The following is a 462,449-nucleotide window of genomic DNA, read 5'->3' as shown; positions in this document are numbered from 1 at the left end:
GGGGATCTCCCCGGTTAGGCATTCCAGTCTCAGGGAGAGGGAATTCAGAAAATTTGCAAGTATTGCCCCAGAGGCAGTGCGCTTGGACAGTGTAGTTTGATGTCTGTTACAACATATTTTTTTAAACAGAAAGTGAATTACTTCCTCTGTGACCAACTGGAGCAAGCCCATGGTAGATGCACAGTTTCTCAAGCCCCTCTCCCTGTGACAGGAATGTATAGAAGGGTTGCAGATGCCTCAAGCCAAAAAGCTGCACTCAAATTAGATTAATCCAGCACAGACACTAAACCCCAGAGTATTTTTAATTCTGTCAATTACCAAGAAAGCCTAAATAAGGAAATACACAGGAACCATTTTCCAGATGAATGAATGCCCTGTCAGACCATTCAGCACAGGAATAGGCTACAGCAATGTTGCTGTTTTAAAAGGCCAGTCAGTCACTACAAGAAAAAATGTGAATCAAGGAAGATTTAAGAGACACATCTGTAGGGCTTGAGGCCTAACTATCCTTCAGGTATGACCACGTCTTCAAGGAATACAGGGTCATTATGGCGGTGTTGATGCTACTAAAAATGTGTGGGCATGTCTGTGTTTGCATACACTGCCATGGAAAATCCTGCCTGTTTCACCCCTCCCCAAGTTTATTGACACTATTGCCTATTCATGGAAGAATTATATCCCTGCATAGTCCTGAATACACCACATTCATGTTTAATCAAATCAAAATAGATACGGGCTACCATTTGAACACAGCTGTTTGATAAGTGTCTTAACCTCTCCTCAACTTACCTCATGGACACATTACTAGCCTAGCTCGTATCAATAGCTATTTCAGTGGTAAAGAAAAGTGTAATAGCTCCCCTATTAGCCTTGCAAAGGCCTTAGCAAATTGCCCACTTAGTTCCACGTTCAGTGCGGCTCACAGAAAGACTCAGCACTTAGCTAGATGCAGCCAAGGGGACACAACTTGTTCCTGCAGCTGCAATCTGTTTCCGAGTATGTAGTTTGGCATGCACAAAGCGGAGCTGGATTTTTAAGTGCTTAACATTTAATCAGATGTCTTTTAACTAACATTTAAAAAAAAAAAGCCATCCGCTTCTAGAAGTATTCCTCTGTTTAAAACAGGGATCGGCAACCTTTGGCATGCGGCCCTTCAGGGAAAGGCCCTGGTGGGGCGGGGCGGACCGGGCCAGTTTGTTTACCTGCTGCGTCTCCAGATTCAGCCGATCACAGCTCCTACTGGCTGCAGTTCACTGTCCCAGGCCACTGGGGGCTGTGGGAAGGGCGGCCAGCACGTCCCTCAGCCCACGCCGCTTCCCGCAGCCCCCATTGGCCTGGGACGGTGAACTGTGGCCAGGGGGAGCCGCAATCGGCCGAACCTGCAGACGCAGCAGGTAAACAAACTGGCCCAGCCTGCCAGGGGCTTTCCCTGACAGGCTGCATGCCAAAGGTTGCCAATCCCTGCTTTAAAGCCTAAGACTAGACCATTTTTTAAGGAGTGTAGCAAGGACATTATTTTGCTAGGCAATGGCTGCACTGCACCCCATCACGGCACAAGGAGAAGTTTTTTATTAGCTCATTAGGGCCCTGAGCCTTAGAGGCTTGACTAAGGAAGGCCTGCATGGTTATTAGCTCTTATTAGGCTTGGGCCTTCCTTGAGGAGAAAATGGGTCGGAAATCCCCTGTTCTTTAATACACAATTTTAGTTGCCTTTCATGTGACCACTTTGTGGCAGTCATTAATAAAGAAAGAGCAAAGCTCTAGAACAGAGGTTCTCAACCTGTGGTCCGTGGACCACCAGTGGTCCGCAAGTGCCATTCAGATGGTCCGTGGATTAGTTCCCGCTAAAGTACACGCCAGGGCAGCCGCACACAAGCAAATGAAGGGCCATCCCCCTAATTAGTGGAGCCATGCAGGTGTGGAGAAGACGCACATGTAAGGTGAGGTGGTGGCCTGGGGTGGGGAGGGGACAGTGGGGTGAGAAGAGGGGGTGGGAGAAATTTGGGACGTGCAGGGCTGCAGCGGCCAGAGAAAGAGGTGACTTTCCTCAGTTCCAGAGCTATGGCTGCTGGAGAGAGACCCCCCACTCCTTCCCAGCTCCAGCTCGGGGGCTGCTGCGGTGGGGGAGAGAGGGAGAGACACACACGCATCCAGCTCCAGCTTGGGGGCTGCTGCGGCAGGGGAGAGCGGGAGAGACACCCCGCCCCTTCCCAGCCCCAGCTTGGGGGCTGCCGCGGCAGGGGGAAGAGGGCACATCCATCGCACTAGAAATGTAAGACTATTGCTATTAAACTATGAGTTGTGTGCTTTTATTTGTAGAACAAAAAAAGGTTAATTATTATTCATTTTTTTATATATAGCGCTTTTATCCAAAGCGTTTTACACTAGTTAGCTAACAGTACAAACAACATTTGGAAAGATCATTGAGTGGTTTGCCAAGTCCCTCAGCAATTTTCAAGCGATCCACGGGGAAAAAAAGTTTGCGACCCACTGCTCTAGACTAGCCAAAGGCGCTTAGGAAGCCATTGCAGAAAGACAAGGTAGGTGGAAATGCAAGCGAATAGAACATGGGAGGCAGCTCAAACCCCAGTTCTTTGCCATTCAGGCACAGACGTTAAAGGAAGAGATGCTAATGAAGGGCAAGTGCAATCATAACATAACAACAGGCCCAGCTCCAGGGTTCTTGCCACCCCAAAAAGAAAAAGAAAAAAGAAGCCGCGATCGCGATCTGCAGTTCTACCGCCGCCGCTTCAGTCTTCGGCAGCTGGTCCTTCGCTCCGAGAGGGAGTGAGGGACCCACCGCTGAATTGCTGCTGAAGACCTGGACATGCCAAGCCCTCACCATTGGCCGCCCCAAGCAGCTGCTTGCTGGGCTGGTGCCTGGAGCCGGCCCTGCTTAATGAACCCACCACAACTAGCGTGAGACCAGCTCTTCAATAATGGAGCCATGGATCTGCCCTCACCCTGTGCTGGCTGCATGTAGGGTTGATATTGCTCCGCAGCTTTTCTCATTAGCTCCCAGGGTCAGGCAGCAGGTCTGATTTACTGGTCTAAAAAAATCTAGGCCCAGGTTCTCCCCCAGACTCAAGTTGCTTTGCTCTGTGCTCTCTGCACACGTGACCTTACAACTGGTAACCAACGGCTCCTCATCACACAGAGCCATAAGAACAATTTGTAGCCGGCCCCGACACAGGGAGCATGACCAAGGAATGGCCTCGGTTTCCCTGCACCCCCATTAATCTCCAGTCCTTGGCAAGCCCCCGTGCATTGGCACTGTCCTCAGGCTACTGTAGTGTCAGGGGATTGGCCTGATGGCCAGCTGGCTGAGGATGAGGGGAACAGAGCGGTGAAACCAGTGGTGTGACATTAATTTACAGCAGCTGAGGATCTGGCTCAAACTTTCAATACTGATTCTCTTCCTGCATTAAGATCTGGGGCCTGCATTTCTACTGGGAGTGAAGCAGCTGCTTTGATTGTTAACTGAGGGCTTGTCGCCACTTGAAAGTCAATTTGGCTGAAGGTGGGGCGGGGGTGAGTTTCAAGGGCAAGAGCTGTGCCTGAATCACTCAGACGAAGGGCTTGCCTACAGTCTGTTTCTGGCTGCCGGCATTGGCGTTGCTGACCGGCAAAGGTGGTGGGTTTTGTTAATCATGAATGAGTTTACATCTCTCGCTATTGCCGCTTTGGCTCTGTTACCAGCAAGAGAGAGAGACACCGTCTGCTAACTCGGGGTATGGCTACAGTATGGAGACTCTCCCGGTACAACTACGCTACCGTAGCTATGCTGCCATTACCCAGTACTTTAGATGCATGCGGCCTATGCTGACAGACGGGGTTTTGTCATCAGTGTGCGGCAACACCAGGTGGAAGCATTCGTCCATTGCCATAGCTGCGTCTACACGCTTACGTGGCCAGAGCTGTGGTGCTCAGGGGTGTGTGTTTCACACCCCTGCTGACGGAGCTACGTTTTGAGCTAACTTTGAAGTGTAGACCAGGCCTTGGTTTTGAATGAGGTTTGGGTGTTTTCCCCCATCTGGGCACGAGAGGGCACTCGAGCTTCGAGGAGATTGAGACAATAGGAGGGTTCGGTTTTGTTCCAGACTAAATACATCCAGAGCACCAAATAAGCCCCATTCAGACCTGTGCTGTCGCTCCCTGCCCCTGCGGCTAGCACCAGGGTGTTGAGGAAGGTACTGAGCCGTGCACAAGGGGGGAGCCGCTTCCCTGCTGCTCGTTCCTCAGTGTCTGGACAGCACATTGATTTGTGTAAGTCAATTTCTCCCTAACGCTCCCGCAGCTCCTGTGCAGCCCTGCCTGCCTCTTCTTAAGGCGCTCATTGTTTGTTACCATACCTAGCTAAGCCTTGGCCCGACCACTTTCAGCTTGTAGGCTGGTTACACTTTGAAGTCTAACAAAGCCGAACGGGGTTAGGCATCTGGCCCTCTTTGCACAGGCCTGAGCCGATTCTAGCCACACACACACTTGGGCCCCTGTTTACCACCTCATCAGCTGAACCACAGAACGCTGGAGGAGCATTTCCTCCCCAAAGAGAAACTGGGGTGAAATTCACCCCTCCACAGAGGAGCTGCCCCATGCTTATGCCCCATGTACACTCTAGTTCGAGGACTTAGAGCGGTGCAGGGGTTTGGGTGGGATCTTTGCACAGGGGTGAATGTCACTGTAAAAGAAGAGCTATTAAGAGCTTTCAGAGAGCTACTGAGCATGTTCAGGGACTCCCGTCAGCTAAGGAGCTTTGTGCTTAGTGAGCTTTTTTTTTAGGGCACAAACTTGCCCAGACACACTGCGCTCAGTAATCTGATCTGTACAGTCTTAGCCATTATACCGCAGTTGGTGAGAGCTGCAGAAGTCATCATCATTTATTATCGATCACTGGCAACTGCCAGGAAGCCCTGGGTATGGCCAGCACCTGAATGAAAAATAAAAGCACAATTGCCAGTCACCACCAAGAGCCTACCCTGGCATACGGCACTGCCTCAGTTCTGTGGCTATAGTCATACAAACGCTCTCTGCCCAGCACACATCAAAGATGTGACACACCAGCCACAAAGCCAGGAAAATCCACAGCTCCAGTTACTTCAGTGGCCTAGTGCCAGCTGAGACGTGGCAGGCGCCCCTTTAATAATTCGTCGCAGCTCGACTCCTCGCTCTGTGGTTTAAGCCCCCTCCTTGCAGAGCCGATGACCTCAGCTCCTGCCCTCTGACCTTTGCGTCTTCAAATGACCAGCCTTGCAAAGGCAGTAACTAAAAACTGCATACACAAACCCAATTAACCAATGCAATTGTCACAACGTGGCAGCAGCTAAAGCAAGACACACACACACCCCCCTCAGGTGAATGGGGCCAGGATTTCATGCCTGGTCCCCAGGTGTGTGTCCCCTTCGTGCCCCAGCTGCTGGAGCTTTCTTACTACCTATGTACCCCCCCCTTCCCCCCATGGCTCCTCTCGCTTGTGCTCGGCTGCAATGGCCCTGAGGGACTGTTCTGGCCTCAGTAGGAGGGTGACCAGATGTCCCAATTTTATAGGGACAGGCCCGATTTTTGGATCTTTTTCTTATATAGGCTCCTATTAGCCCCCCCACCCCCATCCTGATTTTTCACACTTGCTGGCTGGCCACCCTAATCAGGAGATGGCTGGAGAGCAGCGGCATTCTGGCAGTGCCCGCCCCACCCCTGACAAGCGTCTCAGGAGAGGCGGTTTGGCACGGAGCTGGCTACACGGGCCCTTTGCCACACGGGAGTGCTGACTACGAGGGCTGTGTGGGTGCATGGAGCTGGGACCGGTTGGGCTCTGTGGTGGCAGATGGTGCTCTGGGGGCAGTGAGGCACCACGGGGGAGCCTCGGGAAGCAGAATACCCAGTGATGTGCCCCGGCATTTGCTGGTACACCCCCCCTCAGCACGACAGCCTCCCTTTGCGGCCTGCTTGACAGGCTGGCGTGACGCGGGGCGGCAGGCCCAATGGCAGGGCTGCAGCTGTTACGGCGCTTGGGGTAAGCTGCAGCTCCTGCCTAAGGCCAAGCCAGTCGCAGGCTGGCAGTTTCGCTGGTTCCCCTTCCTCTGCCATGTCGCAAGCTACGGCTACATGGCCCAGGAAAGAAACGCAACACGCTGTGGTCACCCATGTTAGCAAACACACGTTAAACTAGCCACACAGCCCAGCCAACGCGGCTTTGAACTTTCCTCAGCTTCAGCCCCAGATGCCCAGCTTGGCCTTGACACCAGCTGTTGGCTTTTCACTCAGGGTAACAAAGCCTAGAAGGGCGCCTGGGGTTTCAACCTGGGCTAAGCCACCGTCAAAGCCGATTTGCTGTGGCATCACGGTGAGCTGAACCTAGTTAGGAACACCCCCTTTCTGCAGTGTAGACGCAGCGTCACTCAGTTGTGAGGTGCGATGCGGTGACCGTGCTGCAGGAACAGGCTGAGCCTGCCAGAGCGGCTGTTGGGTTGTAAAGCATCGTCCCCACCCAGAGAACTAATAAATCGGCCGGGGGCGGGAATCAGCTAGCCTGTCACAGAGCCAATCATTTCAGCCAAATCAGTTTGCAATTGTCCCTCCCAGAGGGTTTGCTTCGTGCAGAGGGCCCCAAACTGGGGGATGCGCTCCCGGGGGTGGGGGGAGAGGGGGGGTGCAGTGGGGCCTGGGCCAGCACCGATGGGGACATGGGTGCTGGACCCAGGGGTGCTGGGCATGGGTGGCAGGTATCATAGCAGGCTAAGCCTCCCCTGACCCGGGTTGCGGCCCCACCCTATTCCAGCACGAGGCCCCGCCCACCCTGCCCCTGTACCTCAAGCGGCCGGGGGGGAGGGGGGAGGCCGACTCAGCTCCAGCTGGTGGCCCTGAGCTGGGGGGGAGGGGCTTCAGGCAGAAGTGGGGAGTTCACCCACCAGCCATGCTATGGTGCTGCAGCGCACACACGCACCCACACCCCCACACCCACCCCGGCTTGATGTGATTTCCATGATATACAAGGTTTCTAGTTTGGTTCAATGGCTCTCAGCACCCCCATTATAAACAGTGTTCCAGCCCTCCTGCATTGGGGGGCGGGGGCACCCAGCCTGGCTCCACTCTCAGCTCTGCCCCAGCCTCGCCCTCTGACTGCAGCCCAGCCCCAGCGCCACACCTGCCCTGGGTCCCGGCCCAGCCCCTGGCCACGGCTCCAGCTCCCAGCTCCACCCCCAGCTGTGGCCCCAGCCTCTACCCCCCTCCCCCATGGAGCTGCGGCCCCACTCCCAGCCCCGGCTCTGTGAGGGGGGGGGCACGGACAGGGTAAATGAGGGAGGGGAGCACAACCCTGAAAAGTTTGGGGACCACTGGCTGAGTGTCTTTTCTTTTTGAACACAAGCACACGCTGTGCAGGATGGGCCAGACGGCTGCCGCTGGATTACGAATCAGAGAGGCTACCTCTGTCCCTAAACAACTCTCCAGCAAAAAGAGAGACGTTGACTCGCCGACACCTACAAACTGAAGGCCTCGTGTGCCTGGCCTGGCCTGGCTGCTCAGCTGCCAAAGCAGGCAGGCACCGGAGCACGGCCTGCGGGGCGCGGCCCAATTTCATGACGTAGTCTGAGGGGCCAAGGTTGCAAGGCCCAGCTCCTGTGAGCAGCTCTTACGCACATGCGCGGTCCCAGAGAGCGAGGGGTGCAGGAACCACCCAGCACCTGGGCGCAAGGGGCTTGTTAGCCGTAGTCCGAGCGGTCACGGCCCAGGCCTGCCAGGCACACACATTCGCTCCTCTCAGTGCCACTGACAGTGACCCCTCTTTTAAAGGGGAGAGGGCGAGTTTCCATGCAAGGCCCTAAGGGCTAATAACCCTTTTCAGACACTGCCTGCCGATGCTGGGGCCAGCCTGCTGACAAATTGGGACTGCCAATACAGAGAGGTGCCTAAATTAGAGGGGATCAGCGCTAGAAATGAACAGATGGGACCGAGGGGCCTTAAACACGGTGTTAGCAGCAGGGAAGCAGAAGCGCAGACGGGGGAGGGGGAAAAAGAAGCTTCCGGAAAGACGGCACTGAGACTGTCGAGCTGACACTGGCGCTCCCAGCACCTCATTTATTTACTCTCTGATGCAAAGAGCAAGCCAGGCTTTCAGTCAGGCCAAGAAGAAAAGCCGTCCCCGAAGTGAGAGCTGTTGGATCTGCCAATACAAACCCCATTGGTCTGTATCCCAAAGCATCAGCTTGCAAAAGGGTTAAGCAAGAGGTTTATTTAATTAATGTATATTTATTCACTGACTTACCCAGCCCCCAGAGCGTTTCTTTGGCAGCTGTTTAGCCCTAAGAGGCCTGTTTCTGAGCTGGCTTGCACAGTTTTGTGCTGGGATTAACTTCGTTGATGTGAGTGGAGTTTCTCTGGATTTACCCCAGGTAACCAAGTTCAGAATCTGGCTCTAAATTGTCAAATGCGCCTTTAGTTTCTACTATATCAGCTGCTTCCTTGACTATGGGATGAACAATGTACAGTGCTTGGTTGAACTAAAGGGCTTAAATGCAGCATATACTTGCAGAATTATTTGCAGATGACAAGGAATAGCAGAAGTATTCAGGTTTCCCCAGTCTACTGCACCAACTGCATTTCATTCCTATGTCTGCATTCTGATGATTAAAGGCTGTGCTGCCTTTTCCTTTGTCCAGTAATCCAACAATTTAGCGTCATTACTTTGGCTTTCATGCTGCTATGCAGGAATACTGCTCCCAGGATTATGCTATGAGAGTCTTATCAGTCGTATCGTAATCCACACTTTGTCTATTAAGAAAGGAAGAGAAAGAGTAATTTAACTGTATTAAGAGTTTCTCCAGTCCCAGCCAGGCAAATTTATCTGCACAGATCATTGTCCCTTACCACCAGTAAAAACGCCTGCTGTACACTAAATATTTAGATCGACCTAGCTACGTTGCTGCGGGTGTGAAAAGGTCATACTCCGAAGCGCCGTACTTAAACTGACCTAACACACAGTGTAGACGTGGCTAGGTCAATGGAGGAATTCTGCTGTGGCGCAAGTTCCTGCCAGTTGGAGAGGTGGATCCACTACAGCGATGGGAAATCTGAGGTGTCTAGACTATGGCGCTACAGCTCCAGTACTGGAGTTGTGCCGTTACAGTGTCAGTAGTATAGACATGCCCTAATATATCCACCGAATGAATCCGCCAGGCAGGGTCTATCTACACCTCCACCCCGATATAACGTGACCCAATATAACACGAATTTGGATATAACGTGGTAACGCAGTGCTCTGGGGGGGGGCGGGGCTGCACACTCCAGTGGATCAAAGCAAGTTCGATAAAAAGTGGTTTCACCTATAACGCGGTAAGATTTTTTGGCTCCCGAGGACAGCGTTATATCAAAGTAGAGCTGTACCTGTTTACATGGTCCTCCTCTTCCTACCATGGGAAAGTCTCATACTCATTAATGGAGTTTATCTTAATTAAAATAGCTTAAGTTCACAACTGAGCCCTGGGCTAGATGAAGGGACTGGCCTGAAGTGACAAAGCTCTGGCCATGCTGGGATTGGCTCCAGGTCTCCTGAGCCCCAGTTCAGTGGCCCATCCCGTCTCTGTTACTGATGTAGGCACGCACTCTGGTTACAACACAGAGCGATACACAGGGCCTTGCCCTCAAAATTCAAACGAGGCCGTTCAGCAGGCAGGGGTTTATCTTCCCATCTCGGGGAGGTTCCCCCCAGCTTGTCTCCCACTCATGCCCGTCCCTCGTTCCATGACGATTCTTTCTACGTGGCTCTCCTTTGAAGCCACAGGTTTTCCTGCAGCTGCAACTTGGCACTGTGCGCTTCCCACCAGCAATGAAATGTGCAGTTTGGCAGCTGAGCGCTTGAATCAGCTCATTCGTTCACTCCCGGGAGTCGCCCACCGCTGATCCTTGCTGTGTCTCTTTCTCCGCGATTCTATCAGTTGCAGATGTTTCAACAAGAGCTTTTGGTTACAGAGTTAATAGGCTCGCGCTAACATCAAGGGGACATAATGAGAACCAAAATGGTTCCGTGAATTTTTCTGGTGACAGCAAGAGGCTCTTTTGTGCTCCATTCTGGAGGCTGAATACTAACACTGGAATTTGCATGGGAAAGTCATAGACTGGACAGAATTATGCATGCATCTAGGATGTCATTGGGGAGCACTGTTGGCTCTGTGCTAGATGGTAACAAATGGAAGACCCAGACTTGCGCTGTGCTGGGTGAAAGGGCTGCTGCCTTGGCAGAGGTGCATTGCATGAGGGGAGATGGGAAATCAAGGTCTCCTCTCTGCTAACAATGCAGCTCAAAGTGAAAGACCCCTCTGTGTAGTCAGGAAAGTAAGAATTACCCTGGGGATATGGTCAGCACCCTCTTCTCTCAATGGAGGTTCTGACCAGCCAGGCCAAGCCCCCAGCTGGTGCCAATGGATCTAGCTACATGGATCTAGCTACTAGCAGAGGATCCGGCTGGGGCATATGTACAAAATGTACTAATAGGAATAAGGGCTTTTCAGCAATCAGGCCCTTGCTGAGGCTGGGTCTATTTGGAAGCTATTCCTACACACCTGAATCATTCGTTCATTATGTGCTATTATTTTCTTTGCAAGAGATTGATTGTACTCGAAAGCCCATTGTTATTTCTCACAGGCCAAGCAGGGTTGGAACTGAAAAATCTTTCCTAGGAAGTCTCCCGCCACATCCCGCATTCATTAAGATTATTGATTTCGCACTAATGCCTGAAAAAATGGGATTTTGTTCTAAAGCACAACACCCTAATGGAAACAAGAAACTGCAGTCAGTCCAAACATTTGCAGCCTTTACAATTCATCACACAGTAATGAGCCCTGCTCCCTGCCTGTCTTCAACTCCGCCTTTAGACACTGTCATTATCCGTTTGTGTTATGGGGATACCAGGCAGCCCCGCCTCAGCTCAGAGCCCCCTTGCATGGGGTGATGTCCATAATAAGCAACAGGTTCTGTCCCCAAAGAGCTTATAAGCTAAATAGGGCTGGGAGAGGAGACAGAGCGGGAGGGACTTGACCAAGGTCACGCAGCAGGGCAGTGGTCGAGGCAGGACCAAAACCCAGATCCCCTGCCTGGAGGGCACAAGGAAAGGTTAAGCACACTTCACCATGTCTCCGGAAACCATGAGCATTTGTAGCATGCACAGGGTTAATGGCCGATTCCTCTCCCTCTGTGGTTGTCCTTGCTGGGGTAATGAAGAATGGAGAAGAATTCTCTCCATGGTGTTTCTAATGTGCCCATTCACCTCAATATCACAGCACCGAACAAGCGAGGCTGGAACAAGCATTGCTCTCACTCTGTGGCACTGGGTTCAGCTGTGTAGCAATTTCTACAGTCCGGGGTTTATTATTTCACTGCTTGGGTGACATTCCTGGGAAAAGACAACTAATGGGAAATGCATGTCCTACACACTTCCATCTGCATGTTGTCACGCTTGGCATGAGCCTGACCTCATCCAGCAAGGCATTCCGTACCCAGGCTCCCGCGGCTGGGAACACTCTGTCTCCAGCTGCTGAGCGGCTCCATCTGGGTCTCCCCAGCTCGGTCACACTTGTGAAATGTAGACGTGCAGGAGGGTCACGAAGGGCGAGACCCTCAGGGATGGAGCCAGGTCTCAGTCTGATAAGGGTTTTGTACAGTGGGATCAAGACTTTGAATTCTGCACCAAAGTGAATGGGGACTCAGTGGTGTTTGTGAAGCAGAGACACGAGGCGTGTATCTCGATGCTGCATGGACGTCATTCAGCCTGAAGCAGGAGGAGCTGTAGCAGCCTGTCCAGGAGGAGATGAAAGCATGGACCTCAGGGCTGGTCCTCATCTGACAAGAAAGGGCACAGTTCCCAGTCAGTCAGAGGTGAGAAATAGCATTGCTCCCTGTGACCATCTGCATCGCCCATAGGAAGGCAACTCTCTTAGGCACCACTAGGACACTCTGATCTGATGCCTTCAATCACTGGTGAGATCAGCACATTTGGGAAACATTTCCGAGTGTTTCCCAATTTCCTACTTACATCACATGGGCTGAGCTTCATCCAGCTGCTGGTTTCTTCCAACTGCTGGGAAGAAAACAGAAGCGGAGTCAGTAGAAGAGATGTACAGTTGTGTGCCACCTGCATATTGGTGGCACATGAGTCTGTGGCCTCGCACCGCCTCTCTGAACAGCCTGTCTCGTTATGGAGGAAAGAGGGAACCAACTGAGCCCTGTGGGCATCTGAACGGTAGATCGCTAGGCGATGGGGAGCAGCTGGACCAGCCTCAGGGATCTGTTCTTCAGGCATGAACGAATTCAGCTGAGCGCTGCCCTGTTTATTCCTGCAGTCTGCCGCATGTGTCTCCAGCAGCTCATCCTAATGGTGTCACAGGCCAGAGAGACAGGTACAGGCAGCAATACCTTGATTTGCTTCATATCCAAGGCCGTCCATCAGCTGTGCTGTGGGCTGGGCTGAGCCCAGCCTGCGAGGGAGCCAGGCAGCTGGCAGAAGGCACTTGCTGCTGGAGCTTGGATGCCACGACTTCTCCAGTGACCTTGCCAAGAAAAGGGAGGCTGGAAAGCAAGCAGCAGTTAGGGAGCTTGCTGGAGGCAGCAGCTTCTCCAGGACCGACCAGACTGCTGCACTGTTTAGGCTGCTTGGTAATTTTCTCTGGAGGTGCTCTTCCCTGGAATGCACCAACTGGGAGTGGCAGGGGATTTCCTCAGAACGCTGCTGGAGGGCTCAGTGCCACTTCTACCCGTGCCGTCCACTGGCCAAAGGGGATGTAGCTGAAAGGGGGAGGGGATAGGGTGTGGCTGGAATGCAGCTGGGCTCTGGCTATTTCCAGCGGCTGGGATGGGCCCTTCAGGCTCACCATAATCCCACCGCACTGTTGTTAGTTCCTGTCAGAGCTGCGGGAGCCCTCTCTGTGGAGAAGACCACACAAGCCATTCAGTGCTTTAATACAATGTGCCCCCCCACCCCAAAGACAGTGCCTGTGATTGCAGTATCTGTCACAGCTGCTCTGCAAAGACTTTTCTCCTCTCTAGTGCGAAAGATCCCAAGGAACCTCCACTGCCCTGAGCAGATCATTCCCCAGGCTAATGCCGTGTCGGGGAGATTGCACTGATGTTCAGTCTCAATTTTGCGTTGCTCCCCGTCCCTCTTAGTAATACCCCCTCATCTGCCATGCCACACGAGTCCTCTCCCACCCCAGGGTCAAACCCTGAGATGGCTGAGCAGCCGCAGCTCCAGGCACCCTTACCCCAAGCCTGACCCTCCGGCAGGGATTCTCTTCCAACAATGGAAGCTGCAAGCTCTCGGGCCCAGAGCCCTAAAGGTGTTTCGGTGCCAACTCCTATTGAAATTGATGGCAGTTTGGCACCTGAATAACCTTGAGAATCTGAGCCTCAGGCTCACTGAAGTCCATGGAGTTACTCCAGTTTTACCCTAACTGAGCTCACAGCCTGGCCCCGCAGTTTATGGGTCATTCAGGTTAATAAAAATAAATGTGTTAATGATTGGGTGGGTCACATAGCCTCATTGCCTCAGTTTTCCCCACCTGTAAAACAAGGAACTGATATAGGCTGACCAGATAGCAAGTGTGAAAAATTAGGACAGAGGTTGGAGGGTAATAGACACCTATAGATCAGGACTGTCCCTATAAAATTGGGACATCTGGTCAACCTAAACTGGCACTTATAGGCAACAAGTATTTTATTATTGACCATTCATATTTAGTCTGGGCTGCTGAGTGCGTGTTGCATTGGGAATGGCTCGAGGGATGATTTGCTTGGGACGATTCCCTGTTACGTAATCGCTTAACGTCACCATTCTTCTAGCCCCGTTCCTTGGAGCTGGCAGGTTTGCTCAGTAACAGAGTGCAGTATTTTAATGGAAAAATAATGTGTGCTAATGGAAATTCAGTTCCGCCTGTGCTAAGGACTGGAATGAGATTTTATTGTAACAGGCTGTTCCTACTGAGACGCAGGCTTTTCTTTTTAGAGGGGGCACCATTTTGGCAACATGCAGCATTCTGCCTAGAGGGAATTTTGCTGCACAAAAGACAACATGACAGACCCAGGGGATTCAGTTCAAGAAGCGCGGGTATTAGAAAACCACTCATTTGGCAGATGCCCGCTGGGCAATGCAAAGCCATTGGGTGCAGGGGGAGGCCCTTTCTCAAAGCATTGTGCTAGACCCAGAGTTAAACAACTGCAGGAGCGCCTTTGCCTGAGCACAGGTTAACATCCCAGAAGAATTCAGAGCAAAGGTGGGAAAGCAGAAAGGCCTAGTAACTAGGCAACAGAGGCCGCCTTCCTAGAGTGACATTTGGAAACCAGTGGGGAGGTGCAAGACGTAGCCGATTCATGCGTTCATAGGCACTGCCACCTCCAATAGGCTTTAGGGTTTCGATCTGCGGGCTGGCTGGTTTACACTTCTGTAAGCCATGCAAAACAAATCAGAGTGGTGAAGGGACCTTGGGACATGTGCAGATTGCTGGAGACACTGGGAGTAACTCCACTGAAGCCGGTGGGAATGACCCCAGAGTAAAATTGGTGTGAGAACATACTCAGACCCTATGTAAGTAATGTTAAAGTGCCACAGGTGAGCGTTCCCCAGTGCTAGCAGTGAGAACCCCATACACTCTTCATTCACCCCATTCTAATGCCTGGGCCGTTACTAGACAAGCAATGTCACAGGCTACTGAGCCCGTGGTTAAAGCAGGGGGCTGGGAGCCTGGCCTCCACAGTTCTGTTCCTGGCACTGCCACTGATGCAGCGCCTGACCTTAGACAAGTCACACCACCGCTCTGTGCCTCAGTTTCCCCCAGTAAAACGAGGCTCACACCGATCTGCTTCAGGGGGATGATGAGGCTTCACAATCAATTAACTGTGAAGTGCTTTGGAATCTTCAAATGAAAGGTGGGAAAAAGTGACTATGGCTTTGGCTACACTTGCACTTCAAAGTGCTTCCGCGGCAGCGCTTTGAAGCGCTAAGTGTAGTCAAAGTGCCAGCGCTGGGCGAGAGCTCTCCCAGCGCTGTCTGTACTCCACCTCCCTGTGGGGAATAACGTACAGCGCGTGCTCCCAGCGCTGGGGCTTTGACCACACTGGCGCTTTGCAGCGCCGCAATTTGCAGCGCTGGAGAGGGTGTGTTTTCACACCCTGCTGCAGCACTGCAAATTTGCAAGTGTAGCCAAGGCCTATGGCTGGACAAGGAATCTTGTGCACTACAGTGAAGTAGAAAAAGACCTGCAGAGCATTTCCATGAGAAAGAACTGCCACCCCCCAGCTCCCTTAGAAATAAACCCATTCTTATTCAAAGCCACTGCACACAATAGGGCCTTTTCATTGCAAAATTGTGCACCAGGCAGTTGTTTTAGACTGCATCCCTCTCACCTTTGGAAACAAACTCCTGCTTTATTGAAGTCCCCTGGCCTTGCCACCCACAATCACTTGTATTTACATTTTGATGAGGATCCCTATTTATTTAGCAACTAGTGCAATGTATATTTTTCTATAGTGTCTTTCATTCAGTGCACCAAAAGGACGGTGGCCTAGAGACCTTGCTGCTCTCCTATTGACGGACGGACGGACATGCAGACCTAGGCCAACCTTAAAAGCATCCGAATGGGCTTTGTCGCTGGGAATCAGCCAGTTTCTCCCACGTACAGCCTCCGACAACATTATGCAGCTGCTATGGCACCCTGCTAGCTGTGCGGCTTTAATGTCTCACTCCCCTTCCGCTCCTCCTAGTGACCTTTATCATTCTTTAAACGCAGTCTAGGTCCATGCATGTCGTTCTGTGTGAATTTCTTCTTCCGGCATCAAGACAGCACGGAGTGCAGCAATCAGACCTGTTGTGAAGTGTAACAGGACCCGGGCTAAGCCACATGGCTGCCCCGTTGCTATAATTAAAGGGAATCTCTGTTTAATCCCCTCTCTAGATGTCGTTAGATAACGAAATACCTAGTCAGTCGTAAGACAGGGCGTAGCAGAGCTGTATCAAGAGACAGAACTGGGGCTGGGGGGATGGTGTAGGAGTGGTGCTGTCTGGGTTTGTGTTTAAATTGCTTTTCTGACATGATCACATGTGCTGTGCATATGGCACATGAGCTAAATGGAAGACTCCATGCACCCCGTGAGCAGCTGTCAGAGGATTTTGGTGTCATCGACCTAAGGCTACAGTTTTTTGCAGAATTGCTCTGCAGCAACTAGACCCTTCAGGGAAAGCCCCATAGACATTAATAGGGACAAACCGATACAATTTCTATAGAAACTTAATAAGGCTTTATAGAAAAAAGATAAACCTGTAGAATGGAATAGAAAATGACTTTGACTATATTGTTCTGCACTATAGGAAAGACAAGGAGTGTTCCTGGAACTAACCTGTGCTGGCAAAATATTACTAGACTCTCTGGCACTGCTCAAAAGGCAGCTGCTCACAATTACTCCCACTTTGTTATCTATACAGCGTCATGGGCATGCACAGCGCTTCAGCAATAGGCATGGTGCATTTCTGGTTTTTTTTTTATCATTTTGACAGATAATATCAAGTCTTATTTTAAGCATCTTTGCTAAATGATCGATTGACGTGTTCACATGTGCACAAAATTATGGGGTTTAAGCTTTTTTTCATTTTTATCAATTTGCATTTTCACAGTGAGACCAGGGTCCTCATGGGGACCAACTGTGGTCACTCAGTTAGGATGAACTGCAAAGAATGGGGCAGACAATCCCCATAAAGCTGGTGGATATTCCAATACTTAGATTTACCAAGTCGGCATAAAACAGCTTCTTTATTAACTCACTGGTTACTCAGAAGTCCAAACAACACAGTTCCCTTCAAGTGATCCAGCCGCAGGCCTCCATCCAGGTACCCATGTCAAATATGTTGAAAATTTCTGTAAATCTTATTCATCATACAAATAAGGTTCTACCAATCCCAAAGGATCGGACCCATTCCCGCCCAGGTTAATGAATGTTTCAGATCTTACCCAAATACACGCTACAGCCAATTCTTATAAACTAAACTTTATTAAAAGACAAAAGAGAGAGCGAGTCTGGTTAAAAGATCAATATACGTACAGACATGAGTACAATTCATTTAGGCACCGAGTCATAGCAGAGATGGTGAGCTTTGTGGTTGCAAAGAGTTCTTTCAGAAATAGTTCATAGGCCAATGTCCAAATATCACATTCAGGGCGTACCAGCATAACTGGGACCTCAATCATGCGACTCAAACTTCCCCGGAAGAAACTTAAGCAGATCTGAGATGACAGAATCAGGACTCAAGGATCTTTTATACAATTTCATGTCCTCTTTGACAAGTTGGGATTTCCTTCGAGAACAAAAGGTAACTAGGATGACTTTGATGGAGGTCCATCACTGGTACTTAGCAATACGAATTCACATAAGGCCATTTGCTTTTTCCTCCACCATTCACAGTACATTTCAAAGCGAGATGAATACCGAGCTATCCCGTGTTTACAATTCATTTACATGATATCAGAATACAGCGTAGACAGGGACTGTCCACCCTACTCATACATATGTAAATACACAAAAACACAAATATCTCCCCACTTGTCTTTTGAGAGTTATTTATTTTGCAGGATGTTTAACCCTTTCTAGCCATGCGTCACGCACAGATGGGAGAAATTATTGGGAGGTCAGCAATGAGAGGGTATCAGACAATTATTTAATGACAGAGACACTGAGATTCAAAACATTTAAAACTTTATTACCATTAATAAACAAATTGTCAACATCACATGTCAAAATCTACAACATAAGTACCCTTAAAACAAACGCTAATCATTTCTCAAGCGGCATTTTTTATACTTTGCCTATCTATCAATTTCAATGATCATCTGTGGGAATATTTTTTCTTCAGCTTGTGTGCGTTCAGTGAAATCAGTGTTTACTGCCAGTTACCAATAAAAATCTAATTCTTCTGAGCCTATTTAGCAACAAGGCAGACCCCAAGCCCCTGTCCCAAAGAGTTTACAATCTCGGTCAACTGACAGTTTTACCCGGTGTTTCTGATCATTATTTTAGAACCCTGGATTACTTGGGAAAGGGATCGTCTTGCATTAGGCGCAAACCAGCAGGTGCTGTGCAATCGACCCTGCCCCCACGCACTGCTCTGCTACAGCACATCAGAACTAGCCAGCTGCAAAAGCTGCTGTTCAGTTCCTGGGACTCCCCAGAGCACAGACAGCTAATAATGCTGCCACTGGTTGTGGTCTGAGAGCTGGCCAGGGACTGAGATGACACTAGGGTGACCAGATGTCCTGATAAAATTGGGACTGTCCTGATATTTAACCCTTTGTCCCGTGTCCCGATCAATGTACAAGCTTGGCTGCCTGTGGGTGCACAGCACCCACTAATTTTTCCCCATGGGTGCTTCAGCCCCAGAGCACCCCTGGAGTTGGTGCCTATGCTTGGAATGAATATGAGAAACGAATGACGAGGTGCTTACAGACTCCCTGAGAGGCGTCGAGGGCTGCAGCACGCCATCAGCACTGTGGATAAAACAAAGCCTCTAACACGCACATTGATCACCGAAGGCTCTGGAAGGGGCTTTGCGCTGGGAAAAGGGTGAACGCCAGGACTGCCAACCCCAAGCATTGAAGGCAAGAATCAGGCCCCACGCAACTGACTCACGGAGCGGCGGCTTCCAGAAAAACACCAAATATCGGGAGACTTGTAACAAAATCATGAGCGGTTACCACACTGCAACTTCCTCTACGTTATTGTTACAAATCGGGTTCTTCACGGCTGTTGGCACCTAGCCAACGTGGATGGCTGTGCTGTGTGCCAGACCCTACTGCTATCCAGCTGATAAGGAAGAAACGAATGAAGGCAGAAGGTTTATGCCCCAAACCTTCCCAAAGTTCAGGGGAGGGAGTGGGGTGGAGTTTCAATACAGGCCCATCCTCATTTCCCTCTCTCACACAGAGCTGTTATCAGGCCCTCTCAGAGGTCCAGCAAGGCCCAGGCCACTTCCAGCTTTTGAGGCCTCAATCCATAATAAAAATAAAAAACGACGACACATGAAAACAAAACAAGGCACCAAAAAAAGAGACCTAATTTAAATATTTTTTTATTGAACAAATGCTTTTCTAGCCTGTTTCTGTGCAAATGCACCAATTATTGAGGAAAAATCTAGTAGTGGCTTGTTTATATAATCAGCTGATCTGAGAGGACGAGTTCATCACGGTCTAATCTTGTGCCATCAGAACCGATATCTTTTTATTAATATTGATGAACATTTTTAATTCTTTAATATGACAAAATTTATAGCAGTTAAGAAAAAAATTATGTCTTTTACCAAATCACATCTCTTATTTGCTTAAATCTGCAGCTGGGAACTGAGAGAGTGTGTCACATGTTGGTCCAATAGGGATGTGCATAAAAACAAGTTGTGAAAGGTACCTAATGCCAAAATATTAACAAGTGTCTAAATTTGAGGCCCTCTTTGAGCTTGGGGCCCAGGCCAAATGGCCCCCCTGCCCCGCCCCCCTGATTGGCCCTGGATGTTATAAAGATTTATAGAGAAAAATATGGTGCCAAGTGTACCAAAGTACCTGATCCTGCACTTCCTACTCAGGCGAGCGATCCCAGTGACTACCCACTAAAGAAGGAGAAAGATGTTCGGTGGGGAACTGATGGGAGGGGGCAGCGGACTGTCTCCTGCAGGTGTGTGTTTTATTGCACTTGGTGTACTTTGGGGTGTACTGTCAAGGCACCTGCAGTGTGTGTGGCTAGATGCCCCTTTTTTAAATATTTGCATAAATCTAAATAAATGAAATCGCATCTGGCTCAGTGACTCACTAATATGAGGCCCAACATTTGGTCCAGTTATGGTCCTGCCCCCAATCTACTGCAGACCTATAAGGAAGCATCCAGGGACAGGAAGCAGCATCATTTACATTTACTCTGTGAGCTGTCTACAGACACATGTTAATGGCCAAATCTTGTTCTGACTGGAGCCAGTGGGAGCAGGCTCAGGTCTCTGACCCTGGATCATAGGGAGTTCAGTGCCATTTGAGCCAGTTGCTTTCAGGAAAGACATAAAAGGGTGAATTCAAGCCCCATTTGAGATTTAAAATCTGCATATCACAGACCAACATGCTATCTGTAATTGAAAGCTAGGTTAAAATCAATTCACATTAAGGCCTGATTTTCGGGTCCTGAGTTGGTATATTTTTTATATGCATGAACAGAGCAAACAGACCCTTCCAGTTCAATGACCTTCATTTTATATTAAGCAAACAACAAAACAAGAAAGAAGACTGTCTGCCAGAGCTCGTTGTGGAATTGTCTGTCCCCCTCCCACTGGTACAGTCATCTAGATCCACGCAGAGTGAATTTAAAATGCTAGGGTAGCATTTTGTGCTCACTTTGCACTGGTGTAACGGACTATAACAAGCTGCAGGGCAACAGAGAGTCAGGCCCGGTTTGAGTATCTCGTCTATTTGATTCTGCTCTATACACAAAATAGCTGTAGATAGAAGAGTCCGCAGAGATGCTACGGTGCAGAACAGAGGACACAAGGACAAGACAGCCACAGGTAGATACATATGCTGCAATAGCAGGCAGGCATTTAAATGGCTATTTTCCAGAGGCATGGCAGGTGTGGACACACAAACCTCCTTCAGTGAACACATACGGCTAAATGCCTAGAGACACAAGAGTGTTCAAATCACAAGTTGCATGAGCATGTCCAACGGTGCGTGTGCACAGACGGCCCATAACTAGGGCCCTACCAAATTCATGACCAGGAAAAACACATCACGGACCATGAAATCCCCTCTCGCCCATGACATCTGACTATGCGGGGGGAGGGGGGGGTGTCACAGTATTGCCACACTTACTTCTGTGCTGCCTTCAGAGTTGGACAGCTGGAGAGCAGGGGCTGCTGGCCAGGCACCCAGCTCTGAAGGCAGCGCCGCCACCAGCAGCAGTGCAGAAGTAAGGGTGCCATTACCATGAGTTCCCTAAAATAGCCTTGCAAACCCCCCCCCCCATGAGCCTTTTCTGGATTGGGAACCCCACAGTTACAACATGTGAAATTTCAGATTTAAATATCTTAAACTGTAAAATTTAAGATTTTAAAAATCATATGACTGAAACTTACCAAAATGGACCTTGAATTTGGTAGGGTCCTACCCATAACTGTATCTTTCTAAGAGTCTGAACTTCAGGCTCTCACACAGGAAAAACAAAACTCATCTGTGGTTGGAGGTAGATCTTTTGAAGAGTGGAATCAATGGCAAATGACCTTGGCTGACCCCCAAATGCCTGGCGTGGATACATTTTTTCCCAAGGGAATTATTCTGCCAACGCACATTAGAGAATTGTTATTGTGTTTCTAAATAGTCTCATGCACATTTCATGAAATAACTCTTTCATCAAGCTTTTATTGACATCCTTGATTTGCGGGAGCCTTTGAGTGCTCTGGCCAGGTGTGCAGCAGGCACAAACAAAGACCTTGTGATTCAGGATGCCTGGCTCAAGCCAGCTGGGGCAGATGGATGTCAGATTATTTTCAGCATAAGGTGAGTGATAATTCAGCAATGGACCTGTCCTGGAAGACAGGCCATTCAATTCTGACAACTTGGAAAACGTCAGACATCCCCTAAGATTGATCAGTGGTGCAATAGACAACTGGAAACGACCAGCTACCTCTGATTCAGCAACCTCCCGGCCATGATGTAATGAGGCAGCTCTCTAGAGGAGAGAGCTGTGGATTAACTTGCATAGGTAAATGGCAATGATCATCCTGATGCCCTGGTAATCCAGCTTGGCAGTGACATGATACACGGGGCTCGTATTTAAAACAAAAAACAACAACCAACCTCAGCCCAAACTTGGGAATTGCAGGCACAAATGTCAGTGTTTAGACTTCTCCCTGCCAGCACTCGGGAATCGGATAGGTAGCAGCGACACGCTAACCTTTGCCTCCTCCCTTAACTGTATCCATTAATTGTGGGTGCAAAAATTAGAGGGTGGGTTGATTCTCCTTTAAAAATAACCCGCTTGGTCCGTTCCTTTCCTCTCTCCAGCCGGTCTTTAACCACAAGCTTTGTCTGTTTATTTTATTTGTTGACGTCTCTGCCTTGTAAAAATACAAAGGAGCAGAAGAATGCAGGTCTCACAGGCAGCTTTGGATATGGAAACTCCCAGCGGTTAGTTTGGCAGGCGCAATCTTTGCGGTACTTGGGGTCAGGTTCTGCCCTCCAAGGGATCTCGCTGGTAGAGCCAAAAACCTGGCTGAAGAACAGCCAGTGCCATCTATTGGACCCATTCATTGAACCCCCATTGTTGGCACTATATATATGGTATAATACAGCCCCATTCCAAATGTGCTGGGATCCTCTCTTCTGAAAGTTCTCCTGCCCCAGGAGGCAACTTTCTGCACTACTCCTGGGAGGTCAGCACCAGAGATAACGCTTTCCCCCTGAGAGGCGTTTATAGGCCAGTTCATGAGAAGAATCTCCCCCCAGTTCAGGGTGATCCTGCTTTTCTTTTAAAAATTAATACAAAATCGGGGGGTTCTTTCTTTTTCAATTAATCAGAACCAGCCTGGGGTTTTCTTTCCCAGGCTCAGGTTTCATGTGGCTTTATGACAACAAGGAAACCATCGAAATCCAGAAACCGTCTCCGCTGAGAGATGCAAGCCAAACCGTCATCTCCACATTAGCACCCTGTAAATCCTGTGGATGCTGTTACTAAAGACAGCACAGTAGGTGCTGCGCAAGCCAGTGCGGCTGAGCTCTGTGGCTTTGCCTGAGTTTCCTTCTCTATCTTAAAGCTGAGTCTGCAACATGCACCGGGGCGGAGGGTGGGGGGAGGGGGCGCTAAACGTATAGGTTTTACATCTGTGCTGGGAAGATGGAAGGTGTTTTTCTGCACCAGCCATGGCAATGGTAGAAGACTTAGCATGTCAGCTTTGCATCGACTGATCCTGCTGAGAGCTGCAGAAATGTTTTCCTAACACAGACAGAGCTTCACTGTGCCTTAATCTAAAACGTTGATGAGGAAACTTGATCCCTCTTAATAGGACTAATAATGATCGCTCATCTTCGAAGCAGAATGAAAATGGTATCATCTAGCAATTGACATATCTGGCAGATATCGGGCAGGACATCCTGCTCTGCTCAGCCCTATGTGGTCTGGGGGATTTAAATACAAGAGGCTTAATATGTGTGTTTGTTGAGACAGACCGGGATGTCTGTGGGGAAACATCTCCACCATCCATTTTTACTTTACCCAGATCTACCAGTCAGGTTCCACGTCCAAGCAAGACCAAGTTTAGTTTGGGATCAGTCCAGCCCCTGGGCTGGCTCCAGAATAAAGTTCTAGGACGGCTGAACCCTAATCTTTGGTGGTATCCGAATGACTTCATGCCATAGGTCTGATTTCGTTTTGAAAAGTGCCAGTGCGCGTTAAACACTTACATTAACCTACTCCTATGAAAAGCCATTCAAGGGAGCTTGAGCAGTCCTGCCCCTCTATATTTTTTGTGCCTTTGCAGAAAATTTGATTTGTAACATATTTTCACTCTGACAGCCAGTGGCTGTAAAACTGCGAGTCTCCAACTTTTAATTCCCAATAATTTTCCTTTTGGAGCGCGGACTTTGAACTCTCAGAGAAGACAAAGGCTCCTTTATAAACTCAGTATCAGAAACAGGACTAGGGAGAATAGCAACTCCAATTATATTTTGTAACCTTTCAGCATGATTAGAAAATAAAAACGGCTTTATTTCCAGAACCCTTAATGGGCCAGTTTTTCTGTGGCATGTTCCTTAGGACAGTATATAGAAAGCTAACCTTTGGCAGGGTGCCTGCCTAGCCGCTACAGTCATTGTGGTATGGGGCCTATGCCAGCACAACCTGGTAATACATCAGTCTTCTGCTCTCTGCCGGAGCTGAGACCAGCTCATAATGAAACATGGCACTAATATTATTTCCATTTAAGTCTAACTTCTACTGGATGCAAGGGAAGAAATTACTCTCTCAGCCACAGCTGGAAAGACAATGTTTTGCATCTGGCTCTCCTCCCCCACCCCCAGTCCCTGACAATTTCTATCTTAAATATTTTAGGAGTCGAACGGTTCCCCTCGTGACTTCCTGGTTCAGCCCCAGTCCTCACAGGACAGTGGAAATCTGTCACCCTGAATGACTGACGAGTGCAAGGCCTTGGAAAGCAACCTCACTCTCTTCCTTTATGGGAAATCCTGAGCCAGATCCATGCTTTCCTTAACTCTTAACAGAACAGTTCACCATTTCCAAAGGAACACTGAACAAAAAAACAATCAAACCATCCACCAACCTGTTTCTTGTCTAAAGGGCAAGAGTTTGATTAAACAAAAATGGCTTTACCCTTCGGCACACACCATTCGGGAATCTCAAAGCGCTTCACAAATGTTAACCAATTAAACCTACAACACTTCCCCTGTCCCTACACCTACCGCCCTCTAGGGGTATATACACTAGAGCAGGGGTCAGCAACCTTTGGCATGTGGCTCGCCAGGGTAAGCACCCTGGTGGGCCGGGCCGGTTTGTTTACCTGCCGCTTCTGCAGATTCGGCCAATTGCAGCTCCCACTGGCCACAGTTCGCCGCTCCAGGCCAATGGGGGTGGTGGGAAGCAGCGGCCAGCACATCCCTCGGCCCGTGCCGCTTCCCACCACCCCCATTGGCCTGGAGCAGCGAACCGCGGCCAGTGGGAGCCGTGATCGGCCGGACCTGCGGATGCGGCAGGTAAACAAACCAGCCCACCAGGGGGCTTACCCTGGCAAGCCACATGCCAAAGGTTGCCGACCCTTGCACTAGAGTTCTGGGTTTTTTTTTACCTCCAGTCAATTGATTGTCAGTTACCTCGACTTAGTTTGTAAAGACAACTCTGGACATGCCACAAGCATTCCTGTGGAGTGGTTTTGAGAATGAACCACAAACATTATCCTGGAAAAAATGCTAGCATCCACACTAGCCTCTCCAGCTGTGCTAGGAGCTAACAGGCAAGGTCTGGTTGCATGCTGGGTTATAATTGCAGGCAGTTGATTAGGGGAGAATCTAAGCTTTTATAAAACAAAATTTTAAAGTAAGTTTCTAGCCCTCCTGGCTGGGGAGAAAAGCTTGGAAGTGTGATTCAAATGCACTTGAAAAGCTCAGAAACTAGAAGACAAATAAAAAGCCCAAACTCATTACTTGCTACAAATCTCGTGGCTTTTAAGCCAATCGCGTGATCCGGGGAGTCTGATTCATGATTTTTGAACCTGCGGGGTTGGCACTGCTGCCTTTGGTACTAGCAATTTGTTAGGTTACCAAAACAGAAAGAATAAACATTTCACTGGCTTTTCCCATTTATGAGGTTTACTTTTTGCCTTTTAATCAGTTTGGATGATGAAACCAGCTTGGATACTTCCTCTTTTGTTTAGCATGAATTTCTGGTTCTCAGGCCCTTTTGTGGCATTGCTGTCACTTGGGCCCAAAACACAGCAAGAGGAAGTTAGCTCACACTAAAAAAATGTTCCTTGCCATTCTTACAGGGTTTGGTAAATCAGAGGATTCCGTGACATTAGACGTATGTTGCAATATACGAGCGGAGGAATCTATCACCTTCGGAAGTGCAATTTTATAGTATCAAACATGACCACCATCATGAGCCAACATACGTGTTTTGAGTGTATAGTACCTGACATATGTCTATGGACCCTCGGCACCACAGCAAGACAGTATCTGAGGCTCAAAACTGAGGACAGAAATTGGCCCTTTTTGAACAACAGCAGGGTCTACTGAACTGAACTGGGAGTCCTAGGATCTATTCCTGGTTCCACCGCTGACCTGCTTTTTGACTTGGGCACATCATTTCGCCCCTCTGTGCCTTGAGCTGGGGTTGGAGGCTGTTTCTTTGAGCCCCGTGCTTGGGTGGCACCACGTGTACCAACCATAGTGCCAAATGGGGTTGTTTATCCTGAGACTTCTCTATATGCCCACTTTCCATCCGTAGTGACATCTCCCTCCCACAGGAGAGAGGAGCCTCTTCTGCAGCCATACCAAACTGCAAGGTCACCTTAGTCCCAGGCCCTGGTGCAATTTTTTCCCTTTTTAGCCTCGCTGCCAGGAGATTTACATTTTCCTCTTTTTTTAAGGCTTCAACGTCTCTGAAGCAACTATTTGGTTTTTGCTCACTGGAGCCGGATCTGAAGAAGTCGCCAGAGCATCCTGAGATTGAGGCTGATGTATGAGAGGGAGTCAGACCCTGAAGAGGCGGCAGGACTTAGGGAGGACTCCATAAAGAGTAACTTCAGTTTGTCCTCCCTCAGCTTTCTGGATCTGTGCATGAAGCCGGAGCAGACCTTTCCCATGCTATGTCCCATCGAAGTGTCTCTCCAGTTCTGTGGAAGCAGCTGGAAACCCCATCAATGAGGGGGTGAAAGACCTGTGGCAGGTCTGGCAGCAGAGTTTGAACATAAGAATGGCCATACTGGGTCAGACCAAAAGTCCATCTAGCCCAGTATCCTGTCTTCCAACAGTGGCCAGTGCCAGGTGCCCCAGAGGGAATGAACAGAACAGGTAATCATCAAGTGATCCATCCCTGGTCACCCATTCCCAGCTTCTGGCAAACAGAGGCCAGGGACACCAGCCCTGCCCATCCTGGCTAACAACCATTGATGGACCTATTCTCCATGAATTTATCTAGTTCATCTTGAAGCATAGGGACAGTAACAAAGAAAGAAAGAAAGAAAGAAAGAGGAGGAGACTTTGCCCCTTTGTAGGTGGTTTATCTCAGAGGATCTCCAAACATTTGACGAATAGTGATGGGTGCAGTAGGGAAGGATGATGGTAGAACTGAGGCACAGAGCGGTTAAGCAACTTGCCAAGGCCACCCAAGTGAGCCAGTGGCAGAGTAGGGGACAAACTCCAGGTCTCCTGACCCCCAGCCCTGTGTTTCAACCATGGAGTGTGTAACTTGAAGCGCAGGAGTCAAATCTTGATGACCTGCAGTCTTACCACAACATGCTTTGACCCTCGTAGGTCTCTGGCTCAATACTTGGATGGGGAATCTGCAAGGTGCTATAGGAAGGACTGCTGGCAATTTGTTACATGGCACTAAATCAGCAATGAGCAAATGCTCCAGTGTGCCATCAGGGGGCACTGTGCTGCTGGAGATCCACAGAGGAGATGGAAAAGGGCACGGGCAGGTCTACACTAGACCCGGGATCTACGCTCTGAGATCGATCCACCGGTGGTCGATTTAGCGGGTGCAGTAAAGACTCGCCAAATCGACTGCAGATCGCTCTCCAGTCAATCCCTGTACCCTACCCACAACGAGAAGAGTAAGGTACGTTGAGGGGAGATGTTCTCCCATCGACCCTCCAGTGGTGTAGACCCCACGGTAACTCGACCTAAGGTACGTCGACTCCAGCTACGTTAGTCACATAGCTGGAGTTGCATAGTGTAGGTCGACTTACCGCAGTAGTGTAGACATAACCTTAGTCATTTAATACCCATGGGCACCATTCCCATCACAGTTAGAGTGGCAAGCCCTGCATCCTGGTCAAATTCCAGCTGAGGTGATTGCACCCCACCTTCCTAACTCCCCCGCCCCTTGCTATTTCAATGGGATATGATATTTCTTAATTCCTGTCAATTTTTTGCCACGTTTCACACCAGAGGTGCTTGTATTTCAGTAGTGGGATTCCTTTCTCTCTCTCTCAGCCACCACACCGATGTGTTGTGAGGCTTTATGGAGACAGGAAGGATACTACTGTGACTCAGATGCTTGTGACTCCCAATCGGGCTTCCTGTGTGACCTTAGTCAAGCCACTTAACCTCTGTGCCTCAGTTTCTCCATTGCTATCGTGAGGATAACAACATGTCTCAGAGCGGCTAAACTCATTAATTTTTGCAGGGTGCTTTGAGAGCCTCAGATGAAGGATGCTGTAAGTTTTACTATTAGCTGGTTGATGTGGCATGCCCTGACCTCCTGGGGAAAGGCAGTATAGAGGCACAGAGTCGTTCCTATGGGGCATTAAGATAATAGGCCAGGAGAGGCCACCCAGGGGGAGGTTAAAAGACAAAGCATCGAACCGAGCTCAGATATAAAGGCAAGAACCTCTGCCTACTGCTCTCACTCACTGTGGGACCCACTTCCCCGCTGATCAGCTTATTGGCCTGCTGATTCCATGCCAACGGTGCTGCTAATGCCATCTTATGGGACGGTCGGCGTGCAGGAGTCCAGCTGGCTGCAATGCTCCTGGCTAAGTCTGGATAAGCGGGACAGCCGTCTGGCTTCCTTTCCATTTATTTATACACACTCACTTGGCTTGCAGGGCTGATGTCATTGGGATGGCCTAACACTGCCTGATTATTTAGCTAATAAGGGATAGAAGTGGCTGGTTCGCTCGCAGAGTAAAGGCTGACAGGAAGCTACTCACTCAAAGGGGCTCACTGAAAACACAAAGCCCTGCAGCCTTCCCAGAAAGCAGCTTTCCCCCCTCCCTTCCCCCAATCTGCTTAAAGACCCATGACAGCTCTTTGTTTACCAAGCTTTGTTTCTCCATCTGGATCCAAGCAGAGCAGAGAGCTGACAGAGGAAAGCCTCTGGTAATCACAACAGCACCGGGGATTGTGAGGATGCCTTTAGCTGCTGAAAAGAGCCACCATTACTTCTCTCCATTTCCAGGGCAAATCTCCTTCCCCCTTTCCTGGGATGTAATAATCGGGAAGGGGAGGGGCAAAGAGGAAACGGAGTTTTATTTAGAGCCTTTCTGCTTTCACCTCTTCCATCACTGTGTGTCTCGCAGGACAATAGTACCACTGTTGTACTAGGTTAGCCTTGGATATGTTGGAGGCGGGTGTCTGAAGGAGTTTAAGCATTGCCTGTTCTTGATTAACAGGCCCAAACAAGTGGCAGATTTATTTTCACTCCTATTCAAAGGTTGAAAACTCCATAATTCATATGTATTTTTCAAAAGAAACAAATCCGAACGCTCCAGTAATGGCTAGCTGGGAAATATGTTCTATTTAGTTATGTGCTGGCTTTTGTCACCTCATTTGCATTACATTGAGCGCCCCTCCTGTGAGTGGTTCCAAGTTACCCCTCCACTCGGGATACCACAAGGAATTACATTGGACCAATAAAAGTGAGACGGAGCCTTTTAATCAAACTATTCACAGCCGTGTTGCTAAGGAGTCTTTCCCCCTACTGGCAAATTCAAAGTCTCTTTGTCCAACACATTTTTAGAGTCTTTGGGGCAGATTTCAGGCTCCTTCCTAGTTCCAAGTGAACTCAAACTTGCATCCGACACCCCCAAACTTAGGGGGAAATTCCGATCCAGACTCGAATGTTGCAGCTGGCCACAATTTGTAGAATGGTTTCAAACCAGATCCAAATCCAAAAGCTTTGGGGATGTTCATGTTCAAATTTGAGTCCAAATGTTTCAACTTGTGCCACCTTTCCTGCCTATTAATTTCTTCCAGACTGTGGTTGCCAGTTGACTCTGTGTTTGTCTGCTCTGTTCTCTGTAGTTTCTCAAGGTGCCATGTGGAGGGGTATTGTATGCTTGTTACAGATAACATAACCTTCAGGGATACTAGGTTTGGGAGGAGAGAATGCAAAGTCATCAGCAAATATGCCCAGAAAGCATTATACATTCTCATGTTCATGTCCTCTGACAGAGGGGAAATAGCTTCTGTGCTGATTGAAAGTACACACGAGAAAAGCCTTCTCCTCAGAACCATGCCTTGCAAATGAGCTTGCTAGGAAGTCTCGATTTAGAAGCAATCACGTCTACCTTGCTAGAGTCATTTGTATTCTTAAGCCATTGCTGTCTGCAGGAGAGTGACACCAGTTACCAGGCAGGCAGCTTTCTTTCTCCTCTAGGTTTTCCTTTTTTGTCAAGAAAGCCAAATAAATGCAAAGAAGCAAAAGCAAAATGTCTGCGCTGCTAATCACTAGAGGGGAGAGCAAGAGAAGGCAGCCCTGAGAGACTGTGTGATGGGAATATCCTCGCTCATGGGGAAACTGACCAATATTAGGACCACAGACCAGGCCGCTGAAAAACCCACAAACATATCTCCGCTGCTGCAGTGATCAACACCCCCCACGCCACATCTTTCCAGATCCATGGTGCTTACACATGCCTATCACAACAGAGGTGTACCTCAGACAATCACCACGCTCTCGAATGAACTCACGCAGGAAAATGCTAAAAGACAAACACACCACAGCATCTGTGGGTAAACACTTTCCACAAAGTGATCACTCTCTCTCTGACCTATCTCTCCTCCTCCTGCACAACACTTTCAGAAGACGAGCCTGGGAGCTTACATTCCTAACTTTGCTAGACACTAAAAATCATGGTCTTAATAAAAGCAACAAAGAATCCTGTGGCACCTTATAGACTAACAGACGTTTTGCAGCATGAGCTTTCGTGGGTGAATACCCACTTCTTCGGATGCAAGAAGTATGTATTCACCCACGAAAGCTCATGCTGCAAAACGTCTGTTAGTCTATAAGGTGCCACAGGATTCTTTGTTGCTTTTACAGATCCAGACTAACACGGCTACCCCTCTGGGTCTTAATAAAGACACTGGGTTTATGGCTTATTACAACCATCTGTAACTCACTAACCCTCCCTTTTGTCCTATGACTACAAAGGTGTGAATGGGCCACTTCACCTGGAATGGTCCCTTAGTTTAACATAAGTAGTTAACAATATTCTCTGTCTGTTGACCTCATACTGTATTTAGCTGTGACACTGAGCACCTTTCCTAGACCTGAAGAACAGCTCAAAACCTTGTTTCTCACCAGCAGAAGTTAGCCCAATAAAATATATTATCTCACCCAGCTTGTCACTCCGATATTAGGAAAGCCAACAATGCCATCCCCACCTGACCCCTTTGCTACCAGGTGTGTGAACAGGGGCTAATTTGACAAGCCCTCTCAGCTGTCATACCGCGGAGAAAAAGTTTGTCTAAAGAGCAAGGCCTTGGCAGTGAATTTCCTGATTTTCCTGCTTGACGCTACATTTTAAAAATCAAATTCAAAACTTGTTTGGTTTGGTTTCCGTTTCAAAAAAGGCTTGTCCAAGGAAATCGCATTTGAGCGTGGAGTGGAGGGAACAGTGCCAGTCCTTGCATATGTACGTGTAATACGTTAACCCATCCAGCTCTGGGTCCCCCGTGCACGCTGGCTTCCCTCTATCTATTTTGAAGTCTGATCTGGCAGCTCTTGTGACCAGTCGTGAATAGCAGCTCAAGCCACGCACCACACCACACAAGCAATGGGGCACCATGTGGGCAGACTCATTGGCGGTCCCTGTCCACACACAAGAGTCGGAGCCTTAGATTGCAGCATGTCTGGTCAGGTGATCTCTTGATCTTCAGGTACTGTACAGGGCCAGAAACCTTGCTGGTGCTAAACAAAGGCTAGTGCGAATCAACATGACCTGTGGCTAAACAGAGGCCCTCAGGGAGAGTGTGCAACAGGCCTGTCTCACATGTTAAAGCCACTTTCATTTAGAGAGAGAAATCAATTCTCCTCTTTCATTTATTCCCTGTATTTCTCTCTCCTACTTCTTTATGAACAGGGACAAATTTGAAAGCAGGCTTTAGTGGCAGCTTTCTTCGGTCTCCATCTGCTCTTCCTGCTTCTGCCCCCGAATGAAACAATCGCTCGCTGTGACATCCCAACCGGAGTAGGACTGCACCAGCGCAGGACTGGAGCGTCAGAGGGGGAAGAGAAAGTGAGCGGTTAAGCAATGAGGGACCAGGTCCTAGTAACTAATGAAGAAAGAGGGCAGAGGCCACACAGGAGAGGTAGGCAGAATAATTACTGCACCGGAAATGGATTCAACGTTTTCATGAGTCAGCAGCTTGAGCTCGAGCCAGAGAGGGAGCAGGGTCTAGTGGGCAGCGTATTAGGAGAGCTGAGTTCTAGTCCTGCTCTGATGAGTGAAATTGGACGTCACTTTCCCTTCCTTCTCCAATCTACTTAAATGTCAAGCTCTCTCATTATGTGTTTGCACAGCACCCGGCACAAGAGACTCTTTATTTTGGCTGGACCTCTAGACACGTCTGTAATACAGCATCAGAATCTGCCAATTTTGCGAGGTAGGATGTTGTTTAATTAAATTTCTCCCTCATTCTTCCTCAGCTTTCCCTCGCATGCATCTCTCTACTCAGTGCTAAATATCCGCGTGCCTCGAGTGATGGGTTTTAACCAAAGTTCTGCCTGTCTGTCTCGTGCAGAAGGTCAGTACGAAGAAAACTACACTTACGTTTTCCCTTCTCCATATGCAATTAATAGAAAACCATATTCAGCTGTTCGATATAAACCTTTTGGGAACACAAGGGGTCATGCATAGCAAATATGAGCGCATGAGGAGCAGCTACTGTTTATGACTCCAAGCAATACAGCCCACTCCGTTGACTGAGCCAGTGCAGAGAGGAGAAGAAAGGAAGCAACACACCAGGCCAGCACAATTTCGTGGCGACTTGAAACTCACTGAAAGCCTGCTCAGAAAGGACAGATTGCAGATCCTCCAGCAGACAAAACAGCTGCCAAATGCTCCTGACCTGCAAAAGTTTATTTTAAATCCAAACAGTCCCCCATGCACTGCGGTGCATTCAGTTAGCAGCGTGATGGAATCTGCAGACGCTGGAAGGGGAGAAGGCAGCACATAGCCTGCAGAAAAGACAAACCTTCTGCTCCTTCTCCCCAGCTGGAACACTGCACATTTTGATACAGATCAATGCTGACTCAATGGAAACAACAAATAATACGCCAGCCGTTGGACCACCCTGTCTTGGGCTTTATCCCATGAGAAAAAGCAACGACTCTGTGAGCTAAACGCCAGTAAAAGACATTGCAGGGTGATTCAGTCTCTGTGTTGAGCCATCCCATGGCTTCCCTGCTAAAGCTACCATGGAGATGCCAGTCAAGATGGCAGTATCTGAAGTCACTATAAACCTGAGCTAAAAAGTCACAGTTCACATCCCTGGTGCTTTGGAGATATTCCCCACCTGGCAAAGTATTTTGGAAAACACTTTCTGAACTGAGCCAAAATCAATAGAATGATCCTTCAGCTCCTCCATAGTGGTTCTCATTCCAAGCTCTGAAAGTGGATGACAAAGGAGGGTGAATAGCAATATCCTCCTTTTACAGGAGGGGAACGCAGGGTGTGGAGAGACAACGTGACTCGGCTAATGTCACAGGAAGTCAGTGGCAGATCTCCTTCCCCCCATTCCAATGCAGGGTCACTATATTATGAACACACAAGGCTTCTGAAAAGCCAGGAAGTGTCAAATGCATGCGGGTGATAAAAAAAAAAGCACAGCCTTGAGCCATTAAAGAAAGAATGTTTCACAGAACCTTAAGTCATGAGTGTTGTAACAAAAACCAAACCACATGCAGGGAAAAAAACTACCCCAACCAGCATAATGAGTTATTGTATCTTTGTATTTGGCACCGATGCAACCACTGTTGTGATAGTCCAGTTCTGGTGTCCAAAATTCAAGAAGGATGTTGATCAACTGGAGTGGGTTCAGAGAAGAGCCATGAAAATGGTTAAAGGATAAAAAATCTGCTTTAGAGAGAGAAGCTAAACAGATTGATCGCTTTGATCTAACAAAGGCCTGGTCTACACTACGCGTTTAAACCGGTTTTAGGAGCATTAAACCGATTTAACGCCACACCCGTCCACACTAAGAGGCCCTTTATATCAGTATAAAGGGCTCTTTAAACCGGTTTCTGTACTCCTCCCTAACAAGAGGAGTAGTGCTAATATCGGTATTACCATATCGGATTAGGGTTAGTGTGGCCGCAGATCGACGGTATTGGCCTCCGGGCGGTATCCCACAGTGCACCACTGACCGCTCTGGACAGCAATCTGAACTCGGATGCAGTGGCCAGGTAGACAGGAAAAGCCCCGCGAACTTTTGAATATTTCCTGTTTGCCCAGCGTGGAGCTCCGATCAGCACGTGTGGTGATGCAGTTAAAAATCAAAATAAAGAAAGAGCTCCCGCATGGACCATGCGGACGTGATCGCTGTAAGGGCAGGCAATTCTGTTGTATCAGCGCTCCATTACAGAAGACAAATTAAAAAACATTTTTAAAAAATCTCCAGACAGACGCCATAGCAGGGACTCAGCGCACTGCTGCGTGACAAGCGTAACGGAAAGCCAAGGAATCAAATGGACGCTCATGGACTGGAGGACTCAAGCTATCCCACAGTTCCTGCAGTCTCTCTGAAAAGCATTTGCATTCTTGGCTGAGCTTCAAATGCTTCTAGGGTCAAACACAGTGTCCGTGGTGGGTCAGGGTATAGCTCAGCAATTTACGCACCCCCCCACCCACCCCCAGAAGTGAAAGGGAAAACAATCCTCTCTTGACTCTTTTACATGTCACCCTATCTTTACTGAATGCTGCAGATAGATGCGATGCTGCAGCACTCAACACCAACATCCTTGCTCCCCCCCGCCATGGGTGGCTGATGGTGCAAAACGACTGGTACCCGTCCTCATCATCAGCCTATTGGCACATGGGGCAGTGCAAAAGGGCTGGTAACCATGCTGACTAGCATCCGTCAGGTCGATCAAGGGCGCCTGGCCCTAATTTTTCCTGGTAGATGGTACAGTATGGCTGATAACCATCGTCATCATAGAAACAGGGGGCTGAGCTCCGTCAGCCCCCACCCTTCATGTGTAAAAAAAAAGATTCAATTGCCCCTGGACTAGCAGAGGGATGCTGGGCTCCTCTCCTCCACACTCCTTACTGTCCTGTCTGGACTATCATAGCATCTAGAGGCTGCCTTCCACTCATTTCTCACTAACAAGTCAGTGTGTCTTATTCCTGCATTCTTTATTACTTCATCACACAAGTGGGGGGACAATGCTACGATAGCCCAGGAAGGCTGGGGGAAGAACGGAATCAACAGGTGGGGTTGTTGCAGGAGCATCTCCTGTGAATAGCATACAGCTCATAATTTCTGCAGGATCTGACACAGAGCAGCTGTGCTCTCTGATACAGTGGTTCTCTAGTACACTTGCCCATATTCTAGGCAGGACTGATTCTATTTTTAGATACCAAAAAGGAGGGATTGACTCAGGGAGTCATTCCCAATTTTGGCTTTTGCGCCCCTGGCTGATCTTAGCCAGGGGCACTTATGACAGCAGCAAATGGTGCAAAAGGACTGGTAACCATGATCATCTTATTACCAATTTATGGATTGGTAGATGGTGCAGTATGGCTGGTAACCATCTCTGCTGTCATGCAAAAGCAAAAGCATGCTGCTGTGTAGCGCTGCTGAATCGCCTCTGTGAGAGGCATCTAGTACACATACGGTGACAGTCACAAAAGGCAAAACAGGCTCCATGATTGCCATGCTATGGCATCTGCCAGGGCAATCCAGGGAAAAAAGGCGCGAAATGCTTGTCTGCCGTTGCTTTCCCAGAGGAAGGAGTGACTGACGACATTTACCCAGAACCACCTGCGACAATGATTTTTGCCCCATCAGGCACTGGGATCTCAACCCGGAAATTCCAAGGGGCGGGGGAGGCTGCGGGAACTATGGGATAGCTACGGAATAGCTACCCACAGTGCAACACTCCAGAAATCGACGCTAGCCTCGGACCGTGGACGCACACCACCAATTTAATGTGTTTAGTGTGGCCGCGCGCACTCGATTTTATACAATCTGTTTTGCTAAACCGGTTTATGTAAATTCGGAATAATCCCGTAGTGGAGACGTACCCAAAGAGAAGGTTGAGGGGAGACTTGCTCACTGTCTGTAAGGAACCAATATTTAACAATGGGCTCTTTGATCTAGCAGAGAAAGGTCTAACATGATCCAATGGCTGGAAGTTGAAGCTAGACATACAGACTGGAAATAAGGTGCAAATTTTTAACAGTGCGAGTAATTAACCATTGGAACAATTTACCAAGGGTCAGGGTGGATTCTCCTTCACTGACAATTTGTAAATCCAGATTGGGTGTTTTTCTAAAAGATCTGCTTTAGGAATTATCTTGATGAAGTTCTACAGCCTGTGTGATACAGGAGGTCAGACTAAATGATCACAATGGTCCCTTCTGGCCTAGGAATCTCTGAGTTTCCTAACAGGATTTCATCACTAGCATCTTCCCTCCCGCTTGGCAGTGGATGCCAAATCTGCCAAAATATGAAAACTAGATTGAACACCCTGGCTGTTCTTTTCCGCAAATCCTCAAAACAGCCTTTAAACCTGAACTGGAACTTGGTGGACCCTGAACTATCCTGCACCACTGAAATCAGTAGGAGTTTTTGCACCACTGACTATTGGGAACAGGATCAGGCCCTGTAAGACCATCACACCTGGAAATCATCAGTTAAGGTGATATTAAGGGTGCACTGAAAGTTATGGGAAATGGGACTGATTCTATTGAAGCCAACAATAAAACTCTCATTGGCTTCAGTGGGAACAGGAACAGGCTCAATGCTAAGTGCTTAAAAAACAAAACAAAGGACGATTTTCTGATTTGTATTCTGCTACCAAATAGACAAAGGAAATTAACTTTTAAAGACTAACTTTAAAGGACAGGAAATTTGGATTTTAGGCTGCCGGTCTGTCCTTAACTCACCCTGCCATAAGTACGCGTAGATATTTCAACAAATATGGTCTTGAAGACTGCAATAAAAGCCCTGTGTCCTAGGTAAAAGCAGAGGGGAGGGCGTGGGGATGGGGAGGGAGGGGAGGTTTGAATCTGAGCATTCAGCTCGCATATGAATTTTAACTGATTTCTGTTGGTTTAAAGTCAAACATTCAACTTCATTATTTTATTTTAAACAAAGAGATGTTTTCTCTAATCAAGGAGGATTTCTAGTCCTGGACATTGCTTCACTCCTAATTTCTAACAAAACGTCATGAAAATGAAAAATAATTAAATAAAGAAAATCAGCAGACAAATGATATTAACAACATGTTCACAAAGCAAAATTCAGACAGGCTTTAATAAATCTGTTTGCTCCCCTCTCCCTCCCAACCCTCATGCTTAACGGCTGATGTCTCCTGGAAAATAGCCAAGTGCATTTAGAAACTATTCCACTTCTAAAATTTCACATAATTTCTGCCTACAACAAACCGTTTTCAAGTTTTATTTCCTTCATTTTTTCATTTCATTTATTTATTTGATTACTGCCGAGGACATTTACATGATAAGCCGATCTAGATCCTTATTGCTTGCTGTTTCACAACAGTTTCTGCCAGTTTTTAAATTCATATAAAGTTAATCTACTGCACTGTGATCTCAACCAAGGAATTGCTTTCACGGCTGAAGCAGAAGTGGATGAAGTCCTGTACAGGCCCTGTTTTCAGGAGACTGTCTCCTTTGTTATACAAAGCCATGTGTGTCTTTTGTAACCTTTTGGGCAGGTGTTGTCAGGAGCAAAAAGGACTGGGTCTAATTTCCTAGTTCCTTCTGAAACTTAAATGCCTCCAGCTCCAGTCTATATATATAGACTATATATACCACCCCCCTGATAGGCAATACTTCCCCACTCACCAGCGCTGAGTCCAGGGCTTTAAAACAAAGAACGACAACTGAATAGACTGAGGAAAGCCAGCAATTAACAAGCCTGAGTGGCTAATGTGTTCTAGCCACTTACCTCCTGTCCAGCTCCCCCTTCAGTCTCTTGTCCAGGGTTGATGGAGTCCAAAATTTTGGTCAGGTCAGTCTCCAGCCCCTAAGGACGGCGCCCCTGGGCTGCTCCAGTGATTTCAGCTTGGATTGCCGAGTAGGGGGTTTCCACTGGAGTCCCTCAGACAGGCTGCTGCTCTCTGCGGCTACAGCTCCAAGCCATCTCAGCGCCACCCTGCACTCAAAGGTGCCTTCAGCTCCACTCCATCCGCCCCCTCAAAGCCATCTTCTGTCTAGAAGAGCCTTCAGCAAGGGCGATGCAATAATACAAAGCCACTAACAGTCTCTCCACTCTCTGCTGGCTCATGTTTTGTCCAGGTAACATTACCCAACTCTGCCAGCCCACAGTCATGGTCAGGGTGACCCCCACACCAACTGTGCCTGGGGTGAAGTTCTCTCGTCCTTTTATTTCCCAACAGGGACAACGGCATTTATTGCCCCAAAACATAATGGTGTTTTAACCCATATGACCCAAACGGTCCCATAACTGCAATGCAAATGACACCTGGCCCATCCACTCATTTCGCCGTGCTGGCCAACAAACAGCTTCCTCCATTATGGAGCCCGTGGGCCCTCTGAAGCTGTCGAGCAGCTGTGGCTGCTTTTCTCTATTCACCAGCAGGTGTCAATAGCGAGCGCCTTACTCTCTAGGGCTCCAGGGCTTACATCAGATTCAACATTCAATTGCAATTAATAGGATCATTCCTAAGCAAAAAAACCCTTTGAGCTGTCACTGAGACAGCTTAGAGTGGATGGATTTTTGGAAGGTGTGGCAGACTACAAAAACGGTTAAATATTTTGCTAAAAACATAGTACAGCATTTTCATTAGCCCACAGGGCCAGCTTTTCTGATATGCTCAGGACGGAGCAGCTGCCATCATGCAGCTTGTCAGATTCTTATCCCTGTAGGCAACCCCCAGCCTGCAAATGGATCAGCAGAACCATGAATTTCAGCTGTCCTACTTGTAGGGGGACATTTCCTCTGAATCAGGCTCTGATCTCAACTAAACCAGAGTAAATCTGGAATAACTCGTTTGATTTCAATGGACCTCTCCTGGATTTACACCAGTAGAATGGAAATCAGAATCTGGGCCATAGGAAACATCCCTCCACAGCTAGAACAGTTAAGAGCCCCAGCCCTGTTCTGTTGGGATGCCGGGGTTTGCCTGCAGAGATCAGCCGGCAGTATCAGTTTCATTATTATTACAGCAAATTGTTTCTAAACAGAATTGAAACCATGAAGCATCGATGAATCTTTGAGAAAATAATCAACATGGTTTTGTAAGCTACATTTTACAAGTGATTGTGTGTGAGCGAGATCAGTAATAAAAGGCTCCTGGTTGTATATATAGGTTGTCAAGCAATTTTTGGAATTATGGCAATTACCTACTTTTAAAAGTTGCAGTTAGCCTGTCCATTTCCTTTCCCTCCAGGAACACAATGGAGACCATCAGTTCTAGTGTGTGTGTGAGTTAGTGAAGAGTTTTACCCTATTCCCCAGAGACACAGCTGAAGATAATTAAACCTTGATATACGGCACAGCAGAGCACAGTTTTACAATGCTGCTCCTGAAACTGCAAGCAGTAAAGTATTGGAGTCCTTTCACGGGAAGTTGGCCACTCTAATCTGAAAGGGTTACAAGAAAAACTTCATTTCCAAAGCATCAAATCTTCCTTTCCTGGGCCTGTTGAGCCAGGTTCTGCTCTCAGGAACACAGGTGAAAGGCTAGGGAGTTGCCAATAAATTCAGGAGAATGACTCCAGCTTTACACTGGGAGCAGGATTTAACTCCTAATTCTGACAGTTCTTTCTGCACTGTTGGCTGATGTTCCTCAGTCATTTGCATTTTGTTTAAACCAGATGAGCTACAAACAGGTTTTATTTTAAGGAAGTGAGCTGCTGGCACGCCATCTGAGAAACGAAATTTAACAAAACAGCAGGAGAATAACTGACCTCTGCCTTTCTTCAAGCATAGCATTTTTTTTCTCCCTGATCTCTGTATGCGGCACACAGTTCTGCAAGTTAATCTTAGCCCTGGTCTACACTGGGGGGGTGGGAGGGGATTGATCTAAGTTACGCAACTTCAGCTAAGTGAATAACGTAGCTGAAGTCGATGTACTTAAATCAACTTATTCAACACAGTGAGTCGATGGCTGCCACTCCCCCGTCGACTCTGCCTGTGCCTCTCATGGTGCTGGAGTACAGGAGTTGATGGGAGAGGGCTCGGGGGTCGATTTATTGCATCTATTGATCTCTTCTGGATCGATCATTCCCGCCGATCCAGCGGGTAGTGTAGACATACCCATAGAATCATAGATTAGGGTTGGAAGACACCTCAGGAGGTCATCTAGTCCAAGCCCCTGCTCAAAGCAGGTCCAACCCCAACTAAAATCATCCCAGCCAGGGCTTTGTTAAGCCGGGCCTTAAAAACCTCTAAGGATGGAGATTCCACCACCTCCCTAGGGAACCCATTCCAGTGCTTCACCACTCTCTTAATGAAATAGTTTTTCCTAATATCCAACATAAACCTCCCCCACTGCAACTTGAGATCATTATTCTTTGTTCAGTCATCTGTCACCACTGAGAACAGCCTAGCTCCAATCTCTTTGGAACCCCCCTTCAGGTAGTTGAAGGCTGCTATCAAATCCCCCCTCACTCTTCTGCAGCCCTCTAATCATTTTTGTTGCCCTCCGCTGGACTCTCTCCAATTTGTCCACATCCTTTTTATAGTGGGAGACCCAAAACTGGACACAATACTCCAGTGGAGTAGCTCTAGTTCTTTTAGCTTTCTTATACCCATGTAGATCTTGTAGTTTATTAACCATAAAGTCCTATATCTCATCAGGAGCATGAGGCTTGGAATAGTTTCAAAACCTGAGAAGACAGTAATGCTCTCTCACTACAACAACATAACCTGCACAGTTGGTCAACATTTCCCTGAGCTTTCTGTCTCTTGCTGCACGTCTAGTGAATCATCAAATGGCAGGAATTACATTCACATGTTTTAAGAAGGGACACAGCGGTTCTTTTCATGGACTTTCTCGGATGATTCAGAAGCTTGGCTATAATACAAATAAAAAAAGGCCACTCATTATTTCTCTGCTAATACCACCCATTTAAAACCACAACGTATCATGAAAGTTTAGCAGAACATTCAATTGCGCTCTGCTGCTAGAAGAGATATAAACCATATGTTTTACAGATGAGGATTTACTAGAAGAGCTAATAATGATTCCAACTTGTATATAAGGTCTTGATATGTATGTTTGTGCACTCTAGCTTCACTGGCATGGAGAGAGTTTATGGTAAAGTGTTCACAGAGCAGCCTTCTGCTCCTGAAATGTATACACAGGAAAGAATTCCCAGAAGCCTGCAGGAAATGACCGAAATGATTTCAGATTTCCTTCAAGATCAAAGAAAAATGCAAGAAACTAGGGAAAGTGAAGCTTTCACAGGCCCCCTCTTCTCACCCAAGTTGTCATGAAGCCCCTAAATTCACCTCTTTACGAACTGAGAGGTCCAACAGGAAGACACCGCCAGAGATCTGCTTCTAAGGACAGCCAAGGAAGGGTCTAGCTATTTCGCTGTATGTATCAATGACTACCCCTGGGAGAATCGCAAGGGCCATATTTTCATAAACTGGACCTTCGGGCGGGCAAAAGGGATCCAGAGCCCGTTTAGTCACATGATTAGACTAACTTCACCTGTGAGATCAGGCACTGCCATGCATGTGATGGGCACCAGCCTCATCCTATGAAACTCTGGTCATCAGTAGGAGTATGCAGCTCCTCTTGTTGACTAGTCTCCGGAAGTGCTTTGCTGCCCAGCTCTAACACAATGCCATTGCCAGAGGCTCCCAGCTGGGGCTTGGGGGAAGGCCGTTGCTATGGGTAAAGTGATACAGAGCTAAGAGGAGCCTGGGGAAGAAACTGCGCCGATTAGTAGTCACTAGAGCTAGCCTGGTTCTGTAAAGGGTGATAGACAAATGAGTTGATATTTGGCTTTCCATTGACTTCAATAGACTTTGCGAGAGGCCCTTTGCACGCACAGAGTATAAGGGATAGCAGGGCAGAAGGTGGAGAAAGGTAATGAGAGGCACTTTGAAGTGTAGCTGGTAAGGGAGTTACACAGAGAGGGGAAGAAGGCATTGAAATACTGTGGAAATCACCAAGGCAGGCGTACAGGAGACCAGGGCTTTCTTTGCTGTCATAAGATCTGATATAATCATTTGCAATGCAGCCAGTCACAAGTTCAGTCCTTGTGGCTGAACCGTCAATGCCCAGCTTGTTTGCTATTTTTAGGGTGAAAAATAAGAGACTTCTTCTCTTCCAGTTGGAGGTTTGGGTCTGCTGATCACAGCAACATCCCAGGAACAGCAAAGTTGGGAAATTGCTTCCCTCTGTGTGTTCTATCACATGGCCATTCCGACCAGCTCTGAGGCCTGGAGGCATGGCGGGTGGCTTAGTGGGGTAAGTACCAGGGGTGGAAGAGCTAGCAAAGCATGTCCTGAAACAACACAGTCCCATCCCAGCAGGACCCACTGAGCCCTGGACCTTTCTAGGGCAAATTGATCCCACAGTTTATTATATTAGGGGCTTTCAAACAAGACTTGAAACCTGGAGGTTCTCAGGGACATAAATGTCCTGTACAAATAGGTTTTTTAATTAGAGCTCTGGAAAGCAAAAACATCCCCGCCCTTCAGTGCCTTGTGCGCCAGTCACTGCTGCCTTCCACCCTCAGAAGTGGCTGCATTTCAACACCCTGCCTCTGCATGTGTACACACGTATTTTGTAAAATGGTTTGGGATCCTCCGGGATATTTTATAGCTCAATAAAATCACGCTCTACCCGCTGCTGCTTCTGTAAGGGCCTGGCCACGGTCTCCGAGCTAAAGAGCAGCATGGTGACAGAGGAAACCCAGCAAAGCTCACAACCCTTCCTTCTTCTCCACTAACCTTGCGTAACGCTCAGATGTGCACTAGTGATAGGAGAACAGTAAAGGGTTCAGAGATTCAGAGAAGGACCCTAAAATTCTTGGATGGATGCAAAGGAACAGAGTCATTTTCATCTACAGCTGAAAACTTCTTAGATAAGAGCCAGGCATTACTAGTTCCTTGGTTCAAGTTATAAACGGGACTCTTTGTTCAATGTAGAAATGTTATCAAGAAGGAATCAGGCTGAAGCTCATGAGACCTGGGGAGATGTAATAAATCAGGCATTGAGTGCTGCACTCTGGCTAGGAGCACGGGGGTGGTGGGAGGAGGGGCAGCAGGACATATTCATTCCCAGTATAACTCCATTAATGTCACTAGAGCTACACCAGGGTGGGGGTGTCTGACCTGGGGCAGTTAAAGGGCAGCGTTGTTTTTCCTCTCTCAGGAGAGAGGTTTGGGTACAAATGCTTGTCTCCACCGCTGTGCATTAAGGGAAGTCTGGCCTCCCGGCAGTAGTAAAAGCCGACATAGTCAGAGGAGTGATAACAGCATTCCAGGAGAATGAAGCTGAGAAGTGGAAGCCACCTGTTCTGTTCATTCCTGCTGGGGCACCTGGCACTGGCCACTGTTGGAAGACAGGATACTGGGCTAGAAGGACCTTTGGTCTGACCCAGTATGGCCGTGCTTATGTTCTTACGATTGACTGGTGTAAATTGACTTCACTGAAGCTATGGCAGTTCACACCGTTGGCAGATCTGCTGCATCATGTTTATGTTGCCACAGAAGGAAAGTGTCGAAACAGACATTGCCATGGTGTATAACTACTAACCTCAGTTACAGAACACCTCTTTGATCCTCAAGCTTCTAGTTCTCTTCAGGCATTAGATCTGGTTCTCTGGCTCATTAGAAAGCAATTAATTGTTATTAGGGAAGGGCCCACGGTCCAATCCTGCAGTGTGCTGAGTGCCCTCAGCTCCTGTTTGCGTTAGTGGGAGCAGAAGGTGCTTGGCACCCATCACGAGGCACTTAGCACCTCGCAGGATTAGCCCCCAATGGCAGACCATACAACTGATATTTGTATCTACTCCCACGCCCGCCTAGCTATACATCTGCCTAGAACTGGATGATTTTCATGTCCAGCATTACGAAGCACAGAGGATTATGTAACTCCCCCTCCCCCCAAAAAATCAGAAACTGAAATAGTCTCTTGGCTCTGAAACCAGCAGATTCTGGAAGCTCAGTGGAGATTTCCTAGTTCTAAACCGTCTGATGAATGACTTACCTGTACGCGGTGACACATTTGCAGGGCTTGGCAGTTTTGTGGTCAACAGGCAATGGGGCTATTTCCCCCCAAATCCCCATGGCTATTGTCCTTCCAACCTCACAAAGGCCTAGAGCGTCCCAGTGAGGCTGAGCGCTGCTCGCCGGCTGTCGGAATGCGAGGGGGTAGCCCTCCGGCTTCGCAAAGGGGACTGGGACGTCGTCTGGGGAAGCCCAGTTCAAGTGTTCACAACCTTCCCTCAGGCCATCCTGTATATTTGTCATTTGTACCCGGAGGAGGGGCCAGCGCAGCTGGTGCCTTTGCAATAGCTGGTGCGTCACGTGGGCTCATCCCTTATTCAATCCAGATGACGCTGCCGAGAGGCTCTGAATCCTACGTCTCTCTTTATATTGGCTTTGCGGTTTTCTTTAACCCGTCTTGATTAATGACCGATATTGTTCTCCTATTGCAAGCCCCACCCCGCCCCCACTGCCCTCGCTAACTGTGTGAGAATGAAAATAAATCACTACCTGCAGGCCCCAGACCGCACAGCGAGGCTACAGGGCCCCATTCATCCCAGGGCTCAAGAGAACCATAAAGGGGCACTTTATAGCCGAACAATTTTGGAGTGAAACATCACGGTATAACGTAGAGTATCATTCTGCTGCACGGCTTCAAAGTCCTTTCCCTCTCCCTACCCCTCCTCCCTTAGGGATGCCCCATATGAAAAATATTAGATGTCGAAGGCTCCTTTATATTTTTTAGTTCTTCTTGACAATAGGTTCCTTTACACTCTTTCGGAGTCAGAATTTTTGCTTCCAGCAGAGGAAAAACAACAAAGGCCGGGAAGCCACTAGTGCGCTGATTAGTTACACTACCGAGTAGTGATGGTGATTCACAGATATTGCCCACAGGCTAGAGCAGGGGTTCTCATACTGGGGGTCATGACCCCTCGGAGGTCACAAGAGTATTACATGGGGGTTGTGAGCTGTCAGACTCCACCCCCAACCCCCACTTTGCCTCCAGCGTTTATAATAGTGTTAAACATACAAAAATGTGGTTTTAATGTATAAGGGGGGGGTCGGACTCAGAGGCTTGAAGCGTGGAAGGGGTCAGCAATACGAACGTTTGAGAACCACTGGGCTAGAGTGTGTCTAAAGAGTTACTGATACCGGGTCACAGAGATTTAAAAGCTAAGGGCCCAATTGTGCTTTTGCTCAAACCACTGAGCAGAATGAAGCTACACCTGGGTCGAGTGAGGTTAGTTATCACAGAGTTAATCTCTGGATTTTAGTAATGGCAAAAGATTAATGGGGCTATTTCCAGGTTGTAACGCTGTTAAACATTTCCAAATTATCTTTTGGTCCCAAATACAATATTCTCTGAAGACTGGTTATTCTAGCCTCTAGCAACCCAGGTTTACATTGAGATAAACCATGCTGATGAGCTCACCCTAATCCCTAGTGCTAGTTTATCCACATCATCAGAAGTGCACCAGGACTGCAAGATGTGGTGCAAGGCAGGCCTAGGACGAGAAGGGCGTGGAAGGACGTTAATGGCCGGGGCAAAGGTGCCTTGGCAGGACACTGTTGCTGGGTTACAGGGCTGACCGACTCCATTGCTCTAGACATTGTCCATGTCCTGTGCCATCCCTGTTAGCCGGTACTATTCCCAAGGTACTCTGCAAACACAGGGTGCATAGTTCAGATTCACCCCCAGCTGCCGGAGGTTGGGCTTTATGAAAAACAGATCAAGAAATTCAGCTCAAACCTTCCCACCTCTCTTTTTCATTTCACCCTCAGGACAACACAGCCCACACACTAAATACCCGAGAACCTACCCCCACTCCACCCAACCCAACCTAACCTCCCTCATATCCATGAGAACCCACTTCATTCTCAACACCAGCTCACAAGATGAGGGTGTCTTGGGCAGACCCTGTCAGCCTGTTACGATCTCGAATTCATGATACTGCAGGAAAGATGTTTCCCCGGGTGTAATATGAACACAGGGAGCAGGGGAGGGTTATTACCCAATGAAAATGGATCATTTTGGTAAAAATGTTAAATTTTCCAAAAATATATATGGCTTTGGTTTGAAAATAGCCACCTTGTCACAGCTTCTGGGTCCGAGGGAGAAAGCGGCAGCTCTAAGTCATCCAGCAGGCACTGCCCATGTGCCACTGCCCGGAGGGGCAGCTGAAAAGAAGACTGAAAACGTATTTTTCCCTTTCCAGAAATAAACAGAAAGCTTCAAATAAAATAAAGATCAAGAACTCCCACTGGTTGTGCCTGCAGGATGCTGTACCCAGGGAAAATCGCGTGTGACAGGGCACTTCTCTTCCCAGCACCCTTTTCTCCCCAACGGTGAGACCTATGACCAGTCAACAGTGCAGATGACATCTGAGGGGAGCAACGGGACCCATCAATGGGGCCATTTAGAGTGGGATTGCATCATCTGAAGAGACTGGGCCTGATTCTGATTGGAGCATCTCCAAGGAAGCTCAGCCCAAAAGGAAGGGGCCTATGGTGTCTTTATATCAGGGACCCCACTATAAATTAGAGCAAACTCTAATTTATGGCAGCTTCCCTCAGCCACCTCTAAGCTGCGTCTCCACAGCTCAGAACAGCTAGAGTGCAGAGTCACTGATCACACCACCCCCATGTCCCTGACAGGCCCCCGCTCCCCGCCGCCTCATTCCCAGCATTCCCCCGTCTCGGGGGCTGCAAGAGGGAGGTGGTATAATCAGCCATATCTCACTCGGAGAGCTCTCCAATGCTGGGGGACTCAGCTGCTTTCTGGGCCTGTTACACCGGCTCCAGCAGCAGAAAGGGGTCAGACCGTGGTGGGGAATCAGGACCCAGCACTTTGCATTGAGCAGCGATAGGCTAGAAGGGAGAAAGGAAAGAGACCGGAAGGCCCATGGCTGGGAGTCGGTCATTGTGGTCACATCACAAGAGGCCTTCGCTCTGGCTGTAGGGTCCCTTCGCATGTGGGCAACCAGGGAACATTTCTGGGGTCTTGAGCTGTGTGTCTGTCTCACGATTTCTCTCAACATTTCTGGGCACCTACAGGGCCCAATCCTGCAGCCCTTCCCTTAGGTGAAATGCCGCTCGACCTCAAAGGAGCTTTTATCTAAGTAAGAACTGTTCGGATCAGGCTCATGCTCCGAGGCTGATTCAGGAGTAGCCAGAGCGATTCAGTCTCTAAATAAACCATATAATGGAAAAACCTATTTTTTTTTTCCAACAGAAACTTGTCTATCGCCCATGAGCTAGTGCAGGGTAGCTGGCATCGGCCCATGCCTCTGGACAATCTCCACGCTCTTTGCATGGGAGAGCTGAATTTTACACCCAGGAAAAGCAGAGTCACCCTTTTGGATTCAGATAAATGACATTTAAAAATCCTGCTTTGGACTCAAGGACCAAAGCCTTCCTTGAGAAATTCGATTTACAGCTGTGAGCGTTCCCATGCCCGGACACGACCAGACACAGACCAGCACCTGCACAGGCCTGAGAAAGAAAAGAAGCTGGGAAGGGGCTCATAGGTTGAATTACCTTTGCTTTGACAGCGAGGGCATAGCCTAGGGGAACGCTGTTAGCAGCGTCCGTCCGTGGGGAATGTCAGGGTTTCAGGGGCAGAACGACAGCAGAGCATTCTGTGAGCCTGGTACTCACGTTGCAGTACTAGTTCATGACCATGTGCTTAGATACGCAGCACACATCTGGGGACGTGCAATTGAATAAGGACCAACAGCTGCTTCTTAAAAGAGCTCAGCCCAGGCCCGTTGACAGCTCTGATGTGAAAGTCAGTTTGTGCAGTGAGTAACGCTGGCTTGTTCCAAGGACATTCCAGGTGTAAGAACCTATCCATCCAGGTGCTTATATCCATCCTTGTACCCAAGTCCCTCTCCTCTCTGCCTGCCCTGCTCCTGTCTTAGCCCAGCCCACCTGCATCACCACACTGGGGCACTACAAACATGAACCAGGAGGTGTATACAGACCATTTCACACCCCTCTTGAGATGCAGCCTACTCTGGGGAGAGACAGGCCCCCTGTTTAACAGTGCACAGAAACAACAATGGGAACGTGAAGTGAAGAACATTCTAAGCAACAGAGGCTGAAGGGAGTATTTTAAGCTATAGCTGAGGGGGAATTTAGCCAGTACACGTGGGGCTAACATCTCCCTGGGCTCTAGGATGCCCCTCAGTGGCCAGATTTTTGTTTTATGCAACTTGAGCGCTGCTACCTCCACCAAGGAAGGGGCCTTGGTATGTCATGCTGAGGCGCTGGTTCAGTGCTGGCTCAGGGGGAAGGGTGCAAACTACTGAGCAATGGCCACCACTTCGCAGTGACAACAGGGCAGCCGACCATGATTTAAGATCCTTGACAATCAACAAAGCAGAGCAGGGAACATCTGGGACGATCCAGTGGGACTGGGGCTAGGGAGCCATCACCACAGCTAAACAAACTAATATTTTCTCAGTTAGTGGCAAGTGAATTTGGATCCTCAGTCCATAATCTTGCAAGTGAAGCAGAGTAATTTTAGATTTATAAACAATTCAACCCCCTGAGCTTTGTCTGTGGCCATTGAGAACGTCCATTCCGTTTGGAAAGGCTCACGGAGCTTGGACACAAAACCATGACATCACTGCACATTATTCCACTAATGCCTCACTATCAGTTTGTCACCGTGAATATTATTATGGCTGACGGGGGTGAGAATTGCCACCAGTGATGTCTGATCTGCTGAGCGAGGACAAGAGTGTTATGTTGCTAGACCCATTGCCCAGAGCTGAGCGTGTCAAAGCTACTGGATCTCTCCGGTGCCATTTACTTATTTCACCATTACATCCAGGGCCGGTGGAACACTGCCCAACGGCTGCAAATGCCCAGTTCAATTGGTTCGATAGGCTTCTTCCATCGTGTGTCAAGGTCTCCCGCACTAAACAACCCCCAAGCAAACAACGGAGCAAATGACTTACACAGAGAATTTGCAAAGAGATGGAGCAGCGTGCAGACCAGCAGGCCTTTGCTCAGGCTCAGGATCTACCTCCCTTTTTAAAATCCAAGTTAGGACATGTGTACGTGCTCCCCCTGAGGGCGCGCCCGAGAAAGTTACATGCACACAGGGGTGAGCAAAGCATGCGCTCTCTGTGTCACACATGCACACCCTACTTCTCAAGTTAAAGCCAAGTTAAAGGTCAGTATCTCCGGCTTCAGAATTTGACTTTTTTGGATGAAAACTCAGGGGCCAGGTACTTGTTCAAGGTCCCCTGGCACTTTCGGTGAGGAGTAGATGGCTGCTTCACCCTCGCCTTGTGCACTCCACCCCAGAGGTGATTGCATTTTAGCCCATCCCAAAATCTTTACTGATCACAATCTTAACTCACACAAGCAGTCTCTTGGTGGAGGCAGCACCAGCGTCAGAACACGACCCTGGCATCTAAACACAACCCTGGCGTCCAAAGGAAGCAGCAACAATTAGCTGGAACTCCACACTCAAGTCACTTCAAATGAAGTGGAATTCTCTGAGCTTTTAAATAAACAGCTAAGTAGCCAAGAGGAGGAGGCTGTGATCACTCAGAGCATAAACCTCATGAGCAGCTTCAGCTTAACCATCACCAAGAAGTCCTTATCTCCACCCACGCCTATCAGCTTGTCTCCGCAGCAACGTCAGATACATTTCCATTACAGATGAGAAAGGAAACAGCCTTCTTCCTGGAGTAGATGTTGATAAATGACTAAAAGAAGCCCCAGTTAATTGTTTTAAAGGAAGAAGCTGATTCAGATTCAAAAGTTCAAGTATCTGAGTTATATTTTCCCCAGCTTTCGCTACTTATAATGGGATTCACTGAACATTTTCCCAATTAATTCCTCTTTCCATCTACATCTTCCAGACCCTAACCAGCTCAAGGTATGTTTCATCCCCACAGGAAATAGTATATTATCCACCTGTCGCAGCCTGGAGAACCCCATTACCTCTCCAGATTTCTGATGTTCTTTTTATTTTGGATCTTACACAACATAATTCTGCTTTGAGAGGAAGGCAAAGGGTGGAGAACAACAAATCTAAGATCTTGATTTAGCCACCACTTACTGAGCTATTTAAATCCTGCTGAACTTGTGGGACTTGCCTACCTGCTGAAGTGCTTTGCTGAATCAAAGCCTAAGGTGGAGATGCGCTGCTGAGGATTTGCATAAAGCAGCACTTGTTTTGCTGTTGTCTAAGCTGGTCTGATGCAGAGCATGGTCTCTTCTGCAACCCACCCTGATGTGCCATAATCGCCCCTTCTGCAGTAGAAGAATGATCGGGGTAAGGTCTGATTTGTATCAAATGTGCCAGAAAAGTAAAAGTTACCTTTAAAAGAGACCGTTCTATTCTTGTAGAGAAGAAGCAGAGAGATGAATAAAGCATGTACCACCTTAGTAATACCAGGTACTGCACTGGTGTGTGACTTATAAATACATGGAATTATCATCACTGGAAGTGCCTAGCGCAACGGGACCTTGTCTGGGCATGGGGTTCCTAGCTGCTACCATAATACAAACAATAAATAAAAATAACAATGCCAGGCTCTTATCTATGCAGTGCAGTTGTCACCATGCTGGTCCCAAGTCATTTCTCGTCCCTGTGCCTCAGTTTCTCTATCTGTAAAAGAGGGATAATGATGCTGACCTCCTTTGTACAGCGATTTGAGATCAACCGATGAGAAATGCTAAAGAGGAGTGTAGAGAGACAAGGTGGGTGAGGTAATATCTGTTATTGGACTAACTTCGTTCGGTTGGTGTGAGAGACAAACTTTCAAGCCACACAGAGCTCCCAGACCCGACAAAGAGCTCTGCCTGGCTCAAAAGCTTGTCTCTCTCACCAACTGAAGTTAGTCCCATAACAGATATTACCTCACCCACCTTGTGTCTCTACACTCATCTCTAGCATTTCTCATCGGTTGATCTCAAATCGCTGTACAAAGGAGGTCAGCATCATTATCCCTCTTTTACAGATAGAGAAACTGAGGCACGGGGACGAGAAATGACTTGCCCAAGGTCACTCAGCAGGCCAATGCCAGAGCTGGGAATAGACCCAGGTCTTGTGAGTCCCAGTCCAGTGCTCTAGTCACAGCACCACATTGCCTCCCTCATAAACAATACCTCCATCACTACTATCCCTCCCAATTGGATGCTACTGCCTGCCGCAGGTGTGCATCCCAAAGCTGAATACCATAAACATCCATTGATTATTTAACTGTGGAAGGGTGGACTCCTGGCTTGGCGAGGCATAGCTGGCTCTCCTCCTCTGCGCCCCCTGCCTATGGCACCCAGGTCCTACGGTGATTCACCTTTTCTCACATTCAGTCCCACGCCTTCCAGGGTAACAAAGTACAACTAAACCAAGAGTCCGCTCCCTTGGTCACGTTTGCCGCCCTTGATTCGGGGCCCTGTGGTCCATACACCCTTGTCTCAGGGCTTGCCATAGTCCATATTCCTGCCTCAGAGGCTTCATGCCACCTCACGAGTGGCTGGTAGGTGAACCCAGGCCTGCCCTCTACACTGTGTTCCAGGCCAGGGAGCCCAGGACAGACAATCAGGGTTCACTCCACCAAACTCCCTGCTGCCACCTCCTTGGACTTCTTCCTACCACCCGGGCCTACCGGCAGGCCTCTCCCACCACTTCGCTAGATTCACCCTTCTTGCAGGAATTTGCAGGGATCCCCCTGGAATGCCCCAAAGTAAAAGTGAAAACCCACTTCTGCCCACCTCAGGCCTGACCTTTTCCTCCCTTCGAATGTCCCCGGCTCCGTTCCTCCCTGGGAGTCCAGATCCTGCTCTTTTATCCAGGCTCCTCACTGCCCGAGCATGCTCCATCCTGGTATGGTGCAAGAAAGAGGTGTTACCTCAAAAACGGGACCATCCTGTAAAACCCGGATAAGGGGCAGCCCTACCTCCGGAGCTGCTCTGTCTCCCCTGGCCTCTGGCCAGACTTTGCTATTCAGGCTGACTCCCAGGGTCAACTCTCCCCCTGGCCTTCCCTCCTTGACTCCCCTGGTCTCTCTACTCTCTAGCTCTTCCCTGTCCATCCACAGGCCCCTTCTGCTCCAGACATCCTTTCTTTAAAGTCACCATGCAGCTCTTTCCCCAGCTGCGCTTTCCCCAGCTGCCACTCTCCAGGGGCAGGCCTCAGACTCAATTAACTCTCTCGTGGCCTGCGTGGGGGCCACACCCCATCACACTAACCCTTTGAGTAGGGAGCCCTGATATTTGATCTGTTCACCAGCTACAAAATACCTGTAATCCAGACTGCTCATCCTCTGTCATCAGCTTGTATTCTACCTGCCCCATAGAAAACCTTGACATTCGACCAGCCATCTATGGAAAGGTAAAACCACACAAAGCTTTCCAGTGTAGTCAGGACAAATCTGAGATGTCATTTCAGCATTAAGGGCTGTATTCATCTCCAAGTCCCAGCTGTGGGAGAGCCCGTCGCAAAAGATTCATGATGGGGCAGCAGAGCTGGCTACAGAAAAAGAGAAATACGTCAGTGACTTAAAAATAATAATAAAAGTTTCCTTCCCCCTGTAATTGGAAAGTTTAAAAATTTTAAATTATTTGCATTTTGAAATATCTGAAGATTGCCAGTCAGTGTCATTACTGGTCAAACCATGGAAAGGGGAGGGAAATTGCTCCAAATTTTTGTTTAACTTTTTATTTATTTCAAATTTTTGCCAAAAATATGAACAATCTTTATCAGCTGAACGTGGCAGGGCAGGGCTCAGGGCTTTAGACTTGGGACATCCATCCCTTGGAGCAACGAATGTGCCCAAACACTCCTAAGGACAACATACCCTTGAGGGCTCTCCATAAAACGAAGCCATTGTCTCAGTGAATTATTGTCTCGGTGAATTATATGGAGCATGCTCCCGAGGGCACCGGGAAAGGCTAACTGGCTCCTATTTTATGTTAATTGAACTCCAGGAGGGAGTTTCTAGCCCAAGTGAATGATACCAATTAAAGGTTTTGGAGAGAAAAAGACTGATCCGGGGCTTTACAATTTCCATCTGTGAAAGGAGACACCGGTTCTGTATAAGAAATATTTCTCGTCAGCTAGAGTAGGTCCTGGCACCTCGTTTAAAATGCATTTGGCTTTTAAAGTTTAAGAAAGAGCCAATTTCGAGCTCCCGTAGAAGAGGGGGCCGAGGCAATGAGGAAAGATGGATGGAGTCATTTACTGAGCATTCACTTGCCAGTCTTGTGCGGCTCTCCACAATCAAACCCCTGCAGAAAAGAAAAACCTCCTGGGACCGGTTAAGGAATAATGATCGATGACCTTCTGCTCCTGCCAACTGCTGATGCAGTCAGGAGGTCACAGATCATGGGAGATGAATACAACTCACAGTGAGTGATAAGACACAGATCAGCCTCTTCACAATTTACTGCCCTCAAGTTTACTTAAGAAAAGAGGGCAAAAGAAGGTAAACAGCACAAGCCAAAGTTTTGTCGGAGAAGGTAAATGCTGCCTGTGTCCCAGAGAGCAGTTCCTCCTCTGCTGGGTGCACTCCGCCTCCTCCTTACCCAATAATGTTGCAGCAGCCTCAGGAGAAAAGACAGACATATGTTTGGCATCCAAAGCCAAGCCTCTGACTGGCAAATAGACAGAGGCGCCTTCCAGGCCCCTATTTGTCACTCAGCATTGAGGAGAAAGGCTGCAACCGAATGTCAGAGCCTCCGCGAGCTGTCCAGGTTTCCTTACAGCACTGATGAGGGGAAAATCTCGAATGCAGAGAAGGAGAGAGTACGGGCAGGTGTAATAGGGTCGGGGACCCTGAGAACATGTTTAACTCCTCTTCTCTCTGCATCGCAGCCTAACTAACTCTCTGCTGAAGCAAAGGCCAGAGATTTGGCTTTTCAGGAAGCCTAACACAGAGTCAAACCTTAGGGCTGCTGCATGTAAAATCCTGAATGTAGCAGCTCATTACAGTTCCCAATCAGCGTCAAAGAGAGACCTCTGCACAATTCCTTCGTAAACAGACATTTCATACACAGACAAACAAGAAATGTGGCGCCAGCTTCTACCAGAGCGGGTAACTGACCATTGAAACAACTTACCGGAGGCTGGGGGAGATGGTCCATGGCTGGACATTTTAAAATCAAGAAGGGATGTTTTTTGGGTTCAAAAGGAATTCATTCAGGAAAGTTCTCTGGTCTGCGCTATCCAAGAGGTTAGAGCAGATGATCCCTATAGTCCCTTCTGGCCTGAGAATGTATGAAAGAAAATACTGTCAACAATATTGGGAAACCCTCTGTATAATTTTTAAATAAAAGTTATTAGGTAGCAAATCTACGGATTCTTGTATAGACTCCCCCACTTAGTTGCTGTTATATATATTTAAATGCAGGTTAACATTTACATTGCTGTACATTAGGACCAGGGGAAAGAGGGGGGAAATGGGGCCATGGCCCCATCCCTTTTTACCGGCTGTAAGGTAGAGCAACGGGGGAGGTAGAGGGAGAGAGGAGCGAACGGGGGGGTGGGGCCTTGGGGGAAAACAGGACAGCACAGGGGCACTGGTGCCCCCCCCCACACACACACACTTTTAGGGAGCTTCCATCACTCCTAATTAGGACACACATTCCCCTCTGAGCTTCTTTCAGAGAGAGCCCACATGGAACGCGTGTCACCTGGACTCTTCAGCGCCTCACCAGAATGGCAGCCTCTCAGTTTTTCCCCAAGCTCTGCCGTGTCTCGTCGGCTGGGATCCTTACAGCTGGCAACATTCCCGATCTTGGGTTAGTCAGAGATGGCTCCCCCCAGTGGCCGGGGTGATAGGACTCTGTCGCCTCTATCCAAAGGGGTGCAGTTACCCAGCCCGCACAGCGGACACACCTGTTGGCCCCGCGTCAAACAGCTGCTAACTCTTGTGTTTATAATCCTTCCCTTCCTGAATTGCGATTGGCTCAGGTCTCGAACAGTGACCGCGTGGGGCCAGACTGCCTCCCCCACATGAAAATGTCTTATGTCGCTTCAGAAACAGCCACTGGACACATCTAGTAACTGCCACACCCTATTTCTATTGCTCGGCGCACCCCGCAGCAGCCAGCAGGTGGTAACAGATTTCAATCGCTGGGGACCTGGGCTGGATTCAAAACATGCCCTCAACGCAACAAGCTTCTCTTAGGCTTTTCTCAGAAGGACACACAAGTTCCACTATCCTGGAGGGAAGAGGGATCTGCGGGTCAAATGCTCCCACATCTGGCCAATTATCTCCACACAACAGCCTGCAAAGCACATTCCTGAAACATGAAACAAAGATGGTGGGGAGAGAGCGAGCGAGACAGTGTTGCTAGAAGCCACTGTCCATGCTACTGGAGAGCTTTGTGCCAGAGAAAGGGATAAAATGGGCCAGTGACATTCTACAAACTCTTAGGCTCAGAACCCAGGGCCTGTGCTCGGCTTAGCACCCTCTGGCCTGCTTGACACATGAGAGAATAAAGAAACCCCGACCCCTTCCTCTCATTGCTTCCAGTCTCTCCCATCACCCCAGTTTCAGCCCCTAGTAGAAGGTGCGCCTTGGTCCCTCACCAACTGATGGAAGTTGCCAGGCCACATTCTTTCCCATTTGTGTGTTTGCAGAAACTCTCTCCAGTTGCCCCACTTCTGGGTTTGCCTGAGGGGACTGAAGACTGAGCCCCCACAATACTCGCTGTCAAAGGCTTGGAAAATCACACTCCGAGGCCCAGAAATCAAGCACAAATCACTGTCCCCCAAAGGCCTGGCTGTGCACGTAAGCAGCTTCCACACAGCGCCTTGGCATTAACCACTGACGGGGCCTGTCAGAGCCACAGCTAAGGCCCACAAACAATCTCTGGGCCACATGGTGAGTACCAAGTCAGGTGGGGAAAGGTGTGGTGGGCATGATGCCCATGGCAGAGTTAACAGGAGGCTGCCGTGCCCAGCCCAGCATTGCCAGCTCCCGCAATCTCATCCCAAGTCTCGCTATCTTTGGTACTTTTCTTAAAGCCCTAGCCTGAGACCCTCTGCTTTCATTTCAAACAAAACTAAAAGTTAGTAAGTTTCTAACCCTCCTGGTTGCAGAGATAAGCTTGAAAATTGGAATCTTAAAAGGTTCAAAAGCCAGCAGGCAAATAAACTCCACATTAAGACAAAACTAAACAACCCCTCACACTCATGATTTTTAGGTCAATCTCATGATTTTGGGCAGCCTGAATTATTTTTGAATGCTTAGGGTTGGCGATTCTGCAGAGTCATCCATATCTTCGGTGTATGAGTGGCTCATGGGAGGTTCTCTCATACTTCTGACTTCTGTGTTACTGATTGCACTGTGCTATCCTGCTGGAGTACTTTGGAAACCCAGGATTCCCCCTCCCCATACAGTTCAGTTAAGTGCTTATTGAACACAGATGTCATTTTTCTAATCCCTCTCCAGACACTTCAGTTATTATTGGTCCAAATAACGCATTTCCTGATGAATTTTTCAAAATGATCTCTTGAAACAGTCCAACTTTGGGGTATGAATTTACTCATCCATGCACTGGAATAATTTATGGGTGTTTTCCCAAGAAATGCTGTTCCACGTACCCTGTGTTTCATAGTCTGCAGTTCAATCCCATCTTTTCGAGCAATCATTTAACTTTATGGTGCCTCCAGAGAATTTGCCCATCTCTTGAGTAACATCTGTAGGAGGAGTCAACGTGGCTGGCACCAAAGTGGTAATGAATAGTCTGTCTTCTTGTCAGGTCGGTTTGATATAGTCTTGGATTATGAAGGGCTAGCTAATTGAATTTCTGTCCTCCAGCTGGTGCTTCATCAATTGCCTGAATTTGCCAGCCAAGGTCCTATGCAAAACAACTGGAGAATCATCATAAATGCTTTTGTACTGAGCAACGTGGACGTAACTTCCATTGTAGTTGTGTGTGTACTCCATGCAGGGAATTTGGGTTCATGCCGGATGGCTGGCTAGTGAAAACTCTACCAGGGAATTTTCTCTCTCTGTGCCCACAGTGTTGCACTACAAACTAGATGTAGCATTTGGGGGTTCATCTTCGCCAGACCTTGCTAGATGGAGGGTCCTGGCCTGGACAGAGCAATGGTCCGACCCTGTATTTCCAGGGTGCCAGGCTTTGGCGTCTGGCATGAGAAAGCAGGTCTCATTGATGTCTAGAAGCCTTTCTATTTGGAGAAAGGCCAGCAACAGCCACAGGGTGCACAGTGGTGAACACCGGCATACGCTCCTGTGAAGTCAATGAAACTAAGTGCATTTGCACACTAGCTGGGGGGCTGGCCCAGAGGATGATATCGTGCCCTCGGAGAAAAGCGAATGGATCACAGCAGGGAGCAGCACAAGCTTACTCCAAGCTGAGAGGAGCTTTCAGCCCAGTGCATGCTTTCCCGCTCCTTTGAAAGCCAATAGGGCATCTCCTCATAGACTTTAAGGTCAGAAGGCCCTGGCATATGCCCATATGTCAGCAGGTTAATGGCGTGAGCGGCCCGTAGCTGGCAGCTTATTACTATTTGTATAATCACAGTGCCTGGGAGCTGCAGTCATGGAGCAGGATCCTGTTGTGTTAGGCACTGTTCAAACACAGAACAAACCCACAGTCCCTGTCCCAAACCGTGTACAGGCTGTGTCACCGCGGGGTAGTAGGGCAGAGACTGGCATCCAGGCAAGGGAGGTCTCTCTGTCCTCCCCTTCTGCCTGCAGAGCGGGAAAGTCTCCTTTCCCTTCAGGCATCTCAGGTACTTCCGCACAGTGCAGGGCAGACAGGAGCTGGGCAAGTTAAGCAAAGTTGTGTGTCATAAACCTTCTCCCCATACCAGTGTGGGCACCTGGTGCAAGTGTCCTAAGCCATGTCCACACGAGAAACCCATAACAGGCTACAAACAAGCTGTAGCTTCTGCATAGTAACTCACCCCCCCCACACACACACACCTCACAGAGCAACGACCCGAACGTTCTGCAAACAATTCGTCATACCGGCCAAATGAGGCTTGCTTTCAGCAAGGCTTGGTACTGCTTCAGCCTGAACTGGTTTAATGCCAGTACAGACACAAACTATCTAAAATGGTTTAACTTGTCCTCCTACAGCTGTCCCCCGCTGCACCGAGGACCTTGCGAAATCTCCCAACGTCCACCGCGTCCGGGGAGCTAGGCCAGAAACCAGCGGCAACTAAGCACAGCTTAGAACAGCTGTTCCTCAGCCAATTCAGCACGGATACCCCAAACCAGTTGTGCTTAACTTCCAGAGCAGTTGAACCACTTCAGTTCTCCAGTGCAGATGCATCCACCGGCCTGGTCTACGTGACAAAGTTTTACTGGTAAAACACGCCTTGTCAACACAGCCTCACACGCGTCCAAACACAATTCTGAGTCCTGCCAACAAAAGCCTGAAGTTCTGTCAGTCAAGTCAAACCACCTCCCCGGTGCGTGCAATGCCTGGGAAAACCCTGCATTACGTGTACCGAAGCAAACCGTCCTCCGGAAACAATCCCATATTGCCTGTCTCCCCACGGTGGCACTGACCACTCTGGTTGAATTTTTTAATTCAGCTCCACAGCAGTCACCCCCACCCCCCCGCCCCCCGCTTCACAATACCCAGCATGTTTAGGAAATGCCTCTCTTCCTGCTAGCTCACCTTTGCAAGCGCACAGGTTTAACTCCAGTTAAAGCCACAGGTAAAACTGCAGCTAAGCCTCGTGCTGCTGCCTAGTCCAGGAAAGAAGTCCTGGATTTGCTCGGCCTGTGGGGGAAAGCAGAGGTGCAAGCCCAGCTGCAGAGTTCCCATGGGCATAAAGATGTGTATTTGCACATTGCAATGGAGCTGCAGAAGCCGGGGCATGACAGGGATGAGTTCCACTGCCGAGCGAAGGGCAAGGAACTGCAGCAGTCCTACCAGAAGACAAAGGAGGGCAACTAAGCACCTGGTGCTGCCCCCCAAAGTGGCTGCTCCTGTGGAATCTGTTTTATTAATTTAGATGGAATATAAGGGCTTAAAGTGTTAACATAACCCAGTTATGGTCATATTCAACCATGTAAAACCAGGTCTGGGGCTTGGAATACACAGGCTGTACCCTGCTTAGCACTCTGGTCAACATACTACTAAAAAAATCTTTTAAACCCTTTATTAAATACACAGAAAAGAAGGAAAAAATAGTTAAAACATTTGTAATGTAAAGTATTAACCCAGGCTCTCGTTTTAACACCACTTTTTATTTTCTTTCCCTTTAGCTGGAAAGGCTTCTAGAAGGAAAACCCCCTTGTTTGACAGTCTCGGAGGTGGTATCACAGATGGTAACTCTCATCCCAGGAGGTGTGGGGGATTCAGCTGGAGCCAGTAGGGGTGGCCATGTCATCTGAGTCCCTCTGTTTTCAGCCTGTTCTGATCAGGATACCTCCCAGGAGCAGGAGGACGAAGGACCGGAGGTCCCAGGAGAGGAGGGGTGTGTTGCAGGCATGATGGGGACGCTCGCTCCAGTTGCCTCTGTTCTTTCCCATTTTTTAAATTTTTCTTTACAAAAATCTCTTCCTTTTAAGGCCCTAAGAAGGGAGCAATGGGTGGAATAGCCCATCCCCTCATTATTTTGCCCACCAGTTAGGCATAATATCCATCAGACTAATTTTGTCTCATTAGCTCTTGGCTTCACATCGCCCGTTTTAACGCATTCAGACTGGAAGAGACGTACATGCCAACCAATGCCTGAGCATTCCGTTAAATACATCAAAGTACAAATGAATCCTTGCAACAGGGCATTCAGCCTGGGCGGTTGTGCAGAAATACTGTTCCAAACCAAAACATGTTTTGGACCAGAAACCTGCAGCCAATAAATTTACAGGTCCAAATACAAAACGTTCTGGGATTAGATTCGGGGAAGAGGTAGAAACGGTCGTCGTTGGCTCGGGTGGCTTGGTTTGAACTGGCTCATAGAACGAGCCGGCCACCACAAGTCTTCTCTGCCTGTGGAGCTTCTGGGGCAGCTCGGCTTGTCCAGCCTTTTGTCCTCTGGGACAATTTCACGGAGATTTCCAAGCAAGGCTTGTTTGATCTCTGCCTGCCCATTGCTAAGAGGAGCTGTGTTTCTCCTGCTGACACCTCCCCACACCACTTTTCTATGTGCTCTGGTAGCACCAGTAATGTGACGAGAGCAGCAGCACAAAAGCCTCGAACCGCTTCAAGCAGTTGCTTTCTCGGGGCCTTTGGCACCCGCATTAGTGATGTATACACCAGGATCACCACTGCTTCTACAAGTTTAACATTGTTAACTATACTATCCCTGCACTTACCACGACCACCCTCCACACACAGCTAGTGAGAGGGTTTGAAAGGCAGCCCTATTCCTCATGCATCTCCCCGACTACCTATTGTTAGTATCAGTGAAACATCCCCAGTGATCTACCTATGCTCGCACAATCATGGAAAATTGCTTAGTTCTATTTATGTAGTCAGGTGGGTGGGGTCAGAATCGGGATCCCGTCTATCGCCCCAGCACAGTTAGGGAAGCCCATTTCTTCAATTCCATCTGTTATATCCTGCTCGTTTCCCAGAGTCACAATGCTGTGCAGCAGGATATGTTTTATGGCCTTGTGCACCCAGATGATGACTGCCCTCAATATAGATTTTCCAGGAAAGAGGTAGGGGATGAGTGGACTGAACTCAACCCATAGCAACCTGCACTCTGGAAGCTTGCAACCCCAATCACCATCTTTTTCTCCACTGGAGGACTGGGGTGGGTTCGGCGCAGAGCTCCAGAAACGTGGCCTTCTGCTGCTATATTTGCATCAGGATCTGTGTGTGTTTCACAGGCCGGAACCACCACTCCACTGCGTGTATCTGGTCAGTGAACGCCTGTAGCATCTGTCGTCATCTATTCACTGTCCACCATCCTCCTGTCTCAAGTCTCATGTTCACTGCTGCCCAGCTGGCCACAGTGGTGGTAACAGAGGTTCTGCAAATAAAGACCAATCAGTCGCCGTTCACAAAGCAGACAAGACAGATCTCCTGACCTGTGCTGCATCTATGCTTTTGCCAGTGAGTGGATGGCGAGATTGGAATTTGGCAGGAGGAAAGAGGAGATTATGGGATGGAATAGAGGGACCTGTGGGAATTTTAAGAAAATGGCACAGAAAAGATGATGGGATGGAACAGAGGGAATTATGGGAAGTGGACCCTAAATTCTCTCAATTCCCAATGTTCCACAATGCACTTCAAAAGCTTCCCAGACAGCAACATGCGGAACAGTGGTGTGGGGGACACAGGCGCCTATCCGCAGAGCTGGGAGTCTTTGGCCAATGCAACCTGTTGTTATGAGGACGCACTGCCCCAGCAAAGGCAGCAGGGGCATAATTTGCAGTGGGGCAAGGGGGGCAGTTGCCACCCCAGACATTTGTTTCCTCTCCTCCAAGCCCCCAACTTTCCACGCGTCTCTGTGCTCCACGTTTTGCCTCGGCAGACTTTGCGGGATACATGATAATTACACATAATGTTCTAGATGCTGACAACTTTGCTCCCAGCTCCCCCCCAGAATTTTTCTGATATCATCGCCCTGACATGCAGCCAAGTGTGAATGGACACTAAAGTCATAGCAATGCTGGCAGAAATTTTACGAGTAAAACCTTCTAGCGTAGTCTATGCCAGACCTAGGTCAGCCATGTATTTAAGAAAAACTTTCGCCAGCAAAATGACTCCTCTCCCTCCCCGCCAGAACTACAGCACTCTGCAGCGTTTCCCAGAGCCCAGTCATTCCTAATGGGTCAAGTTCTCCAGCATCCATTAAATCACTCTGGGTTACAGCAGCAGAAGAGAAGAGAATTTGTCCTAGGTTCTTTACCAAGCAGGATTTATCCATCCAGTCATGCTGCCCATAAGATGTGACAAAGGGCACACTGGATGCGTTCTACACCATCTTGCTCCCAATTCATTCAGAGACTGTTTGTTTTATTGCAGAGTTTAAAGCAAAGGAAATGATTCCGTTTTCCCCTGGCTGATCCTCGCAAGCTGTGAAGTTTTATGCTCATAACCAGATACCTGCTTGGGGGGGTAGGGGCAGCAGGGCCATCTGAAAGAAACTCTCCAGGGTGTGAGTTCTATTACAACGGACCATGAACTTACATTAACAATGAAGAGTGTCCGGAGCTTGGCTGGAAGGGGCGCTGTGGGAAAGCAGAAGGCAAAAGAAAGACAGCAACAGTTCGTCTAGTTCAAGCTGCTGCTCTGGACTTTTCAGATGCGAGTGACCAGCAAACAATCAGCAGCAAAACCAGTCACACATTCTCTACCGGTGGGCGATGGATCAGGGAACCAACGGGTGAAGAATTCCAAGGCTCATTTGGGAGGGGCAGGATCATCTCAGCGTACGCTCCGGGCTGGCTTGGCCCCTCCTCACCAGCCTGGAGAAGGGGAAGCACATCTGTGTCCTGCCCCAAGAGCAGGAGAGGAACGAGTGATTGTACTTTCCCTCCTGACTCCTGGAGGGTGCGGTGGCAAGGAACACATGCAGCCTGTGCAGGGCTTGTCATTGAATTAGTCTAGCTCAGGGCTCGGCAACCTTTCAGAAGTGCTGTGCCAAGTCCTCATTTATTCACTCTGATTTAAGGTTTCACGTGCCGGTAATACATTTTAATGTTTTTAGAAGGTCTCTTTCTATAAGTCTATAATATATAACTAAACTATTGTTGTACGTAAAGTAAATAAGGTTTTTAAAATGTTTAAGAAGCTTCATTTAAAATTAGATTAAAATGAAGAGCCCCCCGGACAGGTGGCCAGGACCCGGGGAAGTGTGAGTGCCACTGAAAAGCAGCACGCACGCCGCCTTTGGCCTGCGTGCCATAGATTGCCTACCCCTGCTCTAGCTTATCCCCCCATGGCTGTTGCCCACCTGAGGCTGCCAGCACTGGCTGTATAAGAACTCAGCGAGTGCCAGCCAGTGTCTGCTCAATGCTCCGGCTGCCTGGCTCCCCAGATGCTGTGTTGTGGTCTCAGAATAAAGCCGGATGCTGCTTCCGCTGAAGCAGACTTTGCTGTGAGCGTTACTTTGTTCTACAGCTGGGGTGGGGAATAACCTGTGCCAGCCTTTAGCTGGTCCCTCTGACTTCCCCTACTGCACCAGCTCACCTGCGCAGGCTCATGTGTTGGGGACGCGCCAAGGTTCTGCCTGCAATGGAGGATGTGGACACGGATCACTTGCCTGTCAGCAGCTGCTTCCCCTTCATCCCCCTCTGTGGGTGCGCAGCTGGGCTCACCTCCGAGGGTAGATTTACACATCGACACCTTGTTATTTTGTGTCACCAATGACAGACAGCTGTCGTCAGACGCTCCCAGTGCGGTTAGGGTGAGCAGACAGCAAGTGTAAAAAATCGAGATGGGGTGGGGGGTAATAGGAGCCTATATAAGAAAAAGTCCCCAAAATCAGGGCTGTCCCTATAAAATCGAGACATCTGGTCACCCTAGGTGTGGTGCTCTGCTCTGTTCAATGTTGATAACAGTCGGCTGTGTGCGTGTTCCCTCTGGGTGCTGCCCCGGCTCTGCGCAGATCGCTGACGCAGCAGACCCAGAGAGAACCCCCAATGACCACAGGCTTCGATAAGGTACGAAGGCACCTGGCCAGGTTTATTGCCAAACGAAACACAGTCTCTAGCTCCCCGGATCAGATAGCTACAGTTCTGCTAGTAAGTATGTGCCCCCTGACAATGGACCGGCTCAGTGAGTGGCGGGACTTTCCACTGCCCCCTAGGCCAGACAAAGATGTGCACTCAGGGGTGCATTCTTATACACAGGTACAAACAAGTTACACATCACTCCTGACGTACTGAGGTGCAACTCCCCTACATAGTAAGGTGCCACCTCTCACCTTGCACATGTTGGTTCGAACAAAACGACTCCATCCATCATATTACCCTTTTGACCCTATCCTTGTTATTTGTGTGGAATGTGCAAGTATCAGAGTGTTCTGGTTCCATCAGGGCATATGTTTATATCTCTACTGTCCAGTATTTTTTAGATATGTATATTTGTGCAACATCAGCCCTTTCCTTGCCAGCTTCTGGGAGCAGGGCCTGCCTCTGGCTCACAGCTTCACTTAGCTTTATGTTAGCAAAGTCTTGACTAATACTTTAGTTCAGGCCTTAGGCCTCATACTAGGCCTCTGACAAGGGCTTATTTTTCAGGGCTTCATCTTACTACAACAGCCTTGAGACAGCAGCTACTGTGAAGGAGAGAGAGTCTCACTGCATACGTTTGCCGGATGGTAAATGTCCATAACCACCATTGATACATTTTTACCCTAAATAAAGGGAAACCCCTATTCACCTGGCCCAGGCTAGCCACTGACATTTCAGTCACTTCGGGGAATGTATGTTCTTTGAAACAATGGGATGCTGACTGACTGGATTTGAAATCCTGCCCACTCCGTAGCTGCAAAATCCCACCTGTTGCATGACCCAATAGTGCTGGAAGAGACAGGAGAGGAAGAAATCACAGCGAGCAGCATTTATAAAGGCAGCTACTGCAGCAATACTCCAATTCTGGAAGTCCGCATCCATGCCAACAGTAAGAGAATAACTGCCCCAAAGTGGCTCATGGGAGCAGGGGCGGCTCTAGAAAATAGGCTGCCCCAGGCAGCGCGGTGTGCTGCGCCGCCCTTCCTCGGTCCCGCGGCGGGTCCCCTCTTCCCGCGGCTCCGGTTGAGCTCCCGCGGCAGGTCCACCGGAGCCCCGGGACGAGCGGACCTGCCGCAGGCATGACTGCGGGAGCTCCACCGGCCCAGCCTGCCGCCCCCTAGATTTGGCCGCCCTAGGCAGCAGCTTGGTTTGCTGGTGCCTAGAGCCGCCCCTGCATGGGAGATACCCATATGCCAGGTATGAAAGACAAGGCTACACGGGAGGATATGTAGGGGTCCAGCTCTCACAAACAGGGAGGGTCCATGAAGGTTTTCTGATTTAATTCCTTTCCCATTCTCTCATCTGCTCTTCCCTTAAAGGCAGGGTGAGAAGGCGAAACTAGCAAAGCAAACAGGTTTTATCTTATCCCCGTCACAGTGAGTTTACTTCGGAAGTTTGTTTTACTATTGCATTACTCATATAGTTTAGACTGGGCTGTTTGTATGAGCCTTTTCATGTAAAGTCAATAGAATTAAAGGCTTTTGAAAGACACAAATGAAAGCAGAGAGATGCCTCAGTGTTGGTGCATTACAGCCAGCCTCCATGTCCTCCTGTGTGGTAAGAGGTCTTCATACCTCTTATTACACATGCTCTCCACTTTGTTTCCAGAGCCAGAAATCTTGGAGTCATCCTTGACCCCAGCTTTCTCCTTCCTTTCATCATGACCTACCCGTTCCTTGAACCTTCCTCTGCTTAAAATTCTGAGTCATGCATTCATCCTTTGCCATCTGTTTCCCTCTTTCACAAGCCTTCCTCTATCTGATCTCAGTGCTCCTGGGAATCCAAGACTCCAGCCAACACAACCTCCCAGTCCAAAACTACCCCTACCTCCACAAGTTAAAATGACCATCTTTGGCTGTGAAAGCTAGCCACGGATTTGTTCCTCTGACTTCCATCATTAGTCCCTTTCTGCCACAGCGCCTCTGCTCTGCCAGTCTCATACTTCTGCTGTCCCACCTGGACCCCTCACCCTTTTGAAGACACGGATGGTGAAGTCCTATCTCCATTGAAGTCAATGGCAAAACTCCTGGCCCCACTGAAGTCGGTGGGAATTCACCCTAACTTGCAAACTCTCTGTAGTCTCATCCTCACACTTTCCTTTTTTCACTTTAGTCCATGATTCCCAGGGAAATCTTCTGTCAACTTGCAAGTGCGCGCTATACAATTAGTTGTGCCACTCGCTATACAATTAGTTGTGCCACTTTAGTTGTACCTAAATTCAGGAACTGCTGTTTTCTGAGACACTTTCGAGCAGCACACTGCAGCATCTGGAGCAGCTTCTGAGCCATTAAAATAGAGATTTAATTAAAGCGTGAGAAATGCAGCCAGAACAGTATTGTTGTTTTCTGACATAAATTCAGTTTTTTCCAATCCGCTCATAAATGTGACCCAGATTTTTGAACTGGCAACACAGCTCTTCTGTACAAGTTGCAGAGGAAAAGTTGCAGTAAGGAAGATAATTGTTGCAGTTGGGAAGGGGAGATTTAGGGCTTTTGTCACGTGGGAAAGCATCTGAGGCGATCAGGGAGTGAGGGATAAAGTGTCCTAAAAGACAGACATCATAAAGTTCCTCACAGACCAGTGACCTCGCTATGGGCCCAATCCTGCAAATCTTCACTTACGAGAGTAAGAGTTGCAGAATTGGGCCTATGAATGTCGCAAGTTCAGTTTTTAGGACACCACCATGGGGGCTAGGTTACGTTTATGGATATGGAAGAATAGTAGTTTGCCACAGAACTGTGCAGAAACAAAGGCATGGCTCAAAGCAAGCCACGCAAAAAAAAGGTGAGCTGATAGATTTGGCCCCTGAATCAGGATGATCCACAGCTGAGCCACACAGATGCCTATTAAGCTCCTGCAGGCCCAGTAAAATAGAACAGCCCACATTGCATGGTGTAGTTCTTGTCCAAGGTGAGTGGGAAAAACCCATCAAATCTGAATTTGCCCCAGAGAATGCACTAAGCCACTGACAGATTCATAGAACTCCTTGTAGTGACCTTGGTGAGTATGCAGCGAGTGCAAAAGTTAGGTTCAGGGATTTATAAGAGTTTAAGACCAGAAGGGACCATTAGATTATCTGGTCTGCTCTTCTGGATATCACAGACCAGAGAATTTCATTCTGTTCCCTTGTATTGCACCCAATAACTTGTGTTTGGCTAAAGCATCTTCACAAGAGGCATCCAGTCTTGATCAGAAGACATCAAGAGATGGAGAATCTACCACTTCCCTTGGTAGTTTGTTCCAGTGGTTAAGCTCTGTGTAGCTCAAAAGCGAGCTTCCTTCACCAACAGAAGTTGGTCCAATAAATGATATTACCTCACCCACCTTGTCTCTCTAAACAAAAAATGTGTGTAATTTCTAATTTGAATTCGTCTGGCTTTAGCTTCCAGTCACTAGTTCTTGTTCTGCCTCTCTCCGCTAGCATAGAGAGCTCTCTAGTACTTGGTATTTTCTCCCGTGAAGGTACTTATACAACAGCGTCAAGATACCTCTTGATCGTCTAGTGCAGAGGTTACTGGCCAATCAGCACTTGAGGGTGCCATGGATAACAGATAACCCCCTCCACAGGCTGCCATGTTGGAAACCAACAGGATGTGCTAAATGAAATAACCCAACAGACTGGTGCAATCCTGTAGGTAACAACTCTCTCTAGATCCCATAAAGACTGGGCCCCCATCCCTTCTTGACCACACACCACTCCCCCAGGGGCTCACCCACAGCTAGGGATAGTTATTTTTTGTATTACTCAGAAGCCTCAACTTAAAGACCCCATTGTAACAGGGGCCTCACAGACAACTGGTGAGACAGTCTCTGCCACAAAGAGCTCTGTGTAGATAAAGGGAGGGGAAGAGAAACTGAGGTATGGGGGTGACTTGCCCAAGATCAGTGGCAGTCCTGGAGACAGAACCCACAGGGTCCTTTTTAGAAAAATCCCAGGGCCAGATTCTGCCACCCTTGCTCCCCCATGTGGCACTGCTGAAATCCAGAGGCTGATATAAAGATGTTTGTTTAAAACAAACCCGACGGAGAAAATACCATAAACAATAACCACAAGGCACAATTACCGCTCCTGTAAAAAGAGAGCACCAGTAAGAACATTAGCTTGCTGCAATTGCCATGAGCAAAATTGCTAATCTGGTCCTGAAATGAGGTCGTCAATTTTTAATATCTGGGAAAGATTTTTTTCCAAACAGCTCTGGAGAGGTTGGCTGTGCAAGTGGAATATTTTTAGCAAGTACTCATGCAAAAAAACTGACTTAGAACTTTAACAAAAACTTCACACTAAGCAGATTTGGTTTTAGCAGCATTTTCTTGCTCTTCTTGCTGAAAGGACCCTATCCAGATCCAGAAGGCAGAGTTAGTGAACACAGCAGGTTAACATTTCCAAGTCAATAAAAACCCCTTGTGCATACAAATGCCAGACTCATGACTTGGGCCTTGATCCTGCAAAGACTTATGCACACCCTTAACTTTAAGCATGCAGATAGTCACAGTGAGTTCAATGGACCGCTCACATGCTTAAAATTAACAAGCCCATGTGTTTTCAGAAGATGCTTCAGACAAAATTCTGGACATGCTTGCATAGTAGGGTGACCAGATAGCAAGTGTGAAAAATCGTGACGGGGGTGGGGAGTAATAGGCGCTTCCTATCCTGAGCTCCTGAAGGCTTCTTTGGGGGCATCTTTTATTTTCTATGGAGGAAAACAGACAGCACTAGGGAGAGCAAAAGCCTATGTTCCGCAGTCTTAGAAAGTTATCAAACATTGAAGTATACTAAAAGAAGTAACAGTATTTCTTTTATACTGTTGCATAGATAGGGGTTCGATAGGTATCTCTGGCATCTCATTAAATATGTCCTTTATTAGTCACTACTTACACTCAAGTCTTAAAACACAAGTACACTTTCACAATTACACAATAAAACAAGGTTCACAATAGCTCTCACTTCATTTCACGTCGTTCTTGTACCTCACGGATTGGCTGACAACATTCTAGAAGGTTCAAGGAAAAGGTAGTTCTCAGAAAGTCTGGAAGGTTCCACGAGATTCTACAAAGGTCCAGAACATTCTAGGAGGGCTACTGCAAAATGAATCCACATATGGAATACCTGAAACATTTTACTTCAAATATTCAATTTTCCCTCTTGTTGCTAACAACAAAACCAGTACCTTGAGCCTGGCACACCCAAGCCCGACACCCCAGGTGGTCACCTGGGTCACCTGCCCTTAAATCCGGGTTTGATAGCAAGTATACTTTTTGCCTCATGAGATACCCCTCATATGATAAGCAACAGCTTCAGTCTCGCACGATGTTTAGAGCAGTGGTTTAGAGCCAGGAGGGGGGGAAAAATCAGGGTTTGTTTATTGCAACGGTCTCTTCCATACCTTCTACAGCATGACTTTGGCATATTGCACCATGCCCTTCCTCTGTACTTACGTCCATTTAGATCAGAGATTGTTGTGAGGAAATCACATCAGAGGCCTATAGCACCAGGTCCACTGTCAGGACTCATAAGAATGGCCATATTGGGTCAGCTCAAATGATCCATCTAGCCCAGTATCTTCTGACAGTGGCCAATGCCAGATGCTTTAGAGGGAATGAAGAGAACAGGGCAATTATCAGGTGATCATCCTTTGTTGTCCAGTCCCAGAATCTGGCAGTCAGAGGTTGAGACACATCCCTGACCATCTTGGCTAATAGCCATTGATGGACCTATCCTCCGTGGAATTTTCTAATTCTTTTTTAAATCCCGTTATAGTTTTCGCCTTCCCCATGCCCCCTGGCAATGAGTTCCTCACGTTGACTGTGCGTTGTGTGAAGAAGTACGTCCTTTTGTTTGTTTTAAACCTACTGTCCGTTGATTTTATTATGTGACCCCTGGTTCTTATGTTATGTGAAGGGGTAAAATAGCACTTCCTTATTTACTTTCTCCACACCATTCGTGATTTCATAGACCTCTGTCATATCCCCTTAGTCATCTCTTTTCCAAGCTGAACAGTCCCAGTCTTTTTAATCTCTCCTCAGATGGAAGCTGTTCCATACCATTAATCATTTTTGTTGGCCTTCTCTATACCTTTTCCATTTCTAATGTATCTCTTTTTGAAATGCACTGACCAGAACTGCACACAGTATTCAAAGTGTGGGCACACCATGGATTTATATAATGGCATTATGATCTAATCTGTCTTATCTATCACTTTCCTAATGGTCCTAACGTTAGCTTTTTTGACCGCCGCTGTACATTGAGAGGATGTTTTCAGAGAACTACCCACAATGACTCCAAGATCTTTCTTGAGTGGTAACAGCTAATTTAGACCCCCATCATTTTGTACGTATAATGGGGATTATGTTTTCTAATGTGCATTACTTTGCATTTATCAACATTGAATTTCATCTGCCATTTTGTTGGCCGGTCACCGAATTTTGTGAGATCCCTTTGTAACTTTTATCAGTCTGCTTTGGACTTAACTATATTGAGTAGTTTTGTATCATCTACAATTTTTGCCACTTTACTGCCTGTTTTTCCAGTTCATTTATGAATATGTTGATCAGCACTCGTCCCTGTATAGATCTCTAGGGGACCCTGCTATTTACCTCTCTCCATTCTGAAAACTGACCATTTATTCTACCCTTTGTTTTCTGTCTTTTAACCAGTTACGAACCATGAGAGGACTTTCCCTTTTATCCCAGGACTGCTTAAGTTTGCTTAAGAGCCTTTGGTGAGGGACCTTTTCAAAGGCTTTCTGAAAGTCCAAGTACACTGGAGAACTCTTGTCCACATTTGTTGACCTCCACAAAGAATTCTAATAGACTGGTGAGGCATGATTTCCCTTTACAAAAAAGGGAAATTGACTTTTCCCCTTACAAAAAAGGGAAATTGACTTTTCCCCAACAAATCGATAACTCTGTACTTTACTATAGTTTCAACCAATTTGCCTGGTATTGAAGTTGGGCTTACCGGCCTGTAATTGCTGGGATCGACTCTGGAGCCTTTTATTTGTTTTTTTTTAAATAAAAAGTGTTACATTTGCTATCCTCCAGTCACCTGGAGGCTGATTTAAGCAATAGGTTACATACCAATTAAATCTGCAATTTCATATTTGAATTTTCAGAACTCGGGTGAATCCCATCTGGTCCTAGTGACTTATTACTGTTTATCAATTTGTTCCAAAACCACCTCTATTGACACCACCTCAATCTGGGATAGTTCTTCAGGTTTGTCACCTAAAAAGAATGGCTCAGGTGTGGGAATCTCCCTCACATCCTCTGCAGTGATGTCTGAGGGAAATTATTCATTTAGCTTCTCCGCAACGGCCTTGTATTCCTTGAGTGCTCCTTTAGCACTCCATCTTCCAGTGGCCCCACTGATTGTTTGGCAAGCTCGCTGCTTCTGATGTACTTCATTTTTTTTGCCGCTAGTTCGTCTTTGCTCTTCAAATTCTTTTTTGGCCTGCCTAATTATACTTTTACACTTGGCTTACCAGAGTTTATACTCTCTTGTATTTTCCTCTGTTGGATTTGACTTCCAAGTTTTAAAGGAAACCTTTTTGCCTCTTTTTCTGTGTTTAGCAACGATGGCATTTTGTTGGTCCCCCCTTTTTAAAATTTGGGATATTCATTTAATTTGAGCCTCTATCATGGGGTTTTTTTTTTGTTTTTTTTTAAGTTCTCATGCAGCTTGTAGGCATTTCTTGTGAGTGTTTGTTTTAATTTTGGTTTAACTAGCTTCCTCATTTTTGTGTAGATCCCCTTTCTGAAGTTAAATGTTACCGTGGTGGGCTTCTTTCATATTTTAATGCCCCTCCCCCCCCCCACCACCAGGATGTTAAATTTAATTATATTATGGTTGCTGTTACTGAGCAGCTCAGCTATATTCACTTTTTGGACTAGATCCTGTGTTCAATTTAGGACTAAATCAAGAATTGCCTCTCCCCTTGTGGCTTCCAGGACTAGCTGCTCCACGAAGCAGTCATTAATAGAGTGTAGAAACTTTCTCTGCATTCCGTCCTGGGGTGACTCATACCCAGTCAGTACGGGGATAGTTGAAATCCCCATCTCATAATAAGAATAAAAATTATTATTATTGAGTTTTCTATTATTATACTCCATTTCTGATCTACTATCACCCCCAGATCCTTTTCAGCAGTACTACCACCTAGCCAATTATTCCTCATTTTGTGGGGCATCTGATTTGCCTTCTTAAGTGTAGTACTTTGCACTTGTCTTTATTGAATTTCATGTTGTTGCTTTCAGACCAATTCTGCAATTTGTCAAGATGGTTTTGAACCCTAATCCTTTCCTCCAAAGTCCCCGTCCCTGCTTGGGGTTATCCACAAATTTTATAGGGATACTCTACATACCATTATCTAAGTCATGAATGAAAATATTGAATAGTAATGGACCCAAGACCCATCCCGCAGGACCCCAATAGACACATCCTTCCAGTCTGACATTGATAACTACTCTTTAAGTACATTCTTTCAACCAGTTGTGCACCAACCTTATAGTAATTTCATCTAGACCACATTTCCCTAGTATGCTTATGAGAATGTCAGTGGGACCATGTCAAAAGCCGTACTAAAAATCAAAATATCATATCTACTGCTTGTCTACCCAGGCTGGGAGGCTCTCTTCCAGCTGCAATTGTAGACATACCCTGAGGTGTCTCTAGTTGGACCACCCTGCACCCCCTCCCCCATCACCCTAAGTCACTAGTCACTCCTGGAAACATTGGCCTTGGTACCTTGTATTTATAGAATACAAAACAGTGCCTCTTATCCCAGACACCAAGACCAACATTTTCAGAAGCAGTCACCGATTTCATTTGCTCACCCCGAGAAACTTCAGACCTAATTTCCAGAAGTGTGCAAGACCCACAGCTCCTATTGAAACTAACAGAAACAGTGGGTTCTCAGTACTTCTAAAGATCAGTAGCCACTTTACATAACTCCCATGACTCCAGGAGTTGAGGGTTTAAGAAAAACACCAACTATTGAGAGAGTTCTGATAAAACTGGAAGAGGCAGCAGTGAACTGGTGCTTAGCATATCTGAAAAGTGGGTCTTAATTTTTATCATGCATAGAATATATAAAATATTACAGAGTTATTCAACCTGGTAATTGTGTGAATTCGTTTTACCATTATGGGTAGCTTCAGACATCTTGATTAGCAGCTGAAGTAGTATAAATCCTCTCCTCACAAGGCAGACTTCAAAATCTCCATTAAAAAATCTCAACAGTAAACAGTAGGAGCAGAGGGTGAAACATCTCTTTTTAAGGACTATTGATTCTGAAATTTGGCACAGATGGCAAGAACTTGTGTATATATGGTACTTTATTGTTCGGCTCATTTCACTCCCAAATCTTTGCTATAATACTTACCCTAAACTGTGCCTGCTACGTAAGATGAGGACTGAGGCAGACAACATGATGAGATAGGATTGCAAATAAAAATCTTTATTGCATCTTAGGACCAAGTCTTTCAACACTTTCCATGCATTGAATCCATTATAAGTATCTACATCCTTGGGGCTGTCACCAAAACAACGACAGTTGTATGACACTGAATCTAGACTAGTTGCAAATGCAATTCACATTCCATAAATGTGTAACCACTGATTATTTTTCTATTGAAATATTCAAGCAGTTACTCCATAAGGACCCCTTAAAACTTGGTAAATCAAATCTAAGTACTGATTTTCATTCTCTTTTACTATCCTTCACCTCCCAAAGAGTAGGTCTTTATATTACTGAAATGGAACTAGGGCAAAGCGGTGTTGACGAGTACAATAGAAAAATATATTTTTCACTGGCTTTATCTTTAACTTCTGAGCCCAATACATGATCTGCTTCAACAGCAATTTCCATCAGTGTTCTAAGTCTCAATGCAAAAGAGTTCCCCCTCCTTTTGTTCACTTTAAGGCACTTTATTTGTATGTTTATTTAACCTTTACTAGGTGATAACTCGGAGGGGTCATATTGTTTCTACTCAACATTTTCTCTCCCCGGTTTATCTTAGAGCATCAAAACAATTCCCAAGGTTATTTAAGTCACTCAGTAAAATTTTAAAAGGAATTTGGAATAAAAAATACTTTCAAGAGAAATCTTTGGAGATCACAGTTTACTGTAAGTAAGATGTACACTACCTTAAGAGTGAGAAAAAGCAATACATTCCTAATAGATATATAAATAAATGACTAACAGATATTCAAGAAAAGGGCAAGAACCTAAAACAATGGATATTAAATAAATTAAAGGTCTATCAGATACAGAAAACAAAAGAAACTAGTAATCAAAGAATGTAACAATTGTTCCCACCAACATCTTGTAACTGACTGTACAAAATGAATGCAATCAGATGCAAGTTTCCAATGTTCTCATTAGAGATTTCAAATTTTTAGTTGTGTACCTTGTTTTGCAGTGAGAAATTCTCATTTCTCCCTCCCACACTCATTACAATTTTGCATTTCACCATCATTCAGTCTCTGTTCTAGACTGGAGAACAATTTAGAATACACAGAATCCACCATGGAATTTTTAATGTTAGATCCACATATGGACCAAATGTCAGACAAACTTACATATGGACTAAACTGATACAAGGTTGTGCTTCTTTTCCACACACCCCTTCAAAAAGTTGCTCGGCCACAATAAGCAAAAGTACATTTTTGGTTGAAGTAATCAACCAATTGAAATACTCCTGAAATTAATAACCCAACTATTGCCACACTGTTTTGCATTGTTCTAACACAATTTGAACATTATGGCTATTTAAAAAGAGTAGAATCTGTGTAATGTAACAGTCACAACACAACAGTTAGGTACAGTATTTTGCCATTTTGCTTCAACGTTCAGGTTCCAATTTATAGAATCCTAGCAAAGGAAAAAGGTAAAAAAAAAGAAAAAGAAAAAAAGAGGTCCTTTGTTCATATGGAAACCTTATTTCAAGTCATCAGAATTATGCAGATCTGCCAGATAATACTCAGCCAAAATTTTTGTTCAAAGGCAAATATCAATCACAGTTTTGTTCAGAAAAAGCTCATTCTCAAAAGAGTTCTTGGTAAGAAAACATGATTTCTAAAATATATCCTTGTGTGGTCTTTAAAAATGAACTATCAAAACATTTTCCAAAAATAAATTAGATAATTAAAAAAAGTCTTCTCCAGCATAGCTGGACATTAGGCTGTCCTCACTGAGCCATTAGTATTGCTGCTTTTCCCAAAGCTGGGGTCATTTTTTTCAAGCCATAGTTCAGCCAACTGTTGTGTGGACCCATACGTTGAAGCTTTGGACCCCAAGCACATTTTATATTGTTTCGGATCAAGATTGGGGTCACAAAAGACTGGATGATGTACATGAACAACTCCAATTTCTTGGCTTCGGAAAGTCTTTAAGCCAGCTTGAATGACTTTGTTAAATAGGTCCACATCCTCAAGGCCCCAGCCTTGGATAGAGACATCAAAGCCACCTGCTCTAAGGAGATCACCTTTGTAAATACAAGTAATGCCAAAGCCATAGTTCCTCCAGAAACCTGTTTTCTGGGTGAAGGCAAAATGATTGTCACTGGGAACTTTTCCACTATAAACTATCTTTGGATCATATTGACTAAAGATGACTGGAAAGTATATTTGTTGGCCCAAAACTGTATTGGCTCTACATCGCTGGAGAAACTCTGTGGTAAACACTAGGTCAACGTCACAGAAGAAGAGCAAAGACTCATTTTTAAACTGAGAAGATCCAACTTCAAGAGCCAGAGCTCTTGAGAATTCCCCAGACACTGGCAAGATCTGCATATCAGCCTTGGGGTACTTAATACGGTAATCTCTCATCAATTCAACTTGCTTTGCCTTATCAGGGTTTGAGTCAGAATTGAAAAGCAGGACGACCAGCTTGACGTTCTGACTGGGAATGAGGCAAGTTTTCTCAAAATTCCCCATGAACCTAGCAAACATATCAAAGCGTCCAGACAGAGGAATCAAGATGTTGATCTTCTGGTCTTTGGGCTCCTTCCGCTCTGCTTTTGATCCAGTGAGCTGGAATGGAACAAACATCTTCAGTGAATTGGACAGGAAAGACAAGGATCCAGAATCTTGGTTAATTTTGCTGGCCAGCTCTTTGGCATCTATCTCTTCATGCTCCATAAACTGGATCTTGCTGAATGTCTGCTGTAGGTAGGCATGCCTTCTGACAGGCACAGTCATCTTCTTTCCCTTGTGTTTTTTGTATAGAAGCAATAAGTCAAGAACATACTCTGCTCCATACATAGGATTAACTCTGCGATAGCCATATTGTATCTCCTTGAAATCAATGATCCGCCCTCTGGTCTTAGCATTTGCATTGATCATTTCCATGACCTGCATAACAATGTCATCCAATGCTTCACGCTGAGATGAATCCATCCCTCTCCGAGGGGGCTGTCCATCAGCTGCAGAATAGAGATACTTTCCCGTAAGGAACTCCCATTCCAAGACCTCCTCACGCTGGTGTGGCTGGAACCTCATAAAAGAAGGTGGTATGCCCAGCTGAAGGTCATCTTTGTGTATTTCTGCATTGCTGTATTTGCTCATCAGGACTATTTCTCTGTGCAGCTGTATAGTCCGGTAACGCAGTTCTGCGATTTTGCGACTCAGCATGTAACTATGAAGTCTATACTGGTACGGTGGGTTCTTGTTGGGATGCAGTGTTATAGCTCGGTGTATCTTGCTATTTCTAAGGTCTTTGATGTAGCCTTTTTTGTTCTGCTCATAATTTTCATAAAACAGCTGCTGCATCTAAAAAGAGAAATATTAAGTTACTATTTTTGCAACATTAAGATTTTAGCAGTAGTGTATTTGTGACAGTTACCCCTCACAGCCCTACTGTATGAAAATGCCTCCTTGCTTACATGACCAGAAGTCTTTCTGAATAAGCTGTTCTCCATTTGAGGCACAGGTTGTAGGGATACCAGCTGCTACTCAAAGGAATTCAGAGGGTTATTCATTGTAAACTGGTGAAAGAAACATCTACCAAGGACTGGGATTATGATGTCCTACTCTAGAAATATCATTATCTGAACAACTCATTTTTATTCCAAGACATCAACATCAGATGTGTGTTTTTATTCTCTACATTATAAAATGAATAGCATTTTTCTGTTTTTTTTTTTTTTTTAAATGGCATAAGGCAAGGCAAGGACATTGTATTCAGAATAAGTAGGTTTTCATTATCATGTCCTTTTAAACTTTTCCTTTACGGACAAACTCTTCTAAAGAAAAAGAGTAATAGAGTTAAACTTGTAGAATACTAGTTTAACTAAACATTTTTACCAAAGATGCTAAGTACCATGTTTAATTTCTGCATTAGTAAACCTGAGGATACCACATTATACATATCAGGATTCAGTCTCTGTGGTAGGGGGTGATGAGGTCCACATTTTTTTTTAAAATTTAAGTATCTCAAATAAGATACAGAGTTTAAATGATAACAGGTCCCTTCAAAAAGTACCAACAGCAGTTTCATAAAGTAAGTAAAACATAAGGTACATATACAGTAGAAAAGTGTTTCCCAAACGTGGGATGCCGCTTGTGTAGGGAAAAGCCCCTGGCGGGCCAGGACGGTTTGTTTACCTGCCGTCGTCCACAGGTCCGGCTGATCACAGCTCCCACTGGCTTTGGTTCACTGCTCCAGGCCAATGGGAGCTGCTGGAAGCAGCGCGGGCCAAGGGACGTACTGGCTGCTGCTTCCAGCGGCTCCCATTGGCCTGGAGCAGCGAACTGCGGCCAGTGGGAGCTGCGATCAGCCGAACCTGCAGACGCAGCAGGTAAACAAACAGGCCCAGCCGCCTGGGGCTTTCCCTACACAAGCGGCGTCCCAAGTTTGAGAAACACTGCAGTAGAACATAAGCATTCTTAAAATGGGAACTGCTCTATTTCTAAATAATGAGGTGGCAGCCTGAGACTGGTCTACACTGAGAAGTTATATCTGCATAGCTATGTCTCTCTGAGGAGTGAAAAATCCACACTCCTGGGAGAGACAGTCAAGCCAACCTAACCCCCAGTGGAGAGAGGGCTAGTTGAGGGAAGAAACCCTCCTGCCACTGTAGTGTTTACACTGAAGCACCACAGCTGTGCAGCTGTAGCAGTTCAACCGTACACTTAGTCTGAGATATTTTAAGTCAGAATGGGTCTAAATGTCAAATCTAAGAATGCAAGCCCATTCAAGCAGTGTGCTAAATGCAAATTATAAAGTAAGAAAAAGAAATAATGAAATGAAGTCTCCAACTTAAAGATGCTAGAAGAAAGGCAGTTAAAGCGGCCACCATCCTTATGTGATCCTGTTGTGTCCATGTACAGCAGCTACAAGTCCCATTGCATGGGTCTCTAATTGCTACCTAATTTGCTTGGTCTGACCCACCGTTTAAGAACAATGTTATATTAACTATAGCTGCATATTACTTGCAGTGTGTACATTACTTGCATTACTACCCCATATCGTTTTTTCCCCTGACCACATTGCAGTAATCACCATTCCTTTCCCTCTCCTTCCCATTTCTTTGTCCTTCAAAACATCTGTCCTTTCCTATACTATCTTCCCCATGTTAAGTCATTCTTCCATCTCGTCAATGTAAACTGTAAGCCCTTTGGAACAGAATCTGTCTTTTACAAGGTGTATGTATATTGCCCAGCACAAAGGGGACCTGAACTTGGTTAGGGTCTCTAGGCTATAAAAACAGGTCAACTGACAAGGAATACATACCCTTTTGGAGTAGTGCATGATAGAAACTCTCCCAGATATAGAAGTAGAGTGTTACTGGGGTGGAACTTAATCCAATTGAAACTCAGAGTAGGAGCGGTAAGAGTTAAACAGACTTAGGCCTTCTTCAAGAAACCAGCTCTGAAGCATGGTTCCCATCCTGCCCTCCCTCCCTTTTTAATTATGTGTATCCTGTTTCTGTTACTAATAACGGGTTACTGTAGCATATTTTGAGTCTTGTAGTTTCTGTTAAGATTTCTGGGATCCCCGTGACCCCATGTCACACCCACTTAGAATCAATCTTGTAAGCACACTGTTTATTACAATGGAGAATTTATATAGCATGAACAAAAACATTGCAAGAGCACAGAGCTAGAGCATGTACTTTAATTCTAAGCTGTCTCCACCAGGCATGTCTTTTATATATATAGCACTAGATGTAATACCACATGTAGTATCTATCTGTGGATTTCAACAGTATTTCAACTGTATGAATACAAGTGAAGGCACCGATTTCCATAGGACTGTGGAAAGCAAGATATATATATATATTTTATATTGTTTCAATAGGTTCTTGTTTTGTTTTTTAAACAGCACTGATAATCGCATTTATTTTCAAATTCTGTTTTGGATTTAAAAAGAAAAAACAAATAAATCAAGACCATACAACCTGAGAGCATTTATTTTAAGATACCAAACCAGGGCACTCAAACACCCACAATAGGAAACAATCAAAAGCAGAAGCACTTTTAGGTTACTTTACTCAACAAAGTTTGAATAGAACACTGATGGGTAGGAAAAATGATATGAAACATCTGAATGCAAATTAAGACATCGGCCATTAACTAACTTTCTGAAACAAAAGTAATTGGTATATTTTAAGGACTATAATAGGTGCTTGCTAAGTATAAATAAAATGTTAGCAGTGCAAGTTAAAGCCCAGATAATTTTTCCCCCTCTCTCCTCTAGCAGAGCTGATTTGAAAAGAAAAAAGTAGACTTGACTGGTGTTTCAAGTTTCAACTCAATGCAATTTAAACAGAAAGTGTTAAATTCCCACCCAGCCTTCCCAAAGTGGAAATTCTAACAAACCACTCACTGCAGTTGAACTACCAGGCAGTGCTAGAATGCAGATACACAACTAATTAGAAGGCATCAAGGCTTCCAGAAAGTTTGTATATAAACATGTTTTTCAGAAGAATAGCTTGCAAGGATATTTTAACTGCTTTTCCTATAAAACTTCACGTCTCCTCCCTCCCAGACAAGCCACTCCCCATGTACCTCATAAGCAAAAGTATACCCTTATGGCTTCTTGTACACTGTGGGCCTGATTCGCTACTCATTGAAGTTGACGGCAAAGCTACCATTGACTTCAATGTTTAAAAATAATATTGAGTCACTCTTGATATATAGGCTTGGTCTACATTACCAATGCATGTTGGTAAAACTGCATTGCTCAGGGTGTGGAAAATCCACACCCCCTGAGTGACACTATTATCCCAACCTAACCGCTGGTGTAGACAGCACAATGTTGGCTAAGAGGGCTTCTGCCACTGACACAGCTACCTGCTCTTGGGGAGGTGAAGTACCTATGCCGATGGGAGAAGCTCTCTGGTTGGCATAGGCAGTGTCTTCACTCATTGCTACAGTGGTGCTTAAAAGCTGCTGCAGCACTGTAGTGTAGACAAGCCCTAAGATCCCATTTAAAAATGCTTTATAAAGGGCTAAAAATCATTAATAGATGTTATAAGCATATTATAGACTTAGTAGTTTGTTATAGGTGGTTATGCACCAATAGATGGTGTCATAGATGGCTATATGCAGTTTATTGACCAGCTGAACTAACAATCAATTACCCATTTATTAAAACAACTCATTAACCCTGAGAGAGAGAGAAAAACCATCTATTCAGCAACTCATTTTGTCAGAACTCAACCACATTGTCTTTGTGCATCCACACTTGCCATACTGCCAGTGCATTCTGGGAAAAACTGAGCAGTTAACCTACAGTGTCTCCACAAAGGACAGTGCTCCAGAGACAAGCATATAGAAGGGCACAAGCACCATACAATGCAGCATACTCCGGGATGTCATATACACAGCTAGTAAGAAAAGGACTACCTGAATCAGTGATATAGCTAGGGGCCCCCCTATCTTCACCTTTGGGATGACTCGATTAAAAAAAAAATCACCATGTTTCAGCCTACATCACTAACAAGAGCAACCCGTGGTTAGCAATCACAGCTACTACCAGAGTAGCTGCCATATCCATGCAGAATAGGGGGAAACTGACTTAGCAGCAGCACTGCTGAGAAGGATCTAGGAGTTGTAGTGGATCACAGTCTCAACATAAGTCAGCAAATGCTATTTTAGTTGCACTAACAGAGGCACAGCATGCAAGTCCTGGAGGTTTTAGTACCACTCTTCCCAATTCTGGTTATGCCTCAGCTGGAGTACGGTGTCCAAGTTTGGATGTCAACGTATAGAAAGGATGTAGAGATGAGTGACGAAGATGATCGATGGAATGGAATGCAAGCTGAAGGAACTGAGTATGTTTAGTTTGGAAGAGAGGAGATATGGGAGTTATCTTCAAATACTTGAAAGGCTGCCATAAAAAGATGGAGGAAAGTTGTTCTCTTTTGCCACAACGGGCAGGACAAGAGGCAATGAGTTCAATCTACAGCATAACAGATTTAGATTAAATGTCACGATAAAATTTTCCTAACTATAAGAACAGTGGAACAATGGAACAGACTTGCTTGGGGAGGTCACGGAAGCTTCTTCACTGGAGGTTTTCAAAAGGAGGCTGGATAGCCATCTGTCTTGGATAATTTAGACACAACAAATCCTGCATCTTGGCAGGGGGTTGGACTAGATGCAGTCCCTTCCAACCGTATGATTCTATGTTGGGGGACACAATCCATGCTTCGAACCAATTATGCCATGCCAGCTAGTTATATATTTGTTTAAAGGTTAGCATATGCAAGGGCCCTGATCTGAAAGCATTTGATCATGCCACCAAAAGGATTGCAGCCATGTTTGCTATTTGCACGTTTCATTGTTTGAGGATTTGGGAACACTAAACAATTATGACTTTTTTGGTTTTTAACCTAATGACCATCAAAATGTGTAGACAGAAATCCAGAAGAAAAAAAAAATCAAATGATAGCAAAGTGGTCAATCTGTGGAACGTACAGTTCTCTACAGGACGTGCAAGCTTTTGCGTGACAAATTGGTTATCAGAGCCTTGCTAGTAAAACATACTCCTCATTTGGAACACACTTCTCTACGTATTTTTTTTTTTAGAACCTTTCATAGTTATTAATTTTGGTGATTATATTCTAAGCATGCTTTATTCTAATGTAGACCACAGGAAACACAGGGATACAAAGAGGTGCTACTCTTTATTAACCAGTATTTACCCTAGACCTGTTGAAGCCTTAAAAACACCCTAATGTTCCCCAATATGTTAGAGACTGAATGTTTAAACTGTGGTACAGCTGTTGTGGGCACTATGGGCTTGGAGCCAAAAGACTAACTGAAAGGGTGTTATGTTGATAATTTTAAATGAAGAAGTCTTTTGCAGGCGCAAAAAAAAAAAAAAAAGTGTATTGGAGAAAATGGTCTTAAAAAATAAGGCCAATATATACAGAAACTGGCCTGCAGCCACAGAACAGCCCCACAGGACATGCTCTCACAGCTCCAGATTGTACTGCCACAGCCCAGAAAATACAGCTCCACAAATGTCATGAAAAGCAGCTCTGGACAACTCATGTTGTATGGCACATTTATGAATACCTGAGATGCACCTGAAATACAAAAACCTACCTAATTAAAACCTAGAATAATAGCTAATGTTGCATGGCTAGGGAGAACTTTGTTCGACAGCAGGTGAGCATCTGCCCTCAGCAGCAGGTGAGGGGCACTCTTCCACAAGAGGAAAGAACATGCTTAAGACAACCACACAGAGGCCTTGTCTACAGTTTTATTGCTTTAACTACGCCAGCCTAAAGCAGCAGCCTCCTCCCTGCATAGTGTAGGCGCAGTCTTTTTTGGATATAAAAGTGCTTCTATTAGGATAGGTTATTTCAGTTCAGCGACGTGAAATAAGCTTTCCTGATATAAACCACCTTATGCCAGTACAATAGCATCTACATTAATGGTCTTGCTACCTTAACTAGGTCAGTAAAAAAACCCTTCGTGCAGTTCTGCTGGTAAAATGTTCAACACTTAGACCAGGCCACAGGATAAACGTCATTTCTTTATCATTGTGGTTTGTGCATTTTTGGGGGTGGTGGTGGTGGTGGTGGTCGGATTTGCAGGAAATTCAAGTAACAGATCTTTGAGCACGAAGGGACATTGAGGATTCTTCGTAATGACTCTTCATACAGGTTTTTGCATTTTAAATTTGACTGTGTCACATGCAGCCCCCACAGCTATTGCTGGGGTGCTCAAAAATATGCCGTACAATGGACGTTACTGTGTTTAGGGGAAAAGGATGAACCGTGATTTCCTACGCACGTCACTCTCACCCTTTAAACACAACCTCTCAGTTTGCCACAACAAGAAGAGGTACAGCAAGAGTCATATACAGCGCTAGATGTTAATATTAAACTTCTGAACTGACCAATACAATACTCAGGCCCCAATTCAGCAAAACAATTAAGCATGTGCTCAGCCCATCCTTTTTAACTTAAGCACATGTTTAATTATCATTGACTCTAATGAGATTTGTTTTAAATAAAAGGGAAAAATATTGTTGGACAAATTTCAAACATGATTATCTAATGCAGTTTTGGAAAGGAACGTTAAAGGGTGCTACAAAATCATTTCAGGCTCAGAACCTATGTATTAAATAATTCTAAGCCTGTTCTTCAGAAAGAGCGAGCTGTGCCTGGCAAAATAAACTTCTTTTTATGCTATTACAAAAAACAGTGCGGGTGGTTTAATTTAAGCGTCTAGAGTCTGCTAAGGCTCTCTCAGGATCTTCATTCCAACAGTGCCGTGTGTATTGCTGACCTCTATGAAGCTACTGCTCCCCCTCTCTCCAGTGTATTTTAAAAGGGAAGCCAAACATCTTGGACAACTTTAACGTACAGCAAATCCGAGGTCACTGAATTCCCAAGGAATGTCTAGTCCAGCTGTAAATTACAACAGCGACTGCGTTTCAGTTTAATCTTTAGTTTACAATAGTTTACAATGCAACTACTTCATTAAGCATTTTGCTTCAGCTCAATAAGCACAGAAGCTTAAAAATCTGCCCTCAATTTGCCCATTTCCAGTTTCTCCAAACCAATTAATTTCTAATGGATTATACTCTCCAAATTTGCATCTCTTCTCCTTTCTACCACCCAACATAGTCACTTGTCCAAACAGCAGTTTTTCCTCCTGCCTCCAATATTAGAGTGATATGTCTGCCAATGGTCGCTCTAGTATCATGGAATTAGCACTACGAACAGACCACAGTACAAAGGAGTTTAAAGAAAGAATATAATAATTTAAGATCTCCTGGTTATGAAGTGGAGGAAAGAGATGGAAAATAAACCGTTTTGTTTTGTTTTGCAATGATCTTTTCCTGTGATCTAGACAAGGGAACTAGTCAGTTTGCTGCAGTTGGAAAGTGAAGGGTCCTCTCACCCCTGCCCCCAAATTCAGTAATGGGAAACAGACTTGGACCCTTAGTGGTTAAAAATAAAGAGAGATGAGACAAGAGCCTTCACAAGCATCTCTCAGGAGGAGATTATTGCTTGGTTTGTTTAAATAATGTCTTCCCATTTGGAACATATAACATATTAGCCACATAGCTGCCATCAGTCCAGTTCTATAAAGCCTGAGGGCTGCTTTTTTGCAGTTATTTTATTTTTTAAAGCAAAAAGCAGAACCCTACTCTGCAAGTATTTTGTATCATAAAAGAGAAACTAAATTAAAAAAAACACACCCTGAAAACTGGCTTTTTGAAGAGATTAGATTTGGTTATGCAAACCTCACAAGGTTTGGCTGTAATTTAGGATTCTGCTTCTTAATAGGAACAAAAGCAAAGATTGTGCCAATAAATGCTATGAAATGTTCTACCCTACAGCCACTAAAGAAGTGCAGCATCATAGGTGTCGATGACTAATTTATATCACATTCACTTGAGAAAGTGTGTTCAAAATTCATTTTGAGCATTTCCCGATTAGGAGTCCAGTGGAAATGCACTGTTTTGTACGTGGGTCTGTCTTGCTCAAGCTCAGACATTGACCTGTGGGAAAAGTGATTCAGCTTTCCTTCACAAATCGAGGAGCGGCTGCCTTCACTGATCCAGACAAAATAGGAATGACATAGTAGTAACTCACTTCTGATTTGTTCATTTAAGGCCAGACGCCGGGACTGTACCAAATTACTTTCGTACCAAATATTTTGTGAGTCGGATTTTATTGTTCCTCTTAGGGCTGGTCTACAGTATGCAGTCAGGTTGATGTAAGGCAATTTACATCAACTAATTATGTCAGTGTCTACACTACAGCCTTCCTCTTGCTGATGTAAGTGCCCTACTACACAGTATCTGTGTAGACACTGCATTCCTTACATGGCTGTCTTGTCAATTTCATGGCAGGAGCTGTGAACTGACAAGGCTGACAGGCTCCCAGCAGGATTGGGCGGGCTCGGGGGGGAAGAAGCCCCGTGTGGCTTCCTCCCACTCCCGGCAGAGAACGGGGATGAGGGTACAGCCCATAGGGAGCCTGGGCTCTCAGCTCCCCATACTTCCCCTCTTAGGTTGGTGGAAGTGCTCCTGGTGAGGATTCAGTGGAAGCTCCCCTGATGAGTATGTGTGTGCCCCAGTGACTCAAGATGGGTAGTGTGGACAAGCACCACTGCAGTAATTACTGTGGTGGCTGTAAGTCAACCTAATATAGGTCAACTTACCTTTCTAGTTTAGACGTACCTTTAGCTTCCACGGTGCTGAGATGTAAACAACCTGGCTTTTGTTATCACTGACAGCAGCCCCATGAAAAGAACAGCCACAAACAGCCTGGAAGTTTGTATCTCTTCTATTTCATAGAAGATTTTGCAGAAGAAGCTTCAGATAAGCAATCCAGAGAGGAGTTATCCATTGTTCTAGGTCACAGATCAAGTGTAGGGCAGTTCTTGGAAACACAGAAAGCTCTACACATTGTATTATAGCAGGCAGCCATAAGCTGAAGGCATCTTAAGGGGTGCAGCCAGGGGTAAAAGGAACTTAAAGGACTTACCGGTACGTCAGAGTCCTGAGCGGGGGCGTGGCCTCAACCGGAAGAGGCGTGGCCTTTCAAGATTTAAAGGCCCTGGGGCTCCGGACGCTGCTGGGAGCACTGGGCCCGTTAAATCCCCGCCTGAGCTCTGATGCTAAGGCAGCTACACATTGTGTCCTGGCATGACAGTTTACTGAATCAATTTTTGTAACTTCAAAAATGGGCTTGTTGTATCAACTTCATCATCTGAAATGATACAAGGGGTGACTGGGACACAGTATCTATGGCCTGCTAGAGTCTTCCATTGTAAACTAGTTTAACACTGGTGAAATGTGAAGGCTAGCCAATAAAAACGAGACATTTGCCTATGGAATCTCATCAGCATCACACTCTGTGACATCGTTCAGAGAGTAGCACCAACACAGTGCTTATGCACTCTGGGAGATGCCATTTTTTGACTAATACTAGAAACTCCTCACCAGTTAAAGCAATCCAATACTTGTAGCATTTTTTACCAGAGCACATGTGTTGACTTTAGTGTCCGACTGAACTTTCCCTGTGGGTAGTTACAGTCTGCTGACCTACCCAATTTCTCCTTATAGGCTCAAATGGTTAGTGCATTATTCTTCTTCGCTTTCAGTCCTGGACTATTTAGCAATTCTGGGCACTGATTAAAAGTTGTTGTTTTCCATTCCTGGTGTGACTGCATTTCCCGGCTCCATCATTACATATCAGCCCTGAAATAGATCAGTTACGCCAGCCCAAAACACAACTGCTAAAACAATATTCCTCGCCGGCCACATCACCCACCCTTGGATTCCCTCTGCTGGCTGACACTTTCACTTCATCAAGTTCAAACTTTCTGTCCTCAACGTCAAAGCCCTTCACAACTCTGCCCCTCTCCTGTCTTTAACCAGAGGTGCTTCTTTCACACTGTCTACTATGCCAGTGATACTAGTCTTGTATGGTGGTTGCTCCCCAAGCTGGTAGTAGGGTTGCCAATCCTCCAGGATTGGCCTGAAGTCTCTTGGAATCGGCATCAATCCCCAGGTGACTATTGAAAGCAATCCGGGAGATTTTATTAGGATATTTTAAGAAAATGTCATTATGTCATGTTGGAAAAGAAAATCTCTCGGAATGACTTCAGTCAGGGTTGGCAACCCTACTGGTAGTTAGTTCCAGACTCCCATCCATTGCTTTTGGACTGAGAACCCTCCTACAGCCTTTTGGGATGCAGGAATTCACCCAGAAATCAAGAAGCACACAGTTCAAGTGCCCCCATAACATCAGCTCCTTAGACACTGAGTAAGGCACCTTCTTCCCAGTGGCTTTTGGTTGATTCCTGCATGCAAAGCAGAAAGGCTGCTCCCTGAACCTGTCCCCCAACCTCTAATCTCATATTCTCAGCTTGCTGTCCTGCAGCAGCAGCACCTAGCCAGTCCTGCAGTTCACCCAGTCCCGTCTTGAATGGCATCCCCATCCTCCAAAGGGAGGAGAACTGGCAGCAGGGATAGGATTTCCTGCCTGCTCTCTGACCAGCCAAGGCTCTGGTTACAGAGGGCTGGCCATTTACACTTTTGACAGGTGGCCTGGGAACTTCACACACTGTCTACTGCTCCCACAGCCAGCTGTGCTCCTCTTTCATGCCATCCTGCACAGGATGATGTGTATGGCCATTACCCTCTCCTCCAAAGCCCTTCTCAAGATCCACTTCTGTTGCAGGGCCTATAAGAAATAAGCCAGCTAATAAAAAGGCATAGTACAAGGACAAATTTTAAAATAATATGTATTTTGACAGCATATTTTCCATTCTATTCACCCATGTTTTGCTTTCCTTGGTAAACTCTTGGGATTGAAGACTATGCCTTCATAAATTTGAAAGTACCAAGCACATACTGAAATGCTAGTACATTCTATAAAGTATAAGTTCAAAGTGTCACACTTCACTTTGCTTGCCACTCACAATGAACCTTTACAGTTTTGTTGTAAACCCCATTTAATTGCACTGTACATAATCTAATCTGCTAGCGACATTTTGTCAAGTAAAGTTTATAATCTACATTAGCCTGGGCCATTAAAATAATGGCCTAGTTTTGCCTACTGCCTTCCTGTGTCAGGATGATTTCCTTAGCCATTCAGGACAGAAGTGTTCTTAGCTCTGGAAAATGACCACTAGAAATACTTATGCTCAGGCACAGGATAGGAAGATTGTTATTAGTTTACTAAGAAGTGACAAACTTTGTAATGCACACCTAGCAATAAAGCAACTGAATGACACCTAATGGTGCATAAAGGCCAATTTACAAGTTACTGTATCTCCCCATAATACTCAAAGAAAAAAAACAAACCTCTGTTCACATGCTCTTGTTACTTTTTACCACAGCATAGCAACTGGGGTAAGATAAAGCATCATTTAAAGAGATCACACTATAGCAGCAAATCTGCTTAATGTGATACACAATATTTCCCACTAGGTTATTTGTAATGTATCAAGTACAGCAACATTCTGGGTACAAAACAAATAATAAAGAGGAACATCAGATGTCTCTGTGAAATAAAGAAAGACACATTAGCCAGATCCCTGTGATATGCTGCAGTATCATTGTCCAACATTAAATTTAGCATTTATGGAACACAAGGGTAATTTTTCTCCGTCACATATTTCTTTAGCAGCCTATGACCATAAATTAGTCCTCCCTGCCTAGTCAATCTTGTTTTTTACTGGGTATTGCTAAGAATGGTGATAAAGCCTATTCTGGCACTGGCTTGTGTGATGTGTCCACTAGGAAATGAACTAAAATCCCCTAACTAATTTCACAAGGAGAACAGTGGGAGAGGACAGCCTTCTGTAGTTACTGAAGCAGCACAGCATTGTTTCAAAGTGTGTGTTTCAAAGGTACGTGTGATTCTGGCCAGAAGCACTGTTTTATAATTGCTCAGAATAGCAAAAAAGAAGCCACAAATTCTTGTGCGATGTAGAGAAACCACATACTTACTTACTCCATTAGAATCTTACTGGATAGCATTGGCTCTGGCACACTTCAGTTGTGAAAGCCTATATGGTAAGGAGCACTGCGTGGTATGCAGTTGCTGCAGATATAAATTTCCACAGTTAGATGCTATGATTGTGAAAGCTTTTTTTTTTTTTGCAGTCACGTCATTACTACACAGGACTGAAGGGAGGACAGATTCTCCATTGTCCAATAACCTCTACTATACCTTAAGACTGACCAATAGTAGCTGAATCTGAATGCAATAAACTACCCTCTTTCTTATCATTGGGAAACATATGGATTAAATTTATATAGTGTCAAAGTTATATGTGGCTGTACAAAACCCTAAGATGGCACAGCCTGTGCCCCAAAGAACTTGGACTCTCACAGACAATGCACATAGTAGGTAAGTCACAAAAGGATATGGATACTTTGTCAATGAGATCAGTAGAGGAATGCTGCCTATTTAGTAGGGTCATCATTCTAAGTAAGTTGATTTTCTTGACATTTATTATAAAAAGGCTACATAAGACTAGTATAAAGAGCTCTAGCTATAAAATTTACCTATATTTGTAAATGGTGTCTCTGAAGTGTAAAAAATAATTTTAAGATGGTATATTTAGGTCACTTTTTAGGAGAGGTAGAAATGCATGTAGATTACTAAGCAAAATAAAGAGACTCATTTTAACAGATTTACAGGAGTTACAAATCCAGGAGGTACGCACCAGCCAAATGAGAAATTGAGAAGCTGTGTATGTTTGTGTGTACATATGTACACCCAGAGAAAACACAAGTCAGAACCCACGCCATTCCTCCCAAATTTTGCATAAGTTTATAGCTTTAAGAGAGCCAGTGATTTTTATTGTCATCCCATTGGTGGAACAACTTTCTAATTACTGAAATAAACTGTCAGACAGAATGCCATTCCCACCCTCTCCCTGCAGTATCCAAGTTAGCCCATTAGTTCAAATATGGTTAGAGATTTCACATGGAGTTGCTGACTAACTGTATATGGTCTGAGGTTTTTGTGGAGGTTTGCTCTCTGGCATAGTCTGGAGAAGTAACAAATAGCATGAGTCTGCGGCACTACATAATTGAGAGTATGTTGCAATACATGCAGTGTGTCAGAGTGGGGGGGGCTCACCTCGACGTTTGTGTTTTTAGCTATGCAGATGTACGCCGCCTATAATTCAGCTTTGGCACTAAAATTTCCAGTGCTGCTTTTAAAACTTTATAATGCTTTAAGCAAAAGCAGGAAATGTAGTTACCAATAGCTCCCATTACACTGAATGAAAACTCATTAGCCACTATTTTAAAAGAGTGGAACACACTGCCTCAACTTTGGCAATCAAATCCTTCACAAAATCTGTCAATCAAGCAAGGCATGGATTTAATTCTCTTGAATGTTTCTGCCGCTTGCATGTGAATAGCTTTCTGATTCCTCCCCATGGTTTCTTTCTCACTCCGCTTCTATACTGGAGATAGTTCAGGTTCTTGCCACCCACTTCTGCTGATGGGACTTCAGAACTCAGCCACCATTTCAACTGCCTGTTGCTGTTACATCGGCTGCTTTTAATGCATTCATTTATAGCTACAGTATCCAAAAGCAGATTCTGAAGCACATACAGCCTTTATACTGGGGCTCTGAATGCACATCCAATACAGTGCTCTGCCCTGCTTTTGTAGGGGTAAAGCCTCTCGAGAACTGTAGAAAGAGAAATGTGAAAAACCCTGGCTTTCCCGGCTCCCTTTTCTACCAGTTTGGGAGGTGGAGGGCAAGACAAGTTACTTCTTGTGCATCACACATAGATCTGGCAGCTCAGCATGAGTCACAACACTTTAGGGGGGCTGTTGCTGAGTTCAAGGGAGGAAGGAAGAAGAGGGGAGGGGTCAGCAACTGGAAGGTGGGATGAGGCTCTTGTCAACAAAGAGGCAGGTTCAGGTCAGTGTGAGTGTTTTACATAAAAACGGCCCTACTGGGTCAGACCAAAGGTCCATCTAGCCCAGTATCCAGTCTTCCAACAGAGGCCAGTGCCTGGTGCCCCAGAGGGAACGAACAGAACAGGGAATCATCAAGTGATTCATCCCCTGTTGCCCAGTCCCAGCTTCTGGCAAACAGAGGCTAGGGACTTCATCCCTGCCCATCCTGGCTAATAGCCATTGATGGACCTATCCTCCATGAACTTACTAGTTCTTTTTTTCGAACCCTATTAAAGTCTTGGCCTTTAGGGTGGAGGGATTGTGGCCAGTTTGATCAGAAGAAGGATCAGGATATGGAATGGGGTTAAGAGTGTTACATACATGACTGCAGTGCCTTGCTTTCCGGTGAGTCATCTATGAATGTTTAGTGTTTGACCTGTTGCTTGGGAGGGCTTTAGACATGGGTTTCAGTGGAGCAAGTGGAGTATAACTACTTTTTTCCTACCTCTTCCTTACTGTTCTTTGGAGGCCTTTATTCAGCAATTAAGCAGCTCTGGATGGGAAAAAACTGGTGATAATGCAGTGTCAGGAACCACCTAACTTGGAATGCCAAATCCTCTGCTGTCCATTTACTGAAATATTCAGTCCTCTCATTACACCATTATTTTGGTCAATTAACTCTTTTAAAGCATACACAAAAGCATCTAGAATGACATTTTCATAAGTTTTATACTGCCCTTCTCGTCATAACCTGGGTCTTGTTGAGCTTGGTTGGAAATAGCGGCAGAAAATTTGCTTCAAGTCCTTGTAAACTGGAACAAAATAAAATAAAATCCAGCAGCCACCCAAAACACATGCTAGGAACCAGTCTCTTCAGATGACCTCTGCAGTCCGGTGTTTTGCTAAAGGCCAGAGGAATTTGCCATTGCCTTTAGAAAACAACGTATCCAAGGGATGTTTGTTTTGGGAAGACAAATCTGTGCATTCCCCAGAAGTGTTTTGATCCATGAGGGTGAATAAATTACTGTGCCTCTCTGAATACCTCTCTTTTGATTTATGGAACAAAGACTTCCCCTTCCCATGCACTTTGTAATAAATATTCTTTAGCATCATAGTGCACAGTCATCCCAATTCCACACAGCAATCCATCCAGAGTGCCACCTTTTACTTGGCAAAGAGTCTAATGATAGAAGATATTCTAATACCAAAACAAAAGCAATTAGCTTAGGCCTGATTTACACTACAAAGTTAGGTTGATATAAACCACCTTGCTTGGACCTAGCTGTGCTTGTGTCTACAAGTCTGCCTCACGCTGATGCAAGTTCCCTGTCACGGCAACGCTGTAATACCACCTCCCCGAATGGCACTGAGCCATAGTCAGCCTATTATGGTTGATGCACTGCGAGTGTCGACACCATGCAACCTACGTTGATTCTAACTTTCCTCCAGCAGCCTCCCACTATGTCCCACGCTGACCACTCTGGTCACAATTGTGAACTGCACTGCCCAGGGGTCATGGACACCAGAAGCCAACACACTCTTTAAAAACTCCACGTATTTTTGAAATGCCATTTCCGGATTGCCCAGCCTGGTGAGCACACATAGCAGCAATCCCTTGTTGTAGGCAACTGCCCAACGTACCATGCTGGCTACATGCTACAGACACTCTCCTGCTTGGAGTAGACAGGAGGTACTGGATCATATGGGTCTGTGGGGAGAATAGGCCGTGCAAGCCCAGCTTCTGGAGCAGCTGTATAAATGTGGACATATACAAGGAGATTGCGTGGGGGATGCAAGAGCTCCATGAATGCCACCAACCACCTCTAATTGGTTTCTGCTACGTCCCACAGCAATCTGTTCTCCAGGAAATCGTCATGTGCCCAGTTGTTCTGGTTGTTCCTGCAGTTTTGCAAATACGGGAGGACTCTTCATCCTGTGTTTGCAATGATCAAGACAATAGTGCAGAGTTGTTTGGGTTCCATGCTTCCATTAAAGAACTGCCATGTGGTTTTGTGGGATTTTCAAAAAAGGCATGAAAAGTTATGGGTTATAGATGGCATTATGGGATGGAGAAAGCTGAATGCTGGGAACTTGGCCCCTTGCAACTAATCACCTCTTTGCAAGTCATTTATGCCCCACCACTCATTGCCAAAATTTCCCAAAAGATAGCACACCAGAAGATGGAGAGAGGAGCACACTGGGATACCCACCTATGGTGCACCAACAAGCATTCCTGGTGAGTACACAAAGCACCTATGCAAGGAGCCAAGTATGCATGCATACAAGCAATATACTAACTGCGGCAGCTTTATGCTGATGTAATTTGTATCCACCAAAGTTCGTAGTGTAGACATAGCCTTAGACGACTACTACTTTTACCAGAGAGAAAACTGGACAGTCAATTAAAGACACATTTTGGTCTCCATAAAACTGAACTTGTTCCCATGTTTCCCATAGATGGGCTATAGGTGCCACTTTAACTTATAACAAATCTAGACTACAGATTTGCTGGCATCGTTATATCCATCAAGGGAGTTACGAGTTGTGATCCCTGACCAAGAAAGCTATTCCAGCAAAAGCCTGTGTTGGAGACTCAGTCCACAATAGGAGTATTTTGCTGGTAGCGTATACTAGTACAGCTACACTGGCAGGTGCTCCTAGTGAAAACCTGGCCTTAGCCCATAGAAGTCTTAAGTATGAGGGAAGAAAAAGGGATAAAAATGGGCTGACTGCTCCCTCCCACAACACACATACCAAAGCATGACTAGGGCAGGAACATTCTCTTTCTACACTGCTTTTGCAAAGCAACACAGCACTATATGGGAGTGTGTATACTAAAAAAAATCCAGACAAACAGCATTCAGGGTTGAGTAAAGGAGGAAGATGGGATCCACTATGTAAACCTTAAAATGTAGCTTGGGGGCTCTTGTGCATAACAGCCTGTTTAGTATTAGCATTATCCAAAAAGAACTGGAAACGGGTATTACAGGATATTAAAGAAATATATATCAGGATATTAAAACTAGGCTTTACTAAACTGTTAGCAGACACCACCACAATATGGTCAGACCACAAAGTTTAATGAAGCCAGGAAATAAGCATCAAAAATAATCTGAAGCACATTAAATGAATCACATACAAACTCCACTAAATCCATGAACTCAAAAAGGATACTTCTTTGCCTTGCTTATAATGTGTGAGGAATCAAATGCACATACATTATCCACATATGGTAGTGTGCCACACAATCATCTTCTGGTTGTTTTCAAGTATGGTTTCTATTTGGGGGGTGAGATTCTAAAATCCTAGGAATTCCTAAATATGGCATAGCAGCAATATGTCAAATATGTCAAAGCAGCAATATTCCTAAATATGTCAAAGCCAAGAGGCTGAGAAGTTGACCAACCCTGATTATTTTCCTCTCTACCCTTTTAAAAACCCTATAAACTTGATCGCTATGCCTCTGTATTGACTGATCATCTGGGCGACCCACTCAAACAGACAGCACTGGGGTTTCTTGTTTATCGCCTCACTGTACTGCTGCCGCTTCCTGCAGCTCCCATTAGCTGGGAAGGGCGAACCGTGGCCACTGGGAGCTGTGGGCGGCCATGCCTATGGATGGTCAATGTAAACACTGTCTCGTGGCCCGCCAGCCGATTACCCTGACGGGCCACAGGTTGCTCACCACTGCCTTAACATATTTGAAGACTTATCGGGTCCCCACCATGTCTTCTTTTATCAAGCCTAAACATGCCCAGTTTTATAATCTTTCCCTATAGGTCAGGTTTTTCTAAACCCTTTATCACGTTTGTTGATCTCCTCTGGACTCTCTTCAATTGTCCACATATTTCTTAAACTGTAATGCCCAGAACTGGATACAGTGCTCCAGGTGGGCCCTCACTTGTGCTGAGCAGAGCAGGACAATTACTCCCGGAGTCTTATATACAACAATCCTGTTGATACACACCACAATGATATTACCTTTTTTCACAACTGCTCCACATTGCTGTTTCATATTCAATTTGTGATCCTCTATAACCCACAGATCCTTTTCACCAGTACAACCACTTAGCCAATTAGTCACCATTTTGTAGTTGTGCATTTGATTTTCCTTTCTCAAGTGTAGTAATTTGCACTTGTCTTTACTGAATTTCATCTTACTATTTAGTGCAAATTTAGTGCACATGTCGAGTGTCTGATTAACAAGAGCTTGTGAAATTTACCATTTCTCCACAGAGTAGTGAGCCACAAAACAGTGCCAGCACCAGCTTTCGGCCCATGAAATCCTAGGTATGAGATGGTAGCCCAGCCTTCTCAAATCATCCATTTGTGGAGTTCTCTGTTGAGAGACTTATGAAAAGGTACCATTGTGATATAGCCCCCTGTCCGCCAGGAACCGGAACAAGACTATCCTACTCACTCCACTCAGACTCCTCCTTCAAAACCTGTTTTAAAAAAATACTGGGAAGGTAAACAAAGTGATCTTTACCACCACATAACTTCCACTTGAGACTCATTGAAAGAACTTGGTAATAGCCCTATCTTGAGAGGCCAGCTATTTAACAAGATAGTCCATTCTGCTGGTTTCATTTTTGTTGTAAGCAAAGTAACTAGATTAGCAGAGGCCACTGTTACAAGTTGGTACATGGCTGTGGAAATTGTGCAGTGAAAGGTCATTGATAAATTATGGTTTAAAAAGCAGTCAAAAATTTAACTAACTGCAGGGGACAATAGTGTAATTCTAAGAGGTTGCAATTTTAAGATTCTGGACCATGTTTTCTTGCAAAGAAACACCAGGGTATATTGGTGACTTAGCAACAGCAGCAATACCATAATATGAACTATCAACAGAGCGCTTGGTATTTTAAATAAGACATGATTCCTGCCCCAAGGAGTTTACATTCAGACAAGTAGTATATGAAGGGCAAAGGTCTTCTCTTGTGTAAACTGGACCAGGTCCACTGGCTTCAGAGGAGCTGCACCAGTTACACCAGCAAAGAACTCGGGCCAAAGTTCTTACACTAAGGACCAGAGAATGTGAAATCCACTGCATTGGGGAGATAGCCAGGTCTGTATTACAAGTGGGGAAGAGAGATGTAAAGTAAGAGAAACAAAAATATTGTACTGATGTAGTAGTCACGGTTACAACAGCATGAGTCTTTGGTCATAACCATGAGGGGAGAATACATCTGTAAATCTCAGTGGCAAATGAAAGAATGTAATTTTTCTTTCCTTGGACACTATATATTAGAATTTACATCATGCTAAATTGAAAATTTAAGTTCTGTTTTTCATTATTAAAAAGAAGCATGGAAAGATCGGAGTCAACTGTCCGTAAAATGAATTTTTAATCCAAGTCATATATAACCTGCACCAAAAGTAAGTAGTCAGAACATAACAGAGTTTAAATACCCTGAGGAAAAACCACAGCTCTGGAATACATTTAAAGAAATATTTCCATTTTCCTAGGTACTATATCAGGTTTTTGGCCAGACATTTTAGATTGCACTGTACTAAAAATACAGTTCTACTTTGCAACAGATAAAAATTTTAGAAGCATGATGAAATGCACCAATTAATTAGAATGTGCCATTGAGATATTTTATTACATTATCTAATGTCTTTAAGGAGTAGATTAGCTCACAGTGCAAACATTCTGGTTCCCCAGTGTTAAGGCACACCGCTAGAGACACAACTATGTTTAAATATGGGTGGTGCTAGTCAGGTTCTGTCCTGGTTTCCCTCACCAGGAGGAGCAAAGATTCTTGTCCACGAACAATGTAAAAACAGTGTTACAGAACCATGCTAGAGACTATTTGTGGGGATAGTTTACAGCATAATTCTCAGGAGGAAGTGATCCCTAGTTATACTGGTTAGGAAAATCTAGTGGGTTGAATCATAGAATATCAGGGTTGGAAGTGACCCCAGGAGATCATCTAGTCCAACCCCCTGCTGAAAGCAGGACCAATCCCCAGACAGATTTTTGCCCCAGATCCCTAAATGGTCCTCTCAAGGATTGAACTCTCAACCCTAGGTTTAGCAGGCTAATGCTCAAACCTTAAAGGTTTAAAGGCAAAAGCCTTTAACAACTGGTTTTGGACAAGATGGTAATCAGCACTGTTCTGATCCTACTGTGGACAGGGCCTTGATACGCTGGTGAACCCAAGTTGGAGTTGATGGTGTACCGAGTCAGGATTTACAGCAATTTCAGTGTTGGGAGGTGGAAAAGACAATTAACTCATTCCAGGGTGGTTGTGCATGAAAATTAATGCAATAATTTGTTAATACAACTAATTATCTGGAAAAAATAATCGCAGGGCAGAGATATAGGAGATGCTCATGGAAAACCACTTTGACCGATGCTAGAAATATTGAATTCATTGATGAATTAAACCGTGGCTTGCAAAAAAATTATAACAAAAGGGATGTCTTACACCTGTAATAACCTGGTCCAATGGAAGAGATTTACACTGCAGCAATACGGGTTACATGGGAAGACACTGATTTACAATGGCTGCGGTTTTATTTTCCTTCTGTTATGCCTAGATAACTAGTATAACAAGATGCAGTCTTGACTTTTTGGTGGTCATTCTGCTGCTCAGAACTCTGCCCCTCCCCCCTAGGTAAACCAAGAAATGGAAATGGCTAAGGAATAGAAACTTTAGGAGTGTTTATGCCTGTCAGAGCAACATCCAGTAATTGCTGTTTGCTTAGTAATTAACACTTTCCTCAATAAACTTCTGTTTCCTTTGTGCAAAGAGCCTCAACAAGAATTGAGCAAGGAGTCTTTTTTTTTTAAAGCTAGATTAGATTTCTAGGGAATTTTAGATACATGCAAAGAATGGCACAGTGCAGGATACAGAAAATAAGCAGCAGTCTCTCAAGAGAGGGGAAAATAAAGGACAAATGTCAAGATTTTAAGTTAAGAGCCTATACCTACGGTTGCTGCTGTCTAAAGAGAAATTGCACTTTACTGCTCTATAAAACTCTATAAACCATACTTCTAATTCTGAAGGTTGCCTTCAAGAAGCAGTTTAAATGCAAGTTTTACACTCAATGGTCTACGTTAGAAGAGATGGTTTTTGCAGGCATTATCTCTAAAGTCATATTTTTCTTAAGAACCTCTGAATGTAGAGAGCTATAAAAACTAGTCAAGGAAACTACTTCAGCATATGAGGTGTTGATTGTAAGATGGAGACTCATTACTGAGCAGAGTAATATTTATTCTGGAGACATACACTATGAATTAAACATTTATATCAGCCAATAAAAGTATAGAACCTCATTTTGGCAGCTGCACAAATTCTGGGTTTGACAGCACTCCCAACATACTGTGCTTCCTTTGACTGCAGACAGTTTCTCTTTCGGTTTTAAGAGATTGAAGCCTTTCAAAATGAAAGAGCTAGAATGCCAAAAATGCATGCTTTAGTACATCAACTCTATGATACGTAACAGCAGGAAGGAAGCAGATCGCACAAGACACTCTCTTAGCTAAATATACAGAGAGTTACAGCACAATAATTAACATGCAAACTATAAAGACATAGAAACCTCTTAATGAAAGATGTGAATGTCTTTTGGAATGACTGGGAGCAAAGAACCTTTCACGTCCAAATCAGTGGTTCAGACCAGGACCAGGCTAATAACTTCTGGAGTCTTGTTGCCATTTTAGAGCCGGTTACCAGCTCCTTTCTTCTCCAAGATGTTAGCCAACATTCCCCCTCTTAAAATACTAAAGCAGGTTCTAGCGCCAAGGCTGTTCAAGCTATTGATGACAGAACACTGGCTGCTCTGCCTGCGTATGCAGTCAAAATGATTAGTATTTACCTTATTTGAAGAGTGTGCTGGCAGAGCTCTAACACAAAACCCACGTTTTATTCTATTTTAAAGACTGACAGGACCCCAAGTTAGAGCACTATTGCTGTACGGAGCTGTTTACTTGGATAGTAAACAGCAATAGAAACTATTGCTCCGTACAGCAATAGAAACATGCCACTCTTTCCACCTCAGAACAGGGTTTGAGGGTGAATTTAGCCTTTGCTACCAAGTGGTTGTGATTACGGAAGACAAACTAATTGACACAAGAACTCTACCAACTTGAAACTGAACAGGATCTTCTGACACTGACTTCCACTGATCATGGTAAATTCACAAGGTATATTTAGACAGATCAACATCACTTTATGCCTAGGGTGCAAAAGAATTGTCACTATGTATATTGCCTACACAGACATGTTTTATGCTGCAGCAAGGAGCAACGGATGGTAATGTTTTTGTAAAGAACGTCAGGGAGAGGGAAAAAGAAGGAAGGCTGCAATACAGACCACCACAAGTTCTGTAGTAAAGTTGTCACATTCACTTTAGCTGGATCAGAGTTAGTTTTGCAAACAGGCACTATTCAAAAGTAGCTTTTCCTGGCAACAGGAGCGTGTATATTTTAACCTGATTCCGCATGGTTATCACAGGTCTATAGCTTCACAATCCATCAGTTATGTTATTACTTACAATTTGTACTGTGGTAGTGCCCAGGGGTCCAAATCATGGATCAGGGCCCTACTGCACCAGGCACGGTAAAAACAACAAAGTGACAGTCCTTGCTACGAAGACATTTGCAATCTAACAAGGTGAGATCACACACCAGAAGCCTTCTCCTGATGTTGCCTCTCCCCTCAAGGACAAACTTTTGCTTCAAGCATTTGCTGAAGTCAGTTTAACTAAGATTGAGGCTGAAACCCCAAACAATGTAGACATGCAACTCCTATCAATGTGTAGGACCTTGCTATAAATACCCCCAAGGCATGGGAAAGTATTCAAAGTCCATTTAGACGCAACATTCCAACCCTGAGCCACAAAGGACTAGCACTTGAGAGAACACCCAAGTAGTGGGCATAAAGAGTGATTTAGACTGACTGGCACTTATGTTGGTATAACTTATGTCGCTCAGGGGTGTGAATAAGCCACCCCCAAAACAACATAAATTACACCGACCTAAGCGCCAGCGTGGACAGTATGATGTCGGTAGGAGGGCTTCTCCCACCAACATAGCTGCTGCCACTCATTGGGGGTGGATTAATTAAGTTGATGGAAGCGTTCTCTCCTGTCAGCTTGGAGTCGCTCCACTAGACAGCTTATAGCAGCACAGCTGCATTGGTGGAGGTGCTCCTCTGTAAGCTCTCAAGTGGAGTCACAGCCTTAACAGTATTACTTCCAGAGCTGGTAAATAGCTTGGGACCACTTATGGTAGTTAACTACCGGAACAGGTCAGCAAGGGAGGTTGAGGAATCCCTATCCTTGGATGTTTTTAAGAACACGTTAGACAAATGTGTGTCAGGTATGGTTTAAGTTTACTTGGTCCTGCCTCAGGCCACGTCTATAGGTACAGTGCTACCGCTGCAGCGCATGTGGTGAAGACGCTCTATGCTGAAGGGAGACAGCCTCCTGTTGGCATAAAAACCCACCTCCGTGAGTGGCAGAAACAATGTTGGCGGGAGCAGTTCTCCCACTGCCGTAGCACAGTGTATAAGTGCTTACTTTGGTATAACTTATTTCGCTTGGGGGTGGTTTATTCACACTCCTGAGCAATAGATGTTATGCCGACATAGGCTGTAGTGCAGACATAGACTCAGTGCAAGGTGCTAGACTAGATGACCTCTCAAGGTCCCTTCCAGCCCTACATTTCTAAGATTCTAAGGTGTCCACAGATTTAGTTTCATTTTAAAATGGATTGCTGCACGGGTATGGCCTACTCGGTCTCCTTAATGGAGGTGGCATGGTTTGAAAAAGCCCGGAGAAGAATGTTAGGATTTATCTCCAGAAGGAATGAGGGGCTGGAGTAGAACCACCATGACACAGCTCTCTTTTTATCTGTTGGGATAAGGAGTTTGGGGCACTGAAATGGAGATTAGTGAGAGGCTGACCACCCTCCAAGCGGGATCCAGGAATTCACCATGGTGAGTTGGCCCCTATTGGAAGTAGCATTCAGACAAAGTGCCAGATGAAGGGAAGAAATGGGGGCCATAACCCTTGTATCAAAAAAACAGCACTATACAACAGGCTAACAAGAGACCTGAAGTTCTATCTTCCCTCTAGTAGCAGAGACTGAGTTTATATACTAGGGCCTGGACTGTTACAGTCGTAGTTGAAAGCCTGGAGCAAGTGCAAACAGGCTATGAACTTCTGAATGCAGGGGAGAATGTGTGCCTAGTCCCTGCTGGAGACAAATGCAACCGGATTATTTCAGCAGGTATGTACCTACATGACACCATCCAGTTTCGGTTTTTAATTTTTTCCAGTGTTTGTTTTTGTTGGAAATACAGCAAGTAACCCCAAGTGCGAAGTGGAAACACAACAGAAAGTTTCAGGCTTCTCCAACTAAGAGTGCGAAATGCACAGATACAAGTTCTCACCATGTAACAGAACTGATTTTAACTGTTATTGACGTTCATCCTGGTTAGCATCCAGAAAGAGACAGCTCTCTAGACAACACCGTTTTTCCTGCAAGATTTGCCAATGGTTTATGTACACAATGCATCAGCTGTAATGAGATCTGTGGAAGGCTCATCCCAGAGCGAAAGGAGCCTAAATAAATGAAAAGCAGCCGGTTCTGGATGGGGAAAGACTTGCAATGGGCTTGGCCAACTTTTTTTTAAAAGTATATACACATGACACACACATAAAGCTTTGCATCACAGTTAAAGTGCCAGAATCAGAAAACCATTTACAGGATTTTAAAAAGCATCACTGGCTTAGAACAGTTTGAATAAGCTTTCCATTTATATGATTTAATGGCTCTATATTAAGTGAAGATGAAAAGCAGTTGTGTAACTTAAGTGAATCCATATTCAGGATTCTCAGGGCTTCCAGGATTAGGATGGGTGTGACCAAAAGGCTCATCTAAGCATGGTAGTGCTAAATAAATTAAAAGGCTTTTAAAAAAATTATCCTCAATAAGATAATTAATGCTACGTTAATTATACCCTTTTTCCGACATAAGCCATCATACTTGCTTACATGAGCATGGCTATTATGCCACAAAGGTACTCCTCCCATGCAAAAATAATGGCCCAGACTTAAGGTGTGGACTTTAAAAATACACTTGTCTATTCCTTTACAACTCAATTTACTGAACACAAGATATAAAAAGCTCTGCAGCCTTTTGTTCTATGATGTATTTCTATTACTGGCAAAGCCATTAGGATTGAGGTTTTCTTATTTTATCTTTATGTTCTTTTTTAAAAGTAATCAAAATGGCAATAGTATAACATATCCTTTGAGGTTTCCCGCACCCCCTCCCCATCCCAAAAATACATTGCTGCTATTCTCATCTCTAATTCATCCCTTTTGCTTACTATGCTGTGGATAAGACATCAGATCACAACCAGTAATTTACTCCACCTCCTAGTCACCAAAAATTACTGTTCTATCCACTGGTGAGTCACAGACCAAGAAAGTAACACACATACTTGTACCAGAATAACCATCTATTCAAGTAGACGTCTGGCAATTATATTTTTCCTTTATTACAACATGAAAGTGAGCTGTCTGGATTCTGTAAAGCCTGGCTGATAAACTGCTGGAAAACACACATTTCCAACATAGGTTTCTAGACTGGTTAGTTGGAAGAACGCTTTAAAACCAAAAAAGGAACACTGGAATATCCAGAAATGTCTTAGTTATATAATATGCTAGCTGAACTGTACTGTACTTGATAGAGATGCTTCCATATGCAAGAAAAATACATTTCACAAGGCAGGTATAGAACTGTCAGTTTATGTAGGTGTTTTTTTTTTTTAAAATACAAAATTGAAAAAGCCAATTCATTTTGTTCATAAAAAGGCTTTTAAAAAGCACTCAGGGCTATATGTATAATCTTGCACATGAGCTTCCACTCTCCCTCTCGAGCAGGTTTTTATACATCCACCTAAATATCTGCATGTTCTAGGGACTGACAGATTTAGGTTTATATCATTTTTCCTAATGACTCTGGAAAAATCCACATTTATTAATAATGCTAACAGCATGTCCAAGCCTGCTTGACTTTAAACTTAGTTTAGGGTGAGATGAGTTTGAAAGCCACCACCATCGCTGGTTTATCTTTTAGTGCAGGATGGTGAAATCCAGCACGCTGTCTGGAAGATTAATCCTTCATAAGGAAAGGCTCAACTTTATTCCTGACAGTGAATTTGAGAAGCAAGTCTTTTCTAACATTTTAAACCATGCCCAGAACTCCTCCAGCCAACACATGCAAGAGAACAAGCTAATCTGTGTCCATGGAAGAACACTGAAATTAACGGAGATGACTTCAATTTATATGGCTTTTGTGCCTCTTTCATCAGTGGAAAGGTCAAACAAATTAAGACGGATTTGTAATTTGGACAGCCATTCCAAGTTGGCTCTCTAGTACTTGCAACACAAGGGAATAATTTAAAACATCCATCAGCTCAGATTTCCTTCCGTTCAAGTCCTAGTTTCTGTTAATGTTGTGACAATCTGTGCTGTACGTATCTAGATCTGCTGATGGATTGGTGGATTTTCTCTCCTCAAATACTTCCTCTGTTAAAAGCGGGCCTAGCCTGCTGCAGCGATCAGTTCTGGAGATGTGACCACACACCATATTCTATACATAAAGAGCAGTGAAATACCCAAGCAAGACCTATAAAACAACATGACAGATCCTACCACACAAATACTACATAGCATATCCTAGTGATATCCAAGGGTAAGGGAAAAAAAGGAATTTTAAAAATGATCTGCAGGTAATTTTATGATTTCAACTAGAGTACCTGAAATAATTAGCCTTCTCCTCCTCCTCCCCCACTCATCCTGCAAAACCTTACTTAAGCAAGCAGTCCTAAACTCCCAGGAGTTGCTCCCTTGATTCCAACAGGACTGTGCACTTGGAGAAAGGATTGGGAGGTCTGTGTCCCTTTTTGGGCTGACATCTAATATATCTCACTGATTCTGCAACACCACAGCTTGCATACACAAGTGACAGAACAGTACTGTGTTAAATGAAAACTATTAAAAAAATAAAAAGGGAAAGTTTAAAAAAGATTTGACAAGGTAAGGAAACCTTTTCTGTGCTTGTTTCATTTAAATTAAAATGATTAAAAGCAGTATTTTTCTTCTGCATAGTAAAGTTTCAAATTTGTATTAAGTCAATGTTCAGTTGTAAGCTTTTGAAAGCACAACCATAATGTTTTAGTCAGAGTTACAAACACTTCAGAGTTAGGAACAACCTCCATTCCCGAAGGGTTTGTAACTCTGAGGTTCTACCGTAGTAATAATAATGTCAGTGCTGGGCAATTGAACTGAAAGGGAGTCATGCATCTGGAAGTCAGACCATAAAAGAAAGGTACAATTGGAAGTTAAAATACCGTTCAGAACAGAGCTTGTCTGCCCATTACTACTTAAAAATGGAAGATTTTTTGGACACTGCATTATGGCTTCATAAATCTCGAAGAACACCACCGAGTACAACATATTAAGAAAATGCCACTGTTTTTCTAAATAGTCTTGACAGCATGACTGACTGAAGGGACACAAGTAGTTATCAGTAGAACGCTAACTGACAAATCAATGAATAATCAAAGCCTCTCCTACCTTGGGAATAGCTCTAAGAAAGAGTCAGGTTGAACGTAAAATAGTCAGGTGCAGTCTGTATGGACCAGGGATTGGCAATCTTTGGCCCGCGGCTCACCAGAGTAAGCACCCTGGCGGGCCTGGCTGGTTTCTTTACCTGCCGCGTCCGCAGGTTCAGCTGATCGCGGCTCCCACTTGCCGCTCCAGGCCAATGGGGGCTGCGGTAAGCGGCGGCCAGCACATCCCTCCTCCCGCGCCGCTTTCTGCAGCTCCCATTGGCCTGGAGCAGCAAACCGCGGCCAGTGGGAGCCGTGATTGGCCGAACCTGCTGATGCGGCAGGTAAACAAACCAGCCCAGCCTGCCACGGTGCTTACCCTGGCAAGCCGTGTGCCAAAGGTTGCCGATTCCTGGTATGGACTGTGTCATTGAAATGCTTACCTCTGTTTAGGTGAAGAAAGAGCACACACGTTAGCGAACAGATGTGCCTAATGTTCTATAAGCATGCACTTAGTCCTCAAAGGTACACATGGCGCAGGTCATGGAAAGCCAGATTTTGGTTAGGGATAGCAGAGAGTTAACTGAAACATTTAAAAGGTAAACAGCAGGATCAAGCATATTTGCTGTACACATACTCTCACCCAGAGAGGATTCCTGTAATTGGGGAATCTCCAGTGCTCCTCTATATTCCTTCACATATGTCAGTCAAAGAACTGCTTGTTTTATAGCTCTTGGTATGCCAGAAGGTTAGCAGCTCTGTGAAAAGACACTGAAGGAAGGAGTTACTGTACCAGATCACTAATTTTGTATCTTGTCTCTGTCAGTGGCCAGTGCGCAAAGGCTTCAAATGCAAGGGCAAAACTCCCCATAAAAGACGATTATACAGTATCATGCACGGGGGGGAAATGTCATCTTAAATCCTTTTGGTGTTGGCTTATTTCTTACACCTGGTACATTTTTCCTAGAGAGTGTAACTGTCAATGTTTTTATTAACATAATGTTTAATCTTTTTTAATATTAAGCACCTTGGCTCAATAGCATCTTGCAGAAGCAAGGCCCACAGAGTTAATAAATGTTGAGTAAAAGAGCATTTCCCCTTAGCAGTTTCAAATTTGTTCCTTTTTAAAATGTATAAGGTGTCCCTTTGTTCTTGTATGATTAGAAAGGCTAAACAGGAAACGTTCCATACCATGTACCATTTCACATCCTTCTACCAGGGTCATCCATAATTCATTACCTCCCTAAACTAAATAATTCTCATTTTTTAAATCTCTTCCATTGTGGGAATCTTGGAATCCTGTTAATTCCTGGTAAACTATCAAACCCATTAACTCTCTTAAAGGCTTCCTACTTTTGCCCCATGACAATCTGTTTTTAATGGCTTTTTGCTATTCTGAAACACCCCACCCAAAACAAAACAAAAACACAACGCCAGACAATGCCTCTTGGCCTGTTCAGAAAGTGTTTTTGGTTGGGGGGAGGGAGGGGAGATCCTCTTTACAAGCAGTTTAACCACAGTAAAAAGGAGGGAAGACGAATGGTAGGGTATATCTGCAAGATGGTGGTGATTACATATGGAAGATGCCCTGAGGATGAGATCATTGCATTGACAGCACTGAGAGAAGTAGGACACCTCAGTTGGTTCTCCTTTGGTTTACTGGGGACAGAGGTTGTGTAAGTTCTCCCCAGGAACATTTGCCACCCTTTTAGAATGATTGAGTGTATAATTTTTTTTTAACTATTGTTCAATTTAAATGTTAAAAAGTTGAGTAAAATGAACATTTTAGAATCCATAAATGGAACAAAAAACAGTTACACCCATGTGAAGCTTTCACTTAGGAAGAATTAATATGACAGACTGCTTTGAATGGGTTGCCAACTAGCTACAGTACTAAACATAAAAATAAAATAAAAAAATAAATACTGACCTCTCCCATTGAAATCATCCCCGTCTCTAGCTTTTGTTGGGTATCTGTCAAGAGGGAAATCTTTCATCACCTTTGTCTAGACTGTTCACCTGATTTGGGGGGGGGGGGGAGGAGGAGGCACGTGGGTGTGGAAGATCTATTCACTCTGTTAAAAAGCCAAGATTTTACTTTCTGGAGCACAAGCCTATAAAAGCAACAACATGTGCTGAAACACATAATGAATTTGACACTCAGGTTTTATGTTTTGTCCTAAGTCTCCATATCATCAAGGCTGCAGAAATTCCCTGCTATCCTACTTCAGCTGTCTACCAATTTACGTTATGTATTCAGCAATGCACTTCCACATGCTCCTTTTAGATAGTGAGGAATGGGAATTATTATTTACATAATACCTGTTGAGACTTACTGGTGCTCAGAAGATAGTGGGAAAAAAATTATTCTAGTTTCATCCGAGACATCCTGCACCTAACTGGCTTCAGACTAAAGATCAGTCCAGAAGGATATTTCATTTTGCATATGATTATTTTACACTGCACAAGTTTATGCCACACCACCAGAACACTCCTAGCCTAGATGACTCAAGACTGTGGGCAATGGACTAACAATTACAGATTTTATTACCAGCAGTGTTCACAATGCTCCTTTTTAGTCTCTTGGAGACAATTAGTAGTCATTAATGAACTATCATACAGATGACAAAATTAGGTACTGATCAGGGGCTGAACTGTGCCCCAAAACATGAGTGAAATGAGGGATAGTTCAGTGGTTTGAACATTGGGAGTCCAGCCAGTGGTCCCTTCCAGTTTATCCTCATGCCAATGGGCATAATTTCTGTGGTCTCCCAGTCAAAGTATGTAGTGGGGAGGGGAAAACCTTTATAAATAGGGCTTTGTAGCCCACACAGAGTCTAATCCAGAAAGGTGATGCTGAGGGAAGGTCCACACTTAAAATGCTGCAACTGCGCTGCTGTAGCACTTCAGCGAAGACGCTACCATGCCAATGGGAGAGCTTCTCCCATCAGTGCAGTTAGTCCACCCCTGCAAGAGATGGTAGCTATATCGACAGGAGAAGCCCTCCCGTCCATATAGCACTGTCTACACTGAGGGGTAGGTCAGTATAACGGCGTTGCTCAGGGGGTGTGGTTTTTTCACACCCCTGCAAGATGTAGTTATACCAACGTAAAGTTTGTAGTGCAGACCTGGCCTCACTGTTAATAATTCCCATTTGATTAGGTTAGCTCGTGATAGTATAGTCCTATGCATGGAGGCCCTGCTGTACCAAGATCACTTGTGCCAATTCAAAGAGAGATGTCCACATTGCACCTTTTCTTATAAGTGTCCAATACTACTGTGATGCTGGAAGATCAGATGCCAGCTCCTTCAAAGGCCCCTAGGTCTCACTGAAAGCTGACAAATGCATAGCTGGAAACCAGCCTGACTCACCTGTGCATTAGCATTATTAAAATAGATGTTAAATTGATAAGAATGAGTTTAGACTTGATGAAATACTTGCAGGATACTGCATGTTTTGACCTCACTTAACATCTGTAGCCCATGGTATAAAGTTATGTTGAGCATTTATCTGCACTGTAAACTTCTGTAGTTGTGTAACTCATATGTCTTCACTACTGGCCGGATCGGTGGGCAGCGATCGATCCAGTGGGGACCGATTTATCGCATCTAGTCTAGACACAATAAATCGATCCCTGAGCGCTCTCCCATTGACTCCTGTACTCCAGCTCGGCGAGAGGCACAGGCAGAGTCGATGGGGTAGCAGCAGCAGTCGACTCACCGCGGTGAAGACACCGTGGTAAGTAGATTTAAGTACATCAACTTCAGCTACGTTACTCACATAGCTGAAGTTTCATAACTTAGATCGATCCCCACCCAGTGTAGACCAAACCTTAGTGTAAAGTGCTGGTTCTTGCTGGTTCTGCAAGAAGGTCCAATGAAAACAAATGAGTCATTGTGAAACATCAAAGGTCAAACATCAAATTGTTGATTGCCTCCCACCCACACACTCCCATGAAGAGGAGACAGAGCCAATACTTGTTCCATCAATTTGAACTCTGGTGGAAGGGAATAAAAATGCCTGACCAGAAGGAACTGTATCACTATGGGTGCTGCAGCGCTGGTCATCAAGTGTGGCCACACACCAGCGCTGTGATTTGGCAGAATGGAATTGTATCCCAGAATGCTTTATAAATTACTCTCTCTTTGTTTTGTTGCAGCCTCCTTTGAAACAATCAAATGAGAGGCAGGGAGAGTGAAAAACAAAAACAAACACTGATCACAGCAAACAGGAGCTATCTATACCTGGCTGTGAACAATCAAATGAGAGGCAGGGCAAAAGTGTTTGATGCAGGCTGTTGGGGCAGTCTGTGTTGGAGGCAGGCTGTTTGCAATTAGATTAAGACTAAGGGCTCATGAACATTTTTTTTTTTTTTTTTTCCAGGAAGCTAACACACAGTGTGAAAAGCACGTTGGTGCACTTGAATGCTGGGATAGCTGCCCATATGCAAGCACTCCAACAACACAACTATGCTGCTTGGAATTCAGAGAGGGCAGTATTTCTAAGCATAAGTAAGGGATCTCCAAGCTGTTTAGTTTGGGTTAGGCCTAAAAGACATAGCGCTTGCATACAGCTGCTATCACCACTTTTTGGAACTTAAGACTGTAACTTATTGGGGTGTGTATGTTTACCTGCTTAACCTTGTAAATAACTCTCTTATTTATTTTTCTTAGTTAATAAATCTGTAGCTAATTATAGGATTGTGTACAAAAGCAACTTCTTTGGTTAGAGATCTAAGGTACAATTGACCTGCGGTAAGCGACTGGTCATTTGGGACTGGAAGTAATCTGAATACTGTTGCAAATTTTTGTGAGAGACCATCTATCAGAAAGGAAAGCTTGCCTAAGAGGCAAGATAGACTGGATAACCCAAGGGGACTGTCTGTAACTCCATGTTAAGGCTGGTGTAGTGTCCGAGGAGTTCACGCCTGATACTTGGTTGGTGGAATCTAAGTATAGAACTCACAACCAGTTTGGGGTTTGTGCCCTCTTCCTTAACAGTCTGCCCTGAGATTGGCACTCATGGTCATGAGTCACCCTGGACAGCTTGACAATTACCATACTGTGCTGACACACTGGCACGGAGGCTGACAGACAATAGATCATTACCCATTTAACATTTGCTTTCCCTCTTCAGCAACTCATTTCTCACTTCTCTATAGCAAAGGAACTTCTCTCAGCAGCCTGCTTTTTCGTTCTTAATGCCCCACCCTCCTGGGGAAGGGGGTGGAAGGATTTTAAATATGAACCTGATCAACCAACCACCCTCCTTTATTACATTATCCCTATTTAAAAGCCATCAAAATTGATTAAAGAAACCAGGAGAGGAGACATCCAAGTATACCAGAGTTTAAAATCTGGCCTCCTGATCTTGAAAAGAGTAAGCAACCCCAAAACAAAGACAGCAATATACATGGGACCCCAGCTTCTGTGGAGTGATCCTTGCCAATGCCCTGTATGCTAGGGTCATGATATCACACACACACTTTGAGACTGTGGGTGCCATCCCTCCTACTCTGCCCCACTAGTCCAGTTTCTTAGATATTTGCCAGCAGCGAGCAAAGGCAGTTCAACATGCCTGTATCTACTATCAAATGCATACCCGCAAACCAAACCATGGCTGGTAAGTCTAATTTTAGTCTTTCCAGACTGGACAACATCTCTAGCATAATGAATTTGTACCGTAAGGAAACCGGATTCTACACATTTTGTACAATCTCTTTGGCAGACATTGTCTGAAGAAAATAATGTAAATGCATCATGAACAATTAAAGAATACAGATCAGATTTTTTCTTAAAAAAAAGAGTAAAGACATTCAGCTTTGAGTAAGTTTCCTCTCTTCCCTTTAGAATATTGAAATTTCAATGCTAAATTCTATTGTGTATATTTTATATAGGTTATGAAAACCCTTACAAATTAGGATGACTCATATAACTGAAGTTCTTAAGTGCTGTTATTCTAAATTTGCTAATCAAGTGTTTGATTAAAAACTGATGACAACAGTTCTATGCAAGGTTTCAAATACCTCACATTATTGCTCAGAATTAGTCATTTTCCCCCCCTTCTTGTCTCCTTCAAAAGGAAAGCAAGCAGCTGCTCCAGCCAACAGCTCCTGGATTTCCCTCAGTGTGAGTCGGTGGTATGATGCATGCTTTTTTCAGTCTGGCTGCCATCCTTTAGACATAAGGGAGTAGGACAGTGGTCATTTCTAAACTACAGTATTTTGGACAATCTGTAGAACTAAGCAAGACAGACATCTCTCAATGTTCGCAAACTCTAAAAATGAACCTTAAAAGCCATGACTCTAGGAAAGTTAAACCAAAAAAAACTTTGCCCCTCCATTAATTTCATAACAGAATTGGCTGACAGACCTAACCAATAAAGGCAGGTCTTGCAAATACCTGTAGTACTGAATTAAACCTCAAAATGCTCACTTGTTCCCCTGCTTAGTATGGGTCGAGCCCGCTTGAATGGAGGCAGGTGGCTCAGGCGGCACTTGTAGCCTCTGCTCTTCTTGTGGAGTGGCTCCCGTTGGGGTTATCTCCCTTGGCTCTGAGATGACTGCGGTTTAAACCGCTTACAGATTGGACCAGGAATGTACAGTCCTAGAGGGTATCTACAGGGTAGTGCAGGAATCTTTTAGCCCATGCAGCTTGCTGTCCGTCTGCTCTACAAACAAAGCCTGGCCATCAAAGGGGAGGTCCTGCACTGACTGCTGAGCCTCCGTCAACAGGCCAGAGAGGAGCAGCCAGGAGGCCCGCTGCATGGAGATGGCCGAGGCCAGGGTGCGAGCTGCGGAGTCCACCACGACTGAAGCTGCCTGGAGGGCCGCCCTGGCCGCAGCAGTGCCCTCCTCGAGGATCACCCAGAATTCCTTCCTGGACCCATCGGGAAGCGAAATCTCAAACTTGGCCATAGCCTACCACATGTTGTAATTGTAGTGGCCCAGGAAGGCTTAGTGGCTGGCCACTCTCAGTTGAAGGCTGGAAGACGAATACATTTTTTGCCCAAACAGGTCCAGTCTCTTAGAGTCTTTATTTTTGGGCATGGGCCCAGGCTGCCCCTGCCTTTCCCTTTGATTAACTGCCTCAACTACAAGAGGGTTTGGGACTGGGTGGGCGTAGAGATACTCGTGGGCTTTAGCTGACACAAAGTATTTTCGCTCAGCCCTTTTCAAAATGGGGGGCAGGGAGGAGGAGGTTTTCCAAAGGGCATTACTAAATTTTTGAAACCCCTTCGTGTAGGGGCAAAGCCACCCTAGTAGGTGACATGGAGCAGAGGACATCAAATAGGGAGTCCGATGGCTCCTCTAGCTCCACCGCCTGGAGTCCTAGGTTGGAGGCGACCCTCTTCAATAGCTCCTGATGAGCCTTAGCATCATCTTGTGGAGCTGAGTGAGGGAGACCCGTGATGGACGACGTGCGGACGAAGCCGGTGCCATGGGAGCTGTGGCTCAAAGATGGCGTGGGTGTCGTGGCTCGAAAACGGCACCGGTGGGGCGCTCCGCACTGATGCTGCAGTGCTCGGGGCTGAGTCGGATCTCTGCTCTGCTGGCGGGGTCAGTGCCGACTCCAGCCGGGGCGCCCTGAGATGGAGGTCTCTTTTTGTTTGGGGTTTGAAGGATTTACAGATGCGACATTTGTCACTTGTGTGTCCTTCGCCTCGACACCTCAAACAACTAGCGTGCGGGTCACTGATGGGCACAGGCCGCTTATAATGATCACAAGGCTTAATGACTGGGGACCAGGGCATGCCCCATCCCTAGGCCGAGTCCCGTTCGGGACTGACTAAACTAGAACTAACACTAAGGGAACTATTAACTTTAAACTATTTTACAACTAATTTACAGAAAACATTCAGAAGGAACACTGAACAAAATGCAATGCTAGCCGAAGCAGCAGACATTCCAGCACTGTCACTGGTGACAAGAAGGAACTGAGGGTAGGGGGAGCCGACAGCACCCCTTATACTACGGCATGTGCGCGCCGCTCTAGGGGGCACTAGAGCCGGTCCCATATGGATATCACTGAGGGAAAAACTTTCGGCACTAGTGCATGTGGTGAGCGCACACACCTAATATGGAATGGACGTGAGCAAACACTCGAAAAAGATATACCACATGTCCAATACCAGGATTTAGATGCTGAAATGTCTCCTTTCATTGCCTGAAAGCCTTCTACTAATTTATGGCCTCTTGTAGAAACAGCTGTTTAAGAGGTCTGTAAGAGAAAGATGCCCACCCAGACCTTCAAAGCAGGATGTGAGATCAAGAAGAAGGAAGTCACAGAACTAACCCGTCAAGTTACTTTGAAAAGTTTTGTTACTCTGATTGTCTTTAAAGAAAAGGAAGTCCCCCACAATTCATCGTATTTATGTCAGACTTTAATATTGCCTTTGTGTTAGTAAAACTTCAAGAGTAGCGCTCTATTAGCATAGAGATAATTAAAAAAACTAAACCAGATGATTTTTTTTAATAGTTTATTCTGTACAATACCCACTTCCTGACAATCAGTTACATTTAATCACATGATGGCTTTTACATACAGAACATGCTTACAACTTTTCTATTGATGAGAATAGATGTAAGTGTTCATATCTTGGCTAAGTGTCTGATGACTGAGGTGGGCGCATGAGGCTACAAATATAACTGAAGAGTATTTGCCCCAAGAATGAGAGGTATTTTGGTTGGCACAAATAACTCAGTAATGAGGTGATGTTAAGAAAAGAAAATGTAGGCTGTATCAGGAATACTGATCAGGAAGCCAAGTTTGAAAGCTATTTACTTAATATGATAAATTTTAAATGCATATGGATAGCATATATAATCCCAAGAATTTTTAATATGCTGTCCAATCTGCAGCCTAGAGCCCTGAGTCTCAAATATTTCAACACGCAGCCAAATTTCTGCCCTTGGACACATGTGCAGTTTTCTTTTCAGTCAATAGAAAATGCGTGTGTCTATGCATAAGCTATAGGCAACATTGAACTCTAATTTCATAAAAGCACTATATTTACTTACTTTTGGAATAACTATTTAGCACATTCACATGAACATAGGCCACAGTTTAAAGTAAGCCTCACTAACTGTTCCCTGTGTAAAAGCTGCCCTTATTTATATACATGGAGGTAGTAAATCAAAATTTTAGTGACGGTCCCACTAAGGAATTCATGACCTAATGTTTGTATATAAATCCCACTGATTTCACTGAGGCTGTACATGGGCATATGGACCACCTGCATAGATGACTTTGGAGGTCTGGTCTCATAGCTAGTAACTAAAGTACAAGTCTGAAGTTCAAATGCAGATCAGAAGACAGGCATGATAGACTAGCGACTGTAATTAAATATACTTTCGACAAAGAATGTACACGATAGCAGCATGAAGGCAATCCATAATAATAATGCCACTGCAACAATTGTAGTTTTCAGACTAAGGGACAGAGGTAGGCAACGGACAGGGTATCCTCCAATCTTGATTTTCTCAAATCAATACTTAAAGACAGCATAACAGTCTTAAGGATATTTAAGGAGTGTTTATATACTTTGAAGACATTGTTCTCTTTCATTGAGAGTTAATACACCCTTTTCATATCAGCAAACCTCTTCAAAACTAGCAAAATAAAATATACTGAATGAAACTTAGGACTGTACTCCACAAGTCTGTTGGATACCAGACGTCTATCACTCCATGCAGCTCCCTAGAGTACCAGCATTCCAGAGTTCTAAACAATTTTAGATTAGTGCTTTGTGTCAGGAGACCCCAGCTCCTGGTCACAAAGGGGTTAAAGCCATTAGCTGATGGGACTAATGCAAACTTTTAAAAAGAGTACAAGATTAACAGTACAAGATGTTGAGAGATGTCTGTTCCAGAATTTTCAGAAAATTTGAATTTGCAATTATTTAATTTATAGCTCTAAATTTACCAAAATTAGAAAAACAAAAATCAGGCAACTTGTACCAGAAATGTAACAGGAAAGGGAAACCCAAATGACCACAATCCTCACTCCCCTTCCAATAAAAGCTCCCTCTGTCAAATCCTAAACATCTCTTTTGCAGCATTTTGTAAGCTTATGCCAGCAACTCCACGTAGCCACTCAACCACAGAATTTTATTCTGCTATAGCTGCACAGCACAAGAGATCATTCTTCCTTTGTCTTCAGCTCAAATCCCTACTGCAACATTGGCAAGCACTGATTTTAGAGGGGCCTTGCAGGCAGCACTGCTTTCCCCTCCCCATCTCAGTGGGGTTGTCTTGGCATGAGTCTTCAGCTTTAGTCAAACAGATTAGAGAGAGGTTCAAAGGTTATGAGGAGAAAAAAAACCAACGTGTTAAGTTTAATAACTACCAAGAAAGACCTTCATGCTGTTTCCATAGGAATTAATCCTTATATTAATATTTAAAAGCATGCTTTGAGAGAATTCTGAAAAACAACTTGCTGAAATAAATTTGTTAGACTCTAAGGTGCCACAAGTACTCCTGTTCTTTTAACTTTGCCACTGTGACTAGTCAAGAGCAGTTTATAATGAAGAGGAACAGTTTAAAGGACTGAGAACCCCAATTTCACTCAATACTCATTTCCAAAAGTATCATTTGTGAGCCCCGTTGAAGAGATCTTGTCAGGTTGGTACAGTGGGTCCCAAATTTGACTCACTTTCTTTGCAACCCATTTAAAAAAAAAAAGTGTCTGTGAAAAGTCTATTTGATTGTTAGGCCCTGCTTGTGTCTTTGCAAAGCGAAGTGTAGAATGCATTAACGTGTAACAACAGAGCACCCCAAAGCAATCCACACAAGTGACCAGGGATAAGGAGATGGTAACGAAAGACAGCTTGTTTCCAGATTCTAAAGGGTTCTTCTGAATGAGAAGTTTCACACTGTCTTTGCATCCCTAAACTGGGAAAGCATTAAGCCATAATTTAAAATGGTGCTTTAAAAAAAAAAAAAAAAAAAAAAAGGATTAGAAATATCAGACATCCTGATATCAGTCAGCTCTGTGTTCTTGGGGAAACAGGGTGCAGTATCCAGCCTGACTCATGAAAGACACAGTCCCACCCCCAGCCTCTGCTTAAACCAGTGGTCCCCAATGCGGTGCCCGCGGGCGCCATGGCACCCACGGGGGCATCTTAATGCGCCCGCATCCTGACCCCCAGGAGAGCACCCACCAGCATTTCGGCGGGGATGCCTCTCGATGACGCCGCTTGCCATCGACAAGTGACGTCATCGAGAGGCGTTGCTCCCGGATTTCGGCGGGGACGCCTCTCGATGATGTCGCTTGTCGACGGCAAGCGGCATCATCGAGAGGCGTCCCCGCCAAAATGCCGCCGAAATTCGGTAACATTTCGGCGGGAGCTCCACCACAGTGGTCCTTCAGCTGGCGCCCGCCAGCCAAAAAGATTGGGGACTACTGGCTTTTCCCCATCAGAGGGGAAAAAAACTTGCAGAGAGCAGTGAAGGGCGTTGGGGGACACACCTAGACGCCTCCTAACAAGGGTGACAAGATTAAGACATCTCCATTAGCATACAGAATGGAGAGCAGAGACAACTACCCTAGCCTCATCTGCATGAAAGATGGGACAGGGAAACATCTCAATTTGCATACAGAATGGAGAACAGAGAACCGCACTGAACTCTGGGACCAGAAAAAGCAGGGAAGTACTGCATCATGGGAATCTCTGCTCTAGATACTAATGAACCTATGCCTGCACACACCCAGCTCAGCAATTATCAGACCAATTATAGTAATGAATCCTTGATTGATATCCAAAATACTGAAGCAGCCTAGTTGTACTGTGATCTCCCTGGAAGAAAACACCACCCATAACCAACAGTGATCAGCTCCTATTGTCTAGCCTAAAGAAAATCCTTGAGTCATTAGCTTACCTATAAACAAATCTAGTGTTCTCCCTTAAACCATTGTATTTTCTCTACAAAAATCCCTACTCATCCTCCAGTCAGGGTTCTGATGCTTAGATCCAAACTATGCATCAGTTCCACTGAGACTCCATCTTCTCCTGACTGATCATGCTGGGGGCTCTGCCTGTCTCCAGCACTCAGGACCCTGAACTACCACCATCACCTGGGAACCTCGACCAGTTCAAGCCTCATGGAGTGGGTGAGATCCTCCTCTTTCTCTCTCTCTCTGTTTTCCTCTCTACCTTAGGTATTAACCTTTAATAACGTATGTTATGTTTGTTTAGCTCTCCTTGTGTAGTTATCACTATTATTCAATAAATAACTTTTATGGCTAAGTTGGTTACAACTCTCTCTCTCTTGCTGAACTTTACTCTTGTGTGTTTTTAAGCTTCCTCCAGTCACTCTACAGCAGGGGTCGGCAACCTTTCAGAAGTGCTGTGCCGAGACTTCATTTATTCACTCTGATTTAAGGTTTCGCGTGCCAGTAACACATTTTAACATATTTAGAAGGTCTCTTTCTATAAGTCTATAATATAGAACTAAACGATTGTTGTATGTAAAGTAAATAAGGTTTTTAAAATGTTTAAGAAGCTTCATTTAAAATTAAATTAAAATGCAGAGGCCCCGGACCGGTGACCAGGACCCGGACAGCGTGAGTGCCACTGAAAATCAGCTCACGTGCCGCCTTCGGCACCTGTGCCATAGGTTGCCTACCCCTGCTCTACAGCAATGCTTCTTTTACTTAAGCTAAAGATCCCTGCAGCGCCCAAAATACTGTGGGGTTTGCTCATCAAGTAGGTTACTGCCAGTACAATTGTGATGTGAGAGTGGGGATAGGGACATGCTGAATCTGGGACGCATAAGGGTAACAGCTTGAAAGTGCTGCTTGACCCAGTCCATGGAGCCCAGGGGCATATAAGGAAAGGCAGCTTGAAAGTGCTGCTTCATCCAGCTCAGTGAGTCCAGAGACATATAAGGGGTCAGCTTGACAGTGCTGATTGACCCGGTCCGCTCAGACTTGCTCTGTTAATGTATGTGTGGGTTTGTGTGTGTTCATCCGGTTTTGGGGCTGGAGAAACTGAGCCCTGGGGAACCTAAGTCCTGCAGGATAGCTCCCTTGGGAGGGGACTTGCAGAAGGGAGAAGTAGAGCTCCATATGAAAACACAAGTGACACAAGCAGTACATTGATAGGATTACAGAATCCCCTCCCCAGAAGAGTAACCCAAATAAATGAGCATACTCCAAAGTAACAGGCAAAGCTGGTAACAATCCTCAGGAGCCATTGCTTCATGTGAGTCTAAATGCCATCTTCTAAACAGAAGTTGGTTAAACCTCAAACAACCACAGAAGCTGAAGTTTGAAGAGAGACTGTTCTTTCTGTAGCAAGGATGATGAAACATAGCTGAACGTTCGTGTAGCATGAGATCTATATGACTATTTTGAGGTGAGTCACATCTGAGCCTATGTATTTAGTAAATTAGTTATTCCACTATGTTATTCCCATTTTTAAACCAATATGCAAGTGATTTTGCTCAGACCATTTCTAGGTTAACCTGAACTATTTTCCTGCTATATGAAATTCTAAAAAATTGGCAGTGGTAATCCACCAAATTATTTTTAAAAACCCATACAAAATATACTGGCATCAGAGTTAATGGTGTTGTTTTTTGTTGGGTTTTTTTTGCAAGATTATAGCTCCCTCTAAAATCTGTTCTCCAAAAAGAGTTCTAAGCCTTCAACAACACTCTGTACAAGAACCCAATAGCTTCAACCCTTGTTCTAGGGGCCACTCTGCATTTAAAAAGTATCTTCGTCTAGTGCATTATTTCCAAACATTATAAACCAATTTCCAGCTACACAGCTTGTCAAAATGCCTCTTTTACATCTAACATCATCAAGATAATTGAAAGTGTTATGAGACACATGCCCCCATATCGGGAAATGATGCAGCTCTCCTGCTCCCCTTACAAAAGGGTCTGAAAGCCAGGAAACCTTAAGCAGCAAACTGGCTGGGATATTCAAAGGCATCTAATTCCCTTTGACTTTCAATAGACACTGGGTGCCTAAACCACGTAGACACCTTTAGGATTGTCTACATGGGGGAAAAACCCACTAGTTATTTTATACTAACTTCCCATGTGGACAGTCTTTATTGTGCACTGAGAATGCCTTTGTATGCATTACCTTAATACACTTTGGAAGCACCTAAGGGTATTCTTAGTATGTAGTAAGAGTGTCCACACGGGGAGTTAGTATGGAGTAACTAGTGAACTTTAAATTCACAGCCTAGCTTACTGCACACTAACTTCTCTGGGTAGACAAAACCCTTAAAACCCCCTGCCCTGGTCTTCCTGTTTGGATGTTTATAACTGGAAGATACTTGTACAGAGACAGAAAGAGTTTTAAACTCATTTGGATATGAAGGCATTTAAATTACTGCCCATGGTGAATATGTATAAAAGAATGCTATGGAATGTCTTTGGCATGGGAGGGGGGCAGTGGGGAAGGGGGAGAAACCTGTTGCCAGTGTTTAAAATCCTTTGTCCCACTAAGTAGGCTAGAGACAGAAGGATATATTTAGTGACAGAAAAACTAGACCTCTTCATAGCATGTTTCCTTCTCAGCAACAGAGATAAATGTCACCAATAGGAATCCCACTATCCAAGGTTTGATATGGAGGAGTAAGACGTCTGCCCATTTTAGAAACCATTAACTTTGCCACTTCCTCAGAACACCTATATTCATTTCTCCATGACAAAAAGTTTACAGTTTTGAAACGCAGCATCTCAAAAATAAAAAACCCCAAATGCTTTTAAAGTGAAAAGTATTTACTGCACTAGAGGAATAACAAACGAAATAGAGAAAGGCACCTAAGCAACACTGCATTCACATGACAGCGGCATCAGATTATTAGTGAGCTCTGAAAGTCACTGACATCAGCGAGGCTGAGGACAACCACCAGTGGGTGAGGCCAAGACTCTCAGGGCCAGTCTACAGCTTCTGAACCATATTAGTATTGGTCCTGTTTACGCTACAAAAATATCCAGAACAGTGTTGGAAATGAGCTCAGCACTCAACAGCTCTAGGAGGCTGCTTGAAAAATCTACTTTGCTTAGCTGCCTAAGTGGGAGTGGAGTTCTTTTGAAAAATCTAGCTCCAAAACAGAAGTGGTTGAGCGTTTCTGAAAACCTGGCTCTTTATGTTTAACACACAGCTGGCACAGAGGCCCAGTGCCTTTACTGGGTTCAAGGTATATGGAGGGGTTCCCCATGCTACTGCAGTCAGGAAAAAAAAAGAGACCATTTTTAAGCTCAGAATTACTAGATTAAACTTCGTTCCCACAAAAGACAAGAAAAACTTTAAAAAATGCACATGCATATAGCAGAGCCATAAACATGTTTCACATCTGCCTTGAATTTGGTCACCTACATAGAAGCTACCCCATGAAATCTGCTAGGTGCTCAGCATCTCTGTACTTGGTCACCTAACTTCAGAGAGGCACTTTTGAAGATCTTGGATAAAGTTTTCAAGAGTGACTTTCGAGTCTGAGTCTCATGGACTCTCAATGAGACATAGGAGCCTAAAACACTTCTGAAAATTTCACGTCTCTATTCACATTCCAGCTCAGCAGGTTAGAAGAGTCTGTCCGAACTGCTTCAATAGACTACATAGATTCAGAAGGGTTGTCAATTTGGCAAAGACTCGTTATTAATACAGTATGGCCACAAATAGAAAACCATTCAGAGGCACAACATACATGCAATAGCAAGAAATAAGTCTCCTTGGGTTATCACTTGCTCATTCTGGTTGCAGAGCAGTTGGCTTATAGAAGGGAACAAATGAAAAGCAGTGTTGGAACAGTTATGTTATGGCAGTGTTTTGTAACCATGACTGACAAAATTTAGTTCTAAAAATCATAATTTGACAAAATACTAATGGCCTCACAACCCAGAAAGTAGAGGCTTGGTTTATCCTGTACAGTTTTTTTTTCCCAGAAGTTGTGATTAAGAATGGGATTTGTCAGGTAATAGTAAGAAGCCAGTGAGTAGGAGTGTAGAGGTTTCACTTTATCTATTTGTTTGGGGGTGGGGAGGGGAAGGGGAAGGGGAAGCCACATACACAATGACACATCAGCACAGCATTTCTCATGGCCGACAGGCCAAGACACAATGTAATACTGGCCACGGCTGTTCATGAAGCCACAAATGCACCACAGTTAGGAACAGCAGAAAGAACCTTATTAGTCCAGTTCTGAGCAGAGTCTATTAGTACTCTACTGATCACAGGCTTCTAGGCTACACATGGGATCAGCACAGGCACTGGAGCTGGAGAAGAGGAGGAGGTTGCCAGCAAGGAGTTCTCTGCGAAAACTCTCTCAGCTTTAGAATTCTACTATAGCCCTAATCTGTTAGCCTTTAGACATGCTGCAAGAGCCATCTCTTTTCCCCCCATCCCCAGTATTTAGGAAGCGGTTTTATTAAAATATCTGCTCTAGATGGATTATTAGGTCTGTTGGCAGCAGATATTTATTAGAGCAGGATGCTTTACGAAGCATGAAAGTTAAACTACAGTAGCATTACATTAGGAGTTGCTAGCAAAGCCCACAGTTCACGGTTTCCAAAAACAGGACTGTGTTTCTAACAGTAAAACTACTTGGTGTCTTCAATGGCTAGCTATATATAGAGTGAAGAGGTTTCTACAAAAAGGTTTTGCATGAATAAGAGCTGGGGTTATTACTTATGCTTCATCATAATCAACTGAAACAGTTCTGTTCAAAAGGAGAAGGGCAAAGCGAACACATCTGGATTAAGTCAGCTTAAGCAGAACAGTTATACCTGTGCTTCAAAATGAAATATGTTTTCTATAATCCAAACATTAAAAGGCTGATGCAATGCTCTGTATTACGGTATCCCCCGTTTTTAAATGTTGGTGGACAAGATTTTCTTAGTTATATGGACAACTGAGACCTCTCCGAAGATTTTCTGTTAACCGAAGATTTTTAAGTCTTCTAGATGGCTCTCAAAAAATGTTAATATACCTTTGAACAATTACACACAAGTGCAGTAAAAAGCTCTGCAAGTCAGTCATTTTAATATACATGAGTAAATACAAACCCACATAAAATACCCACATAAGACAAAGGCAGATATAAAACAAATATGCAATATCACCTCTTTCATCAACACTCCCATCCCAAAATTGTGTAATCCCAGTCATTATCGAGCATGTGTTTGAGTTCATGCGTGCCCAAGTCTGAGGTTATTAATGTGTTGGAACACCATCCACCACTCAATGAGACAGCATTCATGCCAAGGACGGAAGTGTAAGAATAAATGCAGACTGCTTCAGCTTTATTCTTTGAAGCCTTCAAAAAAAAAAAAACTTCACTTCTCTTACTTGTAGTTATTTTAGAGGGAAAGTGAGAGAGACTGGAAGCTTGCCAAGCAATACGTGACATGTAGGAGCATGCAAATATATAAAAAAAACCTTGCAAAAATGGAAGAATGAATGCACAAAAAGTTACTTTGAAATTAAATGTTAAGCATCTGACTTCAATACAGTGTATGTTTCAACTTGGAATTTCCTTGCTTCTGTGCTTCCCTTCCGTTCTGCATCTAGGGATTGCAGGGTATGAGATCAGTTTGCTACGTTGCATAGACTGACTGCATGTAATGAAATACCTTAGAACCACAGGGTGTGTTCAAGGCAACGTGGAAGCCTCATCTGGCTTTTTATTGATTTTGTCTGAATAAGCCATTTTGGGTACATTTACTGTACTTTAGAAGGACAGGAATGAAAGATCATGGAAGCGTATGCGCTATTGTGATCCATGCATTACCAAGAACAGCCAGCTGCCACTCTGTTGCGGCAAGCATATTACCAGGCACAGATATTTCACCAACCACTAGCAGAATGGCTCGTGATCAGAGCCAGCAAGCATACACTTATGCCATACATGTAACTCTGCATAAGACTGGTGATGCAATCCTAACAAATGACAATACACAGTCAACCCATGCAAAAGATTCTCAACCGTGTTTACATAGCTGTGATCATCTTTTCCTGACATTCCATTCGGCAGGGCACAAGGAGAGGCTATTTCGGAGCAGGCTGGTCTCAGTGGGCCAGATATAAAACAGCCATTAAGCCCAGGTCTACTGCAGAAACTGCACAAAGAATCTCATAATGCTGCCACTCAGTGAGGGCAGTTACAACCTTTCCTTATCATCACCAGCCAGCCTTCCCATGCACCCCTTCTCTCCTCCCAAGTTTGGGCCAGGAAAAGCAGTTGTGATGGTCAGAGGAAAGAGAGCAGCTTAGGAAGCTCTTCTTGCACAGACCCTGTCTGAGGGCCTCTCTTCTGTTGTGTGTTGGTGGGGTAGCTCTGGAAGACTACAAGCGTTCCTTCCCATCCTTTGGGCACATTTGACAGATGAGATGCTGGGGCCCATAAGTGCTTGGACCAAATCCCTTTATAGGCTAAACATCACAGGACCTCCTTGTATTAGAGGCTTTCCTTCTAGAGGTGCTGCTCTACTGGGACTTGTCTCAGAGGAGAGACTGGGGATGGTTGGGTCAAGCAGCAGGATAATGGGAAAGGACATCAACTGTCTGACTAGTAATTAGGTCTTCTGCTTATCAGCTGACGGAGGAACATCTGTTACAAACCAGAGTCCAATGCTATGGAAAACACCACAAGCTTCCACCCATCCTTCTGGCCCCACTCCCATACAGTTTCCAGAAGAGGGATTGATCTTGTCAGGCAGCTATATCAGCATCCAACCATACAACCAAGAAAATTCACTCCTTCACGCTGCAGCTGGAGTTATCTAAAGACTTGTTTGACAACATACATCCTCCTTATGCATTAAAAAAAGATATTGATTACGTAGTGCTGCTTGTTGTGTACCCCATCACAGGTGAGGTGTCTTATGAGACTATTATTCTGTCCATAAAGCAAGTCTAATAACCAACCAACTCTAGGAATTAACATCGCTGAAGGTGAATGCTATCTGACCAAAGGTAAACACAATTTGGATAGTTTTGACCTCACTGGAATCCTGCCGGCTCCTGGTGGCATGTTGTACATTGATGCCATTCATACCCCCTGTCAAAGGTGCAATATCATTCACGTTACAGCTAGGGATGCTGAAAATGGATACCAAAGACAATCTTTACTGGGACTCACGGTCAGGCACTTGGAGAGCCCCAGAAAAGTGACATAATTCTGAGAGAAAACTCCCCAAAACTGAAAACAGAACTATTTTTTAAATGGCATTTTTTAAAGAAATACATGAATCCAAAGTCCGGGAAGGGAGAATTTGTTATTATTTGACCTGGAGCCTTGAATTTGTTAGGAGAATACTGAAAAGGACTCCGGGGTTTAGAATTCAACTGAAATCTTAACCTATGCTCCATAATAAGTGGTTAACTCAAATGTGTTTAAAACAGATGTCGCAGCTACCTTTGGGCGGTAACTTAGGAACACACACCCTGAAGAGAAGTCTGTTCTACCACCCAGTCATGTGCCTTCTAAGTGAATTGAATAATTTTTTCCAAAAAGAATTTATACTAAAAATAATCCCAAGTGTGAATTTAAGTTAGTATCTATAGCATATTTGTTAGCAGAGCTACATGGAGAGAGAGGAGAGTTAAAACACAAGGCTGGAAAGCCAATTCAGGTTTTAGTTCAGACTCTGCCAGAGTCATGATTCCCTAACCCCTGTGCCTGAGTCTATCCCTTAAAATGAGGATAATAGAACACTTCACTACTGCATGGAGAGAAAGAAAAGCCCAGTTCACTGAGGTTTGTAAAGCGCTTGGAGTTCTTTGGATGAAAGCCACGAGAAATGCATGCACAGGTTTCCCAGACTAGTCACTAGTCAGCGTGAATAATGACACGCTCCTACAATACTAACTACTGAGGTTTCAAGAACAAGCTACCTCTTTCCTACTGAACCCCAGACACTTTTTGACATGCCTATGCTACAAAAATTAAAGGTTTGTAATTCACCACAAGCAAAGTTCCACAGAGGGAAGCTTTAGTGCAGAACAAGCTTTGGCTTTTTTTTAAGCTATAACCACCATGTTGTTTAACTACAGTTAGAGAACATGGTGTTAAGACAGTGGTTCTCAAACTTTTGTACTGGTGACCCCTTTCACATAGCAAGCCTCTGAGTGCGACCCCCCTTATAAATTAAAAATACTTTTTTAATATATTCAACACCTTTAATAATGCTGGATGCAAAGTGGGGTTTGGGGTGGAAGCTGACAGCTCGCAACCCCCCATGTAATAACTTTGCCACCCCCGAGGGGTCCCAACCCCCAGTTTGAGAACCCCTATGTTAAGAGCATCCGTAATCCCACTTACACTACAGCCCTTACAGCGACACCAGTGGAGAATTACATGAACACGAATTTTATGTAGGCTCATTCTGCAAGCTGATGTTGTGTGTGAAGCCCTAAGTCAAGGTAACACCAGCTCCTTTAAAAACAGGCTTCACCCCAATTTAGTTGTACCTATACAAAAGGTACACAGACATCATGCACTTACAAACACTTCAGGTAGCCAGAAAGATACCTTTTAAGTTATTTCCTGAAGTATGTCTACACTAGCACTTTTGTCATTAAAACTTATGTCACTTATGGGTGTAAAAAAACCACCCCACTGAGTGACATAAGTTAAACCAACAGAAGCGCCTGTGTGGACAGCACTATGTTGGCGGGAAATGCACTCCCGTGGACATCGCAACTGCCTCTCATTGGGGATGGTTCAGTTATGTTGACGGGAGAGCTCTCTCCCATCGGCATAGAGCGGCTACACAGGAGATCTTACAGTGGTGCAGCTGCATTGGTACAGCAGTGCTGCTGTAAGGTCTCTCGTGTAGACTTGGCCTTCATTACAATTTGTGACAGCTGTTACCACCAGGAATAATGAACAGTCTACTATACCACACAGACATTTTGACAGGTGTCAGATAAACTGCTCTCCTCTGCATCCAAAGCAGGACTCGAACCTGTTGTCCTGCTAACGTAAACAGGGTCAGCCAGAGTTCAACACCCATTGTAACAAGCATGCCCTGCCCACGTAAGCAGTACAACTTCCAATGCCATTTGTGAAGCAAGGGGTGCATGTGGTGAGCTGTCAAAAATTGCCAGTTATTCTAGCATAGATAAGACCAGAGCTTACGCTTCTAGAATCAGAAAGAAGGAAAACAGAAGTTGCCAGAAGATATTTCATTATCGGGATTTCTTAGCCAACTGTGTAATTAAAAGGTTTGTATATGGCAGGCAAGCTAGCCCAACAGATGTGAGACCTTCACATCTTGTCAGGCATATCAACGCTGGTTATATTCAGCACCTATTCAGCAAATTTGCTGAAGAATCTGAAGTTAAAGGCAATGTTTATTTACTCTGCTTCCAAAATCCCCGTATTACAGGGAAAAGAATAGGTGAAGTATATACCTGATAAAGCACATTAGTGTGCACAGAAACCCATACAAAGACACAGTCCCTGCCCCCAAAAGCTTACCATCTCAAACCCCGAACCAGCAAGTAGAAGAGGTGGATGCAGGGGCTGACCACACAGGGTACATCTACACTGTAATTAGATACCCATGGCTGGTCCATGCCAGCTGATTTGGGATTGCGGGGCCCAGGTTGTCGGGCTGTGTCATTGCAGTGTAGATTTCCAGGCTCAGGCTGGACCCGGGATCTCGGATCCTGTGAAGTGGGAGTGTCCAAGAGCCCAAACTGCAGCCCAAGCTCAAAAGTCTACACTACAGTGACACAAACCCGTAGGCCAAGCCCCATGAGCCTGAGTCAGCTGGCACGGGCTAGCCCTGGGTTTTTAACTGCGGTGTAGACAGATCCAGTTTTCTTTGTAGAGTCCGGGCTTAAAATGGGGGTCAGATGCCACATCAATGTCCAACCCTGCAAAAACTCACACACATATGCAGTCCCATTGACACTGATGGAACTACTCATATGAACAAGTGTTTGTAGGATCAGGTCCCAAGGGTGGGCTGAAGGAAAGGATATACTCAAAACATACTGTTGATTTTACTATATAAACTAGAGTATTACCTCCCACCGTCCCCACCTTGCACTTAGTCTATTTTAAGTTTTCCCTTTGCTTTTTGCAGCAACTAAGCTTGATACCTACTTAGCAATTTTCAGAGTTTTGGTGTGAAGTGTTGGAATAAAATGTTTCTGCACTGGTTACTTGGGACTATTTCCATGGTTCCCCATTCACTGTCAGCACCGGGGCAACACCTCCAGGAACAGAAAAACACCACATTCCAAAGTTGCATCTTCTCAAATTATTTTTTACACAACAGGTTAAATACCAGTCCAACTTTAGTAACCACCCTACCACTTTTGGCCATAGATGCAAATAATGCATTTTCCTGAACAAGAAATATTTATGGAACGAGCAGCATGTTAGCACATCTTCATTGTGAACAATTACACTAGGTTTTATCATAGAATATCATAGATTATCAGGGTTGGAAGGGACCTCAGAAGGTCATCTAGTCCAACCCCCTGCTCAAAGCAGGACCAATCCCCAGACAGATTTTTACCCCAGTTCCCTAAATGGCCCCCCTCAAGGACTGAACTCACAACCCTGGGTTTAGCAGGCCAATGCTCAAACCACTGAGCTATCCGTCCCCCCGTTATGAAGTACTCCGTAATGCTATTGACATTTGTTTCATAGCATGATATCTCATACTCCAATTTCTTCCTAACCTTTCATATCAGAATTTACTGATTTGACTGAATGCTTGCTTTTTAAGAGGGAAAAACCAGTTGTCCACTGCACAGTTCTAACTAGTCATTAGTAAAAGCCAATTTCCCTTCCAGGTTTTTAAAATTCAGAAAGTATTCAATACTACCAATTCTCAGGATAAAAGCCCACTTTTGCATGGGAAAAAAAAGCACTTCTTAAGCTAACACTGTTTAAACAAGCAAACAAAAAAACCCCAAATAAAATCTAGAGACAGAAAACAGTTAATCTTAGAATTATTTGTAAGTCCGCTCATGTCAAAAGTCTGACATGTAAAATGATATATGCCCTTCTGTCTGCTGTCCAGGCTTGTTTTAATCCTCTGACTGGCTGCAGAATGCAAACTTTTTGCAAAGAACTGAGTCTTTCACCAAAGTCCTAGCAGCCCAGGGCAGATGATCACCCATAAAGCATGGAAGTCAAACCCCATCTCAGCTGAGATGATCAAATAGACAATTCTTTTCCATGGTGTCATCACATTCAAGTACAAACGTGTTTATCTCTGTGCTATGGAGATGCAGAAAAGGAGAGCAGCACTCGCTGAACAGTTCCAGTTACTGTAAATACTGCTGAGGAGCTACAATTCTAGATGGAAAGTAGGTAACAGAGGAATTTCTTAATTTATTTTTAAAACCTGGTCATTTAAAAATGAAGAAAACAACAAAAATAAAACAAAGATACAGTTTACTCAATTAAGGTAAATTTACAGGCCAAATAATCTTTTTTAAAAAACCCAAACAAATATAAACCACATGACAGCTACAAAATCACTGCAAGCAATTACTTTAAGAAAACAGATCCTAACCTAGTCACCTTTTCAAATGGAAAAACTTCCCTTTATTTTTAAACATTCCTTTCTATAACAAGCAAGTATTAATAATTACAAACCCTACCCTTAACTCCCCTTACAAAAAAATAAAATAAAAATAAAATAAAATAAAAAGGGAAGATGGTATTTTAAGACATCCTTCAGACACGGTGTAAACAGAGAAATATTCTTATACAAAAATGCTCGAACAGATCAAAACAGTACATACTGCTACTCTGAGATGGACAGCTGTCAATTTTATTCAGAGCAGTTTACAGGTCTAGATAGAGATAAGATGTTTGAGCAAGATCAGAGCTCAGAAAAGCACCACACCTTCTGCAATATGACATTAGGTGACATGTCATTCTTTACTGAAAGGTGGGGGATGACACGCCATTACTACAGAAATGTTAGACCCCAAACAGTAGGAAAGAAATTCACTCTCACTTTTGCTGAAGGCTCAGTAAATGAGAGCCATTGATGGAGGATGGTCTTCAACAAGCTGAAGAGTCATGTCAAAAGAAAGGGTAGCCAATTAACAAAAATGGATTTGTACCAAAAGAGTCACTTTCTACAGCACAACCTTAAATTTAGGGAGGCAGATGGAAAGGGCTCTAAGAGTAGGTGTACACTGCAACATAAGCCTGTGCTTGATCCCAGGCTCAAGCCAACCCCCTTTGCATTTACACTGCAATTGTGCCACCAGAGCTCAGACCCAGGGTCCCAGACTTGTAGGGCTAAAGGATCTGAGCTCGAGTTAAACTGGGACCCAGGGTCCAAGCCCTATTGCTTTGCAATGTAGATGCAGTCCCAGGAGTGAGCTGGAAGGATCCCACAATTCCATGGGACAACTTCTTTAGGCCTCTCTATCACAACAATCTATAATCCACTCTATTGAAGATGGAAGTCACCCCCCTCTGCGAACGGCAGCAGCTCAGGTCAGCATTAACCCATTGTCTTCTGATCACCGATCTCAAAGCACATTATCAGAGAGCCTCCTGGGTTCGCAGTGGAGAGCGAACAGATCAAACTTTTTGCAAAGCAAGCTGCTCCAAACTTCCTGTAACATGAAGAGTTTTCCCTGCAGTGCACCACAGTCCTAGGGCTAGAGGAGCTGCATTTTGGTGGAGGAAACTTAGGGACTCTGGGATATGGTTACTTTGACTTAGGTCTGCACACTGCAGTGTGGATGCCAGAGCCCAAGTTTCAAGCACAGCTTACAAAAGTCTTAACGTAGAGTGAAAAAACAATTTAGACACCCAAGCGCAAAGTTCACTAACACAGATCAGCTGACTCGAGCGCCATTAGCCATGAACTTATATTGCTACAGTGACATATAGAAAGCATGACCATTTTGTAATAGTATCTGAAGTTGAAGACTAGTCTGTCACCTGCAGACTTCAGGATGATTGCACTGGTGTGAAACGCACACTTCAGTCTAGGACCTTGGACAGACAGCCCAAGCCTGGCTTAACTGCAGAACCATCTTTGTTACTACTCTCTGGAGGTCAACCAACCACTTGTTTCTGCTTGGGACGGACTGCAGTGAATTGTCCCAGAAACCATCCAAGAGCCTAACAGTGCCTTAAATAAAACCAAAATACCCCTTCCAACCATGGGCACATGCCCTCCAGCCTCAGTGGGCCCAAATATTTGAAATCAGGAAATAAAATGATAATGTTTCTAACTTTTTCCAGGCTGTTCAAGTCTCATCTCTCTACCTAGCATGCGGCATCTCTGAGGTCAAATTGCTCTGGAGGCCCTCTGTTATATGCCCAACTACTGTTGTGATGGACAGGTGTCAGCTTGCTCAGCACTATACCAGTCAGGAAAGCAGCCTTCATATTCCCACCATGGCAAAGTCTGTACAAGTGCACTATCTTAGGAAGCAGAGGGTCTATCCTTTTCCCAGGGACCCTTGCCACCCACGTACCTTATTTATTAAGATTTTTTCCTAGGACTGCAGTCATTTTTCCAGCTCATGTTCCCTATCATTTGAGAAACTCTTCTCAAACGGCTGTATCTAGAGTTACCTTATCTTTCCACGCATCTTGATCAAACAAAAGCTGGTCTGTATGTTCAAGAGATCCTTCAGTTAGGAACCTGTTTCCCATCACTTATGCATAAGCCACCAGCTTTTTTCAATTTAGTCATACTTCCCTTCATCGTTTCCTATTTCTTAACACTGTTTGTCCACTGTACAGATCTCTTGATGGACTACAGCTTTCATAAACGCCAAACATCTCATATATAGAGCACAGTCTGGCATATAAAAATCAACTCATAACAAAATAGAGGTTTCCAATGGGGGAGAGCATGATAGAGGAGTAAAGCCTTAATAATGACAAGTCCAACATTATCAGTTCTGTGAAGAATGTTTGAAAATTTCTGTAACATTTTTATGAAAAAAATCTGACTCAGTTTTCCCACTCACATTTTACTGTTGCCTGTTGGGTGTAAAGGGATTAATTTCTTTCTTGGGACAGGGAACTGGGTAAGAGTCCAGTAGGCAGGTTTGGGCTGGAATGAACAATTTATCAAGAACTGTCAACATATAAATGGGAAAAGCCAAGGGAAGGAGAAGATGCAGAAGTAGTCTGACTGCAACTGGAAACAAAGGACTGAAGTGTGAACACATGAACATAAGAACGCTGCTGACTAAGCAAAGGAAATAGAGAGAGATGGATGAAATCTTGGAGGCTCTGGACCAGGGGAGCAGATAATACTGCCAACAGGGACTCATATAAGCTTTGCTTTTCCATTCTAACCCAAGCACCCTTAAACACTATATTCCAGATAACTAATAAGTGCTGACTGAAAAGGCTGTCCTGTTTTGCTACAAAACAATAGCTGTTGGGTTGATTCCCAGAAAGGTGAAGTCTCTAACAAGAACTGGAGCTCTTTTGAACTCGCTGGAACAGCCATGGCAAGAAAGAGGGGTACTGAAAACAGTGTCCTAATCTTGGGTATTGGAGGCACAGGGCCTAGAACTACAAGGGGTACCCTCCTAGAAAGGCTGTCTAAAAGTCAGAGGCAAAGCACACCCCTGTAGATCCATGACAACCCCTTACATATTTTCCTAAACATCTTTAGCAACACTAGAAAAAGCAGACGTGTCTCTACCTTGCCTCCCCATCCACTTTCACTTTGCCTAGGCCCAAGCCAACCTCTTTAAGAAAGGATATTAAGTCATTAGACTACAAAAAAACTCTTGGCTCAGCATGATATTCAGACACTACCTTACTGCAGCACTGCCCCTTGGAGACTAGTATAAAGCAGGGGAGATTTAAGCAGAGGGGGGGAAATGCCAAAAACATTGAAATAAGGAGTTTTAATTAAAAGCAGCTCTGCTTTGCCACCAACTGAAAGCTGAACTTCACACAAGATTTAACATCTCAGCCTGATTAGAGAAGTCTCCTCGAAAAGAATTAAGGTTCCCAAGACACAACTTAAACGTGTGAAACAATATTAATGAAGGCTATTGGACAGCACACACAAAGGGCTGCTGTGGGCTTGTGTAGTCAAGTAGAACATTGCTGATAATGTTTGCCAGAGCCCAGCAAGCAAATGGCAAAAATCTCAGGATCCAATGATTTGGCAGTGACCTCAGCATTTCTTAAGAAAGGAGGGCCATGCTGTCTGATCCTTCTAGGCAATCTTCCTCCCACCCCCAAACAAACAAAACCCATTATATCGTTGACATTTTTGAAGTGCCAATATTTAAGATGTATGTAACAATAATTCTGAGCTGCAAAGTGCTGAAATAGTCATTCAGCTTCAGTTTGGAAGAGCTAAGCTTTTGTTCACCATTTTCTTATGCTAATAGAAAAAGGCAATAAACTACCCTTTTCAAGAAGCCTCCCTGAGTACAGGGAAATGCTTTTAATACAGCAAATCCTTCAGAAATAACCCTCACTAGAAACAATATGGGCTGCCACTGAAAAAAGTTTGATCATCATGTTAATTCTATTTATGATTAAATACTGACCTGCAGGAAGTAATGACCCAGAGGTCTAATTTTAATATATTAAAGAAGAGGGTAGACAGGCAGTGGGAAATTAAATTAACAGACAGAATCCAATGGGTGAAAGTAAGAAGTGGTAAAAGGGATGCATATAAAAGTGAAAGTCAGATCAGACTATGAAGCACAAAAAGAGAATCAAAGCAATTGGACTAGAACAGAAAAAGGAACAAGACATTTAGAGTATGTCCAGACTGCAGTGTAAACCCAGGCTCAAGCCTAACTTCCCTTCTGTCTATATAGCCACACATACATTAACCCAGATCTTGGACCCAGGGTCTGAGTCCAAGATAAGCTGGGACCCAGGATTCAAGTCCTATTGCTTTCCAGTGGAACTGTCTATACTGCACTCACGCTCCGAGAGTCCACCAGAGGTAGCCCACAATCCCACAGGTCAAATTTCTTTGTCCTCTGGACAGCCAACCATATTTTAGGATGGTGCTAGGAAGTCTGGGATATGGGCAGCTGGACTTGGGCCTGAATAATTCAGTGTAGATGCTGGAATCCCAGGTTGGGACCCAGGGTTCAACAATTGCTAACCTGGAGTAATAAGTGTAGATGCTCCAGGTTAACCCAGGGTCTGTTCATTCGAGTTCTACTAACCCTGGACATACATTGCAGTATAGAAGTTTTAGAGGGAAGATTAAAAATCTCACACATAAAAGCCTGAGTGGGAAGGGATAGTGCGGGAAGAAAATTAGCAAGGCAAGGATACAGGATATGAGTGAAAGTTTGCAAGAACAAGACTAGGGAGACAAAAACAATTGCAACATGAAACCTCAGAGAGTTGGAAAACCTCTGGAGATGGAAAACTCTATAGAAAGGCTGATAAGTGAAAAGAAGGAAACTGAAGATAATGACAAGGTGGTAAAAGTATTCATTTACATTTCCTATAAAAAGGAAAAATGTGTAGAGTCAAAACAAAAAGGTTCATGAGAAGAGTTAAAACAGATTTCAACTGAGGTCACCTATGTAACTCAATGCGACCAAAACAATATACATCCAGAGTTCACAAAAAGACTCTCAAATGTTTTGGACACTTTGCTGAACCTAGGAAATGTACCAAAGGACAGAAGGAGAAGCGATGTACAAAGGTAGAACGCGTGATCCAGGAAACCAAAGCAATTTAAATGTCAGTCCATCATACAGTACTGCAATTAAAAACGTCTGCTATTCTAGATATGCTTATAATAGCATCACTTATAGCTACAGGGAAGTAATACCACATACTGTATATACACAGCCACTACTTCAGCCCTGCAAAGAGTTTTGATATTCACATAGAAGGTCTTTTACAAACCAGAAAACTAGGGGGGGGGGGGGGGATTATGAAGGCAACAAAAAAAGATCAATGTTAAGAAAAAAGAGCGATGGAGGAAAGATTAAGGTAATCTATGTACGGTTTAGAAAAAGAGACAGAAGATGACACACTGTAACTGTTTACAACTATTTTAAACAGCAATCTACAAGAGAGGAATGGTTGACAAGGAGTAAAAAGCCTGAACCTAAACAAGGAAAAATTTTGGTTAGGACATTAGGAAAAATATTTCTTATGTGGGTAATGGAATGAGTTACTCGAAGAGGCGTCTGGAGTGTATAAAAATAGGTTAGATAAAACTCTCCTCTTCACTATTCTGTTCATCTTGCATCTAAGTACCTAGCAGACTTTTGAAATTTTATTGTATTTGTATTACTGTGTTTCTACACCCTCCCCAAGTGGCAGTGTTATCCCCGTGCTAAACTGATCACATCTTCAATTTATCATTCCCCTTTGTCCACTTCCCCTGCACTCTGGCTATTAAACATACCAACAGACAGCTATTGGACACTCCTACCCCGGTGGAGAGGGTGTAAAAATCAAGCCATATATGTTTCTTCCATCTGTCCAAATGTGGAGTTTTCCCCTCAAAGTTCCCCCTGTCCAAGACACAGGGTAAGAAAGAACAATTTGCTACCAGTAACGATTTTACATATATAAAAACTGCAGGATTTTAGGTTTACCAGTAGGTCTAATTTTTCTACCTGGGTGAAATAGATTGCATATAGTTCTAAAACAGTGTTGCCCAAACTTGGGACGCTGCTTGTGTAGGGAAAGCCCCTGGCGGGCCGAGACAGTTTATTTACCTGCTGCGTCCGCAGGTCCGGCCAATCACGGCTCCCACTGGTCACGGTTCGCTGCTCCAGGCCAATGGGAACTGCTGGAAGCGGCAGCTAGCATGTCCCTCTACCTGCACCGCTTCCAGCGGCTCCCATTGGCCTGGAGCAGCGAACCGCAGCCAGTGGGAGCCACGATCGGCCGAACCTGCGGACGCGGCAGGTAAACAAACCGGCCCGGCCCGCCAGGGGCTTTCCCTACACAAGCGGTGTCTCAAGTTTAGGAAACACTGTTCTAAAAGAATCAGATCAGTAAGTTATGTTTAATGAACCACATTGCTTAGTTAAAATACGGTCTTTTTCTACTGCTGAAATACCTCAGTGAATGCCATTTGCAACCTTAAAATGGAGAGTGCTCTCCCTACCCCTGGGCAAAATGCATGGACAGTATATGTTTTGTGTGGGTCAATGCTCTGCCACTGTGGTTCAATTTACTATGTACGGCATTTTTAGGCAGTCATTGGGTAGTTTGTAACAAATTCACTGTATTATAGCAACAGTCTTTGAAAATCATATTCGATGGTGATTTGATTTGATTCCGTGCAATTCTTTACACAGCTCCTTCCTGCATGAGGGCACCTGTGCTCCATGCCACTGGCAGAAAGTTGGCTTAGTCAGCCCTTCTGTGTAGGGGCACCCTGGGTGGCATAGTGTTTCTATGCCACCGTGCCACCTCTCCCTAGAGGAAGTGCAGGGCACACCTGAGGTAAAGGGGCCATGGCCAGGGAACAGTAGTGATCCCTGGTGCTCAGCTTCTGCGGCATTGGGGAATGGCTGGACACCCTTAACTATGCGAAACAGTCCTCGGCCCCAGCTGGGTATCTGGCCTATAGTCCGGAATTAGTTGAGAACCCTTTAGAACTAATCATAGTTCAAATTCACCCCCTGAGCAGGAGTCCAGCAAAAGGGCAATCACACCTGATATCTCCAAATAGAGGTGCATACGTCTTGCACCTCCCTGTGCCCAGAAGGTGAATTTCACCCAGCGTGTGGAGTTCAAGACCATCTGAAAGATACCTCTGGTTATCACTTGGTGCCTGTTTAAAGCATGATGGTATGCCACAGTTTGGCATTAACATTGGAGTACCTTAAATGAGGTAGCTGCTTTAAGCAAGGAACATGTGTTTGTATTCTTCCTTTTAAATGAGCACTCTGTCCCAAAACATGACAAATGACCGCACCAGAACCTGAATCCCTTCATGAATGCACTGACTTGGTGCAGAACAACTCTCCTCAGATCACCCCTACTCAGTCCTGGGGCTATTCTCCTTGCCAATTCAACCCTTTTCTCTGAAGGTGCCAGTGCTGGTGTAAAGAACTATTCACTCTGAACTGGACAGACCATTTCATTAACTTAGGACATCAAATAATTGTTGGTTACTAACCACTTTCACTTGCTATCAATGTGACCTGGGTTCAGACAGGCAGGCGGGCGTAAAAGGTTCTGCACCCCATTATCTATCTTCTGGGTTACACAGTAAATGATTCTTTTCATTAAGAGAGAGCCAAGGTGGGTGAGGTAATATCTTTTATTGGACCGACTTGTGTTGGTGAGAAAGACAAGCTCTTCTCGAGCTCTGTAAGCTTGTCTTTCTCACCAACACAAGTCGGTCCAATAAAAGATATTACCTCACCCACCTTGTCTCTCAGTACCCTGGGACCAACATGGCTACAACACTGCATACTTTCTGTAAGCACGCTTGGCTTTTTTTTAAAAAAAAATTTTTACAGTCAGCTGTGAGATTAATATCTTTTTAAAAATTAGAAGTCCTAACAGCAGTAACCAAATTCTGTTCAGGTTTCCATCTCAGAGTGATAGGACTAAGACATTAACATGGTGCCGCCCTGCAAGATATACAGGGTGCTCTTTGCGTGTTCTTTAATGTTTTGTTTTCCATTACTCAAAGCCACAAAGAATAGTCCGCCTTATGTGCCTTATATAGATTTCTTCTCAAAGGACAAGTCATTTCCTCCACTCAGATGTATTTTTCTAAAATCTGTCTCACTTCCTGTCTCTTTCCTTTTTGAGTGGCTGAATGTCTGATCTGCCAAATTTTTGGAACTGTTTTGCTCACTAGCTTCTCAAATTCCTTGGGAACTACATTTTGCCCAGACAAGGTGAAATTTCCTTTTTATTCTCTCTGGCAGGAAACATTCAGTGATTAATTTAATTGCTAATTTGACTTTAAGCAGAGACAGGATTGCAAAACAAAGTGAATTAATCATTCCTGTTTAACAGAGGAGGTTTGCAACTGTACATGTCATAGTAAAAATCTCAGAATAATGCTCTGTTACTGAAAACCAAGGTACATATACGCTAACAATCCTACTCTTAGTATTTTTCATATAGTACTTGAATCCTCTCAGTTTCTGGTTTTTATTGTTTTATAATTGTTTAAAGAGCAGATGCCCTTTCTGCTCCCAGGACATGAACAGAATAAGTCCTCTAAGACTGCAGAGTTTCTTCTTCAGACTCCAGACTCCACCTTTTAGAGTTCAGAGAATACCTAGGTGTGCACACGTACTTGGTTGCATGCACACAAGTGGATCTGGCCTTCATGATGCTTATGGACAACTTATGATGGAAAGAGAACTGCATCTATGCAACAGCCAGATATCTCCAGTTCTAGGCTGTGCTGCTTCCTTTTCCACCCTCATGAAATCTGGCACTTGGGCTAATATTTCTTGGTCTCAAGGCCATGGTCCAGAACTCTCTTTAGGTGCAGCAGGGTAAGGTGTACTGCAGCTGGAACCAGACAAGACTCCCACTGTGCCATTTCTCGCACTACGCGTCCAGCTGTACCAACACTCACTGGCCAAGCTAATCATTCAGTCACCTCATAAAAAGTATCATTTTTTACTGTTTCCCTATATTAAAAAGTTTTACCCCTAAATTGTTCCATTGCTCCTTCGACAGCATCTTATGCCTCAGCAGATTTAAATTAAGCTTTCTCTACTCTATATGTAATGGGAAATTGATTCTAGTATAAAAGGGAATACAGTCCCTGTGCCTTAGGGTTGCCAACTTTCTAGTCACACAAAACCAAACAGCCTAGACCCACCCCTTCCCTGAGGCCCTGCCACCAGCTCACTACATTCCCGCACCTTCAGTGGCTCACTCCCCCCACCCTCACCCACTTTCACTGGGCTGGGGCAGGGGGGGGATGGATGAGGTGAGGGCTCTAACCAGAGAGGAGGGCTCTGGGGTGGGCCAGAAATGAGGGGTTCAGGGTGCAGGAGGGGGCTCTGGGAGGGGGTAGGGGGTTGGGGTGGTGAGGGCTCCAGGCTGGGGGTGAACTGAGGAATTTGGAATGCAGGAGGTGACTGCGGGTTGAGGCAGGGGGTTGGGGTGCAGGAGGGGGTGAGAGGTTTGGGGGAGGAAGCTCCAGGCTGGGGGGTGAACCAAGGGATTTGGAATGCAGGAGGTGACTGCGGGTTGAGGCAGGGGGTGAGGGCTTTGGGGGTGGGGCCAGGGATGAGGGGTTCAGGATGTGGGGCTTGGGCTTACCTCAGCCAGCTCTGGGTCAGCAGCACAGCAGGGGGAGCTAAGGCAGGCTCCCTGGCTGTCCTGGCACCACGCTGCACATGCCCCAGAAGCAGCCAGCAGGTCCAGGTCCTAGGTGGGGGGCTCCAGGAGGCTCCACGCACTGCTTTTGCCCACAGGTGCCCAGCTCCTATGAGCTGGTTCCCTCCAGCTCCCATTAGCTTGGGGCAGGGGCAGTGCGTGGACCCCTGTGGCCCACCCACCTAGGAGCAGGACCTGCTCATCACTTCTGGGGCGCAGTGGGTGCCAGCCAGGACAGGTAGGTACTAGCCTGTCTTAGTGCTGCAGCACCGCTGACAAGACTTTTAACGGCCTGGTCGGTAGTACTGACTGGAGCCGCTGGGGTCCCTTTTCAACCAGGTGTTCCAGTAGAAAACCGGACACCTGGTCAACCTACTGCCCCTCCCCCAAGAAATTGGTGTATACATGTTATATCAGCATGAATTTTGGATGGTCAGATTTAGTAGTGGCAGAGCTACACATGAGCTATTCAGGTCATCCCAAATGAGGCCTGATAAAGGCCCAGAGCCTCAGTCGCTCTAAATAGGCGTAGCTCCAAACAGACAGAAGTGTGCTGCCTTGCACCAGCTGAGCCACTGACCCAAAATCTTCACAGCACATCCATCCTGTACCTTACGTATGTGCGCCTTACGCTACAGAAAAACTTCAAGGAATCTTTGAGAGGGGTTTATTTTTTTTTAAATAAATGAATTATTTCTTGTATCCATCTGCCAGCAAAGCCTTAGTTACCATGAGTCCAACTGTGTAGTGTAGGGCTCGGAGGGAGTCATAAAAACTTCAAAAAGATCTAAAATAGCGATTATGTATATAAAACTGGCATGACTTTAAAGCCCAATTTCTTGGACCCTTACAGGGCTAGAATCAAGCAATGTCTATCCAGCTGGGAATCCTCCCTTTTGCAGTGGATAAAGCCCCTTTCTAGCCCTTCAGCATTTAAAAAACAGACTAAAGTTGTGGTGGGATTTTATGCTTGTAAAATCTGCTACTGGTAGCAAATAGATCTTGCGTAGCCTGTGCCTTGGAGGGGAAAAACTCCACATTTAGGACAGATGCAGGAAGCTTTTTCGATAGGCTGATTTTACACCCGCCTTTGCCCTTTCCTCCTCCCTCCCCCTCTCCCCCCAAAACCCCAAACAAACAAATCAGCCAAAACACCCACTAATCTACCTCCAACAGCTGTCTGGTAGTATTGGAATGTTAAATGACAAAGTGCAGGTTGGGTGGGTTTAGGGGAGTGATAAAACTGCAGCCGTGATAAGTTTATCACGTGGATTACACCAGAACCTGTACAGCGTGTAGAAACCCACTAATACACATCTTCTAACATTTTATATAATACGCACAATAGAATTTAAAAGGCTATTCGGTGGTTGTAACTTTAAGAAATACTTTCCATGGTAGAAACTTGATGCTTTTCTCTCTCTGCTGCTGTTCATGAGTAAGTTCAGGGATGCAGAAGTCTCACCTACGCATGTTGTTTCCCCAGTAGGTTACAAGGTATAACAAAACTCTCTCATACTAGCACTGTACTGCTCAGCTGAAAGTTCAGGGTTCTCCCCTATCAGGGCTTTATTAGCAAGTTTAGCATTAAACCCTTACAAGCAATGCTCAAAGGTCAGTTTTCTCCAGCTAAAGACAGCAGTTCTGCACAGTAACAAATCTACTACTGTGATGTATCACCCACCACAGACTGACATGATGAAGTGTTTGTTAGTGAGGGATTCTGCAGCAGGCTCAGACAAAGATTGCTTTGTCTCATGTTTCCTAGAAATCGGCTAGCTAAAAATCACATCCCAAGCTGTATCCGTTTACTGCTACAGGGCAGTCTAAACCATTCACTGTTTTAGCTGGATTACATTAACAATTTGCCCCTGTGGCACTCAGCTGTCTGCCTGACCTTTGATAAAACAGGATACATGTGGACATCAGTTATGTATTCAATGTGAGTAGGTCTGTGTTATCATCTCTTGTTATTTATTACTGTTAGCTTGATGTATTGCCAAACTGCCTCCGCCAAGGGCCTAGACAGGTCTGTGCAGTACAGTGATTTGATTAATATGAGCCTATTGTAGATCTGTGAAGTCGTTTGAAAATCTGTGAAGTCACCATTATTGCACAGACAGAAATAAAGTTTAGATTAGCGCCAACTGTCTAACATGTCCTACTCCAGGGGTCAGCGTCACGAGTTATTTCCCCCCTTTCCTCACTCTTCATGCAACACTGCTCCACGTGGTAACAGCTCCCCCGCTGAAAAGGTTAAAATGACCACGAGCAAGGCCTTTTCTACAAAGCAACCTCGATTCTGGAACTCTTCCTTCACTGGGCTACAGACGACAAAGTTTGTTGAGCTTCAGGGCACACTGTAAAGCTCAGGTTTCAGTGGTAGCTGTGTTAGTCTGTATCAGCAAAACAAACAAACAAAAAGTCCTTACGGAACCTTAGAGACTAACGAATTTATATGGGCATAAGCTTTTGTGGGCTAAAACCCACTTCAGCAGATGTATGAAATAAGATACAGGAACAGGTATAAATACATGAAAGGATGTGGGTTGCTTTACCAAGTGTTTAGTCCGTCTAATGAGATAAATCAACAGCAGGATACCAAGAGGAGAAATAACTTTTGAAGTGGTAAGAGAGTGGCCCATTACAGACAGTTGACAAGAAGGTGCGAGTAACAATAGGGAGAAATTAGTATTGGGGAAATTAAATTTAAGTTTTGTAATGACCCAACCACTCCCAGTCTTTATTCAGGCCTAATCTGATGGTATCTAGTTTGAAAATTAATTCCAGTTCTGCAGCTTCACGTTGGAGTCTGTTTTTGAAGTTTTTTTTATTGAAGAATTGCCCCTGTGAGGTTGGTTATTGAGTGACCAAAGAGACTGAAGTGTAAAGTGTAAAGCTCAGTTATTTTCCTCCTCATTTGAGTTTCTCCACTTGCAGAACTGTGGACTGGGCTAGAGCAGCTCGGGGTTGTTAAATTCTGGACAAGCTATTCTATCAGTATTTTCTACAAAGAAAAGAAAAAGCACCAAAATTCAGGCATAGATCTCTTTCTAGAAGTTATGGGCGTGAATCAGGAGTTCGCATGAAATGTTCTAGGGCTGGTGTCATGTACAGTAGGCGGTCATGCTGGAGGAGCATACTACTTCCTTCTGGCTTTAAAATCTGTGAGTGAAACAGAATTGTAAAGTAGACCGGAAGTACAGTACAGGAACTGCTGCTAAAAGCACCTTCCGTGGGACTCCCAATACAAGCCAACAGCTGTTTGAGGTGTCAACTACTAGAAACAGGAGTCTGTTCATGCCACACTATGACAAACTGACTCTCACAGAAATGAACTAAGGCTTCATGGACTCCACCCAAAGTTGGATCAAGCCCTACGAGCCCTTCTTAGCATCTATCATGATGCACAGCAGGCTAGGATGACAGGGTGGACAGAACTATCTAACTACTTATGTAGACTGGGCGACCAGGTAGGAACTCAAGGGAGATCAAAACTGTTAAGTCACATCTAGTCCAGTATCCAGTCTGTGATGCTTCAGGGGAAGGTACAAGAAACCTTGTACTAGGCAGATGTGGGATAATTTGTGCCCCCCTCCCAAGGTCTAATATTAAACCTTGATAAAAAAGATAGAACCTTGTGCCTCATGGCAGAAGACCTATATACTGTTTAAAAAAAAAAGCCAAAATGAAAGAACACATAAGCATTAGTTACCGCAACTCTTGATATTCTTGTTATCCATTTAGGTTACCAATCCCTCTTTGAACCTTGCCAAGTTCTTGGCCTCAATGACATCCTATGGCAGTGAATTCCACAGGCTTTCTTGCATGAAAAAATATTTCTTTTATCAGTTTTGAAATTGCCACTGTGCAAATGAATTGACAGTCCCTGGTTCTTGTGAATCAGTACAGAGACCCAGTCCTTCCACTCTCAACACCAACCATGAGGCAGTAAGAGGGAACTGAAGAGGCATCAACCCACACTGCCTAATATAATCTCACCTGAGACATGAGGCGACACACGATACGCATGCAGGTCAATGGACACGGCTATGAAAAGATCAGACTCTGGCACATGTACACCAATGTTTGGAATATATATATGGACCATCACTCGAAGAACCACAAGCTCTCCCCAGTGTTTTGCTCACAAGATGGGATCTGACACAGGATTAGCACATACCTAAAAAAACCTAAACATACTGATCAATTGCTTCACTTTTCACAACCAGCGCAGACAGCAGTGGCCCTTCCTATTCAGTGGTTCTCAAATTAAATCTTCTCAACCAAGGGCATTATTTTAGAGCTTCAATGCACTGTGAAAACCTGCATTAGCAACAGTGAAACCTACCAATGGATTATGACCCAGTGTACCCTAGTAGTCCACGAAGGCAGGGGCCCTTCAACAGATAGTGTCATCCATTCCATTACCCACAGCATGATCCAACTCCCTACCATGTTCATCACTGTGCATTGTTCAGGCACAGAAGTGTTCCAAATCTGATTTGATTTTGGGTCTTGTCACTTTTGTGCAGGACAGAGCTTTACAGCAGTGTCAAGATTGCTGACTTTAAAAGTGCATGCTTTATCGGCAGGTATTCTTTCTGGCCTGGGGAAGAAAGAGGTAGCGTTGATCCAGATATAGAAAGGTTAGTGGATTCCTGTAGGTGCTTTGTAGATTATATCTGTGACATGCCAGGGAAACAGCTGAAGCAGCAGTTATGCAGGAAAGAGGCAGATCCTGCAATATCCGACCAGCAAGCATTCAGCAGACCACAGCATAAGAGAAGCTGCTCTAGTCTAGTGAATTTGCTACTGCAAACAGGATTGAAGGTTTCACCCTTAGAAAGTTCCCAGGATGTTTGCTTCTATAGCAATTCTATTCCCATCTCCAGCTAGCTCAATGTTTTTTATTTGCACTCTAGTCCACCATGTATGTTAGTTAACAGTTCCTTAAATTTCATCCTTGCCCCCCTGCTTCCCACCCTTCTGCTATTAACAAGATGCTGGTTCCTTGCCCCCTCCCCGCTCATTTCACAAGTTTGCTCACTGGAGCTGTTGAGATGCATTTTGATTTGATAGATGAGTGTTTAGACTGCAGACCAAGTTTGCCATGATATCCTACCATTAACTGTGTTGAGAAACCAACTTGCAACTAGCTGTCTGGACCCTAAATCAGGGATGCCAACAGATCAAGTCTGCATCTGTAGAGAGCTTCTGTTTTACTTGTATTTCATTTCTTTCATCTACATCAAAACTTCAATGGGAGCAAAGTCAGGCCAGCACATTCTGTTGCGTGGCTGGGATTTCAGTTTTCTAGCCACAGGTTAATTCTGACAGCACACGTGGTTTCCTGGAGCAAGAGGAAGAACACGTTTGCTCAAGTTTCTCTTGGTGTCAGCCCTGACTATGGAATTTTAATTGAACTAACTAGAAAAGACAGCTGTTGTTAGAGTATATGAGGAGGAGTCAGGACCCCCTGTACTCTAATTCTTGCCCTGACAGAGCCTCCTTTGTGCCCTTGGGCTAATCACTTAAACCCCTTTGCAAGATTATTGTAATTATCACAGAGGCGCAGTAAGGAAAAGGTGTTTGCAAAACGTTTTGATGCTGGAATTTTATGAAGTGTTTCAGACACAGGATTACAACTCCTCTCAAAGTACAAATGAATTGTTTTTCCCAAGTTTCTTGGCGGTCAGGGTTAAAACTAGACTCCTTCAAGCTTACTTGAACAACGCACAGCATTAGACCATCTAAAAGTAAGCTGAAAAGTATTTCCTCACCATCTCGTGAAAGAGGCCCACTATATGCCCGAAGTCTGATCAGTAGAGACATCTGAAGGATTTTCAGTGAGTTAAAGAGACATAGTAAAAAGTAGTAAAATGTTCTGACACCCTATACTGGAAGAACATTTCTATAGGAGAATAGCGCAAGGGTCACCCAAGTAGCTCACAACAGAACCCCGCACAGTCCCTATGCGTGTTGCAGCATTACAGAACTGTAGTATGCACGTGACAGATGTAGCACTTTTCAGGGATACAAATACAGCAATGGTAATGGAATGTACCATGCATCAATCACAAAATAAAATGCAACAGTAGGTCTCAAGTAAACTGTCTTTCCTGCCTGTAACATATAGCATATAGCACGGTAACCCTGGGGCTCGGGCTGCTGGGGGGAGCCCCGGGTTCTTTAAATCACCCCTGGAGCCCTGACACCGCTATCCCAATATAACGGGGTTTCACCTATAAACGCGGTAGGGATTTTTGGCTCCCGAGGACAGTGTTCTATCAGGGTAGAGGTGTACTTCAAAAGAAGAGACACCATTTTGGAAACCTGATAAAGAATTGTGTCAACTAATGTAGTTTTTCTACTAGTGTGGATAGGTAGGTGTATTTTAGAAGACTCCTGTTCGCCCTAACCCCAAATGCTGCTCTCCTTCCATGCTCCATTCGATCTCAATCTAGATTGTCCCTCTGCCTCCCTACCCCACTACTAGTCCCCAATAGCCCCACTTCTTACCATGCCCCCACTTCCCTGCCCTTAGCTTTTGTACATAGATATGTATCCATTCTAATGGATCTAAATATAGACACCAGCTTTTAGAAGCTGGATATAGCAAGAAGGGGTGTGCGCTAATGGGGAGAAGAGTACCTCTCCCTCCCGCATGTCCCACCCCAACTGTGCCAATGTATTACAGGATATCACTGCCTCAGAGTTCGCATATCTCAAAAGGCAACCACTGCTAATAGTCTGGGATACCAAAGCAGAGTTATGACTGAGCAGGTACAAAAAAAAACAAAAACCTTTGTGCCAACTGAAGAGGAACAAGGCATTATCTGTGGCCTTGAGCACCTAGTGTGGTAAACACGTGTTTATATAGAACATTAATTCTGGAATTTGTTCTTGTTTTTGCACAAGAACTCCAGCTCTAGTCCCTCTTTAATGTTACTTCTTGTTCAAAAAGATTCACTTTTAGAGCACCCTGCTTTGTTACATTATGGACACCGCGGCAGGATCAGGACCTTGGGTTGTAAGCTCTTTGGGGCAGGAGTTTGGTTTCCTACATAGCCTTAAAGTGCCCAAGCAAATGAATGTCACTGTATAAGTAATGAATACACATTATACCAGTGGTTCTCAACCAGGGGTACATGTACCCCCTCTGTACCCCTAGGGGTACAGCAACTCATTAGGTATTTGCCTAGTTTTACAACAGGCTACATAAAAAGCCACTAAAATTTCATACAATGACTTGTTTATACTATACACCGAAATGGAGGTACAATATTTATATTCAAATTGATTTATTTCATAATTCTATGGTAAAAAAAGAGAACATAAGCAACGTTTCAGCAATGGTGAGCTGTGACACTTTTGGATTTATGTCTGATTTTGTAAGCAAGTAGTTTAAGTGAGGTGAAACTTGAGGGTACACAAGACAAGTGAGACTCCTGGAAGGGGTACAGTAGTCTGGAAAGGTTGAGAGTCACTGCATTATATCACCAAGACAGACAATACTGCTGCAGTATGTGGGCTGTCTGAAGTGTACTATGCATCCAGAGGAGGCTTAAGGCAGTTCAGTGGAGGCAACCTAACACTCTCTCCTTCATTCCACAATAATACAGTGGTGACATAACCCGCCAAAACATTTAGTTTTATTTCAAATAAGGGAGTTACTGCCAAGTAATTAAACCCATTGAAGGCCTATAAGGGCTGGTACCTTCATTAGCATTAACTTATTCTTGGAGCAGTGTTCTAACCAGTCACACTGATTTACAGTTATGTATATGAAAACTTGTCCACTATTATTCATGAAGTAGTTTGAACAGAACAGATGTTGAGACCAACTTCAAGTGCCAGTGCAGGCACAGTGGGATGGAGAGAAGTATACATTTGCCATATATGCTCAGTATTTCTGAAGGTATAAAGGAAAAAGCTACTCCAATTAGTCAGAATTTGCACAGTTGTCTCTCTCCACCCTTCTTACTGCAGTGGAGGAAGACAATTCACCTCTGAAACTTCAGAAGATTCTTACTAGGACATTTATCATCTTCCTATATTCACAGGAAAATGCTAGCCTTCAAGCTTCAAAAATGTTTAACTAAGATCTGCAACCTATTTATTAAGCACCAACTGTGTTCTCTGCAGATACATGAAGACTCTCTTTCCCTGACAGCTTCACAGACTAAAGGCTTGTCTACACATAGAAATAAATCTGGAATAAGGTAGTGATTCTGGATTCATGCCGTGCGTGGATGCTGTTATTCCACAACAGTGCCTTATTCCAAATTAGTTCAATCCACTTATGCCAATTGGGAATAAGACACTCAGTTTGGAATATGAGCATCCATCATGGAGTTAGTTTAGGAATGGCTAATCTAGAATAGTTCCCCATGTAGCAAAGCCCTCAGGCCCCAATTCAGCAGTCAAATAGGATCTGGCACGGCTGAAGAAACCTTTGCTAGCAGATCCAAATGCAGGAGTGGGGGCTTAACTATGATAGTGGAATGTCCTCTCCAACTCTAATTCAAAAACCAGAACAACACCAACACAAATGTAGAGTGCAAACCCTAAAAGTGAGTAGACCTCCTCTGATGCAAAAACAAAAACAAACAAAACCACACAAAACACCATCAATATTATTTGAATTTAAGCTAACTTTGGCTATTTTTTATTAATGAAATTTAAAAAAAAAAAAAAAAAACCCCGACAACCATCTGTAACATGATTTGCCAGTTAACGAGATTCTCAAATTTCCCATTGGTGAAAACGAAAACTAGAGTCAAGTTTGTATCATTATTGTCTGTGAAGTTGCTCAAACATATCTGAAGGTAATTCTTGACAGTTTGTTTCAAGTGGTAATACAAGCAGAAATCCAATTTAAAGCAAGAAATAAAAGTAAAACTAAGTTTTAAGTGCAACAGGGCCAGTGAATCCTCTTCCAGATGAAATTTAACAGCAAGAGTGCCAAGAGTTCCTAATAGTACTTGGAGAAATTGGGGACACTTAAAGGTCATGGTGTCCCAGGTATGCAAGAACAGAATGCCTACCTTTTAGATAAATCAGGATTTCTGGCAAGATTTTAAGAAGAATCCAGCTGATAACCATGAAAGTTTACACCATCAAGAGCCCAGATAAGCTTTTAAACACAGGAAATTAGTGCTAAGTGTTTAAAGCCTTTTAAGACTCAATTAAAGATATGTGGCAGCCCAGTAGATTACAACCAAGTTCCATTTTCCAAGTCAGAGAGCTTCAGGGCACAACTCACAGCAACTTCATCAGGAAACTTGCTAAATGAGATGAGGCTAGACACATCCTGAACAACTAGTTCTCCACACGATGGACAGTACGAACTGTAGTCAGCAGATTATGTAGAGACGAGTAGAGATCTTGTACAGCGTAGTATACAGCAGAGTGTTAGAAACGTCCCTTTTTGTGATAGGGAGCTGGCGCTGCAGGTGGCCGTTTCACAGCCACTTTTATCAGTAGCACTTCTCTACCACAGGGCTGGAACCTCCACCGCAGTCCAAAGCCAGGCTATAGCTTACCATACAGAAACATTTTAGTGCAGTGTGTATGGGAGGGCTAAGGTATCCAGCTCCCGTTACTAATTGCAGCTGTACATCTAAACACATCACAGCACACTGAAGTTTCATCCCAGCCGAGTCAGCAAAAAGGAAAAACTGCAGCACTAGTGAATGCCTGTAATCCACAGACAGTGACCTTATAAAAGGAAGGTGTTGAAGCAGGAGATTTAAATTTTTTTTAATTTTTTTTAAAAAAAGAGACCTAGCAATTATTTTCAATATTATCCCCCCCACCCTTTTCTTCTCTCAATTTGAGGCAGACAAGAATGAAAAAAGATCAGGAATACTAATTGGGAAGGCACTAATAGAACATGGCAGGGACTGATCCTGCTGCATCAACAAAATATAACTGACAGTTTACTAAAGCCTTTGAATATACTAGCATACCATGACCAGCAAAAAGAGCTGCTTAGAAAGCAGCTGTTTTAATGATACATCAGGATGGAGATATCTATTGTATATAATTTTGCCATGCTGACTTCCCAACAGCATTAATAAAGGCCCCGGAAACAGATTAGTGCTCCTGGCTTTTACCAGGTTGGTTGTTTTGGAGCACCCAGGACTACAGGTATAGTCTAGCACTAGCGCAGGCCTAGACAAACCCAGCACACTGTTGGTGCTACATAAATAGTAATAAGACTTATTTTTTAAAGACTGAGGGATTGCAAGCAGGTTCCCCTCTTCACATTTTTTTAAAAAGTGAAATTTCACAGGACATTAAAAGGGATATGGTCAACTAAAAAAGCAACCCTGAAAGCACTGGGCCTATTACTATAAGTGCCACCTAGGAATCTAGTCTTTGTTGTAGTAATCTCTCTTTATAGCTTTGTGCATTTGACAAGTTTGCCTAGACAGTGAAGCAGTGAAATGGACTATACAGAGTTTCCACTTTGTTTTGTGTGGGCTTTTCTCACAATGAGACAGCCATTTAAAAAAAAAAAAAAGTGCTATTGCCAACCCATAAAGATTGGCAAGACCGAAGGGATCCTTAGGGCAGGTGTAGTATCCAAAACTTGACTACATTTCAAGTTGATTGTGGATATACTGTCAAGTCAATCAAGACTCTTTTCTAATAATTTGTTTTTACACAGCTTTTCTATACTTAGTCCTAGCAAATGGGGAGGATGCATGCAGGGGACAGTGGGAGGAAAAGAGTAGGAATGTATTTTGCATAAAGACAGAGTAACTTTAATAACGTTCAGACAAGGGGAACCACATTTTCCCCCCCTTCTCCGATGGTTTCTGAAGTCTTCACACAACTTCTCTCCATAAGTACGTCTGAATTAAGAATCTGGGATGAGGGGGCATTCTATTAAAGTTCTTTATCCAGCAATGCAATAAAGCCTTTGCTGACTGTACTCAGGACAATGACTAATCTTGATAGCTCCCCGAAATTCACACTACATTGATGCTAATTCATGAAAGAAAGGCTGAATTTCAGAAGACTGAAGGAAGACCTAAGGTACTTTTATTTTTATGCACAGCATCAGCAGAGACTACATTTCATTGCTCAAGTTTCAATTTTTATAACCTTCAGTTTAGACATTACTATAGGTCATCTAACTAAGAGCAGATTCCTCTGTCTTCTCATTAAAACTGGGTCAAACTATCAAAACAAAAAAAACCAAACATTACATACAAGTCAAATACAAGTGCACACCATACAATTCCCAACAACAAGGCCAGGAGTCAAAACAAAAATATTCCTGCTAAAACTGCAGATACACAAAATGGACCTGTCTCCAGGGTCTTTGGGTTCAAACAGTAAAGCAATCAAAATACTTGACAAGCCTCAAACTTCTGCTTTAAGGCTTTGCTGATCTGCAACTGCAGAAGTTACTAAAAAAGGCTTCAAGTATCAGAGCCGGAGCTGTGTTAGTCTGGGTCTGTAAAAGCAGCAAAGAATCCTGTGACACCTTATAGACTAACAGACGTATTGGAGCATGAGCTTTCGTGGGTGAATACCCACTTCATCAGATACCCACATGCATCTGACGAAGTGGGTATTCACCCACGAAAGCTCATGCTCCAATACGTCTGTTAGTCTATAAGGTGTCACAGGATTCTTTGCTGCTTTTAAAAAAGGCTTATGAGTTTTCAGTCAGATTTTGCTTTAAGTAACTTAGATGTAGAAATTACAGTTTGGATGTGGATCGTAGGTTGTTGCCTCCCACTCCAAATCCTGAAACCCTCATCCACCCTGTGGCCTTCCTGCATCTACGTAGAAGCTTCCTCAGCTTTGACCTCCCTGCTTCTCCCCTCACTAATCTGCTGAAAGTGCTGCTGTTAGAGTTATGATGCTCTGCCCACCTCCCTTCTACCTCTTCACTGGTGCCCTTTTGCCTACTGCATCAAGGTCAAGTTTTTTGCACTCATTTCCAAGGCCTCGTGCAATTCTGCCCCTGCCTACATACGGTCACCACCTATTCTTGTCCACTGTCTCTCCTGTAAAGTACTCGTTTCTTCTCAGCCACGCACACAATACCTGAAATCCATTCTTCAGCTCCTGTACGCTAAATAGAATTGCTCTTAAAAAGACAAAGCAGACTTCCATGAAGTCTTTCAGTGACAGTCCCATCCAAGTTGATACAGTTTTTTAAACTGTACTACACCTCTACCTCAATATAACGCTGTCCTTGGGAGCCAAAAAAATCTTACTGCGTTATAGGTGAAACCATGTTATATTGAACTTGCTTTGATTCACCAGAGTGCGCAGCCCCACCCCCTCGGAGCACTGCTTTACCACATTATATCTAAATTTGTGTTATATCGGGTGGCGTTATATCGAGGTAGTGGTGTACTTCAAGGTTCTCTCCAAACTAATAATTGTGTACATGCAGATAGTCTGCATCAGATTCAGACTCTATGCACCTTGAACATGGGTACACATGGTAGCACGTACACGGATGGCATCAATTTATAACCCTGCTATCCCTGTTTCCTAAGGACAGGTTTATTTTAAGAGTAGCACATGGCAGAGGTCAGAACAGACTGCATGTCAGAAAGACACTAATGTAAAGCAATACTGAGGGCCTGATTTCCAGAAGTACTGACCTCAGTTGGAGTTGTGGACACTCAGCATTGTGGAAAAATGTTGGAGATGACAAATTCAAGAACTGACATGACATGGTCCTTGAGGTTAACAAAGACACATACGGTACCCTGCCTCTCAAAGGCCTTCACAACTCTATTGTAATATACATCAGACTAAACAGGCAAGTACAGAGTATTCCAATAAAATCTCATCAGGACTCTGATGCTTCACCATTAGAGTCAACAGGAGCTCTGCCCTTGAAGTTAATGTAGCATAGGACCAAGCTCTAAGTGGGCCACACGAAGCTAGTCAGCCAGTTAGTCTCCAATAGCTTTTTGGCACAGCGAAGGAGAAGTTTCCTTCTCAAGAGAGAAACCCACCGAACTGGAGACTAGTCACATGCTAAGAGTTGTACATTTGTCCCCCAAAGCCAGTACTTTCTGTTTCCCTCCGTAACCATCACAGGATTTCTCCAAGTTCTGGCCACTTTAGAGCCCAATAACACCCCCCCCCCCCACCCCTGCATTTGAGTGTCTTATATAGAGGAATGGAACGTTTGGGGGATGCTTACATCCCTATCTGATGGATTCATAATTGGACCTATGTGAATCTGGCTATGGGACAAATTGCTTTTTCTCAACCCACAATAAAATACAATATAAAACACTTGACTCTCCCTGGCTTTCTTTACACTACCTCTCACAGGTAAAGATGTTTTGAAAATGTGTTTTCTATTTTGATGCTTTGGTGTGGAAAACACACACCCCCCCCCGCCTCAGCCCCCCAGACACTGCTAGGTAAACTAGGAAGCAGGGCTTTGGAGCTGTGCTCCAGAGCCATGCAAAAACCTGCAGCTCCACTGCTCTGGAGCTGCTCCACGCTCCAGCTCCGGGCTCCGCTCCAAAGCCCTGCTAGGAAGTGGAGTTTCTATTAAGACACATGGACCAGTACATTTTTAAAAATGACTTTTCACATCTAGTTAAAAAGCATTACATGATTAATTCTTTTGAAAACATTATTTCGAAAACCGAAGTTTCCAGGAAGAGACTTTCACCAGGGCACAACACTGTCTAGGTTCTTATTCTGCACCAATCACTGTGGTATGAGGGGAAAAAAAAGTGTTTGACACTAAGAGAGGGCAAAATAGTGCCAACAGTGTGTATCACAACTGAGGAAAGTTGATGCATATGCTGCAGCTTTGCCAATTACCAGCAGTTATTAATAACCTGGATAAAAGTAATCAGGATTCCTATGAACAGGAATTGAATTCTTTACATAGTATTTTTATGGCAAGAGCAACTATAAAAAAATGCATCACCTGCGACTGAAAGATAATCCCATGGGTGAGATGCTGCTAAAGAAAATACAAGACTCAAAATGAAACTCAAAATAGAAAAGTTGACAATTTTTTAAAAAACGAAAGCACTGCAATAGCTTTGCATAGAATGGAAGCTAGCTTTCTTCAGTATGAGCAATTGAAATAGAGCAACATTGTTCTAGTGTACCAAAGGCAGAAAGTCAACTAGCCAGTCTTCACTCTCCAAGCAGAGAGAAATGCAAAGTAGTAAACTAATAGTGAAAGAAGATTTTAAACACAGGTATAATCAGATAGTCTCTCCTCAGCCCTGGCAGCATCCCTTTAAGATTGAAATACCTAGATTCTCTAGGACTGTGGGGTCCAGTCCTCACAGGATCAACTCAGCCCTTTATCCTCCCCAACAGAGATAAATTAAGCTCCACATACTTTATGCTGGGGATGGGGAGGGGCGTCAGGTTTTGAAAGAGACTTTATAACCTAGGTCCTATCTATTCTCTGTGGACATATAATATTCCATGGCCCTGGCAGTCCTTGCTATAATTTGTCCTGTCCCCCTGCTGTCATGCAATGTGTTGTGCCTGAATTATTGAGTGGTTACTCCCATTGACCCTAGGAGGTGGCTGAATTTCATAGTTATTTGTGAAGCACAAATGACAGGTTCAGCCACACACACAAAAGAGGAACAATCACTGATAGAGATCTTACAACCTCAGACACACCAGAGAAAGGATAAAACCCAGAGAAGTGCTATCCCCCCACCACACACACACACACACACACATATACATACATACATTCAGGCCAACAAAGTTTAATCACAACTTGTCTTGTGGGCATCATGGAAGTAGTGAGTTTACATGAGACTTGTAATGAATAAGGTTGGTAGCTTAATGGAGTGCACTTCATGACTAAGAGGCAGCACAGAAGCTAGCACCAAATGCAAGAACGAAACAAGATGGGTTTCGAGGCCGATATCTTCAATCAAGCAGAAGGTACAGCAGGAAAAAGAGGATCCAGGACCAGACATGTAGGCTGGGACAACGCTTTGATGCAGCAGTAGAGTGGTGTCTAATGGTCAGGACAGAAGAGGACAGTTTTGGTGGCCATGCTGTGGCTGGAGTTAAAAGGGAGAGGGAGGTGTAAAGGAGGCTGGAAAAGAGGTGGTTGCAGTTATCAAAATGCACGTGACCCCTAGGGTGTAAATAAGAGTAATAGCAATGGAGGGTAGAGAGGGGAGGATACAGGGCCTAGCAGAGTTTTCCACAACGATGTTCCACAAATGTATGGCAAACACTAGTAAACATGAGTTCTTGCTCATGCAAGAAGCCCCTACTGACATCAGTGAAATTACTCACATGAATAGGGGCTTGAAGATTTGGACCATTAAAGCACTTTGGAACTCTTCTAAATGGAAGTCATGAGCAAGGAATTTTTATTTTATTTTTTTAAAGCAATTAGGGTCTAATTTGCTAAGCCCTGCAAGAACTGTAGAGGGGGAACTAATTTGAGGTATCCTAAAGAATGCAATACTAATACCCCCAGAAGGCAGGGGATGGAATAACTGTTCCTTCCACCTAAAGTCTGTTGCAATACAATGCATTGCATTTTAGGCATAGTGATCTCTTGCTTGACACTCATGAATACACTTAAGACATGGAAAATGTTGCTTAAACACTAACCTTTCCTAACACAGCTGGTTATGACAGCTGCATTGCTTAACAGAGCCATTGTTTTATCTTACATAACATTCCCTAGGCACATTTAATCCAGTTGTCTGGGCATTGAGGGAATCAGACCTAAAACCAAATTATGACAGTTTTTAAATTAAAAAGCCCTCAATGAAATGAAAGTGCAACTACTCCCTAAAGCAGTAATGTGCTTTCATCATTGAAACTACTAGCCAGCCATTCCTCCCTCCCAGGGAACACTAAACCTTACATTCTCACTCACACTTCAGGAATAATTTTTAAGAGTTCATGCTATTTTCCCCCCTCCACACATACTAATTTTAGATAATCCATCACATCTGCAAGAAAACATTCTGAATAGCCTAAAAATGCTCAAGCATTTTGCTTTTCCTCAGTATTATTTGCAGTCTAGTTCTGCTACATGTCACGCACTTTGTTTTGTTTTTCTAACCTCCTTAAAGCATGACAGCTCCACAAATTATTCAAAATTTCATGCCAAATCTTTGTCCTACTGAAATCAATGGCTGTTTTGCTATTTATTTCAATGGGACCAGGATTTGAGCATTTAATAGTTTCAAGTTATACTTGATGTAGCTATTTACATAGAAGTTGTTTCAATAGTCTGCTATAGGCCCAGTCATTACTTTAAAATAGGAGAACTAAGAAAAAAAAGTGGTTTGATCCTTTTCTCTGTAAAGCAACTAGCACACTAGTAAATCATTTCAGGTCTAGAAATATAGAAGCGACAGCACCACTGCCGCTCTAGAGCTCATCTTTCCCCGTGTGCAGATTTCATTTATATATATATATAAACATTTAAATGTGCTAAGATGAATGCAGATGAAAAGATTCTCCATCTCAAGGCCCTGATCCAATGCCCATTGACTCCACTGAGCTCCAATTGGGCCCACAAAGCACTAAATGGTAACTTCTCAGGAGACTCAATTAGTAACTACTTCAAAAATTTAAACCATCTCGCTGTCAAAATGAAACCAAGTCTGTTCAAGTTAATAATAGCTTCAGGTACTCACTCTGACTCAAGTCCCTCTGTCAATTTGTGGTTTTACAATTTTCTTTTTTAAAAACTCCCCCCCATTGCTACGTGAGAGCTCATAGTTAGGAAAAACTATGCACAGAGCTGACACCCACCCACCCCACCCCCTTTGGAACAAAAATATGAGTGTAAAAGCAATCTTCCTCTGATCTTTTATAGGCAGTAATCCTCAGTGTTCTTTCCAATACTAGCAGAAGTGTGATTAAGTTGGGGTCCCTTTAAAAAAGAGCTGAACTCACGTTTGGCCACATATTTAGATTCTGTAGGGACAGGCTTTTACAGAACTCCAGATTGACGGAAATTATTCCACTTTATTTAAAAAAAAAACACCTCCCACGTAAGCAGTTGAGCAGAATTATTCTTCTACAATACTTACAACCAAACCTTGAAGTCTAGAGAACTGTATGGATCTGAATTGTCCACAAAGTGTAAGTAATAAACATAGTAAACAGGTTGTGGGTTTTGAGATCCTGAAGCTGCAAATCAGATCTCTATGGGCAGAGTTCAGTGGTGGTCAGCGGGGGCGGGGGGGGGGGGGAGAAAGAGGGGGAGATCAGGAGAGGGAGATAAGCCCCTCTGAAGACCAGTCTCCACCCACAAAGTCCAACAGCAGGAATCAGCAAATATCCAACAAGTAACAGAATCATGCCTGAGCCGTAGATACTTCCTTGTAGGCAGTTTCATGTTTAATTATCTGCAGACTTAGTACTGTATGCAGTGTGACAATGTTAAATGCTGAAGAGATTATGCCTTGGGGGAAAGACCAAGACAGAAACATGGAATACTTTACAAGCACAAGTCTATAAGCCTTGTGTGATCCAACACTAATCACCAGACTAGTTTTCAATATTGATACGACAGACAAGTTGGTTAAGCACAAACTAGAAGCCAAGAACACCCGCTCACGGCTCTGACAATCAGCAAATCACTCAGGGACTTAATTTCAGAGGTGGTGAGCACCTGCAGCTCCCTATTAGCACTCATAAGCCCGTATGAAGTTGAGCCCCATTTGAGGAAAAAACAAAAACAAACCAAACCACTTTGATTCAGTTTTCCCCTCAAAGTTCCTATTTGTAAAATGGGGACAATGAATGTTCTTGCCTCATAATACAGGGATGGTAAAACTATCGGCTGGTCCACATGGGGGTGGGGGGGGGGAGAGAAGAGAGAAATCAATCTAAGATACGCAACTTCAGCTATGAGAATAGAGTAGCTGAAGTTGACGTATCTTAGATCGACTTACCTCCTGTCCTCACAGCACGGGATCGATGGCCACGACTCCCCCGTCGACTCCGCTTCCGCCTCTTGCCCTGGTGGAGTTCCGGAGTCGACAGCAGAGCATTCAGGGATCGATTTATCCCATCAAAACGATATGCGATAAATCGATCCCCGATAAATCAATCGCTACATACCAATTTGACCCTATGAGACACTCAGCTTACGTCACACCTCTACCTGATGACTGTTTTTTTTTTTTTTTTTTTTTTTTTAAGTCATCTAAGATTAGTGTAACTGAAAGGTTAGAGAAGTTACCAGGTTTTCCCCTGTTTGGTTCATTTATGAGACATTTTTCTCCATGCTATCTCATATCCATTTGTGTGGGGGTTTCACATGATGACAGGAACAAGAAAAACTATTTTCAAGAGGTGGGACAATTTTATTGTGAAGCCAGAAAGAAAGGCAGGGGAGCTCTGGGACAGGTGCAATATCCACAACCACTTTAACCAATTTTAAATTTATATTATACAAAATTAGGTGTCAGGTACGCCACATCCCATTTGCTTGTGTCTTGGACATGACATTATCCTGTACAAAACATCACACCTTTCACCCCCACATGCCTCATTGCTTGTGTTCATGTTCTTACCTCATAAGACCAGACACACTGCACTCCTGCAAATCTCCGCACACATCTTCCCACTTCCACATCCTCATGAGTGGTGTACATCTCTCGCAAGCACTCTCCAATGTGAGGCACCATTCTGCGCAGCACCTCCCGGCTCATGATCACTCCAGGTCCTCCCATGCAGAAGTTCTCGCCAGGTTCCAAGGCCAGTTTCCCCATCTCTTCGGTGGTGCCAAGCCCAGTCTGTCCAAGGAAGAGGGGTTCACTGCTGTTTAAACTCCTAAGGAAGCTCTCCAATCTGTCCCCCTTAATGTAAACATCATCATCTGCTCTCATAAACCATTCATAATTGTCCAAGTAGTGGTCATGCATGTACTTGAGCATCATAAAGGATTTCTTCTGGGGTGGGTAGGAGTCATCCACGCCTTGTAGTGGCACTATCGGGATTGGAAGAGAGGTGTCCGAACCTTCACTGGAGAAGAATTCAACCTTGCCAGGAATGGTTTTGGACCAGGTTCTAGAATGAAAATACAAAGTTAAGTTTACAGACAGAGCACATCATAGTACAAGTCCAAACATACAGGAAAAAGTGACTCAGGAGGACCATTTGTTTTAAGAATTTCCTCCTTTTTAATTCTCTTGAAATGCTGTCTTCCTTCCATACAAGTGATAGTCATGTACAGTGGTAAGAACCATATATGACAGCAATTCTCAAATTGTGGGCCGCTACTCCAAAGTGGGTTGCTACCCTGTTTTAATGAGGTCACCAGGACTGCCGTTAGACTCAGAGGGTCCCATGGCTGAAGCCCAAGCCCCATCGCCAGGGGCTGAAGCCCATGGGCTTCGGCCCAGGGAAGTGGGGCTAAGGCTATGGCCCTGCTGCCTGGGACTGAAGCCCTTAGGTGTGGGGGTGGGGGGGCGAGAAAGAGTGTTTGCGTGTGTCGTGTAGTTATTTTTGTCAGAGGGGGGTCGTGGTGCAGTAAAGTTTGCTATACGACATGCAAGCCCTTCCAACATGAAATGCCTCTGAGCCTAAGTTTCTAGTGTTAAGGTGGGCTAACAAGAGAGCTCCTCCAAAACTAACTGTGGAATTTTCAGAAGTGCTCACTGTTAGCCTAACTCTTTCCCACTGATGTTGGGCATAAGACTTTTACCATCTAAGTTCTTACAAAGGACTATATAACTGTCATGCATGAAGACCAGTCAGATGCAGAAGGAAGAACAAGATTTGGGAACTCCTAGACTCTGACTTTGTTTAAACCACTACTTCCCACCCCCACCCTCAAGGTTTTTGCAAAACCTAGGAAAATCAGTTTCCTTTAATTACTAAGACTGTATTTTCAAGTTTGTGCAGGTGACAGAATCCACACAAAAATTAGCTTCAAGCTGGTTCGGAGCTTCCCTGCACATTTTCAGTCCCTACTTCTGACCACTGGTGACTATGTTAATCTATATTTTCAGAGGTTCAAACGAACAGAGGACAATTTTTGCATCAGCTCATGAAAAGTCTGTACCCCACAGAAGGCAAGACTCTAGGACAGATAGGTAGAGTAGCGGTGTTTTCCACCCAGGAGCTAGAAGATGGATTGGGTAGGCTCTAATAGAGGAAAAGATCTTTTTTCCATGCAGCAACCCAACATGCAGGGGAAGAAACAGGAAAAGTCACCTCAAACTCATCTGCCCCCTACCAGCTGGAGGCTCACGGAAAAGCAGCCCCAAAGAATGGGGCATGAATAACAGCACAGTAGAATCCTATTGGATGGACTTATCTTCTTACCATGGTATTATCCCTCACAGCCACATTTTGTATCAGTCTCTGGAGAATAGGAACGCACATTTTTTTTTAAGCCCTACTCAAAGCTCCAATATTAATGTTCCATGATCCCACAAGCTCAGCATCTAGTTCAGAAACACAGCAAAAGAAACCAAAACAAAAGGAAGAGAAAGGACAATTGAAATGAAGGGTTAAAAAGGTAACAGCTACCACTTGAGTTGACAGCATGGTTTGAACCTAGGACTCCAGAGGTAAAACCATGAGATACTACCACTTCAGCTAAAGAATTTAGCAATGGGATTTTCAAACATGACAAAGACACTTAAAATAGCTTTCAATGGAACTAGCACATCTAAGTCACTTAAGACATTTAAGTATCTACTACTACTGATGTGGATCAACTCCCAGAAGACGACAGACCCATACTCCCCTAAAGAGGTTAGGAAAGCAGTGGGGTTTAAACAGGGATGGGTATTTGTGAACAGGAAATGGCAGGCTGCTCCAAGCATAAAGAGGATGTCTCACGAGACATAGGAGCTAGGAGAGGAACGATGATCAGCAATATAGGCAGGGCCTATGGCATATCAGCCACTCTTATAGCCAGGAGCCCTTATTTGTGTTGAGCTGTGTAAAGACATAGCATCGGTCTTAAGCCTTCACCAGCAATCTCTAGCAAAGCTGGCCTAGCGCATATGTACATGGGCAGCTGGCCTCTTTATGCTACTTAGGAGGACTCCTCTTTACACCTCTTCTGAGTCACAATCAAGCAAAGATTCTCTAGAGACATTTTAAGTTACGCAGCTATTAAACGTTTCACATTCTTGCTCTTAAAAAACTTACGAAAGTTATATCACTGGGTACTGTTTAATGCAATTGCTACCCACAAAGAGAGTGTAAAACTTTTTTTTATGTCTTCCTACACAGAATAATCGGTAACTGGACAGTTGTTCCTTCTATAGGAGTTACTTTCTAGTTATGTTTGGCAGCTTTGTTCAGACCATAATCTGCATTCAGAATCTGCTGTAAAAACATTCTTGAGGTGTGAAAAAGAATAGTGTTCCTTAAATGTATCACTGCTATTTATACCAGGTGCTGCCAACCACAATCTTTTAGATTAAAAATAGTGTAGGATGTGTTTGGCTCACTTAAACTATCTGAAATCTACAGCATTAGCCACTAAAAGACCTCATTAAAAATATATTCAGGTAAATTAAACAAGAAATTCCATTTAGAAATAAAGGTATTTTAAATTTTCATACCCAATGAACTGGGCAGTTTGTGTTCAACAGTTATGTCTGCTCCTCACAGAAATTTTAATTTAAAAAGTCACCATCATTTAAAAGATTAGACTTATTTAAATCTGGATTTATTAGTCAAGTGTCCAGTGCATTTTAGGAAATTAACATCCAGTTGAAGTCAGTGGAAAGAATCCCAATGACTTCAGTCAGAGCTGAATCAGAGTTTTAGGGTATGTCTGTCTACACAGCAAAGAAAAATCTGCAGCTAGTCCATGCCATCTGACCCAGGCTCACAGGGCTCGGGCTGTGGGGCTGTTTCATTGCTGTGTTGGCTTTCAGGCTTGGTCTGCAGCCTGAGCTCTGGGAGGTACCCACCTTCCAGGGTCCTAGAGCCCAGGTTTTAGCCTGAGCCCAGAAGTCTACACAGCAATGAAATAGGCTCATGGGGCTTGGGCTACGGGGCTGAGTCAGCGGGTGTGGGCCTGCCACGGGTTATTCTTTGCTGTGTAGACATACCCAGTCATCAGTGCATAAACTACAGTTTATGAAACCACTCGAATGATGTGGGGAAAATTAGCTAGTTTTAAGCAAACATCTTAAATTACTGAGTTTCTTTGGTAACCACATTTAGATTGATCCTCTACTCCTTTTTAAGTAAAAAGAAAGCAGACCATACACAGCTTTTTCTATGCTAATATCAGGTGGTTTATGAGTGAAATATCCCAGCATAAATTTAAATTTAAAAACCAAGTGAAGAAGCCTTTTGACCAACATTAGTCAAAAAGTGCATTGTGACAGATTTAAATGCAACTAGAATTGTGGAACAAAAGCTGTTGAGAATCACAATTATCAGAAGCATCCATTGTTATCTGTTCCCAATGCTGCTTTTATACTGAACCAAGCCACTTCCCGGACAGATTCATTTAATAAAGTGGCAAGATGAGATCCTTATAACTTCTTCAGTTTATTGTCTTTTTCCTTTACAGAAGCCAATAATTTTCCAACTCACTCCCTGCACCATGAAAAGTCAGCAAACTCTAATTATGATGAACTATGGACAAGGCAGGATGCTCTCTGTACTTTATAGCTCCTAGCTAATGATCCTCTACAGTCCAGATGTTTTAAAAGAGTACTCAGCTACATAAAGCAATGCTGTGTCTGTTATTTCCCATGTTTGTAGGTGCTCTCAGACCTCCCAGTTCAAGTTCTCTCATATCAACACTTATGTGAGTACTGGTAGGGAATAGCTCCTTGTCACTTGAGACAGACTTTTACTGATGCGTGCAGCTGTTCTAACACATTGGGTTTTTAAGTGTTCAAACGGCAGAATATCCCTTGGCCCAAAGCCAGTTGTCCTAGATAATATTTTTGGTGGGACTACAGTTGGAGTATACCGTAATCATTTCCTAAAGTACTGTGATTTCAAAGATAAGGAGCAAGTCAGCGTAACTCAAGGTTGTGGCTTCCAGCACACATTTGAATTTTGGTACAGGTGACTTGTAGAAGCTCACTGAAGGCCTTTTGAATACAAGAGTCAGTTATCAGAGGCCAAAACATCTGGAGAACATCAACACCTGCTGCTTCTTGCCGTCAGAATTAGTGGCAGATGACATTTGATATGCGTAACTTATTGTCTCAGGCATCCTCTTATTCGGAAAGTATAGGAACAGAAAAATTTAAGTTCAGGATGCATGTTTATTACATCTAATAATAAAAATCAAACCTGAATTTATATGATCAGCCATATCTGACATTTGAAAGATTTGTCTATCAAAAGACAAGAATAATAATTAAAAACATGGAATTTTGTTCAAAGCTACTTCAAGCCTCTTAACTTTAAGTCATTGAAGAGTCAACTTGCAAAGTCATAAGCATAAAACCAAGTTTAATAAGTTCATAGCAACTATTCCAATTCAGTCTAGAATCCTTAGGTTTATTTTCTTTTTGCTTGATCTTCAGCTATAGGTGGTGTCCTAAATCATAAGACTTCACAGTCACAGGGTTTAGTTCTCTTTCCCCTCCCATGGCCTGAACAGTATTTACTCACATGAGCAGTACCACTTGCTTTGCTTGTACTATTCACATAAAGAATAACTATTTATTAGAAGGTTTGCAGAACTAGGCCTGAAGCTTGGTAAAACCAAAAAATTGGTATTTCCAGAGAAGGCCCATGCTCTGTCCCCACTCATCCATTCCCCAGTCAAGAGTCCTTTGGTTAAGGAAATGTGGTTGCAATGCTTCTACAGCCAGGTAGCCGAAGTTGGTGTTACCAGGATTATCAATCACCTGTACTGCAGTAGTCCCTACAGGCCTCAGCCAGGTATATCCTCGACACTGTGCAAAGATACATCAGGAAAACTTTAGTGGCTACTGAATATCAGTATTCAAAAACACAACAGAACTGCTCTGTTAGAGCCCAATCCTTTCTCATACGCAGAATCTTTACATATGTGAACAGGAATACTGCATGAGTCAAGATTTGAAGGATTAGGCCCATAGGATTGTTGGGGCTTTTTTTGGGAGAAGTGTTGAAGATGTGCATGATATTGAGCAATACTAGTTCACACGGCATGCAAGACATACACAATTCTGATAATCCAGAAGCAATGTCATAATTTAAAGAAAAAAAAGAGTTGAGCAATCTTCTTTTAGAATGAAGACACTTAATATAGTGCATTAAGGCTAGCTGTCATAACGTCATTACTTTATGAGTCAGATGAAATTTCTCTTCACACACACATATGTAGCCAATTCCATGCAAGTCACATGATTAATACCGCTGGTCAGGTACAAAGGTTCTCCATAGATAGCTGTTAAAAATCAAATCAATGTAAACCGAGTGCATACAATCTCTTGAGGGCACAAACTAAGGTGTATACAAGAACAAGTCAGGGCTACAAAGCCAACAACTACTATTACCAGGAATTAAATACTTCCTAAAAAGCAGATAGTGTTGTTAGTAATAACGTATGCACTTAGCAGTAGAGACTTGGCATGCCCTAGATCTGGAATTTTTCCTCATCTTCAGTTTCCAAATTCTTGCTTCATTATCTCCAGTGAAGACTCTCAAAAAGCACAATAATCTACAATATTCGTTACTCAGACAGTTGCCCCAAATCAAAAAGGATTAAAGAAAAAACAATTTCATTCCCCCCCCCCCCTCCCCGAGTGTGCTGGGAACTTCCTTCGCAGGAGACCAAAGAAGCTATTTAGAGTTTCGAGAAACACTTGCATTGTATAATTATGCCAAAGAAAACAATTTGTCAATGCCTCAGCAAGATAATGAAGCTGGGAAAATGATTTCTTGACTACATCATGGAGCACTGAATTAAGACTAGTTTTGAGCAACTCTGTTTCTAAATGATGAACTAGTTCTCTTCAGTGAGTTCTTCCTCAGAAGCAAGGCAATCAGCTGGATTCAACTATAATGTCATGCTGAGAAAGCAGCATTGGTAGCAGATGTGGCTCTGGTACTAAGTATCTGAGGTGCCACTGGTGTAAGGTTTGTTTTGGGGTTGTTTTTTTTTAAGGCTATTTTTAAATTTCAAAGATATTTATATGCTGATCCACCTCAGCACTGGAGAATTTTACTTCCACTAGTATTGATAGTGTTACTTATCAACAAAGTGCAAACTATTATCTTGAACACCACATACAATTCTGTCTCCCCTCTTACTAGAGAAGATCTCTAGGAGTTTATATCTTGATAGGAAATGTCTTCTTAAAAGCTACCAGCCATGCTGTCCTGCAGAAAGTTGCCAGAGAGGTTGAATAGCCTGCTGTAATCCTTAAAGTCTCCCCTTCCAAACCTAAGAAAAGCTAATCTAGGGCCCTAATTTCCAGAAGGGTAAGAGTTCAGCCCCCAATTCTGCACCTACAAGTATATGCGGGTGCAATTTATAGCATCTGGGTAAATGTACAAATGTGCCTATGATTTACATACAATTGCTCCCACAATATATTTTAGGTGGGAAAGCCAGTGCCTAGGTCTCTTCTTTACCTCAGAAGTATGACGACAGTTGGTTGCTCACAAAATATATTATTTGTTCTGTAGAGTACGTTGTAGATTTTGGGTCACTGTAATAAATATTAATGCCCTCCCAGAAGTCCTATACCCTCACCATGGCATGTGACCAGACCATAAAAATAACTTATTTTTTGCATCAGTTTTTTTCCACATTCCAATTATTTTGATTAAAACATATCTGGATTCACTTAATCTGAACTGGAAGCAAATGACATTTTTCCAAATATACAAGTGTATACTCCACTGCACACCACAGTATCTAACTAGTTACCCTGAAAGGACCCAATAAGAGGAATACCAGCCAGTAGACTAGATCCCGGGCCTGCAGATAGAGAGCTTGTATTATACTCTTGCAATGGCCAGCCCTGGGCTCAGGCACAGAATACACACTACACTCTTAGACCCCCAAATCCTTTTGGCTGCCTTTTGCTGCAGCTTTTCTAAGCAGTATTTAGCTTTCTCAGCATTCTATTTCCTATAAGATACAACAGCACAACAATGTGTTCAAAATGCAGTCTCTTGAATAAGTGAACCTTCTGCGCAACGTTTGAAAGAGGCAAGTTTGGGCATGAGGTACTGCACAACATTATCCAGAAGCAGAACGGCATCTCTCGTTCATGGTCTTTTAAAGACCATCTCTCTGTTTTTTGTTCCTCAATTACATACAGTTCAGTGTAGAGAAAAGTAACATTCAGCTTGGTTCTCAAAGTTTGATGCCTCCCTACACATTAATTGTCTTAAAAGTTAACTACTCTCCAAATTTCCCAGTCAATATCATTTATGTGCAGAATAAATGAGTGGGTCTAGTGTTTGGCAAATTGACTATTGCTTCTATTCCATTAATAAGACATCTTTGTCCAGGCTTTCTACTAAGAGCAGACTTCAGAATCCTCTGGTACTTACTCTACTGGTGGGTTTTCTCCCTTCTGTGCTCCCTTCAGGATAGCTTCCCACCACTCTGAACCATTAACGTTTATTGGTATCCTTTTTCTTGGCCTCATACCTATGCCTATACTCTTTCTGACTTGCTGTGCCCATGTAAATCAGTGAGGAAGCTGGCAAGGGTGATCAAATCCGTTCCTTATGTTGTATTTTAGTGGCCTTCTAAGACACAGTTTCTGCTAATCTGTTTGTCAGATGGAATAACAGTTTAAATCAAATGTCTACTACACTCTGCCTATTATGCTACCAGAGCACTATTTAGAGCTTCCTAAATTCAATAAGCCCACTTCTCCCACTAGCAACTCACTGAAATGACTGAAAGCTTTTCAGGAAGTGCACTGCTCAAGTTCTTCCTAAGCATAAGTGGATTAGCAGCAGCAAGGGACCACGTACATTTTGTTCTTTGGTCCCCAGTAAATATTTGCAACCACTTTTTTCCAACTGAAGCCTTAGAACTAAAAAAATAGTTTGGAGATTTTCAGCTCCCTGCACCTTTGGCTCCTCTCACAACTATTGAAATCATATTAGCCAGTCTCTGCAATTCTTAAGATGGTAATACCATAATTCCTTGTCAAGAGCTTCCCCACTTTCCTTGCTGCAACCATCAATTCATCTTATCGTGATGCTGTGTCAATTTAATAATCTTAAATTGTCTAGCGGAGTGTACCATGGCACTCATAAGCCATCTAAGGTTTCTTTTAGCCAAAGGAGTGTATTTTTATCTCTGGGACTTGTTTTTTTTTTTAAATGCACAGTAGGGTGAAAAAGGCTTTTAGGCTCTTCACAATGTAACAGCTCTCAGATCTTGTCCATTCGGTGACTACTGAATCTCTTTAAAAAAGCCACCAATTTTAGGGGGACTACCAATTTCCTCTTCCAGGCTGCGCATTATCTTGCTCGCTGAAGGTTTTGTTTCTCTCTTCTCTCCACCGTTACCCAATGTCTGTCAGTGTGCATCTCTCCCGCACATCTACCCTACGGATCTAGTTCTGCAAACCTGACCCACATAAGTAGCAGCACCACTGAAGTCAATGGGTTTACCTGCATGGCTACTACCCAGTGTAATGGATGCAGATTCAGATCCTATATTAGTAACTACCAACATGTAAATGCAGCATATGCCAACATCTCTTTGAACATCTTCCACAGGTCTCTCATAACTGCCTCCCTCTTTAAAATTCCCAACTCAACTAGGTTTGAGCTAGCACAGCTACTATGTTGAAGAGACCAGTTAGCCAATTCCTTATGTTAAATATCCCCTTCCACTTTAATATATTTTATGGCATTATAATCAGATGCTCCCATTTCTGTTAACAATGAAAAGCACTTTTATTTGCTCAGTTTCACTAGCCTATTGATCAAACAGGCCAAATATTTTAACATACAAAATACAGGAATTTGTTAAAGATACATCTGCGGAAAAAAAAATTTAAAACTATAAATATATCCAAGTTAGGTTGCTAGGTCTTAACTACTTCAGATCTCTTGCAGAAGCATACCTTGGGGCAGGACGTCCCAAGATCTGCCTTTAGCTTAAGGTTGAAGCACTATGCACATTTTGTGCAGGAAACATCAGCAGAGTAGAGAGACTCTCTAGAACCACAGGTACTACCCTTGCCAAAAGGATGACTGCTCTAATAGAGATTGGAACATAGTAACAGATTTCATCACCAACTACTGTTTGTATTACAGTAGCATATTGGAGTCCAATTTATGGATCAGGCTATATTGTTATGCCTAGCACAAAGAAGATCCCTGCCCTGAAGAACAAATAAGAGAACACTGCAAATTAAAATATGTTTAAGAGATCTCCTTCCCTGTGTTAGTATCAAAATTGAAGAACATTAAGCAATCTATGTTTTACCATTTATGTTCTCTCAACCTGGAGATCACTTTCTTCATGGCTAGACGGGAGTAGAGGTGGTCCCAAAACTTTTTTTCCTATTGTAATATGGGGTCTTTGTATGGAAAAGATTCAGAACACTGCACCTACACAATACTACAAATTTGGTTTAAACACACTTGTAGTGAATTTTTTTTCTTAAAAAGTAAAGTTCAATAAAAACATTTCCACTAATATTAAAGTGTTGGAAGCTACAGTATGTAAGGCCTCATTTAAACAGTAAGTTGGGGTGACAGTTACCAGATACTGTCCCTTAAAACAAGGCACAAAGGATTGGTCTAGTGGGAGCATTCATCAAGCTTCAACATGAGGAGATTACAGTACTGTCAGAATGACCCTGGCAATTTTGCACTGAACACAGAGGTTTAAGTTCACTGACACACGCACATACACACGAATGTTCAGATCTCTCCACAGCACTGTTCTTCATGTTACTCACTTCCCCCTCATATGGGTAACCAAACTATTTTCAAATGAGCTATGGTTTAAGAAGAGCTTCCAATCTCAAACTAGTTTTTGCTAAAAACTTCTGTGCCAGAGATCTTAACAACCGTTAGAGTTCAGTGCAAAAGTGTTAGCTGAGCATATCCTAATGATGAATAAGGGATGCCAGTGAAAAGTGCAGTTGAATAGACCAGAGTATTGGCACATTTGTGGAGGTCTAATCAGTTATCAGACTGATTACTGTCAGAGTAGGTGGTTTAATTCTGATGCAAGAGCATTTCCTTCTTTTAAACTGTCAACTTAGTGCAACTAGTCAAACAAACCATAATCAAGAAAAACCTTAAGGTGAAAGCTCTATAATATAAACTCAAACTTGCATTTGCAAAGTAGTCCTCAATTTTGTTCAGGGGTTCTTTCAAACAAGAGTTAGTTAACTCCTAAATCTTAAAGGGTCAGAACCTGGGGAAAAAGGTCTCATTGTCTGAATTTGCCTGCTATTGTTGCAAGTAGCAACAAAAATGGCTACAACTGAAAGATTTCTATTTTTTCAGTTTCCTTTGGTCCATTTGACACTACTTTGGGAACAAGTGAAACTGCCTAGAAACACACAGCGCCTTTGTCGATTTCTCCTGCTGTTTGTGTGGGTCTGCCAGACAGCACACCAAGGGAGAGGAAAGCTATTTTAATAATAGGAAAATGTGATTGTAAGAACCACAGAAGATTAGCATGGAGACTCAGCATGGAAGTGTAGTACCTGAAGCAACTTTTAACTGGTATTTTGAGGCTTAATAGGTATCAAGGCAGAACAATGTGTAAGTCAGACACTAGTATCTGTACAGGGTAGATCTCTTCCTACTTAGTGAGAAACCCAGCAGCAGCTCAGGATGTATATTTCAAGATTTCCTCCAGATTGATCTGTATGGAGGCTCTTTTTACAAACCCCGTTGATAATAGGCACAGCATCACCCACAGGCATGTAATGCCATTACAAAAAATGCCTTCAAATACACAGCAAGTCGAGATTGCAGAAGAGACTCTAGATACTTATAGATCCCATCTGTCAGAATACAAAGCAGCTGGTTAGCAGCAAGACCCCCTGAATCTGTGCAGTAGGTTAGAGATGTTCAGAGGGGAAGAATAAAGCAAGATCGCCCCCTTCCCCTGCAAGGCTAGTGATTTTATCCATTTAACAGATGGGAAGCTGCACATACAAAGGAACCCAGATAAGGAAGAGGCATATAAAGCATATTCCCCCACACAGACATTCTCCTCTCTGCACACCCCCTATAGGGACTTTATCCACTTAACAGATGTAGGCTAACATGCAAAGAAAAGGGGGCATAAAGCAAATCCCCATACATATTTCCTTCCCCCTGTACCCACCCCTACTCCAGTGACTATCTTCGCCATATATATGCCAAAGAAGTCATGGTGAAGGGGGCGGCTGCCCTATGCCCAGAGCAGCATAAGAATAGGGCCAGCCAGGACAAGGACAGCGTGCCCCAAGCACGTGTGGGAGGATATGAGAACACAGACCAGAAGGGCCCCAGGAGGCGGAAGGAAAGACCCTACTCCACACACTGCTGGGGGTGGGGGAAGACAAAGAGGGGGTGCACAATGGAAAAGGGGTTCACGGGAGGATCCTGCCCCATGCACTGCTAGAGGGGAAGGGCAGAGAAGGGATACACAGGGGGGAGACCCTGTGATGGAGGAGGACAGAGTAGGGGTGCACGAGGGAGGACCTTGCCCCAGGCACTGCTAGAGGGGGAGGCCAGAGAAGGGATTCACAGGGGGGAGACCCTGTGATGGAGGAGGACAGAGTAGGGGGTGCACAAGGGAGGACCTTGCCCCAGGCACTGCTAGAGGGGGAGGCCAGAGAAGGGGTGCAGGGCGGGAGACCCTGTGATGGAGGACAGGGAAGGGGGTGCAGGGCGGGAGACCCTGCTCATACAACGCTGGAGGAGCACAAGGCAGGGGTGCAGCCCTCACCTGTAGGCAGCCACCGCCCGGCTCTGCAGGTATTTCTGGGCTGTCATGACCCCCACGAAGAGGAAGTTGCTGGCCGGCGGGATGTCGTCCTGGCGCTCTGCGGGGTCCTGGGGCCAGAGCAGCGTCCCCCGGGAGTCCCTGCGCAGCAGCCCCCCGCCCTGCTGCAGCCGGCAGCCCTCCGGGCTCGCCTTCCGCCGGTGTCCCGCTTTCTTCAGCTCCGAGGCGCGGGGCAGGATGAGTCTTGACGCCAGGATGAAGCCCAGGACGAGTCCTAGCAACACGCTGAGCCAGGAGCGGCGGCTTCTGCCAGCCATTCCCCACTCGCTGCCCGACACACGCTGGCCCCCCAAAATACACCGCGCCCCGGGTGACGGTCCCCTGGCTGCCTCGCCCGCTGCGCCTACGCCCCGGCTTCTGCCCGGGGGGCCACTGCCCCGCTCCTGCCCCTCGAGCCTCCCCGGCCTCAGCCCCGCACCCCGGCGGCAGGTCCCTGCACCCCCCGCCCCAAGTCCCTGCCCCCCGCCTCCAGCCGCGCCGCCCAAACTCCCTGCCCCCGCCGCGCGCCCCCACTCCCCCAAACTCCCTGCACCCCTGCCCCGCCCCGTGTGCCCCCGCCTCCATCCGCGCCCCCACTCCCCCAAACTCCCTGCACCCCAACTGCCAGCCAAGCCCGGCCCGCCTCCCGCCGTCCCGGCGCCCCCTGCTCCCGGGGAGCCCGGACTCCGCTGTGCCCCGCTCGCTGCCTCTAGCCGGCCAGCCCGGGCCCCCCCGGGGCGGGGAAGCGCAGCCCCCGCCTGAGCGCGGCAGCCATGGGACCCTCCCCCGGCGGAGACGCGCTCGGCTCGGCTCGGCCGCCGCTAGCGTGGCCCGGCCCGGCCCTGCCCGTGGTGCTGGTGCAGCCGCCGCGGCGCGTCCCCCGGCTCAGCTCGCCATGGCGCGGGGGGAGGGGCGCGGGGAGGAGGCGCGCGGCCCCTGTCCAGCCCGCCGCACGCACAGCGCGCCCCGGCCCGGGCCGCAGCCTTTGGCCCCGCTCGCTTGCCGTCCCCCCGTCCCCATTGGCTCGCGGGCGGGCTGCGGCGGGCGGGGGTGGGGGAACGGCAGAGGGGCGGCAGGGACGGGGCAGAAGGGGAGATGGGGAAGGGGCCTGGGGAGGGGGCAGAGGGGTGACAGGGAGGGGGAAGGGCCTGGGGAGGGGGCAGAGGGGGTGACAGGGAGGGGAAGGGAGACCAAGAAGGGGAGATGGGGAAGGGCCTAGGGGAGGGGAGACCAAGAAGGGGAGATGGGGAGGGGGCGATGGGGAAGGGCCTGTGGGGAGGGGAAGAAGGGAGGCAGGGAGACCGGAAAGGGGGTGATGGGGGAGGGGACGGGGCGAGGAGGGAAGGGGTTCTGAAGGGGTGCCAGGAAAAGAGGGACTGGAGGGTGAGATGGAACAGGGGATACAGGAAGGGGGAAGAGCATAGGGGCAGAATGGGGAAAGGTGATGCGGCAGAAGGAAAGAGAGGAGGGGGATGGGGAAAGAGTGAATCTGGTCTGGGGGATGAGAAAGGGAGAAAGAAAAATTCCAGTCTGGGCATGAGGGAGGAGTTGGAATGAGAGAGAAGGGGTCATAAAACTAGGGTGGGTGTACTGGTCCCAGGCCCCCGGATGGTGTTGTGCCAAGGGAGACTAGCTCATCAGATTGTCTGTGTCCTGAGGCAATGCAAGTTTTGTGGAGTCTTAGGATCTTACAAATCAGAAAAGCCCTTGGATTCAGCATTCCTCCCATGCTTTGCATTTAGGGACTGCAATTCTAACTCCAAACTGGTTCCCTAGAACCTCCAACGCCTTTTGATTTTAATTGGATAAACTAGTCCATAGGTAGCAACAGACATTGATTATCACACTCTGTAGATTTGCAAAGGCCCAAACAGATCAACAGTAAAACGATGCACTAGCACTCACAAGGCTAGAGCTGAACTGGAGTTTTCCTTAATATAGTACACTGGGATACTGCCACTGGTTCAGCTCCACTGGCTTTAGCACCAGTGGGGATGCCTAGTGCGTTTTACTAAGGTGATCCATCAACTACATTTTGTCTTTTTTTGCAACCCACCATTACATGCATGCACCTCCATGCAGGTGCTGCAACCCTAATCCCAGCTCAATTCAGAGGGGAAGCCCCAGTGCAGGTAGGATTGCAGAGCAAGCTTGCCCCACACACACCTCCTGCAGTGGCAGCTTCTGTCCCGTGGGGCTGGGCCCAGCTTCCTATTGCAGCCATTGGGTTGCAGCGCCACTCAGGCTTGGCCCAAACGTGGGAGAAGTATATGTTACCCTAGGTTAGGGTCCAGTGATCTGCCCCTGGATGTGGCAACCCCTCTAGAAACTTCCAGCAACCCACTGGTGAGTCAGGACTTACTGTCTGGGAAAAACTGACCTAGTGTAGACAAGCTTCCTTCATTTTTTCCACCATACTGTTTAAACCTACTGGACCCCTTGGGCCATTCCTTTATTGGATCTACAATAGGTGCTATCACTGATACAGATGAACCCATATAAATTGTTTGGTAAAATTCCCTAGTATAGATGTAGCCTGAGCCAGACTTTTCTGTGCCTGCACCACTTTCCTATACTCTGACTCCATTTAACTCATAAAAGTTTTTTAGCCTGGATTAGATTGCTGTGGCCCCAAGATTCCCTGTAGTTGTAAAGACAATGGCATTAATACAGCATTTCCTTTTACTGCAACATACTATATCTGGTGCAGCCCATGGATCCTGTCCTTATTGCTGGGTGGTTTCTGCCATTTCCAGTACAATTTTGCATCTTTAAAATGCCAGGCTTTTCCATGACCAGTTTTTTAAATGTATGTTATGGTGCCAGCCACAATTTGCTAGGTGCTTTCCAAACACGTAGTGAGATTAGTGCCTGCGCCAAAGAGTTCACAATCCAAAGACACAAGAACCTTGTGAAAGGGAAGCCAATCAGAAGCAGGAATAAAACATAAAAAATGATTGTATTTGTTTTAAAAAATTACCTCCATCTAGCCCTTTTCCTAGTCCTTATTAAGATAAAAAATTGTTAATCTGAGGGGACACTAGTAAATATTTCCTCCTGAATGCCATAGAAGAAAAAATTGGCATAGCTTAAGGAGAAAGGAGAGAGAGGAAAGAAAATCTGACATATGACAGCCTATTATCAAAAGAACTGGACTGTTATAAAAAGGATACAAATACCAAACAATAGTGTGAAGGCATGTCTTAGACAAAGGACATGATGTGCTTTAACAGTACTTGTATTCTTTGTCACTATAACATTACTGGGAGTCAATAGATAGGTTAGTTGCTGATTATCTGAATGTATAGGAGTTAGATGTTTAAGAATTGTGTATTGTTGTGGTACAATTCTTTTTAGAAGTTGGGTATATCACCAGTCAATTCTCTCACTACCTGAGTAAGAATACTAGTCTTCTGCTTGAGATGAAAGTGGAGATACTGGTGCCACAATTCAGGGCAACTGCACCTGTATCCCACTTCTCTAGTCCACTAAAGGCACACACACTCAGACTTCTGGCTCCGCAGCCATCATTTCTCTTGAGAAGAGGACCACATCTCTCTCCTTCCTCACCAGGTTTTTTCCAGACTGCACAGTTCCTTGCCTACACTGTGAATTCCCTAGCCAGTCAGACAGCCTAAGCAGTCCTGCTTCACCTTCTCAGAAACTATAAACAGAATACGCTGGACCCTTGCTAGAAAGCACGTATATATAGCTTGGATTCGCATATAACACGGTCACGGCCATGGATCCCAAATTTAATTACTGTCATTGCAATTCATTTTAACGCTGTCCCCGCTATAATGCGGTACCGCACATGGATCCCAAATCCTGTGTTCTAGCAAGGGTCCACACAGCCATTTATAAGCAAGAACATTTACTTGTAAGGTGAAAGCATTGCAGAGAAACATATTAAAACAATAAAAGAATGTACACAATGCTAATAAGCTTCCCAGAGATCACACCCTCTTCACCTCCATCCCTCCCCCCAATCTTCACAAGAGCTCTGGAGGGGCTCACTCTTTCCAACCCTTCCCTAAGCACTGGGTTCCTCCCTTTGGACAAAAGGTCCTATCCATTTGCTGGGTCAAAAAGAAGGCTGCTTATCCAAAAGTCCTTTTTTTGTCTGTTGGTTCTCTAGAGAATCCTGTATGAATCAATGTATGTGAGCCTCTCCAGGTGGTGCTTTCTCTCTGGAGGTGTTACTGAATGAATCTGCCTAAACACCCTCCACTGTTTTTAGTTCCTGGAGGGCTGAGGTCCTCCTCCCCCATGGAATTACATACAATCCCTGGCCTGCAATGATATATAAAGTTAAACTTAATTCAATAAGGTTTGACCAGGTTATTGCAGAAAACTACCCTGTCTGTCACAACTGGCTGTAGGTAATACACAAGCGAACAAAATACTAGAGGATACCAGGATGTTACAGTCATGACAAGAGATTTTGAAGCAAACTTGAATTCATGGGTAGGTAGGAATCCAATGTGGAAACATAAGGACGCAAGTGAGCAAAAGGAAGGAGAGAAGAAATTATTCTCTCTTGGGCTACCCCTATACATGGAAGCAACACAATTAATTTATTGCAACTGGGTTTACAAGTCCAGGGGCAAAATACGGGAGAAAGAGAGAGAAGAAAGAATAAGAGGAAGGAGAGAACTCCAGGCTGGTATCAAAAGAAAGGGAAAGTAGTTGAGGGAAAATGAGAAACATCCGGAGAGGAAAGCCAGCCTGGGGGCCTCCTAGGTTAGCGTGCAGGCCAGTGAAAGACAATGGGTTACAAGTCTGGTACAGGAAGCAGAGAAAGGAGGGTTTATTTAGGGCCTGATCCAGCACCCATTGAAGTCAGTAGGAATCCCTCCATTGACTTCAATGGGCACTGGATCAGACCCATATAAAGCAAGCAGACGATTCCCCAGCAGCCTTACAAGTTTGAAGCAAGGGGTGGGTTGGTGGTTTCCCCTGAGAAAAAGGTTGAACTTTTCCTTTTTTTATTTTTTACTCCCAAAATGCTGTGCAAGACCCCTTTGCTTGCAGAAGAGAAACCTTTCCATCCCAGACAGATCAAGAGAAAGCTGTTTGTTCAAGTGAAAAAATTACTCCCTTCTGGATAGGGTGAAAGCATTGCTTATTACAATATCAGTTCCTAAGAAGAGCTTCTGTCTGGAGCCTCTTCTCTTGACACACATGGACTGTGACCCAGCATGTACTGACGGCCATCTCTAGTGAAATAACACTGCTTATGCCGATAAAATCCTTTAATCTGCTGTGGTATCACTCCTTTCAAAATGGTTAAAAAAAAGTTAATTCCTTTTTATTACATTTTTGCAGTATTTGACATTATTTCTAGTGAAGGATTATCACTTACAAGAGGTCAGGATACATTCTTACCACTTTTGGCCTGAAAAGGGGAACAGAAACCTCGATTTCTTTGATATTATAAAAAGTCTAGCAGAGAGTTAGAAAGGCCTCGCTCCGAACTGTGCCAGGCAGAATAAATGAAATTTCTGAGCATTTATTCAGTGGTTCTTCAAATAATCCCATTGAAGTCAGGATGGTGGTTTGTGGGGGTGGGGTGGGATTGGATATTGCTTTTTGCCTGTGTAAAAACTGCATCATCAGACCCTAAAACACATGGCAAAATACTTTGAGAGAAACTTTAGAACACTGGCTTAAAATTAACTCAAAGGGAGGGACAACTCCCTTCAAAATAAGTGAGGTGTGGCAAGTCTTGTCTATGTGTAGTGGCTGGAATAGGAGCACTCTAACCAGGCTCCAAACTGGCATTAAAAAATCTCCTGATTCAAGGGAAAGCCATCAGGCTCTTGAGTCACAAGATTCTTCTGACAGGAAAAGGCAGTTAACACAGTTAAAAGGCAATGAAAGACAGGGCCGGGGCTGACATGTTGTCAACTGGCTTCTTCTCATAGAGGAAAAAAACCCTCATAAAAATGTCAAATCGTTTTGACTTTACAACGGATGTAGAGAGGATGAAGTTTATAAGACAGCAGGAGAACAGGAATACAGGGATTAAAACAAGTAGAGTTTGATTTACGTTTATCCTACCCTTTCTTATGTCAGATAGGGCAGTGGTTCTCAACCAGGGATGTGTACCCCTGAGGGTACACAAAGGTCTTCCAGGGGGTACATCAACTCATCTAGATATTTGCCTAGTTTTACAACAGGCTGCATAAAAAGCACTAGCGAAATCAGTACAAACAAAATGAGAACGTCAGCAATGTTTCAGTAACAGTGAGCTGTGACACTTTTGTATTTTGATGTCTGGTTTTGTAAGCAAGTAGTTTTTAAGTGAGGTGAAACTTGGGGTATGTGAGACAAATCAGACTCCTGAAAGGGGTACAGTAATCTGGGAAGGGTCAGAATCACTGAGACAGGGCATTCTTGGCTAGATTTTATTGTGGGGGGATCGCTGTATACACAAGAAAACAAAGCAAGCACCTTTTTTGAATTAGAAGGCAGTAATTCCACTGCCGGGCTCCACAGAGGTGAGCTGTACTCTCACGGTTTATGACATCACCAAAGCCCCCAATGGAACTGAAGCCCTGGAATTCACAACAGCGAGGACATGTCGAGTGGCCCGGGATAGACAGGAATGGCATCTAACAGAACAGGAAGGATTCAGATTCAAAATTCACATTGTTTATTCCATGTCACTCACATAACTAGGAGAAGAGGCTGATGTGTGAGAATATTAGTCACACACTACTAGACAAAATGCTAAATCTTTTAGCTGTCAGTGAAACTAAACTTCAAATCCCAACTGGGCTGACCATGGCCTTCCATCCTTCAAGACAGATATCATGACGTTCACTGTGCAGAGGCCTCTCAGGTAAAACAAGTGTCCTCCTAGCTGTTCTTTGTGAACAGTATGGGCCCCAAAGCACACTTGGCTACAATAAATTTGGCTCTCTTTTGTCATGATGCAATGCACTACGCTACTGCAGAGGCAGCTGCATTTCAGTAGTGAAGTATATTTGTAGTTCATGGAGTGCTTTGGTATCCCTGAGGCTGAAAGGTTCTGTTTAAATGTAAAAATAGCCACTTCTGTGTACAGGGAGATTATGGGATACTGGACACGCTAATGCTCTGGGAAATAGCACTAGGATATTGGAGACACCATAAAGCAGTGGTGGGTGAACCGCAGCCACTGGGAGCTGTGGGGGTGAAATAGTTGCAAAGAAAACTTAGATAACCCTCCAAGCTTTGCAAGAAGTACATGTGCTTGCTCCTTCAACTTATTGCTACTCATATAGAGCATTCCAAATATGACATTCAGTCTCCCAAACAACATCAGCATATATATACACAAGTAGAAAATTGATCACTTGTTAGAACCAAACACACAATTTAGATCCTATGTCTAGTTGTCAAGCTGCAGGTCATCATTATCCTGAATGATAATGAGGCTTTGTGTATATCTTATGTACATGGATAAAGCAGAGAGATGTCATTCTTTTGGGCTAAGTGGAGTTTGTGTGACAGCCACAGAGAAAGTGTATCTGCTATATGATTGACAAAGAACTTATTTGGTACACATTATTTGCTGGTAATTTGGCTCTCTTCGCTTAGCCTGTGGAAAACCCTGTGATGAGCATATTATAAATACTTAAATAATGTAATAGTGCATTATAAATTCTTTACTACTGTATTTTTTAAATGATGAGTTAAAGAAAGAGTAGGTTTTAACTGCTCTAGGAACCTAATTATTATAGTTCTTTGGTGACCAGCGTTCAAACCAATTCTTTAAAACTCTTCAGACACTGGCAAATGAGCACACGTCACATATTCAAGGTAAGAGTCATGTTAGCAAAATCTAGTTGGGCAAGTAGCAATACTGGTCTGCGTCACAATATTTCCAGCATTGCTGTGTTTTCCTGGGTGATGCAGAAACCCTGCTGCTCCCTCCAGACTTCCAACACTCACTGCTCTTCTCTTCAGCCTTCCCCGGTCCTGACACTGACCAAACCCAGCCTCTCCTCTCATTTGAATCACAGGATGTTAGGCCTGTGGCATATCTGTCAGCCTATCAGCCCGTTTGTGCTGTTACTCTCCAGAAACCTGGACCAATGCTGCCCTCCTACGGTCTGACATAATAATGCAGCAATAGGCTCCAGGGGCTTCCTGCAGGAAAAGAAGAGACGGCTGCTGCATTCGATCAGTACAACAATTCGGACCTTGCTTCACAAAAGGAAACTTTGTTTCATGCATTTGACTACCCTTCTTTCAGAACTGACTCGTTGAACTTTTGGAAGTGTCTGGAAAATATATATTTTAGAAGTAACAGCTGGGGACACAGTGCCTGGGGTGTCTTATACCTAAGCAGTGGGGCAAACGGTGTTTGCACGTCTGGTTAAACACAAAAGCCATTACTGCTGTGCTGGGAGAAGATACTTATAGCAGAAAGATGGGCAGGTCACAGCTTTTAATGAAGGTTTTGTTATTATTATTGGGGGGTTTTATTAGTAGTAGTGTTTCCCACTGACACCGTCCTCTAGTTTTCCTCTGTACAGGAGGAGATCACTAAAAACAGGAAGCACATTTACAATGTGACCTCTGAAAGATCAAGTTCTTGATTTTCCCTCCATTCCCTTTTAAAAAGAAAGAGAGAAAATTCTCAGAATTTGCCCTCAAAACATTTCACACCCCACAAAACTAACCCTTTCATTTTTGCCATAAAATGTCAGCAGCCAATCGGAATCTGCTATGCACTGTGTCCTCGAGGGAATGGTGATGAGTGAGATCACTAAAGAGAGGGGGCTGAAGTGAAAGAAGGGGACACAATGGAGGTGAAGCAGACTGAGCTTGAGGCAGCTGATAGCAAACTGTACCATTTAATCCTTTCTTTCAGACTTACCCCTGGGGCAGGCATCAGTCTGTTTCAGAAGGATTTTCTGTCTCAGAAACAAAGTTTCTGAACATCACAAGACAGTAAAACATTTCCATGGCCAACATAACCTCAGAGAGCCCTTTTGGCTGCTGCCCAGGCTTCTTTTTGCTCTCATAGAGCTCAGCTCAGCTACAGAGCATAGTGGCTCGGCCTCTCGAAGGCCTCAATCCATGCAGTGGGCCCTTCAGTTAGCAGTCACCACAAGACAACAAACGGAGGGAAAACAGAGGCAGAAATTAAAAATGCACAGGAGAAGAGAACATGGATGGAGCGGGACATGGTGAAAGGTGTCGGAATAGGGGCTGCCTACCTGTCAATCCATCATGGCAGGTGCTTGCAGGAAGAGGTTAGGAACCAGAGGTTTAAATCCACCTCTAGGTCCCCACTGGAAGTGAATTGAGCAGAGCCTTTTTCTAGACCAGTGTTTCCCAAACTTGGGATGCCGCAGGGAAAGCCCCTGGTGGGCCGGGCCAGTTTGTTTACCTGCCGCGTCCGCAGGTTCGGCCGGTCACGGCTCCCACTGGCCGTGGTTTGCCACTCCAGGCCAATGGGGGCTGCGGGAAGTGGCGCGGGCCGAGGGACGTACTGGCCACCGCTTCCAGCAGCTCCCATTGGCCTGGAGCAGCGAACTGCGGCCAGTGGGAGCCGCGATTGGCCGGACTGCGGACGCAGCAGGTAAACAAACCGGCCCGGCCCGCCAGGCGCTTTCCCTACATAAGCAGTGTCCCACGTTTGGGAAACACTGCTATAGACAATTGGGCCCTGATCTTCAAAGGTATTGAAATCAATAGGAGTTAGGCACCTCCTACCCTTGGAGGATCTGGGCCTTGATCAGGTCACAAAAGCATTCTGTTCACGAGTGGGAATCTCGAGTGGGATGTGGGGCAGGATGGTCAAGTTTGGGACAGCTGCACTCTGGTTGGAAGCTTGCACTGCTCCACCTACAGAAGTGGATGTGGGCCAGGTCACACTGAGCCAGCAACAGGGTAACTTTTCCATTGCATGTCATGCTCCCAAAGCTAAGCTTTTGTTCTAAAAAAAGCCAAGTCCCCCGCTCATCCGGTTGCAAACAAGCTTTTTTTACACTTGAAAATAGCACCATTTCCGAGAGTGTGTATCAGTGATCTGTTCGCCAGTAGCGGTGCTGACTGTAGTAAGTGCAGATAAGGACAAACTGCACACAGCACTGCCTCAGCTAAACCGACTGCAGAAAGGGAGCTAATAGACAAATCCAACATCTTCACCATTCAATAGAATGTCGACTGATGGAGGGGCTGACTGGCTAAGCAGCAGTTCTGCAGAGGACCTGGGGATTACAGTGGATGAGAAGCTGGATATGAGTCAACAGTGTGCCCTTGTTGCCAAGGCCAACGGGATACTGGGCTGCCAGCAGATTGAGGGAAGTGATTATTCTCCTCTATTCAGCATTTGTGGGGCCACACCTGGAGTACTGCGTCCAGTTTTGGGCCCCCCACTACAGAAGGGATGTGGACAATTGGAGAGAGTCCAGTGGAGGGCAACAAAAATGATTAGGGGGCTGGGGCACATGACTTATGAGGAGAGGCTGAGGGAACTGAGCTTATTTACTCTGCAGAAGAGAAAAGTGAGGGGGGGATTTGATAGCAGCCTTCAACTACCTGAAGGGGGGTTCCAAAGAGGATGGAACTCGACTGTTCTCAGTGGTGGCAGATGACAGAACAAGGAGCAATGGTCTCATGTTGCAGTGGGGGAGGTCTAGGTTGGCTATTAGGAAAAACTTTTTCACTAGGAGGGTGGTGAAGCACGGGAATGGGTTACCTAGGGAGGTGGTGGAATCTCCATCCTTTTTTTTAAGGATTTTTTAAGGTTTTTAAGGCCCTGCTTGACAAAGCCCTGGATGGGATGATTTAGTTGAGGTTGATCCTGCCTTGAGCAAGGGTTGGATTAAATGACCTCTTGAGGTCTCTTCCAACCCTAATCTTGTATGATGCTGTCATGTGCAGCCAGCCGGAAACAACCAAGGTGGGAAATGCCTCATTGATCTCCAGGGAGTGTTGACTAAAAAGCCTAGCGATGATTTAAAAGTCAACACTGTTACACATTTCATTGCTAATAAAACATGCAGGGAAGTAGAGGGACTATTGTATTAGGCAAAATCCTCCTGCATTGGATACATCTACACTGCAGCTGAGAGCGAGCTTCCCAGACTGGGTGGACAGACTCACGTTAGCGGGGCTTGAGCTAGCAGGCTAAAATTAGCAGTGGGGACATTGCCGCTCTGACTCAGACTCTCGCTAGACACCTGAGCTCAGATCTGGGGGTCGTGTGGGCATGAGAGCCCTAGCTGCACCTCAAGCCACACCATCCCCACTGCTATTTAAGTGCTTTGCTTGAGCCCAGCTAACACAAAAGTCTTTCTACTACACTGGGAGGCTCACTTCCTGCTGCAGTGTAGACAAACCTGGTGCAGGGCTTCTGTGGGTATGTACTACTAATTAGGTCCCACTTAAACCATGCTTAGGCCTTGCGCAGATCTTCTACACAGGGGAACGTAGAGTACTTTCCCCCTCCTTTTGACCCCTGGCTACCCCCTTAACTATGAACTCCTGCTAGTGCTAGAAGTTCTCGTTGTAAGAAAAGGAATAGGTCAGATGAGCATCACAGACAACTGGCTACGGTTAAAATCCACTAGACCCATAGACTAATCTACCCAGGGAAGCACCGAAAGCCTCAGCTCACCGAGAACTTCAAAATTAGACTGGACAAAACTCTAGAAAACACGGCAGAACTTGTTTTACTGCAAGAGGCAGGCTACTTATGCGGAGGGCTGGCTGGAAAACAAGAATTCAGTTACGCAAAATGTGTTTGAGGTTTCTGCATTTCATTCCATTATAATGTGGAATGAAACCAAGACCTTGCAAACAGTTCTGCAAAGAACCCCAAAACAAACCAGCCCCCTGTGAGAGAGCAGCCAGTAGCCTGGGGGTTAAGGCACTCTGATATGCCAGGGACTTCCCATCTGAGACCTAAGCCTGGGTCTCCCCATCATGCCCTAATGGCTTGGCTGCTCTGGAATGGGTGTCTTTGTCCTTTTCGACCAGCAATTCCATCCTGGGCCTGAGAAACCTTCCCAAGAAAGTTTAGTCAAAACTGATATCTTTCAAGTCTAGCTATATTGCTACGGCACCTAACACCTTGGAAAGAGATTTTCAAAGGCACAAACTTAACTCCTTTATGCCTTTGAAATTCTACCCCAAGGGTGTCTCATACTTGGAGGCTTAAACAGTATTTGGGTTAACTAGAAACTCTATCAAAATAAGTGTCCGTTTTAATGTTTTACATTTCTGCCAGAGAAATAGCTCCAGTAAATGCACAACAGTGCAATCACAACAGTCATTAAGCAATAAGCTTTTAAGCCAGAGAACATGGGTGTGTTTGCTGAAGCCAATGAGTTTAGGGAATGATCCTGTATCATTGCAGTTTGTTGAAATTTTGACATTGTCTTAAATAGAGCATGGCACTCCACAGCTATGTTATAACCCCATTTTCACTCACTTGTAGTTCTGGATAATTCTCCCTCTGGGATAAAACTTTCCATATTTGCTTTCAGTCCAGAATTAATCTGCTTTTTAGATGTCTAAGGGAAAAAGCTTCCAGCTGTTTGAGTAATTGCAAGCCAAAAACAAATATAAAGCGGGAGGGTGGGAGTAGGATTTTTAATTCGCTCACTATTAACTCAAAAATGGCTGATTCAAGAGGACTCAAATTTGGCATGTTTCACAGACTTGAGGATTAAGGGTTTTTTTTGTTTTTTAAAGTTACCAGCAACTAAATAAACTCACTCCATGCTCAGTGGGCATCTCTTAAGTTGCTAAAGAAGGAACAAAAATTGACATTACTAGTGGGGCTGGGCAAAACATTTATAGTTTGTCAGAAAAGACTAGTTCTGGTCAGCCCTGCTTGTGAATTTGACCCAATTAGTTTTGACTGGGCAAAAGTTTTTCAAGGCCAGCTTCAGAAAAGAGAGCACGAGAGGGTACTTTCCCCCTTCTAACCAATGGTGAGGGCATCTGCTGGGCTGTAGGAAACCCAGGGTTGAATCCCCACTCTGGAGCGGGGACTTGAACTCAGCTTTCCTGTGAGCATCCTAACCACTGGGCTCAGGGGTATTCTAGGGTGGGCTACTCTCAGTCACTCCTGTTGAAGCCGTTCCATTTTGTATAAATACATAAATATTCACTGTGCCAGAGTGAGCTCCCCTTTAGCTTGGCAATTAAGGTGCTTGGCTGGAAGGGAGGAGACATGGAAGCAAATCTTCTCTGCCCAATCCCAAGCGCAATCATTCACCTAGCTTCAATGATCAGGGAGAGCTCAGTGAAACACACATTCCCACTCCCTGGCCCGAACGGGGTCCTGACACAGAGAGGCAGCTAATAAAGATCCATTTAAAACAGTAAAGATCTTTTAAGGGAAAAAAGCTACCTTTAAACAAAAACAAAAAAAATCAGGAGTCTGGGAACAAGGTGAGTGCAAAGGAAGCCTCCCTACTCCCCCCCCACCCCTTTGATTCTGCCTCTTTAGAATCTTTGTAATTAGGGGCATTTTGCATCTTTCATTCAAAATTAAATGTCGCTTTCTATGGTGAAGATAGCACCCAGTGTGAACACATGCTGCTGCCCAGTAAACCCAGCCTTAGGGAAAACTCTCTCATGCTCAACCACGGGGGTCTGAAGGCAGCACTGCCACCCCGTTCACTCCCGTGATGGGTGATCTTCAAAAACTACTAGTGGAGTTTTTCCTGGCCTCCCATTTTCCTTTGCTTTATTCCAAAAGGAAAACCCCCGAGTGAAATGCCTCACACTACAGTACATATCACACGCCTACTAAGGGACGTTTGACAGTATGAATCAAGCACACAGAGGCCAGGAAATGAAAAGATGGTTGTGGTAGTATATTACCAGCCTTCTCATTGCACAGTCTGTATGCATCTAGATACATCCTTTACAAGCTAAAATCAAAATGACATATGTAATGGGAGCAGACTAACACTGGGAGACCCTTCACTCTTCCAGTTCCTGACTAGGGACTTTAAAGCTCACAAGATTAAATGACACATTGCTGGAATATTGCATTTATGCTCAGTGGTTGAAAGGTGGGAACATAAGATGTAGGGGGTAGTCGCTATAAAGATTTGTGAACTCAAACAGAATATCCATGCAAATTAATAAGCAGAAATAGCCGTGAAGGGTCTCCCAGTGTGTGTTTAGAAGCACAATTCTGCAAGGGGCTTTAAGCTAGTTTAGTGAAATAGGGCACTGTACGAACTCAAACTAAAGATATCAGAGAAGTGTGGACACTTGCCACATGCCTTTGATGGGAACTTCTCATGCTTTCTCTTGCAAGAAACACAGAGGACTAGCCAAAGCCACCCAATTCTCTGACAAAGTATGAAGAGGGTGGGACACTTCTAAATCAGCTGCCTTTGGATCAACACTACGTCCACCCACACAACTGAATATATGCCCAAAAAAGGCTGAAGAGCCTACGCTCTTTAGTCACTTACTGTTTAGAGCATGTAGAATTTACACAGGCTGGAGTTAAACTCATTTGCAAACTGGAGACGCTTTTCAGCACAAATGTTCCATAACCAGCACACAGCACAGACCGACAGCAGGGTACAGAACAGGCTTCTGCAGCCAGCTGAGCTATTCACCATGAAAGACAGCTAGGCCATCAGCCCATGTTGGAAGATTTCTGCAGTGCCTCTCGTGGAGAGATGGTAAAATAAATTACTCTAGTGGCTTCCAGATGAAGGACCTGATCCTCCCTTGGGACCTACTAGACTCATGCAGGTTCCTACTGATGTCATCAGGGATCACTGTGAATGGATCCCACTGCAGGATCAGAGCGACAGAAGTAATAAATTCTTCTTCTGTTTGAAGATCTTTTAGTTTTCAAGTTAACCAGCCCAAGCTATTTCCACCACCCCAAAAAGCCAGAGATCATTGACTACAGCCTGGAAAGAGCAACTGACCTTCTCCAACCATCTGAAAGCACAAGGCCCTTACCATATGTTTTTCAGCAGGTCTCAAACTGTAACGGCTGGACAAGATTCAGTTGCTGAGGATCTGTTTTATCCCATTTTCCATCATTTGTAACTTTCCGAAGCTTTTAGCCTGATGTTTTCCCCAACTTGGTCTCAGCCTGAAGGCGATTTATTTATTTATTAGAAAAAGGACATTTGGCATTGAAATAGCCCCCAATGAAAACTGAAAGGATTAAAAAAAATAATCAATGAGAGGCACCACCAAAATGTCAGGCCAAGCATTAGTGCTGAATTAGTGGTCCAAAAAGGTAACCACACAATTCAGGAAGCATCTTGCTTTAGACACATTTATTGAACTAGAACAGGTACCTCCTATGTAAACAGATGCTGTAAAAACCACAGTATTGCAAATACTAAGTTTACAATTTATTTCCAATGATATTCAATATTTACAGTGTTTTGTTTTAATAAAAATAGTTGAAATAAAAAAAAGATATTGCAAGAACCCCCCATCTACTGTCTAGTATCAGTGATCCTCACTGGTTTGTTTACCATTTATAAGGACAACATCATTCAATGCAGCTTGTCACAGAGACTCATCTATGATCATTGGAATTGGTACTAAACCCATGACACCTGAGCCCTTAGAGCCATGCTCCAAGTCGCCCACTGAAAGATTCAGCACTTAGTAACCAGCAGAAACATGAAGTCAGACTTTTTGAGGTGCCCCCAGGAATGGAAATATCAGAGGCAAATCCTATCCTTACAAGTCTCTGTCACCCACATGCCTTTGTGCTCCCCACTACAATAGTAGGTTATTGTATCTCACCCAGGGTTTTTGAAACTCCAGTTCTTCTGGAGATGTAGGTGCCCACTAAGAGTTTTGTAAAATTAAGATTTACCCATACAAGTGATAGTACTTTGGTCTCTTACAGCACCTTCTGGCCAAAGATCTCAAAGTACTTTATGACATTAATGAATTAAGTCCCACAGCACCCCCCGTGAGGAAGGTCTACATCCCTATTTTACAGGGGGGTAAACTGAGGCACAGACCATTAAGGAACTTGCCTTGGGTCACAAAGGCAGTCTGCTGAACAGCCAGGCATAGAAGCCAGACTTCATGACTGAGTCACGTGCTTTAGCCACAGACCATGTTTCTCTAGATAAAGCGAAAGAGAACTGTTGATTGACATTCTGCTCCCCGTATAATCTTCAGTCTGTTAAAAAAGGATAAACCATTTTCCTGTGTGTGATAGTCTGTCAGGGCTTCTAGCTGTCACATTAAAATCTGTGCGTCATGGACATTTGTTTCTAAGTCTACACCTGAACTAAACCAAGCCCCCAAAGAGTCACTGTGACATGCAAGCTGCAGGCAGTTGAATAGTGGGTCAGATTAGACCTGCTAGTGTCGTTAGACACCAGTAAGGTTAGCCTCATCCAGTTGAAGATGGGCCGCCTCTGCGACCTGGTCTCCAAGCACAGGTTCCACCGCCTTCTCCAGACAAAGGATTATAACCTGCAACGACAGAGGAGGGATAGTAAAATCATGGACAATTGAGAGTTAGAGGTGAACCCCAGTCTAGAGGGGATTTATTTTGTAACACAATCCAACAGTCCAGGTCATCAGTAACTGAAGTTTGGCGATGTTAAGAGGTTACACATCACAATACAGCATTCATATTTCACAAGTCTGGCCCACTCCAATAGAGAAATTAAGTGATAGAAGACTCACAGGGCTTCCAAAATGCACAAGTGAGATGTGTAGTTTGCGGTGATAACACTATACATAACGAAGTCTGCATCACAGACGTAGCCCTGCTCCTTCATTATTGCAGAGCATTAAGCTTCGGGTTTTTTTGCCGTGAGGTTAAACTCTGTAACCTCTTTAAAGTAAAGTAAACTTCTGAGAGAAGCAAAGAAGTGGCATTGCTCCTGGTGTTAGAGAAGGGCATGCCTCATCCCCATGGGCTCCACAATTTTGTTTTTATATTTACTTTTCCCGTTTCATAAGATAAACCAGACATAGACACTGAGTTTTAGTTGGCTCTCCTGAGGTCTTCACTACCAGATTCAGTTACCTTTTACAAGGGTACTCTTGGGAAAAATACAGGCTTGCAAATTTCTCTTGTCTAATTATTTTGTCTATACACGATCAGCAGACAGATTACTCCTCTCTGCTACACTGACTGAGCAGTTTTCAATATCAGCCTATTCCGTTCAAACCTCCACTACTTTCCCCAGCATTACAGAAGTTTAGTTGTCCAGCGAACAAGATAAAGTTCTGTTTGCAGAATTTTATTCAGCAACTAGAAGAGCCTGCAGGATTCTTCAGCTGACCCTCGTTTACCTCATGCACAGAATATAGCCATCTAAGTCCATACTCTGTCATTTCAGCATGGATTTTGCCTGGGATGAAGCTAGAACAGGTGGCAATAGGGAAATGACTGAAGGAGCCAACTGATGGTATGAAATTTCTTAGCTTAGCTACAGCCCATTCGTTGTTGTTCTCTCATTTCCTGTTCAGAACAGTTTCAATGCCAGGCGTTCCACGGTAACAGACTACTAGAGTATGCTGATGATAAGCAACATACAACGTGTTTGGCATTGATGGCAGTCAATCTCCCATTAAGTAGGATTTTCAACTCAATAGTAAAATGAACTATTGACTAAACATATTAAAGTTGTGACAAAGTTCTTTGTGCGGCTATTGTAACTTATTCACTGCTGTACTCTCAAGGTGTATCCTTCTGCTTTGGTACAGTCATTGGTAGAATCATCTGGACAATCACTAATGGCAATACCAATTAGCATATTGGTCCCAAATTACGCTATTATTATTATTATTAGGGAAAGTAGGTGCATTGTATATGGGTGTGTGTGTGGGGGGGTCAGACTGTGTGGCTTTTATCTATAGTAGTGATATCATGGCTCAATCACTGTGGCATCTGATCAGTCAGGCAAATGAAATGCTGACTTAAACTAAAATTACACTTACATTTGCATAAAATAAAACAAAAACACAGAAGAGAAGTACATCAGACCCTGGCTAGAACGCAGGATTTGGGATTCATGCACAGGACCATGTTATAGCAGGGACCGCGTTAAAATGAACTGCAATTAAAATAATTAAATTTGAGATCAATGGCTATGACCACATTATGTGTGAATTCGCATTATATATAGACACATGTTCTAGCGAGGGTCCAGTGTATATAAAAATAGTGCTAGGAGACGCACACACAAAGACCAGAAGGCAGGCTGTGGCTCCTTTTATTAACTCTAATAAAAAAAAGAAGTTAATAAGAATCTATATTTTCTGAGATCAGGAGACAGTCATGCTATAAAAAGTTTTCTCAAAGGGCTATAATACTGTCAGGTTTCTCCACACAGAAACATACGAAAGGCCCAGAGATTTTTCCCCATAAAATTTACAACGTGGCTACAAAAGTTCAACTGACTTTGTATTGACTACTGTGCTCAAACAGAAGACTCCTCTAACCAGACATGTTCTGTATAGAGAATCAAAGCTTACCCCATGTCTCAACAAAGAGAGACAAATCACCCATGTACAAAATAACCATCTAGATAGCTGAATAAGTATTTCATTTTCCATAACTGACAGACACCCAGGTTTCATACTTACTACCTCCTCGCAAAGGCTTTTTGTTAGGTTTAGGCTTCGGGACTGTTGACGAGGCAGAAGCAGCGGATTCTATTTCTTGCTGTTCAGACAAATGAAAATTATTTAGAGCTTGTCAACTTGTCGTTTTCAGCTAGTTATCTAAGTAAAGATATTTGCTGCAACATGTGACGTTTAAGGAGTAAAGTTACCTGGTTCCGTTTCAGATTTCCTCTATAGCTTTTTCCTTCTTGCATGCTTTCCCACACGGCTACCTTTTGCCTTCTCTTCTCTTCTTCAAGCTGTAGGGGGGAGGGGGAGAAGAATTTGTAACACTGTTTGACTGTATAATTAACTGGAACAATCCCCAAAAAGCCAATAGCTAAAGTGCTGCCATTTTAGCATAGAAAAAAGTGTTAACTAGGTCAGTTACTTCAGGAAGGAGTAGAACAAATAGTGGAAATAGTCCAGCATGAATTCATTTCCTGCATATTAGCAAGATCTATGCATTTTGACTGATCAAGATCATCAAAGCTTCAACTCAACCAAGCACTTTGGCATTTGGGCTTAAGACAACTGTTCTCCTTATGCCAAAAGTCTCTGAAGTAATAGAAATGGAATACATCGTCATTCTTCACCATTTGACCCTTAAGCCGTGGGTAATCTTCCAAACAGAATATGGAAGAAATCCAGGAGTTCGCAGATCTTCTACAATTTGGTCAGGTACAAACCTACTCTGTACCAAAAATAAATACATACATACTGGACTGCAAATTAAGAAACTAAATACATGTCCTCCTGGCCCTCACATTACCTGTCTTTGCTTTTCTTTGAATTTTTCAGCTTGTTCATTCAACTGCTCTTGCATCCTGAAGCGAGCTGCTGCCAGAGCTTCCTCCCGTCTCACCACCACATCAGGTTCTATAAGATCACGGAAAAAAGTTGACAAAACAATCATCTTCAAAGAATCTTGATACAAAAGTGTAACCATACAGCTTTATAGCGGCTCTGGAAGAAACTGTAGCTGAAGCTTACTTTCTAACTAATCTTTTCTAATAACTTATATACTGATCCAACTGCTGATCACATTTAGAATTTTTGGAATGATCATTAACCCATTAAAGTTAACCCACCCACTGACAATTTAAAGTTGCCATTCTAGTGTTTGAAACTGGTTGGTAAGAATTACCCATACTCCTGCACAGAATCCACTTTCATTTACATACAGAACTTTTTCTATTAAGAATAATTAACAAACCAGTCCAGACTCCCTCCCATTCCTTCTCCAATTGCTCCTGCTTGTCTCATCACAACAATAAAGTGGAAGATCCAACACACTCTATCAACAGACATGATTTATAAAGATATTATACACCCTCCTCTCCAAGGAGAAAGCAGACAGCCTGAGACAGGCCACCTATTGTATCCACCTCTCTCCCTGCTGCCTTTTGTTAAACACCCCCCGCCCACACACACACACCCAAAAACCCCTCAGATATTTCACTCAGCATTTTTTACTTATAAAATGTGCCAGTATTAACATTTTATATGTGTGAGTTGTATATTAATATGTATTAAATCATGAATAAACAATTGTTTGGATAGAGAAGTTTCAGCAGTAGTTGTGTAAAATACTGGATTTTTTGCATGTCAATTTTTTTCCTGTGACTTAGTATTTCCATTGCAGCCTGCAACAATGGAATATAATTTTTTAGAAAAAAGATTCCTGTATAGTTTCATTGCAAAGTGACATCCAGTTATCCCTATGAAAGAAAGCCAGCATGCAACGGGAAGGCAATAGGTGGTTTAATAGGCTCCATGGTGCCAGTCTGAGTCAGTACCAGACAATTATTCTTTACAGAGCACCAGAAGTGTACCTCATGCTTTACAGCAGCTCAAATCCAACTGAAACAAAGCCTGGACAGCATACAATTTACAACCTAGAGCCACGATTCAAGAGATAAGATAGCATACACAGTAGGCAACTACGCACACATATTACTGATGAAGTGGGTGGTGCTAAGGGATAATATGAAGAAGGAAGTGACTGGCAAATACTAGTCAGGAGGGTTTGCAAAGCATATCAAACATCTTGCAGTTTCTCTGGCAATTCTATAAGGTGCTCAACTTCCATGGTGATGAACCCTGAAGTATTTGGGCACCACAGTATCATATACGTCACTATACAGAACGTGTCGCTTTCAAGATCATAGTCAAGACCCACTGTCCCCGGACTCTATGCTATCCTGCAGCACCTCTCCTCACTGCTTCCTTTATTTCTTCCTTCTCCTTTCAGGCCACCCTCCATCTTTGGCAAAGCCTCTGCAGTCTTCAAAGCCAGATCTTTCACTAAGCCTTCCCCCACTGACCTCCTCGCCAAGGGAGGGGCTCTGCCCCTTTGGGGCCGGAAAAGCTGCCCTGGGTCTCACCTCGGTGTGAGCTCATAAGACCCTTAGAGCAGGAAGGCTGCCCCACATTGGTGTTTAACGCGGCTCTGCCCACGTCTGAGAGCCCACCAATAACCGTGACTGTGGGAAGCCTTCCGAGCTAGGGCGCCCACGGACCCACCGTCAAGGGCCTCAACAGCGGCAGGCGGCCAGGCCAAGCGACCGCGCCACCCCCGAGCCCAGGGAGAGTTACAAACCCGGCGGCGCCCCGGCTGCGTGGGCTCGGTCCCTCCTCTGGGCTCGCGTCTTCTCAGCCAACTTCTGAAGGAGCAGGTAGCCGGCGACGCAGGCGAGGAGCAGGTACCAGCCGTAGCTGGCCAGCAGCGAGCCCACTGCGGGGGGAGAGAGAGGGGAGACGGGCGCGTCAAGGCGGGGGCTGGATTCCCACCCGCTGCCGGGGGCGCATCCCCGCACACGCCTCTGGGGCCTGTCACCGCTCGCCCCCCCCCCCCGGGCCAGGGGGGGCTGCTCCCAGTCCCCTCACCACCGACCCGGCCCCCTCGGGGCGGGCGTTACCCCCCGAGCCCGGCCCCGCACCCGACTGCCGCAGGGCCTGGACCGCCTCCTCCTCCAGCGGGGGCCTGCCGAGATCCGGCGCCTCCCCGCCCAGCTCCATCCCGGCGGACGCGGCCTCCCCTCGCAGCGAGCCGGGTTCCCTCAGCCAGCCCGGCGGATCGCCACCTCCGGGAGCGGGACGCGGCGACACGTCGCCCGGGCCGGGGGAGGCTCGCCCAATCAGAAAACAGCCCTGATGGTGACGACGGCCAATCGCGGGACAGGACCGATCAGGGGGCGGACGTCAGTAAAGAGACGAGGCAGAGACCAATCAAAAGAAGAGGCATCGAAGCTGCGGCCAATCAAGCGATGGGGGGGAGGAGACCAAAACTGAAACCAATCAGCAGGCGGTGTCAGACGCTCAGCCCAATGATAAGATACCCTCGCTCCGCTGCTTGGTATCCCTAGACCAATCAAAGGGAAGAGGTGCTCAGTCTGAGGAGCCCGGGCCTATCACTACTGAGGTTCCCTGTACTGCCCCTGCGAATGAGTGATGGGTGCAGCTGCCACGGGGGCTGCAGTGGGTGGAGGCCCCCACGGGCCCCAAGACTCTGTCTCTGAGACATGGCCAAGTCCTGGGCTTGGGGAGATCCTGCCTCCCTGTGACTAGCTCCCTGCCTACACCCTGGGATTTGCAGGAATAGCTGTTACTGGCCTGGAAGAACTCAGCATTTATTCCTCTCTCTACACTTGCCAGTGCATCCCCTGCTGCATAAGCTGCCAGCCCTTGTCTTTTACACCCCTGCTGCTGCCTGAGACAGCCATGATTTGGCACTGGTCACACCTACCCCTCACTTCAAGCCTCCTTCACACTAGCATCAGCTTTTAAGAACAAGTGTCCCTACTCTTCATCTCTTAGCTCTCCTGCCGGCTGCAGGATGCCAATCTTCTCAGACAGCTGACTGCTGTTCATTTCCCAGATAGGTTCTCCAGTTGCGGCTTCTAGATACTCTCTGCCTACATTCATCCTAGCTTCCCGGGTCCGCTCCCCAGCTGCTCTTCTGTACGGCTGCATGTCATTTTAGGACTCACTACTGCTTGTCCTTCAACAGAGCTCCCAATAGCAGATGATCAGAGTTTTTAACAACTTTATGCATCACTGGTACATGCTCGCTCTTACCTAGGCCCCCACCCCCCCTGCCCCTAATCAGGCTGCTCCAAGGCACATCTGTCCTGTTTTTCCTTTTTGATGGCATTAGTTCATTACACCCAGGCAGGCAGACAGTCTACTGCTTCATTGTTTTGGCTTGCAAGGGGAAGAGCCTGCAACCATGAGTGTTGCTGCATAAGCATGCCGGATCACTCAGCATACAACTCTTTAGGAGGCTAGCTGACTCAGACCTTTTAAAGGCATGCTTCAAGCATGGTGACTGAAAAGGCATTGTGGTGCAAGAGGTTTAGGAGCTCTACATTGCAGTGTTTTTGCAATGCGTGATTTTATACATACTGCAATTATGCTAATAGAAGTTACACAGATCTCCTAGGGTCATTTTGTAGATGGGAGACAGCTTCACAATACCAAGTTGCATGAGTGCTGATGAGAAGGATGACTGCTGAATTAACGAACCAATGACTGCTGGTACTGTGATCTTTGGATAACACAAAACTGAGGTCTTGGCCCTAGTTAACAGATGTATAACTTTTGTTGTTGTTAGGTTTCAGAGTGGTAGCCGTGTTAGTCTGTATCAGCAAAAACGATGAGGAGTCCTTGTGGCACCTTGGAGACAAATGTATTAAGGTACCACAAGGACTCCTCATATTTTCTAAAGAAAATAAGGGTTAGCCCACTGACTAAATTCAAACTTTGGTAATTACATTTTAGCTAACCAAATATAGACCATGGGCAGTTTTATTTGTGTCATTTTTTGCTTTCCCCGTAGTTGTGTATAGCACTGTCAATATTTATATTCATATTTGAATAACTGACAGTTTAAATCATACAAAGACTTCACCAGTAACTAAATATCAAGAGTGAGTTAAAAAAGAGGCAACTGTGGAAAGAGAAAGCATCTTGAAGAAACATAAGTAAGAGGAGGATATTAAATCCATTTTAGGCCCACAGAATATAACTTGTCACAATAACACCTGCAGAGAAAGAAAATGGTGTTTTATTGGACTTCATGTACAGTATAAAATTTACAATGGAAATTTCAAACACACCAATAGGACTTCTAAAAAGCCCCAGCTAACAAAAATACATTTTGTAAAAAGGGTAATGTTATTAACTTAACACTATGTCAACGTGGAAATGTATTCATAGACAATGATACAATACTACACATTCTTCAGACCACCTGAAGATACGATTTAAGACCCATTGGGAACTGTATCTTCTTCCATCTCCTCTTCAACTTCCTCTGTGGGTCCTATAAAATGGATACATCAGAGCTATTTAATACCTGTTAAGACTTTACAGACACAAATCTCTTTATCCCCACTTTTCAGATAGGGTATATGATTTGAAGATTCTCACATTCACCTACAGTTATTGATTCAATTATTTTACGGCACAGTTTTAAGTTATACCCATGGTAACATCTGACCTTGTCACTGCCTAATCTGATATGCAGATTGCTTTATTCCCACTGAGAAACTCCTCAGTTTGCCTTCCACTGTCTAAAAAGGTCAGATTACCTGGTATCTTTATGGTCAGCAAACTGACCCAGAAAATTAAGCTTCTGTATTTGAGGTTATCAAATTTTGCACAAATGATTTTAATCAAATTCAACTATACTTCACAAGTGTTACATCTAAAACAGGATTAATATTCCTGCATCCTTTCATCGTGTCTAAAAGTTCATCTTTCTTGATTTATGCAGCATGATATATCCACCCCCTTGTTACAACCTTTTAGAAATAGAATCAGACTGATTGATGACACCAATTCTTTTTTAAACCCATCTCCAACTACATAACCGATCCACCTCAACCCACTGACTGAGATCATATCAAGTTCCAGGCAAAGTTTTAAAAAGTTATGCTTTTGATTCATGCTGTTTATATTACTGAATCACTCTGTGACAAACAGAAAAGTAACAAAAAAAGTATACAATTACCTGTTTTTCGTTCTCTGCCGGGTATCTGACCAGACTGCAACAAACCCTTGAGTCTCTCTACTTCAGCCAAAGTTGTAGCATTTGCTATGGCATTCTAAAAGGGGAAGACCAACAAGCTGATCAATACTCATTCAACATGTTAACAAGCTGCTGCAATTAATATGTAAAAAACATCTGCTTCAAGAACAGTCAACTAAAATTGTACTCTAGAGAGAGCTACAGTATGTTGGCTTACTCTGTGGTCATATCTAAACTCAGAACAAGATGTCACTAAGATCAAGAAAAGGACACAAAGAAGGAAGTCCAATAAAACGTCACAGATTTCTGCAACAAGAAACCCAAAACAAAAGATACATTATATAAGTGAACAAAACACATTTTTCCTTTGTTACTTTGGAAAGTTATGAGTAAGCAGTTACCAGTAAGGAGGGCACCTAACATCACTACATTTCTGATCCTGGGCAGTTTCCCTACTTCGCTTTTCCCTGTACACCATGTCCCAAAAATTTTACCTTAATTGCTTCAACATCTCCTGTGGAGGGCCCAGCTTTCTTTTTGTCAGTTGGTAAGCCAGCACCTGGATTGAAACTTGAAAGAAAAATAAAGGCATATTATTAGCATCCCTATGAATGACATCTGCTTCTCTAACTTCCAAAAGTTAAAACTTTGGAAGTATTGCATTCAATCAAGTGTAGTATCTTATCTTTGTTAACAAACTGATACAATGAAGAACTGCCTCCTTCAGAAACACCAGCAGGTCAGCTTCCCCACCTCCCACCCTGTTATCTGCTCATGAAGAGAAGCAGGCCTTCTGCATTAAGAAGATTATGCATTGGATTTAAGCCATTAACTTGGATGTTGCTGAACAGTTTAGTTCTGTTCCATAGACTGTAATGAGAAGTCACCTTTAAAAAAAAGTGTTTCTGAGCAATGGTATTCACCACCATCCAAGACTAGGATGTTTGGCGCCAGCATATCTGGCGACACTACCAGAGATATTAAGACATCCTGTTAACAAGTGGCATTTCAATTTACTCTCTGCTGCTGCACTGGGAAACCCAGGTGGTGTTTCTGAAGGCAAATGCCAGTTTAAATTGGTTCTCTTTATCTTACGTTTTTGTTCTCTTGGCAATATCCTTTGCAAGCTGTGCACCCCGTTTGCCCTTGAACATTTTCTCTGCCTCCTGACGCTCCTACAGCGATATCACACACACACACAAAGTTAATTTCAATAGGAACATCATGTGCATTTTGCATAGCTTCTTTCCTTGAAAATAAATAGGCTGAAGACTTCTTGGATCAGCGAGGACTGGTGTCTCAACACTAGATTTAGAAGCACTTTGACAATAAGTTAAAAGGCTTAAACTCGGAGTATGGCAGTATCAAACACTTCCCAGAGGAAGTTCTTCCCCACCTTTCCGTCCTCAGATGAAGGAGAGGTTTGTGTGAGGATTTCCTATTTCTTTCACTAAAGATCTGTTGCTGTACTCAGAACACTAACAAGGACAGAGAAGATCCAAACCGTACTTAAACACTGGTGGTTTAAGCGATTGAATTAAGCTACTGAAACGATGAACTGGTGAAGTAAAAGCTGCCCCAAAGTATGTATTTCATTAGACACCAGTATTGATGTAAAGGTAGCTTACAAACATTGGTGGGTCGGGGGAGGGCACAAATTGCAACACCATTACATTTTCAATCAAATAAAACAAGAACAAATGTCTAACTCAAAGATCCTAATTACACAGAGGGTAGGAAAAATGCCACTTACTTTTAGTTTCACTTTCTGGAAATCCAACACTCTGATTTGTGGAACTTTATGGATTACATACAATCTGTAATGCTTCTTATTTGTTACAGGGTTCCTTAAAATACTATGAAGTAAAGAAAGATTTTAAAGAAATTCTGAATACAAGAGACTGCTTCTTTTAAAGAAGTTTAATGCTAAACTTTAAGACTGCACACTAAATAAACGCAGTAACACTGCTCTTGATCTCTATGAAAGAGTGAAAGTTTGTTCTTAGAGTCTAGTTTACCAGTTTAGTGAATTTTACTATAGAAGATTTTAGCACAGAAGTTCAAACACTTCTCAAAATGAAAACACGAACAACTGTAATCGATCACATATCTAGAATAAACAAAAATCTGAACTCTTCCATTTTTTCCCCCTGATTCTGGATCATGATCTCTTACTGAACTCCTGGCTTGATGCAATGCCCTCTCCTGAACAGCATGTGATTTAGATTTAATCTAGAGTGTTTTGCAACAATAGATCTCAATCTAATTCTGAGAAGGTAAAAATATACAATAGAGATGGTTGTATGCTTACACAGCACTTAATGTAAACATAGTGGCTAATTCCTATTTCCTTTGACAGATTTGGTGGCAACTGAAGAATTTCACTTATTAAAAACTATGTATTTTTTGTAGACTAATGGGCATTTTGTTTATTGATTCATTATTTAAAACACATGCCTGGTCCAATGGAAAAACCAGCCGTTTCAAAACAAAGAACTAAGCCAGTGGCTAATAGTAAGGGTAAGATAATATGAAAGATTTTTTTAAAAGTAAGTATAGCTGTACATTAAAAAGATCTGTTCATACATATTAAGATTCCGTACCTCAGGTAAGTCAGTGATTTAATCGTTGCCAAAGGATCCAGTTCACCCTAAATAATGGGAACACAATAAGTAATCTTAAAACAGACTATAATAGGGTTAAAAAAAGAACTAGATGAATTCATGGAGGATAGGTCTATCAATGGCTATTAGCCAGGATGGGCAGGGGTGGTGTCCCATGCCTCTGTTTACCAGAAGATGGGACTGGGCCACAGGGGATGGATCACTTCATGATTACCCTGTTCATTCCCTCTGAAGCCCCTGGCATTGGCCACTGTTGGAAGACAGAATACTGGGCTGGATGGACCTTTGGTCTGACCCAGTATGGCCACTCTTATGTTCTAACTTAACAGGAGTCCAAAACTTGTAATGAAAGATCATTAGCCTCTAGCGTCTCCAAACACTCTCATAAATAGCAGGTAAGTAAAAATGGTTGGTAGTATGGGGCTACTGTAAAGGATATCAGACTATAAAAAAGGATAAAAGATCACGTTCATTTCAAACTATTTTTTTAAATTTGGCCATATGAAAGTGTAATTTTTTACAATGACCTGTAAATATTTTTCTAGAAATGTAAACAAAGTACTTAACAATATCTCAAGTACTCATGGCGCATAAACCTTCATTCAAGAAACAATTGTTCTTAAATGTTCTGAATATCATTAGGATAAAATACCTTCAAAATAAGGGGGGCAGGGGGAGAAAGAAGAGGTAAAACAAGTTTTTGTCTTAGGCTATAAACAGCACATGGAGATAAGGCTTAAGCCAGGGGTTCTCAAACTGGGGGTCAGGACACCTCGGGGGGTCATGAGGTTATTAAATGGGGGGTCGCGAGCTGTCAGCCTCCACCTTAAACCCCGCTTTGCCTCCACCTTAAACCCCGCTTTGCCTCCAGCATTTATAATAGTGTTAAATATATTTAAAAGTGTCTTTAATTTATTGGGGTGGGGGTTGGGGGAGGTCACACTCAGAGGCTTGCTATGTGAAAGGGGTCATCAGTAAAAAAAAAAAAGTTTTGAGAACCACTGGCTTAAGCAGATAAGACTTTGTCTACACTACAAAGTTTTGTGGGCAAAAAACTGCCTTTTGCCGACAAAACAAGGGTGGTTACACACTACAAAGCTACTTTTGGCAGCAAAACTCTGTTTTTCCGACAAAATAAAACCACCACAATGAGAGGCAAAGCTTTTTGCGACAAAGTTAAAGCGACAAAGCATCAATGTAGACACTGTTGTTTGTTTTGTCCACATAACTGGCTTCCACCAGTATCCCACAATGCCTGCCATGACAGTTTTGATCTTTGCTGCCCTGCAGCATGCGCTCCTCCCCTTTCAAAGCTCGGGGAAGTATCTGCCATCTGAGCTGTGCTGCTCTGTGTCATTAACTTGGAATGCTTCTGTTCTGCACTAGTAACAGTGGCAGGCAGACCGCTGCTGCGGGGACAGACTGCCATGCTGCTTTGACATTCCTCAGTTCACAGAGCTGCTCAGGATGCTGGCCCTGCAGCTGAGGAGGCTGTGGGAGAACTTGGAGGGAATCACAAAACCATAGGCAGGCAGAGTGGGCTTCTTTGGGAGAAACTGCTGTGAGGAGCAGAGCCAGGGGCTAACGAGGGGGGGTGTTCCCCTCTCCTTGCCTTAGGATAGGTCGGTCAGCCTGCTGTCTTCTCCACCCCAGACACACCACTCCCCCCGCACCCACTTCAGTTGGGCTGACAATCTACTAGGATACCCATGGAACAATGGGATTGAGAAACCTGCCCCATGGAGGCATTTCAAACCCTTCCCATAGCACCCTGCAGCCACCACATTGCACTGCTCTCTGTATGGATGCGAGAGCTGCTAGTGTTGATGCACTCTGCCGACACAAGGAGCATAGTGTGGACATGGAACAGTGGTTTTAATTAAAGCACTTTAATTAAAGTGCCATAACTTTTGCCAATAAAACTTTGTGTGTAGGCAAGGCCTAATCATGCCATCAAGGACTTCAAATCTGCCTCTAGTCCCACACCAAGGACTAAAATCTGCCCTTATTTATACCTGTGCAATGCTAATGGAGCTGCACAGGTGTAATAGTTGAGGACAAAATTTAGCCTTAAGAGAGTATATAATAAAACTGTTTGCATTACATGCTTGTGAATGCTAACATAAAAACTAGGAAAAAATATTGCATACGATTCCTGAACAGCCATGAAAAAAAAAAAGTTTACATAATGAGCGTTAGAGGTTTTTTTAATTCACAAGATTTTGCTTCTTTCAGTCTGTGTGTTTAGACCTGGAGCTGTTTAATTGCAAAGCAATGAAGTGACCCTTGTGAAAGCTTCCTATTCTCCTTTAAAGTTCCATGCCCATTTTACATGGAAAAGTGTAAAAGAGGCATGAGCCTAATCAAACTGGAAAATTAAAGAAAAATCTGACCTTTTTGTAATAAATAGCACAATATCCAACTTCAAACTAATTCTAATGAAGGCCACAGTCCCATAAACAATCTTACACACACTTAACTTTTATGCATGCCAATAGTTCTATTTACATGTTACTGTGTTATACCTTTCCTAGAAAAACCTTCTATTAGTAACATCTTATGCTTCACTTCATGTCAAAAATTATCCTCTTGAGAAAAGATAATCTGTGATTAATACATTAAAGCAGTTTTATTCACCTTTCAACAAAGCCATGTAACAACAACAACATAATATACAAATACATCTCTACCTTGATATAACGCTGTCCTTGGGAGCCAAAAAATCTTACCGCATTATAGGTGAAAGCCACGTTATATCGAACTTGCTTTGATCCGCCAGAGTGCACAGCCCTGCCCCCGCCCCCAGAGCACTGCTTTACCACGTTATATCCAATTCGTGTTATATCGGGTCACGTTATATCAGGGTAGAGGTATGTGCATAATCCAAACTGATTTGATCCATTTTTTTTTAATAAGTAACTTACCAGCTCCACAATGCTATTATTGGTAAGAATGATCTCCTGAAGGTTGGGTAAGGCCTGTTCAAGTCCTTCACCGATCCGACTAAAATTAATATTTTAAAAAATAATAAATATCTGATTTCGGTTGGTAATAAATTTTAATAATAAAAACATGCATATACATTTTAACCCTTAGATGTAATACTTGTACAAGGGTTCACCTGGTTTTGGAATCACTCACCCCATTTCAAGTAAAACAGTTTGGATTTTTATTCTGTAAATTACCTACGATCACATCCATTTTGTGCCCCACTTACCAATGCCCCAAACTTCCAGAGCATGATTTACATTTTTCACTGGTCTGAGCACAGGAATGGTAAACAAAAGCTACTGAGTATCTGTGGCTTTGAGCAAATTACAAACTCCATGTCTTCGTTTTCTTGCCCATAAAATGAGGATAATACTTATTGACTTGACCCAGGAGTAATGAGGATTAGCACCTGTAAAGCACGCTGAAAATGAAGCAGGCTACAGTGCTGCTCCATATTGCAACATGCTGCGTTCTTCCATTAAAATAACCATTGGCCATTTGTAAACTGCACCACTGATACAAGGAAAAGCCAGTGCAGAAATCTGGCTGCACCTCGGGACTCCTTCCATACACCCACCCCAAAGCTATCCCATGCTGCAGCCCCATACCATATCCTGTTGTTATTCATTAGTAATGTTTTCAGCCTCTTCAGCAAAGGGAACCCATCCAACTTGCGGATCTCGTTGTCAGAGAAATCGATGGCATCGAACTGGTCCAAGGTGGCGCCCAGGTTCTCAATAACGGGGATTTTGTACCCTGGGGCGGGGGGAGGGACATCAGACCAGGGTAAGATGGAGTCAATATGGGGGTGAGATGGTGGAAACAGCAGGTTCAACAAGGAATGCCGAAAACCCAGGTTAGAAAGCGCAAATATCACCCCGAGCGTGCAACCGGCCCGAGCCCCCCCTCCATCTCCCCACAAATACCCACTGCCCAAACCCCTCCCCACACCCACACCCCCCGGCCTGAACCCCTCCCCACACCCACACCCCCGGCCTGAACCCCTCCCCACACCCAGCCCGAGCGGAACCCCCACACCCCGAACCTCTCCCCACCCCCGCCCGGGGCAGGGCCGGTCTCCGAGCAAGGCCTCTCCTCGCCCCCGGCGCGCGGCTCCGAGGCCGGGGCCTCACCGCGCAGATCCAGCTCCCGGTCCCGCACGGCGTTCGTGTACTGCGCCGCCTGCTCGATCAGCTCCGCCGTGAGCTTCACCATCCTGCCGCGCGCCTCACACGCCGCGCCCGAGTCCCGCGGGGCCTAGAGCGCCGCGCCGCGCCGCGCTGCGCAGGACAAGCCCCGCGCGGGCCGAGCGCCGAGACCCCGAGCCGGCAGGCACAGGCCGAGCGCCGAGCCCAGGAGCGCCCGCTTCTGGGCCCCGCCTCCCAACGCCATAGCAACGCAGGCAGCTCCCCTCCCCCCGCCCGCACTTGAAATCGAGGCTGGAAACCTGCCCGGAATGACTGGACGTGACGGGCTTGCGGCGGGCGCCGCCCGGTGAAACCCTCTGGGCGGGTGAGGCAGCTCCGAGCATCATGGCGCCTCTTGGCCTTACAGCTGGGGGCGGGGAGGAGACAAGGTAGCGCCGCTGAGTGTCCTGTACGCAAAGGGCCTTCAGAGTGCAAAAAACCTGCGTGGGGACCCCCCGGGTTCATGTTCATGTACACCCCCCCCCCGCGGCGTGTGGGCTGGCCGGGGGTGACGTGAAGCCAGGAGTCCCTGCCTGGCGCTGTGTGGGGAAAGGGGGAGCTGTCAGGTGGAAATAGGGTGACCAGATGTCCCGATTTTATAGGCACAGTCCCGATTTTGGGGTCTTTTTCTTATCTAGGCTCCTATTACCCCCCACCCCCATCCCAATTTTTCACACTTGCTGTCTGGTCGCCCTTGTCGGAAGCCTGGAGTTTTCTGATGCAAAAATATATTTGGAACTTGTCAAACTGACTTTTCATGGAGGCCCACGGGGTGGTGCACTAGGGCTGGTCTACACTAAGGGGAAAAATCGATATAAGATACGCAACTTCAGCTACGTGAATAACGTAGCTGAAGTCGAAGTATCTTATATCGATAACTCTCCCCTCTCACGATGATCGATGTGGGCTGGCTCTCCTCTCCCACCCCGCCGCGCCGTTGAGGCGCGGTGGAGATTCGAATTCGATCGATTGCGATCGCGGATCGATATATCGGATATGAGATGGATATATCGATCCGATCTCTCGACGCTACTACGCGATACGGCGGGTAGTGTAGACGTAGCCCTAGCATCAGTAAAAGCAGCAGAGTCCTGTGGCACCTGATAGACTAACAGACATTTTGGAGCATGAGCTTTCGTGGGTGAATACCCACTTCGTCGGATGCATGTGCCAGCAGGTGAGGAGCGAGGTGTGTTGCCAGACTGGGGGGTGACCCAGGACTAGGCTAGTCGGGCTGCCTGCAGGTGAGGATCAGGATGCATTGGCAAAGCTGTCCGTGAGACCATAGAGTGCCGGGCTGCTTAACGCCTTGTTCTACCCCACTTTTGAAAGTAATGAAGGGTGAGAGAACTTCCTCTGTACAAATGCCTGGTGGCATCCTGGCTAGAAAGGCTGTTTCCTTTGGGCACAGCTGGATCTGAACAGAGTCCACACCTTTCCCCCAGCGTGAACGTACATGAACCATCAGTTCAGCAACTGCCCCCGCCACCTCCACTTACAAGTGCTGATGCTCGCTCTTGCTTAGTTCAAACACAGCACCGGACGTTTGTGTTGAACAACATCAGTCCCCATAAACACCTTCCTGCTCAGGTATTTGCTAAGGTTACGTTGGCCTTTCTACCACCAGCTGCTGTTTCCAGGCCTTGAGAGCTGAGTTGGAAACATGTAATTGTCTTGTCTGACCTTCTCCATAAACACAGGTCACTGAATTTCACCAAAGGAAAATAAATTGAGGGAGATCCAGTTCGAACACCTCTGCTAATCTCACCTGTGGCAGTAAATCATGGGGGAGAGAAGTAATCTCACAAGTAACTGATCATTTTAGGGCCTGCTAGGTTAAAACCACCACCTTGAATTCCATCTGGAAGCACCTACACAATTTGCACTAACAGTCAGGGCCGCCCAGAGGGAAGGGGGGCAAGTGGGGCAATTTGCGCCAGGCCCCGGGCACCACAGGGGCCCCCACGAGAGTTTTTCGGGGGCCCTGGAGCGGGGTCCTTCACCCCGGGCCTTCTTCCGCTCTGGGTCTTCGGCGGCGAGGGTCCTTCCGCCCCGGGACCCACCGCCGAAGTGCCGGGTCTAAGGCAGCAATTCAAGACCTCAGACCCCCTGAATCCTCTGGGCGGCCCTGCCTACAGTTGAATTGCAGGCACAACTCAGAGCACTTGTGCCCCTTCCTACCTGATAGATGCAAATACTCAAGCTTTGTACCTGCAAACAAAGAAGCCAGGCCTTCGCCAGGTCAAAAATTGAATCTACACCACCACAGTAAAGCCATATTGAGCCTGGGAGTCCATTTGAACTGTCCCACCAACACAATGATGTACGTCCCATCCTCTGGAGTTAGATTGTTACAGCAAGGCATGATGGTTTAGTACTCTGGCTGCAGCGATAGGATAATGCTTTTACTTTCATTTAGTTCAAAGCCTGCAGCCACATCGCCTTGTGCTGCAATTCCAACAGAGCTCACCAAATAAGCAGGGCTGTCCGGGTTAGTGCCTGGATGGGGAACTAAAGAACAGCCAGGTGCTGCAGGAAGTAGTGGTGGGCATTTGTTTCTCTCGGAATCAGTACTGAAACGATGCCCTAGCTTGGCCTTAGAGGGCACCATTCTGCTGGAGCGTACATCTTTCAGGGTAAAAGCAAGGTCCCTGAGCACCAGGGCTCATTAAAAATTGCCTAGAACTTTTCTTAGGCGGAGGGGTCTTCACCTCTAGGTCCAGGCCAAATTCCAACTTGGGTAACTTTGTTCTGCCTACCTAAATGTGATAAGATGTTCTTCACTTTCTGCCATGACAATCCCGTCCCGTTGCTGTGTGTTGCTAGCTGCCATGCTACGTGTGGTTTGTATGCAGGTTTGCAAAGTAGTTCGGGAGCCCTCAGGATGAAAAGTGCTATGCGCAAATCATCATTAGTAAGTACCTTGGATTTTTGTGTGATCTAAGCTTCCTCTGAAGGTACAAGCATTGGTACTAGTTAATGAGAATGGGTGTGTGCCCCTCTGCAGAAGAAATGCATCTCCAGCAGTAAGTACATAGTTAATCCCCCAGCAAAAAATCTTGGACAACTGACTTTTGACCCTGATCCATCAAGCTCTGACCATCAAAATAATAAAGACTTCACAGAAACATCACACACTTGATCTGACTCTGGCCTGAATGACAAGATAAATCCATTGACCTTGGCATCTTGGAAAGAGTACAGACTCACTCATCAGTGGATGTAAACAATTTATTAATTTTATGCTCAGTTCATAGAAGCTTTGCCTTTACGTGGTTGTTGATCCATTCAGTTTTATGAACAATGACATTTGGCCATCCCCTGTTCGCCTGGCTGAGGTTTTACTGGACAGGCCCAGACAGGGTGAAAATAATTTGAATTAAAAAAAAAACGGATTCTTCCTGCTTCATAAAGAACTGATAAAAGCTTTTACTGTGAATTTCACTGGCAGAAGGCTGAACTTGTTAAAACTATTAACAATGAAAATCAGAACATGCAACATAAGAAGTATCATCTACATATGTCTTATGAAAATAACATCTTTGTAAAGTCTGGCAACAGAGGTCCCAGAGAAGGGGAAACACCTGAATAAGACACATAAAAGATTCCCCACTTCCCATAAAAATAATAACAATAATAATTAATAATCTATGGAGAAATACAGTATAAGTTATTACAAAAAATCTCAGGACAACATAGCCAAATAAACTTTAAACAATTATACAAACACCATATGACATTCTGTTTGGAGACAGAGTGAAGAGATTCTGATTTGTTTTAGAGAACTGAGCTGGATAGGGAAGGCATTTCCTGACCGGATCATCGGCATCGGGATTTCTTAGAGGTGTTAAGTCCATCAAAGTGTTGTCATATAGAAGAGGCTTTGATGCAAAGTGCTGGAGGGTAAAAATACAGGAAAACCATCTCATTTAGCTAAGAGAGGAAGAACCTAACCGGGTTTCAATGATTAGAATGGAGTTCATCAACAACTTAATCACTATTTCGGAAGAGAAATGGATTCAGTAGATCAGACTCCTGAGCCATGTGGATGGACCCTTACATCTGGCCAGCCTCCCACTGAATCAGTGGGGCTCTGTGCAGGGGCATGGATCTGCTTGCATGCAACAGCTGGCAGGTTGAGGGCCTCAACAGACACTATGGGCTAAATTCCAACGGCACTAGCAGGTGCACTGGATTGTCCCTCTTACACCAACTCTGAATATGATCCTCAAGTCTCCAGTTATTGTCAAATTTATGGCCAGACAGAAACAGTTAACAACAGAAGCCAACGAGTAACCTGAATACTTTGCTTTAGAGCTTTTATCGAGCAGATTATTTAGTTCAGATTACACAGTTCATCATTTTACATATGTAAAGAACAGAAAAATACTGTACTGCTTTTTTTTTCTAACATGGATTTTTATCAGTCATGAGCTAGCATAGAAGAACAGAAAGTGTTTAAACATTAATAGCTGCTTCTTCTCAGAGACACAGAAATCCTCGGTGCTTTCGAGTCCTGATCTCCTGCTATGCCCTTGGAATGGTTGAATCAGAAGGATTTTGACTAAGAAACAAGGTGAGGTGTCTAGATCACACATCAGTCCTCATTCATGAGAAGCATTTGAGAGTATTAATATTGCCATTTGTTTTGTATCTTTGGGGCCTTAATTACCAAGAATAATATCCTACCTAGATTTAATGCTATTCATTATGTTGCTATAGAAACAAATTGACAGAGATATTAAAGCTATCAAACTGATGTTAGGCAGCACCATGTAAACTCTCCCAAAGTTGAAAAAATAAACTTTTGTCCTAAAGGTTTGGCAAACTGGACTTGCAAGGTGGTGGAATTCCTGGATGCAGATACTGAACTTTATCCAGCCATGAGACATGTCTGACAGCATAACTGTACGAATAGCTTCATTTCACAGAGCTTTTTTGATTTCACAATCTCACAGAGAGTCTTGAAAGCTGAGGGGCTGCGTTCAGGAATAGGAGAATCTGAGAAAACAGATTAACATTTTAAATAAACAACCTCGCACAGGTAACAGGCAATGCAATTTGTTCCAGTGTTTGAGGAGAGAAAATGGAAAAGAAGTCACTTTTTAGGGGCATCGCCACCTGTTTGTAATGAAGGAATGGAGACGCTTTGTGATGAGTGAGAGAATTAGTCCAAGGATGAAATATAATGAAATTCAAACACGTGTGTACTTGAGCAATAAGCATGGTGTAGATACCATGATGGGCGAAATCATAGTGCTGTTTTAGGTCAGGAATTCTGTAACTTGATTTAATTTGAGTAGGTCAATTATATGTTCCATAAATATGAAATCACAGCATCCAACATTCTCCCTGTTTTTGTTGTGAGGAGAGAATGAAGAATCAGGAGCATTTTGTTGACTACAGCCAGGGGATTCTTGGGAATGTAGATAATTGGGAAAGGTGCAGCTGAAGGATTTTTCCTTATGTCCCTATACATTTCTCTCATCTAGTCTCTGGTTTGATTCCAAGACCAGTTCCACTTGAATTCTAGGAAGTTTTTTATTATTATGATCTGACAGCATCCTAGGCACCTTGCAGACCTATAGAAAGGGGAGGCTCCAGATCCACCACAATATTTAGATGCCTAACTTCCAGCGAAATCAATGGAGTCTAAATGCGGCTGAGGATTTGGGCCCAGGTCCCTGTACAGAGAGTACTCAATCTATAGAGTCAATCTTCAGCTGCACCAGGGTGCGTGGAGACCAGGGGAGGCAAATGTATCTCTAAGCCGCTTTCCAGCCTTCCTGCATCCTTGGGCCAGTGTAAGTTAGTGCAACCACAGGGATGCTCTAACTAATGCTAGCTGGAACAGTCCCCATGGGCCGCTCAATGGCTCTGAATAACCAGAGCACAGCATGTGCCGGCCATACCCTAACAGGCTGCATTTACAGAGATGGGGGAGGGTGATGTAGAGCTGATTCTAATGACTTTATACCATTGGGGAACCCCTGATGGCAGGGGAATCTCCAGCTGCCCCTTTAGGGAAGCATTAAGACACATCTGTGCTATTGGGGTATCAGCCTGGGGTCTTTATTACATGTTTGCCCTCTCGTTACGTACCATCCATGCAGGTTACATTTGTGATGCATGAGCCGATGCGCAGATTGAAACCTTCCTTACACTTGATGCAGTTATCCCTGGAGCCTTCACAGGCTGAGCAGCTGTCATCACATCTGACAAAAAGACAAGCACACAAATATTTTCTCTCGGCACCACAACCATTTGTGTCGAGACCCGACAGACCGTAGGGCAAATTCAGCTCAAGGGCACTGAAGAGAATGGGTTTGAACCCACTTACATCTAGACTGAACCAGCCCCTTTCTCTTTGGAAAACTTGAACCATGAGGGGCTGAACTTCTTACTGGGCTGGTGATAGGACACAGGAGTCTTTCACCTCCATTTCACATTTGTTTCTGGTCAGTAGTGATTAATAAGTTGCCACACTCTGATGGCCTTGGGGAACTGGGGGGGGGCAGAACGGGGGAAAAGAGGTCCCAGTTATTTCCCTCCTCCTTCACCTTCTTAACAAAAAGATTAAAACAAAGCTATTTTTAATATTCACAGACAAAAAACCATTATGCTGGAGAACACACATCAGGAATTTAATGGTTAAAAACCACCCAGGAATGCTGTAATTACCCCAAGCTCAGGACATCCAGAGGTAAAACTTAAAAGAAACCCAGCCATGTTAAAGTACAGAAATGCAGTTAAGGCTCCTAAGCAAGCTTAACTCTGCCCTGTAGAGATGCCGTGATCAGTAATGCTTGTTTCGGGGGACAACTGCCACATCCCCAGGGTTTCTAAATTAACGACATGTACTCTCCAGTTTCACAGAGTTTTTTGTCAGGGAATAAATAAGTGCAACATCTCTTCACTGCATCACTTTTTTTACTCCGTTTTTTGAGGAAGAAAGTCAGCTTGGATCAACTACAGAGAGTCTAAGTGCTAAAGTGGAAGGTGATGAGACAGAAAAAAAAGGAGCAAGGTCAGACATTTCTCCTGTCTAAAGGAGACACGATTTAGATGTGCTGATGAAACCTCCCAAAAGGATGAAACCTGCCGACTGGGTCTGATACTCCCTGGCGAAATTAGAACATTTGGTTCTACTATTAAAAAGTAATGTTTATTCCTTACAAAAAATTAGGTGAAATTCAATGAGGGTCTCCACTTAGGTCAAGAAACTACTGTTTGCAAATGGAGTAGAATCTGGTTTCTTACAGCGCCTCTCCTGCACAAGCCATCTCAGTGCTTTGCAAAGGAATGCGTTAAACACTGCTAGAGAACTGGCTGTGAAGGCAAATGGAGCAGTTAGTTTATGCTCAACACACCTTCAGGCACCAGCCCTTGTTTTCTGATTACCAGAGTTACCCTTTTCAAAGGGCACTGCAGAAGTACTAATTTTCACCCCAGCCACAAGGGTTTAACATCTGCCTTGAAGGAGAGCACAGCAACCCACGGCAGTGGTGCCTATGAGCCCAAAGCTTGGTGTGTGTTTAGAACCCAGGGCCTCCTGGTCCTGAGACAGGATGTATTATGATCATTTGTTATTTGTATTATTGTATCCCCTGGGAGCCCTAGTCGTTGACCAGGACCCCATTGTGCCAGGTGCTGTACAAATAGAACCATCAGACAATCCCCAAGGAGTTTACTGTCTAAGAATGCTCCACGCTGACACTTTTCACTTGTCACCCATATGAAAAATCAGCTCCGGTGAAGAATTTCTGAAAGCTCAGGGCTTGTTTTGACCATTTAAGTCGGTCTAGTAAACAGCATCAACCAGCCAGTTGTTTTCAGGATTTTTATCTTCGTTCCCTGTGACACACGCTATCATCAGCCCCACTCCGATTGCCGATGTATCCAGTCAGCTATTAAGAATGGCTCCCTGTGCATTTCATCACACTAACTTCAAAGGGAAAGGTCACAAGAGGACACTGTACCTTGTGCAGACTTTATAAGGTAGACCTGGCACCGCCTCAGGGTAAAACCCCTGGCTGCAAGCAGGGACACATCGCCACTCGTGCAGGTGGAAATCTTTGGCACATTGTATGCATGCCTCTTTGCCTGGCCCTAAGGAGAACAAGGGAGATGTGAAATATTATAGTCTGCTACAAAGACAATTACCGCATTGTGTTATGATGACTGTGTCGGACGGGAGCCAGGGACACTCGGGACTAGGAGTCTGCTCTGTTCCAGAAGGCTGCGGCAGAATAAACAAGCTGCCTGAGACTATTGTGCCAGCTGGACTCTAAATGGTTCCTCAGCTCATGCCCACATCCCAGGCCCAGCGAAGACCCAGCTAACCCAACAGCCTGGCTAGAAAGGACCTTCAGGAGAAGCCGACAGGCCTGGGTGTGCAGCTAGGTGTAGCCTGACATTTTTAGGAGCACGCACACTGGCCAAGCCCTCCAGCGCCCACACCCTCCGATCTCCACTGACTTTCTGACTGTTTTTCACCCTGCTGTTAGATACCCCAGACAGAGACACCACGACAAAGTACCAGCCCAGCGTTGTCCCCTACACGGCCGGCCCTTTGTGCACATGGTTAACTTTCAGTTGGGAAGGTTCGGAGCCAGGAGAAGATGGCAGGAAAGGCAAGCAGGAAAATCTGTAAGTAGGGAAGGTCACAGGGTTTGCAGGAACAGCGCAGCCCACCAATCTCTCCCTCTCTTCCTGCACCAGCATCCTCCTCCGGCTGCAGCCAGTTCCTGATGCTTTGAGGAAGGGAAAATCAACATTCCACAACACACCTAAGCAAATGTTATGGCCAGGATGCAGCAAAGGGGGCCACCTCGCCCTACTCCTCACAACCTCTTTGGGTTATGTGTATGCTGCATTGTAAATCCGGGTCTATGGGACCTGGGCTTATGGAGTCGGTGTTTCCAAGCCCGCACTTTAGCATCCACACTGCATCATAAACCTGGGTTTATGACTGCTGGACCCGGGTCTCAGCTGTGCTGACGAATCCTACTGCACCACGCAGACCTTGATCGGGTCTGCAGCTTGACCTGCGTCCACACTGCAGAAGGACAGGGCCTACATTCAGGTTCTGACCCACCCCTTTAGCGGGGCCCAGGACCTGGATCCTGAGTGTCTGGGTGACCTGAGTCAGACTGATCGGTGTGTGGACAGCAGCGGAGCTTGGACTCAGACCTGACACAGAGCCTGGGCTTAATATACAGTGTAGACATACATGGCTGGGCCAGGCTCCCAGGAAAGTCCTGCTCCTTTTTGTTGTGACCACCAGGTGGTGCTATGTTATAGCGCAGTCTCCATGCAGCCTCCTCCTCCTGCAGCTGCTACTGTGCTTCAGCGCTGCCAGCCTCTGCGGTTCTTTGCCAGTTTGGGCTACTTTTGAGAGGCCTCGGCAAGCAAAAATCTTGAATCAGCAACAACGGGTGACTTTTGGGGGGTACAAGTTACCTTCTTGGGTGACTAGATACCCCAGGCAGAGAGAGACAAAGTACCAGTCTGGCGTTGTCCCCTTCACACCAGCCCTTCATGCATATGGGAAGGTTCAGAGCCATGAGAAGATGACAGGAAAATCAAGCTGGAAAAACTGCACTTTGGGAGATTTTATGTAGAGCCCAGCTGCTCCCCTGTCCCTGTCTCTTTGCTGCCCCCTGGTGGCCTGGCAAATGTCCAGCACAAGTGCAGGTAGACCCAACCCACTTCCCCCAGGCGGCAGAAGCAGGGACGTCCCTAGCTATTCTGGGGCCCTACACAGTTCCCCCCGCAGGGTTGGCTTGGGGAACAGGGTGGGGACAACGCCCCAGTACCCACCGAAGGCACGGCTGGGGCCGGGCCGCTGCACTTCCCTTCCTGCCACTGGTGAGTGCAGGCCCAGCCCTGCTTCAGTCCTCAGGAGAGTGGGGTGGAGCAGGGGCGGGGGCCATGGGAAAGAGGTGGAGCAGGGGCTGGGGCGGCACGCAGCTGCGCAGGGCACCAGGAAATGCGGTAGGCTGAGCGGTTCAGGCTGAGAACAGATTACTGTGGCAGGAGCTCAGTTTCCGGATGATAGTAACGAGAGCCAGACTTGATTTTATTTTCTGGAAAACATTGCTGAGATACTGTAGGGACTAACAGCAAGAAACCCAGACTGATGCACTCTGAGCAACAGCGCTTCCTTCTCATGCGTTCACATGTTCTAGGTGCTGCTTACACCTTGATCTACTGCTTAGCTGTTCGATAGGTAATATTTACAGGGACACCATCAGCTTGAAACCCAGTCATATTGTTAAAACGCATGTCCTGTGTCACCGGCTAATGTTTGTGGTTTCACAATTAGTATTTTCCTACTTTTAAAAATAATTTTTCTCTCACTGTTGCTGCGTGAGAATAAATCGATCACTCCCCTCTGATTGCCTCACCTGCACTCTCCCCACTAACCCGTCTCCCAGCATTTAGTGCAACGTTCCAAGCCCCAGAGCCACCATATTTTTATTTGTAAAGTCAATCTGTTCCCCAGGATGTGAAAGTTCTCCTCTCTCCCCGAAATTAACCTGGCGTGAAGATCAGGACCGGCAGTAGAAGTCCTGCCCCAGCGATGGGTTCAAAGTCTGATATTTTGGGCCCATGGCATAAATGGGAGCTGGATCCTTTTTCAGTGGGGGAGATTCCCAGCAATCCCTTCTAACTAATCATGCAATGACCCGAGGTAACAGACTTCAAACTCTTGCCATTTTTATGTACCGAAAAGCTGTCTTAGGTCATTTTTAGAGGGCTCCCCCTGAGCCTTGTTCAACTAAAGCGCCTGGCTTCACAGGTGTAAGAATACAAAAAATAAAATAAAATTTAAAAAATGTAAAAAAACACTCCCTAAAGCATTTGTAAAAGACAACTGCTTCTGCTGTCCATCCAGCAGACACAGCATCCACGGCAGCACGGAAAAGGGTTTGCTGGGCACTTGTGAGCAACGTGACCATCCCAAGCTCAAAGTGACTGACCCCCCCCCTTTATGTTTGTACCGCACCTACCACCATGGGGCTCAACCTGGTTGTGACTTTTAGGCCCCATTTACTTCTATACATGCACATGCAGATGGTGAGGGCAGAGGAGTGGCATTGTTGTAGCTCACCTGGAGAGAATTCTTCAACAGGGGTAACCCTATCAAACACCCTGAGAAGGACTCGGTCTGTTAACAGGGCCAGCTATAGGCACCAGTGTTCCAAGCATGTGCTTGGGGCGGCACTTTTCAAGGGGCGGCACTCCGGCTTTTTTTTTTTTTTTTTGCTTTGGTGGTGGCTAAAAACCTGGAGCCAGCCCTGTCTGTTAAAGACCGGGGGCCGCGGTCCCCGTGGAAAAGCAGCATGGTGGGATGCTTTCCCTTTGCTGTGCTGGGTTTTTCACGGCGAGCGAAACGCCCTGAGCCCACACAGCCGTTTATTTTCCTTCCACAAGCTGCTGGGTTAATTTTTGCACTGACCCAACGACGCTGCTTCAAAGTGCACCTTATGCTCTATAAGGCCAGGTGCTGTTGCACTGCAGAGCAGCGAGCTCACGGCTCAGGCACAGAGGGCTGGGTTTAAGGCTGTTTGGAGAACGACTCGGGACCCCGCACAGATGAAGAACGTACCGACACATGTCTGGCAGCTCGTGTGGCACCTCTCACATTTCCGGGTCTCTTTGCTGAAGTACATGCCTGGCTGGCATTCTGGGAGACAGCCTGCTCCTAATGGGCTGTTGGAAAAGCAGGGAAGAAAGTTTTACCAAAACACACACATACTCCCCCAGTCCCTAGTGATTTCACCATCGAGAGGTTTAATACAAGCCTCTGTTTAAGGACTGGGCAGCCTGAGGCAGCTGTGTACCACCTTCCCCAAAGCAAAGTGAACCCAGCAGACCCAGTCTCCAGAGGATCTGCCCTGGGTAAGGGAATTCTTATGTGGCACAGAGCCATTGTAGTTGCTTCAACACCAGCCCCTCCCTGCTCTGTTGCAGGGAACATGATCAGTGTTTTCCTACACCCGTCTGTAATAATTATGCCAAAAGATTGGCTTGCTGTAGCGTGGCCAGGATCAGAGCAGCACAACTGTGGCTTATAGCTTAAAGCCCCCCCCCCACGTACACCCTAACTTGCATTCAATGACCGCAGCCAAGGACTGGGCCCAGGAAGCCAGATTTTCTGCGCTGGGCAAGATCTGCTTGGCGCAGCAGAGAAGAGGGGTTGTTTTTTCTGGTTCTATGCCTGGCCCCAGTGGCTGCTCTAAGCTACACCAGCTGGCCCAAGGGACTGTCTGTCAGCTGGCCGGTCAAGTCTGGTTCACTGAGACCAAGCTCAGGCCCCAGTCACATCTTGGTGGGGGCTGCCACAGGGATCCAATTGCTGGATTGGAGCATTAATAATTGGTTTACGGCCCTTTCCAGGACATCGCCCTAAACACACAAGAAGAAAGTGAAGATTATTTTAATCTGTACTTCCGTGGCCCCCTCTGCCTGCCCCCAAATATTGTGTTATTGGGGGCAGCGTGGTTTAGCAGATAGCCCAATAGACTGAGGATCAGAAAGGGTTTCTAACCCAGCTTGGCCACCGACCTGTCGCGTGACCCTGGGCGAATCACTTCAGCCCCCGGGCCTCTGCTTCCCTCCCCTTTGTTTGTCTTGTCGTCTATTTAGATTATACGCTGCTCAGGGCAGAGCCAGCCTCTCACTATGTGTTTGTGTACAGGGCCTAGCACAATGGGGCGCTGATTTCAGTGTGCTACTGTAATACACGAATGCCCAAAACAACAACGACGTTTAAAAACACGTGAAATACAAAAGCACAGCACCGCTACCCGCTGCCTTCTCTCCCAGCTGGACAGAAGGCATCTGGAACTAAGCCATCACTTCAAAAGACATTCAAATCCTTCTAGGGATGCACCGCTCCCCCCCGCCTTTCAAAAAAACCTGCTGCAGGATCTTTAATGAAGTGCTCAAGAGGAAAGGGAGGGTTTTTAAAAAAAATAAAAATAAAAGACATGGGCAGCTGGCCCAACTCTTCGAAAGGCCTGTAACACAGAACACTGTTAGATCTTTGCAAGACAGAGAGATCATATCAAGGGTTTCTCTCTTGTAGAGGGTGTTTCTTCTTTACTACCAGGATGCCGGGCTTTTGAGGAATTAAGCTGTTTGTTTTTTATTCACTGATTGGTGACTCATGCCGAGAGTGCCAGCTCTTTGGGGCAGGGGCTGTTTTTTGTTCTCTGTTAGTGCCATGGGGTCCAGGTCCATGACTGGGGGTCCTGGGGGCTACAGTAATACAAATAAATCCTCATTATTTTCTCAATACTGTTTGATTCTGAAGACTAGCAAGAATTCCTTTGGATTCGTGCAGCCTAAATCCCGAGGGCCACATCAGACTCCTGGCTCCTCATTGTGCTGAGCAGTTACATGCCCGAGCAGTCCTAGGGCGCTGGCTGTTCGCTCACGTGAGTATGGGGATCACAACTGGGCCTCAAACTTTGCAATGTAGCTTCCAAGGATAAGGTGCCACAAGCCTTGCAGTTGCTCTCAGCTGAGCAGAGCAGGGTCCTACCTACAGGAAGGATGGATTGGATGGTGTTGCAGCATCCACAGTTACTACAGCTACCACGGATTAAATCTAAACTTTATTACACTAGTATTTGGTGGCCATTATATGGACCCCAAAAGGTACCATGTTTTGAAACAGCACGTGTGCAAATGATCTGGGTTCGGATCCTGCCAGCCACGTTCACAGTACGTAGAAGACCAGCCCTTACGCTGTGATTACTCCTATTGGAACCAACAGGTCTGTGTGTGCAGAACGGCGTTACTCCATGGGAATAAGGGTGGTAGAATCTGGGACTTAGCTTTTAGTGTGCCCAGTGTATAAAGTGTGTTTTTAATCAGAGATGGGCCAAAGCCCAGAAATTCAGGCCCAGACCCCTAATCCAAGGAGTTCTGATCCAGACTGGACCCATCTGTAGTTTAACACAAAGCCCTCCGAACAAAAGGCTTTGCTGCACTCGCAAGCCAGATGTGATTGACCGCTCAGCCGTGCTCTGAAAAACCATAGCCCCCCCCACGGACCCTTCTCTAGGTTTCAGAAATGAGCAGAAACAGAAAGTTCTTATTGGAGACGCTTCTGTTGGGCCCTTACTGCTTTAATGTGACAGAGAGGATTTGGATTCCCAGCTTAAAAGGGAGGTAGCTTTCTGTGGCTTACACCTGACAACCGCTTCCCAGTTCTCTTTTCTGAGGGACTGCAGAACCTTTCGGCGCTACCAATTTTTACTTCTGTGAAGCAGTGCTGTTCAAAGAGTCACTCCGGTCCAAGTACAGCCTGTTGACTGAATCAGACAGCTACGCACACGCCAGCAGAGGAGAACCAAATTCAGGACAGTGGTCACATGGGCTCAGCACTTCCAGTTTCAAACACTGAGACAAAACATCCCAGTTTCACACTTTTACTTTAATGGGGGAGAATTTTTAACTACGGGACTTGGGCTTCCGAAGACACTTCTGAAAATGAGCCCACGCCCTCAATCCCCAGTAGCACTGAACTCCCACCCAGCACAGCTGGGGTAAGAAGAGACAATGGTGGCTCTAAGCTGCCTTTCTACCTCCTCTCACTGTAGGGCTGGGCCCAGGGGCGGCTCTAGGTATTTTGCCGCCCCAAGCATGGCAGGCAGGCTGCCTTCGGCGGCTTGCCTGCAGGAGGTCCCCGGTCCCACAGATTCAGCAGCAGCCTGCAGGAGGTCCGCCAAAGCCGCAGGACCAGCGGACACTCCGCAGGCATGCCACCGAAGGCAACCTGCCTGCTGCCCTCGCGGCGACCAGCAGAGCACCCCCCGTGGCTTGCTGCCCCAGGCACGTGCTTGGCGTGCTGGTGCCTGGAGCCGCCTCTGGCTGGGCCCAGTGCAAGTTAGCACCAAAGGAGCCATCTTGATTGTGTGTGTGTGTGTGTGTGTGTGTGTGTGTGTGTGTGTCTGTGTTTTTTTCCAGGAGCTGAGACTCCGAATTGCCATGCATAAGGGGCTATAGTTATGCCAGTATCCTCCCTGGGGACACTGACTCTGGTCTAAGCGTGACTTTTTGCAGGTTAGCTTATGTCACTTGGGAAGGGTTTAAGCTACCAAAATTAAATAAATAAACAAACAAATAAATAAGTAAAGTCACTCATATTGAAATAAGAGTGCCCACATGAGCTTTTGGTACCGGTGTAACTATATCTGTACAACTAGACTGCTATAGCTATATTGGTATAACCGGTAAAACTTTCCTGTTTAAATACGGCCTGAATAAGGGACCTCTGTGTTTGTAGTATGCATTTTAAATGCACCCAAAATAGATATTTATAGGATCAACCCAATAACTCCTGTCACTAGGTAAACATCCCTTGTTTTGAAAAATCGGCTGCAGGGGATGTGCTGAACCGGGGAAGGTTCTGAAGTAGCTCCCTGAGGCTCATGTAGAAACCGTACGTTGTATAATATTCAATGTAAGCATTTTTATTTGGTCTTTTTTCCTTTTAGATGTCCTCCCCACATCCCCACCCCCAGCCCAGCTTATAAACAAACCCAGCAAAGGGAATTTAAATCAGACAGCATTAAGGGGATTAGAAAGAGCCAGTGAGAGCCAGAAGTGAGGTGGGAGACAGGAGCCCCATGCTGCATGGAGCTGAGCTCTCTCAGCTCCTGGTGATGTCCATGCTGGGACAGAGTACTCGGCAGCTGGCAGGGGTAGGCCCATCTAGAGACAACAGGCCTGGCTCCGATTCCCATGGACCTTAACAGGGGCTGGAGTAGGTGTAACGCGAGCATGATAGATAACATCATGCCTGTTAGCAGACTGAGGCCAGGTCTACACAATAAAGTTTTCACGGCCAGCACTCTTGGATAGGGGGAAGGAAGCACCACCCCACTAGCCAACAAAAACCCCAGTGCAGACACAGCTATGTTGACAGCAGAATGCTTCTGTTGACATAGCTAATGTCATCTGGGATGGCGGTGTTACTACTCTGACAGAAAAACTCCTGTTGGCATAAGCCCCGTCTAACACTAAGGGACTTCACCGGTATATCTATATTGCAAAGCATCTTCAGAGTGTAGACAACATCAAAGACACAAGTCCAAATGGTGGTCGGTGGTCAGCTAACAATCTGGGGCTGATTCTCCTCTCACTTAGACTGACTCCACTGACTGCCATGGATTTACTCCCAGATTTACACCACTCTAAAGACCATTGATCGAAAGCCCATTTAATTAATGGAAGGCTTTATATTGACTTCTGTGGGCTTTGGATCAACCCTAAACGATGGGGAAATGAGACTTTTCTTTATCAGTGACAACAACAATAAAAATAATAATACTTAGCAGTGCCATCTGAGGCCCACTCAGGGCTATCTATACGTGCAATGTGGCACTTCTATACCACAGTGATGAGTGCTGTAGATAAATTGATGGAATGTACATAGTGCTTTTCAGCTACAGCAGTGTTTCCCAAACTTGAGACGCCGCTTGTGTAGGGAAAGCCCCTGTTGGGCCGGGCTGGTTTGTTTACCTGCCGCATCCGCAGGTCCGGCCAATTGCGGCTCCCACTGGCCATGGTTCACTGCTCCAGGCCCTCAGTCCATGCCACTTCCAGCAGCTCCTATTGGCCTAGAGCAGCGAACCACAGCCAGTGGGAGCCGCGATTGGCCGGACCTCCAGATGCGGCAGGTAAACAAACCGGCCTGGCCCAACAGGGGCTTTTCCTATACAAGCAGTGTCCCAAGTTTGGGAAACACTGAGCTACAGGATGAGTTATGTTATATAATGATTGCTCCCTCCTTTGAATTTCCTGGCTTTTGGCAATTTGGATCACAGTCGTAGTGTTATTGAAACATAAATATCTATTTTTTAAATTCCGCTTTTTGATTTATCATAATGTGCAGATTTCACATCAGTTTCTTTAGTTTAATATAGAGACAAACATTTTGAAAGTTAATTTTACCTGAATCCATCCTTGCATAGAATATGTTTATCTGGATCACTAGCACATTTTTTACAGCTTTGATGACATTCAAGACAGAGTTTTTGACCTTTTAGAAACAAAGAAAGTCAGTACAAATAAAATCTGCCCAGAGAAATGCAAGCAGCAGTCTAGCCACAATGCACAAGAAAGATCTTATGAGTTGAAAAGTCCTGCAGTTCAGCAGCTATTTGCAGGCAACAGCTTACAGAGGTGGAACAGCATTTTCGTCATACCGTGAACCCTTTCTATTAAAAGGACATACAGATGGGTGGTGTTCAGACTATGTGGATAACTCAGAGGGACACACACACAGTAAATACTTGCTTGATTAAGCCAACTCGGCTAGGAGTTTTATGATGTTTCTGATTCAATATATGCTGCTTCTCATAGATATCAAATTATCCCCAGACATTTCAATAGGCCAGAAGCTGCATAAATTTGTGTGGGTTCTTACACATACTATGGGCTCAATCCAACTCTCATTGAAGTCAATGGGAGCCTTTAATGGGAGTTGGATTGGGCTCTAGATTGTCCAAATCCTCACTCAGACAAAGCTCGCATTGACTTCCATGGGGTGTTTTGTGCTGATGGGGCCTCATGGATACATTAAGTATAGACTGATGTCGATCCACCGTGTGAGTAAAGTGAAGCAGCAGCATTTCTATCCCTGCCCACAGCTCGACTTACTAAACATGTTCACAGTGCTGTCCATGGCTACTCATTACAGACACAATGGAACAAAAGGGAGTATTGGCAGGAAGGGCTGGGGGAGGAACGACATTCCAGCCGTTAGACTCACAAATGTGACCTTTAATATTATGGGGAAAAACAGTATTTACAATGGGATATTGGGAAATGTCACTTTGTTTTAAATTCCCCTCCGTTCTCTGTTCAATGGCTTGCATTGGTTACCTCTTTTCTTTCTCCACCCCGTCCCTGGCAAGTGATCCAAAGCAAAACACCTTAGCGAGACAGGTGGAATAATAATAAATAATAATAATAATGCCTACTGAACTGCAGCCATGGCAATTAATAGTTACATTTCTCTAGTTGGGGTTTCCACCTTTGAAATAACGACTAAGGTGGAATTTTCCATAGGTATCTAAGTGAGTTAGGTGATTAAGGTCTGGTCTATACTACAGAGTTAGGTCAACGCAAGGCAACTTATGTCAATCTAACTATGGAAGTGTCTACACTTAAATTTTGAGTTTGTCACCGTGTGCCTCTTAATGAGGATGATCAGTCCAATTTTTGAAGAGGCACTGTGTATTTTTTCTTGCACTGGCTCACGTTACTGTAGCATTCTGGTTGTCATCACTAGTAGCAGCAACAGTGCCATGTTCAACTTGACTGCAGTAGAGATCTGCCTGTTAGATGCTGATTCAAAGGCTCATCACATGGAGGCTCTACCCTGACATTTTAGATTTCTTAAATTCTTCCATTCATGTTCATTTGGGGGAAAAAACCACCCCCCACATTCTCATGCTCCAATCTGTAGACGGTTCACATCCTTACTTTCATCGGCGTAAAACCCAGCTGGACAGAACACCACACATGCATTTGTTTCCTGGTGGTGATAGAAACCGCGTTGGCAAGATGTACACTGGTTTCGGCCCCTGCCCGTGCAGGTTTCGCACCCCTTCTGGCATCTTCGGCATCTCCTACTTGCGTTATCCCCAAAATACCCCGAAGGGCATGAGCTCACACACACCCTGGAGAAGAATTAAACAAACCAGACATATAATCAATGTCCGAGGACTCACTTCCGCCAGATGCATCCAGCAAAGCCAACAAGAATGGAGGCCACTCAACGCCTCACTGGATTGGCCACGATAAAGAGATTACACTAAGGCAAAAAGGTACGGTGATAAATCTAGGGACCAGACAGTGAGCAAGGGGCTAAACTTTCTATTCTACATAGGTTCTTATGATGCCTTCATCACCATGGTATCAGAGTGTCTTCCAGGAGCGCATTAAGCCATGCGACTAATATTGGCCACCTGTAGTTCATCATTCTCAGCTCAGCTTCTCTTTCCTCCTGCACAGGTGCTCAGGAGAAGGCTTAGAAATAAACCCTTTAGGAGACGGAGGAAGAAGAAAGCCTTTGGGGAAGCATCTGGTACTACTGTCTCATTGTTCCTTATGTTCTTCTGTCTGTATCCCTCCGTGGTCCCTTATCTTATACTTAGTTTGTCATGTCTCTGGGGCATGGATCATCTTTTGGTTCTTTGTACAGCACCTAGCACAATGGACTAGGGCTCTTAGGTGTTAAGGCAATATAAATTATATTAGGACTAGGTTGAACCTCAGGTTAAAGGAGATTTTGTGGCTCCTTTCTTTGACCTTGAGGAAATCCCTTGCTAGCTGCACCTATGTTCTTGTTTCTGCTGAGTCATTCCACCAAGTTAGAGGTGTTTGGAAAAAATTACTATTAAGCACTGTCGTAGCATGATCTTTGTGGAATTAGATATTCAGATGGGATTGCTTTGTAAAATACAAGTTGCAATAACCAAGTCTGAACTGATAGTATGCAATCATCTCATGTGAGATACAAATCAATCCAAGAGAGGATTTAGGTGTCAGGACGTCTAGGTGTTGGGGCAGTACGTGTGCTGGCTTCAAAGGATTATACTACCAAGTATAAATTAAACAGATGCACATTTACACATCTGAAAAGCAAAAGCGTATGGATCCCAGTTCCCAGAAGGTACAGTATTCTCAGCTCATTAAGTCTGGTGTTTAGCTGTGCAAGTGCTTGCTTCTCATTTGGTATTTATTGTAAAGAAATGCTGCTTATGCAATTAACTCCAGCACTTGCTTGTCTGACTGTATCAGTGGGATGGTTACTGCACACCAGTCATCCTACCAGACAGCTCCCCTCATCAGTATTTTTACTTGCAGAATTACTAGATCATTTCATCCTTTAAAACAATCTACTCCTATTTATTCTTTATTAATTATCAAGATGTAAACTGAATTTCAGTGGTTGGGAATGGTCTTTAAAACCGCTCCCATAAATAGCATGGGATTCAAAGGTTCTTACAGTTCCCCCAATGTTAACGCACACTGACTTGATAACTAGTTCTATGGGCAAACATTTCAAAAGAGCCAAAGTGATTTAGGCACCTACACCCCATTTTCAAAAATAATTTAGGCCCTTCAGAGCCCAAGTCTCATGGGAAACACCAGTCAAATGGAAACAACTTTTAGTAACTACCCATCAAAGTGGCACTGGAATCGGTGACCTTTAATGATTTAATGTTCTAGGGCACTCATCACCACATGATCTGAGTAGCATCAAAACATTAACAATGCCCTAGAAGGCAGGGAAGTATCATTGTCCTCCTTTTATAGGTGGGGCTTGGAGAGATTGAGTGACTTGCCCAAGGTCACCCATGGTATAAGCAGGAAGAGGAGCCAGGTCTGGTGAGCCCTGGGGCTCTGCCTTAACCACAAGACCATCCTTCCTCCCCACCACAGGCAACTGGTTCATCTTTCTATTAACAGATCTCAACCAGGCTTCTCTTTCAGATGATATTTCATTAAACTAGAGTGTTCATCATACACTAACTTGTGAACAAAACAATGGCCTGGTGGTTAAAGCACTGAACAAGGATGCAGCAGTTCAAGGTTCAGGTTACAAACTCCATATAAGACCTCAGGCAAGTGACTTCATCTCTGTGCCTTATTTTCCCATCTGTAAAATGGGACCAATAATGCTCCTGCACTACCATCCTTTGTCTGTTTAGATTATGAGCTATTTGGAGGAAGGGGGCTGTCTCTTATTAGTAGCACATTCAGCTCCTAGCACAAAAGGGCCACTGCTGTAATGCAAATAAATAATAACATCATTACCTGCCAGCTTTAACACTTCCAAGACTGTAATGGATGCAATTCAAGCACTGATCTGCATTAGGACCATCGCAGCCTTTGTTGCCACATTCAGGATGACATGGACCTTAAAAGGAGAGAAAGAGATTTTTGCTGAAAGAATTGGCACAAGCTCTTCCAAGCACACCCCAGAAGTGTTAATGTCCCATTGCCATGTGTGTAAATGTATGAGGTGCTGAGAAGCTATATTGAGGGGGGCTAACTCCGGAGAAAGATAAAACAGGATAGATTTGGCCCTGCTGCTTTGAGAATTTTAAAATTAACACGAACCCTTGGCACAGAAGAGCCAGAAAGCCATTTCAGTCGATTTGTCAACAGTCCCCCTAACATGTATGTAGAGGAGGGGGACAGAGAGTTACCATACACAGTATCCAACAGCCAAAGGACAAACTGCTGCCATCAAATAAGACTTCATGTCCATGTTCTATATGTATAGAAAAAAATTCGCACAAACATACATGTGTTTATGTTAATATGTGCTTTGATTTTGTGTTCATGTGTGCTTCTCTCCTAAGCAACGACTGAGCATTTATATTATCTGGCTAGTTTAATAATATTTAGCTATCAATGGTAACAGATCCATATTCATATGTTACTAATTCAGATTGGTTATAGAGTGACAAAGTTAAGAAGGAATGATAGAAAAGAGCCTTATCTCTTTAAAGGCAGGAAATGTGCTGTAACCAGGTCGACACTTCCAGCTAGGACAATTATTTTCCAATAGCATCGTCCAATCAGATGTGAAGGTGGCAGTTGGAAGAAAACTATATGTGCATATACACCGCCAAAAAAGAAAGAGGTAAAAGTGATATAGGAAATACAGGGACTGAAATCTCTCCCAAAGCAGTGACTATGAGCCTGAAAGCCCTTCAAAAACCTACCCTGGCCATCTCATATGATACTAGTCTATCACCATCAGAGGAAACAGCTTTGTGGGGCATAACAAAAGTAACTGAGGGGGGAGGGTGACCCTAGAGACAAAGGCAGAGAAGGGAGACAAGAGGCACTGGATACCAGGCTGTGTCTCTGACAGCCGTCTGGCCAACATACTCGTGTACACTTGGGAAATTCTGCAGTGACTTCCCACCGTTGCTACCTCCAGCTTGACTCCACCCAAGTTACCAACACTGGGGGCTCTGGCGTAGCCAGGCCATTAGCTGCTGCCAGTGTTTTAAGCACTGTGAGTGAAATGCTGGCCCCCCTGAAGTCAATGGCAAAACTCGCATTGACTCTCACGGGGTCAGGATTTCACCTTGTGTCATCTAACGCTGCTCAAAGCAGGTCTAATACATATACGTAATGCAATGTCCCTGGGAGAGTTACTGGCAGTAGGGATTGAACCTTGGACCTCTGGATCTAAAAGCATGAGCCGCTATTGCCTGAGCTAAAAAAATGTGCTTTTATTGGTCAAGGCTGTAGCAAGCTTACTAACCTCAATGTGGTCCAGCCACCACTGGAGGGGACATATCACACTGGTTACATAGTTCTATCACAGAGCTGAGCCCGTGTTCCACCTTTGCATTTCTTGATCTTCCCAAACAACATTCTTTTCCCCTCATAATTTAGCATTTGCCCTTAGCCTTTCCCCATCCCTACAAAAATCTCAGCCTCTGCCGACAGCCCGGTCAATAGAGTCTTTTGTTTTGTTTTGTTATAAAGAGTCTTGCACACACATCCCCCATATCTACACTGACACCAGCCTCACTTTTGCATTTCCCCCCATCCTTTCCAGTTCCAGCTGCATTTTGTGGGTGGCAGTGTCCTGTTTGGCTTTTTGTGGAATGTTTTTCTGAAGGGTTTGGAACCAACCCCGTCTCCATGTGCAAGGAAATAGCAGATCTTTCTTATTCCCCTGACATCGGCACGACCAATTTGTGGTAGGGGCGATGAGACATGTCATTTTTCAACTTTTAATTTTGTTCCTTTCCACAGTCCCCCTTGTAGCATCCATTTCTTTACTGTCAGTGTGTGGGCTGGTGGATATGTCCAGGCTGCTCAGAGCAGCCCATCCCACTTTCCTCCCACACGACTGTGCGCACCACTGCAGCACCAACAGCTGTAAGGGAATTTGGAGGCTCTCTTATCCAGCCTAACTCTAGTGCCCTTCCTCCCAGAAACAGGCTTGTTTTAGATGCTCAGAGAGCACAGCTTGACCCCTCTCTCCTTTTCACACCAACCACCTGGTTAACTTGCCCAACCTTCAACACAAAATGTTGCAAGTGCAGCCCCATGACAGACTGTAGCATGCTCCTGAGATGCCACCCCCCTAGTTCACAGCAACCATGCTCAAGCGCTGTTCTGCATCTTCATGTTTTGTTTCTTATCTCAGGTGAATCTTGAGAACGATGCTCGATTGGCCACTGGGTGACCGAAGACTCGTGTTTACCCAGGGACCAGCAGAACCAGCATGGACAGCAACAGCACACGTTGCCTCATGCTGCTCCGGAACCCACCTCCAAAAAGGGGAGAGTAGGTCTGTGTTTCTACTGCCCATTCAATTCTGACTTCTACAGAGAGCAAGAGTCCATGCTATGGTGGAGACACCGGGAACAGGACTGACACCATCTAGGTCAATGATCTAGCAGATGGCAATAGCTTTTAGTTGCTGTGCCATCTGTGGCTGGATTTGAACTGGTGACCTAGAAGTCAGAGGGTTTATATCCCATTGTCTAGTCCTTGAACCTATATTTTATTATGAATATTTTATCTATTGACAATTGAACTACAATGTTATATTCTCCTAAAGCCTCTGCAACTCAAACACTAGGCAATGCCAGACTGCAGTACTCTGCTACCATTGAGACTTTGTAATGATACACTGTGCCAGAGGCGCTGGCTGGGAGATGGAAAGAGTTGAACCAACTCAACCTTCATTTTAGAGACTTCTCCAACTGCTTCCACTAGGCCAACTCTCTTGAGATGCGCTGAAGCTGACTTCTGGAACTAGCAGCTTCACTTGGTCCAGAGGAAAACAGAGAAGTGGGATATGGGAAAAGAGTAGAGGTGGACGAATAACAATTTTTAAACTCACTGGCAATTCCGAAAAAAATTGTAAAAAACTTGTTTGGCGTCAAAACCAAAATGAAAATTTTCATTGAATCAAAAAGTTTTAAAAAAAATCATTTTCGGGTTGAATGAAATGTTTTGTTTCAATCTTGAACATTTTGTCATGTTTTGGATTTAAAAAAATAAAATTAAAGGAAATTTTTCAACAAAAGTGATTTTGAACAGAAAAATTACAACGTTTTGATGTGTTCAGGATTTGATTTTGTTTTCAAGAAAAACTATTTGGCAAAATTGACACAAATTCACAAAATGTTTTAGTGTCACCGAATCTGCATTGTTCTTTGAAAAAAAAAATGTTTTGTGGGAAAAATTTTGCCCAGTGCTAGAGAAGAGTTGTCTTAGTCTTAACATTCATGAGCTCCTTAACCTGGTAGGCTGGTGTTCTAGTAACTCGAGATGGGCCTGAAAATACTCTATAACTCACCCTGATCAAACTCTGGAAAAAAGTTTTGTTCTGAGGCACTTGGGCTACTTGTAAGCAGAGATCAGAAGGGTGGGTGTGCAGATAGGGAAGTGGCTGTGAAATAAAGGGGAATGGGTGTGGGAATGATTTGCTTCCAAAATTAGCTGGCGAACACAGAGCTCTCCAGAGAGTCCAATTTCATTACAGATGCAGGTTCATTAGATAGGACACATGTCTCTACTGCCTTAGTCTAAGAATTCAACTGCCCAGCTCACCTAGAACTTCTAGTCAAGCTTAAAAACCATCCGTACTGTACAGATTTTCAAAAACTATCCATTTGCACATTGCACCTCACCATGGTTTATAAGACCACAGGAAAAACAACAGTAGACTAGTGTGCAAATAATTCAATTATTTTTGGAACAAGCTGGAAAAGACAGCTGCAGCTGCATTGGTGGTAGTGTTAATCTGAGGGGTGTTAGTCCGTTCCAAAATTCTTTAAGTCAATCCTTCACTGACTCCTGAATTGTCAGTTTTGTTGGTGTGCAGGAAGGTATTGCATAATTAAGAGATGTATATGTTCAAAATGCAGCCCAACATTTATCTAGCAGCCATAATATTTATATGAAGAACATTTGCCAAACCAAAGCGATGCAGCTTTTCTTGCTAATCGTTTAGGTGCAATGTTAAAAGGCCCAAAGAACAGATCACTATTCAATAAAAATCCCATTATAGCTTCTCTTCTGTGGGCACCTTGTGAATTCTCTATGTCACATGTGTTGCTAAAGGTGCTGCATGTAATTATACAAGTTTATGCCGTAGAGAGAAATTTTTTTTTTAGCAGCCCTTCTCTCTCTTTCTCTGTCATGTCCGCTAGTCATTCATGGCACTGAAACAGTAACTACAAGGCAATTCTCACTTTGGCTGTAAGTTCCCAGAGGCAGAGACTGTCTCTAGACAATACCATAATATAAATAATAATAATAATGACGTAAAAGTCAATGGGTGGAGATAGGTTGGGCTGATTCTTATTTATACTAGGCCCCTGTATACTGATCTGGCCATAAAGGCACCACAAAGTCATGCAAATGTACTTTGAACTTCCTGCAAAGGAGCTGTAGGGTGGGTCTACACATACAGCACTGCAGCTGTGCCACTGTAGTGCGTCGGGTGAAGACGCTCTGTGCTGATGGGAGAGAGCTCTCCTGCCGGTGTAATAAAACCGCTTCTGTGAATGGCAGAAGCTATGTCTGCAGGAGAAGCTCTCCCGCCGACGTAGTGCTGTGAATACGAGCACTAATGTTTGCGTAACTTATGTTACTCAGGGGGGAGGTTTATTCACACCCTCAAGCGACATAAGTTATGCCGACATAAGCTGTAGTGTAGACATAACCTAAGTGTAAGGGCATGTCTCCACTGCAATAGGAGGTGTGACTGCAGCATGGGTAGACATACCTGCATTAGGTTTACCTGCACTAGCATGGCTAAAACTAGCAGTATAGATGTGGGGGCAGAGGCTTCAGTGCAGACTAATACCAGCCCATACCAGGGTCCCTGGCTCGAATGGCCTGCACTGAAGCTCATGCCACCATGTCTGCACTGCAATTTGTCACCGGGATACTGCGGGACATGCCACATCCGTCTGTGCTACAATCCCTCTTCGGACTGAACTGCAGCTACACCCTAAGTGAGAATCAGACCAGGACACATTTTTCACTGACCTCAGTTAATAAACCAGGGCTTCCTATTACAGCCTGTAAGTTTTTCCTTGAGCAGCCCCTGTACCTGTTGACTTGGATAATCTTTACAGTGTGGCGCAGCAGTCTTGTGGTGGTGCTTCACCCCACTGATGTGTTCTGTAAGTCCTGCTAGCCTCTACCAAGACTACAGAAGAGAGGTTGCTGCCACAGCTGTATCCTTGTTTTCCATAGGCTGGAATTTTCTAAGGGGCCAAAGGGAAGGGCCCAAACCCCAGAAAAATTCACTGGGAGATGTCGTCTAACTCTCTTAAGATGCTTTGAACAATCCCAACCTTAAAGAACAGCCAGCATCTGGGGCAGTAGGGTCAATTTCCATTGTAAAATATAAGAGACCAAATTCAGGCCTGGTGTTCTCAGCAGAATTTCTCCTATGGAGTCAACAGAGCTGCATTCGCATACACTCACTTACAGTGAAATGAACAAGGCGGCAAACTCAAAGCCAATCAAAGGAAATACTTTTTCCACTCAGCACATAATTAGCCTGTGGAGCTCATTGCCACAGGAAGTCATTGGGTAAGTCTACACTGCAAGGCAAGCCCAGGTTTAGTAGAACTTGAGTTAGCAGACTTCAGGTTTGTTAACCTAGGGCTTGAGTATCTACTCTTATTTGTTACCCCAGGTTAGGAATTGTTCAACCCCAGGTCCCAACATCGGGCCCCAACATCTACACTACATTATGGGGTCAAAATCCAACCACCCATATCCTAGAGTTCCCTGGTGCCCTCCCAAAATGAGGCCACTTTAGCTCTTTGCTTGTGGTGCAGTGTGGGAAAACGTGACTATCTACCAAACTTGACTGTCCAGAGGACGAAGAAAGTCAAACTGTGGAACTGTAGGATACTTTTGGCGGACTCCCAGAGCATGAGTCCAGTGGTGCTGCATCTACACTGCAAAGCAATAGGGCTTGAACCCTGATCTACACTACAGGGGAAATTCAATCTAAGCTACACAATTTGAGTTACGTGAATAGCGTAACTCAAATCAACGTAGCTTAGACCTACTTACCGCGGGGTCCATGCTACGTGATGTCAATGGGAGACGCTCTCCCATTGACTCCCCCTACTCTTCTTGATCTGGTGGAGTACAGGAGTCGACGGGAGAGCTATCTGCAGTCCATTTAGCAGGTCTTCACTAGACCCGCTAAATCAACCGCTGATGCATCGATCACCAGTCAATCCCCTGATAAGTGTAGATAAGCCTTTAGGGTTGGACCCTCTAGCCCCAGGGGGTCCTGAGACCCCGGGTCCAAGCCCTGAGTTAGTGTGATTTGTGTGTAGACCGAATGGGGGCCTGAGCCTGAATTTGAATCCGGGGCTTACACTACAGTGTAAACATACATATTGAGGCTAAAAATTTAGCAAGATTCAAACTGGGATTAGGCCTTTATATGGATAACAAGATCATCCAGAGTTGTCACAATTAATGTTAATAAAAAATGGAGGAGTAGCCTTATGCCCAGAATAGAACAGTGGTAAGAGTGTCTGAGTTGGTAATCAAAGAAAGAATAGCTTAATGCCACAGAGAGAAATTACATGAATCTGAAGAAATTTGGACCCCATTTCTAGATACATTTGGATAAAAGTGTTGTGATGGCTCAAAGAATGCCAGACCTCCATTCCAGCTAACCTCTCTTCTACCCCCCTCCACCCCTACTCCCCTCCTCTCCCGATTCACGTATTTCTTCTGCTACTTTAATACTGTTCCCCCGACCCTAACATGTTACGCCTATGTAGTACTGTCTGGTTGTGTATTAACTGATCTTGCAGCTTTGACAAGTTGTAAAATTGTGTAATTCCACTGGTGATCCCATGAAGCGTGCAGGATTTGGAAACACATACAAGCTGTCACTCATTTACATTTTTGTCCTTGTGATTGTCTGGTTTCTTTATGAAAAATCAATAAAAAAATTAACCACAAACAAACATTTTTGGGGAAGGGACAACAAACCCCATACTTTAGAGTTTGGGCCAATCACTAACTATTAAGGTACGTCTACACAGCAAAAACACAAATAAAAAAGCCAAAAACTAAAACAAAAATGCAGCAGGTAGCCTCAGAATCCAGGTCAACTGCCTGAGGGCTTGTGCTACCTGGCTAATAGCAGCAGTGTAGCTGTTCCTGCTCAGGCTGGAGCTAGGGCTCTGAAACTCAGGAAGGGGGAAGGACTCGGAGTTCATAGCATGAGCCCCAGTTGTCCTGGGCTCCAGGCTCACTGTCACGGGGTTTTTTTGCACCGTAGATGTATGCTTAGAGACCAGAATGAGATAACGTGAGGGGCAGATTATCCCAAATCGGCTACTGTGGGGTCCTTACACCTTCCTCTGAATCAGCTGGTGTTGGCCATTGTCAGAGACAGGACATTAGACTAGCTGGACCTCCACTCTGACACTTCCTATGTACCCCAGGGCTGAATCTGGCCAACTGGTGGCAGCAGAGGCCAGGGTGCCTAGGACAGGTAGGATAAGGATTTCCATTCTCTTTTTCTCTCCTCCTCTCCCAAAGGAAACAAACCATAAACACAGCACAAAATGTCTCTATCTACACTGGCAGGTACTGATTTTTTCAGAGAAGCAATATTCAGCTGCAAGTGAAACAGATCAAGGGGCTGCAGAGGTTTTACCTGTGTATTCTTCCTCCTCTTCCACCACCTCCATCTGACTCTGGAAAACTGCTGCTTTAGAGGGCTCCATTTTGGGCACTGAAATCTCCAGCATCCTTGATTGGGAGTGATGGGGACTGGTTGCGTTGTAAGGGTGTTCGGCTGTTCCATATAAAATGAGACTCCATTCCTTTAACTTCCCTGCAATAGATGCAACAGTGACAATAAACTAACACAGAGGTGGGCAACCTTTCAGAAGTGCTGTGCCGAGTCTTCATTTATTCACTCTAATTTAAGGTTTCATGTGCCAGTAATACATGTTAACATTTTTAGAAGGTCTCTTTTTATAAGTCTATAATACATAACTAAACTATTGTTGTATGTAAAGTAAATTAAGTTTTTAAAATGTTTAAGAAGCTTCATTTAAAATTAAATCAAAGTGCAGAGCCCCCCGGACCGATGGCCAGGACCCGGGCAATGTGAGTGCCACTGAAAATCAGCTTGTGTGCCACCTTTGGCACGCGTGCCATAGGTTGCCTACCCCTGAACTAACATTTCACCTTCCCATAGCACCTTCCACTTCTCAAAGCCCCTTACAAACAAGGATCAGTAAGTTTTCAGACTGCTGCTCAGAGGTGAGCATAAGTTCACCCATTTCGCAGCTGGTGAAACCGAGGTGCACAGAAGTAAAACATCTAGTCTAGGGACATATGGGAAAGCAGTAGTGGGAACTAGGACCAAAACCCAGGACTTCTGACTCCCAGCAGAACTGCCAGGAAATGTCACATATGTAAAATTTGTACGGTATAAAAGTAGCCAAGAAAGCACAAGCAAGATCATTCAATACAAATCTTTACTAGACCACAGAGCTTCTGGACTAAATTAAGGTAGCAGTTCAAGGCAGCCATGGAATTTTTAATGCGTTAACTCCTATGTGATAAACTGCAGTTTCACTAGCTGCTTAATAACTGAATTATGGAGAGAGCCATTAACTCCAGAAGCTATAATTGGAGATAAGGAGACTTATTTTTGTCAATGTCTCCAAACACGTTAAGATTATTTTTAGGGCTGTTTTTCACAGTCTTCTAAACAGAGGATTTTTCCCCCCTAACATGATTGATTTTTAAAAACAGGACTAAGCAAGCAGCACCATTGGCTTTTAAACAAGACAGTCTGAAGGAACATCAGGAGATTATTCTGGGTTTGCTCAGGACAGTGGTAACTTGGATCAAATGGAAGATATACGCTATAGAGCTGATTAAATGGAATAAATAGGCTCAGAAGTGAATGAGAACAAGTTACAAAGCCTTAAGAAGCAGTAGAAAAGCAGCATCTCTAGAAGTAGCCTTTTCTACAGCAGGAAATTATAACAATTCAATTTAGGGTTAGAGTTTAGGGTGATTTCTGGGCCCCTGCTGCTCCGGTGGTCCCTGCTGGAGGGGGACCCGGCTCCAGTGTTGGGGGTTGACTGCCCTCGGCCGCTATTCACAGGGAACACTCCCCGGATGGCCTCCTGGTGCCTCAGGCTGCTGCTTCAGCCACCCCAGGACCACTGCTGCTTGGGCGGTCCCCAGGGCACCCCCAGGACTGATGCTCAGGTGCTCCCCAGGGGCACCCCGAGGACCGCTGCTTGGGGCAGTCCCTGGAACCAGCCACACTGGCCAGTGCTCGCACAGTCCCCAGGATCAGCTGCTCGGGCGGCCCGGAAGTCAGCCGCACCAGCTGCTGCGGAAGTCATAGAGGTCGCAGAAAGTCATGGAATCCGTGACTTCCGCAACCTCCATGAAAGAATCGCAGCCTTACTAATAATTCATCGCTGCTTAATAACAGCACAGCTGCTGAAATATTATTCTCCACTTAGGTCAAAATTAACTTGGCTGTAAAAATTAATTACTAAATTATTTAAAAATAACAACCCAATTTAAGCCTCCATTCCCCTCCTCCAGTTCTGTATTTATTACACACTTCATGTCATCAATATTTGATGCCACAGAAGTCCCTTGACTATTGCCTGGTGGCTGTCCATGGTCTGCCTTGATTCTGATCTCAGTGAAGCAACCTCACTAGGTTTGCACACTCTGGAACTGCATTTGTTGCTCCAATTACTAATGCTGTGCACTACCTTGGAGGTAGGTAGCTGGCCATTCACACATTCCCAGAACACCAGACATAAAATTACGGCTTTTCCATTTCTTTGTTTTGAACCATTATATTCTGATTTTGTAACCTTTGTTCTTGGGGTCAGCAAATTTGGTTTCACAGTAATGCTAATTTTACAATTAATTCTTAGATTATCCTTTGATAGACAAGTTTGTCAACCCCTTCAGCATAAAGAATTTCCTCAGATTTCATCACATCAAGTCCTACGAGACCTCGAGAGGACATCTAGTCCAGCCCCCTATGCTGCGGCAGGACCAAGTAAACCTAGACCATCCCTGACAGGTATTTGTCTAACCTGTTCTTAAAAGCCTCCAGTGATGGGGATTCCGCAACCTCCCGAGATAACCTGTTCCAGTGCTTAACTATCCTGATAGTTAGAAAATGTTGCCCAATATCTAACTTAATTGTTCCTTGCTGCAAACTAAAGCGATTACTTCTTGTCCTACCTTTGGTGGATGAACACAGTTGATCACCAGATTTAGGTATAGATGCAGCTACCTAATTTTATGCACCTACATTTGAAACTGTGCTCAATAACATCCTTTGTATTGCAACATTTTCCTTAAGAATCATGGCAAAGTTATACCCCACAAACCCAGCTGAAAGCATAACTCTAGGTGTTCCAGGTAAGCACAAACATTTGCATCGAGTACGACACGGTCAGTGAATGAGCATGATAACTGCACTCAAAGCATCACACCAAATTAGTAGCTCAGATGCTACTGGTGACAATCCAGAAAGACAACAGCGTGTGCTCACCTCGCCTCTCTGGGTTGCGCATGTGGGATGGCGTGTCATGGATCTTCAGAGTCCATTCCCCTTCTGCCTTCTCCCCCCAGCAGTGGACAGTCATGAATTCCCAGTTTTTAAATCCTTCGTTGGAGATATCAAACGCTCTGCAATTGAAGAGTAGCGTCAATGCATTACTCAAGACAATTAAACAGGGTGCACTGCGAGGTGCTAAGAGATATGCACCCTAATGGCTTGTCACTGCAGTGCAGACTACCAGGGAGCAAACTGCAGAGTGCACCGACAGTGCTACGCTCGAACTGCTCCGTGTGGACACGGCTGATGCGAACTAAGAGGTACCTAGCTTGCTGTAACTTAGGGCTGTTTGAAAGAGGACTGTTAACATGAACTAGGTACCTTTTAGTTGTGCCAGAAGCCTCCACGTGGGGCAGATAGAACGCAACAGTTTGGTGCACTCTGCAATTCACACCTCCGTAGTCTACACTGTGGCACAGCCTAGACATAGCCTAAGGATATGTCTACACTACCCACCGGATTGGCGGGTAGTGATCGATCTATCAGGGATCGATGTAGACGCGATACATCGATCCCCGAATGCACTCCCCGTCGACTCTGGAACTCCACCAGGGCGAGAGGCAGAAGTGGAGTTGACGGGGGAGCAGTGTAGGGCTGGAAGAGACCTCAGGATGAGAATGACCTTGACAAAATGCTGAATTTCATCTTGTTGATTTCAGACCATTTCTCCATTTTGTCAAGGTCATTCTTATCCTGAGCTCCAAAGTCATTGAGACCCCTCCCAGGGTGGTGTCCCCAGCAAACGTTATAAGCATACTCTCAACTCCATTATGAAAATGCTAAATAATAATACTGGACCCAGAACAAACCCTTGTGGGACCCGACTAGATACGTCCTCCCAGTTCAACAGCAAACTATTGACAGCTACTCTTCGACTACCGCCTTTCAAACAGGTCTGCACCCAGCTTATAATAATTTCATCTAGACCACATTTGCCTATTTGATGTAGGAGATTGACATGTGGGACTGTGCTGAAACCCTTACTAAAATCAATATAGATCATGACTAAACTTCCCCATATCCACCAGGCCAGGAACCCTGTCAAAGAAGGAAATTAGGTTGATTTGGCATGATTTGTTTTTGACAAATCCATGTTGCTATTACCCTGTTATCCTTTAGGTATAATAACCAATTGACTGTATAATAATCAGTTGCAGTGTTTTCCAGGTATCAAAGGTCATCTGACAGATCTATAATTCCCCAGATCTTCTGGCACTAGGCCTCATTCTGACATTTTCAAAATGAACCGTTTCAGTGCTTTGTTTCATTAAGCTTTCCACCGAATTCTCCTTCTGGCCTAACATTTTCCAGAAGCCTTCTGTGCAGATTCACCACGTCCCAGTCAAGCATATACATTTTGGGGGTTAGAGGAGGGAGAAGAGGGGAAAGTCACCCCTTCTTTTAAAATGTGCAAAACATGATGGTAGCCAGTCCCAAGCTAACCTGGCCCTGCGTGCTGCAACCACATGGCCAGATAGATTCAGCTATTCTAACCTTCTTGCCAAGAGCTGAGACTCCGTCCCTGAAGGAGAAGTTAAGTTAATCTGCAGGTCTCCGCGCCGAGGGTGCTCAATGCTGACTCGCACTATGACGTGCTCCAGGTACACCACGCGTTGGTCGTAGTGGTTGGCACAGGCGTTGGTCACGGTGGTTGTGCGCACCATCTGGTCGGCATGGATGTCCCTAGAGGAGAAGCCAGGACAGTTTGCAATGGAAAGGAGAGCAACGTGCTACCACTGGGGGAACTGAGTTACACAACGAATAGGACAATGGCCACACAGATGGAATCTGCTGGCTATAATTGATTTGGCCCTGCTGCATTTTACGAGGCCAGTTCTCGCTGACGCCCCTTCTCCAAGAAGTGCCCCCACAGGCTGTGCTCTGGGGAGGTCTATGGGCACAAAAGTAATTGACAGCCCTGCAAACAGCCATTACTCCTGTGTCAGTGCTGGAGGAGTCTCTCAAGATCAACTCTAGGGGTACGTCCATACTACCCGCCCAGATCGGCGGGTAGCAATCGACTTCTCGGAGTTCGATATATCGCGTCTCATCTAGACGCGATATATCAAACTCCGAATGCGCTCCCGTCGACTCCGGAACTCCACCACCGCGAACAGCGGTGGCGGAGTCGACGGGGGAGGCACGGACGTCGATCCCGCGCCGTGAGGACGGGTAAGTAGTTCGAACTAAGGTAGTTCGACTTCAGCTACGCTATTTGCGTAGCTGAAGTTGCATACCTTAGTTCGACCCCCTGCCCCTAGTGTAGACCAGGCCTAGGAGTGAATAGCAGGTGGATGGAACCACCAACTCCACCTCTGCCAGCAGCACACGGGGATCCCCAAAGGAGTGGGCTCTGCAGTGCAAAAAGGGCTTGTGGCCCCTGCAGAGGCTCCCCAGATCCTGCCTCCCAGACAGCAGAAAGGAATGAGTCACACTGCGGCAGGGTCTCCTGCGCCCAGACACAAAGGGGGCAGAATTAGACCCCCACACTGGGCCGGGAGATTATGGAACAATCTTTAAAGTACTCCACTGTGTTCCTTCCTTTGATCAAACTTTTCTGGCTACTCTGTAGAACACTGAGTGGAATCTACAGCACCGGCTCATTCCATAACACATGCTGATCGCACAAGACTAGCAGTCGCCCACAACTGCTCTTAAAACCCTGCTTTCCCGGCGGGCTCGATGTTTGCTCATATCAGTTGCTGGATCCTTTACAACCGAGATTTTCAAATTTAAGCGCCCACATTCTTAGCTGCACAAACAGTCACCACTCGCCAAAGGATTAGTTCCCAGTGAACTTCTCAGCCATGTTATTAATGTATAATTTATTAGAGGGAGCAGTTTTTCTATTATTCCCCAAGTTTCCTCTGGGGATACTGCCAAGCATGTGCTCCGGATTCTCGCAGGGATTACATAGCATGCCTTTAGTTTGCCTTAGTCATAAAAAAAATCCTCTAAATCATTATAAACAGTGATGTAATTCCCTGGGAGGGTTTGTAAGTATTTGAAAACATTGTTTGCATGCCCCAGGAATGGATTTCAAGCTGCTCCTCTTTCTCTACATGACTTGCTTCAAAAATTCATAGTCTTGGCTGGTTTCGTGGCTTTGTCAGCTAGTCCTTCTGGTCCAAAGGGACAGGAACATGCACATTTTAACATGGTATTTTACACTGAGAGGCTCTATGTAGAGCCATGGTTATTATATATTAGTTATATTACTGTAGCCCCTAGTCATGGACCAGCACGAGGGCTAGGTGCTGTACAAAGACAGAACAAAAGGACGGTCCCTGCCCCAAAGAATTTCCTATCTAAGTATAAGACAAGAGTTAAGACGAGGTTACGCCAGGGCCTGGGCTGGCTATTCAGAACATCCCAGCTTTTCTCCAGTTACTCCTTACATCAGCCATCATGCCAGAGCCCTCAGGGTGGCTTTGCATCCAGCTCGAAACTGAATTTGGCGGCAGACAGACGATACATGAAATCTGTTGCTGTGTAGGCATCTGACACTTATCAGTTCAGTTCTACAAACACCCAGGTGAAACGGAACCCACCACAGCAGCATCTGGGGAAAAGTTTTGGAACAACGTGCAGCCCACTGCAGTTCCACATTATGTTGTGCCTGACTAGCTATAAACTGTTTCTGTGCAAGATCGGGGGAAAAAAAGCATCTAGCCAGACTAATTTCCAGTCATCTTCAGGGTTCAGAAAAAGTTTATTGGAGTTAGTAATCAGAAACACTAGACACCACCATGAGGCCAAAACATCTGACTCCTTCCAGACAGACTTCACAAATTACTTCATGCAGCACGAAAATGGCCTGAAGCTCTAGCAAGCCAGGTCTTTTGGGAACATCACCAGCAAGAGGAATGGTGTGTTTAAACCTCAGGGACTGGGCTACAGAATCTGAATTCAGTTACACCTGACTTCAGGTAGGTAACACGTACAATACTCCCACCAGCTAGTAAGATACAGGACCTGGTTCATCACCAGGTCACTACAGAATTTACACTGGTGATACTTTACTGAACTTACTGGCGTTGCACCTGAGTGAAACTGAAGTACTAGAGCAGGGAATCACTCTTTGTAGCTTTCTCTTATTTTTCCATCTCTTTCCACATACTCATGCTAAACAAGGAGCCAGAGGAACTGCTTAATGAAACAAGAATCTTCCTTCACTTGCCCACCTCAATTGCGTTTCCCCAGTTCACGTCTGGAAACCACAACAAACTTCTTTTGTTTTGTTTACTCATTGCTTCCTATGATTTCACAACAAACAGTAACAAATCAACGCTATCTGCATCCCAATACATTGTCCTACCCAGAACTCCAGTCTGCTGAAGTGCTCAGTGGTAACCAGATGGTTCTGAACACTCCTTAAAGATCTCTGAGTTATGAGTCTCAAACTTTTTATTCATTATTAATTAGTATTATTATTATTGGGGCAACATTCCTCCTTGGATTGAAATGAGGGTCTGCATCAGATAAATTGTTTTATGAACTTCTTTGGCTACAAATTCAGAACTGCTTTGCCGTCTCTGTTTGCTCCAATAAAATAATGCTCTTTTGATTAGCAAATCACTTGTGCTGGAAATAAGGGTGTGTCTTACCAGGAATTTTGATTCTTTAAGAGCCAGATTGACTAATCTGGTCCGACAGATTATTCTGCCCATGGTCGTCATCAGTTCCCACAATGGAAAACACATTTACATGCCCGTTTCCATTTAGGCTGAAACTTTGGTGCAGGAGATCTCTGTCAGTCCAGGCATTAGAGAACAGAAGAAGGAATTTCTCCATAAAGGGCCTGATCCAAAACCCATTGAATGGGATTCTTTCTATTGGATTTCAACAGACTTTGGATCAGGCTTAAAGAAAGGGGGAAGGTCTACAAAAGACCCGTACTTGCACCTGAGTAGCCCTGAACTGGCCTTGAAGACGGTAGAGCACAGAACTAGCCTGCCTTTGACTCTGAAGTCTTTCCACTGTTTGCAGCAAACTCTGAATTAGTGGACACCAGGAAAGCCAGCCCAGATGCCTCCTGGAACATATGCCTGAGTCTAACACAAGTTATTGGGTTCAGTACAGGAGTCACAAGATGAAATTCTATGCTCCGCACTATGCAGGAGGTCAGACTAGATGATCGTGTCCATTCTGGCCTTTAAATCTAGTAATCTATGAAAAATACATCTCGTGCAGACGGCCAGCACAAGTTGCATGAGAAGTGCTGCTCTAAATGAGGCCCAGTTCTTGGTGTCCCCATCTTAGCGCAGCAGAAAGGCTTTCCGGTATGATCAAGACACCTTTTGTTCCCAGTTTTAGTACAGAGGAATTTGAAGGTTTCCCGGATGGTCCTTCATTTCAGGACATTGCCTGCAATGTGTATTGTTCCAGAATCATTCCCCTTGTGTCCAGCTACCCAAATGGAAGATCCCTGGTACTTCAGAGGCCACTCCATCTGGGATATCTCTTCACAGCGGTTTCTCCCTGGGATGGGGAGACGTGGTAAATCATAACTGAGGCACAAGGGAATAAAAACTATATGCAAAACGGACCGTTTGCATGCATCAACTGCTGGGCTTCTGTTTGGAAGAGAGTCCAAGCTGCTAGAGGATGGCCTCATTAATAGCATAATTTCAAACAATTTCAAATCAAAGTATCCTCAGCCATTTGCACAATAAAGTAGGCTCAGAACTGGCATGTATATAGAGTATCTTATCTCCTGTGTCTTGCCATCAGCCCGTATGCTTCGTCTGTAGCAGCACTAAGATGAATTGCTGCAAAGCTTCTACTAACAAGTTATGGTGATTTGGAAACAAAAAACTACCCTCTCCCCTTGCTACAGCATTTCTGACAGTGCTTCAAATCCCTGCTTATTTGGTGCAAATCAGAAAAGAGACAAGGCCACTGGAATTCTCGGGATCTTTGTTCTCCAACACAAACCTGGCTTCATTTTCTAAATCAGAATTATTTTTTGCACAACTGGACCAAATTGCCAGGCTCAGGTGACTGCTGTCCCAGCCACAGACCTGCTTGCCTCTCCTTCTTCCCTTGAGGTCAGCAACTTCCTCACTTCCCTATCCACAGGCCATCTTTAGGGGCCTGACCCTGCAAATATGCCCAGGAATAGCATTTGCTCCCATTTGTAAGCTTGGTAGGAAATGCTGGCAGGCTTGGGCCCTAATGTAGGGGCATCTGCGGTGTTCAGAAAAAGCACTAAATACCACAAGTCTCGCCATAAGGCTGCCAGAGTGGGCGACACGGTTTAGAAAAGCAAACGGCAGAGTAAAGCAGAAAGTCCTTGTCTTCTTTGGTCTCTTCTGAACAGAGTGAGAATCACAGCTTCCATTTAAAAAGGAAAATACACATCTAGTCCTTGTGGCTGCAAAGAAAAACCTGAAAACATGATCCCGATAGGTTCTGAAATCAAAAGAACCCAGTGTGCGTTATTTGTTCAAATCCCAAATCCCTCCCAAAATCATGCACCTGGTTTAAAAATCATGAGATTAAAAATAAATTGTGGGTTCTTATTGTTTGCCTGCTGGTTTGAGCCTTGATGGTGCACTTGCTCTGCATTTCCAAGCCTCTCTTTGCAACCATAAGGGCTAGAAACTTACTCTTAAAACAAACAAACAAAAGCAAACAAAACCCCTGAAGTTCTCACGCCTTCATATGACTCCAGGAGCTGGGGTTTTCAGAAAAACACCAATTATCACAAGCCTCATGATAAATCTATGAGAGCTGGCCACCATGCATACTTCAAACACCACACAGAGAGCAGGTGACACTCACCCACATCAAAACAGAGTTCAAACCCAACTCCAAGGGCATAGTTACTCACCCCTCTACACACACACGCACTAGGGAGGCCATTCGGCCAGTTTGAAGCTGGATGGGTCTGCTTTTCTAAGGGTTGTCCCCTATCTGGCACGGAGACAAAATCAGACATGGTGTTGTCCGGTATTGGACAGCGTGTGTGCGAGGGGTATGAAGCAGCACACTCTTCAAAATGGCTTCCCCCGGGCGGCGTGACCTTGCCCACACAACACGTGTGAGATCCAGCCAGCAGGGACGTGGTCCTGCCACAGAGTCTAATGTGCCTCAATGCATGGTGCGTGATAGCAGAGCACATTATCAGGTAAGCATGAGTAACTGTAACAGAAAGTGATTATTTATGATGGAGGTTACACATTGTCTGCCCAAGCTAGAATATTTGTGCCATCACTTAGTCCTGGTGCTGGGGGATGTATTCAAGTGAACACTCACCTGGGGGTCCTATCGGAGCTTCCAATGCAGACGTGCTGGGTGGGCGCTTTTTTCCATTTCTTAGCTTCCATTACAATAGCTTCCGCATTAACTAGACCATATCCATATAGATGGCTAACTGAAAAGACAGAAGACTCAGAAATCTACTTGCTTAAAGATATTAACAGCGTTTAAACGTCACTTATGGGGGGGAAATGTTTAACTTTGGTGCTTGATTTCTCAGAGGGGAAAAAAATACTAAACATGCAAAAAATGATCCAAATTTCACCTTTTCCTGTGGCACAGGCTCTACGGGATAAGGGAAACTCTTCTCATTAGAATCCCATCACCACCTGGAAGACTCTGTCAAACTTTCTGTGGTACTCCTCACTGTCTACCCAGCTCAAAAGATACAGGAAGAAGCCGTCTGCTGTCTATTTCGTTGTGGGCACTGGGGGACTGGTACTACAGGCTTTCCCATGATCTCGTTCCACCAGAGGCGACAGATGTAGCTAGTGGTTGAGGTCACTACAAAAATCTATCCAGGTATTTATAAAGTACCCATCACTCTGGTGGCTGGGTATCTCAAACATTAATGAATGTCTGTATCTATCCCCACAACATTCCCATGAGATAGGGAAATGCTAGTAACCCCAGGCACAAGGAAATTAAGTGACCTGCTGCAAGTGACACACCTAAGCTGTGGCAGATCCATGAATCAAATGTAGTCAGATGCCTGACCCGCTCAACCATCCTTCCAAATGGTCTTTCTTCAGCGGTTCTACAGCACAACATTTAATAAGGGCCTAGGCAGAGTTTTCTTTTAATCTTGGTTTTCAGCTGTGACGCCCTATCTGATCAGGCAAAAGCTGAAGGCATCAAGTTTTTGGACTGAGTGAGCACGATGGTTAACAGAGCTATTCATTCTCCAAACTCTGTATTTTCACAGCCCTCGGCACACACACAAGTCAGCAGATGCTTGAGTGGCACAGCCCCGGAATATCCGTTGATAAACAAGCTTTTGCAAAGATTATCAAACTGCAAATTATCCACTAACATTGACAATTGTCCAGCCAACCAGTAATGAGAACCATAAAGACAGCTGCTCAAAACAGCAGAGGGAGCCCTTCCAATGCAAACACTCTTGGGAATATTGATCTGTACTGGCACTTGTGATGTCTATTTGTTATGGGAACATTCTTGCAAATAAAAACTTCTCTAGTCAAAGGTACCATAAAGGCCAGCAAAGTGGATCCGCAGGTTTTCGTTGCAAGAATCTTTTGCTGCTTTTGGCTAGTGCTAAGTATGAGATGCTCAGTGCACTTCAGTGGGTTCCAACTATTATTATTTATTTAGACTGTGGAAGCTCTCAGAGGTGCCAGCCAGAATCAGGGCCTGTGATGAAAGGTGTTGAACAACCCTCAGGAGATTACTCTCTAAGAAGGCTCCTAAAATCCGTTCATACATAAAGAATCTCAGCATGAAGTGAAGTGGCAGCAAATACAAGCATTAGCAGCACAAAGAACTGTCCCACGAGCCGTGCTACTGAGAGGTTAATAAGCAGACTTCCCACTGTATTTCTTTGGGCCAGGTTCAATAACAGTTCCACTCACCACCTACACTGCAGAGTTTTAAGAAAAAGTTGTTGTTGAAGTTGGACAGAATGTAGATTGGATTCAACTCTAATCCTCCCTCTTAGAGGTGGCTACAGTTAATCACACCATGCCGGTGTTACGAAGCCAGGATTATGCTACCGCCATTATCCTGAGTGAGTAATGAAACTCACAGGAGTGTAAATGTGCTCGATCCATTTTCCATCATTAGTTGACGTGTCTATTTTAGAAACAGCCCCAAATCCTTTCCGCATGTGCTTTAGACTCCCACTAGCATTAACTGGAATGACACCGATATTTTGAGGGCAGAGGAGAACTGCAACTCCTCTCCGTGTGTACTGTACAAATATACAGCCTTTCTGAGGTCACTATGTTCTTGTTGTTAGTGTGTGTCACAAACATACCCAAACTGATTTTCCATTTGTTAAAGCCGTGCCCCACAAAGGGTAAAGTGTAAACACTAGGTTATAGACTCTCCCAAAGGATTTCTACTGCAAGTGCACTGACAGTGACATAAATGACACAGCTAGTCACCTTATTCTCCACACACAGATTTTGCACTGCTTTCTCTATATCCATTTTACTCCTGGGGGGAATTCTGTGCCAAAAAATTCAAAATTCTGCACACAATATTTTAAAATTCTGCAAATGTTATTTGTCAAAATAACGCTATATAATCACACCAGTTTCAATTATTTTGGTAATTTATTTCAAAATACCTGTCAGCAACTATGTCTGTAACAATACAGACAACAAGAAAAGATTCCCCTAGGTGTAGAGAGTTAAAGAAACCCCTACGACAACTCAGTTCCTGTTTCTCTGCCTCCTCCTTCCCAGAGCCCAGCCAGGGGGCCAGGCAGCCACACCCTCTGTCCCCAGAGCCCAGCCATGGGGCACCCACCAGCCCAGACACCAGCAACCCCTCTCCCCCAAGCCCAGCTGCCTGATTTCACAGCTTCCTTCAGGCTGTGCTAGGAACTGGAGCTGCTGGGAACCGTCCAGCTCTCTCCCCCTTTCCCCAGCCCAGGCAGTGTCTTTTATTTGCAAGATGGGGAGCTGGGCTCTGCTGGATCCAATGGCCACTAGTGGCAGACAACAGCTCTGCAGCACCAATTCTGCAGGGAAAAAGGAAATTCTGCATAGAACATTAAATCTGTGCAAATTCTGCTTTATGCAGTGGGGCAGAAGTCCTCCGGGAGCTTCATTTGCAGCAAATGGTGCTCAATCCAGTCCACACACACCGTCTGCCTCACCTTTGCGTCCTGCTCCATTTGTTTTCCAGTCATTTGCTTTCAGATGTAGGGGCCTGGATGTTTTAACAATCAGATGCTGAACATCTCTCCAGGTCAATAAGGGGCTAAAATAATAATGAAGTAAAGAAACAAAAATTACAGGGAAGCCTTTGGTGTGCCAGTGTAGTAACTTTCAATCAGCTGAACATTGTCAGCTACATTCAGATTTGACTGTTCCGTAGTGCAAACCCATGGCTGCATAGAAGAGAATGCAGCAGCTACATCTCCCCTCTCCTGGTAAAGGAAAAGATAGCGTCATTCAGTGATAGGTGTAAGAGGGGTTTCCTCCAAGTTCAATTAAAATACAGTGCAAATCAGTTATTTAAATGTTAACATTATGTGTAGAGATTTAAAGAAACATTTGTTTCCCCCCTGACCCCCCGGCGACTGCAATGGTTATTGAAAGTTATCTAAGTTCTAGCAAAGCTGCAATGGGATCAGGATAAGCAGAGCTAAATACTGGAGCTGGATGGAATGGGTAATCTGATGGGCAGCAACATGTGCAGTGATTCATTCCAGGCTAAATGTATTGCACTCTCATGCTTCAGAACATTGCCACATGGCGGTCAGGAAGGAATTCCACAGGGCAGAACGGTGTACATTTTGGGTGTGGTTCCCCCATCTTCCTCCAAAATGACGGACATTGGTCACTGCTCAAAGCAGTTTACTTGACCAGATGGGCCAATAGTCTGAGTTGCTATGGCAAACCCTACATTCCTGTAAATAACGTGCCCTTGGGAAATAAACCGAGCTTCTCATTTAGGGAAACAATCAAAGCAGGCCATAAGTGAGACTTAGATAGTATTTAGGCATTGAGCTGACCCTGCGAATTGGGGTGAATTTCACTCATTGTCTAACTCTTTAGCAGAATCACTGCTCAGAGATATTTTGTGAACACTTTTCATGCTTTTTTCTTTCAGATGCTACTTAAGCATCTTGAGCTTTGATTTATAATTCTATCCACAGCATTTAACAAAAGAAATTCAATTTATTTCTTCTTGTAATGATGGACCGTCTAAGTGCTTGAATCTCTTATGTGCTATCCTCTGGAACTTAATGCTGCATTTTATTCATCAGCAAAGCCACTCAAAAATTACATTGAACTCTCTTCATTTATTTGTAATGAAAATGGCATCTCCTGAAATGGGTTCATCTGACATGGGTTCCTCAATTTAAAATGGAGCCAAAAATAACGTAAAGCGAGGGGACAGGGGAATGAGGACCAAGGTTGTCAGCTACGCCAGCGTTTCTTAGTGTCTTCAATGAACTGCATCTCAACGTAAGAAATTATTTGTCTCTAGGACTGTGGACTCTCAGCTGTCCACAATACATTAATGGCTGCGGGAGCTGGAATCACAGCATGGATGCCAGCAGCCTGGGTTGTTGTTTTTTCCCTAAAAATAGTAAGTTGTACCAAACACATCAAAAACGCTTGTTATAGGAAAGACAAAACAATCACCTGAGACATGTGTAGATGCCAAGGCTGCATTTAGAGGGAGAGTGACACCTTTTAAAATGCTGGTGTAACCCACATACCTCCTGGGTGTGGCGCTCTGTCCCATCTAGTGGCACTGAGACCACCTAGAGATTAATGAACCTACAACAGCCTTAGCTAACAGCCATGTGGCTTTTAGCTCATGCAGTAGAGGCTCATGCACTAAGCTCCAAAGGTCCCAAGTTCAATCCCGACGCCCGGGGTCTGTCGGTGTTACACTGAGTTATGAGTGTATTCTGTTTGGGCTTGTTCCCGAAACACTGAATTCAATCGGAGCTTTGCCCCAGGCATCAATGGGAGCAGGAGCAGACCCTTTAACTGCACAGACTCAGAGAACTGGTCTGGTGATACACCTGTATGTAGCAGCTGCATGAAGAGTGAAATGCCACTTTCCAAGGAATGTGCCTCACATCCATCCTTAAAGTGTAGCTAGTGCAGAATGAGGCTATCCCAGTTGCTAGATGGTCCTTCCCACTGGGAGCACATTACTCTGATCTGCACTGGATACTGCTGAACTTTAAGGTCTTTATTTGGATCTACCCACCCTTCACTGTCGGGGTCCTGGCTATTTCACAGACCCTCCTCTCTGCTCACGTGATACAGTAGAAACTGTTGGATTCAACAGCCCCCTGCTCGAAAAAGGGAGGTTGGTGGCAGGGCACACTCAGTGAGGGGGGTCTCAGGATGAGACACCCCCCCGCTGCCCCCCGGTCTGCTACAACCTTGGTTTTATGATCTTCAGCTTACATCATGAAGTTTATCTGTAGAGAGCAAGCGGGGTTAGGGAGGAGAGTGAAAGAGATTTAAATGGAAAGGAGGGGCTGAGTGTGGGGAGAGATTTCAGTTTTCCAACCATAGCTCTTTAAAAATGTAGATTTTTCAAAAGTGATTTTTCCTCCCTTGGTATTCCACTGTGGAGAATAGCCCACTTCCACTTTAATTGAATTGTCTCATTAGCACTGACCCCCCACTTGGTAAGGCAACTCCCATCTTTTCATGTACTGTGTGTATATACCTGCTACTGTATTTTCCACTCCATGCATCTGATGAAGTGGGTTCTAGCCCACGAAAGCTTATGCCCAAATACATTTGTTAGTCTCTAAGGTGCCACAAGGACTCCTCGTTGTTTTTGCTGATACAGACTAACACGGCTGCTACTCTGAAACCTGTAAAAATGTAGAGTCAGTTAAAATGTTTTGCGTTAAAAGACTTTTTTTTTTGGTTGAAAAGTTACCTTTTCCCCCCTATCCCCCCAAATGAAATGTTTTGTGAAAAACTGACAACATTACAGAAATGTTCCATTTCACATGGAACTTTCTGCAACATTTTTAACCTCAATTTTTATGGAAACCATTTTTGAGATAGTTATCAAAAAATTTCATTCACTGAAAACTGTGTTGTCTTACAGAAAGCCAGGGGTTCAGTAAAATAAATGTGCTAAGAACTAGTTTAGTAAAAATGTTGTTTAAAAATATTAAATAGAAAATGGACCCACATAAAACCTAGCAAAATGGAAACAATTTTGCCATTTAGCATTAAATCATTTTCCCATTTCAGTCAGCTCTAGTAAAAAGCCTCTCTCATCTCTTCTCTGGCTCTGGTTTCATAAACATTCAATACAGAAAGTGGCCAATAAGGAAGGCAGGAGTTAACTTACTTTGCTTCTAAAGCCAAAGCGATGATGCCTGTGACGATGGGTGCAGACACGGAGGTTCCAGTATGGCCTTCTGTGCAACCGTGTCTTAAATCTGTGGTAACCTAATGACAAAATTATTGCAGCTAATTATTGTGCTATGAGCAGATTTCTATATGGTACGATCACAAAACAGTCCAAGGTCCCTGTCATAGACAGAAAGCTGCATGCACCAATTAGAGCTTAAGGATCAGAGTTTGTTTAAGATGCATCTGAACAGACACTGCCTGAAAAGTCACGATCTTGATGAGCCACAGAGAGAAAGTACATGTTTGGTGGGAACAGGATCCATTGTAAGGAGCAATAATCAGGGATCGGGTCCCTGTTGTGCATGGTGCTGTACAAACTCATAATAAAAAGATGGTCACTGCCCTGAAGAGCTAACAGTCTAAGAAGTTGAGACACAACAGGTGGAAGCACAAACTAACTGACTTAGTCCTGCCATGAGTGCAGGGGACTGGACTTCATCTAGACATGATATCCATCGACTCTGGAACTCCACCAGGGTGAGCAGCAGTGTAGACCAGGCCTAGGTGACCTCTTGAGGTTCCTTCCAGTCTTATGAGTCGAACAATGAGGTGATAACAAACAGTACAATAAGCAGCAGCCACAGCACACTAACTGCCTAGTTTTTTGTAGGCATCACGACAAAGGAGGGTTTGAAGGAGCACCGTGAGATCTGTCTGGGGCTGCACACAGGGAGCTTCTCCCGGGAGAGTGAGGGAGGATGAGAGAAAGCATGAAAAATGCTTCCTGGAAAATCTGACAAAATGAAGGCCCCACTTCAGGAAAGAGCCCCAATTCGGGACAGCACATAGACTTTAAGCATGTGCACAAGTCTCATTGATATCAATATGCACAGAGCATTTAAGATGTGCACAGGGCCCCAGACACCTGTACAGCGAAAATGGACATATGATAAACAAATGAGTTTTAGACATTCCCAGCTTAAGTTTTACTTTAGCTACTTTGCAGAACAATGACAATGTAATTTGGGGCTGGGGGGAAACTGTTTTGTCAAGGATTGTGAATTTGGAGAAAGCTGCCTATGGAAAATGAGCATCCGCGCTGCCTGGTGACATGTCGTGCGGAGGGACATTGTCATCAGCGTTACTGCAATAATAAACCCAAGCTTTTCCCTTTCAGTCATCACTGGGCTCCAGGGGAACAATATCTCACTGACTGCTGGCCAGAGCTACAGGGCAGGCAAATCTGCATGCTGTGCTATCACCAGCTGAGAGGATACTGAGAGTCACCACCATCACTTGCAAACATACTGTCTGAACTATCTGGCCCATAAAGAAGCTGATACTTGCATACATTCAGTCAGCAGCACCTTTACTTTTAGGCCAGAAGATTCGAGAGTGCTGCATTGTTAGATGGGCTGGTCTTCAGATGAGAAGATACATCAAGACCTGTTCCCACACTGTTAAAAATCCCATGATTTTAAAGCCAATCTCATGATTTTGGGGACCTGTCTCATCAATGATGTGACTGCTCAGGTGAAAGTTAAAGCAAAAAAATACCTCTGGTGTCCTGGCCAACAATCCCTCTTTTCATAAAGCAATACCAATGTCTCAACCTGTTTGACAGTAGAAAGTACAACTTGCTGCATTATCTAACTCCCTGCTTTGTAACGCATGCTGAAATACCAGAAGTATGAAAAGGTGGCAAACCTTGATATCAATCTATTCTTCAGAAGACATGTATGTCAAATTTCCAAAGTGATTGCTCTCCATAGTAATCATGTTTGCAAACTGTTGCTGTGGTTTTTTGCTGCATGAGTATCATTAAGGTTAATGGGAGGGTGTGGCTAGAACTCTGCATAACACTTTTTTGATATTCTGCATCTAGCGTGCCTTTCAGTGGAACCCAGGGCCGGCGCTTCCATTAGGCGACTTAGGCGTCGCCGCTAGGGCGCCAGGATCGGTTCGGCATTTTGTGCGCCCCACGGGGGCGCCGGTTCTTTCCGTTCCCGCTCGCGCGCGCCGAAGAAGACCTTCTGCTGACGCGCGCAGCGAAAAGCAGCGACAGGCAATTGCAGCTCTCCACTCAAAGTGCTGCCCCCTGAATTCTGCCTAGGGCGCCAGAAACTCTGGCGCCGCTCCTGGTGGAACTACCTCTTCTGAACACTTAAGGATAGTTTGTACTCGTGGTCTTCAAATCCTCAACCCAATTCACTAGCTCATTAGCTTGGCTAGGGTGATAAGTAGAGCAGGTCAAAAACTGGAAATCCTGATACATCTACATTTGTTTTCATCCCAAATCTGGAGGAAAAATACTGAAAATGTTCATGGAATAAAAAGTTCTGAAAAAATTCTATTTAGAAACTGCAAAACATTTTATTTTGGCATTTTCCCATCAAAATGAAACACTTCAATATTCCCAAATTGAAAAGTTTCATTTCAGTTTGTTGGACTGATCTGAAACAAAACATTTAAAGTCAGATCAGCATTAAACTGCATCTCGCTTTGGTGCTGCATTGCCTCATGGTAGTTTTAGTTCAGGGACATGATGCCTTTTTCTCCTGTGGGCTCCCCCATCAGACTACACCCATGATGCATCAGGCAGCTCAATCAGAAGAGAGACTGCATTGCATGGGAGATGTAGTCCAGTTTGGGAGCCTGGCCCATAGGAGAGAATGGAAGCATCAGGCACCCAAACTACAACTCCCATAATGCAACCCAGCACCATAAGACTATGCAGCTTAATGTGAAACTGTTCAACAACTATTTTGTTTTGGTTTTCCTAATGGAAAAATAAAAATAAAAAAAAAATGGACCAAATTGAAATTTGCCCCACAGAAAATTTTTATTTTGCAGAAACTGCAATGTCCATCGAAAAATCATTTTGATGGAAGATTCCAGACTAGCTCTAGCGATGAGAGGTGATGACAGGTAATATACTGGAATTGCCTGAGTTTGGGGTTATGCACAGAAAGTATTATAGCCTTGCTATTAAGAGACTACATATGTTTTTTTGATGGGCAAACTTGAAAGGCTGTGAAAAAATACCCAAGCTTTTCACAGAACGGTTCATTGAAACTCAGTGATGGTTTTCCACTATTTCTCTAAGGAAACATTCTTTATTGTGTTGTTATCAAGGGAAGAAATTGAACAGGAAGAAGGACCTGGTAGGTTTTTATTCAATGGGATTGTTGCCAAAAGTATTCATCAGAGCTAAGAGCCCTTTTTCACACATTAGTGTGACTAATCAAGAAAAAATACAAGTCAATACTTGCAGAGCCTAAGCAACTTCCCTGAACACAAGGCTTGTACACTGCATTGTAAATCATGTTCCAACATGCACTGGTTCAGCCAGTTGCTCTTTTGAATTACAACATGTTAATATGCCAGTGTTACTATCCTGCTTCTCAAAGTACACAATTCAAGAACTCAAAAGCATGTCCTAGCAGAGCACGATCTAACAGAAGAGGAACAAATATATTAACTGATCACCTGAATAAACAAGTAAAGGTGGATGCCAAAGCTGTGCTACTGAACCCTTCTGCCTGACTTTCCCTGTTGGTTCTGCACAGTGCACTGCGTAAATTCTGCTCCTATCACAATAAGTTCACGCATAATTTATACAGACCCATTTCCTAGCAGAAAATAATGCAAATCAAGAGATGTGGATTTGCGACTTCTACTTCTATCAAAATACTAGAGGGCTTTCTGTTTAACTAGCACGGCCGTTTTAATTTCACAGTGTTTACAGCACATACTTTAGCAAGGCTTTAAAAATCACTTTTAACATTGAAAATGATCTTCCCTTCACTCCAGACCCATGAACACTTTTTGTTTTAAGTCAGCATTAAATGCCTGCTAATGGAGCCCAGACATGACAGCACACCCTGTTTCCTTGTATCATAATTACACGTAGTAGCTAAGGGGAAGGAATTCTATCCACATTTTTCCTGTGGGGTAAGGAAGTTCCGGAGGGGGGGGGGAAGCGGGGGGAGGAGGGAGGGAGGGAGGAAATAAAACAGCTCTTAAGTGTTTATGCCCGCTGACAAATATGTGCATATGCATTTCTTTAAACTTCTAGGGCTCTGTTGTGATACAGATCTGCCCCTTATTCCTGTAGTACCTGAGCACCTCACAATCTTTAATGTATTTATCCTCACAACACGCCTTTGAGGAAGGGCAGTGCTGTTATTCCCTCTTTACAGAGAGAGACTAAGCCCTGGTCTACACTAGTGGGGGGATCGATCTAAGATACGCAACTTCAGCTACAAGAATAGAGTAGCTGAAGTCGATGTACCTTAGATCGACTTAGCTCGTGCCCTCACGGTGTGGGGTCGACGGCCGCTGCTCCCCCGTCGCCTCCGCTTCCACCTCTCGGCAGTGGTGGAGTTCCGGAGTCAATGGCAGAGCGATCGGGGATCGATTTATCGCGTCTACACTCAGGGCCGGTGCAACCACTAGGCGAACTAGGCAGCTGCCTAGGGCGCCAAGTGGTTGAGGGTGCCAAAAAGCGCGCTCAGAGGAGGCAGTGGAGTGGAGGTGAGCTGGGGCAGGGGGGAGTTTGGAGGGCTGCCCGCAGCAAGTAATGGGAGTGGGGGTGCAGGGAACTGCTCCCCACCCCAGCTCACCTCCGCTCCACCTTCTCCCCTGAGCACGCCGCCCCCACTCTAATTCTCCTTTCCTCCCAGGCTTGTCGCACCAAACAGCTGATTGGCGCCGCAAGCCTGGGAGGCGGGAGAAGTGGAGCGGCGACGGTGTGCTCGGGGAAGAAGGCAGAGTGGAGGTGAGCTGGGGCGGGGAGCTGCTGCAGGGGGAGCTGCCCGGGCGGGGAGCTGCTGGGGCGGGGGCGGAGGGGGCGCTGCAGGGCTAGGAGCTGCGGAATGGGGGGCGGGGCACTGCCGCAGAGGGGGCTCCCCGGCTCTTCCCCATGGCCCCTGCCCCTGCTGCACCCCAACCCCGCCTCTTCCCGCCCCTGCTCTGCCCCCCACTCCCCTGAAGCCTGCAGCCAGGCCCGACCCTGCACTCACCACATGGTAAGTGGAGCAACCCAGCCCCAGCCTGCTCCGCTCCCCTGGCTCCCAGCTGCGCTGCCGGCGAGTGCTGGGGGGCGGTTCCCCCTCCCTCCAAGCCTGGGAGCCAGGGAGGCAAAGCAGGCTGGGGCTGGGTTGAGGGAATTACAAAATTAAGGGCCTGACCCTGCAAACATGCACATGCTCAACTTTAAGTGCACAAGGAGCCCCACTAATTCCAGAGATAAGTATAGGCCTGAAAGTTTGCAGGATCAGGTACAAAATATAAAAAAAAAAAAATCTAAACCAAAATTGAATGTAAATCCCAAAGAGAAAGTCTACTGAAGTAAGGACTTCTACAGTGCTTACTTCAAAGAGTAACTTACTTGAACAGAACACCTTTCATTTCGCAGGATCCCACAGTGCTTTGTAAACTAGAATCATTTCATCCACCACTGAAATGCAGTCACCTCTGGGGTGAAACACAGCCACAGCACCACATAACAGTGTTTTTAGGAGGAGAAGTGTGAATAACTTAACAATAATTTTGCCCCTTCCGCAATTTAGTCAATCTAAAACAACAGGGGAAATGGCAGGTAGGTAGAATTCAATTAACCATCTTGGAGCTGGGTATACAACTTACAATTTTTTGTTCATAAAATGCCCCGCTGCTGTAGGTTGTGGCGAGAGTAGACGCGCATTCCTCTAGATACCATGGCTTGAGCCCACTGTCCGTGCTGCTGCTGATGGAGATGGTGTAGATGCTGTTGGTGTAGCCATCACAAGAGCAGTGATCGCCTTCTCTGCCACCATTTCCTGAGGCCCAGACAAAAATGGAGCCCAAACCCTTACGACCCTAAACATTCAAACAAAAACAACATCTATAAGGAAACACACCATCCCCAAGAATAAACCTCAAACACCTCTGGGTTTGGGCTGAACCCACAACCATCCTGGATCCCTGCCCCTCCCGCTTCCCCCCATGGTCTAACAATCCTTTAAAAAATGAACCATTCTAAAAAAAGAACCCTACTGTACTCAGTGAATATTTACACACACTGTTTTTAGAGTGACTAGCATTCTTAAAGGCAATAACTATCCAAACGGGTGGCAAAGCAGAAATGCCTTGGATGAAGGGGCTTTATGGACTTCTGCAAAATGATCAAAGAGCAAACGTATTGGAGTTCCGAGGATCTCCTCTCTCAGCCAGGCTGAAAAATGAGGTCCAGGCAGACGCCCGCCACAGGGGTGCTTTCGGGCAACTGGCATCTCCAGCAATGGGGCTGAAAGCTGTAGGCCAGCTGCCGCTACTTCCTTCCCATATCAGAGCAGAGGAAAGACCTGCTGTGACTCCCCTGCATGGTACACATGCAACTCCAGTGGTCTGCAGGATGAACTGAAAGAAGAACTCATGAAGAATCTGGGTGGCTCCATTCCCTTCAGTTCATTACTTCTGGTGGACAAAACTGAAAGGGAGGAAAGGTGCCTGATGTGTATCTTGCAGGCTAACAGAGCCACCTTTCCTTTAACTTTAGCTTATAGCCTACACTGAGCAAAGCAGTCACAGTTAGCTCGCTTAGCTGCTGCAGGTGCAGAGCCGAAGAGTCTGAATTCAGTCCAGATTTTAATTCTGCTGGGTGAGAAAATGGGATTGGAGTCCCCAAAGAGATACGGGCTCACTGAGACCAAGGCCTCTCCTGAGCCGAAGGAAGTTGTGATGAAAGGAGAGGAAGAAATTCAGTAGCGAGGGCTCCATCAGACTACTCAAAACTCTAATAGGAGGGGACTTCTTCCTCAGCCAATGGTGAAAATCCACTAGGCTCTTGCTTAAGAGCAGAGGGGTGAGATGATAGAGGAGGATCTTTGTCTAAGCTTTCTTTAGGTCATGTTTAGACAGTAATGCCATATCTAGATCACAGTCGGCTCTCATTTGCCCCAGTGCTAATGAGGGATGACGTCAATGGCATTAGGCTAGTGAAAAAAAGAGTGAGAGCAACCATCTCCCCCCACTGCTACCCCTGCCCATCAGAAGAACAATTTCCAAGGCTCAGAGGTGTGAGGTGCAATACAAAGGTGACAGAGCTGGTTCAGCACCATTGCTGAGCACATCCCAGCTCAAACATTGACGTTGGCTGGGAAGCATGTTAGCAGATCTGGTTGTCTCTCACGTTACCACCTCCATCAGTGGGGAGGCTTTGCGGGGCCACTACGCTGGGGTATGCAAGCCCATGGCTTGTCCTTTTAGGGATGTCAGGTAGGTCATGCTAATGAATGAGCCATGTGTATTTTTGGCAATAGCGGCAGGGCAGGGCAGCCTTTCAGTAGTGGCCCATCAATAGTTAAGGGCTCTCTGCTGGAGGATAAAGAGGATGTCGGTGAAGCTATGGACATGGGCAGAACAGCTAGAGCCGTTCCTAACACTACTACTGGAAATCCATAACGTTGGTTGATTGGCACACACTGACACACATTGACGTAGACTTTAGTACCATTTAAAATAAGCTGGGCCGCCTTCTGAAATGGCTACTTGGCTTCTCTATCCCACTTTCCACAACTTAAACGCTCAGGGGAGATGGTATTAAGCCCACTTAGCTTGACGGTCAATCCCGAAACAGTAATGAAAGGGCTGGAGGAACAGTCATGGGGATGGTACCCAACTGTCTTGGGCTCTCCCCTTATCCGGGAAGAGAGTTGGCATGTGTCAGGGGGATATTTTGGAATGAACCCAGGCAGGTCTCTGCCTACATATTGCAGAGAAATCCTGTTCTGATTCTCCCTCCCCATCACAAGACAGCAGGCTTCCTCTAGCAGAATCCGCTCCAAGGGTGTGTTTTGTTCTGAGACTTCAAGGCAGAGGGATGGTTTATTACCTGTCTTGCTCTACTGCTGGGCTGATAATCTCTGTTGACCCTGCCTCTGGCTACAAAGGGTAAATTGGGTGCTTTCCTGCTGTGGTTACGTTTTCATTATCTTGCCTGCCTCACAGCCACAAAAGGAGGTTACTTCCATAGGAAAGATTAACAGAGTTGTCTGGAGGTCAGCAGGGAAAAATACAGCTTGATAGCCAAATCGTTCTGCTGTTCTCTACCAACAGATAATTCTACCTAAATATGAAGTGTATTGAACCTTTGGTTAACCACTACTGGTACCTCAACGGGCCACTTTCTAGCACAGATTTAAAGTCTCTCTAGGGTTTTCTGGATCTATTAAAACTTGACCTCCTAATTCAGGTTTTTGGCGGAGTGTACAATGCAGTCAGCTCAAATGTGCTGGCTTTATGTCCACAGGCCGTGGCAGGACTTCCATGAAGAAATAGATGTGCTTTGTATGTTTGGCAGTGCAACATTTTGTAACCTGACACTCTTTAAAGCTGGATTTAGCAAAAAGGCAATATGAGGTGATTGTCTATTAAAAGTTAAGATCCATCAACCTACAAACAGAAAAAAGCTGGACATCTAAGGGTATAGTCTAAGATTTTCTTAAGCACTGTTCAGATGATCTAGAAATCAGTCACCAGTTGTGAAAGGTACACAGAGATTTATCACTGGTTTTGTAGTTGATAAGGATGTCAGGAACTGACATTTTTCCTCGAGTCCCTTTATGAATTACAATGTCAGAGCTAGAACGGCATAAGTTCAAGTGTTAATGATGATTTTGAAAGCATGGGCCTCCTAACTAGAGCTGCGTGAAAAACTTTTTGGATGAAAAATGCAGTCGGCAACCCCAAAATGTTTTGTGAATTTGTGTTGGTTTCGCCAAATTGTTTATGCTTTAAAAAAAAAAATCAAAGCAAGTCAAAAATGTTGTTTCCACATTTTTAAATGAAACATTTCAATTTTTTTATTCAAAATTTCTTTTCTGCTTAGAAACTTCCTCCAAATTTTAAAACATTTAAAAACACACAGAAAAATCCCTCAAATTGAAAAAAAAATTGCATTTTGACATACATCAATTTTTATTTTTAACTTTTCAATTCGCAAAATATTTCAATTTGGGATCAACCCAAAATAATTTCCCCCCAATTTTTCAGAATTACCAGCAAACCAAAAGAATTCATTATTCGCAGAGTTCTATGCCTCACATCTGTTTCACACTGCACTTCAGAATATGCTGAGAAGAGATGGTACAGTCAGATCCTTAGTCTTCTGTACATAGGACCAAATTCTGTCCTGACTTAAGCTCTGTGCAATAATGACTCTAACTGGGCCGCACAGGGCATATAATAGCCCTTAAAGCCCAATGGGGTTATATTAAGTCAGCAACAGGCATACAATTAATTTTCCTTCTGCCTGAGGAATAATGGAAGACTCCCCTCTTCTCCCGAGCATTAACTGAGAGGAGAGAGAGGAGATAACAGAACGACTATTCCTGCTGTCTTTTCTAGCCATTATTGAGATAAAGCCTAAGCCTGTAACCCTACTGAATTGGAAGCCAAGAAATGCTCCCCTCATTAGCTCTGAAACACCTAACTGCCAAGACTTCTGCAAGCAGGCTTAAAATACCCACAATCTCCGTATGAAACCACTGCTAAACCAACGGCATGCTGGCAACTATTACATGGGTTTCATAGTGCAATAAGAATTGGATCCAACCCCCACTGAAATCAATGAAAGTCTTTCCATTGACTTCAATGGGTGTTGGCCAAGACCCTAACTGAGCCAAAATGGGCCTGCGTTAACGTGCACTAGGGAACTTTAAGAGTCTGCCAGCAGGGCCCACACAGGCCATTAGTGCATGACACACTAACGCAGACTAGAATTTACATCTGTCCGGTGTGGACTAATGCACCGTGTAGACAAGCCCTCAGTAGATTATCAGTTTGAAGTAGGTTGTGCTGGATTCTTCCTGGTCTCGTGACCCCGTTTGATGTGGTTTTGACACCAGCACGCCTGCCTTCCCGTTTTTAAAGAGACCAATTAGGGCGCAGGATAAAGATTTTCCCATTAGCTCAGAAATTAATACGGTGTGGTTGAGAGAGCAAGCAACAAACAGCCGAATTATGCTGGCACCGGCCCATCCCTAAGAGATAATGGCTGTATTAATATTTCCATTAAAATTCAATTCTAAAGATTTCTAACTCAGCTGCAGCAGCGTGCTTGGGCTAAAGGTTACAGCTAGCCAGCAAATTAAGGGCTTTCTTCAGTAATTTTAAAAGACAGGCTTGGCAATTAGAGTTCCTGCATGTAGGGAAAAAATGTTTCCTGCTCTCAGGTGCTTTGTGGAACTTGGAATTGGTTGTGAATACATGATAATGGCCTGAATGGTCCCGAGGGGTCTCAGGAGAGTTTTCATCCTGCTCAGCTAGAAGCAAGAGAGGGACAGGGAATCCTGCCCCCTGGGAAACCTCTTTCTCCTGCTGGCCAACCTGCAGCTTTGAGGGTAGGGGCCGTGAGACTGGCCATGCTCCCCTTCGTCCCCTGCCCCTGCGCACTGGACCTCCCAATAGAAATTGAGGAGGAAGGTCAGACAGCAATAGGGTCAATGGCAGCACAGCTTTTGCAGGAACAGTGATGCCTGGGAAAGCAAAGGAACCAACAGAGGCAGGTTTGGTGGGTGCCTTCACGAATACACCAGATCTGCAGGGTTGGGAGACCCCATCGCCCCCCGCCTCTCCCCCCAAGTCATTGATTCCTAGATTTTAAGGCCATTGCAGTCATCTAGCCTGACCCCCTGAATGACAGGCCAGAGAATCCCACCCAGCGATTTCTGCAACAAGCCCATAACTTCTGGTTGAGCTCCAGCGTCTCCTTTAGAAAGGCATCCAGACTTGAGTTAGCAATGAAGCGGCCACCCTGCACCGCAGTAATTCTCCTCCCTGTTATTTCCAGCCTCAATTTTTTTCCCATCCCCCTGCAGGGACAATCTGCAGGGACCTCTGAGAGGTGGATCTCAGATCTCCCCACTCTCCGAGGGGGCCTCTGCAGAAAGGGGTAACGTGGCTCCAATTTGGACCAGAAACTTCTATAAGGGTCTAATTGTGTCTCCTCCAGGGAGCTGGAAGCTTCTGATGTAATTAAAAGCAGCAAGCGCCGTTATTTGGAAAATGCTTGATGAAAACATTTCCTGACCATTGGCAGCACGCATGTGTGTGGGGGAGCTGCAGGGATCCCGATCAGCTGCGGGAGCCTGCTCTATCACACATCTCCCATATGGAAAAAAAGCGTCTAGGGACAGCCTGTTTCCCCGATTCTATGTACCCCTCTACCTCGACATAACACGAATTCGGATATAACGTGGTAAAGCAGTGCTCCAGGGGGCAGGGGACTGCACGCTCTGGTGGATCAAAGCAAGTTCGATATAACGCGGTTTCACCTATAATGCAGTAAGATTTTTTGGCTCCCAAGGACAGCGTTATATCGAGGTAGAGGTGTATTTACACTGAAAGATTTCACATACACTTCAATTAAGCCCTCTGCAGACTAACTGCCCCAAACAGGAAATTAACGTTGGCTGGGGCCCATTCAGAGTCCTTTCTGCAAAAGTCCTTGTTTTAGTAACGATACTTTGCAATTATGCATCACTTTCACCCCAAAATTGCAACGAGATTTACAAAGCTAGGGAGCCGTTATCCTGAATGTACAGATGGGAAGCCAAGGCACAGAGCGACGACGAAATTTGCTCTGGGTCACAGAGTGACTCAGCAACACAACTGTCCCAACTCACTGACCGATAATCGACACTGGAAGCTGCAGCTTCCTTTCCTGTCAGTCTCTGATACATATAGCCTCAAAAGGTTATGTGAAGACAGAACTTTGGTCCTTCAGCTTTGCCGGGCTCCATTTTAATGGGCTTAACGGCTCTCAACAGGAGAGCTCAGCTCTGGTTAAGGGGAGTTCTCCTGAGTTAACATTGCTTCAGTTCAGTGGTGTTTCAATGTAGGTTTTGCAATGCATGTTTCTTGGGCTCGAGGTCACGCTGGGTGCATTGTTACAAAGGATAAAACAAACACGGTGATGCCAGACGTGCACGAGGAGATGCCGGCCGGCTGTTTCACTACAGCGATGTCTAATCCCTCACAGCCGTGCTGAATTGGCTAGCAGGCTAAGCTACTTTATCATGACAACCCCTTAGTGAGGGTTTATGCCAAAAACGGGACATTCCCCAAATTTCACTCCCCAAAAAGGTTTAAATTTCTAAAAAGAAAAATGAGGCCAACATGCCAAAGTAAGGCCTGAGAAAGAGGCCCGGCTTGTCCTCAGAGTCCCAGGAGATTTCTCAAGACCGGGCTTAGACAACAGCAATTTAAGATTCCCCAGGGAGCCTCTTTTCCTCCACACACACTGACGGGACCAAATAGCTGGCTTCAGTATTTCAAGAAAGCTGTGCCAAGTATGATTAGTCCCATCCCAAACATCCCTGCCACTTCCCAGCCCTTCAGTGGACAGTACCAGAAACAGCACAAGCCTTGGATACAGAATCATTTTCACCTACCATGGGGTGGGTGAAGAGGGGTAGATTTCTGAAGGGTACCAAGAAAGGTCTTTTGTCCTGTGTAGTTGGCTGTCATCAAAAATACTGCAATAGTGCCTCCTCGAGAAACTCAGCATGGAAGGAGCTGGTTTTTCATACAGCACCCTCCCAGAAGATGGGGGTTAATCTATCAAAGTCTGCTGTAATCCGCAAACTTCACCTTTGACGGCTCTGCCTGCAACTCTGCTCTCATTCTCTTACTCCTCACTCTTGGACATTGTGCACGACCACACCTGATTATAAACTCCTCAGAGCAGGATCTGGGTCTGCCTGTGGGTTTGTACTCCTACACGATACATCATAATGTTCTTAACATTTCCAAAGTCTAGGGAGATGCCTGCGCGCAAACCAAAGGCCAGGACCCATCACTCCTTCAAACTTCTGCTACGTATTAATGGGTCCTTATCAGTGGTAACGTCCCAGAAAAGAGAAACCATCCCTGTGGCCAGCTCAAATCAAGAAGGCCACTCAATGCAGAGAAGCTGTTGAAAAAGCTCTCAGACGTCAGGCTGTATCAGCAACGGGAGAGAGAATAAGGAAATGGAATGACATTGCTTTCTTCTACTTCTCATATCCTTCCACCACAATCATCCTTTTTTCCAGTGTTGGGCACATGATATGGCCTGGTCTGTAGCCCTGACACTATCTTCCATGGTGCATGGTTTCTCCAGGAGCCAGCAGACCAAAAGATGTTCCATGGTTTGTATTTCACTGCAGTCACATGTTGGGTCAGTGGAGTAGCCCCACTTCCACATACGGACTTTTAGACTCCTAGACTTTAAGGACATTATGATCATCTAGTCTGACCTCCTGCACAACGCAGGCCACAGAATCTCACCCACCCACTCCTGTAACAAACCCCTAACCTATGTCTGAGTTACTGAAGTCCTCAAATTGTGGTTTGAAGACCTCACGGTGCAGAGAATCCTCCAGCAAGTGACCCGTGCCCCATGCTGCAGAGGAAGGCGAAAAACCTCCAGGGCCTCTGCCAATCTGCCCTGGAGGAAAATTCCTTCCCGACCCCAAATATGGCGATCAGTTAAACCCTGAGCATGTGGGCAAGACCCAGCCAGCACCCAGGATCTACCAGCTCTTGTTTGGAGGGGATTTAAACATCTCCAACTCAACCCCTGACACTGTATAAACCAACCTTTTGAGCTGACTTAAATAGTGAATTGACTTTGGGCCATGTCAGCTCCAGGGAGATGCAGCAGAACATTCCAGAAAAGGGTCAAGAAAGTGATTGGTGTTTGGGGAGGGTATTTGTACAAGGAGAATGGAGGCAGAGATGGACAACTGGACGCTCCTGTTTACTCTCTCTCCTAACACGAATGCCAGAGGTCACTCACTGAAATTAAATGGGAACAAATTTAAGACAGATAAAGGGAAATACTTTATGCAATGTGGAAATGACCTATCACACTTACTGAGACAGGATATTAGGAGCTTGCTGAGACTAAAATAAGAATGAGCTCGTCACATGAGCAGGGTATGCAGTTACACTAGCCTGGAAAGTATTACAGAGATGAGCAATCCTCATGCTTCAGGGTATGTGCTGATTACTAGGTGGGGTCAGACAGTAACTTCCCCTTCTGCTTCACTGGTGCACATAATTCGGTGCCCTGGAGCAAACCTGCAGGTCCAAAGCCCAGTGCCGCTCTGACACTGCCAAGGCAGAGGGGAGGGAGACGGGAAGGAAAGTGTGCACGTCTCCTACCCCAGCAGCCATACTGAGCACCAGGCAAGCAGCACGAGCAGGCTGAGAAACAAGGAGTTCTCCCTGTTCCAGTCTAGCAGGGCTGGTTGTCAGCTATAATGCCACAGTGGGAGGCAAAGTGAGGGGGGAAAACGAAGGGGGGGGCAGCGGACTCTCCTCGGCGCTATAACAAAAAGAAAAATCCCCCTCCCCGCAGCCCCCAGTGCCTGGGAGATAAATCTGATTAATAATAAAAAATGAGCTCCCTTCAAATACTTTTCATTTATTAACCCAACGTAGCTTCCAGTCCAGGATTTCAAATTAGACCCGAGTCTGCTATGAGCTCTGGGCCCATCTGTTCTCTCAGGGATTTCCCTGACATGGGGAAGTGCTGGTTTAGGTTGGTGTTGATCAGTGCTCTGGGGGAAGCCTTTTATTTTATTTTTAATGCCACAAGTGCCTAGAACGTCTGTGCTGAGTAGATTTTATAAAGCCTCCCAAAGAGCTTTCCGTGCATTGCTTTGGTGAGCGGGGTTAGAATCACTCCTATTTATTTGTCACCGAGCCATTTCTAGGGATACCAGATGCTGAGAGAGTGTTCCGAGGTCACCTGGGCCTTGTCAACACTACGAAAAATTGGTCATGCGTCCCCCCCAGTGCAGCTCTCTCTACTGTAGCCGCAGTGTCAGATGTGGTGTAGGCAAGGCATGGACAGGGTAACCACTCTCTCAAGACGATTCCCTCGACCTTAACTTTCTTTCCTTTGTTTAACCTTCTACACCCAGCTCATAAATAAAGGACTTATCAGATATTAAACTGATAAGAACAGACACTACGCTTGATTTTAGCCCCGACACACACACAAAAATTTAAACTTCATACGGAGCAAAAGGGAGAAAAAAAAAAAAAACAGTGTCGCCAGTGCACTCGATTATCCACACCTTTTTAATGCCATACTCAAAAGCCTGTTTGGCCAATTCACCGGGTCCATCAACTGTCTTCCCATCATCATCTGGCCCCCAGCTTGCGCTGTAAATGTCAATGTAATCAGGTCTGATGCCAAGCGACTTTGCTTCAACAACATCTGTTACATCTCCATCTAACATACGAACGCCTAAAAGCACAAAAACATTAGACATTAGGGCTGAATGGCTTTTATGAAAGTGCCAGGATTGCAATCAAAGGCCTTTGTTAGAGGCTGCTGAGAACTGAAAGGCTTGTAATGTCTTGAATAGCTGAAAACAACGCCAGTGTGGGTACCCTAATGAGCTCCGCCACGTGAAGTTCCTACGCTATTTTGGAAACCTTTCCCCCCTCTCACTTTTCTCTCTGTGTGTTGCTGATTTGATGGAAAGGAATTAAAATGATACGTCATTTGCAGTGCTCTGAGCATTCCGCTGCACGAGCGGGATTCAGAAAGCAGCCTGGTCCAGAGAGTGAATCTAAACATTTCCCCAGCGTCCCTCTCTCTAGAAGTAGTAGCACTCACAAAGTCACACTCGTAGAGTCCCACATCTGCTGGAGAGAACATGCCTTTAAAATTCTTTCAGTCATAACATTTCTCTGTTAAAAACTCTCCACACACACACCCCCCTTATAATTACAGTTAATTCATTCTGATGCCTGGAAGACATTCATCAGCCTCTTTCCTGAATACTCACCCAAAAGCCCCATCTGAGAATGCAATAGGAATGTCTGTGACGTTAGTTCATGCACTTTTATCTAGCAATAGTTACACCAGGCCCCAAAATGACACAATGTGCCAGCTTTTGATCAGGGACAAGCTAACTGCTTCCCAAAGAAAAAGGGCTGAAAGCATTTGCTAAAAAGTAAACAAGAATTTCTAAGGCAGAGAAATCGCTCGTGCGAGCCTGCTGCTCGGTGAGCAATGTGATATGGGTGACTGTATAGGAGAGCGTCAGGCTTCACAGTAAACTTAAGTAAAGGGTGGGCATCCTTGGGAACTTAAGAAGCCCCAGGACGAGATTTTCAAAGCCAACTAGTGATTCAGAGACACAATTAGAGCTGGACATTTTTAGATGAAGTGTGTTTGGTTGGGAAAACACTGATTTGTTGAAATGGAAAATGTTTGCAGAAACATGAGTTTTAATGAAACCTTTGTCAGGATGGCTTCTCGGGTCCAGGATGAAATTTCTGGTCAGAGAGAAAGGGAGACAGCAGAACAGCCCGTAGCCCCATGATGGGATATGAATGACCCAGGTTCAAGTTCTTGCTCTGCTCTGGGCTATTGGCTGTTCTTGGGTGGGTGGGTGGACTCTTTCTTTCATGAACAATTTCAAGAGGTCTCAGTTTCGTACCAATGTGGAATCCAAACAAATTCCTGCTGCCTTGAAATGTTTCACGACCTAGAATTCTTGTCTTCCAGCCAGCCCCATACACACAGCTGGGAGCTGTCTCTCTAAACTCCTCTGGTGGCTTTGAAAATGTCAACCCATGCTCATATCTCCTGGAAAAGATGGCGAGAAGCGGCGGCCAGTACGTCCCTCGGCCCACACTGCTTCCCGCAGCCCCCATTGGCCTGGAGAAGTGAACCGCGACTAGTGGGAGCCGTGATCGGCCGGACCCGCGGATGCGTCAGGTAAAGAAACCGGCCCGGCCCGCCGGGGCTTTCCCGACGGGCGCAGCGGCCCCAGTTTGAGAACCACTGTGCTAGAGACAACGTTCGTATGCATCATCGGTTAATGGAACACTAGGCTAGGGATGTGTATACATGTTGCCTTTGGCTTGACATCCCCATGGAGATGGGGGAGGCTGCGTCTGATCACAGAGGTTATCCAGTGAGCAAAGCCTGACCCAAGGTGAAACTGGAGTGACTTGTGTACCACCCTCTGGGAACAGAGGCTCCAAGGAGGCTGGGTGGGATACGGATTCAAGGGGGCACAGGCTTCAGAGGGAAGTCCCTGTCCCTCCGCCACCTCTCTGCTAATGAGACCTTGGGGCAACTGGTTGTCCTCAACCTGCCCCCACACCCCCATCACAGGTTCAACGCACAGGCAAAGCGCTGAAAGCAGAGAGGAGTTTCCTTCCCTGAGTGCCAATGCCACGGCATGCAGGCACAGTCTGGGGTGATTGCAGGAGGGCCGTGCTCAGCTGGGTGTGTGGGAGAGATGCCGCAGTCGGAGCTGGGACAGGCCCAGGGAACTCGAAAGCCAGTCTCTCTCTCACCAGCAGAAGTTGGTCCAATAACAGATATTACCTCACAAACGTTGTCTCTCAGGTGATTTTAATGGCTGTTGGCACCGGGGTGAGACATGGATTTTCATAAATTCATAGATTCCAAGGCCAGAAAGATCCATTGGGATCACTAAATCTGACCTCATTTTGTGTCAAGACTTACGTTTTGAACTCCTTACACTAGGTTTTGATACCAAAACAGCCCCAAGGAGGGACACTGAGGCAAGAGAGCCTGGCATGGAGAGTCTTTGGGGTACCCGAGAGGAGGAAAACTGGGGCTCAGAGCCCCCCCTTGGTAAGAGGGGCAATCAGAAGTTAGCCGCCCTGGTGCACATCAACAGTGGACAAAAACAGCTCAGAGCCGTCTGTCTCCTTGATGCTCAGTTAGTCTAGTTTAGTAACTCTATTAAGCGGCTTCATGGCTGAAAGGTAGCACTGGATCATTTTAGTGCCTACTGGAGCCAGCCAACCAGACGCTTATTTATAAAAATGCGCTTCCCTTTCCACATTTATTTTTCTAAAACCAAACAAATGCAGACAGATTTAATTACCATTGCAGCCGTGCTCTGGACTACAGGCAATTCAAATATATTTTTTCTAATGCCGTCTGCTGCCAGCAGGGAACAATCTTCAAAATACAAAGCAAAGGAGCAAAGACATTTACCAAAGCTTCTTTTCTTTGTAAAGTGAACTAACGAAACTGAAGCGAACACTAAAAAGTCACCCCTAGGCAGGGCTACGTTTTACAGCAGCATTTTAAATGTCCTAAATAGCATGGGCAGGTGACAAGGAATTGTTTTTTTTGCATGTGCTACACAGGTGCTTATTATTCAGACCAAACAAGGTTTTTTTCAGTGAGCTGGTCACTGTCACACGTTAATTTATCCTGGATTGACAGATGTGAGGGAAAACAGCGTTATCACACCACTGTTACTTTATCTTGCACATTATTCATTTTTAAGAGAAAACCTTTTGTAGCATCATAATTCAAAGCACTAAACCCTTCAGGCGGCGGGAGGAAAAACTAGCTTTCAAACTCCAAGCACTAGCAACTCCAGTGCAGTCAGCTGGAGTTGGGGGTGCCTGGCCCCTTGCAGAATTGGGACCCAGCTGAGCTCGTGATTGGAGGACTCTTCTTCAGAGCAAGATGTCCAGCACTACATGTAAGAGAAGAAGAGCTGGATTAAACAGCAGCTTTGGGACAATGTAAGCCATTGGCTGGACTACGCGCATTAGGTGTCCGGCAGGTCAGGCAGAGATGCTCCTCACATCCACTTCACTTCTACCTTGCCTTTTGGCTCAGATCTTGTCATTTAATATCTGACAAGTCCTGTAAGGGGTGAAGGTGAAGCTACATCCCAGGCCTGATGGGGACACTCTGCCCATCTGGAGTGTCTAGGAACCAATGAAGGATTTGCCTTTAGTGAGTCTGCAGCAAAGAGATGAGCACGTGGAGGACTGGGACTAAGGAGATCTGAATTTAATTCCTGTCTCAGATCCTGGGGCAAGTCACAATCTCTCTGTGCTTCAGTTCCCCATCTAAAATGGGGCTAATAATGCCTCACAGAGGTGTTGAGACATTTGCAAGGCACACTGGCAATGGTACTGTCCATACCTACATAGATGGCCTAAAAAATAAGCTGTATAAATTCTCCCTTTACTTTGTTCCCATTAAAGATGTTGCCAGCTGTGCACTTGTATAGAGGGAAAATATCCCCCCAGACTCATCACGTAGCAGATCCAATATGCTAGCAATCAAACCCAAATTTATATAATACTTCAGCAGGATCTATAGGTTAGAAAGTTTGGAAGAAGGAAACCAAAGTTAACTAAGAGACGGGTGGGAGAGGGAAATCAATCGGCTATTTCCCAGATAGCAAGCAATAAAAGTTTCAGAATGCAGGCTGTAAAGAAGAGAAGGGAAAAAAGAAGGTATGCCAGGATCACTGTTTGTTTATTGAGCAGTAATGTATTTTGCCTACAGCAAATAAACAGCAATGCAAGAGCAATGAAAAACAGCAAGTAAAATTAGATTGTAGCTTTTTGAGTGTGACAAATAGGCCTCCCCGACAAGTTTTGCTCATTAAATCGCGGGTTTATGTTAGTCATCCATCTAGAATCACTTTTGCTAAAGCGACAGCACGTTCTGTTCCACATTCAGTAACTATAGGGTTCGGTTTAAAAAAAAATTGACCCAAACCTACAACCTCGAGTGGTCTGCCAGTTTTATTGTCTTGGTCCACAAAGCATTTCTGGTCTCCCCAACATGTGCACACATGGAGGCGCTCATTAAAGAAGTCAAATTCAAAAGGGAGCGATGCATTTTTTATAAAGCTGACAAGTAATTCCTGCCTCCATGGTTATTAAGGAGTGTGCGCTTGAAATATACCATGTGCATTTTAGGGCCTGATCCTGTAGGAGGCAGAATACCTTTAACTCCAGCTGCAGTCCACGGAAAGGCCCTGCTTGCTTCCACCAGGCAATCAGCATCCTCAGTTTGCTACAGCCTCGATTTATACTGATGGCATTGGCATCTTTCAGTGCTGCCTGCTTCGCAAAACAGGGAATTGTCACAAGTGCCTTTAACCAGTACAGAGTGCCAGTGAATGTACCACACTTGCATGCAGAGCGAACATTTCAAAATAGGGTCTGCATTCATTCCCCTGCATTGGGATCACAGAGAAATCAGATGTGCCATGCACACGGACACACATGCGTGTACACACCCATGCAGAGAACTAGGCGGACGCTCAAAAGTTAAAAAGAGATAATCCTGTTCTGGGGGGAGTCTAGTGGTTGATTTATTGGATGCACTCACTCAAGTCTCATTTCCACGATTCCGTATCCCTCACCAACAAAAGCCAAAACACCCACCAGAAACAAACCAAACCTCTACAAACTCCAGTAGTGCGAGAGCAACCTTCAGGGCAGGGCCAAGTGGGTAAAATAAGGCCTCTGGTTATTTAAATGCAAGTCTCCAGGATTCCTTTGCTTAGGTCTCAAACAGTGGGGCTGAGATATGGAATTTGTGTAGGGGATCTGGAGTGGAGGGTAAGCTGGTGGCATGATACAGCAGAGAAATACAGTATCTTCAACAATTATTTTCCTTATGCTAAGTTGAGGTCACAGGAGGAAATAAAAAATCCCAGCATGAGGTTCAGTCCAGGCCCACAGCACTTGGGGGTGCAGCCTGGGGCAATCTCGTTACTGTCTCCCAAACAGCACTTTCCCTGAGCACCTGTGCTAGTGGAAGAAGCAGCAAAGTGATCTTCACACCGCAGAGAGAACCATGGTATTATACTTGCCTGGCCATCTCACCCAGCTACTGCAATCACAGCTGCGTCGTTCCCATCCTGCAGCTTTTCCCTCCTGGCCAAACACTGAGGCCAGGGCTACAGCAGAAACTTGCTAGGAGAATAATGTTGGCTAGGCGCATAATTTTTGTCACATTTCTATACTGGCAAAAGCCCTGTTGTCAGTTATACTGGCATAAACGTGCTGCTGCTGGTGAAGCTTGTTTTGCTAGGGGAGCTGATAGAACCACTGGATAAGCTGTGTCTGCACTAGGGGTTTGCTGTTATAGCCATACCAGGATAACTATACCAGAAAACCAAGCTGATTAGACTAGTGTTTGGGGTAAGTTGATCCTTCAAAATGCTCTAAATCTGAATGGTTCATAGATATGCTAATGCAAACAAACTTCATGATTCTAATTAGCATCATGAATCAAATTTACTGATAATGATTCATTTACTTCATTACTGTTTGTTATTTGTTTTACAGTTGTCCCAAGGTCAGGGGGCTGGTGGCCCATTGTGCCAGGGTTTGTACAAACGTAGTTTAAAAATTAAAGTCATTTTCAGTTATTTATTGAATATATTTCGTTAAACGGAAATATCAAATTCCAGCGGGGAGGGGAGGACAGGAACATCTAAATGTATTTAATTAAAAAAGTGACATTTGCTATTGCTCTGCTGTTGGCTCTGAGAAGGAAAATGTATTGAAGTGACACAGGTAGCTGTTCAAACAATGGGCTCGCAATTTTACCCACAGCGCAAATGGGCAGGCTGGCCTGCCCGGGAGATACTATATCCAACATGCTGTGTATTCAGGAGAGTAGAGCATGGAGCATCAAAAAACTGACGCTCTCTCTCTGCAGCATGAGCATCCTTTTCCAGCCCAGGTTGTGCGTGCAAGGAATGTGAGAGCAACTGTGATAAACACAGGGCAGTTGCAGAGATGGGATCCTACTGCAAACCATGCTAATAGCTCAAATCTCCATCTGCCGGAAAGTGTGGCCCCCTCCTGGTATGTGCTGTTTGTCTGCAAGGGTGGGACAGAAAGGGCCTGAACTCCGGGTGCTTGGACCCACCTGCAGCAAGAGACGCATCTCTGAAAATGACCAGCCTCCGCATTGACAGGAACAGCAGCAATTCTTTCTTCCATGTGCTCCCCCACCCCCAGTTTCTAAAGAACAATATGCTTGTCTCCACCTACCACTAGGGGGAGGGGGCAAAGAAGGGATGCAGGGAAGCAGAAGTGTAAGCAGAGTCAGAACGAGCTCTACCCTGACATCTGGTGGTGAGCTGTGGAAAAAGTCTTCAGGGGCTGATCTCGGTTGCATAGGCACACCCACCCCGCCTAGCATGATGGGACGGCTTGCCCAAATGGTCACTTTGGCTGCTGTGGGATCCCCAGTCTCTTTGTTATTGGGGCAGGAGTAATAAAGTGTTGTTATCCTGGTTATGTGAATCAAGGACAGTAGAACTGCACTTGGCATTTTATGATGGAGGGACTCACCCTCAATTAAGAAGCACTCGCTAGACAAGGGACACGGGTTCCAAAGTCCAGTGAATTGAGAAAGAGGCTGGGACAGGTAGGTGTACTTGGCAGTGTGTGTGTTCCCTTTGATGGCCTCAAACACCACTTTGATCTCTCCATAGTATAATAATAGAATTAATTTTGACTCAGTTAGGAGTCTTGTTACATGCTGCAGAGCTGAAGCCACTGATTCTGAGGTCTAAGCATTAGACCTACTTTGGACTAATGGTTCTGTGTACCAGCACTGAGGCCCCCGACTAACAGCTGACATCACTGAGAGCTGAAATCACTAAAGAGCTGAAGTTACTGAGAGTGGAAATCATTGAGAGCTGTGTTAGGGGTGGGGAGAGGCTGAGGACAAGTTGGTGAGCGGCTAGCAGAGAGGAGTGGCTAGCAGGGCGGCTGGCGGAGAGGAGCAGCTGGTGGTGAAGACTGCAGCAGAACCTCAGAGAGGCGTGGCAATTGGCCGTCAACCCAACCAGCGGAGCATGTAAGATGCCTCCCATACCTCCCCACTTCCACCCAGGCTGGGAGGTAAACTCTGCAGATGAGCTTCTGAACTCTGGGGGCTGCACTGACCCAGGACAGAGACTGTGGGAGGGGTGACTGTTGGGTTGCTGGACTTAAGACCCTGAGGGGAAAAGGACACTGCCCAACTTACTTGGTGGTAGGTCGTTTGCTCATGGTTTGTGTTATGAATCCTGTTTGTGGTGTTTCCCCAGCATAATGCTGCATTGTTTCCCTCCTTTATTAAAAGGCTTTTGCTACACTCAGACTCTGTGTATTGCATCTTAGAGGTGCCCAGGAGGGTGGTATGTAAATTGTCCCAGGTCACTGGGTGAGGGCTCGAGCTAGTTTTGCATTGTGTTATTGAAACAGAACCCCTAGATACTGAACCCGGCCCTTGTTGCTGCCAACTCTGATGGGCAGAAGGGTTACAGAAGAGAAGAAGAGCAGTGTCCTTGAAGGAAGATTTGAGAAGGATGTGTTGGAAAGGGGACACGTGTGGTTGACACAAGGTGAACCGGACCTCCATCTAGCTCCAGAAAGTACATGGTCTCCTGCTGACTTCATAGGAACATAGAATCATAGAATCTCAGGGTTGGAAGGGACCTCAAGAGGTCATCTAGTCCAACCCCCTGCTCACAGCAGGACCAACACCAGCTAAATCAACCAATCCCCAACTAAATCACACTTAGGTTTCTCTATAATCCACAGATGTCCACACCACCACCACAGATGTCCACAGGCCACAGATGTCCCAACACCACTTTAGCCCCACTGCACGTTAGGCCAAAGGCTATGCAGCCTCTGCCTAAAGAGACAGGAGAGGCGGGCACAAGAGGGAAAAGAGAAAGGACCCAGAATGAGACTGCAGAGAATAGGAAAGAAAGGAGGACAATGGGGATAAATAGGAAGGAAAAGCGGTAGGAAAGTCAGGACAGGGGAAAGAAACCCAACAGGAATAAAGGAGCTGTTCCCCCCCTTCTACTCACATCCTACCCTACGTTTCCTTTGGAAGCATCCCAAAAATCCTCTCACAGCCAGCGCAGCCCCATTCCCATGTTCCCAGCAAGCTCAGCCACCCTTCTCAGAGGCAGCATTTCCACTCAGTCGCTAACAAAGTGCTGCCACCTGCTAGCAGCATTGCCAACTCCTAAACAGCTGGAAGACAGTGCAATGCTGGAAAGGGGCTCACCTGCCAATCTGCGACCAGGCCCCTCCCTGGCGTGCAGTTCCAACAGCCGAGTGGAGGGCAGCGAAGTGGGATCGCACAGCTGTGAGAAAACCGCATCCAATTCCCTGCTCCACAAGTTGCACTTACATAATGGAAAGTGGCAAGCGGCTTGCATACAGCAGCCCCTGAGAACAGTATTTTATAACAGCCTTGCCAGTAAAATCTATTGCTACCAAGGCAAATTACAAAGAGCCCAGAGACTGAAGCACGCAGCGAGACAGACTATTTTAGATTCCAGGATTTAGATGCAAGAAGAAGTGAAAACATTGGGAGGAATTTTCAGACAGGGTCTGACTTGATTGAATACATTCCCAAAAGCCTATGGAAGCTTTGTTTGTTCCATTTAGGACAGGTTCTATAAAAGGCGCAATCCTATATAAATCATGTTGGCTCAATTTTATATTTAAATTGGGAAAAAATCCAGGAGGATCATACAGGGAAAAAGCATGCAGCTGCTCCTACAAACCCCAAAACTGGTCCTTTACCAAACGAAGGCCTAACCCTGTTCTTTTGACTTCCCTGGTCAGCTCCAGTTGGAAGGCAAACATCCAAGCAGCCATGATTAGCCCCTCTGAATGATTACAAGTGGAGCATTAATCTCTGATGTGAATATTGAGCTGAACTGGGGTGTTGCACCTTCCCTCATTGAAGCTGGTGTGGCTGACTACCAATGAGAAGGGGCCACTGGTATAGCTGGCTGCAGGACGACAATTCTGTTTGGCAGCAACTTCTGAAGTTTTGAAATTTGTTTTCGTTCCACACTGGAACAAATCCAAAACTTTTGGAAAGTTTCTGGGGACAGGGAGTCATGTCCTAGTGCCCACTTTTGGATCGGGGTGTGTGCTCCCATTCATCCTGCAGACTGGGGCCCCACCTAGAAAGTAGCCAACCCAGGTTCAAATCCTTGCTCTGACTAATTCAGACCAGAGCTTTTCGTCCCAGATCACTCTGGATCAGGTAGGGAGGGCATTTAAACCAGGTCTCTCATGCCAGGCCAGTGCCCTAATCGCCCGGCTCGAGTGTGTGAGAAATCTCTCGCTAAAAACAAACCGACCAACCCCAAAGAACCCCTTCCCAATGAAACCGACACATCTTGGGGAAGGGGTTCCAACCAGCTGTAGCCACCTGTGATTTGTACTAACCGAGGATCTACAAGATGCAGAGGGCACATTGTCAGCCACGTCCTCAAGAGCGGAATTCAGCAGGTCCCCAACCTCTTCACGAAAATACATCTCCACTGTCGGGGGAGGGAGGCGCTTCAGGATCATTCTTAATCAAGGACATAAGGGCGCCCCGACAAAGATTCAAGGCTTTAGCAGTTCCAGACCAGCCTCACTGGCCCCCTGTCAATCTCAGTTCAAGGACTCACAACCCACCAGTCCAGACTGGCAGAACTACAGGTCCAGGAAATAAAGGTGTGTAGGTAGCAAACCACACACAGAGAGAAAGCCCCAGCTTAGCTTCAGCCTTACCTCCTATTCTTGCATTATACGCGATGCCCACGATACAATTAGAGTTGTTTGCTTTAGCTGCAACTTGTCCAGCACAGCGGGTGCCATGTCTGAAAAAAGAATTTACAGTCAGGATACATTTCCATGTAAGTAATTGACAGCACAGTCACACACCGATGTGTACCAAGTGTGCGTATGTATTGTATGTGACACCCAGCACCATGACACCATTGCTAATAGTCACGTTGCTGCTTAAGCTATTTGCAATGTTGTATCCTATCATGTCTCCCTCTCTCATTCTACAGTGATGTCATAATGCTCCATCTGCGACATTCCGATCCCTCGGGTGAGCTCATAAACTCAGGCTTAAGACTTCCGCAGCAGACGAAACTGACTCGAGAGTGCGGAAGCTTTTTATTAAAAAAAAACAAAAAACCACAATAATGGACAGGGGAATAGAGGACATTAGTGGCCAAATAAATTGCTTTTTGGTACCGTATTAATGTTTCCTTTTCAAATGTGCCGCCATGTGGAAGTCCGACTTTAATCTAGGTTCAAAAAGTGTGACAACATTTTGATATCTAATCCACTAAATTGGAAAAGTGCTTAGAGGCTTGGCATCTTTAAGGGAATTCACAGATGGTGACCCTTAAAAATAGTTTTTGGTTAGTCCTTTTAGACTAGACTAGAGGACACATTTCCGGTCAGCTGTTCAAGGACTCCGCCACACGACTCCTGTTAGTAGCAGCAGAAGTCACATGAACATTAAATCCCTGAACATTCACCCCCTCTGAATGGCAGAGCTGGAAGGGATTAAGAAAGGGGACAAATAAGAGGGGACTTGATAAAAATATATAAAATAATGAATGGTCTAGGGATGGTAAACTTCTGTTCTCCCAGTCTCAAAATGCAAGAACAAGGAGGAAAAAAAAAAAAAAAATCAATAAAAAGGTGGCAAATTCAAAACCGATAAAAGGAAATACTTTTTCACAAAACTCAGAATTAGACTGTGGAACTCACTGCCACAGGAAGTTGCTGAGGCCAAGAATCTGACAGGATTCAGAAAGGGGTTGGACATTTCACGGCTATTGAGAATTTCCAGACTCATCCTAATTAACAATAAGAATTTTGGAAGGGATATTAAATTTCATGCTTCAGGGTTTAAGCAAATCATTATTAGAGTCTCTCTGTCAGAGAGTTCTAACACCCTCCTCAGAAACAGGGCACCGGACTAGATGGCCCAGGGGCCTGATCCAGTCGGGCACATCCCATGTTCTTAAGAAGTGGGCAAGGAAGGACAGTGTGTTATTATCTGAAGACGGTGGGCGACATTAAACTGATGCCTACATGTCACACGTCTTTCCCCCCTTGGAGAAGGAACTGCTCCAGCTCACCTGTGCCTCATTCACAGCCTTGGTGGGGCCTGATAGAGGAGAGGCGTTACCTTATAAAGAGCCAGAGAGGGACAAGAAACAGAGAGAGGAAGCTCAGGAAACTGCAGAGAGTGAAAAAGGCTCCTGCAGGGAAGTCCCTGACACCAGGGGAGTCTGGAAGCTAGAACCAAAAGACTGAGCTCCAGCCGGGTAATGTCTGGGAGTGATGCTGAATCAGAGGAGGGTCTTAGGCCCCTTGAGAAGGAGGAGCTGGGTTGGGCCCAGTTTAAAACTGGGGTAAACTACCAGGGGAGAGACACCATTGAGTTCTGTTTGTGACGGACTTTGCTGCCAGCCAGAGCGGAACTGGTGAAAGGGCGGATCCAAGGGACCAGGGAGAGGAACAGCACAAGCCCCAGAAGGAGGGCTGTGGGGTTCCCTTCATCAAGAAGGAAAGGTTTGGGCCTAGGAGGGCCACTGAAGATAGGCCACGTGTGAAAAATCAGGACGGGGTGGGGGGGGTAATAGGCGCCTATAGCAGAAAAAGCCCCAAATATCGAGACTGTCCCTATAAAATCGGGACATCTCGTCACCCTAACTGGAGACCATGTGCAAGATGAAATAAGCTAGACCCCAACTCAAGTAATTCTACTTTTAAATATTCACGGCCTACTAAAACGATTTCCAAAGGAATTATAAGGAATGCAACATACTTATTCTCGTTGCTGGCATCGTAGCGTGGACTTGGATCACAGTCATTGTCATTGACATCATAGCTTGCCTGAGGATCCTAAAAACATTTCACTTTGGTTAGTGAGTGCAACTAGTCAGAGCACAGACCAGACCTAAAGCCCACTTAGGAACACGGAATTAACACAGCACGTGTAACAGGAAGAGATCACCCAAGCATGCCCCAGCAAGGCATGGCTCCCCTTGGAATTGACATTTAATAAGCAACCGTAACATTAACTTGGGAAGACGTTGCTGCTTTGGAGGGGAGAAGCAATGTAAATGGAGCCGCACTCGTTGCTGGGATCTGATAGACAGAGACATCTCATCGTTCAGCCGTAGTTCAGGCATCACTGGGATGCCAGGCTCAGTTATTGCAGAATGCCCTTTCCCTAAGGTTATAAGCTTTGTCTCACCACTGACAAGAAAGTGGTTCAATATTTTCTGCTTTTCCAATTACGCCCTTCCGGGAGGCTATAGAGTGTTCACTCTACAAATAAAATGAAATACTTAAATGAAAAGCCTGTGAGCCAGGTAAGATGCTACAGTAGCACTAACAGAGCACTCCAGGGGCTGGGGCTGGGGCGATGACCTATGCAATCACCTGGCACGTCTCATTTAATTCTCAAGTATTTGCTTAAGACGAACAAAGGCTATTGACATCCATTATTAAATCCAGCAGACTCCTCAGGCTGGGAACCGGAGCTTGCAAGCCCGGAGGAGAAACAGCTTAAAAGGGCTCACTGAAATTTACAAGGAACTTTTTTCCTTTGTGTGCAATTGCTTGTGAGCCAATGGAACGTGCCTGTGCGTTTGCTGGGTGTGGGCCCTTCTTTATATTAACTTATTTCAAAGTGTTTAGAAAGCACCTGTCCAGGCTCTTTTACAGCTTTTTGAAATAAATTAAATGAAGAATTAATCTATTAAAAATGACGAGCTTTGCACTGTGAGCTGAATCCTGCGGTCCAGCATCTCTCACTAAAGGGAGTTTGCCTGATAGAGAATGAGGGAAAATAGAGTTAGGACCCAGGATCTGACACTAAAATCATTAACTCTTAGGGCACACCTATAACAAAAGACATGTCAAACCTATTAAAGCAGTGAAAAGAAGAGCATCCTGGGCACAGAAGACTCAGATAGTCAGAAATTGTCCCTGTTAGCATCTTACAGATCTGTAGGAATGCTCCATCATGTGCTGTTTTATGTATTAGAACACTGTCAACTGTTGCAGGAGAAACATCAACCCGTGAACTCTTGGCTTGACAGGTAAAGAGTGTTTCAGTTCCTGTTTATAACAGAGAGGCATTCCACTCACACACCTGTGTCATCCAAATACTGAGCTAATGGTGAGTCAGCAGGGACTGGCACGTCAGGGTCTTCCCCATTTTACGGTGATCAGGTGAGAACCAGGAGAATTGTACTAAATGTATTGCCTCCATCCAGGCTAGAGAGGTATGATCAGGCTAGAGAGGTATGTGAAACAGTCCGTGTTGCCAAGATGGAATGTGATCCAAAGTCCATCAGGTTCCTAGTGAGGATCTGGGCGTTGGGTGTTTGGCAATCAGGATCTTTCAGTTAAAAAAAAGTCAGCCTGACTCAGGTACTAGACTTCCCAGGGCCAGGAAAGAGATTAGCTATGGAAAGTCTTATGTCTTGCTTGATCTCTTTTCAAACTCTGGCTAGGCAAAGCCATTTACATCATCTTTGTCTTTGGCCACAGGATGCCTGATTTTACTCTACAGGAGACTGATGAAGGTTTAAAAATATCCCACCACCATCTCCTAGTCAGCTGGCTAATCCCCAATGGGAATGATGTTTCAAATCTGAAGTTTTGCTTTTTTTCCAATCTTTGTGTGTATTCTGTTGATGACTGACCTTAAATTATGTTTTCATTTTTAAAGTTCTTCAGAAACAAATTCACTGGGGGAAAAAAGTCTCTGCTCCCATTTTCCTTGAAGAACTATCACATTTTCCATTTGACATGCCAGTCTAAAAGTTTACAGAGAAGCGGCAAACAATTATTATTTTTTTACTTACATAGTTTTGCACGAGATCGGGATGACTTGTCTCTATGCCATCATCAAGAATGGTCACCACCACGTTTTTGCCAGTATATCCTCTCTGCCAGGCTGCTGGAATATTCATTTCTGACCTGCAGCGATTGTTTTTATCTCCACAGTGCTGAGGGCAGAAATAGCCAAGGGCAAATTATAAAACTGATCCATCCCAATGTGCCAATGAGTTCAAAGCATCCCCAGTTCAGCTGCAGAATGATACTGTGCAAACGAATCAAATAATCTGAAAATACATTTACATTCCACAGTTTACCAAGCTATGTGTAAGGTTGTTTTAAATGTACATACTAGATCAAGAAATCCCCAAACAAGTTAATGAGGGGAACTGAAATCTTAATATTCTTTGGTTCTTCCACTTCAGGGATCTTCAACTTTATATTCATACAAAGTAGCATTTCTATCAAACTCCTTTATTTTACATGACTTGCCCTACCAACCACAAATCAATGAACCAAAATAAAATGATCTTACTGCATACAGGTAGCTTCAGCCCTTAGAATTTTGTACCTGTGATAAAGTGATCACGATGAAAGCTAATTACAATTAACAATAATACTCAGCTCTTCTATAGCGCTTTCCATCAGCAGATCTCAAAGCACTTTACAAAGGAGGTCAGTATCATTATTCCCATGTTACAGATGGGGAAACTGAGGCACGGGAAGGGAAATAACTTGCCGACTGTCACCCAGCAGGTCAGTGGCAGAGCCAGGAAGAGAACCCAGGTCACCCGAGTCCCAGTCCAATGCTCAATCACTAGGCCATACTGCCTCTAAAGATGACATTCTTCTGCATCCTGGGATACATTAATACAGCTACAAAGCACATTCACTGGATGCAAACACAGAAGTCAATGGGCTACACTATCAAGAGTAATGAAACTTTCAATTTTCTTAAAAAGTAACTTCGCTGTAAAATAACCCTACCACAGAAAAGTACCTGGCTAGCAACAAGGCGACTACTGAAGATACTCACCATATACCACATTTTAGACCACATTGGGTCATTGAAGTGAATCAAAGGAGGGTCACCCCGCACATGTCGCTTAACTCGTCGTTTCACTTCCTGTTGCTGTAGCCACTTCACCTACAGAGATTTTAAATGATTGAATATGCAAATAAAGATATAACAAAAACATTGGCCACTCAAACATTGTATATATAGTATAAATGAAAAATCCCAAGCAAACAAAACAACTTTTGAAACTGAAAGGCCTTTAACATTATATTCCTGACTCATTTCTAACCAGCCTGTGGATGGTTTTCCTCACCATGGAAAAATCTAGAGCAAATTTAGATTTTGCATAAGGCTGTGTTCTGTTCCAGAACGAAAACGAACTAAATCTGAAATGGAAGAAGTCAAATAACCTCTCATCTTCTTTGTAGGCTGCTTTATCACATTTGTAAGTTTTAAAGTACACTGCTACCTCGCTATAACGCCATCCGATAGAACATACATTTGGATAGAACGTGGTAAAGCAGTGCTCCGGAGGGGGTGCGGGTCTGCACACTCCGGTGGATCAAAGCAAGTTCACTATAACACGGTAAGATTATTTGGCTCCCAAGGACAGTGTTATATCGAAGTAGAGGTGTACTATGGATGGAATATGTAACGAGATAGTCTAATTAGATGTTCTGGATACAAACAGAGCCAGTTCTGCAAGCTACTACTGATATGGATGAGAGTTTGCAGGACTGGACCCACAATGGACTAATTCTTGCATTTGACAACAGAATATACACACAATGCCAAAAAGCACGCAACAACAAACACAAGTGCAGACCTCACGTATACCAGAGCAGGGCCAGGCACAGCTCCCCCCCCCCACAAAGAAGTTCTTTTTTTGAGCAAAAGCCTTATGAAAGCCAAGCCATTTATCATTCCACACAAGAGCAGAACCCTGTTTCTCAAAAAAAAAACTTTTTTTTTTTTTTTTTTTTTGAGGGGCAATATGTCAGTCAGAGGGTCAAGGTGAGCTTGTGCGGGTTCCCTGCCTGCCTGCCTGTCTGGTTCCTTTAGAGAGTGTGGAACAGGAGTGAACTCAGCAGACTCAGGACAGGCAGGAGAGGGATGTTGTAACTGTTGTAACTAGGTAACTAGGAAGGAGACTTTCTTCTGGCTTTCTTGAGGGGGGCTGTCTCCTGGGGGACTGGGGGGGGGGGGAAGGGAAAGGGGGAATGAAATGACTTGGTGGAATGACTTGGTGAGAAGGAGCCCAGAAGGAACTCCTGCCTGCAGGGGAATAATTTCCATAACACCATCATTCATTCCATTTCAACAAAATTTTAACAGAGGACAGATGGAATTATCCAGCAAGGGGAAGGGCAGTGTGAAGAGATAAGCTGCACCAGAGAGAACGGTAGGACAGCACGCTGCTCCATGGGTCATACATAAAGGTTTTAAAAAAAAAAAGTATCATCTGGGCTGAGTCAGCAGAAGAAATGTAGCGTGCGCAAAGCCTATTTGTAAAACAAACAGTTGGTAGGTGAGTAGGTGAAGGGACTATATTTAATTTCTTTTTTTCATATGAGAATGATGATTTTTGATTTGGCTTATTTTTTTTCTTCTGAACTGGTTATGACACTGGCAGACCAGGTGCCAGCTCATCTCAAAGCCCCAGGCCAATTCACTTGTGCATTAGCATAGATCAAGGTGATTGTATTTGGTGTTTAAACTTCACAAAAACTAATGGGATGTTACTTGCATTGTGTTCACTTTTCTGTATCCCATTATAATGTAGTAGCAATTTATATTGTGTATACCCCTGTAACCAACTAACCCATCAAAGGAGAAAGAAGCCTTGTAGAATGCAAATGAAGAACCCTAACAGAAAAAAGAGCTCATTTCAAAGCAAGTGGTCTTTGTGTTGATGACTGGAGGTCAAAGACGCAAACGGCATTTCTCACTCTCCGTCATCAAAGGAAAAGCCCACTTGGGTAGAGACACTGTCGGCTTGTTTTCTGTGAGACGAAGCTGTAAGTATGGATTCAAGAAAAGATCTTTCATCTCTGGACTGTTTGGACTCTTACAGGGAAGCGCGCCAGCTGCAAGTCGGAGATCCCCCGAGACAATCACAGTACCGTGAAAAGACTTTTGGGAAATTGGCAGTTTAGTACATCACTGCCACCCTTTGGAATTCCAAACTGCGCATGTATTTTACTTGCTTTAACCTTTCCTTTCCTTAGCTAATAAACCTTTAGTTAGTAGAACTGGCTACCAGCATTGTCTTTGGTGTAAGATCTAGGGTACCAGTTGATCAGGGGTAAGTGACTGGTCTCTTGGGACTGGAAGCAACTTAAATATGATGCGAGTTTTGGAGTAAGTGACCATTTTATTGCCAAGTCCAGTTTGTCGGGGTGGCAAGATAGGCTGGACATTCTAAGGGGACCGTCTGACTCCATGGTAAGACTGGTATAGTGATCCAGGAGTCCATACTTCTTACTGGCTTGGTGAAATCTAATGATAGAACACACCACCAGCTTGGGGTATCTGCCCTGTTTTCTGGCAGTCTGCCCTGAGGAAGGCACTCACAGTCCTGAGCCACTCCAGACAGCGTGACACTGGCAAAGAAATAAGTCTATATATCAAAAACACCCCTCAAAAAAGTTCAAACACATTTCAAGCCACTTTGGGAGAGATACAGGCCATTCAAGTCAACAGCAAAACTCTCATTGACTTCAGTGGGCCTGGAATTTCATCCTCCGTTCTTTAAAATGGATTTGAGGAAACCTGGCAGCCGGGCCTACAACTGACCAGAATAATTTTCAGTCTCCTTGCCCTCAGGTTTATTTAGGAGTTGCAGGACTGGAACATATGGTCCCAAAGACTTAACACTGTCCAACATCAGACAGTTTTAAACAAAGTTCGGGATTTGGCATACAGAGATTTCAACCTGCTTTGTACCACGGCAAACACACCATTAAGAATCCTTTTCACCTTTTAATAAAGATACAGAAACAGAAGGAAAAACAGTTCAAGCATTTGAAATGTCAAGTATTAAGTAAGACTTTCATATGAACAACATCCCTTGTTCCCTTTAACTCAAGAGAGTCATTAGAAGGGGCGGGGGGACTTGTTTGACCATCTTTTAGGTGGTATCATAAATAGTAATACCTGTCCTATTGGGGGAAAACAGAAGAAGTTAGCTGAGATGGGCAGGAGCGGTTGTTAAAGTCTGTTCCCATTTCCTAAAAGACCAAACAAGACAAACACACGAGAGAGGAGTGAAAACAGCAAAGATAGAAAATGCAGCTTCTGACGCTGGTGTGGACCTTCACCTGCCACCTCACTGCTGGAAAAACAGGCTCAGAACACAATCTCATTAACCACTCTTAAGGCCTTGCAAACTTATACCAGCATCGGGCTGTGTAGGGCACTGCTTTTAGTTGTGCTTTTGGTCACAGGCTCACTGCAGTGTCGCAAAATATCCAGTCTTGGCCAGCTAACCCAGAAGGCAAAGGAGGACAGAAATGAGAAGAAATAAAATGGAGAGGGAAAGGACATATGGGGGTGAGGGTAGATGGCAAAGTCTCACTCCCACATGGTGGTTGGGATTTAGTCAGAGACGGTGGAGGTGGTGATGTCATCTAGGTTCCTCCTAGATCTGGTCTGGACATCTTTTAGGATATCTAGTAGTGTTATGGTGGATTCTGGAGTTCCAGGAGATAGTGGAGATGGCAGCCATATTGGTAGAGCTCACTCCTTTCAGTCAGCAATCGTTGCCCTCTTCCATTCATGTCCTCCAATTTTCCTCGAAAAATCTTTTAAGGACCCCAAAAAGGAGTGATGGGTGGACTAGCCCATACCCTCATTATTTTATCCGCCACACTAATTTTGGTTCACTGATTTCCGTCCCACACTTTTCTTGTTTACCAGGCATGATCTGAACACAATACTTGAGTTATACCAGTCAGCCTTTTCCCTTGTACGAATTCAGTCTCCCGTTTGCACTTTTCCCCCCCATCAGCAATTGTTGGTCTAAGCTATTGTGGCGTTTTATGAACTTTCACTCACTTTTCAGAGTGGAGCTCACAGTTGTGATAACTGGGTCTACAGATTTACCCTAACAGTCCTAAAACAGCAGGGACATTGATTCTGCTTCTCTTCTTTCATCTGCTAGCATTAAAATCATGTTGGCTTCATCTAAGCACATCATGTGCTCTCAATACTTACTTAGTACTTCTTAAAATGCAGCTTTATCCAACGTCCACATTCAGACCATTCACATTAATAATCAAGCCACTGAATTCCCTCATCAAAATCTCTATCAACAGACCCTTAGTGTTGAAGGGGAGTGCTTTTGTATGCTCCTATGAGCATGTTTTTCCATGTAAACCATGCACACGGGCCCCAAAGCCACACATACATATCCTGAAAAATAAATTCCCACAAGCTTGACTCACTGAGTCTTTGCTGATGAATTAAAAAGGGAGGGATTGTTTGCATGCCATTATGGATTTAAGCCACATTTTCTCCTGACTCCATGCCCTGATGGAAGTCACCATTCATCTTCCATAAAAACTGCAATAAATAAGTTAAACATGAAGGCAGTCATTGGTTGAGCAGGCTCAGAAGTGCTAGGATATTTTTTCCCTGAGCACTCGGCCATCTACCTAAAGTGAGCAGCTCTCTGCTTCCAAGCTCAGACATTTTTTATCCTTACAGAGAATACTTCTCGGCAGAAGATCTAGGTTCACTCTTCAGGTCTAGTACTGTGACATTTGTTGGGGTTTTAGTGGTGGGTGACATTCCGCAAGATCACATGCAAAGCGATTTTAGAAAGGGCAAGGTTTGTCAAATGCCACTCTTAGCCTGAGTTAACATACAAGGAACTTCTTAGCTACCCTATAAGGTGGTGGTTTTAAATACGTGTCATGCATTCCCTCTTTATTTCTTCTTTTCATCCTTCTCCTGCTCTCTCGTGCAAACACAGTAGTGTATACTTGCCCCCAAAAAGAATTCCTTTCTTTTCTTCATAGAGAAAAATGAAACTTACACCCATTGAAATCAAACAGAATGCTTTGAAATACACGCTTTCTTTCTTGCTTCAAACACAAGTAAACGTACCAGGATTTTGACGTGCGTTGGAAGTTAGATGACTACAGCTGATAGAAGTTTTTAGTTCAAAATATTTTTTGATGAAAAACAGCTTTTCATTAAAATGGAAATTCGTGTGGGAATCTCCCTCTGATGACTTTTTAAGGTTTTCATTGAAAAACCAAAACCGGTATTTATTATTATTTTACAGCTGAAAACTGAGAAGTTTTAGCTAGTTGGGCAAAAAAATTCACTTAAATCAAAAATTTTTGCCTGATCAGCTAAAAATTGTATAACTTTCCTTGCCAAAAAGCAAACTTTTTTTGTACATTTCCAGTTGTCCAGAACAACAATATCTGATGTTTGGGTTTGATTAGTTTTTAAACAAAATATTTCATAATTTTTTTTTTTGACAAAATGAAAACAATTCTCATTTTAACTGAAAATTTTCCACAGGGAAAACAACAACTTCCATACTAGCTCTGTAGAAGACGCTAGACTGTTCATTTACACAGTGTTGCAACATTTACTGTGTGTTTTAAAGATTTCACTTATAATTATTGGAAGTAAAAAAATCTATATTCAGACTGATGTTTTGTTGGACACGACCAATGCTAAAAGATGATACTGGCAAGTTAAGCCTCCAAATTTTGTGCTGTATTATCTAAAAATGGAGTGTGCTCATCAGAGTGCTCGTTTGGTCACATTATGAATGAGATGTCATAAAACTAATTTCAGCATTCCCAGGAGCCAGGGTTATTAGCCATGTACATTGGGATACAATAGCTTATTTCCTGCTTTTCCGTGTGTCACTGATTTACACTAGTTTGCCAAATGTCAGTACAACGCCGAGAGCCCTTACGCCACTGTCACGGAGCGCATTACTCACCGCCAGACTGGCGCCTCCTTCTGGTTGTTCCGGGGATTAGCTCAAGGCCGACGCCCCCCATCCATGGTCTGCACCCATTCACTCCTTCTCTGCAGTCCACCTGCAACCCCTCTGGCAGCATCAGGAACCACAGCATCCTTTTCATGGCTCAGCCCCTTCAGCCATGTCACTATCCACATTCCCCTCTTCCAGGGGAGTTTAGCTCCTGGTCCTGCCACTACTCCGGGTCCCAGCCCAGGGACCCTGTGGATTACAGCTTTCTGCTGCGACTCTACTATCGGTGCATTTCACTGGGCCACTTCCCAGCAGCCACAGCACCCTTCTCAGTCACAGTAGCCTGTCTGGAGCACCTTCTCTTCCCCCAGGGTTCCTGCCTGCACTGTTCTGTCCACAGTGCTAAACTCTAGGCAGCTACTGCCTCTGCTCTGCCCTGAGGCTCTTCTTATATGGTCCTGCTGGGCCCTGATTGGCCACGCCTCACAGCCCCTCTCCTATTGGCTGCTTTTTGCACAGCTTCCCTAGGGCTCTGTTAACCCCTTCTTGGACAGTGTGGGGCAGATGCCGCATCACAGGCATTTATAGGTTAAGTAGGTTGTCATTTATTCTCACTTCTCTTACCTAGACCCTGATAATTTCTCACAAGAAAACCAGCAGCCTCAACTCCACTTCTCAGGAAAGATTTAACAGCAGAGCCTGGAGGCAGGACTCATCACTAAGGGAAGATCTTACTGCTTTTGGTAGAGTTACTATAGTACATTTACCGTACTCAGAGGCATGTGATCTGAGTACAGGGCTGCATGTCAGAAACTACCTGGCTTAATTCTGGTTCCAGCCCCAGCTGTGCGGCAGCTAACTCACCTGACAGTTCATCGCATAGATTCTGCCACTCTCTGATACCAAAGACGCAAGATCCTTAGACCTGTTTTTTTAAACTAAAGCTTAGCCACAGGAAACAAGTTATAAATTACTACATTTTTCAGAACCCTAAATGATCTGTCACTACCCCAAGTTTTTAAAAGTCCCACTCCAGTCCTCAGATTTCCTAGCTGGGTCTGTATTCTCTCTCTGTTGTTTCCAGGAGACAGTGGAGCGTTGAGATGCTCCATCTGCAAACAGGTTGTTGTGGGAAATTCTCCATTTGGGAGGAAAATACCCCAGGCTGCCTCCAAAAGCCCTTGGTCTGAATTCTGGCAATAAGTGCCTGTTGCCTGTTCTGAGTTGTAGCATTCGGATCTGGAGTTTTCCCTCCTCCACCTGCCAGTGCCTTTTCCCTCCTTAGTTTCGGCATTTTCAGTACTGGTTCTTGGTCTCTTGCACCGGAGGATGTAGCTATAATTGCGCCACCAGACCCTCGCTGATAGCCCCGTCACACACAGGACTGTCACAACACCAACTTTTTTAAAGGGCCTTTGATGTCTCACTGTAAAGTGGATGCCAACATTCCCTCCCCACCACTCCCAGATAAATGGACTGGTGCCTCCCTTTCCCACTGAATATCTAGCAACTCGGATGGATTTTGCACAGCTCTGATTCTTTAGTAGCTCAGTCTTTTGCTGCACCACTGTATTTCTTCTCACCACTCATAATTCTAGGCGCGCTTCCTATATATGCTGTATCTGGTGCCTTCCCCAAGGCTTTAAAATCTTCCTACAAAAGTTGCTTCAGTTTAACTAGAGGCCTGGTTTTTTAACTGCCTGAGTTAACTGGTTGTTAAATGGACACCCTTCATTCAATTTAAAACCTGGCTTGTATCAATTTAGTTGAGGTTGATTTAATCTAAATTGATATAAACTGGGTTTAACAAGAAGCAGCATCAGTTTAAACTGATTTAAGAACTGATTTTAGTTAAATTAGTGACAACTGTTGTGCTGAGTCAAGCCCTACCACCATACATCACAAGCAAACCAGGAATCCGCCATAATGCCATTTGCTTCAATGGTAGTTTGTGCCATTTGACTAGATGAGAAGAGACTGAGATTGGCATAGTTAAGAGTTGTGGTCTTGTTAAATTTACATTGCTTTCATATAGATACCTACTCACTGGAAAAAAGGTTTCCCGCAAATGAGAGCTGAGCTTAAAAAAAAAAAAAAGGACATTAAATAAAGGCTGAATGGAATGTTCACAACAACATTCTGAAGTCCCTATTCTGTGATGCAATCAGGCTCTGCTCAATTCTACCCCAGCTGTCTGTGCAAGTTCTGACTCACAACACCGGGGGCAGAACAGAGGGAGGCTAGGACAATAGATCAGCAGACTAGACTTCCTGCAGGGAAACTGTGGTGTAGTGACAGATCATCACCATGGCCAATCCCAAAGGGACACCTGGCCTCCTTGCAGATCAAGCCCCACCCAGACTGATCTCGAGGTAGGTTCTTAAGGTGGTCAAAGTGGATGTTCAGCCTATGTCCATCACTGGTGATTGTACTGTGCCACCAAAGCTTTTGGTGACCACATGCTCGCTGACTGTGTAGTGGTATTCCTCAGTAAAAGTACTTCTGAATGCTTTGGTCTTCCAGCCTAATAATCCGTTGGTACCAATAAAGCCACCAAACCCAACCCAGAACTGATGGATGGGTTTGGGTACTAATATCCTCATTGCTGATCTTGTCCTGCCACTTAATATGGGATGGTGACAAAGACAACAAGGGGCAGATGCCACAGACCCAAACCATTCACAGTCATGGAGCTGCTAAAAAAAGAGGAACAGGCCTTTCTACAGTAAAAACAATACATACAATCTGAATGTATTTTTAATAAATATTAATTTAGCCACTTAAGGTATTTTTTTAAACAAAATCTGCATGTGGGATGCAAATTCCCAGCACAGCAAAAAAAACCAAACATTTGAATGGCTATTCAGTGTTTAACACACAGTTCCAGGACAAGCCAGATGGCCATAACATGTTTTCATCATAAACCGTTGTGTGTGTGTTGAGGGGGGAATAAAGTGTTATTGCTTTTTATATGGTGCATGCCTGCAGGCATCTAGACCTTGGCTGCTGTCCTCCTCTGCTGCTGTATTTCCATTTGAAATACGTCTCATTATTGACGTTTCAGTCTCCAAACATTCATTGTGCTTGCCCACAGATGACAGCAAGCACTAATCTGTTGGTGCGTGCAAGAGACAGCCTCCCTCGCCTTAAAAGCAATGCCCTTCCCCGTCCATATAGTGTCCATGCTGACAGGCCAAGTCCAGCTCTTCCATTCACAAGCCAAGGCCAGGAGTGAGAAGCTCTACATCTGCCAAATCAGAGTTTCCTCCAAATTATCTCCTATAGTAGGGAGCGTGGTGTTGAAGTTTGCTCCTCAAGGATCATGGAAGGAGAGCCAGGCTCTCCTTCAAGTGTCCTTAGAGAGTCTACACTATCCCAGATGCGCTGTGTGTAGCACCTGTGCAACTCCCATAAGGCTATAGACGGCTAAGTGCAAAGTTACTATACTCTCAAGCTTTTGGAATAGTTTTAGAATTAAACTCGATGATACTGTGTCAAACCATACTTTGGCCCAGTCAGAAAGCTGAGTGCTTCAGAACATTTTCCTCAACTAAAAAAAGTCCTTTTAGAAGCAGCAGCCAGCACGGCATGTTTCTTATTCCATCAGCTCAAATTGTTCTGTGCTTTTAATCTGCCAACAGCCTGAGCAGATCAAAGTGGACCTGACATTGATTTATTACGGGTTAATGGTCAGACTGACCACCACAAAGAACTTCACTTGCTGAAAGCAGGTTCTTTAGATTCCAATGGAGGTGGAAGTCCTCGCCAAGTGAATATGATCCAGTTATTTAACAGAGTGACTTTGCAGACCAAGATTAATTTGATTTTTACATCCAGTAGCTGTAGCATATACAAATCCCAGATTAAAATTCAACTGCAGACAGACAAATTTGCTTGGAGATGGCCAGTACTAGGAATTAGAACAATGACTTAAATTACAGTTTAAAGTTCCAGTTCCCTAAAATTATACGCCTATAACTTTTCTTGAATTAATCTCATCTTTTGAAATCCCGAGACTTCCGAAGATGCCCTGTCCTCCTTTTGACTGTCTGTGCAAGAAACAGCACACATGGAATGGGGTATCTCACTCACCACTCAGGGAAGGTTAGCTTGGGTGAGAATTTCCCTAGAGGGAAAAAATGCAGCCAAAATTCCAAAGGGAGATTAGATGAGGAAATAGGAGTAGGGTACAGCAGCAAGAAGAGAACTGCAGTATCGGCCTTCAAGACAGATGTCTGCGTGCTGTGCACTCCCCTTGCTCTTACGTTAAAGTCTGTGCTCACTATGAAAAAGTCCTGATTTACAGAGGATGGGTGCTCAGTGCTTTGTGTAAAATCAGGTCCCTTTAAAGAGCTGAGCGCTGAAAAATTAAGGGTTCAAAATCACTAGTCACCTTTGAAAATCTTGGCCCGTTTCTCGATCCTGTATCCGGGCACAGAGCCGCCCTACCCAGAGCCACCCCAGAGCTCCAGTTCCATCAGGCAGACGTGGTTGCAATGCAGTTCCATTTTGTAATATAGATGGATGCATCCAAGGGTTTCACATGGAGAGAATCCTGTCTACATTAACAAAGAAACGTCAGCAGCTAAATGAAAGGGTTAGTAAGTTCGTTTTCCTTTACAGCTCTGTTGGGCTGGCAGGTAAGTCAGTCACAGACCTCCTCTCTGGGGAGACATGTAAACCAGTGCCTCTCAGGCTGAGTTGGGACCCCAAAGTGGACCCCAGCCCTGGCATCAGCCCTGGGCGGTGGGGCTCAGGTTACAGGCCCCCTGCTTGGGTCTGAAAGTTCAGCTTTGCCCCTCCCCACCTGGGGCAGTGGAACTCAGGCTTTGGCTCCCCCACCCAGGCCAGCGGGGCTCGGGTGGGCTCAGGCTTCGGTCCCCCCTCCTGGGTCATGTAGTAATTTTTGTTGTCAGAAGCAGCGGCAGCTGCAGGCACCAGCGCTCCAAGCGCGTGCCTGGGGCGGCAAGCCGCGGGGGGCACCCTGCCAGTCCCTGCGAGGGCGGCAGTCAGGCAGCCTTCGGCGGCTTGCCTGCGGGAGGTCTGCAGATTCCGCGGTGGGTACGCCGAAGCCGCAGGACCGGCGGACCTCCCACAGGCGCACCGCCGAAGGCAGCCTGCCTGCCGTGCTTGGGGCGACAAAAAAGCTAGAGCTGCCCCAGTCAGAAGGGGGTCACAGTGCAATGAAGTTTGAGACCCCCGATCTAGACTAAGGAATGAGCTGGAGGGGCAGATAGGGTTTTTTTTTTAAAAAAGGAACTAAAACTGTATGTCATCTACCTGTTTATATTTATCTTGTCTATTTAGGTTGGAAGCTCTTTGGGGCAGGGACTGTCTTACTATGTGTCTATACAGTGCCTAGCACGCTGTGGCCTCAATCCTGACTGGGGCCAGTAAATGCGTGGGGGATTTTTGTTGTTGTTTTAAAACAGTAGCATTACAAAATGAAGCATGGCTGTAACCGTGTCAGGACCAGCTATTTCATAACTATCACAGGCACAATTGTAGTAAAGCAGGATTTGAGATGGATTCAATCAAGTTGAAACTCAGTTTGAGCTAAGCATACAATTGTATACATTGAGTCCATGACACCCCTCAGACCCTGTTACTCAAACATGGTTGGGTTGTGTCCACACAGGTTTCTCCTCCTCCGACCCCAACCCCCACCATAAAATCATGTCTGTCTACCCACTCCTACTGCACAACCTAAATGAGTTTGTAGCCATGCATTCTAGATAGCTATCCCATAATGCCTCAGCAGGTGATAGAGTGCCCAGAGGACATGGATACAGAGCAGCAGCATGTGGCAGAATGCACTCAGATGCCCTACCAGACACTAGCTGAGAGGGGAAAGAAACACTGGCCAACTCTGTTACAGCGCACGTCCACACTACAAAACAGTGCTACAACCTAGTTACCAGAAAGCACCCATCTGCCAGCCTAGGCCAATAGGAAGGGAGACCCAGGCTCAGCTGGCACAGTTACCAGCCATATCTTAACCCTGCTCTGTGTTGGCACAAAGCATGTTTAGGGCCAACCCTGGCCCTCACTTGGTTACAAACCTCATTAAAAGTTGGGAGTGCAGGCAGGTCTAAGTCAGCTAGTGTGCACTGGGCCGAAAGAGTGTTAACGATTGATACAGACCTACTTTGTAAAGTGCTTGAGTAGTATTGGCACCACCCACATCCCAGCAATAGGCGTCAGGTGACCATTTTGACAGGAAAGTCTCATCTACAGTGGGAAACAAACCCATTGCCTAACTGGCTGTCAGCAACAGATGCCCCTGAACTAGTACTGAACACACAAACTGCTGGTATGGATGGGACAAAGCCTGTGTTCAGTGTTAGTCAATACACTGCAGTAATGGGCCAATTTCCTACTGTAGCAGAGGCCTAGAACAACTCTGACCAACCCTTTAGCTTGGCTGCTTCAGGCCTTGTCTTCACTGTGAAATAAAAAAGGTGATTTAACTCAAGGCAGGTAACTCCGTACAATCCTAACAATGGGAAGGCCGTTTGTAGTTCTCACATGAGTTAAAGCCTTTATCTTGAGTGACCTAACTTGAGTTAAGAACTCACCTTTTTCTGACATGACAACAAGGCCTCAGGCATACACATGATCTCCATTAACACTTAGCCAATAAGGGTGGGGAAGGCCAGATTCCGACAATGATCCAGAACAGCCCTAAAGAAACGTATTTGGGCTAAGATTTCGGTGAAGAAAGCCATCACCCCAGGTAGTTACTTTGGTGAGGGAAGCCCCACCTTTCCTTCTGGTTGCGTCGTTTGTGATAACGATGAGAGGATTTCAAATTCCAACAACCATAAAGGCATTTTTATCCAATAGAGAACGTCTAGCGTCTACACTAGCATCTTCCCTTCAGATCCCCCACCAACGGTAGCAGTGGTGGGAATACAACTGTAGACCAGCCACTAGTCTATGCCAGCACTCCCACTGCAGCTGACTAAGGAAGGGAGCTGCCATGGTGCTAGCATGTAGGGAGGGCAGCATGGTCTAGTGAGGACACTGAGCTGGGAGTCAGGAGAACAGAGCTCTGCTCCCAGCTCTGCTCCTGACCTTCACTCAGTTGTTCCCATTTCCCCTCCTCCTCTTTTTTGTCTTAAGATTGTAAGGTCTTTGGGGCAGGGACTGTTTCCTACTATGCCATAGCAAAGTGCCTAATACAATGGAGCCCCAGCCCCAGCAGGGACCTCAAGATGCTGCCATCATGCAAACAAATAATGGTGTAAATAAAACAGCTGAATGGATGACAAACAGATAAAGCATCTGCAGATGACTGAATTCTTTAGTTCTTTAGGACTTCTGTGTTTGTTTCCATCTTTGCTATTCCATTCAAGCTGTGCAAATTTTTCCGTTTGTTTCTGTATGCTTTGCAGTAATACAACTTCATAATATTTACCATTTTATGATTACTAATTATGCACCATTCAAACTGCCAACGCACTTCCAAATGATTTGCAAATGGATGGGAGGAAAAAAAAAACAAAAAAACACAAATTGATGGCTCTTGACTTCAAGGTAATAACAAATGCCTGTAAACCTACGCCAATTTAACTGACTATTAATCAGTAGAGCTAGGTAAGGCAAATATTAATAGACTAAAAGCTAATTGATTTGGTTTGTACTAAACTAGGCTAATTTAGAAGGGAGGTATTTCAATTGCAGATCTGAATTCATAATATGTTCAGATGCCTGTATACATCCCCCAGGGCTATAAAGTTTAATTAGAACACTTGGAAACAATCAGCCAATTGTATCTTATTTCCAGCAATAGTTGGAATGTTCAGATTGTTTATTTTTCCTTTCTGTTGGCAACACTGTTTGTGACAAAGGTCTATGTTCGAATGTTACCAATAGTGTGTTGGAGGTTCCGTTTATATATTTAACTGTAAACCCCTTTTAATAGCAGTTTAACTAGTAATAGTGGGTCCTCCATGCAGGTCTTACAAGGAAATAACAACCAACAATGTAATTTGTTATCCTGAGTCAATAGGAAAGTCTTAATAATAGCATTATACTTTGTCCATTAATATCTTTCACCTGAGGGTCTCAAAGGGTTTTACATAACTTAATGAAGCCTTTCAATGTGCTAATGAAGTAGGTAAGCTTTGTAGCTATTTTACATAGATATAAACTGAGGCACAGAGAGGTTAAGTGACTTGCCCAAGGCCACAGAGCAAATCAGTGCACAGCTGGGGGGGAAGGAAAAAAAAAAAAGACCAAGGGTCCCAATTCTCTCTCCTCTGTACAACACAAAACAACATTCCCTCCCACACCTCACCTACAGGGCCTAAGAAACGGAGCATATTGCTTCAGTAGTATGTCACCTCCAGCAGGCATGCTGGCTTTGCCACAGATACTCAACCTTTACATGAAGGCCCAGTACATCACGGATACCTGTCTTTCTATAAAGATATATTATACCTTGATAACTGCTTCTAATTCTAATACTGAAAGACAGTCCATCTTACCAAGATGGAGCTCAGTGCATGTATACAAATTAATGAAGTAAATAAGATGCATCGAATGTACACATTTAACAGGTTTTCCCCTCTAAATGCAAGAGGAAAAATAGGTCATTTACACCAATCTGCCCTACCTTAGGCCAGACGTTCAGTCAGTTTATATGGTCATAGCTCCATTGAAGTAAAAGGAGTTGTGCCTGTTTACACAAGATGAGAATCTGTCCCTCTGCTGTGTAAACCAGCATAGCTTCAGTCCCAGAAGGCCTGCTCCAAAACCCATTGAAGTCAGTAGGGAAACTCCCACTGACTTCAGTGCACTGTGGATCAGGACCCGAGTGATAACTCTTGCTTTTCACACTGGGTTTTGCCTGATGTCAGGTTAAAAACCAACCCACAAAACCACATACCATTAAGTAGGTTATCAGATAGCTACTGTGAAAAAACGGGATGGGGGTGGGGGTGGGGGGTAATAGGTGCCTATATAAGAAAAAGTCCCCAAAAATGGGATTGTCCCTTTAAAAACAGGACATCTGGTCACCCTACCACTAAGCACCAACTGGGATCTGCCATTGCTCCCTTTAGCTTACTTGAAACGGAACACGCTCTGTCTAGGAGCAGTCTTCTCATTCTGTGCTCAGTGCTGGAGTCCAGTGAGACAAAAGTTCCCACAAACTTCTGTCAACTACAATACATACAGGAATCTTTGCTGGAGTATTAGATTTTTTTAAGAATGGCATTAGATATCTATTAAAAGACACCATGTTTATTTCAGCTTTTAATACAAAATTAAAAAAAAACACAAACATGAATTCTCTTTACATGTATGCACAGACTAATGCAAGGTTTATAAAAGTTGGTAGGAGAAAAGAATCGCATCAGGAAGTAAAAAATGTTACATTCCAACTACACCCCATGCACTGCCATAGATTTCATTTGTTCTGAATTTTTATTTTCTTGAACACTGACTTCTGGCAATTCAACGGTGATAAAAATCTCTTAGGCTGCTCTAGAACAGAGTAACATATGCTTGTAGCCAAAGATTTCATACATAGCGACCATTAAGACAGCAAATGTTATGACAACTAAATCAACACCCACAGCATACAATGCAATTTCTGTATTGGAAAGTTTCCTTAACCGTTTTTAAAAATTTTTTCCCTTAAGGCAGATGTTAATATTTAGTCACTTGTAAGTATTTTCAATCACTGATAAACATACCCTGCATGTCAAATGATTCACCAATTACAGAGCATGTGGTATCAAGGATAACATGCTGGATTTACAATACGTCTGTAATCACGCTCAATTGTATGCTGCAAATAAAGAAACTAGGCTCTTTAAGACAAACCATTCAAAAACAAGCTTCACATCAGAGCATACCAAAGATCTTTATCATCGAGCACCAAATAGTTACAAGGCCACTCGTTGCGCTATGTACACCATCGTACAGTTATATTTAACTAGAATGAGAAATATATGACATAGTGTTTAGGCCTGGTGGCAGAACTCCCCCACATCCTCCGTGGAATCAGGCTTTTACAGAATGCTGCTTTTGTTTGCGGGTATAGTGGAGGGACTGAAGAGATGGTTACAAAGAGGGTGATCATTGAGAGTGTAGAGCATTTGCAATGTATTTAGCATGGGACAAAGACCGAGCACAAGGATAGTTTTGCAAAAATTCATGTTACTTCCACAACTGTCTTACGGCACTAAATACTAATCTGTACAGTGTGTCCTCAAGGCTGCAGGGCATGTGCCATCGAACCCCTTCTGATTCAGAGGACATAGTCACACTGTGTTCCGGCAAGATGTTCACAGATATAAAGGTTCTTGCATAAGCGCCTCTGAAGTTTTCCATAATAAAAACCCCTTACAAGTGCATAATGCAGACGGTAACCGTTTGTACGGAAACACACTCAACTGACCTAAGAAATACACAGACGAATGTCACACACTCCAGCAGGTGGATAGGAAAGGGTGGAGAAGAGGGGCACAGACAAGAGATGATCCATCTGGGCACTGATGGACTTTGGGTCTAAAACCAGATGGTATGGCCCCAAGAGAGATGCTCCTTACCCCAAGCCAGCCCAACAAACACAAAAGGGAGAGGGGAGGCAGAATTAACAAGAGGTCTCTAAAACAAACAATACACAATCAAGGGCCTGGACTTGGGATGTTTTCTGGGGGGGAGGGAAAGAAGCCATAAGGCATCCTTACCTCTCTGCAGCAGCTTGGCCAACAAACCTGAGGGACTCCCTATGACAACGCACAGGCCGTGCTGCTGCTTGTTTCAGTGTTGTCTTGTGCTCGGGGCCTTGTACGCCACCTCCCACCTATGGGGTGAGGGGAAGGAGGATGCAGGAGTCCATGGCAGCTTAGCTCCTGAGGGGGCAGCATTGCCGATGGGGGCCATACCTTGGGATCCATCCGGAGGAAGTTGTGCCGGCCTCGACTGCTGAGCGTTGAGCGCCTTATCGTCCTGCTGTGGTGAAAGTGGTAATAGTTCTCCAAGTTCCCAATCTGTGGGGGGGAAAAAAGCAACACACACAGTGAGTTAGGGAAGGAGAAATCTTCCACCCACGCACAGCTTGAGATGCTCAGCTTTTCTTCCGACCTCCCATACCCAACGATCCCTGGCCGCCAGAGGGGCTGATTTGTGGACTTCCCCCACCTAGCCACAAAGAGAACCATGTCACCCGGCTGAGAATCTGTACTGGTCTATGAAGCAGCTGAGCCCGCTCCCACTGCAGTCTTGGGCTCTTGAGGAAGCCACGCTGTCACTTTGCCATTGGTTTCTGTGGTAGCAGCATCGGGCCTATAATTAAGGATCCCAGAAGCTCAGAAACGGCAGTAACTCTAGCATGTCTTCAAAGAAAAAGAAAAAAACCACACCAGACTCTCCCCAGAAAAGAATGGCAGAGGACACAACAAAGCAAAGCAAATAGATGAGAGCAATGCACCAAAGCCGTTAATACTGCATCAGCCATCTATGCACCTCGCAAAAGAACAGTTCACACAGTCCTGACGTTACTAGAGAGAGCTACCAGCGGTCAGCATGGAAGCCAGCTGTGTGACGCTATGGAAGGGTCCAGGAGTTCCTGTAAAGAAAGTAAGGGACCACCAGCTGCCATGTCAGAAATGAGCCTTCAAAGGCAGCTGCTATGCCAAAGGCAGAAAAACGTGTCAAAATCGCCACAAAACCGCAGCGCATATTGTGGTGATGAGGGAAAAAGCTCATTCAGGAGCAGGTTACAGTGACTGCAAATGCTGTGCAATAGCCCACTTCAGGAGACTCCAAAGCAGCAGGTTAAGTGCTAGGGAATGGCAGATTCCCCCACCCCAGCCTCCATTCTTGTTTTAAAAATACTTTAAACACCTTCTATGACAAACAAAGACAGGGCTGGGCTCTAAGCCACATGAAATAAGAATGGAGCAGGATGAGAGGGGGACAGAGAGACATACAACTGCACCTTGTTAAATTAAATTTAGCCTGGACATCGTTAAATTAAATTATCCCCCCCCTTTTAAAAATTAAAAGCAGTCATACATATTGGCAGAGCCGCCCGGGAAAGCTGGTTTGGAAAGTGCCTGCACTGGACTAGAGTAGCAGTGTAATGGGGGCAGGGGGAGAAACTAGGCCCTTGCTGGAGGCCTCAGTGTCCTGCCACACCTATCCCAGGAAAGGAGCAGTAGAGGAGTCCTCCAAGCAGCAATCAGACAGAGTGCAGGAGAAGCAGCCAATCAGGGCCCAGGAGGACCATATAAAAGGAGCTGCAAAGCTAGAGATAGTCAGTTCCTTGCTGGAGCTTGAGGAGTGCAGTGGTGCTCCTGGCTGGCTAAAGGGAACTGCAGTACCCTGGACAGCTCAGTGCTAACAGTGACTGGGGGCTCAAGGAAGAGCTCCTGGCTGGCTACTGGGTCTGAATTCAAATGAGCCCCGAGATAAGGGTGAAGCTTTGGCAAAGAGTGAGACCATGGGGAAGTAGCCCAGGGATTGAAAGCAGTGTAGTTAAAGACACATGGTGGCACATGGCTGCTATTCCTAGGTTTCCTGGGCTGTGACTGGGAGTAGTGGGAGGGTCTGGGTCCCCCCACAGGCCACTGGGGATGTGGCCTACTCTCAGAAAGCGATAAACTCCCAGAAGGGGAACTGAACTGTTAAGAGGCTGAGTTGGAGAGCTGGGGACAGAACAGCGCAAGAGGGTGAAACCACTGGAGGTATGGCCCAATACCAGTGCCAGGACAGTGTAAAGACTGCAGACACACCTGACCACAAAGGGTGCTTGCAAGAGACCGATGCCAGGCCATTATAGGCAGACTGAACACCGATCCCAGATTCTAATCCCGACTCCGCTTTGCTGGCTATGGGCCAGTTACATACGTGCTTAACATATTAGCATGCAAGTAGTCCCACTCAGATCAAAGTGGGTTAGCCCCATTTAAGCCAGTGGCACTAACTCACATGCATCCAGTTAGATACAGGATTAAGGACTTTACTGCTGCATCACTGACTTTCAGCATGAACCTGTACCACCAACATCATCTGGCCACTAAGGCCAGGTCTACGCTAGAAACTTTTGCCAGTACAGTTAGGGAGAGGATTTAGTTTTTTTGCAATGTTTCTATACCCGCAAAAGCCCTAGTATAGATTTTGTTCAACTGACAAAGGCGCTTTTGCCAGTATGGCTTATATTGCTCAGGGAGCCAGAATAAGCCATAGGGTATATACCAGGGATTGGCAACCTTTGGCACACAGCTCACCAGGGTAAGCACCCTGGCGGGCTGGGCCGGTTTGTTTACCTGCTACGTCCACAGGTTCGGCCAATCACGGCTCCCACTGGCCACAGTTCACCGCTCCAGGCCAATAGGGGCTGCGGGAAGCGGCGCGGGCCGAGGGATGTGCTGGCCGCCGCAGCCCGCATTGGCCTGGCAGGCTGCGTGCCAAGGGTTGCGGATCCCTGGTATATACACTGCAATTCGATGTCCATGGCTGGCCTGAACCAGCTGGCTTGGGCTCAGGCTGCAGGGCTGTTTAGCTGTTGTGTAGACGTCCTGGCTCAGCCAACAGTCCAGAGCTCTGGGACCCTCCCCTCCTCACAGGGTCCTACAGCCTGAGCCCAAATGTCTACTCCACAATTAAACAGCCCCTTCGCCCAAGTCAGCTGGCAGCCATGTGATTTTAATGTCACACCCATATTGGCCAAAGCATTTTTTGCTGGTATAAGCAGAATCTACACTAAGAGGGTGCCAGCAAACCCTTTCTAGTTTCGACCTGGCCTAAGTTACCCCATCTTTAAACAATAACACTAATCAATATCCCTTCCATAGGTGTAGGGAGGATTAGTTCATTTCACTTTTAACATGAAAGGCCACAAATGCTACGTTAGCCACAGTTCTAGTTTGATTTTAGACATGCTCAAGGAAAGCTACTTTGCTGATTAATTGATCTAATCTACTTGATCCAGAATGGACAGAGAGAGGGGTGAGCACAAGGGGAGGCAAGCAGGGACATGCCCCCCCAGTAATTGGTAGGGGCACAGAACTCCTCTGCCTCCAGGGCTACAGGGAGAGACCGAAATCCTCTGGCAGCTGCTCCGGCCTCAGGGCAGGGGTCCTCCCGCCCCCCAGCTCTCATACTAGAGGTCTGCTCCCAGCACATGCCCAAGCAGAGTTCTTAGCTGCCGCGCTGGACACCCTGATCCCCTCCTCCATCACCCAGCCCTCCCCCCAGCACCTTCTCTGCCTCCACGAATTAGCAGATGAGATGATAGGACAATCCTCCTAAACAATAGCAGTGCAGCAGTGAGCAGAGCCTCTGGGGTTGGGGTAGGCCAGGACGGGATTGGTCGAGGGGGAGTACACGCTACCCCACAGCGGGGGTGGATGGGTGGGGGGGAAGCACAGGGTTCCCGGTGGGGCCCCCCCAAGGAGAGAGCAAGCTCCTCCTTCCCTGGGGGGAGCACAGTACGTGCCCCCCCCAAAAAGGGGTCACATTTTTATTCCTGCACAGGCCCCTGGACAGGTAAGTCCAAGACTATCCAAAGTGATCCGAGATGGTTAGCAATGCCACACACTGTAGGTCTTTCCACAGGAGAATTTAAATTAGTCCCAGATGCACCCTCATAAGTGTAACAAAATTTCACCCCCATGTGGCTAGGCTGCTTTCTCCTCAGTGAGTTGAAGTACTCAACTCTTCTCAATGCTGCAACAAGAACATCCACTAAATGGTGCGCGTTGCTTCTAGTCACTCAGCAAGGGGTCTCTAGTTAAATGCAGACACTCAACTGGATTCTGATTTCACCCCCCGCCCTTTAAAAATCAAGAGCATCTTCAATTATGTCAATGGGGCTACACCAGAGTGGAACTGGAGTGAGTCAGATCAGAATCAAGCCCAAATTAGTTTTATGAAGTTGCAACAGGTAATTAGCATCGTCTTTTAAAAATGCCTTCCCCTTGGCTGCAAAACAGAAATGATGAGGTAAAAATTAGTTCAGCAGCTGTGGAGCATTCATGTCAGAGGAGCTTTGCCTTATCAAGGTCCTCAGCAGGATTTTTTGGTCTGTGAGGAGCCTCTGTCCTGCAGTCACACCATTGTGTTCTCAGTACTGGCAGCTGTAAAGTTTGCTAAAACAGTCACTATAATGAGAGGTAAACTTAATTTTTGCTAAACCTGGCGACTCTAGTCTGGGGAAGCACAGGATATAAACAAACAGAGAAACCAAGGCTATGTTTAGCCAGCAGTCAAGGGCTGCAGCAATTTTTTTTTTTAAGTCCAAAAAGGATTTATAAAATGTTACATTAAAACTCCTACTAGTTAATAAATACAGCAAGGGCAGGGAATTAAGTCAGAAGACAAAGCCGTGTAGCTGAATTATGAATGCAGCTAACTCACCCTGCCCAGGCTATCTCGGCCCAGACTACTCTGTGGTTAAGTTGACCACCCTTCCTATGGTATCTGTTTTTCCTTCCTAGAAACTTCTTCCTCAGAAATTCCATCAGCCTGTGCTTCTGTTAGATTTCCTATTTGTTTGTTTGTCGGTCAATTCAACACTAGCCTTGTTGAATTAGCCTGTCTGCTACCTATAGCTGGGCTGCTCCAGATTTAGTGCAGGATATTTGCCAGGTCAGTTTAACAACATTTCAAGACATCTGAAATGTTGCTTTTCCACTCAGAATTTCATTTCCCCACCCCCACATCTCCACACCTCCCTCTCCAACATTTCAGGAAGAAGATGAAAAGACTGAGCCCAAATTATTTGCAGAAGGCTGAACTCTTCTGTTCACCCTTTTACAAGACTGGGATAAATTTTGTACAGGGTCTTGTGAGGTATCATTTGAAAACACAACTGCTGAACATTATTGTCCTGGTCAAATGTGTGGTAATTGTATGTAAAGTTATAAGATTCTATTGAATGGCATTACTAAGTTTAGGAAGGCAGGCACAGACCAGTTCCTCAGAAACAAAAGGCAAACTGATGCCTCAGCCATGTATCAACATAATCTAATAGGCTATCACCTGGGTAAGTGGCCATTCTTTGGCAGGAATAAGCGTGTAGGCAAGAAATTTAATTTACACATTGGCAAAACACACAGCTGGAGGTTCCCATACCATAGATGTCCTGTCACCTGAACCCCAGTGGGAGATGACTCTCAAGGAGGGGAGAAAGGTGCAAGACTAGAGAAAAAATCCCCCAAATCACCTCTCATCTGTACTCATGGCAGCAGTAACAGTCTTTGAAAGGCTAAGGAAGCATCATTGAACTGGGGGAGGGATCCTGGCTGAAGGATCCAGCCAGACTGCTGTAAGCATGTGGTGAGGAAAAACCTTTTTTACTTTAAGTGCCCTCAGCTTGTTAAGTGGGCATTAGTTTGCATTTTACTTTTTATTTCTCTGTAACCACTTCTGACTTTTATGCCTCATTACTTGTAATCACTTAAAATTTTTCTTTCTGTAGTTAATAAATGTGTTTAATCTACCAAGTGTGTTTGGATTGAAGTGTTTGGGAACCCCATTCCACTTGAGATAACAGGGTTTGTGCATATCGTTTTCTATTACTGAAATGACGGCTTTTCTATGAACTTGCATTGTCCAGTAGAGCAGTGCTTCTCAAAGCCGGTTCGCTGCTTGTGTAGGGAAAGCCCCTGGTGGTTCAGGCCGGTTTGTTTACCTGACGTGTCCGCAGGTCTGGCCGATCATGGCTCCCACTGGCTGCAGTTCACTGCTCCAGGCCAATGGGGACCGCTTTACTCAACTGCCTGCCATGCTTGGGGCGGCAAAATGCCTAGAGCTGCCCCTGCTAGGGATTTCCACATCCAATGAGGAGGTGTTGGTATAGCCATTTTTAAAGAGTATCCAAAAGATTCCATAAATGCAGTATCTTCAAAGATGTCTAGGTCACAAGAACATTAACTCGGAATGAGACAAGGAAACTACAGTCTACATAATTATAATATATAGCAAACTGAAGAGGAGACCAACCAATACTAAAAATGCTGACACCTCATTAGCATCAGCATCAAAGGATAATCAGAGTTGCCACAAAGCAGGGAGCTATAAAGCCCTTCTATGTGGTACTCAAAGAGAGAAAATATTGCATCTCTCAAGGTTGTCATGCATAGGCTGCCAAATTTATCAGCCTCAGTGCAAAAATTGACTTGTCTACTATTAGCATGATGACGACACTTTACTTGCTCCTTTAAAAAAAAAAAAAAGTCACTCACCCCAGTAAGAATGTTATACCGCTGTACTAATCTAGGCAGGAGGTTATTCTAGGATAATGTATGTACCTCAGGAGCTCTGTTCCCAAAGCCCGGGAATGCTGTGTCTGGCCATATAGATCACTAGAATCTCACAGGAATTTCAGGAGCATGCTTAAGTGTTCATTTTTCCCCCCTAAGCAAGTTTACTACTTCCCACAGCTATCGATCTTGATTCCTCTGACATCATATTTCTGCCAAGGACGCGGCTCCATCAGCATGGGAGGTGCTCATTTAAGCATGGGGTCGATTTTAATTTTCTGGATTGATTAGCAATTTGGAACTGTGGCAGAAGTTTGAGTGGAGTTTATGTTTACTTCGAGCCAACCTGGGTTTGTACTTGAAGAAAAATGTGAAGCAGAGTTTCATGCTAATGGAGGTAAATGAAGCCCTGATGTAAAGTCTCAGGTCAGTGCTGCCCAGCTCAGCTTGTTTATGTCTGCAGTGAGTAAGTCAGAAACAATGAGGAAGTGTTTCTTTCCTTGCCATGCCATCATTATTACAGTAAGGATATTGATGGCTTGGTTTCCATGGAAACATGTGTCTGCCAATTCCATCCTATGAAGTGTGAACAGCTAGAAGCTGAAGGAGTTATATTCATCCCCGTTTTAGTGAAACTGGATTAAGGATCTTATGCGTCCTGCCAGGTCTGCAAAATACTCCAGTAGGTTTGGATGGTGTTAGAATCCAAGATTGTTTATCTTATGAAGGGTTTTTTATAACAGACTACGAATAGTGATTTTTGAAGTTACAATGAACTAACATTCCTTAGAAGTGAAAGCCATGTATAGCAGTCTTTAGAGTCTTGGCTTCATAGATCATAGTCTTCTTAAAAGCACAGTCTGTGATATTTTTAAAGTTCTCCCCTCTTCTAGCCAGAATTTACCAACTGATTCTGATTGCACCCAGGGCAGAATCCAGAGTAATTAACATTACACTGATGTAAATGAGAGTTGTTTGATTTAATTTTCTCCATTTGGTCATATTTCTGTGCATCTTTTCTGCCCATCCTTATTACACACTGGCATATGGCTTGCCTTCAGTCTTCCCCACGCCCCTAGCTCAGCAAGCTGCTCATCCCAGGTCACGCTGTCCTGCCCACTTCTTCCCCCCACCCCAATACTTGTTCCCCCAAGGTCTGCCCTGCTTTTGCCACCCCACGTAAGGCCCCAGTTTGCCACCCTTGCTCCCAGCGAGCAGCATTTCGTGAGTAGCCCCAATGACGGCAGGAGGGCAGACTATTTGCAGAGGAAGGTACTAGCACAGCATGATAAAGGTGGTAGAACAGGGCTCTTCTCTAACATCAATGTTATTGCATTCTGTAATTTGAATTAATAGTTACTATATGCAATGGGAGGAAGGGGAAATAAACTAGAACCAACCAGACTGTGCCTATCCTGAACAAGCCAAACTCCAGGACTTTGGTCACATCTCACTCTCCAGCACCATTTCTCTCTTTTTGCCTGTCTGCTGTCAAATGGCCTAATCCTGGGCATACTGCTTGCTACATAAGGCATGATCCTGAAATCATTGTAATAAACACTATTGCTGGTGTTTCCATGATTGGACCCCCTGATCGGGAACTGTCTGAAAATTACTTTGTAAATCTACAAGGCTTGCATAAACAAAAACAACCCAAAGGAGAAGCGTTCTCAGTGGCATTTGAATCCCCCGGCTTTATTACAAAACCAAGGTAAGATATGGCCACCCAAAACTTAATTCCAGCTGCACAACTGTCGGCAGCTATTGTTGTAACCGCAGTCATTTAAAAACGGATTCAAAAGCACTTCTAGCATTAAGACATTTCCATAGAATTGGCTCTGGCCCAGGCTCCTTTTTTGGGCTTCAAACCAAGAAGGTCAGAGCACCAGGCAAAACAGAGAAAATGCTAATACATAAGTACGTCCCAAAAGTAAATCCACTACAACTAGCTATGCTCTACAGCCAAAACGAAACAATCCTGTCTCTAACCAGTGCCCGTTTGTGCCATCCACCGTGTACTAGATGAGCAGAAATGTATTGCCCTCAAGAGATGGCAATCTAGCTTCGCTCTCTCAAATGCTGTATTAGAAGAGTTCCAACATAGCTGCTCCAGGGTAGCAGTTAATAGATCCCTGAAGCTCCGCTCCCAGGGACCAACAGAATCCTGTTAGTGTAGGTCAGGGCTGAGGAGTGTCACAGGTGTTAAGAATGAGCAGGATGTTTGATTGGTTATTTTAAGTTTTCCTTTCTTTAAATTTAAAGGATTTGTTTCATTTAAAACACAAATCAAATTAGGGTTCCAGACCCATCTATGAACATCATTTTCCATACAAAATTTCACACTGTTATGACCTGAAAGGCTTTCCCCCTAAACTGCCATATACCAATTGTTGTGCCAGTCAAGTCCCATTCGTTTGGGGGAAGAGACAGTTATGAGAACTACATTCAAAGCCCCAAAGCAATTTTTATATACAACTTCTAGGATTTGGTCATTTCAGAATTTCAATTGCCTAACCGACAGTGATGACAATGCTTCCAGCAGAATCTTGCCCTATAGAAAGGTTAATCTGTGTTTTAGACACAGTAGCATCTGGGTTCTAATTACACCTCCCATGAACGGATGAGCACCCCGCAAGCTCACTGAAGTCTGAACCTCACAGAATTAGGCCCTAGAAAGGTTGGGTTTGTCCATTTTTGGCGTTGATTGAATGATGGTATAAACTGTAAGTCCTGCCTAATTTGGGGATAAAAAGCATAAAATAAAAAACCTCACTCATATATCAAAACTCCAAATAAGGCAACTAAGTCACGCTGCCAACCATGCACACTGGATATTGCTGCATCGCATATTGTCCGCTCTCTTAATTCTGCAAACAATGTTATGGGAAGCATGACTCACAGGGTAAGTTTGTACTGCAGGGATTGGCAACCTTTGGCACGCGGCCCATCAGGGAAATCTGCTGGGGGGCTGGGACGGTTTGTTTACCTGCAGCATCCACAGGTTCGGCTGATCAGAGCTCCCACTGGCCGCGGTCTGCTGCTCCAGGCCAATGGGGGGCTGCAGGAAGAGTGGCCAGCACATCCCTCAGCTCACGCTGCTTCCCACCGCCCCTGTTGGCCTGGAGCAGCGAACCACGGCCAGTGGGAGCTGCGATCGGCGGGATCTGCGGACTCTGCAGGTAAACAAACCACCACAGCCTGCCAGGGGCTTTCCCTGATGGGCCGCATGCCAAAGGTTGCTGATCCCTGTTGTACTACATGTGGGCTCCTTCTGTTAAACAAGTGTGAAGATCATGTAAAAATTAGTTTTTAGCATCCCAAATTAAAATAATCTGAAATTCTGAATGTCTAGAGATGAGTCTTTCCTCTGCTGGGAATACAATCATTAAGAAAAGAAGTGTACGGTTGCCTTGTGTGGGATGAGTCAGTGTCAGGTTTGGTGCCCTCTTAACCTTTAGAGTATCAGAGGGGTAGCCGTGTTAGTCTGGATCTGTAAAAGCAGCAAAGAATCTTGTGGCACCTTATAGACTAACAGACGTTTTGGAGCATGAGCTTTCGTGGGTGAATACCCACTTTGTCGGATGCATTCGACGAAGTGGGTATTCACCCATGAAAGCTCATGCTCCAAAATGTCTGTTAGTCTATAAGGTGCCACAAGATTCTTTGCTGCTTTTAACCTTTAGAGAGTGTCCCTTTAACTGTGGGAATGCAGGAGGAAATCCTGGCTCCATTCAAGTCGATGACAGAACTCTCTTTGACTTCAGGTGGGACAGGTTTCAACTCTGAGTTCATCGCAAACCCCAGGTGAGAATCAAAACTTGGATAGATCCATTCTCCACCCCCAGGCCTAACCCCCACCCAATGCCAGGCTAAACTGAGACCCACTCCTTAATGCAGTCCCTTGGAGTCTATTTGTATTGCTGCACGCTTTTATGTAAGGTCACTCTCCATTGGCACGCTAACACTACACCTTACTAAGAAAATGTTATCATCAAGATGAGCGGAGTATGAAGATCTGGATTGCTTGGAAAGCTGGACACAGGCAAACAATATGCATTTTAATATGGCCAAATGTAGTCATACATCTAGGAACAACGAATGTACCCCATACTTCTGGGGACTAAGCAGTGACTTGGAGAAGGACTTGGGCTCATGCTGAATAATCGGCTGAACATGGGCTCCGAATGCGAAGCTGTGGCCAAATGGGCTAACATGAGCCTTGAACATATAAAGAGGGGACTATCAAATAGAAGGTTACATCGCCTCTGTATTTGGCATTGGTGCAACGGCTGCCGGACTCCTGTGTCCAGTTCCGGTGTCCACAATTCGAAAAGAGTGTTGAAAAACTGGAGAGGGGTCAGAGAATAGCCACAAGAATGATTACAGGATTGGAAAACCTGCCTTAAAGTGAAAGCCCCATTGAGCTCAATCTGTTTTGTTTATCAAAGAGACGGTTAAGAAGTGACTTGATCACAGTCTGAGTACCTACATGGGGAACAGAAATTTTACAGCAGAGGGCTCTTCAATCTGGCTTATGACAGTAGAAGACCCAATAGCTGGGACTTGAAGCTAGACAAATTAGGAACGGAAATAAAGTGCAATTTTTTTTCACAGTGAAGGTAATTAATAAAGAAACATTTTCCCAGCATCATAGTGGATTCTCTCTCACTGACAATTATTAAATCAAGCTGTAGTTCAAACAGGAATTAATTCAGGAAGTCTGACGGCTTGTGTTATACAGAAGGTCAGACTAGATGATCACAATGATCCCTTCTGGCTTTATAATCTACGCATCTGGATCATTTAGGTATTGGGTACCTCATCTGTATGATATTTCAGCCTATAAAGACAGGTTATGGGGTCACACACAGGAGTTGTCGGATTTAGGCAGAGCCTTTGTGGCAACACAAAAGCACCACAGATCTCAGATGAGGATACTGCAGGAATCTTGATCTGGTAGTTTGTGTTTATACTTCAATGTTAGTTATTTAATTATACTAAAAACGGAACATGTCGAATTGGATTATAATTTATAGTGCAGTCCAGGAGATACTTTTAGCACCCAGACACATTGCGTTGCCACCTGGACAGAGAAGCACTGAACTGGGAACACACTGAACAGGCAGCCTGTAAGCAATCAAGAAAAGCACCAAACTCAGGATGAAACCCCGAGGAATGTTCAAAGAAGAAGATTTATGAAGGTTTTGAGAGAAAAAGTTGTGTGAGGAAAGTAAAATGTAAGCCCAGAAGTGCTTCGAGGGATTTACGGCAAAAGTTGATAATGTTCTGCTAGATTTTAGATAAACTACAGCCAGCCAAGTCAAAAGTTTGTTAAATCCACAAATATAAATTCAAGTGATCAAAATTACTTTTACAGAACAGCAAACATTCCCAGTATCAAGATAGGAGTTATAACACAAAGAAAATTCCATTTAGATTAAGCAGCACCACACTTTACTGGTTTCTGCATGGATAATGACACAACTACATTTAAACACTGCATGGTACTGTGGTTTGAATTACAAAAACGAGTTTATCTGTAACTTGATTTGATCCTTTCTGGCTGTACTTTGCCTACATTCTTTAACAACATCTTTCTCTTTTTAATCTCATCAAGAGACTATACATTACAATCTCATAATCACTCACTGTGTGCACTACAAACCTCCACACCATCCATTCCTAATTGCAAGGGGGCTTTGTTCACTTTGGATTTAGCCATCTCTTCTAAACCCTAAAGCTCTTCAATGTTCACCTGCAAAAAATAACATGGGTGGTGTTTTGCACTAGCCCCCTTGATTATTTACAAGCTTTTCCCCCTCCCAAGAATATGTTCTCACATATTTTGTTCTGTACTTGAAATGTACAAGTCCCATCTGGAGAAGAGCTGGGTGTTTTCCATAGATTTGCTATGCCTGTTAAACTCTATTAATTCCAGTCCTACTGCTACCTACACCAAGCAACCACTATTATAGAAAAAACCCTACTCATCATTTCAGAATTGCTACTAACAGTATTAAAAAAGTTAGGTCAAGCCATTACAAGCGTTAACAGAGCTGAATCAAACTTCAAGTTCTCCCCTAAGCTACAGAATAGTCCAATCTAGTCCAGAACTTCTTCACTCTTCCCAAACCAAAACTCAGTCAAGTTCAAGCACAAAGTGAGCATGAAAAATACGCGCGGCTTCATAAACCTGTTTAAATTGATACGGGCACGTCTGGCGCTGCAAAAATTAAATATTGATTCCTTTCCACTCCGCTGCTTCCCCCGGCTTTAGGTAACTAATTGCCCATTTTGTACATCTGTTTTCACGTCTCGACTAGCGCACATTTTAAACCATGAACGTTAAATAAAGCGAGGCGTTGCTGGCTATTAATCAGAGGAAAACGCTCCAGCCTGCCCAGAGGAAAAGGCGCCCAGCAGACCTGAACTTGGGAACAGTCGCTTACAAGGAAGGAGCCGCTGATCTGCAGAGATGGTGCGAGCAACACCAGAGAGAGACAGGGGTCAGCGGGGCCTGATCCTGCCGCCCCCCCGAAACCAATGACTTCAGTGGGGCCAGGCTCTGACTTTAAGCGCCCGAGCCGAGGGGAACCTGTGCTGCCTTTCCGGCACGTCTCTCGCCCCCTCGCTCTAGCTGGACTTTCAAACTTCCCGGTGCCCGCTCGGGGCGAAGCCTTTGCCAGCAGCGAGGCTGGAGCAGGGGCCGAAGTACCCCACCCGTTTAACCCCCGCAGCCTCGCCACCACTGCCCGGCCCGGGCTCAGCCCGCGGGCTGGGCTCCCAAACCCCCGCGCTCTGCGCACCGGCCCCGAGCTCGCCACGGCCCCGGCCCCAGGGCGCACGGGGACGCGGCGCTGCGGAGCCGCGGAGAGAAAGTTGGCAGCGCTGCGCGCTCGGGCACAGCCAGCTACTGGCTCCTGGGCACCTGGAGCCGCTGCCCGCGGGCAGGGCAAAGGGGCAGAGCCGCCCCCGGCCACTGGGGACAAGCCTCCCGCCCGCCCAAAGTTGGCAGCAAAGGGGGCGCCGGGCGCTTACCTGCCCCAGGTTCACGTAGCCGTAGGCGGAGGCCAGCCTGGCTGCCTCGCCCGGCCCGCCCAGCACCTGCACTGCCCAGTGGTTGGTGTAGACAGGACGAGGGGGCGCAGCCAGGCAGGCGGGCAGGGCGAGGAGCAGCAGCCAAGCCGCGGAGGGGCGCATGGTCGGGCGGCAGCCCCGGCTCCGGGGAGACGCTCCGGCTGGCGCTGCGGGGAGACGCTCCGGCTAGCCCGGCTGCCGGTGCCGTACCGTGGCTGGGCGGCGGGGGGAGCTTTGGCTTTTAAAGCGGCCTCGGCTGGGGGTGGCTGCTGCGGGGAGGGGGCGGGGGCTGTTCTGCCCGCCTGGGGAAGGACTCCGGCCCGGGGCGCCCCGCGGGGAGCCCCTAGCGCTGGGAGGCGGGGCCCCCGGGCAGGGAGCTGCCACCTGGCTTATGCTTCCTGCCTGCACCCCCCTCCTCCCTAGGGATGAGTTACCTGCCTGCCCAGGGAGTGGCCACGCCTCCCCCGCCCCCAATACTCTGCACCTAGAGATCGGGGAGGGGGGGAGAGATATTGGAATAATCCTCCCTCCCCCCAAACTCTGTCCTGAATAACCCTTTGGTACAGGGCAGCAGAGTCATAGCTCACCCAGCACCACTGGGGCAGGTGGCCCTGTCCATGGAAGTAACAGGAGATCATTGCCTGGGGAGAAGCCCATCCAAGCCCCGCCTACCTACTCTCCTTAGGCCCTGCTGCAGGCCAGGGGTTTGCCCACTCCAAGGCCAGAAAGGACCATCTCATCCAGTGGTTTTCAACCTTTTTTTCATTTGCAGACCCCCCTCCCCCCAAATTTTAAATGGAGGTGCAGACCCCTTTGGAGATCTTAGACGTAGTCTGTGCCCCCCACCCCCCACAGGTCCACGGCCCACAAGTGGGGAACCACTGATATAATCTGGCCTCCTGTATTGTCCAGGCCAGAGAACTTCCCCCAAATAACTCCTAGAGCAGATCCTTTAGAAAAACAGCCAGTCTTGATGTAAAAAATGTCTGCTATGGAGAATCTGCCAGGTCCATGGGTTAATTACTGTCACTGTTAAAAATATATCCCTTATTTCCTGTCTGGTTTTGTCTAGCGTCCACCTCCCAGCCATTAAGAACATATAAGAATGGCCCTACTGGGTCAGACCAAAGGTCCCTTTAGCCCAGTATCCTGTCTACCAACTGTGGCCAGTGCCTGGTGCTTCAGAGGGAATGAACAGAACAGGGAATCATCAAGTGGTCCATCCCCTGTTGCTCATTCCCAGCTTCTGGCAAACAGAGGCTAGGGACACCATCCCTGCCCATCCTGGCTAATAGCCATTGATGGACCTATCCTCCATGAACTTAGCTAGTTATGGTCTTGGGTACCAGGGGGTCCCAATGTGACCCATATATAAAAGGTTGTAAGCATTGGGGGCAGGACCTGTCTCTTTTAGTGTGGGTGGACAGTGTCTAGCACAATGGAGCCTTGATGCCCCATAGGCCTTTCAGGTGCTACCATCATAGAAATAAATCAAGGGGGTGACTGGAAAACTTTGGCCCTCAGTGGATAAGGGGTAAGAAACGACAGCTGGTTGTGGTGTGGGATGTAGAAAAGACAACAGACAGCACAGGGAAAGACAAACCTGCCCTTGGGAGAGCATTATTGACAAGGACTTGGGATGATTTATTTTCTGTTTCATGAGGGTTTTTTAATTGGCTGTGTGTTGTTTTAAAATTAATAAAGGGCCAGCGAGCCCCAGGGCAGAGATTAGTGATGGGAAGGGGGTTTGGAGTAGAGATCTGAAGTCAGGAGAGACAGGGTGGTTGGAGCATGTGGAAATGAAGAGGATGGTCTAGGCAATCCCTTCATTCCCCCTGTTGAATTCCTGCCACAGGATACCAGATACCTTGTCTGTAATTTTTTTTAAGTAGTCAGTTTTTTAGGGAGATGAAGGCCATATTAAAGGAAGTATTTTTTCACACAACATACAGTCAACCTTGTGAGAAATAGCTCAGTGGTTTGAGCATTGGCCTATTAAACCCAGGGTTGTGAGTTCAGCCCTTGAGGGGGCTGATTGGGGGACACAACAACTGTCAGGGACAGTACTTGATCCTGCTAGTGAAGGCAGGGGACTAGACTCAATAACCTTTCAGGTCCCTTCCAGTCCTATGAGCTAGGTATATCTCCATATATTATATCATTATTATTAACTCCTTGCCAGAGGATGTTGTGAAGGCCAAGACTATAACAGGGTTCAAAAAAGAACTAGCTAAGTTCATGGAGGATAGGTCCACCAATGGCTATTAGCCAAGATGGGCAGGGATGGTGTCACTAGCCTCCGTTTGCCAGAAGCTGGGAATGGGGGATGGGGGATGGATCACTTGATGATTCCCCGTTCTGGTCATTCCCTCTGAGGCACCAGGCACTGGCCTCTGTTGGAAGACAGGGTACTGGGCTAGGGTTTACTGGGATAGACAGAAGTTTTCAGGTATCTAAAAGGGTGTCATAAAGAGGAGGGAGAAAACTTGTTCATCTTAGCCTCTAAGGATAGAACAAGAAGCAATGGGCTTAAACTGCAGCAAGGGAGGTTTAGGTTGGACATTAGGAAAAGGTTCCTAACTGTCAGGGTGGTTAAACACTGGAATAAATTGCCTAGGGAGATTGTGGAATCTCCATCTCTGGAGATATTTAAGAGTAGGTTAGAGAAATGTCTATCTGGGATGGTCTAGACAGTACTTGGTCCTGCCATGAGGGCAGGGGACTGGACTCGATGACCTCTCGAGGTCCCTTCCAGCCCTAGAATCTATGGACCTTTGGTCTGATCCTGTATGGCCGTTCTTATGTCTATAAAAAGAACTGGCTCCAGCACAGTGGCTGAAAGATGCTCTTACCCAGCTAGGTTTGCTAATGCAACAGTTACAGATGGAAATAAAATAAAAGAATAAAAAAGATCCATCAGCTGCGTGAAGTGAGGTTGGTGTTATGTGGGCAACACAGCCAGAGACCCCATGGAGCCTGCTATGGCCTCAGCAACTGCTAAACAGGTTAATATGGGAGGTGCTGTAATGGTGCTGGCACCAACTGTATTTCAAGTATTCACCAATGACCTCCTGAACACCATCTGCAGATGGTTCAAGTATGGCAAGGATAGGTGCCTGGCCTCAAGGGACCAGGCCTTCCAAAATATTGAAGAAGGCCTGAATAGTAAGATGGCTACCATACGTGACCATTGCAAGAAATGGGCATTGCAACCAAGTACATCAAAGACTGGGTCAATGTGCTTCCACTTACATGATGTTCAGAGCCAACTGGAGCGTAACATCATTTTGAATGGCCAGCAGTTGGACAAGGGCCAAAGTCAGTCAGGGTCAGCCTAGATTGCACACACACATTCCCTAACGCAGGGCCGCCCAGAGGGGGGGGCAAGAGGGGCAATTTGCCCCAGGCCCCGAGCCCCACAGGGGCCCCCACCAGAGTTTTTTGGGGCCTGGGCGGGGTCTAGCTCAAAACTGTTTCCTGAACTGGTAGGGTTCACCTGGGAGCGTAACGTGCAAGCGCTGTATCGTTCGGGGTTCAGTCTCTGCTACTCAGCTGGCGAATACCGTGCCCCAGTTTGGACAAACTCTGCCCATTCTAGGCTAGTAAACAACCAGCTTAGTCACATCACAGGTTCATGGAAGCCAACAAAAAACTTGTATGGTTACCAGTCCCAGCCAATATTCCTCTATCCAACATTTGGACTCAGAATGCAGCCAACAAACTGATCACCAAGATACAGCCAATGCCACCCTTGCTGCTGTTCAGGGCTATCTGGGATGCACCCTGCCACTAACGGAATAGCAACAATCCTATCTGAACAGGGCTGCCCACTCTCCATCCAGTTATCATCAGCGCACTGTGGCGGGCAGAATGGGAGAGAGTTGCTGTCGCTGCCAGGTACTCTCACATCATCACTAGGACAGCTGAATGGTTACCCGGATTTGGGCTCCCACACTGCCACTGGGGCCAGCTTACTAGGTTCAGGGTGGCTTGGGAACGTCTGGGGCCTCCAGGACAGTACACTGTGCATCTGTGGTGCTGGGAAGTATGCTGCACACATGCTGGATGGTTGCTCTTTTCCTGTTGGGCTCCCTGAAGGTCTTCCCAAGCTGAACCCAGCTGACTGGTTCGGAGACAGCGCTTAATTTGTAATGAAAGAGGTGCTGGGACTCAAGCTGTTTTTTTACTTTCCTAACTGATGCAGCAAGCCCAGAGGTGTCGGGGCTATGAACTGCCCGGGGTAGAACAATTTATGCACTGCTCAAAGACCATTTAGCTGTGCATTGTTTTGTTTCGAAACCCAGCCTTGCTTGTCTTGCACACACGCCAGCGCTATATAGACATGCCATAGCCAAAAAAATAAAAAAAATCCCCCCAAATTTATATAAATTTCCTTCTTCCTTTTCTGGGGAAAAAAACATTTTAAAAAAATTGTTGCCAGCAAGTTATAAATTGGTCAATCTAGGATGGGATTTTCAAAGCCATGGAGGGGATTTGGATTCATTCATTCATCTTAATGTGTCCAAATCCCTTAGGCAGCTTTGAAAATGTTCAGCCCTAGCACACACCAAATGACACTATTACTTTGGGTCTATAGTGCAATCGGTGTGTCTGGAACTTTACACAGAGAACGAGGACACATTCCCTGCCCCAAAGAAATCATCCCAAGAAGGAGTATATGACATGATGCAAGGAGCAATGAAGAGTTTCCTTCTTCTTGAGGGTGGAGGGAAAGGGCGAACATAGGAATGTCAGCCCTGAATATGCAATAAATCTGATCTCTGAAGGGAGAGGGGAAAACAAAGATCCTAATGCCAATCTCATCACTACGTAAATTACATCCGACCAGTCAGTGGTGAGCCAATCCAGACACAAGGCTAGTTAATAGGAAAGCTGCATGAGCTCAGCAATAAGAGTCAATCCCGGTGTAAATCTATGGAAAGCCAGTTCTATGAAACTCCTACAAACACTGGGCCAAATTTATTCCTGGTGTAACCCCAGGAAGGGTTAGCTGGAATGAATCTGGCCCTTTAGCAGTAAGCAAATCCAATCAATGGTGTCAGACTGATAAAAGCAGAAACACTCGCAGCAAGCCAGGCTGATCCAATTAGAAGTCTATGAGAAATTGTGATTCAACAGGGCTTACAGGCTGAGTTCAGTGTAGCTAAATGCCTTGCTCTGTTGGAATGCCATAAGAAGAGCCATTTCTGTGTATGCTGTAATTATGCCTCTGTGGTAGATCCCTCTTGGACGGGAGGGTGAGTGGTTCTGTCGACATAGAAACAGACATGCCCATGAATGTGACTGACTTGCATGGGAGGAGTGAGAGAATGCATGGGGACAGTTTGACAAGAGAGACCGGCTCATTAATTATGAAGATCTGTTGACAGGGAACATTGGGGTTTCTAGTGGTTAGCGCAAGGGATCGGGAGGCACGACTTGTGTGCTCCATTCCTAGCTGTGCCGCCTACTCAAATATATGGGCAAGTTTTTAAACTGCACTGTGCCTCAGTTTACCCACCAGCAGAATGCAAATACTTCTGCCCCAGAAGGGTATTTTCAGCCTTGTATTCATGTTCAGGAAGAAGCACCTGGAGTCCTTGGCTAAGAGGTGCTTAGTGCAATTGGCTACTCATAAAACAGCCCACTTCCAATTGCAATTGCCATCTTGTGGCGGTGGAAGGGAGTGTGTCCTCCTCCCCCACAAGTGACAGTGTTAGCAGCTAGTTGCCCGGCGTGCATTTCCCTTGAAGGGAAGTCAGGTGATACTTTGACGCTCGTGGCCTCCCTCCAATGGGATTTAAAATAGCACAGCATTGGCCCAGGCCTCCAGGGATTCAATCAAATCCCTTTCTTCCCGGCACGCGTTCAGGTGCCCACAAGCTCAGCCATTACCTAAGAATATGCTTTTGAAAAATAACAAAAATCACAAGGCATTTAAAATGGAATATGTGATGCTGGCACTGGCGAGAAGACAATTTACTAAGCCATGCGAAGGAGCGAGTTTAATGACAGTCTGCCGGCTGTAAATTACAAGCCATTGTCTCACGGGTAGAAATAAATACTCTTGTCAATCATGGTGTGTTTCTCCCATACGGAGAGCTAGGCAAGCAGGTATAGAACAAACACTGGTATTACCATAATGCATAATAATGCTCTCCACTTCTACCCATCTTCCAGCAGAGGATCTCAGAGCTCTGTAGCAATGTGAATGAATTAAGCCTCACCTTGCTCTCTGGAAGGTAGGAATGAGATGTTCATTACCTGCATATTTCGCCTCATCCTACGACCCCAGGGGAAATAATACATAGCTCCTAAATAATTAATCCTTACAACACCCCTGTGAAGTACACGGAAATCAGTGAGGCAAATTAATGCTGGTGTAATTTCACACTCATCACTGTTCTATAGATGGAGAAAGGGAGACGCAGAGAATGAGGCTCAGAGTAATTCAGAGCCAGGAGTTGCTGGCTCTCAATTTTGTGCTTTGGCCATTAGCCCATACTGGTGTCTAAACATTTTCATAAAATGTATAGATGACAAAGCTAGAAGGGACCAAGGTGTTCATCTGGTCCAATCTCTTGTATGACACAGTCCATAGGAAGTTACTAAGGCTTTGTCTACGCTACACAGCTTTTAGCGATAAGTCGTGCAGTGTAGCCTCTGTTTGTCGGTTCTCCTGCCAACAAAAAACTTCTACCCCCAGTGAGCAGGGTTAACAGCAAAACATTTGTCTTTTGGGGGAGGGGGTTTAACACTTCTGAAAGCAGGGGCGGCTCCAGGCCCCAGCACGCCAAGCGCGTGCTTGGGGCGGCATGCTGCGGGGGGCACTCTGCCAGCGCTGTGAGGGCGGCAGGCAGGCTGCCCTCGGCGGTTTGCCTGCGGAGGGTCCGCTGGTTCCACAGCCCCTCCACAGGCAAGCCGCGGAAGGCAGCCTGCCTGCCACCCTCGCGGCGCCGGCAGAGCGCCCCCCACGGCTTGCCGCTCCGTGCTTGGGGCGGCAGAATTCCTAGAGCCGCCCCTGTGTGAAAGACAAAAGTTTTGTCATTCAATTGCTAGTGTAGACATAGCCTGAATTAATCCCTGCTTGAACCAGAGCACCTCTGTTACAAAAACCTCCAATCTTGATTTTAAAACAGCCAGTGATGGAGAATCCACCATAACCCTTGGTAAACTGTTCCCGTGGTTCAATACCTTCACGGTTAAAAATGTGTGCCTCATTTCTCATCTAAATGTATCTCACTTCAGCTTCCAGCCATTGGTCTTGTTATACCTTTGTCTGCTAAATTGAAGAGTCCTCTAATGTCAATCCCCCCCACCCCAATGTAGTACTTACAGACTGATTAAGTCACCCCTTAACCTTCTCTTTGATAAGCTAAATAGATTGAGCTCCTCAAGGCTTTTGCTAGAAGGCAGGTTTCCAATCCTTCAATCATTCTCGTGTCTCTTCTCTGAACCCCCTTTAACTTTTCAGCATCCTTCCTGCATAGATGCTGGTGTTGGGGACACTGCCGCACCCCCTGGCTTGAAGTGATTTCCATCATATACAGGGTGCACAGTTTGGTTCAATGGCTCTCAGCCAGGGCTGGCTCCAGGGTTTTTGCCGCCCCAAGCAGCAAAAAAAAAAAAAAAAAAGCCGCGATTGCGATCTGCAGCTCTACCGCCAAAGCTTCAGTCTTCGGCGGCAATTCGGCAGCTGGTCCTTCGCTCCGAGAGGGAGTGAGGGACCCGCCACCGAATTGCCGCCGAAGACCCGGACGTGCCGCCCCTCACCGTTGGCCGCCCCAAGCAGCTGCTTGCTGGGCTGGTGCCTGGAGCCGGCCCTGTTCTCAGCACCCACATGATACAAACTGTTCCACCACCTCTGCCTTCTTAAATTGTGGACACCAGAACTGGACCAGGATTCCAGCAGCGGTCGCACCAGTACAAAACATAGAGGTGAAATAACCTCTCTGCTCCTACTTAATATTCCTGTTTATACATCCAAGGAGCACATGAGCCCTAGAGGCACAGATATTCACCTGAATAGATTCTGTCCCTTTTACTCAACATGCAACATCTATGACAAGTGTTTTTGTGAGATGATACTGTCTATCGGGGGCAGTGGAAACCATCAAACTCATTGGAATAAGTACCTGCGCCTCAACAGTATTACAGACCATTGGGTTTTGCATCATGCCATAAACAAGCATGTAGTGGGGATACAACCCTCCCCTGATAGTTAAAATGAGTTAGCACCTAGATCTATTGTTCCTTGGCTGGTGCTACCTTGTGAATAACACAGTCTCGGTCTCAGTCTGATGATGGATTGTAGTAATACCTCATCACAGCGACCTGTTGCTCCACTGATAGATTGCACCAACACAGCATCGGGGTGCTGTTATTTTATTGAAGCCTTTGTGGAATACATTGGCTGAGCGAGACCCTCTGATGATGTATTGTGCAAGAGATGGTTGCCTGGCCCTAGGAGCAGAATGTAATAGTTATTGGCTAGGAGCCAGCTTGCACGCTGCATATAAGGGATGACTATAAATGCTCCCATGGGCAGTGTAGTGAGGCAGTGTGGGTCCCCGCTGCCCCAGAGAGAGATGAGCCCCTCTGGACACCACAGTGGGCGGAGCCAGGGAGCTCTCAGCCCACCCCACCCCCCAGAGGGTCAGGTGTGGCACAGGAAATATAAAGGCCCGACCCCAGAGCTCACTGGGAGAGCAGCTGCCGGGGACACCAGATGCCTCTGGCTGACCTCCCGGTTGGGAAGCCCCAGCGACCTGCAGTGGACCCAAGGGCTGGCCAGGCCTGCCCCAGGCCAGCTACCTGGAGGAGTGGCCGAGCCTGCCCCAGGCCAGCTAGCCCAAGGAGTGGCCGAGCCTGCCCCAGGCCAGCAATCCCGAGGAAGCCATGGTGCTGGACCCCCATGAGGACACCACCCTGACTAGGGTGACCAGATAGCAAGTGTAAAAAATTGGGATGGGGTGGGGGGCAATAAGTGCTTATATAAGAAAAAGTCCCCAAAGTCAGGACTGTCCCTATAAAATTGGGACATCTGGTCACCCTAACCCTGACCCAGGTAACTCAAGAGGGGGAGTCCGGAAGTAGCCGGGGGCAGCCGACCCTCGTCTGGCTGCAGCACGGCCAGAGCCCATGTCAGTGTGTCGTGGCCAGGATCCCCACTGACGCGGCAGCAGGTCGTCTGCCTCTGCTAGGGCTCCGGGCTGGAACGCAATGGAGTGGGAGGGCCTGTGCCTTCCCCCCCCGCACCTGCCACCCAACTCACGGGTGGCATCTCCCCCTCTCCCCGGCCTTCGGACCCAGGGCCTGGGCTTACTGTTATATACTGTTCTTGCTCAGCCCTCCCTGAGGGCCTGGGCGTCTGACTCACCATTGCCCTGCCCTGACCTAGGGCCTGGGCTGATGACTAACTGTTGTTCCTGCCCTCACGAAGGCCGCAGAGGAAGACTCCTACGGCCGGCCGAATTCCCCGCTAGACTCTTCCTGAACTTAGTGAGGCGGTGTGGGTCCCCGCCGCCCCAGAGAGAGACGAGCCCCGGCTAACCTCTCTACAGGCAGAACTCAGCGGGAGTCTTGCCTGAAGTCAGGGCTGCAGGACTAGAAACCTGATACAATTTAGTGGCAGAGGGCCAGACCAGAGAGATGCTGAACTCCGCCTGCAATCAGTGGGAGCTGGTGCTTCTCAGTTTAAGCCCATGACCTAGGATACCCTGCTTGCATCTCTGTTTTGTTTAAACTCATGGTCCTCAACATTCTTGAACCCCTGCAAAAATCACCAAGTGTTGATGGATTAGCAATGGGGCCAAGCCAAAACGCCACGGCCCATGCTCTTTGTCTAGGGAGCGGAACTTCGCATCTCTGCGACGTGCTGAAGCCAAAGCCTGGATGTGAATGCCCCCAAACTCCTGGAGACTGTAGAATCGGGGCTTTGTGAATGCGGCCCATCTCTTTGTAAGAGTGTGTCTACACTGCAGTCACAGGGTGTGACAGCAGCTCGTGGACACGTACCCCACGTTGGTGTTAATCTAGCTAGCGCAGGTACCAATAGCAGCAGCACGGGCTTCCACGTGGGCTGTACAAGCCAGTCCAGGACCCTGGTATTTACTTGGGTGGATAGCGCATCGCTGAGTACCCAAGCTAGCTAGATTAAGGCTAACTCAGGTCTGTCTACCCATGCTGCAGTCACAGACACTGCTGACTGCAATGTAGACACACTCCAAACTCTTTGTACTGTGCCATTAAAAGCACAACATCACTGCCCCTCTAAATAGGAGACAGTCAAGTCACTGTTATCATCAGGAGCAAGGGGGACCCACAACAGCTGGACCCAGCAGGACCCTCCTCTCCTGGAATTTAAGGAGAGAACCACCATGAAGCTAATCTGGCCTTTGGCCACCCTCATTCTTAATGTAATCACCTTAACAGAAACCCCAAGGGTAAATCTCTGGGCCACATTGTGCTCTCATTTACTCCAGTGTTAATCTGGAGTCATACCATTGACTTCAAAGGCATAATTAGGAATTTACATCTGGCCCTGTGTCAGTATCATTATTTTACTTTAGACCATTTAATGAGGTTTGGGAAATTCTAGAATATAACAGTTTATTATTTAAATTACAATTTTTTGCCCAAACTTGAGAACAGCAAAGAATAAGCTGAAAGGCCTTGGATTTTAACAAAGGGAGGCCGGGGGGAAAGATGCATTCATTTGGCTGCAGGAAAAACATGCATTTTGTGATTAACTCCGCCAGGCAAACACTCATATTCTTGGCTGAAAACTGGTGGCCAGATTCTGATCTCCAACACTTTGGAGTTACTCTGGATTTACATCAATGTAAATGAGATCAAAATCTGGCCGAAGTATTTTTTAATGCTCAGTGTTCCATTCTATGCATCCGAAGAAGTGAGCTGTAGCCCACGAAAGCTTATGCTGAAATAAATTAGTTAGTCTCTAAGGTGCCACAAGTACTCCTGTTCTTTTTGCGGATACAGACTAACACGGCTGCTACTCTGAAACCATTCTTACTGGACTGGATCCAGCCCCCGATGCAGGCCCAAGACGCAATAATGAAATGAACATTTATCATGGCAACAACTTCATTTTAACTCCCTCTCTATGAATGTTTCAAAGCTGCAGACATACTGCACGATGCAAAAGGCTCAATGAAATCAGAGACTAAATGGCCAGAGGGTAAACAGAAGTCACTTCAAATATACAATCAAAAAAAGGAAATACTAAAGGAGCAGAGTTCAAAGCCCTTGGAGAGTCCAGATTTAAAGATCCTGTAAGGCTGTGAAAAAGCCCTTATGAAATATTTGTCCGGTAAATATGTTTAAAATGTCATCAGAACAATAATATTTAATAAGAACATGTGCTACTAGGATTAATATCAGTTCAAAATATATTTAGTATCTTAGTTTTGTTGGTAGGCTAAAGCTTGACATTATGAAACAAAATGAGATTTATAAAAAAAAAAGATTTTTTTGAAAACTGATCCTTTCTGGAAAATATTTTTGACAACCCAGAAAGGAAAAATGTGAGAAAAGCAATTATAATACAAAGAAAGCCGCAGCCACCTGCTGGTTTTTGTACAAATAATTCCATTCCCTCCTCCTTATTCAGGAAAGCATTCCTAGCTCAGGACAGCACTTCAGGCCATAACAGGTAAGCAACAATTTAAAATAAATGTAACATACCCACTTAGGGGCAAAGAATGATCCAATGGCAGGATTGGAACCAATAGACTCAGACTTTAAGGTCAGAAGGGACCATTATGATCATCTAGTCTGACCTCCTGCACAACGCTGGCCACAGAATCTCACCCATCCATTTCAATAACAACCCCCTAACCTATGTTTAGGGGGAAACCATATACCATTAGAGTTGGAATCAGTATTCCAAAATATATTGCAAAGTCAGGAAACCGCACACAAAATGGGGAAAAAAATGTTTTTCCTCCAAAGATGTTTGTCGCCCTTTGCCCCTTATTTAAAAATAATTGTTAAAGACACCTGCAAAAGAAATGGAAGAGGAGGTATCATGCTCTCTTTTTTTAAGGGTCTGTGTATGAGAAGGGGAGCAGAGCTAGGTGGAAAATGGCTCTCTCATCCTGGGAAAACTTTAGAGATTTCAAAAAATGTTCCAGTCCTGAATCAGGAGGAAGAGTTGCAATTTCAAAATTTAAGACAATCATTGGAAAAAAAATGTTGGTCAGAAAAGTTGAAACATTTTGTTTCAATTCAATGTTAACAGAACTTCTTGTTGGAAAAAAAATCAATTTTAAAACTTTTTTCCACCCCCAAAAAAAGTTTTTAAACAGAAAATTTGTTTCACAGCCACTCTTCCCACCACAAGTTCGGTTTCAACGAATCGGCATTTTTTGGTGAGAAAATATTTCATCGAAAAAAATCCCTGACTGGTTCTAAAAGAGTGGGATTCTTGCTGGTTTTTACATGACAGTTCAGGTCTTGTCTACCACACGCCAGATTTTCCAAAAAAGGAATTGTAAGTCCTGCTCGTCAGTCCCTATTTAGGCACCTAAAGTAGCCTGATTTTCGGAAAGGAGTGCCCATGATGCTCAGTGAGCTGAAAATCAGGCTTCTTGTTTAGATGCCTTAGGGTATGGCTACACTTACGGTTTGCAGCGCTGGTAGTTTGCAGCGCTGGTCATCCAGCTGTGTAGGAGCAGCGCTGGTGTGTGGCCACACTCACAGCTACCAGCGCTGGTGTGTGGCCACATTTGCAGCATTTCCAGCGCTGTTGGGAGTGATGCATTATGGGCAGCTATCCCAGCATGCAAGTGGCCGCAACATGCTTTTCAAAAGAGGGGGGTGGAGTGGGGTCTAGTGTGACAGGGAGCGGGGGGAGAGAGAGAGTGGATTTTTGGAGCCAACACTGTGTGTTAGCTTCCTGACTTGAAAAATCAGAACATGTTTCCAACCACTTAGTCTTAACTCTTAATTGCAAACAGCCTGCAGCCAACATGACTCCCCGCTGTTTCATTCACTCCCTGCCTGCAATCTCATTTGATTGTTTACAGCCAGGTACAGATGATCACAGCAAACAGGAGCTCTGTTTGTTTTTTAGATAAGCAGCAGTGGCAAGCTTGCCCGTTCATAACAAAACAAAGAGAGGCTGCATAACAAAACAAAGAGAGTAATTTATAAAAGCATTCTGGGATACATCCTTATACCCTGGAGGCCAATCACAGCGCTGGTGTGTGGCCACACTTGATGACCAGCGCTGCAGCACCAGCGCTGGAATCCTTATTCCCCATGCTGAGTGAGGTGTACGGCCAGCGCTGCAGCCAGGGAGTTGCAGCGCTGGAAGTGCCCTGCAGGTGTGGCCACTTACTAATTGCAGCGCTGGTGGAGGCTTTCCAGCGCTGCAACTCGCCAGTGTAGCCATACCCTGTGTCTGGATTTAGGCTCCAGTCCTGCATGTGATAGTGCAGGAGCAGACAACTGTACCCACATTACGCCCTATTAATGTCAATAGCATTACACTGGTGTAGATGAGGAGAATTAGGTCCCATGACTCCAACCACTGCACACCACTGCTCTGTCTCTTCCCCAGTGGATCGGTCAGTCTCTCCCTCACAGGGGCGGCTCTAGGCACCAGCGGACCTGCGCGGTCATGCCTGCGGGGCGGTCCCGTTCTTCAGCGGATCGGTTGAGCTCCGCGCGCGGCTGCGCAGGGGCAGGTCCCGCCGGTCGGCGGGGGTGGACCTGCCGCTGGCATGTCCACAAATGACGCCTCCCCAGGGCGCGGGCCGCGGAGAAGGAAGACGCGCGCGGGGGAGGGGGCGCGGCGCAGCGCTCTGCGCTGCTTGGGGCAGCCTACTTTGTAGAGCCGCCCCTGCTCCCTCACTAACCATTGCACATGCAAGCAGCAGTTTTCGCGGAGCGAGGGTGAAGCCTTTTTCATTTAGATCGTACAGTCCAGACGTCAGCAGTGATGGGACCATATGAAAGCATAAAGGAAGGGAAAGGCCTCCCCAAAAGAGGAATGTAAAAGAAGGCAGGGCCAAGTTGGGATAATAAATCATTTAAAATCCATACAAAGCTGCTTTGGTGTTTGGGTGTCGGTTTCTTTTCCCTGCGTGAGTCTCTAGCCGCAGTCTGGATTCCCTTCCCTACGTAGGGGAAAGTGAGACCGTGCAAATGTACCTTTGCTAGCTCAAGTTCAATAAGTTAAACAAATATAAGCTGGCTTGTAAATACACAGCCTTGCAATGGCTGCAGTTAGGCAAATACAAACAGATCCAAAAGGTAAAAGGTAACTCCTTGTTTTTTCATACAAATACGCAATGCTGTCCCCGGCTCTGGTGCCAATAAGATGTTTTGAAGCAAATAGGAAACTCCTGAAGGCCATTCTGGGCTGGATCCTGGTCTTGGTCACTCCAGTGTAAGTGGAATTGAACTTCACCGAGTGCAGATTTCTGGTGGATAGGGCGCGCTCTTCGCTGTGGCTGACGTCGGCTGCTCTTGTCTCCACTCATTCTTCGTTGCTCTCAGCACAGGCATGAGAACCAGGCTTTGGCTTACTCTTGCGTGCCTGCCTCCCAGGCAGAAGTGCTCTGTGGGGCAATGCTGCTGCAGTTGTGGGGATTAGGACACTGAATTATGCCTCTTAAGGCAAGATTCCAAACCACCTGAAGTCCATGCTCCCGGGTCAGAGGGGCCATCCCTGAGGAACAAAGGCCAAGCACTCCTTTAGTTACATCAAGTGCAAGTAACTAAACCAACTGCATGGAGGCTTGAGGTTCCCCATTGTCTGGATCTAGGGGCTCAGGTGTGGGGGGGAAGCACCACCATAGCCTAGAGGCTCCAGTAGGGGTGAGCACCAACCAAGTCTAGCGTCCTAGCTTGACGGATGGTAAATTCACACAGGCCTCCTGGCCCAAGGTGGGGAGTCTGCCACCCCAAGGGTGGGGTCACAGGGGGTAGGGGGACACGGGCCCACCCGCCTCCACCCAGGGCCCTAACAGTGGTGGAGGGGTCCACCGCTGGGTCAGCAGGGATCCAGCTGCAACAGGCTGACCTAGAGTCAGTCAGCAAGGTAGCCGGCCAGTCGTCAGCTACCCCTGGAACACTTCCTACCTCCCCAGGGTTTGCTACCTCTATAATCCGCAGGTCCCCTGGCTGGGTACACAGTGGTAGAGAGTCCCGGCAACTCCTCTTCCGGCCCAGTCTCCTCCATGGGCAGGGTGCTGCAGAGCACAGGTTCTGCTCCCGGATGTCACAGCAGAGTGGAGGCGTCCGTCTCCTTCGCTGGATCCTGTTCAACTGGGCTGCCAACCCCACCTTTTATACTTCCTGTCCCACCCTGGTACTTGCGGCAAAGGGAGCGGGGCGGGTTCGGCTCCACCTGCCAGGGGAAGGTAGTGGTCCCTCGCTCTCCAGTCCGGAGGGAGGCCACTCTGCCTCACTACACTGTCCCACAAGGGACACTTGAGAAGTATATTTCAAGAATCTTAAAGAATCCGAAGCAAATTGTCAGGATCTGGCCCTACACACACAGTGAACAGGGAGATTCAGAGGGAAGTGAATTTACCGATGGAGAGCAGTGTACACAACTCTGAAAAATAAGCATTAATGGTCAAAAACTCTTGCAGAACCAAAGCCAATAACCTTTTGATTCGGCCCACTGTTAGTTTATGAACAGAACACCAAGGCAATGAAAAAGGATGCTACTTTGATCTCATTTTGATTGCTTCCATTCTGTAGAGCTATAAACCTGGAAGAAAAGTCAATTCTATTTGTGCCTCTCCAACAACTTCTTGTATTCCAGCCTTTATTTACTTGTGTATTTTGTTAAATACTTACCATTCACACACAAAACTTGAATTTTTGCCCAGAATTAAATTTAGTAATAAAAAATATCTCATGTGCCCATGGCATTCATGGATCTCCAAATGCTTTCCGCAGATTAGTAAATAACGCTATTCTCCAGTTTACAGATGGGGACATGGAGGCAGAGAGCGGTTAACGGCGACATATGCAAACTGGGATGCTAAAGAAGGATCAGCAAGTTGGGAAAAGGTGGTAAAAGAACCAGTTTTACACTCTCATTACACATGTAATACCAGCTCATCTATGACATGGCGAGTTGCATTATTATTATTCCTTATTCTTTGCATTATGATAGTTCCTAGAGGCCTCAACTGAGATCAGAACCTTATTGTGCTGGGTACGGTACAAAAAAATATAATGTGAGGCTGTCCCAGCCCCAAAGATCTTACAATCTAAATAGACAAAAGGGTGGGATGGGAAACCCAGGTCCTCTGACTCCTTGCGGAGTGACCTATCCGCAGGATGATGCTATCTATTAAGCAGCTGCAATTTCTCAGAGGCTTTGATTATTTTCAGCACCCCTATTTCCTGCTGCGGCAAGGATCAAGCAGAACTATGTTTGCAAACTCATAGGTTTGCTAAGGTTTACAGACGTCCTCCCAGAGGTGGTCAATATCAAGTTACAGTAGGGCCACTGTTAGGTCTATGCACTAAGTGACCGTAAAAGAATGAAAACAACGTCCAGGAGTTGTGTCTGCCGACATTTGATTCAGATTCCTGACCCCAGTTATCCTTCCCAGAAAGCGGCTTGATAACCACTTTGCCCAAATGAAAGCAGACTCGGGATAAATATTTAGAGACGCTGCCAGGTTGTGCTTGGAGAGAGTGAGGTAGTTGTGGAGTGTGCCAATTTCAACCCAGCAATGTTCACAGGCTGAGGGGAGTTAAAATAAGCCCCGTGAGAAAGTAGATGCTGTCAATAGCACCGCTGAGGTCTAGAAACAATCAGTTTTGCACCTGCATCTATTGGTGGTCTTAATATTTAGGTATTTATTTATTAGGGTTTTGGGAGGGGGAGGGGTTGGTGGACATTTCTTGCTTAATCCAGAAATTTTGCCCAATTCTGTCTTTTTTTAATTGCGCCCAGCAGCTGCCAGACTCGGGTAGAGCTGACTGAGTGGCACAGTTAGATGTGACGGAAGGATGGGACTGTGGCTGTGGGACTGAACCAGACTTGAACCCAGGGATTCGATTCCCAGTTTGCCAGAGACCGATTGCGTAACCTGGGTCAAGTCATATAGGGTAAAATGTTCACGAGTGACGCTGATGGGACTAGGCTGCTGAGTGCTTAGGCCACCTTTGGAAACGGCACTTCAGGCTTCTAAGTCACCGAGGCGCATCTAGACGGCGGTGCCTGGGCATAATTGCAGCTTGAGCAGACGTACTCAGGCGAGTTCGAATCTAGCCAGCTCGGAGCCTAGCACAGCGGAGTTCCAGGAATCGGCGGGCATCAAAGCACATGCTGCCGCAGCTTCACTGCGCCGAGCTGGCAGTACAGACGTACCCTTAGGCTCTTCGGAAGTGCCGCAGACTCAAAATTTCATTCATGACCATTGAGTGCAGGTGCCTCGGATTTTGGTCACCCAACTTAAGACACCTCGGGGCTGATTTCTCCAGGAGGTTGATTGCCTGCAACTCCCATTGGCTTCAGTTGGTGCCGTGGGCCCTCAGCATCCCTGAAAAGGAGGCCAAAGGTATCTCCAGAGAGGTACTCAAAACCTGGGGCACCAGCACTCAATGGCCACTCTTGAAAACTTCAGCCTTAATGGCGCCGTGCCTCAGTTTCCCAGCTGGGGATAATGGTCCAGATCCACAAAAGGTATTTAGGCAGCCAAGTCTCGGTTTTAGGTGAGGGCCCCACAAACCTCCTCTAGGCACCTAAACTCACTCTGTGCCTCAAATTTCAGGGTAAAAGTTGCCTACGTTTCTGCCTCTGGGCGTGGGCACTGCTGCCTCCCCCTAAGCAAGCCAGGCACCTATCTGCTGCCGAAGGCCTGGTGCGATGCACATACCAAGGGAAGATAAGCATTTGCCCACTTGTCCTGCCTGCCGGGCCTGATTCTGCAGGAATGCTCAGAGGCCATCTACCAGCTCAGGTCCCATTCAAAGGGGAGGGTTAGTGCATTCACTTAGGATGGGAGCGGCGCCAGTTCAACTCCCCATCTCTGCCTGCTGGGGAGAAGTGATCTGAATAGGAGCCTCCAGAGCTCTAACCACTGAGCCATCTGATGGGGGGGGCTGTTCCATTGTGGATAAATAGGTAAAGCCGCTGGAGCACCGGACCCTGGGCCTTCCACCAGCCCAAACCACTGGACTAGAGAGTCATTCTCTTTCTTTCTGGCCCAATAACTCTAAATAGTTAATCCATCAAGGACCAGCTTCAGCGGGAGAGACTGAGGAAGCCCACATCAGAATATCGCACAGCCCAGGGGACAGAGCACACTCTTGGCGGGTGGGAGATCCCTGTTCACATTCTTGCTCTCTGCTGCCTGAGGAAGGAGTTGAACCTGGTTCTCCGACATCCCAGGCAGTGCTCTAACCACTGAGTGCAAAGTTATAAGGTAGGCACCATCACTCTCCCCCCCCCCGCCGGCCCGGCCGCCGCCGCCGCCGCCTTACTCCTTCTCTTATGAAAGGTGGTTCCGGGCCAATGATACTTTCCTACCTTGGCAGGGGTATTGCACGCTGAATCCATTACTGCTCACCTAGGATGGTGATGGGGACCATACACAGACTGGAGACTTCTGTTCATACAGCATATTTGGGGAGCTGGTAGGATTTTCTAAATGCTGCATTCCTCCTCTCTGAAAATCAGATTCAATTTTGATCGTCAGAAATGGGTAATCTATATAGCAAGCAAAACAAAAAACAAGATAAACCCAAACGATAATCAAAACAATATCCTGGTAAAGACACTAGTAATAAGAACAATAATAAAAAAAACCCACTATGGATTCAGACCTGTAAAAATATTCAAAAGATGGATTTGCAAGTTCTGAAACAATTTTGAAGGCTTTAAAGCTCAGCTGTAAAAGGTCACCCCAGGGACTGCACTGTCCAACACAGACACTTTGAGCAGGGGGTGGGAGGTGGAGGGGATGGGGGGAAATGAGATTTAAAAAAAAAAAATCTATCTGGTCTTGAGTTACAATCAGGGAACAACCAAACCAAGAGGTTCATTGGTCCTGAATAGCATTTGGCTCTCATGTAACTTTAAAATTACTATATTAAAAGTAAAACACGGGCTGTTTGGGATTTTAAAAACATTAAACCAGCCAGAGAGCGAAGCGTTTGAGGAACACAGGGTATTAGCTGCCGTTCTAGTCAGTGCAATGGTCCAGGTCGTCTGCTATCTTGTGGCCAATGGTGGCTGCTCCAGAGGAGGGTGAAATTCTCTGGGATCCAGCTGGGAACCAGCTCGTGCCCTGTAGCGTGAGGATGGAAGAGGCTTGTGGTTTTATCCGCAATGATCTCATGGCAGATGCTGTTCTTATTCCCATTGCAGGGCCGATCCTTTCATTTTAGTCCAAGTGTTTCTCTTCTCTTGCATCTGCTGAGACAGCGAGTTGTACAGGTCAGCGCTCCTGTGCATGTACAAAATGTACTCTCCCAGACTACTACGGCCTTCACCTCTACTGGCCACACTCGGGCACTGTCAGACTGCCCACACCCAGCAGGAAATACAAGGCAGACGTGTTCTGGCCTCCACCCCAGAGGGGAGTTCTGGAGCAGGGCTTAGGGCTCCAAGGGGGTGTGTTGCAATGACTCAAGATGCTGCAGACAGAGGAGACAATTGCTATATGAACACACACGCCCCAGAATCCTGGCGCTTCAGCTCCAAAACGCACTGCTTGTCACCTGAGCTAACGGAGAGCCCCTCTAGACAAGAGTGTAGAAAAAACTTCTCTCCCCTCAGTAGAAAACAGTAGGCCAGTGGTTTTCAGCCTGTGGTCCATGGACCTCTGGGGGTCCGTAGTCTATGTCTAAGATTTCCAAAGGAGGCCATGCCTCCATTTGAAATTTGTTAGGGGTCTGCAAATGAAAAAAAGTCGAAAACCACTGCAGCAGGCAAAGTCGCTCCCCCACCAAGCCCATTGCAGCAATAGCACCTACGCACGCAGCTCATTGTACTGGGCGTTATCGACACCCCAAAATTCTATTGCTTTAACTATCCCAGTATATTTAGAGTGATAGACCCTCGAGGGTGGATGCAGCTATACAAGGATAGCTTATTCCCACACGCAAATGGGAACAAGGAACCTTTAAACCAGTATAGCTGTGTCCATACTAGGAGTTGTAGTGGTACAACTCCATTGGTAAAAATCACCTCCCACGGAGGTTGTTATACTGATACAAAATTTGTATGTAGACCAAGCCAAAATGGGAGTAATCTACAGGGTGTTTGTGGTCACACCCAGTCAGAATACACCATGTGATTAAGCATATTTCATACTACAGATCCATAGCAGGAAATGCATCACATTGCAACCATACACTAACAGTGAGTGTGAAACAAAACCTAGGGCAGTGGTTCTCAACCTTTTGTACTAGTGATCTCTTTCAAATAGTAAGCCACTGAGTGGGACCCCACCCCACCCCTTATAAATTAAAATAAATTAAAAACACTTTTTTATATATTTAATGCTATTATAAATGCTGGATGCAAAGCGGGATTTGGGGTGGAGGTTGACAGCTTGTGACCCCCCATGTAATAACCTCATGACCCCCTGAGGGGTCCCGACCCCCAGTTTGAGAACCCCTGACCTAGGGTAAGATGTAACCCCACCCATTGGGACAGTAGTCTCATAACAGGTGAATTATATATGTGTAGATTAAAAACTTGATAACCCTTTCCCAGCCCTGACAAGCAAAGACATTTCAAACGTCTGAAGAATGCATGCATACAATTCCCTTTGACTCTAAGAGCCATTAGTTATGCCTGCCTTAAGGTTTAAAACAGACCCTCCTTGCCTGATGTATAAATGGTAATGGATGCTGTTTTAGCACTGATCTTCCATATTGTATCATAGTTACTGTGACCAGAATACAGGGGTGAAGTGAGCCGGTACGGGCTGGTATGGCCGTACTGGTAAGAAGTGGCTGCCGGTACCGGCCCGTGCACAGCCGATGTTAAAGTGACCAGAACGGCAGGGCCGCCGACGGTGCAGGTAAAAGGGGCAGCTGCCCTGGGGCCCAGCAATTTAAAAGGGCCCAGGGCTCCTGGCTGCTGCCACTACTACCACAGCAACAGCCGGAGGCCCGGGCCCTTTCAAATCGCCCCCGGAGCCTTGGCCGGCGTGGGCCAGGCAGCGCAGACAGGCTGGCTGGGGAGGCTGATCCCCCAGCCCCCACCCTTCCAGGGACCTGAAGCCGGGCCTCATACCGATAAGTCATCTGTGTTACTTTCACCCCTGTCGGAATCCCAGGGCAGCCAGTTGAGGTTACTCAATTAGGGTAAACTGCAAAGAATGGGGCAGACAATCCTCAAAGCTGGTGGATATTCCAATACTTGGATTTACCAAGCCAGTACAAAATAGTTTCTTTATTACCTCACTGGTTACTCAGAAGTCAACAACACAGTTCCCTTAAAGTAACCAGCCTCAGGCCTCCACCTAGGCACCCAAGTGAGATATGATGAGGATTAATGAAAATCTTATTCATCATACAAATAAGGTTCTACCAATCCAAAGGATCAGACACATTACCTCCCAGGTTAATGAATATTCCAGATCTTGCCCAAATACATGCTTACAGCCAATTCTTATTAACTAACCTAACATTTATTTAAAAAGAAAAGAGAAAGTATAGGTTAAAAGATCAATATACATACAGACTTAAGCACAATCTTGAGCTTCAGATTCATAGCAGAGATGGAGAGCTTTGTAGTTGCAAAGAGTTCTTTTAGAATTTAGTCCATAGATTATAGTCCAATGTCCAATATCATATTCATGTGTTCCAGTTTAGGACTGGGATCTCAAATCTTGCAACCCAAATTTCCCCTGATGAAGCTTAAGCAGATCTGAGATAAAAAGGATTAGGACCCAAACATCTTTTATACAATTTCAGGCCTTCTTTGACAGGTTGGAGTCCCTTGGCAAACAATGGACACTCATTTCCTAAGCATCACCCGGTAATTATTCACACAGATTAACATAAGACAGTTGCCTGTTTTCCCATCATTCGCAGATGATTTGCTATATACTTCAAAGAGAGATGAATACAGTGATAGCCTATGTTTCTAGTTTATTTAAATGTTAAGATGTTCTTTTGATCTCCGCAGTAACAGAATACCACACAGACGGGGACTGTTTGATTACATTGTTGAGTTCTACCAATATATATGTAAATACACAAAACCACAAACATTATCTCCCCATATGTTTTGAAGGGTTGAATTTGAGCCATTTATCCAGTAGGATGCTTAACCCTTTCTGGTCATTCGTCATAGTTACTGTAACCGACATAACACCAGGGCCAGCTTTAGGCCAGTTCCGCCGATTCTCCAGAATCGGGGCCCACACCTAAGAGGGCTCCACGCCTTAGGCGCCTTTTTAATTTTTTTTACGTACCCGGCGGCGGTCCAGGTCTTCGGCAGCACTTCGGCGGCAGGGGTCCTTCACTCGCTCCGGGTCTTCGGCGGCATTTCGGCGGTGGGTGGTCTGGAGCGATTGAAGGACCCCCTGCTGCCGAAGTGCCGCTGAAGACCCGGACTGCCGCCGGGTATTCAAATTGGGCCCTGCAGTTCCTAAAGCCGGCCCTGCATAACGCAATGCTTTAAGGACAGCTATTGAACCTTATCACTGAACTTGTGTGCTTTGGGAAATTATTTTTGCTTTTTGTTTGAACACTTTTCTTTTTGTGGCTTGATAAGCTGACATCTCAAAGGACATTGTTGGAACTTGCAAGGAAGGAGAATACCAGCTTCCTCTCTCTCGTCAATTGCTGCAATTCTACTTTGTGGTTATTTTCAATTCTGCATTGGCCAGGCACTTGTGTACAGAAGAATGCTGCATTGTCAGAATGCCTCTCTTCAGCTAGAGCCAGACAAGTTCAAGGCAATGTGAACATACAAGGGAGACGAGATGGGGAAGGGATGCAAAGATCAAAACATCAATGATTTCAAAATAAAATGCTGACAGCCAATGGAAAATGCAACAACACGTCCTTGCTGCGTCTGTCGCTCATGCAACTTAAAAACTGGCATTGCAATAAAGAGTTGCACAGATTTCCTACAAAGGGCATGGAGGGCATCCTTGGAAACTTCTCCCTGCATAATGCATTTGCTGTTTCCAGAAAAATAAAGTTTGCTGCAGCCCACCTGTCTCCAAAAGCAACTATTTATGGATGTAAAACACTCCTTGTTTAGGGCAGCTTCAGGAGAACAAATGTTGCTGTTAGAATCTGCACTAACAGATTGGCAAGCTTTCTGGGATCTGAGGTTTGTGTATTTGCTTGAACTTCTTTAATTGCTGTAAAAAGGCTTGGGAAAAAGTACTGTATCTATAAGTTTCAGCTATAAAAGCCCATTTAAGAACCAGGGAGAGAACTAGTCTAAGATGTTCTCTACACAAACCTCAGTCTTACATCAGGAGTTTCCAGTTAGATGCAGAACCATATAAAAATTTAAGGGTTTATTTTTTTTTTTTGGTAGCTGGCTATTAAAACCCACTTTTGAATCCCCTGTTTTAGGAGAGTCTTGGTTTTGGCAGGGAGCTGCAGTGCATGTGTGAGTGTATATAAGGGTGCTATGGGACAGAGTTCTACAGAGGGATTTTTCTATTTTTCCTCCTAAGCTAATTATGTTTTTGACCCACTTGAGGTAAGAAATATCCTAATTAAATCCTGGAGTGCAACATCTTCAGTATTCACCATGAAATCATTCACCAAACAGAACTGCCTAGGATGACCCTGATGAGACCAAAGAGATGTCTCCTTGAGATCACAGAAAGTCCGAGATGATGTCCTGATTTTCAAGCCCAGCTTCTGTTTTTACAGGAGGACTTGTCACATCAGGCAGTTTTGCTCTCACCTTTAACTGGGCATGCAAATATTAGTGATTCAACTTCTAAGAACTTGTCTACACAGTAAAATTGATTGGAACAACTACAGTATTGCAGAATAGCGCCCCCTGTGGACACTCTATCTGGAATAAAAGTCACTTTGTTTCAGAATAATTAGTGTATTTCTAAAGCAGAGTAATTATTCTGGAATTTAAAAAAAATTGCATTTATTCTGGAATACAGTGGCTACATGGGGAACTATTCCAAAGTAACTCTGTTGGACAATTTCCCTGTGTAAACAAGTTGTTAGGGCCAGGTCGTGGGAAGTTGTACCTAGTGATCAGAGCCAGAGTCCACAGTCAGGAGTCAGCTGGGTCAAGATACCAGAAGATCAGAAGCAGGAGACAAACCAGAGATCAGAACCACAAGTCAGAGGTTTGGATCCAGGTCAGGAAGTCAGGCTGGGGGAGCAGGAGCTGTTATTCAGAGAACTGTTCCTGTTGCTTAAGTAGGAGCAGCAGGCCAATCAGCTGCTCTGAGACTCTGCCAATGGGATATAGGGGTGGAGCCTCAAACTGGGGCTGGGCTTCCTGGGTCCCGGGCTAGCTATTGTCAGCAGGCTGCCAGGTGGAGCGTTGCAGTGTGGCTGCTCCTGTAATCCCTGTGGCCCTGGGTTTGAGACCTGTAGGTCACAACACAAGTCCTCACTTTCTGGTCTGTAGGCACAGTCAAGGTATATAGACATCCAACCATTACTAATTGCTGTTCATGGATGTCTAGCCCCTCTAGGCAGCTTTGAAAAATCCCAACCCTGAATGGTAGCATTGGTGCCCACAATTAAGATCTGATCCTGAAGGGTGCTAAGCACACTCAAACACCCTATGACTTTGCTGGGAACTGAGGATGCTTAGCCAACTGTGGGGCAAAACAGTGCCCCCCAAAACCATGCCTGCAAAAACAGAGGCCACATATGAAATCAGCCCTGATGGTAACATCTGGCACATCGGAATAGCCCTATCTATTAAGGATGTGATTTCCAAGCCTCCAAGGGGATTTAGATGCACACATCCCATTAATTGCAATGGGGGCTGGGCATGTCAATCCCAAGTGTGGCTTTGGAAATCCCAGCCTAATTGTTTATTCATTTTCACTCAAGCAACATAAAAGATTTACTCTCCACTTTACCCTGAAAAGCCTTTTATCAACTCAGTACAGCCTCACTTTTCTGAATCTCAATTACCCAGAAGTTCCTATTTGTCTCAGGGTCGTGTACCCTAATGTCTCCTAATCGCATTGCCCAAACTTATCCAGCGTCCCCATGGCATGCAAAGAATAAAAGCTGTAATGTGCTCTTTTGCTACGAAGCAACGACTCAAAGTCATTCCTGAGGTAGGGTCATTGGAAATGAATGGAGTTACAGAATCAGATATGAATTAAGACCGCTGTGCTGTCCTACATACTGGTCTGTGGTCTACAGAACTCACTAAGGCTGTGTACCACTAAGACTTTGGGACCAGGTATTATTCTGCTTGATTTAATTGCCAAAAGATGTTACCTTTTCACATGGGCTCTTATGGAAGAACCTCTGAACAAAAAGGTCTGTAACTGACGTGGCTATACTGCTTCCTATTGTAAAGAAGGCATCAAACTGTGTTATTAAACAACAAGAACATTTCTCACCAGCTTTAAATGGAACATACATGACCCATTGCAACTAAGCAACTCCACCTAGGCAAGTGTTGATGCTAAAGCAGATCAAACACACACTGTTCTTAAACTGAAGTCATATTGTTTATAGCATCCTTCAGAGGCTGATTTATAATAAAGCATTAGCAGGGTTGGCAACTCTCGAAATTTGATTGTGGGTTTTGTGATACTTGCTGTTTTAAACCAAACTCAAAGCCCCCGCTTTTGGCATCATGTGACTATAACACACTCTCAGCTTTCATTAAAAAGAAAGAGAAAAAGTTTCTAGCACTTGGGGTTAAATGCTTAAAAATGTGACTCCCCCCTAAAATCTCAGAAACCAGGAAGAAGATAAAAGGAACCTGAAATTGATTTTTTTTTAATCTCATGATTTTTAAGGCAATCTGGTGCACTGTGGGGGAGACTGACTCCTGATTTTGGAACGCTTAGAGTTGGCGACGCTGCATTAACTAAACATTCAGGGGCAGATTCTCTGATGTGTCCAGGGTCTGCTGGGTCTGGAGCAGAAGAGGGTTCAGAGGAGCTATTCCACACCAAGCCTGGGTTGTTTCTGCACTGATGAAGCTCCACCTGAGTAGCAATATTTATAGTGTTAGAGTAGCCTGGTGACATAGTGGTTTAAACACCAGAAACTCCTTATCTAGTTAGGTTCTTACATGGTCCTCTTCACCTTGGTATCTGAATACTACACTGTCTACATTACGGCTTTCGCTGTTGCTACCACTGGTGGCAGCACAATGGGAAATGTTAAGGAGAGAAAAGTCTAGTGTAGACAATAGCCCGACATTTTCAAGACTGTCTAGTGATTTTAGGTGCCCAGTTTAGATGCCTTCATGGGGGCTAATTTACACCCAAACACTGAGGCACCCAAAAGCACTGGTCACGTCTGGCAATTCGGTTCTAATGTTTCTCCCGTTACCTTTTAGAGAACAGCTGTGACCCAGAGTAGCATATGTGTTGTAACACGTCTTCTAGAGCTGGGTGAAAATTGGAATTTACATTATATGAAAAATTCCAAGATTGTCACATTGGTTTCTGTCCCAAAACAGGCTAAAGAAGCAAAATACAAGATTTGTTGTTGTTGTTGTTTTTAGAAGACAAGGTCAAAAAAGTTTTAATTTGGAAACATCAACATGTTTCATCGGAAGTTAGTTCTCAGTGTGTTAAACTGCTTTTGCCTACGGTGCCTCATGGGACATGTAGCCCAGCCCATAGGAGAGATTGTGGGCAAAAAATATTTGATCTACAACTCCCATGAGGCACCTCAGGGACATGCAGTTTAATGCGGAACTGACTTGAAACAAAATGTTTCGGTTTGGTTCAACAAACCAAAAATGTTTCAATTTGGGGTTGAACTGTCCCAAGCCAAATATTTCATTCCAATTTTCCCCAGTAGAAGACATAAACATTTCAGCAAAATTAAGTATTAAGTATTCCCATAGAGCATTTTTGAGATGTGTCGAATTGGTGATCCTTAGTGTAGCGTCTCTGAGCAGCAGAACCTCAGCAATTCACACCGATGATGGGCAGAACCATTGCATGAGCGTATGGGGGGAAACAATAACAAAGCCAAGCTAAGGCATCACAAGACAGACTCTGTCCATATAGTTTGACGCGTGTGGTTTTGTTTAATTATCAACAACCTTACTTTATAATATGCAAGCAAATGTATCACCCCATATTGCGAGAAAAATAAGGAATATGAGCCTTCACCCCAAATCATTGCCTAGAAGTGGGAAGAGGCTGCCAATTCTTCGGAGGATTAGTGGATTAGCAACGTTGCACTCTACAATAAATATTTGTACCATTCACTTTTTGTTGTAAACTTCAATAATGTATTATTTGTAATACGCTAGCAACAACGGGATTCAACTGAGAAAGAGGCTTCATTGTCCTGGGTGCTGCACAGGCCTCTCCCCCAAAGAGCTTCCATTGCAAGTAGACGAGACAGACAAAAGATGGGAGAAAGGAAGTATCGCTGTTAGAGTTGGGTTGAAAACTGGTTTCATGTTGCATGAAAATTTCTTAGATTTTGAAGAAAATTTCCTGCCTGAATCAGGACAAAATATCAAAATCTTGAAATTTTTTGCAATCTGAAAATCTGGGGGGAGGGGGAAAAATTGGATCAGGTTAGTCAAAACATTGTTTCAATCATTCTGAATCATTTCAATTTTGACCTTTTTGAATAAATTATTTTTTTTATTATAAATTAACAAATTTCTAAACAAAAAGGCATTTTGAACTGAAAAAGTTAACTTTTTGTTTTGAAAATGTTGAAACAGGACATTCTGACCATTTCAAAGCTTTGTTCAAAGTAGGAAACTCATAAACAGTTTTGAATTGGTAGTTTCTGACAGGCTTGGAGTTATGCAACATGGGGTCCATTCTGCAAATGATATGCAAACCAAATTCACGTCAGAGATCAAGAGGATTACGTGCAGTTTGGCTTTATCTACATGGCCCTGGAATTCAGACTATAGGATGTGAATTGCAATGCAAAGTAGCAAGCTATGTTCCAACTGCCCCGTGTAGACATTGATTGGTGCAAACTAAAGCGGTGCTTCTCAAAGTCGGGCCACCGCTTGTTCAAGGAAAGCCTCTGGCAGTCCGGGCTGGTTTGTTTACCTGCCACATCCGCAGATTCGGCCAATTGCAGCTCCCACTGGCCACGGTTTGCCACTCCAGGCCAATGGGGGCTGCGGGAAGCGGCGGCCAGCACATCCCTCGGCCTGCGCCGCTTCCAGCAGCTCCCATTGTGCTGAAGCAGTGAACCACGGCCAGTGGGAGCCGCAATTGGCCGAACCTGCGGATGCAGCAGGTAAACTGACAGGGGCCTTCCCTGAACAAGCGGCAGCCTGGCTTTGAGAAGCGCTGAACTAAAGGGTACTTAGTTCATGTCAACATAGCCTGTCTGAATGAGGACTAAGTTAATCCTAACTCTGTACCTTTTCATTCACACCAACAGCATCCTCCCAGGGCAGTTAGAGTGCAACAATTTGATGCGCTCTGCAGTTCATGGCCCTGTAGTCCACACTGTGGCACAGCATGGACACAGCCTCAGGCCATGTCTACACTACAAAACTAAATTGACTTACGTCAGCATACAGCCATCACAGTAATTATATCACTTGTGTGTGTCTACACTTTGCTCCTTGTGTCAGCGGTGCACATCCTCTCCAGGAGCACTTGTATTGATTGTACTGTCAGTGTGGGGCATTGTGGGATGGCTCCTGAAAGCCAGTAACAGTTGACATAAGCAATGCAGTGTCTATACTGACACTGCGTCGAGCTAACTACATCAACCTTGACTCCACGCTGCTTGTGGAGGTGGAGTTATTAAGTCAGCGTAGAGAGGCAGTTACGTCGGCAGGAGTGAAATTTAGGAGTAGACTTCCATAGTGATGTAAGCTGCCTGGCATCAGCCTAACTCTGTAGTATAGACCAGACCTTAGTCTTGATAAGTGTGGTAGGAAGCAGGACTCAAAGAACAGTTAATGGGGAGGGACGACACCTCAGTCTGCCCTAAGATAGCTTTATTAAACGTGGCACTGATTGCTAGTCAAACACTCACTGAGATGTCTTCAGAATTCACCAATATGGCCAGATCAGACATCTACTGTATATTCTTTTCAGTAAATTAAACATCAACTTTCCCGTAAGAGACAGTGAAGAGAGAGTTCTTATTTTGAAGGGAGTGTTCTTATTCTGAAAGCTACTTATTAGTCCTCATCAGACATAAATTACACTCCAAATCAGAATGAGCCGTACAACAGAAATGTTGGCGTTGAATGGAAAGTCAATATGTTTTAAGACTAGAAAAAGCTTTTATTAAATACCAAACAGGATTTGAGTATTAAAATGGATGTTACTAATGAGTCCAATAACGGTGGGTGTTTCTGCCAATTAAAATGACTATTAGGGATCAATTATAAAGAAATTAACCAGTTTTAAAATAATTGATTAATTGGGCCCTGTAAAACAGACTCATTCATTAACTAGCTGAAATAAATAATTTTTAAAAAATGACTTCCATAACTACTGGGTTGCCAAGATGTGGCTATCTGAATGAGGGAGGATTTTAAACACCCTAAACAAAATATTGAAAAATTCTTTGTTGTAACAGTGAAATACTCCCGATAGAAATTAACCCCAAAGGAAGGCAACTAACCCTAAATGAATGAGATCCCACAGGTCTCACAAACACCATTTAAAAAAGCATAGATTCAAGGAGTGCCACTAACAACTGTATGCTTACTGCCTTGCACATTTACCACCCATGCTATTTGCACCAGTTCCCGTTTTAAGTGGCGAGGAATACTGCAATGGCCACAGTGAAAGTAAATACCAGGATTCAATAGGTGCCCACTTTATTAAAAATGGCACCCACTCTATGCTTACTGTCTGAGTGAATTATAATCCGGATCCTTTAGTAGCAAGCGAGTGAGCATTGAAAGGAAATCAAGGGAAACCGACTTCATACAGCAAATGCTCTTTTTCAGGCTGTCACTCCCGTCCACTTTTAAGCAGGTTGCTAGTGTACTGCACAAGTCACATTGTGCAGGACTGAAATTCTTTTCAAAATATTATCCTAGCGTTTTCTTTCAGCTTCTAGAGAAACAGGTCTCTTCCCTAAACACATTCTGCTCCAACAATACCACGCAGACTTTTGGGTAGGGATCAGAAGCCAGACTGCTCTATTACATTAAATTTTTATAGGTGACTTGCAAAGTGCTATTTTTTAAAAATTGAGCTTGTGTCGTTTTCTGCTTCATTCTGAAGTCTAAAGAAGGCCTGATTATACTTTTTCCTGCTTTCTTTCTTACCTTAGGAATACCAGAAATGGCAATTCTGGTCCCCCCAACTTTTGCCGAGGACATATACTGTTAGCTTTTTACCTTAAGTGAAAGTCTGCAGGCTTTGAATTTTTAACAAAACTTACCTTTCTCCAAATTATTCATTAGACATTGGAGTTAAATAGCTGCAAGATAAAGTTTTACACAGCAACTAAAAATTCCTTCCCCTTCGATTTGCTTTTGTGATGTCATTAGGGTGACCAGATAGCAAGTGTGAAAAATCGGGATGGGGGTAGGGGTTAACAGCATCCTATGTAAGACAAAGCCCTGAATATCTGGACTGTCCCTATAAAACTGGGACATCTGGTTACCCTAGATATCATCATATCACTACTTCTACACCGCAGAGTCTTCCAAGCCTAGACAGGACCTGAATTTCTAACACAGAAAAACAACAGAATTAAAAAAAATAAACCACCCCAAACCACAAAACTTTTTGGGTCTTGCTTATAACATGATAAAAAAGCAAAAAAAAAAAAAGCACACAAATCCATTTCCCCCCAACTTTGCAGTTCACCTCTAAAACATTGTGCTTCTTTATTTGATGTTTTACTCTAGAGAAGTTCCTCTTATCACTGTCTTTCTCCTCAGAAGTATGTTAGCAACTGTAACATATCTAAGGATTGACAGCCAAGAGTCAATGGTAAAACATTCACCTTTCCAAAAGTGTGTAACTGTACAAAATGTTCAGTCAACAGAAGCATCCAAAAGTCTGATGAAAGCCAGGTTTACCCTCTTTGTCTGGTCTCTGTGGTACCACTTCCAGTGTGTGGATATTGGTTTGATGCTCAAACAGGCTTATATTTGAGAAGATCCTGCTGCCGGCTGTAGCGTGAAAGGCCTGTCTACATGACAGCCTGGGGATGTGGCCAAGCCCAGCTTTCAAGAGCACACTTTGACATGAGTTTGAGGTGATAAATTTTGGCCAGTGAGCTTGAGCTGGGTGTGGAAGTGGCAAAACATGTAGTACAATGCTGTTAATAGAAACAGCTTTCCAAATCAATTCCTGAGAAACCTTTCCGGACACTGCCCAAGCAGGAGTGTACATGGGCCCAAAAGACATCCGGTAATTAAACAGGTGAGAGAAGATAGAAATTCCAGGCAGCTGGGTAAGCTGAGAACCAGCTGTCTGATGCAAGCATATATCTGGAGGGGCCCGGGAGCCTGAGTGCGTGGTTACCCGGCTATGCAATCATTGACACTTGAATTAAAACATTAAAAAAGCCTTTTGAGTTACCTCTTCCTCTGCGCATCCCATCTTCTCTGAGTTGTGTATTCGGCGGTAAGTGAGTTAGGGGCCAGCCTTCACTGAGAGCCCTGTACCTTACTGGACCTTAACAAATAATTTTAATTATTATTTACTATTTTTACAGTGGTAGAGCCCAGGAGTCCTAGTCATGGGCAGGGACCCGATGGTGCTAGGTGCTGTACAGACACAGAACAGAAATTGGTCTATGCCCTAAAGAACTTGTATAAGGTCTGTCTGATAACTCCTGCCAAGTTTCACCTCAGTGGCCTTTAGAAGTGAAACACACACACACACACACACACCCCATCTGGATCAGAAAGGGAAGGGTTATAATAGTGGAGACTCCCAACCCAACCCAACCCCCACTGAAGTGATTCTTTCCGTTGACTTCATACAACCTGGCATTGGCCACTGTCGGAAGACAGGATACTGGACTAGATGGACCATTGATCTGACCCCGTATGGCCATTCTTATAGAAATGTAGGATTGGAAGAGACCTCGAGAGACCATCTAGTCCAGCCCCCTGTGCTGAGGCAGGACCAAGAAAACCTAGACCACCCTTGACTGGTGTTTGTCCGACCTGCTCTAGAAAACCTCCAGTGATGGGGATTCCACAGCCTCCCTTGAAAGCCTATTCCAGAGCTTAACTAACCGTTTAATTAGAAAGTTTTTCCTCATGTCTAACCTAAATCTCTCTTCCTGCAGATTAAACCCAGTACTCCTTGTCTTGTCTTCAGTGGACATGGAGAACAATTGATCACTGTTCACTAGATGACAGCTGTTAACATATTTGAAGACTGTTGAGGGGGGACTCGATAGTCTTCTTTTCTCAAGACTAAGCATGCCCATTTTTATTAACCTTTCCTCACAGGTCAGATTTTCTAAACCTTTGATCATTTTTGTTGCTCTCCTCTGGATTCTCTCCCATGTATATGCATCTCTCCTGAAGTGTGACAGAGTACTCCGGTTGAGGCCCCACCAGTGCTGATGGGCTCTAGGACCCTGCGAGGTGGGACGGTCCCGGAAACCTACACATCAGTGAAACACAGCCTGAGCCCCAGTAGCTGGAGTTGGCTAGCACAGGACAGACGTGGGTTTTCCGTTGCTGTGTAGACATAGCCGATAAGGGTAGCTAAGCTCTGAAACAGGTGTCCAAGGGAGGTTGTGGAATCCCCATCACTGGAGGTTTTTAAGAACAGGTTGGACAAACACCTGCCAGCGATGGTCTAGATTTGCCTGGTCCTGCCTCCTTGCATTAGCAAACTGAGTAGCCAAAGGGGGAAAAGAGCACCCAGTGGAGAGGAACAGGAGGCTCCAGAAAGCATCAGGATGCCTGAGTTCATGTGCTGCAATGTCAGGCTGTATTTGCTCCAGCCTACGGCAGCTGAAGCTGGTATTTCACCTCTTTAAAAATTCCTGGGGAGGAAGGGGGGTTTGCACGGGCTGCAATGCAATGAGCAGGCGTGGAGGAAGCCAGTGAGATGCATTCCAGCAGGGCCTGCAATGTTGCGGGACCGAAGGACGAATTATAACAGGGGAAAACCAAAAGGCTCGATTTCACTGATAGCCTGACAGCTCCTCAGAAGCCCTGTCTGTGTCAGTAGTGTGTCCAGACCCTGCACCCTCGCCCGCCACTGGAGCCCTCACCTGCCACCCTTCCTGAGGCTCAAAAATTCACTCGCTCACTCCTGCTGTGGCATCTGTCCAGAGCCCAGAGCCTCCCTGCTCCCACTGCCATACCCCCCCACACACCATCCTCCCGTCCCTACTCCCCTGTACCATCCACTCCCATGCCGTCCACTGTCAGATCCTGCCACAGCCCTCCCTGTCCCCACCGCCGCACCCTCCCGCCACCCACCCCTGTGTCACCCACTCCCAGTGCCCTTCTTGCGTCCTGTGCCACCCACCCCTGTGCCACCCACTCCCAGTGCCCTCCTTGCGTCCGGTGCCACCCACCCCGTGCCCTCCCTGCTCCCCACACCACCCACCGCTGCGCCCTCCTGCAACTAGAGATGTATTCCCACCAGCTGCATCCCTTTACCTTTCCCCTAGAGACCTTCCCTCCCCTCAGGGCTCTCTTCAGCCACTGAGGCCAGTAGCTGGGCTATTACTGTCATTCTTTTCCCTGTATTGCTGGAGTGCCTTGGCCGCCCAGTCCTGGGCAAACCCAGAACTGATGACAGAAGGGAACCGATGACTAGCATTAGGCCCTGTCAGTCTCTAGGCTCAGCAGGCTCTTCCCAGGGAAGTCGCGGGGCAGCAGTCAGATCATTTGAAGGGGAGGAGGCACAATTTCCCAGCACTGTTCACCACAGCCATCCTATTTCCTAGGGGGACATCAGAGCAATCACTGCGAGCCACTCCCACTTCTTCCCAGGCCCTTCCTACGTGAGTTTGTCCAAGGAGAGGCCCAGCGTGAAACAGAAAGTATGACACAGGTCAGGAGTAAGCAGCAGCGGGAATCAGCACTGCACAGCAATCGCCTGCACTGTGCTGGCATTATCAGTGCCGCAGCTGCTTGCCAGGAGCCTTAGGACCACACCTACATGGCACAGGATTTTAATCAGCAATAGACGCAGAGCTGGTTTTACTGAGTCAGCCACGTGAGTGTACACACACACACACACACACACACACACACACACACACACCCCTGCCCTGAGCACTTGCAGGGAAAGCAACAACAACGGGAAGACTGGCACCGCATCTCAAAAAACTACCATCCTGGTGCCTGGCTTTGTCTCGGAGGGGCTTGCACTCATTGTGGGAAGCAGGGGAGAGCACATTATTAGACCACTGGAGCAGTCTGATTAAGGTGCGTTCAATCACAGATAGAAGCCACTTCAGCCGGGCAGCCTGCAAACAGTCACTGAAAGGAGACGTCACACGGGATCTCACACAGGAAGATATTTGGCTGCATGGAGATTTGGTGGCCAGAAAGTTGGCTAACAGGTTGAGTGGCGTTGCAGCACTGGAAGATAGATAAGAAACACTATTGCCTCAAGGGTGTGTACTCCCTGTGGGATTGCTTCTCAAGTGCTTAAACAGGGCAGGCTGGGAGGGTGGAGCAGCTCTCCAGCTTGTCTGAAACAACCCAGAGAGCTGGGAAAGTGCCTTGGGCCTTCATTTTCCACCACAGGGCCTGGGGAGATGGGAGGAAGCAGCAGTGAAGAGGAATGAGCAGCGAGCTGCTTGTCATAACCATTTCTCCTCCGACTGTGGCTCAGAGGAAGGACCAGGTGTTCTTTGCAGTGTTGGTGGAGCTGGGTGGGGCCCAGGCTGAGAGCGCACCAAGCTCGGAAGCTACAGCGAGCTCTTCTTCAGCTCGAAAGTTTGTCTCCCTCTCTCCCCCACCCCCAACAGAAGTTGGGCCAATAGGAGATTGGCTCTCTAAAGGAATGGGCAAGTAGATGGGAACTTTGGAGGCCAGATCTGCCATGCCCGAGTAGGGTCTTGTCTATACTTGAAATGCTCCAGTGAGTGGCACAGCTCCAGAGGTGCTGCTGTGTACACACTCACTATACTGCTGGGAGGTGTGTTCCCATCACAGTAGTTCATCCACCTCCCCGAGAGGCGGGAGCGAGGTCGACGGAAGAACTCTTCCACAGACGTAGTACTGTCTGCACCAGGGCTTAGGTCAGCTTAACTGTGTCACCCAAGGGGGTGGATTTTTCACATTCTTGAGCACCGTAGCTGGGTCAGCCTAACTTTTTATTGTAGACCTGGCCAAGGTCGCAGTTGCTGGGAGCAAGGAAAAGGCTAATGGGTGGGTACCACAGAGGTGCAGGACTCTGTGTGGAAGTGCACTGCCCAGGAGCTACCTGGCAAGATGGGTAGGTGGCTGAGAGGGGAACTATCAAGGAACAAAGCTGCAAAGTTAAACTGATTCCCAAATATCCCAAAATGAGCTGAAATGACGCAAAACAACTACATCCAGCTGTTCTAGGAATCCACACAGTCATCGCTATACGCTCCACAGCCGTGCAGCTCAGATCCCTGTGTGCTCCATGGACCCAGAGCGAGCAGGAAACGGGTGCTAGCAGAACACCAGTGGGCTGGTATTCACTGACCCCACAAATCTAGCTGCCAGCTGGCTCTACAATTCTTTTACGTCATTCCCCCTGCCTTTATTATTAATTTGTGTTACGGTAGCACCTAGTGGAGCCCAGTGTGCCACGCACCGTGCAAACAGAACAAAAAGGCAGCCCCCAGAGTCAGGAAGGTGCCTGTGGACCCCTGGCCCTATTGGGTGCTGTCAGGCATTGATACTGGCTCCATTTCTTTTACACCTACTTTAACATTCAGTGGAGTGGATGCCTGTAGGCTCACATCAGGGGAAGAAGATATAGGATCCATTCACAGACCATCTTCTGTTAATCAACAGGAGCCAGGAGCTTCTGTGCTTTGTAATGTAATTGGGGTCTGGCACATGGAGCTAGCCAGACAATAGTGCTTGTTAGATTTCACTTCCCAGCAGGGAAATGAAACACTTTGAGCCAGAGGGCAGCTTTTAAAACAGACTCTTCTGCTGATTTGTGCAATACAGAGCGTGTGGATTCAAATGGAGTGTCTAGCACACAAGCTGGTAAGCTCACTACCTTTCTATTATTGTTATTTGTAACACAGTGGCTGATGGGAGGCCTTTAGCCAGGCACTGCTCAGACACATAGTAATTGCTTCTGCCCCACACAGGTAAGAAGTAAGCATACAAGACAGAGCAAGGGTGCGAGGGGAAAGAGACACAGACAGCTAAGTGACTAGCCCAAGGTCACAGAGGACAGGACTAGAACCTTGATCTTTGGACTGTCCCAATCCAGACAACATCTTGGCCCTGGACCCCACTGTCTGTCTAAAGACTAGAGGCAACAATGGGGATATTTCGGTGCAGTTTAGCACCTTGAGTGAGAAATGGTTTTGTTCAGCCAGGGGTGGGGGCTGAGAAAGAGAAATCCCTTTCCCCAATGATGCAGCTGCTTTTGGCCGAGGATTAGCCGTTGTTAACAGCTATCACAAACAGTTTAGGATGGGCAGTGAAGAGGAATACTACCTCCAATGGAAACTGCAAGGAGATGTTCTACCAGGGGAGCAGGAGCAGTGCCCAGCTAGCAGTAAGTTAGAGACAGAGCACAAGGTCATGTTTTAAAACAACTCGTCCTCTGGGGGAATAGAGGAAACTCAGTTCTGCACATTATTCAATTCCACATCTGTATATGGGCAGAACAGAACAGAGAAGCTGCATTCCCACCGCTCTGCAAAAGCCTTGAACTTTCCCTTTGAATCCTGAGTGGAGTCTCTGGAACATTCAGATGGGAAACCAGATCAGGGTTAACTACAAGCTGGATCATTTGCAGTCCTTGACTCCTCATGGGCCACGGCTAACAAAGAAGAAGAAGAAGGGGGAAAAAGAGCACATGGAATGAGACAAGAAAGAAAAACAGGAAGGGAAAATATAAGCAAGAACTTTAGTGGCCATAGGTTGCCTTCAGAGACCAAAAAAAGTCTGCACTTCCTTGTTTGTTTCTAACCCTTGAGACGGTATCAAGAATGCAGGAAATTGCATATTTTAATGAGATGTAAAAAAAATAAAAATGAAACTCTGCAAAGGAATTAAAAAGCAGAGAGATAAGGGTTTGTCTTCAAATCTAGACTTACCTGCCTCACCCATCAAGGGCTGTTGGCACCTGTACACTACCAAACTGATCCTATTTAAGTGCAGATATTAATACACGGTTGATCCCAGTCCACATTCAGGCTGACTGGGTTCCTAAAAGAATCAGATAAGCTCATGGAAGATAGATGCACCAATGGCTATGAACCAACCCATGCTTGGGGTGTCTCTAAACTTCCAACTGACAGAAGCTGGGACTGGACGACAGGAGATGAATCACTCCAACGCCCCAGTTCTGGTCATTCCAGAAGTACCTGCCGTTGGCCACTGTCGGAAGACAGGCTACTGGGCTGGATGGCCCATGGCTCTGACCCAGTATGGCCGCTCTTACATTATGTTCTTAAGGATATTTTTTTAAAAGTTGCCCACTCTCACTAACACAGGGTCAGCTCCACCAGGGTTCATTACCTTGGGAGCCTGCCAGAGACAGCTTGTTGGCTCTGGCTACACTGGACAGGGTTCCATGGCACGATGGCAGCAAGTGGTGCCCTCTCCACACCAGCATTGCCCCAGTGTTGCCAATGCCAGGGGAGCTCAGCCAGCATTAGCCAGAGTGGGACATACATGGAAAACAGGCAGACTCTGGAGAGCAGCTGTGGTGGCTCATGGTACTATGTTGCTATGAGGGAGACAGCAAGCCAGCTCCAATCACCATGGGTGCAGATCTCATTGGACATCAATGCTCAGCCAGAGTTGTTTTCATAGGGGAACCTTATGTTCGGTCATAGGAGCTTTCTTCCCCAGAGTCTCAATCCACCAGCAATTCCTCCACTTCAGAGGCCAGGGTTGTATTCTCAACCCTAGCCCAGGAAAACTTGGGAACTTTAATTCCTCTGAGCTTGAAAAGGAACATTAAATCCAAATGTCCCATGTGCATGTTGCAATTACTAGTAACGCCAAAGTCACAGCAGCATTTGAGGAGATGTGGCCCTGCCGTTATCAGATTTTATTTTCCATGATGAGGCGATACCAAGTCCCATTGAATTAAAGGCCTGCACCATAGCAAGGAAAATGGCCGTTCGACATTTGGGTATTGTTAACCACAACAAAGGGATTCTACCTCAGTGGTCTGGAGAATCCCAGCTTTACCACTGTCAGGGAACAAATCAACTGGCCTTGGTCACTATGCCGCTAGTCTGAGTCTTTCTTCTTGTGGGGAAAGAAAGCTTGGAACAAGCAGTCGGAGATCTTCAGTCTGAGTTCCTAGGAGACCTGCTGATCCACACACCCCTGACTCCAGCAAGTGTTTTCTGATGACAGTTTCTTTGATTATTTAAACCACATCCCTTAACTGTGCAATTTGGGACTAAGAGAGAGAAAACCCAATCGGAATCAGTCCCAGGCAGAAGCAACACAATTAGGAAAAATACACCAATTGTTCTTAAAAATTCCAAGAGGGTCTAGTCCAGGGTCTGGTCTACACTAGAAAATTAGGTTGGTTTAACTACGTTGGTTGGAGTGTGAAAAATCCACACCCCGGGCGGTGTAGCTAAACCGACCTAAGTCCCTGTGAAGAGTGCACTAGGTTGATGAAAGAATTCTTCTGTCAATCTAGCTATCACCTGTAAGGGAGGTGGATTAATTATGCAGGAGAACACCTCCCAGCAGCATAGGCAGTGTCTACATTCAAGTTTTACATGTAGACAAGCCCCAGGTTACGAGCACAAGGTTTGCAAACTGTCACTCAGCTTAAACCATTTCTGCCAGCCGCCACATCTCTGACGGAGAGAATTAAATAGACGCATACACGACTTTAAACAGAGAAACTGGAAAGTAATGTGCAAAGTTTACAGCCCAGAACAAATCTGTGTTGCTGCATCATAACCCCTGGCTGCAAACATTGATAACGGGATGCAGCTAGAGGCGGATTCTCAGCTGTGCTCCGTCCCCTTGAAGCTGCTCCAAAAGCAGCCAGACCTATCCCAGCTCCCTCGCATGCAGGGGCATGCTCACCGCAGCAGAGGGTCATGGTGCGGCTCCAAGCCACCCTCAGTGCAGATGCACGGATGATGGCAGATGGCAGGAGTGGGCATGGCTGGAATGCTGTGATTGGGCCAGCAGAGTGGACCAGAGAGGGCTGTATGAAGTCATCATAAGTTACAGCAGCCTTATGCTGGGAGCCAATGTGTCCTCTCATACAGCATTGGGAGGTGCCATAAAGGCACCTTTGCCCCTCTCAGCTGAGCTGCACTTGCGAGAATCTGACCCACAGCGTCACAACCAGAGGCCCATTGTGGGTCCTGCAGTGCTATTAATCCAAACATCGCTGCTGCCTGTTCATTCCTATTGCTTGTGACGATGCCTCCTTTTACAGACAGTGTCACTGCACGGGTGTGTATTATGTAGAGATGCTGCAGGGACCATCTTTCTGTTCTGTGTTTGTACAGCACCTAGCGCAGTGGGATCCTGGCTTGTAGGCCCTACTGCAATACAAAATAAAATAGACTAGAGAATGGGATTCTCTCTTCCATTCTCTCACTGGCAAAACTGTCATTGAATGCACTGCAAGCGGGACCTGGATTAAAAAACTTGTTAAGCACAAGACTCCATCCCACCCAACCCCTCCTCCCCCACAAAAAATTTCCCTTTTGCAAAACATGTTTAAAAAAGGACAAAACCTTTCTCTGTGCTTTGGGGCTGACCGGTTTGCAACCCACGGGACAGAAAAAGGATCTGATCAGTGCAGTATAATCTTCATTTAAAAGAATAAACTCAGTAAAACACCTACGTTGTTTGCTTTAAGCCTGAGCAGTTTATTCAACTACTTTGCTGAGGAGTTTAAAAAAAAAATAAAAAAATAAAACAAAACCCAAAACCTTTTTATTCCATGAGCAGTTTTATCTAGAGATTTGAGGACACAGAGCGCCACCAGGTGGTCCCAGAGTTTAATGCAGCTGAGGTTTTTATTTATTTAATGTCCCACCTGCTTTAGGTACAGCCAGGCACCAAATCATTCTGGGCCTGTTTACAATGACATGCTTTCGGAGCAACCCTCTGGAGGCTGATGGGGATAGTCCAAATTTACACCTGCAACAAGGAAGGTAGAGTTTGGCCCAGTGTTTCTGTGCTGCAAACTTAGCTCTCGGTTGATGCGGGAGAGTCACTGAGAGCTGGACCCAGCACTGGAAGCTGGAGATTGGCAAGCCATGTCCCAGGAAATCCAACAGGCTGCAGATTTCATGCCACTGAGCCTCATCAACCCTTCTTTGCTCCCCACTTGATTCGAGAGGGAATCAAGGGGGGGAAAAATCAGACTGAAGGCAGCAAGTTTTGCCAAGGAAAAGGAGAGTGGCTGAACTGCAGGTTTTTCTCCAGGGCCACAGGGGCCAGCAGCACGGAGCGCATCATCTCCATGGAGATTTACACCCATGGTCCTTATTAGAATGAGCACTAAGAGCTGGGACATGGCCTCGTTTCTCTGCTGTCTGGACAGAGCAATAGCTTGTTGCTGGCCAGCTCTGGCCTCAGCCTGCAGGCTCAGAGGACTGTGCTGGAGAGCTCCGTAAGCCTGCTACGTAGTGGCAATACTTTCAGTAGACCCAGTTCCTTTGTGGAAGGGCCTGGCTGGTGGATGGTACCTGCCCTTGATGGAGTTTATTGGTTTGTTCCGTCACAAGGATGTGTCTTCAGGCCAGGCAGTTGGGCTGCCCTGGTTCAGCCGCACAAGAGGCCTCTTACCCTGGTGGGGCTGCTCAGGGGTCATGCACAGTAGCAGCCCCCAGAGTGTGGGGAGCACAGGGACTGTTCACTCCCCTCTTCCCCAACCCAGGTGTCCTAACAGGAGCCGGAAGGGGCAGTGCACCTCCTTTCCACTGGCCTGTGGAACTGGGGGGCAGCATTCGGAACCAGCCTGGTGCATGAGCATGCACACATATGCACACACACAGGATGCACAATCGGCTCAGAGATCCTTGGGTGATGTGGCTCCATGCTGCCTGACTCACAGCTCAAGAGTCTAGCCCTTTCGCTCCACGCTCGGCCACTCCAGCTGTACCCTCTTCCTGTCCCTAGGCCACCTGCTAACTCTGAGTGAGACATGGCATTTCTAGCACATCGGAGAAGAGCCCATACCAGAGGGCAAAGGTGCCAGGGCTAATTAATTCAGCTGTGCTGGGACAAAGCCTCCAGAACGGCCATAAAAGTCAGCTAACACAACAGAGCTGAAGTCTTGCCTACATCCAAGTAGGCCCGGAATTCAGCTGGCAGATTGGAAGGGCAGATCAGCCCTTCCTCTGTCCACACTGCGTAATGGATATGCCTGGCCCATATGCTCTGTGCAGAGACGTGCCAAGAGAAACAGCCTGGACTGATTGCTATCAGCTTCGCATGCATGCCACCCATGAGAAAACAGCCCTGACCCTTTCGAGTGCTGGAGCCTGAAAGGCATTTTAGATTCCACTCACTAATGAATGCAAGTGGCAGCTGTCTCTCTAGACAATTTGATCCCTCAGCACTTAGTGTATACACAACAAAGCCAACTTGAGGGTTTAGTCTTCCACTCCAACTTAGCTGAGGAAGGGGAGGAGATAAAAGCAGCTTTCTAGGGCTACCTGGGGTGGTTTATCTCCTAGCATCACTCAGGGCTCTTCTGTATTATGTCCAGCAATGAAAGCCCCCAAAGGGTTGTTTGGGCAAGCAGGGATCTCTGGACTTATTATATAATTATTACGTTCTCTGCCCTGTTACAGGAGGTCAGACTAGATGATCACAACAGACCCTTCTGGCCTTGGAATCTATGAGTCCAGCAACACTGTAACTGCACATTTTCCTGCCCCCGTCAGCAGGGGCTGCTTCTGATCTCAGATGGAAGTCAGGAATAACTCCAGGCCACGCATTAGCCAAAGCCACCAGTAACATCGGGCCTCAAAGCACCACTTCTAAGAACAGCCAGCTTGGTTCCCCTCACACGTACACCAGGATAACTCCAGAGTGGTCAAAAGGGGATGGCGTAGGCTGGGGATCCGGCCCAGGATTCATAAGAGATATGCCGAGACTATTTTATTAGCAGAGAGAAGCTAAATGCAGGTTAACTTGGACAAGTGGAACTATATTAAACCTGGTACATTGTGGCCTGTGAGGCTGAAATGCTCTCCCCATCCACCCCGTCACATTCCGTTTTCCTTTCATTAAACAGTCCACCCAAGGAACATGGGCCCCCCGACTCCGGTTCCACTGATCATGACACACCTTCCCTATTTACAAACAAACATAAAAAAAATAGGTAGCTGCCCAGACCCCCATGTTCCACTGATCATGATACATAGGCCACCAAACTGATAGGCTCTACTTGCTAACCTCAGCTGTGTATCCACACGTCCAGAGATGGAAGGTCAGGGAGACACAGATTAGAAGGGGAGAGACCAATTACTATCCTGTAGGTCATTTCTCATCCACCCCCCGTTACCATCCTAGTGGCTTATTAACCCAGTACCATGGATCTGGCATCCCTCTGCTCAGCAAGAATGGAATTCCCACAGTCATAGGCCTGGCCCAAACCCACAGAGCTGTGAGCTCCGAAGCCGGGGAAATGTGAACCTGGATTTGAATGGCACAGACACTGTCCCATGTGCACTAAGGCAAAGCTCCCCGTTCCAGTCACCCCCAGGCTTTGGGGAGGATCAGAGCTGCACTTTGGGGCTACGGCCTCTCAGATTTTGGGGCTTCCTGTTTTGCACACTGTAGCTGTGACAGCTCTGGTCTGAATCTGTCGTCCTTTGCTCACTTCCGCTGGAATCCTCTGCTGCTTCCCCTGCTAAGAACATACCTGTTCCTCTCTCGTTCCCCTTGGTTGGTACCGCATTCAGCTCTGCGGGTGGATTAATCAAAAATGGGAAGGAGAACATCCAACACTGAAGGGTGGGAGCAGCCGATGAGCGATATTGAGGGTTGCTTCATCTGGCCTTTACCTCAAGAGCTAGGCCCACCCCTTGCTATTCCCAGCGGAGGTGCTGGAGGCAGGCAGGGAACAGGCGGAGCAGCAACATTGTTCCTTTTGATGTGTTCTGGGGACTCTGGAAGATAATTAAAGCCCCAAGTGAGTCCAACCTCTTCTGCATGAATGGCTCTCAGCGATGGCCAGAAACATGAGTTATTGTCACCCAGCGAGATCGCTCACATGCTGTGATAATAATAATTGCCGCAGAAAAAGAATACAGGAAATCAGCTTTTCCCATGGCAGACTTCCTCATAACAGAGTTATTTCCTCAAAATGCCCTCCCAAAGCCACAGGTTCTCTCTGCGTAGAGAATAAATGCCAAAGGAGCCCAGATGCTAACACTGATCAGCCGCCCGACGAGCTCCTCTCGCTGAATGACTGAAGTCTAACGCCATGTAGCGATAACGAAACGAACACCTATCCAGTTAATTAAAACACAAACAAAACACCGTAGCAGAGCCATGATTCATGCCGCTGGACAGAAACTCAGCAGGAATCCCAAGTTCTGCAGAAAATAACCTCTTCTGATTTATTTACAGCTATTTTTTCTCCCAGGTGCAACCAAAATAAAACAGACCGGCAACGCCTTTAGCTGTGCTCCCTTCATACAGCTTCACAGGTGTCCCTAGCCTGGTTCCCAGCCAGCCATCACCCCCCAATACATCCCACAAGGTTCTGAGGCTCTGTACCTAATAAGGTTCAGGTGAACCGGAGAAACCTCGCATGCACATCGGAATCCTTGTTCTTCCCCCACCTCAAGGGGCAACCCAGAAAACGTGGGCCTGTACCACTTCAGATTTAACCCTAAGTCTTTGTGCCAAGAGCTGCATCAGCTGGGCTTTGCTCAGGGGATAACTGGAGCTGTGTAAATCACTCCTGTTCTTTTTTCATTAGAACAATTTAGCTCTGGATGTGGTGGATTTGTTGTCACTTGGAGTCTTTAAGGCTATGTCTACACTTGCAATTGAACAACAACACTTTTGCCAGAAGTTTTGCTAATGACAAGTGCCGACATGAACAATGCTTTGTCGGCAGGAGTGCTCTGCCGACAAAGCTAACCCAGTCCGTTGTGGTGGAAGGTTTTTTTTGTTGGCAGGAGAGTCGACAAACAGCAGCCGACTTTTAGTAGCACACTAAAAGCTGTGTAGTGTAGACATAGCCTCAGTCAAAACTGGATGTCTTTCTAAGTGATTTGCTACAGCTCAGACAGATGTTTTGGGCTGGAGGCAGGAATTACTCAGTGCAAGTCTCCAGCCTGTGTTATGCAGGAGGACAGATGAGCAAAACGGTCCCTTATAGCCTTAATAAAACAAATCAAAACCTATGACTCTATGATTGTAGTTGGAGTTCTAGTCCTGTGTTTAGCAACCATCACTCACGTCTATCATTTAAAATGCTCCCAAACATCAGTTTCCATGAAATGGTCAGTTTATCTAGGATGATCCAAGTTAACACTTTTCTGATATATTGTGTTGAGAGTGAGCAGTCAGAAGGTTTGCTTTTCCCCTGGAGGAATTTAGGAGCTCAGAGATTATTTTTTGTTCAGTTGAGGGCAATTTCAGACATACAGCTATTTCACTGACCTCACATCTGGTTTAACACAATCCCCAGGGGTCCAATACAATGTCAATTGAAATCTTAGACAATGCATGAATGGCTGTGGTCTAGCTGGCATCTTATCATGCCCACATGCAATGTTACATAATATAAGAATGGCCACACTGGGTCAGACCAAAGGTCCATCTAGCCCAGTATCCTGTCTTCCGACAGTGGCCAGTGCCAGGTGCCCCAGAGGGAATGAACGGAACAGGTAATCATCAAGTGATCCATCCCCTGTTGCCCACTCCCAGCTTCTGGCTAACAGAGGCTAGGGACACCATCCCTGCCCATCTGGCTAATAGCCATTGATGGGCCTATCCTCCATGAACTTAGCTAGTTCTTTTTGAGCCCTGTTATAGTCTTGGCCTTCACAACATCCTCTGGCAAGGAGTTCCACCAGTTGACTGTGCGTTGTGTGAAAAAATACGTCCTTTTGTTTGTTTTAAACCTGCTGCCTATTAATTTCATTTAGTGGCCCCTAGTTCCTGTGTTATGGGAAGGAGTAAATAACACTGCCTTATGGACTTTTTCCACACCGGTTATGATTTTATAGACCTCTGTCATATTCCCCCATTAGTCGTCTGTTTTCCAAGCTGAAAAGTCCCAGTCTTTTTAATCTCTCGTCATACGGCAGCCGTTCCATACCCCAATCATTTTTGTGGCCCTTTTCCAATTCCAATATACCTTTTTTGAGATGGGGTGACCACATCTGCACACAGTATTCAAGATGTGGGCGTACCATGGATTTATATAGAGGCAATATAATATTTTCTGTCTTATTATCTATCCCTTTCTTAAGTGGAAGATTAAATTAAGAGTTACACTGGGAATAAAGCTAAGCCTGTTGAGCCAGGGTAACGTTAATGGACGTGTCTCGCCGCAGGAGTTGTAACCTTTCTGCATACATCACCACAGGCCTCTAAATGTCAGTGAAAGATTTTTATTTCAGTGGAATATTCAGAGGCACTGCGGCATTAATTTAAGTGTCCCATATAAGCTACACTCCATGTGTAGTTACATTTGGGAAGAGAACCATGTGAGCGACACAGTGACGCTGAGCTAACCCCTGAACCCTGCACTTTGGAAGACTCGCATTCAGCTATGACTTGGGTCACAAGCAAGAGCTGGATTTCACAGTCTCCTCCTAGACCTTGGGGACTTTTATCCATATTACCAAACTCTCATCCACTCCACAAAGCTCTGTTTCTCTCTCTCTCAGATACACCCACAACCAGGGCTGCCCAGAGGGGGGGGGCAAGTGGGACCCCCACGAGAATATAGTATTCTATAATATTGCAACTTTTTTTTTATGGAAGGGGCCCCCAAAATTGCTTTGCCCCAGGCGCCCTGAATCCTCCAGGCAGCCTTGCCCACAGCTCGTGACCTTTTCCCTCCCAGGTAGCTTGGCCGCACTGCAAGGTTGCTTAGCACTCCTGCTCCTTCCGATTCCAGGCAGGTCCACAAGCCTTGCTACTTAAGCAGCATTGCATTCAGTGCTACACAGTGCTACACAGGCCAAGTGCAATAGGTAAGGGACTGGCTGTCTAAGTGCAGTTGCCACCTCTGCTGGATGCTCCTTTGACATGGATGCTGAGAAGACACGTGAACAGTGTATTTAAGTTTGCAGGCAAAGCAGCCAGCGTTGTTGGCTGTTCCTATTCCCGTGGTGTCCCCAAAGGTGCTGGGGTCTGCACGGATATATAGGAAATTAAGTCCCTGCTTAGGGAGCTCACTCTAATTATTGCCGGCTTGAGGCCAGTGTTATCTTCCTCATGCTCTGATTTCAAACAGGCCCAGAAAGAGACTGAGCAGGGACTGGGAAAGAGTTTGTCTCCCACTCAGTTGAAAATCCTGGAATGTCCCTCTCCATGAGGCGTGACCTGATGCAAACACAGCCCCTGCAGCACAGAGTTCATTGGCTACAGCTCACGACAGGCCCCATCCTGCAAGGTGCTGAGTGCCTCCTGGGAGGTGGTGATGAGCACATAACATCCACTGAGGCCAGGGCTCTCAGCACCTCCCAGGATCATGCCTGAGCAACTGAAATACATTTATAGCAACATGATCCCTTCCAGCATTAAAAATCAGAGATAAAACCCTTTCCTGGATGCCACTGCTTCAGTGCCTCTTCTCTCCTGTTGGAGCTCTGAGTATTGACTGCTGGAAAGTCCTTTATTGTTAAGAACAGCCATGATTTCTTTTAAGACTCTCATTTACAACATTGAATATTACCATGTTTACGCTAGACGAGCTCTTTGGATTTACGAAGAAGCAGAGGCCCAGGGTCTTCAGCAGACAGAGGGCAGGAGGCTCCAACTTCACGTATTCCCTGAAGAGTGTGATCTTGGTTTGGGCAGGGATGGTGTCCCTAGCCTCTGTTTGCCAGACGCTGGGAATGGGTGACAGGGGATGGATCACTTGATGATTCCCTGTTCTGTTCATTCCCTCTGGGGCACCAGGCACTGGCCACTGTCAAAGAAGGATACTGGGCTAGATGGACCTATGGGCTGACCCAGTATGGCTGTTCTTATGGGCTACAAAACTCCGTCCTCTTAGAACATGCTCCTGGCTTCTCCTTCTACAGACTTGCTCAGGTGGTACAACAAAATGAAGACAGGGATATTTTAAAAAACAATAGCACCTTACCCCCCTTCTCAGCTCACCTCCTAAGAAATAGATCAGCGTTTATCATTTCTACTGTGCTAGCATGTAAGGACCCCAATCAGGGTTCCAGGCCTCATCCTGCTAGTTGCTCTACAAACAAAAGCAGTCTCAGAATAACTTTAGGTCACAAGTTACTATTGGATTGAAGGTGAAAAAACAGAAACTGGGGCACTATTTGTATCCTATCTGCTCAGCAATCACTTGAATGGTTCAGAAGCAACATCAGTTTCCTTTCCTGTATTAGGAAAATGAGTCAGTGCAAATTCTCTCCAGCATCCAAGCATTCACGGAATGGCAGGTTTTAGGTTCTCCTTTATGCAGTTGTCTTTAATGGAATCCCCACCCACTGAATACAATTCATTTCCTTCTGTTTTTCTCCACTCCTGCGGCATAGCGGGATAAACTGTGCATTCAGCAAAGCAACACTTGGGAGAATCCCAAGCAGCATGCCTTCATGCCAGTGAAGGGAAGTGACAGCATAAAAGTCAAATGCAAACTCATTGAGTGACTGTACGTGTACATTTCTGGCTCACTCAATTATGAAACTGACAACAGTTGTTTAGATTTAATCAGAGTGTTTCCCTTATCAATGGTGCTGGAGTTATAAGGTTGGGCCTCAAACTACTCTCAGTTGCTGATATAGAAGCTGAACTCATTAACCTAACATAATACATGTACTGTACACAGTATGTATGCCACATGCAGTAGTGTGGAGTGGAACTCATGTGCACTGCCTGTTCACATTGCTGTAGTGATTCACTTGATTGGGATGGCAAAGGACTATCAGAAAGCAACTGCAGGACACTTACCTGACTGAAATGTTTATGTCACAGCTCCATGCAGTGGGAAATTCTTGTCAACGTGACTGCTTCTTAGACTATAAAAATCACAGCCATCTAGGGGAGGAAAAGAACATCAGAACGGCCCTACTGGGTCAGACCAATGGTCCATTTAGCCCAATATCCTGTCTTAGGACAGTGGCCAATGCCAGGTGCTTCAGAAGGAAGCTTAGAAAATAGCCTGAAATGTACAGAGAGTACTATTGGTTGTATGGGCAAAACCCTGACAAAACTTGGTTCAGCTATTTTAATGAATTAAAAGCACCAAATTTGTTTGCTGTGTTTCATGGGTCATTATTATTTATACAGGAGTACTGAGAAAACCAGTGAGGATTTCTAAGAAGAAATATGAATCTAAAAAATGTAACAAGTTTTAGCTAAATGTTTATTCATCAGAACATTTAAAAAATGCATTTGTCTTTATTTGCGATTTGTTTCTCTCCTGTTTGAGAAGTTTCAGTCATCCAAATCAAGGAGCAACAACCATACCAGGTGTCCAAACACACAGCAAATAAGGAACAGAGGGTCTGACAACAAATCCATCCAGAGAACAAATCCATCCACAGAACAACAGGATCAGCAATAACTAGACAAGGGATTAAAATCACCATGAATATGGATTGCAACCATTTCTGGTTATGTCTACACTGCAATCAGAGGTGTGATTTCCCCTCCCACACAGCTCTCACCTCCCCCTTTCCTCCAGTCTGTGCTTCAGCCAGCTCTGACTCCCCAGGCCTCTCTGTCCCCTCACCTCCAGGTGCCCTCTTTTAAGCCCATTTGTGGGGGCGGGAGGGGAACTAATTAATCCCAGGCACACTGGCCTCTGCTCCCTCTTAAAGGCCAGTGCCACCTTGTGACCAGGGACTAAATTAACCTTAAGACCCTTGTGTGCCAACCCAGCCCTGGGCTGTTCTGTGGGGAGCCTGTCCACATTATAGCAACCTCCCTGGCCCGCCACGGACACCAGAGCACTGCCTATAAGCTCCTCAGTGCTACGTGTTCAGTACGGTCCCGGCACAGCCCTCCAGCCTCTGACATGCCCCTTCCACCAGGGCTTGCAAGGGACTCCTTCCAGCCGTCCTTCTCAGCGCCCGCACCAGGGAAATCCCCCCCAGCCAGAGGCAAGGCTTTCAGAGCCTCTTCACCCTGCACCAGCCCTCTGACTTGGCATAGAGGGGCTCACCCGAAAAGAGTAAAATACCCGCTAACGGCAGCCTGAGCACCCGCCGCTCCCGCTGACCTTGGTGGCACTCAGGATACTGGGCCACTTCTATGCGGGCTGCCTTTAGGCTGGCCTGTGTATGTCGTACACACCAGGCGGGTTCTCGTGCTTTGTCTGAGGTGGGGCTGGGGAAAGGCCTATCGCCCTGGAGACCGATGGTCTGTGCAGGTACAGGACGTGCGGCAGCCCAGCCAGCTGCCTAACGCGGCCCTGCCCGTAGGCCACAATCCCTGACCTGGAAACAGCAGGTGGACTAAGGATGAGAAGGTGATTCCCATTGTCCATGCAAGCCTGGGCTTCTCTTCAGGGACCGCTAGTGCCAACTACAATGGGCACATGCCCAGTAGGAAACAGACTGAAATCACCCACTCGCTCATTTAACACTAAAGGGAAGTGTTGCCTGGTTCTTGCCAAGCAGTGCAGGAAGTGGGCCGGTGACCCAGAGCTGGGCCCCTATCCCATTACCAGCGCCCTAGACGTCCATCACAGCAGGTTCATAATGCCAGCTGTCCCCTGAGGGGTGTCACACACATACCCTCTGGCGTTCTGGGGCTGGGCTTGCTCAGTAGGCAGACCTGAAGCTGCAAGCGACACTGAAAATGGACCAGTCCCCCGGGTTTATCGTTGAACATAGCCAGGACTGCACAGCAGGCTGCACTGTGTTTTTAAAATGGTCTGTCCTTATTCAGCTCAGTCCACAGAGTGTGTGATTTCCCCAGAACGCACTCTGAGCGGATACAACCCCGAGAATGAGACAAAGGGCCCAGTCCTGTACTGACTCGCTGTCTCTTCCCCCCTGCCCCAGGAGCCCTACTGACCAGTGGGATTGCAGAAAAGTCAACACAGAATGTGACCCAAGGCTTATAATTATAGCATGTGTTAAGCTTTTTTTATAAGGCAGCGAGCATACAGCAGAGGAAACAGGAAACAAAAGCTGAATGTAGAGTCATCTACAGTATCAGATTATTTAAATAGTGTGGTAAATATCCCTGCAGCATGCAAAGGGTTAATATCAAGATGCCTTCAGCAAATGGGCACTAGCTGGTGCAGCGCTTTCCTCTGTGACTTGCTCAGAGTCAGGAAATGAGGACATTGTGCAGATTGCTTCAAGGCTTTCGTTTGCTCGCGCACAGTTGAGACCAGTCACCAGAGCATTTCCAGAAGGGTACTAAGTGCGAGCTTGACGGAGAAAGCAGCCTCTGCAAATGCTCAGCCCCTTGCTAGACCAGGCCCTGTGCAGTGTTGCCAATGTTTGCAATTTACTCATGAGTCTCATGACATTTGGTGTTTTTCTTAAAGTCCCAGCTCCCGGAGTCCTGTGATTATGTGAGGATCTCAGCATTTCATTTCATTTAGCCCTGATTATTGCAGAGAAAAGCTTGAAAATGTGACTCCAAATGCACCCTATGGGCTCAGACACAAAATGGCAATGAAAACAAATTCACAAGTTGTTGTTTTTTAAATCTCATAATATTTAAGCCAATTTTATGATTTTCTGGGCCCTGACCCAAGATTTTCGAATGCAATATTGCTTCTGTGAATGGGGGGATGGGGAAAACACCCAATCAGATGTACAAGCCTAGGTGAAGATTTATTGTAGGTTTTAAAATATTTTGAGCACTCAGTGTGTGTCTCACATCCATGTTACAGGTAGAGCTGTTTTTACTCACAACATTTTCGTTTAGTTGTTAGAAATCACATGCAATACTTTTAAAAAAATCTGCAGATAGAATGAGCAAACAAGATAAATCCTTCACGTGAAGGAGTTTATTTTTCAGCACTTATTATAAATCCATCCTTAATCCACTTTATCCTAACCTACTTCTTGAGTCACTACTGAAATCAGACCAACTGCCATAAGTGTAAATCTTTAGACCTTTTAAAGTCTAATATTTGAAAATTACCCTCCTAGCTGGGTCTAAAAGCAACGTAAAGGTGTCATATTTTTAGTCAAGTTTGAAAGAGTGATGGGATTTTTTAAAGGCACACTGACAGCTTAAATCATATACGTAAAGAAAGCCGCATACTTGCAACTTGTTATGAAGAGCACTTTAGGATATCAGAAGTCAGATCATTTTAAAAATCCAATTTGAGTGTCACAATTTATGCTTGTTCTTTTCTTTCAGCATTTCACTCAGCCAGGAGAATGAAAACCAAATGATGTCATTTTTACTTTTGTTTATAATCAGTTTTCACTTTTAGTTTCTCCAATAATTGGGTATCAGTAACGTCAGGGGAAGTGTTTTTTGTTGTTGTTGAGGATAACTATTTACATTGCCATATTATTATTATTTTAATCTGTGGAAAAATCTCTATTTGTCACATGGCTATTTTAACGATTGTTTATACAAAATTTAAATGTGTCCCTTTAATTGGGTTATTGAAGATAATAAACCCTAGCTCTTATATAAAACTTTTCATCAGTATATCTCAAAGCATTGTACAAAGGAAGTCAGTGTCATTAACCCCACTTTTCAGATAGGGAAACTGAGTCACCGAGAGATGAAGTGACTTGCCCAAGGTCACCCATCAGGTCAGGGTCACAACCAGGAAGGGAACCCAGGAGTCCTGAGTTTCAACCCAATGAGCTATCCACTAGACAACACTGCCTTTCATAACAGGCAGATTCAGAATGTGCCCATGCTTCAGAGCATTTCTTGTCTAGATATTTATTGAGTGACCAATTAAGAAACAAGGTGAACATTTCCTTTACTCTTTGGAGTCTGAAATGTACCTATAGTGCATACTGCCTAACTGAGCGTAAAGCACTGTTCCTGCTAAAGGGGTTCCTTAGCAGAGATGGCCTCAAAGAAAAAATATGGATCTAAACACCTGCAGACTTCGGGGAAGTTCAGACTAAGAGCGAGATGCTGGGGCGTGAACCCACCTCTAAAAATCTTCTAGTTAACTAACATATAGTCTAATAACCGGGATTTTATCAGCTTTACAACAGATCATTGGATGGAAGTCCCTAGTCTCTGGATGGAGTCCCTAGCCTCTGTTTGCCAGAAACTGGGACTGGGCGACAGAGGATGAATCACTTGATGATTACCTGCTCTGTTCATTCCCTCTGGGGCACCTGGCACTGTCCACTGTCGGCAGACAGGATACTGGGCTAGATGAACCCAATATGGCCACTCTTATGTTCTTATATGTTCTTATGAAGAAGCTATAGAAATGATGAGTATTGTTATAAACAAGACAGCCCTTGAGCATTGTGCTTTATGAAAGTACAGCTCTAGAAATGGGACTGGTTATGGGACAAGCTCAGCCCACTGACTTCAGGTTGTACCCGTTATAGGCCCTGATTCAGCAAAGCACTTAAGCATGTGTTTAAGGAAAGCCCATTGCACTTCAGTGCTTTGCTGAATCCAGGCCTACACCAGAGCTGAATTTAGCCCAGTATTTTCAGCTATGGCCTAGACAAATTAATGAGACTGTTCAAAAGGCACTCCCAGGATTATGTCCAGACAGACTGTAAATGGAGAAGAGATACACAGACAATTGGGTAGATAACTCAATCTATTCCAGGGGGTTGTGAATTTCAATTATTCAATTAGGTTAATAAAACAAGGAAAGTACATCTTGTCTGTAGGCTTTTATATGGCAGTCTGGGATGGAGAGTTTTATTTGCACTCGGTAGAGGACACAGAATCGTTATGGAAATATTACCCAGCTAGAGGCCACAATTTCTGAGCATTTCAGTATCTAACAGCCAGCCAATAGGTCTCCTACTGGAACGGAAACAGCAGGCCAGCTGAGTATGTAATGGATCAAATTTGGGAGCATTTTAAAAATGCTAAAATGTTTAGAGTCTGATCATTTTTATCAAGCAGAGAAATCGTCATTGCTACTCCCAGGGAAAGGAAAGCATAAAGCAGACAATAGATTCCCAAAGATACTGAGAGTTTGTGTCAGCGCTTCCGCCATCTACCCCACAGTCCCCTCTGGAACAACCCTCCTAAATCTCTCCACCAAAAACTCCTCACCACGACCGACCACAACCACCTTCATCTTCATTTTACCGCCTTTTATTATGTGACTGCATAATGCACAAAGAGCATTGATCATTTTAGATGGCCTATTTTAGATTAAGAGTAACAAAGAGCAAATATAAAGTCTCCATGAGTCGGAGAGAGACTTGAATAGGATGATTTACTCTGTGACATTCTGCATCTGAATGGGAACACAACTTACTAGCTGCCCCTGAAGGAGGCAAGATGAGTCGCTCCATTTAGAGATGCAGATCCACAAACCAGAATGACATCTCCTTCCAGTTAACTGGCTACAACCACAATATCACTTCAGTGCCCTGGGGGATGTGGTTCTTTGGACGGAAGAAGCAATACAAAATAGCAATACAAAATTAGACCTTGGGGACATACTCAGGAATTGCTTGGGATATGCTCAGATGCCAGGGTGATGGGCCCCCATATAAAAAGGTAAATAGAAAGATAGCAGGATGTTACTCCAAAAAGGCTGAGTTCTCACGATTTATGCAGTGGGATGGGCAGAAGTTAATTGCAGATCAAAAATAGTAGCAAAGCTGAAGGCCATCATCTCTTACCAAGCTGCAGAGGAAGCTAATATGTGAAGCTGGATTCACACAGGAGCTAGAATTAGTTTGCCTCTCTGGTGAGGGTAGCACCGGGGTGGCAGTTGAACCAGCACTCCGGTTATATTGTAACAGCCGGAGGTAACCGCACAGGTAGAGCTCAGGGTAACGCTGTGGTGCGGACTCACAAGTCAGACGTTTGACTTGTTGAGGGCCAGAGTGTCGGTCTGCTCCCACTTGCTCACGTCTAAAGTCAGGTGCATTCATTGTCCTCGAACAGGGGATCTCAAACTGGTGGTCAGGACCCCTCAGGGGGTCGCAAGGTTACTACATGGGGGGTTGCGAGCTGTCAGCCTCCACTCCAAACCCCGCTTTGCACCCAGCATTTATAATGGTGTTAAATATATTTAACAGGGTGTTTAATTTATTTGGGGGGTCGCACTTAGAGGCTTCCAATGTGAAAGGGGTCACCAGTAAAAAAGTTTGAGACCCACTGTCCTTGAGTCTCTGTTTCCAGGAACCCGATACTTGGAGGGGTTAGGGTTTCCCAAGGGGAAGGGGTGTGGGTCAGAAATCACACCCATGGTTTTTACATTACATCAGTTCCACTGGCCCTGACTTTGGGCTGCATCCAGGTTGTGATCAGCACGGCTCAGGAAGAGCAACAATTCCACCTTCATGCTCCTCTGATCTTGTGGCCAGCAGAGGATCAGGCCATTCCCCAGCATAAGTGAGAGCAGCATTAGGGCTGCTCTACCCTTTGTTCAGCTGACTGAGGCAGGCTGAGATCTTTGGGGTGACTGGACCCAGTGGTTGTTCCCCCTTTCCCACAGCCATGCTACTTGCCTGGGGACCAAGTGGGTGTTGTAGGAGTCACTACAGCAGCTCTGTGCCACCTGGGGAGTCCTCTAAGAAGGTGATGTCCCTCACCTACTGGGTAAGCCAGCTTTAGGGCTGATTTAGGTGAAGGCAAGGATCTAGCTGTTAACCTTGGCAGCAACACTGGAGTGAGGTCAGACTCAAGCCCTAAATGTGTGTGTCTCCCACTCTCTCCCCTGCCTGTTGTTCTGGCTTCCTCGAGTTATGCATTTCTGCCGTGTGAAACCTTGTGGGATTTCAGGCTTTGGCTCTCTTGATTGATCACCTTTACCAAGGACGGCCATTGAAATTTATGCAAAAATACTTTTCATCCTATGACTGTTCTTTCAAAGTCCAACCTGTAAGACTGTCAACAGCAGCGTGTGCCTGGCTGGATTTCCATTTAGCTAGCTCAGTGCTTGTGCACTATGGTAAGTAACCAAGGGCAGGTTTAGTACATGCAGGATGCATGACAACCCAACAGGAGGAAGGTTTTCGGCACAGTAAGTGAAACCAGACACTAGTATTGACAAGCCATTAATGGGCAGATCGTACAAGGTTCTCGAGTTTCCACAGCTGTTAAATCCTGCCAGGCTGCCTTTCTGTTATAATGTGTCTACCCAGGACTTCTCCGCTCAGATGCAGCATCTAGTTTTCAGCAATACCCTGGGGTTTCTTCAAATCCATCCTTCACAGCTGCATTCGGGGAAGAGATTCGTTCAGGGTCAGAGTGAATGGCTGAGCCTGGACTTGCACCATGCATCCTTTTGGTCCCCAGTCCAGTGTTATAGCCACCGGAAAGATGAAAGTTGGGCTTGTGGTTAAACAGCTGGACTGGGATTCAGGAGAACTGGAGCCTGTTCCCAGCTCTGCCTCAGACTCCCTCAGGGAGGCAAGTCTGTTAATCCCCCTGGGCCCCAGTTTCCCTATTTAAAATAGGGACAATAATACTCTCTTGACTATTTCAAGTGTAAGCAATTTGCAGCAGGGACCATCTCATACTATATGTTTGTACAACGCCTACCACAATGGGGGCCCATTCGTGGTTGAGACCTCTCCGCAAGGCTGTAATACGAATGGCAGACAGCACTGGGCCCAACTGAAATCAATGACAAAACTCCCATTGACTTCAGTGGGAGCAGGATTAGGCCATTGCCTCTTATACTCTTCCCCTATGATTATTCTTGCTGCATGCTAACAAGATTTCCCATCGTCGGTGAAGAATATGACACCTGGCCTCTCGGGAGGGGGAAGGGATGTAGTTCACCTACCCAGATTACATGGTCTTTGCCGTTCTAGAGACTGTTGTTCCAGCCCAATCCTGCAGGTGCTGAGGGCTTCCAACATCAAGTGCCCAGAGCGGGAGTTGAGGGTGCCCGTCCCCTAGCAGGAGCAGGCTCGATGTGTGGAGATGCAGTTGTCATTTGACAAGTGTGGATTAGCCCAGTGACTGGGAGTCTGGTGGTCGTAGATGTCGTTCATGTGCCTGGAGTGTGCACTGATGTGGAGAGGAGATGAATCCATGAGGAACTCCAGAGCTCACTAAGGCCCAGATTCTCAAAGGTCGTTAAGCACCGTAGAAATCAACGGGAGTTAGGCACTCAAATACCGTAGAGGATCTGGGCCTAACTGGCCTACCGTGTATCCCTCATTTTAAACCTGTTTATTGTTAGTCTTTTCATCTCCCGAAGTCCCAGAAACCAATCCCTTTCCCCAGTCATTTGTGAGCATCTTCCTGTGTGTGAGCTTCAACTCCTAATTATTCTTTTCTCTTTGTGCTTTGAATTTGTTTAAAGCCTGTGGAAAAAACCCAGCGGGGATAACCCTGCTGCCACCAGATTTCTGCACAGCAAATTGTTCCCAGTGGCTCAGGGAGGCCCAGCACTGAGCTCGGCCTCTCAAAGCCAGCCTGGTCCCCCCACCACCAAGGTTGCACGTACCAAAGGGTACAACATGTGCCCGGGACACTTGTTAGAGGATGCAGAGATAGAATCTGCAGAGTTGGGGGGTGGATTTTACATCCCTGAGCCGCTCCAGCATGTTCATATTAGGAGAACAACCATCTCTGCTGGAAGGGGGATGGCTGCTTGCCATACTGCTATCAGTCAGCTGGGGTGTCCTTGTAGCATGTGAGCAATAATCACAGTCAGATCTTTAGAACTGAGACGCTCAGGTTTTTGCCCTTCTCTTTCCCTCCTCCCTCCCTTGCAGACTGTCCCAGGAGGGTCATTTTGCTGAATATGCTGAGTGAGATCTGACATCATGCTCAAAAGTTCTGTGATTCTTGACCAAGCTGTTGGTGATAGGAATGCAACTGTATCTTAAGGGCTAGTCCCTGCTCTCAGTTCTACCCATGTTAAAACAGAGCAGCTCCACTAAAGTCCATAGAGTCCCTCCAGATTTACAGTGGTGTAAATGAGGGCAGGATCTGGCCCAGAGGCTGCGGTGATCAATGTCGTAGCCCACTGGGACTCAAGGCTACCTCTCATGGAGCAGGGCAGTAATGAAACGACACACTACTCCATGCTGGTATAATCATCCTGTGGAGTCGGCTGCCACAAGTCATCCACGTCAAATCATGGATAATTTCACGACCACTGACCGCCCTTGGAACTCTAACATAATGAGGGTAAACACGTCCCACAATTGAGGGTGTGCGTTGGTCATTCACGGGGACCAGGACGGAATTTTGTCTGCTCACATGCAGCTTCGTACGACCAGCTCTGTATATTAAGGGGCACGTATATTAGCGTCTTCTGTGACATGAGGCACTTGCCAGGTGCAGGATGCTAGACTAGACAGACCAATGATCTGTTCTGGCAAGGGGCACTCCACATGGCTGTGCATTCAGACTGGAAAGTCCCATGTACTTGGTTTGTCCACCCATGCTTATTTAATCGTTAAGGGTCTAATTCATCCTTGGTGTCATTCTACTGACTCCAGAGATACGCCGGGGTGAATTCAGCCCTAACCACGTTAAACCAGCATGCTACATGAATAAGATGACACGTCACACACGGGAACTCTGGACTGTTTAAAAACAGGGTGTTTTACATGATGTAAGTGTGTAACAGAGAGGGGTTGGGCATCAGGTCCCATCTATCACCCCTCCCCCAGCCTGACCAAGGAGCAGGGCTCTCATCTCCCTGAGTGGGGCCCTTTGACTTTCACACTGGACCACCGTTTCCTCACTGCCTTCCTCCCCATTCCCATTTTTACAATAGCCCTGTGGCCAACTGGAGGTGCTGCCCAGGCAGCAATACCCGTGTCTCCCCTCCTTTTGTGTCACCCACTACTGGACCTTGTCTCTCAGGGCTCGTCTTCACTGCAGAGATAACTCGACTGCTGCCCCTCAGCCGGCTCCCGGCCTCAGACAAAAACCCTTAACCTGAGCTGTTCGACCCATTGGGGGTCCAGGCACAACTCAGCAGCTGCTAACTCTGGGCAGCTCCAGTGTTATTCCACACTGTGGTGGCTCTCATTCGAGCCAGTCTAACTTGAGAAGGGTTAACATGGCAGTGAAGACAAGCCCTTAGATAGTCCTGGCCCCTAATAGTTCAAAGAATCCAAGATGGCTGCCATAATTATTATTTATACTACAGTAGCACCCAGAGGCCCCAGCCAAGCTCAAGACCCTGTTCAAACACATTCCTTGCCCCAAAGAGCTTACACAAGACAGACAAAGGGTGAGAAGTGGCCCAGAGGTGGGAAATGAGTCACCTCAGGTCAGTTGCAGAAGTGGAAATAAAACCAGGTCTCCTGGCAGCCAGGCAAGCATCCAGTGCAGTGCAGCCCACGGGCTCAGCTGGGTCACCACTTCCTGGCACGTGCCATCAGGCCAGCTAGCTTCAACTTAAAACACCAGGGCAGTAAAATGTTGTGTAACCTTTCCAGGAGATTCATTCCTGCAAAACACATTGAAGCTCTTTGGCCTAGCACGCTCATGATGAAGCTCCATGTAAATCAAACCATATCTGCTAGTCTGCACAGTGGCAAAGCACCCTCATTTCCCCTACACATCATGTAGCCTCCCACCATTATATCACCTGATAACCTTGACAGATCATCCTTGTAGTGTGGAGACAAAGTTTCTCCCTGTCAATAGTGTTTAAGGGTCACGTTGCACATCTTTGGCTTCATTTTACTATTGCAAATTTCAGCCTGCTGAGCTGTTATTTTCAGCGCCTTGTTAAGAAGAGTTTTAACAGATATCTTTCAAAAACCTACCCGTACATCTAAAATTAAACATCTGAGACTGAGAGCTGGGACGTTGGATTGCACACACTGTAGATTGAGAAAAATTAACCACAAACTCTGCATTGTCAAATTGCAACACACTCACTTCCTTTGCTAATTTTTGGAGGCTGCATTTCCTAAACCAAACGCTGGTAGTAATGTTCACAGCCAAGGACATGCTTTGAGTGGCTCATGTAAAAGTGTTTTTGATACAGAAAGGCCTTTCTTGTGAGTGTTCTTTTTTTCTATGAAGCCCAGCACTTTTGGCATGCGTTGGATTGTACACAGACAGGAGCAGCTTTCAGACCCTCCACTTGTAGCTGGGGTTAGCCAAAGGGACCTCACTACTTCTCTGCTCGTAGTCACTCCCCCATGAAGTTTGGTTAACTCCTTCATTGCTCTGAATACTGGGAAACCCCTGCCACCACAGACATTTTGGGATTATTTATTTATAAATAATAAACTGGACAAATTGGAGAAATGGTCCGAAATAAACAGGATGAAATTCAGTAAGGACAAATGCAAAGTGCTCCACTTAGGAAGGAACAATAATTTGCACACATACAAAATGGGAAATGACTGCCCAGGAAGGAACACTGCAGAAAGGGATCTGGGGGGTCATAGTGGATCCCAAGCTAAATATGAGTCAACAGCAGGGCTGGCTCCATGTTTTTTGCCGCCCCAAGCAAAAAAATTTTCCCGCACTCCCCCGGCCCCACCCCAACTCCACCCCTTCCCGGCCCCATTCCAACCCCTTCCCCAAATCCCTGGCCCCGCCTCCTCCCCCAGGTGCGCCACATTTCCCCTCCCTCCCAGGCTTGCCTGAGAGGGAGAGGGGAGAAGCAGAGCACTCGGGAGAGGAGGTGGAGGTGAGCTGGGGTGGGAGCGGTTCCTCTGCCCCCCCAGGTTACTTCCTGCGGCCCTCCCCATGCCCCCCACCGCCGCCGCTCACCTCCATTCTGCTTTCTCCCCTGAGCACGCTGCAGCCGCTCCGCTTCTCCCCGCTATCTTCCGGGCTTGCCGCGCGAATCAGCTGTTTTGCGGCAAGCCTGGGACGGAGAGGAGAGAAGTGGAGCGGCGGTACGCTCTGGGGAGCAGGCGGCAGTGGAGCAGAGGTGAGCAGGGGGGGAGCGGTTCCTCTGCTGCCCCACCCCCAGGGTTACTTCCTGCGGCCCTCTCCGCGCCCCCCACCACTGCAGCTCACCTCCGCTCAGGGCCGGCTCCTGGCTTTTTGCGCCCCAAGCAACAACAACAAAAAAAAGGAACCGGAGTGCCGCCCCTTGGAAAGTGCCGCCCCAAGCACATGCCCTGTCAACAATGTAACACTGTTACAAAAAAACTGAACATCATTCTGGGATGTATCATCAGGAGTGTTGCAAGCAAGACACGAGAAGTAATTCTTCTGTTCTACTCCGCGCTGATAAGGCCTCAGCTGGAGTATTGTATCTAGTTCTGGGTGCCACATTTCAGGAAAGATGTGGACAAATTGGAGAAAGTCCAGAGAAGAGAAACAAAAATTATTAAAGGTCTAGAAAACATGACCCATGAGGGAAGATTGAAAAAAGTTGGTTTGTTTAGTTTGGAGAAGAGAAGACTGAGGGGGGACATGATAACGATTTTCAGTACATAAAAGGTTGTTATAAGGAGGAGGTAGAAAAATTGTTCTCCTTAACCTCTGAGGATAGGAAAAGAAGCAATGGGCTTAAATTGCAGCAAGAGAGGTTTAGGTTGGAAATTAGGAAAAACTTCCTAACTGTCAGGGTGGTTAAGCACTGGAATGAATCGCCTAGAGAGGTTGTGGAATCTCCATCATTGGAGATTTTTCAGAGCAGGTTAAACAAACCCCTGTCAGGGATGGTCTAGATCAGTGGTTCCCCAACTTGTTCTGCCGCTTGTGCAGGGAAAGCCCATGGTGGGCCGGACCGGTTTGTTTACCTGCCGCATTCGCTGCTCCAGGCCTATGGGAGCTGCTGGAAGCGGTGCGGGCTGAGAGATGTACTGGCCGCCACTTCCAGCAGCTCCCACTGGCCTGGAGCGGCGAACCGTGGCCAGTGGGAGCCGCGATCGGCTGGACCTGTGGACTGTTGACAGGACAGGTAAACAAACCAGCCCAGCCCGCCAGCGGCTTTCCCTGAACAAGCGGCGTCCCAAGTTTGGGAACCACTGGTCTAGATAATACTTAGTCCTACCATGAGTGCAGGAGACTGGACTAGATGGCCTCTTGAGGTGCCTTCCAGTCCTGTGATTCTATGATTGTTAACAGACCCTGCATGTGAAACCTGGAAAGCAGAATGCTGGTTTGGAACATGCTCATGTTCCTCAGCACATCGGCCATTTCACTGGCATCCAGGCTGCCTGGGTTTCTGATGGGGAAACTCAGAAGCAGAGAGATGAAGTGACTTGTCCAAGCCCACACTGCAGTTCAGGGGCAATGCTGACAGAAAAGCCCAGGTCTCCTGACTCCCAGCCCAACTTCCTGGCCTGCTGGATCTAAATCATTTCCTGGCATTTTCCAAATATGTTGGAGACGGTACGTTAAATTTCATGCACAAATATAGACATAGACACACCACAGTCACTTAGACAAATTTGTGCCTTGGAGTATATGTGTGGAAGGTGAACAATGCCTCCTCTTATCAACATGGTAACGGAGAGGATAAACCTTTGCACATACGTGCATTTTCTCAACCATCTTAGGTCCCATCGAGGTCAATGGTGAAACCACCACTGATTAGCCCCAAATGAGCACAGATCTCTCTCTCACCACGAAGACTTGCCCTATAGTCCTTCTGGAAATGGGAGCAAGAGCACAGTGATCTAGCCACACAACTAACTGTGTCAATGGCTATTAGCCAGGATGGGCAGGAATGGTGTCCCTAGCCTCTGTTTGCCAGAAGCTGGGATTGGGTGACAGGGGATGGATCACTTGATGATAACCTGTCTGTTCATTCCCTTTGGGGCACCTGTTATTGGCCACTGTCAGAGGATACTGGGCTAGATGGACCTTTGGTCTGACCCAGTACGGCCGTTCTTATGTTCTTATGTGCTGGAGAAAAGGGTGTTTTTATATAACTACCCCATTTGTGTCCCTTTTCGCAGGAGCTCATGCCTCAAATCACCAGCAATCCTTAACTGCTACTACTGCGGGAATTCAGCAGTTCTGGCTATGAGGCACCCACCCTCAAGCCAGGCCTTGTGAATCTAAACCCAAGAACTGTGGATCTTCCACAGCCAAGGCCTGTGTCATGTAAAAAGTCAGACTAGCTTCCCCTCTGGCTTCATAATCTATGAGAGCTAGTGAGCAGCAGGGCCAGTGCAACCATTTAGGCGACCTAGGCAGTCGCCTAGGGCACTAGGATTTGGGGAGCGCCATTTTCTTCGGCAGCGACCACGGTGGCCAGATCTTCGGCCGCCCCGGTCGCTGCTGGCATTTAGGCGGAGGGAGCTGGGGCAGGGGAGTGCGGGGAGGGCCGCCTCCAGCATGTTCGGGGGGGGGGGCATGCAGGGGAACTCCCCGCCCCAGCTCACCCCTACCCCGCCTCCTCCCCAAGCACGCTGTGGCTGCTTCACTTCTCCCGCCTCCCAGGCTTGCGGTGCCTAAGCTGATTGGTGCCGCAAGCCTGGGAGGCGGGAGAAGTGAAGCAGTGACGGCGTGCTCGGGGTGCTCGTGCGTGGAGCAGGGGTGAGCTGGGGCGGGGGGGTGCCTCAGGGCAGAGGGTGCGGGGTGGGGAGCTGCTGCAAGGGGGGTGCCTCAGGGCGAATCGGGGGAGCTGCCATGGGGGAGGGGCGCCTCAGGGTGGAGGGGGGAGCTGGCGCGGGGGGGGTGCGTCTCAGGGTGCAGGGTGGGGGAAGGCGCAAGGTGGAAGTTTCGCCTAGGGCGCGAAACATCCTTGCACCGGCCCTGGTGAGCAGAATAAGGAGGAGGAGGAGACTTTGCATTTCCAGAGAACCTTTGAACTGAGGCACTTAAAACACTTTACTAATGTCTGCAAATTAATACTCAACATCTCTGGGGCTTTGTTTTCACTTTTGAAAAGGAAGTGTTTTTACCATGGGATAGAGGTTGTGTTAGCTATCCCGCTGGAAAAGTCTTGTGGAGATCAGGCACTGTAGTTTTACTGAAACATGAACTAGGTGAGATTAGCCACAGGCAGGGGTATAGTGCTGACCTGGCCTACCTACTTTGTAGTAAAAACTACAGGTGCATTGTCTCCACCAGGGTTTTACAGTGAGAGGACTATCACACAGTAGTTGTGTCTCTGAAAAAAGCCCACTTTATAGCAGTGAAGACACAGCCTGTGAGATAGGTGGGTGCCATACCCTTTTACGTGAGGCGTGAAACAGATTAAAGGCCCCTTCTACATATTTGCCTTGTCTGTCAACCAGGGTGAGTAGCTTTTGTTATTCATCTCCAAGCGTTCTTGTCATGTGCATCTTCCAAGCTGACACCCAACCTTCTTCGTGTTCTCCTTCAGCATCTCAATCCACCTCCTTCTGGTCTTTCTCCTGGTCTTTGTCCTGTAACTATTAGCTCTTCTACTCTCCGAACAACATAGCCTGCATCTTGTTGTCTCACACGACCCAGCCATCTCAGTCTATGCTCCTTCAGCTTTCCCGTGATTGGGCTACGTGCATCATGGCTCATACCATTTCACTGAACATCTGGGGGTCACAGTAGCGCGTCAGCTCTTGTCTTACCCAGCGACCACCTGAGAATTCTCATTTTGGCTGTGTGAAGAAGTTGCTCTTCCCTCTTCCTCGCTGGCCAGCATTCCCACCCCTATGTCACGGCTGGCCGAATCATGATTTCATACACTTTGCTGTTGAGTGTACTTGGCAATATTCTTATGTACTCACCCTGGTTGACAGACAAGCTCTAGCCTCCCCAAGTTCCGGCGACAGGCCATCCGCCCCCAGCCCAGCCCGGGCCACGAAACAGTGGGAACTCACAGGGACTCCTGGGGGCAGAGCATGGGCGGGGCCACACCAGGCTGTTTGGGGAGGCTCAGCCTCCCCCAGCCTATGATACCTGCTGCCCACACCCTTAGGCATGAAGAGAGAGACCAACACGCTCTTCCTCCACTCATCAGGAATTTTTCCAGCATGAGAATTAAGCAGAAAAGGTTCATCATCATCACCACTCCCTCGTGGCCTCACGCTTTAAACGCCTTGACTGGTTCACCATCTCCTCCCACTGCCTTCCCACATTACATCCTCTTCAGCGCTGTCTGAGTCTCCACCAGGGGGCTAGGTCTTGTGAGGTTTGCACATACGTCCCGCAATGCTTTCTTCGCATTTTCTTCATAGAACAGTTTCTCATAAAACCGCTGCCACCAGTGGCACTGGAACAAAGATCCTAGAGGTGCTACCACACCCCTTGGCTTGAAGTAGTAATGGCAAACACCAACTACATGGTTTCCATCACTCTATAAAGCTCTCACTATAAAAATTGTTCCGGCACACCTCGCTGCCACCGCCTAACGATTTCACTGTCTTCCCCAGTACTCTTCCGTTTTCATCTTTTCCACACTTCACAGCTCCCAAATCCTCTGTGCTTCTTTGCCTAATCCTGGGGAATATGTATATACCTTTCCCCCCTGCCTTCGTCAGTAGTCCTGCATCTGAGGCCTTCAACGCCTGACCCTTAACTTCTTCAAATGTGCTTTTCTCTGTGTTCTTCACCAGCTTGGATTCCTCAGAACTTCCCACCATTCTGGCTTTCTGACATTGCTTAAACCTTTCTTTCTTCTTCTTCTTCGCTGCCTCCTCAACATTGCTGGACGACCGCCACATCTCCTGGCCAGGAAATTGCCCTCCTTTGTGGTCTTTCTGTAATATGTTTGGATTAAAGGTCTCTGTGCAAGGAAAGTTATTCACATACATAAGTGTTTGCAGGATCAGACCCTCTGTGACTTGCCTCAAGAAATGTGATGAGCCAGTGGCTGAGTTGGGAATAGAATCCAGGAGTCCAGCTCCACCCTGCCCCCACACACTCCTAACCACTAGAAACACTGCTTCCTTCTGAGGTCTAGAAGCAGTGTCACAGACTTTGGTAAATGATTTCAAATACAATCGAAAACCAATCCTGTATTAATTCTATCCTGTGTCCCTCGGTGTCTTAAACTCTAAGCTGGGACTGCGTTTTCATGTGTTTAAACAATGTCTTATACAATGAGGCTTTCTTAGACACATAATCAGTAATAATAACCGAGGCTCATATACCACGGCCTTTAACGAGAGTCTCCCATAGCTGCACAGAGACAATGTGATTAATGTTGCTCTGGTAAGTGTCTTTTCTCCATCCCCCTCCACATCCCCTCCCCGCCAGGGAAAGTTACATGTGGTGGTTTGTAATAAATATGAATAAAGTTAACGTGCGACATGGGGGAATGCAGGGCTGGAGAGGTAAACGTCGCATTTGGACCAGACAGCATTGTTAAGGATGCAGCTGAAAGCCACACAGAGTCCGGAGATGTAAAAATGACAGCCCTAGCAGCAGCACGCAGCTCTGTCACATTCCACATCCTGTGTGTTTTCTGGTGTACACAATGCTCGATGGACAGCTGCACCTTTGAACAGAAGACCAGGAACAGAAAATAGAAACTTCCACCTATAGGCCATGTAGCTGAGCTGGGGCTACTGCTTAGCTGTGCCGGTTTCAATGGGAGGCTTATGCAAGCCTCATGCAAGCTGTCCCCTACAGCAGCCTGTCAGACTCATCAGAGAGACTGCGCTGTTCCCAAGGGGCTGGGATCTCAGAAGCCTATTCTGATGCTGGCTGAGGTCAATGGAAAGGTTCCCATTGAGTTCACCAGGCACTGGATCAGGTCCCAAGGCTGGACTTTTCAAAGCAGCTGGACACCCAACTCCCTTAGGCTCCATTGGAAATCCCACCTCGGCTTTGAAAGTCCTAGACACCCACAAAGCCTGTTTGAATGGGCTTCATCTTTAATTTCACACTCCTCAATTAAGAACCAGTGCCAAGTTTCAGATTTCTGGTGGGCTTGCTCCAGCACTGGCCAGAAAAGCATGGGTAGAACATTTTGTACCACAGCAGGACTGTGGTTCTGCCCGGCCGCAGGGTTTCTGCTCAAACTTAAAAACAAAATTGCATTTAGAGAAGAGCCCAAATGTAACCCACTGGTGAGAGAGTTGCAAGGCCCCCTCTGTGCTGACCTGCAGAGGGTAGGAGTCTGTTACAGCCCCACCTAAAGTGTGTGGGATCTTTAGCTCAACTACTGGCACTCTTGCTTTCAGCTCTGGAGATCCTTGGTGTGTTGGCCAAGTCGGTCACTATCACACAAGCATCGAAAATTTCAGCTCAAAGCTTCCCAGGAAATTATGAACCTGTGAAAAGGAAATTTGCTTCGCACCCTTAAGCACAGGGTGAACGCTGGCACTCACTGCTATAACAATCCATGCTGGGGTCCATCCAGGGATGTACTTTGAATGTGAAATTACACCTTTGTGAATTTGCTCCCAGATTAACCGGCCTAATGTTGGGGTTTATGACAAGCTCAATGGTACCGACACCAAAAGGATACATCCAGCTTCTACGGAGCCCAGAGTGCACACCTCCACCCCCACCTCTCTCTGAATCGGGTTCTTTCCCAGACATTTCTCTCTGGTATGGCTCCATCAGTGATAGCAGCTCTGGAACAGACAGACGTGCTGCCCGTGTTTTAGCCAATGTGTTTTCTAGACCTCCTCCAAGCATGGTGCATGGTGGTTAAAATGCCAATGGCTGGTGTTCACTATTGGAGATGCAGCCCTCTGACCCTGGGAAAGTGCCATATAGATAAGGACTTTGAGGATTTACATATGACGGGGGACCTGGCATGCGTTCCCAGGCAGTGCACTTCTCAGAAACAAGGGCTCGACAGTGCTTAGCATATGTGGGACTAAGGCACCCCCCGCAGACAGGCACAGGGCTGAAGCGATGAAGGTTTTAGGGGAGAGAGAAATACAGCAGAGTGAGGAAATACAGGAGAGTCAGAGGAAAAACAACCTCCTGTGCAGAGGAAGGATATGGAGAGAGGGCGTGATGACTTCCAAAGACAGAAAAACTAAATTAAAACAACATTTTATGTTTAAAGCAACAACAGCTGAGACACAGACTGAAGGAAGCCAGGAAACTCTGAATGGAGTCTGACACAGCAGGTTATCTCCTGCTCCTACTGATGACAATAGGAGTCGGCTATTGACTTCCCTGGGAGCGGGACTGGGCCCCCTCCCCCAGAATGGTGTCCTTCTGGATCATAGACCTGCTCAGTAGAACAAAAAGGCATATTAGCTGCTGCCCCATTCCCTGTTCCGGGTAAAATGCTTCCATGCCACCTGAAGTTGTGCTTTAACTCCTCTAGCACTGAGCTTTTAAGTATATTTTAAGTCGAGGGGCACCCAGGCCTTTGAGTGGGTGGTGCCCTTTGGTGTGTGGAAATGAGAGGAACCGGGGAAAGAGAGTCAGGTTTCAGAAAGGATCTAGTTTTGTGTGACCACAGGAGCTCACGTGTGCAAGCTGGTGGCCGGGCTGCTACTGGACAGAGGCAGCCTTCTCAGAATATAAAACCAACCTCTATTCATGCTTGGTAACGATCTCTTTCCCACAACTCTGCTTGCCTGCTGCATCACTTATTTCCAGTGAAACCCTGCGCACTTGCTTTTTACACCACAAACTAAATATACTGGTAAAATTTCAAGAGGCGGCTGTATACTGCAGCATGTGCAGGACCAGACTGTGATCTCCGATCGGCCTATCACCATGGTGTCATGTTTTGTGAAAATAGCAATAATGTTTGTAGACACGTGCTCAGTAGCTGATTTCACAGGCTGCCTAATGAAATATGACCTGGGCGGCAGCAATCATAGTGTATAATTAGACAGGACCTTCTACTACAAGGGCGTGTCACCCCCGTTTTACAGATGGGGAACTTGAAGCAGGGTACGTGAATTATTTCTGATCACAGTGCCTCTGGCAGTCAGAAACAATAGTAAGGTTTCTTGGCATGCAGTTCTATACACTCACCCCTGGAAAACTCCATCACAAAGTTACGGGTTCAGGGATCTTCATAATTTAAAAAAGTATTTCCATGACCTGACATTTTAGGGCCTTTTGCAGGTCAACGTGTGTAGCAGCGGTATCGTCTTCATGGCTGCACTGAGGCTGTTGCTTCATTTTAGCTTAGAAATGAGGCTGAATGAGGAAAATTCCTTTTGAAATCAAAGTTTACAATGAACAACAACTACTTGAATTTGGGGATGGTGGTGCTGACCTGCACCTCAGACACTGAGTGATGGAATAAATGAAGATGGAATTGCAAGGAAGTATTAGAAAATTAGAAAAGAGAATTTTGATTTATACCCAAATGTTGATTTAAACCCTTTTATTACTTACAGGGTTCCCAGTGTATTAGGCTAAATGGTGACAATTTAAATTGTTAGTTTAGCCAGAACATTTATGGTCTATAGCTACATGCCAATTACCATATAGATCAGTGGTTCTCAACCAGGAGTACGCTGGGCGTATGCAGAGGTCTCCCAGGGGGTACATCAACTCATCTCATATTTGCCTAGTTTTACAAGAGGCTACATAAAAAGCACTAATGAAGTCAGTACAAACTAAAAGTTCATACAGAAAATGCCTTGTTTATACTGCTCTATATACTAGACACTGAAATGTACGTGCAATATTTATATTTCGATTGATTTATTTTATAATTATATGGTAAAAAAGAGAACGTCAGCAATGTTTCAGTAACAATGAGCTGTGACACTTCTGTATTTTTATGTCTGATTTTGTAAGCAAGTAATTTTTAGGTGAGGAGAAACTTGGGCCAAGCAAGACAATCATGAAAGGGGTATGGTAGTCTGGGAAGGTTGAGAGCCATTGATATAGAATATTCAGCCTCCACATGTCTCTGGTGCCCATTGAAATCAATGAGATTCCTGCATGTATAAAAGCAAGAAAGGTTCCATTTGTTAAACATTATATTCTGTGGGCCAAACCCTCCTCCAGTTTACACAGATGCAACACTACTGACTGCACTGGGGTTGCACTGGCGTAACTGAGAGCAGAATTTGTCCCTGTGCACAGAGAGCTATAGGGTGGCCAGGCTGGCGTGAAGAGGAAGAGAGTTAGGCTTCACAGTGATGCCTCTGAGAGCAGAAACATACCTGGTGTAATAGTATCCCTGTTGCAGCATCATATGATCCGAGCTAGCTGTGTAGTGTTGCTCGTGCCACATTACACTTTGAGGGTTTTCTTCTTGCAGTACCAACCCGAATTGCATTCCAATGGCATTATAACTGGGAACATTGCAAAACAGCTCCCGCCTATTTCTAGGGGTTGGAGAACATGCAATTGCACAATAAGAAGCAAACTGCATATACCCGCTATTCAGACACACGCTATATACGCTGTATATATGCCACACCCCCTACCCCATCTTCATCCTCCGCTCCCTCCCTGCTGGTTTTGACACCGTCAATCACACATTCTCTTCTCAACATCCCATAAGCCTTTTGTGATACTGTCCTTTCCTGGTTCTCTACCTCTCAGCTCTGCCTTTCCCCTGGTGACTTACCCGTCTCCATCCAACCTGGCATCACAGACCATCTTTCCAACCCTCCTCCCCTGATCTCTGTCATTTAGGATTGTAAATTGGCCAGAATAGGGCCCAGGCACTCCCCTATGCTCAGTGGCCAACACAAGGTAGGAACTATGGCAATATCAATAATCAATACAACTGTATTTATTTAGATAATGGGCATGGGGGAGAAGGTGGCTTGGCCTTCCTCAGAGGAGAGCTAAATGTAATTTATGCAGGTGAGCTGTGTTATGCATGTGGTCAGACCGGGCTCTTCTGGCATTAAATTTTAGGAATCTATGAAAAAGGGAGACCCTGCTCTGCAGATGGTACAAATGTAAACCTGGGGGTTACTTGCCCATTGTGAAACACTGAGCTTATGGAACAGCTGGGAACTGGATGCAGATCTCCTGAATTCCAGCCAAGTATCTTAACCACAACCTTCCTCTTTCCCTGCCAGCAGCTCACGGGATGCCCCTAATTTGTTTAAAATGGATCAGCTTGTAACTCCGTCCTCTTTCACATGGGGTGCTGGGCAGCCTGCACGGACTAGATCATCTAGGGCTGCTCAGATGAAGATGGAACCCGTCATCTCTGCAGCTCTGTGGACGATGCAGCCTATAGCCGCTGTGTTGCAGGACTCCATGGGCAGTATCTGGCCCATGTTGATAGTCCCATGTTGTGGACTATCTGACACAGGCGTAGTAGTATAGTCGGAATGATAAGCTGATCAGAAACCGCTGCTGTACATTTTGGGAAGTGCTCCCAATTCCATACTCATGTTCATATGACTTGTGTTACCTATGAGTATTGAGTAATATAGAGAGACGAGTCATTAATTAACATGCACTATTTAAACCCTTGTGTGAGATGGCAGAGGCATCCCACGAGGCAGGTGTTGTGCGTGAATTCTCACTACGTTCCATTTTCATTCATTCAAACCTTGGGACTTGTGTCTTGTGGCCACTCAGGTGCCCTTCTCTGGCACAAGTCTGCAAGGTGCTGACTCCCACCTGCAAAGTGCAGAGCTGAAGGTAATGGGAGTGGAGACTGCTCAGTGCCACACAAGACTGGACTTTTACTAAGCACAAAATACACTCTATATGCTAAGTCATAGAAGGGGTTAAATCAGCACAGGCCGATTTCCCTTGCAAACTAACTTCCTTGGTTTCATGACTCACCTTCCTCCCCTCTCCGACCCAGCACAGACTCATTATACTCCCTTGTAACTGCATTTCGGTTTCTTGAAGAAACATTTACATCATGTCTATCAATGAATGGGACAATAGTCTGGAAATGTAAAGGGCAGAGAGCACTTCCCTTCTCAGTCTAAAACTCTGGCATAGGAGCTATTGGGTGCCTCAGGATGTTGCAGGGAGTAATTAATATTTGGAACGGCCTTTGAAGACAAAGGGTGCTATGTATTATTACTTTCAGACCCCCTCTGAGCTTTCTTGCAAACTAGGATCCACAGGCGCCTAAGCACCGTTGTGACCAAATACACATGGATCTTTTCTCATCCATGTCTTTGTACTGTAAGCAATGCCAGCCCATATGCTTGGGACAGTCTCCATCTTCATGGGACAAAGAATCTCCCGTCAAATCCTCCTTCAAACTACTGTTCTTCCAAGAAGTCTACACAAAATGGCCATTGCTAGATTTCTACCATCACCTCCAGCTCATATTGATGTCCCATGTGCTGTCTCCTATGCTTAATCTCTGTCTGTCTGCAAACACCTTGGGGCTGTGGCTTCGGATGTTTGCAGCACTGGTGGTGCTCCATAAATAATAATATAGCGTTTGCAGCATACAGTACCACACATAAAGAGGAATACATGCAATGGGGTAAGCCACACACTAAAACAGCCCATGCACAAGCTTCAGCAGTGACAGCACGCTTAAAATATTCTGAACTGTTTTACTAATTAAAATTTTCCAGGGAAGTCATTGTTATGGCCAACACCTTGTCTTTCAGGTCACTGAGCCTTTTTCCCTGCAGAGCTGTCAGTTAAGCAGAGAGTGTTAAACTCCACTTTTCTTGTAAGGCATTTGGTGGATTTATGTATTTATTTATTGGCACAATAGCAGCATGGGTGAAACTGGCTGCTCAGCATTTCGTGCATGCGGTTTATTGGCTTTTTATCACCCTCCAAATAGAGAAAATTGTAGGTGAGTTGGGATTGTTCTAACTTTCCAGCTGAATCACTGCTGTCATGGTTAGGAAGATTCAAGTAAGAGAACAATTCCACAGACGTGAGCCAGCTCCAATCGGAGATTATTCAACACTGAGTTAACCCACACATTGTTACAACTATGAATTACAATGGCAGTCCATAGTTTTCTGGTCAGATCTTTGAGTAGTGCATGTTGTGAAGGATGTATGAAAAATGTTAAGCCCTGGAATGGACACGCCAAGTGCATATTCATAAGATTTCACTGTAGCAATGCCTGCAGTGGTATCACGTTTTCTTTGCATGGTTTCCCTGTCTGCATTGAAAGGAAAGCACTTGAAATAAACCATAAAAAGAGTTTGTATAACAAAGCTATTACATCAGAGATGTCAGAAGCTAAGCTAAGGTTATAATAATTGGAAGCCACCTTCCACTACATTATTGCTTAATTATTATTTGTATTGCTGCGCTGCCCAGGAGCCCCAGTCATGCACCAGAACCATTGTGTTAGGCACTGTACACGTGTAACATAAATGTGGTCCCTGCCCAAAGAGCTTCCAATCCATGTCTTCCAATCCATGTCTACACTACCCGCCGGATCAGCAGACAGCAATTGATCCAGCGGGGATCGATTTATCGTGTCTAGTTTAGACGCGATAAATCAACCCCTGAGCGCTCTCCCATCGACTCCTGTACTCCAGCTCGGCGAGAGGCGCAGGCAGAGTCGATGGAGGGAGCAGCAGCAGTCGACTCACCGCGGTGAAGACACCGTGGTAAGTCGATCTAAGTATGTCGACTTCAGCTACATTATTCACGTAGCTGAAGTTGCGTAATTTAGTTCGATCCCCCCCAGTGTAGACCAGGGCTAAGGCCATGTCTACACTGCATACCTTCCAGCGGCAGGAGACAGCTTTCCTACCGGCAAAATAAAACCACCCCCGAGTGTTTTTTCACACCCCTGACCGACAAAAGTGCAGTGCAGACATAGCCTAAGTGTAAGATAAGACAACAGGTGGAGACAGACAGACAGACCGGGGAGTACAAGGAAACAAGGAGGCAATCTTGGTTAGCAGGATAGGCAGAGGTCTAGCACACCAGCTGCCTAACCATTGTCAAGTGTTGTGTAGGCATCCTGGAAAAGGAGGGTTTTAAGAAGGGATTTGAAGGAAGACAATGAGGTAGCTCTGTGGTGTTTATGGGGAGCTTCTCCCAAGCATGAGGGGCAGCCTGGGAGAAAGCATGAAGGTGCTTGTTTGAAGATGTAACAAGCGGGCGATGAAGGCTGGCACCGTGTCTGTCTTACCGAAGTAGCTCGTTTCATGACTATACCTGGACGCTGACTCTTGCAGCAGCAGTTGGTTGGTTGGTTGCATACCCGAGAAGCCAGGATTACAACTTTCCCAAGGATAGGGGAGAATGGCCTGCGGAACACCAGTAGGGTCAGTGACGCAGCCAGTCAGCAGTTTCCTGTTACACGAATAAGGAACCAAACTGATGAATGGTGACAAATCACATATGAATATTTTTATTTGAAATATTTCAAGAAACTAAAAATTCAAAAGCTTATATTAAAATGAGCTCTCATGTCAGATGAAAGTATGGCTGATCTCCAGAAAGCAAAGGGGATTTCCCCGGTCTTAGGGAAATCTTTTTGGTCTGTCCAACTTCAATCTCTTTGTCATTTTTCTGAATATTTTTCTTTTATTCCACAGATTTGAAATCCACAGAGTAAACTTTCTTCCTGCACCTTCTGCAGCCACTCGTTGGGGAAAGCATACACAGGACTGAAATGAACTGAATTCTCCAGAATTAAAAATAGGATTTTTTGACTATAGTGTCATTTAACCATGAAAAAATTACTATAAAAATAGTAAAGGAAAAGAGACCAGCTGTTTAAAGGGTCTATATGGGCCTGTTTTGAAATGCTCAGTCCCTATTTTCATATACCGGTACCCCCAGGCTTTGCACTCAAGTATGGAGTATTAAAAGGGTATTAATAGGGGTTTCCCTACTACAGGGAGAGAAATGTGGCTTAGTGGTCTGAGTATAGATGAGATTCAGGATCTTCTCATCTCTGACCTGGCTCTGACAGTAACTCCCCCTGTAACCCTGCACGCCATGCCTCCGTTAGCCCATCTGTTTTTGTCTTTGCAGCTATCTTCTCAAGGTGATCATGGAAGGTGAGGTTTCACTCTGGGGTATCATCACATTGCACATTTTTACCACAGAAAGCTATGTTCAGTGTGTTTTTGGTACTCCTATTATCAAGAAGAAATGCATTTACTATTGTTTTTCCAGGGTTTGGTTTGAACCTCCATTTCTGGAAGCATTGTTCCATAATTCTGAGGTCCTCCGTTAATGCTTCCTCAATGTCAAGGGTTCTCAAACTGGGGGTCGGGACCCCTCAGGGGGTCGCGAGGTTATTATATGGGCGGTCGCAAGATGTCAACCTCCATCCCAAACCCTGCTTTGCCTCCAGAATTTATAATGGTGTTAAATATATAAAAAAGTGGTTTTAATTTGTAAGGGGGGTCGCACTCAGAAGCTTGCTATGTGAAAGGGGTCACCAGTACAGAAGTTTGAGAGCCACTGCTCAATGTCATGGAAGTTTGGTGCTTGGATTGTCCTGGCAAGACCATCTGCACATCCAAATGTAAGTGATTTATTTGGAGGCATGTCACTTATGTAAATATTAAAAAGGGTTGGTGGGAGTACAGAACCTTGTGGTAGCCCATTGTTTATGGTGCGCGGTGAACTGGTTTTATTAATCTGTCTGTTACTAAGCATGGGCCAAGGCAGGCAAAGCATTTGGTAGCAAGATATAATTCTTGCAAGTTTCAGCATCAGGCTCTTAATCCAGACAGTGTCATACACAGATGACAGGTTGACAAATACTGCACCAGAGTTTACGTTTTTCTGATAGCCAGTCTCAGTGTGAGTAGTGAGTGCCAGAACATGGTCACAACAACTACGTTTTGGCCTGAAGCCTGCCTGTTGGACAGAGATAACTGGCTCAGTAAAAGGGCATATTCTTTTGAAGATGATATGCTCAAGAAGTTTATAGGTCATGCACAGTGGAGAAATCAGCCTATAGCAGGGGTCAGCAACCTACGGCACGCGTGCCAAAGGTGGCACGCGAGGCGATTTTTGATGGCACGTGGGGCAGGCTGAGTGGCTCAGCCTGCCGCCGCTCTGAGGTTCCCGCTGCTGGCCCCTTGCCAGCCAGGGTCCCACCACTGGTCCCACTCAGCGCCCGCTGCTGGCCTAGGGTTCCTTCCCAGCTGGCAGGAGCCAGCAGCTGAAACCCCAGAGCGGGGGCGGGCGGAGACGCTCAGCCCACCACTGAAATAAAGCTTCTGAAACATTTTGAAAACCTTTACATATAACAGTAGTTTGGTTATATATTATGGACTTATAGAGAGACCTTCTAAAAAACGTTAAAATGTATTACCGGCACGCGAAGCCTTAAATTAGAGTGTATACATGAAGACTCGGCACACCACTGCTGAAAGGTTGCTGACCCCTGGCCTATAGCTTCCCACTTCATCAGTGGGCTTCCCAGGCTTTGGAATGGCAATTATCATTGCTGCAAAGATAAAAACAAGAGCCCACATCATTCAGAAACTCGCAGGCACAACCCGGGGTGCATCGGCATCAGTGTTGCGAACATCTGCACTGGCACCTGGATAGTCGGCGGAGGAATATTGCGCACCGGTATGGAGCAGATGCAACCAGACACAACTTGTTGACAAGGCCAGCTTTGGCCGATTTCCCTGATTCCTCTGAATCGGGCCCCGCACCTAAGAGGGCCCCACGCCCACACCTAAGAGGGCCCTGCGCCCTAAAGAAGAGCACCTAACTTAGGCGCCTTTTTAATTTTTACTCACCCGGCGGCGCTCCGGGTCTTCGGCAGCAGGTCCTTCGGTGCCGCGGAAGACTCGGAGCAAAGACCCGGAGCGCCGCCGGGTGAGTCATCCCTGCCGGGGCCCCGTCTAAACTATCTGAATCAGGCCCCACACTTCCTAAAGCCGGCTGTGCTTGTTGACACCCAGTAACTCCGAGCAGCACCCACCAGGATTGGGGCCCCACTGGGCTACACTTTGGTACAAAACATTTTGCAAGCCAATTCTTTGGGGGCAGGGGAGGAGTTGTCTCCTACTCAAGCCATTTCCCCTGGGGTCAGGAACGGCCACGCCCAGTTACACCTCATTTCACAAAGATGGTGCAGATCCTTTTCCCAGGTCCTCCCCTGCCGGGCACAGTGAGGCCAATTGGGATGGGGATGGAGAAGAGACAGTGAAGATTTGCTATTTCACTAGGAGGGTGGGGAAGCATGGGAATGGGTTCCCTAGGGAGGTGGTGGAATCTCCATCCTTAGAGGTTTTTAAGATCAGGCTTGACAAAGCCCTGGCTGGGATGATTTAGTTGGGGTTGGTCCTGCTTTGAGCAGGGGGTTGGACTAGATACCTCCTGAGGTCCCTTCCAACCCTAATCTGTGATTCTGTGATAATTATTGGGTGCACTGGGGTAGCTCCTAGGAGAGGCCGTTAGGGTCCAGGACCCCTTTGGGCTGGGCGTAGTCCCCACACACACAGCCAGCCAGGTCTCTGCCCCAAGGAGCTTCCAAGCCGAGCGAGCCGGGGGGCAGGGGTTGCTCAGAGCCTCAGGACACAGGGCCAGAGGGGAAGGCCGGGGGCAACTCGGCTTGTCCCTTAGGAGGGGAGGAGCAAAGGGACCAAGCCCTGCTGCTCCTGGGGGGCACAGCGGGGTCCCGCCCCCTGCAGGCAGGGGAAGGAGCCGGGTGGGGCGCAGCGGGCTGGGTCTGCAGGCGGGTGGGGTGGGGTTCTCGTTTCCCAGGACCCCGCCTCCTCCTGGGCTCCCGCTGCCGGAGCGAGCGGCTCCAGCCCCCGGAAACCCGACTGGCTGCCGCTGCCGCGAAGTTGTTGCGAAGCGGCGCAAGCAGGAGGCGGAGGAGGGAGCCGGGGCGGGGGGAAGGCGCCGGGGCCAGGCTGGCTGCACGCCCCGCTCCCCGGGCAGGCAGATCCGGACTCCCCCCGGCCCGGCATGTTTGAGCGCCCGGATCCGGCGTCTGCACCAGCCGCGGGGCTCCTGCCGGGGACGAGCCCGTGACTCGCGGCGAGGAGGGGACGCCAGCGGGCTCCGGCCATGGACGAGGAGGTGAGTCGCTTGGGGGGGCCGCGGGAGCCGCCTCGAGAGCCCCCCACTTTCCAGAGCGGGGGGCGGGGAAGGAGCCCTGAAAAGTAGCAGCCCCCGGGGGGAGGAGAGGGCAGGACGTGGGGGGGAGGCGAAGAATCTCCCTCCCCCGGGGTAGACGCGAAGAAGCTCCCCAGGAGCCTGAGTTTTCAGCCTCAGTCCGCCCCCACCCCTAGCTGCATGTGTTGCAATCTGCCGAGTTCCTTGGGCTGCACAAACTGTTGAGCCTTTTTTGTTGTTTTTGCAGCTCTGCCCCCAGCCCCTGGGAGTTTCCCAGGGGAAAGCGCAGCCCAGAGCTTTGCAGTTCTTAAAAAACAAAATCCGGAGAGCAGGATGGAGAGGGGGAAAGAAAGTCTGCTCCTTGTCCCTCCCTCCCCCCGGGCTGGCGGCGGGTGAAAGGGAACAGGGGAGAACAGAGGCAGCTCTCACTAGGGCCTGGCTTGGCCTGAAGACTTTTTTTCTTCTTCTTCTTCGTTTTTGGTATGCGATGGCATTTGGCCCGGAAAGTGGAGGGTGAGAAGATTGTTGTTGATGGATGATGGGCTGGTAGTAAGAGGGAAAGGAGAACTCACTTCAGCTTCAGTGAGAGCTGCTCACTCTGCTTTCACTCCCACTGAAGTGAGAAGCCGGCCCAAACGTGCGCCTTTGAGTGCCCTTGGGCTCCTGGGTGGCACTGGAAGATGCTGTCACCTTCTGCCAGCTGGCATTATCCAAAGTGCCCCCAAAGCTCCCTGCCGAATGCAAACGTGGACCGGTTAGTGTGAAACCTAAACAGGAAAACATATGGGGCGCCAGGCATCGCAATCATCCAGCAGCTGGGATGTACCAGATGCTGAGAATGGCTGCCCAACATGAACAAGCAGAACACCTAGTATCTGTTGCAGTTTCTGCTGTATCCATAGTGTAGCAGGTGCAAGGCACGCTCACTGCTGTGATGAGGGTGGCGTAAATGGCTGCATGGATAAATAGTATAAAGGTCTCTGGTTTTTAAATGAGTCTTACTGACTTTTGGCTTCCCCGTGAACAAGTTACAGAATAGCAGTAATTCCTTGGATACAGTTTTCCCTCTAGCTTTTAAATAAGCACAGCCACACTGGGTCAGCCCAGTGGTCCATCTAGCCCAGTATCCTGTCAGAGGCCAATGCCAGGTGCATCAGAGGGGATGAACAGAACAAGGCAATTATCGTGTGATCCATCCTGGGTTGACCTGTCCCAGCTTCTGGCAGTCAGAGGCTTAGGGGCACGCAGAGCATGGGGTTGTATCCTTGACCATCTTGGCTAATAGCCATTGACGGACCTATCCTCCAGGAACTTATCTAATTTTTTTCGGAACCCAATTATACTTTTGGCCTTCACAACACACCCTGGCAACAAGTTGCATGAAGCAGTACTTCCTTATGTTTGTTTTAAACCTGATGCCTATTAATTTCATTTGGTGCCCCCTGGTTCTTGTGTTATGTAAAGGTGTTAATAACGCTTCCTTATTCACTTCCTTCACACCAGTCAAGATTTTATAGACCTCTGTTTGATCCTTCTTAATCGTCTCTTTTCTAAGCTGCACTGTTCCAGTCTTTTTAATCTGTCCTCACATGAAAGCTGTTCCATACCACTAATCATTTTTGTTGTCCTTCTCTGTACTTTTTCTGATTCTTATATATCTTTTTTGAGATGGGATGACCAGAATTGCATGCAGTATACAAAGGGTGGGCGTACCATGGATTTATTACGCAGAATTAGTATTTTCTATCTTGTGTGTCCCTTTACTTATGGTTCCTAACATTTGGTTAGATTTTTTGACTGATGCTGCACACTGTACAGATGTTTTTGGAGAACTTTCCCTGATGACTCCAAGATCTTTTCCTTGAGTGGTAACAGCTAAGTTAGACCTCATCGTTTTGTTTGTAGAGTTGGGATTATATTTTCCAACGTGTGTTACTTTGCACTTATTAACATAGAATTTCATCGTCCATTTTCTTGCCAGTCATCCAGTTTAATGAGATCCCTTCGTAACTCTTTGCAATCAGTTGTGGACTTAACTGTCCTGAGTTATTTAAATGGTTTAAATTGGTTGGGTAAAACTGGTCTATTTTTGTACTTTCTAAGTATGGGTATGATGAAACCCAGCCATTTAAAATGAAACCCTTATTTATGCCATCATACTTCCCAATTCTCTTTGTTTAAGGATTTTGTACTGGTGCCCATCACCATAAGGTCTGAGCATCTACCAGGCTAATAGATTGACAAAGTGCCTTGTGGGCTTCAGGAGCAGGGCCAGCTTTAGGGTGTGCGGGGCCCGATTCTAAAGAGCTGCCGCCGAAGATAGCGGTGGCAATTCGGCAGCATCTCAATCGGTTGCCGCTGTCTTCGGCGGCACTTCGGCAGAGGGTCCTTCCTCGGCAGCAGTTGTCTTCCAAGGCCTTACCTTGCGGGGCCCCTCTTCCGGATGCTGCGGGGCCCGACTCATGGGAATTGGGGGAATCAGCCTAAAGCCGGCCCTGTTCAGGAGGGTGTCAACTCTTCTCCCATATCAGGCTATGGGAGGTTCTGCTTGGGCAGGGATTGAATTTGGGGAAATGGATGTGGCAGTTGTTTTTCTTTCCATGCGCTGTCGGTGTTTGCGCACCTTCGGCCCATTGCGCAGTACTCCGTCTCTACCAGGATTTATTCTAACACTACGAGCTTGCAAGCAACTTAAACAAATGTCATTCTTTTTCTCTCATCAGCTGGCCACAGCATTATTTCCTCCTTCTTTCCCCAAATGAGAGTCTGCTGCCCTTATATGGGCAAAGCTCCCATTGCTAACTGGAATGGGAGTTCATCCTGCTTGAGGACTTCAGAATTGGGCACAGCACACGTTAAGCCTTCAAGTTATGCCTTTCGCCCTCCCCCTGTCCCCTTTCATTTCAGTCTCCAAAACTGTGTGGCAAGGCCCAGGGTTTCTGAAAACTGGCAATAAAACAGTTGGGAGATTGCAATGCAGCCCAAGTTGGTAGCGACTGAAAGTTGTTATTATCCACTGGCCTACATGAAATTAATCCACATCACAAAAGCCACTTTTCAGCTGGCAACCTTCTTAGCTGTTTTGGTAAGCAGGCCGAAGCCTGAATGAGCTTGGATACTGAACCAGACCGAGAGGTGGTCACCCCCGTTCAGCAGTGAGGCGCATTGGCAGGGTGCTGGGAGGACAGCTTTCGCTCCTGCTGCCAAGGCTGCCCCTTCTGTGTTCTGATGACTTAAGTTTGCAGTTCCACTCACGCTGCCTTTTTTTCTAATGCTAAATTAACACTTCGCAGGCCACTTTTTCAAAGACAGCCTTGAATCCTGCACCCACCGGTAATTGCAAATGCTGTTTCATGAGCACGATCAGCCATAGGTGGCAATGGTTAGTGTTAATTGTCTAGTTACCTGATTTGCCATTACAGTTTTGACAGAAAGCTAAATTAGAACACTTTGGCCTGCAGTATTGCATGTGCAAGATCAGAGGTCAAGTTGAGGTCCCCTGGGGAAAAAAAAAAGTTTTACCAGATGGCACTAGGGCAGTGGTTCTCAACCAGGGGTACGCAGAGGTCTTACATCAGCTCATCTAGATATTGTCTAGTTTTACAAGAGGCTACATAAAAAGCACTAGCAAAGTCAGTACAACACTAAAATTTTATACGGCTCTATCTACTATACACTGAAATGTAAGTACACTATTTGTATTCCAATCGATTTATAATTATATGGTAAAAATGAGAAAGTCAGCAATGTTTCAGTAACAGTGAGCTGTGACATTTTTGTATTTTTATGTCTGATTTTGTAAGGAAATAGTTTTTAAGTGAGGTGAAACTTGCGGGTACGCAAGACAAATCAGACTCCTGGAAGGGGGACAGTTGTCTGGAAAGATTGAGCGCCTCTGCACTAGGGTATTCATCAAAAGTAGAGGGAAGTAGTTCTTGTTACAGGTGTACTTTTGATTAGTCATAGTTAGTTACAGTTGCTGTATATCTGCTTTAAATGCAGTTAGTGAAACTGAGCAAGGAACTTGAATACCTTATGTATAGTTAGTTCAGAAACCACCATAGTGATTAAACTTTTTTTTTGCTCAGGAGAAATCATGGAATAGCAGGGTTGGAAGGGACCTCAGGAGGTCATCTAGTCCAACCCCCTGCTCAAAGCCGGACCAATCCCCAACTAATGTCCACTGAGGTGGGATTGTTTTGTGACTTTTTTTATTCCAGCAAAAGCCCTAGCGCAGATGCAGTTATACCAGAAAAGAAATGAAAGTTGTGGTTTTGTGAGCCTGAAAATACTGGGAGAGGCTGGAGCGAGGTTAGAGCTGGTTGTTTAAGTGTTTAAAAAATAAAAAGCCTCTGAAGTCTTACATCCTTGCTAAGATTTGTAATCATAAGTGTGTCCAAGTTGGACACATGAAACTCATGTTTCTCTGGTAAAGTGGCCATAATGTAAATTGCAGTAGTGAAATACTGAGCATATGTCCAGTTCTTGGTGTTGATTCTCTTGACTCAAATTAGTGACAGAACAGCCAGATTTTTCTCTTACACCATCAAATCTTGACAGATGTCAAAGGAGTTTCTCCTGATTTACACCAGTGTCAGAGGAGTATCTAGCATAGAAATCTCTTGGAAAGGACACAAAGTATTTAGTGGCTTCAGGTTTACGCTGGTATTTTTCTGTTGAAGTGACACAGTCGTCAGTCGTGCACAGTGATAGCAAGATTCCTTTGCTCTGGAATTTTTGTAACTGTATTGTGCTGCAATTAGTCTCTTCGCCTTATGGTCCTATGTGAGCCACATACCAGGTGCGAGAGCACAGAGTGGAACTGAGGGCCCAGTCCTGCATTCCTTGCTCTGGCAAAGCTCCCATTAACATTATATGCTAATATCTCTTCTGGCATGAACCTACTTCATTGCCACAAAAATAGTCCACAAAAAATGTCAGTTGCTGTTTCTAAGCAGATCCTCCCCTGTTTCACTGTAACAAACATGAATGTTTACTTATGTTGACTTTTACACCTGTAACACATGTTGCCTTTGCTCATTTTCACCTCTCTCTTGAGAAAGGATAAGACTAGAAGCCAGATCCTGGGCTTGTATAAACTGGTTCACACTAGCTAAGGATCACTCCCAATGGGTTTGATTTTACATTCCTGGTACAGTCAAAACTCTTTAGGATCTGATCCTTGAGTCTGGTCAAGTTTCTCTCAATGCCGGGCTGAGGGAGGGGAGACTAAGAAGTGGAGCAAAGATGACCATACCCTGCTGTAAGGCTGATCTAAATTCTGCCAGCTTGTGATGGCCCCAAAGGACCCATTTGTGGGCTAGGGATTTCCAGAGTGCACCAACCCTGCCCGCTCCCTGAGACTTGCCGTGTGCACCAGAGGGGCTGGGATGGGGCTAATGAAAGATGCCTTGTTTTGGCACCATCGTAGTGCCCAAGAAATGCTGAATTGAGCATCTGGTGTTTGGTTTAAGAGAGGCCAGGGGGCTGGCTGGCAAGTTCAGGCCTAGATAATTTCCCCCCAGGTCGGCAGGGCGGGCGTCTCTGCTCATGGATCTCCCTGCCTGCTTGGAAGGGAACCGGGGGCTGGCAGTCTCCACAGCACCATTCCTCCACCTGTTTATGGGAGCCTGCTCTGTGGGGTAAGGATCGGTGCAGGCCTAGACTAGGAGGGTGCAGGGCTGACCTGGGGTTGGTGGGTGCCACATCATCATAGGCGCCAACTTTCTCCAGCGCCCCCCTGGCCCCGCCCCAACTCCACCCTTTCCCCACCCGTAGCCCCGCCCCCACACCAACCCCCCCCCCAAAGTCCCCACCCCAACTCCGCCCCCTCCCTGCCCCTATAGGATCCCTTCCCCAAATCCCTGCCCCAGCGCCGCCTCTTCCCCCAGTGTATGGTGTTCCCCTTCCTCCCCCCTCCCTCCCTGCCCCGCAAAACAGCTGTTTCGCGGTGCAGGCGCTGGGAGGGAAGCAGGACACGGCAGCTGAGGTGGGGCCACGGGGAGCTGCTGGTGGGTGCTCAGCACCCACTAATTTTTCTCCGTGGGTGCTCCAGCCCCGGAGCACCCACGGAGTCGGCGCCTATGCACATCATTCCCTGGGGACAGTATCACAGCCCCAGGCTTTATTTCCTTTGCCCCAGAAGCTGTTGGCACTGGGGAACCCTTCGGTCAAGTGTTCTGGCTCCACTGGGCCACGTGGACAGGGAGAGGGAGGTTGCGGTGCCAGCAGCCAGATGCCAACCCTCCATGTGGACGGCTCCTGCCGAGCCCCTGGGCGATGCGCACATCCTGGAAGTTCTGCACAGTTTCGAGGCGGAACCATACGTGGCTCATTCCATGGTATGGACCAGACTTGTGCCCCATAGCGATTGGAGGGGAAGCGCCACAAAGGGGTCCTTACAGGGATCCTCCTCCCTCGTATTCCCTCCTTGTGGATTTCAGCACGGAGGGATCAGTCTAACCCTAAAGAGGAAGTCCTGCTATGATAAAGGAGTACAGTGAATATCACTGAGCCTGAAACGTTAAAGAACGAGTGGCTCCACAGGGAGCGCACAGGATCAGGACCTGTCCTAAATGTAAGCCATGAAAGAGTACGGACTGCACCACTTGAACTCCAATTTCACTTTGCACATTCGCCTCTTCCAGTATAAGCTTGATCAGGAAAATGAACTAAAACATGAGCGGTAACAGGGCCGGGAGGTTTCTAGGAGTACAAATTAACAGCTTACGTTTTTATACCAAACATTTTTTATTTAAAACCACAGAAACAATAGGAATGGGGGAGTTTTCACTCTGCAGAGCTAAGTCAGAGGTCTATGACGTACATCCCTGGATGTATTTCCTGACAGCATGTCTGCTGTCTGATGGGTTAAGAGGGGATCATGCACGTTTTAATATTCTCTTGCAAAAAAACTGTTAGAACTCTGAGATTTCTGTAAAATTAAGCGCTTGGGACTGACAGATTCTCCTCCCAGTGTAAATCCAGAGTGGCTCCAGTGAACCCAGCAGAATTACACCAGTGTAAAACTGCTGTAAGTGAGATTAGAATCAGGCCCAGGGACCTATGAATGACATCGAAAGGCGACTCATTCAGGAAACCAGCATGTCTATATTTGTGCACTAGCTGATGTTTCCTGGCAGATCACAACAGAATACAACTTCCTGGCAACCTAAAAAGTTAGGTAAAACAAACGAACAAGAATTACAATACCACCTCATTTTCATGAAAAGCTTTGCATGTACTGCCATCCTATATTGCGGCATTTTCAATTGCTATTTAGCGTGACCCAACTATCACAGGTAAATCTTGCTATAAATACATGTCAAGATACACAATTTCTTAGTATTGACCTGCTCCAAAGCCATTCAAATTAATAGGAGCCGTTCCATTGACTTCAGTAGGCACTGGAATAAGGCCCTATATACACAACAACTCAGTCACTTTCTCCCCCTCTCTCTATTGGCGTGGCTGCCTTCCCTGCAGTTCCAATTCAAACAAATGGCAGCTGCAATCCAAGGGTGTGTTCATTGTGTGTCGGATGCATGGAAACAGATTCGTTACCAAGGCTCACATCATCTGACAGTGAACCTCACACTAAGTTTTTGGAACACCTCCTTCTACGCTAGCTCTATCTGTAATCAGTTCTGGGACTATCTGTTTTTGATCTCTGTCACTGCATTCTGCATTTCCTCATTTGAGGGGGGGGGGGGGGAAAGATGGCCAAGTTACAGTGACTTTGATGAACGTCTTTCCTACCAGAAGAGTTGCATTTCGTAACTAACCAGGACCATACTGGGATGCGTTGGGATTCTGCCTTCACATTGCATGCTAATTTAGCATTGCAAAGAAGACCGCAAAGCTTCCATGATTTTTCTTAGACGGAACAAGCCTCTTGTCCCAACACAGCTTGGAGGAAACTCAGCCTGTGTTTAAGGTGTCATTCTCCTGAAATACACTGGAGAATTCTGGGTCGGCTCCTGTTGCAGTCACGAGTTTGCTGATGTGCTGTTTACAGGGGAGTTGGCTCAGCTGAAGGTACAGTAAGGGATTCCAAATCTCTGCCTGTTCCTGCAGAAGAGACTCATAAAAGGGTCAGCGCTCCAACAGCAGCACAGATGAAACAGTGGGGAGCACTGGGGAAGGATGGATTCTGTTTGTGTGGAAGCCTCATCTTCCATTGCACTGGCTATTCAAGAGCGTGTCCTGAAGCTTAAAAAGAGCTTGTGCCTTAACTGTTTTGTATTTAAGGATGCTTTGCTGACCACAGACTCCCCCTCCTGGGTTTCTTTCTTCCATCTGAAAAGATTATTGGCACCAGATTCATGATTTAAAAAATAAACTGAAATGTGAGTAATTCATCCCCCCATTGTAAGTGGATCTGGAAAACGACGTGGCTCAAGAATGAAAAACTTGCGTTCCTTGTGACTTCCCTAACTTGTGATTCTCCTCCATGTGCTGCGGTCACAGCACCTGCAGCGAGCCCATGGCTGTGGGACCTGCCTCCTCCCCCAAATCCTGAGATTTTTGGAGACAATCCTGAGACCTTCAAAAATTCCACTTCCCTCAAACCTGAGATTAAGCAGGAATAGTTCTGGGTGGGGTACGTTGCTGTAACCTGTGTATGAACTCTTAGGACAAGTGACTGGGTTCTAAACCCACAGTCCTGATTCTGATATCACAGTGGTGGGAATCAGGAGTAACGTCACTGTGGTGAATGGAAGGCAGCACTTGTGTATGGGAGATGAGAATCAGGCTCTGGAGCTCTGGAGCAGAGCAGATCTGTGTCTGATAAACCCATGCAGCCAGCAGTTGTCTGTGAGCATCTGCGTGTCTAAGTAGTGTCTCATGCTGATGGAAACTAAGACCAGCCTGGGGAGTAAGTGAAAAAGGTCTATTATTGTAGCAGCAGGGACTAGAGAATGGAAACTGATTTGCCCACCAGTGTTTTGTTAAACGCCAAGGCACTGAAACAAAGCAGGGCTGCACAGCCAACACTTGGACATTGATTTTGCTCTTTTACAGTCTCTGCTCCTTTGCACGTACTCACAACCCCCTTCTTCCCTTTTCAATGCCAGGACTCAGGCTGACACGGAGGTTTCCCTAGCGCCACCTTCCCTAAAGCAGGGTATTGTCTTTGCAGCATATTCCACTGGGCACTGGCCCAGGGAGAGTGCACAACCCCAGCCCCACGGAGGGCTTCCATGATGTCAGGGAGATAGCTGGCCTTCCGCCCCTTCCCTGTGGGCCAGGGGAGATGTGTGTGCAGTGGTGCCCTCAGGATGATCCAGGCCCTAGCATCCGCGCCAGCACTGAATTGGAGGTTTGGAAAAGGTGGCTGTGGAGAGGCAAAGACTGTCAGTTAGATGAAGATGGGACGGGTGAGGGGGACACAGAAAACAGCTTGCAACCGCTATAAATGTCTCAAATAAAAGGAACTGTTGCTTTAAACTTCCTTCTTTTCCTGCTAGTCCTTTCCACTCAAGTTAAAATCAGCACGCTACAGAAGTTAGTCTGAATGTAGGGACTGAGCTGGTGTGAGGATCAACAGAGTGGAGAGAGCTAGGCCCTTGTTCCTGGTTCAGCCTAGCCCTGTTAATACGCAAGTCTCCGAATGCCGGACTCAGCATTACAGAGGGGCCCAGAATTCTCCAGGTCACAGCAGTGCAGCCCACAGCAGACAGCATCATGTGTATGGAAGAAACGGCCAAGCTTCCGGGAGAAAAACTGGGCCTGGAGAAACTGCCTAAGAGCAGCTCTGGGCTGGATCCTGGGAGCTGCGGCATTGACCACAATGGGAGTAGGAGTAAGCCCAGGAGATTCTCCGGGTTTCCTAGAGTGGGTTAGGCACAGAGCGGAGTCGAACTCCAGCCAACAACATCTTGAGATGTGGGTGCAGGGAGCCCCTGTGACCGTGGGAATTTAAAAAGGGGCCCAGGAGAGCAGCGATAAGGAAAACCCCAGCAGTGCAGCTACGCCACTGTGCTGAAAGTGTGGAGAGCGCCCCCGGGGGGCTAACAAGAGGCAGCCTTAGCTTCTGCCAGCTCCCTCCTGAGGCATTGGTTCTGGAGTCCATTCCGCCGAGCCGCTCCCCGAAGTGGAAGCTGCATGAGGGGACCCTGCCCGAGTTGTCCTTTCCCTGCAAGGTGAAAGCCTGACCCCGACCTTTTTCTTCAGAGTTAGTGAACGGTGGGGTGTGAATGTCCCTGGCCAGATTGTGACTCCTGGTGAGACACATGCGTGGCAAAGAGGACCTGCCAAGCTCGAACAAAGGGATTGTAAGAGCACATGTGGGCCCTACGTCGTGCCAGTGGCCTCAGTGCAGGGGGTGGGGGGCCCAGCACCTCTCCTCTGCAGGCCCTTTGGAATACGTAGCTACTGCTGCCTAGGTCTGAAAAGTGCAACTGACAGTAATCTTCCTTCCCTTTGCTTTTTGTGGTGTCTTTGCAGGGTGTGAAAGAAGAGGTCACGGAGAAACCAAAACGTGCTCCGACTGCAGACAAAGCTGGCTGGATTAAGAAAAGCAGTGGAGGGCTTTTGGGATTATGGAAAGATCGTTACATCCTGTTATGTAAAACGCAGCTACTGGTGTATGAAGATGAGGTACGGTTTGCTCAGGCTTTCCTGAATAAGGGCCCTATCCTGCATGGTGTGGAATGGGATCAGGCCCTTAGTCGACATTGGATGTTTGTCCTTCACCCTTTCCTCCAGTTCATTTAGTCCCATTCAGTTTGTCAAGAAAAATCCTGGAAGGTTAAATGCAATAGAGAGGAGACAGATGGTGCATTTTAGAGTATACTCTACATTATAAATATTTGCACTCATAACAAGAAACTGCCAATGCTATTGCCAAATTTGGAAAAAAAGAGATTCTGTAAGAAATGGAGCAGATTATCAATTTGGGAGCAGTGGGAAGGAGAGTGGGACATGGATTTTTTTTGCTGTTTAAATTATAAAACTGAATTGCAACAGGCTGACTTCCCACCTGCTACTCAAGTGAATGACACAGCCTTGCAGCTGTTTGGCAGCCTTCAAATGTCTGGCCTGCAACGTTTCAAGCTCTTCAGGGTTTCACTTACCCATTCATGGGCGTGGAGTGTGTTTGTGAGCATTTGTAATGGTCCTTAAATGCAGACACAAGGCAGATTTTACTTGGCTTTTCCCTTCTATTTGATCAAAAGCAGGACTAAACTGCATTGGAGTAGGACCCGTTTCTTCAGCCTTACTCCTGGGAGCCCTTCTACGCACTTCGCTGGGATTACTTACATGTGAAAAGTTAGCGAGCCAGGCTCTAGTTTAATACTCTTTTCAATCAACCGAGAAGTAAGAGCCAAATGAAATCTTACTCGCATCTGCATTCAGTGAGGATTATAAATGCATGAAAATATAGTGCCCAGTCCTGCAGGGCTTCAATGAGACTGCATGCATGAGTAACAATTTCTAGGATCAGGCTCCATGATTTCAATGGTATTTCCTGCGTGAGCAAGATTTTGCAGGACCAGGCCCAGAAGTGTGAGAAAATTGTAATGCAAAGCACGTAAATAAAGTTTGTGTGTTCTGTGTCAGAGCCACCAGAATGGGGAAATATTTCACCAGTTACATTATTGTGATGATTTGAGGAAGAGCAAAATACTTTTGGTTCTCTCTTCCCCCCCACACACAATGTGCTACCTGATGGAGAAGGTTTGACACAAATCAGTCAAGTCAAATGCCACTGGGTGGCCCCCCGGCAATCGCCATTGCCCCTTTGAGGCCATTTGTTCTGAGCAGAGCCGGCCAGAGAATGGAAATCCCCCCGTGCAAAAAAATTACATGTTTTTCAAAGATTGTTCATCCCAAACTGGGACCCAAAGTCAAAAATGCAAGATAATTCATGGGAAGGGATTTCCTGAAAAACTCCCATTTTGAGAGAACTAAACCCAAATTTTTTGGCTTGCTGGAGGCCGAGTACCCCCATTTTCTGCCTACCTCCCAAGTCTTGCTGCAGTCCCCCCGAAAGGCTCTTGGCAGCTTCACTCTCTCCCTGCGGACAGAAAGGGAAATTGCCAGGAGCCTTCCAGGAGGGCAGCTGGGGGAGCCTGATGGAAAAATCAAAAGTTGTTCAGCAAAATCAAAATTTTCCCATGCGAAAAGGGCATTTTCCACCAGAAATCCATCCTGATGGGAAACTTCCAGATAGGTCTGAAACTGCCAGCACCATGAAGTGCTTTTATGAGCATTTAAACGAGGAGTCGAAATAAAACGCTCGACAGCCGCCAGAGAGTTAGGCACAAGTTTATTAGCTTGGGTGTAGGGGGAGTAACTAGACCTGCGGCGCTGTGGCAAGACACGGGACCAATCCTGTAAATTACTGGGTCTCTTCTGCGAGCTGCCAAGTACCCGGACGGCTGTAGATTCCAGCTGAAGTTTCAAGTGCTCAGAATCACACAGATTCAGGGCTGTAAAGAAGACATGGGCTTCTAAAAGGGGACACCTTTGAAAACTAGATATATTGAGGTTTTTATCTTCACAGAAGGAAATGAGGCATTTTAAAGTCAGATTAATCTCCACAGACGTTCAGGGGAAGGAAAACCCCTAGTCATTTAAGGAGGTATTTTATTTTCTCAACAGGGGAAAAAGGACATTTATAACAACCAGGCACAATATTTTCTGGCTGTGGTAACATCCTGTAATAAATTGCATCAGTAACCTTGGTTAACGGGCTTCTCCCACTATTGGAAATACAGGGCCATGGTAATATCTATAAAATGGGATATATTGAAGAAGGGTATCTTAGGAGTGGAAATTCTATGAAGTTACGTGGTAGTGTAATAAGACAGCATATGCTTGTGCAGATTTGCTGCCGGGGTACTGAAGGAAATGGCTCTTTTTAGTGAGGCACTTATAAAAAGGTCCCCATCCCTGTAATATCTGAGTCACTTAATGTCTTCATCCCCGCAGCAACCCAGCAAGGTAGGCAAGTGGTATTAGCTCCATTTTACAGAGAGAGAACTGAGTCCCAGAGAAATGAAAATTATTTGCTCAAGATCGCACAAGAAGTCTGTGGCACAGGGGGAACTGATCTGCTGCTGCTCAGTGCCCAACCTGAAGCCCATGGCCATCCTACATCCCTTTCCAGTATCTCTCGCTGCAGGCCTAAAGAGGAATACAGCTTCCGTTGCTCTTTTGAGAATCAAATCATTTTAAATGGAATTGCTTGTGCTTTTGAAAGGTTGGGGTTAATAGCAGAGGAAGCGAAGGCCTCTCCGTACACGCAGGCCAGGTATAGCCTGCGCAACATGATAGTGCATGGTTCCATCCTAATGTGTCCCAAGCCTGACCCGAAGGGGTGAGATGGGAGGTCAGCTTCAAAGGCCTCTCTGCTGAGACTCCTGGCAAGGGTAGGGTTTTAGGATAGGCATGGCTGTCTATGAAGCAGTGGACCAGGCCCCACCAGTTCACTGGACCTCAACCAGTGACCAAGAGGCAAAAGGCAACACATCCTTCTACCAGCCTCCCAACCTATCCAACCCTTCATGAATCGGTGTCAGGAGAGGGCCAGGTTTTCTAAGGCTGGCCCCTAACAGTTGCTTCATTTGTAGGTCCAAATGCCACTCTTGTTTTTCTGAGTGCACAAGTGTGCAAGCTGTACATGGAAACATTCGTGTGTACAAAGTTTGTGCATACACAAGTGGAGGCAAAGCTAAGAGCAGCTGAAAATCTAGCCACATCATATTGTGTCACTGAAAAATATAGCATAAGACTAGCACAAATACTGTGTTAGCATCATTTGTGGTTATCTTCTATTGATTGAGATTTGGCAGCTAGGACTTGCCAGTCCACTTTGAAACACAGTCATCATCTCTTAGCCAGGCTTTAGGGTTGTTTTAAAGGGTAGCTGTCTTCCCAAGCCAAACGGTAATTGGCTACCAGCAGATGGTTGGTGAAAATCTCAGGTACCTTTAATATGTTTCAAACTTCTTTCAGTTGATGTGGTATGAAGTTAGGTGTATTTCCTATATCCCATTTTGGCTTCATCTACATTACCCCACACCCTAACCTCCACATGAACTCAGACTGTGCTACCTGAGATACATTTATAGTATGTATGTTGCATACATAACAACCGTAACTTTGCCTGCACACAAACCCATACAATACATACACGTACGTGGCACTCACATTTTCAGGGAGCTGCTCAGATATTACAATGATAAACATGGTATAAAAGCATATATAGAATAGAATAGAGTTGTTATGAAATAATAATTCTGCCCGTCTTCAAGAGAAATGTGTATCTTGGCCAGAATGAAAATGAAACTCAGAGAATTACGAAGGATATCTGAAGAACAAAGACTCCTGTACAGAAGGAGGTTAAACATATAAGTTGGTGCAGTCCCAGTACAAATTTGACAGTATCACTCACTCTTGAAATTACCTCTGATCCTTTTTTGTGCAAAGTAACAGAACTAATGTAAACAGTTGGTTAGTTATGTTATTAAATGTATATCACTTAAGGCATCAAGGAACATAATCTAGCTTGTAAAGAACAGGACTGGAGGTCAGGGCATCTGGATTCTATCTCTGGTTCTGCAATACACTTCCTGTGTGACCTTGGTCAAGTGCTTACCATCTCTGCCTGCATTTCCTCCATTTGTAAAGTGGAGATAACGCATTCCCTACTTCAAGGCTTAATTAATTAAATTACTTGGAGATCCGCAGAAACGGAAATTATTATTACAGCCAATCTAGACGTATACTCAGTGGATAGCCACAAATAGCACATTTGGAGCTGGTCAAACATTTTCAATCAAAACTTTTTTTAAAAATGGAAAATGGCATTTTCAGGTTGATGAAAATTTTTATGCAAAGTGACAACTTTCATAGAAAATACTTGATTATTATGTTAGAAAATCATAAAATTAAATCCCCCCAAATTTTGTCATTTTTAGGGTTTCAGCAATTTTCAGTCAAATATTCTTGACTGCCAAACACAACAAAATTTCAGTTTTGGGTTTTTCAACAAACATTAGAAATGTTGTGTGTGGCGGGGGAGCCTTCCATTTTTCACCTAGCTGTACCCACATGATTTTTAAACAATCAATGCTTTGAATACATGTATTAATATGTAAAAGTGTCCTAGTATGAATAACTTTCTGCCTAAGGCCCCAATCCAGCAAAGCACTTAAAGTTACATGTGTGCTTAAGCAGTCAGCAGTCAAGTTGTCTACTATCTGAATAATCAATGAATTTATTTTTGTGCTTCAAGTTACACATATGCTTAATTGCTTTCTTGCATCAGGGTTTTAAGTGTCTTATTAATGCCGCTAACCCTAGCCCATGCAAAAGTGGGGGGAGGGGTAGCTCAGTGGTTTGAGCATTGGCCTACTAAACCCAGGGTTGTAAGTTCAATCCTTGAGGGGGTCATTTAGCGCTTTGGGGCAAAAATCTGTCTGGGGATTGGTCCTGCTTTAAGCAGGGGGTTGGACTAGATGACCTCCCAAGGTCCCTTCCAACCCTGATATTCTATGATTGTCTATGAAAAATCATCCTCTAACACATGTCAAGCAAAAGGAGGAGTGAATAAATTTCACCCTCCCACTGTCACCTCTCAACAGTTATGTGTAATGCTCCTGGACCAATAGCTGAACAGTATTTGAAATGTCATGGGACACCCCCAAACAGCTGTGCTACAATATAAAGGGAAACCCTTGACTGCAGACTAAGGCAGCTGCTGAATTAAAACTTTATATCTTAGTACGACACAAAATGATTTTTGTAACTCCCCTGTGACACGAGAGAAAACCAGAACCCAAGCAGGTGTGGGGCAGACTGACAAGTCCCATTTATAAGAGCAGGTCTCCAGAGCTGGCTGACCCTGAAAGGTGCTGAGCGTATATCACTGCCACAAGGTCCTAGGGACATGCTGGCACTCAGCACATCTCAGTCAGGCCCTTCAGTTCTGGATTTCTGCTGTGGACGTTAGATAGGTAGGATCTCCTTGTGACCTGGCTGGGCAGAGAAGAAAGGGCAACCCCTTGCCATTGGTAAACTGTCACATTTACACACACAAGTCACATTAAGACACAGTCCAAGCCTAGAATCTTCCTTGGCCTCTGGTATAGGCTTTCCTCCTTCATATTGGTCCAGGCCACCCTTTTCTCCCCCTCTCTAGAGGGGGTAATTTCTTGGGAAACTCCCGTTTCTGAAATCCCCTCTCCCCCCGGGGGTATGGCCTAGAAATCAGGCCTGTGCCCTAGGACAGGGCCTGTACACAGAGTGTCAGCCGTTGCGCAGGCCTCTGTGTCCCCCGTCGGTACTGCGCCGGAGGCAGAAGTGTCGTCACTTATTCCCTGGCTGTGCCTAAGCCCCAACTCCTCCCCCCAGGAAAATAGTGAAGGTTAAATGCTGCAGTGACCAGCTTCGGACGGGGGAGGGGGGTGATGTCCATTGTAGAGCTTCTGGTCCCTCATCTGCCATGCCTTCCGCTCTCCCAAAACCATCAGAGCCACCAACTATTCTTAAAAAGAACAGGAGTACTTGTGGCACCTTAGAGACTAACACATTTATTTGAGCATAAGCTTTTGTGGGCTAAAGCCCACTTCATCAGATGCATGCAGTGGAAAATACAGTAGGAAGAGATATATACACACACACATATACACACACAGAGAACATGAAAAAATGGGTGTTGCCATACTAACTATAACAAGAGTAATTAATTAAGATGAGCTGTTATCAGCAGGAGAAAAAAAAATTTGTAGTGATAATCAGGATGGCCCATTTCCAACAGTTGACAAGAAGGTGTGAGTAACAGTAGGGGAAAATTAGCACAGGGAAATAGGTTTTACGTTGTGTAATGACCCATCCACTCCCAGTCTTTAGACAGGAGAAGGGCTTCTGTGGGATCTGCGGGAGGGTGCTTGTCAAAGCCTTTAGGCAGGAAAGAAGGGGTGGAGGGCTGAGGAGGATTAAATGGCCCTTAGAAACATGCAGCAAGCACAGCTGCTGGCACAGAGGAGAGCCGGACCTACTGCCAACAGGCTTTTTGAGGGAACTGCCCCACAAAGCTCTGCCAATCCACCTTGGTCCTCACCCACCACAGACTTGCACAGAGAGGCGACTAACTGGGTGGCAATTTTATGATGTGGGCAACTCGCCTCTAACAACCAAGCTGAGATCACCCAGCATATAGGCACATGTGTTTGACCTCACTCTTCCTCTGTCATTTGCTGGCTTGTAGGGATTATTAAATGTTCTATTTCCATCCCTTACATGTTTGTAATTATATGGCAAGGAAAGGCCGCGTGAGCCCTGTGTCAGAATGCATCCCATCTACACAGAAGGCTTGATCCAGTGCTTAATTTGTGCCAGGGTTTGCCAGGGCTGAGTCCCGGCACCTCTAGGCGTGGCAGTTCATAGCCCCAGCACCTCTGGGCTTGCTGCATCAGTTTTGAATGTACAAAAAATTGCTTGAGCCCTGACACCATTTTCATTACAAATTAAGCACTGACTTGATCCCGCATTTTTGGAGTGAGTTGGTTTCAGTGTGAGCAGGAGCTGCACATCAGACACTGATGCAAATGCTCCCAGTTCTCCTCTCACACTCCCCTCCTCTGTTTAAAATGGAAATAAATGCTACTTTAATTACAAAAAATCCAAACCTAAGTTAAGTCCAGGCACCTTCGCGTTGCCCGCACCCTGCTCTGCATCCCAGCACTGCAGCTGGGGCTTCCTCTGCAAATATAATGCAATGAAAGAAATTGCAACACAGACAGAGCTGGCCCCCGTGACTTAAATGTCGGATGGTAAACCAAGGAAATTCCCCTCAGCTCACTTCCTTGTGCCTGTTCCCTGCCTCTAACTGTTCAGTGACTTCCTGGCTAGGACATGCAGCCCACAGCCTACACTCCTCCTCTGCACTGTTTCCGTGGTGTTTGCTAATCATTGACAGAGGCAGGTCTGAGCCACAAAGCTTGGAGCGGAGACTGAGCCCACAATTTGGGGGTGCTCATAGCTGGAGTTTTAGTGTGCGACAGACAGGGCCTGATCCCTACCTTCCATAAAGTCCATGGGAGTTGGCAGCTGAGTCCCAGTCAGAGCCTATGTCTTAGCGGAACACCCCTTGGTTCACATCTCAGAGACCTCTGTGTTGCTTCTTCTCTCTCTCCCCTCCTGTGAATGTCCTGATGCGCTGCCTCCAGAGGCTGCTGTGTGCCACTTATGTGGCTTCAGAGATTAATATGTATGAACACTGAGCTAATTGCGACCTCTTCCAGGCAGGGACCCACCCCCCAGCTCTGTGTTTGTACAGCACCTCGCACAGTTGGGCCCAAATGAGATTGACACCTCTGTGATATAAATACATAATAATATCCCCTGTGTGTTACACTGTGTTCCCTACCGAATGGACCAGTTGAAAACGATGCTGTTTCTGTGTAACTACACTGAACCAGGACAACGTGTGCATGAAATTTTAGCTATGTCATTTGGAAGAATGGGCCGAGTGGGTCTGACTGAAAACATCATGGACTTCAGTGGCATTACCCTAGGGATGGCTAGGCCCAAGCAAGGCACTGGCAGTGGTAGTGCTGCTTTCTTTGTAAGAAAATAATTCTGTTTTGACAGCCCAAACTTGCAGACAGAAAAAAATGTGCTTAAACAACCTACGGCCGTCACTGACCTTGTTCTTATTGAGGGGAAAGGGGACCCAAGCCCACAGCACAAGAGATCCTGGAGATCTGGATTGTTGTCCCTGTTCTGCCAGACTCCTTGTGTGATCCTGAGTACTCATGGTCTGTGCCTCAGTTTTCCCACATGTAAAACAGGGATAACATTTACCTAACGCACTGGAGGACTGCGAGGCTAAGTTAAGGCTTGTAAAGCACTTTGAGATTGTGATAGAAAGCACTACAGAAGCACTAAGTTTTGTCAGTTCTGCTCAGAGCAACAAGAGTCATGCGAGCTAACGCCTCTACTGAATGCCATACAGCCTTTACAGCAGCGGATTTTCTTCCATGAGGCATTTGCCTGAGTTAGGGAGGCTTGCTGCCTGCATAACTATAATTGCACATGGATTGTTTTAAAGGAGAAAGAGCATTGGGGAGACATAAAGGTGGGATGAAGCTGTGGAGGTTGTTGGTATGCATTTGATTTAGAGGTATCATGTTACAGATAAAGGTTTTCTTTCCCCTTCTCCCCCCGCACTGCAGGAGGAACAGAAATGCTTAGAAACGGTGGAACTGGAGAACTATGAGAAGTGCCAGGATTTGCGTGCTCTCTTGAAAAGGAAAAACCGTTTCATTTTAATTCGATCCCCGGGTAAGAAGGTAGGATTATCCTTCTCTTCCCCTTAAACTCCACTGCCTACTGAAGTATCTATGCCTAGACACCTAAGGGCACCAGAATTCTCATTCTGATTTTGCAGTGATTTACAGTAATTTGAACTGGCTAATATGTGTATCTATCATCACTGCCCTGGCCTGTCCCTCCATCTGGGCTCTGCTGTGTCTCATAGATCCTAGTCTGCTAACAAACAAGGGCGATTCTCCCTTTAATGAAATACAGACCTGTGCTTTTGGAGTGGGAGGCTCTGAGGTTCATCCCCAATGCAGCAGGGATTTTCTGAGCAGCAAAGGAACAACCATAAAGTGGCTATGAACTCTTTACCAGTGGTGGGGAGGATGAAATGCCCTATTGTCATGGGGCAGCAAGAGGGGGGAGGAATTCTGTCTTCACAGCTACTTTCCCTCCGGAGAAGTGTTTCCTCATTAAATTTTCAGCTTCAGAGAGTTCTGTCCTTCTGTCACAGATACTGTTTCATCAGTGGAGAATGAAAAAACCTGCTTCTTTCTGCACCCATCTGTTCTCCCCTGGGTCCTGATTTAGGACAGCACTTAAGTTAAACATGTACTCGAGTCCCATTGAAGTCAGCAAGTATTATATGGGAAAGAGTATGGCTGAGTGGCTAGATCATTGGACAGGGACTCCAGTGACCTGGGTCCTATTCCTGGCTCTGACCTTCTGTATGACTTTGGGCAAGTCGTGTCTACCCCCCTGTGCCTCAGTTTCCCCTTGTGTAAAATGGGAGTAGTGATACCGATCTCCTTGGATAGCTAGTGTTATTTTAGGAAATCCCCCAAACTCTAGCACCTTGGGTTTCTGGGTCACCATTTGGTTCCACCCAAAACCTAAAATCAGTGCAGGAGTCAAAATGCCTTTATAAATGTACTATAGCACTGAGCCACAGCGTCAAACCCTGCTTGCCTCGCTCGCCCACGCAGCCTCGCGACTTTCAACGGAACACTGTTGTGAGCTAGGAGAGCAGGATTGTGCCCCTAGTTTTGACAGCCGTGTGTCATAAACAACTCAGCTAGCCATTTTGTCCCTAACGTCTGAGTCATCAGAATTCTCTGAACCCTGCAGTGTGTTTATTTGATTTATGAGGAGTGACTGTTTTACAGCACTGCTCGCTACTGGTTCTGCTTGGGGGTTTACCATAATTCCCTAGTTACAGGCTGCATAGTTAGACATCTTTATGGGATAGAACTTTGCAGTCACAGAAATGTAGGGCTGGAAGGGACCTTCAGAGGCCAACTCCAGCCCCCTGCGTTGAGGCAGGACCAAGTACACCTAAACCATCCCTGACAAGCGTTTGTCCAAACTGTTCTTACACACCTCCAGTGATGGGAATATCACAACCTCCCTTGGAAACCTACTCCAGAAAGTAGCTATCCTTAGAGTTAGGAAGTTTTTCCTAATAGCTAACCTAAATCTCCCTTGCTGGAGATTAAGCCCATTACTTGTCCTCCCTTCAGCAGGGCCGGATTAACCTTTTGTGGGCCCTGGTGCCAAACATATTTGTGGGCCCCTATGTAGTCACTGTGGGCTCCGAGTGTGGGCCTGGTGGGGCAGTGCCGTTGGTGCCATAGCAAACCCGGTACTGAACCTCAGAGACATTTTTCATTTTGATCACACACCTCTCCATGACTATCTGCATTGCCATACACAGCTCCCTCAGCCCCCAGTATTTCTTATTGAGCTGTACACCCACGTGGGTTTACCAGTGTCCACAGTGAGCAGAACTTTCATAGAGATCAAGGAAACTCCCCACAGATTTATCTCCTTCCTCATTCAGACCTTCTCTAGCCATGTCTCCAGTACCCACCCCCCCATGTCACCAGTCACCGCATGTGGTCCTAGTCTCAGCTCAGAGTTCCACAGCCAGCAGATACCTGATCAGTTCTGACAGATCCCCCCCTCAGCACCCATCCTGCCATGTGAGCAAGCCACCTGCAAACACCGTTTCCCCAAAGTGAGGACTTAGCCGTTGGGAATCTGAAGACACCAGCCTCTCTCCCTCTGCTCCCATCTACATGCTAGTCTGCTACCTGGTCACCACCACCTCTCCCCAGGCTTGTTTCCTTTCTACTTTGGACATCACAACCAGCTGGAAGCTCCCTCTGCAAGCCTGACCTGCTTCCTCCTTCCCTGCTCTCCTTGACATTCCTTTCCTACTGGTGACCTCTGTTCCTTGAGGTGAACTCCAGTGTCTTTATCTGCTCTAGCTTAATAGCCCCCCGTAGTCACAGAGCCACTTGTAGCTTCTCTGGCTACAGCCATGGGGCCAGTTCCCAGAGGCCAGCCTTAGCCAGCTGCAGCTACTAGCCGCAGGAGGGGTGGCAATGCCAGGGCTGAGCTTGCTTGAACCTTGCAACGGCAGCACTAGGGACACTAAATCCTCAGCGCTGGCCCTAGGCAGCTGCAGACTCTGGAGAACAGTTGATCATGGTCCTCTTTATAACAGCCATTAACATATCTGAAGACTGTTAACTGAGGGGGAACCTGTCTTCTTTTCTCAGGACTAAACATGCCCAGGGTTTTTTTAAACTTTTCCTCCTATCTCAAGTTTTCTAAACCTTTGATCCCTTTTGTTGCTCTCCTCTGGACTCTCCCCAATTTATCCACATTTCCTAAAGCGTGTCACCCAGAATTGCACACCGTATTCCAACAAAGGCCTCACCAGTGCCGAGTATAATGGGCAATTACTTCCTGTGTCTTACATATCACACTCCTGTTAAAACACCCCATAAATAAATTAGCCTTTTTTGCAAGTGCATCACATTGTTAACACATATTCAATTTGTGATCCACTATAACCTTTTCACCAGTACTACCACTTAGTTATTCCCCATTGGGTAGGTGTGGGCTGGGGGTGCAGGCTCTGGGGTGGGGCTGGGGATGAAGGGTTTAGGGTGCAGGAAGAGGTTCCGGATTGGGGGGGTAGTGGCTCAGGGCTGGGGCAGGGGATTGGGACACGAGGTTGGGGCGCAGACTTACATATGGCGGCTCCTGGTCAGCAGTGCAGCCGGGGTGCAGAGGCAGGCTTTGCGCCTGTCCTGGCACCATGGACCACGCTGTGCCTGAAGCGGCCAGCAGCAGCTCCGGCTCCGGCTCCTCAGCAGAGGCGCACAAGCAGCTCAGCGTGGCTCTTGCCCACAGGCACTGCCCACCCCACCCCCCAGCTCCCATGGGACAGTTCCTGGCCAATGCGAGTGTGGAGCTGGTACTTGGGGTAGGGGCAGCGTGCAGAGCCCAGTGGCCCCTCTGCCTTGGAGCTGGACCCACTGCTGGCCACTTGCGGGGCGCAGCGCAGTGTCAGAACTGGTAGGCATTAGCCTGCCTTAGCTGGGCAGCACCACTGACAGGACTTTTAATGTCCCAGTCGGCGGTGCTGACCCAGAGCCTCACATGCTACGACCCAATACTGGGTTGCAACCCGAACTTTGAAAAAAGCTGCTCTAGGAGCTTACAAATTGATTACTTAATAATTTGTTCCAGTATCTTTGTTGTTGTTGTTGTTGTTGCACCGCAATATCTCACTTCTGATTTTTCTTCTGATTCATATTATTTTTTGCCTAAGACTGAGAACATGTCACTGAATTATGATGTCTCCTCCTAGTTCAGATCTGACAGGCTGGGGCAGGGGGATTGATCAAAACAAATTCATTTCTACAAGGATTTCTGCATCCAAAAATGTCAGCATCTCAGCTCTGCATATTTTACCTGAATGAGGACTATTCAGTCACTGTAGGGTTTTTTGAGCACACTCAGGTTTCAGTTAGTATTATTATTACAGTAATGCTGAGAAGTCTCAACTGAGTTCAGGGCATAATTGTGTTAACTGCTGCACAAACACATAGAGACAAGCCCTTCCGCTAAGAGCCTGCGCCCTGACCAGACCAAGGAGGAGAAAGGAAGTAACCTTATACTCATTTTGCAGATGGGAAGTGGAGATAGAGATTCAGTGACTTGCCTAAGGTCACACAGGAACTCTGTGGCAGAGCTGGGCTCCTAAGCTCCACACCAGAGCTGTAACCACAAGACCAGCCTTCCTCTCTTATTCATGGGGTTTCTTGCAGTGTGACTAAAAATGAATAGCAACTTAATCTAGTATTTTAGGTCCTATGAGCCTAACCACACAAGGCACCATGCACAGCCTGCTACGCGCCAAGCACCCACAGCTCCAGTCGCTGGGTCCCATTAGATACTTTGGGCTATTCATTTTTAAGCCGAACTCCCAGCTGCAGTGAATGGAGATAAGTCTGCTTAGAAATGACAGGCCCAATAGGAACTTAGTGTACGTTGCTTAGATAGTAAATGATCAAATCCTGCTCAGCTTACTCATGCAAGGAGCGGCATACGTTTCAGCGGCACTACGCACATACATATGGGCACAAGATGTGACCCCAGATGATTTCCACTCCCCCAACCCACCCCTGAAGGTTAACTTCACCTTTTCAAAGCACTGGCCCCATGACAGCCACCCCCCGTTCCACTGCCCTGTATAATACCAGGCCCCTCTGTGACGTTATTGACATGAATGTGACCAAACCCATCACCATTCATGTCAGTAATGTCACACCCTCATTAAACGGAGACCCAGAGAGAGACCACTTGTTAATAACACCATTTTGATACATGAAAAGTTCACTGTCTGTAGCGTTTTTTTTCCCCCTTTGGCTGTGACCCTTGGGAGGGTGTTGACACACAACGTACTTTCACAGATGTCAGAACAGACTTCCTTGAGCAGGCCAATGTACACAACTGTTGTCCTGCTGTTTTGAAATTGCAGCTGTGGCGATATTTATCAACAAAACATTTTCCATTTGGGAGCCTTGCTGCCATCCACTGTATGTGCAGCAGTTGGAAATCACACACCTCGTTATCTGGATCTCTGCACTCTTCAGGCCTAGCTGCCTTTTCTTGGCCACACTTGCTGATGGTGGTCTAAATGAGTGTAAAAAGTTTGCTGAGATGCTGAGTTTATGGGAGCTGTGGGCTCTTGGCCCCACTGAAAAAACAACAACAGGGCACTTTTATTTAGATGTATAAATATGGGGTTTTGTGCTGAAGTATAGGGACCCACAATTGAAAATTTTGGCCATGGTATCTGCAAACAGCAAATATGGGAATACTACCCAAGATGCTCAGTTCCCTGTACAGACCATCCATAGTGTGCTACGGTACAGTACTTGCTGTAAACATCTATCACGGATCTATGGCAGGGGTAGGTAACCTATGGCACGCGTGCCGAAGGCGGCATGCGAGCTGAATTTCAGCGGCACTCACACTGCCCAGGTCCTGGCCACCGGTCCGGGGGGCTCTGCATTTTAATTTAATTTTAAAAGAAGCTTCTTAAACATTTTAAAAACCTTATTTACTTTACATACAACAATAGTTTAGTTATATATTATAGACTTAGAGAAAGAGACCTTCTAAAAACGTTAAAATGTATGACTGGCACGTGAAACCTTAAATTAGAGTGAATAAATGAAGACTCGGCACAGCACTTCTGAAAGGTTGCTTACCCCTGATCTATATCATCATGAAGTATCTATCAATTAAAAAAACCTGTGTGTTTTGTCCTGGTTTTAGAGACACACTTACAGTACCTGCTAGAGATAGCCTCTTACCAAAATAGCTCCGGTTTTATTTGCCCTAGTCTCTAGGACGGAGGCTGTGTTATTCTGGGAGACTGTTTGAGCATAGACATTTTCATGCAGCCTTTACTCTTGTCTTGCTCTGTTGTTGGTTTACTTACGAACACGGAACTGAAACAAAGTCTAATTAAAGAGAAGTGAGTACAGCACTTTGCTGAAGACTTGAGACCAGGGGAAAGAAAGGTGGAAGCATGCGAAGAATTTGTTCTGTTTATCACTCTTCAAATGAGTCAATCCACGCTCATCAGTTAAATTAAGCAAGTGATATAGAACTGAGCCTCTAACTGAGGACAATAACCTTGGAAATCTCTGGGCCAAATGTACTGGTGTAAAATTTGTCTGGTGCAGGTCACTCAGAAAGGGAATCCACAAGGCAGTAACTTGCACCAGTTTAGCATTCAGTGGTTGTTAAAGCCTGCAGAGAGAGAGAGTGTGTGTAAATGAGGAGTGAGGGATGTAGCAAGAAAAGCACCTAGCAAAGACTCAGGGCTTGGCTATACTTGCAGATGTGCAGCGCTGGGAGTTACAGCTGTCTTCGTACAGCTGTGTAGGGAAAGCGCTGGAGTGTGGCCACATTTGCAGCATTTGCAGCAGTGTTGGGAGTGGTGCATTATGGGCAGCTATCCCAGTGCTTTTCAAAAGAGGGGGGTGGGGTGGAGTGTGACAGGAAGTGTGGGGGAGAGAGAGAGAGAGAGGATTTTTGGAGCCGACACTGTGTCAGCTCCCTGCCTTGCAAATTCTGACCATTTCCCCGATGCCTCATTCACTCTTAAATGCAAACAGCCTCCAGACCAGATAAGCAGCTGCTCCAACGGACTCCCTTTCCCCCTCTCCCCCTCCCCGCCGTGCTGTTTCTCTCCTAAAGCAAACACTAGCTGTAGACATTCATCCCCCTGCCTGCCTCATTCACAGCAAACAGGAGCTGTGTTTGTTTTTTAGATAAGCAGCTCCGGGAGCCCCGAGTTCACAACAAAACAAAGAGAGGCATCAAAACAAAGAGTTCTTTAGTTAAAAGCATTATGGGAAAATTCTGCTGGAGGCCAATTACAGCGCTTTTGGTGGCCACACTGGCGGACCAGCGCTGCATCACCAGCACTGCAATAGTTATACCCGCGGCAGAGCAGGGGTACAGCCAGCGCTGCAGCCAGGGAGATGCAGCGCTGTATGTGCCTTGCAAGTGTGGACGGTGTGTAATTTGCAGCGCTGTAAACCCACCACCAGCGCTGCAACTCTCCAGTGTAGCCAAGCCCTCAGCAACTGTTTCAGGTGATGTCACTCCATTCCCAACACAGCCAGGCTCCAATGCAGCCCAGGCATAAATGGGTGGAAATTCCCAGTGACTTTGCTGAACTCCAGTTCACTTCAATGGGGACTACATACCTGTGTATGCCAGGAGCTGAATTTGGAGCCCACCACAAGTTACCAGACTTTGCCACTTACACCTGATTTCTGATGGACTTGCACCAGTATATGCATCCTACCTGAGTTTGACACAGATACTGCTCTGCATCCAGCAGCTGAGAAATACAACACTCCTCTCATGAGCCATCCATTCTGATTCCACTTTTCACCTGAAGACATAATCTGACAGGGACCAGGATTCGTGGCAGAAACAGGGAGGGAGAGGATTTCTTGCAGGTCCTATGAACTGGATGCATGTCCCCATCCCGCTCCTAAATGGAAAGCCAGGCAGGTGTGGCTAGGAGGCACTTCTAGTGCTTACTGGACGAACTATGTGGGGGAGGAGACAAATGGGATCGTATTGAGAGATGCCTCTTCATTTTACGGCTGAGAATGAACCGTATGTGAACCTCTTTTAGCCCATTGTATCAAGTCAGTGATTCAGCATGAACAGGCTGGCCTGGGCCCTCCTCTGAGTTCAGTTATAGTAAATTGCATAGCCCTATTCATTGCTTGCAGTGGTCACTATTGCATCAGATTTAACCATAACGGCTTTTACTAGAACACCAGGACTTTGTTTATATCATGACTCACTCTCAGCTGGCTTAGGGAACAGGAGAGCAAATTTATCATCCAGCTCATTGTCCTTTGGCTGTACGTTTGGGCTGCTGAATTTTTCTGCCTTCGACAGTTCTGAGCAGAAGGTCAGGCTATGTGCTACATATCTGCCATTATAAACCTACTCATGGATGGTCTGTGTCTGCTCAGTGTCTCTCCTGCGCTTCTTTAATATTCAGATTGGGAATATCTATACCAGAAAACATACAAAGAAAAGCAACTCTGTTTACTGTTCCTAGGTTCCACTTTAAAGTCTGTGGTAACCTGAGCAAGACTAGTTTATAGACCCTTCTTGGGAGTGGGGGTGTGTGTGTTCAGATTTGGGTCTAAATCTTCCAGGATCGCTCTTGTATCTCCTCTTACGCTACTTTCAAAACACATGCTTTGCAGAGTGATTCTCCACATCAAAAATGGCTGGCTGCAGCTTCTCTTTAAGTCCATCAGCAGCATGTCTCTCCCTCAGTCAAGGCTACGTCCTTGACAGTACAACATAGCTTAGACTGCAGAGCCACAGTGAGGGTGTTCTGAGCAAGGATTTTCATTAAGAAAAGATGCCCCGGGCAGCCCATCCTCTTCTCTCTGCCTGTGATAGTCAGCCTTTAACTTCGCCCATTGAAAACAGAGTTGTCTGGAACTCTGCTTCCCTGCGCAGAGAATGCTTAGGTACAGATCCCAAAAGTGGTGACCATCTTCAGCATAAGGGGATAGGGGAGGGATTTTACTTGTGCAGGGTCCATTAAGCCCACATTGCCTGTGAAAATACTTAACACCTACACAGCACTGTGCCTGTTCAGCCAATAAATAACCTTCAGGTGTAAGGTAACGGTGGTATCCCCATTTTCTAATGGGGAAATAGAGTCAGTTCCCGCCACATGGCTGTTTGCATTAAGTAACCAAGGTTGTTCCGTGTATCAAGACTTACGGAGTGGATGGAAGGCTAGTATAAGTGGCTAAAATTCTGCCCTCGAAATTCCACAAGAAGGCCTATGAGGTGAAGAAAAGACCAAAGGACGTGCACAGTATCATCTGTGCACCCCAAATGTGTTGGTAGCGAGGATTAATGGCATTTTGGGGTGGGCAGAATTATTGCAAGTATTTTTACTTTTAAATACTTGCCACTTTTATGCAAGGATCTCAAAATGCTTTACAGATATTAGGGTGAAATTCACTGCGTACAAAGGGCCAGTCCAAGGCCCAGACATCACTCAGCTCCCCAGAATAGGGCTCAAGTGGGACCAAGACCCTTCGGCGTGCTGGTCTCTGGTCACCAGTTAATGAATTTAGCCTTAATCCCCCTGTGAATACCTGGGTTTTAAGGCCAAAAGGGACTATTGTGATCATTTAATCTGCCCTCCTACATAACAAGTCACAGGACTCCCCTGAACAAGTCGATGGCAGAACTGTCTCTGACTCCTAGTCCAGTGTGCTACGCACAGGAGCACAAAGCTGGGCCTGCCACACAACCCCCATTTTACAGATCGGGGGACACTTAGCTCAGAGCACGATTTGTCCCAGGTTACACAGCCGGTCTCTGGCAGAGCTGGGGAGAGAACATAGTTACATGCCAGAGGGACACCTCAGCTTCTCCTTAACGATGAACCGTCCCCGGAGCCTTTGCTCAGCCCTGCCACACAATCACAGACTGACACCAACACTTCGTCACGCTCCACTCTCAGAGGCCCAGGGGCTTTGTCAGGGACCCAGAAATGAGGCACATAAAGTGGCAACAGAGGAAGAAGCTTGAAATTGGGATCCTTTCCTTGAACAATGTGTCCAGAGTTCTCTGTACTCCCGGTGTAAGCTGCCAGGTCTTTGCCAGGCAGCCCAACAGCTGAGCTGTGCACAAGGAAATCTTTCTCACAGGCTTTTCTAATTGCTTAAGAGCAAAACTGTTTCCAAACAAAGAGGATTTTAAGCACACACAAAAACCAGGCCCTTTGGGGGCTAAAACAAACCCAGCCTGGCACAGGGTTTTGGAGACTTGCTCTCTTCCTTAGGTTCCCTGGTTAGTGTGACCTCTGGGCCTCCCGGACAGGGAGTGGTTTGTATAAAGCTCAGGCCCTTACCTCTTAATCAAGCTATTCGGGAGCATCTCCGCCTCATCTCCCCACCTTTTCCACTGGTTCTCATGTAGGAAGCAGGACATTCTAGGAAGGATTAATTCCCTTTTCGCTATGCTGAAGTTAAGGGTCTCCTGCCCCGTTACAGTCACCTTCCTGGCCTTGGTTAATGATTTAAAGACATTTAAAGTGATGGTTTGCGTGGGACTGAGGCGAATTAGAAACCAAGGCCAGCGACATCCCATCCCTCCTAATGAAGGGCATCTGCAGAGAGAAAGGAAGATAACCGAGTGGTTAACGCTCAGGAGAGGGAAGGCGGAGGCCTGGCTTCTAAGCCTGTCAGCCTTCCTGCAATGTTGAACATTTTGGCCCTGGTGATCTGCTTAGACAGAGGTTGCCTGTTGATTGTCACCTAAATAAAAGGGACTTGGTCTTCAGAGAACCCATCCCTCCAGTTAACATCTGTGCAAGTGGTGGGTGCTCAGAATATCAAACCCCTTGTAGGAGTCGGTAGCCCTGCCTATTAAAGATGCCTGACACTTCTTCCCATTACAAGACCCTGTTTTCAGCCGCTTATAATTTGGCCAAACTTCAACTGTTTGGGCTCACACTTCCCAGGCCAGTGTCTGCTTTAGGCTGAATTTTTCTGGAAAATTTTGGCCAAAACAGTTCAGCTATTTCCAAGAATGAGACTAAGGTTTGCCATTGTTAAAATTCTGCTAACCTTTCCTTGCACCCCCAGGCTTTGAAACAGGGAGACTGAGGTCAGGGCACCTAAGTTCTGTTCCCAGCTCTGCTGTGTTAGACAAAGTCAATTAACCTCTCTGCCTTAGTTTCCCTCTCTGTATGCTTGAGGAAACTTATTTCATTAGCTAACAGATCCCTGTCAGGAAGCTTTTCCAGATATCCGCCTAAATTTTTCCTCTCTTAATTTCACTCCATTGCTCCTAATAGAAGTAAAAGCCAGCGATGGAGAATACCCATTAGGTCATTTCATTGTTGCCCAACTGAGAAACTTGAGTAATTCCCCCAGAAATGGATAACTGTGTCATCATTTTAGTTAAATTCCAATGTCTGAATGCACAAGAGGATGTTACATTTGCCAATGGCCAAGGCCATTCTTTTGAACAAATGCACTGTTTCAGAACAGGCCTTGGGAGAATTTCCACGCCATTCACTTGTACCTATTGCCAAGAATTGTCTTAGTCAGGTTCAGAGATAAGTAGAAAAGAGATATTTATCATGCAGTGATCACAAAACACTGAACTTTCTGGCATGGACATTTATCAGAGACCATCCAGTTAAGCACAGAGTTCAGACTCTTGTAGGGTGACCAGATGTCCCGATTTTATAGGGACAGTCTCGATTTTTGGGGCTTTTTCTTATATAGGCTCCTATTACCTCCCACCCCATCCCAATTTTTCACACTTGCTGTCTAGTCACCCTAGACTCTTGGAAGTCCGTTGTTTATTCATTCACTAGTGCAGGGGTCGGCAACCTTTCAGAAGTGATGTGCCGAGTCTTCATTTATTCACTCTGATTTAAGGTTTCGCATGCCAGTAATACATTTTAACGTTTTTAGAAGGTCTCTTTCTAGACGTCTATAATATATAACTAAACTACTATTGTTGTATGTAAAGTAAATAAGGTTTTTAAAATGTTTAAGAAGCTTCATTTAAAATTAAATTAAAATGCAGAGCATTGGCCAGGACCCGGGCAGTGTGAGTGCCACTGAAATTCAGCTCGCGTGCCGCCTTCAGCATGCATGCCATAGGTTGCCTACCCCTGCACTAGAGAGATTACATCCCACCTAAAATTTCCTTCAGGGAATGCTGCCTGGGGTTTATCAAGGCAGAACACCAGGAAATCCCAGCTGGTTGGGAAATTGGGTCTCCCAGTGCAGAAAATTTTGATTAAAATGAAAAAAAAATAGTTGTCATTGAAATTTTCCATGGAAAAGTTTGACCTTTCAGTGAAAAATCAAAAATTGAAATATATAAATGCTGCCATGGTGCAGCATGGAAGTTGTAGTTTATGTGCTTTGTCATTCTTCTCTATAGACTGGGCTCCCAGGTCAAACTGCATCTCCCATGATGCACCATAGGCTCAGGGGGTGGTGAGCAGAACAGTTGCATCGGGAGTCCCTGGATCCCCTGCACAGTCCGAAGGAATGGGTTCTGTGCTGGGGATCACATGCTCCTCTCCAGGCTTCAGCACAGCCTCTGTCCGGCTATAGCAGTGGATCCTGTCTGTATCTGGTACTACAGTCTCAGAGCTGCTGAGTCCCTGCTCCGTCAGGGTGGAAAGGGGAGATTTTATGGCAGGTGGATCCGTGTTGCTTTGCCAGTTTATCCTTCTGAATCCTCACATCCGGTGACTCAGGTGAGCGCTCCCCACTGCCCTGCAAGCCTATCTGTGCTTTGCTGAGCCAAGCTGTGCGTACCCTGGTGCAGAGTCCTAGAATCCTGCCCTATGCAGCACCACTGCGCAAGAGCAAACAGAGTCTGTTCCTCACGTTGATCTCTGCCTGCAGTGTGTGTGGGAAGTTGGATATATGGCATCTTATTGAACCTAACACCACAACATGAGCATGAGTTGCTCATTCGGGCAAGTCCCCTACACACAGAGTCCATCCATTCCCTAAGTAAACAGCCATCTGTTGCTCCAGGAACATTTCATCACTCTTTGCAGGAGGAAGAAACTGTCACCCGCTTTATTAATTTAATTGCTAGTTGCAAAAATAAAAACTATAGCAACAAACCATCCAGCATAACAAAGGTTTGTTGATTGCGGCTGCGGAGTGAAGCCATTGCCAAAGTGCAAAGGAATGTCTAGTTTAAACACAGGCTCAGCTGGATAGCGAGTTTAATACACTAATGATGTATAGGCTACTTCTCTGTCCTTGGCAAGTAACGTTAAGATGAAAACATCTCTCTACATCTCTCATCTTGCAGGTCCATAATATCAAATTTCAGGGTCAGAATGCGGAAGAGAAAGAATCATGGATGAAAGCCCTGAATGAAGGGATCAGCAGAGCCAAAAATAAAATACTTGATGAGGTAAGATAAATGGGTTTCAAGCTGTATGCGTTTGTGTGTCAGCCCTCATTCACTACTGTCTAGAGGGGCAGTGAACCCCCACACCTCCCGCACCCCCTAGCTTCATGGGCATTCCAGCTCCAGGTCCAGATTGTGCACCTGGAGTCCAAAACTGCCGTTAGCAGATTCAGATTATAGCTACACTCCTGAGCTTGTGGCCAGGTGTCACATTAGCCTATCTCTCCCTTCCTTCCTTTGCTCGAGCCTCCTGAATACTAAGCAACAACAAAGGTTAGAGCAAAAAAGAAAAAACTCTTGTGGCCAGATTCAGAGGTGGAGAGAGGAGAAGTGAGTTACGTTCCCTTATGCTGAGTTACACCAGGCAAAGCTTAGTCACGGCCGCTTGAATTTCAGAGCCAGAACATGTAAGAAGTTAAAGTAGCGGCTGGTTCACACCTTCTCATGTCCTGCAGCTAGTTGCTTTTCTCCTCTCTTCTGGCCCTGTAGTATGTGTGTTACACAGACTACTTAAGACTCAGTGAGCCAAATTCAGAAGAGCAGTGTGTGGAAAGTGATGGGGGCATGTTATGTTGTTAAATGGGTTAGACTCTGATTTGACATCACGTACATGCAGAGGGGCCTGGAAGGTGTAGGTGGGTGGGTGTGACCTCAAGTTAGAGTCTCTCTAGACTCCCCCGGAATTTGCCCCTTGGAGTGGGATAACAGTGCTGTGTCTTTTCCTCTCTAACAACATACCTGTAAATGCGGAACATGTACGTTTCGGCAGCATTTTATAGAAGCCTCTCTGGGATAACATGTATAGAATCCACCACCCACTAAGCTGGGCGTTTCCCATAGACGTCATTTGCCCCCCTGCCTCCACTGTAATGTTGGGACTCTCCAGGAGGACAAAAAAAGGGGAGTAGAGGAAATTGCTGACACAGTGGGGTTGGCCTGAGCTGCATAAGCAACTAAGAGCCTGGTCCAGAGCCCATTGAAGTCAGTGGGAGATGTTCTGATGACTCCAGAGGGCTTTGGATCAGGCCCTAAGTTAATCCACTGGAATCTCTGTCTACCCCTGTGGAAGGAACTTGGGCACTGGAGCTGCTGCAGCTCGGAATTTGCCAAGGAGATACTCTTCCCCGTGGAAGGACTTTCCTTCCCCTCAGCCCCGTGGCTCTCTGCACACAGCCTGGATACTGCACTAGTAGATCTGGACATGCCTGTAATCTGACACAGAGTCCACCAGCTTTTCACGCTGCCTGGAGAGACGTCTAGTGGAAAGTTACTCCACACGCCGTTAGCGCTACCATTTGGCAACACGTCACCAAGAGCTGCCTGAGGCTGTGCCGGAGAGGTTGCAAAGAAGCTGCCTCCCCCCAACACGGCTCCGAAACGCCCCCCAGATCTAGACATTCAGGCAAAGGAACTAAAACCACACAGCATAAGATTTGACATGGAGCTAACCTCAATCCCTTACCAGGAAGGGCAGTATCTACTATGCAGTAGTAGGAAGTGCATAAACTCCATCAAGCTAAGGAGAAGCCACCACGAAGGGAATGAAGCCACCATGAAGAAATGAGTAGGGGGAACTTGGAGACTAAGAAACCAGGAAGATCTGATTAGTGAAAAACAGGCCAGGCTTTACGGAAGTGGAAACTAGAGTGCTGTGTAAAAAACCACCACATGCCTTCATCAAGCATGCACTACAGACATGGCGCTGCAGAATGCATACTCGTCAGGCTCAATCCTGGGCCTCTTATTCGGGCGATGAAGTCAATGGGAAGTTGGAGTAAGGGGTGGAGAATCAGACTCCAGTTGCACTGCGCCATTTTGCTAAGAAAACATTTACACTTAAAAGATCCAGACTCTCTATTTTTATTCATGGGAGGGAACTCGCTGTAACTGGAGGTGGCCCAGGGAAGCAACCTGCTGGTATCGCCAAATCACATTCGGTGTTAGATGTTTTTTAGGGCAGGCATTGCTCATTCATCGTTCCAAATAAAAATCAGCATTTGTAAGTAACTGGACCGGCTGGGAGCAGCAGACAAGCTGGGGCTACATTATAAATCTGAGCAGCGGAAAACTCAGCATTCAAGCTTGCTCTCCTGTTACCGATGAGCAGTAGAGGTGATGTAATGTCACGTAATGCTGGGCAGTCTTTGCTGTAGCAACCTGCCTCTGTCTCCCTGGCTGCTGGGGGAGACCAGCGCTGGTGCTGCGTTCTCTTTCCGAAGTGGAGTTCTCTCTCCCCCTCCCCGGTGATGATGACGTGCGATGAACTCCGCACTCCCTTGCACAGAGTATCGAAAAAGTGAGCTCAGAGGATCTCCCCCAGCCACAAGACTTGCGGGGGTGAAGTGCTACATGCTAACTGCTTCAACATCTGTGTGCTCATGCCCTGTTGAAAAACAGCAGGCCCAATCCTCCGCTGGCACAAGTCAGCTGCACTCCACTGAAGTCAATGGGGCTATACTGATTTACACCAGCTGAGGAGCTGGCCCACTTTATTTTTAACCCTCCCAAAAAATTGACCCCATAGGCCTGGTCAGTCTTTCTACTCCAGAGAGCTCTCTTCTCTCTGGGGAGCTGAGACAGGTAACTGGGAAGAGATGCATGCAATCAATTGGCATTTCTAAAGCCCCTAGTGGTGCTGCCCCCTGTGCCGTCACACACTGAGGACTGAATCCCTGGCCGTGGCCAATAAGCGCTGGGTGCAGCTGGGGGGATGCAAAAGAGACATTCATGGCTCTCTGTTCCTGAGGTCAACTCTGTGAGTCACCGGCCCCAGCGTAGTTTAGAGCAGCCTCAGAGACACTCTGAACTATATCAGCTTAGGACCATTATGCCAGCTGGGATCACTAGAGTGCAGTACGCTGTGGCAACACCTCAGCATGCCCCCTTCACTAGGAAGGTGGAGGGGCGGGGGAGTCAAGAGTGGTAGGCACAGAGCCAGAATATTAAAAGGACTTAGCATTGGCTCTCATTTTCCATGTGCGAGGCAATGAATTTTAAATCTGATTCCAGTAAGTGAACATGTTAATTCAGCTACTGTTGCAATTAATCCAGGTCGCTGCTCACATCTTCTGTTCAGCTCCTGAGATCATTAAAGCTGTACAAAGAAAGGTCTGTTAACAAGACCTGCTGATACAGTTCACAGTCAGGTCAGGATTATTAATGTGCCTTCACCTCTAAGATTAGTTTTACTACATCTCCTTGCCACGTTCCAAGCCCAGCCGGAGTGCAGGACAACAGAAGTCTCTAGTGCCCTCCTTTTCCTGCCCTGTAGGTACCTAGGGATTGGCAAACCTCAGAAAGTTGGATGGGCCAAGTCAGACGCTCTCCGTTTCACCTGTGGGGTTGCAGAACTAGCGTTGTATCTTGCAGATGAAGTCAGTTCCACTCTGACACAGAGCCATCAAGAATGTGCATGTTGCAAACCAAGCGGAGAATCTGAAGCTAGCATCGCATTCCAAGGGCCCCTGCTAAGGTTGTGAGTGCAGCTCTACCAGATCACAGCTGGGTTTGCTTTGAAAATACTAAATAAATGTTGTGGCCACGTCGAGCACAGTTTTGTTGATGTGCAAGTTCACATTGCTGGCAGCCCGCGGTAAGGAATGGAGGATGGCATTTAAGTCTTCCCCTACCTTTTAGCTTTGCAGGAACAAACCCTGCAGATTGTCTGCATATGTTCCACAGGGGATAAGAGGGTGAAGGAGCCTGTTCTACAAACATTCACCCAAGAAAGAGTTGCGTAACTTTCCTGCTAAAAGAAAAGCTTTTGGCAACTCAGTGCTCAAGCATCTGATACATACGGCTAATAGGGTGACCAGATGTCCTGATTATATAGGGACAGTCCCAATATTTGGGCCTTTTTCTTATATAGGCTCCTATTCCCCCCCCACCCCCGTCCTGATTTTTCACACTTGCTGTCTGGTCACCCTAACAGCTATAAGTAAGAGTGCAGCGTTGAGCTATGTTGTAAATGCTTCTGAAAGGCAGTGCAGGTTTTAAGGTAATATAATAATACTGGTGAGCAATAAAAACACAGAAAACAAATGTTAAAGGTTTGGTTTCAATAAGCCTAGAAGTCTGGGACCTGATTGTAATGGTGACATATTGAAAAGCCATCCTGGCTACAAACATACTCTTACCAGAAACGGCAGGAAAAGACATTCTCAGACCTTCTCAATGAGATGGCTTTAGGCATGCATTGATAACTCAGTGATGTTCTCCTTTCCTTCCCCCATTTAAAGGTGAAGATAGATCAGAGCCTTTCCCTGGAACACGTGACTCGAGACAGAGTGAAAGTGAGTCATGGGCGCAGACCACCCACCAGAATTCATCTGAAAGAGGTAAGAATGCACCCCGGGGTTGCATGCTGCAGCACAGTGAAATCACCTGTATGCAATCTCCATCTGGTAGAAGTCCCAACCCGGAATCAGTGAGAACTATTTCTGGGTGTATCGTTCATGCTGATTACATGCAAAACACAAGCTTCTATCTGACCCCTTACAGGTAAAACTAGCTGGTAACTGGAGTAAGGGAAAGGAAGTTTTTAATCTGTGGGATGGTGGACCGCAGCTGTTTAAGATTTTTGCATCCTTCAGATTGGTAGCTGCTGCAATATGTTGTGATATATTTTGTGAGCCTTTCTATAGTTCATGAGCTGTTTCTTTGTTTGGCACATGCCATTACTGCTTAATTAAAAAAAAACGGAAGCACCGAGAATGGGTTATAACTCTTTTTTCTAAAACAGTTTTATAGAGCAGCCTATTTTCAGTTCTCAGTAGCTTTTCTGTAGCTAATATTTAAAACAAAAACACACACATGGCTAATAAATGTTAGATTCCTATTTCTGAGGGAGTTTCTACACTGAAGAAGTAGTGATACTTTAGAGGAGGATTAAACTAATGAATGGGTTTAAGGCTAAACCTCTTTCTGCAAGCGTCACAGCTTGCTGACTCTCACCTTCTGTGCAACACTCAAGTGATCTTAGTGCAGACGAAATGCTCCAAAACTTTTTAATCTAGCGCACAAAAATCCTGCAACATCCACAAGAGAATCTTTCTTTAGAGAAATGCACAGAAATAATCACTGGAGAGCCAGACATTCCCTCCCTTCCCCTCAAAAAGATCTCAGAGGCACAAATGCTCTCCCGGAATTTTATCCACCGATGTTATTCCCCATATGCCTTGTAAGCTGGGCCTGAAATCTCAGCTCTGTTATTGCAAGTGCCCTCACCTTGAAGGGGACAAGTTGCCATTTATAGGGTAATAAAGGTCTTCTGTGGACACTGGAGACAGAGGGTACATATAAGTGGACGTTATTTTGGATGGATGCCCTGGGTACTGACATGCCACAAAGGTTAGTATTGGGGGCGATTATACAGATGCTGCATAGAAGAGAAAATGCACACTACAGTGCTGGTAAGGCAGAGGAGAGCAATAAACATCCCTAGTGAATGAGCCAGCGATTATGCATTTCACTCCCGAGAAATGAGTCTGAACCAGAAGTCTGAAGACAGTCATTTACTCTGAGAAGTCACGTACGGCAAGACACTGAGCAGGACTGGGACTTAGTGCGGGGTGAAGGCCTGTATGCTCCAGCTCTGCTGAACAGCAATAGGAGAGTCTTGGGCGGCAGGCCCAGGGGAAGGGGACACAGCTCAGTTCTCCACCATGAAACAGTAACACTTTATCTTGAAGGCCGCGTTCAGTTCCTGTCACCTTATGGAAAGGACACAATAAAGAGGGTGACCAGACAGTTGCAGGGACTTGAATACTGTAGTAATTAACACAGAAAAAACGTATGGGAAGGGGGTTAACTGGACATTTTAATTGCTGGTCACGCCATCCTGAAGGGAGATACTCTGGGCTAGCTTCTCACAGGAGCCAGGGGCACATATTGAGAAGAGAGGGTCTGGCAACACGGGTGAACTTCACCCAGGTGTAGAGGTCTCTAGAAAGGGCTCAAGTGGGAGGATGGCTGTAGCCAGCCTCCCTCTTCTGGAGGGAGTCTAAGCTTAGATGCATTTGGGCATTGTCTGTCCCCAGGGCTCCCTCACACAGGGACTCTCTCTCATCATTTCTCCCTCGGGGGTTGATAGGAGGCTTAGGAAGTTCAGGCTTCGTATAGAGATAATGCAGCTCTGCATGGCCATCCCTTCTGATCCAGCCGCTATGGTTGAGCAGTTTGCCTGGAGCTTGTGACATGAAGGACGAGCTGGCTGAGGCCCAACCCAGCTGAGACAGATGATGTCAGGAGGGGAGAGGAAGCAGCTAGATGAAAATGACGTTATATCAGTGCCCTGGACTGAAGGATTTGATACGTGAACTAACAGACCTGTACATTTTATCAATCTAAAGAAATGCAACAAGTTATGTAAGGAGAGCAGCAATAGGAATTCTGGGAAACACTCTTATGGGGGACGACTTGGGTAGCAAGGGGATACAATATTCTAGGCTACTTCAACAGCTATTCCTACATGGGAATAGGACAGGGGTCGGCAACATCTGGCACCCTGGCGGGCTGGGACGGTTTGTTTACCTGCCGCGTCCGCAGGTTCGGCCGATTGCAGCTCCCACTGGCTGCAGTTCGCCGTCCCAGGCCAATGGGGGTGGCGGGAAGGGCGGCCAGCACATCCCTCGGCCCGCACCGCTTCCCGCAGCCCCCATTGGCCTGGAGCAGCAAACCGCGGTCAGTGGGAGCCACGATCGGCCGAACCTGCCAACGTGGCGGGTAAACAAACTGGCCAGGACCACCAGGGTGCTTACCCTGGTGAGCCGCGTGCCAGAGGTTGCTGACCCTTGGGATAGAACCAGATGATCTGCCTCCGTTGCTCTAGGTTGTCTGCAGTGTGGTAGCCGTCTTGGTCCCAGGATATTAGAAAGAAGGCGGGGGAGGTCATTTTTATTGGACCAACTTCTGTTGGTGAGAGAGACAAGCATTCGAGCTACACGGAGCTCTTCCTCAGGTCTGGGAAAGGTACTCGGAGTCTCACAGCTAAATGCAAGGAAGAGCAGATAGTTTAGCATGTACTTTAAGGGACCCTTCAAGGTGAAGTGGCCCGCTAACACCCTGTATTAAGACCATTTACATGGAAGAGCTCTGCGTAGCTCAAAAGTTTCTCTCTCTCTCTCTCCCCAACAGAAGTTGGCCCAATAAAATATATTACCTCACCCACTTTATCTCTCTGGGAAATTCTTTGCATTTATCAGTTCAGACAGTGCATCTGTCCATGCAAATATTTGTAACTCAGAAATTGTCCACATCAGAACGGCATAGCTCAGTGTTTATAACTTAAAAAGGAAAAAGGATTTTTGTACAACTGCTTTGGACCATTTCTTGACCTCTTGTGGTTATTGGCTTTGATGCTGTCCTGACTGTCACTCCACTACTGGAGACAAAATAGCTCAGCGGCAAGTATGCATGCACTGAAGCGGGTGCTGGTGTAATGTCATACAGGGTGTTACATTCAGTAAGAAGTGGGGGCGTAAAGGGGAGCAGAAACAGAGGCATCACTCAGTCTCACACGTGTAAGCTGTGCTGAGGTGTACGGGTTAGTCTGTACTGTCCTCCTTGTGGGACAAAAGATTTGTAGTCAGATGCTGGACTCTGGCTTGTCTACACTGCCACTTAACCTGATGTAAGTTTCATCGCTCAGGGGTGTGAAAAAGCCATCTACCCCCGTGCAACATAAGTTACACTGACTTAACACGGTGTCCACACCACACCAGCAGGAGACGCTCTCCTGCCGACACAGCTTCCGCCTCTCATGGAGGTGGAGTAAATATACTGATGGGAGAGTGCTCTCCCGTCAGCATAGTGCGTCTTCACCCGACACTCTACTGCTGCGCTGATGTAGCACAGGAGTGTAGACCAGCCCTCCGTCACTTCACATTCACTTCTTTGACTTAAACGGTTTGTTAAGACTGGTTTTGAGGACAGAATAGTTCAGGGGATTCATAACAGGACACAGTCTAAATAAAGCTCTCTCATATTACATTTCTCAGGTTGCCAAGTCTACATCAGATGGAATCTTGAGGCTGGATCTGGATATAGTGGATAATGGCCCTTCAGACTTCACCGTGACTGTGAGCGATAATGAGAACGTCCCTCCTCCAAAGGAAACTCCAAAGCCACCTATGCCTCCTACAAAGCCCAGTGTCGTGTCAGAGAAGCCGAGTGCGGATAACAGCGTTGCCGATCCAGAGCTTAAAAAGCCTCCGTTGCCTCCAGCTAAGAAGTTGAAGGAGAGTACACCATCAGAGGATGATCTAAACGACAAGGACGTGGGTTCAGTCAGTCAAGGTGAAGAGGATGAAGAACCCAAAGCCTCAGCAGGGGCCAAGGAAGAGAATCTCATGGAGGTCAGCGACAGCAGCACAGCAAAGCCTCCGATTCCTCCTCCTAAAATCTTATCGGACAAGCTGAAAGGGGTCAGTTGGGATGAACCAGCCCCTCACCCTCAAAGCACAGAAGGTTTGGAACCATCCCAGAGTGGCAGTAAAGAAAACCTCACAGAGGTGGTTACAACAGCTACTGTGAAACCTCCACTTCCTCCTAAGATTTTATCAGAAAAATTGATAGCAAGTATGGATGCCACCCCGAGCAGTTTAGAGGCAAAGTGTTCAGAAGGCAAGGAGCCCCATGATTCCAGCCCCCCCAGGGATGGAATGGAAGACGGGGAAGTGACAGAATCCACTCCCCAAAAAGTAGAGCTTGAAGAAGGAAGTGAGAGAGCTGCTGCTGAGAAAGAGAAGCCGCAAACAATACAAGAACAAATAAAGACTTCCTTAGATACCGAAGCAAAGCAGGAAAGTACAGAGGTTCCTAGTAAAGAGAAAACACTTTTACCACAGTCCGTGGCAAACCCCTTGCCTCTCAGAACTCGCTGTGCATCTCTAGGAGAGCTGCTGAATGAATCAAAAAACGCAGAAAAAGAACTTCTGGGTCCAGGCTTCCGCAAGGAGCCCCAATCCTCCCTGGCTAAAATGGAGGAGAAAGTGGCTCGCGAAAGGGAAAAGACAGAAAAACTTCTGCAAAAGGTTTTATGCCCAGAGTTAGAACAAGCACAGGAGGGGAATGGGCCCCCAGTAAACGCAGAGACATTACTCAACGAGGCAGTAGAACAGCTTCGCCAAGCAACACAAGTCTTACAAGAAATTAAAGGGTTAGGAGAACTGAATAAGGAACCAACAGAGAAACAGAAACAAAAAGAAAAGCCGAAGGATCTAGTAACTCTTTATAGGAGAAGTGTTCCCTGAGATGTACTTAAGAAGACACTTCTTTCTTACAATCAAGCTAAAAATTTGCTATTTACGACTTATACCATTGCTTGGCCAGTGTTAAATAAGGTTATGTTTTGCTATGCACACACCATGCATTCAAAGCAGGGCATTTCAGTTATAATTTTCTTTTTGTTCTATCTTTATGCCATATTCCCATCCCTGATCACAATAGGAAGTTAGAGGACACTGAACATCAGTTGCAAAAATGTGAATATTCTTTAAGGTCTTGATCCAAAGCTCATTGATGTCAGCGGAAAACCACCAGTTGGCTTTGGATTAGGCACTAAAAAAAAAAAAAATACCCACCCCCACAACACTGGTAATCAGACTAAAGGTCAGTTTTTCAAAGGAGGGCATGGATATTCTATCAGAAAATTCATGTGTGCATGTATAAATTGGCACGTAAGACATGGAAGGTCAGACTAGATGATCATAATGGTCCCTTCTGACCTTAAGTCTATGAGGCTATGAATTACCCCATTTGCACTGACACCCAGAGAGTTTTGCCAATGAAATCATTCCACTGGGAATCTGGCTGCAAACATCCATAAACTTTGCTCAGTTTGTTCACCTGCTGACAGATTTTGACTACCTGGCCCAATCATATTCTGGAACAAATGGTTAACAGTTTCCATAGATACTCATTAAACACATCGGCAGTTCAGAAATTGACTTAGAAATCTGCACAAAACTGGCAAACTGGTGATGGTAAGTAATTGGTTTCAGGTCCCAGACTTCAACACAACAAGCCTTCCGTGTTCTAAGCACTGTACAAGTATCGATTAAGCCTCAGACTACCATTGCCAAGCAAGTATTACTTTTCCTGTGGGGAAACAGGCAGGGATGTGAGGTGATTTGCCCACAGAAGGAGTTCATTTCAGAGCCAGGGATAGAATTTAGCAATTCTACCCCTGACTCTGTGCTCATTCTCCTGGATAGTGCTGCTATGTTTGAAATACCTGCCCCTGGCTGAAGCAGCCCGTAATGTTCATTTTTAAGCAATACATTGACCTGGTAACTAGAGTCTCCTGTATTTGTAGAAGTAAATAGTCAGCCAGCTGTTTGGAGGCTCATGGGAGCGGTTGGCTGGTTGTTCTGAAAGTAGACTCTCCCCTTGCTGTGTGTCGAGCAGGCTTGTCTTGGGAGATTGACTGATGACATGTCCGTCATGGCAACTGGTTTTGATGGAACAGCTAATCATATCATTTTAACAGGGAAATGCATTTTGCAGTTTAATTCTTGGTGGGTAGGCAGCTGAACTCAGTACACTGAAACGAAAAAGGAATTACTAAATACGGGTCCGATCTGGTTCCTATGAAAGGCAATGGCAAAATGCCCTAATTCTTGGTCCTCCTGTTAAAGGAAGTTGCATTTCATGATAGAAATGTGATGGAATAGGAATAGTCATGGTGACAAAATTATTACAAAACCGTGTCTTGCACGACAAAGATTAAAAGTTTAAGCACCCTTTTCACTCTCAGACAACATGTGTGGATGTGAACTGGGTCACCTACTTGCCAGTCCAAGTTCAGCGATGCTCATTTACCCAACCAATTCAGGTCATCACAGGGCGCAGGTGCATCCCTTGTATCCTGCTTTCAGAGTTTTGCCCTAAAATATTCATTCTCAATGGCACCACATCAATGACCCAGGGATTCAAAGGTCCACCACCTCCTCTTGGCTTTATCTAGGCCTGTGCGGCAGAGGAAGGATTGGATCTTTCTCAGCTGATCTCATGGAGCTCCAGGGAATGCAGGTGGATGTTGAATAGCCAAGGCCCAGCAGAATAGGAAGAATTTCTGAGCCAGAGTTCAACTTAGCAGTTCTCATTGCTAAAGTATCTACACTACCCAGTAGCTTGTGCCATCTGCCCCTGCCAAGTACTAAGCCAGGAGCATGCTATACATCTTCTCTAGCTCAGGTTCCTTCTCCGGTAGCTCACCGAGGCTCCATGGTACCCCATGCTGCAAACATCCACCTGAGCAGCAGCAAAGTAAAACTCAAACTACAGCTGAATTAGGAAGGAGGAGGGGGGAACTGATGAGTGCTCCTTACCATGTCCAGGCAGCCCTGACCTAAAGCATTTCAGGAACGGAAAAATGGGAACATCCCAGATAAGAGCTAGGTAGTCACTCAACCAGACACTTCCAAATCGAGTGATTAAAACAGCCTTGTTTAAGCTGCCTCATTCTCAAGCTAGTCATAGGAATTGTATTGAAAGTCTCTATTCAATCACCCATGCAGTTTCTGCATAGTAGAATTTGCTTGAGTTTCAGTTGCCAAAACAGCCCTGCATTTAGACACCGGATTTCCAAATGTATGCAGTCCAGAGCGTAGTCCCCTTGATGCAGGCCAAGGATAAACTCTGGTTCTGCATAATTTACTGCTGTAGAGTCAATGTGAACTGAGGTATCTTGTTTTCTTATGAGATGTACTTATAAGACAAGGGCTAACAATACAGATCTAGTCTATTCAGTGCCTACCAGCTTCTAATACGTATTTTTCTGCATGTGCACTTTTGTTTACCGAACACTGTGTGATGTGAACATGAGCTGTACAAACCTGGTGTGTACAGAATGTCTTGGGACATCAGCCTTCAGGGAGAAGGAGGCATCTGTGAGATAAAATTGTATAACAAAAGAATAAAATGGAAGACTAACGGAGATGTATATGTATAGGGATGCGCTCAGACCAGAATCATGATCTGGCTATGGTCAACATTTGGATGCAGAAGTGCTGAAGCTGTCCCTTAGCCCTATTAGGGCCAAACCAACCCCTGGATTTGAATACCCTTGAACACTGGGGAAGGTCTGGATCCAGCTCATACTCATCTCTGATATACGTGGATGCTTTCGCTCTTACAAGTACTTTGTCATCACCATGTGCCACCTATTAAATATCTACCTACTGCAGTGCTGACGAAGAGTCCCAGATACCCCTATCTATTGCAGCAAGAATCTACAGGATGTGCTTATATTTACTGTATTTTTTAATCATACTGAATATTTTAATGTCTGACATTTTACTGAAACCCCAATAGGAATCTTAACAGAAGACACCTGAATCTGTTAGGAGATGGGAGAGCTAAACCTTTTTACAAGCCAGAGCTAAATACTGCACGCACTAACGTCACTTACCTTTATATACTATGTCTTGTAAATAACGATAAATTAAGTGAACTCTCCTTTTAACACCCAGTGTCTCCATGGCTGAAAATGTTGCGATAATTAAGGAAAAATAGCCTTTTGTATAGGTTTAGAGTTTCATTCTACAGTGACTAGCTCACCTAGAATTTTGGGTCGACTGGGCTTTTATGTATAATGAAAGCTTCATGGTTTGTTTAGAACATTTAATTCTGAAGTTTTCACACGTTATTCTTGTTCAGGGCATAAGCCAATCTCCGCCTAATGGGGACGGCAGGTCATTCCATAGCTGTCTTCTGGGCTTCTTGCACTTTCCTCTTAAACAGCAAGTACTAGCCATCGTCCCAGCCGCGTTCTGGAGTAGAAGACCCATTACGCTGATCTAGCAGGACAGTTCCAGTCTTCATTTTACCTGCCACCAATGAGTGCCTAGCTTTTCTTCACTCAAGAGCCCCAGCTGCACTAAGCTTGCTTTCTCGTGTCTGAAGACACTGCAGGCGTGTCGAGATGGAGCGTGACTCAATGTCAGATTTGTACGAGGACTGCCAGAGCTGCATGGTTCCGACAGGAAGGAAGTGAATGCGCTAGTGAGTGGCAGTAAATGATTGTGTCTAAAAATCTGTCATGGCTCTTGGAAAGGCAACGCTGCCTTCTGCGTGTAAAGAGCTTTGAGATTTGGCAATAAAACTCCTTTTTAAGCACACTCCGCTTCAGAGCAGTTTGTTGGTAATGAGAGGGAAGAGCAGGCATTGGGAGGAAGTATTAAGTCTTTGCTCAGATAAGTTCTGTCACAGCCAAAGAGGGTTGTGCAGGCTGTGTCCAGCCTAGTCTATGAGCTAGATCATGGAGTAGCCACAAGTCCCAAGGAAGGGGGTGGCACAACTATGCACTGCCCCAGGAGCAGGCCAGGAATTAAACTCTGACACTGATAACCCTGCACCGAGGGCACCTTACTGCTCCTGCCATGCCTGCTCTAGCTGGGATGCAGGCCCACGCTTCTCCCGCAGCTGTGTAGGCAGGGCGGTAGCACCCCTGCAGCAGCAGCTTTCCTTCCTCTCCCCACAGACTAGTTGTGGGGGTACCTCACACCCTTTCCTGCACCGGTGTATAACTGAGCTCGTGACTGGGCCCCCTGAGTGTTAGTGTAGACTTGTGGGAACCGGAGCAGGTCCTAAAGCTGGGGAAGTTACTCAAGCAGATCACAAGTGTCTGATTTAAGGGCAGTGTTGCCTAGTGGTTGCAGCAGAGGCTAGGAAGCCAGGGCTTTGCGTTTCTATACCCAAGACTGCCATTGATTATCTGGGTTTCTTTGGGAAAGTCACTTACTTACCCTTCTCTTTATCCAGTTATAAAAATGAATAGAACGGCTTCTATGATCCCTCATAAGGATGGAGGAATATTTATGAGGGACTTGCAGATCACCTTTTATCAGAGGCTGTCCAAGCACCAGTTTTCTTAAGTGCTGTTTTTGGAGTACTGATAAAAGAAAGCTGATCGATCTCGGATATGCAACTTAATTTAAATAAGATTTAATTACTTCCTTCCAACCACTATTAATAAGTAGCCTTTAACTGCATCATAGATTTTCTATAACATTGATGTTGGTAAAATTAAATATCTAGATTAAATGAAGTATGCGGAACATGTATTAATAATTTTAAACACATTTAGACCATATGTAGTATTGATGTATGAAACATTCCCCCTTTTGCTTTTCCTCCCATGTAAATTCAGAGATTTATGGTCAAAAGTAGAGCTGAACAAAATTTTTCAGACAACATTTTTTTGCCAACTGAAACAGTTCCTGAAATTGTGTCAATTTAGTTGAATTTTAAAAAATAAAAATCAAAACGTTGTGTTCTGACATTTTCAAAGTGAAATGTTTTTATTTTTATTCAAAATTGCCTGTGTCAAATTTTGCATCCATTAAACCAGTTAAGCTAAAAAAAATTTTTAAAAAAATTTAACGTTTCAGGTTGAACAAAATATTGTTCGACCCGAAACAGATTTTTTCAACTTTTTCAGAGTTGCTGCCGATTTGAAAATTCGTTTTGGGTCAACCTGAAGCTTTTTTTTCCCTCCAGTTCAGCCAGTGAACCATACAAAAAATCAGTTATTTGCACAGTTCTAGCCAGAAGGGACCATTATGAACACCTAATTTGACTTCCTGCATAAAAACAGGCCCCAGGTTTCACCCAGGGATTCCTATATCAAGCCCAACAATTTGTGGAGGAATCATGTGTTTCAGGAAGACATCCGAGTCCCAAGTGATGGAAAATTTGCTACATTCCTGGCTGGTCCGTTCCAATGGTTAATTACCGTCACAGTTAAAAATGTGCATCTTACCTTAAAACTGAGCCATAAACTACAAAGCTCTCCAAGATTTCTCCTTTCAGTTCAAGGGAGAATTAGAGGTATTAATCAAAGGCACAAAACACGCCCACAATAGTTGGAGACAGAAGAACCCTATTTCATTCTGCTATGTAAGCCCACACATTTTGGAAAGCCAATTTTTAATTTGTTCCTGGAAACTTAGTCACGATATCCCCCAGTGCCTTACCTCATGGTTATGCAAACTGCATTATTCTTGTGACAACTGCTGATGTGGCATTGCTAACTGTTAATGATTTTGTGTTTGGCAAGAGCATTCCTGCTCTTCGAGGAGCAAGTGAAGTATTTTTAAGCAGTCTGTTTCCCACCCACCCTCCTACCCTTCCATAGTTATGGCCCAATTCTGCAAAATAGAACTAGCCTAGGAAGGGTCTGCAGGCTCAGCCCTTAAACCACCTGCTTTCAGCTTTATGGTTCTCTCTGGTCGTGCTAGCCGGTCTTGTTAGTGTTTAAAGGCCAAGGGTGGGAATTTTATATGGTTTCTGTAAGATGTTGGCTGGCCCCCAGCAACCAGACTACATGACTAATAACCCACTGCCCCCTCCAACACTCATCAGTTTTAAAATATTTAATCTTGTTTTCTCTCGCACGGTAAATTCAGAGGCCTGTGTTGCATCTGGAGCTGCAGGGTGATATATTACAACTCAGAACATGTGGAGCATCTCCACACTGTAGAAATTCCCCTATACCCATTGCCTACTTCTCCTATACCTCCTTCTTCCTCTGCTCGGCCCAAGGTCTCCCCTTTCCCACCTTGTCTCCTAGTCCTGACATCACCCCTTCTCTTCTCCTGTCCCTAGTGCTTGGAAAAGCCTCTTAATTAACATTCACCAAGTGCCCTCTGCCTCCTATTCTCTCTACCAAACCCCTTCCCAAACTATCCATTCCCAAGAAGCATATAGGTGTCCTATGCCATCCTGTGCCTTTACACTACAAGCTCTTTGAGGCTTGGACACACACACACGCTCAACTTTGTGTCTAGCCAGGCTGATATAAATATCACTTTACTTGTGCAGCTGTTAACTGTCCTTACTGATCATCTCATTTGGATTCAAAGCTCTAGGACCACCACCCCAGCCCCGGAGGAGGGCTAGGTTCACACACTGGATGGTGCCCCACTGTTTGGGGGGGCTGCAATGGAAGAAGGTTCATTTTAAATGGTTTACTTAAAAATAAGGGCAAGTGAATAAATTGACAAATGCTGGAAAACAGGAAGTTAAAACGCAGTCCCCACCTTTGACTCACGTCCTCATCCGCGGAGCGACGCTGCGCTTTTATAGCATCTTCCCCATTGATAGGGAAAATTTGCCCCCCCTGTCCAGCCTAGGTTATTATTTGCTTGCAGCATTTATAGTATTAGGCCCAAAGGCCTATAGTCTAGACAACTGTTATATATAAAGCCAAGGTTTGCATTTCTGCTTTTAATATGTTTATCTGTACAGAGGGCATTCAGGGAAAATAAGGAACCAAAAGAAGGAAATAAGATAGGAGTGTTCAGCTTGTTTTTGCTTTCTGTATGAATTTTAGCTGGCATAAGTAAGGTCTTAAGACTGGCAGACCACCAAACTGCCCAAAACAATGAAAGGAAAAACCATATATGGAAGAAGATTGCAGTAGCTTGCTTATGTTATAAGTGTTACTCCCAAATATGGGAATTTTAAGAAAATGCTAATTTGCGGTTTTAACCTATATAAGTGTGATAAGAATTGAAACAGGCAGACCTGCATGCATGCTTGTACTCTAATAAAGTGCCTCAGGCTGCCTGATTCTAAATTCAAAGGTGTGGTCAATTTTTCCACAACAATTTGGGGCTCGTCCGGGATCCACAGATGACATCCCTGGATCGGAGGAGCCCATCTAACAGGTAAGAGACCTTTGAAATCTCTAGAGGGGTCTGAAGGAGGACTGATCCGTGCTGGATCTGAACTTTTAACATCAGGCAGGCCAGACGCCTTTTCTTGAGGTTGGTTTGACCGAGTTGGTTGGTTGGTTGTTTGGAAGTGCCACTGATAGCCTTTTTGGGATTCGGGGTCCCGGAGCCACCAGGTTGGGAGGGACCAGAGCAGTATTCGCCTGGCGACTGTGCCATGTGAAGGCCATGCGGCCAGTGTGATTGTCAGTTGTGGGAAGATGAGAGACTGTGGAAGCTTCCCGACTGGCAGGCCTTGGTGAGTGGCTAACCAGTCAGGGTGCTTGTGTGTTCCCCATCCTGTTGCCCTTTACCTCCACGTCCCCATGATCCTGTGACCGCTCTTTGAGCACTGCCTTCACCGGCTGGTGCTCAGGGCTTTTCTGTTAGCCCGCCCTGTAGGTTTAGCAGAGGCGGTATCTCGAGCCTCGGAACCTGCTCCCTTGTGTTCCTGCCATGGGCAGGTCGGTGGGCCACTGGTGATAGAACCGGGGCAGTCCTAATAAGCATTCCTTGTGTGATTGGCTTGAGTAGAAGCAAGAGCTGGAGTGAGAATGGGGTCCGGAGGGTCAAAAGCCATTCCGGTCCCACCTAAAGGCACGCCTGCTGCTTATATGTATGTACATTATGGTTCGTTGATGTGTAAATATTTAGAGAAATGGAATTGGTATACTAGGGTTGATTTGAAACTGCAGTTTCCCGTGGAGGGAAGTTTTGTCCTTGACAAGATTGTACACCTCAGGGGTGCACTCCTTGTCAACGCCATGCCTGTGTTGTGAAGGTTGTTTTGTGTTGGTTATAGGTTTGGGGTTAGAACCCCCTCCGAGGTAGAAGCCACTATGGACCCTGGGAAGTGAGTAACCCCAGAGTGGCCCTAGAGATAAGGTTGGCCAAGGCTCTCGTCAGCAATAGGCAGATAGTGGAGGGGCCGTAAAACTAGCTGCCAGTAATTGGAGCTAAAAGCCCGTAGGTGTATCAGTGAATGCTGAAATAATTAAGAGTTACACCCTGACTGATGGTGACAGGGGTGGAAGGGTACATGGTAAATGTGGTGTGTTTTGTTGTATGTTTTGTCCACTGTGCTAGCCTGTCTGTTAAGTGTTTTATATTTAGCCCTTTAGGGATGCCTGTCAACTGGGTTGTACTTGTCTGCCCGGTATCCATAATGGGGGCATGGGGGAATCTAAGCAGATTCCCATGCCAGAGAAGGGCACTCCTGCCACGTATATATACCCAAATTATGGTCCTAGGAAGTAGATAGGAAGCTGCTGCCCAGCCCCCACAGGCCCCGAGGGTAAGAAATATCAAAAAGATTTGTTTTGTGAATTAAATTCTGTAATCACCAAATGGTGTGTATCTGGATGTGTCTGATCCCGCTCACAATGAGGTCCTGACAGGTTTTCAGAAGGATACTCTACAGGAGCAGACCCTTCCTCGTTGCAACAGGAACAGCTGGTGAAGGTCTCTCCCTCCCTGCGGGCATTGTGAGCTGATCATGCCAACCAGGTTGGGCACATTGGGGCTGCCCAACTGGCTGAAATTTTGCCTAAACCCAGCAAGACCACTTCCCAAAGTGTAGTAGAACCCTCTCTCAAAGTAGACCGAGAAGGGAATTTTACTATGCTGTTGATGCTGTTGTTTTTTTTACCTTTCCCATTGTCTGTAGCCCTGCTATTATTCTTTCTTATAATGTACCGGTGCTGAGGTGTTGTTATCGCCTCAAAAGAGGATTGTATCAAGTCCGGACATAGAAAAATGTTGTTATTAAATAAAATGCATCAAGATGTAATGTGGGTATGTAAATAGCTGTATATAAATAGATAAATGGGGGTTCAGTCAAAAGGCCCACCCTCCTTGCTAAATTGGTAGTGAAACAATGCCTGTGCCCATGAAAAGAACTAACGTAGCAAGAAAAAAAAAGGATCGGGCCCATATAAGCAGGCAACCGCAGTTTGAGGAAGTTAAAAGAAGGAAAGTTAAAAAATTAACTCTGTAGTTATTGGAGGAAAATAAGCAATAAGACTGTCTGTGAATAATCCAGGCAAGAGGTTATTTAAGTAAAATCATTTGACTGTAAAAGATAGTAAATTTTGTTAAAACCACGTATGGTAGGTACAACCTGTGTTTTATAATAAATTGGTGTTGTTTTGGGGTTGTAAAAACAAACAAACAGAAACTAGTGTTAATTTTGGAATTTAGTATTTAATCCTTAAGGTAATGTAATGTGTTATAAAATCTTGGTAAACGATTTTAAATCTGTTTTGGTAACAAATAGCAAATAAAAGCTGTAGTAAGTACCCCACACTAAGCCTTAAGGTGGCTCTATGCAATCAACGGTTACGTTGTCAAGGGAAAGCCAAAATGGATTGTGTTTTCCATTTAAAAATCAACATGTATTTAAAAACAGAAGTTAAAAGATAAAAACCATTAAAACCTGACCTGTCTATAAAACAAATACAGGAAATATGGGGAGTAATTTGAGTAATTCCTCAGTTTTGCCTACAACCAGTAAGGGTATTTATAAAGGAAAATTATTTAGATTAATTATATGTTTAAATGTTGTAATTGTAAGTATGTGTTAATTTTAGTAAAGTATTTTCTGTAAAAAGACAAATGCCAAAACTGCTGTAAAACTTTGGCATACCTGTGAGTAGCAACAGTGATTGTGAACTTAATATATTGGACAAATTGTAATAAGTTATGTGCAGCTTCATAGATCTAGTATGGTAACATGCCTTTTGAAGGCCACTCCCAATTGAAAGGCCTAATTAAGCTTTTTACAATTTGTACCAGGGCACCTAATGCAACTATCAACAGTGCCCTGCTGGCTTTGGCTCAGATGGACATTTATTTAATACATAACACAATGCTTAATTATTGCAAGAGACTAATGAAATGTGTTAGGTCTTTTTATATATATTAGCTCTGCTGCTTGCTGAAACCAGAAGGCTGAATCTACATGGAGGTCCACCAGTGAGAAACTACCCTGGCCTCATTCTGAAAGACCCTTATCAAATCCTGTTAATTGCCAACACCGCTGTGAAGTGTCGAAAACTGACTACCTGCCCATGTTTCTCACTGTAATGGCTCTCCGACTGATGATCGGTCTATCCTTCCTTCTGGCGTTGTTGCTCCTTCTAAACAGCAGGAGTGAAGGACAAGGTAAAAATGTGGCAACCTTTCCTTTGTCGGCTGACAGACCCACTGAGCCTTTGAATCTTGCTGAGAAAACAACCTCTCCACCTAAGGACATAATAAAGCCTCCAAGCAGGCAAGGTGATTGTACTAGTAACCTCTCACTGCCGGACAGCTAAGTGAATTAAGACTACGAAATCTCGAAGAATAGCTTGCGGAAGCTAGCCAAAACTACCTGAAAATGAAACTTGTTAAAGACACCCTGCCTGAACCTGCGGATACTTCATGCCACCCGTTGCAGCCAGGAGATTGGGTCTACCTTAAAGTGCACCAACGGAAATCCTCCCTGGCACCTCGGTGGAAGGGCCCTCACCAGGTGCTGTTGGTTACTCACATGGCAGTCAAGTACCAGGGATTCCCACGTTGGGTCCATGCCTCTCACTGTAAGGTTACCCCACCTTTGGATCCCACCTGAGGTTCAAGACCAATTCACTAAAAGGGACTATAATCTAGTAGAAAACCCTTTAACACCTGAGCCTCAGGAAAAGGAGCCAAGATATAACCTCAAAAAAAAAAGACTCTAAAGGAAAACTAGGAAAAGACTTATTTCCGATCTGTTAAAAGACTTATTGCAATGGCTGAACCCAGAGCAAAAACCAAAGAATCAGCCATGGTGATTGGTTTATTTGTGTAACTATGTTTTTTTATTGCTTTTGAATCTTCATGATACCCTTATGTTTTTTTGGATGTCAGGGAAAGTTAATGCACCTATAACATCTTTAAGTAAGACCAAACCGATCTTGTACAAAACAAAACCAACCCCACCCACAAAGCCATGTCCAGCCCCAGTAAAGAAAAGGATAGCGCGGTCGGCTGAGGTGAGGAAGGGAATTACACCTTTGACCATGAAAGATATAGAGAATTGGCCCTGGTATAAAAGACGCAATATAGTCCACTGGCAGGGGGGAACATGTGGAATATATTCTTGGGAATGTATGGCTGGCAGGATTTATCCCACAAGCTGCACATTGTACTAAGGGCCAAGTACCATACCCATGTCAAACTATTCCCTACTTGTTATCGGAACCTAATCCTTCCTTTTCAACAGCCCCAACAAGACAAATTGTTCCTACCCTCCATCCCCGCCCACCAAGAACACAACATGACCTTTGACGATTTTACATGGCCTAGGCCCTCTTCTATTAGCAATTTATTTTCTTATTGTTCAACCAAATTAGTTTTTTTTGCTCAAGGCCACCTTTACCAGCGGGTAATGGAGTGGGAACCTTTGGGAACTGTACGTGTTCATTCTATTAACGTTTCTGTTTATTATAATACCACACCCACAAAAACCGTTTCCTTTATGCAACAGTGGGGAAAGGATACAGATGCAATGTTATTCCCTGGCCTGTGTCAAACCCTTAATGCCCAGGGTACCTTTTGTTTCCTAATCACCCAGGTGACAGTAGATGCTGTAACCACCCATAGACGATGTTCCACGCAAACCAAATTTTTGTGCAAAGAAACTTTCCCTCTCACTGAAAATATTATATGTACTCTTGTTCAATTTACCCTACACATACTGTTGACCATATCTAAGCAGGGTGTACAAGTCCACCCCCAACAGTCGTGGTATGAACCTTTGGAAACTACTGATCCCGAGGGATTTAAATGGACTATACTTAATGCCACATGAGGGACTATTAGGTTTATATTGCCTTTGACTCATTTTCAAATTGCCACCATTTATCCTAATTGTACATCCCACTAGTATTACAACGTGTTTGGATCCATAAGTCTAGGAAAAGGAGGGATCTTCCTAACGCATTGTGGAAGGGCAAATAGTGTTGCCTCCGCTTGGAGTGTCTATAAGACCTATCAACATGAAAATAGATTGGGACAATTGGAACAAGCAGCGGTTTTATTAGCACAGATCACTGGGATCAAGGCGTTGAGAACTACATTTAATCTCCACCCTTAGTGTCATCACCCACGACATGTTAAGCCAAATGATCCGAAGCTGGGAAGGCATCGCAGTGGGACCACGCATGTGCAGAGGTACAAGAATTCCTTAATGCCCAATTAAATTCTATTCAAGAAGACCTCAAGCACCAAACTTGGCCCACTGCCCTTACAGATACTTCAGCGGCCACCTGATTTATGGCCATGGAAACATACATGGAGATTCTCAGGATGGAATTGCTTAAGCTCATATTGCTCCTTCCAGGCTTATGGTCCTGTGAAAGGTGTTTAATTCTCCTGGACCTTGGGAGGTTGCTTGTGGGACTGGGTAATCCACCGAGATGTGTGGGAAGTTAAGCACCTCCCCCCCAATCTTTTTTTTCGGTGCCACGGAAATAAGACCTGATCTTTGGATAGGATTGGGTAATTTGTGGACTTTATGGCCTTTAGAACCGCCCCAATTGCAGTGTATTCGTAAGCTTAGCCCTGGAGAGATTATTACTATACATGAGCACATATGTTGGGAAGGTAGCGGAAACTTAACGAATCTCACTCCCCAGCCCATTATCCAAGCCAATAATAGTTGCATAATAGTTAACTCATTTCACTTAAGGGATTCAATTTTTAATTTAATTACTGACTCTTGCAATTTATTGGAAAAATATCAACTTTCTTTGTCTTTTATTATTCCAGTTAATTGGACTGCCCTAGTATATGATCGATTTTCCTCTTTAATGTCTCTTTTACCACAAATTCAACACATTTCATCCTTGAAAACATATACAACACTGAACTGCATGCCTTTCAAACAACTCATAGAGTTACAACTCTCTGTACAGACACAGATATCCTTTGTTTTATTACTACCCATTTTTTTATAAGCCCTCTCCCCGGGTGACCCTCGTTCCATTGAGAGAAATAGATGTGGACCTTTGCCCCCCTGACTCCCTTCTTAACCTGAATATCCATTGCTGAAAGTAATTTTTTAGAGAACCTTCAGGAAATTGAAGTTATTAACCTAGACATTCAGGACCTAATGCATATTCAGGTCTAAATGGGTTGATGCCTATGAAAATAGGCATCAAAAAGGAGGGAATGATAGGGAAAATTTGCCCCCCCTGTCCAGCCTAGGTTATTATTTGCTTGCAGCATTTATAGTATTAGGCCCAAAGGCCTATAGTCTAGACAACTGTTATATATAAAGCCAAGGTTTGCATTTCTGCTTTTAATATGTTTATCTGTACAGAGGGCATTCAGGGAAAATAAGGAACCAAAAGAAGGAAATAAGATAGGAGTGTTCAGCTTGTTTTTGCTTTCTGTATGAATTTTAGCTGGCATAAGTAACCGCAGAGAAGGGGTCTTAAGACTGGCAGACCACCAACGAAAACTGCCCAAAAACAATGAAAGGAAAAACCATATATGGAAGAAGATTGCAGTAGCTTGCTTATGTTATAAGTGTTACTCCCAAATAAGGGAATTTTAAGAAAATGCTAATTTGCGGTTTTAACCTATATAAGTGTGATAAGAATTGAAACAGGCAGAGGGGAGCTTAACCCTTATAGGGGAATACGCTACCTCTCTCCCTGCATGCATGCTTGTACTCTAATAAAGTGCCTCAGGCTGCCTGATTCTAAATTCAAAGGTGTGGTCAATTTTTCCACAACACCATCAAGATCTCAACTCACTTTCTGGACATTTATTATTAATTGTGCTACCATAGTGCCTTGGAGTCCCAGTCACGGACACGGACCCCGTTGTGCTAGATGTCGTCCAGACCCAGACCTCAAAGATAATCCTGCCCCCAAGAGATTACAATCCAAGTCCTGAATTTAGCCTCCATACCCCTGTGAGGGAGGGAGATGTTATTACATACAGGCCACAGCCGAAGAAACAGAGGCACAGAGAGGCTAAGGCCCAGATTCTCAAACATCCTAGTTCTCTCTGCTTTTGGTTGCTCAATGGACATCTTGCCCCTGAATTTCAGAGATGCTGATGTTCATGTTTCCAATTGAAGTCAATCCAAAAATTGAGAGGGTTAAAAAAAAGTGAGAGTCTGCGTTTGAAATGTAGTCTTTTAATGACTCACCCATCCCCCTACAGAAGTCCCTGGGCAGTGCCAGGAATAGAACCCAGAGTGCCTTCCCTTAATGGGTATAAAATATTGGACTTAAAAGGCAGCAGGTTTAGGGCATATCTTTCTGGGACAAGGTGTCCTGTTGGGCAAGGACAGTGAGGAGGAAGAGCCCTGAGTGAATACGAACGCTGCGGGATGCGGTTTTGTTGTTCAAACATGAGGGCGAAATAAAAATCTTGACATTCTTTTGGAGGCATTTTGGGGTGAAAAATGAGGTCATCTAGTGCAAAGACTGCAAGGGCCTGCACTAAGGAAGAGGTCAAGGGAGTAGAAGAGGGGAGGATGTGGGAGGACAATACTAAGAATGATCTGGGTGTAGAGATGACACACACAGTATTGCAGACAGATCCTGCCAGGCCTTCTGCAGTAAGATGTGGGCCAGACCCTGCAACAGCCTCTCTTTGCAAGTTGGTTACTGGCTGCCCCTCCCCTCCCCCTCCACTTATTTCAGTGTTTAATTGCCTCTGGGCTTCCAGAAGTTTCACAGATGCCTGGTCTACATGATTTGGGTGAGCTTTACTAAAGGAAAAAGGGTGGTCCTGGGGTTAAGACACAGGATGGAAATCGGGAGAGCTGGCTACTATCATGACCTTGGGTCAATCCTGTAGCCACAGCTTCCTCATCGGTAAGGTGGGAGGGGTCTACTGGAACTGGTCCAAAAAACCTCTCTTTTGGTGAAAATGTTTCTGCATTTTGGCTGCTGCTGTTTCTTTTTTTAATAATAAATGAAACCCAATAATTTGAGGGGAAATGACTCTTTTTTGGGGGTGGGGGTTGCAAAGTTTCTACAACTCCCCCCCCCCCGCAGTGTTAATTAAAAACACTTCTGGGACAAACCATTTCCACCAGCCCTGGATACATCTTACCAAGTACTCACCTGCACATGGGGAGCCCAGGTTCACAGACCTCTATGAAAGCTCAGCCACCCCCTCATGAAGTGTTTGTATTCGCTCAGGGCTCTTCCTCTTGCATTTTCCTCATCTAACAGGACACCTTGTCCCCGACATGCCCTAAACCTGCTGCCTTTTAAGTCCAATATTTTATACCCACACGTCGAGATCTTCCAAAGGCTCAGCAGAAATGACAGCTGTTGTTTATTGGGGACTCTCTCAGAGGAAATAAAGCAGCCAGCTCCATTATAAGGCCTCTGCTGCGTTAGCTGCAACAGGGAGTATATTTCTGAGGCACAGGTCTGGCTAGGATGGCCCCATTACCCTAGTATATGAGCTCCCCAGAATCCCTACAACACCCCGGTGAGGTAGACAGTGCCGTTATCCCCAATTTTACAGATGGGAAACTGAGACCCAGAGAGGTTATGTGACGTGCCCAGCTTCACACAGGAAGTCTGCAAACTAGAATCTTTGATCGTTTTCCCTGGAAATGGTGTTACTTCCCCAGCAGCACAGATGGCAGCTGCCCTGGTTTTACTGAGCAGAGCCAATACATTTGACTTGGTTTTGTCCAAGTGTAAGCCTGAGAAGAACTAGTTCACTTTTAAAAAGGTTCTGAATGCTGATTGTACTTTGTATGCCAGTTGCAGCTGCTGGATTGATATGAGGGGGCTGTATCCAAATCTCAGATCCGTAATATTCAAAGTAGTGCTTCAGCAGCAGCCTCAGTAAGACCCTGATCCTGCAGTTGCAGCCATGTGGATTCAAAGTTCTCTCCCTATGCAGATCTGATTGCAAGATCAGGGCCTCGGAGGGAAATTGATCCATGGGCAGAGGGCCAGTCAAGATGTGGAGTGAGTGGATTTAAGCAGCCCAGACCTTGCGCTGGCTTCACCCTCACTGAGCATTTACTTCAAGGATCATTTAAAAGTTGGATGGGAGTTGAGATCAACCCTAAGCTGTGGGCACATTCATTTTGGTTGCAGACCACAATGGCTACACTCTGAGGTGTTTTTTAAAATTGCATCTGTCACTGGCCAGGGAAAGGAGTGTCATGTACTGCTCAAGGGGAGGGAAATAGTCACAGTGAGTCTCAGAACAGGACCATTTTCACATTTCTTTAGAAATCTGACCCCATTTTTGCAAAATACTTGTACAAAAAGGGGATTGTTTCCTTCTGGAAATTGGGCTAATTTTGAATGATAGTATTTTCACTGCCAAAAATAATCATCATCACCCTTCTTGATCTTGCCCCCAAATCACCATTTTTAGCACAAAAATAGGAGAGGGGTTTCTAGAAGTTTTGTGTGACCCTGCTCAGCCACATGGTACCTACGACATTGACAAACTGCAGAGAAGTGTTAGCCAGGTGGGACGTGGCCTTCTGGCTGGGCTGCTTCATAGGAGAAAAGAAGGAATTCTCAGGCCTTCAGCCAAGACTCAGTGGACCCTCCCATTCATCTCCACAGTACACAAAAAGTCTCCTGAAAAGTTAGTAGCAGGAGCACAAGATGCAGCTATTTCCCACCCCGTTATCCTGGAGTTCTCTTGGTGCCCATATATACCTCTTCCACCTGCTCTCAACTCTTGTATTGCCACTGCAGTGGCCTGCAGGTGGATGGACCCTGTACCCACACAGAGCCCCCCCCAACAGGACTCTACACAGGCTTGGGGGGCTGAAAGCACAAGATCAGGGCCTCAGGCCTGGTCTCCACCTAAAATTTAGCTAGGTACATTGTTCAGGGCTGTGACAAAATTTCACACCCTGTGTGGTGTGGTCAGGATTAGACCCTTCGATTGGCTCAGAATTCTTCTGCTGGCCTAGCTACTGCTTCTCGAGGGGGTAGGTTCAGGACAGTTCTGGAAAAAAAACCTTCCATCGCTGTAATAAACGTCTACAATACAGCGATGCAGCTGCAACAGTGTCAGCGCAGTGCTTGTAGCACAGACATATCCTCCGACTGTTACTGCACAGAGAGGCTCAGGATGCTACAGGATGCAGTTTTTTTCTCCTCGTTTGTCAATTCCATGACTAGTAAGAAGGGGAGAGGGGGCAATTGAGCAATTCAGTATGCTGGAGAGACAGTGTGGAACGGCACAGGACTGGTTAGCCTGGCATAGCTTGGGGGTGAAGAATAGTGGTTTGAGCATTGACCTACTAAACCCAGGGTTGTGAGTTCAATCCTTGAGGAGGCCACTTAGGGATCTGGGGCAAAAATTGGTCCTGCAGCCCACTGCAGGGGGCTGGACTCAATGACCTTTCAGGGTCCCTTCTAGTTCTAGGAGATTGGTATATCTCCAATTATTACCTATAGCTAGAGCACACTGGGACTAGGTTGCATACTTCAGATTAGTAATATAGCAATCTCCACCAAGAAGGCAGTTAAGCAAATGAGATAACTCAGAGTTTTCCCTTTTAAGGAGAACTACATTGTCATGCTGAAAGCAACTCGCCCCTGCTGCCTGTTGAGCTCTTAGGACGCAGGCCTGCCAGGGTGGTGGTGAAGCTGGCTGTAATATGTTCTAACAGCTGATAGGAGCAGGTCAGCCGATGCTGTGTTACAGAAACCCTCTCTGCTTCAGCCACCCTTCCCTCTTCCGGTGCAGAGCAATACTGTGCACATTCAGCTCATCATAACCCCCACAACGCCGGGCTAACCACCACCATCCTGTGCAGGGGCAAGTTAACCAGCATAGAGGGAGCACAGCCGTGTGACTGGAGAACAAAATAAACTCGGCCTAGCGTTGGTTGCCAAGACCTCAGCTCAATGGGAAAGTTTCCACAGAGAAAGGAGCAGGTTGCTGGGTGTGGGCAGCTTTTAGCCTGGAGGTTTGAGGTTTCTGAATCAAAACAAGGTCTCCCCCTGGGCTGCTCGGCTGTGAAATATTTTCACATCTGACTAACACTCACATGGCCTCTGTGTTGCAAAGCCTGCCTACGCATTCACGTTTTGGGGGCTGCTGCCATGGAATAAAGAACCTTCACTTTGCTTCCGTTAGAGGATATTAGCATTGCTCCGACTCCGAGCGAGGAGCGGCGGGTGCACAGACAGTGACCGGCAGGCTTCAGCGAGTCAGTTCGCTTTGGAGAAGCGCCCCGCAATCCAGAAGCATATTTGACCTGCTGAAGCCTGGGCTGCCATTTCACAAGGCTCAGCTCTCCCAGGAGATTTCTACTTCTTCCTGCTAGGCCCGAAATACCACAAGAGCCAGCACGTGATAGTTTGACACTTCTGCTTCCCCGCCCAGACAGAATCAGGAGACACCCCGGAGCATGACAATGAACCAATCTGTCCAAAAGTAATCGAACTAATTACAAAAGGTGGCATTTGAGCAGGCTCTGCTTTAGGCAATAAAGGAGGCCAGCGAGGGGATCGTATTTTAGGAGGCATCAGAATAGACGCAGAACCAAAATCCTTCACCCACAGTGGTGAACAAGGGCCAATACTAAATCATGAGGAGTCAGATGGAGAAGGACAGTCCGCTGATAGATGAGAGACCCAAAGCAAGGCCCTCGCTAGCACAAAGGATGCTGGAGCATGCTTCAGAGCCTAATGCTGGCACTGTGAATGCAGGGATTGTGCCCAGGGCCAGATCTCGGTGAAATTCTAGGCTAGGTTCTATAGAATCCACTTCCTCCACCTCTACGATGGACTTTGGTTGGAGCTGGAAGGGGGCAGACAGATGTCAAGGCGCAGGCAGCGGGAGTAGCCCAGCAGAATAAATCATTGTGTTGGCGATATGTGCAATCTGTTTCTAGGTAACCCAGAGAATTCCCTAGCAGAGGGATGTCAGGGGAAAGCTGAATTCACTTTGGCACTGACTGTTTATCCCTAATGGTGCTGGTGCCCGGCTTTGCCCCTCCACTGCCTGGGCTGTCCCAAACACTGCCCCTCTCAGTGGGGAGGTTAGGAAGGAGGATGGCACAGCGTGTGATGGGCCATTGCTGAGTGCCAGGGCTGGAGCCAGAATGCAAATGTCCCTGGGCAAAGAAAAGGGGCAATACGCAGCCAGTCTGGCCCTGCGGTGGGGCTCCCTAGACTGAATACAGTAATATCCTGTGCAGCTGGGAACCAATAGCTCAGGATTGCAAGCACCTTCCATTGCTATGAACCCCACAGGTTGGTCTTTCAGTGCTGCTTCCTGAATCTCCCACAGGATCAAGACCAGCTAGAGGAGTAGGAGCAGAGAACTGCAATAGCATGCAAAGCCTTGCAGTGTTAGGTTGCCAGCCCCCCAGGATTGCCCTGGAGTCTCCAGGAATTAAAGATCATGTCATGTGATGACACTTCCAGGAATATGTCCGCCAACACTGGCAATCCTAGGCCCTGTACAAAGACAAATAAGAGACAGTCCCGTTCCTGAAGGACTTGCCATTGAAACAGACAAGACGGACAAAGGACAAGAGGAAGGAGGTGCTACTATCCCCATATTACAGATGGGAATCCGAGGCCCAGAGACGCAGATTTTCAAGAGCTCTGCCCCAAGCAGCTCTGACTGCTCTCCAGGGGAGCTGGTGAGTATTGAGCACTTTGGAAAACTTGAGCCTAAGGATATGTCTACACCCCAATAAAAAAACCCACAGCATCAAGTCTCTCAGTCCAGGTCAGCTGACTCGGGCTGCGGGGCTATCAAAATTCAGTGTAAACATTCAGGTTCAAGCTGGAGCCAGGGCTCTGAGACCTTCCCCCTTGTGGGGGTCTCAAAGCTGGAACTCAGCCTGAATGTCTACACTGCGATTTTATAGACCCACAGCCTGAGCCCGGCAAGCCAGCTGACCCAGGCCAACCACGGGTCTTTTATTGCAGTGTAGACAAACCCTAAGTGACTTGCCTGGGGGGTCACACAGGCAGCCTGTGGCAGAGTTTGGAACTGAAGCCAGATCTCCTGAGCTGCAGTCCAGCATCTCCCCCTTCCCCAAAGGTGCGACGACACTGCAGTGCATGTGCTGCTGACTGGGTAGGGTAGGGTGGTGATCATAATCCTGAACACTTCTCTTTGCAGGATTTTATTAAGGTGTATTACAGTAGCTTCAGGCTGTGCTAGCCATGGTACAGACATCATATAAAATACACTCCTAGCACCACCTTGGAAAAGCCGGAAATATTTCTTCTCATTGGACAGAGGATGCACTGAAGCCCAGAGAAGTTTGTGGCCACATTTTCAGAACTGCCAAATGGTAGCAAACCACTGACTGCAGTGAATTTGCTAGTGCCCAGCACCGCTGGAAATCAGGTCGCCGGTGATTTGTCCCAGCCCCCAGAAAGTCAGTGTATTGGCTGAGGACGCAGCAGCTCCTGGCTTTCTGGCCTGTGCTCGCACCACTTAACCATAATTTATTGGTGCAATTGTGAAGTGACTGAAAGAGGCCTATTAAGTTCATGCTTCACGGGCAGCTGTAAAGATTTAGCGTACATCCTCAGATGTTGGGTTATAAAAAGAATTTCCTTTCTAATCCATCTCTCTCCAAGGGGGGGGGGGGGAAGCTCCCAAATCCTCCTTAAACAGGAAAAGCCTGTTAGCTCTGATAAGTAGAAATACGTCCCACGGGACTGAGTAAAAGGCAGGCAGAAAGGAAGAGGAACATGGCAGCGAAGAGCGATGCACAGGTGTCTAAGGAGGCAGATTGTGATCACATAAAAAAGGGAAAGTGCAGTAACAATTAAAATGCTCGAAGCTGCATGGCTGGAATCATGCAGTGTGTGTGTGTACATGACTTCATTTACGGATGCTAGCACTAAGAAAAATTGTGTGTGGGGGCGGGAATCTATAAATGATTGTGAACACTATAAATACATTGCTGTGCATGCAGTGTAAACCCAGCCTTGGGGCCTGAGATCTGCAAGCCAGCCAGGATGGGAAAACCAGCATGTGTGGTGGAAACATTTGATAAACATATGACAACATCCGTCTTCTGTTTCCGGTGCTCTGTACAGAATTATCAGGCAGAAAAATCTCTCGCTGCTTGGAGAAAAGCTGAATTTTTTTTTAAAGCACTGATCTGCTGAGACTGACTAAAACCCAGTTCATCTCAGTTTACACAACACAAATCTGATCTAAACCAGAGTCAGGACAGCCTGTGTACTTTCTGGATTCAAGCACTTTTTCCTTCATGAACTGAGCAAAGTTCACACCTAAATAAATTCAAACCACCTGCATTGGCATAATTATTTTCCATTTGCACTTGATGTGCCAAAAACAAGTATCCCCACTGGATTTCTGTATCTCAGGGAGGGGTCATTTCTGCACCAACAGCCAAGGAGTTCAGCAGCAATCTTAGGAAAAGCCTGTTGGACAACAATAAAAACATGGATCGGCCTGAAATTCTGTACCAGCAGAGTTCCTTGCAAACCATACAATTCCAGCTGCTGATGTTCCATCCCCCTTCTCTGAGCCCAGGACCATGGAATTACTCATTAGCCCTGGAACAGAACCATTTCCAAGTACTTGCACATGTCCAGGGGCAAAGACAGATGCGATAGGCTCTGAAAAAAAACACACTCAGAGCCAGAAATGAAACACTTCCAAGGTTGCACTTAAGCCTCCTTCTAACACAAGGTGTTGCTTCTCCACCTGTTCCCTCATCAAACTATCAGTGGGCTAAAAGAAAATTATTTGCTAGAGCCCATGTGTCTTCATTCATCTTATTTAAGTTTCTATTAAATGTTCAGATACATATTGCAGCATTTCACCCCTTTCCTCATCAGGTTTTACATGATGGAATTAACACAATCAGCTCAACTCCAGTGTAAATATCCTCCTGTAGAACTGCTGTGGAACCAGTGTCGTTCCTACTGGAGACCATGCGAAAATGCACATTGCCTGACTTCAGCGGGAGCAGGAATGGGCCCTCGGTTTTATGGTCTCAGTTTCCCTCTGCACTGAAGGAGCCACAAATGGCATCTCCCTAGATCATTTCGGGGTAGTTTGGTTTACTGCCCAGTGGGCGGGCTTCAGAAGTTAACACCATGCTCTCATGCTAGATTATTTCAGGGCATGGTTTCATTTTTGCTGCTCGTTATGGTTTCAGAACCAGAAGCCTGCACAAGGGAGCAGCGCTTGAGTTTTTAACCCAGGCAGCTTGTGCAGAGCCACTGACACACTAGCTACAAGCTGAGGCAGTCAGGAGAGCCGCTGTACAGGAGCAAAATAAGCAGGATACGCTGGGCCACTCAGCAGAAAGGACATTTCATAATCTGCACTAGTATTTTGGATTCCTGCCAAGCCAAGATTTCCTTGCTTCGGAACAGCCTTCATACTCCCAGTAAGACCGTCCATTTATCTGCAATGGGATTTCTGCTACGAGCCGCCATAAGTTACAAGAGACCAAAAGAGATTAATTCGGTGTGAACTGACAATTCTAGCAGGAAAGTACTGAGCTGTATCTACTTTTCTATTACATGCATGTTTAGACAACTTTATTTATGAGGCAGCCGCAGCTGTTCTTCTGCGGAGATCCCTGCTCCCGAGTGTGGGGGGAGGAGCAATTCCCACACCCAGAGCAAACCTTTGTCAGCAGAGCTCTAACTCATCCTCAGAGCCACCACCTTGTGCTTTTCAGCCACGCTATTTGTGGCTCCTTCAGTGCAGAGGGAAACTGAGACCATGAAACCGAGGGCCCAGTCCTGCTCCCGCTGAGGTCAGGTGAAGGCATGGTGAATTTTCACATGGTCTCCAATAGGATCAGGCCCTAGATGTGAAAGTAAAGGACAATCAAATAGAGCATGACGATTTCCTTTGGCCCTCGTCCCCCTGCCACCTTCAAGGCCACACTTCCCTGTTCATTAATGCCCATTAATTCCCTGTTCCGTATGCCCATCACTGCAGCATCCAGGCTCCTCTAGGTGGAGTAGGACTGGCCACAGCTCATGCTGGGGGCCATCATGTGCTGACTAATCAAAGTAACCTCTCCATCCATAGGACCTGAGCATGCCACCCCCACAGGCTCTCACCAGCCCGGAAGTACAATATATTTCCTAGTGCATCGCACCAGTGAATCACCTTCTGCAGCAGTCTGGCCCCCAGCAGTGAGCTATGCTTGAGGCTTTAGAGGAGAGTTACAAAAAGCTGATGATGCAATGGTCCGTATGGAAAGAAGATTCTATACTGACTTCTGTGGACATCAGTGGATGGTTCCAAGCTCAGGGCATGAGGATTATCCCCACCAGTATTACTAGAGATACACCTGAGCTGCAGAGTTTGGTATTCTTTGCATTACTGGTGCAAAGGTAACAGACAAGGCATGGGAGGGGAATCAGATCACTCACCCAGGGGACTTAAGCCCAGGGCTCTGTAGACCCACTGGCTCATGGTGTTTCTCAGTCTGAACCGCCAATGGAACTTCTTCCGAGTTCCATTTTGTGCCAGAGGTTTTGGTCTAGGAAGCAGATTGTGATTGGACAGGTTGGCTTTTTCAAATTTGATTCCTGCAGTAGGTTAACTAGAGCTCTGTTCGAAGGTACAGACTCCAGTAAAAAGGATTCCTTACTTATAAACAAGGGCCCTGGTTTTGATCTCAGAGACGTTGGCCTAAGTAAATCTGGAGTTGTGCCATTTCAGTCACTGGAATTACTCCGGATTTACACTGGTGCATGTGATAGCAAATCCTGGCCCCTGGTTTCTCCCAGAAAGAACATTGAGCTGTTTCAGACAGAACACACGGAATCTGCTTTCAAAAAAACCAATCTCATTTGCTTCCAAGTGACCCTTTTGCAGTAGAGCCCTCTGGGAGTTCCTAATTCATAACTGAGACAGACTAGAATCATACCCAAACTATTTCATACAAGTTCTAAAAAAGCCTTGCCAACACCTTTTCCTACAGGCTTCCATGCTAACCCTGTTTCCTTGCAGTCTTAAGTCACTGCCCAGCAGACATCACATAGCCCTGTCTACACTAGGGAAGAACACCGGCTTCAGCATAAGCTCAGTGGAACCTGTGCTGAACATGGCTGGCCCTGGTGCACCCTTATAGCCAGCACCACATCAGCTAGTCTGAATCAGTGCAATCAGTGCAATTTTCTCATGTAAACAACGGCTGATACTGGGTGAAGATGATGGAAGGAGTATGCCATGGAGCAGCTGCTCTTCCTTACTGTAGTTCTCCTGGGCTCATCTGCATGTGCATTAGCAATTGGTTTTTTAAGAAACTGGATGGCAAATTTCACAGGTTTGAGGCTACTGCTGCAGCCCTCCCATTCAGCCTTCTAAGCTTAGAGCTTTTTATTGAGATGTGGCTGCACTTTGTGGGACACAAACTGGAGCCTGCTAGAAAACATTCAAAAAGGGGAAGCCATAGGGAAGTGAAAAGTCCACTAAATTACCCCGTACCAAGAAGTATTTGTCTTTTCAGTGTACTCTGCTAACCACATGCATAGATGTCACATGGACTCATCTAATCCATACAAAATAGTCAGACATAAAGCACCCAGTATATCAGATCTAACACTGGTTAACAAGACAAACAGCTATATAACCACCTAGGACTTCATGACTGTCACTATGCTGCACACCACAGGCACTTGGAATTGTGTTGGGCCAGCAGTGATTAAAAGAAACAAACACTCAGATTCGCTTTTTGCTTGAGCACTTTGTGCTTTTTGCAGATGGCGAATCTCCATGAGTTGTTAGGAGTATAGGGATAACGACACACAGTTGAGTAATTCTGATCCCACCTAGCAGAGGGCAATTCTACAGACACTGCCCATTACATTTCTATTACACAGCAGCTAGTGACATCTCTATGGTGTTTTACAGGATAGGGTAAAGGCTTACCTCTGAGATGATCCTTATTCTAGTCCCAGCTTAACCTATGCGCCGTAAAAATTTGCCGTCCCCCTCGATTTTGTTGTTGACAATTTACATGAGAAATAAAGACTCAGGAACCTAATACCATAGAATCACTTACAATGATCAGGGATTCAATTTGTGTCCTTTGTCACACTGTCTTTCACATTTGAGCGCTGGCAGGCTGAGGGGTAAGGCTATAGCTACGGACTCCAAAGTAAAGACAGAGCTTAGATGCTCTTCTACACCCCCTGCTAATTCAGACACAGGCCTCATCTTACCAGGCACTTGCCCGTTATGCAGTTGTTTTATCATATGGACAAAACAACTCCCAAGAAGCTGAGGGCCAGACACTTTTCAGTCTAAGCATCTCCATGTATATAGACAGCTCAGCTGTCATCTTGTACAGGGGCAGGTCTGGCTAATGTGCAGATGGACACATCAAAGGCATAGGTTTGACCAGGGGCGGCTTTTGACATTTTGCCGTCCCAAGAACGACAGGCAGGCTGCCTTGGGCGGCTTGCCTGTGGAGGGTCCGCGGGACCAGCAGATGCCTGCGGTCGAAGCTGCGGGACCAGCGGACCCTCCGCAGGCATGACGCCGAAGGCAGCCTGCCTGCCGCCTTCGCAGCGACCGGCAGAGCGCCCCCCGCGGCTTGCCGCCCCAAGCACACGCTTGGCGTGCTGGGGCCTGAAGCTGCCCCTGGGTTTGACCTGCCAATATCCAATACGTTGCTGATCTGTACCAGAGTTGTCCCTAAGAGCCTTGACAGACTTATTTCTGCCTGTCATAGGAATGAGAGTGCAGCTGAAATGCCTCTCTCCAAGCCATTGGAAAAGCTACCTGGGCATAAGAGAGTCTGGAAAAACATGCAACACGTTACTGAGTTACCAGCTTCTGCAAATGGACATTGATGAAGAACTGAAGCATTGATGCCGTCTGTGTTTAATCCAGCCATCAGACAGTCTCCGCTTAACTAAATATTTGACTTCAAAATTGGGTCTGAATTATTACTGGCACAGCTTTTGAGCTACCTGGGTTCCTTTAACAAGTTGTTATTCTGTGGGAGTTGGAGGTGAGGAGATGAATAAATTCTTTGAGGAGGTTCTGGATAAACTCTTGGGCTTTGAGCATGTGTTTGTAGAGTCCTGGTAGCTTTCCAGGTTTCTGAAGCCCAGTATGAGTGACTGTTAGAGGCTAAAGGTTGATGTTTGTGTGTATTGCTATGATGCCCTTCAGGGTTTTCCGTTTTCCATCTTCTCACCCAAATTCGTATCCCATCCTAACCCTGTAATTCTGACACACAATCAACTTCTCTACAAAACATTTAGCCATTTCAGACTCTGAGTTGAGTTACATCCAGCCGTCGGCATGTACAAACAAACACCCAGTGAAGTCAATGGGAATTCTGTACCATTCTGGCCTGATGTGGCCTAAAGTGATAGGCTTAGATCCTGAAAGTGCAGTGCCTGTGTAGTTCACCCACAATAATCTCTCAGCCATTGTAGCTCAGGAATAGGTCCTGGACACAGCTGTGTGCATTAGAATGTGTTGGCATGAGAAGATGGAACGCTGTCACTGTAAACATTGTGTTAGGGGATAATTCAGATAATTTCTTGATTGTTTCATAATGCTCCGGTCCTGCCTCATCTACCTGCCATGTCCCCCTTGTGGGCAGTTTTAGCACAGAAAGGGTTAACTTTTCCTGACCTGCCACCAGCAGCAGGTAGAGGGCCTCATTCTAATTTTTCATTCAAAGGCGGATTATAATTTAAGACACATTTTTCTAAACCTTTTAGGTGAGCAAATACTGATGCACAACGCAACTGCACAGCTAATTTGTGTGCAACATTACACCTGCACATGGGTAACTGTGTGCAAAGCTGGCTATTTTCAAGTCATTTGCACATACAATTACACCAGAAGGCGAACAGCCAACCCAAATGTACTATTGTTCTTTTAACCAATCAGAGTTTTTAAGCCACTTTCAATATTTGGGGCCTGACTCATCACACTGTAATACTTGTGGTTGGCAATACTGGGGCACATGCAGTCCCATTGGCTGTGCATGCAAATTAAGTGTACAGTGCCACCCCTCAGATGGGTTGGCACAAGAATAAATGGGAATAAACGGGCCATGAATAAGTTTAGGCTGGGAATTAGATTTCTAACGATCAGAGGACTGAGGCTCTGGAATATCAGTGGGGACAAACAACAAGTTTTAGGATGGAGCTTGATAAGTGTATTAGTGGTTTTCAAACTTTTTTTCTGGTGACCCAGTTGAAGAAATTTGTTGATGCCCGCGACCCAACGGAACTGGGGATGAGAGGTTTGGGAGGGGCTCAGGGCTTGGGCAGAGGGTTGGGTTGTGGGGGTGAGGGCTGCGGGGTGGGGCCGGGAATGAGAGGTTCAGGGTGTGGGAGGGGGCTCTAGGTTGGGGAAGAGGGTTGGGATGTGGGAGGGGGTCAGAGCTCTGGGCTGGGGGTGCAGGCTCTGGGGTGGGGCCGGGGATGAGGGGTTTGGAGTGCAGAAAGGGGCTCTGGGTTGGGGGTGGGGGCTCAGGGCTGCAGCAGGGGATTGGAGCATGGGCTTACCTCAGGCAGCTCCCGGTCGGCAGAGCTAAGGCAGGGTTCCTGCCTGTCCTGGCACCGCGGACCGCGCTGTGCCCTGGAAGCGGCCAGCAGCAGGTCCTGCTCCTAGGCAAAGACCGCAAGCGGCTCTGTGTGCTGCAAACTAAGCCAATTATTTCTTATCCTTCCCTGAGTGGACATGAAGAACAATGTATCACTGTTCTCTTTATAACAGGACTTAACATATTTGAAGACTGCTATCATGTCCTCTCCCACCCCCTCCGTCTCCTCTTCTCTGGACTAAACGTGACCTTTCTTTCAACCTTTCCTCATAGGTTAGGTTTTCTAATCCTTTCATCACTTTTGTTGCTCTCCTCTGGACTCTCTCCAATTTGTCCACAGCTTCCTTAGTCCTGGTCTACACTGGGTGGGGGTGGGGGGGGTGATTGATCTAAGTTATGCAACTTCAGCTATGTGAATAACATAGCTGAAGTCCATGTACCTAGATCGACTTGCCATGGTGTCTTCACCACAGTGAGTCGACTGCTGCCGCTCCCCCGTCGACTCTGCCTGCGCCTCTCGCCGAGCTGGAGTACAGGAATCGATGGGAGAGCGCTCGGGGGTCAATCTATCGTGTCTAGACACGATAAATTGATCCCCACTGGATCGATCGCTGCCCGCCGATCTGGCAGGTAGCGTAGACATACCCTTAGTGTGTGGTGCCCAAAAGAGCGCACCACACTCCTGCTGAGGTTTCACTCTACTCAGCACTGGTGAAACAATGACTTCCCATCTTAAACACTCGTGTTAGTACATCCCAGAATTACAGATGCTTTTTTTACAATAGCATCATGTTGTCGACTTGTATTCAATTTGTGATTCTCGATAGCCCACCAAATTAGGGAAAGGAGGTGGATGAGGCATTTCTAGAACAAACAACAGAAATATCTGAAACACACGACCTGGTAGTAATGGAGGACTTAATCTACCCAGACATCTGTTGGAGAAGTGATACAGCAACATGCAAAATGTTAGGATGCAGCTGCTCCGTACAGAGCAGGACAGGTGCACTCCAGTCGTGATGCTGCATCTTTGCAGGGCCAGTCTCCCTGCACCCAGTCTGAGCTGCCCAAGGGCTGCTCTAACTTAGGGTACGTCTTCACTACCCGCCGGATCGGCGGGTAGCAATCGATTTCTCGGAGTTCGATATATCATGTCTCATCTAGACGTGATATATCGAACCCCGAACGCGCTCCCGTCGACTCCGGAACTCCACCGGAGCGAGTGGCGGTAGCGGAGTCGACGGGGGAGCCGCGGACGTCGATCCCGCGCCGTGAGGATGGGTAAGTAATTCGAGCTAAGGTACTTCGACTTCAGCTACGCTATTCACGTAGCTGAAGTTGCGTACCTTAGATCGACCCCCCTCCCTCCCCAGTGTAGACCGGGCCTTAGTCGGGCTGTAAACAGATACCCCCATTTCCCTGTTATGCTGGCCGCAGGGAGATAGAACTGACAGCCTGGTCCTTGTACCATGTGAGAGGATCCCTCTTAAATGGCCAGACGCTGTCAGTGGTACAGTGTAGAATCTGGTGTAGCTACTGGTAGCAGCCTCTATTAACAGCTGTAGGTCATTAGAGGAACTACAGATAAATAGCATGACTTCTCAAAATAGCATTGGCACCCTCATGTGGTCACCTTAGACACTGTAGTAAATACACTCCCAGTCAGCCCATCTCAGAAAGGATACAGCAGAAATCAAAGATGCCCAGAGAAAGGCACAGAAACTAATTAGACACCTACAAAATCTTCTCCTGAGGAGAGAGTATAAGATTGTCTCCTCTCTAAAGAAACCTCCATCAGGTTTCCTGTTTGGGGCTGTATTTAAAATACTGCCATGGCATAAAGAGAAGGTAAATCAGGTGCTCTTATCTGCCGCCGCTCATAATAAAATAAGGCATTAAATTTAAAGGCAACCAAAAGTATCATGTGGAACTCACTGCAACAAGATATTGAAGCAAAGAGCTTAGCATGATTCTACAGAATATTAGACATTTCTATTAATAAGAATATCCATATTACCATATTCTCAGTCCATTTTGGTCAATTTCACGGACATAGGATTTTAAAAATCATAAATTCATGATTTCGGCTATTTAAATCTGATCTTTCCCAGTGTTGTAATTGTAGGGATCCTGACCCAAAAAGGAGTTGTGTGTGTGGGGAGGGGTGTTGGGGGGTGTTGCAAGGCTATTGCGGTACAGCTACCCTTACTTCTGTGTTGCTGGTGGCGGGAGCACTGTTTTCAGACCTGGGCAGCTGGAGAGTGGTGGCTGCTGACTGAGATCCCAGCTCTGAAGGCAGCGCTGCCACCAGCGGCAGCGCAGAAGTAAGGAGGGCATGGTATGGTATTGCCACCCTCACTTCTGCGCTACTGCCTGCAGAGCTGGGCCCTCACTCAGCAGCTGCCACTCCCCCATGAAGTCTGTATAGTATCAGGTAAAAGCACACAAGAGACCAGATTTCACGGGCAGAGACCAGATTTTCCATGGCCGTGAATTTGGTTTGCTGCTTCTCACTAGCAAAGCATTGTGAGAGACAGCCCAGACTGGAGGGTTAAGGGGGCACAGCGGTTCTAGGCTGCAGCCTGGGAATCCTGTCACAATCCCATCTACTGCTTCTTCCCCCCACCCCAATCCTCTAGGCCAGTAACCTTGTCAAAGGAGGCCATTAGGTTGGTGTGACAGGATTTGTTCTTGAGAAATCCATGGTGGCTATTCCTTATAACTATTATCCTCTAGGTGCTTACAGATTGATTGTTTAATAATTTGTTCCAGTACCTTTCCAGGTACCAAAGTTAGGCCGACTGCTCTATAATTCCACAGGCCCTCACAGTTCCCTTTTTTAAAAGACAGGTGCTATGTTTGCCCTTCTCCAGTCCTCTGGGACCTCACCCATCCTCCATCAGTTCTCAGAGATAATTGCTAATGGTTCTGAGATTGCTGCTTCAGCTAGTTCCTTAAGTACCTTAGCTGAATTTCATTAAGCCATGCCAGCTTGTTACGTCTAAATTAGCTAAATATTCTTTAACCTGTTCTTTCCCCCTTGCTCTTAATATTAACTGTGTTGAGTATCACCATTAACCATTTTAGTGAAGACTGAAACCAAACAGGCATTAAACACCTCAGCCTTCTTGAAGTCATTATCTCTCCTCCCCACTAGGTGGAGGACCTACACGTTGTCTTTCTCTTAATGTATTTATAGAACCTATTGTTGTTTTAGCTCCTTTCTAGTTGTAACCCATTTTGTGCCTTAGCCTTTCGGATTTTGTCCCTACATGCTTGTACGATACTTTTTTATGCCTCCTTAGCAATTTTTCCATATATCCATTTTATGTAGGATTCTTGTTTGATTTCTAGGTCATTAAAGAGCTCCTGACAGAACCATATTGGCCTCTTGTTATTCTTCCTATCCTTCCCTTGCATCAGGATAGTTAGCAGTTGTGCCTTTAGTATTGTCTCCTTGAGATATTGCCAGTTCTCCTGAACTCCTTTATTCCTTAGATTGTCTTCCCATATAACCTTACCTACCAGTTCTCTGAATTTGTTAAAGATTGTGTTTTTGAAGGCCATGCTCCTTATTCTGCTGCTCTCACTCCTTCCTTTCCTTGGAATCATGAAATCTCATGATCACTTTCACTCAAGTTTCCTTCAGATTTGTAATAAATTCCTCTCTGTTAGTCAGAATCGAGGCTAAACTGTCTGCTCCCCTGGTTACTGCATCCACTTTCTGAAACAAAAAGTTCTTCACTGGGAGTTTGTCCAAATAAGCCTTCCACAAAGACTATTAGATCTAGCCAGCAATTGCCATTCTGGTCACAGAGATGAGGCGGGTTGGACCCCGGTCTGGGATGCCACCTGATGTGCTGGGGTCCCACTGAGCCTGCCATTGCGAAGCTCCGTAAATCATTGACCAGTGTCTGGAAGGTAGCACCAGCATTTACCAAACCAAAAGGTAACACTGAATTCATAGAGCCCTATATCAGTGATGAAAGCAGACTTTTGCTGTGCCTCCTCCTCCAGAAGGATCTGCCAGTAGCCTCTAGTTCAGGGATCAGCAGCTTTGCCACGTGGCCTGCCAGGGCAAGCACCCTGGCGGGCCGGGCGGGTTTGTTTACCTGCCACGTCCGCAGGTCCGGCTGATCACAGCTCCCACTGGCTGCGGTTCACCGTCCAAGGCCAATGGGGGCGGCGGGAAGTGGCACAGGCTGAGGGATGTGCTGGCCGCCACTTCCCGCTGCCCCCATTGGCCCGGAATGGCAAACTGCGGCCAATGGGAGCCACAATCGGCCAAACCTGCAGACGCGGCAGGTAAACAAATGGGCCTGGCCCACCAGGGTGCTTCCTGGGTGGGAGGGATAGCTCAGTGGTTTGAGCAGTGGCCTGCTAAACGCAGGGTTGTGAGTTCCATCCTCGAGGGGGGGATTGGTCCTGCTTTGAGCAGGGGGTTGGACTATAGATGATCTCCTGAGGTCCCTTCCAACCCTAATAATCTATGATTCCCCTGGCAGGCCGTGGGCCAAAAGTTGCCCATCCCTGCTCTAGTTAGATCAAAAGTACTGAGGTATTTGGCTTGGCTCAGATCATCAATTCTTGGCATGGGGTACGCATCTGCTACAGTAGCAGCATTAAGCTTTCTACAGTGCACACAAAATCATACAGTGCCACCCCTTTTGGGGACCAAGACCACAGGGGATACCCACAGGCTGTCAGATTCCTTAATTACTCCCAGGTCCAACATGTTCTATATCTCTGTCCAAATTTGCTCTTTCACCTTGCAAGGCCTGGAAGTGGGGGGAAGGTTGTGTCCCTTTTGCGAGGATTTTATGGGACAGCAAGTGCGTTCTCCCTGGCTTGCTGGAAAACACCTCGCCATACCCTTGTAGCACTGACAACACCTCCCCATTTTCAACTGGGGTTAATTCTTTACAGATTTCAATGCTTTCCAGAGTTGATCCATCTTGGCAGTCAGCCATCAAATCAGTGAGTGGGTGTGCCTCAGTTTCCCCTTCCACACAGCAGATCATGTTTACCCCAGCCTCCCTACTCTGATAGGCTGAGCCAGTTCACGTGTACCAGTTGGGAAACCAATATCATCATGGGGCTTTTTAACATGATACGTTTGCAAGTATTTTTATCATACTGCATCTTTTGTTTGGCCTGACTATCTTGGAGGTTGTTCTGGACAATTTCCATCATGTCTTTTAACTCCCTTCTGAACAATCTCAGTTACTGGTTCTTCCCTCACCTCATGGCACCCTTCCCATGAGTCTTTAGTGAGATTGAGGGGTCCCCTTACTTTTCTCCCATATGTCAGAAAGGGTCCTTAAAGTCTCTCTACTCCTGAACTGGGGCGGGAAGAGGGTTGAGCAGGGGCAGGGGCTTTGGGGAAGGGGTGGAGTGGGAGCAGGGCTGGGGTGGAGGCCATGGGGAAGAGGTGGAGCAGAGGTGGGACAGCTTTCCTGGGTGGTTCAGCCGGCCAGGGGATTGGGCTGGCTGCTGGAGCAGCACACGGCTGCGTAGGGTACCAGGAAATTTGGAACAATTTGGTGCCCCAAATTTCCTGGTGCCCTACGCAGCCGCGTACTTTGCATATGGGTAAGGACAGGCCTGCTTATGGCCTAAACTCCCAGAGACATTTTCCAGTGGAAGCCAGCTGATAGACATGTCCTTTTGCTAAGTGGGAACTCTCTGATCAATGCTGATAAAATCAAGGTTACAATCTGTGCATTCAAATCCCAATTCCATTGCCATTCAGTACAACAAAGGATGAAATGTACATGGAGCCACTTGAAATTGATCCATCGCGCCAACTCCTAAATCTTCCTTTGGATGGAGGCCAGGTAAAGAGCAGAGTTCTGGTTACAACGCACATCTGAAAAACTTACTGTTACGACAAATTGGCACACACACTATTTTCTTTACACCTCCAAGCACACAAGCCAAAGGAGCAGGGCTGGCTCTCCTGGTTTTGCTGCGTGTTTCCGGAAGACATGTTCAGCCGGAAGACAGAAGCTGAGCAACCGCGGACAGCTGAACATAGAAGCTGCTGCCGAATTGCCGCCACTGCGGAAACGCGTGTGCCGCCCTAACGGCACACGGACTTCACCCCCCGTCAGCAGCGGCAATTCAGCGCGCTGCTTGGGGGCAAAAACACACAGACTGCCGCCCCTTGCAGATTGCTGCCCCAAGCACCTGCTTGGAATGCTGGTGCCTGGAGCCGGCCCTGCAAAGGAGCATCCTGAACCCCAGTCTTGCTGGTAGTTTGGAGTTGGAGGGTTTACTCAGGTAACCAACATTTTTGCTCTCTCTTTGGGGTGAGTGAGGTCAATCGTCAACAAGTAGCAGCAGCTGCAACTGGAAACAGCAGGATCCTGAGTCAGAAATCACTCAGAGCTTATGAACACAGTCATTTCACAGCTGAGCACCAGACCTTTGGGCTCTAGTTGGAAACAGAAGCCTGATCCACAGCTCAATTGAGTCAACAGGCAGCTTCCCATTGACTTCCTTGGCCAGGCTGGCGTTGGCTCTTCTTACCAAGGAAGGCAGACAATTTGCAGGCAGTAGTTACCACTGGGTCAGCCCAGTTTCTGTTTCCCAGGTCAGCAGCATAGGAAGGACTCCATTCTGAACACCCTCAATTCTATTAAACTCAGTGGGAGTTGAGGGTGCCCAGTGCCAGGCCATAGGAGGCGCTTGGCTCCATGCAGAATCAGGTCCATAGCTCATAGTGTAGCATGACAACTGGGACCAGGTAGATGCCAGATTGCACACCCAGCTCTCCACAGCGAGCAAGTGTCTCACCCACTGCTCTCCTCAGCCCATACCACAACGGTGCCAGCAGGTTAGAGCATCGCTGTGCAGGAAAGGGATTGGTGAAGGCTCCCCTGGGGTGAGTGAAGGAGTGGATAACGGAGGGTGTCTAGACAGCATCTGCATCCCCCTGGTGCTCTGTACATATGTGAATGCCCAGTCCCAAGTTAAAAGAAAGAGGCCCAATTTGCACAGGACATCAGAGTAAGGATCAATATGGGAGAAGATCTTTCAGCCTCTGTTGGCTCTCCTGGGGCTGATGCAGGAAACCCATTAGCATGCCCCAGGTCGGAGCTGGGGAAAGTATCTGTGAATACTTCGCTCAAATCTCAAATCTTTCATCCAGGGCTACCCCAGATCCGTGCCTTCCACAAGGCAGGCAGGAAAATCCGGAGAGTACTGCCATTACTACACAGATCCACCAGATGGCCCCAGGAAATGACTCATTCTGCAGTACCTTTCTGATTATATCCAGGGGGAGCGTAAGTGAAGACCTTAGGAACAATAAAGAGGGTGACAAATAAGTGGGGGCCCAGCTGTGCCAAGCACACAGAGCACCCCTAGGGAAGGGCTGTATGTTCTTGCAAACTCCTCGGGATTTCAGTCAAGTTTTAAAATGAAGTATTGGAAGGTCACTGAATGCTATAGACAGCCCCAGGTCCAGGTATAAACGTTCATGGGCGTCTGAGCAGGCTATTCATTGGGGTGCTCATGGGAAAGCTCCATAGAGATGGAGAAAGAAAATGATGCCCCCATCCTGCCCAGTCTCCCCTCACACAGACCCCATGGAGAGGTCTGCACTTGCTCTGGGGAGCAGAGGAGAAGGTCGCAGAGTGCCTGACCCTTCCCTCTATGTGGATGATCCATATGCAGCTCCATGTGTTTAATCTCTAGTTGGTGCAGTCCACGGCCCCCCACCCCACCTCATTGCCTGTGATCATTGGGACTTGCTGATTTGGACTGGAGATGGTTCACGACAGGGACGTCGAGGAAAATCCACGTGTCTGGTGCTGAGCTTGGTGCAGGGACTGAGAAGAGAGGCAACACGCGTCTCTGGTCTGCTGGAGTTGCACTGACTTACACCCCAGCAGCAACAGCCCCTAGAGGTCACTTAGGCAGCAAGGACCAGTCACAGTACAGGCACACCCCAGTCATGGTTCTTCCTGCCCCTGCCCGGAGCCCAGCGGCATAGAACCAACTGTGTCAGCTCAGCACCTGCAGGGATGCCCCTGGGGCCATTCCCCAGCCTTACATCTGCTTTGCAGCCACATTACTCCAGCACACCAGCCCAAAGCGACTACAGCACAAGAGAGAATCCCCTACCCCCTCATCGCTGCCCTTGCACCATGCACACCAAAGCTACCGTACAAAGGACAATCATTAACACTGCTGAGTGGTGGCACATCAGCAGGGCTGGCTCCAGGCACCAGCAGAGGAAGCACGTGCCTGGGGCGGCACATGCTAAGGGGCGGCATTCCGTCCATCCTTGGGGTGGCACAGTCTGGGCGGCTTTTTTTTTTTTTTTTGCTTAGGGCGGCAAAAATGGTAGAGCCGGCCCTGCATGTCAGGGCCCTGCAAGTCACCTTCCCACTGGAGAAGAAATTGGTGACGTGCAAGCTGGGTATTATCTTAATACAAGATATTGCATTTACACTATGGACACCAGTCCTGGAACAGGAGAGATCACAAACAGCATTCGGGCAAACCTCTCTGTCAGAAACATCAATGCTCAGTTCCCAGGGAGCAACCCCAATCCAAAAGTTGACTCTAGAAAGAATATGGCAGAAAGTCAGCTCCACTGGGGCTTGTCAGAGCTCCCACAAAGTCAAACAACCCAGAACAGTAGTACAGCACTTCTCCAGAGACTACACGCTGCTTGCAGACCAAAAAAAATAACCTGTGGGACCCTGGGCAACACAGCACCATCTGGTCACTCCTGCCACAATAATAGATGCCATTAAATTCTCACCTATGAGGCAGTTATATTCAGCATCAATATCTCATTCTGCTGTTCTTTGTCAAGTTAAGTTATTCTGCCATTTCTCCCCATTTGATCAGCTATTCTGAGCTTTTCCTCTGCTGTAAAACAAAGTTCGTCTGTAAGACAGTGTTTCTCAAACTTGTTCCGTCGCTTGTTCAGGGAAAGCCCCTGGCGGGCTAGGCCGGTTTGTTTACCTGCTGCATCCGCAGGTTCGGCCAGTCGCAGCTCCCACTGGCCGCGGTTCACCACTCCAGGCCAATGGGAGCTGCGGGAAGCGACAGCCAGTACGTCCCTCGGCCTGCGCCGCTTCCAGCAGCTCCCATTGGCCTGGAGCAGCGAACCGCAGCCAGTGGGAGCCAATATTTGCCGAACCTGCGGAGGCGGCAGGTAAACAAACTGGCCCGGCCCGCCAGGGGCTTTCCCTAAACAAGCGACATCCCAAGTTTGTGAAACACTGCTTTAAGACAAAGTCAGCGAGAGTTTTAGCTAGAATGCTAGATACTACTTATATCCACAGGCAGCATTGTGTAACACATTTCTGGAGTGTTTTCTGGTACCACAAGGAGGGGCTGTGACTGCATAACATTGTTACAATGTGTTTTGCATCAATACAATCTCACTGGTACAGCATCACGTGCTAATGTCCCATCCCAATGATGATTTTATGCTTTGCTGAAGCAACAGTGATATCTTATCAACTTGATACATTACTCCAATACCAGGAACAGCATTTTCTGTAAGCAGGGCAGTACGCTGCCAATGGGATGGCAGGCATTCAAAGCCAGGGTGCTGAATTTACCCACTTTCGCCAAAGTCTTCCCAGGGTACAGTGGGAACTCCATTGTGATACATTCAATCCTGTAGACAAGGGCCCAATCCTGCAACACAACCCCTTGCCCATGTGATTAATCCTTGCTCATACAAGTAGGACCATTGGACCTGATTCTCCTTTCACTTACTCCACTTCTTCCAGCTCTTTTTCCTTCTCTGATCTCAGCTCTGGTGCTGCCTGGCTCTTTCCCGTACCTGTTCGTGTTAAAATAGAAAAGAAAGTTAAAGACAAAACCAAACAGGGCCAGCAAGCGTAACAGGAGAATTGAGCAGAACCCTTGGGGCTTGGCACCTTTCTCCCAAGGAAATCACTGGGAGTTAGGTGCCTAAATACCCTAAAACGTCTGTCCCCTTGTGACTAGTGAGCGCTCCCTTTTCCCTTGTCTTCTCTTTTCTTCCTTCCTAGATTCTTCCCACCCACATCTTATTTCTCATCACATAAGCAATATGAATGGGACTGTACAACCTTTGGGACTCGGACCTGGGGTGAAACCTGGCCCCAATGGAGTCAATAGCAAGCTCCCATTGATTCCAATGGGCCCCATCTTTCATCTCAGTTCTCTCAGTACCTCTGCTCTGTTGGGTTTGGGTGGGTAACGGCAGATTACATTATGGGAGGAACCCATTTCTTACTGTGCTCCCCCTAAACATTCCCCATCTGAACTCTCTGGGCGACAGAGGGGCCTTCAGCAGTTGAGAGGAACTCCTGACTGTACAGCTTAGCCAGTCCTTCCTGTGGTTGCCTAGCCTTGGGGAAACAAGTGCAGCATTTCTGAGAGATAAGGACATTCACCAGCTGCAGACACATGGCCAGATTCTTATCTGCAGCAGTATAATTCCGCAGTATCACCACAGACATAACTGGGCTCACACAACCCCCCACTCGTGCCGCCTTAATGCACAGCTCATCCACTTCATTCTTCAGCCTTCTCAGCAATCACAAAA

General features: G+C 45.9%; 5 protein-coding genes, 2 long non-coding RNA genes and 1 pseudogene across 15 annotated transcripts; 3 read left to right on the top strand and 5 right to left on the bottom strand.

The window, feature by feature from the left end:
* Positions 1-72,966: 72,966 nt before the first annotated feature.
* On the bottom strand, positions 72,967-168,466 carry CHSY1 (chondroitin sulfate synthase 1). Of its 2 annotated transcripts, none has more exons than XM_039493178.1 (3): positions 168,058-168,466; positions 155,762-156,257; positions 72,967-76,306 (listed from the first exon to the last, which is right to left on the bottom strand). In XM_039493178.1, exons 1-3 carry the CDS (start codon positions 168,369-168,371, stop codon positions 74,714-74,716), a joined length of 2,403 nt encoding a protein of 800 aa, XP_039349112.1. In that variant the 5' UTR covers positions 168,372-168,466; the 3' UTR covers positions 72,967-74,713. The 2 variants fall into 2 exon arrangements, with proteins under 2 accessions (XP_039349112.1, XP_039349113.1); XM_039493179.1 differs by lacking the exon at positions 168,058-168,466 and adding an exon at positions 157,518-157,562.
* Positions 168,467-183,436: 14,970 nt separating this feature from the next.
* On the bottom strand, positions 183,437-189,788 carry SELENOS (selenoprotein S). Of its 2 annotated transcripts, none has more exons than XM_039493276.1 (6): positions 189,627-189,788; positions 189,287-189,421; positions 187,457-187,563; positions 186,855-186,944; positions 186,667-186,745; positions 183,437-184,539 (listed from the first exon to the last, which is right to left on the bottom strand). In XM_039493276.1, exons 1-6 carry the CDS (start codon positions 189,703-189,705, stop codon positions 184,457-184,459), a joined length of 573 nt encoding a protein of 190 aa, XP_039349210.1. In that variant the 5' UTR covers positions 189,706-189,788; the 3' UTR covers positions 183,437-184,456. The 2 variants fall into 2 exon arrangements, with proteins under 2 accessions (XP_039349210.1, XP_039349211.1); XM_039493277.1 differs by having other exon boundaries at positions 186,670-186,745.
* Positions 189,789-191,734: 1,946 nt separating this feature from the next.
* On the bottom strand, positions 191,735-199,650 carry SNRPA1 (small nuclear ribonucleoprotein polypeptide A'). The gene is made up of 9 exons (XM_039490953.1): positions 199,467-199,650; positions 198,942-199,089; positions 198,267-198,345; positions 195,322-195,368; positions 194,472-194,574; positions 193,814-193,893; positions 193,213-193,288; positions 192,701-192,794; positions 191,735-192,010 (listed from the first exon to the last, which is right to left on the bottom strand). The coding sequence occupies exons 1-9, from the start codon at positions 199,546-199,548 to the stop codon at positions 191,952-191,954; spliced, it is 768 nt and encodes a 255-aa protein (XP_039346887.1). The 5' UTR covers positions 199,549-199,650; the 3' UTR covers positions 191,735-191,951.
* A 116-nt stretch (positions 199,651-199,766) lies between these two features.
* Positions 199,767-228,315, top strand: LOC120373084. 4 transcript variants are annotated; one of them, XR_005585366.1, is made up of 6 exons: positions 199,767-199,909; positions 204,007-204,096; positions 206,127-206,223; positions 221,072-221,205; positions 222,736-222,879; positions 228,186-228,315. It is a non-coding gene; the product is annotated as an uncharacterized LOC120373084 (long non-coding RNA). The 4 variants fall into 4 exon arrangements; XR_005585363.1 differs by lacking the exon at positions 228,186-228,315 and having other exon boundaries at positions 222,736-223,525; XR_005585365.1 differs by lacking the exons at positions 199,767-199,909; positions 228,186-228,315 and adding an exon at positions 200,736-200,764 and having other exon boundaries at positions 222,736-223,525.
* On the bottom strand, positions 202,734-305,461 carry PCSK6 (proprotein convertase subtilisin/kexin type 6). 3 transcript variants are annotated; one of them, XM_039490950.1, is made up of 21 exons: positions 305,254-305,458; positions 291,892-291,996; positions 275,047-275,157; positions 274,037-274,180; positions 271,984-272,060; positions 269,919-270,007; positions 259,634-259,806; positions 250,170-250,382; positions 244,516-244,616; positions 241,325-241,428; positions 238,480-238,597; positions 232,714-232,902; positions 231,154-231,290; positions 228,256-228,435; positions 220,371-220,473; positions 218,031-218,227; positions 216,495-216,582; positions 211,135-211,238; positions 207,500-207,629; positions 205,623-205,735; positions 202,734-204,521 (listed from the first exon to the last, which is right to left on the bottom strand). In XM_039490950.1, exons 1-21 carry the CDS (start codon positions 305,413-305,415, stop codon positions 204,394-204,396), a joined length of 2,766 nt encoding a protein of 921 aa, XP_039346884.1. In that variant the 5' UTR covers positions 305,416-305,458; the 3' UTR covers positions 202,734-204,393. The 3 variants fall into 3 exon arrangements, with proteins under 3 accessions (XP_039346884.1, XP_039346886.1, XP_039346885.1); XM_039490952.1 differs by lacking the exon at positions 305,254-305,458 and adding an exon at positions 304,409-304,427; XM_039490951.1 differs by lacking the exon at positions 291,892-291,996 and having other exon boundaries at positions 305,254-305,461.
* On the bottom strand, positions 259,424-259,561 carry LOC120374171 (annotated as a pseudogene).
* Positions 283,202-321,396, top strand: LOC120373085. Its single transcript, XR_005585367.1, has 3 exons — positions 283,202-283,362; positions 285,511-285,587; positions 321,257-321,396. It is a non-coding gene; the product is annotated as an uncharacterized LOC120373085 (long non-coding RNA).
* A 60,744-nt stretch (positions 321,397-382,140) lies between these two features.
* Positions 382,141-427,750, top strand: PLEKHO2 (pleckstrin homology domain containing O2). 2 transcript variants are annotated; one of them, XM_039492268.1, is made up of 6 exons: positions 382,141-382,480; positions 392,966-393,118; positions 401,707-401,823; positions 414,530-414,634; positions 418,870-418,968; positions 422,629-427,750. In XM_039492268.1, the coding sequence occupies exons 1-6, from the start codon at positions 382,469-382,471 to the stop codon at positions 423,880-423,882; spliced, it is 1,740 nt and encodes a 579-aa protein (XP_039348202.1). In that variant the 5' UTR covers positions 382,141-382,468; the 3' UTR covers positions 423,883-427,750. The 2 variants fall into 2 exon arrangements, with proteins under 2 accessions (XP_039348202.1, XP_039348203.1); XM_039492269.1 differs by lacking the exons at positions 382,141-382,480; positions 392,966-393,118 and having other exon boundaries at positions 401,707-401,815.
* The last annotated feature ends 34,699 nt before the right edge of the window (positions 427,751-462,449 follow it).

Source organism: Mauremys reevesii, linkage group 10, assembly GCF_016161935.1.
Source record: "Mauremys reevesii isolate NIE-2019 linkage group 10, ASM1616193v1, whole genome shotgun sequence".
NCBI lineage: Eukaryota > Metazoa > Chordata > Testudines > Geoemydidae > Mauremys > Mauremys reevesii.
Note: the sequence above shows the minus strand (reverse complement) of the source record. Positions and strands in the feature narration are given on the sequence as shown.

Bases quoted from the DNA above. Each gene is read 5' to 3' on its own strand.
- SELENOS (XM_039493276.1), bottom strand. From the start codon at position 189,705: ATGGAGCTGGGCGGGGAGGCGCCGGATCTCGGCAGGCCCCCGCTGGAG. The intron at 186,945-187,456 runs GTAATGTGAGGG...TCCCCCCTACAG, and splicing joins TCAAAGAAAAGCAAAGACAG to CTTGAAGAAGAGAAGAGAAG. The intron at 186,746-186,854 runs GTAACTTTACTC...TTGTCTGAACAG, and splicing joins GAAATCTGAAACGGAACCAG to CAAGAAATAGAATCCGCTGC.
- CHSY1 (XM_039493178.1), bottom strand. From the start codon at position 168,371: ATGGCTGGCAGAAGCCGCCGCTCCTGGCTCAGCGTGTTGCTAGGACTC. The intron at 156,258-168,057 runs GTGAGGGCTGCA...TTTTCATTCTAG, and splicing joins CGGGCGGTGGCTGCCTACAG to AACCTGGTCCAAAACCATTC. The intron at 76,307-155,761 runs GTAAGAACATGA...TTCTCTTTTTAG, and splicing joins AGTGTGTCTGGTCTTATGAG to ATGCAGCAGCTGTTTTATGA.
- SNRPA1 (XM_039490953.1), bottom strand. From the start codon at position 199,548: ATGGTGAAGCTCACGGCGGAGCTGATCGAGCAGGCGGCGCAGTACACG. The intron at 198,346-198,941 runs GTATGGGGCTGC...TATTAATTTTAG, and splicing joins ATGAATAACAACAGGATATG to TCGGATCGGTGAAGGACTTG. The intron at 192,795-193,212 runs GTAAAATTTTTG...TTCCCCTTTTAG, and splicing joins GAGATGTTGAAGCAATTAAG to AATGCCATAGCAAATGCTAC.
- PCSK6 (XM_039490950.1), bottom strand. From the start codon at position 305,415: ATGCGCCCCTCCGCGGCTTGGCTGCTGCTCCTCGCCCTGCCCGCCTGC. The intron at 244,617-250,169 runs GTAAGTTGTATA...TTTTGTCATTAG, and splicing joins CATTTTATGAACAAAAAATT to GTTACCACAGATTTAAGACA. The intron at 238,598-241,324 runs GTGAGGCAGACG...CTGTCTTTTCAG, and splicing joins AAATGGAGCAGGACGCAAAG to TTAGCCATCTATATGGATAT.
- PLEKHO2 (XM_039492268.1), top strand. The intron at 401,824-414,529 runs GTAGGATTATCC...CTCATCTTGCAG, and splicing joins TTCGATCCCCGGGTAAGAAG to GTCCATAATATCAAATTTCA. The intron at 418,969-422,628 runs GTAAGAATGCAC...TACATTTCTCAG, and splicing joins CCAGAATTCATCTGAAAGAG to GTTGCCAAGTCTACATCAGA.